Source organism: Neodiprion lecontei, chromosome 4 (assembly GCF_021901455.1).
Source record: "Neodiprion lecontei isolate iyNeoLeco1 chromosome 4, iyNeoLeco1.1, whole genome shotgun sequence".
NCBI classification, from domain to species: Eukaryota; Metazoa; Arthropoda; class Insecta; order Hymenoptera; family Diprionidae; genus Neodiprion; species Neodiprion lecontei.
Genome location: NC_060263.1, coordinates 37,742,064 through 38,186,161, shown reverse-complemented (window position 1 = coordinate 38,186,161; position 444,098 = coordinate 37,742,064). Strand labels below are relative to the sequence as shown.

The 444,098-nt window shown below is 38.2% G+C and overlaps 47 protein-coding genes, 5 long non-coding RNA genes and 1 other non-coding gene across 97 annotated transcripts; 24 read left to right on the top strand and 29 right to left on the bottom strand.

Moving 5' to 3' along the window:
* Positions 1-350: 350 nt before the first annotated feature.
* Positions 351-430, top strand: Trnal-uag. The gene has a single exon. It is a non-coding gene; the product is annotated as a tRNA-Leu (tRNA).
* A 130-nt stretch (positions 431-560) lies between these two features.
* LOC107225678 (integrator complex subunit 5) lies at positions 561-5,361 on the bottom strand. 3 transcript variants are annotated; one of them, XM_015666218.2, is made up of 11 exons: positions 4,568-5,361; positions 4,338-4,467; positions 3,849-4,258; positions 3,640-3,775; positions 2,836-3,505; positions 2,503-2,750; positions 2,179-2,384; positions 1,945-2,091; positions 1,637-1,777; positions 1,300-1,560; positions 561-1,169 (listed from the first exon to the last, which is right to left on the bottom strand). In XM_015666218.2, the coding sequence occupies exons 1-11, from the start codon at positions 4,787-4,789 to the stop codon at positions 948-950; spliced, it is 2,793 nt and encodes a 930-aa protein (XP_015521704.2). In that variant the 5' UTR covers positions 4,790-5,361; the 3' UTR covers positions 561-947. The 3 variants fall into 3 exon arrangements, with proteins under 3 accessions (XP_015521704.2, XP_046594644.1, XP_046594646.1); XM_046738688.1 differs by having other exon boundaries at positions 4,564-4,690; XM_046738690.1 differs by having other exon boundaries at positions 3,849-4,187; positions 4,564-4,690.
* Positions 5,362-6,501: 1,140 nt separating this feature from the next.
* Positions 6,502-12,369, bottom strand: LOC107225663 (nardilysin). Its single transcript, XM_015666202.2, has 14 exons — positions 11,981-12,369; positions 11,715-11,815; positions 11,333-11,472; positions 11,052-11,165; positions 10,527-10,722; positions 10,120-10,325; positions 9,859-10,029; positions 9,442-9,785; positions 8,793-9,293; positions 8,572-8,722; positions 8,320-8,453; positions 7,768-8,146; positions 7,073-7,640; positions 6,502-6,869 (listed from the first exon to the last, which is right to left on the bottom strand). The coding sequence occupies exons 1-14, from the start codon at positions 12,316-12,318 to the stop codon at positions 6,706-6,708; spliced, it is 3,507 nt and encodes a 1,168-aa protein (XP_015521688.2). The 5' UTR covers positions 12,319-12,369; the 3' UTR covers positions 6,502-6,705.
* A 1,574-nt stretch (positions 12,370-13,943) lies between these two features.
* LOC107225633 (regucalcin) lies at positions 13,944-19,293 on the top strand. Its single transcript, XM_015666163.2, has 6 exons — positions 13,944-15,442; positions 16,779-16,972; positions 17,072-17,281; positions 17,472-17,687; positions 17,743-17,855; positions 17,997-19,293. Exons 1-6 carry the CDS (start codon positions 15,366-15,368, stop codon positions 18,240-18,242), a joined length of 1,056 nt encoding a protein of 351 aa, XP_015521649.2. The 5' UTR covers positions 13,944-15,365; the 3' UTR covers positions 18,243-19,293.
* LOC107225648 (calcineurin-binding protein cabin-1) lies at positions 19,242-29,831 on the bottom strand. 2 transcript variants are annotated; one of them, XM_046738095.1, is made up of 19 exons: positions 29,502-29,831; positions 27,765-29,407; positions 27,395-27,559; positions 27,090-27,281; positions 26,756-26,899; positions 26,504-26,684; positions 26,256-26,380; positions 25,767-25,959; positions 25,462-25,615; positions 25,224-25,371; positions 24,380-25,150; positions 23,886-24,252; positions 22,874-23,770; positions 22,366-22,633; positions 21,990-22,237; positions 21,763-21,926; positions 21,383-21,647; positions 21,169-21,306; positions 19,242-21,056 (listed from the first exon to the last, which is right to left on the bottom strand). In XM_046738095.1, exons 1-19 carry the CDS (start codon positions 29,583-29,585, stop codon positions 19,290-19,292), a joined length of 7,914 nt encoding a protein of 2,637 aa, XP_046594051.1. In that variant the 5' UTR covers positions 29,586-29,831; the 3' UTR covers positions 19,242-19,289. The 2 variants fall into 2 exon arrangements, with proteins under 2 accessions (XP_046594051.1, XP_015521670.2); XM_015666184.2 differs by having other exon boundaries at positions 21,990-22,240; positions 29,502-29,830.
* A 326-nt stretch (positions 29,832-30,157) lies between these two features.
* Positions 30,158-32,539, top strand: LOC107225650. 4 transcript variants are annotated; one of them, XM_046738106.1, is made up of 4 exons: positions 30,158-30,683; positions 31,561-31,668; positions 31,973-32,061; positions 32,282-32,538. In XM_046738106.1, exons 1-4 carry the CDS (start codon positions 30,668-30,670, stop codon positions 32,393-32,395), a joined length of 327 nt encoding a protein of 108 aa, XP_046594062.1. In that variant the 5' UTR covers positions 30,158-30,667; the 3' UTR covers positions 32,396-32,538. The 4 variants fall into 4 exon arrangements, with proteins under 4 accessions (XP_046594062.1, XP_046594063.1, XP_046594061.1 ...); XM_046738107.1 differs by lacking the exon at positions 30,158-30,683 and adding an exon at positions 31,012-31,037 and having other exon boundaries at positions 32,282-32,539; XM_046738105.1 differs by lacking the exon at positions 30,158-30,683 and having other exon boundaries at positions 31,467-31,668; positions 32,282-32,539.
* Positions 31,300-38,486, bottom strand: LOC107225649 (nuclear pore complex protein Nup160 homolog). The gene is made up of 14 exons (XM_015666186.2): positions 38,267-38,486; positions 37,638-37,951; positions 37,451-37,544; positions 36,846-37,378; positions 35,897-36,700; positions 35,328-35,758; positions 34,949-35,170; positions 34,146-34,828; positions 33,715-34,059; positions 33,431-33,613; positions 33,153-33,319; positions 32,792-33,025; positions 32,526-32,629; positions 31,300-31,599 (listed from the first exon to the last, which is right to left on the bottom strand). Exons 1-13 carry the CDS (start codon positions 38,346-38,348, stop codon positions 32,528-32,530), a joined length of 4,194 nt encoding a protein of 1,397 aa, XP_015521672.1. The 5' UTR covers positions 38,349-38,486; the 3' UTR covers positions 31,300-31,599; positions 32,526-32,527.
* Positions 38,487-38,519: 33 nt separating this feature from the next.
* Positions 38,520-40,034, top strand: LOC107225628 (solute carrier family 35 member E3). Of its 7 annotated transcripts, none has more exons than XM_046738103.1 (6): positions 38,548-38,626; positions 39,146-39,174; positions 39,261-39,413; positions 39,499-39,581; positions 39,712-39,850; positions 39,925-40,034. In XM_046738103.1, the coding sequence occupies exons 3-6, from the start codon at positions 39,291-39,293 to the stop codon at positions 39,991-39,993; spliced, it is 414 nt and encodes a 137-aa protein (XP_046594059.1). In that variant the 5' UTR covers positions 38,548-38,626; positions 39,146-39,174; positions 39,261-39,290; the 3' UTR covers positions 39,994-40,034. The 7 variants fall into 7 exon arrangements, with proteins under 7 accessions (XP_046594060.1, XP_046594059.1, XP_046594058.1 ...); XM_046738101.1 differs by having other exon boundaries at positions 38,596-38,694; XM_046738104.1 differs by lacking the exon at positions 39,146-39,174 and having other exon boundaries at positions 38,520-38,621.
* Positions 40,035-40,573: 539 nt separating this feature from the next.
* LOC107225690 (ruvB-like helicase 1) lies at positions 40,574-43,142 on the top strand. Its single transcript, XM_015666235.2, has 3 exons — positions 40,574-40,828; positions 41,322-41,997; positions 42,259-43,142. The coding sequence occupies exons 1-3, from the start codon at positions 40,688-40,690 to the stop codon at positions 42,810-42,812; spliced, it is 1,371 nt and encodes a 456-aa protein (XP_015521721.1). The 5' UTR covers positions 40,574-40,687; the 3' UTR covers positions 42,813-43,142.
* Positions 43,143-43,419: 277 nt separating this feature from the next.
* On the top strand, positions 43,420-48,997 carry LOC107225653 (glycine dehydrogenase (decarboxylating), mitochondrial). The gene is made up of 10 exons (XM_015666191.2): positions 43,420-43,842; positions 44,126-44,204; positions 45,301-45,436; positions 45,620-46,010; positions 46,156-46,676; positions 46,759-47,041; positions 47,125-47,774; positions 47,849-48,315; positions 48,410-48,555; positions 48,705-48,997. Exons 1-10 carry the CDS (start codon positions 43,636-43,638, stop codon positions 48,813-48,815), a joined length of 2,991 nt encoding a protein of 996 aa, XP_015521677.2. The 5' UTR covers positions 43,420-43,635; the 3' UTR covers positions 48,816-48,997.
* LOC124294127 lies at positions 44,771-46,290 on the bottom strand. Its single transcript, XR_006903992.1, has 3 exons — positions 46,158-46,290; positions 45,878-46,074; positions 44,771-45,789 (listed from the first exon to the last, which is right to left on the bottom strand). It is a non-coding gene; the product is annotated as an uncharacterized LOC124294127 (long non-coding RNA).
* Positions 48,905-52,178, bottom strand: LOC107225654 (HMG box-containing protein 4). 3 transcript variants are annotated; one of them, XM_015666192.2, is made up of 5 exons: positions 51,912-52,178; positions 50,233-50,777; positions 50,015-50,090; positions 49,539-49,724; positions 48,905-49,451 (listed from the first exon to the last, which is right to left on the bottom strand). In XM_015666192.2, exons 1-5 carry the CDS (start codon positions 52,039-52,041, stop codon positions 49,039-49,041), a joined length of 1,350 nt encoding a protein of 449 aa, XP_015521678.1. In that variant the 5' UTR covers positions 52,042-52,178; the 3' UTR covers positions 48,905-49,038. The 3 variants fall into 3 exon arrangements, with proteins under 3 accessions (XP_015521678.1, XP_015521679.1, XP_046594053.1); XM_015666193.2 differs by having other exon boundaries at positions 50,233-50,771; XM_046738097.1 differs by lacking the exon at positions 51,912-52,178 and adding an exon at positions 51,032-51,779 and having other exon boundaries at positions 50,233-50,771.
* Positions 52,179-52,423: 245 nt separating this feature from the next.
* On the bottom strand, positions 52,424-53,554 carry LOC107225634 (U3 small nucleolar ribonucleoprotein protein IMP4). The gene has a single exon (XM_015666164.2). The coding sequence runs from the start codon at positions 53,412-53,414 to the stop codon at positions 52,479-52,481; it is 936 nt and encodes a 311-aa protein (XP_015521650.1). The 5' UTR covers positions 53,415-53,554; the 3' UTR covers positions 52,424-52,478.
* A 352-nt stretch (positions 53,555-53,906) lies between these two features.
* On the top strand, positions 53,907-57,447 carry LOC107225673 (phospholipase A-2-activating protein). Of its 2 annotated transcripts, XM_015666213.2 has the most exons (7): positions 53,907-53,958; positions 54,022-54,121; positions 54,329-55,204; positions 55,406-55,736; positions 55,818-56,058; positions 56,151-56,572; positions 56,699-57,447. In XM_015666213.2, exons 1-7 carry the CDS (start codon positions 53,943-53,945, stop codon positions 57,023-57,025), a joined length of 2,313 nt encoding a protein of 770 aa, XP_015521699.2. In that variant the 5' UTR covers positions 53,907-53,942; the 3' UTR covers positions 57,026-57,447. The 2 variants fall into 2 exon arrangements, with proteins under 2 accessions (XP_015521699.2, XP_015521698.2); XM_015666212.2 differs by having other exon boundaries at positions 53,911-54,121.
* A 742-nt stretch (positions 57,448-58,189) lies between these two features.
* On the bottom strand, positions 58,190-64,531 carry LOC107225681 (dual specificity protein phosphatase Mpk3). The gene is made up of 4 exons (XM_015666223.2): positions 62,364-64,531; positions 61,066-61,254; positions 60,337-60,579; positions 58,190-59,503 (listed from the first exon to the last, which is right to left on the bottom strand). The coding sequence occupies exons 1-4, from the start codon at positions 62,752-62,754 to the stop codon at positions 59,127-59,129; spliced, it is 1,200 nt and encodes a 399-aa protein (XP_015521709.1). The 5' UTR covers positions 62,755-64,531; the 3' UTR covers positions 58,190-59,126.
* A 6,210-nt stretch (positions 64,532-70,741) lies between these two features.
* On the top strand, positions 70,742-73,974 carry LOC107225626. Its single transcript, XM_015666152.2, has 2 exons — positions 70,742-70,943; positions 71,042-73,974. Exon 2 carries the CDS (start codon positions 71,193-71,195, stop codon positions 72,651-72,653), a length of 1,461 nt encoding a protein of 486 aa, XP_015521638.1. The 5' UTR covers positions 70,742-70,943; positions 71,042-71,192; the 3' UTR covers positions 72,654-73,974.
* Positions 73,975-75,224: 1,250 nt separating this feature from the next.
* LOC107225657 (ATP-binding cassette sub-family G member 8) lies at positions 75,225-86,949 on the bottom strand. The gene is made up of 6 exons (XM_015666195.2): positions 86,515-86,949; positions 78,661-78,784; positions 77,583-78,338; positions 76,993-77,498; positions 76,417-76,883; positions 75,225-76,263 (listed from the first exon to the last, which is right to left on the bottom strand). The coding sequence occupies exons 2-6, from the start codon at positions 78,771-78,773 to the stop codon at positions 75,691-75,693; spliced, it is 2,415 nt and encodes an 804-aa protein (XP_015521681.1). The 5' UTR covers positions 78,774-78,784; positions 86,515-86,949; the 3' UTR covers positions 75,225-75,690.
* A 148-nt stretch (positions 86,950-87,097) lies between these two features.
* LOC107225658 (ATP-binding cassette sub-family G member 5) lies at positions 87,098-90,287 on the top strand. The gene is made up of 6 exons (XM_015666197.2): positions 87,098-87,246; positions 87,336-87,854; positions 87,925-88,500; positions 88,583-88,805; positions 88,931-89,145; positions 89,214-90,287. The coding sequence occupies exons 2-6, from the start codon at positions 87,662-87,664 to the stop codon at positions 89,879-89,881; spliced, it is 1,875 nt and encodes a 624-aa protein (XP_015521683.1). The 5' UTR covers positions 87,098-87,246; positions 87,336-87,661; the 3' UTR covers positions 89,882-90,287.
* On the bottom strand, positions 89,909-92,983 carry LOC107225677 (succinyl-CoA:3-ketoacid coenzyme A transferase 1, mitochondrial). The gene is made up of 7 exons (XM_015666217.2): positions 92,668-92,983; positions 92,184-92,558; positions 91,671-92,096; positions 91,389-91,497; positions 91,085-91,301; positions 90,730-90,941; positions 89,909-90,650 (listed from the first exon to the last, which is right to left on the bottom strand). The coding sequence occupies exons 1-7, from the start codon at positions 92,746-92,748 to the stop codon at positions 90,460-90,462; spliced, it is 1,611 nt and encodes a 536-aa protein (XP_015521703.1). The 5' UTR covers positions 92,749-92,983; the 3' UTR covers positions 89,909-90,459.
* Positions 92,984-94,078: 1,095 nt separating this feature from the next.
* Positions 94,079-97,734, bottom strand: LOC107225631 (PDZ domain-containing protein GIPC1). Its single transcript, XM_015666157.2, has 5 exons — positions 97,432-97,734; positions 96,548-96,644; positions 95,482-95,864; positions 95,250-95,331; positions 94,079-95,173 (listed from the first exon to the last, which is right to left on the bottom strand). Exons 1-5 carry the CDS (start codon positions 97,729-97,731, stop codon positions 95,016-95,018), a joined length of 1,020 nt encoding a protein of 339 aa, XP_015521643.1. The 5' UTR covers positions 97,732-97,734; the 3' UTR covers positions 94,079-95,015.
* On the bottom strand, positions 97,689-101,558 carry LOC107225683 (glucoside xylosyltransferase 1). The gene is made up of 3 exons (XM_015666225.2): positions 101,376-101,558; positions 100,742-101,177; positions 97,689-100,402 (listed from the first exon to the last, which is right to left on the bottom strand). Exons 1-3 carry the CDS (start codon positions 101,399-101,401, stop codon positions 99,734-99,736), a joined length of 1,131 nt encoding a protein of 376 aa, XP_015521711.2. The 5' UTR covers positions 101,402-101,558; the 3' UTR covers positions 97,689-99,733.
* On the bottom strand, positions 101,244-103,596 carry LOC107225684. 3 transcript variants are annotated; one of them, XM_015666226.2, is made up of 6 exons: positions 103,462-103,596; positions 103,188-103,383; positions 102,454-102,729; positions 102,140-102,382; positions 101,883-102,047; positions 101,244-101,772 (listed from the first exon to the last, which is right to left on the bottom strand). In XM_015666226.2, the coding sequence occupies exons 1-6, from the start codon at positions 103,517-103,519 to the stop codon at positions 101,613-101,615; spliced, it is 1,098 nt and encodes a 365-aa protein (XP_015521712.1). In that variant the 5' UTR covers positions 103,520-103,596; the 3' UTR covers positions 101,244-101,612. The 3 variants fall into 3 exon arrangements, with proteins under 3 accessions (XP_015521712.1, XP_046594752.1, XP_046594751.1); XM_046738796.1 differs by having other exon boundaries at positions 103,188-103,346; positions 103,462-103,578; XM_046738795.1 differs by having other exon boundaries at positions 102,454-103,346; positions 103,462-103,584.
* LOC107225668 (kelch-like ECH-associated protein 1B) lies at positions 103,405-108,337 on the bottom strand. 3 transcript variants are annotated; one of them, XM_015666206.2, is made up of 7 exons: positions 107,773-108,337; positions 106,721-107,039; positions 106,176-106,340; positions 105,367-106,034; positions 105,034-105,282; positions 104,648-104,946; positions 103,405-104,539 (listed from the first exon to the last, which is right to left on the bottom strand). In XM_015666206.2, the coding sequence occupies exons 2-7, from the start codon at positions 107,021-107,023 to the stop codon at positions 104,337-104,339; spliced, it is 1,887 nt and encodes a 628-aa protein (XP_015521692.1). In that variant the 5' UTR covers positions 107,024-107,039; positions 107,773-108,337; the 3' UTR covers positions 103,405-104,336. The 3 variants fall into 3 exon arrangements, with proteins under 3 accessions (XP_015521692.1, XP_046594746.1, XP_046594747.1); XM_046738790.1 differs by having other exon boundaries at positions 106,739-107,039; XM_046738791.1 differs by having other exon boundaries at positions 106,906-107,039.
* Positions 108,338-111,580: 3,243 nt separating this feature from the next.
* LOC107225675 lies at positions 111,581-116,799 on the bottom strand. Of its 4 annotated transcripts, none has more exons than XM_046738787.1 (6): positions 116,535-116,799; positions 115,874-116,479; positions 113,806-115,686; positions 113,002-113,724; positions 112,867-112,937; positions 111,581-112,659 (listed from the first exon to the last, which is right to left on the bottom strand). In XM_046738787.1, exons 2-6 carry the CDS (start codon positions 116,330-116,332, stop codon positions 111,750-111,752), a joined length of 4,044 nt encoding a protein of 1,347 aa, XP_046594743.1. In that variant the 5' UTR covers positions 116,333-116,479; positions 116,535-116,799; the 3' UTR covers positions 111,581-111,749. The 4 variants fall into 4 exon arrangements, with proteins under 4 accessions (XP_046594743.1, XP_046594744.1, XP_015521701.1 ...); XM_046738788.1 differs by having other exon boundaries at positions 115,874-116,409; XM_015666215.2 differs by having other exon boundaries at positions 115,874-116,799.
* Positions 116,800-116,995: 196 nt separating this feature from the next.
* On the bottom strand, positions 116,996-122,164 carry LOC107225665 (cyclin-G-associated kinase). The gene is made up of 5 exons (XM_015666204.2): positions 121,499-122,164; positions 121,187-121,248; positions 119,533-120,900; positions 117,659-119,419; positions 116,996-117,435 (listed from the first exon to the last, which is right to left on the bottom strand). Exons 1-5 carry the CDS (start codon positions 121,620-121,622, stop codon positions 117,328-117,330), a joined length of 3,423 nt encoding a protein of 1,140 aa, XP_015521690.2. The 5' UTR covers positions 121,623-122,164; the 3' UTR covers positions 116,996-117,327.
* A 1,420-nt stretch (positions 122,165-123,584) lies between these two features.
* On the bottom strand, positions 123,585-125,137 carry LOC107225669 (mpv17-like protein 2). The gene is made up of 4 exons (XM_015666207.2): positions 125,001-125,137; positions 124,134-124,612; positions 123,853-123,978; positions 123,585-123,657 (listed from the first exon to the last, which is right to left on the bottom strand). The coding sequence occupies exons 1-4, from the start codon at positions 125,023-125,025 to the stop codon at positions 123,640-123,642; spliced, it is 648 nt and encodes a 215-aa protein (XP_015521693.1). The 5' UTR covers positions 125,026-125,137; the 3' UTR covers positions 123,585-123,639.
* On the top strand, positions 123,595-125,373 carry LOC124294203. Its single transcript, XR_006904140.1, has 2 exons — positions 123,595-123,730; positions 124,200-125,373. It is a non-coding gene; the product is annotated as an uncharacterized LOC124294203 (long non-coding RNA).
* A 748-nt stretch (positions 125,374-126,121) lies between these two features.
* On the bottom strand, positions 126,122-127,513 carry LOC107225670 (60S ribosomal protein L37). The gene is made up of 4 exons (XM_015666209.2): positions 127,382-127,513; positions 126,949-127,084; positions 126,472-126,556; positions 126,122-126,245 (listed from the first exon to the last, which is right to left on the bottom strand). Exons 1-4 carry the CDS (start codon positions 127,382-127,384, stop codon positions 126,194-126,196), a joined length of 276 nt encoding a protein of 91 aa, XP_015521695.1. The 5' UTR covers positions 127,385-127,513; the 3' UTR covers positions 126,122-126,193.
* Positions 127,514-127,544: 31 nt separating this feature from the next.
* On the top strand, positions 127,545-129,416 carry LOC124294107. The gene is made up of 3 exons (XM_046737984.1): positions 127,545-127,708; positions 127,865-128,013; positions 128,105-129,416. The coding sequence occupies exons 1-3, from the start codon at positions 127,682-127,684 to the stop codon at positions 129,414-129,416; spliced, it is 1,488 nt and encodes a 495-aa protein (XP_046593940.1). The 5' UTR covers positions 127,545-127,681.
* Positions 129,417-129,994: 578 nt separating this feature from the next.
* Positions 129,995-133,987, bottom strand: LOC107225639 (translation initiation factor eIF-2B subunit gamma). 4 transcript variants are annotated; one of them, XM_046738793.1, is made up of 6 exons: positions 133,701-133,987; positions 132,213-132,280; positions 131,205-131,912; positions 130,773-131,106; positions 130,308-130,528; positions 129,995-130,235 (listed from the first exon to the last, which is right to left on the bottom strand). In XM_046738793.1, the coding sequence occupies exons 3-6, from the start codon at positions 131,879-131,881 to the stop codon at positions 130,079-130,081; spliced, it is 1,389 nt and encodes a 462-aa protein (XP_046594749.1). In that variant the 5' UTR covers positions 131,882-131,912; positions 132,213-132,280; positions 133,701-133,987; the 3' UTR covers positions 129,995-130,078. The 4 variants fall into 4 exon arrangements, with proteins under 4 accessions (XP_046594749.1, XP_046594750.1, XP_015521654.1 ...); XM_046738794.1 differs by lacking the exon at positions 132,213-132,280 and adding an exon at positions 132,051-132,136; XM_015666168.2 differs by lacking the exon at positions 132,213-132,280 and having other exon boundaries at positions 133,701-133,985.
* Positions 133,988-134,505: 518 nt separating this feature from the next.
* LOC107225637 (rapamycin-insensitive companion of mTOR) lies at positions 134,506-141,353 on the top strand. The gene is made up of 9 exons (XM_015666167.2): positions 134,506-134,822; positions 134,889-134,936; positions 135,375-135,531; positions 135,820-139,038; positions 139,270-139,399; positions 139,530-139,894; positions 140,075-140,177; positions 140,635-140,742; positions 140,877-141,353. Exons 1-9 carry the CDS (start codon positions 134,768-134,770, stop codon positions 141,258-141,260), a joined length of 4,569 nt encoding a protein of 1,522 aa, XP_015521653.2. The 5' UTR covers positions 134,506-134,767; the 3' UTR covers positions 141,261-141,353.
* On the bottom strand, positions 139,505-142,011 carry LOC124294205. The gene is made up of 3 exons (XR_006904142.1): positions 141,876-142,011; positions 140,042-140,163; positions 139,505-139,629 (listed from the first exon to the last, which is right to left on the bottom strand). It is a non-coding gene; the product is annotated as an uncharacterized LOC124294205 (long non-coding RNA).
* On the top strand, positions 141,896-143,659 carry LOC107225644 (prostaglandin reductase 1). The gene is made up of 4 exons (XM_015666178.2): positions 141,896-142,030; positions 142,500-142,785; positions 142,866-143,139; positions 143,208-143,659. The coding sequence occupies exons 1-4, from the start codon at positions 141,925-141,927 to the stop codon at positions 143,547-143,549; spliced, it is 1,008 nt and encodes a 335-aa protein (XP_015521664.2). The 5' UTR covers positions 141,896-141,924; the 3' UTR covers positions 143,550-143,659.
* A 754-nt stretch (positions 143,660-144,413) lies between these two features.
* LOC107225643 (prostaglandin reductase 1) lies at positions 144,414-147,205 on the top strand. Its single transcript, XM_015666177.2, has 4 exons — positions 144,414-144,688; positions 144,919-145,204; positions 145,509-145,782; positions 145,893-147,205. The coding sequence occupies exons 1-4, from the start codon at positions 144,583-144,585 to the stop codon at positions 146,232-146,234; spliced, it is 1,008 nt and encodes a 335-aa protein (XP_015521663.1). The 5' UTR covers positions 144,414-144,582; the 3' UTR covers positions 146,235-147,205.
* LOC124294204 lies at positions 144,730-145,648 on the bottom strand. Its single transcript, XR_006904141.1, has 2 exons — positions 145,522-145,648; positions 144,730-145,227 (listed from the first exon to the last, which is right to left on the bottom strand). It is a non-coding gene; the product is annotated as an uncharacterized LOC124294204 (long non-coding RNA).
* A 261-nt stretch (positions 147,206-147,466) lies between the features above and the next one.
* On the top strand, positions 147,467-150,321 carry LOC107225642 (prostaglandin reductase 1). Its single transcript, XM_015666176.2, has 4 exons — positions 147,467-147,964; positions 149,081-149,366; positions 149,468-149,741; positions 149,878-150,321. Exons 1-4 carry the CDS (start codon positions 147,859-147,861, stop codon positions 150,217-150,219), a joined length of 1,008 nt encoding a protein of 335 aa, XP_015521662.2. The 5' UTR covers positions 147,467-147,858; the 3' UTR covers positions 150,220-150,321.
* A 190-nt stretch (positions 150,322-150,511) lies between these two features.
* Positions 150,512-152,524, top strand: LOC107225641 (prostaglandin reductase 1). The gene is made up of 4 exons (XM_015666175.2): positions 150,512-150,873; positions 151,266-151,554; positions 151,809-152,082; positions 152,167-152,524. Exons 1-4 carry the CDS (start codon positions 150,768-150,770, stop codon positions 152,506-152,508), a joined length of 1,011 nt encoding a protein of 336 aa, XP_015521661.1. The 5' UTR covers positions 150,512-150,767; the 3' UTR covers positions 152,509-152,524.
* Positions 152,525-152,819: 295 nt separating this feature from the next.
* On the top strand, positions 152,820-155,147 carry LOC107225640 (prostaglandin reductase 1). Of its 2 annotated transcripts, XM_015666173.2 has the most exons (5): positions 152,820-152,969; positions 153,131-153,336; positions 153,740-154,025; positions 154,190-154,463; positions 154,610-155,147. In XM_015666173.2, exons 2-5 carry the CDS (start codon positions 153,150-153,152, stop codon positions 154,949-154,951), a joined length of 1,089 nt encoding a protein of 362 aa, XP_015521659.1. In that variant the 5' UTR covers positions 152,820-152,969; positions 153,131-153,149; the 3' UTR covers positions 154,952-155,147. The 2 variants fall into 2 exon arrangements, with proteins under 2 accessions (XP_015521659.1, XP_015521657.1); XM_015666171.2 differs by lacking the exon at positions 152,820-152,969 and having other exon boundaries at positions 153,036-153,336.
* A 447-nt stretch (positions 155,148-155,594) lies between these two features.
* On the top strand, positions 155,595-160,308 carry LOC107225662 (coatomer subunit gamma). Its single transcript, XM_015666201.2, has 6 exons — positions 155,595-155,751; positions 156,088-157,192; positions 157,488-158,067; positions 158,492-158,811; positions 159,012-159,210; positions 159,316-160,308. Exons 1-6 carry the CDS (start codon positions 155,712-155,714, stop codon positions 159,700-159,702), a joined length of 2,631 nt encoding a protein of 876 aa, XP_015521687.2. The 5' UTR covers positions 155,595-155,711; the 3' UTR covers positions 159,703-160,308.
* LOC107225688 (guanine nucleotide-binding protein-like 3 homolog) lies at positions 160,293-163,081 on the bottom strand. The gene is made up of 8 exons (XM_015666232.2): positions 162,914-163,081; positions 162,703-162,813; positions 162,223-162,590; positions 161,673-162,060; positions 161,187-161,547; positions 160,878-161,103; positions 160,587-160,770; positions 160,293-160,494 (listed from the first exon to the last, which is right to left on the bottom strand). Exons 1-8 carry the CDS (start codon positions 162,930-162,932, stop codon positions 160,400-160,402), a joined length of 1,752 nt encoding a protein of 583 aa, XP_015521718.1. The 5' UTR covers positions 162,933-163,081; the 3' UTR covers positions 160,293-160,399.
* Positions 163,082-163,287: 206 nt separating this feature from the next.
* On the top strand, positions 163,288-165,364 carry LOC107225632 (protein SCO1 homolog, mitochondrial). Of its 4 annotated transcripts, none has more exons than XM_015666158.2 (5): positions 163,288-163,532; positions 163,634-163,740; positions 164,114-164,483; positions 164,608-164,813; positions 165,098-165,364. In XM_015666158.2, the coding sequence occupies exons 1-5, from the start codon at positions 163,496-163,498 to the stop codon at positions 165,284-165,286; spliced, it is 909 nt and encodes a 302-aa protein (XP_015521644.1). In that variant the 5' UTR covers positions 163,288-163,495; the 3' UTR covers positions 165,287-165,364. The 4 variants fall into 4 exon arrangements, with proteins under 4 accessions (XP_015521644.1, XP_015521648.1, XP_015521647.1 ...); XM_015666162.2 differs by having other exon boundaries at positions 163,322-163,532; positions 163,623-163,740; XM_015666161.2 differs by having other exon boundaries at positions 163,323-163,498; positions 163,623-163,740.
* Positions 165,365-165,854: 490 nt separating this feature from the next.
* Positions 165,855-213,934, bottom strand: LOC107225682 (parathyroid hormone/parathyroid hormone-related peptide receptor). 2 transcript variants are annotated; one of them, XM_015666224.2, is made up of 13 exons: positions 213,759-213,934; positions 212,725-212,907; positions 190,434-190,521; positions 181,975-182,081; positions 179,183-179,329; positions 172,327-172,421; positions 171,433-171,767; positions 170,126-170,256; positions 169,928-170,013; positions 169,669-169,813; positions 169,139-169,406; positions 167,598-167,746; positions 165,855-167,453 (listed from the first exon to the last, which is right to left on the bottom strand). In XM_015666224.2, the coding sequence occupies exons 2-13, from the start codon at positions 212,749-212,751 to the stop codon at positions 167,313-167,315; spliced, it is 1,719 nt and encodes a 572-aa protein (XP_015521710.1). In that variant the 5' UTR covers positions 212,752-212,907; positions 213,759-213,934; the 3' UTR covers positions 165,855-167,312. The 2 variants fall into 2 exon arrangements, with proteins under 2 accessions (XP_015521710.1, XP_046594748.1); XM_046738792.1 differs by lacking the exon at positions 213,759-213,934 and having other exon boundaries at positions 212,725-213,489.
* A 4,096-nt stretch (positions 213,935-218,030) lies between these two features.
* LOC107225689 lies at positions 218,031-223,745 on the bottom strand. Of its 5 annotated transcripts, XM_015666233.2 has the most exons (6): positions 223,366-223,744; positions 223,140-223,205; positions 220,221-220,286; positions 219,964-220,126; positions 218,762-219,116; positions 218,031-218,335 (listed from the first exon to the last, which is right to left on the bottom strand). In XM_015666233.2, exons 1-6 carry the CDS (start codon positions 223,496-223,498, stop codon positions 218,123-218,125), a joined length of 996 nt encoding a protein of 331 aa, XP_015521719.2. In that variant the 5' UTR covers positions 223,499-223,744; the 3' UTR covers positions 218,031-218,122. The 5 variants fall into 5 exon arrangements, with proteins under 5 accessions (XP_015521719.2, XP_015521720.2, XP_046592258.1 ...); XM_015666234.2 differs by lacking the exon at positions 223,140-223,205 and having other exon boundaries at positions 223,366-223,745; XM_046736302.1 differs by lacking the exons at positions 223,140-223,205; positions 223,366-223,744 and adding an exon at positions 221,175-221,197 and having other exon boundaries at positions 219,964-220,131.
* On the top strand, positions 221,436-223,373 carry LOC124293826. Its single transcript, XR_006903681.1, has 2 exons — positions 221,436-221,529; positions 222,884-223,373. It is a non-coding gene; the product is annotated as an uncharacterized LOC124293826 (long non-coding RNA).
* Positions 223,746-224,184: 439 nt separating the features above from the next.
* LOC107225652 (solute carrier family 46 member 3) lies at positions 224,185-234,099 on the bottom strand. Of its 4 annotated transcripts, none has more exons than XM_046736297.1 (11): positions 233,723-234,099; positions 232,217-232,596; positions 231,664-231,897; positions 230,403-230,754; positions 230,034-230,330; positions 229,687-229,788; positions 229,474-229,611; positions 229,153-229,236; positions 228,905-229,061; positions 225,768-228,444; positions 224,185-224,734 (listed from the first exon to the last, which is right to left on the bottom strand). In XM_046736297.1, the coding sequence occupies exons 2-10, from the start codon at positions 232,235-232,237 to the stop codon at positions 228,306-228,308; spliced, it is 1,524 nt and encodes a 507-aa protein (XP_046592253.1). In that variant the 5' UTR covers positions 232,238-232,596; positions 233,723-234,099; the 3' UTR covers positions 224,185-224,734; positions 225,768-228,305. The 4 variants fall into 4 exon arrangements, with proteins under 4 accessions (XP_046592253.1, XP_015521676.2, XP_046592254.1 ...); XM_015666190.2 differs by having other exon boundaries at positions 232,217-232,360; XM_046736298.1 differs by lacking the exon at positions 233,723-234,099 and adding an exon at positions 233,548-233,712.
* Positions 234,100-234,734: 635 nt separating this feature from the next.
* On the bottom strand, positions 234,735-334,324 carry LOC107225651 (adenylate cyclase type 6). The gene is made up of 20 exons (XM_015666189.2): positions 332,402-334,324; positions 321,906-322,071; positions 311,465-311,752; positions 309,780-309,938; positions 299,955-300,168; positions 298,830-299,167; positions 266,677-266,826; positions 260,230-260,351; positions 257,731-257,823; positions 250,905-251,051; positions 244,131-244,289; positions 243,176-243,427; positions 242,388-242,547; positions 242,197-242,294; positions 242,010-242,094; positions 241,824-241,940; positions 241,020-241,151; positions 240,569-240,946; positions 240,280-240,499; positions 234,735-239,632 (listed from the first exon to the last, which is right to left on the bottom strand). The coding sequence occupies exons 2-20, from the start codon at positions 321,984-321,986 to the stop codon at positions 239,127-239,129; spliced, it is 3,699 nt and encodes a 1,232-aa protein (XP_015521675.2). The 5' UTR covers positions 321,987-322,071; positions 332,402-334,324; the 3' UTR covers positions 234,735-239,126.
* A 5,653-nt stretch (positions 334,325-339,977) lies between these two features.
* LOC107225635 lies at positions 339,978-345,785 on the top strand. Its single transcript, XM_015666165.2, has 8 exons — positions 339,978-340,068; positions 340,623-340,843; positions 341,956-342,298; positions 343,615-343,890; positions 343,967-344,199; positions 344,496-344,759; positions 344,847-345,102; positions 345,381-345,785. The coding sequence occupies exons 1-8, from the start codon at positions 340,011-340,013 to the stop codon at positions 345,560-345,562; spliced, it is 1,833 nt and encodes a 610-aa protein (XP_015521651.2). The 5' UTR covers positions 339,978-340,010; the 3' UTR covers positions 345,563-345,785.
* Positions 345,786-350,361: 4,576 nt separating this feature from the next.
* LOC107225679 (methionine aminopeptidase 2) lies at positions 350,362-354,936 on the top strand. The gene is made up of 6 exons (XM_015666220.2): positions 350,362-350,553; positions 351,184-351,261; positions 351,390-351,718; positions 352,043-352,447; positions 352,542-352,809; positions 352,927-354,936. The coding sequence occupies exons 1-6, from the start codon at positions 350,376-350,378 to the stop codon at positions 353,130-353,132; spliced, it is 1,464 nt and encodes a 487-aa protein (XP_015521706.2). The 5' UTR covers positions 350,362-350,375; the 3' UTR covers positions 353,133-354,936.
* LOC107225630 lies at positions 354,292-386,859 on the bottom strand. The gene is made up of 5 exons (XM_015666156.2): positions 386,458-386,859; positions 369,856-369,925; positions 359,151-359,307; positions 357,958-358,129; positions 354,292-355,147 (listed from the first exon to the last, which is right to left on the bottom strand). The coding sequence occupies exons 1-5, from the start codon at positions 386,842-386,844 to the stop codon at positions 355,067-355,069; spliced, it is 867 nt and encodes a 288-aa protein (XP_015521642.2). The 5' UTR covers positions 386,845-386,859; the 3' UTR covers positions 354,292-355,066.
* Positions 386,860-389,780: 2,921 nt separating this feature from the next.
* On the top strand, positions 389,781-393,543 carry LOC107225672 (dihydrolipoyl dehydrogenase, mitochondrial). Its single transcript, XM_015666211.2, has 7 exons — positions 389,781-389,938; positions 390,775-391,063; positions 391,515-391,881; positions 392,040-392,384; positions 392,467-392,558; positions 392,678-393,003; positions 393,138-393,543. Exons 1-7 carry the CDS (start codon positions 389,897-389,899, stop codon positions 393,201-393,203), a joined length of 1,527 nt encoding a protein of 508 aa, XP_015521697.1. The 5' UTR covers positions 389,781-389,896; the 3' UTR covers positions 393,204-393,543.
* Positions 393,544-393,887: 344 nt separating this feature from the next.
* LOC107225645 (dedicator of cytokinesis protein 3) lies at positions 393,888-427,434 on the top strand. Of its 3 annotated transcripts, XM_046737195.1 has the most exons (19): positions 393,888-394,157; positions 404,663-404,746; positions 404,925-405,118; positions 405,534-405,682; positions 418,976-419,060; positions 419,279-419,737; positions 419,864-420,163; positions 420,259-420,463; positions 420,596-420,778; positions 420,983-421,392; positions 421,471-422,705; positions 422,837-422,854; positions 422,958-423,120; positions 423,531-423,968; positions 424,076-424,217; positions 424,325-425,000; positions 425,095-425,456; positions 425,549-425,898; positions 425,989-427,434. In XM_046737195.1, the coding sequence occupies exons 1-19, from the start codon at positions 394,121-394,123 to the stop codon at positions 426,154-426,156; spliced, it is 5,658 nt and encodes a 1,885-aa protein (XP_046593151.1). In that variant the 5' UTR covers positions 393,888-394,120; the 3' UTR covers positions 426,157-427,434. The 3 variants fall into 3 exon arrangements, with proteins under 3 accessions (XP_046593151.1, XP_015521665.1, XP_015521666.1); XM_015666179.2 differs by having other exon boundaries at positions 420,983-422,705; XM_015666180.2 differs by lacking the exon at positions 422,837-422,854 and having other exon boundaries at positions 393,889-394,157; positions 420,983-422,705.
* LOC107225647 (innexin inx3) lies at positions 405,789-414,478 on the bottom strand. Of its 4 annotated transcripts, none has more exons than XM_046737206.1 (5): positions 414,347-414,478; positions 410,051-410,232; positions 408,839-409,263; positions 408,297-408,692; positions 405,789-408,192 (listed from the first exon to the last, which is right to left on the bottom strand). In XM_046737206.1, the coding sequence occupies exons 2-5, from the start codon at positions 410,211-410,213 to the stop codon at positions 407,986-407,988; spliced, it is 1,191 nt and encodes a 396-aa protein (XP_046593162.1). In that variant the 5' UTR covers positions 410,214-410,232; positions 414,347-414,478; the 3' UTR covers positions 405,789-407,985. The 4 variants fall into 4 exon arrangements, with proteins under 4 accessions (XP_046593162.1, XP_015521667.1, XP_046593161.1 ...); XM_015666181.2 differs by lacking the exon at positions 414,347-414,478 and adding an exon at positions 412,885-413,130; XM_046737205.1 differs by lacking the exon at positions 414,347-414,478 and adding an exon at positions 412,107-412,340.
* Positions 427,435-427,834: 400 nt separating the features above from the next.
* Positions 427,835-442,935, bottom strand: LOC107225656 (protocadherin-like wing polarity protein stan). 3 transcript variants are annotated; one of them, XR_006903845.1, is made up of 11 exons: positions 442,542-442,935; positions 432,339-439,207; positions 431,873-432,239; positions 431,483-431,698; positions 430,824-431,396; positions 430,326-430,752; positions 429,944-430,181; positions 429,510-429,830; positions 428,859-429,423; positions 428,543-428,624; positions 427,835-428,429 (listed from the first exon to the last, which is right to left on the bottom strand). XR_006903845.1 is itself a non-coding variant. In XM_046737194.1 (11 exons), exons 2-11 carry the CDS (start codon positions 439,090-439,092, stop codon positions 428,418-428,420), a joined length of 9,480 nt encoding a protein of 3,159 aa, XP_046593150.1. In that variant the 5' UTR covers positions 439,093-439,207; positions 442,542-442,935; the 3' UTR covers positions 427,835-428,417. The 3 variants fall into 3 exon arrangements, 2 of the variants coding, with proteins under 2 accessions (XP_046593150.1, XP_015521680.1); XM_046737194.1 differs by having other exon boundaries at positions 428,543-428,549; XM_015666194.2 differs by lacking the exon at positions 428,543-428,624.
* Positions 442,936-444,098: the final 1,163 nt, after the last annotated feature.

Genomic DNA, 444,098 nt, shown 5'->3' with positions numbered 1-444,098 from the left:
TTTTTAAAATTCCTTGGCGTTCAATTAGTCTGAAAAGGGTTATTTAAATCGAAGACAAAAGGTTTGTGGGCTCCAAAATTCGAAAAAAAGAAACATTGGCTTTGGATTTTTTCAACCCATTTTGGGCTGATTTTAAAATCGGAAAATCATATCAGAGGACAACTCAAACTGTATTCACCAAACAGCAAAAATCGTCGATCTTCAAAATTTTGGTTGTGATTTAGTTGTCACCGAAACTGTGCTTGGGATTCGGTAATTTTAAATAACGTTGCTTAATAGAAAATGAACAAATAAAAACGATCTAAACTGCATAAAATTAATGTAATAATTTTACTCGTTGAGTGTTGAGAGGCAGCGTGGCCGAGCGGTCTAAGGCGCTGGTTTTAGGCACCAGTCCGAAAGGGCGTGGGTTCGAATCCCACCGCTGTCAACGTTTTTTATTCAATTTTCTAACTTTCAATTATAATGAAATCATTGAACGAACAAGTAATGCAAGATCGAAATAATAATTTTAAAACAATTTTAGATTAGTGAATTGTATAGCGAGTGAAAACTTAAAAATCAGTGAACTTTTGTATAAACGATGTTTCTAACATGCAAAAATAACTTTTGTAATTGTTAATGGTATATTACAAAACTTAAATTAGCAGATAATTAGATTGCAAAAATATAAACAGGCACTGTTGAAAGAGATTTACAACTTGACCTTCGTAGCTTACTCAATACTTTCAGATACAGACATATCACATTACGTGATATAGACATAGATATATTCTATATATCGGAGGGTAAGATTAGATTTTAATTTACTGCAGCTGTATTTATAATTCGGTTAACAATAAGATTGTCTAATTGCGTGGATTTTCAGATGCCGTCTTCTCATCACTGAAAGTATCATTGTAGATCAAAACTTTCAAGTAAATCCAAAAATCAAGAGTACATGAGGTCTATTTGCGGTTGTGTAAAAACAGAGCGGAATATAGAGCCCCCATTCGATGTATATTCGCCAAAACAATGAGGCGAAGCGTTTCTATACATCGAGGATTCAATGTTGAGGCGTCTGGATCGCGCCATGCAACATTGCTTCCTTCACTGCGTGTAAACAGGGCTGGTGATGGTACGTTTTCATGCATGTAAGCCCATATGCACTCCCTCAATACCAGATTAATCTGTAAATAAAATTGTTTTTAGTTAGTTATTGAGTGACTTCAGTTTTGCTAAAGATAGGCATCATTTGATAAATGACATGCCGTTCACATTTCTCAAATAAATTTTATGAATAATAATAGTATGGCTTACTTGATGTTGTTTAATATTAGGCAAAACATCTCTGATACTCGCTAACGGAGGAGGTAGCAGCAATCCAAGAGCCATAACATTTGCAAGTAAGACACCTTCTACTGGACTCCAGTTAGCCAAAACTGTTGCAGCAATAGCTCTTAGAAGTACAGAGCAATAAGCCAGAGCAGGACGATAGCGAGCCGTCAGTTCTAGGTGTGACCACAGTAGTGGAACATCTTTGAACGTACGCCGTATTTGCAAGTCTCGTTCAACTGTTACCTGCAATCATATCACCATTATTAATAAGTGCACAAAAATTTATTAAGTAATTGTTACTATCAACGCAACGCTATACCTTGGTAAATTCTTCGTCAGGCCAAGGTAGTCCGTTGTACATAACATCGGGGGAAACCAATTCCACTAGGAGCAAACTGACCATAGATATAGCATCCAAATTTACTGGATGTTGACCTAACTCTGGATTGCTGCAGCAAGACTGTAGCGAACAGGTGGCAGAGTCAAATGTTTAGCAAAATAAGTATTTTGTTAATATGATAAGTTGAATGATCTGGATTAATATTCTACTCAAATAGACTCAATGAAAGAAAAATGAAAGAAAGGTTGTTTGAAACCCTGTATCTTTATTTATTGTTATCATTTTACCTTTATTGCATCCATAAGTAGAGTTGTATTTAGAGTTATAGTTTCCTTATCGATCAGATTTTCTGGTGGTGGTTTTCGCGGACCCTGGCCTATCACGCCAGCATGAAATACAGAAGAATGTCTTTGAGCCAGCATTACACTGGTGCCCTACAACAAATAAGGTGGAATAATAATCCTGCATGAAGGACTCCATCAATCAGCAGCACAAGAATATCTCGCTTTACCGCACTCTACCTGTTTATGATTTTGTTGTAATAAAAGGATGTCTTCGGTCTGAGGATCAAACTTTACTTTCGCACCAAAATATTTAGCCGGTTCATTATATATACTTTGCTCTAAAAGTTCTCTGAGAGCTAAAACTCTTGCACATTGAGAGTAACAAGTAAGAACATGAAGAAAACGACAGACAATTTTGACACCCTTCACTTTCTTGATCACATCTGAAGAAATAAATATAATAATTATTAATTGAGATACCCACGAATACCATAATTGCTAAATGAACAATGTGGTCCACCAACTTATAATTATTTCGATCTATGTTTTGACAATGCCTACCATTTTCCTCAATGCAGATGAAAAAATATCGAATCATTGACCTAGTGAGCTGTAAGGCGAGTTGAATGCTTGGAACATAATGATCTCTATCGGGAATGCAAATTAGATTTAATATTCCAGCTATATCGTGAGCAAGGAGAGGGTTGTCTATTTTCATCAGCATACTGGAGATCTGTTGTAAATTTGATCTAACAGCACGTGTAACAATCCCCGACTTCAGGATAAGCACTTGATCACTTTTCTCCCATCTGAAAGTATGAATGTCAGAAGTTGCTTTTCAACTTCCTTCAAAGGTATACAGGAAGCAGCTGCTTATGACTAAAGTAGACTTACTTCAATAGTGTTATTAGATTTTTGAACAACTGCCTTCCCTCACCATCATTTGATGCAGTTGTGAACTGCGATTCCCTGATTGCTTGCTCGACAGCTTGTGAAAAATATCCATTTCCCACAACAGTGTTTTCATTATCAGTTGTATTGATGGCAAAAGTATTTACGTTATCTGTGACGAGCCTCATAAGCGCAGCAAGGTGAAATTTGGTTTCTCCTTTTCGCAACATAAAAGAGGCTGATGATACTAAGACATTTGGACTCTGTGCACCCAGAAGAGAAAGGATACGAACTGCGGTTTGAACCCTTAATGGATTCGGATTGAGAAGTAACGGAGTAATAAAGGATAGTTCCTGTTTCACAGAATTTAATAAAGCTATGTTTGATGATTGCGGGCCGTGTGCTCTCACTAGGGAGTCAATCTCCTGAAGAATTAATTCAAGTATTTCTCTACAGACATTCTTGACACTTTGAGCAGCATTCACACTGTGGTAACCAACGTTGCTTTGATTTAAACTCGTATCCAACAAAATATTCACGATTTGGGATGCACCCTGCTCACATCCCAGAGCTAAGTGAACTGTTAAGTCTATCAACGCTTCTGGTTGATCATTGAAATATTTGCACCAATCAGAAGCAAACAAAGCCAACTGTGGTATTATGTCAGGCCTCACTAAAAATAATCAGCATTAATTCATACATTTGTTTAACTACCATTTACCCATGTGTGCTCGAATGTTAAAGTATGTGTATTATCAATTTCTACTCATATTTTAAGTAGTAATTGTTTGAAACCAAGATAATTACAAGTTTGTAGAACATCAGTCGTAAGGGCCTTCAAGAGTGTTTGTGACAGGGATGCTAAATTCAATAGGAATGGAACTGTAGCGAGTTTTTGTGATTTGGTATTCTCATCCAGATTGATATTTTCGTCCAAACTCCACTGTGATTGGAAATTTGCAATTTGTGTTATATGAATAGAAAAAATTATTTAGTCATCTTCTTGAAGAACTTACCCTGAACAAATCAAGCAGTGCAGTCCTAATATCATTGACATGACTGCCTGCCAAATGTCCGAGTATTCCGACAACGGAATTAAGTTTTGGATTTTTAATATTCTGATCGTATCCCATGGCACAAAAATCCTTCAATCCACAGGTCAATACTCTAGTTATAACGGTGTTTGGGAAGCAGCTACCAACATGAGCTACGACCCAATCAAAGTGGGGGCTATGGGACACGCTGGTGTCCAATAAGGCTTTGATACATGATTCGGTTTCTAGGTGCATCAAGCATTGCAGACACTGCGTCGTTATGTCAATCAACGTCCGTGTCGCTCGGCATGACATCCATTGCTGAAGGAAATCGTTAATACCAGCATTTTTCGGCAAGTTACCTCGATTAGCATAATCCGATGATAATTTGCCTGAGAAAATTGTACCCTTAGTTTACAAGAAGGCTGACGATCTTTAATAAAGTATTGAAAGTGAAAGAAGTTTATTTACCGAGCAATTCTAGGGACCATGTCGAAATGATTGGTGCCCAGGCTTCTGGATTGGCATTGACAAACGCACACAAGACATTGTGTATCTCAGCTATAGTCGTTTCTTCGTGTATAGGTTGATTCTGGTTTTTCTATAAGAAGAGTCGACTGTTCATACATTTTGTTCGTTTAAGCAATTGACACTAGTGTTACGGGAAATTATTTTATTTATCGTAGTAAATGCGTACCTACCTCGATCTGCCTAACGTGTTTGCTTACGCATACAGAGAATACAGTGCAAAAATATTCAAGTACAGCATCTCTTGCAGCAGGTAAATTTCGCAGAAGAGATAGAGCCGTTCTCGCTAATTCCAGGGTGTTCGTACCATGAGTATTTCTCACAGCCCCCGAAATGAACTTTCTAACCTCCGCTAGAAGGTCCTGGGGTGATAATATATCCGTGGATTGTTGCATTTTGCTTATTTTATTCACACGGTATCTTATTTCCCATTTAGAGTCATGACGAAGATACGGTCAAATTCAAAATCAAACTTGAATTCAATCTACAACACCATTTTATTTATTTACTATCATATATAAAATATATATTTGTTGTATATTTTTAAGTTACAGTAGGTAGGTCGTTGACTGAAGAATATAAAGACAGTTGCCCTAATGGGCTTTAGTGTGACAACCGAAAATCCTCGTGCGCTTGCGCCCCCTGAGATGTTCCAACGGTAGAGTTGAGAACTTTAGCAGAAAATCAGAGAGTTACCGATTTCAACATGGTGCTGGCTGCATTCACCTTCCGATTAACTACCTCTAGTCTCCATGGATGAACCATTCAAAATGTTCAAAACGGCGGGGTTTAGGGGTATTTTGAACGATTCATTCAGGAAGACTAGAGGGAAGGAAAGTGGAGAAAATTTTTATCGTTAAATCCGATAGGGGTGCTGCTGTCGCTAAGATGGGCAACAGAGAGAGAGAGACTGAGAAAAGAGAGAGAACGCTATATCGAACTGAATCGAACTGAAGAATACGTCAGGTCAAGGCCTCTGTCCCTTGTGCAGTTTTTTAGGTTATGTATTTGTTTTTAAATTTAGACCGTAAAATAAAAAACCTAAAAAAAATGGGACATAATGAAATTCTAACCTTCATAAAATAAAGCACATATTAAATAATAAATAAATAATAATAATATAATAATAATAAGGGCCTTCTCCCTTGTGTAGTGTTAGTTTGGGTATTTGTTTTTAATTTTTTGTTTAGATCGTAAAATAAAAAACCTATAAAAAAGGGCCATAATGAAATTTTAAGCTTCATTTGCAATTATGCGAAAACATGATGTCCGACAAGAATGCGATAAACAGACGCCAATTAATACTTGATAATGATTTCACTATACTCCCTTCACTATGTTCCGAACAATACAAACGACAGACCTCACGTCCTATCTTAGGAACACGAGCGCTCGTGGCTGAATTTTTAACTAAATAATTTTCTCCACTTTTGGCTACCACGTTTTCAATACTTGCCCCATATGCGTTCGGTCTCCTTCCCTCTAGTCTTCCTGGATTCATTGAACTATTTCTCCCACCCTAACCCGGGAAGCCCAGCTCCGTTGCCTATATTTTTTAAGTCAACGCCAGCGCGGAACAGGCATCCATTTTAAAACAATGAATAGATGAGAATTTTTCTAATTCAAAAATACAAGAAAACTCTAGTCATATAAAGATTGTTTAATTTTTAACCGTTATATGTCGAATTAAAAGAAATATATCTTTCACGAGTTTCAATAATATTAATATTTCGGTATACATACGTTTTCATGTAATTATTGAAACATCTTGAGCACTTTCTCAGCAACAAAATATCAGAATAAACGGATAATTATTGAAACAAAACTGCGAATTATTTATTGTGAAACAGGCTGGGTGTCACTGCTTTTCAGACAGGAATATAAAGCGTATAAATGAGTCACGATGTCCCTGCGTGCGTGAGGGCGCATTAACGACATCCAGAGAGCCTTCAAATAATTAACATCAACGATAGAAAAGGAGAGCAGTAAGTATCTCTGAGCAGTAAGTCCCTGGAGAGGACCTTGCTTGGAGTTTTGCGTCGTAACTTCTTAAAATACTCAAGGAACAGATTTTTTTTGTTTTATATTACATTAAAATACACAAATGTCTGAGCCGCATTACAGATTGTTATTTAGAATGAATTCTTTTCGTAATTTACATAAATTATTACGAATCGGATAGCAGCAGTCGTTAACAAACAATGATTCTATTTTTTGTATGAATTGTTTTCTTTTCTACCAACATTCAATTCATGGGAAAAATTTCCTCACATTTTTACAATATTATTTCCCCGGAATAAATAGCCTATTGCTATTTGGCATTGCGATTGGCTGGATATACGTGAAGATTTTTCTTGTAGCCCACAATGTCTGTAATATAATACTCAGGTGGTTTGATCGTCTTGTCATTTGTTAGGTTTGTCAAAAACTCCAACGGGAATTTAGAATCACTTTTATTCTCCACAAAAGAATCACCTGCAAAAAGAACTACGTATTACTATAAACATTTTTTAAATTTTCCCACGATATTGCAGGGATTTAAATTGTACTCTCTCTACTTGCAAAAGTATTTAGAAAAATAAAGGCATTCATTGTACATGTTAATCAATAAACTACGAACTGAAAATTCACTACTAAAAAAACCGGTGGGTAAATTACTACTAAAGTGATATACTCACGTGATTTGGCGATACCATTCTTGGATGTCCCATTCATTCGCTTATTTTCTTCAGCATTCCTCACTACCTCAATTTGTTCACCAGACTCATTTTCAATTTCTTTCTTCTCTCGTGGGTTACCAACAACTTGAACGCTCAATTTTCTAAGATTATTTCCATCTAATACGTGATTTTCCATCCATTTTCTAAGCTCGACAATTTTTGTGCTGTTAACTGCACTGATTTCTTTATCCTGTCTGTCAAACATGTAATCTCTAGACGTAATTTCAGCCCAATTTCGATTAACTTCTTCTTTTAAATGAAGGTCTACACATTGCTTTAGTTTCACTAAAGCAACTTTAATATTGTTTAGTTCTTTTTCAGACATCTTGTTCAAGACTTTCAAGAACGATTTTATAAATGTTTCTATCCTTTCGTCTACGTGCTCGGTGGTAAATTTGTCGGCTTGCGTGCAAACGGTGATAGAATAACCGAGAATACCGAACGTATCGCGCATGAGGCAAAAAACATTGTAGCCCAATTGCTCTTGTGTTCGAAGCTGATTAAAGAGAGGCTCTTCCATTAACATCTGAATAAAATAGATTGAAAAAAAAAATTTAAGTTTCGTGTGGAGTTGAATGAATTATTTCAGTTATTATAGCTGTTATTAGTCAATTAATTTTCATGTAATTTAATATTTTAGAATTCACACTTACTATTAGTAATTCAATAATGACTGAAATCTTGGTAGACCCGATTCCAGATTGGTAATAATTAGTTACCACTGAGTTTGTATCAGTTGTGTTAAAATTTTTCACCCTACAACACCGGACTCCAAGAGGTATTTGAGCTACTCTCAGTTGAGGCATAGTGTCTGGCGATAATGATTGACATTGTAGAATCTCAAGACAATTGCGCGTGTGGTTAATGACATCTTCATCCGTAATGTTTCCTTGTACAAGACATTGTATATAAATGTTGCGAGTAAATTCCTTGGCAAATGTTTGGAATTGTTGAAATTCAATACCAGAAACTGCCGCATGTCTGTCTACAGCTGCCCAATGTACGAGCATCAAAATAGACAGCCTCACATCTCTAGAAAAAATTGATACGTTACGCAACCAAAGGGATATTCATTAACTGTTGTAAATTATATGGTATTGATTTTTTCAAGTTCTAAAATAAATGTTAAGTCAAATTCAACCAGAACTTCAAAGATAAAACTACAAATCACATTTTATGCAGATAGTATCGTATATATCTCTTACTTTACAAGTTTCCCAGGCTTCAAAAACGTATTGTAGTAGACCTTTAGCTGCTCAGCTTTCATAACGTCAAACATACTTTGTGTTGCTAAATTTGGGCAGTCAGCTATGTACTTTGTTATTGTAGCAAGTAGGAGCTAGGAACGAGTGAATAATTAGTTAGATAAGGTTTGTTCATAATGAATGTGAATAATTTATTAATAAGACAATTTATTCGTAGGAAACGTAGAAACTCGATTTTAATCAAACTCTTACCGGCAATTTTTGATTGAATCCGTTTACTTTGACAATAATACCCTTGTCGCCTGTATAAATTAAATAATTAAGTTCAGCAGCATTTGCAGGATAAAGTTCTTCGACCAGTAATTGTTTCAATATCGTGACTAATAAGTCCATCAACGCCGCACTGAAGTAAAAAATGATCTTTACGTTTCTAGAAAGAATTAAATGTAATATACAAAGTGAAAGAGACTCACTTTTCAGGAGAAGTTAATGCCAATGGTGATATAAAGTAATAATACATATAGCATTCTGGAATTTTGAACTTTGGATCTGGTCTAAACCAAACTTCAGACATAGGATCACTGTGTATTTTCGTTGGATACTTGGGTACATCTTCTGGCAATGGAACTAAGGTAAAATCGTCTGTAAGGAATATATTGGGTTCAGGTAAATGGAATTCTGGTAACGGTTCAATAGTTTTCCAGTGCTCAATCCAGTCATTTGGTATCTCTGTATCCGTATATTTCGTGTTGAACCATGGTTCCACTTTATCAAAGTCAGAGTCATTGAACTTCTTATCAAACAGTACTATATTCACATTGTCTGGAGTTAAAGCATCCATACAAGCTTTAATACCCTCTGGATTGTATTCAAAGTACAAGTCACTGCCGGTTATATAATCAGTTGATGCATATAAACGCATACTTTCTGACAAATTCTCAACGTAATCTACGGCAGATATTTCGTCTGTGAATCTGAAATATGATAAAATTTAATTTATTCAATTATATCAAGTAACTCAAAGACATCCAGCAATGCTAGCAGTATGTTATCTAAAGGAGAAAATTTACTAATAACTTTATTTAGCTTTAGAAGTTAGAGGATTCAGAGCATATTGATTACCTGAAACTATTTTCTTCAGTCTGATGAATTTCATCGTAAATCCGCTTCTGTGGTCCAGATTTACACATCAACTTAATATACGAAAATACGGCATCCAAAACCTCTTTTAAGTGCTTATGCCCATCCTCTGTCAGCACCAACGATAAACTAAACAAAGCATACAAGGAAGTATGCTCAAACGCACTCTCTCCGTTGCCGCTGAAAATATCCAGGCACCACATTTTCTTGCGCAAGTAGCTTATTAAAGATCCTTTTCCCTCGTGACCGATAATCCAGGAAACATACTGGTGAGGTTTGCTCTTGTACAAATGATGCAAAGAAGGCAAAGCCCATGTTAGCTCTACCTGGAAATTCCCCAGAAACGAATTTTGTTTAAAAATGACTGGCTAAGAGTCGTAGACCAGATGGTCAAATTACCTGACAGACATCTTTAACTGGTTTAATTTTATATATCCTTTTGAAGTCAGGCGTTTCAAATGATTGGGTTCCCTTGAATCTGCTGAAATCTTCGGGTGGTAAGTTATTATTCGGTACAGTTGAAAAGCAATCCTTTACGTATTGTTCTAATGTATCCAGAGGTAACCTGGCCTGTTAAAAATAAATATTTTGTTTGTTCCTTTGGTACAATTTCACACAAATCCTAAGAGGAACTAGATAAATGAAAAATTGTATATTCACTTGTAAGGCCAAAGTCATTCTATGAGCACTGTAATGTCTCTCTCTGAATTTGTGAAGTTCTTCGTACAATTTGTCATCCACGACATTATCCCTTAAGGTAATTAGATTTCCCCAAGCAAATTTAGACGCTGGATGACCGGGTTGGGCCAAACTACAAAATAGTTGCTCCTTTCGGTAAAAATCAGATGGTAGGGCCATTTGGAATTCTAAAGTATTAAATCAAGGTGTTATATAGTTACTTCTATATTCAGAGGGCTTTACTGCAGATTGGAAATTAAAAAAAAAATTACAAAATGGTAGAGGCCATTACCATAACTTTGACAAGAGAATTATTATACAATAAATGACATCACATTCATAGACGTTTTCAGTAAATTTTAGAATAGGAATAGGTATGTAGGACGAACCACTTTCAATCGCTTCACGTTCACGGGTAATGGCATCTCTTTTCATCAGAGGGCTTATGAAAAATTGAGCAAAGCGATCCAACGCGGAAAATAATTGTTTTTCTTGAATTTCAAAGTAAAATGTTGTCTCCTCGTATCCAGTTGAAGCGTTATCAGACCCACCATGTTTCGAAACAAAAGAACTGAAATCATTTTCCTGCAATCAAATATAATATTGCATTCATTACTTTATCCATAAGGTTCAAGATCTGAGATTGTTGATGAGACAAATAGCAGATATTTAAATATAACCCATATGATTATCTGTGATCGCCTCATAGGTCGTTATAGTGTACAAAGTAAGACACTCTAGCATAAGTGATCAGGGCATCATAAGTCGGAACCGTGTGTAGTATTTGTTGTGCAATAAATTCACAGTAACTGCCATGTTCAGTTCAACTGAAGACAGATGAAAATACAGATCCGTATATAAAGTTCCACATGAAGCCTTTGCATGAAATGAGCTCGTATGATATATTAACATACCTGAGGATACTTTTCAGAGCCCATGAACACCATGTGTTCCAAAAAATGTGCCATACCCGGTATTTCAGAGGGATCGCTAAAACTACCAACTCCAACACACAAACCACAGGCTGCCTGAAATAAAAAATTTCGTTGATAGGTAATATTTGACTTAAAAAAATTCAACGCTATCAGAATAATTCATCCTAAGTTTACATGTATGTATTTTCAAACCTGGCACGGCACTAGACACAGATGACTTCAGATTTGGGTTACCAAGATCGAAATAACTAAATATGTACCATTTTCTCTTCTCTTCTTGGACGTTTATTCCCATGAGAATCAATATCTCCATCGCTCAGATCACTCGCAGCATCGTTATCCTCCTCTTCTTCGTCAGATTCAGATCCACTTTCTTCAGACCCACTTTCTTCTTCATCAGCTATGATTAAAATACAATTGTTAGTGGAACTCCAAATCGAAAGTTGAATATATTAAATCATAACAGAGTATGTTTTCAAATTTCTATTAGTAACCAAATTGTTATAAAAATCCCTTTTCTCTGAGATGACTTGTATATGCACTATGTTATAAATTTATTTAAATGAAAACAACGATTTGTTTTATGAACACGGGTTTTCCAAAATTCTAAATACTCTGTCGACTCATGCTAACAAGACTAACTATAATCATCGTCGTCGTCATCATCGTCAACCTGATCAGCAGAGATGGATCTAACATCAGATATGAGCAGCGCTGTCAATCCATTTGGCAGTTTGATAACTCTACAACATGTAATGAATATAAATCAGGGACCGATTACGATCATGAATAGTTGAAATATGAATTTCACATTGGATCCAGGTCAGTATAAAATCAAATAAAAACAGTAACTACAAAACATCTGATTCAGGAAAGTGCCACATTAGGTTATATCTCGGTGCGAATACCTGTAGTCCTTTTTGTCATTTTCAGACTTGACTGGTGTGTCGAGGTACTCGCAAGTGGTAGAATTTTTCTGAATACATTTTTCCAGTTCAGCCATATTTAGGGATTCGACGGGATGAGGCTTATTCTGAGGCTTGTCAGCCTGAAGGGGGTTTGGATCTTCCGTGATGCAGACAGGCTTTGGCATATTAACTGAATCGTAATTTAGTCTGAACTTTTTCTTAGGTGAATTCGACTGCTTGTGAGAAAGCCGCTTTGGCATTATTTGACTAACAAAGATTGTTTTATTTATGCATCTGTTTAAAATTTTGAACAGGCTTATTTTTGAAGATACCACCATGTGACATGTGGCGGATGATGGCAGACGAGTGTAGGGCAGCCCCGTGACTCACCACTGCTCGTATACTAAAAAATTGTATGCGCCTTGTCCCCGTTTTTTAGTTCCTCTACGTGGCGCTAGTAGACTTCTGACACGCTCGCTGCCCTCGCTGACCGCGCGCAAGCTCGTCAGGTAACTACTAGCGCCACTAGTGGTGGAAATTGGCGGCAGAATCGAAGGACATTTTGCGAACCACTTTTAGCAGCGTGTGTCAGGGGGCTGGTGTAGGGATGGCAAAGTCAACTCTGAATTTAGTCGAAAATCGACTTTGGAAATAGTCGATTATTCTGATTTGATCCTTCTCGCTTCAAGTCGATCAACATCGAAGTTTTTTTCAACCAAATTTAATATCTGGAGGTTTCTCTCTGAATCTGGGCTGTATCTGGATGGTGAAGCTGGTAAGTGGTATGTAAAAGACTGTGCACGGTCTTTGCAAATATGTACGACAGATTTATATTTTATAGGAATCTGTGGTGTGCACAAAGTTGAAACCGTCATAATTAGAGAGAGAGAAAGAGAGAATAGAATAGAATAGAGAGAGAGAGAGAGGGAACAGTATAAGCTGGAGCTGGTAACAATGGCTACTAAGTCATTTAAATCAGTAAAAACTATCCGATTAATCGGTTATTTCGTATTTTTTTTTTTTTTTGAGACGGTGCATATGAAACCAAAATTTCATAAATTTCAGTATGTAGTCTTAATAGCGGAAAAGTTCTGTGATAATTTATAGTTTCATTCAAAATATGTTGCAATTTCGGGTGAAAATATTCATTTATCTTTCGCTTATTAAATCAAATAGGATAAGTAAGTAGGACAATGATAATAATTTATACTTGAATCACATAAATTGATATTGCATTGCGTCGTTCATGGGAGTAAAAAACAAAACCGATTGTGAATCAAGATAATGGAGTCAGTCGATTAACCGAGTTTGAAAATAATCGATTATACTCGATTGATCGTGGAAAAATAATCGATTTAATCGAAATCGATTATTTTTTATCATTCTCAACTTCCCACTCTTTAGATCGTAAGGCGAATGAATCAAAATGAATGACGGTTGTTTAGCGCATCTGGCTCGTTATTACTGCCCTTTATATTTCTGAATGGCAAATTTATTGCAAATATACTATAAGGCTTATAAAATGCTGCAGCATATTATTTTATGAAATTGTTTTTATCTCAATTTCAGTCGCCCGGATTTCCTACAGATAAAATTAACTTTCCAGAAATATTTTTGTATTCGCAATCATGCTCACGAGGTTAACTGTCATTGCTGAAAAACCGCATTCATAAGAACACGCCGCTCTCTTTCCTGCATACGTAATACACGCAAAATCACTACTGCCCGAAGTACCGGTTATGTTTTGCGGGTTGCGCTTGCTCAGGTAGACCGCAAGCAGTGATCTATAAAAACGAGCATTTAAAAATTACGTTCAGAGTTACAATGCCGATCATATTATTCGATCTTTTTATGAAATACACTCTAGATCTAAAAAAATTCAATTTCACAAATTTCAAAAGTCGAACTTTCTTCGTGCTTAATTCATTATTTTTCTACCAAATGCTTACAGTACCTTTAATTTTTCATATGCTTAAGAGACGTCGTATGAATTTTTTGCTTAAATAAAAGTAACATATTGATACGAAAAATTGATAGGAATAATATTTCACCCGAATATCAGAGTATCTGCTAAACAAATTATTAGGTCAAAATAAATATAAGGATTTATCATAAATGAGACAGAATATGGACAAGTAATAAAGATTTACCTTTGATAAAATGTAAGCAGCAGTGCGTATATTTAAATTAATACTGTTTTTATGCACTCGTTGCCCCTTATTCGAGGTTTTATCTCTGAGTATTTGTGATGGCGGGATGACGAATTATAAATAGTGATTCTTATATAATTTGGCAATTTTAAATTTGCTTTTCGCTCTAGTGAGTCGATTAGTGAAATATATAATCATAGGAATCAGGAAGTTGACGATTATAAAATTTTTATTACTATTGCTCAATATATTCGATGATATCCAATTGAATTGAACAGTGATACATTACACTGCATTATTATATAATTTTTGTCAAGATGTTATTAACGGATAGAGTTTAAATGTAGAATTATAATAATATATCATGTGCGTAATCGTATAAGGACGTATGCGCCAAAAAGGCGTACGCGACGATAAATGAGCGAATAATTTTTTTTACTGCATTCGCTACAACCACTCAAAACACATACCTACACTAAAGTAAGTCGAAAAAATAAATAAATGTAGAAGACCTTATGTTTGGTGGATACGCCCTTTCAGCACCAAAATATATTTTCATTTATCGCATTTATGTATGATACATCGCACGGCCATTTTTGCTTCTTTTAACCTTCGAATCATAAAAATTTATCGATTTCGGGGAAAAAATTTAAATTTCTCATTTTCTCGAATTATATTTTCTCAAAAAATGATATCGAACGTAACTGCGTAAGGTCACATGTCGGCACATCCGACCTTCTACCGTTAGTTGATCCATTTTTCAATTTCAAAGTTTTTAAACGTATTCACATGTTTTTCGCGTGTATAAAAAGGGAAAAAGCCCTATACCTTTACGCGTGATAAAAGGTCGTATATTTTAAATTGCATGATAAAATACATGAGAATTTCGGTCCTAACGCTATGTGATTTATCAGAAAATAATTCTCAGTAGAGAACAGTTTATAAATATCATCATGTGTTCATAATATTTTTCAAAGGGTATGAAAATGTTCGCAAGCTTCGTTGTACTATTCAATACTTGTAAAATTTTATATTAAAATTATTATTATTAATAGCTTGTTGGTAATGCGTCTTGTTGCTGTGTCAATCGAATGCTGATCAAAGAATTACCAGATGCGGCCCATTTTTAAGTGTGAAAATTGAAATAGCTCTGGGGAATATAAAAGGCAAACGCGCGCTAGCTTGGCTTTAGTTGATTTGGAAGCGTATGCCGCTCTAGCCAATCACTTATAAAAATGCAATCTCACAGTACAGTGTTTATCTTCGGTATAATTCTTCTACCATTCGTTGCACTTGCCTCCCCAGATGAACTGTAAGTGAAAGTTGTTATAACTGCACATTTACTTTTCTTGTATTAAAGATAAAATAGATCTTTGTGTATTGTCTGGGGATAATCGCGCTGATCAAGCATTCAATTTAATTTTAATAACAGTTATCATACTGCTATATTTTAACGGGAATAACATAAAACTGGAATTTGTAGGGCCACGAATATTTATGACACAGTGTATAAATATTGAAGAGTGTTAATTAGACATTTCATTAGACTAATATTACGCTTCGAACGTATTAATTCAATACCTGAATACTAGCCCATCATTATATAAATTATTAAATGCATCCATGAATATTCATGATCTTATATACGCAAACAGTACACTGTGTACATTTTTTTTTTTTTTTTTAATGCATATTAAAGCAATAGTGAAATATACCTGACGAACTCGTCAGTTTGGTAACGAAAATTTCGCAGGGTACTTTGATTATTGCAGAGTAAGATTGACACTTTGATCATTGTATAAAATCATTGAGCCTATGATGGTCACAGCATGATGACGAAACCAGTTCGAAATGTATGCTAATGTGTGCACGAAGGTCATCACCATCATGCGAAAACATTCTTGATACATTTCACCCGTGTATATCTTGTCCATAGGTTGAGCAGTCTAAAAATATGTGATTCTTTTGCGTTTCATTGTTTGGTACTGTTCAAACTTCTGTTTAATTTACATGGTAGATGAAATGTAATTGTAATTTTATTATTTGCTGACTTGTTTTTTTTTTTTTGCTTTAACTAGATGATCCCGTTCGAAGAGATGAACGTATGTGTAAATATTTAATATTCACACAATATATGATTTATTGTAGGCGGGTGATTACTGAATGCCTATAATACTGAAATAATGCAGATACATACATTTGAGGCTTTTCTTATTTTAAGATTAATGTAAAAAAATAACCGAGACATAATCGTAATTTGTATTTAAAAAAAGAAAAAGAAATTGTGGCCAGACGTCACAGTTATATTTTAAAGCAATAAAGTAACAGTGTGGAAGGTGAACATATAGCTTACAGCAAAAATAAGGCAATGTACGAAAAACGGTAACCATGCAATTGTATGTATGACCGTACGTGAATAAGCATACTGGCATTTTCTGGCAATCCAGGGATAAATTTTGCTATGTAGGTGAAATAAAATGAATTTTTATAAATTTTTGAGGCAAACACTTTCACTTGCCCGTAAATTTCAGAGAACCATGATGTGGTAAGTATGTTGCAACGCATAAAGCATACAACGCAACTGATATTTCGGAAACCATCAAACTTTCAGTAACTAAACATAAATGCGTTTACAATTCCACGCATAGATCAAATCCAAGGGATCAGGAATGCGTTCAAATTCCAAAAGTAGTTACAGTGGAACAGGTCACTGAACCAGTACAGCATGCAGAAGGGCCTCACTGGAATTATCAATCCCAAACATTGATCTTTGTTGATATTCATGCACAGAGGATTTATCACCTGAACACAGTAACAGGAAAATTGACATTTGCTTATATAGGTATTTTTGATTAATCTTTTATGCATTCTCCCGCCTACAAGGTCCGGCTTGATAAATCCACTAATTTCTATCATTTTTATGTTGTGATTTTTTATTCAGCCAATGGTCCAGTCGGATTTGCAATTCCCGTTGAATCTTCGCCGGACCAATTCATAGCAGGATCTGGAACGGATCTTGTGCTTGTTACATGGGATTCTGAAACTAATTCATCCAATCCTCAAATTGAACTTTTGTTCACCGTCGATCGTGATCGCAATGGAACTCGTTTCAATGATGCAAAATGCGACTCACATGGACGCCTATGGGCTGGTGACTATACATACAATATATAAACAACAATATATCATGCAATATATAATCAACGCATTCATTTTGGAGAATTAATTCTCTTTCAAAGAACACCCATAAGAACTTATTCGTTACTACGTACCCAAAATCTTCACACCATTTCCTGGAATCAATAGTTTTTAAGGATTCAATTTCTTCTTTTCATAAAAAGGAACTATGGGACTAGAAAGTTCAGCTGGTGATATTGTGCTTCATCAAGCATCGTTGTATCGGATAACGTCTGATTTAGTTCCTGAGAGAGTCATCGTACCAGTGAGCCTCAGTAACGGTCTAACATGGAACCATGGAAACAACAAATTTTATTACATTGATACTCCAACGCATCAAATTGCTGCTTATGACTTCGATGCTAATACAGGAAACATTTGTAAGTAATTAAGACATTTCGGTTGATGCGATAATGAGCGAAATATCTTTTTCAGCAAACAAACGGATCGCGTTTGATCTAGAAAAACATAACATCGGTGGTCATCCTGATGGTATGACCATCGATACTAACGACAATCTGTGGATAGCAGTATACGGTGGAAGACATGTGAGTAGATATTGTAGCAAAATAAAATATGTACACTATAACAATACAAAGTCCATAAACAATACAAAACAGTGGATACTATATTAATGTAGACATAATCTGTATTCACCTTCAATTTAACTTTCAATTGTGTATGTATAGATACTTAACATCGATCCAGTCAAAGGTAGATTGCTTCGAGCCATTGAAATTCCAGCTGACAAAGTGACAAGTCTAATGTTTGGTAGTCCTTCGATGGATATCTTATATGTGACGACTTCTCGGTACGGCATGACAGATGCTGAAATTACAACTCAGCCGAGGGCTGGCTGTGTTTTTGCAGTAAAAGGCTTGGGAGTCAAGGGTTACCCAGCAAACACATTCACCCGAAATGGAACAATTTCTTAAATTAATAATTAACACATTACTGACCATAGCATATATTACTCTCGTGAAAGTTCCGCAGAGGTGATATTTTTTATACAACAGGTAACTGTGACAATATACATGTATGTACATACATCTATCCTATGGATCTGTTAATTTATTTCAATTTTCTGTAAGGCAGATTTGTATTCAAAAACACTGATTGTTTTTGTATATTTTCATATTTCTATGGTAGAAAGGTAATAGCTGTATGAGGATCAACAAAAAGTTCAAGAAATTTTCAATTTATAAAGTAATTGGAATATAATGTATGAGTATGTTATGGATGTAATAATAAGTGATTCGCTCTAAGGCGTCTTTTTTACCTTCATTTAATATCAAATAAAATATAATTTAATTCATAATAATTAAGATACAAATTTTTTTATTTTACCTACACTTTAAACGCAGGAGAATATTATTATCACATTTAAAAAGTTTCTGCTCTCTCACAATCAAGATATGCTCTTTAAGGAGCACGATATATGCATGTAGTTTTATAAAAATTTTATCTATATTCTTCCAATCAGATTATTCATTTAAACACATTCATTCGCGGATAATTGTGACTTTGTTTGCGAAGGAAGTTATACTCTTTTGAGAAATATGAGATTAGTTAATTGTGGGAGTTCCTATACATAGAAGCTTTGAGCATTAGTTAATAACATAGATGTACCGATGCAAGACGGTATAAGTATTCATTTGCAATTCATAATTAGCTTTAGAAATTTACTGAAACATAATAACATATAATACGTATATACTAATATAAACAGAAAAAAAATACACTAAGGTTGATTAGCTCTCTCGAATGAAGCGTCAAATTATAAAAACATGAGTTCGTGATTACTTCGATAGTCAAATTGTGAAAATATAATGGCGCAATTCCGCCTGATTCCACTAATTGTGGTAGCGTCCAAAAGTGACCTGATTGATAATGTAAAACACAATGCAGCTTACTCTATTACCGTACTTTACTAGTTGGCAGTTATTTTTCATATGATAATAATTAATAAAAAAAATATTATTCTAATCATCCAAAGTGATTATTTCAACACCGTCTTTTTTCAACTTTTCTGATTTTTTCAAAGTACTACTAGATGTAGTCATGGGTTTTCCTCTACTGAGTTCATACACAGACATGTTATCAGTAACGGGGGGCCTGAGTGGGTCGGAAGCGATGATTTTTTGTTGAGTAACACTAAGTGAGGATGGTAGTCCTATTGGGAAATCCATACCGGGCTTGGGTTGGCTTTTGTGCTGCGGAATTATTTCCAAATGGGAATGTTGTTGGAGTTGCGACAGTACGGACATCGCTTCTACGGATTGCGATTGACAGATGGGGTTGGAGAGAGTACTAGCTACGTCTGTTACTGCTGATTTTGATTTATTAGATGTTTTTCTGTACCCAGTTCCCTTTGAGCTCGACCCCTTTGATCCGGATAGTGGAGGCAGTTGGCTAAGTGAAATGCCACTCAATTCTGCAGAAAGATAAGGCGCTTGAGACATAGACGAGATGTTGGGTATACTGTTTATCAAATTTTGGTAGCTGCTAGGAATTGCTGGAAGCTTTTTTGCTGTTTTCTGCTTTTTGGGTGGACAGACTATGTTTGCTGATAGGTGGGCCTGTTGATGTTGTTTCTTAGACAATAATTTATGCTGCAAGGACGTGCCAGAACCCTGAGACGGCAAGTTCATCTGAATCAGAGGTTTCATTGCCATGGATGAGTTGATTCCAGAATGTGCAGCCTGGGGTAGAGAGGACGGACTTGTAGAGCTGGCACTCTTTAAAACCGGTGAATGCGACAATGAACTTTTGTGCGCAGGTTGAGGCTCGGTCAGGGTTTTGGAAACTCGAATTTGCGGAGCGCTCATTTGCTTTGGTGGTAAGGATTTAACTTGCTGAATTACCGAAGGTTTTAATAGCGACACTTGTGTTGCTGTTTTGGGTGGCTGGACAATTTGAGACTTGGAAGTATGAACTGACAATGGATCGTTGCTGGAGCTGCTTTTAGTGGATTTAGTGGAAGATTTGTGAGTGGATGAAGTATTAACAGGAGTTATTGAAATATTGGGCTTTTCCTTGGTCATTGTGGTCGTTGTGGTTGTTGTTGTTGCTTTTGGGGTGGCTTGATGATAAATGGGAGTAGTTCTGGATATAGACGATGTCGTATTACTCAAACTTAGATACTGTTGCATCGTAAGATTTCCCAAATTATTGAGATTGCCCAGATTGCCCAGGTTTCCCAGGTTTGCCAAACTCCCTAAGTGACCTACATGGCCCAAGCTACCTGCAGAATTAGCACTACTACTTGCGGTACTCATCGTTGTGACATTACTGATGTTTGGTACAGTACTTGAAATCGCATTCAAACCACTAGCCATACTAGTCATAGTGGATAAACTATTCTGATACTGTCTGATAACTTCTTGATACCCTCCGATTCCGCCTACTTGATTCAGATAATTCAAAGTAGCCAATGTAGCAGGATCAATCATGTTACTACTCATGTTAGCTAGCATAGCAGTTAGAACATTCGTATCCATTAGAGGATTCATGAAATATGAACTCAGAAGCCCAGGGCTGCCATGTTGACCAAGGTAGTTGCCAAAACCGCTTTTCACACCGAATTGGTTAAACATGTTTGCATTTTGTTGCATCGTTTGGTGATATTTGTTGATGTTTGGTGGTCGTCCTCTTGGACGACCGGAACTACTTGATGAAGTTTTGTAAGGCTTACGACTCTGAGAATACTGCGTGAAAGTTGTCGTAACCGGCAGCTGAGTAATTGTGACCTATAATCAAGGAATGTAGTAATGGATACAATAAGTTATAATTATTCACAATGACACTTTAAGTAGGTTTAAAATTTAGTAAAAAACATCATAGAACCAGACTTAAACTTACAGGAATTGGGCTAGCGATAGCAGCTGACGCAGCTTGTGCATTGACAGTCGGAGCACTAATGGGCACTGCAGTTTTATTCAAAGCTATTTGTTGTTGACACCATTTAGTTGCTGTGTCCAGAACATTTCCTTCAAGATTCTAGAAAAAATAGGTTTTTTTTATTAATGCGCTGTTTCTAATTTGTGAATTTTTTGCAAATTGAATAAAATCTCACCCTATTTCCAATGTATGATTTATAAGTATCCGACAAGAGATCGGCAACATTCTTCACATCCATATTCGTGAAATGTTTCTGTACACATTGATATGTTTTGTAAACATCAAGAAGAACTTGTATTCTAGAATTGTTTTTCCACGAGGACGTGGTTTCAGCACCAGTAGGAGGACCCATTGTTGAAACTCTTGTGCGTAGTGATTGTAAGCATAACGTCATTGCTTGATCAGAAAGTTGTTCTCTTTCAGAGTCTCTTAAATATTTCCTGAAAATGTTTACACGTTATTTTATTAATTTTACGTAACTTAGAAACATGTCTCAATGGCTTAAAAATAAAACAATTACTATAATTAGATAATACAATGAAAAGTATTTCATACTTATCATATTCAGGTTTTTTAGAAAGCTGCGATCCCAGTTCCATAAGCATATCGCTGTCATTAGTTTCCTTCAGAACTTGCATAAGAAGCGTAATGCACTTGGACATGTGTGAAGCAAAGCTGCCACCTCTATCAACTTCCTCGACAGGAATTCGCCACACACCCTATACACATTATTTTCCGATTGAGAATTTGATTCTATAAAATTAATGGCAATATGTACTTACATTAAAAAAATTGGAACTTTTTCTTTCATAGAAAAGACCTTGGAATGATTTTCCTGGATAAAATTGGCAATTATATGTGCCCAACAGTAGATCTTTGCATTTTGTAATATCTTTAGTTTTATTATTAAAAAAGAAGTGCGAGAGACGATAAAAAGATTTGTAATGTTGTGGGAAACGCAGTATACATTGCTCTAGACCTGCTAGGCAATAGGCTGTTAAAGTACCAACTTCTTCATCGGTTAAAAATTCTTCTGAAAAAGAAAGTGCTTATCAGTGAATGGAGGTTAGTCTATTCATTAATCACCTTGCACAACTTGTAAAAAATTAATATTATGTGTGAAGACTAATCGGACGGTACATGAGAAACATTTCTGACCTGTTTGTTCGATTGTTTTCTTTTTCTTTTCGGCATCACTGTCAGAGTCACTGTCACTGAGACTGGATGTATCACTATCAGAGCTATCGTCACTGCTGCTCGAATCATCGCTGCTGCTTGAACTTGAGTTATTAGTTTCAGTTGTAGTTGTCGTCTGAGTTGTAGTTGTACTTTCCTGCGATCCTCTGCGGCGCAAAGCCACATCATCTTTGATTACTTCAACCGGTAACTTTTTTTTCTCTTCTTGTCTCTGTTTGATTTCTTTGCCCTGTTAAGTAGGAAACATGGCTGAATTAGGTAATCGCAAAACTGTATTACAATGTGACTGAGATTATCCAGCAGATGCCTCAAATATTTTTGTAACGCTACTACCAATATTAACATTATCTAATACATCGAGGAACTGTTTGAAATAACTTTACAGTAATTGGAAATCGGTTTAATTGAAAAGAAAGATCAAAAATATGGATGCCGTGTGTTGAACTATTTGATTAAAGTAACTACATACTGAGGAATCTTCATTTTGTAGCCACCTTCCTTCAGATTTTCTAATATCTTCATCATCAGGAGATGATTGTTGAGTTTCTTCTTGGCTTATTTCCATTGCTTGTTTCATTAGTACATCCATCAAATCCTGAATATTTTCTTCCTTTACTACGTTATCAACCTGTTCTCCCATTGCCTTTGATGAGTCTGCAACATTGCCTTTGGATTCCTCAGTCTTTGCCTGTGTACAGTCTGTGTCAACTCTTTCCACAGCATTTAATTTATGCTTCTCAGATCTCAAGTCCTCATTTTCATCGCTAGATGTCAATGTGACGACGTCTTCCTCTGAAGTCTCTTGAGAATGAGTAATTTCGCAAACTTTTGTTATCAAGTCATCTATCAATGCAACCACGTCTTGCATTAATTGTAAATGCGAGATATTATTTAATTTTACTCGCTTTGTAGGATCGTTTGTGTCCTCTCTAGAGCGTTTCTTGGTTTGATCGTGCAGCTTACCAGCTTCTAATCTATCTTTGGATTTATCAATAATCTCAATTTCTTCGATACTATTCGAACATTGTTCTAATGTTGTGATGTGTCGAGGATACTCGATAATTTTCCTTGTATCCTTAGAAATAATTCTACTATCAGAATCTGACCCATCTTCTTCCCCTTTCTTAAGATTGCTTTTTGACTGATACCTCATGAAGGCACTATTTGCACAGTTCTTTAAATACTGTTGGAACAATAAACCCAGAGATTTTTTCAAAGGTTTTCCCTCATGCTGCTCAAGATATTTTAATATACTCGCGTGTATTCTATAATAAACTTCTAATGCTTCAACAGAAAGGTTGTGAGGGTTGCTGTAATTGATTTTTCGAGGGTAGCTTGCGTTGTTTTCGTACAGAAATAAACTGGCCTAAAACAACGATACCCTGATATTAAAATAGATAATCAAAATAAAAGATAAAACGACTAGAATCACGTTCACTGTAACCAATACTGTATCAATCAATTTATGTATTTTTACCAACCTTATGATAATTTTCTAAAAATACAGGAGGATCTTCATTTTTCTTCTCGGCAATCTTTCCAAGGATATAGTAGGTCAACCATCTGTCGTCCTGTAATCCCGCAGTTTCATTCAACAGCCTATTTGCTGATAAGAAACAATGAGCAGCAAGTTCAAGCATCGTATCTTTCCTCGTTTCCAATATCTCAAACTTCTCCATACTCAACTTGTGAGCTTCTTGTTTAAGAACTCGAGAACAGAAGGAGTGAACCATGTACACAAAATTTCCATATTCGATCCAGGTAACCGAGTGTCCAGGAGTTAATTCACTAGCTCGCTGATAACTATATTGAGCAATTTTAGCTTTGTCCAAAAAGCTATTTTCATTCCTAATAACACATGCGAAAATCATCAGTTACGTCGAAAATATTGTACTCTTCAGAGTTTCTGAGTCCAACACGGTATATTAAAAATTTTTGTAACATATGAAGATAATTTCTTTAAAAGTATACTCACTTAAGAGTTTGGCAGCTATTTAATCTGATTTGTAGCTGCGTACCAGTAGCCATGGCGAGACCAGCCCATGAATTAAATCTTAGAGGATGTAGGCATAAGTCCAATAAATAGTATCGAATACCATGCGACCAATCGCTCGACTTGAAATAGTAGTCTCCCAGCAAATAATAGATCGAGGATATCTGATATGGTAAAGGTTTTGAGACAGTAGGCATTTTTTCTCTGTCTCTCCTTATATATGCCAACATGTCATCGGCTATTAAGGCTGGATCGCTCTCCGGTGGAACTAAGCGTGTTATTTTTTTGAAAAGGCTCTCCATTTCTGACGAAATTGACAGTACCTTGTAATCATCTATAGCAGGTAATACATCAAGTTTATAGAAATCGTATAACTGTTGAGCTGCTTCCCAGGTCAATTTCATTTGCGGCACTCCGTGCTCCTCCAAATATTTTGCTTTAGATTTATTGGTTTTACTCGGATAGGCATACAAGCAGTAGAGAACTTGCTCAACATATTTCCAAAGTTTATCTCTAATATGATTTAGTTGAGGCGTTTTTAACCGTGGTATTGTGACATTCATAACGAATAGCAATAGCTTTGCTTCGTTGATGCAACACCAAGAACGTCGTCCAAGAAATTCATGAGCCGTGAATAAGAGCATCAACGAAGCAGGAATGTCTTCTTCTTCGTCATCAGAGTCGGAGTTGTTAAAATCATGCGATTTATTTTTTTGCTGTACTATTGGCTTAGCCCGTTCTTTGTCTTCCTCACTAGTTTTATGTAAGAAAGCAATCAAGTCAATTAAAAGTAAACAAAAAAAATCTACTACAATTTTTTACTTACTGTTGCAGAATATGATGCAACAGAATCCAGGGCAACACTGTTTCCAAAGGCATTTCAATAGCATTTTCCGGTACATCTAATTGGTAGCAAACTATATGAACCAAATTTTGTACCAATCTCGTAAGACGCGAGGCAGGTAGATATCGTACTGTGAAAATCAATGAAAACAATATATTAAAATAAAATTTTTAGGGCTTAGATTTCAAATCATGAATTCAAACTTTCAACTTAGACTTACCTACAAAAGTACTGACTTCTGAAACACAAGCCTCGAGTCTTGTGAGACAATTTAATACAGCCGTTGTCCACTTTTTTTGTTCTATTTCATCGGTGGCATTTAAATAATTGCGCCATGCTTCATTCAGACATGCCTCTGACCAGATGTAACAATCCTGCAAACATAAACAGCTTAGCTGACAAATCTTAGCCAACAAAATAATAATAAATTAAAATATTATTCAGAACTGTCCAAGAGGTTTCAAATACAACTTGTTCAGAACTCAGAAGTTTGTTAAATAAACAATCATCATGTTATTTTCATACCTCATATTGTCCAAGCTGCCACAAGCTATTAAGTAGCATCGAAAGTTGCTCAGCTCGATCAATAACTTCATCATTATTTACCATTAGCTTGTTCTGTTGTTTCGCAAATTTGAATGTATCTTGCAAAATGCTAGCTAACTCGAAATACTTTTTCTCTTCATGCAAGTATTGAATCTCTCGAAGTTTTTTGCCTCTATGAAACAAATAAGTTGGTTGGGATATTATCAGCTATTAATGCGTTGAGAAAAAAAAAGTTCAGTTCAAAGTCAAAAGAAAAGTCGTATATTGCAGGATGTCAATAAATTTATAACAAACGCATAAATTAATAACGAAAAACATAACGTTACTTGATAATAAATCATCAACAAAATAATAATTATTCTTTACTCGCCGTATTTGCTTAATAATATTGTAACAACTTATATAGTTTTATAGACGAACTGAAAATTAACAATACTTGAATTATAATATTTTGGGCACAACAATTACCTTTGTACTGAAATCAGCATTTTTTCAACAGATTTAACGCTTATATACGAATTATGTTTGCAGTTCGGAAGTTTCAGAAACATATTGTCACCTTTGCCTTGTAATTCCTTTAGATGACATAATAGCTGAAATTACAATAAACGGATAGAATATTATATAAAATTTGGTCGAGTTTGTCTATTAATTGTGTGCTTAAATATCACCCCATGGTGTAACAAATCTCTCTACTAACAAATTCAGCATCTTACCGATTCTAAGCTTTCAATCACGATATCAGTGTCCCCTTGGCACAAAAATAAGTTAGCTTTTAACCAGAGGACTCTGAAGAAGAATAACACGTACTGCTCATTGAACAAATCATCTCGAACACTCGTGAATATTATTTGACCCAACTCCTCGGATGGCAGTCCAGTGCCCATTTTATCAACACTGCAACATAAGTTGACTGATAAGTTTTTGTACCTCATAAAGTTACTATCGAAATAGATACAAAAACTTACGTTGAACTAGGCAAAATGCCTGGTTTATTATTCAGCCATCTATCTGTATGCAATTCTCCATACAAAAGTGTCATCTCGGCATCAAGTTTTAAAATATTATCGTCCGCGTCGTCATTGAAGGGTGAAGGATGCGGAATGTGCTGCCTATCAATGTAAAACAAATAGGAGAGGCAATTTGAAATCATTTAAAAAATTTTAAGTAACATGTCTATTTACTATCTGACATTTTTTTCTATAATTGAACTATATCATTTTTAAAATTTTTTTTAAGACAACTCTGACATACTCCGAATACATGCAAACTTTTTAATGTGCTTTTTAATAGTGCTCTTACCTGGTAAATACATATGTTTCCAAATATACTTCAGGCAATCCTTTGGGCCAGACATGATTCCATTTTGTGCACAAAAATTCAGTAAACTTGGCCATAATAATCATTAGATTACTTTTTTCGGTATGTTCAGCGATGAATGCTGCCACATCAGCTTTTTCCTTGTCCGTGCCAAAGTACAGCTCTTGATTCTCACTAAAAAGAAAATTGGTTGCTCACTGTCCGATTTCAGTTTAGAACTTTATCTTTGTGGATCATAAGCTCATGTTTTCCATATTATTGATTAACTTTAATAAAATAATATTTACTTAGATATAGGACTGCCAGGTTTTGAGCTCTCTGAACTCTTGGAACCTTCCGTAGTGTTGCTTCCATTTTCACGACATGCAAATAGTCTGTACAAATCCATTGTATCCATTGAATCCTCCATAGATTTCAGTGGATTTTCTTTTCTGAGGCGCACAGTGTCTGGTCTGCATATTCAAAGTTATATGTTAATCTCTTAAGTGATCGAAGTTTTGTTTGTCTTTCTTTTTTTTTTAAATATCAACATGCTGCGCTAAGGTCAATATTTCAAGAACTAGGTTAAATATAAGCTGCAACATGTTTATCAATTCGCTACTACTCCTTTACTTTGAACCGGTTAGAATCTTGAATAAAATAAATAAAAATACGTACAATAAAGTACTGGGGAATATTCTTTTGAGCGATTCTTCTAACTGAACATCATCTCGTTCCGCCTCGCGTCGATTTGAACTTCGAACTCGTGCCGACCGCCTCATACTTCCACTGCTCCAAGCCCATTGTTCCAAAAAACAAAGTGAACTTCTACGTCGCTTCTTTACTTTCCTACCTTCTTCTTTGTCGTCTGTTTTTTCGCTGGATTTATCTTCAGTTTTCGAAGGTTTGTCCAAAGATTTGTCTGTGGCTGCACCATCTGACTTATGACTTAGTTTCTCATCTAACTTTTCGTTGAGCGGTTCTTTTTCGCTCGACTTGTCTTCCGAACTGACAACTTGCTCCCTGCATTTACTAGATGATAATTTTTCTAAATCAGTCTCAGTCTCTGAGGTAATCTGATTCGACTTTTTATTAACAATTGGTTCTTCCAGTTGCAGGTCTTCTGGATCCAACATCTTTAAAGGATCTTCATCTTCTATTATTTGAATATCACTAGAAGATGATTTCCTTTCATCTTCCATATCGACTTCCATATCAGTATCAATGTTATCTTTAAGGTCAGAAGTCGGCGTATCATTTTTTCTGTCAAAATGATCAGTGTCGTTTTGGATATCATTTTCACTATCTAACGCTTGAACTTCATCTCCATCTTCGTCGACAAGCATAATGCTTTTATCTTCAAAAATTTGATTATGCGTTTCTTCGATCCTAACAAAATTTATGACGCTTTCAGTGTTTTGTTGTTTCTCAATCCCTCCAGGTTCCACATCGATGCAGTTTGCACCTGTGGCATTTCCATCATCTTTTCCTCTTGTGTCTGCCTGGTGTATATGGAGCTTAATGTGGCTGACAAAGTTATAATTATTGTCTGTAATGTGTGAATGCATGCTGATTAAGCTTTCTCCTAAATTGAGCCACGTCAACTCAGCGATGGGTTTGTTTAAGACCAAATCTGGAAGTGGCTTAAGGCAAAATTCTGGTCTACAAGCTTCAGACCATTTTTCAGCCAGGTCTCTAGCCTCTGCCAATAATTTATCTCCAACAACGCGATCATATTCTGTGTCTATTGACGGGTCCAATTCCCAATCGCTATTGTAAACCTTGTAGCATTCTTCAAAGCTAGGAATATCTTTGAAAATTTTATCTCTGAAGGCTAGTCCTTTAATGTAACTGGAATCCCTCTCCAAAGCCATTGAAATATATAAAAGGCAACTCATATAATCAGGAACTGCATACAAGACAGTTATTATGCTATCTAGACTTGGCCAATGATTAGGATTGCATTTTAAACCATATTTAAAAGATGAACAGGCTAATTCAAGGTTGTAAGTCTTCGTAGCCAGAGTTCCCAGTTTGTACCAAAGCATCACATCTGTATCGTCGAGATTCGTAGCTTCCCAGTAATTGTCTATCGCGTCTTGATAATTTCCCATTTGTGCCTGTATCGCGCCGATGTTTTTAAAACAAGAATATTTGAGGGACAGCATTGGCCGTGGTCTGCCATCGGGAATCTCAGGCTTCTCAACTTGATCTAATAGTTCAGTGTCAAGAAGATCTTTCAGGAGCGTCAAGGCGTCTTCGTTCCTATTCTGTCGAAGTAGGTCCAAGGCTTTGTTGTACTCCGTGAGCGCGATTTGTTCCTGTCATTTTTATTATTTTGATAGGTTAGGTTAGGTTAGGTTACGTTTTAGAGGTTAAAATCAGATATAAACGAAATTATATGCTACAGTTTACCTGAGCTTCCTTAGTTATCGTCGGTACATCCTCGTCTTCGCTCTCCTCGCTTGAATCTTCGTTCAATGCGGATATTTTAATCATTTTTTTATTTTTAACCAAATAACCATCACTGTTTTTATGTAGAATTGTACGGTTTTCGTGCCTTCATAAACAAATCACCGGGTGCCAAAAAGTCCAAAACTCGAGTCAACCTTTCATATTACAAGTGCATTCTGATTGGCCTGCGTCGAGATAATTCGCAGATAAACTGCAGTCAGACTGCAGTCATCTATAACCAGCGATGTCCCGTTGTAATAAGGGATGAGATTGAAATAACTTTAAAAAATTCATGAATAGTCGTTTATAGGTAATTGATAACATTTCATTAATCTAAGATTTATTGATTTGAAGCCAGAAGATTATTTCACATGGGAAAGACTTTTCATGATTCAATTCAGGGTCTTATTTTTCCTGAACTTTATTCTTGATATTGTAGTTTCATTAACGGACACCCTGTACATACATGTGGAACAGTAAAATGAAGCTAATAGGTTGCTCATGAATGTCATAAGTAAATAAATCTTACTGAGACGTAATTTTTTTATCGTCTTATAATAAATATTTAGCAGTGAAATAAAAATAACTTCGAAACGTTGAAATATATGCTGAGGCAGAAACATATTTTGAAAAATGTATGGCTCCCACTAATGCGATTTCAATGGAATATATCGTCTCCAAGTATTTTGTTATCGTCATTAAACACGATTGAGTGTAAATAACGTTATCAATTATGGGCAGAAAACAAGTAATACATACCTGTGTTAGTTCATAATCACATCAGTAAGAATAAATATGTAAAATCACCTCATTTTGTACTTAGATAATTGGTTGATAAAATTATCTGCCAACTGGAATAGATTTTACAATTGAAATAAAGACAATAGCACCTTTGACACCACTTATCTTGTTTGAATGGAAAACAGGATAAAATATAATGTTTGATGTCATTTTAAGCTGAGACATGAAATACTACTGCCTGGTATAACGTCGTTCATGAGTTCTACTATAACTAACTGTACAATTAAACAAAAAGAGAAAGAAAACTTTTTTATGTCACACACTGGCCATATGACTCGTTGTAGAATAAACAAATACTCCAATAAAGAGTGTTTCGAGCTGAGGAAATGTACATATCATGGGGTAAGATGAAATTCAATACAGTTAAACTCTCATAAATTAAACGCAAAAACGCGTCATCGTCACCAGTAACTCCAGTCTATCAATTCTTGAACTACGATTTTAGATGTAACTACAGTAGAGATAATTATTAGTACATACTTATGTCACCATAATGTCCGAGTGAATTAAATGATGCATTATAAACCATGTATATTTGATATAATGAATTATTAACACATATGAAAAGCTTGGTACGGAGGTATAATTTTTACAATGGTACAAAATGATTAATTAGAATGTAGCCATCCGAACTCAGTTATGACAAAAGATCGAAGAAACAATACGCTATATTGAAAGTTTGCATGAAAAACAGAGGTAGATCGAGCCAGAACTGTTTTTAAAGATTTTTTATCAGTTATTATCAATTTGGAATAATTACCAATAATTATTGTAAAAATATACATTGCCGAATTGTGTTTAAGCATCAATCATTAATTTAGAATTATCACTTATTGTAATGTATGATCACTTCATTTAAAACGACTGATTGATTTACATATTCTAAATATACTCGTAAAATATATAAAATTCCTCTTTGGCTGTGGCACAGACATTTTATAAATGTATACCAAAACCGTTTACAAAATGATGTTTTTATTGTATCATATCAATGAGAAATGATTATAAAACGGCTATTACAAAATTTGTACAAATTTCAAATTAAATACCGTTTAATGCTATCAACATTTAATCCATAAATACGATACTATCTGACTTTTTATACTTCATTAGTAAACTGGTAGAATGTGTACTGTTCAACAATATGAACAAATCTCTAGAACAACGATATCGTTGCAAAGCAATCACTTTGAAATCTATTTCATTGACTGGTTGAAAGGTGAGCAGCAGACGCTGAGGTATTATACCTCTCATTTCTCTGTAATCAAAATAAACACCAGTGTTACAAGAAGAGTTAGTGAGCCAGGATACAGTGGACACAACAATGGCTAGTATTACTGTGGTTCGTTTACTTTCAACTTTAAACTTTACAGTAGATACTCAAGTAGAAAGTAATGGAAATAAACCACAAAATTTATCAGTCCTGACCATTGACTGTAATTAACATTTAATCAGCCTAACCTATAACCCATAATTCTGAATTTCATTGTTAGTATGGTGGAGCCAAATCCTAATTTTGGTATGTTACAAAATTGCATAGTATTGAAACCAACGCCAACTTGTTTTCTTTCCAATTGTTCCTGATGTGAATTCTATCTACAACCTAATGCTTTTTTTTAATCAATTGACAGATGCTGAATTGAAACATCATTACTGGGCAGCATCGTTTCTTCTACCGTTTGGCTCGATTTTTGTCCTTGCTATCGTGGTTCTGCTAATGGTAAGATTATTCAATCTTCAAACGTTTCATACTGATTTTAGCCTTGAAGTTAGTGAAAACAATTTGCAATGTTTGTTAAAAGAAAACGAATTATTGGAAATATTTTAGGAAGTTAAATTCTTGTAATCAGAAAATGTGTTAGAAACCTTAGGTAACCATGTTTACTAGAATCGATTCATAGGTGATTAATGTAATTTAACCCGTTGGTTATTCTTTGTAGGTATTATTTAAAAGATGTCCATACGTAATAGCTGGAGTTGCTACATCACTACTTGCCATGACTGTTATATTCGTAATTATCACGTCCTTCAATAACACACCACTTTACTCTTAAAAATGTAGAAAAGAAAACGTGTTCACCCACATTTTCCAGAGGTTGCGATTTTTTCTTTTTCACTGGTAAAATGTGGTACTGATTTACTGATCATCATTGTTATCCTACAATGTTCCGAAAATATACTTACTGTTAAACAACTCGACTGTTTATTTTCATTTGTATCATATCTTCTGAAACTCTGATAACTGTTTCGATGTAGTAGTCTAAGGTTTCTTTCAATTCTTCGTAGCTCTGAAATGAAAAGTAAAAGCTTACTATCAATAACAATAGTATACTTCAGCTCTACCAACAGCTGTGATCAAGTAACTCTAAGATAATAGGAGAAGATCGGAAAACCGCTGAAGGTAGAAAAAACTATTTTTGTAAATATTTTCCAACAAAATTGGTTTCTACCTCTATATACATGGGATCTGTTTTGCTAGCATGTTCAAGTTCTAGTAGAAGCAATTCTAATGTGTTCAATGGAAGCCACACAGCAGGTGACGTAGCTACCAGTGGTGTTGTCAAACCAAAATACTCTTTCCCTCTACCCAACACAGCACCAATGTATTCAAGAGCTATTGCATTCGCTTCTAAAAGTCGACCGGAATTTAAAATAAGTCTCAGAATTTCTGCCGCATTGCGTTCCTGAAAATAAAAATATAGGATATGAACTTAATTCGCTATTAATATAGTTAGGTCCATTTTTTCTGCAGTTTATCACTGCGAAAAGAATAATAGTCAATGAGTAAAAACACTTCGGAAGAGAAATTACTTTGTAAGAAGACATTAGCCACTGTGGAAGAAAGGCACCGTGATGCAGTAGATTTTTCGTAACAGCTTTGTGCAATTCACTGCTATTATCCCGTTCGTGTTTCAATGTGAGATGCTCCAATAATCTCCAAGCAATATTTGTGACATTCGAATCTGATACGCCTTTATCTGTAAGAAATATATGCATTCCTTGAAATTTGTCGACCTTATACACTCAATGTATAATTCCATACACAAAAAGACATTGTGAAATTAGCAAACAAATAAATTTTAACTTACCAAAAATTTCGTTATGTATTAGCCAATCCCAAGCGTCAATGTCTTCTTGATAGCTCAGAGTTACGCATTGTGAGGCCAGATTTTCAAGTACAGAAGTTTTCGATAAACTAAATTGGTCACACAAGTGTAAAGCAGTCGTGTACAAACCAACATTGGATAAAATTGCGACAAGTTCGGACGGCCCTATGAAATTGTATAAGAACAATTAATCAAATATTCAACCGTGGACTATTCATTGAGTATATCCAAAGAAAGTCGATGTACATATTTTTAAGAAAACTCACCAGCACGTGCGATTGTTTGTAACTCCGGACTTAATTTGGCTAATTTTAATCTTGCTGTAACGATGTAATACTCATCTTTGATCTCTTTCAATTCTAACACTTCTACTTGTTTCTTCACTTTATAATGCAAAACTTCCCTGCCATCTATACTCCGTTTTTTTACGGGATCAGTTTCCCCCGATTGCCTTTGATCAGCCACAGGGCGCACAATCCATCTATATCTTTCCTTTACAAGATGCAGTGCATTGATACAAGCCAACAAACATCGAGACTGTTTTAGTATAATTGCAGGAGAATGGGATTCCTGTCCTAGTCGCATGCCTTGTTCGTACATCACTGAAGCAGCTGAAAAAATATGTATACATTACGAAATGAAATGATGCACAAATGGGAGCAAGAATGTATTTTCACTTGATACTAATGAATCGTACCTTTTCGCATGTTTCCCTTATTTATATGGAAGCTATAGAGAAAATTATAGTAATTATTTTCCATAAGATCCATACTCCGTGCCCTGCCTTCAATAATTCTTTCCAGATCTTCGTACATCTCGACATAAGGAAATGTAACTAATTCCAGTAATTTGTTCCTCTCAAATAATGTTGCTACTAGTTGCCTCAAGCAGTCAACTTTTCGGGAAGGATCTGGGTTAGAATTAAGCCAATGATATGCTTCTGTATGATGTTCGAGATTCAGATGTTGTCTAAATACGATTGAATGGAGCGTGGGCAAATTTGGGTTGTCATCTTCAGCTATTGTGATTGCAGTTTCTGCCAGCTCTATTATACAATCTGCGGCATTATGATGTTCAAACAGCTGGATCACCTTCAAGAAGTAATTAACTCGCATGCTACTTTCAGACACTATACAGGCATCTAGTAAGGTGCTGGCCAAAAATGTGTCTGTCAAAATTCCGTTGCACGCTCCAAGGAATTGATCACAGGCCTTGTGTGTTTCACCCATTTCAAGCAAAGACACTGCCATGATAAATTTGCGAGAGGCACTGTTCCATTCGCACCAAGTACTTAACATTCTAACGTACTCTTGAACAAGCAAATGCTGACAGCTTGATAAAAGCCATTCGGGAAAAATAAAATTTCCTGATATTGGCCAACTGTTTTGAAAAGTCAAGGAAAAAGAACTAACGTGATTCATTGGATTTCATTAATGTATCATATGTTTCATAGTGTGATTAGAAGTTATTTTCTCAGAAAACTCTTTGTTGAAAGGATACACGAACTGAGCCATCAGAGTAACATGTGTTAGCATACTTTCATGCCATGGTACAAGGCCACACGTATCAGTTATCGTATGAGCCATCAAAGTGTGGGCATGTTTTGCACCTCCGCTATGCATAAACAATTCTAAAAGAGACAATGATCTCTGTTGTCTCTGAACAATATTTACTCCGGAATCTGAAAGCTTTAAAAGGCTTAGATGCTGAATACTGGTGTCTCTGAAATTCAAATTGAAATATATTAATTTCACACATGGTTTCATAAATGCTAGGTACGAATGGATTGGATGATGTAGCATAGAAGAAATTGACTTTGAAGCAAACGAAAAGACTAGATTCTGCTAGAATCTCTAGTTACATAAAAATTTGCACTTACAGTAAAGTTTGAGTTGGTGACGAACTGGCGGTTGATTCACAAATCCACATAACTGCATAATACGCTTGTGTTAGAACAACCGTTCTAGGTGCCAGTGAAGAATTTATGGAGTGTAAGGACCTTGGATCAAATGCTTCAGGCCGCTTCAAAACTAATTGTTGTAGGATCAGCAGATTTCTACAGATTGAAAATCTGAGCTGAGTAATTTGCGATACGCTTTCAGTTATGGCTGACATTCCTAACTGGCTGCTGAACAAGTGACTGACATTCAGCAGGATTCGAGAGGCTTCCTGCACCTCATCGAGCTGCAATTTACTTGGTTGACCAAGATCATAAGTCAGTGCTTCTACCAGCATAGCCATCGCTTGTGAGATGTCATTGGTGTTCTCTATTTTACGATTTAATTCCGATTGAAAATCGTAATCGGATAACTGGAATTAAACAAATGGCTTAGGTGACGTTATACTTAAGAACTTCGCAGAGTAAGTCTCAATTCTCTTCACTTGGTAAAGATAATAAATAAAATGGGCTTTAGGTAGTGTTACAAAAGCTTAAATAGAACTACTCACAGGGTCTTCAGTCTCTAGTACTTGTTTGCATAACAAATCTTCAATAATAATGTCTGGACTGCGTAAATGATATAGTTCGCGTTCAATTCCACTTTTCAAATCCTCAGTCAATTGATTGTCGAGCAAAACTAATGCGGACATCAATGTGATTAAATTTTGACAAGTATCTTCATCTTGGGACAAGACTGGTGTAGTACTGAATCTTTGCACATATGATTTGTCATTGCATAACATTAAATGTTCAAGCGCCTCCATTGGCCGTAACAGGGAAAACGCTGACTTTTTCAGCAAAACTGCCCCATATACATTTGGTAATAACAACAACCCAACAGGTTTTGTACCATTGGCGTAGTATTGAATTACACAGGAATAGAATTTGGACCAGCAGCGATTGGCTATCTCTAAATAGTCATCATCTGAAAGCTCGTAATCCATTACTTCTGCTTGAATTTGAGCTTCTACTGCCATACACACACGTTCCTTCAGAACTGCAGGAGACAGCGACGTGTCTGTTATAATGTTAGAGCGTCGATAAATGCTCAAGGCACGAGTTATGTCCGCTAACGGAAATTGACCAGGATGAAAAATATAGCCAATGTATGCCTGCCTTGGATCTGTTCCAGGATCACTCACGATGTAATCTCTGTCTGGTGGTTGCACTAGCACTGCAGTTTCCCATTCAGAGTTTACTTGTGCACCATTCAATGGTAGCCTTGCATGTGTCACGGCTACTGTGTCCATGTCTGTCGTTCGCCACACTGCCCACAGTCGAGTTGGTGTGAAGGAAAAATCGACCAAATGTTGCTACACAATAACGATTAGGGTGTTATGTTTAAATGGCAATAATGAATTGGAAAAACTAACTAATTCACCAATAGATGTTCAAGTGGCGCGTGAAATTCTTCATCTTGAAAAAGTTTGAAATTTGCAACAACGATTGTATACTTACATCTGGCGCAAATAAAGTACAAATCCTGACAAATTTGAAGAGTCCAGCATCCTGCAGTGGTTTAAGGATGCTAAACTCGCATCCAGTTCCAAATTTTAAAAATGTTCCCAAATAAAGTTCGTTGTCATTGACTCCAACTGTTTTTTTCAAAATGTGTCCTTGCACTCCCTGCAAAGGAACTCTGCTGTCCATGGCAATATCTGCAACTGCCACACACTGGGCTTTACTGCAGGCCCACATCCTGACATTTCCTTCCCGACATAGAGCGAAAAGGTACATTTCGTGACCATACGAATGTAGGACAAGCGACATTGGGACGTGTCCTTCAGAATTACGGCCTCTAAAAGCAGTCGCGATGCCGGACAGAAATCGGGGAACAATTGAATCTTGTTTCAATTCAGTTGTATGAGTAAGCCCAGTCATTGTATCAAGACGGATTAATAAAATGTTTCCAGTGCTGTATGCGAGCGCAAACAATGCTTCTTCTTGAGGTAAAGTCAGCCATGAGGCTGCTGCATGTGGCACTGATGTGTCTAGAATAGAGAAACATTTCAAATGAATATTTTCAAACATTATAATATTGGTAAGTACAAATGTCAGCTTACTCGTTGTCCCTGTATTGGCATTAACAATATTTTTCGATGCATCGTTAAGGATTGATGGAACACTAAGGTCCGAGTGAGAGCCCAATACATGTTCCTGCAAAGGATATGAAAATGAAAAAAACTGAAGATTTTAAGGTATCAGAAAAAGAAGATTAAAATTAAGTGTGTGACAAAATATTGGTCCTACCTGTCGATGTATTTTATCTGGATGCGGAAAAGTGAGTTTGTGAACACTGGATACAGTGACCACTAATATCACAACAGAGTTAACTGTCTCATGTATAGAAATTCCATCCAAGAGTGGCCGGTCCGTAAATTTGTATCTTACTTTACAGTTGGCAAGATTCACATCTAGACTGTGCTCGACAAGTTCAAGAACGTCGTGGGATATGCGCCAGTAGATGAAACGATTTCTTGTAAAATGCTTAGTGCTGTCTTTGTAAGAGTATCCGCCCGCTCTCTCAGGGACTTTTATATCTTGTAAAGTACTTTGACTACCGCCTGTAATAAGCGAAGAGTTACTGAATAGTATTGAACCAGAAAAAAAAATTAAGGGTTGTGACAGTTATACTGTACGAATTTTTATTGAATGCAATAATGCTCATCATCAGAGTATCAACAATAGTAATGAGGTATAACATTTGTTGGGACGTAAAACATAAAAGGAAAAATACGTGTCCGTATAAATAGGAGATAAACGGAGTGTTTGAATGTCATACATGTCTTATCGAGCGTAATTATTAATCGGTTCATACAAGGAATGCGAAAAATAATTCTTCATCGGAAGTTTGTGTGATAGAGGTTAGGTTATCTCACCAGCATTTATCACGATTTCTTTCCACTTCTCCGGTAATGTTTGATCGGGTATAACTTCCCTGTAACCAAGAGGGAACTCCATGTTGTCGGTTGCTATAAGTTTCTTTCAGATATTAACCATATTAAGGAATAATATTTGAAAAACCTTTAGCCCAATCTTCATGCCCAAAAAAGACGCTTTTAGTTGCTAAAATTTCCGCGCGCGGGTTTTCAGATCAATTGGCGCGCAGCTCGAGGGGAGTTTCGTCGTCATGGAAACCCCGGTAGATGGCAGCAGTGTTCGACAAAACATATACAATTGAATACATAACCCTAACTTGGATGAAGTAAAGATGCTCAACCTAACCTGTAACCGGTGACGTAAATGTCAGAGAATATTTATCGCGCCATAAAGATCTCAATAATAGTCTGAGAAAATGAACAAAAGAGTATTAACATTTCTCTGCTTAGTACTAAATATATTTTTTTCAATACTTATTGTATTGTTAAATAAAATGGTGTACGTGAGGATTGGATTTCCAAATGTCACCCTGTCCATGATACACTTTGCAATAACATTTCTTGGGCTAATCATTTGTGAAAAATTGGATGTATTTTGTATAAAAGATGTTGCCATTAAAGAAATGGTACCTATCGCCCTAACTTTCTGTGGGTTTGTTGTCCTTACTAATCTGAGTCTGGAACACAACACGATCGGCACTTATCAAGTTACTAAAATGCTTACAACCCCCTGCGTCGTTGTTATGCAGGCAATATGTTATAAAAAGAAATTCGGTTTGCTTGTTAAACTAACATTAATACCCATCATAGCTGGAGTTGTCATCAACTTTTATTACGACATTAGGTTTAATATTCTTGGGACTATTTACGCTACTCTAGGTGTTATTGTTACATCTCTGTATCAAGTTGTAAGTAGGATAACTCTCACTGCTTTATGATGAATTCCGTAACCTGTTTCATACTTGAAGCTCATGGTTTTGCACATTTTTTCCAGTGGGTCAGCAGAAAGCAAAAGGAATTCCAAATGGATCCTATGCAGCTCCTTTATTATCAAGCACCGTTATCTGCAGCAATGCTGTTTGTGATCGTACCATTTCTGGAACCCATTGGTAACACCCTCCAGCATAGCTGGACATTTACAGATATTGTAAGTTGAAAGACACTTTGACTACTTTTCAATACTAAAGTTTAAACATTTGCTAACTAAAGGGATAATTTTTTTATTTCCACAGCTGATGGTGCTGCTATCGAGCGTCGTAGCATTTTTTGTGAACTTAACATCGTACTGGATAATAGGATACACATCACCATTAACGTATCCTTATTCAAACAAGGAATTGTTATTTTAAATGAAATTTTTTAATTCGATGAAAAATTATTATCTACCCAATTTATTTGCCATGCGCACAGCAATTCTCAATATGTTCTTACATAAAGTTTTCCAGTTATAATATGGTTGGACATTCAAAATTTTGCCTTCTTTTACTTGGTGGCGCTATTATATTCCACGAATCACTTGCACTGAATCAGGCTATCGGAATTACTCTGACGTTGATTGGAATTGTATTATATGCTCGAGTCAAGGCAAGTATGTGTTTTCACCGTGCTGGTAAATTTACGGTGTGAAATTTAATCAAATATGGTCTTTTTGTTTACAGATGAAAGACGGCATATCGAATATTTCACGTTTGACATTGGAAGAAGGCAAGCCACTTTATAAGACGTAGCACTTGAACAGAAAAATAATAAAAAGAAAATTGTGATACAATGTGCCGATTTTATTATTTATTTAATATTTCCCTTACTGAAACCTAAGAATATTGAACAAATAGATCTTTTATGATGATGATATAACAGAAGTTTCAAAATATGTCCAATCTGTTCTGAATTCTTTGAATACAATTTTCCCCACCTAGGACCAATCAAATTTTTTTTCCTTCACCCTATTTTCTCAAATATATTTAAACTGGGTGAAAAAAAGTGTGTTCTGTTCGCCAATAGCATTAAAATTAAAAATTATTGCAAAAGCAGGTCGAAGTCATACCTAGGGCTGAACACTGAGTGCAGTATTCAAAGAAATGTAATGAAACTGTCAAATTATATTGATTTATTAGCTTTTATCCCAGGTAAATCGGACCCGACGGTTTAGCTGCAATTTGGGCTTATATACTGAATGTAGGAAGATCATAGTACTCGCGAGATTGATGTAAAAAGCTGCAGACATCTGTTGGTAAAAGGCATAACTTAATGGGATGAATCCGATTGGATGATGTCGTATGTACGTCACATGCCTACCGACGCATGAAAACGGTGAAAACATAATTCACCGCGGCAAACAAACGTAGAACGTAGTAACACCGCACGCCGCGTGAGAGACTTGAAATTGCTTGAAATTTTGCAAAATTTATTTAATTATCAATAATGAAGATTGAGGAGGTGAAAAGTACGGCAAAAACCCAGAGAATTTCTGCACACACGCATATTAAAGGTCTCGGTCTTGACGAGAATGGTATTGCGATTCAGATGGCTGCCGGTCTCGTCGGTCAAGAAATGGCAAGAGAGGTTAAAAAAAATTTTCAATTATTTATTCCACACCTACTTCTACCCGTGGATACCGTTTGAACTTAATGTTGTGTGCCTGTGTTTTCATTTTTATTTAAAATTCAAACCCGTTCCTTCTCGTGTCGTCGTCTTATAGATATATCAAAACAACATCGTACAATCTAACCTAACCTCACATCACTGAAAACTACATACTCCAAAAAGCAAAATACAATATCAGATTTAACAACGGTTTAGAAATATCTCATAAACTCAACAATCTATGTGATACTTGGGTATTTATACTCTTACCGTTCTGAATGATATAATAAACTTCTTGCCCAGTGCCACTGATTTGTTCAACCGCTGTTGAAACAACTATTTCATCAATTATTTCTTTCCTTTGTAAATTGATCATTGTCGCTAACCCACAGCTTGAGTTATAATAACCAATTGTTCATTACAGAGAATTATTTTATTTTTACCTCATTCTTGAATGACATTAATTCTACAGGCTGCTGGTGTTGTCGTCGATATGATAAGATCGAAGAAAATGGCTGGGCGAGCAGTCCTGCTTGCAGGACCACCTGGAACAGGGAAAACAGCAGTTGCCCTTGCAATAGCGCAGGAACTGGGTAACAAAGTGCCATTTTGTCCGATGGTTGGTTCCGAAGTATATAGTTCAGAGATAAAAAAAACAGAGGTACTTATGGAAAATTTTAGACGAGCTATTGGGTTGCGAATAAAAGAAACCAAAGAAGTCTACGAAGGTGAAGTAACGGAGCTGACGCCTGTGGAAACTGAGAACCCAATGGGCGGTTATGGAAAGACAGTTTCCCATGTGGTTATTGGGTTAAAAACTGCTAAAGGAACAAAACAGTTGAAACTTGATCCATCTATATACGAATCTCTCCAAAAAGAAAAGGTTGAGACCGGCGATGTAATTTATATCGAGGCAAATAGCGGGGCTGTGAAACGACAAGGACGTAGTGACAATTTCGCAACGGAATTTGACTTGGAAGCAGAGGAATACGTGCCTTTGCCCAAAGGTGATGTCCACAAAAAGAAAGAAGTTATCCAGGATGTCACGCTGCATGATTTAGATGTCGCTAACTCTAAACCACAAGGAGGACAGGACATCATGTCAATGATGGGACAACTCATGAAGCCCAAGAAAACTGAAATCACCGGTAAAATTTGATTACTTAAGTGCAGATTTCTTTTAGAAATATATTTTTTTCTCGTAATCATTATCAGTATTGTATTGATCAAACTTCAAGTATTGATTACTGTAGTTATATGCCTTAGCAACAGACAGTTCTGAATCTCATCGAATTGTCACCGAATATTTTGAACTTCTCAAAAGAAAAGTTGCAGATGATAAAAATTGAGTGACACTTTACAAACCGGATGAGTCTCTATTTTTAAATGTGTTACATGTATATTTTCAGATAAACTGCGGAAGGAAATAAACAAAGTTGTGAACAAGTACATCGATCAGGGTATCGCAGAACTGGTACCTGGAGTTCTGTTCATAGACGAAGTACATATGCTGGATATTGAGACATTTACATATCTCCATCGTGCTTTAGAAAGTGCAATTGCTCCAATAGTTATATTTGCAACAAACCGTGGTCGTTGCATCATCAGAGGCACAGAAGACATTGCTTCGCCACATGGAATACCACTCGATTTACTCGATAGATTACTAATCATAAGAACTTTGCCATACTCGAGAAAGGAAATTGAACAGATTGTTAAATTGCGGGCTACGACGGAAGGCTTACAAGTTGAAGACGAAGCTTTGCAAACTCTGGGTGACATTGGAACTAGGACAACGCTAAGATATGTCGTTCAGTTGCTTACACCAGCTGCATTAACTGCCAAAGTTAATGGAAGAACTGTGATTAAGAAAGAAGATGTTGAGGAAGTCGGAGCTTTGTTTTTGGATGCTAAATCATCGGCTAAAATCCTGACACAGCATAAAGATAAATACATGAAATAAACGTGTTGCGTTGTTAATCCTGAGACTCGAATATTATTGAACAAATTTTTAGATTCGACGTGGTTATTTTGTTTCTGAATACAATTGTAGCAGTTTTACAATTAGTTTCACATGACTTTTCTGAATGAAAAGACTATCACGAAAGAATACACATTCGCCAGAGAAAATACAACTTATATAAATGTGTTCCAATTACCAATATGTTGTAAATTTAAGATTCCCATAATTGTGAATTGTCTGCAATTTTCCAGTTTTATGTACTTCATATTTAGATTGTAATATGTTATGTTCCATAGACCATGTCAATAAAATTCTTTCATATCCTGCGAATTTATCAGTGTACTGTTATTAGATATAAAACTAAATTTCATTAGCCAAACAAGATGCTGCAAGCAAAATGGATTATATAAAATAGTACAAGCATTTGGTAATGGAATGAAATATTTTTTTGACTAATAGGAAAGGAAAGATTTCATTTGAAAAAGCGATTTCAAGTTATCGCAGATGTGAATAACATTCCGCAATGCACTAACACAGTGTAATCTCCATTAACTGATAAATTATTGCATTTCAGTCGCATTTTCATTGACATAGTCTAAGAATCTCCGCATTGTGCCAAGGTCAACAAAGTTCAAATCGCAATCGAGAGACGCGCACACATCACGTGGCGTCATCGCCTTCAAGTGGTATAAAATCTCAGCTCACGTTTTGAACTCTTAGTTACGCACGGTTTAATAAGAGAGTACAGAGTTCGTTACCAATAGCAGGGAAAACAAGTTTCTAAATATCACTATCAAGTATTAATTTGAAATAATTTAACACGATGCAGTCAATAATTAAAGTTTCTACCTGTTCCCGACTTTTACACACTCAAAAATATACGATCAAGTATGCACGAGCCTTAGTTTCAAACAGTATTAATTTATCCAATTTCGAGAAGTTATTTCCAAAGAGAGAAGAATTCCAAGTAAGACACATTGGACCAAGGGAACATGAACAATTTGAAATGCTCGAGACTATTGGGTTTAAGGTAAAACTGAAGTTTCGTGGACATGTTTGATGATTTACGTTCATATTTTACAATAATCACGGAAACATTATTTTCGCAAAATTAGTTATTTGAAATGTTTTGCAACAGTGCTGTCTTTGTTGAATATGTAAATGTACATATCACACAGATGAAAATCCACTGTAACTAACTGAATTCCAAAAATACTGATACAATTTACAAACTTGTATGATGAAAAGTGAAACAAACGTTTCAAATCTTTATAAAATCTAACTAAACTAAAGAACATTTTTCTTCATCTTAGAGTTTGGATGAATTGACACGATCTGCTGTACCAGAAAAAATTTGCTTGAACGAGCCTTTAAAAATAGAGGAGCCAGTTAGTAAGTACAATATATTTGAATTTCTTAATAAACTCATAATCAAGGAAAAAAGAGAATTGTGTCACATACATTGTTTTCAATTCACGCCTTATTTTTAGTATATCATATCCAGTGTCTCAATGGAATTATAATTCATTTCAAAACATCTTTTTATGGAACAAGATTGTTGAAAGTGATAAACTAACTACGTATTTGGAAACGTACTTGATAAGTGTAAACAAGTTTGACAGAGCCCCCAGCAGAGACAGAGGGTCAAGTGTATTCATTGGGTTATCACAGGGTTGCTAATACGTAAGCTTTGCATATAAGTGGATGCCTGCATGTTATTCATGTTGCGCCTCACATATTGTGCGATCTACTCGTAATAATTAAGTATAGTACTTTGCCAATCGAATAGCTTAGAGGTCTGTCCGTGAGTTTTTTTTTCAGAGCCGTGACGATTGCATTAAACTCTTCTAATTTCACACTTGACAATTTGGTGAGATTCAATTCATCACCGATAAAAATATAGAGTTAAAAAATTCAGTTTTACTATTTCTCCTCAATGAAATTTTTCCATGCAGACACGAGTTGGATAGCATGTAAAAATATCGCGTTATTTATGCGGAGAAATGATATTGCACATTAAACATGAGAAGTGGAATGAATTGATAAGAAACATAATACACACAATCTAGTATGGTTATTCGAATAACAAATTGTGGTAGAACACGTGAGGTCAGATAGGGGACACGAGAGTTGAGTTAATCGCATAAATGAATGTTCCATAGCTGATATAATCACTTTTTATAAAGAGCATACTTATCTTCGGTCAAGAGGTGAAACTGTGACTTGAGATGTGTACTCACGTACTTTTCCTATCAACATCTGACAATTTTCGTAATTGATTTTGTCGAATTTAATAACAACTTAGAACAGACTCAAATAATTTTATCATCTCGTCGGTGATGACTCGTATTTACACATATATTCATTCCGAATATCAAACCTAATTCTCTCACAATTTCTTTTGGCAATAATCACGAAGAAAGAAAAAAATTTTGATTACTTGAATACTTATTAATTCCGTATCCACGATCAAATTTTCCATTTCCAGATGAGTATGAATTAATTAAAAGAATTCGAGAGGTCTCGGAAAAGAATCAAGTTTGGCGTAGCTATATCGGTATGGGGTACCATAACTGTAGCGTCCCACATACAATATTGAGAAACATATTCGAGAATCCAGGATGGTAAGCAAACTTATCATTTAGTACATGGTTATTATTATGTGTCAGAGCACCAATTTCGGCAACAATTGTTTGTGTGTACTACAATCCATCAATAAACTATTAATAAGAATCTTAACTGAATAACGTTAAGAATCCTATCGAAGTTAACTAAAACGTATTCATATTTGACAATTACATTCCTAGGACGACACAGTATACGCCCTACCAACCAGAAATTTCTCAGGGGCGATTGGAGGGGCTTTTAAATTACCAAACTATGATTTGTGAGCTAACAGGGATGGAAGTAGCGAATGCTTCTCTTCTGGATGAGAGCACTGCTGCTGCGGAAGCGATGTCGCTTACTTACAGGCATACTAGAAGAAAGAAAATGTTTTTGTCTGATAAATTACATCCCCAAACGATAAATGTTGTTGTAACAAGAGCTACATCGCTGGGACTGACCATCGAAGTTGGAGATGTATTTAAAGTTGACTTGGCAAAAAAAGATATTGCTGGAATTCTTTTACAGTATCCAGATACAACAGGGCAGATTCGCGACTTCTCAAATGTTGTTGAACAGGCCCATGTTAATGGAGTAAGCGATATTTCTTGCATAGAACAATGTGGTTGATTGCCCAAATATGAAATACGTTTCAGATCTAAATTGTCCACAATTCATTTAGATATCGCTGTGTCGTTGCAATCCCTTATTAAAGTATCTTGAATTTTCTCTTTTACAGACCTTGGTGTGTGCAGCGAGCGATTTGCTTTCCTTAACATTGATCAGACCACCCAGCGACTTTTCAATTGACATATGCATTGGTACAAGTCAGAGATTTGGTGTCCCACTGGGATACGGGGGACCACATGCAGGGTTCTTTGCTTGTCGTCGAAGCCTAGTAAGGTTAATGCCAGGAAGGATGATCGGTGTAACAAGGGATGCCAATGGTGTTGACGCTTATCGTCTAGCACTTCAAACCAGAGAACAACACATCAGAAGAGACAAGGCTACAAGTAATATCTGCACTGCTCAAGCTCTACTCGCCAACATGTCCGCTATGTATGCAGTTTATCACGGACCATCAGGATTGAGAGATATAGCAACCAGAGTGCATAATCTAACTGCAGTTCTCGCTGGTGGATTAAAAGCGGGAAACAACAAAGTCCAAACCGAACACTTCTTTGACACAATCACTGTACTGCCTCGAGATGATCAAGGAACTGTAAGAAAAAGAGCAACAAAAGCTAAAGTTAATTTGAGGTAAGCAAGTGTAGTGTTATAGTAATCAAGACCACGTAGATGATGTATAATCTTATTTCCTACAACTATTGCGATTTTCAAGGTATAACGATGACGGGTCAATTGGAATAGCATTTGATGAAACGACTACACTGAAAGACGTTGATGATCTTCTCAAAATATTTGGCTCAAAGATGACGGCTAAAGAAGTTGTAGAAAGTGATTCGAAAGGAATTTACAGCATCATTGACTCCCCATTTATGCGTACAACACCTTACTTGGTGCACCCAGTTTTCAACACATATCATTCTGAAACTCGAATTGTACGGTACATGAAGTCTTTAGAAAATAAGGACGTTTCTCTCGTGCATAGTATGATTCCACTGGTAAGTGAAAGCTGGAGTGAAACATTGGTCAAAAACGCTATTTACGTTACAGCATGCTCATAAGTTTTCAATTTGAATTGCAGGGCTCTTGTACAATGAAATTGAACTCAACAACCGAAATGATGCCATCCAGTTTCAAAGGTTTCACTGATATACATCCTTTCGCACCAATCGAGCAGGCCGAAGGATATCAGCAACTCTTTACGGAACTTGAAAAGGATCTTTGTGCCATAACAGGCTATGATAGGATTAGTTTTCAACCAAACAGTGGTGCGCAAGGTGAATACGCAGGATTGAGAGCTATCCAGTGTTATCACGAATCGCGGGGTGATGCCCACAGGCAAGTTTGTCTGATACCAGTTTCTGCACACGGCACAAATCCAGCTTCAGCACAAATGGCAGGGATGCGTGTTGAGCCGATTCATGTGAGAAAAGATGGTTCTGTCGACATAGTTCATTTACAGGAAATGATAGATAAATACAAAGTGAATTTATCCTGTCTAATGATCACTTATCCATCCACCAATGGTGTCTTCGAAGAAACCATTGCCGATATTTGCGAAATGGTCCACAACGGTGGAGGGCAGGTATACCTTGATGGAGCTAACATGAATGCACAGGTTGGACTGTGCAGACCTGGTGATTACGGAAGCGACGTTTCACATTTAAATTTACACAAGACATTTTGCATTCCACACGGCGGTGGAGGACCTGGCGTAGGGCCAATTGGGGTGTAAGTAGTACAAGATGATTCTCAAAAATTGACTAAAATCAAACTGGGCATGATGAGGATTTTTTCATTTATAGCAAAAAACACCTCGCACCATTTCTACCTTCTCATCCCATTATCAACCCACTGGCTGATGACACGGATGGCGGTAAACAGAGTTTAGGAACAATTTCTGCGGCACCTTACGGCTCGTCCGCGATTTTACCAATTTCATGGGCCTACATAAAGATGATGGGACCGAAAGGCTTGCGGAAGGCAACTCAAGTAGCAATTCTTAATGCCAATTATATGAGCAAGAGATTAGAAGGTCATTACGTGACGTTGTACAAGGGGACCACTGGTCTCGTAGCACATGAGTTTATCATTGATGTGAGAGATTTCAAGAAAACAGCCAATGTCGAGGCTGTTGACATTGCTAAGAGACTCATGGATTATGGTTTTCACGCGCCAACAATGAGTTGGCCAGTCACTGGAACTTTGATGATAGAGCCAACCGAGTCAGAGGATAAACCAGAGCTTGATAGATTCTGCGAAGCTTTGATTAGTACGTTTTCGTTAATAAGTTACTATTGTTTACTGGCCTCTAAATAATTCTACATACTGTTCTTCATTTTTCAAATAATACTATCCCCTTACAGGCATCAGGAACGAAATTCGGGAAATAGAAAATGGTAAACTAGATTCCCAAATAAATCCTTTGAAAATGGCACCACATACCCAGGAGCATGTTGTTTGCTCAGAATGGAACAGGCCATATACGCGCGAACAAGCTGCCTTTCCCGCTGTAAGAAATTAATAGACTATTAGTATCTTCAACTTTTCTTTCTCAAACACTGGAAGAATTTCAGATCCTTACCTTCTCAATTAGTTATAAAAAAGTATAATTTTTCTGTGCACTTAATCGTTTTTAAAATAAATGTTTTATTGTTGCAGCCATTTGTGAAAACCGATACAAAGATCTGGCCGAGTGTTGGAAGAATTGATGACATATACGGCGATAAGAATCTGTTCTGTACATGTCCACAGATTCTGCCGAAATATTAGTTGCCCATAATTAGTGCTATTTATTTATGTGTAAATATTTAATGCAAGATTAGGATTTAAGATTGTACTAGACATATCATCTCGACTCATTAACTTCAGCATAGCATATATTTATTGTATGACGTCTCATAAGCACAAGTATCAAACAATTTAATTCGATAAAAGCTATATTTTTCATAATACAATGCTGTATTTTCACTTCTTTGCATTAGTGACACTATGCCTACAGACCGGGCATGATGTACGCAATATTGTCGAGCATTCGAGAAAGTGTTTGAGGTTTTGCACCATCTGTCTCTGGGACTTGTTGCGTAAGACAGATTAATGGACCAAGAGCACAGAGTAGTGAGTCTAACAGAACCGAAAGACTACCTGAAACCGCTATTTGGCCCTCGTGTTCTTTTAATCGTTCACCAATTATCGTCAGACTTTCACCAAGCAATTTCAAATGAGCAGCTACATCCACAGGCTGCATTCCTATCACTTTGTACATTCCTGTTCCAATGACTGGCTCATTTACTAGATCTTTACCACCACGATTAGATGGTGGTGAAACTGGAATATTTCCTACCACGGAAGGTACTCCAAGCTGTATTGTCTTTTTTGAAGGGGAAGGTTTTGTTTCTTTACCGTTTCCTGAAAATTGACCAAAAGTTAACTTAATATTGGCAAACCAGCTTCATAAAAATTGAGCTTTCAGATGATCCTCAACATGTCCTTTACCAATTTTGTTAATGAATTTCTTTTTCGATGAAGGTGGAGGCATTTTCCATACTGATTCATCTTTGACTGCGATTGCTGCGCTGGGCTTTGACGCTAGACGTTTCGCCCGTCTTCTCCAATTGTACTTTTCCAAGTTCGGCACAGTTGCCCATAATTCACCAAGACGCTTTGAAATAGTTGCAAAATCTGAAGCAATCAATAGATCTCTTTCAACATGTAACCGGAAAGTTGTTCATTTTCACGATACATAAGATCAATTAAATAATTGATATTGAAGATTGTCATATCATAAAAAAACAGTAATATTTATCAACGTTTGAAACCTTCTCAATGAAAAGAGACGTAAGGAACATCATACCAAATCTTTAAAAAATTATATCTTACTTCAGAGCATAACTAGCCACTATTTTTATCTACTAAATAGCGAGCATAGTATACGATTTTACTGCAGCGTATCAACATCAATATTCACTCACCCATTTCAGGATATTGCTTCATTAATTCGTGTCTTATCTCTTTTGCCCACAGCATATAGGCTGTGAAGCGTGTTTTCTGTAAGATGAAATTTTATTCATTTATCAATCCAAGAGCAAAGCAACATTCCAGATGGTTAATTTTAGGATGATTTGTCTCTCTTACGTTTGAAAAGTAGTCATGAATAATTGAAAAGTAAAAGATATTATAGTTTACTTACACCCTTATCCTTTCGTTGAGCCTTCATTCTGCCAATAATCTTACCATCCTTGATAATTAATTTCTTCTTGCACTTCTCAAGCATGTACAAACTATTTGCCTGTGAGGGAGCTTCCTGACCGGGTGGTTCAAGTCTCCTGAATCCGGTTTCTCTATCATCAATCAATAAGGGATCCACTTCATCATCACTACCAGATTCTAAGCTATATCTTTCCTCTTCGTTCATTGCCGTATCATCTTCAGAATAAGAGCCAGAGGAGTGTCCTTCATTTTCGGACAACGGCTCAGCCTTAACTCTGCCGATGTGGGATCCAGAGTTTTTGCGTTGCCGTTGAACAGGGGCGTCTCCATGCTGAGATGAATGACTTTGAGTAACTTGCTGACGATGCGCCTCATAACGCTCTAGCAAATGCTGTGCGTGTAACTGTTGGGCTTTTTGTCGTTTGTATTTATTGTCTGCTATGTCATCAGGAGACTCAAAGTCCATAAGTTTAGAGGACTTTTTACGCACGCGACCACTACGTGATATCCCTGTAACCTCTAAATCTGAAATGTAAAGCCAACTAGATCTTGCCAAAAGAGGATCAGGGATAAAAACACATCGCATTACATCTAACTACGCTTTTAAATCCAAATGAAAGACTTCAAAACTACCAAACTATTGAAAAGTAGGATTCACTACGCAAATTGGATTTACTGGTCAGAACTGATGAAGGGTCGGCCTATATATTGGGTGTAACTCAAATAAAGTATTACTTGCAGCAACTTTCTTGCCAAAGTTAATTACGATGTAAACTTACAGGGTTGTTGCAAAATTTTTTTTTCCAGATTCTCAAGCTTAACCAGTTTTCAGGAACAAAGAGATGATTTCTCTCAGATTGTTTCAAAGTATAGAAATTTACAGTTTCAATACGTCAAAATTATCACATTCCAACTTAAACAATTCTAAATTTCTTTTAGCAATAAGAAAATGCTTATCAAGTTAAGTGAGATATGAAATTATTTGGGAACCATTGAATGAACAAAGTCCAATAGCACCCTGTAATACTGTTTTAAATTTCAACTTTACACAATTTACTTTGTTATTCGCAATTATAATAATAATATTGATTTGCAGACAGCATTTTTTGAACACAATACAAATGTATTACTCCCTACGAACAGAAATCTAGTTCTCAGGTCCCTCTTTATTTCATAGGATGATTGACTCAAATTGAGTGGCTTGACTTTAGAATGGGATTAAATTTCAGGGTATTTAATAGAATTCTTTGGCTACATAGAAATTTTCACGTTTGCGACGACCCTGGTATTGGAAAAATTTTACGTGCGACTTATTGTGAAAAATTTGGTAACATAATATGCGAAAATTTGTTCTAAATATTAGTAAAGTTGAATTAAATAATTGAATGTTAATTTATCGATCCGTTCCAAACTGCGCTCAATTTACGCGCTGATGAATTAGTTCCAACGCCGACCGCGACAAATACACAAGCGCTAACTACGTGGCAAGAGAACGAGAAACTACATGATACGGAGAATAGGCTAAATCGCAAAAACGAACGTTACTACTAAATGAATAAAATCCATGCGCCAATGTCTACGTAAATTTTGACACAGTAGTGTTTAGGATGCAGCTAAGCTAACCAAATTGCTTATATACGCGTTTTGGACGTATCTCACCATCCGTTTTTTGATGACGTTTCGGGGACGCGAACGATTCCATTTCGTCGAGCTGGTCGAAATGTTTCTTACGCCGCTGTGCTTGGGGGTTCTCAAGTTTTGGTACTTGTTTTCGAATGTCCGCCTGCATGACGGGGTTGTTTAAATTAAAACAAGCTTCAAGTTTAGTTAAATGATCGTACTTCTTTTTCAGTGCTCGTAATTAAATTAGACCAATTTTACACACACACAATTACCCTGATCTTTTAAAAACAACTGCAGCGTTGCAACCGAAACTGTAGTGCGCATGATCCGTCCATCTAGGTTGAATTACTGTTTCGTGGCGACTCGATTTGCGCGCGAAACTGACATCATCAATGAGTTATTAATAATTGTAAATTACTTGAAAAAGAGCAGATGATTCAAACATTCAATATTTTCCATTTAATGCACTGAATATCGAGTTACATAATGTTTAGAAAAAATTAAAGGTTAGATTTACGGTAAATGAGAAAAAGGCAATTTCATAGCTGTACATACAAAATTCATTTTATTTATAAAAAACCATATGTCTGACTTGAAGTGCATCTAAAAGTCATCTTCCTGTTGCCACCCATCTTCCTCAGATAAAAACCGTCTTTTATGAGTAGTATTCATGTACGGTCGCAACGCCCACTCTGAATCAGCAGCAGCAGCATTGTCTAATGTGCCCAATTTGATTTCGTACAATTTAAGTTGAAACCTGGGACCGACTTCAGACATTTCAATATCCTTGCCATTTATTTTCTTGTAATTATGATGACGGAATGAAATATAGTCGTCGTGATTAGCAAAAGTGATTATCCTTTTGCTGTCCTCCTTAGGTACAGGAAACAAATGCTTTAATATGCTGACAGTCCTCTGTCCCAGTTTAGTTTTAAAGTTGTGAAATATTAAATGCGGATACTGTTCAGACATTGTTCCAATGTCTGGAATATCGTGACGCATGACGACGTCTGACATGGTGAAATAGGCTGTAGGTCCGTAGGGCAGATGGCAGATAACCAGGGTGTCTGGAATCCCTCTATGCTCGTGCACCATGATAAAATCGGTCACGTCATTGGCACGACAGGCGTGAATTAGCTGTTTCATTTCGTAATTACCGCGATTCATCCTTTGGGAGTTTGGAAATATGAGTCTGAGCTCTTTGACGAACATTTTCAGCCGCGAGCTGGGGTCTCGCGATGTCGTTATAACTATTTTCGGGTCCTCGACACCTGCCCATCGGTATTCGTCGTCCTCGTGCGTGCCGATTGCTCCTCCCATCTCCGTACTGATCGCTACGGCCATTTCGGGGCCTGCATCTTCCCACTCGATTTTTTTTTGCAAATGCAATGCATTCTTCCTTAGGTCGTGATGGATCGGAGTATTCTCTTCTAGGCTATGTTTTAACCTCTCTTTCTTGTCCTGGATCGTCTTCATTTTGTCCTGTACTGACTTTCGATAGAGGTATTCCCGCCTCAGTCGCGCTTGTCTTCTCAACATCTTCGATTTTTCGTTTTTATCAACCCTTTAGCACACAATAATGCGTTATTTATTTTTCACAATTTGCGAGGCTGCCGTCAAACAAGCATCAAATCCGATGCAACACACGTGTTTTGCTACTCGTATTCCATAGGTTGAGTAAAAAGTAGAGAACTTACGCTACAGCTAGATATGAATAGCTAGACATCGGGCAATTCTCGAAGTTTTTAAATTCGTCTCAAATTCGGTTGAAGCGTGAAATCAATAATCGACGTGCTATAATTATGAACGCATCTTGTAAAAAACGAACAAGGCTATGCAGTCTACCGTACAAATAATGATATTTTCCACGCGTGTTGGAGTACGTTAATTATTTATTTCACGTTTAAATCAAATTTGACTCAGAGTTTCAGCCCTTTTTAAAGTTTTGACTCACGGCCACCAGCAGAGCGTTGCGGACACCTAAGACAACGAATTTGATGAAAATTTCGGACAATGTGCGTTACTACATCGCCCGTGAGCACAGGCGTGGATGACAGTAGATGATAGATGCAGTTTTATAGTGGTTCGTACAATCAATTTTGATAGATCATGGAAGAAGCACCGTATAAATTAAGTTCCGTGTTAGTTGGTCACAGTTCTGATGTGCGAGCTGTAGCGGCATTTAAGGATGGAAGTCTGGTGTCAGTCTCGCGCGATAAAACCGCTCGCCTTTGGAGGCCGAATGAGTATGTCGAAGCTCTAACCTATATTCCTTTGAATGTCCCACAACGAATTATTATTGTCCCTGTGATCGAGGCAACGTGTAAATGAGGGATTTTCTTTTCATTGTCAAGCTCCCCGTTTGGTTGTTCCATAGTTGACTAGCGAACGGAAATTCGCTTCGTTGCTCAGGTTTTCATGATGCTTGACCCTCCGCAATAATTAACTTTCAGATTAAATGCCGGATACACGGAATCCGCAGTGCTAAAGGGTCACAGCAACTTTGTGAGTTCAGTATGCGTAATAAACCCCTCTGAACAATTCCCGGATGGCTTTGTAATTACTGGGAGCAACGACAACAATATCTGCATTTACCTGCCTGGGGAAGAGAATCCGCTGCACACTATAAAGGCGCACCAAAACACTGTGTGCAATTTGAGTGCAGGTAAGGAGGAGGGAACATTCCTATCCAGTTCGTGGGATCTTACAGCAAAATTATGGCATATCAACAAGCTGGATTCACCACAACTGACTCTGACCAGTCACACGGCAGCTGTCTGGTGTGTGGCAGATTTGGCCAATGGCGTCATAGTCTCAGGATCGGCTGACAAGCTGGTTATAGCCTGGCGGAGAAATGGCACCATACTCCACAAGTTCTCAGGACACACAGATTGCGTTCGTGGAATATGCGTGATCAAGGACGAAGAGTTTTTGAGCTGTGCCAATGACGCAACCATTCGACATTGGAGTGTATCCCTAGGGACTTGCCTCGGCACTTACTGTGGGCACACGAACTACGTGTATGGAATAGCATCGACGTTTCTGCTGGGCGGTTCACATGTTGTTACTTCCGGAGAAGATAGGACTGTTAGGATTTGGCACAACGCTGAAATCCAACAGACTTTAACACTCCCTGCGCAGTCCATATGGTCAGTTGACATTTTGCCAAATGGAGACATTGTCACTGGATCTTCCGATGGATTAGTTAGAATTTTCTCTGCTAAACCTGAACGTTATGCCGATGCTGCAACTTTGCAACAGTACGACGAGGCCATCGCTAATACCCAGCTTAATGCTGAGCAGGAGTTGGGTGGCATCAAGATTAGTGAGTAGGTATTCTTCCCTGTTTCTTGTCAAATTTTTCTTTCATCTTTGAATATTACTTCTGGAAGGAAAGGGTGTACGTTTAATCCTACGCATCATTGACTTGTTCTAAAATGACATAATTTTAGAATGATTGTGCGAAATTTTTAACATCTTATGTATTTTGATCAAAAACATTAACAATGATGATTCCTGGTGACCCACAGTCTGCCAGATGCCAAAGCTCTACATCAACCTGGACAAAGAGATGGTCAGACAAAAATGATAAGAGATGGAAATACCGTCAAGGCTTACAGCTGGTCGCAATCAAGCAAACAGTGGCAACATGTGGGAGATGTGATGGGTGCCTCTGGTGGTAGTCCAGCCACATCTGGTAAACAATTGTATAATGGTATGGAGTACGACTACGTTTTCTCAGTCGACATTCAAGACGGTGTTCCACCTCTAAAGTTGCCTTACAATAATGGCGATGATCCTTGGTGTGCGGCCCAAAAGTTTATCCATGATAATAACCTTAGTCAACTATTTCTTGAACAGGCAAGATATCAATTTTATCAAACAAAATGTCTTATGCACATGGCTTACGAAGACCCTTCAATGACATTTTCCTGTTTGCAGGTGGCAAACTTCATTGTAAATAATTCTCAGTCTGCCCCAGTTCTGAACGCCGAACCCCAGTTCGCTGATCCTTTTACAGGAGGAAATAGGTACATACCAGGATCTGGAATTCCTGGAAGAACATTACCAAATAATGTGCCAACACCGTCGGCTAGCTCTTCCAGTAGTTCTGTGTCGCAGACATATATACCGCATACTACCTATTTGAAATTGGAGCAAGCCAATGTTCCAGCTATCACTGGTGATGAATGATTGCATATTTTTTGCACATAAAATACCAGTAATTTTGTTACTACTAAAAATATACAACAAATAATTTGTTAAAATTTCCAGAAAAATTACTAGAGTTCAACAAAAAGATTGACAATGGCATTCACACAGTTTCGGAGGAATGCTTAGACCCATTTGTAAAACGATTGTGCAGTCAAAACGGAGACGAGGTTGGAGCTGATCCAATTGAAATGTTGAAAATATTTTTGAATTGGCCAAATAACTTGGTGTTCCCAGCACTAGACCTTGCAAGGCTGGCTGTACTTCGACCAGATGTTAACTCGCAGCTATGCAATGACGGATTATTGGCGGTGCTGAGGCGGCACATCAAAACTGATGCACTTCCAGCTAATCAAATGCTAGCTTTTCGAGTACTAGCTAATATGTTCTGCCATAGTAAGGGTGAAGCATTGGGTCTACATTATAAAGACGAGTTACTCAAGACGATACTCGACCTTTCGTCTCTTGGAAGTAAACATAACCAGGTATAACCGGTACTTCAACATTTATTCTGACATGCGGGACGGTTTGATCAGCGCCAACGTTCTTAGAGCTTCTATCCGTACATGTTTTCAATCCTACAATTAATCAATTTACAACTGTTGTTTCAGATTGCGATAGCGAGTTACCTGCTTAATCTAATAGTGGCATTGAATAAACTTGACGATACACCTGGCAGAACAAGAGTACTTAATGTGATGTTTGCCGTTTTGCCGCTCTTGACTGAGCCCGAAGCAATATTCAGAGGGCTCGTTGGGTTGGGTACAATTTTGGCAGCAACACCAGACCCCGAGGATCGTGATAAATTAATTACAGCTGTGCGACAGTGCGAAAGTGCACTGGCTGTTATCAAGACAATGTCCGAATGTTCGACCAATAGCCCTGCACAAAATAAACTTTCTAATTGTTCCAAGCAAATTATTGATCTAATTATGTAAAGAATTCTTACTGTCAAACTTTCGTATTTTTAATACTGAAGGAGAAAATATTCATTCGGCAATTCGAATTTCTCAAAATAATTAAACTCACGATTTCTTCGTAATTGGTTATGAGAGACCTAGTTACTCGAATAGTCTACATAAAATTTTTAGGCAACAAATTCATATCTTCTCGAAATGATTTGGCTCCAATTCGTGGAATTGGGACGGTTTCTTGTTCACGCGAGACCTGCATCAATTATGTAATGTTCATTTATGATAATATTTTTGCATTATTTACTGAATTGCTGTGTGAATATTGATTGATTACATCCATTACATGTACAGTGTGTAGTAGAGTGTGCTACGTGTTACCCATTAAAATTAGCATCATTTGGAATAAAAGCAGTGTTCAAATTTATCGAGAGCACTTTTAAATGAAAGAGGCGAAAAATTATTTAATGATTGTCCCACAACTCTAGCATTGCTGGAGAAAATCTTACGTCTGCGTGTGCTACCAAATTTGACAATAATTGCGACCTTTGATACAAGAATTTTTCTAGTTTTTTTTTTTTTTCTTTTCTCCTAAGCAACCCACAGGGAGTAGTTTTTAATTTATCAGTGAACTTTACTACCCATGTAATGTCTTGAATTCAATGCAGATCACGTTTTTTTTTTTTAGTATTTGATTCAACATTGTCAGCATTGTAAGCTTCTATGATTTTTCTATTTAATTCGAATAAAATGCCGAATAGTTTAACGGGGAAATTTGGAGTGACAGAGAAATTGATGACATGTAATAGTGACAGTGATAAAACAAAAGTCGCACATGAGGTAAGATAACTTGTATATCTAAATAAAAATGAGCTCAAATATGTACAACGACGAATATAAAATAATAATTTATGTAATATACATATTTGATTTAATTCTTCGGACGTTCAATCCATTAAACATACAACAGACAACGGTGTAGTAGTAGAATATTGTTATTATAGTAACGTCAAATATATATTTCCTTAACAGATAAACGATCGGTCTTGAGTGATCAAGAGCCGGTTCATCTTAACTTTGTAATTAGTTGCATGAAAAATAACATTCACTGTATATATTCATATTAATTTCAATTATGTTCGATGAAAAATACATACTATATATTGAGATAGTTTGTTTCAGCCATGTAGATTTAGGCTCGCGACGGGAATGTGAATGTGTTGGCTTTTTTCTTTGTTTTTTTTTTTTTTTTGGTTTTTTTTAAAAAAATAATTTTTTAATATATTCTTGAGATCTGTAGGACGATATTGCAGAAAAGTGATGTTGCTGCTCTGAAGTTCGAACAATCAATCAAAAATGTGCAGATGATTCAGACTGCGATATTCATTATTCATTCATTTGCTTAATTAATTAATTAATTAGTTATTTACTTTCTTTCACTAGTATATTATCATTATCCCAAGTACATTGGGCCACCGAATGCATATTTCAACAACCAGAAAAAGCAGTTTTTAACGCAGCCGTTACAACTTTTTAACAACATGCGTACTGATCTGACTATTCGATTTATCTTTTTTTTTATTTTCATCTAACACTAGCAAACCACTAGAGCAGTTTGAACCAATTTTCTGTTTCATGCATATCACCGTACACGTAATGTAAAATTGAGACAAATTATGCACGAAAAGGGGTAGGGAATGCTCTCCAAAAAAGAATACCGAATAAAGATTTTACCCGAGGATTTCTTTACTCGTTCAATGTATCATCATAAAGTAACCGAGGCTTCGCGAAGTTTACAAGTCACGTATTGCGGAAGAACAGAAAAGAAATATCAAATTTAAATTTCAAATTTCAACCCAAACGGCGTTCCGGAATAAAGGTATTTTTTTCCTTCTGGTTTTTATCGGATAAATGAAAAAAATTTAAAACGAAGCGTATCAAAGTATCTTCAACTGTTAAAGACCCTTTCAAACTTCTCGGATAAAATATTCTTTGAATAAATAATAAAACTATCCTCGTTCTTTTTTCCGTATACCCGTAGCAATTACGTGGCCGCGTTGGGCTGAGCTGGGCAGAATGAATAGCTGGGAGGGACCTAGAATTTGTATTGGGTCCCCCCAGCCCCGTCTCATTCTGCCGGCGTACTAGCCGCCCATCTATCAAACTCAATACCTGAATCAGGACTAAGACCTAGATCGATAGGACTTAAAAAGCTAGGTACGGGACAATTGCAAGGACCTCCAGGTCGGCAGGCGCCGATGCACCTTCTGTCGTTGCCTTTACTTCTATCCCCCCGATTCCTGAGCTCTATTTCAAAGCTGTGCAACTGTTCCATGAAGTGAAAATTCGGAGCTACGTTTGACTTCCGGCTTCGTACTAAATTAAAAGCGTCATTCAGGCTAAGGCTGCACTTGTGCATAAGGTAGGCAACCGTTATTGTTACGGAACGTGATACTCCGGCTAAACAGTGGACCAGTACACCTTTATCCGAACTTCTTGCTTCCTCTGGAAAGAAACGGAAAAAAATCAGAAATCATTATCACGAGAGTTATCGAGGCTTATAAACGAGGTGGCAACGTAAAGCGTTCGTAAAGCAAACTTGTGACCAATATTTCGTCGATTACACATTATAATTGTATTCGACAGGAAGTTATGAAATGTTTGTAATATCGACGCGTTTTAATGAAGCATATTAATTAGTTGCGGGAATTTCTCCAGGAAACTGTTTGAAGGATTTTGCGGCTGCCTGCGGAGCACGTATTTCATTACGCAACGCGAATTTCGTACTGTAAACAATGAAAATATTTAGAATAGAATTTGAATACTTCATAAAAATACAACGGGGCTCTCATTCTCAAACGGTGCTGTAGCATAACCGGATATCCGTTGTTTAATTGTCTAGAGTAAGTTCGCCCGCCACGTGGGAAAGTTTCTATTTATAAGAATCCCAATTTAACCACCGCGACTTTCTTAAACAGGAAATCCTGTTTAAGAAATGCTTAAATCTTAGAAATTGAGCTGAAAATTAAAACCCGTATACCGCGGCCAACGGAAAACGTACGTAAACCCGCAAATATTATTATTTAATAATAATAATATTTGCGGGTTTACGTACGTTTTCCGTTTGCAACAATTTTGGCATTGTTTGTGAGCGACTTTAGTAATTTGATCTCTTCAAAAAATACACAGTACATCCAATTAAACACACTGGTAAACAAATTGGAGTCAGTTCTGTCTTTTTTACCGTTATGCAACTTTTTTAGACAGCCCATAATTTTCAAATACGAAATAGAAAACACGTTTATAAATATCCAATGATCGAAGTAAAAATGATTTACCGATGAACTGAATTGCCTGAGGAAAAAAGCTGGCCAAGTTTTGACTCCAGTGATCGCTGATAGGTATCTGCATGTATTTGATAGAGCCAGCATCTTCAAACACATTTGGTAAATCAGGTGTAACGTTCAGGATATATTGTATCCTGTGGCGAGCTAGGGCATCTCTGTCTTCGCTGTTGGCTGCATTTCCTAAATATAAGTGCGGTAGTATTTCCACTGGAAAGTCTTTGTCTTCCTCTGGCCCTACATAGAGAATAAAACACTTTGTAAGTTTGCAATCTTGTGTGTTCAACTTGATACTTATTAATTATACACATGATAAGACACTTCATAAAACAACTTCTCAAGAGTAAGCTCAACAGATCTCCTCAACCTGTCAAGTACTGCGATATCTACTAAACAATCAACAAATAAATATGAAGATAGTTACACATCGTGGTATCGACCTGTTTAGAGTGAGTTTATAATCAAAGAAACTGCTGGTCTGAAATATATCTGATTTCAGAGTTCAAATTATTCTTATTATTCAGAGTTTTATTTCTACCAGGAATTTAATACTTAGCTGGAATAATAACTGTAACACGAATAGATATCAACCAAAGTTTAAGAGGCACACTGATTCTTTCGAGTGCTCGTATTAATAATCTAAAATAACGCTTGGTAAAATTTAATATGTTTAATACTTGGAAATAAAATTTGTTAGGGTGGGATTTTATTTTGTATGCTCACCGACAGAGTCACAGGTACTGTCGCTATCAGAATCGGAATAGGCTCTCGTTGTGGGTGGGGTTGAAATGCGAAGGGATCTAAGGCCCATAAGTTCTCCCTCGTTTGGATCTTGCCCAGTTAGTCCTTCGGCATTTGCCTGACCCCCTTCGCACCATTCAGGGTATCTGTCTCTGAACGCTCCGAAACCACCTGGAATAAATAACAAAAAGAATGGTATAAAAAGTTGCCAAATTCAACAAAACGAAAGAGTAATTAAAACTGGTAAATTGAGAGGAATCTTTATGTTTTTCAACAGATCCTCCTTCGCATTCTGGATAGTATTCATCCAGCATTGATGCGGTTGTTAATAAAATTACAAAAGATCTAATGAGTCACTGATTAACAATTGATTAAAACGAGTATTTTTAACGCATTTTAGATAAGAGAAAATATTGGTTCAATAAAATATAAATAATAGTTGAAGAACGTATTCCGTTATCGCCAGGTATTGTATTGGCATAAATTTTCAATTGACGAACAACAGTATCGTAGTATGCAATATTATCAGTGATTAAATGATTGTGTAGAGATGTGGGTCAAGCAGTTGGTTCTAGGGCAAGAAATGTAGTGATGGCCTGTATAGTACCAGCCGCACACAAATCAATATTTCATTCAGAACTCCCTCTCTCTCACCCTCTATCTCTGTCTCACTTCCATTTCAGTTGCCATCTCATCTACTCTTACTGGCTTTAACTTACTAGGAAATTTACAAACCGCAAGCTATAAGAAATATCTTTCCATTCGCTGCCCACAATATTCATAAAGTGAATTTCACTTGTTCTCTTTGGAAAAAAATAGTTAGATGAAAGAAAATATTTTAATATTCTCAAATTTTAATGAAATTAAAAAAAATTGAAAATAGCGAATAAAAATTTATACCAAATGTAATGAAATTTCAATTTTCAATGTTGCTCTAAGTTGATTAATATAATCCAAAAACCATGACAAGCGGTGTTTTTCTCTCCTACGTCTGCGTTGTAAAAAAAAAAAAACATATTTCAAAAATTGTTACAAGTAGTTATTATTTATCCCTAGAACACCCTGTGCTATGTTTAATATATTACAGGTGCACGTTCCAATACCTGTCTGCAATATAGATCTGATTGTTACTTGGTTTGTTTGTTTCTTTGTTAAAATAGAGCATCTTTTATCAGCAACCGTCAGATAATTTATCTTTTCTAGTCAGAATTGTGAAGGAAAGGCGCCGCAGGCAAGCGAACAAGCAGGCAGTATTTTTCCTCGTCACTTATCGTGCTTACCAATTAAACTAGCTACTCTGCCGCCGCTGTTTCGAAGCCTCCGAGTCAGAACTTGGATCGTCTCGCCCTGGTGACCAGCAGGCTCGGTGGAATCTCCAATCAGTATGAAGGTCCCACGGCTCTCCTTGTCCCCGTACAAAAATACTTCTACTCTGGCCCTTAGATCGAGGCACCTGATCGTCGCCAAGAGATCCACCTTACCTGCAGCCAAGCGACGCAGCATGATGCTAGGAATCGCCAGTGGCACGGAGCCCCTTATATGCGCCTCGGCAAATTCTGAGTGAGCTCTGCAGTCCAAAACAAGTAGCCGACTCGGCCCCCCTAGCGAACGAAGTTCGCTAAAAAGCCATTCCGTGCTCACCAGACCCTCTTCCGTTGTTCCGCCCGGCATTCTGAGGACACCGTTGCACTTTTTCTGTCGTTACTTTTGTTATTTTTTCTTTTCCTTTATTTTTTTCTCAAGCGATTGCTTCTCCACTCGTCGATCTCTTATTATTCGTTAGAGAATGCGAATTATTGGAAAGTTGGTATTGCTAGAGAATTTAAAATAAAACTGCCTTCTTGTCGAAGAAATTACAATTTGGTCCAAATTAACGATTTTGGAATGGTGATGATGACAATGCTGCTGCTGCTGCTGCCTTGATTTTCTCTCACTTTTACTTTTTAGTTTAAAATTTTTCAGCTTCTCGTTTTCCAATAACAGAGAACATGTATGTGGATTTGTATTATTTACTTCTTTCGACTTCGTTTCAACAACAAATACGCATACGCGTATATTTTTGGATACTTTTTAAAATATTTTTAAAACTTTAGTATGGCACTTATTAAGAATATATAATTATAATTTATAAATATATTGGAATTATTAAAATCTTGACGAAGTTGTATTATCAATTATAATTTATAATCTCGATTTTTTAGTATTATTATTATTTTTTTTTTAATGTAATAGATAAAATATGTATGTATATATTTATGAACGTAAAGTTAAGTAAAAAATAATAATTTTGTTACATCTCGTACATCTTCGTGTGATTGAATACGATGATAGTATTACTTATTATTATTATTAGAAAATGGTTTATAAATTAGAACATTTTTTTACTTATTAATAATATTGCATATGAAATTACGTCAGGTATGGATAATTGATTACTTATTACAAAATATTATAGTATCGAAAAAATGGCACTTTTTTTCAACATTTGTTTTACGGAAGTAGTACTTGTAAAGTGTAAGCGAAGATTGATCAACCGATTTGAAAACACATCTCAATCATACCCAGTTCGTAAATTTTATACGACGGGTGAATTCGATGAAGTATGTACAAGGAGCATATTGGCCTCACTTTCGGCATAACTTCTTCCCTCCTCTTCTCGAATTATTGATTTTCAAACAATTCAGAATTCGTCTATTAAAAATATAAGTTAAGTTTGGAATGTTTACAGTAGTCACTTGGGAAATGCATGTCAAAAATCTTTTGATTATCGTAATGATATTTATCGATTTGCAGTAGCGTAGTTTGCGAATAAACAATAAGGGGACATATCCTTAGACGCGGCTCTTTTTTTTTTTTTACTCTTCTTTATTCTCCTTCTTATTCTTCTCTTTTACTATTTTAAATCTTCATTCGTCTTACTTCACAAACTCGTATACACGGGTACAATCACTATTCCAGGTATGTTGGTAGGTGTACAGGTATCAAACAAACTGATGCTGCGGCAGACGGTGTGCGAGTAAAGTAGTGGCTGGCTGACGATGAACTGACTGACCTGACTGACTGATTGACTGACCGACTAAATGAGTTACGCCAGGGCAACCCAACTATGCTTCAATTAATTAATTGATCAACAATTATTTAACGTGAATCATCAACGTTTTAACTTAATACACTCGTGGTTTCACCTCACGAAACCTTCCAACATCGCTGAACCGACTACCAAACAATTTTTCACTCAATTTGGATGAGTTTTCTTTACTTTTTTTTTTTATCCCCCCGATTCCTTCGTTTCTTCCTCTCTTCTTCTACATCACATCCAGTTCTACACTGTTCTGTTTTCTCTCTCTCTCTCTCTCTCTCTCTCTCACTCACTCACTCACTCGCTCGCTCACTCACTCTCTCTCTCTCTCTCCCTCTCTCTCTCTTTCTCACTGTCTCTCTTCTATCAAGTCCTCGTTTCTTTTATACTTTTCCCAACACTGTGTTCCACTGGCCACACCTTGCTCCGAGCGTCCCTCTGTCGAGAATGGGCGAATGGCGATCAGTTTTACGAGCACAGCGAGACCAGCCCTCCCACGATTGGACCGCGATCACGTGACTTCGACTCTGGTCCAATCACGGCCAAGACTGACGTCAGTTCATTGACAAAAGATGTTTTCATTAACTAGGCGTGGGTAGATCGGAGTTCGGCGGGATGCGCGGGTGTCCGGAGTTGGACCATCGCGACAGTTCCGCCGCGGGAGGGGAACACGGATCGTCGTCGCTCGACGGTTGCGATGGAGCGTTGGGGGGGGTGGTGGGAGGTGGAGGACGGATGGGGGCTGCCACGACTCCCCTGCCGCACTATGCGCTCCTTTACGGCGTGGGTGCGTGCCACCGTATTATTGCGATACGGAGGCAGGAGAGAGACACGTTCGCCTTCGAGCAAACTCAATACGCGCGTAGGTCGTACAGGCATCGGCGCCCATACATTTCGCCATGTGTACATAACCGGCATACCATGTATAGGTATACCATACCGTACTACATCGACGTGCCCCCCCCTTGGCTTCTGTATACCTATATCGGGTGAAAATGGCTCGACTACCCCTGAGATATAGGTACATGTGTATATACATATACATGTATAGGTATGCATATGTAGATAGAGGAGTCCGGTTACCATACCTATATTCATGTAATACATACTACGTCTATGTATATATAGGGTTATCCCGTGTGTACACAGCTAGAGCTAGATCAGACACTCACCCAGGGCTGCGGCGTGGGTTGACATTCCTTTCATTTAAATGTCGTTAAAATTTAATATACGTTTAATTATATCCATCCCCGTGTTATACGCTTAGGTATGCCATTGGCAGCGAAATTTTAAAAAAATTTTTTTTTTTTTTTTTCTTCTACGATTTCGCGTACACGTAACCGATGTCTGGTTGAATGAAATAGCTGTGACACTTTACGTGTATCTAATCTTCACTGCAGTCTGCGATAACAGCTGTGTATACATCAGACATCGTGATGGATCATTTATCGAACTCTCGTGTCTTCTTACGTATGTATATATATATATATATATAAGGATATATACACACACACACACACACATATATATATATATATATATATATATATATATATATATATATATATCTTTATATATATATATATATATATGTATAAGTATTATGTCATACGCATCGTTAACAATTCCGGTTTGCAAATATTATGTTTTTCGTAGTCAAATATACGGTTACATGTTCTGCACAGTGGTTCCGGAATATTATACATAGAATGTGTTATGGGTATTAGAATCGGATATGAATATAAGCCATTGGTTTTTTTTATTTTTTTTAAATTTTTTTTCTAGTAAGCAATTAGTCGTGTTCAGTTATGGCACGATTAGACTTACATCCGATCACGGTACAAAGTTATGCGATTTTCCAGATATTCAAAGGCTGTGTTGCGTGATCGCAGTTCGATCCTTGACCGAAGACGATGACCTTGTGACGTTGACGCTTGTGGTATTAGCAATCGTTGCTTGGAAAATGTAATGCCTCATCGCTGCTTAGTCAATGAATTTACCGACGGAGTTTCCATCTTTTCTCGCGAAGATTGCAATACGTTATAACACGAATTGAAGTGACACAAAATTACATGTAAATGCGGAATGTTTGTGGGCGTGGTCTGTGATCTGTTCCATGTTTTTATTATATTTCGATACACTCTTCTGTGTTAAGAAGGGTTGTTTTACTGACAATGAGAAAGAAGTGACACCACGATTGCAATGTTTCATGATTACTTACATTTCATAGAGTGATTTATAATATTTCATATGATTTCGTAAGATCAAAAAAGACTTTACGGTAATCCTAAATGATTTCTCACGACTACCAATGATTACTAGTGCGTAATTTTATTTCAATATTACTGATTTCAGAGATTAAGGAATCATTTCGAATGTTATTCAAATCATGATTACTTGAGTGTAAGACTCATTTTGTATAAAATAAGTTAAAAAATACATCATGAACTCATAGTCACACCTTAAAATATTATACATAATATATACATGTTCGAAAAATTGAGAAAATTCATTGAAGTGAAATTTAATTAAATCCTCGCCGTAAAAACTGATATTTGTCTGGAATCCGACCCACCTCGATACATACTGAACCTGAATGAAATTCCACGGGTGAAAATAATATTTTTCTAACTCGGTCCATTATATTCTTTCGAAAGTTTATTATACCCACACGAATGGCGGAAGCCACGTTACATCCATACGTGCATTGTAAGACCGACGATTGCCCAAGGCTTGAACTTTCTTGGGAATTTATAAAACCGAGTATACGGCTAAGTAAGGTTCGAGTCGACATAATTACATACGGAGAGTCGTAACCCATGAAGGACGTTTCATTGTTAACGCACGTCGTCGTGGTACCGAAAGAGTGCCTCTTCGCTCTTTGCGACATACCGCGCGGTCTACGTAAAATGACGCATGTATGCGGTGCATAGATACATCATACATGCGTGATATACGCGCGGCAATACGTGAACCGGAAACGGTGCGCCATAGTGACGGGTTGTGCAGGGTATACACGAGGCGTGCTTCAATGCAGACGTGCGGACGTAGCGAGCGGAGTTGTAGGCCGTGTGTGTGATTGCCACGAAAGACCCAGGTTGACAGGAAATGGTTCGAGATAAGATAATGGCGTCCCTCGCCTCTCCTGCATCCGGCAGCTTTCTTTGCTTTCAGTAGAACCGCGTCGACGCCGTCGAAGCTGTGCCGCTGCACATAATCGGAGAACGGACGTGTTATTGCGATCAGCGAATAACGTGCTTAAAAATAAATTTGAAAGAAAAAGAAAAACGACAGTCAATTATTCGCCTTCCTTCTCTATCGTGCGTACCTCCCGCACCCTCGAATAATTCTTATTATACATATACGCCTCTGCGGTCATCCGCCGCATTAATTATTCGGTTAACATACGTCGTGTACATACGTAGGTACGTCGTGCACACCCACCGTTTCTAATTCTCTTATGGTCACACAAGAATCGAGAAATGTCTTTGAACAACCCACACGTACGTAACCATATACTGCGTCGGTTTGTTGGGAATGAGACAAATCTATTGTCTCTTCCGGACAGGTTTTATATTTTACAAAACGTCGTACATCGGTATCGGTCGAATTCACCGAAACTACTACGTACAACCTTAATGCTGCAGCAAGATTCATTAATAGTCAATGATTGCTCGTGCCGTGCGTATGCTTAAAGCTCTTTCATAATAATATCATGTATATCCTGTCAGAAGTTAGCCAAACAATGACCCGATATCTCGGGCTAGAACAGACTGCACCCATTACAGCGAGGCACTGAATGGTTCTAAAAACCGGCCGCCGCGGCGTGCCCAAATTCTTTCTCTGTTCCACGCAACCTACGGGTGAAAAATTTGTTCATGCAGTCGCATTCTCGAACGAACCCGTCGCTACGAAGCGTGTGCGTGAGTTTTAACAGACCCGTGAGCACCCGGGGCATCTCTACAAACCCTGCATTCATCATAAACCTGTAGTATGTATAGATATGCACTCGGGTTCAGAGAAGTACGCATGCACGTAGGTACACACGAAACACGTACAGAGTCGCTACAACTCTGCCCGCTAAGGTGCGTGCACAGCACACCGTATACAGTGTATAATACGTTATAGGTATAGTCGCAGCTTCCCCTTCAAGAACCTCGACGGGCCCGTCTCTTTTTCGATTCTCGCGACACAGGATGTGTACAGTGTACAGTCTATGCACGGTATAAACATGCAATCAACGCCGAATATTCCGGCCATATACTACGTGGTAGTAGTTGGTGGGCGGGGGTAGGCGCTATTAAAGTAAAGTAATCAATGAACCAGCGAAAGGAAAGGCGGGGGCAGAGAGGCAGAGGAGGGTCGAACGACGGGGAATCATGCGCGCTCACGCCGGATTCTGTGCCTTATCGTAGCCGCGTTTTTATTTCGCACGCGTATCTTTACGCTGGCCGGTCCCGATGGCGGGCGGAGAGGCGCGGGGGGGGGGGGGGGGGGCGTATGCGAGACCCGTGTCGTGTAAGAACTGCACGACTATAAGCACAGAGGACACCCAGAGACGCGGGCGCACGTCTAATTCTTGGATGCGTTTTAATAGGGTCAAGAATTGACCCTTACGCGTCCAGCTCGTAAAAATTGATGCAACTCGCGACGGTTGTACATACATAAAGAGTACTTACAAGTATATTATATGTACCGCGTGTGTGTGTACAGACCCTTAGATTGATGCTGACGCGTTCAAAGTTAACACGGGACACGGCGAACCTACATACGAGAGCCGTATACTGTGCCGGTTCAAGTTATAAAATTAAATTTGGAGCTAGGATATTTTTTCAAACGATTTTACGATTTTAACATTTTTACGACAAGCGGTTCCGTTCGCTGCTGTTGCTGCAACCTCAGAACTTGATCTATATATACTTAACAATACCAACGGCTCATTTTTTCTAAAAAGATTAAACGCTTTGATCCACATGCGTAATTGCGTAATTATAGGTGTAAGGTAGACGTAACGTGGATGGACGAAATTTTTCATTTGCATTTTAGCATGCTGCGAATATTACATACGGCTATGCGTATGTACGTGCATGCCTATAAAAGCTGCAGCCGTACAACCGACAAATTACAACATTTTTGTTATAGCCTACGTAATATCTGTACGAGCGCAGAAGAAACTACTCCCGACGTGAATGGAATCGTCTGTTCATTCCGACAACCGTGGCATCTAATTTATGCGATACTTGTCTCGAAAAATCTTCACGTTATGCACACTTGAGACGCCGCGCTGCAGCACTGCAGTGCGCATTCTAAATAACGTATTAACTCAACAACCAGATGATATTTTTACTGCCAGATTATTGCCAACATTTCCCTTTTCACGTGGGTAGGCACGTAATAAGGTTGAATCGATAGAGTTTTTGCAAGACGACTTCGCTGCACAGTCGGAATTTATGATATTATGAGGGCTTATGAAACTACCTACCTTCTGGAGGAAACCAGTCAGCAAGCCGTCATTTTATAAATTATAATCAGAATTCAAAGAATCCGTATCTTCAGTCGACGATGGAAGTAAATCCTTTTACGTGTTTTGTAAAGTCGCGGTAATACCTGGTAATCATTACCATCGATTTCAGAGTTAGTATAATCGGCCTTTAATGTGCATTGAGATCATGCATTGATCTGATATTTTATTTCTCCTCAAATTACAGTATATTTGATATCAAATTTACCACGTTCCTATAGCGATTCGTTATTTTTTTTACCATACACACGTTCGTGTTACCATCTGATGGCAACGTACAGTCAGGTGAACACAAATACACTTGTACATGTGCTTCGTACAGTAAATTTCTGAAAAATCAACCAACAAATTGTTTGGTCAGGTTTCATTCCTATAGATGTAGAGGAATATAAAAAATTATTTATAACTCGAAAAACATCCGAACTCCGAAAACAGTTCTTACCGACCTGTGTTGCAAAACTTCTTTACCGACGCTACAGGTGTATCACAGTAAACAAAAAGATTTTCTTTGACGGTAACAACAAATCAGTTGGGTGAAGATTGCGTATGAATGATGAATAAAAATTTAATTAATAATGTATCGGCAATGAACGAGGTGAGTAACCGATCACCATCAATTTTTTTATTCTTCCTATGAAAGTTTTCGAATCAAAAAAACAAATATTTAAATTATACTATCTCGAATACAAGAATTTTACTTGTTACATTTGAGTAGAGAAATTAAGAATATCAGCAAGGGAAATGCATGAAAACAAACACTTTAATTCGAGAGAATGATTTTCATGTGTGGATTGGGGTGACCTGTTCTACTAAATCTAACTGCTAAACTATCACGTATGCAGAGCAATTCTTACCTTTACGAAATTGCTATTCCTAAGGTTTGCCAGTTCGCAAAACGCGCGGTAATCAATTTGCTGATAATCATGAATCTGAATATCTATTCAAATTGTGACATGATTGGTGGATTCATAATTTTCGGTTGAGACACCGCAACACACGATTTCCGGGATTATCATAAGCTGGCGCTGTTTTTTTTTTTCGTGACGTTCGGTATTTCGATTACATTGCGAAAACAAAAGTATGTGCCTCTTGATATAATCCGAAGCAGAGGAATACCGACGACTCTGCTGAGATCGAACGTTTTAACGCAAAATTTGAATTGATCAGTGAATATTACAAATTAAAAGCTGTATGAAAACAAACGAGTCTACGGACTAGTATAATATATAGACACGTGAAACGAAGTACAACCAGAAGAAGGTATATTAGGCTGGATTGGGATTTGGGTTGGATTTAAGTCAAGTCAAGAAAGTTTGTGAGTATTAACGGCTATTTTTAAATCACTTCTTGTATTCCAGATTTTCTCGATCACGTGTAAATCGAATCGAAAAAGGTGAAGATTTTTGCAGAAACACAGGTAATTGAAAGCTCCTGGCAGCTGATAAGGAAATTTAATTCCACCTGGATATACTGAGATTAAGCAAAACGGATACTGCTAAAGATACAACTATGGAGGGCAAACCATTGACGGATCCTCTTGATTCATATTTTGTAATTCCGGGTAACAACCTGTCTCTCACAGGCAACGTGCTTGCGCAACATTTCACAGTCACTACAGACAGCTACATTTCTCTATGCTTTCACTTGTACGAGCTATTATGTGCTGAAGATTCGAGGTTCAAAGACGAAGTTCCTGAGTCAGCATTTCAATATTACGCCATTATGTTACTGTGGCAAAGACTACGACAGCTTTTGCCTCTCAGTGTGGTCAGATCATCACCATTTCTAGATAAGCTTTCTTACTTCGAAGAACATTTAATGATGATTCCCAGGCCGCTTGAAATATACTTGAAAGGTATTGGAAATTTTCGCCATCCCTACTTGGGTGAAATGCGATTTCAACTGCCTTCGGCTATCACTAGTCAAAAATTTGATTTGACTACCGGTGCCTTTGGAAAAATAACCGACAAGACACATTTTCTGTATGAAGCATTTCCTGCCCCCGGGGTTGCAGCTCTGCGCATTTTAGCAGATCTGAAGCATACTAATTCTCCTGGCGATCCCATTTGGGATTTACCCCAACATCTACGTCCTGATCACGAGGTTAAAACAAATCAGGTTCCTATGCCAACAATTAATCTTTTGGGTTGGTTTCCAGCCCAGAGTTTGACAGATGGTCAGGTGAGATTATTGAAAACTTTAGGGATACCGAATGATCACTCAGAAGACGATATGTCAATATTCTTCCTCAACAGCTGTAAATTGCTAAGAACGATCAGTGAATACTTTTGGTCACACAAAACTGTTGCGAGTCGTCTCACTTCGCCACTTACGTTCCAATTTGGAACATCTGCAATATCCACTACATCTAGCACAGACGAAGTGATCAAGAAAGTCAAACTGGAGGAATCATCCTCAAGTACCGTTATTGCGACTAAAGAAACCTCTACTAGCAAACCTGTATCATTCGAATTTGCACTTGCAGATTTACCTGCGAGCACTTCAAAAGAATTATCCTCCCAGCAATTCCCCGAAAATATCCCAGTGAATAACTTTTGTGGTGATAGCACAAGGTTTGGGTCGGTTAACAGTATGTCGACGACAGGATCCATAGTTCAGGGACTTTGGATAAAAAAAGTTGATGTTGATAAGCCCTTTGATAGGTACGCATTGTACTGTGAAGGAAAAATATCCGTGTTTTCGACAATGAAGGTCACCGATAACTTCGCAACAGGTGGTGCTGTTACTGCGTATCGAATGCCAAAGGAGCCAATCGATAATCAACACTGTTGGTCCTGCTATGATTATAACAGTTACAAAGAAGTTCCTGAATCCTGGATTCATACACGTAATGAAGTCTACAACCTGGGCAGTATCCACGAATTAAATCAATCTATGTGGTTTACGGGAGCTGCCGACAAGTGGCTGTTGCAACACTTATTCCTTGAGAAACATGCAACTGTAAAGTGAAGGAAGAGAAACACTGATGTTGATATTTGAAAGCAGAAAAAGAAGATGTACATACAAGTAAATTTTTCATATCATGCTTGTATCAAATGGCTGTTACGTTATTCACTAGAAAACCTGTGAGTCATCACTAGTATATCTAGTTTGTCTATTCATTACGAGTATACCTAAGTACATTCCTTACTACTGACATATAACTTCATCTCACATATATTCTTCAGGAACTACTAAGTTAAAAATCTCAAATACAACCAAAGATTCTTCCTCAATTCGATGTATTTTGAATTATATGTAAAATGCATTCCTGAACTACAAGCTATTGATTGCGTGCATTTTTGGTTACTTTTGCTCAGAGTCTTTAATTAATCTGTTAGAGCCTAATGCTTTCCACATGAGGTATAGAAATTAGATGGAAATTTCAAATTACTGATCTTGAAAAAAGTTGTATTGGATAAGACTGAAAAAAAATGTTATACTTATGTCATGTATTCTGTTAAAAAATTTGTAAAGTAATGATAATTCTGAAGTTTCCTCACATAGGTTAATTTTATGAAAGCAAAAAAAGTTTTTTCTTTTTAATCTTCAGCAAAATCTTCCGATACAAAGTATATTACTAAATTGTGTAATTCTTCAATTAAAATGTTTTGGATCGATAATTGAAAGTTTGTTGTTACCGACAAATTTTTTGATAAAAAATAACTTTAATAGTAAAGAAAATTTCTGTTACAATTTTATTTTTGTTGATACCTAATCATACTTAAAAAAGCATATTTGGCAACCTTCGTGCAGAAAAGTCTGAGTCATATAGAATCGTTACTGATTTTTACGCTATGGAATGCTAAAGCTAATAAGAGTGTTCTGATCTATTTTTTGCCTTACAAAAAATTGGAGAAGAACCTAGTTTGATTGGATTTGACATTAATAGTTAAAGGCTGTTCTTCCTCAACTTGCAACTTTATACTTTATAATTTATACAAGTACGATCCATTTTTGTGTTTTTATTGATTGGTAATGTGTGTCTTATCTACATCTATATTTATTTTTCTATTGTACGTGTATATTGTAGATGTATAGCTATGTGCATTCATGTATCTATTTATGGTCATTTGTTCTACCGTAGTTTGTGCTGAAGAGTATTTTTTCACAAGGATGATGCCTAACTCTCCAACAACATTTTATTATATTATCCACGTTTATCTTTGTACTGTAAATATTTATATTTCACTTGGTTTGGATAAAACTTCAAAACAAATAAATCTGTTTATTTCGTAAGAATTTTGAAACCGACCTTTTTTTGCTACGGCCCACTATTTTAGCTCGTGCTTAAACTGAGTTAACTCTAATCATTGTTGAATTTCTCTAAAGTTTTGCTCTAATTGGTTGAACTGCAAAGTAAAGCAAAGTTTAGAGTTGAATTTTGAATATAATTTCGACCGAAGCTTTTGAAATGTATGGCACAGATGAATTTTGAAAATCTCAGAAAGGATCTATGTAAGAAATTGTAATGAACTCAAATTACTGAAAAAATTCCGCGATTGTTTGAATGATAATTAATCTGTGAGAAACAATTAACCAAAAACTTGGCAGATTTCTCATTATGTAAGCTCAGCAATTTTTTTTTTTAATGTTCAATCTATTTCGAAATAGTATTGACAATGAGAAACATATCTCTACTCGCCTGAGATCATCATGACGGTGAACATGATTTCCACAATAATTCAAAACTAACTATTAAAAATCTACATAAAATTGACAACATTTTATCTGCAAAGATCAGGAGAAGCAAGTCCAACAACATCCGCTGAAGAGTATTACATATATTGAGTTCAATAAAAGGTTAATTTGTCTTAATTGCTGTACAGAACAAGAGTTCAAAGGGCTAGAAGATTTGAAGTAATTTGCACCATTAAGAAGAGTATAGATGCTTCTTAGGAAAATATTTGTACTGCATGAAATATGTTCTTTTAGCTGTTCACGCAACTATTCATGTATTTATAGCTACTGTGATAATCGAATAAACGTAAGTGTACAATGCCCTCCTCATATGTGATTAAAAATATCAATCGTCCCCTCGACCTGAACATATCTGGTAACGTTAATCACATAATTAGAAGACGGTTTGATTATTTCATACAAGACACAGTTAACTGTGAAGTAATAGCAATACATGCGACATACATCATGGAACTTATTCATCAGCTGATAAGAATTACGATTTATCAAAAGTTAAAAGCCATTCATTCATCAGTAACGCATCTCAAAAATGGTGAGCTAAGCCTTGAAACATGATTAGATATGAAGAATTTCTCCTTTTTTCATTCTACTGATATCAAAGTAAATTGATATGTGTTTCACGCGAGTTATAAGTCAAGGCCAACAGTTGGAATTTATAAAGCAGGTAACAACTTACAGTTTGCTGGTAGTTTTTTTTTTTGCAAAATATGTCCATTTCTAGTCTATTCTAATACGTTGTAATATCACTTAGGTGATGGACAAATTTTTGTTAGTCGAAGATCAGTGATGGACAAGTAGGTTCTGATATATCAAATGAAGTAATTATTATTCAAACTGATATTTATTGGAAGTGTTTTTATTTCAGAGAAAGTATATCATCCATTCTTTGTTTTATAACTGGTTTGCTCGATTCAGTAAACTTCATTGAAGTTTACAATAATTAATAACACATTTAATATAATTTCGAATCTATTAGATGTCTATTCTGCAAGTTTCTAAAGCTCTTGGCTTTAAAGAGTCACAGAAGCATAGACATCTCCAAGACAAGTTTGAAATAAAATGTATGTAAAAGTAAAAACTATATATTCTATACTACATGAGTTTGTCAATCACAGCATAAGTCATTCGACAGTAAATAGAGCAATACATGATTTCCATAACACTCGATACGCTGAGTATCGACGGAAATGCAGGATTTATGAATCTTGATCAGTAAATCGAACTAATTTGGTAAGGTGTAAAACTTGATGCTGTTTGTGAAAACTCATGTGAGAATCATTACCCGAAAGGTGTAAGTAAAAAAAACTTACGGTTTATTTGGCGCGCTTCTCGGCCGCTTCGGCGTTGCATATTTGAAGAATAAAAATCCTATTACAATTAGAATAACCAACACTGCTGTGGCTGTGCCCAGCCACAAAATAGAATGTGGCTTAATTTTATCCAGACCAACCTCTTGCAAAGTTACAAGGCCATCGGGCGTTTCACAAGTCGCTTGGAAGATGATATCTTGACGTAGAACTTGCTTCGCTTTGCAAGGTCCGTGAACTTCGGGAAGTAGTATCGACAGAACCCATTCCATGGGACTCCACTGTCTATACCACCACGGGAAATTTTCTAAATGTAAAGTTACACCTCCAGCTAAAGTCAATTCACCAATAACTAATCCCGAACAAAAGGCTGCCAAGCCAGGCCATTTACAAATATGAGCGAATAAGACACAAATTAAATGCTGGAACATCAAATACAGCAAGCCAATCGCCAGGTAATTCCACAGTGTTGATAAGTTTTCTTCCGGAGTTAAATGTAAGCCTGACATTGCAAATGCCGGTGCTAAATATATCAGAAAAATGACACACCATGTTGGTATACTGCACAGCAGCTGCAACAAAAAGAATCCCTTGTGAAAACACCTGCTAATCCCGTTTAGTAAAGTGAGCAGTCAAATGAAAACCGGACATACTCAGCTTCCAGTTGAAAAAACAAAATGAAGAATAGATATTTGTACACGGGTATATAAACGAAAAGTCCTTACCTCTACAAAAATGTAGACAAATCTTGCGTACAGTCCATCTCTGATGTCTCTTTCTACGCTTAGTCTGGCCTTAGAAACATCAATGATAGCTATGAGATTGAGTGGCCAACACAGTATTCCAAAACTAGCGTAATGCAGTCCAATTCTGTCTCGTAAATATAAATTAGTATCACCAGATACATCCCAAAACACTGCACCCTGGATTATACTAAGGGAAGCAGCAAACAGAATTTTTTGCAAGATTCGAGCCAACGCTCCAGGTTGGCTGTATATCAAGGTCTTCAGTAACAGAACGTAGATTTGTACAAGTAAATTTGCACTTGATATTGAAGGAGGCAACGGTCCAGGAGGTCCGGGATCGCTTATGCCTGGTAATCTCACTCTTGCCAGTTCTGCCAGGTGATCTATTCTTTGCGATGATTCCAGCATTGCTTCCGCTGACAAGTCGTCCAATGTGACCAAGTCAACTTTATGAAAAAATGTTTCGATTTAGCTTTATGATCCGTAACTACAGCGTGAGTAGGTAAATGAAGTTTTATACTTCGACGATGCATCTCGGTCTTCGATGTTACTTACGATAATAGTCTGAAGGATTCTTGAACGGAGGGCAAGGAAATTCGGCGAGGGCAAAATAGGGCAGCATGTCTCTTCTAGGGCCGGTGTACATGATCCTACCCCCAGAAGTAAGTGCAACCCTTGATACCATAGTTAATATTTCGTACGTCGGTGGATGTAGGGTTAAAATGACGAGTCTTTGTCCTCGGCTAGCCCACTGCCTCAAGTATTCGACCAGAAAAAATGCATCGAAAATATCCAGACCATGCGTTGGTCTGTCCAAGGCAAGAATATGGGAATTTTGAAGCAATCGACACGCCAAGGCAAGCCTTCGGACCTCTGATGTCGTCAAAGTATTCACAAGACAGTGTTTTGTTGCTTCCAAGCCAAGCTCTTGGAGTATTGCATCTGATTCCATAGACGATGATCCCGATCCTCCTCTGAGTCTCAAATAAAAGCTGAGTGTTTGCTCCGCCGTAAGACCCGGACTGAGGGTACTCTCCGCAGATAGATAAGCGACACGAGACCTTTAAGATGAAGAAAACAAAGTTCCTACCTATGTGGTACACTTATCGCTGAGAAATGATTTTTATCGTAAGCAAAAATAATACCTCAGCAAAGAAGCAGACATGGACCTTCCATTCATCAAAATATCTCCACGTTTAATTCTCCTACGACCAGAAATAGTTTCCATAATGAGGGTTCCCTCCCTTTCTGTTGTGGCCATCACAGCCATCACTTCGTTAGCCCCCACCTCCAAAGATATGCCCCTCAACAAAGGTAATCCATTGGATCCAGAAGCCTCGACACCTCGAAATTGTAAGTGTGGATGCTGCATGGGTATCGCACTAGGTCTCATTTGCATTGGTAAATTTTCAAAGGCTATAGCACCGTGGTGGCTGTATCCAGGCTCGGTTGGCGCCATGCTGTGCCTTCGGCTTGGTCTATAAGTGTTCAATAGATTAGCCTCGCTGGCACTTCTGAGCCTCGCACTCTCTCTGACATTGAGTTGAGAGCTAGCCTGATCTCTGGGCACCGCGTGAACTTGTCTAAAATCTGGATCGCTCCTGGCTGATCGCATCGCACTCGCATGGGCCCCACTTCCATGGAGAGGCACTCTGCGACCCTCTTCGCTGGAATCATAGCCACTGGAGCCGTCGCGGATTCTGGAGGGTGGCAGTACCCTTGGCAATCCGAATTTCAAATACGTGAATGAGTTGTTGGCCAACGGACTCTTGGGCCCATATCGTGGATGCCTCAGTATGCTTTGGACCGTCGAATCTCTCAGTTGAAAATTCCCGTATGGTAACGGTGATTTCTCGGCTGAACCCAACGCAGAGTCAGTGAAGTCAGAATTGAGGTTTTGACTGTAAAATGAATTGATTCCAGGTCGGTAGAATTAGCAAATGAGTAATATTACCATAATCGAGGATAATGCATGAAATACTACTTAGTATTTCGGTTAAATCGTATAAACATGTCTGTGAATCATAACACGAGTAGAATTTATTAGAGAAATCGTTTTATGGAATTGATACACCGCTATTTAGAAATATGTCAAGTTCCGGAGGTTCAATGACGGTTTTCAAAATTTCTCTGACCCACCTTATCACTTTTGACTTTGACAAAATCTGAAGTTTTAACATTAATGAGAACGTTTCAATAGTTTTAGGCGAAATTTAAATTTACCGGTAAATGGACCAAGCATGAAGATCTTCGCTTGCTGGTGGTTCCAGACCCCGGGTGTCCAATGCTCCAGGAACGGAATATCTCCTTTCCAATTCCCAAGCCTCAGAGCCCATTTTAATGTTACCTAGAAACAGAAATGACAATTTATATATCAGTGAAACCTGATGATATAATCAGTAATATATCGATATAAACAGGTCTAATAGGGTGCAGAGGTCAAAATTCAGATTGACCGCGACATCGAATATTGTGTCATTAGTTCGAATTGAAATTTAAAAATAGGAAGCAATTAGGGAATATCATATTCAGAAGTGTCGAAGATCCGGAAAGGACGAAGATTAACTATTAGAAATTTTGATTACTCTGAGTATCGACCAGTAGGAATGTTGACGTACGACGTAACGGTTGATCTGAATTTTGACAACTCGGAATTTTTACCCGTACCCCGAGGTATACACACTGAGATCTGCACACTGTCCTAAAATAATGTAGGATACCGTCGAGTGTATGTGCCTACATACATACATTAACTGATCTTTCCGCGCCGAAGGTAGAAAACGTCGAAGTAAAAAACGGGACTTTGAAATATAATTACTGCCGTAGAAGAACGTAGATTTGAAATCTAACTGACTCGGCGAACAGCGTAAAATATGTACGGATGAAACATATTGCGATTTGGCAGGCGAAAGAGATGGAGAAGGAAGAGCTATATACGTAGAACTCAGCAGGGAAACAGGTAGAAAGATAATGAGTATGATGTTAATAACGTTGCTTCGCACCTTTAGGAATGTCTGAAATTTAGTAAACTATGAAAAAGAAAACATATTCTTATTTTGAAAAACCGACTCCTTGAAAATTATTCTAAAAAACTATCGTTTATGATGAAAAACAAAGTCCTTAAAAATTCGAGCTCGATCGGATAAGATGAAGAGGTCTCGCTTTCGAGTTTCTGTTTTTTCATTGGAATAACACGTAGAAAAATGCTTACTTTAAGTTATCGGCGATTTCGCGTGACAATACAGAAGAAAATGAAAAGTATCAAGAGATCTTTTTGCGGAGGCAACAATATTTAGTACAAAAAAGGTATCCAGATATTTTATTCAATTTTGCATATTTTGAGAATTATTGTGACTTGAAACTGTAAAAATTGAATAATCAAAAATAATCGCAATAAATTCAGAAAAAATAAAATCTTTTATTATTTTTGTATTTGCGGTATATAATGAATAGATGCTCGTAAGTTTACACAGATTCTGCGAGAAAAACATGGCTGCAGCGCCGATCGCAGTATTTGGCTTCTCAGCACAGACATCAGATGACAATATATAACGGTATTCATGATTCCTCTCGTAAAAGTGAAAGAACGGAACTCGACTTTATGTATCTACACGTATACCGATTCGTTCTTCGCAGTAATGATCTGACCGCAGATGGCTCATCGTTGGCTAATTTAAGGGAAGACGTCATCTTGAAGGACGTTCAAATGTGGGTAACACTCGATGCGGAATTCCCGCCGTCGAAGTGACAAATTAACTAACAAAACGTTCCGAGACTGGAATTCTTAATGTACTTGAAAGCAAGGAGACGAATTAAATTTCTATTGTAGAAGATATCTGGCCGAGAGTCAACAGCCGATATACATTATAATTAATTTTCGCGATTTGTGCAGTTAAAATGCGGTTGAAATGCGTTTCCACATATATTGTACATATATACATTCGGAAATTCGTCGGTTTATTTGTAGATAAAAGAAATTTCTGAAATGATCGACGCGACGATTTTCGCCGTTCGAAGTAGAACTGTAAGAATTCAATCTTTCTTATGCATGGTCACTGTGCCCCCGTTTTCCCCTCAACACACCAGTTTCGAAATAATTTCGAAATATTATGCAGCTCACGGTCGTTACTCGGCGATTTCTTATGCAGGATTTTATACTTTTGCCCAACTTTTGTAACCGGGTGTTTTTGCTCAATCAGTTCACTGCCAACTACTCATAGGTAATCTAAACACAATCGCAAATAATCATAATGGAACTTGAAGAATAAACGAATAAGGAAGATAAAAATGTCTTCGCAGTTATGTGATAATCGAAACAGCAAATTGAACATGAGAAATATTTATATACCTCTCGCGTTTCGAACGGATGCAATAACAGACAAATAGACGTTAAAGAAATAAAAAAAATATCTATCCGGTGGATATCTGTAGCAATGTTTGTACAGAGTATCTCGTACAAATCCTCTTCCACGTCGTTACCTACAGTACGTATAGCTTCAACGCATCCGCAGCTGTATTACAAACCCCCTAGCAATTGCTTGCCCGCATATGTTGTGTGTTTTGCTAAGATTTCCAGCTCATTACCTGTCGTTGCATCTGTTTTTGTTTTGCTACCTGCATACCTGCGTTATAGTGCGTTTACATACCCGCATATGTGAAGAGAATCCGTAGTATGTACCGCTAATCTGCTTCACCCGCGACAAAGATGAATATAATATAAACGAGCGGCTTTTGAGTGGCCATGAACGAGCCCTCGAACTTCCCGTTCTCACACTGCAGGTTCCAAGTTTATAGAGAAAAAAAGAATAATATCCAATTTGAATTTCGAACTAGAAATTCAGGGTCGTGATCACCGCTTTGGAAGCCCTCGGATATCCAGTTATATGGAAATATGACAACTTTTTTTATTTAGCGTCACTATAATGGACCCATCATTACAAATTTTGGAAGTCTGACCTTGGGTTCGTTACGAGTGACACAAAAAACCTCCGCCTACCAATTTCTACAAAATCGGAATATTTTGGATTTTTTTCCACCATATTGCATCGCCGTTTTGGATTTCGCAATCTGACTTCAGATTCGTGATCAGCCACCCAACAAACTGACGAATAGAAATTTTCATCAAAATTCAAATGTTTTTAATTCTTTTTCAGTTCATTGAATACGGCAAATTTAAATTTCGCAAATCTAACCTTAGGTTCGTGATTACCGATCCAAAAAACCTCACGGCACCAATTTTCATTTAAATCCATTCATCCATTCTAAAGATATCATAATTTTTATTTGATTTTTGGAATTTTGTTATTTGAATAATTGAAAAAGTACCAGAACGATCAAAGCCAAAATCTGGTCAATTCTAAATTTGGAAAGCCGCGTCGATTGAGACCAAAATCAATGAAATCCGGTAATTCGTTCTCGAAATATCGTCGGACAAAAAAATTATCACACGCGCTCACAGACGTTCATCTGAAAATGATCGAAGGTGATTCTCTAAACTTCAAAACGTGGTGATGTATGGAAAACTGGACTGTTCATTTTCGAGATGACTACAATAACTTCGTTTTTTCTCTGAAACGGGAATTTAAAAACGTGAAACACATTTGCATGGTGAATTATACATCGTAGCGTTATAAGCGACAAAATTTGGTCTCTTCTGAAAGAGCAGAGCTTCGCCTCGTCGATAATTCACCAATTTTTAACCATCGCGTATGTGTGTCACCCATTTTTTCAGGTAGATGCAATTTAGTACAACTTATAGTAAACGGGCAGGTTGAAGACCGGTTCTCGTATAGTAATAATTAGGCGTTCCACGGTTACACCACCGGTTTAATTATCGTACTCGCAACACGCGTGCAGTTATTATATTATTTTACGCTTATTAGCCCGGATCTTGTGTTTTCAGGTGACACATTCCGCAAGCATCCCGCGGCGTACCCATTGCGTATCCTACAAAGAGCCATCGCAGAGGGGGAGGAAACACCTTTTAAATTTCCACCCACACACCGAGGCCTAACGCTGTTGAAATACACGTTCTGGCACACCCATGCCACCAACTAGAGATGGACATCAGGTATGCAGACACTGGAACAGCTCCTCACGCCTAACCGAGGCCTTGAATTCACGATGAATCTATGCTGAATGAATCCGCCGCCAGTTCCGTTGTACTTACTTACACGGTACATAAGGGGCATTCCAGGTCAATTCGACAAGGGTCTGACCCTCACCCTCTCCAATCCGAGTCTTAATGACCGGAGGTGTTTCGTTAGCCTAAAATAACATCTCCAAATTTTTCTCAGATTTTTGACCAACCCCCCTGATGCCCCCCGACCCCTTAAGTGATGATATTTTCGAAAACGGTCAATGATGTTATTTTAGGCTAACGAAACACCTCCGGTCATTAAGACTCGGATTGGAGAGGGTGAGGGTCAGACCCTTGTCGAATTGACCTGGAATGCCCCATAAGTATTATACCTTTGCACATGTACACTCGTGGACAATGAATCTAAGCGGCTAATTTTTTTACACTAGACAGTTATGTTGGCAACACAGAGAAACCTACAGCGCCATAGTCGGCCGAGCTCGAAACAAACTCAATCTCAATAAACGTAACATAACCCATGACCGTCGAATCTAACCTTAAAATACCGCGGGGATGATAACTTGCTAGATTGACACCACTGAATAAGGTTAGTTTCGATGGCCATGTGTTATATTATGTTTATTGAGACCAAGTTTGTTCGCGTTTGGCCGACTGTGGCGTTGCAGGTTTCTCTGTGTTGCCAACATAACTGTCTAGTGTCAAGAATTAGCCGTCTCAAATTCATTGTCCCCAGGTGTACATGCATACCTATACATACATACATACACAGACACCTGTATGTCACTAACGGGACACTTTCCATTGTTGTAATATTTGACTAATTGCATATGTATAGGTACATACATACGTATCATACGTTCATACTGTTTATTTATGCAGACGTACGGAAGATCTCCGCATCACGTGTAATACGGCAAACCATGGAACGAAGGTGTGCAAATACCCAGGTATTATAATCCTGCCAAAGAGATGTCGGGTATGCTTGCATCCGTTGTGGAGGGATGTGCCGCATGTGAATATGACCGTACATAAAAATATCGATATACCTGTACCTACATTTAGATATGTACGAGTTTTATTATTTGACACATTGCTTTCTTACTCCGGGATAAAGATTGTTACACTGTTCACCGTGCAGAGGGATTTCTCTCGTAGTCTAAGAGAGAAAAACTTTGCCATGCGTATGCGGTTCTCACTGCACCGGCAGATTTATAATATTATAGGTCCCAGTCCCACGCGCTATATTAGGTTTTTATTTACGGATCCGGATGTATGTGCCTATTACAGTTACTGCCGAGCCGGGGCTTCGTGTATATTTTTTCTAAAACCGGCTTTAATTACCCTGGGTATAAATTTTTTTTATATGTACGTCAGGGATTTGGTATTTATTATTTATAGATTAATTATTATGGATAAATTGTACTCTCAGTTACTATTACACACACATCCCATCGTTATTTTCACCTGTGTCGAACAACGTATAACGAATGTTCCTACACGCGGATACTTATTTACACTGAATCAATGTTGATACAGCTAATTATTTTGAAACACCTTATTATTGCATAATTACAACGTAATCTTCAATGCGTGTGGAATGCTTGACGATAACTTTCAATTTGCACGTATATCGATGTAATATACATATATAAAATAGTCTGTGCTTCAAGTGCAGGTTTATAATGTTATACGTGCATTGTATATAACATATAAATGATCTTTTATCTGCAAACACGAGTGTGTACAAGTCAGATGAGAAATTAACGAAAGTTTTTGCCAATAGTTGCAGGATATAGTACAGTATGCCTGTGTAATAAGTTGATTAGCGGTTAAATTACCGATCAAATCCATTACTTATCCGTGGCCCTGGGTATATACAAATATATCCGGCTTTAGAAAAAAATGCAAAAAACGACAAATAAAAAATAGAATTTAAAAAATCACCTTCCACGATTACAGAAATGCGGATTTGGCGGGACATATTGGCCTCTTAAACTATCAACACATATTCGGTTATGGCCATAGGTTATACCTGGAACTACATGATATTTTATATACAGAAAGAAAGCTGTTATACCTGTCGTTTTAATCGACGGATCCGCTATTTAGCGAACATTTATTAGTGTAATTTATATATCGAGCGCATGGCGTATATATAATAAATGTGGAACACTATAATATGAGTGAGGGATATATTTTAGTCTGTAACGACAAAATTGAGCGGAATCGTTAAAACTGACCTCGACTATCCGATAACACTTGGCGTATAGAGAAGGTAGGCATACAAGTTGGTAGGATAGTTATAACGTACACGACATCATGTGTGTGTACACATACGACTGAAGTTTGTCCTTCAATAATTATTACGTAGGTATACAGTTGGCGACATACCTTAGGGTACATTATGCGATTCACGTGGAGGTAAACTAGAAAAATTTATTGCTTCAACGCAACGTGCAATAAACTTCGGTACTGCGCGAAAAATAACAACGACATTTTTCCGTTGTTACTCACGTATTTGAGCATTTTTCTGATTATACCTGTTCACATATCATATTTCTGCCTAACAGAATAACAAAAATGAATGATATGCCGAGGAGTCTATCAATCATCAATCTAGAATTTGACGTAATTTGCGACCTAGGTGCTAAATAATTACGTGTATTAATTTATGAACGGATATTCAAGGTGCAGTACATCGCCCGGCGTGCAAGTAATAATGCATGTTGGGATTTGCCGCTTTTGCACGCAAGGCTCTTTGAAATTCCGATCTGTGTGAATGATTCACTGCAGCATGCGCGCGATGTTTATGGGCTGCAGGTATACACGTATACAGTATAGAGAAACGGGATCTTGAAATGACTCAACGAAGCTCTATCCGCATTTGTAATATACAGACGCATGTAAAATACAGCTTTATACACGTAAGGACAGGCATTTGACCAATCGTTATTATTGGAGCCAATACTGAAAGCAGCATTTAATCGGGTTTCTCCAACTTTTCCAAGGAAGTGTAATTAGGTGTAATTCAACGCGATGGTATTCAATATAATATTCATTTAAGAATATAGCCGGAAGACTTTTTTCATTCATGAGTTTTTCGATAACTTTTGATTTCCGATACTTATTAATATAGTTAGAATAAAACATTTTTCACTTCGTTCAATAAAATTGCACAAGTAGACAATTATTAATCGTAATATCTATATTACTCAAAGTTCATTCTTACGGTAAGTACACCACGCACGTGCAAAACAATAGATATCCTTGTTTATACACTAAATAGATGCGGTAACAGCATGTATAATACGTACACTTTTCGCAAAAGTCCCGTCGCAAAAGATTTCCGCAATTGTTTTACGAATGGGGTAATTATACGTGTACAAGCACATGTTTTACAAATTATGTTTTATATATACATTAAACGCGATGAGTCGAGCCATTCAAATTATACTATACAATACAAGCACACGTATATTCACGACAATTTAAGCGTCATGCGCGCGCTACAAAATTACGCTATACATTGTTAAGTTAGGAAAGTTCACCAATCCTTATCTTTGTTCTGAATGTAAAGAATGACTGTAATTGAAATGAGGATAACACATTGTGGTAAAAGCATAAAATAAATAAAAGGCAATGTGTGGATCCAGTATCAACGATATACAGGGTGACCAAAAATTTTTGGGAAAAAAATGTCATGTCATTTCCAGGTTTTCCAAGACCTAAAACCCAGTTTTCCCTGACATTTTCCCAGTTCTAGTAAGTTACTAAAACCCAAATCGTTCAGCTTATTAACTCTATATTCGATTCAAAAAATGATTTCTAATTCCCATGATAGAAAACTGATATTTTCAGTATTTTCCACTACCAGATTAAAAATTCCCTGACAATTCCAGGATTTCCAGGTATGTTGCCACCCTGGATATAGTAGTATGCGTATAGTAAAAGTGGGAATTCGTAATGAAACTACTCACCGCGTTGCAGGTAGGTATATGTACCTAGTATCTCCAGGATACTCCACCGACGGTAACCGGATTGTCAAGTAAGTATTCTGCGGTGGAAGAGATCCTTAGTTTTCTATCTGCGCGTCGAAGTCTCCAAGAATCTCAGCTGCTCTTTTGAAAGCGCCATTTCGTTGTCCGTGATATTTCGCGAGTGATTATTACGGTACCATTAATAATGCACACACCGGTCTCGCGGCTCGTTCGAGACTCCATGTAACACGGACTACGTGTAGGCACCGCGACGTTCCGGCACTTCAAATAAAGGAGCACATTCTTCATTCAAAAAGGAGCTGACTCCTCGTTCTATTCGTTTTAAAGGAAAAGCACGCAGTCGAGACGCGGCTTTGGCGAGGCTGGACGAAGCTAGGAATTTCTTGCCTCGCTGTCAGGAGAGCCGAGCGAGGCCGAGGGACTCGCTGCTGGTACTCCTGTATCTATCTACCTTTTCCCCGTCCTCCTCGTCCCGTCCCCACCTCTTTCTTATGCCACATCAAACGTCCCCACCGTTCTCATTCGCGAGCGAAGACGTTCACCTCACCGAGCATGGAGCAGCCTCCCACCAGTTATTTGTACCTGGTACCCATCGTTGTCGGTGACTCGGTTGGGGGCAGTTGATGGTAGTCGGTAGTCACTGGTAGTCGGTTGCAGCTATTAGCTAGTGCCTCATTCACCGCTGCTTGGAGCGTTCATTGACTCGGTGTTGTTAGTTTTTTTTTCGATGGCAGAAATCTGTTACTCATCGTTGTGGCGAAGAGTATAGTTGTCTTCTATTTTCATCTTCGCTGTTTCAGAGAGAGGATAACAAGACTTCCCAGCCAATCCTTCGCAGTGAATGATCCAACGTAATACCATCCGTGCATATAGGATGCGGCAGCATCCACAGTTGGGTAAAAAAAAAATTGGCGAATCTTTGTTGTGGTGCAGGATCGAATCGGACACATTTATACTTATTGTTAGCAAGTCTGACTTCGCTTGAGTGCAATCTTAATTGGATCTTGTCACAAGATTTAAGAACAATCAAATGACGTCAAGGTTTCTAATGATGACCGAGCAACTATGGTGAAATTTCACAAATTGTAGACCGCTTTAACAAGGGGTGAGCAGCTTTAGGGTGAAAATGATGGCGGACTGCATTTTGGACATAGCTAATATTTTTCATTCCACAACGGTCGATCATGAAGGAAACTGTTTTGCTCGCACTGAGGCCACGACAGTACTCAGAGATGTTTCTGCTCGAGTTCATGGCGGAGAAGTTCTGGCTGTTTTGGGATCCAAGGGTTCGGGGAAAAGAGCGCTGCTCGATGTGATTGGTAAATCACCACTGTAACTGCATTGAGTATTTTTGAGCAATCGCTTATTTTACTAAATCACTTTTTGTAGCCGGACGAGCTGGGGGTGAGACTAGAGGACGAATCTCGTTGAATGGGAGTTTACTCACACCTGAGTTATTTAGACGCCATGGTGGATATGTTGCGCACAGATGTCATCTTCTGCCAGGCTTGACAGTGCGCCAAAGTTTGCTGTACGCGACATGGCTGGCAGGGTTGAGCAACAGAGATGCCAGGGTTCGTCAGACCTTGGCAGACTTAGCTTTGTCTCAAGTTGCAAACAGATCTGTCAGTGATTTGACCAGGCCAGAATATCGGCGTTTAATGTTGGGCGTGCAGCTCGCCAAGGATCCTGGCTTACTCTTGTTGGACGAACCGACATGGGACACGGATCCTCTGAATACCTATTTAATTGTCTCCATGTTGTGGTCTTATGCGACCAGAAGGGGCTCTATAGTTGTCCTCACCATGGAAACTCCGAGGTCTGATGTATTACCCTTCGTCAGTCGAGTGGCGCTGCTCTGCTTGGGTGCTGTGGTCTATTCAGGGCCAACCAGAAGCATGCTAGATTATTTTGCTTACATTGGTTTTCCCTGTCCCGAATTAGAAAATCCTTTGATGTATTACTGTGAGTGATGTATATCTCGTTACCTCGTTCCATAATTACATTTTATTGTATATTATAATCAGCAACATGTTACGCATTTTAGTGTGTCTATCGACCGTAGATCGTCGTTCCAGAGATCGTTTCCTTGAGTCCAATCAGCAAATATCATTGCTGGTGGAAAAATTCAAAGTTGAAGGCGTTCTGTACATGAAGGAAGCTCCGCAAGGTGGAGTCAGCTTGAAAGACGCACCTTCGGGTGGACAGCACAAGGGCTTGGGTCGTGGCATAAAGCCAGGATGTTTCTCGACGCTCTTGGCTCTGTATTTGTAAGTTTCAAAACTTAGAGACTAGCTCGGATCTGGTTATGGCAAAAATTGTAAAAACTGACCAACCGTAACTTTCAAAAGATTTGCTCATTTTGAAAGGTTACTCTAATATGGAAAATTTCTAGGAGAGGAGTTGCAGCAACTTGCGCCTTCAACAGATGTGGCCTTGGACATTTAACTGCGAGGATTTTATTGCTACCATTTTGTATCGCTCTTTTGAGTATCCTTTACGCTTACTCAAGTCCAGTTCAGGCCAAAGTACTCTCTCAAACCGGAGGACTGATTTTTAACATGATTATTCTGTTTTACATTGCTGGTACAGCGGTGACGGCACTTCTCTGTAAGTGGTTCAAATAATTTTCTTCCACATTCCGCAATTATGTCATTGAAAAATGTTGCTGTGCACAGTTCCAGGTGTGAGAGCGAGGTATTACCAAGAGAGGAGAGAAGGACTGTATGGCGGTGCGATGTTCTTGAGTGCTTACGCTTTGTTAAGTCTGCCGCTGAGTTTTATCTCCACACTCGCAGCTGTTGGAATTTTGGTCCCGATTCTTGAGCTGGATGTATCCTCATGGGCTTACATTTCTGGTGTACTTTGGGCCAGTTACATTGCAGCGGAGCAAGTTATGATTGCGATATTAATGGTAGTCGGAAATCCTATGATGGGGGCGTTGGCTGTTGTTTATGCATTGTTAGTATCAGTTGTAATAGGTTCGGGCGGGGTTCGAAGTCTCAGAAACTTACCAGATTGGTTAGCAGCTGTTTCAACAGCCTTACCTTCTAGGTATGCATCTCTGGCACTGAATCACCGAGTACTTAACGTTTCTACTTTTTCAAACTTGCCATATAATGAAACTTTCCCTTGTCCTGGAGACCCAAACTTTTGTCGATATCCGGATGGTAAAACGTATTTGGTGGAACGTTTTACTCGGGAAGGTGAAAATATTTCGGAAGTATTGAACATGGATTTGAATTTACTTGTATCGCTAGCATTTGCCTTTGGTCTTGTGATACTAAACAGTGTTTTATACTTGTTGCCTTTGCCTGCTAGTATTAAAGCAAAATTTAGGGAATGACCATTTCATCACTATGTATACGCAGTATTCACGAAGTTCGATGGACTACCCTTAGATTTATTTCCATAATCTATTATTTTACAATTGATATATCTATATTTATTATACAATCATATATATATAGGTATCATAATTATTAGATATGTGAAATTAAAAAAAACCCAACCATATATCGCAAAATATACTATGTACACATTATATTTTAGGGCAGTTTTTGCAACTTATACAATCAAAGTACTTTTTCTAATTGTCGAAACAAATCTAGCACTATCACAAAATTGCAGTGCAAATTAACGGTTGGCAATTTCTTCGTAATAAAGAATGCAATTATTCAAGAAATAGATAGTGAATTCTGAGTTGTATTTTTATTTTTGTATATTTGACTCACCCCTATATATTTGCCCATCACAAAAATAAAGTATTACTGAAAATTACTAATGAATTCATAATGGTCTGTGATTCTCAATGAAAATTACTATTACAACTGCCAGCGATTATCTCTACAGTTATATTATTTTAGCGTAAAAAATCTTACCTGATATTACATCATATTGATATATTAACACTTTACATGTATGTTAAGCGTCATCATCGACCTCCACTTGACCCATTACTTTCAGATCGTCAGCAACATGAAACTCACATCCTGTAGAGCTAATAACCTCTGTGATATCGACGTTTGGCGCTAGTTCAATGAGTCTTAAACCTTCGCCTGGTATAACTTCAAACACGGCAAGGTCAGTGATGATAAGGTTGACGCATCCTTGACCTGGAACGTTCATTATTATTATCGTTATTATCGGGTGCTATTACCGATTGTAGAAATGATTGATTGTTGTCAATTTTACCTGTAACTGGTAGAGTACAGTTAGCCAATATTTTAGGGCGTCCATCACGTGACTTGTGTTCCATAGTTACTACAACTTTTGTATTAGATGCAGCAACAAGATCCATCGCTCCACCCATTCCCTTCACCATCGTTCCCGGAATCATCCAATTAGCCAAGTCTCCGTTTTGGGATACTTGCATTCCACCAAGGATTGTTAAATCGATGTGACCACTAAAAAACAATGAAGAATATAACTCATTGTCAGAGAAATGTCATAGCTCTCAAAAGTTTACAAAAATCCCACCATACTTTTATTGTTTATATGCGAACATTAAGACAAGTAGAAATCCTCGCACTTTTCAATAAATACGTACCCTCTAATCATGGCAAAACTTTCATCGCTTCCGAAATAAGAAGCGCCTGGCAAGACTGTGACGGTTTCTTTGCCAGCATTGATTAAATCCGCATCTACATCGTCTTCGCTAGGGAATGGGCCTAGTCCAAGAATCCCGTTTTCTGATTGGAGAGTGACCTTGATTCCTTTAGGAATATAGTTGCTAGCTAGCATAGGGATACCAATTCCCAAATTTGCTAGAGAATAAAAAGGAAATGATAGAATGAGTCCAAGATACAGAAGCTTAAGGGATTCGATTTATAATTTTACTTCATTCAACATACCATACATTCCATTTTTGAATTCAAGCGCCGCCCGTCTTATGATCCTTTCCCTGGCTTTACCAGCAGGAGTTACTTTCTTTGGTTTAGCAGCCTTCTTTGTTGTAATTTTCTATAAATTACAGATAATGGAAAATGACTATCAAAACTAAAGAAGTTATCTTTGTTCATGCAGACTTTTCACAGAGATTAAACTTAATAAATACTTTTTGAAAAAAATTTCTTGTCACTAATTTACTGCCGCATATGATAGAAGTTATAATAGGTATAAATATTTATGCTGACCTCAATCCGTTTCTCATACGAAGGACCTTTGATTATTCTGTTGACGTATATTCCAGGTACATGTATGTTGTCTGGGTCCAATTCCCCAACATCTAAAATTTCCTCCACTTCAGCTATTGTTACCTTCGCGGCTTTGCACATAACAGGATTGAAATTCCTGGCTGACTTTCTGAATATCAGGTTTCCCGCCTTGTCCGCCTTCCAGGCCTTCACCAGAGAAAAATCACCGGTGATTGCAGTTTCCAGAACATAATTCTGCCCGTTAAATTGACCATCTTGCTTCGGCTCTCCCGATATCTCAGCTCCACCGTTAGAATCATACTTGATAACTGCGCTTCCATCTTGCACCATGGTCCCGAAGCCGGTGGCTGTGTAGAAGGCAGGTATGCCAGCCCCACCGGCTCGAATTCGCTCAGCCAAAGTGCCCTATGAGTAAAATGCTACAGGTCGTATAAACTCAAATTTTTATTGCAATAATTCAGTGTCTGAGCTTTACGCTCAGTGTTTAGCTACCTGTGGTGTTAGTTCGACTTCCAGTTCTCCGGAGAGATACTGTTTCTCAAATTCTGCATTCTCTCCAACGTAGGAAGCGATGATACGTTTTATTCTATTCTGCTTCAGCAATAAGCCTAACCCAAAGTTATCTACACCAGCGTTATTTGAAACTACCGTCAGTTCGGTGGATCCCCTTTTGAGAAGCGCTGCGATGAGATTTTCAGGGATACCACAGAGGCCAAAGCCACCGACCAGCAGCTTGGCTCCATTTGGTATGTCGGAGATGACCTCCTCCGCTGATTTGAATATTTTCCCGTCTCCGACGGGGGGTTTCAGTGACTCAGATTCTTCACTCTTTGCGTCAGCTTCGGTGGAAAACCGCGCGATGCAAACCTAACGTAAATTAATAAAACTAGGTACATTTCGTGTAGCCTGAAAGGTAGTTTCATCAACGATTTAGAGGTTATACGATTTACATCATATTTTAACAATTTTTACTAACCCTCGTTAACTTTACTTGCTTACAACCAAATTTACATCGTCTTGTAAAAATTCCGACGATATTGCTAGTCAAAAATGCCATTATCTTCGACACGAGGTATGTTTATATACAGTGTGAGAATCTAGGTTAGATCAATCGTAACGGCGTTCGCACATCACCCGAATAACGAATACTGCCTAGAATTCGTGAATAATTATTAACTAAGCAACTATATACATGTATTATGGAACGGTAAGTATTCGGTGACCCTTGACTTTAATCAGTTTTTTTGTTTTACATTCTTAATTGCCAAGGAACAGACCCGCCTGATATCAAGGCTGCTCCAGCATTTCGTTTTGATTGGCTGCTGGTTGATCACTCCTCATCCTCCTTATCAACCATTATCTGCAATACGTTCCGTATCGCTTGAAAGCTGTTTTCATGTTATGCAAATTATATTGCGTAAATTTATAAAAGTGATGAATAAAAATCTTATTTCGATCCTTCGCGAATAGTTGCTGAATTTTTATGAAATTCGTTCTGCGAAACTTTTTTTTCATTTGTTAGAAGATGACCCTAAAAAAATGTTAAAATAATATTAATAATAATATTCCATAAAAATTATGTTATGCTTCAGTTTCATTTTCGAGTAATCTACTCTATTATTTGGTATTGACACCGGAAAGTTAATTCCAAAGAAGCACATATCCCCACACTCAAGACCCGTTAATTCATTACAATATCAGTATTCTCAGATATGTGGATAGAATATTATCGTTATTGATATTTCCCCGCCGGCATGTTTGATTTCTTCTGAATTACGTATCTAATCCTGACATGGTACGAAAAAATAAAGTGCAACACCAAATGTAAACGAGCTTTTCGTACTGATTACAATTAGTACACATTAAATTTTGTAATGTCGTTCTTATCAAGAATGTTTTTGCACAGACGATATAGCCTGTCTTTCAAACTCAACAATGATTGCAAAATGTAGAAATGCCAGTACATATATTCTTATCCAATCTTAATAACTTAAGTGATGATCGAACAACGATTAGTAATAAATTAATTTTTATTCTACATATGACTTTTAAAGAACTGAATTTAATATATCTGATTATGATTTGGTGGTATACTTGTAGGAATATTTATACATATAAATGATTGGGTCTCACCACACAGGTGTAAGTTATTTATATCATCAACGAAACTGTTTATCATGCATTTGATATATCAAGTACATGCTTTTCTTCGATGTACTCATTCAACAAGTTACATAGTGTTATGTATTATTATACATAATATTTGCGCAGATGAAACAGTTATCAATAATGATAATAAGCTCTTACAGTATTTTGTATAATTAATTGTAGTTTAACAAGAATGGACATCGTCATATTGAACTCGGGATCGAAGAAATTGGCCAGAAAAAATGTTATATCATTATATTAATCTTTCTTACATCGCTGTCTTTAATATAAACTTAACAATATTTAGTCATGCAAGGAAGTTCATCGCATTGTATTATCAGTATAATTACTTGTTTACCCTTAACGCTCAATCTATCTTATAATGAAGTCTAGTTCAACTTGTTTGTATTGTCAATGTTTAACCAGATCGATTAGTAAATAGTGTAGCGATGTGTACATTGACATTAACGTATGACTACTACTTGAATTTTAGATTACATAAATATACGCCTTAGTGGATATAAAGATTGAAAGAAAATTGTAATCTCACCATTGACGTATTCGCTATTTATCAAAACATTGTAATAATTTCTTATTTGATATTAGAGTAGCACTTTTTTGGCTTTATACATGTTTCAGCTGTTGGTCCAGCCCGACAATTGTATTTTGTCTAAAATACAATAATCCTCATGGATGTGTAACATTTAGACATTGAAATTGAATAGCTTATACCTATTTAGAAATGAGCTGCAAGTGTGAGAATTTTGATCGAAATCTTGATCGGCGGTAATATTAATCATATAAACAAAACGTTGAATGCAAACTTAACTACAACAAGGTAACAATTTAAAACTTCTATGCTCGTAACATTTTGCTTCTTATTCTTTTCTGTTCACTTTCAACTTTGTATAAAATCATATTTGCTAAAGAAAATGAAAAAAAAAATAACAAGATACAAAACTATACATCTTTTTATAGTGTATGCATGTACGACTATTAAACAAACAGGAATAATAAATCGAAAACAATATTTAAAATATAAAAAGGGCCTATTTTAATGGTGTAATACCCTGTGATAATTGATGTCTGCATTATTATGGCAATACTGACCTATCTATGATTGCGTTTATATGAACAAGCAATAAAATTATTCGTTTACTCCTTTGCAAATAATAATCATCGTAGACGTCCAGCTCTTGCATCAGTTACAGCACCCCATAATTCGATAACAAAATCATCAGTGAAGCCAAATACTTCCAAGTCGGAATTGTCAATAGCTTCGGCAAAGTCCATGCTATTCTGTTTACCCTCGGCTAATTCCCAAATTTGTGTAGCTGAAGAACGTATCAAAATATAAATATGCTTGTAGAGAAGAAAATAACTCCTCCAGAATGTTTTTGCTTTACTTACCTAATTCGTTATCATTTATACCCATAAAACTTTCCAGTAGCCCATTAATTTTTTCAACTCCGTTTGTTGCATAATCATCCGGCTGGACAGAAAAGAAAACATTTATAAAATCGTCCAAATACATATATTTTTCATATAATACTTTAGTGATTTTGAGATACAATATTAGCTCCCATTCTTTTATTAAACAATTGAGCAAACGATGAATGGACAAGTCTTTTTTTCCACTTACTTCGTTTTCAATTTGTGCACTCCCGTCAGCCCTAAACCTGAGAGTTCCTTTGCCATTGCCATAGCCTTGTTTCTTGCCCTTTCTGGGATCCCCTCTCGGACCGATGCTTCCAAATCCATTTTTCTGCGGTTCGACCAGTCTCAGTGTGAACGTGCTTCCTCTAGGTATATCTTTGAGCAGTTTTGCTACCTCGAAGTGCCTTTTGCCTACCAAAGATTCCCCATTTATCTTCTCGATATGATCGCCGACCTGAATCACCTTTGCTCTATCAATAACTGATTCCTCTCTTATGCGCTTTATAAAGGCATACCCTGCACCATTGTCTGTGATGGTAAGACCCAACGCGTCATCATTTTTAACGAGTTCAACTTCTTTTGGTCTACCTGTGAAAAGAATTTCCCATTATGTATATGTAGGTATATATGATATAATCTTACGCGTATCAATGAGAATTCTTCTTAACGATTTATCATTATTTATGCACCTTTAACTCAGATTATTCGGCTGGAAAACATTTCTAACAAAAGATTAATGGCATTAAGCACACAATTAAATAGTCTTATTTGGACCTTCATTCTTTTCGTTGTTACATAATAATATAATCAACCGTACTTTATTTGAATAAAATTTCGTATTCATCCGAAATCAACGTCGACATGAATTCAGTTAATAAAATCAAAACCATTACTGGACACCAAATTAATAAATATCCTTAGCTTTGTCATTTTGATATGCATATGCACGTGCATTGGAGATTGTTGCATAACCGTACATTTTGATAACCTAATGGTTACAAATCTTTAAATAACGGTAATCCGTTAGCGACGAAATTGAAGTAACTTCTACTTTTTCTTCATTCAACGTGAGTAGAAAAAAGGAACGCATGGGTTTTACCAGCACTATCTGTAATATGATACGAATGTAAGTACTGATAACATGCAATTGGACACGAAAGTGTTGATTATATACCTGTTTAGGCTATAGCACAATTAATTTATAATTGGATAAGATGTGCCCACGCACATCGGATGTGATACATTAATTAATAACATTTGAATATACTTGCCCTTCTTGTGAGCGAAAATAAAGTCATCCAAGCCAATTTGACCCCCTAATAATTTCAGCATATCGACCTTGTGCGTATTGAGGGTGCAAAAAAGTATCTGAAAAGACATTTAAATCCATTTGTTAAACCACACAAGATGATCGACATCGATTTAATGCTTATCATTTAATTACAATAATATCAATCATCATTACAGTATCGCGCCGAGTGAGGAAATATCTGGAAAAATGTGCATGATGCGATTTCGGGTAGATTCAAAAAGTTCTCCCACATGTTCCCGCTTATTCGATTAAAATTGCGAATAGAGACGCAACAGTAAACATAGATGAGGCTGAAGTTAGTAACGTTACTGTGATAATTAACGTTTCGGCAAATCGTTATTTTACGAAAATCATAAATTTTGAAAACCTAACTACTTCAAAGTCACTATAAACTTGCGAAATATTCATTTCTACCCCCCAACGTTTCGTTACGTTAACGTTACTAACTTCAGGCTTATAATTGTAGCTTATATGGGAGACGTTCGAAAACTATTCAATTCCGAATGATAAAACCTCTACAGTGATAAAAGTAAAATGACAACCCTGGGATGTGAAATTAAAACAAATAGGATGTCGGTGAATGTATCCGCCCGGATTATTGAGGGGAAAGGGGCTTTGGCCCGTGACCAGCGTACTTCCTGTGTCCGGTCTGTAAGGTCGTACTATAAATATGATTCATACGCATACGTGTGTAAGAGCTGTATAATAAATCTAGTGTAAATCGGTCTACAAACATCGCAGCGTGCTCAATTTGAGATGAAATAACGTATGCACATAATATATATATATATATATATATATATATATATATATATTTTTTTTTATATATGATATAGAAGTTACCTCGCTCGCCGGCAATTCGTAACATTCTGCAATTTTTTGATACAACTCCCTGACGTTACTGAATCCGGATATCAATCCCGTAGGACTTCCGTGGGCCAGTTGACAGTGGAATACCAACTGAGGTCTTCCGACGGGACTCGTCGGCGTATCTTGAGGATTTGTTCTTGTTCCATTTCCGGCGGTAGTTGAATTTCCGTTACTGTTAGGGTGACCGCCGTCATGATTAGAGGAAGAATTATTGCTATTCTTTTCGTACGCTGTTGCGGTCCTCGTAGAATTTTTCGGTTTAAACAGTGGCATTTCTCAAGAGAATTATCTCACCGACGGTCACAATTTTTTTTTTTTTTTATCTGATTGAACGTATTATTATTCTTGTCTTGTAGTAATTATACGATATTTATTTTTACGTTAAAATTTTTTTCTTTCTTTAATGCAACTCGTATTCCGCGGCGTAATCCACAAGGTTCAGATCGATGATACGTTACTGTGCGTTATTTTATCGGGTATATACAAGCATACACACAATCACAAGACAGTGACTGTGCTAACGCAACTTTATCCGGCACCTGGAGTTTAATTACGCAATTGCCGCTGCTAACTCGGTCAGGTTTAAATATCTGTTAAAATTATGTTTATTTTTTATCCCTTATTTTCGTTTGTTTTTCACAATTTTCTATTCGGTGGGAATTTGAAAAATTTAATATCATATAGCGCACTCCGGGGATATCGTGCCTTTCGCTTGAGTATCGTAAAACGGGACTAGGCCTTTTTATCTCGCCAGTTCTCTTTATCGTTCTCAGATTAGGAGAAATATGTCCGAGGCTTATCTAAATTTAATATTATCATTGTAGAATCTTGATTGTGACTGATGTATTTTATCAGAATTACAAACACTTGACAATTTTCTACTTATTCATGTTTTGTTCCCTTCTTTTTGTTGTTTGTTTGTTGCCCTTTTTTCTCTCCTCTTTTTTAACAAGTATATTTAGCGATCAAAAATACCTACGGATGCATGAAAATGCATATGTCGCATTTGTGTTCTCATATGACAGCACGACTCATTACATTCCATACACATGCATATACATGTATAATATGCCTAAGTACGGGCATTCGATTGTTGTTTATAACAGTATCCGTGGTATTATGCGTACGTACAAGTCGATTCGTCCTCGCGCACGTGATGATTATACAAGCTTATTCTGAACTTTAATCTCTTCGATTACATTGTAGAAATTGAATTAAAATAACACTTGTTGAGCTTCTGGCGCGTAAAACAGCGCACCTTGTGAAACAGAATATCACTTGCCATCGTGGCCCTCAGGAGCGTAACACCTGACTGTATTCGCCCCACCACTAAAACTGATTCTGCCCCCTCTCCGAGCCGAATTCCACCGTTCCCAATTAGCACATTTTAACGGTCTGTTACCCTCATTTTTGCACTCGGGCTTACAAATTCTGTCAATTTTTAAACGCCCGTTTTACTACGGGTTTCAGAACAAAAAAGAAACCTTTTAAAAGCACCACTATGACTTTGAATATGAAAATTTACGTAAAAATGTTGATATTTCGTAACTCAAGTAGATATGCCTACGTATGTATAATGTGCATACTTTCGCAGAGGTGAACGTGCAGTAAACAGTTGGCTGGAGGAGTATAATGTATATAAAGGGAAAGCATAATCGTGCATTGATTGCAATTTCATACTTTTAAACGCTCTTGCGTAATGCCAATTATTACGATAATAGTTTATTGTGAAGATTTGCTAATTAAATTATCTCTTACGCTATCTTACTTGTATTCATGTATACATAACAAGTATAATTATGTATATTTATACAATTATAGTACGATATACGATGTATAAAAAATTGGCTGTAAAAATTTGAACTTTGCGTTTCGTTAAATACTGGGTCCCCGTACCCTAAAAAACGTTACCAACAATCGAAACAATTGTTTTGAAACAATCTAATCGATGCATATAAATACTTTTTTAACTAACTAAATTTCCAATAATATTGTAATAACTATTGGCAAGTATACATTACGCGATTCTTGTAAAATCACATTATAAAAGGGGTCGATTTTCTTTCGGAAACGGGACAATGAAAGTTCTACAAGTTCAAAATCGATTTCGAGATAAAGTCTTCGCAAATAAAACGCAGACATAAACATGGAGTGTTAAACAGTTCTGAAATTACAGTACCTAATACGAGTTTCACTCGCGTTTCGCTTTTGGGCAACAATCGTCTCTTTTGCATTGTGACATTTGAAAAGAGATAGAAGGTTGGATAAACCGAAATCAATTCGGCGTCCTTGATCTAGAATCGAGATGAAATTCTGGCTGAAGAACAAAGACCTTCCATACTCTTCCACAATTTGATTTATCGTCGGTATTAAGATAATTTTTCATTGGTATTAAAAAATTATCAAACGGATCAGTGTTCAATTGATACTCTTCCATAGCACGGAAAACGGCTTTGAACGGCGGCTGTTTTTGCGAATGAAACGTTCCTCTGGAACCATGTAAAACTAAGGCACCATCTTTTTCCGCCTCCGTACAAACGGACATGTACATGCAATGGTCGGGCCTGTAATTATAGCGGCATGGATAAATGTAAAGACGTTCTGGATGGTAGTAAAATATTATGTTTATGATATCCTGGTCTCCCCAAGTTATTTTCAAATGGTACTCTTTGTGGATCGGAATCACGTAGTCTGTCCACCGAAATTCTCTCATTCTAGTCAGATTCATTAGCATCACACCAGAGTTTACTCCCAATTTTCCATAGTAAGGATGTTTAGCGAATCTGTTGTACCAGCCAGTGTTGGGATCTTCGTGCTCAGGACTTAAGCCAGCCAACTGGCTGGAATTCATCTTCTTGAATTCATCCCAGATAACTTCTGGAGGTGCAAGAAATAAAGTGTCCGTGTCCACATACAAAACTGCATCAATGTCAATCAGCATAGTCTGAAATAGAAATTTATATAATAAATATCACCAGTTAATTGCTTCGATTGAATGAAAACAAATCCAATCTTTCGATGAGATTCTTCTCAACTTTTCAAACAGCAAATATAGAAAACATTAATTCACTACTCTAATTGGAACGATACAAGAATTGGTTGCTTCCCTACATTTATTCCTCAATGCTGGGGAGGCTAATAAAATGTAAGTAAAACACCACATATGGTACAGAGCTCTTTTTTCATTCCACTCTACAAAGATTACCAATATATTTGGATTGAAAAAAAAGATTGTGAATTATATGTGTTTAAAAAATTATACAAAAAAATTGGGATAACTTACAGGTAAAAATAATCTCTGGGCTGCGCAAGGCTTGAAAAGTTTCCTCCACATTCTGACGTCGCTTCGTTCTGGGAATTTTATTTGCTTGACTACAAAGTCAAATGTCTTGTTTGACATTAACTTCCATACCGTTAATTTTTCATTGAAAGCAGGTATCAAATCAGTGTCGGATATGACGATAAATTTGAGGGGTTTTTTGGTAAAAACTAAGGCCGATTTCATCATGGTCAGAGATTCACTCAAGCGATCTCCGCAGGCTACAACGCATATCACTACTTCCTGCTCCGATAGCGAGTTGGCAGTAGGACTGGGCTCGACACTTCGTGAGCCAATTTTGTTGGGTTTAAAATGATCATCGGACAGCTTTTTCGATGAATTTGTTGTAAAATTGAGCAGCAATATCAAACCAGCAAAGGCAAGGCACAAGACAGCTAACCTGTACACAGACTTCATTGTAATATTTGAATTATCATACTTTTGGCAACATATCTTTTCTTTTTTGGTGTAGCTAAAAATTCTATACGAAAATATGTTCGAGTATGCGGCATTCTTCTATCATCGTATAGCTGGTAACTCAATATTACCGACACCGAAGCTAATCGTGCACGAAAAGTGACGGATTGCCATTCCTAACCTCGTTAACTTAGAATTTACTCCCATCTGTCAGCCAACCGTCAAATGTTTGTTGTCGGCATTCGAATGTTTTCATTTGTTTTGCACCCCATCAGAGTGAAGTATGTAGCAAAAGCTGCCGTTTTTCGAACTTGTTTTCGACATTTGAAGTACATACTGGATTACTAGCGCCCTCTAACACTGACATAAATAAGTTTATACAGTCTTATTCGTAAACACGATATGCGGATATTATGTTTTATTTCGATATTATTCGGGATTCACTTGGTGCGTCATATTTCAAGGTTATCAGTTGCTTCTGTATTTTTTCCGTCAGTTTGCGATCGACATCTTGATGAAATAAATGTTCAAAGTCACTATGGGTCATCAAAAGCTTCACCAAGCTTCGTGCATTCGCTCTGAAAAATCGGATGAGTGACAAAGATTTTTCATTCAAGTACAGATATCCCCAAACTTGGACAATTCTTGATCTCACGAATGATGAGAAAGAAGCTTATTTGTTAATTACCTTGTTTCACAATTACCGTCAACCAAGAACTTGGCGCACATGATAAATACCCTACCCCGCGTATCCTTTGTAGCTGTTGTTGAGAAGAAGGTATCAACCCCTTTCAAAGTAACAATATAATTTAGTAGGCGACAGACCGTTGCACGAACCAACGGATTTTTATGCCTGAAATAATCCAATCCACACAAATTCACTTATCAGTATTGTGAATTACATAAGTTGAAAGAATATGGTTTGATTAAATTATGTAGCCTTACCCTGCACCTCGACTAGTAGACATTACTCTGACACAATGTGACGCTGGTATGAAATCAGCCATTGTGTCCAAGGCACTGTTAGCGTCTTGGCGTATGCACCTGTTCATATCTCCAGTCTTTTGTAACAGCATACCGACCAACTCATCAAATTCAGGTCTTTGGGTACATTGCATCGTTCTGAACAATTCGGCGGCTACTTGGCAGGCAGTCCTTACTACATTTGACCTTATATTTCGCAATAAGCTATAAATCGTAATGAAGTAATTAAAGTTAATTACGTCCACGTGATAATCACGAATGAATGATGACGTCACCTGCATATGCTTCTATTTACGATTGGCATAATCGAATCTATCAGTTCTGGTTGAAGCCTTGATATATGCACAATGTCAATGAGTGCTTGCATGGTATTATCCCATTGATTTTCCTTCAACTTCAGTAACGCTAGCTTCAGCGCATCTTGTGGTCTTTCAAAGTTTAGAGCTGCTGTCGCATAATTTTTGTCCTGTAGCTTCATATTATCTCCACCAGGATAAAGCATGCTTTTTTGATTTAAACTGGTTCTGCTGCATTCGGTATACACGGAATTGCTGTGTTCAAAGGAGGTATATAAACAAGCTAGCATTGTTGCTAAGAACTTTGCAACTTGTCCAAAGCTTCAATCTTCATTAATTAAGGGGAGTCTTTGGTGAAACTTTGACCAAAACACGGGTTTTTAATTCTTGACTGATTAAATAAAGTCGATTAAGAAAAATCTTCTACCAATTTTTAGATTATGGTAGTATAGGCATTGAAAAAAAAAATTCATTCTCCTGCGATCAAAATGTACGTACGTACATACAAGGAACCTCTCCAAGGAGATTCTGCTCACCGCTACCCAAAATTCTTTGCGCATACACTTTCATCACAGGAGACTGTAATTTTCTCTAAAAGCCAATACTACCATAATTTGAAAATTGGTGGACGAATTTTTTTTATATGACAATTTTCAACCGATAATCAAAATTGAACCGAATTCTCTCCGTAATGAATATAATATCTGTAGTACCTATGAAGTATTTTTGGTAAGTGTACATCCCCGATACCCTCTGTGGCAGAAAAATTAGAGCTGTAACTCGAAGAATGCCTCTTTAGCTTTGTATTTTCAGAATTTATAGCTGGTAGTCGTAGTGAACGCTTAGGATGAACAAGTGTGGACTTTTCTTGACTGAAAGAGAGCCTTGACTTATCTTCATTGCAATACCCTAAAGTTAAATAAAATTGAATTTGACTGTTAATAAACTTTTACTGATATTTCAAGTTGACATAAGTTTTTTCATTACCTTTTCCTAGACACATAGGACAGGTAGTCGGTTGATTTTGACACTCCAGTGGCAACATGTTTAATCGCAGATTTGTGTTTTTTAAAATTTTTTTTAATTTTACAGAAATTATTCAATATTTAATGGGACTAGTTTCATCTGGAATTTGAAAAGTTAGTTCTAGGTCTTGAACGTGCATTTTGATAAACAATGGAAATACAAAATGACTGCCTTCAGCTTGCAATATTATACTATGTGGAGTAAACTCCTTTGATATTTGCGAAAAAATCATCAACATTCCAATTTATTCTTGTCTTTTTAGTCCTTGTGACAGGTACTGATATTAAAAAGTATTACCAATTAACGAATATCTCATGGTTTTTCCAATCACAAATTATACTATTAATTAGGTGTTTGCATAGTTACTAAAATAATGTACAACAATCAGTTGCGTAAACAGAATGAAGAGAATTATAGAAAATAGATCATTCGCCCTATAGTAAATATGGGTACATCGTTTTGTTACTGATTGAGTGATCTTTGGAATTGCTTTCTGCTTCTAGTTTGTATCACTAAGATTGTCCCACTTGCCTATTTTAATTTTTCACTTACCAAAGATATCTAGGTGAAGATATGAAATCGAATCAAACTTGTTTTGTAGTCTGTTTGAAGGAACTTGTGCACAGTTCACTTTTCTCAATTTATGTAAGCACTTTCTAGGCAACTCAGAATTCAAAAATATCCTCTGCATAGCTTCACTACCTGCTTGATTAAGATCAATCTCAATATAGTCTTATCTCCTTATACTATCGTTACACTATATTATTATACTACACGTCATTTACAAATAAATAAATTAAATCGCGTCATCAGGTCACAGAATTCGACATAGGGTGTCAAGATGTGCGTTTCGTTGATCGGTTTTCACTAGAAACAATGTGATGTTCCAAGTGATCACAATGCAACGGACATTGGTGATAAGAAACCGCACTCGCATGACCTGATCTACCCGAAGTCATAGGCACTCCTGGTTCCCATTGATCCTTGGCTGGATCGTATATTTCTACTATACTTAAAAAGGTCTGTCCGTCATACCCTCCTGTAACGGAAAAGAACAATAAAACTTATACATGAAATGAGAGAATTCAAATTGTCATAAAAAAAAAAAAAAATCGTGTCAATTACGATATATACACAAGACACTAACCCATTGCATAAAGTTTTCCATCTAGAACAGTTACGCTCAAAGCACTGCGCGCAACTGAAACATTGCTCACAAACTCCCATGAATCATGTTCCGTATCGTAACGTTCTACTGTGCTCAACTGACGAGATCCGTCATAGCCTCCTACCACATAGATGTACTGCCCAAGACTTGCTACACCAGATCCTGACCGACAACACCGCATGGGAGAGACCATGGTCCATTCGTCATTTTCTGGATGATAACATTCTACTGAACTCAATCTATGCATTCCATTAAATCCACCAATTGCGTAGAGCAATCTATAAATACGAAATTTCAGAGTCAAGGTTTTTTTTAAGTGCCCGAGAAAGATTGCTTAATGGAATCTTGAAAAGCATTCGTCATACCTATTTACTACAGCAACTCCGACTCCTAATCGTTTTGTGTGCATAGGTTTAACATTTGTCCAGGTATCCTGATCCGGGTCATAACATTCAACGCTGTTGTGATATTCTGCACCTGCGCTGCCACCTACCGCATACAATACACCATCCATTACAGCAACTCCCACTCTGTTCCTTGGCACTGACATGGGATTACAGGGTCTCCACTGGTCAAGAACTGGATTGTACCTGTCCACCCAATCACTGTCGTATCTTGAAGATGAGTAAAAAAAACTGTTTGTTAACGATTACTTGAACTAAGCAGGTGAACCAATATCTACATGTTATTAATCTCACCTGTTTCCTGGCGAATTGTTCCTTCCACCGATGGCGTAAAACATGCCTTTTAAAAATGCTCCTCCAAGTCCGGAACGAGGCACTGTTAACTTAGCATGTTGACTCCAAACTTTGTCGTCGGCATTATACCCTTCAAGAACATCCAACGAATGTCTAAGAAATCCACCTGCTATGTAAATGACTCTTGGTGTGTTGGGTGTCCTCTCTTTGACGACTGGTTTCTTATGCAATGTTAGGTCTTTAAAAATTTGCGCTAGATACTCGCGGCAGGCTGGAACTTTTTTTAAAACATCGCAATTTTTCATTTGTTCCCTAAGAAAGCTCGGAGTCAAATACTGACACCGAACTGCGTGCAATATATGTTCCATTTTAATACCGCGAGATTCCTCGTTGTATTTCACCCATTTTAACACTGCATTATAAACTTCTCTTTCTTCCTGTACATTAAGTTCATCTTTTCTAATTAAATTAATTAATTGTATGGCCGTAAGTTGAAGGAATTCTTCTTCTTGACAAATTCTGCTAAAGTGTTGCACGATAAATTGATTTGCTTTGTGATGTAAATCGTGACAACCATGCTGTTCAGCAAAATTTGCAATTCCGATAGCATTTGTTGGGTCCAATTGCCTCTCGAGAAATACGCAGCATGCATCTATTACATTGCCAACCTGTAATTCGAATGTCAAATATTTCGACACATAGCTAACAATAAGAACGATCGTGTATTTTATTCAATACATATCAGCTATGGAATACTTTTGAACATTTCTCAGCTTATAACCTATGACAATTACCTAGGAATACTGTACCTGAAACATTGTCGCCGCAGGTAATAACGAACAGACTGTTACTTCAGTTACTCTTATTTGTCCCGTGTACATGAAATACATGAGCCGAGCCATCGCTGTTGGACAAACCCCTTGCAATTTGACTCTGGTCATTTCACATTCTTTAAGACCTCCCGTGAACATTGCCTAGAATTTAGAGTAAGAAAATTTTTATTATAAACAGACACGAGGTATTGACAGTATCACTGACTACGAAGCAGTAATTGAATGAACGCTTTCTGTAATTCAGCAGTGTTAAATTATTCCTGACCACCGGGATGTTGTACTATCAACACTTCAAGTATTATGAAAAAATCAGGACTTACAAAGTGAGGCATTGATTGATATAAATGAAAATCAGACGAATTTGAATAAAGTATGTTAAATTATTTGAAGTGATTGTTTTTTAAACAATATACACGTAGTAACTGAAAGTTAAAAGATGTTTATTTCATGATTCTAGACTGAAAGTAATATTAGCTGGGAATAACTAGATGTGGATGAGGTGTAAAAAAATAAAATGATACCTTAAAATAAGGACTTGCCGCAGCCAAAATGACTTTGTGTGCATGGAACAGTTCTTGTCCAACTTCTAAGATAACGTCGGTAAGCATGTGATGACTTCGCATCATAAACATCATTTTCATAGCTTCTTTTATATAATTAGCCATGCAAAATGTCATATCGCCAAGGTCTCCATGTTTCTCATTACCCGGACTAAGGTTCTGGTCCTTTTCTTCACTGGTATCAACTGCTGCATCACTTCTACCGAATGATGTGAAATTACACCGACTTCCTTCCATCTGCGAATAATCCTCTTCACCATCCATGATGATCTATCATAAGCTAGGTAGAAATTGAGTAAAATTACTTTTACTGTTATCAATCTGTTATCACACGTTCTGGTTGTTTTGAGGGACTAAATAGTTTTTCAATCATGTCGTTATCTCAGATTTGAATACAACGTAAAATGTAATTGACAATATTAAGTCTATTTGACAAAAGAAAATATTTCCATTCAAACAAGTACAATTTTCCATACAGTATGTGACAAAAGCCTAGATCGGAAATGACAATGAATAAATGATAAGAAAAAATGGAGTTAAGTGAAATCATAAGATATTAGATAAAAGAGTATATCGTTTCTATTTGTGGAATTAATAGTTTCATTGATGAACGTCTTAGCATTGTTATACATCTGGTCATTCTGTTGGAATCTAAATATAATTAACTTTAGTATTACAAGTGCAGTTATTGCATATTGCGTATGAAAAGTAAATTTGCGTACAATCAGATAGGTGTACCAAAATAGGCATGTTCTGGCAAGCACCGGTATAGCAAACAAGGTGTACCAGAACAATATTGTGTGTGACGTAAACTATATTTTGGTTCATTTTGGTAGCTGTACCAGCGGCTTGCCAAAAAATGCCTCATATGGTTTTTAACACATGATACCGAGCATGGAGTATCGATGATGAAGAAATGCAACACATGCACGGGCGCAGCAAGGGTTTCGGAAATTTAAGCGGCCCATAATATTTATTAGGTATTTCTATAATAACTTAATGTGTGTATGTACCTTGTGTCCGTAGCGTTGAACAGATCCGAATCAGATTAACTTTGAGGTTATAAACCACACAAGTAACGATTTTGACTATGTATCTCCAGAAAATGACACCATTTACCAATTTTACATCCTGAAGAGTTTTCTGTTTATCATGATTCCCGCATGACAATGAGTGTTTCAAAGAAATTTGTAACGACTACACTTGGGCGAAACACAACAATACGGTATGCAAATTAGCGCACAGTAAGTTGACGGTGTTAAACGTCAGTTGTGTATTATTTTATTTTCACGAGTATTTAATTTTCCACCGCCCAACGTGTGACAAAGTGGCAGAAATGTCAAAACTGAAATTTACTATTTACGCAACGTGTCACTTTAAAACGCGCGAAAAAACCTGCACGTTGATATCCACGAGAAAAAGAAAAAGGATCGGCAAGAGGACAAACGTTTTTCCAAATATGCGATTTTAACATCTCGATTAGTTGTTGGCCATTGAGTATAAGCTCTATATCACCTGGAGGGGTCAAATTTCGGCTAGAATGACTTGCTGATTCAAATATGTAGTTATCTCCGATCATGCGAGCTTTCAGCCTTTGGCACGTAACTTACTGGCAGCGCATTCATACGATATGCATGTGTGTATGTACGTAAGTACGTCATGTAGGCCTCTGGAGAAGGCACTCGTATAAAATATACACACATATAAGTCTATTGTTGATTGAATAGTTGTCGGACACTCGCGACCAGATATCCGTTGATGAATGGAATTAAAATGAAATAACCGCAAGGGGTGTTCACTATGCAGTTGTCAAGGAATCAAAACTGCCGTCGCAATATTTTGATAAAATAATTCGAGTAATATGACCTATACATGTCCACACATTCACGCCTGCAGGTCAGCTTAGCTAGCTATTAGCCTTGCTTATTTTCCGAAAGTCATTATGACTATGCGATTCACGGAACGTACCCAGGAGACCGAGTAAAAAAAATTTTCGTACATCACGTAGACAGCTGTTTTTTTTATCACAACTATACTCAATGTTTTCTTTCGTCTTGTTCTTTGCACACTCAGGGGACCTACAACTGTATAACGATGTGCAACACTGATGCACCTTTATAAGATCATTTTCATTCAGTTTACGAGTGGTAGATTACTATTGGACCCGCGGGCCTTGAGGTAATAAACGCAAGTCTCGAATGACAATTGACATTGGTATTTTCTAATCGAAGCAATGTTCGGTTACGTATCGTTCATTTGACGAAGAATTTGGTGGAGAGGACAAAGCAGTCTCTTCATTTTAACATCGTTTCATACGGTTTACCGCAAAGGACAATTCACACTGTGACCTCTCTCACAATAAATCTTTGGAGACAGAGCATGACTGGCTTAAAGCCACCGCAGCATGAGATTGCTTTTTCCTTTGTACTTTACACTTTATCTGTACATTATTTATAAATCTATCGTTCACGCATACGTGTTACGTATCGCGGCTATTATACAGGAATATGATTTAGGGAATTCCAGAGATAGATACAAGATGTAACATAAGGATCGAATGGGATGATTTAATATATAGTCTCAAACCTGAGACAATATAATATTTATTTTATAATAATATGGAGTTTTCATCAACAATAACAGTGTAGTAGTAGGCGTAACAAGAGAGACGAGGTAGGTCACGAGGAACCTAACCTAGCTTACAACCGTGCGCTACCAGGTCGCGAGTTAAAATACTGAAATGCTTTGATTTAAATAACTGAAAAATGATAAACTATCAGGCGGATATGATCGCGATTCTTTATACTGTTTATACGGTTATCTTCGTTACAGAGTTAAGCCTCCGTTATTAAAATTCTTTCAGAATTGTATACTACAAAGGCAGACTTGGCAGCGCATGATTAAGTCAGCCGGGAGACCAACCTTTGATTCAGACTTTATTTAGCGTGAGAAATAAGATGATTTTCGTTTTGTGAAAGATGGCCCAAAACAAGATAAAGATAAGTAACAGAAAAATCTTCCACGTGACTCACTGAAATATAGTACGCATTATTATATTTCAGCGACGTGTCTAGATAGAAAACAAAGGACAGTAAAGCGACTCAACTAAATCACAGATTGATCCCACCTGTTTAAATATTACAGCTAAAATTAGTTTAGTAAGTCTATGTTTGATTTCCTTAGGCTCGGGTGACTCTAGACTGGCCCCCTATTATTTGTATTTTGATCACTCTTTAATAAATTGCAATATCAATTAGTTATTCCTCATCATCTACTGTAAGAATTCAATTTATCAGAGTTCGACATTGTAGTATATTATTATGTTATATATTATTTATTTGTTTATTTATTTACTTTTATTTATGTGTTTATTTTATTGAATTTTATTTTATACTTTTACTTTACTTCGATCTCCTTCCTCGACATTTTCTTTCGATATATATCTCATTAAATTTATGCTGCTTTAGAGATTTCAGTACTGATAGCAAACCTTTACCGAGCAAATTTTTTGTAAAATGCATATGTAGAAGCCTCATACTGGTAATATAAAATGACAAACTGAGTGCGAGATTCTGTATCATTTTATATTTGATACGTATACTCCTATCACTCCTCACTGGCAATTCCGTTAATTATATTCTATCTTCAGTCGGCAACCCATATTTCGTTTATATTGCATGTGAGAAAATTTGCATCGGTATTAATATCCATAGGAACCTACTGATTACGACTTTCGAGAGTTTAATAATAAGTATAATTATAGTCTTTCTAACGATAAACAGTCCAACTAAATATCTAAATATTCTCTAATATAATATAGTGAAATTTCCAAATACAATAATACTAGTAAGTAAAGTATTGGGCGGATACGACTACTCCTAAGGCCTCGCTTATGAATCATTTAAAATTAATTCTTTAATTTAGTCCCATGCATTCACTCTAATAGTCTAACGTTAGATAGTAGGAGTAAATAAATTTTTTTTTTTTCTTCATTAGATCACAAAGCGATTCTTTATCGGATAGTGGAGATAGATTTTTTTACTTATTACTTTTTATAAATTTATAACGAATCAGGTTTTGACGAGCTTCGGTCGTCAAAAATTTTAATACTTTGATCACTTGCAGAGATATATCTATGTTTGCTAGTTTCTATAAATTTTTTTATGCTAGATATATGTTATATATATCCATCACCAAGACAAAGGTATAACTTCGCCCGTGGTTTATGATCTTCTTTTATTTTTCTTTGCTTTTTCCTTTTCAATAATTATTCGCCACTCCATTTACGAGGAATGTGTGCATGTGTGCTTTGTGGTTGTTATATTCCAAGAGCCTGAAACGCGAGCCCCTCCTTCCACAATCACAAGTTTAATTAAAGTGGCAGTATTTAGTTCAATTCATTAAAATCCGTAGATCAGTGTCTCTCAACTTCTGGATTCATGGTAGAATTACAAATTTGTCTATATCAATTAATCATCATGGTGTTATTAGGTATCGTATAACTTTATTTTTGAATCCAGTGTCAAGTTGAGAAATACCGCAGTAGACAATATTATTTATTTCCATTGCAATTGAAAGAGAGACTCACCCGGGCCAGCGGTAAATTTAATAGAGTTAAAACGCCAACAAGAAAATATCTTAATATTAATATATCGTGTTACTTCACTTAATAGGACATTTCTACTAAGATTTTTTTTCTTTTTTTCTTTTATAGCACTTTTTAATGTAATGTAACCTAAGTTATCAATGTACATAACAACGAATGAACAAACAGAGGCAATCCCCATCATTGAGTCGCCTCCTGGTTATAAGGTCCACCAAGGCTGTCTATTTCTTATGAAGAATTCTCGTAAATTTTTTTTTTTTTTCCAGTTTCCTCTACAAATTGACCTATTATTCTGATATTGCTTAAATCAATCGAAGCCCCTCAAAGGCAGGAAGCTTCTAAGCTTTGTGCATTCAAGTACGCATGACCAGATCTACAGATCTATCAAGGAGGATGTAAGTCACGGTGATGTGCGCGGGCGCTCAAAATTGCTTTTAATTCAGACTCAAGTTGTTTTTTGGTTCGTTCACTTACCGATCGGCCCCCTACCACAGGCTGAACGTTCATTCTTGGTGATGGCAAATCTATCGAGTGTTTGGCGCTCTCTCGGGTCTCATGACTTCGTGCGCGTCTGACAGGTTTTTTTGCCACTTGTATTTCCTCCTGCTTCAGCTCTGGAACCGAACGCTCTATGATTAGTGTAGTTTCCTGCTCTGGACCAGTCCCAATCACAGGTTCAGTCTCTGCAACGGATGAGATCCTGAGATCAATGTTGCTGGCTCCCCATTCCCTGGATAACTTTCGTCCGATAGCATTAGTCAGCTCGCTGTTCGGTGACAGTAACGGACTTTTGGACCGTGGAACACCGCTGGAATGTGGTGGACGAAGAGTAGCAAATACAGGGAATGATTGACCCCTCTTTGCCGGACTTCTCGAGGGTCGCGGAGTGGTTGCTCCACCTCCAAGGGAGTCTCCTCTCACCGGTACTTGCGGCCTCAAATTTGCACTCCCTCCAAAATGCGATCCGAGTCTGGGGGGCGGTGATCCCCCGTCACCGTGACTCAGTCTCCGACCCACTGTTTCTAGTGGGCTTCTTGCACGTAGATTCGTGTTACTTAACGTGAATTCGATCGGCCGCATTGGCTCTTCAAGACTAATGGGAGACAGTCCTAATCGCGAGCCCGACAAGTTCGTTGAACTTCTACTTTTTTCAGTTCGTTTCGGACTTCTGGGCATCAAAGGGCTTTTGCTACGGCTCCGTTCTCTACCTTTTGATGTTTTATCGTCTTTCTTTGCTACTCGACGTGATTCTGCATCTTTCGAGATGGTCTCAGTTTTTTCCTCCTGTTGTACCCTTTGTCGAATGAAAATACAGTAACAACGTTAATTTATGAACACTGTTGTATTTAAGAAACCATTGTTGATAATTGTTCTAGTCTATCGCCTGTTGACCCCATTACTTTCCAACTTAGTCGGAAGATCAGGCAAAAGGTAATAAAATATTAATAAAATTTTAATCAATTTATTAATGGTCAAGTATGGAGACAGTTCTGATATTTACCTCCGAATTTCCTGTATCATCTCAAAGAATTGGGCTTTACTTTTTCGTCTGCGACGTTGCTCGTGTTCCTTCTGGAACATGGGAACCTTGTACATTGCCCAATAATCATAAGGATTCAAAAAAAGAAATACTCACCCGCTTTACACTTTTTTGGAAGAGAGAAGTAATTTGTCCTTGTCTCAGAGTATGTACTAATTCTCTTGCAGCATGGTGAGGCGATACTAATTCAACGCAGTTGATAAATCTATATAACTTTTGGGAAAAGAACATTACGTTCCTGCTCCGCCAAATAGAGCTTCGTGGTCTGTGCCTTAGTCTGGGCAAGGTATATCTATAAAACAGGTGTTCTCCGGCTAAAATTACAGCACCAAGAACAACTCCTAGCCCAAGGAGACAAAAGACTCCCGCAACGGATGCTACGCCGAGTGGTCGGGGTTGCCCTCCAGTTTCAGGGTCAAGCCCAGTATCCATTCCTTCTCGTCCGCGAATGCAGGGCAAACCTCCGTACCACTTCTCCTGTAAAATGTCAAGTAGACCGTTGCTAGTGTAATTGGCTATGGCTCTAGAAATACTCTCCTTTAAGGGATGGCCTTTAGCTAGTGCCACCGCGTAGGTGTCCTCGTTAATAGTATCCCCAATTTTTTGCAATATGCAACCATTATCAGTAGCTCGATAATAATCCAAGATTGGTGTGTCCGCTATAAGAATATCCAATGTACCGTTCCTCAGTTTCTCTACTCCTTCCTCAACATTGGCTAACGAATACCGAGACATGTGTGACCATAATTGGCGATTGGCGCGCTGTACGTAATATTCTGCTGCCGATGCTTTGGGAGCTCCTACTCTTTGCGACAGTAACTGTAATCAGAGATAGTGACAGGTCATGAAATTTCAAAAATTGGAACCTGCCAAGTGCTCTGCATACATTCCGCTACTCACACTGCGGTCATGGTAGTTGCTCACAGCCGAATGAAAGAACAGACCTGCGATGAGTGCCGCAATATTAGCTGTGTACGAAGCAACGAATATAACAGAAAATCCTCCCCAAACATTGATTAAAAATTTGTTTGGCCATGATTTTGGAGCTTTGAATGCAACAAGGTGTCCACAAAGAAGACCCCACATTACCCACAAGGCAGAAGCTATGGAAAAGTTTTTGCTGCGTTGTCGGCCCCACGGATTGAGCCCAAAAGGGCTGAACCACTCATAAACTGCCACTGCCATTGCAGTGATATTGAGGGAAGTAAAAACTGCTATCCATAGTTCTGTACTAAAGGGCAGTAAAAATGCCAGCAACGGTATTTCAGATTTACGTTGTGGCGCAGCAAGGAAACTGACCCCACTGAAGAAGTAGGGGGTAGTAAAATCTACCACCTCAGCTCTTCTCGCCGAAACACTGAGGGGTGCAAATGCCAACTGAGCTTTGCCAGATGTGAGCTCACCCACAATTCCATTCCATTTACCACTTATTCCAATTCGCCTGCCAAACAAACCGTCTTGTGCAACGTACAACTCAAAGCGGAATCTAAGTTCCCGGGCAATGAGAGATAATAGATCCATACTAAGTCCGTAACAACATACGATCTCGTCACCTTGGCGGCAAGCTATACCTCTTAGGCATAGACCTTCTTGTAAACTTGTCGCCATTACAAAAGGCGGGGAGAGCGCAGTCACGATGCGATATGCTGGAATCCCATCTCCGGCTCCCATCTGATCAAGGTAGGCAGGTATAATTCCTCCACCAGGCCAGATTATCGTTTCAAGTCGAACATCTCTTCCTCCTCCTTTGATTGTGCCTACCTTCGTCCATTTCAATTGAGTCTTATTACCAGGGACAGTCATAGGCTGCAAGTTCAAAAGATGAAATTCTGATTTGTCCCTAGAAAGTTGTCGTGTGAATTTCCTTAGTCTACTCGTTAGCAGCTGTGAAACGTTTTCTCTCTCCTCGTTGGATAAAAATTTTGCATCTGGACGGGCAAAGCATGAGGGAACGAAGTAGTCTTTCCATTGAGCATCTCGGAGGCGTGCCAATTTTGGCCGAGTTTCAAAAATTGTTTGGTCCAATGCCTCTGAAGTGTCCCTCAACATTCTTGTCAGCGTTATATCACCGCTGTTTATTTTCATACTACCAGACCTCAGTACAAGCATTCCTATAGGCATCACCATCTTTGAATTCAATTCTTTATCGTCGGCTTTCGTGTCTTCGTGTTCCTTCATTTTGATACTTCTTTCAGCTCGACTTGTAAGATGTAGATCTTCTTTCCATCTAAATTCTTGCAGTCGATGTACGTCATTGGCCAAGTTTGGCAGCGTATGCAAATGAATATCATCTTCTAATCTAAAATTTGTGTGGATATCGATGTGCTTTATGTCATCGGTATTCAATTTCACTGTAGAGCGTGCATTGTGTGTACTACTTGAAATAGGTAAACTTGGTTCATTAGGTTTCAATTCCATTTTAAGGTCCAACCAGAGCCATAAGAACCTTCCTGCAAGCATCCCGTATTTGTTACCTGCAGCAATAATTCGGCGTGCAGTACTCAAATCACAAGCCATTACAAGAACACCTCCAGTACTTCCACCCTCCGCAACGCGGCGAAGTCTTTTACGTAAAGTTTGATCATCAGCTGGAAGATGAATCACAGATCTTGGTGTCAAAATGGACAAATCAGCCAAAAGTAGCTGATTTATTGGAAGCAATGTTACGTCAATTAAAAGCGTGAATGCATGCCAGTTTGCTTTATGCATTAAGGCTGCTGCCGCTGCACCCATTTCCTCTGCCCCAGTACCTAATCGACTTTCGAATTTCTCTTTCTTTCCCTGTAACGAAATCATTTGATTATCAGAAGCAATGTGCGAATACATTATTTTTCGGTTTATTTTAATTTTTAACTGAAAATGATTATATAAAATAAATCAGACTTACTAATTATTCAGCAATTAACAGCAATGGTCAAAATGTAGGATCTTAATTTTGATAACATGATTCTTAATTGTATGTACAAACCTGACGGAGAAAGTCTCGATGTGAGGACGGTAGCCATAGCGTTGGAACATTTAAAAATGTTGCAGTTGTGATGAGAAATCTGGCTGCAGGTCCTCCTCCGATGACTATGCTCAAAATTGTTCGGCCACCCTCGACAGCTGTGCAGAACTTATCCAAAAGTGCCAATGGGTATGAAAGAGAATCGGTTGTTGTAGGTGCTGTTGCTTCGACGTAAGAAACTTCCATTTTGCCTTGCGTTGATTCCAGCCTCGCATCTTCCCATATCTTTTGAATATCCATTTTCAAAGGGTTCTGGGGTTGCGTAAGGCAAATGACCAGCCTCCATGGTAAATACGGTGCCCTGAGTCTTACTTTATTGCCACTCCCCAATTTTTCAGCATCTGGTGTGCATGCAACATGCCTGTTGCCAAAAGCAGCGAATAAAAGAAGAAAGAAAATCCTCGAAGAGGAGGAATGCATCTTTTCTTGTTTACGACGTCGCTGTGTTGCCTTTTTTATTCCCTCTAGTCTATCCAACTGACGTCAATATCACGAGGCTTTTGTTTAGCCGTACAAAAGATTATTGGGTTTAACATTCTCTTGGTGTGTTAACGGAACACGCAATTCCTTGTAAAAAAATGTACTATTTTACATTTGGATTTCACTATTTTAGTAAATCTACCTTTGAGCACACTTCAGTGATGCCAGATCTGGGGGTGGTCTCAACAAAGCACTGGGATTGCCTCTCAACAATAACATATTAATTATTGATTGGCTCACTGTTACTGTTAATATACTGTTACTACTGTGTCCATTTGTTCAGCTGGAAGACTGTGGTCAGTCAATTGTCTTCTTTTAGACGTCTTACTCTGTGTGTGACAGCCATTTTTGGCCAGCCCCTCCCTTTACAGATTTCCACCCTTATTCCACACACCACTAGCGCACAAATATTCACCACTACTTGTGCGATCCACTTCACACGTATACAAGCATACCTATGTGTACATACACATATATATAGATATATGCACTTCCAGTTGCATGTACATCATACAAAGTGGGGAAAATTCAACCCCAATTGTATCTAAACCAGTGATGGTCAATTTATAAAAAGAAAACGAGGAGGGAGATCGACCTAATATGTTTACATTTGGATTTAAGTTTAATTTACACTGTCATATATACACGTTACGTAATAGTTTCATCTTGTCTCTTCTTTTAGTCAGGAATTACATCTGTTATCATTATTCAGGATTTGAATAATGAAGTCGCTTAGGCAATGTATGTTTGAGTAGATATTTTCTTGTGATTCGCTGTTATACATTACGATTAATTGTAAGACTACGATATCGGAATGCAATAAAGACGAGAATATCTTACAAGTAGCAGAATATCATTAATCTAGTTGATTATTAAAGTATCGTAGTTGAAGAAGATACGGACTAATTATTAACAATTAATATCAGTTGCTATAATTAACTAAACAGATTTTGTTGCGCAGCGTCATTTTCAAACGTACTCCAAGCGTTATTCAACTCCATGAAGATCAGCTTTGCTATATTCTCATTCGCTGTTCCAGCTTGCTGCAAAATAAATACAACATAATTTATTTTAGACATCTACAGAAGGTATTTCTACGAAATTGAATTTTAAATTCTGTATTCGAAACTTGTATTGATTCATATGAATTCCGTTATTGTTATACAAATCATTTTCTTGATTCCATATTTCAAAGTCAGAAAGCAAGTATGGTTTAAAAAGTATAAGTTTCAATTTCGAAGTCAAATTCTGTAAAGGTATTAGTACCTTATCAGGATGCACTGCAAGACAAGCTCGGCGATATGATTTCTTAACATCTGCAGCAGTAACAAGCTGATGCATTTCACAACGCTGCCATCTCTCTGCTTCTGGCCATAGAACAGTATGCAAAGAGCAGAGAAGGGCTCTTAGATTTCCTTTCTTGCCTTCTGTCCATTCAGCAATTTTTAGTCTATCAGGATCCATCGTCTTTGCAGCTTCAACTTTACGCATTTCATTTATTGTCTTCGGACTTTCCTTCTCTGAACGTCTCGTGCTGAAGAAATTATACCCCTGACTACCCAACAAATCTCCAAAAGCATCTCCAGCAGCTTTTGCAGGCTTAGTGCTGAATACACCAGTATCATTTCCTCCTGAATCACTCGGCAGTGGGGGCTTTTGAATTCGAGGGCTAGAATGTACGGGCGTGCTACCTGCAGCTGGACTTGCTGATTGTGGTGTGCTTGAATCTCGCGGTGTGCCACTCCAGCTGGAGTTTAATCCTGCACCTAATGATCCAGCTAAATTGGCAAACGGATCTTTGGTCTGCGCTGCAAAATTTGGTGTACTCGCATTCCGTGGAAAATTTTCTTCAATACTTGGACTAGTTGCTCCTGAGCCAACCCATCCACCTAAAAGATCAGCATTTCCACTACCTTGGAGTGGATCGAATAGTAGATCGCTTGTAGACGATTTACCCTGCTGATTTTGTTCAAACAGTAAATTACTTCCTGTAGAAGAATTGGTAAGAGCCTCAGTATTTATTATTTCCGCTTGGCTGAAGTCAGCAAAGCCTCCGAGTAAATCACCAGTTCCTTTACCGTCGCTGGAAAATATGTTCAAATCGGGATTTACGATAGTAGGAGCAGACGCTGGTGCCGGCGGTGCAGGTACACTAGTATCTGGCATGCCTAAATTTAATAAATCTGCTTCAAAGAATTTAGGTTCTTCGGTTTGAACTTCCTCTTGAGGTAGAGCCTCGTAGCACTCACTCTCATTAGGATTCTCAACTGATAATTGAGCTGCAGGGATTTGTTGAGAGATTTCCGCCGCGGGTACATTTGTTCGGAAATTTTCGAGAGTTTCTTCCATTTCAAGAGTGGAACCAAACAGCGGGTCGGGGATAGGTTTTGAAGATGAATCTTCATCCCACGGAGCAGGAGCAGCAATAGATTTTACAGGACCATCGGTTACGCTTATGTTCAGGGTGACTTTGAATCTTCCCCCGAGATCCGGGACGTCATCAAGGTCCGGTTTTTCGAAAATCATGACACTTTCTTCCGATGATATGTATCCCGTATGAAATTGCATGGATGCAATTTTGATACCCATAATTCGTCCCAACTGTTGTCGAGCGTGAAAAACGGCGACAGTGACATCTCCTTTCACCATTGCATCTCCCAATACTAGAACTACTTTTCCTTCCATGACACCAAATAATTTCATATCCTCATAATCAGGTCGTCGGGTCGAAAATACCAATGTCCCTCCACTGTAAATTTCTACATAAGGGCGGCAACCATCTCGTGCCCGAGTAAAAAGAGGCACTGGCTGCAGCAGGAGAGATCGTAGTGAAATTGGTTTGGTATGTGGACAGATTCCTTGAGCGAGTGATTTCATGTAGTATAGACTTCGAAGTTCTGATGGTTGCATCAATGGAGCCTGACAACGACGAGTCGTAAATAATGCTATAGCTTCTTCGCATGTTGCCAATGCTCCGGAATAGAGAAGCAGAGCACATGCAACTGTAGCACTTGCACGATAGCCATCCTGCAGGGAAAAACAATTTTCATTGAAATGAATTGTTACATAATCGAAAAGTCTACGTAGAATTCGAAGAAAGAGGTAGATATGAATGCAAAAATATTGAAAGCTACACTTACTGTGCAATATATAACGACAACGTGATTAAAATCAGCATCTAAATATCGATATATGTCTTGGCATAGTTGGTAGAGAGCTGATAAAAGCGGAGTGTTTGATTCGGGAGCAGCAAAGACAAAAGAGCAATCGATGTGCTTCCCTGGTAGTCTAGCTGAGTTTGGTCGTCCCCTGGATAAGTTGTACAATTGTATTTTAGCCGGGGGTGGATGTCTAGCTTGAAGAAAAGCTCTAACATCTTCGACGTGGTTAGATCGATATGCAGATTCAATTCCATCTGCCGGGTATGGCATGATCAATATGCGAGACGTCAAGTAGCTCGCATCTAGCTCGGTCCTTGCCATACTCTGCTGAACCGTTTGCATCACCTTATTTGAAGTATCCTTTAAATTTCGAAGAATACTTCCTGCTCCTCCTCGTAATGAGCTAAACAAACCAGAAGGTGGGGCAGCTGCTGACCTGGAAGGCAAAGGTTGAGCTGGAGGAGGTCTCGACGGAGGGACTGCTGGAGGTGGAGAGGGCCTAGGTGGAGGAACGACTGGCGGGGGCATGGGTCTCGGAGGTGGCGAAGGTTTGGCTGCAGTAAGGGGCTCAATGTTGGCTGATTCCCGCGGGTCAAAAGAATTGGACTCGGCAATAGCAGCAAGACGTTCCAGCAATGTAGCAGTTGTCATTCGTTGAACAGGTGAAGACTGCAGGCACCCTTTTATGAGATCATGAAAACAGGCCAGACGTGGGTTGGGCGGAAGCGGAGGATACCTTGCATTCACTATAGCCAGTTTGTTACTATCTGGAAATGGATGTCGCAGAGTAACAAGAGCATAAAGTACACATCCAAGGGCCCAACAGTCGACTGGGGGACCTATGGGCTCATTATTCCATGTATCCATAATCTCAGGAGCTCTATACATTGGCGTTGTAAACTTTGCCATTTGCTCTTCAAGCATAGAACGTCTCTGCGCGCTCCAAGAGACGTCGGGTAATATTTGCTGAGTAGTAACGCTTCCAAAGTCACATAATTTTATCAGGCCATTAGCTCCAATTAAAAAATTTTCTAGTTTTATGTCTCTATGTATAATCGGCTCTGGTTGAGCATGCATGTGGTGAATGGCTCTTGTCGCTTGGTAAGCTATACGACATATTTGAGGCAGAGTCAGAGTATTCGCAGGAACATTTCGCAGAAGATCGGCTGTCGTTCCTCCGTTGCATAATTCTGTTACCAATAAGTATTCACAGCTTTTTTGATCCTCTCGCTGAACTCGCTGAGCGCATAAGTATTGTATAATATTTTGATGGCCTGATAATTTTTTCAGGGTATCTATTTCTTGAATGATTATGCGATTAGCCTCATCATCAACAGCGATGAGTTTCTGCCAAGCCAAACAATAAAAAAACAGGTCATAAATGGTACCTGTAACTCTGACTTGAATGTGCAAACTTCTTTTATGTGAAAAAAATTAGACAACTTTTTGACTAATTTTACATAGTGTAATTTGACAAGTCAAGATTTAGTGATAATGCAATACCAATGAACTTCTTACCGAATGTAAGACATAAATTTGTAAACACGGATGTAGCGGAGTAGTAGTAAGTGATATTCAAGGATAATACAATAATAGCCCAAAAAAAATAAAGCTGAATAAAACTATCTCTTACCTTTAGAGCATATTCTTTTCCCGTTGCCACATCCTCTACAGCATAGACCATTGCCCATCCACCTGTCAAACCGACATTTGACAGATGTCAACAAGTAGATATAGCCATTGATTTATTTAGACAAAAAAGATGAGATTTAAAAGTAGATAATAAGCATTAAGTTCGGTTGAATCCGATATAACAGGTAGTTATTGAAAGGATGAACTGTTTTATGTGGGATTATTAATTCAGGCGAATCAAAAAAAAAGATGTGAACGATACGTGTACAACTATGTGAAAAAGTAGGCGGATTTGACAGGGAGATTTGCTCACCCTCGGCAAGCAGTCGCGTCACCCGTAGCTTTACATTGTTGATTTCAATTGTCTGGCCAACGTATTCGTCGGAATTTGTTCCTCCGTTTAAATAGCCAAGGGCAGATCTGAAATAATCTGACATAGTTGCCCCTCAGCCCTTCTGCCCACTTCAGATCACAGTGGTGCAGGCAGCTAATCGTAAGTGTGGTTCTGCCATATTGGCTTTATGACGTCACGGGACAAGTATCGATACTTCTCTACCGACAGATCGAAACAGAGGCGCCACAATACACGACCGATTCATAGACTTTGACCGATTGTAGGTTTGCTTGCTTCATCGGCTCACACGGTCACGTCAAGAATAATCTTTGGATGACACGTGGAGGGCGTTTTGAATATAAATTTTTCTAGCCAGTTGATTAGTTTTCCATTCCACGTCATTAATTATATGATGTAAAGAAATGTTACATCGTGATCTATATGATGTTTATCCATAGAGATATAAGAATAGAGTACGTGAGCCACAGGAGCGCACATAAGTGAAAACCAGCACGTGATAGAAAGAGAGAGACCAACTAGGGTGTCTGGTTGTCTTTGTCTAATCACGCATGTCTGGCGTGCCGAAGGATATATGGCCGAAGGTTGTTGACACAAACATAACCTGCTTCGTACTCTATTTGAACATGATTATACCAAAAAAGAAGGTTGGTGTTCCACAGAATATATCGATGAAGTAGTCAAACATATTAGCGATTCTATAGTATTTTCATTAAAGAATAAAATTCATTGTAAACAGTGCGTTGCTATGATAGAAAAGAATACGGATAATAGCAGCAATTCCAAATTAACTCAACTAAAAAATCGTGGAGGCTTGCACTTTGCATCTGACGACGTAAACTTTATTTGTATTAGTGCTGGAAAAATTTTACGTCAAAATCGACATTTAAAATTTTCTTCAAATATTATGGATTGAGTTGTCTCGGAAACTCTGAAAATATTACCAAACACGATATTAGATGGTGGTAAACATTCTTTGTAACAAGATCCCTTGAGTGACCACAGACATAAATTGATTTCACTTATATTGTATATTAGTTGATTTAAATTATACTAATACTACTATCCATAGTCTTACATTATTTTTTTATATACTTATGTTTTCGTATTGAGTGCGGCCGAGACTCGCCTGCTGCGCATTCATGATTAGACAAAGACAACCAGACTCCCTAGTTGCCGTCTCTCTTTCTATTGCGTGCTGGTCGTATCGGCTGACTCACGTACTCTATTCTTATATCTCTATGTGTTTATCGCGTATATGTCAACATCTTTGTGTATTAAGTCTATGGTCAACCACATCTATATATGCGAGTGTATTCAATTCAGCCTCGATTCAGTTAATTCAGTTCAGCTTTTAGTTATAGGGTGCCCATGTCGATGTCGACGTTGACGTATACACCTCAAAATATCCTCAAATGCGAAGAGAGCTCAACAGTCCCATTCTATACGCAATTCTAAAGAAACACACTCCAATAACTTATTGTTTAACGCAGAAATAAAGAAACAGCATGAATTCTATGACTTTAATATTGCGATTTCGTAGAATCCGTGCCATTTGTTTACTTCTACGTTAAGTGAAACTTTATTGGAATTTTGTTGTTCAGAATTGCGTATAGATTGGGTCTATTTAGCCCTTTTTTGCGTTCGAGATGCGTGGACTCCGATATTTGAAGATTAATACGTCACGTCGAAATCGACCGGGACACACCCTTAACACTTGTGTTCGTTGTGTGTTTAAATTTTAATTTCAGTTTACTATTTTCGTTCACACGTGGTGAACGCGCACATTTATCGTTAGATACATTGTTGTTGATAATTATACTTAGAGATTTGCCTACTGTCTATTTTCTTTTTTCCCAACGTCAAACAAAATACAGAAAATTAAGTATTATATGCATCCCAAATACTAGCAAAATTCCAAAAATTATTCTTATTTATTTTCAAATAACAACATATCCACTTATCAACTATATTTACATGGATTTTGAGCTGAAAACACTCATTCTATCAGACAAGTTATAATTTCTGCGTATATATGTATATATATACACCTTGTCATTTATTTTATTTACAAGCCCACTTGCTGATGATTTGTTCAATAATCAGTCATATTCTGCATCCTGCAACGGGAGAACGAAAAAAATAAAGAATGAAGATAAAGCGAAAAGTGCGAAAAAGTTGGGAGAAAATACGGTACATTATCAAACAAATATACAGCGCGAATTCAATGATTTCCAAGATTAATGGAATATATCAGCTTGTCTAGCTACTATTTATCCTCTTTTCCACAGTGATGTGATGATTGATCTACTTACGTATCTTATGTACGATAAAAATGTATCGTAGATCATAGTCATTAGATTTGTATAGATCACACGATACTGTATAGGAACCAGTAGGAAATTAATAAACTGTACAGGAGGCCAGAAGCACCAGTCGATCTGGAAGAATATAATGTCCACACATTATAAGTTTTAGTTCATCAATAACACTTAAATACTGGCAGACCAAATTTGAAAATTTACTATCAGTGTTTATTCATTTTTAAGCTTAACAGACTTTGAATTGATGTTTGCAAATAATGATCACTGTTCACCTTCCAGGTATCCAAAAACTTTAGCGCAACTTCATTTTGGATACTTCCTATTTCATTATGTTCCAGAGCTCCAAGACCACAGAAAAAAATTGCGAGACATGCAGGACTGGCGATGAATTGGTCTGCAAGTATTTTCTTGACTAAGGAAACTGCATCTTTTTTGGGAATCGTTCGTTCTAATATTGCATAAAAGTAGTGATGAAATGGACCCTGTATACTGCCAACTATAATCATATTTTTTGTTCGTATATAATCGTGGACATATTTTTTATCATTATCGTCAATATTAGGTAGAGTTATTGAGTTTATTTCATTATCTATTTTAGTTTCTGAATCGAGCTTTAACAATTTTCCGCTCTGCAAGGAAACACTCTCGTTTCTGCTGCATTGTTTCCAATGCTCATGTCCCTGTTGGAAAAGATCACCGAATCCCATCATTAAGCCGCAACTCACAGTATTTGTCACTAACAGGTACTTTCCTAAAGAACAAAGTTTGTCATATCAGCAGATTTCGATTTCTTAAGAGAAATAGAAATATTGATTGAGCCAAGTCCAACTATTACTCAAATATACATTCGAACGTGTCATGTTAAATTTCTGTTTATAGTCAAATAGATTCACCCTCATTGTCAATTATAATCTTTGAAACTTTTTCCTTCATATGATTGAAATTTCTAAGAATATATCAATCCTAATTTTACTTTTCAGAATACCATTACACATTCGGTTATTGTAACTAAATCCTTGTGGCCTTGACTCAGATTTGGATGAGTTGTTGATTGCCAAAAAAAAAAGATGCAAGGTTACTGCTTGTATTAGGTAACAAACTAACAGACAACTGCTAACAATACAACTCATTATACTTACCAAACAACTTTCCAAGTATACCCATTTACCTAGCTGTCCAGTGAAATATTGAATAATTGGTAAATCTTTCAATACTATCTGATGGACTGCATAATTTTTTATTTGTAAAGGGATGGGGTAGCTGATATCAGTGGGAATGGATTAAAATTTTGTTGGATTAGCTGAATATACAAGGGTAGAAATAAGTGTAACAAGGATTATTCTTATTTTATAAGCCTGTGTTATCTGATATGATTCTTAATTTTTTGGTGCTTGCGTAGAGAGAAAATTAGTTGAATTTGGTGTGGCATAACGTTTTGAAATTGATCAATTTAGGTTATTGAATTTTTACGTTATATGATTATGTAATACACAGGATAACTCATATGTTCCATCTCGCGCCAAAAACTGAATCTTACTAAGATATTTCGACAAGAGTGCGTTGATAAATAGACTCTGAATCGCTGTCAAAAACGCCGCGTTTGCGCGCTCGCGCCAAGGTCGATCATCATTATTTCGAACACCTACTAAAACCTGTAGTTCTTGGCGTGACAGGTGCATCCACAAATTATTACTTTTGGACTGTGATCTCAATTCTTGTCGATTGTGCGTCAAGAGAGGGGAAATTGCAGTTTTGTACGGAAATCCGACGTTTTATCTGTTTTCTTTGAACTACTGATACAATATTACTGTTCTGATACGTTTATTCGAGGATTCTGAATTATATACCTTGTTTTAATAAAACAGGAATTAGCATTAGTTACTATCGTATTCTAAAACTGATGTTTAATAAACTGTGTCAAATTTCCCGAAACATTGATTGACTCGTCAACATGGTATCAAATGTTGAGTTATTTTTTTAAGTTTAAATTGATGTGCAATGTTTGACAAACTCTTTTCATGAACCGCATTGTGTCGAATATGAGCAGAGGTTTTTTGTAGTTGACAACACCGTCAAAATATCCATTTGATGTGCGGTTACCTAAGAAAAACACCCTGAAATACTGTCTCAGAATGAGGGGCTGGTTTATACTCTGATATAATACAGTATTTATCGACAATGGGACTTTCTTGTTCATTGTTACAGGAAATATGTCATGTACTTGCATCACCCTATTTTTCTAAAGGAACAAACTTTTATATAAAGTTCAAGCTGTTTATTAGGTCTTAGAATTTTCGAAGTTTTCACAAGTCTTAAATAAAGTTTTTGTAAATTACTTCGCAGCAACAGCCTTGGGCTTGGGTACACCTTCCCTGAAGCCGTTCCTGCAATAAAAGATAAGATATTGTAACAATAAAATCTGAGAATAAGAAACTCATTACATCAATTGCAATGCATTCATGAATTTGTTTTAAATATGATGGATTCAAGTTTTTCAACGTCGTTACTTGCATTTTGAGTACGGTAAATCAAGTTCCATTTATGAACAAAAAAAAAAAAGAAACAAACAAAAAATAACTATTATTTGTCAAAGAAAAGGTATAAACTCACTTGAACTTGCGTCGAACGATCTTAAGGTGACGCATGCGGCCAGTCCCAGTCGTCTTCCTCCTTTTCGCCTTGATCGACCAGTTATCTTCAAAAAAAAAACGGACATAAGTAAATAGAGATGGTATTATTACAAATTAAGATAAAAACATTACATCAAATAAAAACAAATGGAACTACCTGATAGATTATAAAACACATTAATTACTGCTAAAAAAGCAACGGTTACATCGTAACTGTCTACAATATTACTTGTGAGTAATAATCAGTTACATAAAATAAAAGTTCTGAATATTGAAGCATCCAATTCTGAAGGCAAAAAAATAATATAAATGTAAATGTGAATATAAATAAAGTGATCATACAAATTACCAGTGATTCACCTAAATAATATTAATGAGGAAGGTTACGAGTTCAGAGTATGATTACTTTTTCTAGAACTGTGTGAATCAGGGGAAAAACGAGTGGTCAGAAACTTACATGACCGCATCTTTCTCTGAGGATATCCACACTGAGCGCATTGCGACTTTTGGATGTGGTATGAGCTACGTCCACATCTCCTGCACAGAGTGTGTGTCTTGTTACGCCTTTTACCAAAGCTGGACGTTCCCTTCGTCTGTAAAGAAAATTATGAAACGTAAACAGACGTAGTATTTGTGCATAACTACCGTATGACGATTCTGAATAATTCTGTCAGAAGAAAATACCGCATGTAACTGCACACAATAAGGATCCTAACCTCCCCTACTAAGGAGAGTTAAACAATCTCTCATTTACGGAAATTTAACAGTAAAACTACAAAATTATTTTCGAACAACAGAGCATTTAAGAGTTGTAGAGACTTATTTGTCACTCATTGAATTGTGGATTGCTTTTAAATAATTGGATTTGAATTTATAAATTACACGCTTACCATCTTGCACGAAGGCTTCCGTGACGAAGGCTCACTTGAAAAGAGGAGATGTGCGTGTTCCTGAATCGGTCTCGCTGTGAGCCGCCGCTTGGAGGGGAGCTGCGAAACGATCGCAGCGCGCGGGGTGGCGAGTAGTGAGTTGAGCCAGCGTGTGTTGTGATAGCATTTTGTATGAGAAACAATAGACGGTATGTGGAATTACACTTGTTGTGTTGTTAACTGCAAAAATAACGGTAAAACTAGTGATTATATATTTTACAAGTTTCCAACTGCATCACATAAAATAGTTCAAAGGCAAAAATGGATTGCTGCTGTGAAAAGAAAAAAGTAAGTAACATAACTTTACTTTCGATGCCTTAGTTTTCTATATTTTTAAAATCAAGCCAACTATATCAATAGGTGAACTGTTATGCTATCTGCATGAAACACTATATGTATAAATACATAAGTATTATTGTTTTTTACTGTCCTGATGGTTCAAAGTGGAGTCCAAAAACTCATCATGTAATATGTAATGCTCATTTCATTGGCAAGAAAAAATCAGATGATCCCGCGAGTCCAAGCTACGCGCCAACTCTATTCCCTCCAGTTTATCATGCAAAGCAAGTAAATGAAAGAGCTGTTTTGAGCAGGTAAATGTATGAGAAGTAAAAAAATAATTATAAAATTGAATAATATATACATCGATATTTATATAATAACCTATGTATCTATTAATTATAGGTACAATCGACTCATGAACCGAAGAAAGACTCTTCACAAGCATAACATCGGAGTGAATTGTGATACTGGAAATCAAGTTAATAACGACCCCAACAATGTTGTCAATAATAGTGGATGTGAACCTATGGATATAAGCAGTGCCGAAGTCATTTTAAAAAGTGATCAAGAGTGTCAAGTAGATTTTGTAAGTTCTGCTGGTATCGAACAAACAAAAGCTTTCACTTGTAACAGATATATTTACATGACTAACTACTGCGATGCTGAAGTTCAAACTGAAATACCGGAAATTGCCACTCTCAAAACTATTGTGAATAGGAAAAAAATGAAAGATGAAGAGGTACAATGCGGCACATCGTTAACAGATAGAGTAGATAAGTCGGTTGGTTTTAACAAGGCTATAGTTGAACAAAATAGGAAACAGCGTAGTTTCTGTGGTTTTCCATCTATTAAGACCGATGAAGATTTATTAGATATTGCTGGAGTGAACTTCCAGAACTTTAATTTTTTATTATCTAAAACTGAAAACCCATCGGAAAGATATACAATAACAAGAGAACAGAGGCTTTTAATTTTTTTAGTGAAAATAAAAACTGGACTGACATTTTCAGCCATAGCAATTTTCTTTGGTTTACATCGGTCAACTATCTCCAAGATATTCTTTTCAACTTTACAATATTTGAATTCGTCAACTGCAAATTTAGTGTTTTGGCCAAGTAGAGCTGCCGTACAGAAAACTATGCCGGAATGTTTTAAACCTCAGTACTCTAATACTCGGGTTATCATAGACTGCACTGAATTCAAGATAGATGTTCCGTCAAGTGTTGACGACCGTATTTACTGTTACTTTCATTATAAGAAAGGTTTTACAGCAAAAGTACTGATTGGAATCACACCATCTGGGTTCATCTGTTTCAAATCGAAAGTTGCTGGCGGTAGAAAAGGTGATTCCCAATTAACTATTGAATCGAATTTGGTAGATTCATTGGAAGATGGTGATGTGGTTTTAGCAGATAAAGGTTTTCCTGAAATCAGATCTATCATTGATGCAAGTGGTAAACGAGTATTACTTATTATGCCACCATTTTTGGAAAAAAAATCAGAATTTTCGAAAGAAGAAACAGATCTGACTTACAACATCGCAAGAGTTCGAATTCATGTAGAAAGAATTACGCAACGACTTAAAACATATCAAATTTTGTATAAAATTCCAGAACATTTGTTCTTTTGCATCGATAATATTATTCATGTTATCTGCGGCTTAGTAAATTTACAGCCACCAATTTTTTCTAATAAAACAAAAACTATCAAGTAGAATAATAGAAACCTTTATTCGTAAAAGGTAGTGGTTTTCATTGTGTATTTATTAATATTATATTGCTACATACTACTGGAGTTTCAACTCGTTATTAGTTTCAACTTTTCACTTCACTGTTACAATGGAAATATCACTTATTTGATAATATTTTGCTGATTTGGATATTTATCAGTATGCCTCTAATGTAAATTAACACGCCGGCTATTTAGCTTTTGAAACCGCTAGGTGACGGCACGAGCGAGGCTCACAGCGATCCGCTGCCTGCAGTTGTCTCAAGATGCCCACATTGAAAATATTTTATCAAGGTCCGAGTTCGTAGTCTGGGTATAATTTCAAACCCTATGCCACATAAAGCCCGCGTAAATTTAAAATTTCCCACGATCGTGGACAGTACAATTTACATGTTCAGTCAACGGTGTATTTATCTACTTATATTAGTTTTTTTACCATTTGAGTTATTTTTTTCTACCAGAATGTCGGATGCTAAGCACTAGAAGAACAATTCATGTTTCCGGGGGAATATAGTGCCCACATCATACTACAATATTCGAATAATCAACTAGCAATAACGTATAATTAGAAGTAAACAAATTATTTATTTCGTAGTATTTGACATCATTAAAATACAGAGTTGCGAATAACGTTACTTTCTCAAATCTTTAAATTTCCATTAGATTACCAATATCGGTCAAAACTTCATCAGAATGCCGACTACCAGCTGGTACCGTATGATTGGCTCCTACTATACAATGATTTAGCTCGCAGCCTTCTTCGACTACACTGTCATTGCATAATATGCAATTGTTAATTACGCATCTGAAAAACAGACAAAACAGTGAGTGATTTATTTGGGTTTACTTTATTATTCAAAAAAATGTTTTATATTACCCTTCTTTGACCATAACGTTTTCCATTACAACGGAGTTTAAAACCCTTGTTTTCGTTTCTATAACTGCACTTGTACCAATGTGACTGAGCTTCAGTGATGTCTTTTCACTGATTGATGCATTATAACCAATTGTGCAATTTTCAACTTGGTTGGTTTTGATCATTGAATCATCAAAAAATATCGTTGGCGCCGCTGACAGAATAGCCCACTTTTCATGAATCTGAAAATATAATCAACTTAAGGCGTAATATAATTAGTAGGCTAATATTACTTCAGCCCATGTTTCTGAGATTTATGTTTTATGACACAGCCCCTCAGAGGTCACCAAGAGTGGGAACTGTCGGCACAAAAATTATTGTGCAAAAACCAACAAGCCATAACAGAGCAAATTCTGGATAACCAACTTATATTAATTTCTCAATTATGTAATGTAGAATGCAAATTTCCATAACAGAACAACCTACTACTGCGTTTGCCAGTGCGTACATATGTATGTTATTTGCTCTAAATCCAAATTTGGTATTTTGAATAAAAGCATAACATTTTATCAAATCTTCGTTATAAGCATTCTCCAAATTTGTCGAGTGGTCATTGAAGGGCGACATTTCACTGATCAAAACATCTAGACGTTTTTTCCGTTTGCTCAGAGCTTTGTCCGTTACCAATTTAAATATATCTCTGTCAGTGTTTTGTTTCATGATAGATGTACTTTTTTCTATTTTATTGGGGTTGTGTGTCTGCGCTGATTGTTTCTTGATAACATATGGCAATAATTCACCTTTAATAGAGCTGATGCTTCTGTAAAAAATAAACAAAAATTAATCAGTACTTCGGTAGTAAGGTAAAAATACACTTGTGGCGTTAACTGATCGTTACTCTTTTACTAAAAGACATACTTGTCAATTAGTAGACAATCCAAAATCCATTTATGGATGATATATAAGTGTATATCCAAAAGATTTGAGTTAATATTGAAGTTTGTATGTTTCTTGTACAGTTTTCGTGATATATTTATCTTTTCTTCAAAATCTGATGCAGAGGCGAAAAAAATTAATCGATTAGTTTCATTGTCTATTCCAATCAAATCTCTCTCTGGTTTTGGTTTGCTCTTTGGTCCAGGATTAATCAATTTGTCAGAAAATGTTGGAAGTTGGATCAGCATAGAAATAATGATTGCTGAATGTCTTCTATAAGAATTGAAAATGCCACTTAAATCGATATTCATGATCAAGTCGCAAGGGAGAACAATGATGTCTGTGTAGAACTTCTCATGGATTAATCGGAGGACGTCAGCAGTTCCTAGATCGTCCCCACCTGGGATTCCAACGAAATCACATCTGAGTCTAATATTCAATTTGTCTATAGCTAACGCTATTTCATTTTTCCATTCTTCTTGTACCACAACAATGACTTCCATGAACCCGTTACGTGCTAAAAGTTTTAGGGGATAGTAGAGCATGGGATAGTTTCCAATAGGCAACAAGCACTTGGCTCGACTAGCTGTCAATTCTGTCATTCGGGATCCTTTGCCTGCAGCAAGGACTACAGCTTGAAATTCCATTTGGCGCCACATGTTGTGTCATGCGATTCCAGGTGCAAAGGGTCTGCAATGTATAGGGTTAGATAAATTTTAGTGTTGCCGAGAATTTTACTATAATTAGACAGTACTTCCTGACTTTTCTGTGTTACTTATTAGCTGGCACAAATATAAACACTTATGACACAACCATGTGAGATATTACCTATTACAATTTAATGTGGTCAAAGTAGCAGTTATATTAGCCACTTCATCTGTAGATTAATTTTCTTGGATGTTAATGGAATCAAGCTTAAGAATTCAAAGTTATACGTATCATAAATAACATTGTAGTAAAAGAAAATGTATATCAATTATAAGTACTAACAAAGAGCATCACTTTGGTGTCCTCCTCTGATTTTGTTGCCACTCATGTATGTTGTAGAATACTGAAAACTAAGAAATGTATTTTTTTTTTGAAGTGAAAAAACGTTTTGATCTAAATAAAATGTTACCAATTAAAATCAATTTAATTGCCAAAACCACTCTTGTTTGATCGCTATTACAAAATATTACATTTATATTATATTATATTCTTATGTTGCATTCTTATGATTAATATTACATATATTAACAATCATGGAATGAAAAAATTTTCAAAGGTTACGAGCTTTTAAAGCAGGTATATCAGAAAAATAATATATTATCTGACCACCCCATAGTTAATAATATTCTTATATTGCACCAACATCCTTATCATTTACCAACACATTCAATTTTAACATGTCTTGTATACCATACGATATGTGATTAAAGAATAGGAATCTCTGTTTTATTGTCTACGTGCGTGCGTAAAAACAAGACCCTTAACATGAAAATATTATAAAATAAATTAAATCATATGTATTGAATCCGACTACAAATATTTTGAACGGAAGAATGGATTTTTACATATCATTCATATAGACATAATGCTAATGAATTTGTTCATATGGATCGTTGTTTAAAAACAAGGAACTGACAGTGAATGAGCCCATTTAAAAATTATGCTCTTACCTAGCGTATAAAAAAAGCACGGAAATTTCTCTAACGTACAAATATAAGTATTGATACCCACCCTCACTTGAGGGGTAGTCTATCCTCTTTGCAGAGGTAGTTTTTAAGTATGCAAGAGTGCGCATACACAACGTTCGTGTTTTCAATCTAATGGCATCAGCCATATCAAAATAAATTGGCACATGTTTGATACCCTCCCACATGCCTAATGATTTTATAATGTGATGAAACTTCAACTATGAGCTGACAAATATATTTTGAATCAGCAGATACATTTTAAACAGATGGAAGATGGCATGTGAAGTAAGTTTATGCAGCGGGCAGTTTACTCCCTTGACTTTGCGTTTTTGAAAAACGCAAAAATACATGAACTTCCATTTTGTTTTTTCTATAAAATGGCATTGGTTTCATTCAATTAGGTCCACGATTTTTGAATGGCGAGTGCAAAAAAAATTGAGGGACGGTTCACCCCTCAACTTTATTTATTTTGTTTCAATATGTATGGTAGTCGTCACAATGATTAACATGAAAAACATTTTCAATTTCGGTTCATTGAAATCAGCCGATTGCTTGCGGGTGAAACTGTCAAATCGCCCCTTGAAATGCCTTACTTTGGAGGGTTATTTCACCCTTTTAAACCGTTTTTCCGCCGATAAATTAAATACACTTCTTTTAATTTTCAAGGTTCAACATCATACATGCGTTGCAACGAAATCAGAGGGGGAAACCAGAGTGATGTTCCTTCTAAGTACAAGTATCGATTCTAAGAATTGTGGATGTTCATACAATTTCTATTTCTATCATTTTCAGAAAAACTTACTAAATATGGAGAATTGATATTTTCTTGACAGACAGGTTAACTCATAACTATTATTGACATCACCGAACAATTACCATCTATTTATACTTTATTCTTCCGTGTGACGCTTCCCTGATCGGAAATATGGTGGAAATATGCCAATCCTGATGCCTCTGGTGCCAATGAATTAGTCCATCTGTCTTCGTTTGTTTATACCCGTGGCTGAGGCATTGAAGATAGGTGAAGCCAAGGTATTTTTGTGTAATATCACAGGTGGTATTATATAGTCACCATCTTTATCATTTGTAGGTTAGTAAACAATACTGGTAACGAATGTGTGCTTTCTTTGTAATTTTTGTACGCTACAGCCATATACATACATCGTTTGGGGTTCTTTTTATATCAATTATAGCACGTTTTTTATTTGTCATCACATATTATATCAAATACTTGTTCAACAATATTTTGCTTCACAAATTTCTACCCTATCGAACTGGATCTTCGACGTACGTTGATATGAATTGTTTTCGCTCACCACGTCAGGCATAAATTTGAACTTCACTAGCAATCACAAGCGAGATCGGCTGGCTGTGATTTGTATTTCGGCCTACTTTGGCAGAGAAAATCACAGGATCGAATTAAGTAACAGAAGTCCTACGTCAATATTGATTGTAATAAAAATTTCAGGAATTTTGGAGTCACTCGATTTAGAATAAATTGGTGCAACAGTGCCAATCTAGATAGTGCTGCACTCTGTGTGAAGTTTCCACAAAATACCCTTGTAGTTGCTTTTTACAATAACAGATCGCAGTGTAGCGAAAAGCTTCGATTGTTTTCCCATCTTACTCTGGCACCTATACGTGCCTATGTAGAATTTTTTTTTAGATTCTACACAATCGAAAGTACACTATGTCGAGTTCAACGTCCGTACGTGTGTCACTTGAATCAAATCACACTTGATTCATCAATAATTAAAGCCGTGATAGTACTTCGATGTTTTAAGAATGAAATATCCTTTGTTTAAAGATACTATTAAATGGACGAAAGTATTAAATGTCCCTGTGGATAGCGGCCGGCAGTGAATAGCAATGGCTAGTTGGATGATTCGTGGAAGGAGTTCACGGTCTAATAGATCTCATAAAAGTATGCTCATTTTTCACATATTTTGAATGAACTCATTATCGAAAACTAATTCATTTGTTGCCGCAGGTCATCTTGATGGCGAAGACAATTCCGTGCAACTGGATCTGTCAAAAGGTTAGTAACCTAGCCCTAACCTGTCAATCTTACTTTCGAATGTTATACAACAGTATGTCTAATAATCACAGCAATTAAAATACCAATAATAACAATAACAGTTGAATATCTCCAACAATAACAATTCCCCAGTGTCAAACTAATCTGGAAATTTATTTTCCAACTGTAACGTGAAAACCATAGCACTGGGCATCTCAAACTTACTTTCTTATCACATTCGTCTCGAATTTCTTTGCTTTTCAAAGTCAGATGTGAATATATTATGAACCCTTCAATGCCGGTACTAATTGAAAGTTTATATCCATACTCTTACTTATAGCAACAAGTAAATATCTGGAAAAAAGTAAAAATATCTTGCTCGTCACAGTTCTAAACACTAACTTTACCTCTCTTTCTATTATCACAAATGCCTCTTGATACGAATGATTTGTTTTGTAGATATAAAAGAAAATGTACAAGAGGTATTAACGAATCTATGTCAACGCCAAGGAATATCCAACGTAAGAAAATTAGCTTATCTAAATGCCATTGTGAAATTCATCAGCGAGAATGATCTTGTGGAATATGGGTACTGTAATAAGGAATTATTTTGTTGGTGAGATATTGATTTATGTTATTTGTACTTTATTATTAAATATATAGCATGAGGTATTCTGTAAATTCGTCAACTATCATCCTTTAAAAGTTTTACTTAATTTCACATATGTTATATCTTTTCCCTTTTAAATATCCAAAAATACAATCGTAATGTGAGAACTGATGTTGAAATATACCTTATGATGTAGACTAGTTCCTAGTAGTAAGATGGTTGGCCTTCCTGACTCTCCAAATCTATTGTTAACAATGTTTTGTTTTCTTAAAAATCGTCATTTTTTCTTTACAGTCTTCGTATTGGACTTATCAATGAAGCCACACAAGTCCGTGCAGCAGCCTTACGTGCAGTGCGATATATGCTTAAAAAAGAGCAGGATGTTATTATGCTGAATAAACTACAATATCCATACTTGGTTGCGCGAAGTATGGATTTAAATTTAAGGAATGAAATTGAAAGGATACAGGCGCTAAGACTAGTCAGACGAATCTTACTATTAGCCCCTAAGCACTTCAGCCCCGGACTTGCCAGGTCTTTAATAAGTTTGACAAATGGGGGCGTAGAAGAAAAGGATCCAATATTTCGTGCCTTTCTGGCAGCTGTGTGCGAACTAGGGGTATTAAACTCAGATTTATTAATAAGTTGTGGTGGTGTTGGAGCCCTAACCAGAGCTGCTATGACTGGACAGAGTCCAGCGATTACAGAGTCTGTTGTCGGTGTTCTTTTAAAACTATTGGGAAACCCAGAGACGAGAAACGGAGTTTCTTTACTGTGTCTTGCTGCACCTTATTGCGAACTCCATTCAACCGGTATTGAGAGAACAAAGGAAGAACGAGAACAAAGATTTGCAGCGAGCAAGCTGGCCTTGTTAAGTGTCCTACGTTCATATACTGGTATAATACACTTCTGTCATCCAAATGATAGTTCTGGTCTTAAAGCAATTGCTGGTATTCTGTATGTGGAGCAACTGGAAGTGCGTGGTGCTGTTCTTGAGCTTCTCTACGAATTACTTGGGCTCCCACTGCCTGCATGGACAGATGAACCAGATGTCGCGTTAGCCGCAGTTGACCCAAGTCGTACACGAGATTCTTGGAAGCTCTCTGAAGGATTTGTGGCAGCCGAAGGGAAATCTATACTACCACCACTTTCCAGGCATAGACCTAATATTGTCGAGTTGCACTTGGCACTGTTGGTATATGCCCTGCTTGAGTGCGGCCTTCACAAAGCTCTTGCAGAGACTATTGTGACTTCGGATACCTTCATATCTGTACGAGCTGCTGTGCTCTTAGGAGCATTACTACATTTAGCTCACGCACTGCTTCCTCCAGAAGCTTGCGATCTTACTCCACCTTTGCCAAATTTACTGGAACATGCTAGCGCGGGTAGACATCAAGCTTTAGCGGCTGTTGCAATCCTGGGAAGAATGCATACAGTTATGAGACGGAGACCGGCACCTGCTAGTCTCTTTCTCGATCGCGTATTACAAGCAGGCACTTGGTTGAGGCCCACTTTGCCTCGGCGGCAAAGACCTACTAGTCGACATTGGCTGCGAAGGGAATCCCCTACGACACCCCTTCTGAGAGATGCTCATGTAATCACTTTCAAGGATGCACTGGCATGGAATTGGCCTGTTGTACGGTCCATATTACGCTCTAGAGATGACGCCCTGCGCAAGCTCCAAGACTCTGATCACAGACTATTTGTGAAGCGTTTGGTGCGGTACTTCAAACCTTCGTGTAATCAATACAGTCGAGTAGAATTGGGAACGAATGCCGTTTTGGCAAGAGAAGCTACGTTGGCAGGATGTGACTTGATCAATTGTCTGCTTGAACTCCATGAGCCTGAGGGTAACCATTTACTGGCCGAACTTGTTGGCGATGTCGCAGAGCAAGTAACAGCTATTACATCAATGCAATCTGCTCATGACTGCTTATTTTCACCAAGACACATGTCAACGACCTGTTGTCAAAAGTATTTTCTATTCCTTGGTCAATTAAGTCATTCTGCCAAGGGAACAGTCGTCTTAAATCGGTTTAATTTACTTGAAAAACTGCAAAACCTTGCACTTGCAACAAACCACGACTGTTACGTAAAATTGATAACGTCCAGTCTGGATTATTCTAACGAAGGTATACCGCGTAAGGTATTTAATAAAATAATTGTTGAAGCACAGCTTGAAAGTACAAGGCTCTATGCAACACACTTTTTGCGTGTAATATTAAGAGCTCCACTGTTAGATGCTCATCAATGGGCAATCGGACTTCTCTGGGGTAGATTGAAAGATGCAAGTAAAATTGTGGCTTTAGCTGCATTGGAGGTGTTACATGAAGCTTGTGACGAAGTCGAAAATTTGGAAGTACTTTTTCGTCAACGACAAACCAACACGAATTGGGCTAATTGGATGGATCATTTGGGAGACCGGGGATATTTATTGAAGATCCGGCTTTACTCATTGCATTCCATCTTTGGTAGTCTATCTTCACCAACTGATGAATTGGAAAAGTGGATAAATCCTGGTGGGTTTTCTGAAAGATACGTTGGGCTAGTTGACGGGGAGATACATGATTCCCTTACACGCCGCCAAAGAGGAGAAAATGGTACTTATCATAGGAGATCTAGTCAAAATCTCCCTCAGACACATGATGTCTTTATTCCACCCCATTTAATTGGCCAACTGGTACAGCATGATGCAGGAATAGAGTTGCTGTTGCGCCGCAATGTGATTCAACGACTCATTCATATAATGATGGTATTTCATATGGAATGTGGTAACATGAAACTTGATTTGGATTCAAAAAATAACAAAGGAAACCGTTTGATCCTTGACGATGGGCACATACTGTCAACTGAGTCAGGTACAGATGACACATTGGAATCGAGTCGTTTGGAAACGATCATTGATTCGGAGGATGTAGAACAGATAGATCTACCTTGGAGAACATCGTCCCCGTGCAAATCTTGGAAGGCAGAGTCTTTGGTCGAGTTTAGGCGAAAGTCAAGTTACGATGAGTCGTTGCGAAGCACTCCTGAACAAAGCTGGAAAGGAGATACTGAAACTCGGGATGATCCTTCAGCTGACATTGATAGTAGGATAATGAAAGTGAAATCGGCATTGTGGTCTCTGGGACATGCAGGAACGTCTGTGATGGGTGTTCAATTATTGAACAATTTGGGAATTATAGGTGTAATCGTGTCAATGGCGGAGTCCTGCCCCTATTATTCGGTTCGTGCGACAGCGATGTACACTCTCAGCTTAATTGCAATAACACACTCTGGTGCAGATATATTATTAACTTATAATTGGCCTTGTGTTAGACACAAGCGCGGAGAACAGTGGCCAATCGTTCCTCCTCGTAGTCCTTATCCTATGCCAAGTCCTCTCCCGGTACACCGGCACCACCGAAGTCTAAGTGATGGAAAACCAGAATTACCAGAGCCCGTAGTCCACAGGAGTAGGAATCGCTCGGAAAGTGCTGCTACAGACCTTGAGGCTCGACGCTACCCATTCCTGTAAGTAGTTTTGTATAGCTTGCATAAAAGATATATTGTGTGATTTTTAAGGTTTCGTTAGTCATCATTGAAACTACCATTATGTTATTTTGCGATCTCTCGAGTAGAAATTTACACTTTCTAATTACTTTACTCTACCTTTACTTGCTGAAGCTTCTCATCAGAAATGTGATTCGATTGAAAGAATAATTTTTAAATATATAAACTTTATATTCAAAACATTGAATTCAGGGACCGAGGCGATACACCAAGTCCCATTGCAAGTACAGCACGATTTAGTCAGCATGATGCAGATGGTTATGCTCGTATTCGAAGTTTTCAACGTCACCATAGACCGAGCTACTCTCGAAGCAGCCTTGAGGTAATTTATTTAGATTCAGTTCAATTTATTGGCCTATTTAATTTATATGGGACTCCTTACTTCAAAGCAATTTATAGATATAAAATTATTTTCATTGCTACTTAACTTTAGTGCTCCACTTTTGCTATAGATGTACAGTTTGGATGAACGCTTATCACAACTTAGTATTGCTGATTCGGAGCCTCCTCGAAGTTGGGTACCAGATCATGCAGTAACCCAAACACCACCTCCTGAGAATGGATTAATGAATCAGTGTTACATGGGAATTTGTTTACCAAGAACATTGACCGCCATATTTCCAGACCCTCCTAAACCAGTTCCTTCAACATTTTCCGAAGATATTTCTAAACAAGAAGATGACATACCAAGAACTAGTGATGAATCAGCCTCTGGTAATCAAACAGAAGGAGAACATAGTCGTATATGTTTAGTTTGCAATAGTAAAATGAATTTAAAAAGCCAGGAAAGTGAAGAGGGTGAAACAAAATTGAACAGGTTTGTAAGCTAAATTGGAAATAAATTTGTTTGCACCAGTTTGGCTAATTAGATTCCCACATTGGTTGCTTATGTTTGGCTATACGGAATCTTTATAAATATTCATTACATTTCAGTGAAATTAATAATTTTGAGAACATTGTATACCATCATTATTTAAAGAAATCTACTTTTGTGCAGGGAAATTTTGAGGCACGTCGAACGTCTCGCGAATCCTGTTTGGTATAGGAACAGTCGGCAAGCACTGCTCAGACTGAGGCAGCAATGTCCTGAAAAGTTCCAGGTAAAAAGAATAGTTGCATTATTCCATACTAAGTACCATACAGCACTAAAAAAATTACATTTGTGTTGCGGAGGTCATACAGATCTAATTGAGCCTATGGGCTAAATAATGGCTTAAGTCGAGTTAAGTGTAGACAAGAAAAGGGGAAGTAAAGATTCAGCAGTACGGTATTTCAGTATGGTGTGCACGCCACTTATTATGGTCACTGCAGCATTAAGAGTTGACAGAAACATCCAGAATTTATAGTGAATGTAGACTATACCTCAGACCGAGATCAGTGTATTTGAAAAAATAACTCAAGTTGACTTGAGCTGTTTTCTTACCCATAGGCTCAATTATTTCAGGCAAAGTTGAAGTAAAAGCAAGTGAAAATAAATTGTTCGTGAATTATTATTGAAATTTCTTGGATGATCTCCAATTCACATAACAGCTAATTGTATTCATGTCCTTTTGTCAGGGTACCTGCCTCTTTTCAGAGGTTGGAGCACGTTTAGCTAGTGGTACCTACAGATTGCAAGCTCGACAATTTCTTCAAGAATTATTTCTTGATTCCTCTTTTGACGCTGTAAGTTGTGATCATATTCTGATAAATGAAAATTACAATTTTTATACACAGCTATGTGTTTGAGATTACTGAGTAAAAACTGCAAAGTCTTTTCCTTGTTCGAAGGCTTGAACTTTTTCTTTACGTATTTACAGCTTTACACTGAACCATTGAGTATACTGAAAATTCCAATTGGTACTGAAGAGAATCCAGTCCATTCAATAAAATCGCAATTGCCTGTTGAAAATGTCCACAAGAAACCAGTGTCGGTATCACTGGAAAACAGAGTCAACGGTCGGTCGCATTACCCGGATTCACAATTGGAGACTCTTTCGATTGTGACTGAAGAAACGAACGCCGATTCACAAACATCATTACCAGGTGGGAGAAGTAAGAATACATCTAGCCGAATAGACTTGTGTAGTGATGAAAAAATCATTGCTGAGATTTTGAAACCAGAGGAGAGGATACGAGTATCTAAAAGTTCCGACAAGTTATTAAAAATCACAAATACCAGTACTGCCTTCAGCCTCGATTAATATTCCTCGTTTTGTAAACAACTGTACATATTTTGTATCAAAGTATCCATGTAAAAAAAAGAAGAAACAAAGAAAGAACAATTAAAGAGACACTGCCAGTATTACATCCATTTTGTCGCCCTATCCTTACAATTAAAGCTGATTGACATTACGTGTATTCCAGTGGTGCATAATGAAATTGGATGAGGTATTACTTGAAAATTATGAAACTCTGTAGGCTGATGATAAGTATTGCATGCTGTATTTCACCTAAAAGAAGTATTACATAACATTACGACTTCTCTGTGTCATTTAAAAATTATTTACATTCCAGTGTGTACATGGAAAAGTAAAAGTTCCGGCATTTTAATGATTTGCAATAACTAACAGAATATTTCTTCATTTGTTCTGATACAATTCAAGTGTATGGAATCTTGTATTCTGCGTATAGATAGGGCCCAACTCAGTCAGATTACTGCCAGATTAGTATCGTATGTCGATCATCAATTCAAGTATAAGCCTCTCACGACAGGTTGATGTTATTATTTTCATAAAGAGATATACTAGCTCATGCTATAAAACTGGGTGAAGTTTTATGTGCCTCTGTATTTATTCTCTACCAAGTGATATACTTACTGTATTAGATAGATCGGTTCCAACTTTTCAACAGTAATTTTCACAGACAATGGTGATCACCAAGAAATATGTGTTGACAAAACATTTTGAAGGCGAGCCCAAGCGGTCAGATTTGACTTTGGTGGAGGAGAAGTTACCTGCTCTGAAGCCTGGAGGTAAATGTAGAAATTTTTCACTGGTCACAAATAAGATAAAGTCGTTGTTTCTGTGGTTCCTCATTGATATTTAGAGTAGCTCCTTTCATCCATCAGACAAAATAACAGTGTTTACGTTGACAGAAATATTGGTGCACACAGATACAGGTACATTTCTCTAAGATTACGACTATGGCATGACTTGTCATTGGTTGATGATTTAGCTAAAAACTAACTGAATTGTGTAACAATTGCAACACTGCAGACTATCAGTGTCGAGTTCCTGATTGGAGTACAAGTAATCAAATTTGCTTGTAACTATTAGTTCTATCAATGGTTGTATCATATATAGATATGTTAGCAGGTGTAGAAATTTATTATGGTATTTCATTTCTGAAGGCCATGATGTGGAAAATCTCTCCTTTGATGACTCACTAGATACAATGATATATCAAATACAACTTAATTAAGTAAATGAGAATGTTTTCAGAATTTCTTATCAGAGCAGAGTTTTTATCCGTTGATCCGGGCGTGAGAGCATATGAACCTAGACTTCCACTGGGTGCCACGATTATCGGATTTCAGATTGCTGAAATTGTAACGTCTAAAAACAGGGCTTATCCAGTTGGAAAACGTGTTGTTGCCAGTGTTGGCTGGCAAACGTACACTGTGATCGATGGGAATTTCAGTAGCAACAATGATCAATTTCTTTACATGCTGCCAGATTTCGATGGATTACCCATATCCTTGGGTCTGGGAGTGCTGGGTATGCCAGGGTAACGATGGTTGATTTGTTCCTCCTGAATGTTTCTATGAACTAGAAATATTTGATTACAATATTTCACCATTTTTATAGAAACTCTGCCTATTTCCCAATCATCGAAATTTTGCGACCAAAAGCTGGTGAAACTCTAGTTGTAAGTGGTGCAGCGGGAGCAGTCGGATCTCATGTTGGTCAGATCGGCAAGATTCGTGGATTGAAAATAATCGGAATTGCCGGATCGGATGCAAAATGTAAATGGCTCACAGAAGAACTCGGATTTGACCATGCTATCAATTACAAAACTCAAAATGTCGCCGAGGTTTTGAGAGAAGTTGCGCCAAACAAAATTGATTGCTATTTTGACAATGTATGTGGTTCTAAAATTTATTACATATCATTGATTTTGATACCGAATTTGATTCTCACGTATTACAGGTTGGAGGAGATATATCTAGCATTGTACTTAATCAAATGAATGTTGGCGGTCGCGTCGCGGTTTGTGGTAGTATTTCCACATACAATGCAGACATTGAAGCGTTACCCAAAACTGATATCATTCAGCCCGCTGTACTCACTTCCCAATTAAAACTGGAAGGATTTATAGTGCTGCGTTGGAGGGATCGATGGATGGAGGGTATTGAACAGAATCTTAAATGGATAAAAGAAGATAAACTGAAATATCGCGAAACAGTTACAAATGGATTTGAAAACACGTTTGATGCATTTGTTGGGGTTTTGCGAGGAGATAATATTGGAAAAGCTATTGTCAAAGTGTAAAAACTTAGTTAGAATACGAAATTTTTGAAAGACATTCAAAAGAATCGATTATTGATGTTTGTATCATACTCAGAACATCTCATCGTTGATAAGAAATAAAAAAATAATATACGAGACGTAACGTTTCACTGATTGAACTTTCTGTAGATTATTATGTGTAATGTAACACATAATAGCATAAATATTATTCTTGTTTTAATTTGGTATTATAACTACATGTCTCTAGCTTTGAAATAGAAGAAAAAAAACCGCCAAGTCATCAGTACCATAGTTGGTGGCAGATGATGAGATTGGATAATGTAATGAAATACTTTCCGGCATAAGTGGCTAAACTTTCAAGGGCAATGTACAGTAAATGTTTATACACAAATGTATCTATACATTGGTAAAACAGCCTAGTGAAGAGCAAATTTTTCGTCATGCCAGGTGCTGATCTCGTGTCAATGTCATAGCAATATTCTGTGTCGCTTGTGTGCACAATCTTGACTGAAAAAAATAGACAATTAATACAAAGCGATAAATATAATTTTACCATATTATAATACACTTACAAATTTTCGAACAATGGCATCACGATTATTACAATGACTAGTAGAAATCAGCAATATGGAAAATCAAGTTTTGTATTGAGTATTATGTAACGTACATAGCGCATGATATTCAATTCCATTGATATGTCATTACTCAATCAATATTTCAATATCATGTTAAACAACTAACATGTGTTGAAGAGAATGTGGTATGTTTTCATTTTAGTTATAAATATGGATGAAAAAACCGTTTCGAATTGAGCATCGCTGAGTGCAAAGATCGAGTGTATAGGTATCCCCATTGAGATGGCACCACTCTCCATTTATCAGACAATTGAGTGTAATCACCTACCAAAAGACTGTTGTACTTCAGTTTGTCTAAGACCAAACTAAGGTGTAGTTTGATAAACTGGAGAGGTCTACGATAAACACTTTTCTACAACACTGCCAAGAGTTAAATTAATTAATTCCAGTTTAACAGCATTAATCAAGGTTGTGCAATAATGGTTATTGCAAAAAAATACGTGTTGACGAATCACTTCAAGGGAGAGCCAAAAGCATCAGACTTGACGATCGTCGATGAAGAATTACCTGCTCTAAAAGATGGAGGTCTGTGTAGCAACGTTTGAATAAATATAAGATAAAGTGTATGCAGTGGCAAGTGGAATAATTTATTGACTATTCAACTCTGAAATTTGAATATGCTATTTAACTCATTTGAATCATTGACTCATTGAACATGCTTGTCAACATATTTGAAATTACCTAAGATCATTTGTTGCCTCGTGCATACAAATTTCATGGTTTAGTATTACAATTCACATAAAAATCATTTTTAGAATATCTCATCCAAGCTGAGTACTTATCTGTTGATCCGTACATGAGGGTGTACGCACAACGGTACCCAGTGGGAATTACGATGATTGGACGTCAAATTGGTAAGATAATTGCGTCTAAAAATAAAGACTATCCAGTTGGTAAACGAGTTGTTGCTAATGTGGGCTGGCGTACACACACCATCATTGATCCAAATTTGAAGGAGCACCTTGGTCAGCCACCATATATATTGCCTGATCTTGATACTCTACCCGCGTCTTTAGGTCTCGGAGTATTGGGCAGGCCAGGGTAAGATTGATATCGACCTCTATCTAAAATGAACATTTGGTCATATTGTAAATTTGATGTTACTGTGTGAAGATTTGCGCTGGTATTATTTTTACGTTTACTATTTGTATTCGATATTCTCAATGCGCTATTAAGTGCAATCTAAGAGAATTCAGAGTAGAATAGTTTCATTTATGTATTCAGTATTGTGTTGTCATGACTATTGATAAACTAGTTTATTCTAATCATCTGATCTAACGAATATTTTCCCAAAGTCAAACCTGCGACATGTAACATTAACAGAAGTATTATATAATGTTTTTAGCAACACAGCCTACTTTGGATTAGTCGAAATCTGTCAGCCCAAAGCTGGGGAAACACTTGTAGTAAGTGGCGCAGCTGGTGCAGTTGGCTCTCATGTGGGACAGATTGGTAAGATTCTTGGATTGAAGGTGATTGGGATTGCGGGCTCTGATGCAAAGTGCAAATGGCTCAAGGAAGAACTTGGATTCGATCATGCTATCAATTACAAAACCCAAGATGTTACGGCAACTCTGAAGGAAGCCGCTCCTAACAAAGTTGACTGTTATTTTGACAATGTATGAATCTTCCTTATGATTACTTTAAAAAATGATTGCTTGGTGAAGTGCAACTTTGTCATTGCCTTCGATCCAATTGTTATGAACAGAGAATATTTTCACTTTCTCAGGTAGGAGGAGAGATCTCTAATATTGTAATGAATCAAATGAACACTTTTGGTCGTGTATCAATATGTGGAAGTATTTCCTCATACAATGCTCAGGTTGACGCTCTCCCAAAGTGTTCTATTGTTCAGCGAATAGTAGTCGGCTTACAATTGAGAATAGAAGGATTTATAGTGAGTCGTTGGGATCATCGTCTGATGGAGGGTATTGAGAAGAATCATCAATGGGTGAAGGAGGGAAAGTTGAAGTACCGTGAAACAGTCACTAAAGGATTTATAAATATGTTTGAAGCTTTCGTTGGTATGTTGCAAGGAAAGAACACTGGAAAAGCTATTGTTGAAGTTTGAGATTCATGTCCACTTCCGCCCATTTTTACTCATGCAATAATATGAGGCTAACTTTAAGGAGATGTATAAAAGTAAAGGATTTTATATGTACCATATGATGATTCTATAATATATTTGGAATGAATTGTATGTTAGAAAGAAAAAATACCGTAAAGACTCTCATTAAAGTTTGATCTCTCTATTTTCTTCATCATCGATATTCCATAGAACAATATATTTTTGGCGTTTTCATCTATCAAATTTTACCCTAGAAAAGAATGAATTGTATATCGAAAGTACAGCGATGTGTTTGAACACCAGTTGCAGAACAGAATTTGTTTGTATGTTGACAAAATTTTATTCACTTTGGAGTTAGAGCGTTGAGCATCTCTCTATTTCTATCTTAAGGGTATTGAAAAAAATGTAGCCATAAAGTTTGTTCACGAAAACGAGTAGTGGAATATCACATTTCTTTATCTGGAAGAATCTACATACAATGCAATGTTGATTTATTACCCAAATGTTCTATCATTCAGCTTGCTGTGATATTTAGACAATTGAAGATTGAGGGATTCATTTGTGAATCGGACTAATCGATGGATGGAGGGTAAAGAGAAGAATCTTCAGTGGCTGAAGTAGAATGAGCTGAAGTATAGTGAGACTGTCATGGAAAGATTTGAAAATATATTTGATGTATTTGTCAGCATGTTAGAAGGAAAATATACTGGTAAGACTGTAGTTAAAGTTTAATTCTCTACTTCGTTGTTTGTCACTGTAAAAATGCCATGGAATAATAATTTTTTTACATTTTCATCCACCAATTATTATATCAAAACAAGTGGGCGTGAAGTACAATGAAAATACAGCAACTGATTTGAGCCTACGTCATGAACCTAGAAGTTTCATTTCTCGGCAAAACTTCAGTACCTCTGGAATATGCTCCAGGGTAGTGACTAACAAAAAATAAACTGTGTGTTTCTGTTGAAAACAAACTTCAAGGCTGCTGTCAACTTTATTTCCTAGACCATTGCCCTGAGGCATTAGTGTAATGCCTCAAAATTTAACTGAAATTACAGGAATTGTATTTAGATTAAATGAGCTGCCGGCATTTGAAATCTAGAAGTTAAGCTAGAGATGGAGTTAGTTCCCAACCAATACAACAGTACAAAAGAGTCACGTGCGGATGCTGATGGTAAAGATCTATTTTTAGAACTTGGTCCTAGTAGGCCTGAGAATGTGTTTGAGCATCTCTCTGTCTCTATCTGACGTACAAACAAGTAACGTCCCAGTATGAAACCTGTTACATAAATACGAGATAAATTTGTAATTATATAATATAATTATATTTTTATGTGGCGTATGTATAGCATAATTATCAATGCCTATGGATTTTTTTTGTTTATCATCAAGTTATCTGTGGCATGTCAACCGAAAATTTGCACTACTTCAAAAATATTCCACTGATCGTGTAAAAATTGTGAATGTGTGCAAGTATTGTGTGTTTCTCATTGGTTACGGAGAGGGACTCTAGACGGTTAGTGGTATAAATTTGCTTGGGTCTGGACACCGGGATATTTATTCACTTCGTAGCGGTTGAATAGGTTCTTTCGACAAGTCGGTTTGAAATATCAGTTCAATATACACAATGGTTGTTGCTAAAAAATTTGTGATTAATAAATACTTTGAAGGAGAGCCCAAGCGATCAGATTTAAGTCTGGTTGAGGAAGAACTACCTGCACTGCAAGATGGAGGTATTGTATACATATTATCGACTGAATTTAATTATTGAAACATGTTTCAAAGAGTTTTCATTATCGCGGATGTGTTTGCAATTAAAATTATGAATCTGTAGATTTACATATAAAGTTGTGTGTCTACAATTTATTATTGTACTGACATAATAATATATTTAGAAATAAATCATTTATTCTTTCATTTTGAATGTATGTTTCGCACTAAAATTATTACATTTATGTTATAATAAAATCTGTGAATTATTTTAACCAGTCAAGATGGGACATTTTACGTCAACACGACTAGTCCTGACCTTCACCCTCTTGGATTTGCTCCACGATTTTTTGTATTGTTGTTCTAACTCTGAAAAGCATTCCAATTTTTTTCAGATTTTTCTCATACCCCTCCACGCCTCTAGAGCTCTTTAGATGATTATATTTTGACAGTGATTGCGACATTTTTGATGATTTCGAACAAAATTACGTATATTCTGTAGCTATAACTGTATAAGAATGTTCCTACCAAAATTAAAGTGGGCAGGTAAATGGAAATTTATAATAAATCTTAATACATCTTTCCTAATACAACAACTATCTGCACATTTATATTAAAATTCGAAAAAAAATTAAAAATTCGAAATAATTTTTTTTTCAGTCACATTGATGTTTGTATTTTATAAAAAATTTTGTAATAGTTTTACTAGGGAAGCTATATTGAACCCTGAAAATTCGGAAGTAAATTGAATTACCTAAGAAAAAATAATTAACTGGTTGAAAGATTAATAAAAAATTATTTTTACCGGCCCGCTTTGATTTTGGTTGGGATATTTTTGGGTTTGGCTATAAAATTTATGTAATTTGTTTCATAATTTTTAAAAATGTCGCACTCTCTGATAAAATATTATCAATTAAGAAGCTCTGGGAGCATCAAGGGAGGTAGTAAAAATGTGATAAAATAATTGGAAGGCTTTTCAAAGTCTAAAGAACAATATATAAAATCGCGGACCAAATCCAAGAAAGTAAGGGTCAGACCCTTGTCGAATTGACGTGGAATACCTCATATGTATATGATATTGTGTTCATGTCTATTACACAATACCAAGTGCTGAATAAGGAATGTTAATTTAATTTCAGAATATCTCATTGAAGCAAAGTTCTTATCTGTTGACCCATACATGAGACCGTACGTATATCGCGTACCCTTGGGAAGCACAATGATTGGATCTCAAGTTGCTGAAATAATAGAAACAAAAAATCCATGTTTTCCTGTGGGTAAACATGTCATGGCCAATGTTGGATGGCGGACACACACTGTGGTTCGTGAAGACGACAGAGGAGTCTTCGAACAGGCTCCCTACATCTTGCCTGATTTTGATGGCCTACCCCTGTCTGTTGGCTTAGGGGTACTGGGCATGCCAGGGTGAAAATGCACTAGATATTCTCAATCGAGACAAACTTCTAATTATGTTACGTAATTATGTTATATGGAGGTAAGAAATATCATACATGTTGTGACTTCAGAAACACCGCGTATTTCGGATTTCTCGAAATTTGTAAGCCAATGGCTAGGGAAACATTGGTCGTAAGCGGTGCAGCTGGTGCGGTAGGATCCCATGTGGGGCAGATAGGCAAAATATATGGTTTGAAAGTAATTGGAATTGCGGGCTCTGACGCAAAGTGTAAATGGCTTAAAGAGGAACTTGGATTTGATCATGCTATCAATTACAAAACCCAAGATGTTGCTGCAGCTCTAAAGGAAGCTGCTCCAAACAAAGTTGATTGCTACTTTGACAATGTGCGTATGAATATTTTTAAGTACATTTACTACAGCGTTAAGTTTATAGTTTATTAACAATTTATAGGGGTTCTGTAGATTAATTGGAAAACAAGTAACCTCTGCAAATTCTGAAATATTATCTTTGTTCTTAAAGGTCGGAGGAGAAATTTCTACCATCGTGCTCGGTCAAATGAAACAGTACGGCCGAATTTCGGTATGCGGCTGTATTTCCAGTTACAATGCGGATCCCAATGCATTGCCTAAGGTTACTATCATTCAACCACTAATCCTATTCTCTCAATTGAGAATGGAGGGATTTATAGTGATGCGTTGGTTGAACCGATGGGAAGAGGGTATTAATCACAATCTTAAATGGATAAAGCAGAAGAAATTAAAGTATCAAGAAACTGTCACAGAAGGGTTTGATAATATGTTTGATGCATTCATTGGAATGTTGCAAGGAAAAAACACTGGAAAGGCTATTGTCAAAGTTTAAGATCTATTTCCATTTCCATTTATTTTGTCACACGCTTTTATTTTATAAGTATCATATGATGTTTGTACAATATATTTAAAATAAATGGATTGTACTATTCAATAATTTTTTATTCAATTAATATCTTTATATATTTTAAGTACTTGTCATAGGTATATTTAAACGATATAGTATCATAGTTATAACCATACAGGTACGAGGTCAAATTTTATGTGCGAGTTTCATTACAGAAAAAATTTGACATTGATGTCAATTATATACAATACGAATAAACATATTGAACAAGCATGAAAATCCATAGTTCAAGTGCTCATAGATATTTCTACAATTGAGAAACACATATTGGTGACTCACTATTTTGATGTAGCCTTGTGTAGGTGTGTACTTGATCCCTACCTATTTGAAAATAGATAAAGGCTGACATGTGGTATAAAAAGAGCTGAGCAAAAATAAGTCCCTCATTTTGATGTGGCCGCGTGATTAATTAAGTCGTATTTCTGTAATTAAACTGTTTTGAACCCAACAGTCTGTTTAAAACATTTGATACAATGGTTATTGCAAAGAAATATGTGTTGGCCAAACATTTTGAAGGAGAGCCCAAACGTTCAGATTTACCAATTGTTGAGGAAGAATTACCTCCTCTGAAAGATGGAGGTACGTATAACAATATTCAATAACATGTTTTCTACTGTCCAAAACCGTTCTGAATAATGTTTTACATTCTGTAAAATGATATTGATTTTATTGGATATGACCCAATCCATTTGGATGTGAACAGGAAACCCGGTGGCCCTTTCCGATTGATCTCAAACTATTTTTTGGCTAAACCCTGAAACACGTATCTCGTTAAATTGGTCCAAGAATGGCTTTCTATAGTTTGAGATCGATCGGAGAGTGCCACTGGATCTCCTGTTCGAATCCACAAGGATTGGGTCATATGCAACTCACCTAAAGATATTCTACAACAAAATTCAATCCTTGATACACAGTGTTATGTGTGTTATATTTCATTGTTCAGTCATTAAAATTTAACCCATGTTTTTCAGAATATCTCATCCAAGCAGAATATTTGTCCGTTGATCCGTACATGCGAGTGTACGCACAGCGATACCCAGTGGGAATCACAATGATTGGAATTCAAGTTGGTAAAATTATAGAATCCAAACATAAGGACTTTCCAGTCGGCAAGCATGTTGTCGCTACAGTAGGTTGGCGTTCACACACTATAATTAATGGAAATGCAGGGTTATCAAGTCTTCGCATACCTGATTATATATTGCCTGATCTCGGCAGTCTCCCCGTATCTTTGGGTGTGGGAGTGCTGGGCATGCCAGGGTAGGTACAATTTCTATAATTAATCGATTTCTGATTAAATTGGAATGCCGATAGTGCTGTGTTGCCTGTTGTGTATGTGCCGTTGTAGAAGAGATTTTTGTCAAGTGATAAGATTACTTAAAAATAAAATCAGTGTAAGATTATCGAATATCACATAGTATATAGTACGTATTATGCAATATTAAGGTAAAGATTTGCGAATCATTGTACTTGCACCAGGTTTCGTTATTCAGAGATCGCTTAAATAATTTCAGAAACACTGCATATTTTGGGCTTATTGAGCTCTGTCAGCCAAAGGCCGGTGAAACACTTGTAGTGAGCGGTGCAGCCGGTGGAGTTGGCTCTCATGTCGGGCAAATTGGAAAGATTCTCGGTATGAAAGTTATTGGGATTGCTGGTTCAGATGCGAAGTGCAAATGGCTAAAAGAAGAATTAGGGTTTGACTATGCTATTAATTATAAAACTCAAGACGTTGCTGTAGCTTTAAAGGAAGCTGCTCCAAATAAGGTTGACTGCTACTTCGACAATGTATGTGAAAATTTTCAATATTGGTACACAGTACCGATGTAATATTTCTATCACAATGTTATCACTTAATAATTGATATTTTAGGTTGGAGGAGAGATTTCTAGTATCGTTATGAATCACATGAATTTATTTGGCCGCGTCTCAGCATGTGGAAGTATTTCCTCCTATAATGCAGATGTTAAAGCATTGCCCAAGTGTTCCATCGTTCAACCCGCTGTCGTATTTTCGCAATTGAAGGTTGAAGGATTTATAGTAAATCGCTGGGCTGATCGATGGATGGAGGGTATAGAGAAGAATCTTCAATGGCTGAAAGAGAATAAGCTGAAGTATCGCGAAACCGTCACAGAAGGATTTGAAAATATGTTCGATGCATTTGTTGAGATGATGAGAGGAGACAATGTTGGAAAGGCTGTTATTAAAGTTTAATTTCTCCACTCCTTTACCTGTTGGACTCCTTTATCAGTGCTCTATCTACACCTATACCAAATTATAACATGAAAAAAAAATCAATTCTGATATTATATTTCACCTATATACTTATGTGTAAATATAACATGTGGTTAGATAAACGAAAGATAAACAATCATTTGGATCGTAGTTTAGTCAGCTAGAGTAGGCTTTACTTGCTGTTGGTAAGTTGACTTTCAACTTCTGTGATCTTGGATATATCTTTCAATCCATTATAGTAATTTGTTACTCTTTGAAAATAATGTTGATAATATAATACATACATGCAGTTTAGTCTCAGTCACAGCAACATAAATTGCATGTTTTGCTACACAAACGCATAATATTTTCACTTCTATACACATGTTAATACACAACTGCGAACATAACCAGATTGCTCAATTGCCTGGAACTGTGTAACTCCAGGGTCCAAAGTTCAAGTATGAAGATAATCCCAAGCTAAGCATGACTTTGCATTATATTTTTAATTACTGTGTGGCTGTACCTATAATCTGGACAGTCTTCCTCCATCATAGATATATAATACATACATAATATTGTTATCCCTTTCCAATGAGTAACGGAGTTATAAAACCAACAGGTATAAAATTGGATGAGCTATGATGAGCTCATTATTCTCTCGCGGGCAGGTGCTCCTGACGAAAAGTTTCCAACCAAGAAGGATCAATTCAATACGTACAATGGTTATTGCAAAGAAATATGTTATTGGTAAATACTTCCAAGGAGAGCCAAAGCGTTCAGACTTACCACTTGTCGAGGAAGAGTTACCGCCTTTGAAAGATGGAGGTGAATATATGAGTTTTTAAAAAATATTAAGATCATCTCTAACACCTTCAAGAAAATCTTCATAAAGTAGATACGCGAGTGGTATTAAAAGCACGAAACTATAAAGTGGTTCTTTCAATATACTTTATATAATGACCGAGTTTGGACAAATGAAGATTGTTATATAATTTGGAATACTTTGAGTTTGACAAAATTCGTCAGAGGGTGAAAATTCAGTATTTGATTATTGACAAAGTTTAACATTATTTTCCTTATTTATCGTCCACAAAATAATAATAGCAAAGCAAATGATTTTAACAAATCTGTACACTGATTTCTGCGAGACTCTTAATGCACGATATATCATGTCATTAGTAAAGCAAGCTAATGAATCAATAACAAAGTAAATTGAAAATTATTTCAGAATATCTTATCCAGGCAGAGTATTTATCGGTCGACCCGTACATGAGACCTTATGTATATCGAGTACCACTTGGACGTACAATGATCGGTTCTCAAGTTGCAAAAATCATAGAGTCAAAAAATGCAAATTTCCCTGTCGGTCAGCGTGTTTTTGCTAATATTGGCTGGCGGACGCATACCGTAATTCGTGAAGATGCAGGTGGAGTCTTTGATCAGCCTCCCTACGTACTGCCTGATTTTGATGGCCTTCCTGCATCTCTTGGCTTGGGAGTACTGGGCATGCCAGGGTAGGAATGGTATCAATTTTTATTTACAGTAAATATTTGACCGAATACTTTCTGCATTAGCAAATCGCATGTTTATCGAATGGTCAAATGAGTATAATTTTGGTAAATCACGTTTTTGTAGTATATTCAACGGTATACTGTACACTGTATACTGTGCATTACAGGAATACCAGTTATTTCGGATTTTTGGAAATATGTCAGCCAAAAGCCGGAGAAACATTGGTTGTAAGTGGTGCAGCAGGAGCGGTCGGATCTCACGTTGGACAAATTGGAAAGATTCTAGGATTAAATGTTATTGGAATTGCTGGTTCCGATGCAAAGTGCAAATGGCTCAAGGAAGAACTTGGCTTTGATCATGCTATCAACTACAAAACTCAAAATGTTGCCACAGCTCTGCGTGAAGCTGCTCCGAACAAAGTTGATTGTTACTTTGATAATGTATGTATGAGTTGTAGGCTCTTTAAAATCTCATTAAAAAATCTAAACGTAAATAAGCACCACATCTTGGCAAGGATCATTTAATTGCTGTTAGCATTTGAACATTGCAGTGCATACATATTAAAATATAACTTTCATACTTACAGGTTGGAGGGGATATATCAGGAATTGTACTTAACCAGATGAATGTATTTGGTCGCATCTCAGTATGTGGAAGTATTTCTTCATACAACGCTGACATCAATGCAATGCCCAAGACGGCTATCATTCAGCCCGCGTTGGTCTTTGCACAATTGAAGATGGAAGGTTTCATAGTGATGCGTTGGAAGAATCGCTGGATGGAAGGCATTGAGCAAAACCTTAAATGGATAAAAGAGGGAAAATTGAAGTACCGCGAAACAGTTACGGATGGATTTGAAAATATGTTCGATGCATTTGTTGGCCTGCTGCAAGGGGAAAACACTGGAAAAGCAGTTGTCAAAGTTTAATTTTCAAGTACACAATATTACAGCGTTTCTACCTATTTCTATATATAAAACCACATCCCGCTGAGTATAATTCACGAACTGTACATATCACTGTAAAAAACTACCATGTGATGTTCATTTTTTTGCAAACGCATTTCCTGTCAATTTTTGCATTTCTTTGTATGATGGTTTTAAGATTATACCGGTATTCTTTAAATACTTGTTTGTACTTTATGTTGTTGTACTTTATTATTGTCTGAGGACCAGCAAAAAAGTGTACAAAATGATCAGAGCAGATTGGATCTGCCTGTAAGTAGTTTAGTATCTGTCTCTGGAATAAGCATAGGTAGTCCGCATTTCTCAACGTGTTACGTTTATTAGTGTCTCGTAAACGCCTAAGTTTGGCATGTTTTCGAACACCAACGTATTGTGTGTTGCCTATAAATCAGGGGTCACCAGCTCGTTACTGGGTCACTCTTTAGAGATAATTCCAAAACCTAAAGAGTAATTCGAAAAGTACACATTTTGGGTGCAAATATTCGTTCAAAAGTCATTCATCGATCTGATCCGTTGATTTTTAACCAATCAAAACATGGGAATATCAGTCACATTTTGTCGCACATTCAGACAAGATTTATGGTGACATATTTATTTATCTAGATAAATGGAGAATATTTAGATGACGCGGACTGTCGTTGCAGACCACTATGGCTGTTCGTGGCATTTAACAAGGTGACGTGTCATAACAATTCTTACAGCGAGTTACTTGAATTGAGGAAATATGAACTCCTTTAAGCGTGATAAAAAGGAAGAAGAAGATGGTGAGTTAAATTTCGTTTCGCGTGAATCCGTGAAGCGTTGAAATCCGCATCGTAACTGTCAATCAGACACACGGCTGGCCGCCGATTGTTTGCTCGACTATTTGACAGTTCCCCACATCTTTACTAGTTTTCTCTCTTGTTTGCAATCAGTAAATTATGCATTGAATTACACCTAAAATCTCCTTGAAGGAATTTTCACGAGCGATTGATTTCAGCTCACTCAACTGTACAAATTTAGAAATTATTATAGGTTATGTTGCAATTAACTTTTCTGCCACTGCTCGCTAGTTTTCTTTTTAACAAGAGTATAATTGTGCATTCGAAATTTTACCCTAGGAGGAGGTAACCCATTTCAGAACATGGAGAAGACGACCGTTCTGCAGGAAGCTCGGACGTTCAACGACACCCCAGTGAATCCCCGAAAATGTGCCCATATCCTTACAAAAATACTTTACTTGATAAATCAGGGCGAACAGTTGGGAACAACCGAGGCCACCGAAGCTTTCTTTGCTATGACTAAGTTGTTTCAGTCACGTGATGTGATTCTACGTCGATTAGTTTACTTGGGCATAAAAGAGCTCAGCCCTATAGCAGAGGATGTTATCATCGTTACATCCAGTCTCACTAAAGACATGACTGGCAAAGAAGATCTGTACAGAGCTGCGGCAATCCGGGCTCTGTGCACGATCACCGATGGTGCAATGCTGCAGGCTATTGAACGCTACATGAAACAAGCGATCGTTGATCGATCTCCCGCAGTCTCAAGCGCCGCTCTGGTGTCTTCACTTCATTTGACCAGTATATCTGGAGACATCGCAAGGCGGTGGGCCAACGAGGCACAGGAAGCGCTCAACTCTGATAATGTGATGGTTCAGTATCACGCTCTTGGAGTATTGTATCAGGCAAGAAAGACGGACAAGCACGCAGTCACCAAGCTAGTCTCAAAGCTGACTAGAACAAGCATGACGAGTCCTTATGCTGCTTGTATGCTGATCAGAATGGCATGTAAGCTCCTTGAAGAGGAAGATGGTAACGGAGAACTACTCGATTTTGTCGCATCATGTCTGCGCCATAAATCAGAAATGGTTGTGTACGAAGCTGCACATGCTCTGGTCAACATGGGCAAAAGCAGCACTAGGGAGCTTGCACCAGCTATAAGTGTGTTACAGCTGTTTTGTGGCTCCTTAAAACCAGCACTGAGATTTGCTGCAGTTAGAACTTTGAACAAAGTAGCTATGTCTCACCCAGCTGCAGTAACTGCTTGCAACTTGGACTTGGAAAACTTGATCGCTGATCCCAATAGATCTATCGCTACCTTAGCCATTACAACACTTCTAAAAACTGGAGCTGAGAGTTCTGTTGATCGTCTTATGAAGCAAATCGCTACCTTTGTATCTGAAATTTCAGATGAATTCAAAGTTGTAGTCGTTCAAGCCATCAGGTAACTTTCCTTCAGGAAGATATCCTGTGTAATAATATGTTTAGTTAAATTCAGTAAATTTTTTTGTGTCAAACTTCAAGAATGAACCAATTTCGATTGAATCTTTGAACAAAATTAATCAAAATCATTGTTATTTTTTGATCAGCGTAAAGCTGGGCAATTGAAATCAACCTGTTCTGTATTACCTATGGAGTCAAAGAAACGTTTTTATTTTGGTTGAGCGCGTACTTAGCTTTCAGTATTTTTTTTATAGTTCATAAATATTGCGATTTCATATTTTCTGTCATGTTTTCAGAGCCCTATGTCAGAAATTTCCTCGGAAACACGCTGTGCTCATGAACTTCTTGTCGGCGATGCTTCGGGATGAGGGAGGCTTGGAGTACAAAGCAGCCATTGCAGACACAATAATAGCAGTTATGGAGGGTAACTCAGAAGCAAAGGAGGCAGGGCTCGCACATCTTTGCGAGTTCATTGAGGACTGTGAACACATTTCCCTTGCAGTTCGCATACTTCATTTGCTTGGTCAAGAGGGTCCAACTTCCAAACAGCCGTCTCGCTACATTCGTTTCATCTACAATCGTGTTATTTTAGAATGCGCAAGTGTACGTGCTGCTGCAGTTACAGCATTGGCACGTTTCGCTGCCGCGTGTCCTCCGCTTCTTCCCAATATACTTGTTTTGCTATCACGCTGCCAACTGGATTCAGACGATGAAGTTCGTGATCGTGCTGCATATTATTGTGCCATTCTCCAGCAGCAGTTTGATCCTACGACTCTTTCTCTAGTACAGCCACCGCTTCTCTCCATTCCCAGTTTAGAGAGAGCATTGAATAATTATGTGTCTTCTCCGATGGAAGAACCATTCGATATTTCCCAGGTAACTAATACCTCAGGAAACTCTAGTTTAACTGTGGATGAAATATTGCAAGCTTAACCACAATCAGTCACTTTGGGTAAATTTCACCTCAGACATTTTTGAAACTCTTCGTAGAGTCCTTTAGTTGTGGAAATGGGCCTCGTGGCACCAGTCTTCATGCGAAATCAAGGCCTTTCTTTCGATATTTTAGACTCTTTAACTTTGCCGATGTTTTAAAATATTTAAACAATCAACTTTGGTTAGGAAAACTGAGCTAACTTTTTCTGCGATCCTTATACAATACCTAGATATTTGTTACGATTTTTAGAACTCATTTTTGAAGCAAAAAATCGCTCTTCAGGTGAATTTCACCCAGTGTGACCATTGTGCAATTCTACTGAGGCGTGACTGACGAGTTCATTATTCAAAAAATTCTTATTCACAGATACCGCCGGCTCAAACAGTAGAGGAGCCTACGCAGCCAGAAATACTTGCAACTGCAAAACAACAACAATCGAGGTTGTCCCGCGAAGAGACATTCATGGAGAAACTTGCACAGGTTCCGCAACTGGCCCTTGTTATGTCAAAGTCTCCACTTTTCAAATCCTCTCCTGTTGTGGAGTTGACCGAGTCGGAAACTGAGTATAACGTGAAATGCGTCAAACACTCCTTCTCTAATCATCTCGTTCTTCAGTTCGATTGCCTCAATACCCTTTCTGACCAATTACTCGAAGATGTCAGAGTTGCTATCGAACCACCTGAAGGGTAAGCAGAGTTGTATGTATTTGGGGTTGATACAAACAGTACATTGCAGTTTCCAATTTCCTAATTCACCTTGTATTGCCAAATTACATGAGTAAGTTAATTGATTTGTTCATACGAGATGAGCGAGATTTATTTAATAGTTGAAGTCGGTTGCTCAAAAGTGATAGTGTACGGAAATAAAAAAGATTTGCTTGACACAGTTACAGAGTAGTCTACGAGATTCCGTGTCTCCGATTGGCATACAACGAGCCTGGAACAACTTATACAGTATTGGAATTCCCTGAGGATGTTCACGCCAGTATAGCTACCATTCCAACAACCTTGCGATTCATGGCACGTGACTGTGATCCAACGACAGGTGTTCCGGATGCCGAGCAAGGATATCGTGACGAGTACATGGTATGGCGATTTTTTTTCTTTCGTTTACAGAACTTCAGATTTTGGGTACCACACTAACGAATATCGAATGTAATTTCTTAAAAACAAATTTTAATTTGTTCATAGCTTGAAGATCTTGAGGTAACTTTAGCTGATCAAATGCGCGGAGTAGGAAAGCAAGGTGTTGATTTTAATGCTGCGTGGGATGCCGGAGCTACTCGTGGATTCTCCGAACTGGAAGAAACGTTTGTTTTGGGAGCATCGGTGACTACCCTCGAGGGAGCAGTACAAAGTCTTGTTGGTTTCTTGGGTCTGGAAGCCGTCGAGCGAAGTCATAGAGTAGCAACAGACGCTGTTGGGCATACTTTATTGTTAGGAGGTATATTCAGAGGAGGAAAGGAGGTTTTGGCTCGCGCAAGATTAGCTTTGGCTGATAGCCAAGTTACAATGCAGTTGTCAGTTAGATCTTCCGATCCGGATGTGGCGGAACTTGTTACTTCCTCGGTAGGATAAATTGAACTCCATTCTTATAAATAGTACCGGTTGACAAAAAAGTTGTACTGCAACAGTGTAACAACTAGTGCCGCTATTTGAGACCTTGTCATAAGTTTGTCAAGACAACTTATACAATACATTTCAATACGTGCCCTACCTTAAAGTGCCACTTCGTTATATCGCTGTCTTTGGGGTTGTAGAGGAGGAGAACCGTGATATAAATAGTTTCCCTACTTTGCGCTGCGCTACCTCCATAGGCTCGTCCACTGTTTACTCACGTATAGTGATGTTGCACACGTGGGACTGTATAGTAATTAAGTGAACGAGATAGCTTAATGCGGACGGCCGGCTGGTGGGGGAATTAGCTTCGAGGAGAAATTTACCAACTGCAATATATCGAGGTGGCACTGTATTAGAAATTTGTTATTTACGACGATGGAAACACTATACATATACAATACTGTCAGATGATTAAAATCTGCTGCTATGTAACGTGTATACGTATGAGTATATTATTAGAGCGAAAAGAAACCTTGTATTAATTTTTAAAAACACTGTTTTTTTTGTGGAACAGGTACTGTCGTTGGTAAGAAAATATATACAAGAAATTATATTACAATCATACTTATGAACGTAATGTTTATTTTTTAGCTCCCAACAAATAGTGGTTTACCTCCCCTTACAGATTACTGCGTACCAGTATTCGTAATAATGTTTACTTGGGTTTGAAGTCAGTTTCGAAGTTGTAGTCATCTGAGGCTGTGATCTGTATATCTTCTAATACTTGAGCGAGTCCTGTTGCTGCTTTTTCTGAAATTTCATTGAAGCGAATAGTTAATACATTAGGTAATGCGAAATGAATGTAAAAATTCTGGGAATTTGATGCACATCAAGTTACCCACCTCCTCTTGCTCGTTCTTTTTTGAGTTTTTTAAACTGTATCTTATTTAGTTTATTCAATTTTTGATTTCCTTCGATTTCAAAGAGTGGTTCAACTTTTTTTTTTCGTCCTTCTATTGCAGTGGGTTTAGGGTCACCTTTTTTAGCTTTCTTTTTGTCGACTCCAAGTACGGCCACCTTCTTTTGCTGCAATAAAAAAAACATAGAAAATTAAAACTACTTTCAGCACTTGATTGATCAATCTTTGAAACTTATGTACTTCCTACGACCCTGAATCAGATTAGACTTTTTACCGTGCGCTTTTCTTGAATTTCAATTTCCATAGCCGCATCAACAGGACCTGAACTGTCACAAACAAGGCTTTCAGCTGTATTTGCCTTTGCTGATTCTGCTCCAACGTGATCCAACATCATAGCTTCTTCAGTTGCGAAACTATCAATGTCGAATTCTTTTGCAAACTGCTGTACAATTTCAGCAGATAGTTGCGAAGCTGAATCTTCTGGAGGCAGCGTATAGTATCTGAGGGAGAAATCAGAGTGAAAATATTTATTCAGACAAACTGAGAGAAATGGAAAAATTAGAACATACACGATATAGCTTACCGAATTTTTCCCGAATTCCAATCAGCTAAGACTCCTCGGGCTGCTGCTGTAGCATCTGGTATTCCACCTTTTTTGAATTTGCCCATCCTTGCGGCTTTCATGGCAAAAAATTCGTCGGGAGAAGAATATTCAAGAATATCATACAATTCCATCATGTACTTCTTGGACACACGCTTCAATATCGCTGAGGCTGGTGTAAATGGGTCTTGCAGGGCTTCTATTCGTACAGCATTTTTGAGGGCAACTGAGGAGTCATCAGGACCATCTTTATCCTGTTGGGGATTGGCGAATACTATTCCAGGAGAATCTAATAACTTGATTTTTGAATCCAGTTGCACCATTTGGACACATTTTGTGACTCCTGTAAGGAATATCAATAGAAAATTGGTCAACAGGCTTATCAATGTTGATAACTTCTCCAAAACTTTATATAATTTAAAGAATCGATGATGCTATGTGAAATAAACAAGCAAAATATCAACTCACCTGGAGTGTTTCCAACATCGCATGCTCTACTTCTTTTCAGAGAATTAATAACGCTAGATTTTCCAACATTTGGCAAGCCAACCACACCGACGCGAATGCTGGTCTTCACTGTTCCACTGTTTCTACAGTAATTAGCCAACAAGGATAGCAGTAATTCGGCTCCAAAGCATACGCCTCCTTGTATCAAATCCTCTGTTTTTTTACCAAGTTTCTTTCTGCCCAATCGCTTAGATTGATCTTGTGTTGATGATTTAAAAGCTACTGCCGGTAAACTGCGACGCAAATATTTAAGCCAGTTGTCCAAATTTTCCCTAGGTACTAAATCCGCTTTATTTAAGACCAGCACGAGCCTTTTATTTCCTTTTGCAGTTTGCACCGCCTCCTCGACCTGTCGATTAATTATTACTTCAGTTCTCAGTAACACCAAATGATTACTTTGATTTGATATTAATTAACTACACGAAAATCTTCTAAAATTTTTTGTGAAAATATAAAATTCTCAAAGATGAATTAATATCAAGGGAACGTGTGATTTCTCATTATTATAAACCTGTTTGCATCTTGTTCCCAAAGGATCTCTTGCATCGACAACTTCAAGGATCACGTCAGCAGAGTCTAAAACTTTTTTAAATTCTTTGTAATGTGCTTTTAAAGAGTTTTCTTCTCGCTTGACTGGTTTTTTCTCTGTCTCATGGGCAGAGGATTTTACTATTGAAGAATCATGTTGAATTTGTTTATTCTGAGCCTGAGTCACGAGCCCCTCTAGATTTCCGCTCAACTGTTCACGCTTTCTCTCACGAGCTGCTTCACGTTGTTTCTGCTTTTCTTCTTCTCGCTGTTTCTTAAGTACTTCCACCTCTTTCAATATGTCTTCCTTGAATGGACACGAATTTGGCACTTGGACGGTATTTGCTTTTTCTGAGTAACAGAGGATAAAGTTTCACAGAAAAATAACGAAGAATGTAAACCGATTTGGCAATCGATATGTTAAACTCGTTTGAATATTATCATTGTATGTTCCAATACTTACTCTTGCTCTTCGGATTTTTCTTTGCCTCTCTCCTGACCTTGCGATTGTGCTCGCGCACTTTTTTCTCAATCTTGTACCTTTTTCGTGCGGAAACTCTTTTGCTTCCCTTTTCTGTGAAAGTTTATACAAATTTAGTGACAATATTCTTACTCCTAACCTCTCAGTAATTTCGAATACGATTGCAGAGTTCTATGCGATTTATGATACTCACTTAAACAGAATTTTGCCATTTTACGTTCACAATCGTTTTACTAGGGGCTAATCAATTAAGACAATTATATATTTTCCTAAAAAATACACATAATCACAGACTCGACACGTGCTAGTTTAGTTCACACGTAACAAGAAACTCTGAGCTCTGCACTACTGATAGGTAGGTCAGGTCAGGTTGGGACATTATTGTACGGTGTGTTCGAAGTTGCGAGTCATCAGGCGGTGAGTGTATGTCGAGTTGCAGAATTCAGGCGATCCGGCATAGCCAAGGTTGAACAGTAGGGGTGAAAAGTTTTGATTACTGATTATCACAATCAATGACATCGTAAAAATATACCATTCGCCAATCTTATGCGATTACTTCTTTTGCAAGACACTATTCATTACTCGATAAAACTAATTTTTTTTAATAGTATCACCGGAATCACCGCATTGCTAAATGGTGTTGCCATCTTGCGGTGTTCGGCGGAGCGGGTCGTACTGGACGTAGTCTGCTATTGCAGAAGCAAAGTGCTTACAGATTAGTTATTTTCCGACAATATCACTGAAGTTTTAATTAACAGACATATTCCGGGTGTTTATGGTAATTGGTTCCGAATTTGCTGGACTAGATTGCGGTGAATGAATACATTCAGTAGTTTAAAATCTCATTTAACGAAGACATAACCTGAAAAGTCAGTACATAACCATAACCTTGGTCATAATAGTTACTTTACAGGTTTGTGCTATTACTACATATTCTGCAATCACGTAAAACCGACCTGTGGGATGTCGAAGTTACTGATCCGTAGGTGGACGACACTTCAACGAAATTACAGGGAATTGGTGAGACGATAGGTTTTTGATGTGAGAAACCGATCTCTTAGACTGCTGAGAATATCTTTTTTATTTCTAACTCTATACTTTTACATTGGCTTCAAGTGTTTTGGATTCATTTTAGTTTCATGGTAAACCAGATCTCTTTATTTCACGTATGATGATTTTTGTGTTATGTCACAAAGGATAACAATCGGCTCAAATACTTATCTTCATTTCAGTGCGAGGTATCTCTCCAAAAGTCAGTCAACCAATTTTTAAATCTGTTTAACATAGAAATAAAATCATGCATCACACTTCTTGTGCCGTCTTACAAATGTAACTCTGTAATAGCAACCATAAAATGAACAGTTTTTACATGTGTAAATTTATTTTACATAAGGAAAAATCTATACACACATCCAGTGTCAAGTATGATAAATTAGAGTTACCGAAGAGGTTGCCTTTTTGGAAAAACAAAGGGCCAATTAATTGGAAGAGTTTTGGAATAACTTGCGGGATTGGCGCTGGTTTGCTGACATATGTGGCATACCTGAAACATGTGAAAAACCTGCGGATTGACCAAGAGCGAAAGCGTGCACTTGGAAAGGCTTCGCTTGGTGGTAGTTTCGAGCTGGTGAATTCTGAAGGAAAGACAGTAAAGTCTGACGACTTTTTAGGACACTGGACCATGATTTATTTCGGGTTTACGCACTGTCCAGACATTTGTCCAGATGAGTTGGAAAAAATGGCTGCCGTCATTGATGAACTTGGTAAATTGATTCTACTTTTCGATGTTTGCCTTTAGAACTGACTGAAATAATCAAAGGATATTCAAAATCATTTTTCTGTTGTTTTCTAACATCAAATAGTAAATAACAAACTTTCGTTTTTCAGAGAACAAACATGAACTAATTGTAAAACCAATCTTCATCTCCGTCGATCCAGACAGAGATACGCCGACAGTAGTTGGTAAATACGTAAAAGAATTTTCGGACAAATTCATTGGGCTTACCGGAACAAAGGAACAGGTTGCACAGGCCTGCAAGGCATACAGAGTCTACTTCAGCAGTGGACCAAAAGACGAAGACAACGATTATATTGTTAGTAGCTGAAAATATGATAGAATAAGTTTTAGGCTTCCCTAACACGACGTCATTATTTACGATGGAAATGTGTGATTTGCTCTAAAAAGGTGTTATTTTTTAAGAACCGCACAAATCACGCATTTATATCGTTGTCTTGGCAATCATTAGTCACTGAAATTGCACACTGAGTGATATCTGTTCATCTGCAAATCATAAATAATTATGGAACACTCGTGTACATAAATATTTGCGATGAATTTAGTATAAATTGTGACTTTACAGTTACTTGTATGTTACAGGTTGACCACACCATTATTATGTACCTAGTCGGTCCAGATGGAGCATTTATTGATTACTACGGTCAAACTGCAAACGTTGAACAAATAGCGGCGAGTATCTTGTTCCACACAGAAAAACAAAAGGCTTTAAATAATCCTGGTTGGTTTTCATCGCTATTACCATCAAAACCTGCTATTGTTTCGGCCTGAACCATATCATCGCTCTGTAAATACCTTCTGTCATTTTATAAATCGTTCCAAATGTTGTAATAAAGTAGTTTGTATAATTACGAGGGTAATTTTTTGCTACATCAACACAATGAAACGGATTTTTCAGCAGTCTTTCGAATTTTCCCGCAACTTGTAGCCTAATTAGCTTACAAAATTTCTTGCAAGACAAGTTATAGGATTAGACGAATATAAAATTATATTATCATGTCTTTCACGATATCTAGAATACTTATCAAAGTTCAAGATCAAGATAAATCGACATGGTAAATTAATAAACAGTGACTCACTTATGTAACAAAATTTAGTAGAGCTTTGAAGCTTATGTTACTTCCTAGTCAAAGTAATGCAATAAAATAAATTGAGATACGAACTTACTTTTCGAAAAGATGATCTATCTACGCACAACAATGAAAAAATCCTTTCCGATTTTGATTTACTTTAATGATAACCATCCGCTAGAGTTATTAATAATGTGAATTAATCATCTATTGATAAGTGATTCATGTAAAAAGTTGATTGATACGATTCAGACATGTTGCACATGCGGTTCGTATAAGTAACGTTTATTAAGACATAGAGAGCGGTTGAGGTATACAACATTCCAATAATTTTTCTTCACATCAATATTTCCTATCTTTGTGTTACAATATAATAATTTTTATACATTAGTATTGTTGCAGTATTATCATTTCTGACTAACCTTTTTAAATGAATATTCTGTAACGTTTGTATAGATAGTCTATTTTATGATTTTAAACAATTTTACACTGCACGTCCCCCTTTTGGGAATGGAAGATAATTGGAATACCATATGCTTGTACAGTATGTAGGGAACGCGTATGTGCTTTTTCTTAAAATTATGACAAGTATCGTAAGGTAGGTGCCCTTTATATTATAAACCGAGCGCTTTTCATTCCTAATTACCTCAGTAAAATTTTTCAGCGCATATATCACACACTCGATTATGTCAATCCATATTAACTATTTGTAACTATTCAGTCAATATCAAAATACTGCCCTCTAATTATACATATAAAACTTAAAATAACTTACTCAGTTAACAATCAGAAGAATCTTCAAAGGTACGTTTGTATGCGGTGTATATGTGGCTGTGTGTGTTTTTTTTTTTAATAATTATAAATCGCAAAATATATTAGTACTATATGTATATTATAATGTATTCCTTTAAGCCTGTATTTAAAATCTAATCCATGACACGCTTTTACGAATACATATTCACAAATTAATATTTGACTGCCTGGAGTAATTTTAGGACACACTGTTATTATCCTATATTAGGTTATTATTAATTCATTATTACTCTTATTCATTATTTCGTTATTTCTTATTGAGAATAGGAAACAAATAACCGAAATACATGCGGTGCAGATATCTGGTGAGAAACCAACAGCAATTTCTGCTTAATATCTTAGGTAAATAAAACTGTTCACTGGAGTCACGGTGCGCTGAACATTCACGAGGTAAGATACTGCAAATCGAGTAAAAATGTTGTTTTTGGTTTTGACTTTTTCTTTTCCTTTCATCACAATACTAAATACATCATTTCTGGTACATGTATTCCTACTGAAAATATTTATGTGTCAAATCATAAAATGTTTTGGAAGAATTCAGTGTGTAATTTATTACATGATTTATCTTGCAAATTCGATAAAAATATATAATAAATTACAAAAGCACGAATCATCGGACATATTAGATAAAAAATTATACAAGTCAACTATACCTATAGTGATTTATCTTGTAATATCGAAACGTGCTGAATTCTCTCGAAACGTTTTACAATTTAACATATAAATCACATTTTCAGTAGAGGCACACAACGCACGGGCGATACACATACAGGTTTACTTACATCGTTGGTGTGTATGGATATGTTGTAAATGATTAACCAGCCAACGAGATATTTTTGGTATTGAATATATCAGCGTTTGCTGCAATTTCTCACTTAAGATTTACATGTAGTTACAGTATACTTAAATTAAAACTAAGGATGCGAGTGATTTTGTAAGCTGTGCAATTCGTAAGCGAGATGACAGCATTCCGAATCGCTCCATCGATGTTGGTCTCGTATTTTATCGCATTTTTCTATTTGAGGTGCCGTACCGCATCCAGACATGTCAGATAGCTGTTGAAAAATGAAGAGTCCACGATTACTTCCTGAACGAAATTGCATTCTATAGTATCAGCACTTCGATGCAGTTTTGTAATCCTTGATGATTTGAAAAATTAACTACAGACATTTTGAGAAGTGTAAAAGAATGGTACTCACGTTGGAGCAAAATGACAAGAGCGATTGCCCCGTGTATTTGCTACACATCGGAGACACATGGTTCACTTGTATGCGATTTACAGCACCTGTACCAGCAACTTCGAGGTAACCACGACTACTAGCCAAACTCTCTCCTTGCGTCTCTATATCTAATTATATAATAAAGAAATTTTTTTTTTAAAATACACAAATGTCAATAATTTGACAATTATTGTGGGAAATTTAATGTAAAAATTATTCGTAACTACGGGAATTCTTGAATGCGTCTAGATGGAGATTTTCAGAACATTTCGTAGAATTTGAAATTTATACCGATCAACTTTCACGTTTATGGAGATATTATGTTAACAGATATTATGAAAAACGTGTAAAGTATAAAATCGTGAGAAACGATTAGTATTCATTTCGTTTTTATGTGAAGTATATGCTATCGTAATTGTGCTCTTAGGTACTTGTCGCTAGATAATAATTTTTAAAAATCTACCAAAAAAAAAAATCAATACTTTTCAACCATTTGAAAAACTAATCGTCGAGTATGACGATAAGATAATCACATGCGACATCCTTGCAGCATTGCTATTATACATGGAAACTCTTTGATGAGGAATTAATTTAAATAATAACACAGGTCTGCGATGAAAAAGTTTTCTGAATTGTACATGATATATAAATTTATAGATTTTGGTCAGCTGATTCAGAATATCAACTCCGTTTTTGCGTATCACATCATGATTTTTTGCTGTTCATATATATATACACGGAGAGATACTCTTCTCAGATTAACCCTATTAAAATCAATATTTTTATCAGTTTCAAAGGAGTAGTCTAGTAAATTCATGTTTACTTCATTGATATGAAGATGTAGATTTTGAGAATGTCATGCTTACAAGCACGGAAAAAAATGTCTAGAATTAGTTCAAAACTGTTGTTGGTAAATTGTTAGGCTGCGTAAAAGATCCTAATTAGAAAGTGTTGTCTAAGAAATTGGTTTCTAATATAATCCTGATATTATTCCTAAATTCTACGTTCTCAAACACTAAAATTTATGGAAAACATCAGGGTAAAAAAAAAAAATTTTGTTTCGGTGAGCTGCGTAATATTTTCTTGACAATCTTCAGATAATGAAAAAAAAATAGAATTTTTTATTTAAATTTTGCTTTTTGAAGTCATATGTGAAAATGTTGATAAAATAAATAACTAGAGCCAATTTCGAAAAACTATGCCTGCTCCTAGGGTCACTGATATCAAATCTTACTAATGGTAAGGCTATTCAAATGTCAAGAGCAACAAAACCACAGTTGACCAGTGTAATCAAACTTTGGTAGTTTTATTAATAAATCTGCCGAATGTGACGTGGTGTATATCATATGAATGTCGTTTTTGTATGACATTTGGGACTACTTTCACGAATATTAACACTTCAGTAAAAGACTATAAGGAAAAAAAAAAAGAAACGCAGACCTGTGTTATTGGCGTGCTTATTGGTCAGTGCAGTGTACAGGGTGGGATTAGTAGAGCAATATAGAGGGACGAACGGACACCTTGCGTACTCGCCATGCTGTGCGTCGATCGGTTGCCATTCACCCTACGGCACCAGCATGTCCACGGTTTGTTCCACCACGTCGTATCCTCAGGTTTCTTGTTAAGCTTAATCGCGTTGCAGCTACATGTGCTGCAAGAGTGAGTCGAAGCCCTCGGACCCCAACGGCCGCGTCGAAATCGATGGCAATTTCTTGTTCGCCATGCCCGCGAAACTTCGGCGCGTACTTCGCCATTCAAAAAGCAGTAAAGTACCGCGACGAAAAATCCCTGAAACGAAAAACGTATGGCTGATTTGGCAATGAAACTTATGAAAAGTTGTTACGTATTTTTAATTCAATTCTTGGGAGTCGATCGGAGATGATATGATTGTACTTGACAGTTGAGCAGCGATCTTATTGTTATTTTATTTCAAATTGCTCGGGTTTGATTCCAATATGGCCGCCGTTCTCATGCCGGTTGTTCCGATTACTTCCGGCGATCGCCGTTTGTCATGCGGATGTATCGTTTAATTATACCTATGCATACGTACCTGAAAGGACGCGAAAAGTTGATCTCCCAAGAGCCACACCAGTTCAACCGTTTCGTTTTTAACCAGGCCATATTGCATTCCAGAAAATATGGTGTAGTGGATACCGAACAGCGGAACAAGGACCAAGGTACTCCTAGCCCATCTTCTGTTATTCAAAATCGAGAAGCGTTTGCGTTAGAATTAGTACGTTAGATGCAGCCGGCTGGTAGAGAGCTTAATTATTAATTGTAAGTTAATTAGAAATAAAAGATTCGCTCACTTGTATCTCTGAGTCTCCTCGGATACGGTAGATTTCAGTTTTAACATCAGCACCCGAACTATGTTGATAAACAGCACGAAGTTTATCTAAAGCGTTAACGGGGAATTATTTCAAATTTTAGGTAGAGGGCGTCCTTTCGTCCGCAGTAGAAGTTTTCGAATAGTTTATAAATTCGTTAGAGCGACATCGTAGACTCACCAAAATTGAGAGCATCGTGGGCACGCGAATGATTAGAAACAGCAGGGAGTTCTTGTGCGTTGTCCAACAATACGTGTCCTCCAAAGCCGCTCTAACCGCAACCCAAGGAAGGACGAATATGGCCGGTAAACCTGGGAAGATTGGCACCAAGGTATGAAGTATAGTTTAGACGGTGAACGTGATATATGTCTCGGATAAAATGCGTAAAAAGTGAGCATGAGTGATATACTGCAGGGTGCCAGTTCGTGGTCTCGTGCATGAGTAATGAGATTTATCCGTTTCGTATACATCGACGAAGCAATAACGATGCGACAAAATTGGCTCACGCACCCATATTTCAGGCATACCTATACATTTCTATGGATTCGAAATTTGAAAATTCAAAATGGCCGCCGGAAATGTAAAAAATCATTTAAGTCAGACAAAACAATTGGTGCTCGATCGTTTCTGATTAGGTCACTGATTGCGAAAATGATGTGGAAATTAAATAATTCAAAATGGCTGACCATTCAGATCTGCTGTTCAGAAGATGTACGTTAGAATTTTCAGTTCAGGCGCGTAGCCAGCATTTTCAAACCCTCTGGGTACCAATTACCTTTATTCGGATAAAGTAATTTCTTGTAGTTTCAACCGCCATATTGGAACTGCTATTTCGAATTATGACATTTTAAGCTGAGGTTGTCGATCGGTAACCGTAAGAACCCCAGATTTATGAATACCGAATCAATAAGAGGTAGAGAAAATCTAATGTGTGCGGTAGAGAAATTTAATTGCGCTATATTATATAGATAAGCCAATTTATTACAACGGGTTTCACGCGTATAATAACATTGCGAACACACTCACGCGTATCGTATACATAGATAGCATAAAATTTTTCCATGAATATAGTATAAAACCACCGTCAGCATTTCTACAGAAAAATTTGATTTATTTTCTCGCCTTTGTTACAGGGTATATCGTGTGGATTCTGATGAGCAGCTACTGGAACCTACTTTACGTCCAGCCAACAATAAGACATGCATTTGGTTATTTTAGAGTTCGTACACGACGATTATGCACTTACGTGCTACTACTCCCAATGCAGGAACTGAGTCGAGGTGAAAGGAATTGATATAAAAATTTGAAAATATTTGGGAATTATTTTCTAATTATGTGACGCCGATTTGAAATGATTTTTTTAAGGTCCACCCTAGTGTACACATACACCTATATTACGTGTCCAGTTTGATGGACGAGTATGGATTAGGTGGAGAAGCTTTCAAGCGTTTGAAACTCCACCAAGTTTCAAGGTTTGTACGACTCACCCCAGCCGAGAACGACGTAGCCCGTGATGCTCGACTTTGAATCAGTAAAGAGAGCCAGAAAGATCAAGTTGTGAAGGTAGAGGCCCTCCATCAATATCCAGCAATAGTTCGCGAGGATGAAATACTGCCAGACACTGGTGAACGCCTTGCAGTGCCAATTGCTCTCGTTAGGATCCGACAGCCAGTAACTTTCGCCTCCGCCTAGTACCAAAACGTCGGAGGACAAGCCGAGGCCGTCGACGAATATCGAGTGCTTGAGGAGGGCGATGAAGGCCCGCATCATGAACGAGGCGAAGAGGTGCATGTGCAGCATGTTCCTCGGGCATCTTAGTTTCCTGTAACAAAGAATCCGCGAAGCGTGAGAAAACTCCACAAACTCGAGTCCGAGGTCGCGGAGACTCGTGGGTAAAGAGATTTCCTAGTTTCAAGATGTATAGTCGTATATACATATAAGATTCACGGGTGCTCAGAAGTTAGACTTTTCTATACTTTTCCAGTGTATCGCGGTATCTTCGTCGCGGTTCGCTGCGGAATAATCCACTCTGTTATTTCGGCGATGAAATATTTTTTTATCGATTTACTAACATTTATTTCTATACATATAAGTAGGTACAGCAGTAACTTTTACGACCGGTTCATTTGTCAACGCTCTTTCCCTCTTTATAAACATTATGTGTCGTACTTCACGGTCTCTAAAGCGCAAACACATATTTGTGTTCACTTATAAAAACAGAACTGATCTATTCAACATATAAACAAAGTTTAGAATATAATCTCGCTATTATCTCGGATCCTGATCACCTCGACGATTTTTCTCTTCTTTTCAGCATCAATTACTGCAGTAAAAACGGGATTCATCATTCGGTATGTGTAAAACAAGGATTATGCACTTACTTTATGGCTGCCAGTATGCAGAATGCAACTATCAGGGTTGACAGGGAGACGGAATACCCGGTCAGTGAAATCGTCTTGACGATCGGTATGTACTTCTGAAATATCCAAACAATATAAAAATTGTGAACGAAGGTTTTCAGTGCTGAAAAGTCGGACGAAAGCGAGGTGTAACACAAGTTTCGCTTCAAAGGGGGAAAGATTTATGGGCTCCACAGCTTTTATCGTTCAAGAATCGTTCATTCAAAGCTTGACACGGTTACGATATTAATGGGGTGAGAATTTTTCTTCTCTTTGGCCAATTTTTGTGGCAGCGAATTCTTTCGGTTGTGTGTTCTGTAACACGTTACTGGAAAAAATTTCTGGAGGCGTGTAACAGATTTCAGTGGTCTGAAATTGAGATGCAAAGTGCGTACGTGTATAATCGATTATGCTTATACGTAAATATATTTCATTATTTTCGTTTTCATATTCGTGCTTTTTTCACGTACCCATACTACGCAGAAATATTTTCCTCTTTCCATCAATTCTCGTCAACTTTTATTATACATATTGTGACGATGCGAAGAAGTATATTTTTGTTATGGAGATGTGCGAGGGAAGTAGTTCGAGTTTTTAACGTTCCAAATTCCTTACGATCGTTTAGAAAATTTTGTTTTGACCGTTGTACGAATTGGTAGAAAAAAAACGAACGAAAATATCTTGTGCCGTGATTTTCCGTTTGCTTCGAAGTAACGTGTAACCGTGACCCGTGATAACCAAATGAACCAATGTTAACTTTTAATTGGTATTGAGTATGTTTATTAGGTTTAGAAACACCGCTGATCCTCAATGTAATTGAAATTCCAAAGGACCGATTTGCCCTTCGTTTAAACCATCCAATTTCGAAAGCCGATCGCACCCATTCTCCGAAATGAATATTGCCTCCGCCATTTTACTAGCCACCGGATGCAAACTGGATGGACCGCATCTCTTCTCCCTCATTCAATATTGCTTACACCCAAAAAGTTAGCAGGGACGATGTTTTTCCCGGTATGAAGAACTGTACATCGAGGTGAATGTATTTTGGAAAAAGTGATGGAACACAAGTTGAAATTCAGAAAATTTTTGTGGAATTTGGAAATTAGCGATGGGCGAACAATGTGAGAATTTGGTGCAGCAAAAATGAACCCACTGGTTATACGTTGGACCAGCTCGTATTATTCTTTCCCCCGGTATAAGAGTATAATTGAAGGTGCAGACTGCGAGGGGTTTTGTCGTTACTGTTATTTTTATCTGAGATCTCACTGCACGATTATCGTTGTCATTACATTATACCAGCTCAGTTAGTGGGGTAGAAATTTTTGTGGAAAAGATACCGGAACGTGTCGCGGATTTCCGGCCCTGGAAAGGCATCAAGGAAATTACACTTCTTGGGAATAAAGTTGACGGTCTCTTTATAAACGAATGAAACATGAAGAATAAACCCCTATCGTGGGTATAAACGATCAGTGACATTTATTAGATTTAGAAGGTGAAATAAAAAATGCGAAGGGGAAAAAATTGAAAAACAAACTTCATTTTTCGATTTTACTCGCTGGCATCTTCACAATATAATTTCAGCCGGAATACGCGGATATTGAATATGTAATATTAAAGAAGCTTAAACCACCTTGCAGAAGTCCGATTGCCCCTCGGTGAAAGAGGCGTTCGGTTCAGTGCGAATAGAATTTGGACCGATTTGCGAATTGAGAAACTGGGGAACCTTAGAAACGTTTCGTAGCTCTGGGAATATCAAAGACGCGAAATTGGGGACTAAAGCGCGATTCAACGTCTAGTCGCAGTGTGATTCCATTTGGCTGATCCAATCATCAAGTGTTTCTTTAGACGCTAAGGTACTGCTTTGGTTAGCAGAGAGGTGGTTCTTTAGTGATTCCGGCGTCAGTAGAACATCCTTTTGGAGAATTGTATAATTTACATTGATGTTGCTGAAATAATGCACGAGAATAAAATTCACGAATTTCAAGAACATTTTGGATGATAGTTTATTATAATTTTATTAATAAAGTTATGTCGATAGGTTTTCATTTAATTACAGTTATCATCAGATAGAATTAATACGGAGTGTATAGCTCCATTATTTTCATACATCTCAATGTACAGTTTCATTTCGTTATTATTAGTAATACGTAAATCCAGGTTATGTGAAAATACAATTCACGATATTCAAATTATGCCATATAATCGGATCCGGGACGCGAGATTTTCAACCTATACACCGTCGTGTTTATCATTAAAAATCTTTTCGAAACGGTCGGCAACGTCTCCTTTTCAACGTATCGTTGGAAAGATCTATATTCCAACAACCATTCTTCACTTTTTTGTCAAGGTCCACGGATTTTATGAAACAATTGTGACAGCATTTCCATTGAAAAAACTTGAAACGGCCATATGCGCTATGTTAAAAGTTCAATTTCCAAAAAGCTCGTTTTCGCGTTTTCGGCCAGTAATCTGGTCTGATATCCAACAAGAGGATTCACTTTATTTCCATTACCAATCAGTCCAATTCTCATATACAGCTAAGGACTTTGGATTGACTAAAGAACCACCTTAAGTACACTTAACGCAGTCACTGCGGTGTCAGCGGAAGTGCGGCTTGGACACACAAAGGCTTTGTGAGAACTGAAAACGTCCATATAGTCTGTACCGGATCAGATCGCGGTTCGTTTGCAGCAGTTTGAACAGTTCCGGAGCTTTCATTAAAGTTTCAATACGTAAATTGCCCGGTGATTAAGGGGAGAAATCCCTTTAGAATTTTCAAAAAATCGATTTTTTTTTTTTTTACATATTTCGAAAGTATAATACCCAAAGAATATACTGACCAAAGGAAAACCTGAAATAATGAATATTTGCGGAGTTATCGCATATAGTGTAGAGCGGAGCGACAGCGTGCGGTCAGGTAGCGAATCGGGCGCTCGGACCGTTAGAGGCGGAGCAACCTTCACATCACAATGCTCCCTTATTTACCTTTTTTTTTGACCAGGTAGATGTTCCGCGAAATTTTGTAGAGGGGACATTATAGATATATCCATATAGCGTGAAACGGTAGGTATACGGAACGGAACGTTGCCCGAAAAACAGATTCAGTTTCGTTTGAAATTTTGTCACGAACGGTCGTGTTTACCAAAGTAAAATGCCAAACTATCCGAAAGGAACGCGAGGCAACATAGCCCGAAAATGTGTGAGCAAAAAAAGAAGATTTCAAGGAAATCAATTTACTGATGCGAGCGGGGAGAATTTCGGGCCGAGTACAAGTGACGAAATGAGTGCAAGTGCTAAAAAACTCAAGTCTGCGTGCATAGAGGATGTACGTACGAATCCTTTGCACGCATACAGAATTATTGAGTTTTTAACAGTTTTTACGGCTCTATCAGACATTTTAATTTGTTCTGTGTGCAAGCAAAGAGTACATTTTAATGAGTCAGGCCGTAGAGGTCTCGGTTTCAAAATTGTCGTTACGTGTCGGTGTGGCAATCGAGAAATTAAGTCAGGACCTTTGATTCACACTGGTTACGAAATTAATCGAAGGCTTGTGCTAGTTATGAGATTTTTGGGGGTCGCGAGACGAGGAATCAATACCTTTTGCAATCTCATGGACCTATGCACTGGATTTAATCAAAGCAGCTACACCAAAATCATCGAGCATATTTATGTAGCTGCCAAGTCCTCATTCGATTTTTCAACGCAGAATGCTGTCAAAGAAGAGGTGAAAAAAAATATCGAGCATGAAAGAGGAGAAAAAATTCTCAAAGTCTCGGGTGACGGTACGTGGAAAAAGCGTGGGTCACTGTATGGTGTAACTACGCTCATCGGCTACTACTCTGGTAAAGTGGTCGATTTAGTTGTGAAAAGCAGTTACTGCCAAGGCTGTACGTTCTGGAAAAATAAGACTCGTACGAAAAAATATGAGGAATGGTTCGAAGATCACGAAGAAAATTGCATGAAGAATCACGAGGGCTCCGCGGCAAAAATGGAGGTTGATTCTATGATAGAAATGTTTTCCAGATCTGAAGAGAAATTTGGCGTAAAGTATGGCAATTATATAGGTGATGGCGATTCGAAAACTTTTAAGGCCATTCTAGAACTAAGTCCTTATGGTGACGAGTTGACTGTTGTAAAAAGTGAATGCATTGGCCACGTAGAGAAGAGAATGGGCACCAGACTCCGAAACGTAAGAAGAGAAAAAAAACTTTCCGGAAGAGGCAAGTTGACGGATAAAGTTGTCAAAAAACTAACGAAATATTATGGTTTGAGCATTCAAAGAAATGTAAATAGTGTTGAAAATATGAAAAAAGAGATTATGGCTACTTTCTATCACATTTTTTCAACAAAAAAAAAGCCAAATCACAAATACTGCCCGACTGGACCCGAAAGCTGGTGTAAGTGGCAAAAAGCAATCGCCTTGGGTAAAAATCCAAAATTGGAAGATCTTTCACCGTTACTTCCCGAAAATATCCAAGAGCATCTCCTGCCAATTTATCAAGATCTGTCCAGAGATGATTTGCTAAAAAGGTGCTTGGGAGGCCATACCCAAAATGCAAACGAAAGCTTCAACTCGACGATCTGGCGATTGGCTCCAAAACATTTGCATTGCGGCTTAAAAATTGTTGAAATTTCGGCCTACATCGCTGCTGGTATGTTCAATGATGGCTTCTCTTCGATCTTGAGGATTATGAATGCATTGGACATAGTTGTTGGTACCAAATGCAGAATTTTCGCTGAAACTTCGGATGAGGAGCGAACTGTACGGCAAAACAGAGTGAGTCTTTCTGAGACGAAAGAAGCTCGTACTGCCCGGAAAAAACAGCTGGCGGAAGAAAATGAGCTTTTCGAGGAAGAAGAAGGTCTGCTGTATGCGCCTGGCATCGCTGATTAATCGGTAAGTCACTACAATCACTAGTTTTCACATGTTGAAACTTTAAACGCGATTATCTCGAAACAACATTTTCAAAAACTGCTCGTGTTGTAGCTCCAAAAGTTATCGACCGATTTCGATGAAATTTTGGGGGATCACACTCAGTAATATTATCGGAAGGATGTACCTAAAGTTCGAAAGGTAGCGCGTAAATAAATACCTTTTTAGGGGTCAAGTATGTCGAAAAAAAGGTCGAAAATTCGACCTTTAGAATAAAAGGGCTCCGAAATTTTCAATTTTGCACTTTGTCATCATTTTTTAGGTACATCCTTCCCCTTAATATGTCAATAAACGAATAACACTTGTTAAATCTTATTCAGATCAACAGCAAAAGAGTGACAACTGCAGCACTTTTCGATGTCACGGAAAACAGGCGTCCCAAGACCCTTAATAACGCCGCCATTTTGTGTATGATCGCAACAAAAAAAATTGTTTCTCACCTTGAATGCTTCAATAAAATTATGTTAAAATTGAAAATTATTATATAATGTTTATCCCCTCTAAAAAAATTCTCGAAAAATACCTATTTTTCACGCTTCCAAAGGGATTTCTCCCCATTGGCCTGGAAGATGAGGCGAGGGTTTGATTTTCGTTTAACAGTTCACGGAGAAAACGTTTCCGTTAAATAAACGCAAAATTGTAACAGATCTATAGAACAATGCTTGAATAACTTTCAAGACGAGTTTCCAAATTCTCCAGTTATGTAAGTTATACTCCAATTGTGGAGGTGATTTTCCCGTTGAGCGAGCTGTTACGCTTGACTAGTTGTCCAAAGATTCGTTAAAATGTATCACATTACACAATTTCAGCCTGTAATCCCCGAAAATGACGGGTAATTCATCACGTCTCGTGTGTATTCACTTCAGAGCTCTTCTCGCTTGCTTTTAATTCTTTCGTTTTTACAGTTTACTGGACAAAATTTGATTAAAAATTTTGTTTATCCGCTTGGTATAAATATGAATACGAACGAATGAATATCCTACGCGAATGTCGCCTTGTTTTCTACGGACGAGAATGTTTATCTCGTCCACTGAATCACCAGGCCACCAGGGGTATACTTCGTCCTAAATTTACATTTGCCAACTAATTGTCAAACTACTATTATACCGCTCTCGTCTCGCACTCGGAATGTGGAAAATCTGAGTTTAGTTTTAGCCACGGCTCGCCTCTTCTCGAACGCACCTTTACATTCGGGGATAATTGGGTCGCTACCCAGATCCTTCAATTATGATTATTCGCGAATTTTAATGCTGATTTGGTGTTAATTGGAGTTTTCTTCGTGTATTTCCAAGGGTTGAAATTGTTTGCTATTACGTAATTTGAAAGCGTGTTAAAAACCTCCGACTTGTCTTACAATGCAAGGAAAATCCTTATATATAATATCCAAGGTGTACCTCACAGATTTCTTTATTCTTAGATGTATTTTGTCACATCAAGAATCGCGTTTAATCTTTAGAGGGCCGGCATTTTTCCCTGGACATTTGATATTTTTCAGAGGTATGATTTGGGTGTATAATAGTCAACACGTCCGGTGGAGTTTCAGAGTTACCTGCTGGCCCTTGTTTGGGACACTCCGGCCCTCTAAAGGTTAAAGGGTGAAAACTACCCCTAAAGTTGACCCTCATAAACAGAGCATGCAACCCCTAAGAGCGAAAGTACTGCGCATATTATTGTCCATTTATAGGGAATAACGTCCAATTGATTTCAATGACAAATTTTGTGTCATTTTCGAGAGATCCGAAAAGATCAATTTTGTGGGGTATGCCTTAGGAGTGGTTTTAGTAATACATGCTTGATATTTTTTTCTCTACTAACTTTTTTCTACTCGAACGTTGATGATTAAAAATTAAAATATCCCAAAAAATTTACACAACTATTTTCAATATAGTGAGGGGAAATTCTCACCGCAAGCGAAGCGTTCGGGGTTTCCAGCTGCATGACGACCTTGACGAATGGTGTTTTGAAGCACTGCGAGTAGTTGCTCCATGTGCTGTTAGTTGTGACGTTCCAATACCAGCTGCCGTTGGACATGCAAGACCGAGTGGCGTTTTCCTGTAAAGAAGAAAAATGAAAACAAAAAAAAAAAAAAAATCAAAAAATGCGACTGAATCAAAAACAAGCAAACAAACGGTCGAACAACATAAGTCAGAAGAACGAGATTATCAATATCCCTTACGCTGCAGGCTGGGGTACAAAATCACCCCACTTCATGTTCACCGTAAATTTCATGTGAGAAAGATCCGAAATAAATAATGTAATATCGCAAAAATCGTTAATTCATTCCTTTTCCAAAAATACAACTTCGCTCACTAAAATAAAAATACCTACTGTCTTTTAATCGCGCCGTGTGTCCATAAGTTTTTTCTCAAATGTCATGTGTCTTGAGAGTAACTCGGTTAATTTTCAGCTCAAAATAAATTTCATTGTTTCGTGAACGTCACAATGACGCCAACTGTGCGAGTTACACGGTGCTTACACCTAAAATAAATTAAAGACAAACAGCTCAGGGTAATACCCAAGCGTTACGTGACAGCATAACATGCGCGAAATACGAAACGCGAGGTGCAATTTGAGGGTGGTCAGTAATCAGCGTTCGACATTACTTGGGGTGATTTAGTTTTCTCGTAAAGGGCTTCGCACTGCTCCCAAAAGGAGATCATGTCCGATTATCACGCAGCGTCCTAGCCTTTGCGAACCTTTTTTCAACCTTTTTCTCCCATTTACCAACCCCTGTCCCAGCATGCTGACCTCGTCTTCTGTTTATAGCCGTGTAACTGGGCGCAGTCCACCATCTGTTTAATTAGTATTCAGACTTCGATCAGTTTAACGAGAACAATTCCGCGCAATGAGTTCTCACCGAGTCTAGACTCTGGACACTTTGTGAACTTCTGCAATCCTATGAAGGGGGGGTTATTTCTCAGGCGTGAAAGTTTGAACGACAACTGACTGCCGTTGAATTTTTCTCCTAAGATCGTAATTGACAGTCACAAACATTTGCAAACTGATCGCATTCCAAAATTAACTGTCGTATTAGATCTCGCTATGCAGATAATTATCGTTTCGTTGAAACAAATTGGTTTATAATCGCGTAGAACTGTAGGTTCCTTTGCCGATTGGCCCGATACAGGTCAAACTGCGATGTCTGTACGCCGGTTGTAGTGCAGATGGTCAAACATCACGCGAGATCTTCCCCAAGGAAGACCCTGATGGACTCTTAAAGTCAAGCGGCGAGCATTTCTGCTAACTCATTTAAGAGTTTTTTGTTTTAAAGAGAATGAAAACACTTGGAAAAACTTCAGTTTGAGGGCTTTATTGCTCATAGTTTTGAAAAGATTTCACAATTTTTTCATCAAAATCAATAACGAAATAGCGGCATGGCGCCTCCCCACAACCCTTAAGTAGTTAAGTGGTGTAGGTATGACAGGACAAAGTTTAGGTGTCTAGTGCATAGAAAACGAAATTTTTTCTTTTTTTCTTTTTGAAACAACTGTCTCCGAGCTCTACTGATATTTTACTGACCGATTGTTATATTAACCTACTAATGTGAATATTTCATGAGGAATGAACCTCGCAATGAATTTCATCAGACACGGTTCAGTTGAAAGTAAACTTGAACGAAGCAAAGCAGCTTGATGAAACCGCTTTTATGCGGGGGTTGAAAATTGACGTTTTAAAAACACTTTTATAATGATGTACTGATACAAATTCACCGCGAGGTTTCTTCTCTTCTTCGCGCTTCGTGCCTGCGCACATCAACTTGGAATATACGCATTACTTATTTTCCCCATTACGTGTGAAGTATGAAGTAAAAGCCGATTTCTGCGAAGGGACGTTGGAAAAAAAAAAATTTGAAACCTTCGAGACGCATGAACAGAAGAAATGAAATGCTCTCGAGGCTTATGTCAATTGACTTTCCGTTTGATCTACTTAAGGAGATTGCTGATGAAAATTGGAATGTAGTCACGCGACTCAAGTATTTACACAACCTTGATTGATATGAATTATTAAAAGTTACTATGCAAAACTTCGGATGGTTGTGAAATTGTTTATGGTACTGAGGATAAGAAGGTGCTTATAGTGAAATATCCTTTACCGTCAAAATCACAGACAAAAAATGTAGGCACGTCGATACAACAACTATCTTATTAGTAAAAGCTACTCTTAAGAAGGTATTCGTAAAGTATGAAGATCTTTTTACGTATTGTTCGCTAATAACAGTAAAACATATGAAGTGTCTCATAAAATATTTTGTCGGAATTTTGTAACAGTGAAATATAATTCAGTTCATTCGGAAAAAGTGATTAGATGACAAAACCTTTAAAAAAATTAACTATTACATTTCAAGAAAAATTAGTTATTTTGAGCAAAATGAAATTTTGAACAGGAATAAAACAATTCAGAAAGAAACAAAATACCCGAAAATATATCATTTTATTCAAAAAATCATAATTCACTGAATTTTTAATATTTTGAGCTGAAAATTGACCGAGTCAACTCTTCACACACAGATGTTTTTCAATTGAAATTTAAAGTGAACGTCGCGGGGTCGTTTTCACCCCGGTATGGAGCGCAAGGGTGAAAAATGATATTGAACGTTTATACGCGCGTTGAAGATAAACCGAACTTCGATTATATGACGTACTAACTTCGCGTGAGGATTTCATAAAAGCTCACGATTCGCGATGAGGGAAACTTACCTTGTCGTTGAAACCAGCGATGTAATCCGGGCAGGCGACAGTCGCCACTGCGCCAGGGGATGTGGATGGCCAACAGAGGATGCCGTCCCAAAGCTTCGGACAAAAGCCTGCAGAATTGAAAACAAAGTCACACGGTAGTCGGATGAATCAAAATACTCCTGAAAACCGAAGCCAGAAAGCTTCTCGTTACTGCGTGAGAACTTGGACTCAGCTTTATGATTAGTAAGGTAAGCGTACCAGTTACTGACCCTGTCCCAATTATTGACCTTTTTTGGTTCTTAGTTCTAAAATTACTAAGAAAACAAATTTGTACCGTGTAACCCTCTAGCGATTGGTTTTAGTCATCGAGAAGTTCACAATATGTGCCATCAGCTTATAATTTTGCAAAATACATGGGTCAATGATTGGGTCTAAACGTGTCAATAACTGGTATACACTTACCTTATGTTGAGTTTTCGGTCACGGCACGATGCGGAAACGCTTTTAGTGGCTAATAGTCCTTGATCGTAATCTCATCCTGTACATAATTCTACACAGTACGGTTCTCTCGAAGCATGATTTTTTTCATCAGTGCTTGAGAGAAGGATTTAGCCGTCCTGGGATCAGAGTTACGAGTCGACTCGGTGCACAGAGAGAGAGAGAGAGAGAGAGAGAGAGAGAGAGAGTAACCCAATGGAATAATAAGAAAAAGTGGCTAATATGACTGAAAGAACCGATGAAGGAACGACTGATTCAAAGGAGAAAGAAGATTACTCGTACGGTCGAGAGTATTAATAATGCTCTTTCATTGAGTATTGAACCTGTGTGTGTTGGACTTGTTCGGAAAGTGGAATTCCAAGTATTGTACGAAAATTGGGATCAGAAGTTTCGAACTTAATGGAACACGTCACGACTAACGACCATGGATGAAATTTCATCCAGCAACGGTGGAAGGAGGCGAAATTATAACGATATGCCTCGTTGTAGCGTGTACACTTTATATATATATACATGTGTCGAACATAGGTAATGTGTAGGTGACGAAAAACCACTTCCAGAGGGTCGTAAACTGTCTAAACGGAGATGCGACTCGCTCTCTGCTTCCTGAACGCTTCCGAAAGTCGGAGAAATTCTCTCGTGACATGGTCGCATTAATTTATTTAATATATACCGCGACATATACATGACAGAAAATACGCGTATCATATAAGCGTTCCGGAAATTGTGAAATGGAAACGCGTGACCCGCGTATTTGTAAACACCATGAACCTCTGTAGATGTGAAGCGGAAAAGTGACGAGGAGTGATTATAACATCCTTTTTTGGATAAGTGTATAATTTGTATTAAAGTTGTTGGATCAGTGCACGAGAATAAAATTCATGAATTTCAAGAAAATTTTGGATGATAGTTTATTGTAATTTTATTAATAAAGTTATGTCGATAGGTTTTCATTTGACTACAGTTATCATCAGATAGAATTAATAGGGAGTGTACAGTTCCATTATTTTCATACATCTCAATGTACAAGAAATTTTTTTCGATAATTAATGAACGTTTTAATTTCCTTTTTGTTATTATTAGTAATACGTCAATCCAGGTTATGTGAAAATACAACTCGCGATATTCAAATTTCGCGCCATATAATCGGATCCGGGACGCGAGATTTTCAACCTATACACCGTCGTGTTTATCATTAAAAATCTTTTCGAAACGGTCGGCAACGTCTCCTTTTCAACGTATCGTTGGAAAGATCTATATTCCAACAACCATTCTTCACTTTTTTGTCAAGGTCTACGGATTTTATGAAACAATTGTGACAGCATTTCCGTTGAAAAAACTTGAAACGGCCACAAGCGCTATGTTAAAAGTTCAATTTTCAAAAAGCTCGTTTTCGCGTTTCCGGCCAGTAATCTGGTCTGATATCCAACAAGAGGATTCACTTCATTTCCATTACCAGTCAGTCCAAGTTTCATATACAGCTAAGGACTTTGGAATGATTAAAGAACCACCTTAACGGTTCACCACTATCGAACTCAAATTGATCGTTACAGTGTCGCGTACAATTGCGCAACCCGCATTACACGTGTGTGGGTATCTATAAATGAGCCATCGGCCTGCACCCTGCGTTGTTGGCTAAAGGCGTTGCTTCACGAGAACCAACTGAGCTGCACTCCTTTCCAGGGTGTGTAAATTTCGGTCTCGCAAATTCTTACGAGGTTATACGATTCTCGTGAAAATGGTTCATGCAGCAAAGTATCGAATAGCATTCCCAAATCGTTGACGCGAAAAGAGTCATGATCATTCGGTCCTGTTGTAGCATTTGTCCCATTACGGACCAGTAAGATTCGTTAAATGTTCTATAGCATTTTTACCGAATTGTATACAAGAGTGAGAACTGAACCCTTGTCAATGTCGACCTCAATCATCATGCTATTACTTCTGTTGAACAGTACGGGAATGGTTGACTTTTTCAATATACGAAGCTGGGTCAAACAATTTGCGAGTAGATTGAACGAGGAATCTTCTGGATTACTCGGAATCCTTTGTTATTTCCATATTTTTATCATATTTATCTCTCCGCATGCCTCCGTTGATTCGTTCGATTCGTGTCCGGATACCGAAGTATTAAAGACTTGTCACGTGCACTCGAGACGATCATTTTGGATTGGAAACGATCCGTCATCTCTCCGTGCAAAAGATCCTCCAGTACTCGTTTTACGCTTTCCCGTTCATCCTGGTAATCTAAAACTCGATTAGCACCATGGAAGCATCACGAATCTTGTCTGCGATGGAATCTCATCATAAAATTAGGTGGAAAAAAACAAAGGATTATAAAGAAAAGTCTCGAGATCAGAGTTCGCCGAATGGTCTAGTCGATTATGAGGAGTAGAAGAAGTGCATAAAATTTCGTTTCAACAAACACGAGCTTGCGCAAACTCTTCATGTGCGAAGTTCGTCGCTCTTGGTGTTGTATAAATTGATCTTGGTACGTGTGTACTCCACTACGGTGAAATCGAAATGCAACCAATGGACCGAACGCGTATTGACGAATAGTGAACAATATTCACGTTCCACGTAATTTGATTTCGAGACACCTAAAAGCATGTATTGGAGAATTCAGGGTCGTGTGTAATTGGGCGTCCTTTGGGGGGTGAATAGTCATCGTGCTAAGTGACCCGACGTCACGTCTTCAATGAGGTTGGATTAAGGCGGTTTGATGGGAAAATATCGTCACTTTTAGCCGTTTTATTATTAGGAGAAACTGGGATGGTCGATTCTTTTATTAAACCTTACGCTGCGCACCTCCTGTGTATGTGACATTGGTGTCGCTGGAGATTCCACATGGAAAATCATTGCGTAGAAACGGAGGTATTGAGTCGAATAACTTGAAAAAATTCTGGGTTACTCTTTAGATATTACATTTCAAGGCAAAGTAGTTATCTTTGGCAATATGAAATTTTGAATATGAAAAGAAGAAAAAAATTTATGAAACAATGAAATACCGGAAAATGGATCGTTATACTAAAAAAGTTACAAGTCGCTGAATTTTTGATATTTTGAGCTGAAAATTAACTGAGTTACTTGCAAAATACAGATATTTGAGAAAGTGAGAAAAAAAAACGGACATACCGTGTGATGAAAAAAATGGATTTATTTAAATGCGTGATGTTGTATTTTTGAAAAAAGAATGAATTAACGATTTTTACGATATTTCAGTATTTATCTTGGATCAAATCAGATTATTCTGGATATATTGCCATGCGGTCATTTTGACCCCGGTGTGTAAGCCTAAGAGTTAAAAACATAAAAATAGAAAATAAGTTCTGGATTTACCTACAAGATTAAAGTCGATTCAGACAGGTACCGATTTTTCTATTCAAATCTTTTCAAGACTGTTGAAAATCTGGTAGATTCGTTCCACTTCACTCGAGGCAAGAGTTACTCGCTTTATAATTCAGATAAATGTTTTCTTATAATTTGATAAACACTCGATGAAGTTTTGAACGAACGAGAGCAGACTTTATAAGCGAAGGCGTGCCCCCTCCCCCCCCCCCCCGCCCCCATTTTGAACTTCTGTTAATCAAGTCAGTCGAATTTAGTTACAAGGTTCTGTAACCCTTGCAGATAGAATACCCGGTAATTCATCATCTCGTCTTCAGACTCGAGTCGTTGTAAACGTCGCATGCAACGTGTCAAGTTGGGAAATACCGGGTAACTTGGACATTTCCTCTCTCTATCATGTATGCAAATTAATTTAATACGTGGGAAGAGATGGTTCATGGTTCACATCGTAAGCCAGATATGGGGGTTAGTATCCTCATCCTCATTAGAGGCTTTTATAATTCATAATTATGCTAAGGTGGTGAAAACCACATCATGAGGCGGATTTTCACGCGCTTTTTTTTTTTACCCATTTTTTTTCAGTGGTAAAAATTAATTGAAATTTAATCCCAACTATGTCGTTATTTTATTCATATTTTGTGTTACGCGTAAAAATTTTTTCAACACATTTGTGGCGAAAATTTAGAAGCTTTAGAAGTCCGAGTTCGTTGTTCGCGGAAAATATGGACGTAGCAATTTTTATCTGAAAGTGAAATGGTTTTTTGTTTTTCTTTCGTTTTACAGTATTAGCATGTTTTCTAAGACTATGAGCCAACATTTCGCGTCGTATCATAATTTCGATGGTGTTTTTTTTATTGCTAAATAAGTGGAAAAAAAAAATAAATAAATAAAATTGTGAAAATCGAGATATTTTTTTCAAACACCGATTTTGACCCGCAATGAGGTTCATATTCTTAGAATACATGTTAATATGATGTAAAAAAAATAAAAAAATTTGTAAACGTAATTCGAAATATCAATAAAATAATGTTATTTAAGCTAGATCAAATTACAATAAAAATTTCCTACTCTGAAAAATTCATAAAAAAACGTCTGAAAATCAGTATCTTGATGTGGTTTCTCCCTTTTCACGTGTGCAATGAAGATCGTTCGTTTGATCGATTGTAATTTTTTTTTTTTTTCTTTTCTTTTTATATTTTTATTTTCTCACCCCCTGAAGCGTTGCGTCGTAATTATATCAATGTCATGCTCCTTATAACAAAGTGTTGCTCTCAAAATTCTCGGTCCCCCATAATTTGACAGGTGGATAAAAACAAAACTCTTGACAAGAGCTTAAGTGCTCGGGACAAGAGGGGCAAGTTTAAAGGCTCTTTTCGCGCTATGGGGTGAAAAAAGAAGTGTCGTACGGATAAAAAAAAAAAAAACAAAACGGGTTGCAAAACAACGCTCGATCGATTATCGACGAAACGGGAGCAGCTGGTTTCGGTAAACGTTTTAAAACCATGGATTGAAACGTGCCGTATTAACCTGGCGAATTTTTTCCGGCGAAAGGGATTCTCTGCAAACGATATATTTTTTCCCACTTTTGCCACTTCGTCGTTTCGCGGGTAAAATATTGCCGACGAATGATCAGCGTCGTAAAATGAGACGAGGTGGAAAGCACTTTTTTTGAAGGAAAGTTAACGATCGTCGATGATCCGAGGGACACAAAATGGACGGTTAGTGCAACTACGTATGTGGATGTAAAAGGTGTTCCAGGGACCGGGATAAAGTTCATCCGTGTTTCCACTTATTTTGCAATAAAAAAAACACCATCGAAATTATGATACGACGCGAAATGTTGGCTCATAGTCTTAGAAAACATGCTAATACTGTAAAACGAAAGAAAAACAAAAAACCATTTCACTTTCAGATAAAAATTGCGACGTCCATATTTTCCGCGAACAACGAACTCGGACTTCTAAAGCTTCTAAATTTTCGCCACAAATGTGTTGAAAAAATTTTTACGCGTAACTCAAAATATGAATAAAATAACGACATAGTTGGGATTAAATTTCAATTAATTTTTACCACTGAAAAAAAAATGGGTAAAAAAAAAAAAGCGCGTGAAAATCCGCCTCATGATGTGGTTTTCCCCATCTTAGCATAATTATGAATTATAAAAGCCTCTAATAAGGATGAGGATACTAACCCCCATATCTGGCTTACGATGTGAACCATGAACCATCTCTTCCCACGTATTAAATTAATTTGAATACATGGTAGAGAGAGGAAATGTCCAAGTTACCCGGTATTTTCCAACTTGACACGTTGCAGGCGACGTGTGAAATGAATGTCCGTGTCTTTATTCGGTGTCGAGCAAAGATTTCTGTCACGCTCTTTTTTTGCATGCGACGATGGTCCATGTCCGAACAGCGGAGAGCGATGAGTTTGCGAATTTGGAATTGCACGCATCGAAGTGCGAGGGGAGGAAACGGTGGGCAATAAATCAACCCCTCGATTCTTTATAGAATTTCTTTTATACCGTGGTCAGCGAGCCTCAAGATTCGTATTTATTTGGCAGTCCTTAGGTTTATTGTCGGGTAGGAGTAATCCTTGAAGAGGAATCCGCCCGAAGATGCATTAGAATTGGGAATGAGTGGAATATTTCGCTATGGGATCGCCGGATATGGGTCACCTGTGTATAATATTATATTGGGGGATTATTGCGGGGATCGATTCGAAGAGATATTTCCATTCGGCTCAAATTTCCCAAATTTTATCATGCCCTTAGGTACAACATTTCCCAAATTTTGTTAACCCCCCTCCCCTTCCCTCCCCTCCCGTAAGTCAATAATGACAGAGGAATTTCGTCCGGTTCTTCTCGCTGTTTTTTTTTTTTTTTTTCCTTTTTTTGTTTTTATCTTCCTCACTTTTTTTTTTCACTTCCCGTTTTTCTGCGCTCAGTGAACAAAGGAGGTTATTGCAATCCACCCGATAATGAAAAGTTGAGTTTTTACTAGATCTCGACCATTCAAGATCTTAAGAATCAGATCCGACAATTTTCGGACGAATGCGGTGGATAGAAAAAAAAAAAAAAACTAAAAATATTCGGATTTTGGTTGAAATTAGTTGGCGCGGGTTTTTTGGGTCACCGACAACGAATCCAAGGTCGGACATCAAAAATTTGTAATATTGGATCCATTATAGTGGTTGAAAATAAAAAAAAATCGTCATAATTTCATGTAATCCGGTATCCCAAGGCTTTGAAATCGTTAATCACGAATCCAAATTTGTTGTTCGAGATCCGAACTGGATATCAATATATTTTTTTTCTCTCAACTTTGAAGCTACAGTGCGAAAACTGGAAGTTCGAAGGCTGGCTCACGGTCAGCTTAATGCCATTTTTTCTCTCTGTGTATACACACTTCGAAAAGTCGAGGGTTTTATGTAAGCTCAACTCCTCTTTACTTGTCCGCTGTAATTACTCCGCGTTTTAAGCGCGGTCATTTGTTTATGTACAATTATATCCCCTAAATTTTCACTTCAGATTAATTATCGCGGCGAAAATGGGTTTAAAATTTATAAAGTAATACTAGATGACGTGAGAAAGATGACGAGAGAAAATCGTTCTGAAAGTAAATGCAAAGAACGGATTTGTTGAATTTACCAATTACGACGACAGAAATCTTTGATCAGTAGAAACAAACGTTAATTAATCCAGCAAAATAATGAAAGAGAAAACGAGCAATTTTCGAGAGTTTTGTTTCTTCTCGATAATCAGTCACGAGGATTCTTCGGCTTCCACTTGTACACGGCTTGAATACTAATTAGAGAATTTATTTAACAAGCAATTATCACTGCCCGTCTCGCAACTCAACATTTGCACGCGCTACAAGGCCAAACTTAACGATGATTTTTTTTTTTGTCTTCTCTTTCTGTCCTCTCATTTTTCCTCAAGAGTTACGCGATGTTTACACACATAGATTTGTCGACAATAACGAGCTACGGCTGTTTATCGCTTAAGATTTCATAAGTTAAATAATTTCCTCTCTTAAATTCCTAATTAAACATGCACGCTGTTTGCATGCTTGAAAATCAATCCGCCCTGATGGATAAGGAAATGATTTCCGGGTTGAACAGTCGCCAATCGCGACGTTTTTTTGATCCCAAATCTTTTTTATCCCACGTCGAGTGGTGGTGATGGCACAAAGAATCTATCATCGAATCCTGCGCGATATTTTCTAAGCAATAACGTTTTTATATTTATTCGTATATTATACAAATAAGAGCTACACGGACAATGAGAGAAATTTTTAGTTCCGGTTATTTTCCAACAATATTCAAACGGTTTTTTTAACGATACCTGTTTTACTCAATTTTTCTAGTTACTGTAACAAATGAAGTTTTTCTCAGTCTACTTAATAGTGCGCAGTAATAAATTGTGAAAACCACGCAAGCTAGATGAATAATTATATTACACAGCTGTAATTATTTACGCGTTACTTTACGGTATATTTTACAAAGTGCGGTTTCTCAAAGTTAGTCACCGTTCCCAACCGCTGTCATTCGTATGCGGCATAACGCCGCGTATCTCTAATCGTATAATAACGGGCTTGCACTGTCACCGCATGATCGCTTTTTCGAGAAAAACTCACCGGCCATGTCCATCGTTCCGTTTTGACACAACCCAGCTTGCAGCTGCATGATCTTTTTCTGTATGCTCGGACTTGTGTAGCCCGAATCCTGAAATGATAAAAGAAAAAATTTGGTTACGTATTTTCGGATCAGTTTTATTTTTCCATATAAACAGTCGCGGCACGTCAAAAACTGTTAAAATTACTGCTCGAAACTCGCGAGCCTAGAGCTGAAAGAACGAGTTTTGAATGCGCGCCATTATCGAAGTTAGGTTAACCTTAAATCAGGTTAAACGCACGGAATAATCACGTGACAAAAATGGCGCGCAATACAAATCGCAGTTCCAAACGCCTCGGATTGTTTTGTAGATTTCTTTTTTAATTCTATTGATTTACGAATAGAGTTGACGTTTCGAAGTTATTGGCAGGCCGAATTTACGCGTAACCGCTTGATACGGTATTACGTAGAATTCAATGGGCTTAGAATTGGCAATGCACGTTTGTCTTGTCGCATCATTATTATAGAGAATTGAAATTCAAATTGAACGCTATTTGGTACTGTGAATTCTGCTCCATTGTTTAATCATGCTGTTATTATGAGCCTGAATAATCCGCTTCTCGAATTGCGCTTTCGTTCTGGTGAACAAAAATTTTGAGCTTTCGAGGCAATTTGTGGTTGTTTCTGTACAACCGAACGACTCACCACTAAAAAAAGATGATATGATAAATCGCAATATGTTTTGTAAGAATTCAGTGTGTAATTTATTACATGATTTATCTCGTAAATTTGATAAAATATTTAAAAAACACAAATTATCAGATACACTACATCAAAAATCATATACGTAGTTGACTGTATAGTTGATATTGTGATTTCGTGTTTTTGTAATTTATTACGTTATTTCTTGTATATTTTATCCAATTTACAAGATAAATTATGTAGTAAATTACACGGTGAATTCTTTCAAAACATCTTGTGATTCATCACATCAACTTTTTCAGTAGGATTGTACCTGTAGGCATTATACAGATACGTAAGAAGCTCAAGTATTCTCAGGTCACAACGATTGTGAAGCGGCTCAAATAGTGCAAATCCGCTTACATAATTCACAGTTCATCCCTCTTTCTTGATTTTCGTTCTGTTATTCTATATTACGGGCACTTCTGGTTAAAATGCTTCAATAGATCGATATCAATTGAAAAATGTAAAATGTATTGAAAAACATAATTTAAATTCATAAATTTAAATAGTTAATTTAAGATCATTTAAAATGTTGAATGCAAAATGCCGTTTAAATTTTAAATGCCTATTTTAAATGAAAACCATTTCAAATATATTACCCAGCAGTGATTACGGGGAAAACAACCCTTGTGAAGCAAACTCCTTTGCGTATGCTTATGAGGTTGATTTGATCAGCTTTGAAACGTGAATGTGATTTTAAATTCTCTTTCAAAATCCCCTTTCGTATGTACATACATAGTACCTGCGCTGAGACTTGTTTCTCACAGATCTATTCGCGTTATATCTGGTGTAAGGGAATCGTTCGGTTAGGTTTCACGAAGTTATCAAAGGATCCTCCTTTCTCAATCCCCTCCAACCCCCGTAGTTCTTAGAAAAGAAAGTGGAAAGCTTTCAGGTTCTTTTGTTTGTGCTTATTACCACGAAAGAATGAAACGGAAAAAAAGAAGCAAAGAGAGAAAGAGAGAGAAAACACAAGTAAGTGTTCGTACGAATTATAGAATTGCATTTGGTAATCGGAAATTACGATTGTCAATCACCGAGAATAGCGAGTGAACGAGAGTCTTACTTTCCATCAGTTCGAAAGTTGTAGCCATTGATCATCCTCTTCGCCACTTTTTACAATACATCATAATCACAGTTTTTTTTTTATTCTCTTTTTATTTTTTTTTATCTCGAATCACCTCCTCGGATTATTTGCTGCACGTTTGCATAATATAGCGAAATTATGATGCGAACGATTTATGTTATACAAAATGGTCGTTTTATATACCGGGACAATCTGTTGAAACTTGAAAATGAACCGCGCATGCGCGAGTTTTATCGGCTGTTCGCGCAGGCTGGCCAATCCGAGTTTTCAGCTGTCGAACTCTTTCTGCCGGCGATGCGGTTGATACGAATTTTCGAGGTTAGAATCTCAAATAATCGAGGCAGCGACTCGGAAAGGTTTCGGAAGCGTTTGTTGTCGGGTCGGAAAGTTGATTCTTCGAAGAACGCTCGGAATTCAATGCTTACGCTCTTTGAAAATTCAAACGTAGACATTTTGCGTAGGTTGGCCCGCCTGCGTCGCGGACTGAAATATCGCTGCGGGAAGATTTGGCCGACCAATGAGATTTAATTATTTGGCGCATGCGCGGTTCAGACGCGTATTATAAAGTATTTTTATTATTGTTTTTGTTATTATCGTCATCAGAGGTACAATAATGCACATACTACGAATTTGTGTAAACAATTTTACTACACACCTTCTATTCATTTGATACGAATATTTCTTTACCCCGATTTATTCGTAACTATATCCGTATATTAAATATGTCTGGAGTTATATGACGCGTTATGCAGAGTTTTGTTGTTGTTGTTGTTGTTGTTGCAGAGTAACTCATCTATAATAACGAAAAAACTGTGTACGCTGGTCGTTTTTTCACTTCGCGGAATATATGTCTAGGCGATAATAATATATTTGACCTATGGAAACGAATTGTATGATTATATATTATACCGTAGGTGTAATATTTGTGTGTAAATCGTATATTTCCCCGAATCGCTTAATTTTCTTAATTTTCTGACGCTGAGTAAGACCTCGTGAACGCGAAGCAATTCCATTTTTGCATGTTTGACTTACTCCGAACTTCCGTAATTTTCGCTCCCGAACTTCTTGCGCTGCAGGATTTATTTAATCCTTGAGGAAGATCGGCAAGCACGAGGCTGCAATCTGCGGCGATGCGGAATTATCAGCTTATAAGCTCGCTCGGGCGAAACTTTCGCTTCTTGCAGACAACAATATTAAACATTATCCATATTAAGCTTCGGATATAATTTCATCCTTCAGTACCGAATCTTGTTTCTATGTTTGTTCTTCAACGCCGATTCGGATACAAATCTTCAAGGAAATGGGTGCGTAATTAAGGATTCCTCGTTCAGTGTAAACGGGTTTAAGGACGAATGGATGTACAGTCAGGTCAATAAGTGCCGGAAAAGAAGCAAAAGTCTCTTGAATTGAAATTTGCAGACTTGAAAAATTAAAGTTCGTTTATGTATGTAATAAGATTTGCAATTGTCACAGAATTAATCTACCTTTCGATTTTTATTATCCAATTACATATGCGTGCGGTTTGAAATAATTTATATATTATTTTTCGTCGCTTTGAAAAATTAAGGAAAAAAAAAAAAAAAAATCGGTCCCGAAGACAAAGATGAATAAGGAGATACGATTCGCCGAGGAAATGATTTGGATTTTTTTTTGGCCAGAAAGCTTTCATCCTTTTTTGCATATGACTGAAGCAGAGAAATAAATATATTTCCTAATTTTTCTTTTTTTTTTTTTCCCCTTCCATTCTACAACATCAATAATCGGATAAAATTGGCTATTTTTCTTTTATACGAGACACGAAACCCTTATGGCAACGATCAATTTTCTCTCTTGACGAGCTTTCATCACCAGCCTCGTAAAGAAATAAAGTAACAGCCGAGGAAATCTTTTTTCCCGGAAAAAACCGAACGTTGTACGCATTGTTGTTAAGAGTATGATTGTTGTGGCATAAAAAAAAAAAAAAAAAAAAAAAATCTTCGCCAAGAACGGTTAAACCGAAGGAGAAAGAGACGAAGAAGATACGCTATCAATAAATTATAATCAATAAACGGATTTGTTTCTCCATCGTCGGTTGTTTTATTCTGTTTTTCAATCCCTGTATTATTCATTACGAAACAGCTGCCGCCGCCCGCCTTTGGATTACACCCGTCGCTTCCCGAATAATAATGATCATATCTCGAGAACAGAAAAGAAGAAAGAAGAATTAAAAGAAGTAAAAAGATTAAAAAAACAAAAAAGAAGAAGAAAGAAAAAAAAAATACAAAAAAATAACGAACGTGCCGATGAACGATAAAAAAAAAAAAAAAAATGAAAAAGCGGAAAACGAAGGGAAAATTAATTAATTAATAAACGCCGACCATAATCCATTTGGTAATTACATTCGAACACCCACACTGTACGATATATTAAGGCGGAGGCTTATACTTCTCGAGGGTAAATTTATGGGGCTGCTATCTTTGGATCAGACTTGATTTTCACCACCGAGAAACGCGGCGAACGAGGCATTGATGAATTTCTTGCGTGACGGCGCCGCCTGGTTTTCGGGTGGAAATAAAAATTCTCGTAGGATAGGCGAGATTGTATAGAAAATTTTCCATGCCGATATGCATACGTCGAAGGCGGGATTCATCCCGTCAAGGAAAGAATTTTCCCTCGAGTGGCAAATATTTTTTTTTTAAGTATCATGGCAGAATGTTGATTTTAATTAGACTTGTGCAAAATTTTATAACGTTATACAAGTTATTTTCTCTTCACCGTTTGATCTCATCGCGATTGAATGATTCACCGAATTTCGGCTTCGTCTCTAATTGCCTCGCTTTCCGATCCGCGGGTAGATGAAAAGGGGGGACAAAAAATTCGATCAGAATTAAAGGGTTAAAAACTGTGACACGAACTAAATTAAATAGTGTGTGCGTGTGTTTCTTTTTTTATCACACTCCCGGAATGTATCTGATCGAGGAGAGGACGAATAGTTGATCCAAAAAAAAAAAAAAAAAAAATAAAAAAATCAGTCTAGTCGCTTTTTTGTCTCTATAATGATATAATTTTTTTCGATGGTAAAAAGGCGTCTTCTTCCGATTGTGCAGTTAATAATTTAATGCAAAAAACTTCGTAGTTGCAACGATGTCAATTTTTACTCTCGTTGTTGTTCTTGAATGGTTTTTTGGTTGTTATCTTTCAACAATCGATCGTCGCGATTATATTTGAAAATATAACTTACAACTTTTGCATTTCGCAACGGTCTAAAATTACTCGACTCCAAATGGCGAAAAGAGAGATAATGAAATATACAGCGAGAGAGAGAGAGAGCTTCGTGTGTCACGGACAGAAGTAAAAGGTCGATAATAACGGGGTCGAATAAACGCAGTTGAATCAAAACAACATAGTTTGTGCCCACAAATTGTAATAAAAAAAAAATTTGCAACATCCTATTTTCAGTCTAAAGAATAACACATTGTTGCGAATTCTGGGAATGTAATAAATTGAAAAAAAGAAAAAAACAAATAAATAAGTAAATAAACAATCGGCGATGTTGTTCTTCGGCTGAACCGCAAGGGTGCCGTTTTTTCATATCACTTTTGAAACCCGATATCCGTCTTGTTGATTTCTCGCGTTAACCGTCAACGTTTCCGTTTCGTTTTTTTTCCTCACTTTTTTCCTTATTCTTTTCGTTTCCGTTTCTTTTTCTCTCTTTCTTAGCTTCACACACGATCATTGACATTTCTGTCCTTTGCGTGCAGAATCCTGAAACTAGGATTTTCCTCCTTTTCTCGGACTTTGTTGAAAAATATTTGGTGCATTATCAAGCACCGCAGCTTTTATACCGTCAATATATATATATATATATATATATGCATCATAATCTGCACGATCACTTACACGATCATTGCGTCAGCGAAACTTTTAGAAATTAGCCGCGCTTGCTGCGTGGAAAACGGAAGCGTGCCGAGTAACGTTTTCCAAAAAATTCAAATCAAAATTTCCGTTCAAATTGTTTCACGGAAATGGAACGCCGGGAAAATAAAGAATGACACGTGACAAAAATCGCGAATCTATGTATATTTGTAAAAAAGCTACGTGCGTTTTTCACGGTGTCTGAAATCGAAAAGAAAATCGGCTAAAATTGAACTCACAATCTGTAAGTCAATGTTCTTAACACTGTCAAAAACAAAAAAAATGAAAAAAAAACGTTCATTATTCGTGAGATGAACGGAATAGGAACGGATGTAATGATAATGATAATAATAATAATAATATACGCGCCGTATTGTATTCATGTAAAGCAATGGTTCGCCTTCAGATATCTATAGAAAAAGAAGAATAAGAGTGATAAGAAGAAGAAGAAGAAGAAGAAGAAGAAGAAGAAGGCTTTGCCGAGTTGCTGAGCCATTTGCATTCCAAAGCAGCAAATGCTTCGCCGATGATCAACGTCTGCTTTCTGCATAGTGCATCACATGCTGTCAAATAAATTCTCATCCCACTTTCCGTTGAATAATTTTATTGTATCATCACGTATTTTCAGTTGAACTTTTTACCTGACGCAGCACGATGTATGTTAAGCTAGTTTATATTTAATGCGGGGTCATATATTCGTGCGAGATATTATCTGCAGAATTTTCCGCAGTATCGTTTTAATATGTATATTAGGGTTAGTCGGAAAAAAAATAATACGCGATTTTCCATCGTTGAACCTACTAAAAAGTTTGCCCCGGTTAAAAGAAAGGCTACGGCAAACGAGATGAGCGTTCTACGTTATGTGAAATATTACGCCGCTCGGTTGATTGTTCAATTTTTTTTAACACATTTCTTTCAAATTTATGAAGAATCGCGAATGAAATTTTTTCGTCATCGCTCACATCAATCGTAATATCAATTTACGTCGCAAAGAACACCCACACTTGTAATATCAAGTCTCCGGTTGATATTTGAGAAGCTATCCCATGACTTTATCGTTATTAATTCAATCTCGTGAAATAGTTGTAATTTAATATGAATTTTTAATTTAGGAGAACAAGATTCCCGGATCATATATCGTTGTGTTTCGGATCGTGATCTTTAGGTTGAATATAAATGTCAGGAAAGAACTAATAATTGAAATGCTACGACGGGTTTCTTCACAAATTAAAAAAAAATTTGAAAAATACGAAATATCAAACGAGCGCAATCTTCCACATAACGTAAAACGCTCATCTTTTTAAAAAATCTTTCTCTTGGTCTAAGCAAACCTTTTAGGGTGTGCCACGGTGGAAATTCGCAAGTTATTTTTTTTTAAAACACCCTAATGTATATGAATACACGGTTACAACGAATCAAATTTCCAGTGCACAATATTCTGCTTTACGAGATAAAACGAGACGGATTTTATCTAACCTCCTATTACAGATTCGTTTTAATTTCTCCTAAATTCTGCGCCGCCGGAGGGGATGAATTTTTTTCTCTCTTTCATTTGTTTTCGTTATATTTTTTCGTGCAGAGGTTGAAACGTTAGCAACGAAGAAGGGAACGCCTCGAGGTGTTATATTACTTATACTCTGGTAAAAATTTATCATAGAACCGTGTTACCCCTCTCTTTTCCCCATTTCTTCTTCGAGCAGGGAAAACTCACGGTGAGATTGTCGGTGTATTTACGTACAATGCACGTATACCCGTATACATATAAAGTATAAGTTCGTGATATTTTCTGAGCTCCCGCACGACTCCTTGAGAAAAGAAAACGAAACAAAACGAAAAACAAAAATAACCGCAGAATTGCTAACCATGCATTATTCGAACGGAAGTTACATACGTATATATTATTTTCTAGGTATTATATAGGTCATGTTTTCTCGCATCTAAATTATGTTCCATTCATGTTATACAATTTCAGTTGCAGGCATATTTTCAATCATCGTATGATTCGTTTCGTTACAACTCGACAGAATCTTAAAGCATTTAAAATTCCTCGGTGAACATGTTTTTTCAAGATAAGGGTGCACTCGAAATGCGTTCAACTTGTTTCACATTAGGAAAATGTGTGTATAAGTATAAATGTAATACATTATAAGTACAAGATGCCAAGTACCGAATGGACGATGGAACGACTTGGTGGCTGCAGAGAGCTGAAAGCACATCCTCTCGTAAGATACGAACGAAGGTCTCGCTTGTATTTTCGTTACGTTTAAACTCGCCACCGAAGTGAAATCAATTTAGCACATCGGATCCATCTCGTCTGAAGCACGCTCGGCGAAAGCTGCATATACCTACTTTTTAGTTCTTCTCGACGGAGAGCGAAGTAAACATACAAATAGAATAGCAGGCTACTGGCTGCACGGCAAATAAAACGGAAGTCCCGACTCCCTGCAGGATATCTTCGACTAGAGTCTGAAATTACACAGCTGTGCCACAAGCGAGCGGCACGTTCTTTCCTTCCTCGGTTCAAATTCGTTTTCCTCGTTCCTGTCCGCGTGCAAAAACACACAGACAGACTGGCAGAATCATCCCGACCTTTTTTCCATCGGCAATATACAGAGTGAGCAGCGAATGGTGGAATGATCGAACGCGCATGCGCTAAAATCCTGTAGCAACAGCAGTTGTTTTGCCAGGGTGACCAACGTTATCGAGGTTTTACACACATCGCGGCGATCTGTCGTCTGAACTTGTGACGGTTGGTCAACCTGACGAAACAACTCTGCTTGTACTCTAGAATTTCAGCGCATGCGCGTTTGATCATTCGTCGAAGATCAAGGTGGCAAGGACCGATGGTTGAAGTCCGATCCACGATCGATTCCGCGCTTTTTTTTAATTACCGTACAAAGATCTCCTTCTTCGTCTTCGGTTTTTTCTCCATAATCCTTTGCACCTGCACACGCCATTTTTATTACTACCTTAGTAAAGTTGTGTAAAAATGATTGGAGAAAAACTTTACAACGATCGTCTTGAAAGTTTAACGATTTTATTAACGCCTTGCTCGCCTATTGATCGCGGTATAATGATCGACTGTAGTCTTATATTGGTAATAAAGGTTCGCATGACCGACAAATTGACTTCCGAGTCTCTTTTAGGTGGGCGTATAAAAGACACGTGGCAATTGGTTACAGCTATATACACACACAAATGAGCAATTGTAACGTGCTTTGCCACCCAGGGAGCTGGAGAATCGGACGTCTGTGCAGCCGTTGACAACCAGGCAGTTGTGTATTTGGCCTCGTTAAAACGGTCGTTATCGAATTATTGCGGTTGACGATGCCACGGAATATTGCATTATACACGGTATATAAACAGTGAGTCATGTGGGGAATTTTTTCAGGCTTCACACAGTCGCCTGTATTTATATGTTCGCGGTTACTCTACGTATATTTTACAATACCTGTCATGACCATCACCCCGTCTTTGTATCGTAATGGCAAGTTACGCAGGTTGTATCGATAACTGTATAAACATTGGTTCGTATACGTTGACCTACCCGGAACGGGCTCGGTGATCCGGAAGGAAAAAGCAACTATTTTCTTATTACGTATTAGTCATTCTAACTTTGAGTTTTATTTCATTGAGTTTGCCATTATACTTTGTTGTAGTTGTTAGGAAATCACTGCAGTCACAGGAATAACGTTGTACGGCGATGTTTAAATGTTGATGCGAGTATCAGGATATTTTGTGGAATTAGTAGATATCCAGTGCAACTATACAATGTAATGTAATGGTCTTAACATCTATAATTTATTGTTGTAACAGTAGCAAGAATGTATACTACTAGTGACACTAGATATAATTGAAAAAGAATAGTACACTGAGTTATCTTGTTACAATTGCAAAACTCATTTACGTTCTGTGCTTGCAGGACTGTAGTTTTCGGTTAAAGTAAATAAATAATAATAGTTGTAATCGTTCTCGTTGTAAAATAATACACCGATTCATACTCGTGCAATGGTAGGTATCATTTTCGAAAACTTGGCGGAAGACTTCGAAGCTGAGAACGTTAAGAAAGACGACAAAGACTGGACTACAGAAGTGGATATCCCGATCGAAGAGCCTCGAAGATATCAGTTCCGAATACGCGTTGAAGAAGTTCTTGCAAAAGCATTTCAAGTCAGTACATACTTGAGGATGGCAAATAAGCCTTCGCTCAAATTACGGTTCAACAGGTATTCGCGCGTACCTAACTGAGAATGAATCAAGGGATAACTTTACGTGTAAAAATTGCACGGTAGTGACTTCAAGTCTTCAAAACCTTTAGTAATACGTACCAAAGGTGCGTGCGGATGAGCATCGGATGAACTAACGGTTCATAAACGAGCCCTTACACGTATACGTAACACGCGAAATACGCGTGTAATCGAGGAAATAAAGGGTGATGAATGTTGGGGGGCTCTGGAGAGACTCTCCTTTGTTTGTTGTTCCATTAGCAGTTGATTATACGCACACTTTGACGCCGTTGGCTGGGTGACACAGGTACATACCTATAAACGTATTCCATGGTATGTTGCGTGCGCGAATTCAGCCTCGATTTGCTATAGAACCCGGTCAGAATGACCGCGCCTAATTTTTTCCGCCCGAATTCGATAGGGTGGCATATCAGTCTCGATGTGTGCGTGCTTGTGACATCCGAAGAGGAAAAAACGAGCCGATGATGACCGGCACGCAATTAGTAATCCGATGCGGACTTCGAGCTGCTCGAATATTGCGCAAGGTCGGAAGGTCGAATCCTGATTCTAGGCCCAGCCGCTTGGCACATGGTTTCCATGGACGCAATTTGACCATCGAGTTTAGGGAGAAAACGAGTTGTGGACTTGTTGAGTTTCTGTGTAGATACTGATACAGTCCCGGCTCTGCGTACAGATTCCGTTACCGACATTTCATTCACAATTAGCCAAGACGCAAACCTTATCCTAGATTCCCACTTTGATTGACCGACCTTATCGATCGTCGGTTCATTTCGCTGCTCTGCCTTATCGGCAATTCGCTCTGCCTTACCTCGAGATTCATCATCCGTACGGTTTGCTAATCGATGTTCGCAGATTTGCAAGTTCGGAATAGTAATTCTTCGAGTGTTGAACGTAACTGATCACTCGCTTTCGACACTCTCTTCGATTCGGCGAGCAACAGGTGCCAGTGACTTTTCGATATGTCGCTTTTGTGCCAGCTAACGCACACATGTCCGTATATCTCGTTCAGCCGAAGTTATTTCAAGAGCTTCTTCAAGTGCCCGACATTCCAGACTTAATAAATATCACGTACGAGTGGTTTTTTGTAATATGGTTAGGTTTAAAAATACCAACTTCACGTTTTATAAATAACGCAGAGATAATCGAACCGTGGATCGTAGAGCTTGAAATAAATGCAAATTGTACGTGTTGAATTCAAGTGTCTGATATTATGTACGAGCCAGACTTTTTAATACAGTCTTCAGTGTGTACGGATTCGTATTCTACATCACACTCTTACCGAAACTAGATATTATAGACACTATGTATAAAGTGTTTGGGTCCAAAGTTTTCCTATTTGAATAACACGGGAAAGATCGTTTGGTTTTATCTCAATTCTTCGGTATATTGTGGAGAAGTAAATCGAATTCAATGAGCGAAACCCGTTGCTCAATGTTAAAAAGTTAAAACCACCTCGAGATTCAATATTGTGCAACAATTCATGTTCAAACGTCTTTTGTGGATAAACTACAGCTAACTTTTCAACAAAACTTCAAACGATAAATTTTCCGGCAACTAGATTTCGTACAAAAATATCTCTACACAGCAAAGATGTAGCTTCGACTTTTCACAAGTTATGTCTTTTCACGTAAAAATTTACCTTCAAAGGTTTGATTTTGTGCTTGGACAAATTATTGACCGCGAGAAAAATTCAGTTGACACTTTTGAAGAAAATTTAATTATAAGTAGCAATTTAGATTGAAAATGACTTTTCCATATTGTTTATAATAAAGTTCAAAATTACGTCTTGTATTTAAGAAATATCTTTCGTTGAGGATTTCTTTCTTGCTATTTGCAAATAGTTTTCGATCCGGGAGCGAAAAAAAGTGCATTTTCCAATCGAAACAAATCGTACGACAAGACACGTGCTGCAGAAATGTAGGGCTCGGTCAGTTTAAAAAACAAATCCGTATTTTATTCTCTTCAAGAGAATTCAGAAATCTCCCTGTAATAAAAACTGTGGGTTAGCCCGAAAGTTTATCGTCATGTGTACGAATCGAGGAGATTTCCGCTGCTTGAGTTTCGTGGTATTTCCTTCTGCCAAGAAAGCCGTAAACCGCGCGTGTTCTTCGGAATTTTGTTTTTGCGAAAATCCCCAGCAAATATTGCGAATGTGTCGTATGTAAGTCGCTTTTCCATCGCGGATAGAGTGGAGAAAAAAAAAAAAAATTTTACCACGGTATATTTTTCATCCGAGTTTCCATCCCGCGATACGTTACCCTGTCAATATAGTATAATTTACATACAATGTTATTTCGATACATCAAATCTCTAATTCAATCTGTACGGGAAGAATTTTCAAGGCATTTTGCCATATCGACAACGGATTTATTAACGAGCATTCCACTAATGCAATAAAAATAGCGCAAGCGTGATACCATCGTCAAAAAGTTGTTTTTTTTAACCAATTTTTTTGTTGCTTTCCGCTTCACGGTTCGCGTAATATATAACAGAAATTTTATAACGTTTGTTTACAAAAATATATTCTCACAAAAAGCTCGCCGATTAACACGAAATTTATTATTATTACAGACGAGCAGGAACGACGGAAAATAAAAAGACTTGGTTTTTTTTTTTTTTTTTTCTACCTCTCTCTCAGTTTGGTAATACTTTATAGAAACCAATATAATATGCATTAAATTTGCTCATTTTCACGACGTATAGTTCTATTATTCGCGATCGAGGATTGATGGAAAAAAAAAAAAGAAAAAATATGATTCCAGTTCTATACGTATACCGAATAACTTACAGTTTCACGTGACTAACAATAATCAAGTGAAATGAAACGAAATGGCGGAGTCTTAAGCTTCTTTAAGAAAATCCGATCGTAATGCGCGCTATTTCATTTATTTTCGCGTGCAAGGGTAAACCGCAACTGTATTGGATCGTGAAGGAGGAGAGGGTTGATCGAGAATGGCCTGGTTTGGTTTCCCGCCGTTTCCTAAGCCTCGACAAATCGAAGCCCCGGAACGCGTCGCGGCTTCGATAACGTTCTATATACATATAAAGTAGCACTCGTCTACGGTAGGTTTGCAGATGATATATTCACGTAACAAGTTCGGCCGTGAATCCGGCGTCGCCGATGTCGCAAGATCAAAGAAACACCCGCCATCTTCGAGCATCCGTCGGATGGATTTACGCCGGCACTTCTCCCGAGAGAAAGACAGAAAGACTCTTACGCGACTTTTTGCCATCCTCCGTGATCTCCTTTTCGCAATCACGAATCGAATCGATCATGCGCAATAAATCCATTCGCGCAATCTCGCCACGCTACAATTTTGGAAAAATGAGATTTGAAAATCCTGAATTTACTTGTCGGTAGTCTGCTTTGATAATTTGTATATTTTGTACAATTTGAATGAATAACGGTATATTTTGGCGGGAAATAAAGAACTGTACAAATTCTAGACGTATTGGATTTTCTGACAAGACGAATCGTAATATTGCTCATACATGCATGAGGCATTCCATTCCAAGCCGACCTACGTCTTACCCTCGTCACCAATGATTTCGTTACTCTTTTTCAAGTATGCTGCAGAGTGTACAAAACAAGAACATCTTTCAACGAGTTTTTGATTTTTTTTGAATACGGGTTTCATTCCGACTGATTGAATCGATTGGCTTTAAATTTTTTTCACAAATTCTTTGTTGAAAAGCGCACTGCGAGAAATTTTTAGTTCCGGTTACCGCTCGGTCCTTAACTATTTTCATTTTTTAACACGATCTAAAAATACACTTCTAGGTAGAAAATGATAATTAGTTTTCTAGCTGTTACCGAAAAGTCTAGTATCCGTTACTATTCTTTCTCATTACGATCACTGTTGCTACATTTTCTTGTAAATATTGCGAAAATTTAATGCTTGTGCACAATAAATTTACGTTAAAGCCTAATTTAACTAAAAAAAAAGAGAGTCAACCGAAGAAACTGATTTTGTGTTGCAATTAGCAAAAAAGGATCGACGACGGCGCAAAATGGTTAGGCGTACCTCGTTTTTCCCAATTCCAACAATATTCAAACAGTTTTTTTAACGATACCTGTTTTACTCAATTTTTCTAGTTACTGTAACAAATGAAATTTTTCTAAGTGCGAAAATTGCGAGACCAAGATAGAATTGGACAAGTATTTGGTCTAGAAGCTACACGCGAAACGAGTATTTAAAATGCGAGAAAAATCGATTAAATATAAACTTAAAAAATGCCAATTTATATTTCAGCTCTTTTCTAAAAAAAAATCACCGATAGTGTGAGTCAGCCACTAATTTATTATACATACAGGTGTCTACATCGTAAAACGTACTTATTTTGCATACAAATTGTTTTTTCTATCACATAATTGAAAAACAGATTGAAAATGTGAGTTCAGTCGATCGGCAGATAATATAATCACGTTAAAGAGCGACACCGATTCTCCTGCACTCAAAAAACGTCAGATTAATAAGTTTAAAATTTTCTCTGCATTTCCGTTTTCGGTTTTCTTCGTATCTCTTATTTCTCTACACTTCTAGGGCGTCACTTTCGCCCAATTCAATTTGAAAACACGTAAACTGCACTTGTTCGATGTTTATTTCGCGATACTTTCGCTTATGAAATATTTCAAGTTTACATTTCAAGTACCTACACCGATACATCCCTAAAGCCGGTAGATAGGAGGTCCTGTCACGTTACCAGCGCTCCTTCCCCGGGAGAAAAATCGCCCCTGGAAGTAATAGTTGATCCCTGACAAGGTTCGAACCACGATGGAGTCGTCCTCCCGCGGGAATCCTCATCTTTCACCGGAAACCCCGAATATAACGGGCACTCTGACGGATCGATCGCAAATTCTTGTCACGTCGGAAGAGAGACACTTACTTCGGATTAAAAGATAAAGAAGGAAATAAAAAAGGGGAAAAAAAAAAAGAAAATGAATCGAAGAAATATCCAATCAACCGTTTCTCCGAATTCACGATCAGTTAACATAGTTTCCAATTATCAGATTTTAATATTCTCCACGACGATTCGATTCGTTCCAACTTCTATGGAATTTTTCACTGCCGCGTATACTTATGTCAGAGAACAACGAACAAGACTGTAATTAAAATTGTTCTTTTATTTGACAAAAAAATTTTGAAAACGTTAAACGAATCACAAAATAGTATATAAAAATTGTTCAATTGTTCATTTATTGCGATTCGCAAAATCTGGCATCTTATAAATTTCGTTTGATTGAAGTATGATTTTCAAGATATCTAAGCGGTTTTTTCCTATCGTAAAATTAAACGATTCATTTCGCCCCGTTTAACGCCATCTTACATCGCGTGTTTCCTGCATTCGCTTTAACGGATCGTACCGGCTCTGAATGTTTCATAATTAAAACTTAATCAACAAACGAACGAACGTAGGACGAATCGCATTAAAATTTTCACATGCCGTGCGGGGACAAAAGTTTCTGTACATGTATCACAGACGGGTAAACGGCGCTGAATAAGTCGTGCAGGTTATCGTATTGTTACATAGAAACAATTCGGAATTAACAGCTTTTGATTAAACCGAGCGTAAACAGCTGCCGTTGAGGTAGCTTTGGTTTTGACTTTCACATGTACGAACTTCGTACGCAAAATTCTCATTGTTCTGTCATTTCTATACCTTACGACCTCATCTCGTTCCCCCCCATGTCTCGTTCAACGCAACGTAGGTAATCATATTTTCGTCTGCGTGCGTGGGTCGCTGGATTTCGAATGTTATACACGTCAAAGTTTCATTGTACCGTGATCAGCATTAATTTTCGCTGCAGTTTACTCACGCACGATACATTTATGCATTAATATAGACAGATATATATATATATATATATATATATATAATATATATACACAAATAGGTTTTATATCGAGTCGACTAACATCCGGATTCCCGATTGGAAAGAAGGAAGTAGTCAGCAGTGTCCAGTAAAAAGAAAAAGAATAAGAAGAATGGAGAAGAGATGCCCGTTAAAAAGCTCTCGATATCAGGTTCTTCGCCTGATTGATCCAGATGATTTTTAAACAAAAACGGGATTGTTACAACGGGGATAATTTTTTGTTCTTTTATAACCCTGAAGCGAGGAAAAGAAAAAGTTCATCCGTTCTTTTTTCTCTCCCTCTACCTCTTCCCTGCGAAATATCTCAGAGATTACATAAGCGTATAATATATTGCAAAGTTGTACGTGTATATAATAACACTCGTTAACTGAGAGTGAAACAGTGTTTGTTATACACCGATTATTCTTTGCCAAGGTCGAGAGGCGCTTCATCCCTTGTACATGGAATTTAATGTCCTTCTCTTTTGAGGGATGTTTAATTGTACGAAGTCGTCTCGCGTGTGCCGAGAGCTTAAAGGCTTTGGTCTTGTTTTCGTCTCGCTGGATATTGTGATCGACTTCGGATCTGATACCGTAAACGCAAACATTCGAAACAGTTGCGGGACACGCGAATGTGTGACGAATTTTTTCGAATTCAACGAACAACGCAGCTTGTTTAGATTTAGTTAAAAAAAAAGTCGAGTTTATACTTTTTAGCCACGAATCTGCCCCGATACGAAAACATGACCGAACAGACGTTCGAAAAATGTAACTCGAGCTAATCAGATTAAATCTAATTGAAAAAGTCTACGCGCGATGAGGAGAAAAAAAAAAAATTTAAAACACCGAATATTTTTTCATTGTCAAAGTCGTAGAGATCACGTTATTCAATCATTTTCTTTTTTTTTATCAAAAAATCTTTAGAGTTAGTCCGATTCTGATGAAATATAATTCGACAAATTTATTCCGTGCACGAATGAATTCCCTACAAATCGTCGGAGACGGTTTTTTTTTTTTTTTTTTTCCTCGAGCTCGTCAAGCCGGCAAAACGAAACCCGACGTGTACAATCTTTATAACATTCACAGATGATAAACCTTACGATTCAGCCAGAGGTACATCATTTTTATACCTTACAAGATCTAACTTGGACGATTTGCGGTGGATATAGCGATAAAAATTACAAGCTACCGTTCAGCAAATTGTTCGGTGAAATAATAGCAGAAAAATCTGATTTCTTTGATCTAACAGAGTTGAGTTTCAGTATTTTGAAATTTTTTCCGTACGATTGTGCGAATATTTACTTTAGGTTATAGTTACGTAAGTTGTGTTTAGCAGTTTCAATATAAAGACTTCGAAAACCTTCGTTTAGACACATTTTTGACCCAACTGTACATCCAGCATGCCTTTAAATAAATATCGTTTCACTCGATAGCACAAATAGGCGTTCAGGTGAATTTTCCTTCGGTGGAAAATAAAAAAAAAAAAACAAAATAAAATACACCGTTCCCTTCACCATGTTCTCGGTGAATCGAGCAAATCTTTTATTATTACAGGGCGTAAGATTTTGTCGTCTGTAACTAAATTGCAGAACCCTTAAACGAATCGAATGCCGCGTTTTGCACCGAGGCGAGGATTTAGAAGTAAATTACACCGAGTGAGTGATAAAACTGTAGTCTTACCGGATGAAGTTAACCCGATCCTTAACGGCCATTGGCCGCGGTGTAATTTACCCAGAGGTTAAACGTGGCGAGTGTATTTTCGTTGAAGCGAACCTTCATTCGACGCAGATTTTACGATCGCATCGATTACTCGTCGCTCTTCACGCCGTACAAGCTGGATTTAATTCTCCCCAGGACCGAGCCAAGTTCTAATGAATTACAATTTGTAACAAACTGTACACGCCGTGCAGCTTTTCGTGACTAACTACAGCTTGACTTGACGTAATCTCACCAGCGGCGTTTCGTCAGCCTCACGCTCAGCTTCTCGTCTTAATCTCCGGCTAATCGCGATGGTTAAATGCCTCAATACAAGCTGCTCAATCTCTAGCGTCAGCTGGAACGCGAGACTTTTTGCCTCTTCGTGCTGACTCAAAAGATGAGCTTTCGTCGTTGGCGAACTTTGGGGAAAGCTCCGTTTTTGCGGCACGGAAGAGATTTCCCTTCTAGGATTAATCTATTCTCACAGTTGCTTCTGCTTTGTCATCCGAAAAACGCATCGTTCACAGGTTTTATGCGCCATCGCCTCGTTTTGTGAAAGTCTTGCGTGACTGATTTAACGTACGGTGAAATACGCCTTCGTTTATGCAATTCTGGTTACATTATGCCAAAATCCGCCTGACCTTAGGCAATTTAGGATACATTTCTAACAGAATCCGCCTGCACTTAGGCAATCAGGTGTTCGATCTCACCTGTTTCGCGTATTGAAATGCGGGTCACTTCTGGCAAAATGTAGCCTGAATTGCCTAAATGCAGGCGACTTCCGGCAAATTGTACCCTGCATTGCCTAAATGGAGGCGGATTTTGGTAGAAACTACCTATAACATTATGTGAATATATGCGTGTAGGCAGGTTTGTACACGTATTTCTCGATTCAAAGAGAAATCCTGACCGCAATCAACGATAAGGAAGAAAATCTCTAAAAATACACCTATCGGTTTGCCACTTGGCGTTTCTTATGGTATGCAGAAATAGTCTCGTTATCGGTAGCTTCTCTAACGAAGCAGCAGTCAGACGAAGCGAAGTGATGAAACGAGATGCATTCAAGAAGAACGACGCAACATTACGGGCGGAATTGATGGGAATAGAGAGAGTAAAAGTATAATAAAAAGCAATTTGACTCGCTCCTCTTCATCTCCATCATCCTATATATGCTTCATATGTTTTTCAAACGATTGTAAAAAATACCGAAGAGCCCTCTTGAATTGTTTACTGTTAATTTTAGCCGATTGCGTGGGCGTTCAAACCACGCGTTAAGCATTCATTCGTCTATACGTAACGATTCGTTTCTTGGTAAATGTACGAAGAAAAATACTTGTGTGGGCGTATTTTCACCCAACTCCCATCCGGAAAAATCCCCTAATTACGATGTATAATTTTACAAAACATCTCCAAGAAATTCTGATTACATGTAATTTATATACAGAGAAAAACAACCTTCTTCTCTTCTCAAAATATTGTTGCCAACGTGTTTTCGTTGTGCAAGTCTTCTTGTTTTTCATCGTTTTCTCTTCTCGTTATGTATATTTTTTTTACACTCTTCGTTATATCCCAATTTCGTCCCTTATACACATAATAGATTCCAAATTGATCGTACATTTCTTCGACGAGATGACCCGTTCTCATCGATGTAATCGGATACCGATAACAACGGGCATAACCCTGCAGTCCAATTACCAATTGTTATAGTTCACCACTATCGATTGATCGCTTAAAGTACATATATATAAGCAGGTACACAATATATTTATACCACTCGATGCAGACAGAGCGTCGAGTCCTCGCCGTCGTCTGCAATCGTCCCTGAGGATATTCATGTACCGATCCGTGCAGTTGATTCTCATTTTATGCATTCTCCAGTACAAGGAAATAAATTTGATACATAGTCGAAAACATAATTCACCCATGAACGGGGAAGTTTAATGGGAAAAACATTTCCGTTTTTCATGCGCGCATTGAAGACAGAGTATCTTGAATTCATAGGATAGTATTTTTTCACTTACACACTGAGAAAAATTTCATTTGTTACAGTAACTAGAAAATTGGAGTAAAACAGGTATCGTTAAAAAAAACTGTTTGAATATTGTTGGAATTACGAAAATCGAGGTACGCTTAACAATTTTGCGCTATCGTCGATCCTTTTTTGGTTATTGCAACGCAAAATCAGTTTCTGAGGTTTACTCTACTTTTTTAGCTAAACAAGGCTTTAACGTCAATTTATAGTTGCACAAGCGTTAAATTTTCGCAACAGTTGCAAGAAAATATAGCAACGGCGATCGTAATGAGAAAGAATAGTAACGGATACCAGACTTTCCGGTAACAGCTAGAAAACTAATTATCATTTTCTACCTAGAACTGTATTTTTCGATTATGGTAAAAAATGAAAATAGTTAAGGACTGAGCGGTAACCGGAACTTAAAATTTCTCTCAGTGTACTTCCCAAGACGCGATATTTGTAAGAGTTATACGCAATTGTTGTTTAACTTATTTTCTCTTCTTTGTTTTTTATCAAGTGCGCGACGTTACATATATTATAAATAATCATACTTGCCGATAGTTAATTAGCTGCTTAATATCGAGATAAGACATCGGATAAAAATGTTTAAAAAATATACAGGGTCAAATCGAGATCTATGGAGAATGTTAAAACTGTGACGTATTAAAAATCACGTCACGTTGTACGTTGGTTCGTTTGAAAGGTACAGTAATAATCTACCGAGAAGATGATTGAGTTTATAGACCGCAGGATTTCCGCGTTATCGTGTCGCAAGCCGCAGTCTAGCTGCTTTATGATGGTTAAAGGAACTACTTCAGAAAGCAAAGTGAATCAGCAACGACCTGTTGCAATAGTACAAGTCTTGCAGCTTGATGATATTTTAATTAATATAATATAATTTTATTTAAAATTTTCAAATTCGTTAGCCGAATTACATCGTACCGTGAAAAGATTACAAACTCCGTTCGTTCGTCGGTGTTTCTTTTACTCGGAAATTTTTTTTCACCATGTTTGTATAATTGCCGATGGTCTCAATAAATCCGGAAATTGCGCTGACATTTGTTTATGATAAATAAATCCAGTTACCCACATGTTATTCATGATTTGAAGATTTTTCAAAACTGTGATAATACGCGTTTTGTAGATGAGAAAAAATTGGGAAACAGGGATGTTTAGTTTCTCTTCTTTATTTATATTTATACGAGTATAACGTAGAAACTGCAATAATTCACGGAGTTTAATGAAAAGATAATTCTATGATTTTTCTATATCTTCTTTTAGTTTATCTATGCTCAGATGCACGAGGTTTTCTTGTCAATAACAAGAGTAGTATACAATCGATCATCAAGCTGGAATTATTCAGCATGCAGGAGAAAGTCTAATAATAACTTGTCGATAATTACGACCGCGTTCGTGGCGATTAAATGTAATTGAAAATAATACCGTTGTATCGTTGTTGTTATCTCGAATTTGGCAAGATAATAGGATTCATTTGCTACAGAAGCCGACAACCACGTGACGACTGTAATTAATACGTGTAATTTTCGATTTACAGAAAGTTACAATTAAAAACAAAATTGTTTAATCAGAGTCGGGATTATTTTCGCGCGTGTAATTAACCTATACAACGATAATTTTCAAAAATTGGTACACCTTGCACGTATGATTAACCGCATGGGTGTATATTTGATTACAGAGTCTGGCGTCGGGGTTTTAAAAATGGCGATGAATAAAAATAAAAATAAAAAAAAATTACACGTACCCAGTAAAAACTGAATTTATACTCCGCGAAGTAGGTGAGAAAAAATATTTCCATGCTTTCTTCAAGTCGAACAAAAAAAAAACAAAAAACAAAACACTCCATCAGGGGAATAACCCAAGCAAGTACATGAAAATTACTAATCAGCTCTTAGGTCTGGGGTAATAATTCTGTGTAAAATACAGACATAAAGTAAATTTAAGGGAAGGCAAACGGGTAAATGGTATTTACACCGTCTATTTTTTCCAGCTTTTTCAAGCAGTATAATTTAAGCTCTGCGATATTTCCACGGTAGCTGGTTTGAACGCGCATTTTTCTTTTTCATTCTTTTTTTTTTATCCTGCAAATTTCATCCATTCGCTAAGCTTGTGGGTTGATTTTTATTTACGACATGATCCGCACCATCGCGATTATAAATGCCTAATTTTACATATACCTATCCAGACGGGTTTTTTTTTTTACGCGCGTGTCCGGCGATTGATTGCGAGTATCGAAATGGCGCTGATCAATCTTTCGTGAGAACAAATATTGCGCTTGAAATGAGGAGAGAAAGAAAAAAATAAAAAAAAAAATAAAAAATCGCGTTACACCGTGAAAAAAGATTGGACAAATTGATGCCATACGCCAGCGGTTGAAATATCGCGTCGCGTTCGTTTTCACGAACTGTAGAATTAATAATGCTGATTGCAAACATTGAAGCGACGGACCAGCCGGCATGTGGCATTAATCCTAACGAGATTCAAAAAATTATACACATCTTTATTGTTTGTATATACCTAACGCGACATTGCTGAGATGATGTGTTTGCACTGGACGACGATTTATTATCGTCCCAGCAACGGGGAAAAATTTTGAATTCATGGAATTGACCAAAATGTGAAGGTTCCTCTCATAAATTATCGAGAGTCCAAAGAATGGCAAAGAAAAGGATAAAAAGAAACTGCAAATGATCGTTATACTTTTTTTTTATATTATTTTATTATTATTATTATAACCGCTGTTAGTTTTTTCACTTACCATGATCGTGCTGTTTCTTCTAGTCATTGCCACACTTCTTTATAATGATCTGGGAATCCCTGTTTATTCTAATCGTCGCATACCCGAGTTTCAGCGACACAGAGATCGATTTAAGATTCGAAAATTATTTCCTGTTCACAGCTGTTCCTAATGGTGTTTATGTAATCTCGCGCGACTTGTTTTCTTATCCGTCAATATATCATTATTATTATTATTATTATTATTATTATTATTATTATTATATCGTCATCTCGATTTACAGAAGATAAATCAGCACCGTCTATTCGACGACTATTATTTGTTCTCTACAGATAACCGCACCGTATCTTGTTGTTCGACTCGAATATATGGAAAACAGAAAAAAAGAAAAGAAACAAAGCGGACATTCAAGAACCGTGTATGAGAATCATTTGGTTTCTATTCCGATTTAATTTACTGTTAATCGTCCCTCGATTTATCAATCCGTGTATTTATTTCTAATTCCGTTTTTTTTTTTTTTTTGTTTTTGTTTTTTTTCTCTCTCTATAGATTAACGTTCCGGGTTTATCCAATTTTTTTTTCACTCTAGTTACTCGGGCATTATATCTCTCGGTCCGCGATAACTCGCATCATTACAGTTGGAAAACATACAAGTTACATACTCTAACCGTAAACAATAACAAGATCATCTTCGAGTAATTTGTTGCGCAGGTGCGCTGCAATATAGTCTTTATCTTTACTTATTTTATCATCTGTTCTCCGTTGTTGTGTTTGAGAATAAACGCGAAAAAAGGTAAAAAAAAAAAAAATAAATAAATAAATAAAAAAAATTCAATCCTTATACTTTGTAAGAAATGTAAAAAAAAAAAAAACAGTTTCCACTAATAATCGTGCCTCGTATACGTTATAAATATATACATGTATGTTATTTTAAACACGCTTTGATTCACATATTTATGTGAATGTGAAATCGTGGTAAAAAAAATGAATGGAGAGAAGTAGCTTTCTTTTTTCTTTTCTTTTTTTTTTTTTTTTTTTCCTTGAAATTTAAATACTTTTTAACTCCTTTGCCTTTGTTAACCGGAGAACGTGGAAAAATTTGGTGTTACTCAGGCTCTGATCGACTATCTTTAGGCACTATTTGACTGGTTTTCGTATCATTTAGTCGCTGTGCAGAGGTTCCAAACAGCGCGTCCGAGTCAAAAGACGCGGTCTTACTGCATCCCTTGAACGGAAGGAATTCGCACGAGCCTTAACTTCTTGCACGCATGTCCAGAGGCGCCGCGAAGCTTTACGCAATAGGTCTCCTCCTCCTCCTCCTCCTCCTCCTCCTCCTCCTCCTCCTCCTCCTCCTCCTCCTCCTCCTCCTCCTCCTCCTCCTCCCCCCCCCTCTCGTTTATACCCCCTCCTCGCAGCTCATTTTGTTCAATGCGATGGTAACGCCAACCGACAACTGTTGCTGCTTCGTAGGTTTGGATGCGATCTTATCGAGCGAATTTCGACCCCCAAAAACTTAAGTCGTTCGAGTTATTCAGGGTTTTCATTATACAACTTTGCCCAGATTGGCAGGATCGAACTTCAATGTGTCCCGAATGAAAATTCCAATTGTAGCATCATTCGGACTGTGAGGATCAAAATTCAGCTTCTAAGGTTCGAAGTTTTGATTTTCGTAACCCAAGACTTTCAGGATTAAAATTATGACGTTTAGGATCAAAATTCGGATCGTCAGATTCAAATTTCCTATAGTCAGGATTAAAATTCATAGTATCGAAACCAATTTTCGGATTGCTTAAAGCAAAATTCGGATTGTCGGAATAGAAATGCGGACTGTTCGGATCCAAATTCGGTTTTTTAAAATGTGAATTCGGATTATACAAAACTTCGGACTATCAGGATTAAAATTTCGATTTTTAGAACGGAAATTCGAATTTTGGCCATTGAAATATCAAACAAAAATTCAAAATATCCGAACCAATCTTTGGAATGTTAGGAACAAAATTGGAATTGTTAGAATTAAAACACGAACTGTGAAGACAAATATTCGGATTATGTAATATTAAAACTTGGACCAACAGGACAAAAATTCGTATTATTAGGATAAAAATTGCTATTTACAATTTTTGACCACTGACGAATTTCGTCAAGTTAAATTGTAACGTACGTTCAAGACTTTGATAGTTGAATTGCCGCTCTATTACACAGCTCGATTTCGATCAGCAGTTAATTATATTCTATATATAGGCAAATACTATTCGATCGTCGCTATCTGATCTGTGGTTTTTAAATTCACGTCTCTTATCAGTCGAGTCGCAGAACAATACCACCAAGGATTAGGTTTCGTGTATGTAGATATTGTATTCAAGTCGTTTTCTCGCGACAGATGAACTTTTGTAGATAGATCCGAGATGCTGAAGCCGATTATCGCCCACTTCGATCTACCATTTACTCACACGTCGCTAATTGAGTCTTAATTAAACTTTGCACCTTTATATTCGGACTCGTTAATCCGAGATTACACGAAGACGATGTGTGCAGAGTACATCGCGATCGATGAACCAGGAGAAGTATTTTACGAAAACGTGACATCATAATCGCGTATAATGCAGATCAATGTCCAAATTTCACAAAACAAGACCTTTCTCTGTATAGAGATAAATTCCTAGTTGCGATTATTATACAGTCGTTGGCTATTTTCATTCCTAAATAGTTGATTTTATCGTATCTTCTTGTAATTCCATTAACATTCAAACCTTTATTGCGACGATACCCGTTTTAATAGAGTATTCCATAGTGATTAGAGTAATGTGTCCACTCCTTCGACATTTGTTGCCAATTATTCGACGACATCAGTCGATTCGTGGAATTAATTACTCAGTTGATTGAAAGGAGAAAAAAAAAAAAAAACATTTGCTCATCGAGGAGTTCGACTATAGTTGCGTGAATCGTATAACAATAATTGGGCGTAAAATTTTACCTTGCAGAAGTATCGATATCGTGTTTCAATTTTTCATGCTTCTTTTATAATCGATCGGTTATCGATCATGGAGAGCTTTCATTCACAAGCGTTAATAATATAATGGCTCAGGTAATTATTGATAATGCTCATCCGACTCGGAGCTGTTATATCAGTCTGAATTTTATCGCTAGTTTGTTTACGAGCTGGATATTTAGTTGGAGGAAAATATCTGGATTAGATAGATACGATAGTCGTGAATTAGCGGGGCGTCTGAAGAGTATTTTCATCTTTGCGGTATGTATTTCAAATGTTTGTTTCGTTTTATCAGTTTCTTTGCAATGCTTGGAGTGGAAACTTTTTTACGATTTTTTTACGCTGCACGATCTCGGCTGATTGTTTGTCTTTTCCTTGTCTAAACATTTAAAGCGTAGGCGGAAATTATGAGTTTCCTCACAGTTGGCGGAAAAATCTCTCGGGGAAAAAAAGTATCTCGAAATCATTCTACCTTGGCATAATTATTCCTGGCAAGTAATTTCTGATTTACATATCGCGTGTTTTTCAGTCACATCCTGTGTACTAAGAAGAACCTTAAACGTACTCTTTGTAAATTGATTTATCGCATGTTTCGGAACGTTGAACCGTTGGCAACAAGATGACGGTAAATATTTCAAGGATCTTCCTTATCGATTGATAAAAAGAACGACTATTATGATTTGCGATCAAACTTAACAACCGCATGTTGTGAAATTAGATGTTTACTCGATACGCAATGCATTCAGTTGATATCATTTATACCTGCTCTTCAACGTAGAGTGAATGATATATCGAAGATATCGACAGCAATTCATTATGTTCTCCTTTATCGTCCGAGTAAGCGGTCAGATTTCTTTGTTTGAAAATCGAAAATATGTCCACGTCAAAACAAACCAAGAAATTGCATGAAATCGACTATATTTCATTATAATTTCGTTATAATACCCAAGTACAAAAGGACGAATACAAGAAAAATGTAATTAGACATCGAGTAAAAATATATTATATACTTTAATTTACAAATGGGCTGTTCAAGGCAAATCCTGACGCTGGTAGTTTTGGTAAAAAATCACTTATCATTCTCGACCGCAGGAATTTTGTGGCGCAATTATATTAAGCTTTCCAGAAGCCAGAGTTAAAGAGAAGGATGGAGAGAGATAGAGAGGGAGGGGAAGAGAGAGAGAGAGAGAGAGAGAGAGAGAGAGAGAACGTGACAGGCAGGTGTAGGCATGACGGGGTATATAGAGTTACCTGATTTCCTGGCGATCTCAGACACGCCCTGCAACTATACCGCTATCACGTTTGCACTGAGCCAATATTAAGGGAGCTTATAGTCCTGATGAAAATGGCGGCTGCGAAAAGCGGCGCACCTCTTCAACGTCTGGCGAATGACCGACGAGAGACTCGAGTTTCCTTTCGGAATTATTACTAAAATGTTTGCCAAGAAAAAGGGTTCACCCAATTTAGGGTTACACGGTGAAACCTAAGCCTCTGCGATTCTAGCAGCTACAACAGAGACGAGCTGCAGACGCTTATCAGCGATTTTTGTATACATGTACATACCAGGAGTTTTCTGTGAAACTCGTCAATTAACGCCGGCAAGTAGGCAACCGCAGATGCATATCTGTTATGCAGGAGTACGGTGTGCAGCTCCGGTTGCCTATCTGCCGGCTGAAAGTGGCGAGTTTCACCGAAAACAGTGGTAAATAAAGTTTCGCTCTTTTTTACTATCGATTGCATATCTTAAGTCCTGCCGATCGACGCGGTTCCTTCCTTATTGCTTTAGGATGACGTACATAATCGTCGTCAATTAACCTGAACTGCAGAAGTATACTTAAACTTGTATAATTTTCGCTAATCCTTTTGTCGTGACGGTTTTTTTTTTTAACCTACATACTTGTAATATGGAAACACTGAGACTGTACCCTCATGCAAAGACAGTGTCCACATAATGCGATTATAGTCGCAAGCATCGAGTGTCGCGAGTTAAAAATACCCCAGGGAGAATTGGTTTTCAAAGGCGAAGTCGATCGGCTTCGCGACGATTGAAACATCACGCTGTAGTCCAGTTCTTTATCGACCATTCGGCAAGCCGTTCCAACTATCCATGCGGTCTCCTTAGATCTTTTTGTAACATCCGGACTTATTTTCGTTCGCCTTTCGTTCCAATTCATTCCCAGTTTAGCTTTTTGGCAAGAGCCGATACATCATAAGTACGAATTCGAGTCTAAGGTAGGAAAACTTGACTCGCAGGTGCGAATAATATTCTGTAGAAGGAAGAGCTTTAAAAATTTGTTCGATAAAAGTATATATGTAGACGGTGAAAGACGAGAGCAAAAAAGAGAAGTATAAATTTATTGATTACTAATTCTTCCGTCGTATACCGATCGCAAGATTTGATACCTATGATATAAGAAAACCGGTTTTTGGTCAACGCTTAAGAGGCTGCAGGATTTGAGGACCCGATGTGGTGAGATGAGCCATGGTCTGAAGGTCGATTGTCCCGGTGAGGATCCCGAGGATATTCCCTACGTTCAGATGAGCTACAGAGGCGTTTATCCTCTGGGCGATGACTTCTTCAAGTTTAGGTTTCACCTCGGGCTTAACGACTTCCAAAAGCTGTGGTACCAGTTCGGAGATGATCTGAACAGATCGAGAAGCGCGATTAGTGAACTGGAAGTGAGGGATCTACTTACGTACACTTGGGGACAATGAATCTGAGACGGGTAATTTTTTACACTAGACAGTTACGTTGGCAACACAGAGAAACCTACAGCGCCATAGTCGGCCGAGCGGCGAACAAACTCAATCTCAATAAACGTAACATAACCCATGACCGTCGAATCTAACCTTAGAATACGTGTCAATCCAACAAGTCATTATCCCCGCGGTATGTAAGGTTAGATTCGACGGTCATGGGTTATATTATGTTTATTGAGATTGAGTTTGTTTCGCGCTCGGCCGACTGTGGCGCTGTAGGTTTCTCTGTGTTGCCAACGTAACTGTCTATTGTAAAAAATTACCCGTCTCAGATTCATTGTCCCCAAGTGTACATGGGGCCTAACGCACCTCGTTCATCGTCTTGTCCGTCTCCGGATTCTTGAACAGGTGGTAGAATCGCGCCTTAACGGACCGGATGGAGAAATCGGTGTCCAGTGACTTGACGTACATCGATCCTGAGTAGCCCAGGACGACGTGGATGTAGAAGCGGATGTTCTGCGCCTCGAATTCAAAGGGTCCAGTGCTGTTCAGAGGAAACAACCGGCCGATGGATCCGTGCACTTCGTAGTCTCCATTTCCCCGGATTGCTGGCACGCTCAGGTTCAACGCGAGGCTCACACCTCCAATCACGGATATCTTTACCCGGTCGATTACGAAGGTCGACAAGCCGGAAATGGTCGCTTTGTCCAGGGTGCTCGAAATGCTTATTGGTACAGGGAAATCGATCATTTAAGTCATCAAATTATCCGTCACTACTTTGTCGAATCAAATGGTTACCATTTTTTCAATTGACGATACAATTTTAAGTTATCAGACGAAAGACTTCAAGGGTGTATGGCATACGCTTGCATTGAGGGAAAAATATCCGTATAGTATTACGGTCTTTGTATCGTTGTCTAGGACGTCAACTTCGATTTATGAATTCACTTAAACAGAATCTTCTAGTTTTTATCGCCTGTTTACAGTCACGATGGCAGCTTTAATGGTCTATAACTTCAAGCTTAAAACAAGGTCAAGAACAATTTTAACTCTTCTTTGCCACCTCAGTGTGGAAACTGAATGAATTATTTCAATTCGTTGTATCCATTTAGAGTGGTTTCCGTGGTTACTCCTAATTTCCAATGGTTTTCCAGTAACTTACGGATTAGATAGAACCGCAGGAGGTCTATGGAAGTTGTCTTTAACGATGAGCAATTATTGGAAATCAATGAGACCGACTTGGTATACCTACACTTGAAATGAAGGCAAGTCACTTACAATTAGTGGGATGCAGAAATTGATTTAAATCACTTGAGACCGATAGTGGTGGGTTGATACCATCAAGCCATGATTTATGGCAGTCTTTTAAGGCCTTCGAGACTATCATGGAGTGATTTCCAACGATTTCGGGTACCTCAATTCAGTCGATTGATTCCCGATGGTTTGGAGAAACATTTGAGTCATCAGTGTCCTATGATTAGGAATTCAACTTCCAGCTTACGTCACTGGGATTTTAAGCGGGCCTCGCATTGTCGATTTCCTTAATTGAATGGCTACATCAGAATACTCACTTGCCGATATCCTTGTGGGACAGATCGTACGTCTCGTGTTCGATTTTGAGAGGATCTAGAGGAGGAATGTCAAGCGCGGGAATTCCGTAAGGCATTTTAACCCTGATGGTTTCCATTACCGCCCTGAACTTGACCTCCATACCCTTGGACGCCGTGCTGTCGACTATCCTTGTCAAATGTCAAAAATTAAAATACGTCATCAGGTCTGTCAGTTGGTCTTCGAGGCGACTTTACCGATATTGCATAATTCAACTTACTGTAGTTCTTGGTCGCGTTCTTGGCATTGATCAGCGCGTTCCTTGGCACTGCTACCGCATTCGTAACTGGAAGGTCAGAAAAAAGGAAGTGATCAAGTATCTGCTCTATAAAAATTATTTAAACATTGTTCGAGGTGCTCGGTGAGCCGAAATCCAATTCTTTGATTCATTTAATCACAAGCTTCTTCAAGCTTGACTACCTATTTAGAAAATTGATCTATTCGTGAGTCAGACTGATTTTGATCAAAAAATGTAAGATTGGGTATCGATTTGTTTAAATTGCAAATCACTTCAAGATCGTCCAAAGTCTAGTAAATCTGTTCAATTTCACTCCACTATTAGCTTATTGATTTTGTTGCAATAACTATTTTTTGTAAATTCGCTTGAAACAGATGTTACATCTACTATTTTTTGATCGTAATCAATATCAATGCAATAAAAAATATGTTTGAATGGAATTTTAGTGAATATCATATAGTCAGCTTCTAACAAATAAAATCAGAGTAAAATCGAATAAATGCACTAGACTTTTGACTATCTAAAGTGATTTGAAATGCAAATCCGACATCTCATCTGTTGACAATAATAATTTTAGTATTATACTCTTTTCTCTCATTTTTTGAAACATCGTCACAAGTTAAGAATAAATTATTTCTATAAATATTCAACACGTGGGACAATCTCGCGATAAAATTGAGGAAAAAGTATCGAGTTTAAAGTCACCAACCTCGATAATGATTCAATTTTTGTGCAATGCCTGAGTTAGTGGAATAAGAAGCCGAACTTCGAACTTACAAGTAACGCATTGTTGTTTCGAATAATAATTCCAGTGATTCAAGGCAAACACGAACATCGGGTGTGTATATCAACGTTACGCGTCGCTTGGCTGGTTAGAGAATCGAAAGGACAAAAAATTCATACATAAAGTCAAGAAACGAAGACGGAATTACGTACGTGAGCATTGAAGCGGCGCTGCGGAAGATCGTTGAAAAGAAAAAGTGTAACACGAGTATCGCGTGATTCGTCAAGTGTATCACGAATGAATTCTGTTACTCTGCACTTTCAGAATGGAGATGGATAATTGCGAGGTCCGCAAGATCATGGCCATTCATGGAATAAGCGCGTAATCAACAAACTGCGTAATTAATCCGACGCTAGAACATTTCCTACAATGCTATAGTTGTTCATTGTGTATTTTAGATAATTGCCTGCATACTGTCGAATCAATCATCACGAGGCAAAAAGTTACGAACGAGCGACTTCAGGCTGACCGTGATCCAGCCGTGATCGAACTTCTCGTTTTCACAATGTAGGTTCCAAGTTCACAGAAACAGTAAAATATTAATATCCAATTCGAAATTCTAGCTACTAATTCAGATTCGTGATTAACGATTCAAAAGCCTTCGGATACTATATTATTTGAAAATATGACGATTTTTTCTATTTTGAACCACTATAATGGATTGATTTACTGTTACAAATTTTGGAAGTCAGACCTTGGATTCGTTATCGATGACCCGAGAAACCTCCGCCTACAAATTTCTACTAAAATCCGAAAGTTTTTAGATGTTTTTTTCCACAATATTGGATTCGTCATTTTGAATTTCGCAAATTTGACCTCAGATTCGTGATCAGCCATCCAACAAACCGACGAGTATCAATTTTCATCAAAATCCAAATGTCTTTAAATGTTTTTTCAGCTTATTGAATACGGCAAATTTCAATTCTGCTAATCAGACCTTAGATTCGTGAATAGCGAACCAAAAAGTCTCACGTTAGAAATTTTCATTCAAATCCATTCATCCATTCTCAAGATATCATCATCCACATTTGATTTCTTAGAATTTTGTTACTCGCTTCAGTGAAAAAGTAAACTTTTCACTTTCGGCGTGATTACAATAGCTTTATTTTTTCTCCGAAACCAGAGTAACGGGAAATTTAACAGAGTTGAAGAATCGGTAAAATGAATAACATTTAACTCGATAAGTACGAAGGCGACGTTGTATCTTTTTTTTTTTTTCTTGATCGAAAAAATCTCGAACGTTTGTTAAATAACGTCTAGCCGAATAAGAAACGCCGACAAATTTGTTGTCTCCTGGTTAAAGACCCGTCGAAGCAGCGTCTGTGCAGGCTCTTAGATAAATAATTCATTCATTATAATATACCTGCTGTAGAGAAGGTCAAAAATCACGCATAAATTTCTACAATTGCGTATTTACCGACCGACTAGCCGACGCGTATAAATAATAATGTAACAATCGAACATGTATAATCTTTAATCTCATATTCCAATTACTCGTTCCGAGTTGTTGTGTTCAGTGTACGCTTGCACTTGCACTTTCAGAATCGAATCAAGTTTCGATCCAATCTTTCATTTTTCGTCTCGTTCTCATCTCGTTTCGTATATCACTTTATTTACATTACGTTGTACAATTGTGACCGGAAATTTGTACCAGAACGCTGATGATAACTCGGGGTTGATAAGACGACCAGTTAGTTACCGCCCACCGTATCATGTGCATAATTATAACGATAATTAGGCACTGCGCGTTGCCCTTGTTACGATTACGTTACTTACATTTAACGCAAACATGTTTCGTTGCAAATACGTTGTGCGTATGTTTTTTTTAATTGTCTTTAGTTCTTTTTTTTTTTTTTTACAGCAACGCGACGCTCTCGTTACGTCTTCCCGTTTTCGTGCACAAAAGCGAGGACGAATATCTAAAAGTGAAAAGTCGCTAGTTTTCGAATTTGAAAAAACTCGAAAACTTTCGTCGTTCGAAAATTTTTTTACGACAGTTCATCGTTTAACAAATAATCGATCATACGTGCGGTACAAATCGGAACAACATAATCGAGTCTGCGAATACATTTGCATGGAAATAACGACGATGATGATAATGATGACGTTTTGCTCACCGTATTCACTAGCCGTGTTTTTCGCGTTAATGATCATCTCTTTCTGCTTCTGAATGCTGTCCGATACTGAAAAATTACGTGAGTTACGAGACGAACGACGAAGGTTTTGAAAAAAAAAAAAATCATTTCTCGAAAAGTAACAAAACTAAGCCAAAGGAACGAAAAAAGAAGAAAAAAAAAAAAAAACAACAACAGCAACAACATTAACTCTTCTGGATGTACTTACTGTAGTTTCCGGCTTTAAAGGTGGCATTTCGGAGGCTTCCAAATAGGTAACTTGTGTTCAGATCAAGGGGAAAAACTCCCTCTTGACAGAGCATAAGGCTCATAGCGGCGATAAGGAAAACGGCGGATTTCATGTTTCGAAATTGCGGAAAATGTGAGAAAGGAAAGAAAAAAAAAATAAAAAGAAAAAAAAAGAAACAAACACAAGAAGAAAAGAAAACACTCAAAGGGTGAGATCCGAATTACCTGACGGTTTCAGGTCGCGATTCAGGGAGAAACACTGATATCAGGAGATAGAAGAGAGACTGCGTTTTATCACGCGGACGACGACAGTCGGAAACAGCTCCGACGATTCGCTGACTGAGAATAAAATGACTTTTGTGCCGAGCCTCGGCCACCCGTGACGTGTTCTTGGCCGCATAATGTACGGTAAATTCCGACATATGCTGGAGCAATTATCAAACGGTGGTGTGGGAGCGGATGGGTTTCTAATTTTTTTACTAACTTTTTATACTGTGGCCAGTTTTTTTTTTTTTTTTTTTTTGCCATTTTCTTTTTACTCACGACTTGCGGTTATAAAAACCGCGGTTTTGTCCGCGGACGGATGACGGAAATTTAGAATTCAACGTGCGGCGCGATTTGTTCTGTTATCGAGAAAAACAATGTTTTATGTCTTAGAATTGCGATATAGTTTGCGCAAAGTTTTTTTACTCCAGGATTCATTCAGCCATGCGTTGCGTTCGCTTTTATTTTTAATTCTTCCTTTTCTCCTTCTTTTTTTTATTGTTGTTTCAGTTCGTTGCACGGTCTGGTTCTCTTGGATGTTTTTGTTATCAGGTATCGGGTTGCCTCCGTCATTACGTAATAACGATGTCTCTGGTTCTTCGTTTGAATTTCGCGCCACGGTGAAAATATTACGCGAAGATTTTAAAATGCTCAAAGGTTCAATAGTACATGGTTATTATATGAAGTAAATTTCCAATAAATAAATCATATGCATGTGATACAGAATTGCAATTGATCGTGTTTGCTATATAAATTGTATTATTAATAAATATTCACAATTTTAATTATATTTCGGTAAGTTGTTATCGTAATTACACTGAATATACTTAATTTCTGTAGTACTTTTACAGGAAATATGTTTTTTCGCTATCGCGAAAAAAAAAAAAGAAAGAATTTTGGGAATGTTCGTCTCATCATTGCGGTCTTCGGGTCGTTGGTCTTGGATAAGGTCCTAGGTTTGACGCGTAAAAAGGCCTTTGTGGTATGGGAAATGCGAGAATGGCACCTGCCGGAACCGGGAGCGGAACAGCGCTTGCAACGGCTGTCAAAAGCGCGAACAATAACGAAAACAGTCCTTTGACGATCTGAAATGATTAATTTTATTTATAGTATTTCCACACTTTCGCAGTGTTGGTTCCACCTAAATTTTGCCGCGAGTTTCCAGTAACGTGATTTTAATTATATAGCTTTGATGTTCAATTTTAATTACACTCGCAGGATTGATGATTAAATTTTTCCCGATTTTTATCCCACAACTGTTTCATTTTCAGGAAATATAATCAGAGAGACTAGTTAAAAAGGGCTGTAACTGATACTTTGAAAAAAAACAAAAAAAAAAAATCTTGCCGACGAACGCAAGCGATAAATAGAATAACAAAAAGTTTTTCCCCGTTTTTTCACTTTGTGTTTGGTTGCAAGTATTTACAGCCTTTGTTAATTCTCCACTAAAATTTCCACTTATCGACAAAAAATATAATACAAATATATCATACACGTTGCAATCGAAGATAAATATTGTAAAGTTGCATATTGTTTTTTGTAAATTGATTCCATCTGTTTTTCACGTACGTTTCGTACGCGATTCGTGTAATAATTGAGCAATCTGCGGGTTCTTAGATTCAACGAATTTCTTTGAACGATAAATACAGCAGCGCTCAGAAGTATTTTGACAAAGATAGCAATTGAGTTAATTACATGCAAGTATAAGCTACAAAAATCAGTAATATTATTTGTTGAAAGAAATTCGATGTTCTACATAATTGTTAAAAATTAACTCTAGATTGCTCGAAAATAAAGCGAAAATAAAGAAACGTAAGAAAAACGATTGATCAAAGTAATTGCGAATTTCATATTATCAAAATACTTTTGAGCGGTGCTGTATTTCAATTTATCGTGAAAAAAATACTTTTCTTCGAAGCGTGGAAATTCGAGAAGTAACTGACAATGAGTTAAAGACAAAAATAAAAATAGTGATAAAAGAAGTTGTAGCGTCGAGCGACAGGAGTTTGAAAAAAAGGCCAATTGAAGATGGCAAATTGACAACGATTGAATTAAGGCAAAGTTTGACATTTTTAATGCAATTAACAGTGAGAAAGTAAGTAAAGTAAATTGAATTACCATGTTGAACGGAGATTTTGGGTCTCGTTCTTTGCACTCTCTGGAACTCTTTTGCAGTTCAGACTGTGTCGAAAAGTTGCAAGTATTGTCTCTTTATAAGCGAAGAGAGCCTCGATGGGCGTTGGCTTATGGTGGGACTGAATTTGGGTCAGAATGGAATACGGCAAATATTCGAATTACAGTTACGTAGAAAACATGTATGATATAGCATATGCACTTTCGATTCTACAGGTATGAAAATTTCGCAAAGGTTCACCTCGTAAACAAGCCTTCAATTCCCGTTTGCCATCTATTTTACATTTTTTCCACGTATATTACACTTTCGATTTTCCGCCTTGACATTACGCGACGATGGTCATTTTTTCGTATTTTTAACGGAACTTCTTTCAAGAGTTTCGTTGTTATAGGTATGATATGTGTTGTCAGAAAAGTCGATTGTCGGATCTGAATGAAGAAGAAAAAAAAAAACAAAAATTAATCTACGACGATCGATTTCCATGTGAAATAAAAATTTAACGAGGAATAATTGATTCGCTGAATTAATCAGTTTAAAATAATCGTTTATCGAATCTAACCCGAACCGTATGTACCGAATGTTTTCTCTTTGCCTCGTTGTTCTATTACTAACGTAAATTCTTATTATATTGTAGGAAAATATTACAAATCGTACAAGAGTCTTTACTTTAAATTAACGCTTATCATTCTGAATAGATAAATCTTAAATTATAGCATAAAGTTTATATTTACTTGAGGTAGAATTTTGAACTCTCTCAAAGTCTGTGACGAATCACGATAAAAATTCTGAAATGGTTAGCCAGAATTGCATGAAAAAGATGAAAAAAAAAAATTATTGCCGCTCAATTTTCTAGCGATAATTCAAAAAAAATTTGCGGGAAATTTGCGAACGATCTATATTTCCGATTAAAATAATCATCTCCGGCACTTTGTTGATTCTAAAAAAATCTGTGAACCCATGGAATCGTTAATTCCTGCCATAACTAAATTAGAAACCGTTAAATTTTCCGCATTTTCTGCCATTCTTACATGGCTAAAATGAAAGTTTCTCAGAGCGGTTATTTCGATGAATTATCATCGGTATGTAGCGAGAAATTCGAATCATTTTACATGGTCGTTTGAACGGTATTTCGGATTTTATAATCTACCCGAGTACATGATGTAAACATAGTATACACATTACTTGCATCTATTTCAACTCGGTATTCCGCGATAATTTTTTCAAGCTCTCGTAATTATTTTCTTGCGTGAATTGTCCGTCATGCAAAGTATTTACGACAGTTCCGTTGAGTGTATAAATTTATACACACGGCGCGTGTTGGTTCATACATAAAACGAGCATAAGTTCTATACGAGATAAGCATCGCCGTTTGCGTGTTTATAAATCACACGAGATTCGATCTATACGCATAAAAAAGCTGCCGAAATCGCGCTGTAGTTTGAAAATTCACCACAAGTAATTCATTAATTTTTTATCCAAGTTTTTTGGATTGCGTGTGAAATTTCTGCAAGAACAACGGCTTGAACCAAGCGTAATCGAAAAGCGGTAAAACCGGTTATCTCTAAAAACTTTGCACACCCGCGATTAATTCGCGACTGCATTTCCTCATCAGCTGTTAAAGACCGCAAGTTTTCTGACGTTAAAAATTCGGCGTATCTTTTCAATAATATTGTTCAATTTTTACATCTACTTTGCCTTCAACGTATTACTACAACGTTTGAAGTTATATGATTAACTTATGAGAAATTTGCAACTTCGCGGTCCTTGACATCCTTCTACCAGCTGAATACAAATTAGGCCTTTACCGAAATATTCGCCGGTAGGAACTTGTTGGCTGTGTTAATTTTATTCGGACGCACGAGGCGAGGGTCGAGGACGTCCAGGTTCTTTTACCTGGAAAATATATCCGTTCCGACCCTCGTTCGTCTCCCGTTTCACAGCCTGAATTGCGATAATCAATCAGAGCCCTGATTCGTATAAATGGAGGCGACAAAAAAAAAAAAAAAAATTGGAGATTTTACACTTTCAAACTGGCAAATGTGTAACGCTAAAACTTTTTCTAATATCAATTTTTTCTGTAGAGCAATTTAGAAACAATGAATTTTGGAATTGAGAATTTTTAGAATTTAGTCATCGAAACAGTCGCAAATTCAAAATTCTGTCAAAAGTTGTTGAAAAAGTTATTGAGCGTTCAATTATGAGCGGAAAATGTTACCAGATAGCTTATGTCGGTCACAAAAATTCAATTCTTCGTTGTTGTCTTCGGTCTGATTTAAGACATAGTTAAGATTATCGTACGGCTACTGTGTATCAAATATTATAGTCGGGTCGATTCGAAATATATGTGACAACAGCTTATTGAACCCGTATAAATTTAAATATCACTGACAATTCTCGAGGTATGTAGCTGCTGATTCGAATATAATACCTGTGCACTAAATATGGCAGTCTACTATGGCAGTGTATAAATTAATGATTAACTATAATTCTAAATCATGTTTAAACGCGTATTTTCTCGCGGGTCAAGCAGCAGCGTTTTTTTTCTTCTCATACGATTCAAGCGATGGATCATTCTTGGTGAGTACCGGAAAACTGCAGATACTGTCGGTCTCTTCATTCACGGATTCCAACCGTCGGGATCCAAGGGACACGTGAATCACCCTTGAAGAACGGATGACAAATTAAACAGGTTGTTGATTAGCGATATAAAACAAAGATAACGAATATCTGCTTTCACCTCTGACTTAGAGAACTACGAAATTCTAACGATTCAAATGACATCACGGTTTCACAAGTTACCGAAAAAAATTAAATAAATTTGAATGAATCAAAAGCGACTTGGGTTTCACTTTTAAGATCATTTCGAATGACATCAAGCGATTGAACGACTTGTATATTCTTCAATTGACTTGTGATCAGTAAAAAGATTTCAAGCACAGCTTTATGAAAGAAAATGAAGTCGAGTTAGTTTGTGCATGAGTTTAAAAAACCCCGAATGATCTCGAGTGACTTCGGAAGGCTTCAATGAACTTCTTTGCAAATGTATAACCACTTGCTCTTAACATGCTAGAAATCAGCTACCCGTTTTCAGGATTCCACTCCAGTTTCGTTTCATACTCACATACTAAGTAGTAGAACTGCGATTTGAGTGCTGAACGTTAGCCAGTAAATCGAGCTTGGTGTCGTCTTCACAGTCGCGTTGTAAAGTTGAGAGTATAACACGGTGCTGACGAGTGGTACAGCATTGTCACACACAGACAGAAGAGCGAAAACTTTCCCTGAAAATGGTTTCTAACATGTATGTAATGCTAAGCATGTATGGACCGGTCGAACTTTATACCGTGTCGAATGAGGCAATGGAAAATGTACCTCTTTCCGACACTGGAACCACCTTTGACATCATCGACCTGAGAACTGGTGCCACTACTGGCCCCAAAGCAGCGACCACCGCACCTGAAAACAAGTAATTCGGTTACTTGAAGTTCATTGTTTACCAGTGCAGTGATTTCAATGACTTATTATTCTATGGATGATTCCATTCTTAGATTCGTATAGGAGATCGAGAAAATGCCAAAACTACTCTCCACTTATGCGCAAAATATTTTGAGGCGAGTTTGACGTTCCTGATCCCTGGGATTGAGCCCAGCCTCGATTGACTGTGTAAGTAAATGGTCATTCTGATGCACCAACCTACGTAAAACAGAGATGGCTCAGTTGCGGTCGCGTAAAAGATTCGGCCACTCGCATGGGATATCGCTCCAACGGCTACAATCAAGGTGTCTCGCATCTTGAAGACCTTACTCATGATCGGAATGCCGAAGAGCATTGCTGAAACGAAACGTGATATCGAGTTGACGAATATGTTATGCATTGCGTTATTATAAATTGATCAGAATCGCTTACCTACGACGAATAAACTCGATTGGACAGTCCGGAATGTACTAAAAGTTCCAACGTCCCATGAGAATGTTTTTACGGTGTAAAGGTAGCTCTTCTCTCTCTCGTCTGAAAAATGCACGAAACACTTTTAAACAACGAGAAAGGAAAACACGAAGAAAGTATACACGACACTACAGCGTCGACATCGTGCTTGATCAAACGTGAAATCGAATTCATGGAAGGTTCAAGATAAACAAAACTCCTCGGAAAAGACGATCGACAATCTTTTCGTACGCCGTTTTTGCCCGTCACTTTGCAACTCCAATTATCTTTCAAGTTTCATCGGGGAAATCGGTAAAAGGGTGAATTACTTCTTTGGAAGGTGTAAAGAGCCATGGCCAATAGCAGAGTCCACAAGTAGAGTCTCCTACGTTCGGGTCTCGGCTTGATCAAAGTGTTTATACTGGCGACGACGTGTTTCTTGTCAAAATAATCGAGGAGTATGTTGGTCCCCTTGTCTATCGGCATCTGCTGCGGTGTCGTTCTCATTTCTAGTCTCAACACGGAGTAGATAACGGCGACAATTAGGAGGGTGCCATTGATGGCGAACATTATTGTGTAGGACTGGTTGACCACTTTGTAAAACAAGAAGGAGCCCAGGCTGATTCCTGAAACGGGAAAAGGGATTGTTAGCGACTTCTTTTGGCCCATCTGACACACATTAAACCTCAAGTTCTGACCTACGGGCATGGTGCTCAAGTAAACCACGTCCAGGATGGCGACCCGAATTGTTCGATGGGTGACCGAAGACACGTCGGAAATGTAAGAGAAACAGCTGGCGAATATCGCGACGTCGCTGCCGAGTAAAGCCATCGGCAAGCTGGCCGTGTAGAGGATCATGTTCAAAGTCCAGGTGTCCAATACCGAGTTCACCACGATCATGAAGGAGAATATTACCTTTCCGATCAGCGCGATTACCAACGGAGCTTTCCTCCCTCGGCGATCGCTCCAATTCCCGTTAAAAAGGGCCAGGATTATCGGGAATGCGTAGCTCGCGATATCGTTCCATTGATGAAAGGTCGATACCGTCACCTGGAAATATTGTGCCGTGAAAAAGTGTTTCATTCATAGGAATGGTGTTATTTTTTTCGCGCTGACGTACAAGAGTGTAACGTGTTAGTTATTACAATGTTTCATCTACCTTATCCAATTAATGAGTGTGACTTCTCGGTGTCTTAGATCCAATAAACAAACGTCAGAAGGCCCTTCGCACGACCGAAGGTCGAACCACGAGTCTTCCCTATTTGATTATGTTTATTGGAGCTACATCTACCAGTTTGTAACTAATGTGGCAAAAAAAGAGTCTGCGATAAATCCTAAACGTACCCTAGAGTTCTATTTCAACGATGACCTTGTGCGGTTTCACTTTGATGTTTCAATTGGTTGTGATAATTTCTGGATATGTTACATCTAGGAATTTACTATTAACATGATTTTGACGTATTTCACGTATTTTATCTTCCGAGGAGGGCCCTCCTCAAAGGGCCGAAATGTCAAGTTGTTTGGCTTTTGTTCATTGGACCTAAGATACCGAGAACTCGTACTTATAACGCGATAATCAACCAAGGCGTTAGAAATCGTGAAAAGGACAAGAAATGATACAACGAGATTAAAGTGTTGATGCAACTCTCTTATCGCTTGAATCTTGTAAAAACAGATGTTCAGGAACGGAAAGAGGAGAACGTGACATTGAAGAATCTGGTGGAAAAGTATTGACCGTCACTTCATGAAACAAGTAACGAGCTATCGTTCAGCTTACAGATCGTATCCAAGGGTTATCTGCAAAGCAAGATGTGACTGTAAGCCAATAAAGGCATTACAAGATATCCGATCGATTTCGCAACGACAAATCTAGATCGACAAAGTGGCCGTCAAATCCATCGTCATGAATGAATCGATTGGCCGGAGCGAATTGTCAAGTGAATTCGGCGAGTTGCTTACTTGAACTTCTGTCTGCAGCGTATCGTTCTCGCTTAAATTGTCGCAAATCTCTTCTGATAGTCCGTGATCGACGCGGCAAGCTTTGTTCACGTAGAAGGCTTGCTCGACGACGGAAGTCGTCATGTAAGCCATCATGTAGAGCCACATGGTCGGCTCGATCGTCACGTAGCGAATCCATCCCAGATACTTCTTGCAAAGGTTCGGCTTCCGCACTTCCACACTGATGGAGACGGTCTGAAACATTCGTTGGAATGAATTATTCGTATAATTGAACGATCGCGAGTGACGTCCGTGTTTATCTCGAGTGCAACGAATGACCCGCAAACCCAGATCTCGTGTTGTAGATTTCTTCGCGCGTCTTTGCGTCGACCTATCACCTCATCCGATCGTTGAAAGTAACGCGTTTGAACGTTTATCAACAAAGTGTTGCAAGTAAACAAATTCTGTGCCAGATTGATCGGAGGCTTGTATTTCACGGGAATAAATCTTTTTCAACGTCTTTATGGATATGGAAAGGATTATGAAATCTCATCGAGAATGTTTGACGGCTTACCTCGAAGTTCGACGAGCTCATTCTTATCTTGAACCAGTTCTTGACACCGGGAATAAACGCTCTTCAAACTTTTCCTCTTCTCGCTTCGAAGTTGTTTCAGAATCCTCTGACTACGAAGCTGCTGCATAAGCAGGATTCATTTTTCTGCAACGGATCGTAATCGCGCGCTGTTTCAGTATTACAGGCAATTGCGCGCTCTGCTGGCAGCAGTCTCGTTTTATGAGTAAAAGTCGAACGTCGGTAGCTTATGAACTGGTTTTACTGGCCGTACGGTTTTATCCGGATCATTGAGTTTATCACCTATTAAAGTTATATCGGAAAGTGAAATCGTCCGATAAGAGGCAACCGATGTAAATCTTTCAACCACCTGACGAACATATCTGCAGATCACAAAAGTATTGGCGTTATTTTTTCAGATAACAATCAGCGATGCGGGTCGCCGTTGAATAACATCCGTAACGAAGGGACTGTTTTTGTTACAAAAATAGAAAACGTATATATCGTATGAGAGCGAGAGTAGACACAAACACACACGTAAGCTTTTACCAAAATTTCATTAGTTTTCTTTGAAAATGTTTCTCGAGGCCCCGAAAAAGAAGCCACCTGAGAACATGAAGTACAAACGAAAACTCCATTTTTTGACTGCACGGTTCAATGTGATTTCAGGTGCCGAGTATCGCGACGAATTTTTTCACCTGTCGTACAAACTTTATTGCTATGTTAACACGTTTTTTTTGCTTTTTTTTTATCTTTGCGTTGATCTTACCAGATCCAAACAATACTTTAAGTGGTATATTTTCGAAAGGGAGTTTAAGATATAGGAAATATGAATCTGGTCAATATCAATTCATGGGGGCCTATTTAGAAGGGATGGAAAAACGTTTTCACCAAGATGTGATGGATTTTACCGTTATTAACGTTATCAGAGGCAATACAATTAGAGAATGACGGTAGATCACGATCAGGGTTTGATACGAGAAAGTTCGTACGAAAATAGAAAAAGTACGAAAAATGTTAATTTTTAAACTTTGTTTATCGAATCTTTTACATTTGTAGATTATTGTTAATTATTATTTTCAATCAAAGTGATTTAAATGCAAAACTGAAATTCGTTTAATTGTTATTTAAAATCAATGTTTGAGAAAATATGTTACTTTTCTTAAAATCCGAAATATTGTTCTGGTTTCTGCAAAAAGCAAACTTTATTACCCAATAAGACTATTTTTTCATTCGTTAGTTACTTCGAAGAAATCAAAATCTCACATCCAGAACCCAGACTCAAAATTCTTATCGACGCGGTGTAATATGTATTCATTTCAAAATCACCGTACCAGAATCGGGATTACGATGTGCCGAAGGGTCAGGAATCTCCTCCAATCAATTGGCGGGAAATTCAAATCTACAAGTGTCGCTTGAACAGCGGTGCAATTAAAGACTGGAAAGCAAAATGAATCGCGGTCTGTATCCCCGAGCCCAATCATCCCGCCAAATGCGAAACCATCTCACCCAATCAAGTGTCCTTCATGTGAAATTCACTGGATCCACAGTTGAAAATGACCGGTTTCCTCATTTTTCCCGCTGCTCATGCACTCCGTCTGCTTCTCGTCTACCGCAGCGCTACTCAAAGCTGCATGCTAATCAGAGAACTGAACACGTGTGTCCGACCACGCGGTGGATCCATGGACATAGAAATGAATACTAGATGGATCGGAGCCGACCGAAAGATGCTCGGTTAATTTGTCATACGCACGATTTGCCGAGTCGAAAGCCGCGTGACTCGGTCTTGGCCGAAGTTTCGAGCTCGTTAAAATTCACTCTAAGATATTTCATCGGCCTTATTCTTAATCGTCAGTCGCGACGGCAGACCGGCCGGCGTTCACTCCAAGTTGCCAATCGACTAAAGTGGGAACGGTCGTTTCTTGGCCTCGTCCGCGCAGTTTCGTTTCCTTCTGCGCAGGTGCCCGTGTCACGTGACTCGGAGCTATTGATTCCGATTGGACGGAGAATGTGAAACGATAACTTTGAACACGGAGTTATAGAAGGCATTTTTCGTCACTTATGCTCGTTGTAAAAGTGGTAACTTTTTTCCCACGGTCACTAATCGAGTTCGAAAAACGTTCATTAATTAATTCTAGGTTTCCACCGGTGCAATGGTTGCGCGTTTCCATTTGCGTGCATCATTGACCTCGGAAATGAATAAGACTTTCAATAGGCAATTAATTAATCTCCCGGTCAACTTGCCCGGACTCAATTGCCCGGTTATTCAACCGTCCCGATGCTTGGGAATAATTTTTTTTTTTTTATAAGGGCATTTAACAGACTCGCTTTGTTACGTAACCTGCATGCATGTCGTTTTTGTCAGCTATATTGAAGCAGTTTGGTTGACTGAGAGTTGTTGAAATTTCAACCAGCGACGTTTTTCTTGGTGGAAAAGTTTGTGAATAAAAAATAGAGACGATCGGTTATCACGGTTGTTGTGCCTATATGCTATGAGAAATACAATATTTACACTCGAGGATCATGTTTGATTCACCTTTGAAGAAATTTATTTTCTTTATTACTTTGATAAAAACGTATTTACTTTTCATTTGTAATTATGCTATTACAGTGAGAATTAATTATTCTCTCCTTACTACTGAATATCCTCACCGTCGTTCATTACACAGTGCATTCGTTTCAGGCCATTAAATATAATACACCAAGTTTGTCTTATTTACTTCATTACAATATAGCAACGCATTATTAGTTACAAACTATTTTCTCGATTCATTGTAGGTGAATCTAGTAGGCTTTGAATAAATACCGTCATAGATCACGAAGTTGAACAATTCGCCAATTCGTTAAATTGGTTGCGCAACGCGAGTCGGTCATCCTTGGAAAAAAATTATTGCCGCAATAATAATTGACGCCAAAAATATTTCAAACGGTTATAATATGTTAACCCATGATAAAACTTTATGTGTACACGTATTCAATATCTTGACGTTATCGTCTCGATATCGTTCAATCGTTTGACTTTTTACAACGAGGATTGATTCTACCTTGATATGGCGTCATATTTAATTTGAAATTCACTTTACTTATTACATATAGGTACGATACGATATATTCGTACGATATACGGACGATTGATGCAATATTGCCGCTTTTCTATATTCTTCTTTTTATCAGTCGAGTATTTGAAATAAGTTTCGTAAATTGTTTACACGATGAAACAAGCGTATATACTAACGCATGCGGGTTCAAGGATACATTTTTCTTCGTTTTACAATCTACAAGTAATATAATAAAATTGGATGAAATTTTTATAGTGGAAAAAAATTATTGATAGTATATATATATATATAATAAATATTGTAAGTAGGTACATAAAGAAAGTCGTTGCACCGCGATTCAGTGAAACGCTGAGATCAACATTGCGCTTCTATCAATCTTTTCAGATAAGAGTATATAATGTATAATTTACGCAATATTGACGTCGATGAAATACTCGACTGATATTTTATGTACGGTACAATATACATATGCGTGTGTGTACATATATGATAAATATGATATATATATATACGAATATATAACATACCAGCATATTACACATTTCACATATTATTTATCACTTATCATACATATTAATTGGGTACACACATTTACAACCGTTAGGGTACTCGCCAGGTCAGACATCGACACATACGAGTACGTAATTAACATTATTCAAGAGGTATATTAACTCTCTCCAAGCTATAAATTCTCTGCCTATACGCCCTCTTCGGCAATTCAAAACTTAAGAAATTTGTTTTTCATGGTGACGGGAGTTTCTTACGACAATATTCAACATCAATTTTTCATTTTTTTTTTCTCGTCTCTTTCAGTCGTCGAAAAACGAGAAATCCAATTGAAAATTTCAATTCAAGTGTTAAATTTGAATAAATCTGAACTAAGCTTCTATATCTTTTCATTATTATAATCTCTTTTCAAGGAACGATAACACAGATTGGATCGATGGGGATTAAAAAAATAAGTGATATCCACAGTTTATTTCATTATTATTTTCTTATCATCCAAAAATCCTATTATTTACCTCTACGTATGTATCTATATATTGTATATACCTATAGTTCATATACGCACGATGTTTTATATTCGAATATAATAAATATTGTATGTATATTTACAGGACAATGACATATACGCTAAATAATAATATTAATAATAGTAATAATAATAATTATTATAATAATGGTAATAACAACAATGATCATATATACCTGTAATATGTTGCATTATATTATTTATAAGGTACAGCCAAGGATGAACTATATTTCGATTATTCTTTATTGTAAATTAATGGTTCTGATCTGATTTCTTTTACTTTCCGCGTATTTGTTTATTTTCTTGTTCTTCTTTCTTTTGTTGTTGTTGTTGTTTGTTTTTTATCCCGTTATTATTATATTATCTCTATCAATCGTTCCACGTGGTCCCGTTCGTATATACCATCATTTCTCTTTCTCAAAGTACAATATTCAATATAAATATGTATATATACACATAACATATTACTATACACATAATATACTTTTATTCACCTATTTTAAGCTACAGCTTCAATTCGCTTTTTCGAACCTTCGTAACTTTCGTCGTATTTCTTTACTCAACCTTTTCTTATTTTCGTTGTATTATGGTGACTTTAAATAACGACGATGAAATTTTTTTTTTTACCTACGATTACCTCTCGTTTCATCCTCTAGGTATATTGACTAGAAAGGTTTAAGTGCGTAATTTAGCGCCTGTAAGACTTCAACTCGCGTCGTTCAAACAGAACCGTCGCATCTTTTTCACTTATACACGTATATGTATATATATATATGTATATATATATATATATATATATATATATATATATATATATATATATATATATATATATATATATTATTAATTGTTAAACACATATAATAACATGTTTTGCATATGTATAGAAAAGACGCAGCCCTATAATTTTTTATTTTTCAATGTTCGTAGTTATTCTCGACCATATTTTTTTTTCGATTTTGCATTTTTGTTAATCCTAAAACTGTGCAGATCGTTCAATTAGCGATAATTAATGATAAGATTTAGAGATTAATCGCTCTGAGAGAAGATTGGCACGTTAAATCTGCAGAAGACATTTTAGCTCTTTTGTCTAATTACTTACGTACAAAATATTACTAATTAAAATTATTCTTACGGACCTCAGCTGTGTCGTTTTGATTTGAATTTCCTCGCAACCTCAAACACTGTAAAATCTTCGGCGTGAGATATTAAAATTCTTGTCTACTAATTATTAACGGATAATATGTTTTCATTGCCTCTAATTATTGTTTGTCGGTGTTTTACTTCAAGCTTTAAAAGTAATTCAACTTCAAGTCAATTATATAATATTATCGCAAAGTTAAATCAGTTTCTCTGATATCTGTTGTTTAAATTAATTGAAATAAGTAAAATGCTCAAAGATCAACTATCGGTATTTCGATCTACTTGTAAAATAATCAAACATAATAAAATTATGAATGCAAAAAATTGGTAATTTTACCTTCAGTTAATTACGACTTTGTTTCGAAATAATTGGTAATAATTAGTCAATTTCTATTAGGAAATTGGCAAAGGTGATCGATAAAATTTAATGAACTGGTTTGATTTCCACCGTGACGTGTGAAACGGAAGTGTTCATTTTTCTCTCTCTTTGTCAACAAGCAGCCCTTTATACTAAGCATCTAATCATCATTATACACTTATGGCTGTAACATTCACGTTAGACTTTTTCTATTTTGTATCCTTAAGATGAAAGTCTTTTCCAAAATAACTAGAATGTGAGAAAGTACATGCCGGAAGCAAAGGGACGCGAATATTTTCTCCAAAGCTATGCAAAATTCATCACTCAACAGGAATATATTGTGTAATATGCATATATTTCGGAGAGGATTAAAAAAGGACATTAGAGTGATCGAACATTGTCGTTTAATCTCTTACGGGATTTCCCGCGTATTTACTTCCTCCCTTGACGAAGTGTTCAAGTTATGTGTCTATTTTTATCGCCATCTTCCAACCTTAGCCTTTCCTTTAATCGATCGGAAAATTATAATCGGTATTATATCCACACCGCGAAGCCGGAAGCCATAAATTTTCCATGCAGTTAAATTCGTAGAGGACGATTCAAATTCGGTTGCTATTAATGCAAGCATCATTAAAGATTTCCTATTATAAGTAATCATTTTGACAATATAACAGTCGTATTGCGCAATTGGAATGTAAATTAATCGAGTTGCGGTCATGGTCAATAATCTTAACGCTCCGTCGTCATATATGGCCTGAAAATTAACCCAACGTCCAAATTTGGAGCTTATAATGTCGGCAATTCTAATACATACACTCTTCAGAATTATTATTCACCTCAAAGTTGGACATATCTCAGGATTGTTGCCTTAAAATTTTCTCCTCAAGAAAAAAAAAAAAAATATTGTAATTCCTTTTAGCGCAGGAACAAATTTTTTTTCCAACTCCCATGTTCGAGAATTTTTTGAGACACGTTGTCGCTTGATACAACATAAATCAATGTATTTTGCAAATTGTATAATATCTTTCATATTTCATTCGATCGGGTAAGATGGATTACAGTTTAAAAATAGCAACCATTTGAAAACCGATGAGATCAATTTGCACGCACCAAGCGGAATTTTAATGAGAGTTCTAATAACGCGAGACGACTTTGCCAAGACACGAATTAAGCCTCGATTTTGAGACTTCCTGGCATTTGGTTAAGCGAGGGCCAACAGACTCTTCCTCACTGAACTTCAGCGTTACATCGAGTCTGCCGATTTGCACCAAACCTCGACGATAACCGACGTGAAAAAGCCCTGAAACCTCGTCAACTACCCTAAAGCGCCACGACGCCGTTTCTGGACGGGATCCGCTCGACGGCCCCCGAATTATTGTTGGAATTCGTCCGCTTTAGGGACTTGACCGAGTTCTGGTTCGCCTTGGAGAATGCGGAGTTGCTGTCCTCGCTCCTCGGCCCGTCGAGGAAGTATGTAACCATTGTCCCCTTCCCCTTGACCTGGATACTCCCCCTGCAGGTGAGCGGATAGCCCTTCTGATGCAGGACGTCGCGGACCTCCTGAGTCACCTGGATACCGTCCAAAACCCCCGTCGAGTCCATTCGCGAAGCAACGTTCACCGCGTTCCCCCAAATGTCGTACTGCGGTTTACGGGCTCCGATAACGCCCGCGACTACCGGACCGATGTTGATTCCAACCCGCATTCGAAAGTTGTTGAAACTGTGCTCGTTCACGTACGACAACTGGTCGCGAATCCTTAACGCGTAGTCAGCCATTGCCGTTATGTGCCTGTAGTCCTGCATGTCGCAGGTGCTCTTAGTCAGTCCTGCGAAATTCGTACAGACAATGTCAGATCATGCGAGATTTAAGTCGGTACTGGGATAAAGGACCCCGTAGAATCGTTATGGAAATTGAATTGGTTGGAATGGATTGGTATGCTGTAGTACGCATCCTCCTGGACAAAAGTTCTCATGGACACAAGACCCAAGAATCATTAGTTTCCGAGATACAGGCTCCGGAAGTAAGGTGTACAGATTTTTTTTATATCAATGGATTTCGTGATGTTCATGAATGACAAAGCTTTACGGGGACTTGGAATCCAACGAATCTTTCAAAAACCTGCACGGTCGATTCCGAGAGATGAGCGGGGAGCTGTGATTGATTCCATCCATGAACTCGCTGGCTTAGTGGAAGGAGGTGAGAACTTTTGATCCGGAGGATATGTACTATAACATACCGAAAATCCAACAAATTTGACTGGGAGCCAATTTCCATAAGGGTTCTGCGCGGTCCTTTGAAATTAATGGAATGACTAGGACGCTGTAGTGAAACGAGTTTATTTTATAAAGTAACGCACAGATACTATAATACATATTCATGCAAAGACTGCGACAAGGAAGTTGATGCAAGGACTGTAACATTAACCTTCGACCATTCGATGATGATAGAATTTTAAGGAAAGACGAGACTAACCAGATGCCGCCATGTACGTGGCCCCGGTGCTCTTGATCTTCTCGATGTACTTGAAGTCGTCCTCGGCAAGTATTTCGTCAAAGTCAGCGATGATCTCGTTGAGGAGCCGAAGGCATTCGACACCCTCGTTATTGGCCTCGAGTTCGATGTAGAATTCGGAAAAATTCGGTATCGAGGCGAACATTATGCAGACAAAGGCGCACTGCTCGTGGTAGAGTTCCTGAAACATTGCAGTCATATTGTGAGTCCATTTCCGTTATCCCTTCCTCGAGGGTGTCCAAGAACTCACGTCAGAATTGACGGTGTAAAGAAAATGCTCGGCAACATGTTCGGGAAGAATGTTCGCCAGCAGTTTCTGGTTGTAGGCCTTGAGGTGCTCCATGTCTTCCTTTTCCTCAGTCGCTTGGAGCTTCCATAAAAAGTCCAGCCTGTAAGTGGCCTCGGTGTGCTGGGAGTGGGCGACCAGCGCTGCCATGAAGGAGACGACCAGAACACCGGCCAGCCACCGTCCTCCGGGTTCGGAGTCGACCTCCGTCGAGGCCTGGTAGATGCTGACGGCGAGGTAACACGCGACGACGACGCTAAGCACAGCGACCTTGAAGACGGATGTGAGGATCTGGTAGGCGGCACAGGTGACCATGACCAGCATTACGAGGACCGGAAACAGCTGGAAGAGAACGGTGGATGTTAACCGGGTTGGATCGAGAGATTCGAGACAAGAGGTTGTGAGCTGCTCTTACGTCGGCGAAGAGGACGTAGTAGCAGCTAGTAGAGATGCTCGAAATGCTCTTCATCACCGTCGAGTTGTCGAGTATTTCTGACGACGTGGTACTAGTCGCGTTGCTGCACTCTTCCTGCCCCTGGAGATCGATCTGAAATGGTAACCAGATAGGATGTAGAGTTTTTCTTTCTTCACTGACAAATTGCCGGTCGTTAGGACTCCTCGGAACTCCGTCGTCCCATTCCCATTACCTACGCCTCCTTCGGCCCTAAGATTAAGCTCCGAGAAGCAGAGAAAATTCTCCTTATTTTCTTTCCCCAGAGCTGCAATTAATTCTATCCTTAACGCGCCTTTTGCTCCACCCTGTACCCAATTTTGCGGACTACCATTGTCCAAATTATACCGCATTATTTAACCTGGTCTTATGTTTAATAATAGATTACAATCATTTCGTGAAACGATGTCTGGCGATTTATTCATCGGTCTATGAATAAGAAAGTTCCTGTCAACTACCCTTTTCTGAACACACCGTCGAAATCAAGTATAGGCATGCAAATGACCAGCACGTTGGTAGCTGAAAGTGCAATTATACTACTGTCGATGTTTTGTTCACCGAAGTAACCCCTCTAAGTTAATGCAAATGCTCATTAACATTCTCGCACAAATTATGTATGTACAGTCACTCAACAAATATTATACAGTGCGGAGCCTGGAAACATACTCCGTGGACTCAGTGCATGAATAGAATAGTACGTGAAAATTATTCAGCGGTTGCGAAATCTCCCGACTTTCTAGCAACGAATCTCGCTCGAGGATAACTTACCAGAGGTGACAACACCGTTGTGAAAGTTAGGAAAACCACAATGGAAGCAATGCTTTGGGCCACTATACGCTTCTCGTAGATGTGGACAGATATGCTTCTCACCCAGTGCGGTACTACCTGTTGAATGATTGGTTAAAAAAGGGTTAGAGATTACCCTGCGGAAATATTTTGAGAAGGATTAGTCACCTCGTTCTTTTCGGCCAGTAGAATTCCGTTTACGAGGAAGATGACGAGGCCGCCAAACAAGCCCGAAACGTAGAAACTAATGCTCCTGTCAGGATGGATAGTCAAAGATTGATTATGAGCGTTCGAATACCTTATTGCCAAGCTGCGGTTACACGTGACTTATGACTCCAGGAAGCCTCTTTCTTACCCCGGTAAACTGATGGCAATCGCTGCTACGACGATTATATAGACGAATGCGGAGCAAAGGAAGTAGGCTGACAACATCCTGTCTCTCTCTCTGGAATACTGCAGAGTTAAGGATACCAGGTGTGAGTAGGTAAATTCAAGGTCATGGCGAAGTGTGATTCAGGGAGACGGAAGTGGCAGAGCTTTTTTCACCTTCTCCTCGATGTCTGGCCGCCGGAATGTCAGTATAAACGGGGTGCAGTGCTCCGCTCTCAGTCTGTCTATGCTTCTGGCGTCGATGGCCCTCATCAGGTACTCGTTAACCTCGTCATCGGGGTCTTTTTCGCATTCAACGGTATCGCCGAAGCCCAATCTGCAAGGAACGGAGGTTACGTGAGCTCGAAAGCACCGCGAGTCGTTGCTCTCTCACAGACGAGTTCGCTTTGCGAATGAAAAGAGGGGGGAGGAAATAGAGAGGGAAAAAATATCCACGTGGAGCGTATCAAAGCGTCGCTGCCATCCATCCTTTTTAAACGTGGGTATACCGGGAACCTTGAAGATGGCAGGAAGAATAATTTCTTGAGATTTAATGGAAACTCTTATACATTCATATAATTCACGTTTATACGCCCGGGGGGTAGAATTATTATACGTCTCGGAAAAGCGTTTCACGGAAAAAGTAGCATGTGTAGGTACACCCGAATACCGAGTTACGTCTTGTAACGTCTTTTTTTTACCGTTAAACTTGACAACGTTCTTCCAAATAATACCGACCACATTCGTGTCACCTTTCATTTCGAAATATTATCGTCATGGTAATGAAGTTTCAGTGTCAAATTATTTGTACGAAAAACGCGAATCATCTAAAAGGGTAAAAAATGTTCAACATCACTTGGCGAGACGTTTCGTGGATATTTCAAACCTCGATGGTTCCTTGAACGGACGGTTCGATCTCCGTGTGAGAACTGTGTAAAAGTTGATCGTCCAGCTGGCGCACTTACTTTGTCTGCTTGCCGTGCTGAGAACCGTGACCCATGACCCTCATTTCCTTGGAAACGTTTCCGTTCACTGAAAAACCCTTTCTGAGTCCTGACCCTGGTGCCATGTTATCACGAAACGTATCCCCGGGCACGATCAGGTATGTCTGAATGTTGTGCTCTCTGAGGTAGGGGTTTCTTTCGCCACCGTGACCTTCCTCGACCTCGTAGTCACCTTCGAGGCAGGCCAGAGTCTCTTTGGTGATGTGTACACGTCTGGTAATTGAATTTGGAAACAGACTTTGAAACGTTAGAGAAGCTTCGCCCTCCCCGGTAGTGAATTAATTATATGAACATGTTGAGGGGTAATTACTCCAGACGTACGCAGGCAATGAATCAACTAATCAAATTGTCATTATCATTGCTCAACCTTTCCCCGCCTCCGGTCATCGCAATATCTCAAATTCAACGCAGAAGAAAATTGCTTGTTCCAAGGATACGTCAGCTGATGTACGTTAATCAGTGAAAATAATACCCAAATGAAAGAATTATGAAATAAAGATGGAAAGATACTTCATTTGGTTCTCGATTCTAAGACTCAGTTCGTCGATATCTTTTGATTCGACACTTTATCGCAGATATGCTGTACACCGTAAAAAATGACCAACGTGGACTACTATAGAACACCTCTTGTGATCAATTGGGTACATCGACTTCATACAATATTGGACTGACATCAGATTATATGGAGTTGAATTGGCATCGGAAGAGTGTAGTTAGATTGGCACCAAATTGAAGTCCATGCCAATCAAGACCACACTTTTCTCACAGCGTAAGCCCGATGCACCCGTAACGTTGAAACAAATCGTCAGATGTAAAACGCGAGAGTTTACTTTCCCAAATTCGTTTGGCATCATCCCTTTGGTTCAAACCTCGGCAATAAACATCCTTCGAAGGTATTCGCGGTGGGTTTACTTACCCAGGTATACCGCCACTCTCCATGTAATTTGCCAGAGTTACGTCGTTACTCCATACGTCGAACTGCCACTTTCGAAGCCCCAAGACCCCGCAGTGTACCCTTCCGGTATGGATGCCGACCCTCATGTTGACGTTGACGGCCATTACCTCCCTTACCAGCCTGCGGAAACGTTCCTTGATTTACGAGCATGTCATAAAATTCGGGACACGGTCCGTCCCGATATTGCAGAGCTTTGCGGAATGACGACTGCAGTTTCAGTCTCAAGGCTCGGCCATTTGGCTTTGCAATTTTGACAGTCATCTTGTAGTTTAGAAAATTTTGCAACGTTTTTCATCCTTCAAAAATATTTCGCTGACCGGTGTTTGTCAGATTTTAAAGGGTGCAGGTTAACCCCGGAATTTTGAGCGTCGTTATTGGCCTATTAAAGTTAACGCGCCTAACTTGCGCGTAACTTTCGCAAAAATTTTGGATTTGTTGCGTTATGTGAAATCGAGAAACCATGTGACGATAAACCAGCAAACGGAGCTCGAGCGATTTTCGTTTCATCGAGTGAACTGCGGTCGGAAAAATCATTTGTGTGCGAATGTCGGGATTAAGAAGAGCGGAATTGGTTTTTACTTCGGAATATTTCGACTGATTTTTCCTTTGCCACGACAATTGAGATGCTCCTCGTGAAGTGGTTTGAGAGAAAAATATTCCAGCCACTTTGCGGAGCGTGGAAAGCGGGTCGAGCCGAATTCCACTTCTTTCAGGCACTCGCATCAGAAGAACAATAAAGGACTTGTTATTGTTCAGTTATTGCGTTTAAAAACGAGACGAACGGAGAATTAAAATTGCTGTTAAAACGTGGTTTCGGGTATCGAATCGAATCGTCATGCACTCGACGATTTTTAGCCAATACAATTCTAGCTGCTGCAATTAAAGAACAACTCTACGCGAAAAAATTTCGTCACTAATAAGTAAACTGGATTCATTCGTCCGGAACTTCGCACGCTCGCAACAAAATTCCTTTGAAAAAATTCCCAATCTCGTCGGCTGGTTAATTTTCTCCCTTGTTTTCAAGCGTTCGCGAATTTTCAACACCTCGTAAAATTTCCCCAATTTGTACTTGTCTCACGTAACGATTTCGGTACGGGGAAAATATACTTCAAATTGAATCATTTCAATATTCGATATTGTTTTTTTTTTTAATTATTAACTAATTATTTTTATCTCGCTAATTGCAGATCGAGCTTGATTGCCGACTATATTCGGGCACAGAGCGTCATGCGTAGTTCGAGATTTTGAAGGAAAGTGAAAATTGCTTACCGGTACGTTTGATCGCATTGCACATTTTATTCTACCGTTTTCATGCAACATTAGAATGCTTGTCGTTTAAGAATGTCTCAGGTGTATAGTCCAGTCAAAACAACGTCGTCCAATATATCAACAGAATTACGAAATAAATATTGAACAATCACAAACAGTATTCACAATAAAGACACCAACGGATTTGTATGTAAAGCTCCTTAGAAATCATATTATTCTAACGTTTTTTAAACGGCAAAATTGTGCCCTGTATCCAATTTAAAAAAATCATGGCTTGTTTTTTTTTTTTACCTAATTGAAATACATATGCGCAAATCACCTGAACTTAAAAAACGTGTCTTAATATCCGGTTTTGACACTTTTTGACCGGCCTTTACACCTGATACATCCTTAAATTTTCGATGTTGTTGGTTTGTAAATATATTAAGCGTAAACAATTATGCTCCATCAATTCTTAGGCTGTTCCGTCGTTAATGCAACCGCGAAAATTAACCAGCAGTCATATCGTAACAACCCTCAGACGAGGGAATGGAACGGAGTCGAGTTTGTAAACAGTTGAGTTTGCGACGCGAAAGGGAATATATTCCCGTTTTGTCTTAGGTTTATTCAGCTGATCTCTCTCTCCACCTTGTTTCGCGAAAAGTGAAAGGATAAGAGACCGCTGGTTTGGCGTGAAAACCGCCCTTCCAATAACCGCGAGTCATAGAAGTAACGCTCTTTGTTCTCCTTCGTATTTCAACTGTATCTCTTCCATGCGGATTGGCGCCGGCATTCTTCGTTTGCAAATTCAGAGGAAAAACTCCCTCCTCTCCCCCCCCTCGCCGCCGGAATTTCACCGATATATTCGCATCTGTTGCCAAATTCACGGATCGCTGAACGCAACCGCTTTATCCTAATACCAAGATATAATACGGGTATCGACTTGATCCGATCACAGGCATGTACAAATGGGTAGGTAATACAGATACAGAGTATACACTCTGTGTCAGCCTTTTATAGGTATTGTTAAGCTTTACCTGAAAATTTCTCCTCGGTATATTATTTTCTGGCATTCATTTGTGTCAGCGTTTATTGGAATTGAAATTCTTCCAAACCGAGAATTGGGAATATTTCCTACAGGGTAATCAGAAGCTCCAAAGAGTTCTTTAGAGTCGATGTGTAGTATCGTCTTGAGGTGCTTATACATCGGTACACACGGTATACTTAATGAAATAAGTTCGATCCGAGCTTTCACGTCTGAATGGCGAGTAATTTAACGAGGCTGAGGTAAATCTGTCTCAGAAACTTGTCCTCGTGTTTCAGAAAGTTGCAAAAATTCGAACCCAATCGGTAATACATTGAACCAGAATACGTCAAATCTCATCCCGTCATTAACGATTCCTCAATTATCATCGTTTCAAGTTCTCGTTTCTGTAATCCCATCAAATTCTAATTGAAAACGAGGCGACGTGAATTTGGGAATAATTGATATCTGTTCAATGCTGTGAAGCGTGGGAAATTATCCCGAGGTAATCAACCCTTGAACGAATGCCGAAAGGCTGAATCGCACGGGGTGAAAAAATGCTTGGTGTTAAGTGGTGTCAACTATAGTGATTACACGAGGCGGAAAGTTGACTGTCGTTGTAATCCGGTGAACAAAAAAAACTTTGCTGTTTTTTAAAATGCTTTTATACTGGCTATTCGAGCCGGCTGGAGATTAAGCTTCATCACTCGAGAGTCCGGCGAGCTTAAGTTACAGTTGGACCGAGTGACAGACTCGGTGAAGATTATCAGGGCTTTTCGAAAAGCAGCTGAAAAGAGGAAGCCGATGCGCGGTCGAGCTCTTGGAGAATTATTGCAGTAACGCGTCTCTTGGCAGTTACCTCTTCGAGCTTGGCTTGGCTCGACTCGGCTAATGGCTATTCGAGAGTTTGAAAGCTTAGGAAAAGTCAGCGTAGTCGGATATCTGAAGCTTGGGTTTGTCAGGGAACTAAGGAGGGAAAAATATCGTGTATCGTATCGCGTATCCGAGACTCCGTAATCCCGCGCGCTCTTTCTTCCTCGTCTTCGTCTTATTTTCCATCATTTTTCTCGCCATTTTCCGACACGTATCACGTGCCTACCTTTACTCCCGTCAAAGCTCGAGCTTCGATACCCTTTCCACGTTCGTACATACGCACTGGAACGAGATTGCGGGTCGTATCAAAGTGCCGCGCGCTCCGCAAGCGCTTCGGGGAAGGATGAAATACATATTTCAGGATTTCACGTGACGTAATAAGCGACACACGGTATGCGAGTAGGTTTTTATTTATTACCTCAGTTTTTCGCTGAATTTTAGAATTTTAGTCGCAAGGTAGAAACTACGGTTGCAGTATTTCCGGGGATGTCGGATTTTCAATCTAACCTATTTCGGTTCCTATAACGAGCAACAAGTTCGCTAATTCAAACTTCGGTAAACGATTCGGTTTGTGATCGTTACTAAAATGAGTTGAAAAAATTGATGAAGTAATGGAAAAGTTATGGAATTCAGCCATTCGGCAGCATGAAATAACCTCGAAACGAGGCAGAAACTGAACACGCAAGTGCGCATGCGCCGAGTTTTTCGTCTCTTCGTACAGGCTGGCCAACTTCGTTTGGTTTTTCACCGATGCGAACTGTCATCACCCGTAAGCGTTTCGAGGTTATGTTCACTTGAATGCGTACCCGTTAAATTTTGGCTACCTCAAATTTTCAACCTAACGTAACCTCGAGATGCCTGCGAATTTCGATGGCAAATGTATGGCCGCAACTGAGTTGGTCAGCCTGACAAGCGGACAGAAAATCGGATGCCGATTAATCGAGGCTACCAATGAAATAACATCGTACAGCGCATGCGCATTTGGCATTTGATTTTAGACAATTTTTAGAGCTTTTCTCAACCACTGCACAAGCGTAGTTCTAAATTCTGTTATCGTTTCCCAAAATTTTGAGACGAGTTTGTTTCTTGGGAATTTAAAAAATTGTGACATACGGCTCCATTACTCGGTCGGTATGTACTTGGTCCAATATTCAGTTGAGGTGCTTCAGTTTCTCCAGGTTGTGCAATGTTTCCCGAGCACATGCCGGGAATTCGACTACTGAGTCATTAGCGGGGGTGCAAACTTCCACATATTGTTATAACGACTAACACCGCCGCTCCGTATGCAGTTGCATGTAAGTAGTGCAGTTTCGCTACGAACTTTACTGTCTGGCAGTTCAAGTCTGCGGCAAATTGCGTATAGTGTAACGCATGTCGGGAATGAGAAGCTCAGTAATTATTCACGGCGAAACATTGCTGCGAGTTCGTCGTCAAAGCAGTCATTGTGTTCAGTCGAAGCTTAAACCGCAAAAGCTCGCTAATACCACGAATTTCAATCGTAACATCGCTCGGTCAATCAGTCAGCTATAAATTTCAAATATACCAAACATCAAAGCAGGTGTACTCATCTTGATTTTGAGTCCTGAAAATTTCGGTCTTACAAAGCAATGCGCAACAGAGCAGGGAGTGCAATTATAATTCCAACGACATACCGCCGATCGGAGTTCTCCGCATAATGAAATTGCGCGTCGTCGCTTGCAAGCTTTCACGTCGGTGTCTCTGGGTCCGGCAGTGTGTATAACAGCTTACTTACACGTTGTCGCTGTTAAACGCTGAACATTAGACGCGACCGTGTGACATCGTCAACTTATAATTGGCGTATATCAGTTAATAGCCTTCGAGGTGGGGTGAAACCCTTGAAATCTGCACAAGGCTCGACGCTCACCGAAGTGCCGAGGTGCTTTTTCACCCGCTAACTAGACTGCGGTACAATATCTAAAGAGGAATCTGCCAATGTGCAAGCTGCGTTCGTCTATCGGTCGTCTCTATATTGTCAACCCTAACAGGTCACACTTAAGTAGAATCGCGTAACGGTCACACAAGGCGAAAAGTGATATCCTGTTTCAACGATGAGTTTTGAAATTTTTTTAAAAGTACCTAGATATTTTTCAAGGATCGCAGAAAAAGCTCTCTCAGTTTTCCGAGCCAAAATCGATTGTTTAAATACAGTAAAACATCGGGAACGTTAAGATAACATGTGTAACGTTTGGGATGAAATTCACCCAGAGTTATCTATTGGGATTAATTCTTCTTCTACACTGGAAAAAAAAAAAAAAAAAAAAAACTAATACCTCTGTACGTAGGTATATGAAAACTGGTGGAAACGGTGGTGATATTATGGTTCTTTTTATCGAGGCTTGAAGGTAAATCAAAACGGTGACGTGTTATCCAGCCGCCGCTCGGACCGGCTGACATATCTTTCTGGAAACGACGTTAACGACCTGCGAGCCAAAAGTACGGTCGGATAATTTTTTTTTCTCGAACTGCCCCCCAGGCACACCGTAGCTTTTGATTCCGGTCGTACAAGGCCACTTGTTATATAGCTCCAACTTTCCTCGTCGTCGAGTTGTCAACGTTATTAGTCATTTCCCTCTCATTCGTTTTAATTTTTTTCACCTGTATTATTTCGCCTTGCCGCTTATTCTAGGACACGATAATAACGAAGCTGCTCTATTTTCGCGGGGAAAATCAACGCGCAGACCGTATTTAATGGTTGGAATTACAAGCGGAGAGGGAGAGAATTGCGGCATCATCGACGAAAATGAGAACCAGATTTGTGTTTGCTTTCCAATACCACTAGTGCCGTTTTTTCCTACAAGGGCATTGTGAGGAGCTAAGAGTACCTGAGATTTGGTCTCAAGATATTTACAAGTACCTCGAATTTCCCTCAATTAGACTGAGAAAGAAGGGACAAGCGATCGAGAATTCGAATATACTGAAAAAATCAAGCTTTGTCTGGCCAATTTGATTTGCTTCCAACGTAACTCCCTTTGAAATCGGTGCTACAGTGGGATAAAGTCGTTTTAAATTAGTGCTTACACGTGGATTCGGATGTCCGAATTAATCGGATCCGTTAGTTACGAAACTTCAAATCCGGATAGTTCGAGTACCCGAATAATTCGGGTATCCGAGTGATTGGTACATCTTCCAAGAATTTGAGCAAAATTTGCAAACAAATTACGTTCACGCCACGAATTTAAGAAATTTGAAAAACAGTTGTGTATTTTTTCAACAAAGTTTTACAAGATTGTGAGTTAGATGTCGTATCAACACGGAATATACAACAATCCCATTTTGCTGTACAGACATTGGTACTCTTACTCCATTTCTGCGTACAAAATTTGTAGTGAATTCGCAAAAATTTTCAAGAGTATTCATATAATAGTGGTTGTAACTAACACGTTGCTGTGATACTTGCAGTACAACTATCTCAACAAACCCCGAGCGGAAAATCGAACTATTCAAGTTTAAGTATCGAAATAAATCAAGTGCTCCAACTATTCGAATTTGAAGCGTTGGATCCGGTGGATCCTGGTTGTTCGGATCATCCGTACGTTCGAAAAAGCGGTAGCTCTTCTTTAAACACTCACGTAATGGCGTCGATCATATCCAGGCCCATTTCAACGCAGCAGTGAGCATGATCCGGTCGTGGTTCAGGCAGGCCTGAAACACAGTAGTAACAGTCGCCAAGAAGCTTGATCCTTAGGCAGTGATGCTCGGCCGCGAGTCTGTCGAATCTGAAAACGGATGAAAAGGCGATTAGCACTTGAGGCACTCCGCGAAAGTTACAGGCAGTGGATGAACGAAGGAAATCGCGAGTTCCGGGGCTTCGCCTCCCTCGGGATAGAGGGGAGCAGATAACTGAAAACCGATCAGATTGTTGTACTGAAAAGGGAAGTGCCCGAGCTGTGTCTCATCGATTTTCTTCATTTCCTGTGATATCTTGTACACTGAGAAAAATTTCACTTGTTACAGTAACCGGAAAAATTGAGTAAAACAGGTATCGTTAAAAAAACTGTTTGAAAATTGTTGGAATTACGAAAGATGAGGTACGCGTAATCATTTTGCGTTATTGTCGATCCTTTTTTGGTAATTGCAACGCAAAATCAGTTTGCGAGGTTTACTCTAGTTTTTTTTAGCTACACAAGGCTTTAACGTCAATTTATTGTTGCACAAGCGTTAAATTTCTGCAACAGTTGCAAGAAAATATCGTAACGGTGATCGTAATGAGAAAGAATAGTAACGGATACCAGACTTTCCGGTAACAGCTAGAAAACTAATTTTCATGTTGTACCTGGAACTATATTTTTCGATTGTGGTAAAAAATGAAAATAGTTAAAGACTGTGCGGTAACCGTAACTAAAAATTTCTCTCAGTGTGGTATATGAATAAAAAACCCATACGTATTGTTTTTATGCGTCAGTTTGGCCGTTTTAGGCGTAAAAGTTTGACCTCAAAAATTAACTTTTCACGATTTTTCGACGATGGTGTCAAAAGTTTTTGATAAAATAAATTCGACATTAGTTTCTGTCAACAGACGATGATAAGCGCAGTGTTTTTACCCTCTGCGGAGGCTCTGAATTCCTTAATTTTGGGGAAAAATAAAAATAAAATTTTGAAAACTTTCTTAACGTTCTTTGATGTACTACGGCATGTTGTAGAATGAAGAAAACGAGAATTACGAGCCCAGTTTAGCACAAGGAGGTGAAATTTTGATTCAGCTTTTTTTACTCTCTGAATTTACAGGGTGCAGAAGACAATGACGGTCACCTTTCATCCCAACGTAGGACTTTGGGACGGATGATGAATTATTCGCACCGAAAGTTTGGTACGCCGGCAGATGTTCGAGAGGTTGAAAGGCCCTGATCAACGCTTCAACACGCCTCGAAAATGATTTGACGACAGCAATTTACGCGGGTCTGAGGTTTCTTGGGGATGGGATCTTCTCGTTATAAGATCGCCTAGATTCCAGTTTCGAATTTCGTTTCCGTTCCGGTCGAGCAGATGCTTCCAACCGCCGACTTGGATCAGTTTTCCTGACCCAAGAATTTCGCCCGCGGACCACAGAGCCTGCCTATCTCGCATCGGAGGAAAGGATTATTCTGATTCAATTCCCGTAGCGAAGTCCGTTCAGGGAGTTTGATGGTGATTAGACGAGTTTCGGGAGAAATACGAGCCTTTGCACTGCCCGCGCTCTATTTTGCCTGAATTTACGTAAACCGCGAACGCTTTGATTTCGACCTTCGAATAGCTGCGCGGTTTGTTAACTATACTTGCAGAATCGTAGTTCTTATCGTAGAGAAATGTTTAGCCACTTTTCGCTAACTTACTCGAGGCACTACGGTTCGTGTGTAAGTGTTAAAATTGTGTTAATTCTCACGGTTAAAATGACACCACTTGTAACGATCGTTTTTCAACTTCACGGTAAGATACTCTTCGCCAAATTGTAAACGTTCTCCCTGGGACTCTTCCTCGCTTCATTATTTCAAAGCACGCTCAGTGCATTAACGAGCTCATTTCTCAAATATGAGCCTCATTAAAAACACCTGCCTTTCCCCCCGTGATCTTATTTCACATTTTTTTCAGGCTCGCCTGTATTCGGGATACGCGATAAAATAAAGAAATACAATTGGAATTAATTTCTTCCACCTCGTTGAATATTCAAGAGTATTTTCTTTTTCTTTCTTACTTTTCCACAAATTATCGACACATCTTGGATATATTTTACATATTTGCCTGATATAACGATAATTTTACTCGAAAGTTTGGCAATTATTAATTTTCAAAAACAATGTGCTCGAGCAAAAATATATTAAATTCAAAAGGGAATAAAAAAAGAGAAGATAGTCAAGAACTTTAAGACGTGCATCTTGAACTAATCAAGTTTAATGTGATCGAAAAAAAAAACTTTGTGACCTAGATAATAAAGTTAAGATTCTGAATTTTAACGGTTAACACTTTACTTTTAACAATGTAAGCGTTATCACGTTATTTGTAGTTTTTCATTTGTAAATTCGTACAGTTAGTCAGATTTCAATGAAAAATATTCAATTTTAACCCCTTAATAAGCTTACCGAAATTCATCCGAAACAGATTTTGTCTTTAGCTCGTCAGTTGATAAAGACCAAAAAAGGAAAAAAAACATAAAATTAACAGCTGTGAAACTTGTAATTCTGTAAAAATCAGACCTGGACCATTCGTGAAGAAATAATTCAAGAATAAATGAAACGAGCTAATCTCCATCGAAATTCGGACAATCAATGCAACATATGGATTGTACATTGAAAAAAAAAAAAAAAATAGCATAACAATGCGATTTCTCCGAAGGATTATTGTACCATTTAAACAAGGTGTTAACTGTTGACAAATGAAGTTCAGTGTTCGAAATTTTGTCTATTCCAGTACAAATTAAAATGTCACTTTTTTTCAGTTACATCAAATGTGACTAGATTAGTTTCAGTGGTAGTTTTTTTCAACACTCATGTCGTTTCATTTGTCAATCTTCGACAATCTTTTCACCCGACGAATCGTGCATTTCAAACTTCCCGCTCGTACCCGCGAGATCACGTGACACTCAGCACAAGTACCCCTAATTATAGGCAATTCAATTTAGTTATACAATCTGAGCAGAGCTCGGTGTTTCATATATTTGGATTAAGTTGCCTATAATTAGGGGTACTTTACGCTGCTCATCCACGTAATGTCGCCGTGTATATACAGTATATTTGATAATCACTCTGCAGGGGTTATAACTCAAACAGAATACAAACGTGGCGAGTATTTAATCGGCGGCATTTTAAACCCACCCGCGTCACTTCCGGTAAGCACAAACGACCCTCGAAGCGCGGAGCACAGAAAATTTACACAGAGCTTAATCGCGTCTCGGCGAGTTGATTATCGTTGTTTGTAAGCACCGGCTAAAAGAGGAAAGTGCGTGTGAAACTTTCACACCTCATGGAGTGGCGAAACTTTGCTACGATCACATTTTGACCCGATGATAAGGAAAACACACGCATTAGAACACAGTTTCGTTATTATTGTTTTTCTACGCACACGAATTCAGCTGGCACCTTGAGCTTTAACCTGCAATTTCTGTTTAGGAAGGAACCAAAGCAAATTCTCTTCGAGATGGAAACATGTTTTTGTATTTTTTTATATCTAGAGGACAAGTTTTTACGGATTTTAATTAAAGTTGGAGGGAAAATCTAGCGTCGGGTAAAGATGATCCGTGAAATTTTGTGCGGTGGAGTTGGTAACGTTACTGTGAACGATGCATGTTTGGGGAAAAATTTTTACTTCGCACCTTTGAGAATGTATGAAATTTAGTAAACCATGACAAAGAAAATATACGCATATTTTGCAAAACCAACTCATCGAAAGTCACTATAAAATTATGCAATAACGATGTTTCCATAATTTTCTACTTGATGTAACCTCGCGAAAACTTTACCAACTTCAGCATCATGGAACTTTCTTACCTTCTACTATTTCCGGTTACCGATTTACGATTTTTTCAAACTTTTCCATTTCTAACTCGTATAAATTACGGAGGATTGGATCAATTGATTTTTGACAAAATTTCAGCGATACCTAAAGTATTCGGTACATAAACACATGTCACAAAACTTTTGCACTTCTATTACTTCCGTTCACTTGTGCATCGAATTTCGCACAAACAGCCAAATCAATTTCAATGAAATAAAACGGTGTTGCTCGAAGCTTAAAAAAAAAAATTAATCTTTCTCTCAATTTTGGCAAAATGTTCAAAATTTTCAACGCAACCTTTCATTTTCAGTTCACGAATTATAATTCTTCGTTAACTATTCAGATACGACTAATTCCCAAATATTTTTCTCATCCTCGTCTAGAAATCGTCCCGATTTCCCCAATTCGAACGTCCAACAAACTTAACTGAACTATTACAGACTGAAAACGCGATTATCCGATGACGCTTATCGCGGAAAAGGCTGAGCTTCTTTGTTCTCCCGCCTATTTAGACCCCCCTTCCAATCGCGCTTTTAATTGATCGACCTCGATTTTTAAACCTTGCTTTGAGCCCCGACTTTGCCATGTACCCATTATCTAAGAAGCGAAAGAAGAAAAGGAAGAAGAAACTCAGTCAAAGTTTTCCGCCTGAATTAACCGGCTTCCCCGATCTTTCGATCGGCAAGCTTACGAGGATAAAGAGGGATTCTCGGCTCTCGACGTCGACGTTTACGTTGCCGATTTTTTGAGTCTTTTTCTCCTTTCCACTCGGCCACGGCTCAAAGGATCGCTTATTTAGCCGGCAGGCCGCGCTTAGATGTTTTTTACCCCGCTTGACCGTTAGTTGTTTTCTTCTTTTGGTTTCCGGCGAGCAGTGCTCTTTCCTCGTTAAACGGAAACTGCCTGTTTGCTGTCTCGAAATCCTCCCCTCCCCTCATCTCCTCCCCCTCCTCATCATCCGCCCGTCTTATAGTATTTCCGGGTAAATTAAACAGTTTAAGAGAAACCGGCGATCGAAGATTCGTTTCACCAGTTTCCTCGAAATCTCATCCTCGTTTTCCTCTCAGAGTAAAGTTCCGGATTCATTTAATCGGCTCCAATCGAGAATAGGATTACAGATCTTGACTGGAAGTGTCGAAACTTTTACTTTCGATTATTCGAAGGAGAGAACGATTTCGTTAGCCAAGGAAATTGTAAGGACTTAATCGATTCACGACAAATCAATTATTCGACGTTTCTTAGTCAATGTTATATTAGATTTTTCTCATCACCGTTATATATTTTCAATTTTCTATTATTCAACAGAGCGAATTTTAATCTTTGGTCAATTTTTTCAATAAACGGAAAACACTAAGTAAATATCGATCGCAAAATTGACGTAATATCGAAATGTAGAGCTTCGAGACGATTGTAAAAATTTCATCAAAGTGTGAAAAAGAAACGGCCCTATTTAAATCGATCCATCCCGCTGATACGGCAATTTACTTGAAAATTGTTCCTTCACGCCACGCGATTCAAAGTCTGTAACAAGTATAAATCCAAATCAAATAGAAGGGAGAAAGTTGAGAAACAAGCATCAGCAGAGTTGAAAAACTCCTTGGTAAACTCAGCCGCTGTTGATATTTTCATCGATTTTCTGCACGCGTAAGACGCGCAAGTACGTTAAAATAGAGTAAAAGAAAAAAGATTAAAGAAAGAAGAGAAAGGAAAAAAAAAAAAAAACGAGTGTTTACCTTACAGCCGGTATTTGATCATCTGAAAATGAATAAGGAAAACAAATATTTGGTTATATGAAGGGCTCAAATTCGTGTTTGCTTTGTATCTTCTTGCGGGCTTAATGCGACGAAACCTGCTATACGATATATGACGAGAAACATATAAGCTGTAAAATTTTAAGGACCCCAGAGTCAAAAAATTAGCTTATTTCAAATTTATGCCAGAATTGAAAGATTGCGAATCTCTTGTTTTTTTTTTTTTTTTTAAATTTCAACGCCAGAGTAAAGGTGGAAATATTTGAAATCAAGATTGACGATCAGAAAGTCTGTTTACTTATTCATTGCGCATGTTTGAATTTCGAATCTCTCGGGTGTCCGGAGATTTTCGAGCCTCCTCGTCGAGCCAATTGAAAAGAGACTAGCTGTCCTATTTCCGGTGTGAAAACCGAGCTTATGTAAAACTTAGAATTCCGTCTGCCATTTTGGATCCTAGGATTCAGTCTCTGCGACGCTTGCTCCGTGTCCCTTTTTCCATCTGTTCTTAATCTTCTTTTCTTTGTAAAATCTAGCGAAGAAAATGTACCTCGAATTTTCAACGTCTGTTTTCCCAGGGGAAATACCGATTTTTCCACCAGACGGATTGTCTGTTCGTTTTTGAAATTCGAATAACGCGTCTGTTTTCTTACACGTCGTTCAGTCTCGTTATAATGGATTTGAATTTAGTAAATTGTATGCAGGAGCGGTTATTCGATTGCCTTTTTTCCTCCCCACTCACCACGCATTGTCTTCTTTGAAAACATCCCTTATTTTTATAGGAATCGCCTGACTCAGACTCCGATCTGCAAGCTTCTTCGATCAATAATTTTGCCCTTTCAAGAATAAGCGGTGAAATTTTTCGCCGTTGTAATAGCCAAGGACGATCGATAAAAAAGAAATAACAATATGAAAAAGTTGCGAGAAGGAAAAATAATAGTCTTTGCTTGACAGGACGAGTCTTTCAATTTCTCGCTTTTCTTCCCGCATTACTTGCGAAAATGAAAAACTTGCGAGCAATGAGATTTTCGATTTGCGAATAGCTCGGGAACGGCGCAAACGGTTATTATTGAAAATTTAATCACCGTCGGGCTAAAATATCAAGCTCAAAAATCAATCCGCAGAGTACAGATTTTATCATTTTGTCAGGTATAAAGTTATTCTAAAATTCTGCCTTGCTTACCTGGCGAAAAGCTCGTTCAAAAGCCGCACCAATTCCTCAGCTGTGCATTGGTCCGACAGCGATGTGAATCCGCAAATGTCGGCGAATAGTATGCTGAGGAAAAAAAAAAAAATGTCAATTCAGCGTCGTCGTACACCGAGACTATTTTCTGGTAATTGTTACTTCAAAGTCCCCAAATATTTTCCCTACTTAACGAAAAATTTAGTTCTGAGCATAAAAACTAGAAACAAATTTCGTGACTGTAACCAGTGAATGTTTTAAGTGTTACTATTCATTTCCGCCGTTACGATTCCTCCTAACATATATTTTCTTGAAACTATTACGATAATTTGATGGCGGTGCAGTAATAAAACAACGTCAAGGCCTTCCTTGACTTAAAAACGATAGGAAACTTAACAAAAGGATTTCATTTTGTAATAATCAGACTATAAAGACACTAAGTCGTTACTTGCACTCGGAAAAAAATTTGGTCGTAATGACCAACATTTGGCTATCGTAAATGAAATTTCAGGGTTAATATAGCAAACATAATTTTTGCACAACCAAAACGTATAGTTGATTTTATAGAGCGCAGAAAACGAAACGTTTTGATGATGTTTAAGAAAATGTTTGGCATCGCAACCCCATAGATTTTGTTGTGATTGCGGAATCAGATTTATACAGTGAAATTATTTTGTAAGGATTGAAAATTGATTGGTCAATCGTTGTAACCGAGAAAACTATCGCTTGATTGTAATTTATGCTAGACGAATCAAGTGCCACATCGAACAACGACGAAGAAATATCCCATTGCGAATCGACTGGCTGACTGAACGGTGTTCGACCACGAATGATTTAGTTTTGCTGATTATACTAGACAAACGGCTGCAGCCCCTCCTAATAACTGTTCGTCTCACTTCTCTTGCGAGAAAGGATTTTCAACGCGTTACAGAGAGTATTTTGCCACTTTGACAAATAATTTTACAGACTAACGATGTAACGTATTACTTGATAGCGGCAATCAATTAGTAGCTCTGATGATTTCGTAAATTTGACTAATCTTTATCCACCGAATAGATTTAGAGAATTGCGTGAAGCGATTTAGTCGAATCTACCAGAGGATATTCAATATTTTGATAACACCATGAGAAAAGTATTATTTCATCAAATTGACGAAATTAAAATCGAGATTTCGTATTTACAAGTGTATTTTATTGAATCAAATTTTTTTTTCGATTCCGAAACAATCGTTTCAATAATTTTAGTACTTGCAACAAAATATTGTGTTCTCACCAGAAAATTTTCTACAAAACGCGTAACCTTTTTTTTTTTTTTGTTAAAAGCTAGAATTCTTCTCCTCGTGCAGGGTCAAACATTGTCTTATACACTCAATAATATGTTATTTATAAAGTTATTGTAACAATCATTTCCATTTTTTCAGAATTATCTAGTGATACTATAACAATTGAAATATGTCTCAATAAACATGAATCAAAATCCGAATAATTTACAATTCACAATCAATACAATTTCGATTCATCAGTTCGCATATTATCACGAAACCCATGACTCCTGAAAATAAACGATCCCTCTATTCAGTTTGGAGGGTGAATAAGTTTCGGAGCTTATATATTATACTAAGAATGCGCTCGGGGAAATCAGCAAAATCTTTGGACCTTGTCGGCAAGGATTCCTGTTTCACCTGCCATGGGATATTCCCTTTGCATCTCTCTCTCTCTCTCTCTCTCTCTTTCTCTTCATCGCTGTTTCTCTCGTCTCCTCGCCAAGAGCAACAGCGTGACACAAGCGGGGCTGGAGGTCGGTTGCTTTTGTGATTTACTCCATGGGGGCTAGGTAATAATCGACGTGACTGCAGCAGAGGAGAGAAAGCGGGAGGGAAAGGAAACCCCAGCGGCGGTGTACGGAATGATGAATAAGACGAGGAGAGAGAGAGAGAGAGCAAGAAAGAGAGTAAAAGTGGAAAAAAAAGGATTTCAATTCACCACAGGGTCGTTCAGGGCCAAGTAATTCTATGGGGTGTGAAGCCCCAGGGGCGCCTGTCTGTAGATCTCCGTAATGGCAGTAATAATAATAATAATAACAATTGAGTACAATAATTTCGGAAACCTGAAAAGATAGGAAGTTGAAGTCTTCTTTTGATGGATTATTAATATGGATTTTCAAAATACAAAATTTATGACCGCAATGAGATTCATGATTTTTTTTCAAATATCATTTGCGGAACAATTTTGAATCCCTGGTATCTTCGCCAATATTATTGTTACCCATAGGAATTGCTCTGAAAACTGAAAGTCACTGAAAGTCGTTCGGAAGGCAATGTTTTGAACAAATCATACGGAAACTACGGCAACAGCCGTAATATACGATATTTTGTGTGTTCCGAAGATGAAATTCGAAGGGGAAAAATAATGCGGTGTGAAAAATTGAAGGTGGGATAAGAAATCGGTCTTGGGGAAACAGACTTGTTTGTAACGCGTGATTTATGAGACAGATCCTTACCTCACGTTCTCGTGCCTCTGTATGTAAATTTTATGAAACATGGTGTCCTTTGGTTTCCCAGCTATATCAGCCTTCATTTCCATCGCCACGTGGCGCGGCAAAACGCTGAGCAGCAGTCTCTCCTAGAAAAGAAAATGGACACGTAGAGATGAAGAAACAAAACGAAAAAACGAAAAAACAAAAAAAGAAAAAAAAAGAAACGAACGAACACGCGGAATAACGATTTATACCAGAATAAGAAGATGAGATGATAAAAAAAAAAAATTTCATACCATTAATAAACAAGACACATATTTGAATATGAGTTTGACGATTTTTATGTAGAATGATTTCAAAGGTGGTTGATTTCGAAATGATGTAAATGGTTTCAAAGGCACGTTTTTCAATACGCTCCTCGTATATTAACCCAGTTTCATATTTCGTAGTGTACTTTTTTATTTCTCTCTCTCTCTCTCTCTCTCTCTCTCTCTCTCTCTCTCTCGATTTCGTACATGTTCACAATCGAATTCGACGAGCGCAGCTGTGCTTAGGCGATAAAGCATTCGGTTTTATTGGGGCTCACGTAGCTCGAAACTTGTCTCAACAAAAGTGCGGCCCCGCCCCAACTCAGCAAAGACGCCATTGTGTCATTTGATTTGAGATTTAGTTCACGCATCGCCGAATTCGCGACGTGATCCAAAGACGGGATCTGTTCTTCGGCCAAGTTTTCGCACACGATTCTCCCTACGGGTTATTCGCCTCTTCTCTCTTTGTTTTTTTCTTCTTACTTCCCACTAGCAAAACTTTGGCTATTTCCCTCTCACTCTTACTCTCTATTTTTTCCCTCTCACTCTTGAGCTTCCGTTCGGATTCTCCGATGTTATTAACTACCGCGATGAAATTTGGGCAGTTCAAGTTTATCGAGGCCAATCACAATCGTACAAACGTTCCTACAGTATCGATAAAATAATATTTCCTTCCTGCAGTCATAAATATGGGTGAGTTTTTTTTTTGATTTTTTCTTATCGATCATATCCCGAGACAGTGTATCGTTATATGTTGAGTATTTATAAAATTATCATACTCGCTTGTTTTTCTCATTTTTTACCACAAATGAAAAATATGGTTCTAGATCCCTAAAGTTGTCAATTCGGTTCGTATTACACCGAATAAATCCGTCGGAAGATTGTACAATTTTAATCAAACAAATAAAATAACCGAGTCCCCGCCTTCCGACTCATTTCTCAAACTCGAAGCGTATGAAAATCTGCGCGGGTAATGAAAGACGTGAAGAAACTGCCACAAGACGACGTCCTACGTGAATTTCTACTTCCGACCAAGAGGCGAATGAATGATGAGGGGGGTAAAAGGCTGGCAGTAGTGAGACTGGCGGTTCGGTCAGGCGAGTACAAGTGGAAAGAACCGCGAGGATCGGACCGCAAAAATTAGCGAGAGTAAGGAAAATGATAGAGAAGTGAAAGCCCGGCGCGGTGATTGATCGTAAAGCGAATCCGGGTCGTTTTTTATCCCCGAGACATCTTAACCCTGAATAATACCGCCGAGCTTTGAAAGTCCGTCCAAATTTCTAACATCTATGTTGTCGCTGATACATTTTCATTCATATTTTCCAATTCTTTAAAATTATATTCACGATTTTTCATTATCTTACCTTATATATGTATTGGACTGTTTCAGTAAAAAAAGAAAATTGTGATTTTCCGCCATGGCACACCCTGAAAAAGTTTTTTTTTTGGGGCAAAAGAAAGATTCCGTAAAAATATGAGCGCTTTACGTTATGTGGAAGATTGTGCTCGTTTGATATTTCAGCTTTTGCCACATTTTTTTGAATTTGCGAAGAAACGCTTTGTAGCATTTTAATTATTATTTCTTTCCTGACATTTGTATTCAAACCGAAGATCACGATCAATAACACAACGACATATCAACCGGGAATCTTATTCTTTCAAATTAAAAGTTCATATTAAATAATAACTGTTTTATGAGATTGAATTAATAATGAAAAATTCGTCAGACAAGCTTCTCAAACATCAATTGCTGACTTGATGTTACAACCGCTGGTCTTCTTTGTGACGTAAATTGATATTACGACTGACGTGTAGCAATAAAAAAAATTTGTAATTCACGATACTTCACAAATTTAGAAAAATGTATAAAAATGAAAAATCAAATCAGCGCAATCTTGCACCCAGCGAAGAATTCTCTTCTTTTGACAGAATTTTTTTTTTTTATCCTCAACAAACCTTTTAGGCGGTCCCATGGTGAAAAATCGCAAATAGTTTTTCCTGCAGGATCAAAGTGCGTATGCATTTTCATAGAATGAAAAATATTTTAACAGGGTTGAGGTTTCTCTCGAGGATGATTGATTTTTTATAACCCTTCAAAAACAAAAAAAAAGAAAGAAATTGAAATATCCCCACCCAATTTGACAGACACATTTTTTATACCCTTACGTAAAACTCTTCGTCCCCCGTATCAAAACGATCACGAATATCAACTATTCAATATGTGCAAGATTGACAAAAGAGATACTGGGACAAAGCGAAACGTTACAACCGATTACTCCTTACGATTTGAAACAACGATTAGAATTCCACGTACAACGGAAGTTGAAATCCTGCAGCCTCAAGGGCGGCAAAATGAGATTGGTGAAATGTTATATAAATCGCGCGATGGGTTTAGCCGACCGCGCGTTGTGTAATAATTTGTTGAAACCGGAGAAGAGAGGAAGGAAGGAAGGAAGGAAGGAAGGAAGGAAGGGAGAGAGTCGCCAATCAAGCGGAAACACAGTCACCGCCATGACTGTACGATGCGTGCCATAGTCGTTACTGTTTAATGAGAACGCGATGCCGGGATCAAAGAGGCTTCATTACCGAAATTATACCGAGCCTGGATGATCGGAGTTTGGTTAATCCCTAAACTATCTCACCGCGATCCTCACCCTTCTCAGTTTCCATCAATTTCCCTGCAGACGAGTTTTGAAGCGCGCTCGTCTCGCCGCGAAGCCTTGTCCTTTCCATTTGCACCTGGGCATCATCGGCCTCGGTAAAATCGAAACAAATTGGGGATGACCGGAGTGAAATGGGAAATTCACGGGGTTTCCCGAATTCAATCCGATTTCACGCCGGACAGAATATATTTTTTCGCGATAAGGAATCTTTTTTAGACGTTCGAAAAGCGATAAGTCCCGCAGAAGATTGAAACGTCTTTTTTAAGTACACTTACTTATCGTGAACCAAAACCTTGTGGGAAAGAATTTTCGATCACATGTTTTTTAGTCAAGGGAAAAACTGAATACTCGGTGTTGTCAAAATTTCACCCAAGCCTCGCGTTGAATCGAGAATCGGAAATCGAAATGCGTGAAGAAATTGTGCGACAAAAGTTCCAAGGTTTCGTTTGAATTCGTGGACTTTTCACTGATTCGTGTACCTTGTAATTTGCTTCCTCTGATTTTCAGTACACGCAAGCGATTTCCATCGATTTCCAATTATTTTTTGGTGATATGCGATTTCCCGTGATTTTATTCGATTCGGAAATCGCTGAAAATCCTTCGGAACGCTCAGAGATCATCGGAAATCCGGAGTATCATTAAAATTCAACATAAATCACTAGATACTAAGACTGGAAACAACTGAAAATCACACGACAAGGTAGAAATCAATAAAAAAAAAAATAAATCACCCCACATAAATGTCGTTTACCTGAAATCAATCATTCGATTTCCAATTGAACACTGAGAAAAATTCAATTTGTTGTATTAACTAGAAAAATTGAGTAAAACAAGTATCGTTAAAAAAAACTGTTTGAATATCGTTGGAATTACAAAAAACGAGGTACGCGTAACATTTTGCGCTATTGTCGATCCTTTCTTGGTAATTGCAACGCAAAATCAGTTTGTGAGGTTTACTCTACTTTTTTTACTTCAACAAGGCTTTACCGTCAATTTATCGTTGCGCGAGCTTTAAATTTTCGCAACAGTTACAAGCAAATCTAGTAACAGCGATCGCAATGGGAAAGAATAGTAACGGATACCAGACTTTCCGGTAACAGCTAGAAAACTAATTTTCATTTTCTACCTAGAACTATATTTTTCGATTGTGGTAAAAAATGAAAATAGTCAAGAACTGAGCGGTAACGAGAACTAAAAATCTCTCTCAACGAACAATCCCTTGACCCTAACGGCATCATAGTTATTAATGCAAAAGTTATTGCCAGCCGAGTGAAAAAATCCCTGTATAACAGCATTTCTGGGTGAAAAAATTGACCAAAAATAATGATTTGATTTTATTTTATTTTATTTTTGGTTTTGATTGAACAAAAATTGCGGAAATTAGAGCAGGTTTGAAACTACAATAATTACGTTACGTCAGTCATGCTAATCAACCTATATCCGTAACACATTACGAAACAAGACAAATCGATTTGCTTGTATTTTTATTAATCATCTCGTAAAATCGAATCCTACGGGAAAATCATTTTTCATTTCTCAGTGTTTGAACGATACGATATTTAAAAAAAATTTTTATTAATTTCCTTTTTCTTTTACCTTTCAATGCAAATACGCAACACGTTCGATCCTTCCCTATAATTGCAATACCCGGAGTAACTTAAACGGTTTATGGGGAAAAATCTCTGACACAAAAATCAAAATGACACGTAAGCAGCGGAAGACGCGCCCTCTCACAGCGGCGTTTAAGACCCAATTCCAAACCGAAATAGGGGACTTAATTTGGTGCTTCAGCAGTAACTCCTCCCAGCTTTGTAACGTTGCTTACAAATCCCGGGAACTCGAGCAATCGGTGCGGATTCATAAATATTCATCAATCTCGTACCGGAAGTTGATTGATTATCTTGCGAATAGTGATTAATCGATGCGTACATTGATCATTGTCCTCGTTTCTGATGCACACACTAGGTACGCGATTTGTTATACGGGTCACTGGCTGCTGCTGCTGCTGCTACTCGTGTTGTTATTACCGCGTGCAGTTGTCGCAGCAGCTCTGTATACTAATTGTAATAATTTTCTGCATAATTACAGGCATCGAACGATCCGTAATCGCGTTGTTATTCAAGTGTAAAGGGGATTTATTACCCTGCAGGAAATCAATTTTCCATATTTTTCCCCGGGAGTTTGATTAATGTATAAATTTTTAACGGATATGAATTTAAATCCCCTCAGACGCGTCATTTTCACAATTACTTAATGCGTGTATGGGGGATTCAACGGGATACCAACCGACGTCCAACCCTCGTCGTTTTTCATATTGTTGAAATTTTATCTGCAATTGTTATGTCCCAACTCTGAAACACTAGCTACCCTGTATTTTTTCAGATCTTTTATTCAACTGGTTCATTATTTATGAATATTGAAAGCGACTTTGAAAAGGAACTTTTTTTTTCATGATTTTCAAAAAATGTGCTCTCTTTTCCAAACATTTCAAGACCTGGTTCACAATCAGACTATTTTACTTAACGCTTTCGATTTTTTTGATTAATTAAAACATTATTCAAACGATCTGAACGATCCTAAAAAAATTCTACAAACTTCTATTTTCACTTAGAACATTCCATTGTGAAGCGATTTTTGTTTATTTTTTTGGCATATTCAAGTTTTTTTTTTTTATCATTTTTATAACGAAACCGGTCTAAAAATTTTCTAAATAAAAATAGCAGTTTTGAGAATTTTAAAAAAGATCTTATTCAAAATCACTATCAATACTTATAAATAATAAACCAGTTGAATGATAAGTCTGAAAAAAATGTGGGTACTGTTTCAGAGTTGGGACAATTGCAGAAAATTTTTTCGAATAAATTCAAAAATGGTAAAATTCAGACGTTGGTTAGATTCCCATGGAATTCCCCATATACGGTATGCGTCCACTGCATGTATCTGCAATTGACGATTTTTCAGATTTCCGATTGATTGACACGAAATTCTTTTCCGCTTCGACCGTGTTTATACACATAATATTCGACGATTGAAATTTCACTGAAGTGCTATAACGATTCAGATTCGTTTTGTTTGACAAAGTAATTATAACGAATGACTGGAAAGAGCGGCTGACAGAAAATTCGTCCCGAATTTTTCGCAAGTTTTTTTTTTTGCAAATTAAACACGGGGAGTGGACAATGAAAAAAAAAAAAAAATTAGACAGCGGTCAGGTTCTTCGAAGAAGAATATGTATGTATAAAGAAAAGAAAAAAAAAAAACGTAGCGATCAGCTCTTTGAAGTTTAAATATTGTTTCTAAATTTTCCGTCACAACATTTCACTCAACCTGGTTCGAGTGACTCGACTTTCCGCTAACGGAATTTCGAAAGTTCTCGCATAACGCCGGCCGATCTTGTCATGCCAAGAGATTAGGAGACGAGGATCAGGGGTGAAAAGGCTCGGCGCCGAAACTTCGCCTAGGCGGAAATAATGTTTGTCAAAGTTGTTTGCTCTCTTTACCTGCTGTTGGTTTTCCCTCTGCGTCGTAAGCCGGGCTTCGACGCACTGTCTCGTCTCAAGGAAGGCTTGTCTCTGGGCCAATTCCCGTGGATGATGAGTCAGCGCTCCGGCCACGTTCGTCCCGCCGACCACGACCAGAGAGCTCAAAAGCTGAAACAGGAAAAAGCACGGTCAGAATGGTCAGTCTTCGCCCGCATTCGGACCTCTTTGGTTATTTTGTCTCGGAAAAAAGGAAGTCGTTGTAAGATCATCCGAGAGTGAAAAAGTTGAGTTGAGTAGTGAGAAAGAGTAGTGAAGAGATACCGGACTTTCCGGTAACAGCTGGAAAACTAATTTTCATTTTCTACCCTAGAACTGGGTTTTTCGATCGTGGTAAAAAATGAAAACAGTTAAGGACCGAGCGGTAAACGGAACTAATAATTTCGATAAATGTAGATGAATGCTGATTCCGATATCCAAAATGGCGATGAAATATGATGGAAATCGATAGGCGAAGGTTTTTTGGGTCACCGGTAACGAATCCAAGGTCGGACTTCCAAAATCTGTAATGGTAGATCCATTATAGTGGTTGAAAATAAAAGAAATCGTAATATTTTCACGTAATATTGGTATCCAAGGGCTTTGGAATCGTTAATCACGAATCTGGATTTGTAGTTCGAAATTCAAATTGGATATTATACAATTTTCTTCTCCGTAAACTTGGAACCTTAGTTTGAGGGCTGGCTCAAGGCCAGTCTGAAGCCGTTTGTTTTAGTATACCTAATTATGATCTAAATTTCTCTTACTTTTTTCACTATAAAGTATACTCAAATTCTTGCATTATAACGCGTGGCAAATTCATACAGAAATTTTGCTGCATGTATAAAGATGTGTAAGAAAATACGGTTGCAGAGTTTTAATCGTCGTGTCGGAAATGAATCAACGAGCGAAATTGAACCGGTTTCTCTTGATCCCGATATATCTCAACTCGGAAAGTTGCCTGTTATAATAATCATGTTTCAGAGCACGTCTGGTTCCCGATCATAGTTTGATAACTAAACATTCTTCTCCGACCCTTCGATTTCTCAATCGTACGAATTCTTATTCACCGTCGAAAATTGTTATACAAAAGGCAATTCTTATTTGAACGGAAATATTGAACGTAATTCATTGAAAATTTGAGGCTACACTGTAAAGAAAAATTCGAGCTTTTTCATAGAGGGTATTTAGGTTAAGTCAGGTTATCTGCGATAATTGGCTTGTAGTGTACCTACGATATTTTTAACCCGAAGAAATTTTTTTTCTCACTTCAGTTTAAATTATCTCTAAAACCAGAAGGAGCAGGATTTAATTTTCCGAAGAACAAAAAACTCGCAAGATTCCTAATGCGAAAGAACGTAACAATGATTAACTCCCCAGAACCGAGAAAAAAGAAAAAGACGCAAGGCGAAAACAGCCTTCTGGGTTACGGTGTAAAAAACTCTCGAATCACGATTCGCGTCACGTAAATCATGCATCACGTAGAATATTTTTCGCAGGGATCTGCAGTACGGGGGATAAAATTGCACCGTGATATCGTTGACCGAAGCTCGCAGCTATAACGTATAAGGCAACGTGGAATTGGCGAGTAAGTCCACTGACTGGCAATGAGCGGAAATTGGGACCTGAGGATATATCGGGGATGTTGTGAGACGCTGGGGTGAGCTTGCGGTCGATGAAACGTTTCACGGGGGTTGTCAGCTTCCGGTGCAAGCTCCGCACGAGGCAATATGCGCCTGAGATAAGTATGAGACGTAGTCTGTCGTCCGAGCGAAGGAGCGTAAAGAAGCGAGTGTAAGAGACGCCTTGGCCTTCTTAAAATAAACTGTTTATCCGAACTCCCGCAAAGATTTTTCAGAGAGGTGTACAGACTCGGCTAAAAGTATCTTTTTCTTTTTTTTCTTTCTTTTTTTTCTTTTTTTCCGCGTGTATAAGCGGTGCAGAAATTTCGTTCATGTAATGCGAGCGTGTTTTACGCCGCTTTTCGCGCGTGTTTTCCGTATACAAATTACTCGTTTCTACGGCGGCAGAGTTAGTCTGCTAATGCGCACGCGCGAAATGCAGGAAATACCAATTTTGAGTCTTTGGAGTTAAAAGTGGTCTTTTCTGCACTCCGCGCATGCGCCGTTGCGAACGAATCTGACGTTACGCGACCCTAACCTCAATTTCTTGCTTCGTGAAAAAACGCGTAACGTACTCTTGTTATGTATAGAATTGTGTGTAACACGGAGGCAACGGTCCTTTCGCCTCGCGTATTTGCAGTATTCGAAAAGTAGATTCATCATGCAATGAAGTTCGGTTGCGATAGTGAATTTTCAAGGATGAGGGACCAGAAATGTTAAAATTATAGGAGGGCAAAGTTTAGAAACGTGAGGATTTTTCTACTTTTTTTTTTATTGGTATTTCTATATTCACTATGAACTGTTAATTCACTTATTACTTCTGAATGATAAAGTTAGATTTTTATATACTTCAACCTTCTATATTCTGGAGACATTCTATGAATTAGATTTTCGCCATTGTGAAAATGTAGTAACTTTAATACTTCTATAGCTTTTTTGACCATCCTAAATTACAGGCTTTCTACATACTTGCGTAGATATTGGGTTAAATTTAGTCTTACGTAAGCTATTGTTTTTTCTTCTTGTTTATTTTGACAGCAATAAATTTACTCCGAGGAGGTCCCTCATCATGGGCTGAAAAGTCAGTTTTTTAATTAAATCGGCTGCGAAAATTATTGACCTACGTATCAAAGATTCGACTCGACATATTTCTAGATACTTGTCCTGTTTACCTATCGACTTCTCTACATTTCGACATTAAGCAATTAAAAAATTTACAAATTAGATTCTTTCCCATGTTTCTGTTTTAGTCTGAGAATCCTAGATCTTGAGTTTTTCATATTCTTGACTATTTACATTTGGACTTTTCAAAAACTCTACCAATCGTAATTCTTGAGTTTTTGACATATTTTTTAATGTCTAGACTTCCCTTTATTTCTGCGTTTATTTTGACGGTTTAATATTTCACCTTTCTTCATGTTTTATCCTCTCTACATTTCAACATTTCTACATCTCGAAATTCAACGTTCAAATATTGGCTCCACATAAAAATTTTTCAGTCAGTCTCTCTACCTCTCGATATTAATATTTCTACGTTTATTCTGAAAACATGAATTTCCGGCTCTCCATAATATTACCTTACCTTTCAACATAGTTCAAACTTTTTTACACAGCGCTACTTTGCACATTATCACATTCTACAAACAAGATTTTAACGTCTTTGAAAAACCGATATTATGACTCTGTTATACTTTTGCCCTACTACCTTTCGTTCCAAACTCCTTGAACCTAATGACCTGCCACCTGATGTGAAACTACGTTTACACCCTACGTCGAGTGGGCGTCGAAGCTCTCACAAGCCAAACCGTTTCATCCGTCGTCTCCTTCCATGGTCAAGCAGCGGATATCCAAGGGTAGATGGTAGCTGTTCAGTTCAGGATGCGGAATAGTTACAAGGATATGGATACGCCTGATTAATCCCCGAGTCCTTGTTCCAGTATTAAAACCGCGCGCCCCATCCGCAGGCCTAATCCAGGTATTACGCTACGAATTAACCATCGAGCCTGAGCTTTCGACCCTTCGAGTGCTTCGCTGTTTACACGCAGATTATTTATGGCATAAATTTTTCCTAACAATAAGTGCTAGTGAGAAGGGGGAAGGGAGATGAAGTTTAATTCACCGCGCGGATACTGCACTGAGAAATATTTCAATTGTTACAGTGACTAGAAAAATTCGGTAAAACAGGTATCGGTAAAAAAAACTGTTTGAATATTGTTGGAATTACGAAAAACGAGGTACGCCTAACAATTTTGCGCTATCGTCGATCCTTTTTTGGTAATTGCAACGCAAAATCAGTTTCTGAGGTTTACTCTACTTTTTTAGTTAAACAAGGCTTTAACGTCAATTTATCGTTGCACGAGCGTTAAACTTTCGCAACATTTACAAGAAAATCTAGCAACAGTGATAGTAATGAGAAAGAATAGTAACGGATACTAGAGTTTCCGGTAACAGCCAGAAAACTAATTTTCATTCTCTACCTAGAACCATATTTTTTGATTGTGGTAAAACATGAAAATAGTTAAGGACTGAGCGGTGAGCGGAAAGGAAAATTTCTCTCAATGTATAATTTTGCCTTCGTTTTGAGCCTTGAAATTTCAAAAATGATCGACAATTTAATTGCTCAAGTTTGCAGACGTTTCCAAAGGAAAAAAGAAAAAAACTAAACGACACTTGCAGCTTTTTTGATTTCTCCTCTTCAATTCCCAGCACGCGAGTTCAGACGCACTATTCCTAATGAAGTTAAGATCGTTTCGTTGGCCCCGAGCCTCGAAGAGTCATTAATAAAATAATCAAGTCCCTCGATCACTCGGAGCAGCGTCGGTGGCCTCGAAAGCATCGCATGACTGGCTCAGCTCTCTTGTTTGATTCGACGTTGGGTTTCTTTTCTGCGAATGAGGGAGCGAAGAAAACCTTCCGCAATGAAGAAAAAATAGGAAAGAAAAAGTAAAGTGTGCCGAGGAGCGTACGAGGGCCGAATATAATCACGGCTTGCAACAGAATCGAGTCGGAATTAACTCCCTTCTACGTCTCTCTTCACGTCCCGTTCGTTCATTCGGACGATCGCTTCGAAACCCGACGAAACCTGCTTCCTGAATTATTGAAGTTAAGTATACGATTCACAGTGAAACTCCGAAATGCTCATGGCATATAAATCGAAAGCATCCGCTGGTACAGATCGAAGAGCTGTAGGTGTATCAAGTTGAAATTAGACTTCGAATATCAAGCGATACGAATTGCTGGTACAATTAGAGAAATTTATTATCACAATTTTGTTGCCCAATTTAGCAAAGCTTCTCAATTGCGGGGGAGCTTTTTTCACCGTACGCTTATATTGTAAAAAATTTCATTGAGAAGGCGGCTCTTACTTTCTCTCTTGTTGTTATTATTATGAATACAGTTGCCTCTAACACGGTACGCTGTGTGGAACAACGCGAATATCTTTCTTGATTTCATTCTCACTCATGTATGTACATACATACGTCTAGTATAAGCACGTCACGTGTATACACACCTAGGGGGATGAGTATATAAAAAGAGGAGTGACTAGCTGTGCAGTGAAGTGCGTGAATGGACCATTAAACGCTGGCTCCCGAGGGGATCGACGATCCGCGTATTTCACCTCCTGCATTTTTCCCGAGCGCGAAAAAAGGATGAAGAAGAAGAAGAAGAAGAAATAGAAATATAAGTGAAAAAAAAAGCAGAAATTTTTTTTCATGTATTATAGGTTACTTGGTCATTAGAATTATTACACGTACCCACATTCAATTATTATTTCGAGAGTTATTTTTTCACTCGTCATTTCTATCATTAACATTATTATTATCGTTGTACATTGTTACGCCTACCTACCGTATCACTCAATATAATTGGTTGTGCCATACATTTTTTTTCGCGCTTCATCACGCTTCGTCGAATCTGTTAATTAATTTGATGATCGAGTTGAAAATGAAGAAGGAGAACATACCAGGTAATTAAAATAAATAAACAAAGGAACGAAAAATTATCGATGTACATCTGCCGTAAATACGTATGTTTCGTAATAATAATAATCATAATGAAAATAAACTGGGAATGAATTCCTGTAATTATGCCACTTGGGTGATAATTAAATTGGCTCCGTCGATTCGTTTCAAGCCACTTGACGCATCGGGCGCAAAACTTTTAATCAGAGACTGAAGACGATCGATAAGAGATTCGAATACACGACGGTTGAAAGTGAAAAGAAAGACAACAGGAAGGGAGATGAATTGAGGAAGTTGAAGTGTCTCGTTATAACAAATCATTGTAAATCGCACGATTTATACACAAAAAATTCAAAATTCTCTAAAACCTCCACCAAGTACAGCTTTGATTATTTCCAAAAATTGCGATGATAATTGAGTAGGCAATATTGAGCTTTGTTCCCTCCGTCGTAAACTAAAATTGATTCATGAAGTATACATGATGTTGTAGATATCTACGATACAGTCGAGGCTTTTCCTCTCTTCAATCTTTGTTGTATAGATCGTCTGGAAGAACACAGCTCCACTTTTACTCGTTCACGGTGTGCATGTATAGTATATAGTATGTGTACATAACAGTTTCGCTCTGCCAATATACATGCAGTATGTACATCGCATATGAGATACCTATACGTACAATATGTGTATGCAGGGGATCAGTCGATATGTTGAGCAAACGCCCGCGTACAACGTTTATCCGATCGGGAAAGTGTTTCACTGTATTTCGCTCACAGTTCATTGCTGTTTTAACATAAATTCGTTGATGCATCTTTAACGGATGAAACGGTAAAACGGTGAATTTACAGTCGGCTTAATTTGCCCGGTACATTCAAACTTTCTAGAACGACGGAAAGAAAGTAAATTCGAAAAATTGAGGTGAAAGATTTCAAACAATTCCAAATTCTTACCGAATTGTCACCCGTCTCCATTAGTCGTATCGAATTATTTCGTTAAAACGTCAAACAAGCGATTTAATATAAGGTAAACTCGTCTGCATTTATGCAATCCGGAATACAATCAATCTTCCAAATTCCGCCTGCATTTATGCAATTCGAAATACGTGCTTCCATTTTCCGCCTGTATTTATGCAATTTGGAAAACAATCTTCCAAATTCCGCCTGCATTTATGCAATATGGAGTGACTTTTCACAGAAATATACTCCCGGTTGTCGAAATGCAGGCGGATTTTGGCAAAATGTATTTCAAATTGCATAAATGCAGACGGATTCACCCCGTGTGAAATATTTCATGCGCGAGATTTTCAGGAAATAACTCTGTATACTTGACACTTCATTTTACTTTATTTTTTCGATAATTTTTCCACAGGTAAAGGAGTCGAAAATTTAGCGAAACCTTGCAGAAAACGAATACCGAGTTTATTTATTCCCAAGAAGCACAGCGCGGTCTTGTTAATTTTATATTCCTCTCTCGTCGGAGACTAAAACTACTCTCGAAAGAACGAACCGACTCCCTTTCTTCGACCCTCCTTGTTTTTCTCTCTCACTTTCTTCCTCAACTAGCGGCGCCCAACTTGTTGCATAGCTTTAAAGTATAACCAGACGTGATTAGTGCCGCGTCCTTCGGCAGAACTGGCAAGAGACAGAGATACACTTTGTCGTTCTCGAAGCATGGAACCTCCATGGGTCTCTAATTAAATCGGTGCCGGCCTTTGGTGTCCTTTCACTGACCACGGAGTTCAGAGCGAGAGTATGTGCGTGTTGATATTAGGACGCGTGCTTTGATCAACCTCGACCCTGCCTGAAATGGGCACGGTGAAACGACACGCAGATAAACCGCATTCTCGTCACTGTATCTACATCTGATGCCCCGTCGAAATAAGACTAATCATTTTTTCAAGGAGGATCAAATCGTTGAAAATCCATCCATTTTGGCAACAATAAGCAATTTTCGCAATGTATTTATCAAACTAGTACATAAATTGGTAAGTAACGATGATAGTTCTGTATAGAAATGTGAGAGTAAAAGCACATGAATTAGAAACAAGAGTTTAGATTATAAATCGATTCACCATATTAAATCGGTTCAGAATATTGAAATTTTAGCACGATGTGCTTATTTTGTTTGGAAAAACTTTTTTCACAAATTCATCAGCACAAATTTTTGTTCTCAGTTGCCTATCCTGTGCTATGATTTGTTGCTCCACGTCAGTATCGGTGCGATTTTGGAAAACAGCGGTATTCAAACATACCAAAGTGATGAAAAGAAAAAAAAAAAAAAAGAAACACTCAGTTGCATCGTGAAAAATAGTCTTCCGATTGAGATAAAAAAAAAAAAAAAAAAATGATCACCACGGAATAAAATCGGACGAATTACAGACAAGATTTTTCCCCATTGTAAATTAATTTTATGTGTAATTTATAATATTAGAATTTTACTTTTGCTCGCATTTGCAAGAAAATCTTCTCAAGCTCCGTATATATAAATTTGACAAAAGTATACTCAACGTGTAACTATCTCGTTATAAACTCAGCGAAAAAGTATCGGTTTTCAAACCACCCGTTTCCTCGAGACTTCAATTCTTACGAAACGTGAGAAAAAAAAAACGAATACACGTAAGTTTCTGATTACGAACTCGTTTAGAAGCGTATAATATGAAAATTGACGCCAGCGATAGCGACAGACTGAAGCAGTCAAAGCCGTTTTTCATTCAGAGGAATATAAGGACGATCTGGTGAGAACCCGAAACCCATTAACTCTATAATGATACTCAGGTAACAAGAAAGGTAAAGCTATAAATTAAGTAAACAACAACACGGTCTGGCTTTCAGACGTTGTGAAAAAGTTCTGAACGAGGGATTAATATTTTCTTTAACGGTGAAGCCGAACAAGCCCCCATTATCCGTTGTTATTCTCAACCCTTATTATTTTTTTTTCTCGCAAAATTATATCACAAGATCATCTTCCGCACGCTTGCGAAATCGCTCACTGACTCTTCTCACGTTTCAACTAGGCAAATTCCAATTATTGTACTCTCGGTCGATTCCCCGCAGCTTAGCAGAGTCTGTAAACCGCAAATTTACCGCCAACGGACTTTGACTTTGTCTAGTCCAGTTTCTGCGGGTGCCTGTATGCAGGTACATGTATGATTCCGTTGACCCTCGAGTGACTCAAAATATCACCGTACTCGAGTCGTTAAAGAGAACAACTGGCGTCGTCGAAACGACGGTGAAAAAAAAAAAAAAAAAAACTAGTCTCGATTTTTTTTTTTTTTTTAATGTACTTTCGTTTCTTTCGGTACATTATTACTGTCTTGTTAGGATCGCTGCAAGTACACGATACTCATTTCTTTACAAAGTTTCTCTAAATTTTTGTGTAAACCCGAGATTGATTATAGAAATTAATAAGATCATCGGTGCAAGAGAAAGAATAAAAAAAAAAGCTCCGTAGCAAATTCTTCGGATGCGAAAAATTCATGCCGATATTGTGCAATAGTCAATTAGAAATGTAAAAGATAGAGAAAAAAATGTAGAAGAAGAGTGCAGAACACACGGTGCAAAGTTCTTGCAAAATCCCAAGAGGTGTGATGTATATCATAAGAGAGAAAAAAATTATGAAGATTTAGCGAGCCGATTTGTCTCCATTAGTTGCAGCTTATGCGCGGATCTTCGCTAGCGATTTTTCACTCTTTTTACGAGTCGAGGAGCGGTTTCGGGTGTTTTTTCGTCTTTTTTTTTTTTTTTTTTCATTCCTCTCTTCGTTTTTCAGAATTAAAAGCGGCGTTAATCGGACAAAATATCGCCACTTCGATCCGGAGAACCGGGCGCGTTAAGTTTGTGAGTATTCCTTTACCTTTACCAACCGAGCGACATTTTTTTCTGACGATTTTCGGTACACGAACAACGTTCCCGATTTCCGTTAGAAAAGTGCGATGTACCGTCTGAATTTGAAGCCTTATCGTTCGTTTGTTTATTGTTTAATATAGGAAGAAAACGGGCGAGTTTGCTCGGTCGGTAAAGGTAGGACTGGTACTTGACCTTAAATTCGTAGACAATGCCCGCACCGCGACTGAAACTCGGATATTAATATCGGTGATAATATATAACCACACAGGTATTATATAACGGCAATAACTATCCAGGAGGATGAACAATGCCAGCCGCCGAGTCGCCTGGAATATCATATTCTGGGAGTGACAGGTTTTGGCGGTGGCGAAGGACTTTGTCCTCCAAGGCAATTAAGTATGCCTACGCGCGGTTTTTGTTCTCACACCCTCGGCGTCTTTTCGCCATAGCCGATGTAACCCCGTTTTACAATATATCTGTATATTACAATCTAACGCGAACACGCCTGTCTAACGAACCGGATAATATTTCAATTACCCCCCGATTATACACGCATATAATACATATATATATATATATATTATTACGTACAGAAGAGACGCGGACCTAATTTCGGCAAATGAATGCCGTCAAATTGACGTCAAATCTTCGACTCAACCCGATCGATTTCCTCACCAAATTTCCTCTCTCTCTCTCTCTCGCGTCTTGTAGGGAATTTTGAAATAAATTTTGGAACACCTGTAACCGACACGAGGCCAAAGTTTCGACTTTTTTACCATATTTATATCTATTGTTGAAACAAAATTTTTTATATTTTATTTCGTACATCAATGTAAGAATTCCCTCCAATCGATGTAGAAGCTTATTCTTTTCGCGGGTAACAGAACACACCGTAATTCCGAGTAATTCAATTTGGATTCGGTGCTTTATGGATTGGTTTTTTGCGACATGGCTTTTGCCAGTGACGCGGCGTATCGACGAGCAAGAAAGAAATAAAAATTGACAAAAATAAAAATAAAAAAAAAAGGAGAAAAGAAAAAACAATAAAAAAATTCTCAAGAGATTCCTTCATCTCCATCTCCTCATCCTCTCGTCGAGTGAAACAACATCACCGGCTCTGCAATTTCTTCTACTTTGAAACTTTCGAAAATTTATTCTAACCGCAATCTTGCCGGCGTATTTTTTTCACCTTATCCCTTATACTCCTGTACATTTCATACACGTACGTGATATGTTATATAATGCACGAAAGACCATTTTTTTAAAATTTTTTACAGAACACTTTTTTCAAGGATTTAAAAAATATTAGCTGCAATTATCGCGGTTTTTACTTGGTTAAAAAAAAAAAAAAAAAACACAAGCCGAGGGGCGAGTTTGATTCTTTCGTAACGAAATATACGAATTATGGGGGGGAGTCACGATGAGATTTCAAGAATTAGAGAATCTGCACCTGAATTTCCCGACTTATGGTAGTGACAAGTCTGCAGGGGACGAAGTAATTACGTCGGTATGTTGTTTCATTCTGGGGATGGATGGAAACAAAACAATACGACACAACGCAACGCAAGAGCGGACTTGAATTGTTTCTGTCCGATCAAATTGGGGAAGAGATCTTCCCTAGTGTAGAAATACAATCGCGATTCACTCAAGTCGCGATGAGATGAAGAGACGACTGTAGCATACTGTGGATACAGATAAAATAGACAGGTGTTGCAGACGGGATAACAGGCCGCAGGCTTACTTCCTGCACTTTCGTTAATCACACTGATGGTCGGAAAAGCGGTCACGTTGCTAATTCTACAACCTGTATATTACATATACCGCAGAACTTTGGCTTGAATGATGAAATTCTATCCGGGAAAACGGATAATGCAAACACTGAGAAAAATTTCATTTGTTACAGTAATTAGAAAAATTAAGTAAAACAGGTTTCGTTAAAAAAACTGTTTGAATATCGTTGGAATTACGAAAAACGTGATACGCGTAATCATTTTGCGTTATCGTCGATCCTTTTTTGGTAATTGTAACGCAAAATCAGTTTGCGAGGTTTACTCTAGTTTTTTTTAGCTAAACAAGGCTTTAACGTCAATTTATTGTTGCACAAGCGTTAAATTTCTGCAACAGTTGCAAGAAAATATAGTAACAGCGATCGTAATGAGAAAGAATAGCAACGGATACCAGACTTTCCGGTAACAGCTAGAAAACTAATTTTCAGTTTCTACCTGGAACTGTATTTTTCGATTGTGGTAAAAAATGAAAATAGTTAGGGACTGAGGGGTAACCGGAAACTATAAATTTCTATCAGTGCATATTGATATGTGCGTACTTTTGGGCACGGCTGTAGTACAGAAAAAAAAAAAAAAAAAACTTAAACAAAGAAAATGAAAAGATGAACAAAATCTTGAGAAATTAACTACAACCAATACCAGCTTTCTCGAAGGCAATCAACCCCAGGATTCAATTAAGGATGTATTTATTGTCCGTTCGATCCTGCAGTCCAAACAATTATCTCCAAGTGAAATCGTTACAATAATGAACGAATTCTGAACCAAGCATGCAGTTGAATTCGATTACAGTGTTAATTAAGAGTTGAATTTTGGAAAAAAAAAAAAAAAAATCAACAGAAACCAACGGATTTTTATGAAAATTACAGCCAAAGTTATAAACAATTTTTTTAGACATCGTATCTGCCAATCTGTTTTTTTTTTTTTTTTTAATGAAAAAATTATACGTTATATTCTATTTTAACAAATCACAGGACGTTCTTTTTTTTTTTTTATTTTTTTTCCAGTAAACGAACAACAGAAAAATACGATCGTCGAGCGGAATATGTCGCGTAATTAATTTTCTCCGCAACAAATCTCGATGCGAAAAGTGAAATGAAAAATTCCACACGATTTCACCGATGAAAATATTATTCACGACGGTTTATTTATACGCCTTTGTATTTTTTATATTACACATAGATACGCGTGTATGTATAATATGAAATCCGATAAATTTTAATCAAATTGTTAAACGAATTATAACCCCTTTTTTTAGAGGGCCGTGATGCTGCTACAGCAATCCTTTGCTTACGGATCGTAAAGTAAAATCTCGGAAAGGGAGGATTTACGTGTATATCCGCGGTGCGGTCGTTTCGCGAATGCTTTTAGTCTCGGTCTTACGGCGTGTCGTTTTTTTCTTTATTTTTTTTTTTTCTCCTCATCGTACAACTCTTATACCCCTTCGTCATGTACTTGCGAAACTTTTCTTCAACGGATGCGAGCGGTAGTCCAGTTAATCAAAATTAACAATTTGTCAACTAAATCACTCAATTCTGAACTCAAGCTTCTTCAATTATTATCAACCGCCGCGCAAGTTTCTCTGCAAATAACATCAAGAAAATTGTAATAAAATTTAGTCATAAAAACAAGTTCTTATTTCGTAAAACATGCAGTATACTTTTTCTTATTCATGTACAGTCTCAAGTAAATTATTTCGATTTATAAAAATCGTAGCATCATGTTTTAGCGAGCGATATTGTTTTTTTTTTTTTTTTTTCAAATAATTGTCACGATCGTGACAATATTTTTGGTACATTTATAGGTTTGAAGAAAAAACGCGGCGTGGCCGGAAATAAAACAAGATAGAAAACAACAAAAATTTGAAAAAAAAAATAAATAAATAAAGAAAACGACGGATTAACGACCGGCGGAATATTTCCGATTCGTTGAAGTCGGCCGTTGAAAATCGAGCGCTCCGCGCATCGTGAGGGAAAAATAATGGGGCTTAATTTTGTGCCGCATGGCGGCTGATTGACCGGCGTCACGATCATCCGCACGCGAGATCCGTGGACCAAAAAGCGGATTAGGAACAACGAGCTGTTGGGACTCGGTTTGCGGATCGCGTGCGATGCGTTTATCACGCGATATCGATTTCGGGAAATATGAATAATCGGCCGGAGAGGCTTTATTTCCGCGTTCAAGAGCCGTCGAAGGGGGGCAAAAGTCAGCTTTCTAGGGTGGGGGTGAAACGCTGCAATGAACGATTGATAGAAGGACAGAAATATCGAATTCTCAAAGATTCGTAGAATTATCAAAATGTAGAAAATCGAAATAATGAAAGACAAAGTATTGGTGGAAGGGTAAAACATAGAACGGCAAAATCAATACGAATTCTGACGATATTAAATTTACAAATTCTGTACACTGAGAGAAATTTTTAGTTCCGGTTACCGATCAGTCCCTGACTATTTTCATTTTTTTTAAATGAAAAAAACAAGTCTAGTATCCGTTACTATTCTTTCTCATTACGATCGCTGTTACTAGATTTTCTTGTAACTGCTCCGTAAAATTCAACGCTCGTACAACGATAAATTGACGTTAAAGCCTTGTTAGACTAAAAAAGTAGAGTACCTCGTTTTTCGTAATTCCAACAATATTCAAACAGTTTTTTTTTTAACGATACCTGTTTGACTGAATATTACTAATTACTGTAACAAGTGAAATTTTTCTCAGTGTATTAGGACCTTTCTATTTTTCAGCTCTCGCCACATTTCGACTATCTCCATTCTTAAATTCTCCAACCGAAGATTTCGCTTCTTTAAAAATTCTTAATTGTCGCCATTTTTAATTTTTTTTTTTATTTCACTGTAGATACTTTGACCCCCGACCGCTTTTGAGTAGTGAATTTGGAATTCGTTAGATACACTGATCGTCATGCAGGACGAAACCGAAATTAATTCCGTGTAATTTCCAAGCGACGAATCAACTTTGATGTCACCCTAAGGGTTATAAACGGTAGAACGGAGATTATACAAGAACTGAGAACGAGGAGAAAAAGCTGGCCTGATATTGTATGAACCGAATTAACCGCCAGCTGCAAATCGTGCGTCTTAAAATTTGGTTTGCGGACGGCATCGCTGGACGGCACAAAGAAGCTTTTTGCGACGATTTAGCCGAGTCGCAGCTTTTGGCAATTTTCTTCTTAAATATCTTCCGCTTTGGTGTCGCAGCGAGAAAGGCTTTGTTCAAAGATTAATGAACCGTAGAGTCTGGGTAAAAAGCTCGGAGACGAATAAACCGAGGCGAAATTGGCTCGTGCAAGTCGCAAATTAATCTGCACTTGAAAAACTGTTTGTAAATTACAAGGACCGAAATTACTTGCAAACGGTTTTCCGAGATCTCAAGAAATCACTCGAGATAGCCAAAATCGATGAAAAATTTATTTACCGAATCACCGAAAATGTACGAATAACATCGTATCGTATTAATATGAAAAAAAAAAAACCCGAGGGTTCAATAATTTCCAACCTTATACATATAAATATAAAACATTTTCTGAAATCGATGACGTTTCAGTTTGTGCCATTCGAATTCGCCTAGGTTCATTTCTATCGACATAATACTGCTGGAAATATTTGAAAGCCGTGTTTATACTATCTTCCTAACTTTTGACGTAGACTCTACGCGGCCCGTTCATATTTAATGATCTCTCTAAAACAACTCTCACTCTCTCTTCAAATATTTGTTAGTCATTAATGTTTTTCAGGATACGCTTCTTGCGCTCCAAACTCCACTCGTTTAACCATGAAATTTAAATACAGCCTGCCTTCTGCTGTGACCACAAAGTTTCCGGTTCGGTGCCTTCCGGTCACCGGAATATACGGCATGTTTAAAACCTGACCACTTCGTACGACTCAAACCTTCTTTCCGATTACCATATTTAATTTTTAAGCTAATTAGCATCGAGTGATCGCAGCAATAAAATTTGTGTCATAAAACTAAAAACGTACGACTCAAATTATTGTACCAAATATGTATTAAAAAATAACGTTTCGACACTCTGCAATCGGAATAAACCTTGACAAACATTTACAGGCACGTGGCGATGATTGACTGGCGGTTGAACCGTTCAATTTGAAACGCTGAAACAACCGTCAGAATGGTAACGTATGTACAAAGGGACGGCGTTTGCGCTGCCTGATTGTGAGACTTATCCGCAAACTCTGTCCGAGGTACAATTATTACGTCTGACGTAGAAGGACAGGCAGGTTGGCTACAACAACCGGAGTATTAATTAATTCCCTCAAATTTTAATTAGTCGTAAACAAAGAGTTTCAATTTACCCGCGACGGAATTGTTCGGCAAAGCTTGGGCTTCGCCGGCAGCCGTTCTACTTCACGAACAGATCTTTTCAGATTCTATATTAAGGGCCGAAATCCTTCCTTGCGGAACAATTAGTTTCCCCCTGTCGATTATATTGATCAATTTAATCGGCCGAAAGCGATGGAAAATGGTTGGACGGTCAATGGTCGTACACCGAGAAAAAGATTTGGTCGTAATGACGTCCATACGGTAAATTTGGTCCTGGAAACGAAATTTCAGGGTTAATCGTATATTAACCAATGGCCAAATATTGTTTTTACACAACCAAAGAGTTTGGTTGATTTTATAGTGCGTAGAAAACTAAATTTCTTAATGATGTCTAAGCAACGGTTTAGCATCACAACTCCGTAGTAGATTTTGTTGTGATTGCGTAATCAGATTTACACAGTGAAATTATTTTGTAAGGATTGAAAATTGATTGGTCAATCGTTGTAACCGAGAAAACTATCGCTTGATTGTAATTTATGCTAGACGAATCAAGTGCCACATCGAACAACGACGAAGAAATATCCCATTGCGAATCGACTGGCTGACTGAACGGTGTTCGACCACGAATGATTTACTTTTGCTGATTATACCAGACGAACGGCTGCAGCCCCTCCTAATAACTGTTCGTCTCACTTCTCTTGCGAGAAAGGATTTTCAACGCGTTACAGAGAGTATTTTGCCACTTTGACAAATAATTTTACAGACTAACGGTGTAACGTATTACTTGATAGCGGGAATCAATTAGTAGCTCTCATGATTTCGTAAATTTGACTAATCTTTATCCACCGAATAGATTTAGTGAATTGCGTGAAGCGATTTAGTCGAATCCACCAGAGGATATTCAATATTTTGATAATACCATGAGAGAAGTATTATTTCATTAAATTGACGAAATTAAAATCGAGATTTCGTATTTATAAGTATATTTTATTGAATCAAATTTCTTTGCAATTCCGAAACAATTGTTTCATTAATTTTGGTATTTGCAACAAAATATTGTGTTCCCACGAGAAAATTTTCTGCAAAACATGTCTAGATACAGATGGGTTTTTTAAAGAAAGCAAAAAGGTTTCTCCGATTGTAAACGTACAAATTATCAAGTTCATACACACAGTGCAATCATATTCAAATGACTTTTATCCAAGGTTCTTCGCATTTATACATAAATTATAATGACAGTTTTTGTAGAATACACGAAACAATTGACACCTTTTCATCAACCGTCGCAGAATCCCTCTGTTTTTTTTATTTTTTCTTCCCACTTTCAAAATTTTTGCTCAAGACGTGTTGAACAAATTCACGCTGCATATTGCAAACTATTACAGATAACTTGTACACATGACATAACGTACGATGCAAATCGAAACATCTCGTAGTCTATTCGTTTCGTTTCGAGTGCCGTGTACGTATAATAAACGTCTCATGCATACCTATACAACATGCATAGAGAGCAGGTGTTATATTATACATGTAAGGTATTTCCGGGTCAGCAAAGACTCTCGCCTTTATATGTTATACAAACGTAGATCTCCGACTCGATGCGGGAAATTTTCGCCTACGATACTGTCGTTTTGACGTTTCCCTCTCCGCGAGAGTATAAAACGCGAATAGAAAAGGGACGATGAAAGGAAAAAATACAGATTTTTTTAAAAACTGATACATACATTTCATGTAACGCATGGTAAATGCGATGAAATTTACAAGCCGACGCAGATGAGAAAAATATAACGTTTTATATCGAAGAGGGATGAATTCTTAATCATTTTCAAAATTATAGAGAAGCTTGTAGATTTTTTTTTGATTTTATTCTCTATTTTTCAAATGTTTTATCCATTGAGACTAACGACAAAAAAATTGGTCACGACGACAAGGATGATACACACGTATAGACGGGGATTGTTATTTAGCTGGGATTTTTTGAATATATTGTGAATAAAACGGCCAACGAATTATTTTGATCGAGAAGTAAAAACAGAGAATTAAAATCGTTACACTGTAAAGTGAAATATTATACAATCCGTCTCGAAATCAATTTATTATCGGAAAATGTTCTCATGACGTCAGCGGCTGGATGTCGGCGCCATTTTAACACCACATAACCTAAGGTTATAATTTTAACGGAGGCAAATCGTATATCACGGGGTTTCAAATAACTCATGTCCCATCAACGCATAAACGAATGAAAGGTAATCAATAATATTGTGACTGTTCTACACCATCCACAAGTGAAAAAACACGGTCAACGGTCAGTTGTTAGCCTAGTTGCATAACTAGTTAGATTTCACTCCACCAGATGACGCGCTGCAAAGTGACAATTTCAATATTTAACGACGAACTTTTCAACCGCAATAATCAGGAAATGGAAAAGGAAAAGAAACTGCACACCGAAGAATATCTTTTTCTATCTCGCTTTCAATTTTCACAGTGGATGACGATATTCCCTCGCAGGATCAGAGCCGCAAAGTTCTTCAACGCATTTTCATTCAACCGGTTATAGAAGCCGAGAGACTTGAGATTTGAATTTCCGCTGCGTGGGAGCGAGTTACGCATGCGAAAATTTATATCCCGCATTTATGAACGAACGCGTTGCCGGTACATTGGATCCGTATATCTATAAGGTATAAGTTATATACCCATGCAGCAAGCTCGCGCAAAGCTTCGGCAAAGCTCGCGCGTCTCAAACTTAAAGCCGTGCCAGAGGAGGGTGGATCTTATACTTTCTCGAGAAAAGTACGCGTGAACGCGTGCCTGTATATAAATATATATATATATATTACAGGCGTCCTACAATACGTAAGAATATTTTCGTGCGTATATATATATATATATATATATATATATATATATATATATATATATATATACACATATATGTACCTAGTCTTCAAACATTGCATACCTCGTTTCTTCGGACTTTATTTAAGGACATTTGTAACTCAAGTTTATAAAATAGCTGGTGTTAGGTGTAATCGATCGTTATACGGAAAAGCTTGCGACTGATCAACGATTATACAGAAATCGAAAGATGTTACGGTTTTATATCTATTAATATCGAATTTGAAATTTTAACAATTACACTCTCTTCATTTTTCTGTCAATTATATTCTGTGATACTTGAGTTATCGTATTTAAATTCTCAACATTTCGCGTCATGTTTTTTTACCTCGTATCGTTGTCAGTTTCGATTTTACCCTGTTTTCATATCGCGGTCTCTCGTTCCGAACCAGTGTTGGTATTTCACGTTTTTCGAAACTCTCTTCGGGATCGGTATTTTTATGATCTGTATACGAGGAATTCCATGCATTCACCCAAACAATGTCTGACCCTTGCCATATCTCATTTTGTTCAAAATTTTTTCTCTCAATGTCCCAACTCTGAAACAGTACCCTCGATTGTTTCAGATTTTTTATTCAACTGCTTAAATATTCGTAAATATTGAAAGTGATTTTGAATAGGGCCGTTTCTAAAATTCTCAAAAACTGCATTCTCTTTTCCAAACATTTCAAGACTTTTCTTTGGCGCTTTTAATTTTTTTCACCAACTGAAACATTGTTTAAACGGTCTAAAACATCCCGAAAAAAATTCTCGAATCCTGTATTTTCACTTAGAACATTTCTAAACCGGTTCCATTATGGAGTGATTTTCGGCTATTTGTTTTTAGTGAGATTGATTTTTTTTTTGTTTATAAATAGATTTGCGAATTTACGGCAACTTTCAGACCGTTTAAAACAGTGTTATAATTGATAAAAAAAAAAAAGAAAATGTAAAAAACGGAAGAAAACCGGCTCATTATCAGCTCGCTCTTGAAATGTTTGGAAAGGAAAATTCACTTTTCGATTTTCACTCTCAATATTTATAAATGATTAACCAGTTGAATGAAAAATGTAAAAAAAATTCAGGGCACTGTCTCAGAGTTGGGACAATAAAACTGCTGAAAAATTTTGGGTTCGCATGGAATTTCTCATATGTATCCCACTGCTGCTGCGGATCTTTTCTTAGCTTTTCGGCTGATTTCAAACGTTCACGGTGTACCTTGAGCGTAGAATTTGATAATCTGGGGCATCGATCAGCCCTCCGCATGTTGGCTGACCAACCAGGGCCTAACCAACCACCCCAATTACGGTGCACAGCCGTCAGCTCTGCAGGCATCAGAGCTTGAATTATCCCGCGTACAATAGGCGGAGGGTGCGTGGCGAGCGATGCTAATTCCCACTCCGATCGAGAAAAAATTTCATCCCTCTCTGGCCCTTTTTTTCGACGCAGAAAATTGGACTCCGATCGTTGTGCGAAAAGCGTCAAGGGCTTCAAAATTGAAAACCTGTATAGTTTGCCCCGAGTTTTAGGCAGACCGAAAGAAATTTCATTTGTTACAGTAACTAGAAATATTCGGCAAGACAGGTATCGTTAAAAAAAACTGTTTGAATATCGTTGGAATTACGAAAAACGAGGCACGGGTAACATTTTGCGCTATTGTCGATCATTTTTTGGTAATTGCAACGCAAAATCAGTTTCTGAGGTTTACTCTACTTTTTTAGTTAAACAAGGCTTCAACGTCAATTTATCGTCGCACAAGCGTTAAATTTTCGCAACAGTTGCAAGAAAATGTAGCAACGGTGATCGTAATGAGAAAGAATAGCAACGGATACCAGACTTTCCGGTAACGGCTAGAAAACTAATTTTTATGTTGTACCCGGAACTATATTTTTCGATTGTGGTAAAAAATGAAAATAGTTAAAGACTGAGCGGTAACCGGAACTAAAAATTTCTCATAGCGGAGATACTCTGTATTTCAATATTTTTTCTACGCAGCGCAAAGTATTCCAGGATTGTAAGCTCGTCATAGTTTTGTTGCACAACATCGACGGTTATATATCGTTTATAGTTTGTATGCGTAATGCTGTAGATATACGAACTACACACTTTCGAGTGAATTCCAAAAGCCTTATTTGAAATTCCTGCAGGGCGAACGTAAACTTCTGCGCTTTGAGAATTAGTTGATATTTGAAACGTTTGCACGCCGGGCTAAAGTAGAATTATGCAAACACGGACTGTTGGATTATTCAATTCCACGATGTACGGATCCTGTTGTTTTCCCTCCCGTGCAACCGGCTGTCCCGTAAATTTTATTCATTCCAGACTGCGTCGCGCAGACGAGACATTTTGGGTTATCGAACGGCAGGGGAATTCCGTCTGAAAAGCGTCTAGTCGATTCTAATCAAGTATGCTAGGCACTTGAAAGTTGACAAATGTGACGTTTGGGGTATTTTTACTTCGATTGAAAAACCGACGTCACGGATATTATTGCACGATGCGTATAATGCGTGAGAAACTTTCTCTCCGAAAGCTCCGTTCCATAAATCAAATGATGCGAATAAATGTAACTAACTATTAAAACAAATTAAAACAGTGATCAGAATGAGAAAGAACAGCAACGGATACCAGACTTTCCGGTAACAGCTAGAAAACTAATTATCATTTTCTACCTAGAACTATATTTCTCGATTGTGGTAAAAAATGAAAATGGTTAATGACCGAGCGGTAACTGGAACTAAAAATTTCTCTCAGTGTATGATTGTTATTAGGAGTTTCGAAAGCCGGGCTAACTCAACATTTGCTGATCGCGTTCAGCGTCTTGTATTTATGAAAAGAGTATAATAAGAGTTGTGAAAAGAAAAGGGCGATTGAATGATCGATCGATTGATCGATCGACGGATTAACTCCGAGGGTGTCAGGTTTCGGCGGAAGAACTCTTTTCAGCTAATAAAATCCTGACATGTACAAGAAGAAGAAAACTGAAGCAACAAGTATGCGTGCATAATGTATATGTAATATGTATGTACAGTGAGTTTGACGCGTGTATTAATTTCATCAAATTTTCTCTCTTTTATTCGTCGAAGCAGAAAACTCTGACGATAACGTCGCTTAAATCTTAAGGAATAATCCCGCGGCTGGGCGGAGAGCCGAAGGCATTCCTGATCGTTTAAGCTGGCATATTAAAATACGCCGGAAAACGGGCGACAATAAACGCTCATCCCTGCAGTGTCAAACCACCCTCATCAGTTGAAATTTCAAATATCCAACACGGGTAATCGCAATTTTTTTACTACACAGCTTCAGGCTAATACACGAATACTTTTATTTATTTATACATTTTTCTTTCCTTTCTTTTTTTTTCTTCTTTATCTTTAATTGGACCGACGTTAAATATGTAAGCGTATTACGAGTTCCTGGGATTCAAATTAATGGGAGGAAAAAAACTTACGGAACATCAATTCGCAAAGAAAAAGTTTATCATCTTGGAAAATTGTCGGACATGATATTTAAGCTAAACTCCGTTGTGTTTCCAAGTAATTTTAATAATTAGATAATGAGACGACGAAATCGCTTTGCTGATATTAGGCTCGATGAAGATAAAAAAAAAATTACATTTATTAAATTTTGACGTATTTCTGTTCTTAGTTAAAAAAAAAAAAACAAACAAATCACTGTTAATCGTTGAGAAACGATTTATTTTCATGTCTATAAATATACCTTGGTTGTCATACGTACGATGTTATTTCAGCGGGAGAGTTTCTTTTAACGGGGAAAAATATTAATTACAAACTTGAAAGCCGATATAAAAATCTGCTTCATCGAGCGTGTTATATACATCTATAATGACAGTCGAGTATGAGATTTTTATGTATAAAGATATATTTATGCGGAGGTATACCTACAAATATATATATATATATATATATACGAAAAAGCGTGAACTCGTACAGAAATTCCTGAGTTTCAGGGGAAACTGGTTTGTAAAGGAGAAAATAAAATTCAGGAGTAGGTAAATAAGTGCCCGAGTAAATAAATAAGAGAAAAAGAAAAAAAAAAAAACTGTTTTTTAATAATAACAAATCACTCTCCGCTTCGCGTATCCGTTTTCTCGTTGATGTTTGACATTGCCTTCAGCAATTCCTTAATGTTATATTATATATATATATATCTCTCTCTCTTTTTCACTGCCTCCTTTGATAACGTGTGTTTTCAAATTTTATCTCTTTCAATTTATCTCCCTCCTCTTCCTTCTTTCTTTTCCGTTCTCTGCATTATTATTTGTTTCTTTTCTTTTTCGCTATTTTAATCCACTATCCAAAAACGAGTATAATATTTAACCGTAGCTGCGCTCATGCGTTCAAACCTTAGTACATACATAATACATTACGTACATCCAAACACGTAATGTACGTATAACGAGATATCTCTTTTATAAAATTTTCACCGGCTGGTCTCGGAACTCGGAGTTCTCCTATTTAAATAAAACAATCTGGGATATGTAATTTTTTTTATTCTTTTGTTTCATTTTTTTTTTTTTTTTTTCACTCGTTAACACTCATCCGAATTTAATGCGATACCCACGGGAAAATTTCGTAGCAGAAGATCGGATTAGAGAACTTTATTCAGAGGAAAATAAAAGAAATATAAATGAAGGAGCAAAAAAAAAAAAAAACGTGTGAATTTGACAGACGATTATCAAAGTTTATAAAAAAGATTTGCCAAGTTTTCGAGGAAAATGTTTCTATCAGGAAATTGGGAGTCGTAACGTTGGCGTTCTTTCCGTTATTTCCTAGAAAAAAAAAAAAAAAAAAAATTATCTCATGTCGTACACAATCAGATGTACAGATGATCGAATCCGTGCTTTTCTCGTTATTCAAAGCTGCTGCAAGCTCTGGTCTTCTCGCTTTAATTTCCTCCGCAACGTCGCCCGAGGCTTTTCCCGCACTTTTCACGGCGTCGTTTAAACGATCAAAATCTTCAATCTTGCGGGGTGGCACGGTTATTCCGAGCAACGTTTTGAACGAGGGAGACAACTCGTCACGTAGTATTCACGACAATGGAGAACCGCTAACGAGACTTTCGTTCGCAAATTTTCCAATTTCCTCTCATTTTTATCCCCTTTTCACGGTGGCGGAAATGCGCGTAGAGACAAAACGACCGTTAATTGCTAGATTTTTTTTCACCCCTTTGTCCCTACATAGACGGTTTGTATTTTATTCTGCAACAAGAGCAGCTTCGTTCGTCGCGAAAACTTTTTTTTAATTATTGTGTGACCTGCAAAACATGCCGTGGACATTTCATTTTCAATCAAAAGACATCCTGCAATTATTCGGTGTCGGTCAATTTTATTTTCAATTTTTCACAATTTTTTTAACGACTGATTCACTGTGCAAAAAAATAAAATAAACAATAAATCAAAAAAAAAAAAAAATTGACTGATAACATTTGCACGATCAGATGCAGTTTTCATAAATTTTTTAATTTATTTTTGATTTTGTTTCAAACCCTTCGAATTATTAAGTATTATATGTAACATGTAATATGTATCTGCAGAAAATTTTGCAAGAGAAATTTTTCTCTTTCTTCATCGTGTTCTAAATTACGTCAAATTCACTGACTTTGCATACTTGACTAAAATTAATCAGAGTGACGTTCGTTCCACGAGGAAAAATAATTTGAGCACCCTGCAGTATAAAATGTAGGAATTTGAATATTTTTTATTTTTTTTTAATCCTTCTTTTTTACTACCATGCCAGAATTCTCGGGCTTTGTTTCGCTGTCGTTTACAAACGAAATATTTTACGCTCGTTAATGACTTTACGAAATTTTCACATAGTACCGCCCAGTGAGTTATTACGTTATAGAGTATAAAGCATGTCTCGTAGAAACACGAGAGAAAATAAACTCGGAAAATTTTCCTACATCTTCATGAAATTTACCATAACATCTTCAGACATTAAATTCACTCGATAAATGGATATGGAAATGGATATTCAACTTTTCTAAATTCACCCCGCAAGGGTATTATTTTCAATTTGTTTACAATCTAGTCGTAATAATTCGCATTTTTAGTTTCAAAAACTTTCCTTGAACAAAGCTTGCTTCGTTTTTACCGCCCCTCCATTTCTATGATCCGTGTTTCTCACATTATTCGCTTACACCGTTCTTAATTTATACTTTCAATTTTTTTTTCTCTCACCCTGCATCCGTAATTTTTCCTACGAATTATTCATATTATTTGAAGGGGCAGAACTAAAGAAAATAAAAAAAAAAATTGAATCCTTCTCTGGATCAATATTATCCTTATATTTTCTCATTACCGTAGAGAATCTCCCAAAGCTACGCAGGTTGTTTCCAAGTAAACGTCACAGTTTGTTGGGTTGCCTACCACTAAGAGGAACAAATATCGGTAATACAGACCTACCAACTTATCGGTAGGTAACACGTTCAAAGCCCCCGCAAGTGAGCTGAAACCGGCCGTATTGCGAAGTTGTGTGGATTTGGCCAAGTAGTTGTTCCTTTGTTTATAACCTACGCTGAAGCGTTCAGTCATCGCATTTCAGAGCCACGTTAAATTGATTATATACCTCAACTTGACCAACGAAGATCGAGTCACATAGAAGCGTACGGCTTATGGGCTGCTTGAAGCAAAACTTTCCGCGATTCGTAAATCCGTAAGATGGCTCTACCGTCGGTCGACAATAGAGAGTTAACACGATCACCCCAACTCGCCGGTCGGAGCCAACACACCGACACTGTACGCATTAGTATAGAGCGCTGTACGTGAGCCACACAAGCAAAGGCGCCACTAGCGACACCTAGCTGTTGGGGTGATAGCTCGTCCGAGTACCCCAACTTTTCTTGCTTCAAATAGCCTGCGGGCCGTACGCTTCTATGTGACTCGATCTTCGTTGACTTGACTCAAGTGATAACGACTCGGTAAGTCTGTTTTACCGATATTTATTTCCCTTAGTAGTAGGCATCTGCGGCGTTTACGTAAAAACACCCTGTATAATAATAATAAATACACCGCGTTGTCCGATGGTTATAACAAAAATCGCCTCCAGCGGCTGGAGTTAATTGCGATATTATAAACGGTAAATTCAGAACGCTGTAAATATTTCAACCCTTTCTCAGACGTTGAAGGGTAAAAATGTATTTATAAAATTTTATTTCTTTTCATTTTCGTTTTCAATTTTGCCCGCATTGCCTTTCATCTACGATAAGCTTCGGGCAAAATTTATGTTATACATAAACTTTGCACCGCTCACTGATGTGTACAAAAACGACAGCCGGTACATTATGTACCAGGCATGTGTTCGGGATGTAATTTTCTTTCCATTCGAGAACTTCCGCCGGTTATATTATTGTTGCAAAAACTTCGATGTAGCATCGCGAACCGCGCAGAAAATGTGCGAGATGAAGTCTTGAGTATTTCACCGAATTCTCTCCGGAAATATTCAGATGTCGCAAGTTAAATACATAATGGAAATTTCAAATTTTACTCAAATGCTATATAAAGTAGAGGGAATCACACAAAAAAACCGTTTCTTCGACGAAAACTTTTGCAGACTTCAAATCCGTATCTCATACTTACAAAAAATATCGACGTGCTAAACGTTTTTTTTTTTTTTTTTTGCAACAAAGGTGAATTACCAACAAGTGGATGCGGTATAATATTTGTTATTATATTGTTAAACATTTGGAGTACTTTTCATACAAATTTTCACACGGTTAGATGCAAAACTGGCAATTTTCCTCATTCAATCAATTCCATACACGCATTCGGGCAAAATTTGCAACAATCCTTCTAAGGTTCGCTGAAATTTTCTTAGTCAGAGTGAAAATCGTGTAAATTTTCATAAACTCGAGTACAATTTGCACACGTTCAAGTAAATTTTGTAAGAGTCCGCTTATGGACTGCAAGCTAAACGAACTCTACATGAAAATTTTGTATATTGTACTTTTTCGCGTCATTTTTTGTTTCTCCTGATATCCTTTGTCTCGGGTCGAAAAGCGAGGAAAAGACTCCGACGCATACCTATAACGCACAACATCCGTTGTTAACTCAGCTTCGGTTGAAGTTTGATGGAACAAAGAGAGTTCCCTGCGCTTGGTGAGCATTAAAAGCCCTGCTGTCTTCTTGTCTGCGGTTCAAATTCCCCGAAAAACGCGAGGACGGAATGAAAGAAAAAAGAGAAAAAAAAAAAAAACACGCAGAGGGAGAAAAAAAAACCGAGTTGCGGCAAGATAGAAACAAAGGCGTTACTGAGGCAATATGGCGGCGCTCAGGTTCAACAGCTGATTGCTTTCAGCTGATGGCGTGAAATATGAGGCAAGAAAGAATCCGTGCAACTTGTCAGCCTCTTGTTTCGTCGTAATAGTTTGATGTGGCGTGAAATATGCGACGAAATAACGACTTTTTAACCTCTCGTTTCTCTGTTCTCAAAAACAAAAATTAAGTTATTCTAATCGGCCCAAAAATGAAAAATTGAGTTTTCACTATATCTCGACGTTTCACCTCACCTTCGACTATTTTTGGACGGACGTCTGTGTGTATTTATGTACGACCGTATGTTTGTTATAAATTTCTTTTGTCGGACAATATCTCGAGTTTGAGTTACCGGATTTCAATGATTTTTGTCTAAATCTACGCGGTTCTTCCAAACTTAGAACCGATTAAATTTTGGCTTTGGTCAGTTCAGTACTTTTTGAGCTTTTTAAATAACAAAATTCCAAAAAATAAAATAAAACTCACGATTGAGTACGGATGAATGGATTCGAATGAAAATTTGTGCCATAGGATTCTTTGGCTCGCTGATCACGAATCTGAAGTCAGATTTGCAAAAGTTATATATGGCCAGTCTCGAGCCGTTTGTTTATGTTAAATGCGATTCGGTTGATGCGGCGACGCATTTCTTGCCACCAGATGTCGTCTTTCAATAAATACTTTGCACCCCAATGTCTTAATCTATATTAATTCGGATATGGTTTAGATCGTGTTCTCACATGGCTTAACTGTAAACCCTGTAAACAGTTTCACGCTAACAAATTAAGAATGAAAAAATTCTATCTCTTGAAGTCGAAACGTTCACTGTTAGACGAGTATATGGGATTTAGTAGAGTAGTTTGACCTCGTTGAGAAGCATCACGATGTACACGAGTGCTTACCGACATACATGTGTATCTACAGTGTAGTAATTAGACGGAGAAATCGATGCCGAGTTACGCGGCTACATCATTCCACAATATACGGCTTCTCAAGAGTGCATATATCGTGCATATTACAGCGCGGAAGAGTTCGAATGCATATATATATTCCACGTCTCTTGCACGAAAGAAGAGGAAGGAGAAAAAAAAGCAAAAAAAAAAAAACATAAAAAAAACCCGATTGGCGAATGAAAAAGGAAATGGAAAAAAGTGTGAAAAGTCAAGGATTTATTTTTCAACGCCCGTAATATCGCCCTGAAAGCTCTTTGTTAAGGGTGGAAAGTAAAGGCTTTGCTGGGAATAGAAAAAATGTAAACGGGATTTTAGAAGCGATCCCGAAGGGATTCTTCTTCTCTCTCCTGATCGTCGTCCCTGCCTCCGTGGTATTTCTGCCTTTAGGGGACGAACGGGATTTGTTAGAGCGGACTTTTGGTCCTTACTCGGCGAACCATCAAACGAAATTTCAAACGCACTTACGCGCAGCTCGGCGCTACGCGTGTTAAAGCCGCTTCGTACGAAACGAAGTTTGAGCTGCACGTTTCGTGAGCTTTGCTCGTTCCCTTTGGGAGGGAAAAATTGCATGTCGTCTCGATTCGCGGGAGGCGTGTGCAAACGTGTGCTTGATGGAATCTGCAGCCTGGCCGCGATGGAAGAATAAGAGCCCTCTGGCCAAAAACGCGATCCTGTCTAACGATTTTACCTTGGACACTGATTTGGATATTTTTCTCTGTTAACGCGGATTTTACGTTCAGAAAGTAGTAATTTTCATCAATTAAAATTCACTGCGAAGAAAAACGTATTACAATTGAACGCCTCGCAAATTATTATTGCAATTATTAGTTAAATGTATAGAGAGGTTTATTCCTCATTAATGTAGAAAATTAATTAAACTTCAACATCCTGCAGCAAGATAATTGAATGCAGGATATTTTTTTTTTTATACCTGTATAAACATATAGTTTACTCTCCGTCGACACAAGCAGACGACTTTTAATTTTATGCACACAAACTAAATATCTCTGGCCTCGTTTCCCTCAGGATGAATATTAATTTATTCTTCTTTTCCTTCTCCTTTATTTCTTACTCTTCTTACTTTTAATTTTTTCTTTTTTTTTTTTTTTATTCTCTCTTCTGGTTCATTATTATTCTTTTTCTTTCCTTACGACATCACTCAAGACCGTCTTGCATCTCGAGGATCAAGAAATTAATTACTGAACCCTGTCAACGGTGATGCGCGTATTCTTGGCAAAAAAAAAAAAAAAACTGCTAGAAAAAATCTAGGGGTGAAAAAATAACGAAGAAATTTAATAAAAGTAGCAAATAAAAAAAAAAAAAAAAAAAATAAATGAAAAAGAATGGAGAAACAGAAAGTTAAAACCTTTTTTTCATGCAACTATTTATACGGAAATGGATATTCGTAACGAATTTATCAGAAATTTACAATCAAGTCCAAGATAATAAACGGAAAAACTAAGACGAAAAACTTTCAAGAATCAACAGCTAAAGAATTATTTTGCAGATGTACTGTATTTCTTTCTTTTCTTTTTTCTCTCAATCGTCAGAAGAATTTCGGAAAGTAAGAGAAAAACAGAAGGGAGAACAAAATTTTTTAACAAAAAGATCAAGATCATAAATCTCTCCTCGCCTGGACGCGAATCTCAACTTACGATCCAAACGGCTACATTAAGTCGAGACTTACGCGTTTAATCTCTACCGCAGTGAAGGTGTTATTTCAGAGTATATGGGACGCAGGCAAGATAAGAAGAAAAAAAAAAAAAAAATGGTGAGAAAAAGGAAATTAAAGGAATTAAAAATCGCGAGAAAAAACATTAAAGTAACAAATAAGCGCGAATTTTGCTCGCGATTGTTTCACTAGACTAGAGAAATATAGAAGAATTAATCCTGCATGAGAAAAAAGAGAAAGAAATTCCTTGTTTTTCGAGTTCGTATGAATCGTTCGGAAAACGAGATAGGAAAATTTTCTAGCTTATTACCTTGACAAAAGAAAAAAAAAGTCGTTTGCTTTAGATAAATATAATCACAGATATCCACAGATTTCTATCCGTTCTTGCTGATGATCGTATATTATATGTTTAATAGAACGTTGAGGATGCGAGATAAAATTCGCGCACAATTCGCAATATCGCACGCGGATATAACACCTACGCTCCTGACTCACACAATCTAATTAGAAGCGATAACATCTGCACCTTCCATGGTCAATTAACCTATACCTATAACTTGAACCTATAATATCGCGTTTTCAAAACTTCGCTTGTGATTCATCAAGAGTAAAAATATCAGGCGATCCAGCGAACGTGCCAGTTGTGTATAACTTTTGACAAATTAACGGGCAAACTACCGTAGAAATTAACGGTCACGTTTCGCATTCGCGATTACCATTGATTGCGATACGTAAATTAAGCTCAACTCTTCTCAATATTGAGTACCTGCAAAATTTGCAAGTAAAAGAAAAAAATCGCATTGCACGAAAACGTTTTTCGAACCTCGATTTCTACATTTCTTTACGCGCACTGATATTGTTAGGCTGAAAAGAAGAAGAAGAAGAAAAAAAAAAAACAATTTTCAATTTTTCAAACGAAGATTGAAACTTCCTACGCGTAAAAAAAGTTTCGTTACATCAATATTTCTCTCGGTATTACGAAAAAGTTTTCAAGACCCGCGAAGAATTCGAATCAGACCAACGATACCGAGAGAATCTTTCCGTTTCTTGTTTTTCACGCAATAATTAATCAAGTTTTATACGAAAGGTAAAAATTTCGCAATTCAATTCAAACGAGCCTGTTTACATTGTAGATTTTTGAAACTTTTCAGGGGCAGAAATTATAAATACGAGCGGTAACAAAGTTTGAAAAAAGTAAGCCCACTTATAAATTATATGGCTACAAGTTATTTTCTCCTCAGATACTTGGCCGTGTATGCATAATAAATGATTATATACATATATATTCATACAAAATATACATGTAAATGTAAACATTTAAATTGCCGAGGGACAGAGGGGAGATGATGGACGTGGGGGAACCTGATGGCGGATGTGCAGGAGCTGCGAGGGACGCTCAAAATTGTAATTGGTTTTGTCACTTGACACGTTTTACACCAAGGGACGATCAGTAAATTGTTGAAAATCCTTTTGCCGGTCGTCGAAGTGAGCCCAACTCGTTTTTGCCGTCAGCTTGTTCACACTGTGTGGGTATGATATGCGGAATAACCGTAATGCGATCATCGTTATCGACGGTTTTTTTTTTTTTTTTTTTTTTTATTTCACAGCACCGCAATTTTGGAAAATATTTTTCACGCTTGATTCCGGCCTTGCAAGTACTTTTCTGATCTGCCAAATTCAAACGTAGTTATTGACGCAGTATACAAGGATAAAAATTTAAAACTAAAAAAAGTTCCGAGCTTCGTCGTCTGCACCCTTTAATTTTCACCCGCTTTTATATTGAACACACCTGAATGCAGGCAAAGCGAAAGTGAACAGCGTATGTCTGTCGATTCGGATGAAAATTTCATGCTTCAAATCGACTAACAAAGGCATCCGCTTTGTCGAGTTCCAACAAACTTTATAACGTGTTTCACGAGAAGTTAACAGAGAAAACGTAGAATGTCATCTAACGATGGTACATCAAAAGTTGCAGTATTTGTCTGGAATTAATTTTCATTCCAACTACAGGATTTGACGGATCGATTTTAGTATCCATGGAACGCAATTAGATCAACGTTTGTGATTAAATAAAAGTTTGCCGTGTTCGAAAACTGAAGCTCTGATCAAGTTATAAAACATCATATTAAAAAAGTTGCTACGATCCAGAAAATAAATTCAAAAACACTTAATTCCAATCCGGTATGAACACCTTGTTATCATCTAATAATGAGTAAGAAAATCACACGGTTCTGCTATTTTTTCATTAGAAAAATCATACAGTTTTCGCAATTGTAACGAAAAATAGTTCATTGAATTTACAAATGAATTCTGATCTATTGCGAATTGCTTGAGCCACATTTTTTCTAGAGCTCGTAAGCTGAATAAATAAGAAAGTAGGATGTGTTCAATTGTTGAAATTTATTGACAGATATAGATGAATATACATTATTACTATCCAAAATCTAGCTCATTGCTTGTGTTACGGGGTGATTCTAATAACTTCCCCCCATTCTTTTTTTTCATTCCAGAAAAAGTAGCTGGAAGTTAAAAAAAATCGCGTTTGTCGTGGTGAGTATAGAAGGCTGGTTCTGGATATAGATTCCCATATTGACATTTACCGACACATAGCCAAGACACAAACCCTTTTACACAATATTTGATGGTAAGAGTTATCCGCTCTGTGATTGATTTTATCGTACATCCTATCGTTTAGTTGTCCTACATTATCGATCAGAGTGTAGATAACTCCCATCCTCGAAGATTCCATAAGAAGGTTCGTGTCTTGGCTAACGGTCGGTAAATGTCAATACAGAAATCTGTTCCCAGAAACGGCCTTGATACCCGTTGTTGCGTATCTGAATAAAGTGAGTCAACACACTCACCTGAGAGACGAAGGCCGGATAATCGTGTCGATACATCAGAAGCACGCTTATAAAATGAGCGAGGGAGAAAAGTATGCCGGCGATGCAGGCGTGCCTCAGTCTTATCGGCAAAAGTGCGTAGGCCATGTAAATGAAGAAGCAGGCCGCCCAGGCGATGGCCAGTGGACCTCCCAGGCTGTAGGTGTCCTCCACGGCCTCCGAGTCGAGCGATCCCTTGGGGTAGGCGAGGTGCAAGCCCAAGGACACCTGGAGGGCGAGAAGGGTCGCCAGAACGGCGGCGCTGATGCCGGCAAGCCAGACCTCGTTCATTCCCGGCCTCGAAATGGCAGCGACGAGTCCTGCGTAAGGGATGAGAAACGGACGAAGTTAATTGTATCATTCGAAGAACTGCAGAACGGAGATCCGGATGTCGCCTCATTGGATTTCAACGGATTCTGCATCCGTTTCCACTTCCGACGGATATTTCCAGCCGCCTCGTTTACAAGGATACAGAATGGAATACAGGATGAGTACAACAACGAGAATGCAAAAAGAGCTGCGGGATTCTTTACGGGGTTTTATTGCAGAGTGGAGTTTGGGAAGGCTGGTTGATGAAAAAACGATACTTTCTGTCAATTCTCTCGAGAGAACGATGGGATAGGATTTTATGCATCGAGTATTTGTCAAGTTATGTAAAATAAAGAACAAGCAGCGGTGTTGTAAACAAAAGCTTCGGTAATGTGACGTTTCGTTTCAAATAGTCTTCTGAAGAAACTCAGCTATCGTTAAGTGAAATCGAACGAATCTACCAGTTTTTAAGAAATTCAAAATGAGACATCGGTGTTCAAGCTTTTCTTTTCAATCACGGTATCTCCTATTTTTGGGTGTTTTGAAAAGATCTAAATATCTCAACGTACGGCTATTATCGTAATAAAATAAATAAAAAGTACCACTTGGTGATCGTGATTTACGTTACTTGTTTCCACGCTGTTCGCTGATCCGAAACGAGTATTAATCATACAAAGTACCCATCATAATATCCAGATGAATTCAAGCACAGAATCTCGAATGATTTCGTGATCACAAACTCGTGAGGGTTATTTTACCATGTAACGAAACGTCATAAATCAAAGGAGCTTCACTCACCTGCGTAGACGGCGATGCACGCTATAAGCGTCAGAGCCAAAGTGAGATGTTGGGGTTTTTGTAGGAGGTCTACGAACGGATCGGACGAGTCGAAGGTCAGACTGAGGCCCAGGAGGATACCCAAGGCGACAGCGAGGCCCGAAAGAAGGCCCAAAACGTGGGTCATGTTGCTTTGGTTCATCCGGAGGAAGTAGCGCTGGTACAACATCTCGACCTGGAAGAAAGGGTCGTGAAATTTTAAGGATAACGTCACCAATGAGGGTCGAAAATGATGGCACAAAGAAATAACGAAGTCGGTCATGTTTCGAAATTTTGTAAAAATTTACTCTTCGATTGACTCGAAATCGCAAAATAAGTGAAAAATAGACGAGTTGGAATGAAAATTGATCTGACGATGACAAGTTTGAGCAAGATCGAATTTTATTTTTGTTTTTATCTTCGATTTTTAAACGCCTAAATGTTATTGTTAGTCCAAATTCAATTCGTCGGAAGTGAAAAATTTAGTTCGCGATTGAATTCTTTACAAATCGTCTGAAGGACCTGAAATTGCGTTAACCCGTTTCTTGATAAATTCGGTGTGTACACAAGTTTATCGATTTTACATAATACACGTAGCTATACTTAATTTTTTCAATTAATTTCGAAGCTCGAGAAGAGAAATCGCAAAAATTCATTTTGGCTGGTAATTTGTAGGAACTTGATTTGCAAACAAAATCGATCCGATCGACTACGTAGTTTGTAAGTTTCAAGCCGGATGACAAATCAGTTGCAACAAATTGCAACAAAAAAAAAAAAAAAAGAAGTGACACCTTGACGTGATTGCTATGAAAATTCGTAAAAAACGTAAACCAGCTCTCTTAGTTTTCAGATTAAAATAAATACGAGATTGTCGTAATGATATTTTATCCAGTAGCTCTGCAATAAGAATATCAATTTCATTTAGCATAAAATTAGGTTAAATTCGGTGCAGCAATTTTTAAGAGCTTCCGAGGATTTTCTCAACCTCCGTTCAAACATTACAGAAGCAAAAAAAAAAAAACGATCTACCCCAATTTTTGTATATCTCCTTTAATCTCCTCGCAATCACTGCACAATTTGCAAGACGTTACAAGCGAATTGCAAACTGATCGTGACAGTAATTTTACTAGCTGGAATTTGACGATGGGGGTAAAAACATTTCCGATCTTGGTTAAGCGATACTCGGAGCCCTGTTTCAACCTGCTGTGTATGTAGGTACTAAATACATGTATCGAATACTGTACGTTCATTTTCCCAAACCCATCGGCGAGATGAGAGGCGAACGTCTAGACTCTAGACGCCTGGCGCCCGGTCGTATCCACGATGCGAAACCCGACTTTCGCACTTCGCTAAATCTAATACTACTCAATGTCAGCTTGTTTTTTAGGCCCCGCTTGACGACAGCGTAAAATAGAGTGAATTACGAAAGATCTCGACTGATGCCGAAGGGACGGCAAATATTCATCCTCTCTGAGAGAGATTTCCGTACTTGTACAGAATTACTATCATTTTCGCACTCGATTATATTCGAGCCAAAGAACGTGTAATAAATCGGCGTTGAGATTTTTGTTTTTTTTTTCTTTCAACACTAACAATACCGAGCAGCCGTCCTTTCAGCGACATTCATATTGCTAAAAAAAAATTGTTGAATTTACGCTGATATAAGCTAGACAAATAATTTCCAGTATGAATAATTATTTACACGTATAATACAAGGTGTCTACTATACGGGAATATAATACGATCTTCATGCAAATTGATCCTTGAGTCAATCCGAGCGGGATAAACCGAATGAATAGACGAACGCGTTTGCGCATATTATTCGGTGGATGGGACGGGTAGAAACGGGATTTCGGTGTTTCCATCCAGGGCTTAAGCTGATGAAAAGAAAAAAAAAAAAAAAACGAGCCCTCGCCTTTTATCGGATTCTGTCCGACTCCGCCCCCACCCGCGAATATCAAAGAAAGTAAAATTATCCGCCCCCCGCCCCCCCCCCCCGCCCCCTCGCATAATCGCTAGATATATCTATATTGTTGCAGACTTTCCGGCAGACGACGCCAGACGTCGAGACGCCTTCCGCGGCTCAAAAATTCCCGGGAATGATTTCGGAACCTATTTTACGTACCCTTATTTTTCCGAGTCGGATTCATCTTCCGCGTTTTACGGAGAATTCTCCTTTTTTTATTTACTTTCCGTTTCAGTCACACCGACTCCTGATTATTTCTCTTCTGTTAATCTTTCTATTTTAGTTTATACAAATCGTCGTGTGTGTACATATATATATATATAACGGGAAAATATGTACGTATATATATATATGTATATATAAAAGGCTGCAAGCGGCGATCCGAATCAGCCTTGGGCAAATAATTGATTGGGAGGCAGCGGCCGCGTTTTATCCGGCTTCTCAAATAAGCGATTCAATTATTTTCGCGTTTACGTTGCTCGTCGATGGAGGAAAGCAAAGGGGGGTACGAAATTAGACGACCAAGTTTTCCGCATCCTTCGGCAGAGATTCGCGGACCTCTCAATAGGAAACCCTGTAAATTGAATCGCTGCAATGCCAAGGTTCCTCGCTTTTCTAGACATTGAGTGAGAATTCCGCCGTTTCTCTTTGCACAGTTTCGTTTTTATTACAGCGAAAAGTTTGTATATTTATCACTCCTCCGAATTCTCGCGCTCTGATAAATTATCGCGAATCAGAGCGTGACTCGCCTTCTTTTATTTTACAGACATAGACTACGGAGCATATTTCTCATTGCGAAAAACTATCTTAAGAGTAAGAATAAGAAAAAATTTATACTTTTCGGACAAGATTTCGGTGTGAATAATCTAATTGGCGTAAGATAGCTTTGTGGTGACTGGTCAGCGAAAAATTTACAATTTTTACATTTTTTCTTTTTGTGTATTCCGCTGATACAATTTCTTTGAAACATTTTCGCGGTAGAAAAACTGGAAAATTCGCAAAATTGTGCTCAGGGGGCTAAGAAAGCTTCAACGGCTGAAAATTTGATCAAAATTCAATTCGTCTTTATAAACTACCGAACAAACACATTCAAATTTTCATATTTCTAAGTCGTTTGTCACATTTTTTATGGATGAAAAACAGTGTTGACCGTAAAAAAATAATAATAATAAAGCAAGATATTGAGCGTTGAAGGCAAATGTGCGTTCGGGTGTGGTACATATTCATAAATATGTATACACGTGTTTTTTTCTAAACAACGTTTGTCATTAGTTTTGCTGCGATAACTCAAAAACGCTTTGACACGTCGCCTTGATTTTTTTTCTGCAACGAAGATATCAACTTTCACTACAAACTGAACCAGCGTCTGTGTAAAAAAATTCATTCATTATTGTTGCCATTTTTTTTAATTCTTGTTTTATTTAAAAAAAAAATTCGTCCAGTCTCTGGAGGAACATCCCACGAAGAGAATGGCGCTTGAAAATTGTCCAAAACTGTAACCATTCACTCGGGATCGTGGCAATAATGGAGCAGTACCTGAGACACGTACTCTGCTTTATCCGTCCACATCTCTCTTAATAATTTATATTTTTGAAACTCAGACGGCTGAATTTTATAACCGAAACTCCAATAAAAACGTTGTAAAAAAGAAAATTTATGCACGTTGTTTCAGTTCTTCGCAAATGTCAATTGAATTTTATCCCATTTTTGTCCTATTTTCGCTGTCTACTCCCCTTAACAACGATGCTTCATAAAACTTATCGAAACTCCGTAAAGAAAATGTTAATCCTGAGAACTTTTAATGATTACCGTTCGTACGGACTTTCAAAATTCCGCACCGATGATCGATCAAAGCAGAGAAACGTTTGGAGTGATTTAGAATAATTATCAACTTTTCAAAGTTTCATTATTACTTCCTTGCGACGAAATAGTTATTATAATTAAGTACAACAAATTTCGAACCGCAATCGCGACGCCGCTCTCCGCAGCGAAGTTATAAAAGTTATGCTATTTGTCTTGGTAGAATTCCTCTAAAACCACGAGACAAAAGTTCGCCAAGAGGGATAAAATGATAATCGAGGGTACGACGACTGCGGAACAGTGAAGAGGAGAAAGTGATGAGTGAATTTTTGCTCGCGTTAGCGAAAACTGGAGGAAACTGGAGGAGACTTGAGTAAATCGTCTCTCTTATCCGGTGACGATAAACGCCGGGTTTCATGGTAGTTGGACAACCAAATCCGCGCTGTTTAGAGAGGGATTAATTTTCTTCACGGCTGGTACGAAACATTGACGTTACTTGAAACGCGGAATTTTGCTAGGAGGTTACGAAATCAGACTTGGATTAACTCCGAAAGAAGATTCGGACATTTTTTTTTATTTATTTATTTTTTTTTGACATGGCTTGTATTGCATTATATGCCTCTGGAAATCCCGATAAGGAGATCGAATCTCGCCGCTGATTGTGAGTCGTACGGTTTAGATAATATTGTTGTTATCCTCGGTCCTTCGACCGCTTTTATACTCGTGGCGTGACTCCGAGTCACTCGGCAAACTGTACAATTAAACAACCTCGACCATCACGTGCATCAGAAAACTTTCCAGCAAGCGTGTATGCAGATTATATTCAACCCCGTCTGCATTCGAAATTCTGCACTTTATTCAAAGATTATATTTATTGGGCGATGCATCGAAGCTTACGGCACTAAAAAGGATTCTCGAAACCCTTGAGGATAATTTATCGTAGATTTCCAACACGGTCGGAACGAAGTTCAGTAAAACAAACAGGCGGGAAATGAATATTGAACAAATGCAGCTTCGGTTAATTCTAAAACGGTAACATTATTTTGTTTTTTTTTTTTTGGTTTTTTGCCTATCCCGGTAATGGGGTGATAACGAGTCACGTAGGCCAAGGAGGTTTTTTTCACTCGAATAATGAAATTGAATTACGGTCGGTATATCGAGTCAAAAAAGTTGGCGCAGGGTGTTTTTTTCATCCCCCGGTTATCGGTCTAGGGTTCATAGAGTGGGATTAAATAAAAAACCACGTTACCTTGATGTACAGAGAAGGCTGCAATTTGCGAACAGCGAGGTGAAAAAATTGAATTCATAATTTGCCCGGCTTTTTGCGCGAATTGATGAAACCTCGCTGAAGGTGAAAAAAAAAAAAAATAAAAAAAAATAAAAGAAGAACACGATGATCGAGAAGCTTAGAATAGTTGAAGCAAATTTGATCGAATAGAGGGATGACTGTGGCGTGACTTTTGGTGAAATTCTGTGCTCTCATCCGGAAACATGCGTCGGCTACATTTGGTCCGAATATTGGTTCTGGGCTAATCTGTTCACGGACGGATTGGCTGTTATACAGGCCGAAGCCAATTTCGATTCATGTATGAAATCGGTTAAACCAACGGAAGACGATGAGAGAGTGCTGCGGACGTTCGCGTGTATGCATAAGCCGAATAAGCTCCCGTTTAGCCAATTTCCGAAGGGAAACGAGACCGGTTTTATAACCGCGATAGCTTGGCGAAGTTATGAACACGTGACTAAATGACTAGGCTGATCTCTGGAGACGCCCCAGGCTTCTTTAATTAAACGAGTCTCTCTCTCTCTCTCTCTCTCTCTCTCTCTCTCTCTCTCTCTCTCTCTCTCTCTCTCTCTCTCTCTCTCTCTCTCTCTCTCTCTCTCTCTCTCTCTCTCTCTCTCTCTCTCTCTCTCTCTCTCTCTCGAGGAGTCCTCGTCGGAATTACAATTAGCTCAGACTTCGGGTTAGTAAAAATACGAGGTTCGCACTATAACCGGATTCTGAATGGTGAAAAGTCTTTACGCCTCTGACGATGCCAAAGAAATTAAAAGCTAACAGAATAATTTCAAATTTTTACCGTCTTCCTTTCTCGAGCGACAAAAGTAAATATGTAAGAGGGGTTATGGTCCGATCTACCTTACCGACCGAGTATTCGAGCATTTGAGTACACGGTCGGTAAGGTAGATCGTGCACGAACCCCACTTATACAAAAATTATTATACCCAAGTTTAACAGCAAATCGACCGAATCGCGAGGAACGAGTACGTATATTCGACTCGTGATAAATTTTAAAAAAGTAAAATTCAACGAATTTACGAAACTTCCAAGGGTAGGTATCAAATGCGGGCTAAAATTAGCTGCTCGAGTTAGTTTTCTGCACTTGGAATTACATTACGCGGCCGCGCACCTCGTGCTTGCTTGTCTTACTACCAAATCAGAACTTTTTGAGTTCTTTTTTTAAACTTTTACCTCCGACGTGAATTTTTCGAAAGCGCGTTTTAACCAACGGAATCGCCAAACTTTTTCACGGTAAAGAGGAGAAAGAAAGTCCCGCGAACCCTGTGTTTGAGGAACTCTTGCTTCGACGACCGTTGCTTTACCGTGCGAAAAACCTGATGGTTCGATATACTTGGAAAACGTTCCCTGAACGTAACCGATAAATAATAAGAAATATACGGTAGTTTTTAGATTCACCCGTCGGTTCGAAAGTTCGAGATAATTTGAATGAGAAACGATCCCGATGAATTTTAAAAACCGCCGAATCGTCGAATCGAAAATATTACGAACGTAAAATGAATATTTTGCAAGGGCGTGTTTAATACGCTATACAGCATCGGTCGATAATAACACAGTTTCTCTTACACTTTTTTTCATACATACATACATATATAAAATACACAGGATATAAAATTCGATTTTATCGTAAAAACTGATAAAGAAGCCGGCGGATACGTGTGAAAAAAGTTGCCTTATCATGAATAGCCTTTAGCCAAGTACAACACTCGATACCGAATCACCATGGAAACGTGTAATAATACCAGCCGGCTTTCTGTACACACCATGAGCTGCCGATGGGATGGGAAAAAAGTGCAGCATTTCACCCACAAGGAAACAATGATCGGAGATGCTGATCGTATGAATTCTAAGGATATTCAGAGGATTTTATCGTTTCCAGCGCAGCCTCAATACTGAGTGCTGAATCAATCTAAGCGTCGTACAAAGAAGTTACTTGATGCACACACATCGGTTGCACCCGATAACGGAATCGATAACAGATGTTAGGTTAGGTTTAATCATTGAGTTGGAAATTGAACAAGAATTTGAAAAATTTGACAAATCCTACGACAATTGTTGTTTCTATCTTGCAAAACCTACGACCTTAAAAATGTTTCGGTTCAAAAGTGACTTCGATCGTATTACGATATCGTGTTGTAAAATGTTTGACGAGACAAGCTTGACGGCGGTTGATGAATTAAATATAGACATTTATCACCGTGACGGGAGTAAAAACTTCTTTTTTTTTTTTGCTTTTCAACCTTTTCTGACCCTCCGTTTTTCCTCCACTTTTCCAGCAGTATCCCTAGTGCGATACTCGTCGGTTATAGCTGGTTGGATGGGACCGAAAGGGAAGTCCTTGTACCTACCAGAGCGAGGTGACAGGAGTGGGATGGAAACCATTGCGAACACCCAGTTGAACCCTCCGAACTTGCGGGTGAAAGTGTGTTACATAAAGCGTGCGTGTGTGAGTATGTGGATGTGGGTGAATTTTTCATTTCCTTCGGAAGAAGCCTCTACCGTGCCTAAAGATGATATTATCCTCGCGGTGAGTTAACTCTACGCGACTCGAATCTACGACATTAAACTCGCGTCACGTTTCAATGCCAGTCAGTCAGTCAGTCAGTCAGTGACAAAGACAGTCGGTCGAAGACGGAAAAGGAATACTGAAATCCTCCTTAATCCTCATCTCGTATGTATATTCGTGCGGTTCGATGAAAAAGCAAATTTCAATAGCGCCGCGGTTGGATCCCTTCGTTCATTTCTCTAATTTTCATCTTCCTACTTCGAACTTGCGATCATACCAATTACCCCATATTTTTTGAAAATCTCAGCCACGAAGCGGCTGTGTGAAGCGGGATGATTGAAAGCGGCTTAAAATTGCAGGGGAAAACTTGACGAGTCAGTGATTTTGCGCTACCGTAGAAAAGGGGTTCTTGTATTTGTATAAATGATTTCATCTCCCTCCGTGCATCCTCCGAGCGAACTTTTGCCATGAAATAATCAAGGCGTAGACGATATTTTTCTCGATCGTAACCAACGATTTCTTCTTCTTTTTATTCCTCCGGCCAACGCGCGATTCTCAGGAGTATCGGACAGATTTCATCGAAATTTCATGATCTCTGAGTGGAAGAGAAATGATTGTAAAGAGAAAAAAAAAAAAAATTAAAAAGAAAATAAAATAAAAGCATAACTCAACAAATGGTCGAAGCTCGGATACGTTATGCATGAGATATTTTTCCACCGAAATCGAGGGAAGAACTTTTCGGCGGAGGCTGCGCAACGCGTTTGTCGAAAAAGTTGGGAAAGAAAGATTTAGAAACGTTGGGAGAACGGAGGGTAAACAGGGTGGGTTATTCGAAGACAGTCGAATGGCGAACTGTTGTAATCCACCCCTTTCCAATTCGCAAAGTTTTCCAAGTACCTACAAGGATCGAGACGGTGTTCCAAACGTACAAGGTATCGAGTATCGGAGAATAGCCCAGTAATTAATTACATCCATCTATCTTCGCCGGTTATCGACGTCAGTCGGGCATTTCCCCCGAATCGACTACAAACCCTCGAAAACCCGTTAACACAAGGATAAAAAGTACCTTAAGGATGTACGGGGTTTATACGGTCAAGTTGATGAGGCGTTGAAACAAAGACGTGACGAAACAGAGCTTATAAACAGTGTCGGTGAAGTTAATCTAGCTTTAATATTTAATTAAAAACAGTTTTTTCTGATGGTAGAAAAAATTTTAAAACATTGAGATTCGACTATTCGAGACAGTAACTCATTATTTTAACGACTTTACAGACATCTCATTATTCTTTTATTTCATTATGATTTTATTTGTAAAGAAATTCTGTCCAGATCGTCGAAGCTAAATTGTGATCAACGATAACGTATTTCTTGCTCAATAGCAAGCTCAACATCTGCCAGTTATTACGATTGTATATGTATCGGATTTTTCTTCGTGTTTTTTGTATTTTTATTTTTATTTTCTGCTTTGCCAACTGACGAACTCAAGAAAGGAATTCTATCGGACAATTTGTACAGAATTCGTTTGCCAATAAAAGTAAACTAATTATCGACGGATAAAAATTTTCGAATAATGTGGCAATACTCTGTGCTTGGTTAATAACAAGGTGTTTCAAATTGAAATTCAGTGATGAAACATTTTTATCTGAATCAGCTTCATTTGTCAAATTTAACTCTCCTTCTGTTATCTTTTTGATCCGGCTCATTTTTGACCCAGCTATACGTTCCGCGCATCTTTAAAATCCTATCAATTACCGAAGAAATTATATCAACAACAATAGCAAATATCTTAAGCATTATACAATAATTCTCCACGCCACATTGAGAAAAGAACATATTTACTGTTAACAAACGTACATTTGGATATGATGGAACAAATGTTTTGTAAGTTATTATCATTAAATTTTATTTCAGCTAAATAATGATCGATAAAAATTTGTTAAGAGTTAAAAAATCGTATGTGGCGTAACTAAAATCTGATGATAATAATAACGAACCATTTATTCCGCCGCAGTCAAAAATACGTAATTGTTAACAAAAAATAAACTATTTTCTCGTAGGTACGATGTCCATAGAAAGCATCAAGGCACGGAAATTGGACAATGCCGCATAGTACGGGAATTTCCGCCGGTAATTGAACCGTGTAATTTTGATCGTTAGAGGGACAATAAATTCGCGTGATGCTGCAGCTGGTCACCGGAATTGCACCAGAGTGGTCCGTATTCAAATAGAGTATCTAACCTGGAGGTTTCTGAATCGATGAGAGGCACAGAGAGCGCTGAGAAAACGACTGAGGCCACATCGAGGCCTTCTTCGTGTCATCCCGGCGTTGACAGCTGCCTCCATGATCGCGTCCCTGTCACTTGACAGTCCGACTCCGACTTCCGATCCTCGTCCAACCTGCAACAGATCGAGATTTTGTATTAAACACAATGGCGGGTGTTTCACGGTCGAGTGAACGACCGATACGCTCGATATTGTGCCAATGAGTCAACCATGCGCTACGTCGCTTGATCGATTATCGAATTCGCCGCTGTTGCACCTTGTCGATGATGGCCAATTAGGCGAGCGTCGACGCTTCGTGTGTCGCCACTTCCGGTCCCATTTGGAGAACTGGAGGATTGTTACGGGTCCGACAATTGTTGGTGTTGTTGTTGTAGAACGGTCGGTTAAGTCGATGAAAAAAGTCGAGATTCACACTTCCGAAAATGAAAAGCGGCTGCCGTGTTCAGTGGTTGATGACAAACAACATTTTTGAAAGAGAGAATTGAGGGAGCGGAAAACTGTGACTCTGAACCCTGTAACAATGAAACATTCAAAATCTGCCAGCGTGAAAAAGGAGCTCATGAAAATAAATGTGATCTGGAGTGTCACGTACCAACCTCCGGAAAGAGACAGGAAAGAGAGAGAGAGAGAGTGAAATAAATGTATTACTGGCGATCGTTCCAACGTTTCGAGCTGTCATCAAACATGACTGATAACCACCGGATGAAAAGAATGTAGGAAGTGAAAAAGAAGAGTAAGAAGAACAAGCAAAAAACATTTACAATGTAGGATAAACTTCTTCCACCAGCCGTGAGTACTCGTCATAATAATTCATTTTCACCTCCCCAAAAACGTGAGAGGAAACCCTGAAAAGCAAATTAGTGGCTGCGAATTTTTTCCACATTCGTAGTAACTTGGTACATATAAAAATCAACGAAAATTGGATATGTCATCAAGATATAAACAGGCTTATAAGAGAGGTGGCAAATTTTCTCCAGCAGCATCAAACGGCTGTCCACCTATATTGGAGAGTGTGAGAGGACTTTCAATAGCTGCCGGTGAGGTATTTGAAAGTTCGTTGATCGGGTCAAGACTAACAAGGAAGATATCCCAGATCGATCTTTCCGATTTCATTTCATTTGTAATATGTTATAGTAGACTAAAAACTAAGCGACACATATTTTTTTTATCTGCCATTGAACACGTTGAGGGGGTGAAACCAGCCTGCAAAGTAAGGCATGTCAAGAGGCGATACGGCTGTTTTCTTTTCAATTCAGAAAACTACATCTTTCATTTCTTGTTATGAGAAAACTTTTCCAGTTCTATTGATATAAAAAATGCTACATTCCTGCGGGTGAAACTGTCAAATTGCCTTTTGACATGCCGCACTATGGGGGCTGGTTTCACCCCGTTAACGTGTTTAATGGCAGATAAAAAAATGACGTGTCGCTTATTTTTCACTCTACTCTAACATATTGCAAAAGAAATGGGATCGGAGATATCGACCTGGGGTACCCTTTCCTCGCGAGATAAAAGGAGCATCCCTCAGCCGAAGCATCAGTTTTGAAACGATTCTCGTCCCTCCTTTCGTCGCGGTCGAAGAGACGTGCATATCGACACAGGGCAGCGTATAACATGTGATTTCCTAAAAAACGACTCACCGTGACGATGGAAGGCCTCGGGGCTCCAGTGAAGTGTTCTATAACCTCCCAATTGGACTTCCGTACCGGAGTGTGAGGCGTCCTCGGTGTGTTTGGCGAGTGTGGCTGAGAGCCGGGTGTTCCAGGCCTCGATTGTTGGGGAGGGTCGAGAAGCAACTCGATGGCCGGTTTCGAACCATCGGACATGGCGCCGTGCGTCACGTGTTGCCGAAGGCTGGTCCATCTCCTCGTGGTCTTGGATCCACCTCCGCCAGTTCTGCCGTGTCCAACGGCGCCCTGAAGTTCGCCCTGAATTGCAAATTCATATTTCGTACGTATAAATTAGCCACGTTTTTCTACGGACTCGAGCCACGCGAGTATCTCGCTTGCGATCTGCCCGCGTGATACTCGAGCAATGTGTCATATACAACTCGAACATCGCGATTATGTCACGTCAAAGAGGCGGTGGTGGTTTTCGCCAATAGGGTAGATCTATCGGTTCTGGTCACCTTGGTACCCTGCTACCAGTTGTGGTCGTATTTATCACGCCCAAGCCGAGGTTACCGCCACAAATGGTGTAAGGAACAAAGCGTAAACCTTGTACCAAGTATCTATACTGAAAACTTGTGCAGTCCAGACATTCCTCCGAGTCGGAATTCAGTCGTGAATCGAGCGAATCAAGAGATTCAAGGTCAAGTTAATAAATACATGCAGAATTTTCTAAAGGTTGCCAAAACTGATACAGTGATCACAAACGGTGCACCTTATAGTACACTTTGCAGAGTTTCAGCGTCGTACTTTTCCCTTAAGAGTACTTATTTCTGTTTGATTCAACTGCAGGTCAAGAGGGAAAAAGCTATGAATAGGAACACAGTTCGTCCATTCATCAACGTATGAACTTGCATGTCCTCCATACCTATCCTCGATGTAAACGTAGACCAAACAGATGTTGAGGGTCGGTTCAACGGATTGCAATTGAAAAAAATTGTGATACGGATTAATCGGTTTTTCCACCCTTGGCCGAACGCTTCGACGGCGTTATTTACTTTCGATTACGTCGCAGACGAGCGAACTCTAGAGTGTAAAATCCGAAACCACAACCCTTTGACTCTCGACTGAATGGCGTTCACTCAGTCGAGTAGCTTTTGTGGGTGTTATTTTTGTTCAGGAATCATGAAGGCGCCGGTAGTATAGTTCGGTGTCGAGAATCACACAAAGTTCATGAATCCACGCAACTTTTGTGAAAAGTTGAAAGACTGCCACTTCGTACGTATCAAGTAGGTTGAACAAGAGCTCCGTGAAACGGCCGCAGCTTTACAGTGCTCAGTCTTTCCAGACTTGATATTACATTACAACTTCACGCTTGACTCGAGATCGGTTAAATATTCCGCGACACATGACGTTTCGCAGGAGTTTGCAGACCGGACTTGGAATTACCGGAGTGCAAGTGGCTTGGATGTATATCCCCTAACCCAGCATGCGGTTATTTCTGCAAATCAATATAATACACAACGGACAAACTCACTGAGCATAGTATCATCCGTGTAGAATCCGCTGTTATTCCAGCATTCGCATTAAGCAACAGTGTGGTATATTTCGCGACCTAACAATGTAACAATTGTCGGTTTTTCATCATCCTTTTTGAGGATCAGCGACGGTGACAAAGGGCTTGGAGAACACGGGATCACACGTGTCGTCCTGGAATTTGGAATACCACGGGAATTTCACCCGCTGTAAGTGCTTCGGTTTATCTCGAGAGTATGAGGACAAGGATGGATGCATGGGTTGATCAAGCAGCATCCGCTCGAGAGAGAGATAGAGATGGAGAGAGTGTCTCGAAAGCATTCCTAGGTGATGAAATCAACGCTGCTTCGCAACGGTTCTCGCTGGATATGTCGGGCGTGGGTGTATGGAAACCCTGAGGATTTCCGATGTGTATGCATACGTGTATACGTATATCTCGTGTATAAGGCACAGTACCTGCCTACAACCTAGAAGTAATATCGAGCAATGTATCACAGCGGAGAAGGCTTTTAGTCGAATTCCATGCCCCGCTAGGTTGCGTTCTTGCGTTTTGTGCCAGTGTGGCGTGGCAGTGCGAAACAGCCGTAGTATGTACGATGTATGTACACTTGGGGACAATGAATCTGAGACGGGTAATTTTTTACACTAGACAGTTACGTTGGCAACACAGAGAAACCTACAGCGCCATAGTCGGCCGAACGGCGAACAAACTCAATCTCAATAAACGTAACATAACCCATGACCGTCGAATCTAACCTGAAAATACCACGGGGATAACGACTTGTTAGATTGACGGGTATTCTAAGGTTAGATTCGACGGTCATGGGTTATGTTACGTTTATTGAGACTGAGTTTGTTTCGCGCTCGGCCGACGATGGCGCTGCAGGTTTCTCTGTGTTGCCAACGTAACTGTCTAGTGTAAAAAATTACCCGTTTCAGATTCATTGTCCCCAAGTGTACATACTCGCATACATCCAAGCTCCGTTATGTAAGATGTGATACGGAATTAGGGTTTGTGCTTTAAAGAAGTTGATGCCGGATCGTAAAATGGAAGAAAATATCGGGTGAATTTGCGTTAAGACTGTGAAAAGAACGAACTATTTTATTAAAACGCTGAGTAGTGTCCTAGTCGATTTCGACGTTGTCGTATATATCTCCAAATATCGAAGTCCACGTATCCCAAACCCGAAAAAGAGCTTGACAGCCCAAAGCTATACACAATTCTGAACAAAAAGACTTCAATGATTTTTCACTTCACGTAGAAATAAAGAAATTGCATGAATTTTACGAATTTACTTTTGCGATTTCGTGCGATTTCTACGAGAAAGGTTGCATCTTTGGAAGTATTGCTTAAATGAGATGCCCGACTGTTTCGTAGACCATACCCGTCATTATATGTTCTAATTATGCTCACTTATTTTATTTATTTAGAAACAGATTCTTGAGCAGAGTGACATTTTGGAATTTTTTTTCCTCACCGCCGAATATGCGCGTGTATCAGTTTTAACCTTATGCTTGACAAACGACGGATTGAACTCCTGTGACAGCGGATGTCTGACTGGAACTTTTCCGACGGCTCCTTTTTCCAAATCCAAACTCGATATCGCACGGATGTCGTAATCGGATTTTTCCTTCTTTCTTTTTACTCGTGTTCTTTTCTCTTCTTTTCCATTTGCTAGGCAATTTTATATCACTGGAAATCGATGCCATCGAGTTTAAATATTTTTCACTTTCCAAATTGCGGTACGAACGAATTTAACGATTTCCTCCATAAAGAGGAAAAAATTGATCAAGACGAAATGTAAGTAGTTTTGGTAGGAAAAAATGTCAAAGCTGCGGGAGATTTTATACCGTAAAGCCGCAATGCTTTGCGTGATAGCGTGATAAAAACGAATAAAATACTTTCAATAAAATTCGCGCGAGTTGCCCGTGAGACTGCAGTAAATTTTCACCCAACGTAAGTTACACTCGCGTCAAAGATAATAACTTACGTAAGGAGGCAGTCACTCGGAATGTCCTTTCCAACAGCTGTAAATAGAATCAGGTTACTTTGCTCACCCTCGGTGCAGTCTTGCAGAGTTTAGGTTCTCGGGCTTCGGCCCAAGAGGACTAGTTGGCAAATATAACGCACACGAGCCGATCAAAACCTCGCCCAAAATAACCATACAATTTTTCTTTTTTTTTTCTTTCGAAGACATTCTAACACTCGAGCATCACTATACACTAAAAAAAAATCTGCTCGTAACGACCAACATTTAGTCCTTGCAAAGAGATTCCAGGGTTTACATACATCTGACCAAATATTATTTTTACACAACCAAAACGTTTAGTTGATTTTATAGAGCGCAGAAAACGAAATGTTTTGATGATGTCTAAGAAAATGTTTGGCATCACAACCCCATAGATTTTGTTCTGATTGCGAAATCAGATTTACACAGTGAAATTATTTTGTAAGGATTGAAAATTGATTGGTCAATCGTTGTAACCGAGAGAATTATCGTTTGATTGTAATTTATGCTAGACGAATCAAGTGCCACATCGAACAACGACGAAGAAATATCCCATTGCGAATCGACAGGCTGACTGAACGGTGTTCGACCACGAATGATTTAGTTTTGCTGATTACACTAGACAAACGGCTGCAGCCCCTCCTAATAACTGTTCGTCTCACTTCTCTTGCGAGAATGGATTTTCAACGCGTTACAGAGAGTATTTTGCCACTTTGACAAATAATTTTACAGATTAACAGTGTAACGTATTACTTGATAGCGGGAATCAATTAGTAGCTCTCATGATTACGTAAATTTGACTAATCTTTATCCACCGAATAGATTTAGTGAATTGCGTGAAGCGATTTAGTCGAATCTACCAGAGGATATTCAATATTTTGATAATACCATGAGAAAAGTATTATTTCATTAAATTGACGAAATTAAAATCGTGATTTCGTATTTATAAGTATATTTTATTGAATCAAATTTCTTTGCAATTCCGAAACAATTGTTTCATTAATTTTGGTATTTACAACGAAATATTGTGTCTCCACGAGAAAATTTTCTACAAAATGCGTCTACAAATCGATTATTTAGAAAAAAAAAAAACGAGTTTTCTCCGAGTCTAGCAACAGCAAATACATTTCACGAAATGTTGCACAAAAGATATGTTACGCACAAAATTATTTCGAGTCGTGTTCCACAATAACATAACCGATCCGTAAAGTGAAACTGAATGTATCAGCGTAAGGATTTCGATTTAAAATCGAGTATTGTGTGACATAAAAGAGACGTTTTTCAATTTCCTTTTCCAGACACACTGAAATTCCGTCTCTTTTCCAAACACACGTAGTCTCTGCAGTATCGTACGGATCTGCGCGTTATATCGCACAGGCATATTACGAAGATAGTAAAACGTGACTGACGCGATGTAATCCTGCCTGACAACGAAGGCTCTTCTCACTTATCGCAGGAGATTCGAGCAACATATTTCATTCTCTGCGCGTACCTATCCGGCTATACTTGGAGCTGTGCATGGTGAATGCATTTTTCTACAACGCCGTCCCTCTTCGATTCACCGGCGACTTTAAGTAAAGGCGTAAGCTCAGCGGCGTAATCTTTCTACGCGTACAAAAGACCCGCCATCCAGGTTTCCCCTTTCACAGCGGTAACATCAAGACGTCACGTTATCAGGGAAGCTGGACGGATATTTCACCCTCTTATTCTCAAAATCCGTTCAATCTCGCCTCCCTGCGGCCTTTAAGTTACGGCTGACTTTAATACGGGGTCGCAGAGAATCGCCGTTTTAACCGATTCGAAAATTCTTTTTCCATTTCACTACGTAACACTAGTTTCAGTCTTTAAATATTCCTTCCGTACAGAAATTTTCCTGTTACTTTTCTGCAAGCAGCGATCGAAAATTTCGAAACATTTTTTTACATCGGTATGGATTTCATCGATTCGGTCTGCAAGATAGAAAATTTTATAGATCACTCTTACATATTTCTATAAAGAATTTCGGCTAATACAACGATACGCGTATAAATAGTTCATAATTTTTAAGAGAAAATTTCCTGACTTAAAGACGATGTTATATAACAAGAAACAGGTTTTCCTCGATGTTCCCCGGGGGTTTTTACGATTCACCGTGAAATTTGATTCTACGTATGATAAAATTCGATACCTATCGGCGTACACGAAACGGGAGTTAAAAAGAAAGGGAAAACAAGGGTCCACGAGAAATTTAAGATATTTAGAAAAAAAAAAAACAAACCAACTACGGGAGCGGAATTTCGTAGCAAAGGAAAACAGGGCCCGGAAGAAAAGGGAAGAGGAAAAGGAGATTGGAATCGAAGTGCCGAGGGCGTTTACAGACCTCGTATTGCGTCGCGTTATCTCATGCATTTCTAATCGCCTCGAAGCCCTACATCGCCAACGCGTAAGACAACATCTCGAATATTGTATCGCGTGTCTGACTAAAGACGGACTTTTGCTACTTGCGAGTGAGCCGGGAATGGAAGGCAGAAGTGAAAGCACGTGCGAGTGAGTGTTTAATCGTAAGCTTGAGAGGCGCGCTCAAAGTTCCGAAAGTGGAAAGTTCCGAAGAGCGTAACTCCGGCAAGTCAAAGTTCCGAAAGTGCAGAAATTACAAAATTTGAATATATGAAAATTTTTACTTATGCCTTACCGTACAAAATATACAGTTCTCTTAAAATATTTACATTTTTCACCGATAATAGAAAAATATTGTTCTAGATAAAAAAAAAAGGAAATTAGTTTTCTTACTGTAATTAGTCAAATCTAGTACGTTTTACTGTTCTTTTTGATCGAAGTCACTTGCATTACGTACATTTCCCATCGATTGTTGTGACGATGGAACACTGATATAAAAATAAATTACTTTCGAGGTATTGTTTAATTCAAAAAGTGCAGTAAGCTGAGGGAAAAAATTAACATGCTGCACAGAATACACAAAAAATTTGACATCGATTACTGTGATTCAACTAAATATAGCTGCTTGTACTAAATTTTCTTCCGATCTCAACAATATTTAAACTCTTATCTTAAGTACACCAAATTCATTAGAATTTTCTATCAGTTCTGTATCAAACAAAATTCTCCTCAGTGAATTACATCACGCATGGTAGTATATTTATTTAATCTCTCTAATGTTGAACCGGGAAACGCGGACTTTGTTATCCACGTCAGATGGGATTTTCATAACTTCACGTTATTAAAGTTTAGCTGCTACAAGAGAAGGCTTGAAAGCGGCGGCCTGAACGGATAAATTCAGAGGGAAAACATTCAAAACAAAATCGCAATACAATCTCGATATTCTGTCGGCAAAAAAAAAAAATTCAACATTCGCTATAAATGAGTACGAAATGCAATGTCTCGTTTTGTTTGTTTGTTTTTTTTTTTTCGCAAACTTGTCCTTGATAAACAAATTGGTATTTCTCACTCCATAGAAGCCGATATTCAAAATCGATTCAGTGTTTCGTTCAAATTAAAAGAAATATTGGTAAAAACGAGAATATTGAAGATAAAAGAATTTCCGACGGTTTCCTGGATCATCCTTGCGAATTTCCGCAAACGCATCGGCAAGTGGATAAGAGAGTTGTTATTTTTAAAGGAACGAAATTGCAGACTGGGATTTACATAATATCAACGCAACGGTCATAAAGTTTCCTTTCACCATCCCCGTTATCTATAAATCAGGCGTATGCGTGTATTAACGTTATGCATGTGTACACAAATTTTTTCTTCTCCTCAAAAATATCGTAACTAATTATGAAATAAACGAGCTTTGTATATAACTTTTTTTTTTTTTTGCTTTTCCACGGTCTCCCCTTTTATCTATAAATAAAATAAAACGACCATCGACGATCGTAAACACCGGCAACGCGTCTTTCAAATTTTACGTCGCAGGTGTTAAACCTTGTGGAAAAGCAAAACATTAAAAATCGTCCTGACGCTGTAAAAGTTGTGCTAAAATTTTACTACTGATGTAAACAGTAACATAAAAAAAAAAAAAAAAAAAACTACCAAGAAAAATCATGGTTACAATTGTATCGAGAAAATCGAATAGGAATGAAAGAAAAAAAAAAAAAAAAAAACGCCATTGGACATCAGTTTTGCGTTCGTCGGACGGTTTTTCGTAAAATTTTTTGAATCAAGTTTTTGAATTCACATTTCCCGCGTTATAAGTTAAAACTTTTATTACATTCACAAGTTTTTCATCCCGTTTATTTTTCATCGCGCGTTAAATTCTATTCTTACCAAAACGCTTGATACTCGGTCGTAAGAGAGTGAAAAAAAAAAAAAATTGTTGAAAAAACTTCCCCTCCTTTATCTGTCTTTCTTCGGAAAATGTACAGCTCCGCAAGTGTTTATCGGGCTTGAACGAGACGTTTATCATCGGTAACGATTCAGGTGTATATAATACATACATATAATACACCGAAAGTTGGGTAAATCCATCGACCCGCATAAATAAATAGCCTGGATCTGTGAAATTCCGTTGTATATGATTTACGACCGATCGATCACACCGGCGTAATATTTTATTTAGGTACAAGTTATAACACGTGGCTTAGAGTAACATAATTTTCATTCCAATGATTTCCACTCTTTTCCGCAACTCTTGTAGCAGACCTCTACATTCAACGGGGCGGGGTTGAAGTTACGAATTTGAAAAGTTCCGAAAGCGCCGAATTCCGAATTATTACGCGGCGAAACTTGAAGTTAAGAAATTAAACTTTGACGAAACAAGAAAGTTTCAAAAGGTCGGAAAACCGACGGCTCAATTTTCCGAAATGCAAAATTTCGAAAAACGAAGTATCGATGGAGTAAAATTCCAAAAATTAAAATACACTCACACAGCGAAGTTTACTCAACGAACGGTTGTGAAAAATCGGAAAGACCGAAAATCAAAATTACCAGGATTACGAACGTAAAAATATCGAAAATTCAAAACGAAGATAGTTCAAAGCGGTGAAATTTCAACAAGCCAGAAATTCACGGAACTGAAAATCTTCGATCGTTCGAAATTTCGATGTTTCGGATTTTTAAATTTCCCAAACTTTGACTTCTTTCCTTCACGTTTCGCCGTAGAAAAATTCGATAGAATTCGGAATTTGGCGCTTCGGCCATTCGACCCATCCTGCTTAAACCGCGTAATGATAGTTTATGAACGGCAAACGGACACTCGCGCACGATTTATGGTATAATCGTGAATTACAATTACGCCGACAACGCAGCCGCATAATCACACCGGTTCAGTTGACCCCGAATCACCTTATAATTCCGCATCAGTTTCACTCGAACGAGTATTCACGCGTGAGGGGATAAATTTCGCATGGAATGCCTCATACGTTTACATGCATAACGCCCGAGGCCTTTGGTTGTATTTGAAAATCATCCGATTTATTTCGCAGTGTTTCTGGGTTTATATTCTTGCGTTCGTACGTCCGTTGATGGTAAATATTTGACTTTGGTTGCTGAACAAAATACGTAGGCATGGCGAAACAAGCAAAATGTTATACGCCTACAATTGGCAGAATTGAAACAATGCCTGAAGGGTTCTTTTCAATACGTCCGTGATAAGAACTCCGAACGTGCATCGATGCGTAAATGCAGGGATATTCGGAGTTCGCAACGTCTGCAAAATTTGCAAATTCATTGTAGAATAAATGAAAAATGGCGAACTTTCTCTCACCGAAATAAGATGGCTCACAGAATTATATCACGAATGACGTTCTCTCTATCTATCCTGTATGCTCACTCAACTATTCGTACTTAGGTATTGATTATTTCTTGACGCAAAGAAAGGAAAAAAAAAGGAATAAGCCACATCCTTGGGTACACACACCGATGAATAAACGAAGGAAAGAACAGAGAGGAAATAACGTGAGAAGTTCAGGTCAGTGCTGACTAAAGTTGCGGGAAGAAACTCGACGAGTCTTGTTCATTGTTTTCTCTTTTTCCATTTATAATTATGAGTATGCAGTCAATTTTTATACATCGCAGTGCGAAATTAGTCCTGTCAAAATTTTTACCGAAAATTTTCATTTCGAATTATCGTTAAAACGGTAATTTATTCATTATTTTAATTTTTTTTTCTCCTCAAACAAATCTAATAATCGAGAAAAGCTTTTTTGGTAAGTAATTATTCAATAAGCTTGAATTTCATTTTTTTTTTTTTTTATTTAAATTATTATTCGCTCACCGGAATAAATTATAATTCGAATTCTGTACACGCATTAAATTTTTTCTAAATGTTTTAATTAACGTTTACTTCGTGGGTCGAAAAACGGCTGTATGTGTGTATGTACATAAATTATGTACGTACAGGTACAGGTGCTCGAATATCTGCCTTGCGAAGAGCGAGGAAATTCTTTCAAGCGTTAAGTAACGCATAGTAAAGATTCTTGGAATAGATTTTTCGATTAATTTTTTTTTTTTTCTCGTCTTATTGTATTATTTTCTTATTATCATAAAAAGCGAAGAGAAAATAATTGTTCAATTACAGTGTCGAATGCAGGGAGTGAAGAAAAAAAAGTTCTCGATTAGCTGTGTATAATATAATCGAAGAGAGAGAATAGAAATAGAAAAAAAAAAGAAGAAATTGCATCACCAAGCTTAATTTTTTATTTTTGTTCTTCATAATTAATCGCAATAACTATAATGTCTGAAATAATTATTTATAATATAACGAATAAATTAGCTCGAACGTTCGCTTAATGTCAGTTCGGAAGTTCAGTTCGGTTACGTTAAATTAAATTCGAGTATTCGCAAAACTGATCCAAATACCAGCGAAAAGTTTTTAACACCGAGCTTAAACATTCCTGTACGAGTAAATGAAGTTCGATGAGTTTGAAAATTATTAATTTCTCTCCGGTATGATTCGCCCGAGGTTTGCATAAATAATAGAATAATCGTCTAACCTGATGGCTTCTTCGGCTGCCCCGAAGACTCAATCTCTTGGTCCATTCTCGCTTCGGAAAATCTGCTCCAACTTTATCCATCTTCAAATCCAACGAGCAGAAGCCGTCACTGGCCTCTAAAATTCTCGTTCGCTACTTCATGGCTGTTTTTTTTTTTTTTTGAATTCTGTAAAAAAGAAAATTGCGTAAGAATTTTTTACACACTTATCGAAGTGGTGCTTTTTTCTACTGCATGCTATTTTTGTAATTTTTTATTTTATTCTTACGGTGAAAATTGCAGGGTGAGGGTAAAAATGTGGAAAGATTAGAAAATTGAATGGTCTCAACATCGAATTTCAAAAAACGCAGAAATCCCTTTCATAGAATTTTAAAATGTACCAAGTCGAATGTAAATTTATGTGAAACAGAAAAAAAATATTCCGGCTCATTTTGGCTTTTCTGTATTTCGACTCACTTATTCATTATGCTGAAATTCCATGCGAAATAGTTCTTCGCGTCTTTGAAAATTCGACAATGCGCGAACTCAACTATTTTCTAATATACTTCTACATTTTTATCACCTCGGAAAATCGGACAACTGATCAAACTTCTCCTCCATTTTAATTTTAATTAATCTTTCAATTTCATTCCCCGCCCGAATAAGTCGGAACCAATTACAGCTCGTCATTTTCCACCCAATCATTGATTCAAACGTCGAAAAAATCCGACGTCGTTGTTGCCGGCAGGTGGAGGGGAAAAATCCGAGCTGAGATTGCAGAGCCCCTAATTGATTCACTCCTCTCGTTACAAGAGAAAGCTCCCAGTGCCGTCGTAACAACGCCTCACGGTTCAGAGGCTTTTCAGAAACACCTGTTGTTCGCCACGTGACACGATCATCAACGAACGGCTCAGAAGGACTCCGAGTTTCTCCCCTAATTCCATTCAACTCCCTTAAATTTAGCTATTTCCAACTTTGTCTTTCTTTATTCTCTCCTCGACTCATCTTCGACTACAATATACTACGGAAATGATTTCTTGACCTTTACTTACACAACAATAGATATACCATATTGCGCAACAAGGAGGCAAACTCGGTCTTTTCTGGCCGAGCGTAACTTCGGAATACGAGTCGTTAGTGAGCCGAAGACGAATATTGCAAATAAACGAGATGAAAATACCGAATTTTCCTCCTTTGCGTTGCACGCTATTATTTACATATAACAAGAGTGTGTCACGCGTATTTTCACGCAGCACGAATTTGAGGTTAGGGTAGCGTAATGTCGGATTTTTTCGCGACGGCGCACGCGCGAAGTGCGGAAAATACCCATTTCAACTCTTGGGACTTAAAAGTCGTATTTTCTGTACTCCGCGCATGCGCATTCGCAGACTCACTCTACCTTCGTAAAAACGGGTAGTTTGTGCACGGTTAAAACGCGTAAAATATTCTCCCGTTGTATAAATTCATTTGACACACTTTCTGCGGAAAAAAATCACCACGCGAATTATAAATCGAAAGCTGTATAACTATGCGACCTTTCTCTTTCTTATTTCTTTATTTTGCTTTTAGTGCACGGTTTAATTTCCGTCACCCCTTAAATCGCCTCTAATTCCCACTTCGTCACTTTGGTTTTCACGCGAAACAGGGTGCGCCGCGTAATGCGACGTGTCGTGTTATTCACTGGCTTTTTATGTTATAGATATGTACCATTATATACGCAATCAAAATATCGCGTTTAGATGCGGCAATTATTGTTGGTCTGTTATGCTGTTACGATGATTAATTTATATAGAAAGAGAGAGAGAGAGAGAGAGTGAGAGTGAGAGAAAACAACATAAAACAACGTGACACGTCGTCTAACGTTTCTCCCTGTGATATGAATTATTGTGTACCGCAATATTCTGTGAAATTTATTGTTCCCCTTTCGGTTTCAATTTTTTCCCACATTTCATTTATTGTGTTACGCAATTTCCTCAATAATTAAACGAGAAGGGAATAAAAAAAAGTTTAAAACACAAATTAGCCGATTACATACGTTCGAACGATAATTTTTGTTTTCATATCCACACAAACTATTTGTATTTGCGTATATTGAATTATACCGATATTTTATTGCGACGATCATTTTGTTAAACGAAAAAATACATCGTACAAGATAAAGAGTTTGACAATACGCAGGAAAAAATTTTCGTCTTGTGATATTTTATCGGCGTGTAGCTTTTATTGTTAGATTAATTTAACCATTCTGACCAAACGTGTTTTATTGCGTACACTGCATTTCATTGCAAACTTCATTATACGTTAATTCGGATATCCGGAAATCGGATTACGATGATCACAACAATATAAGCGTTGACATATTGGCGTAACGACGCATGCGATGGATTGAATCATCAGTTAGATAATATAACGCATCGGTGACGCCGAAACGATCGCTGTTAACGTTTTTTTTTTTTTTTTTTTTTAATTTTTTTTATCTTCTCGATGTCGTGTCTATTTTTAACTTTTTCCCGATCGATCATTTTTTATTATATCCTCCTGCAACTCGAATGACTCATCGTGGAAATTATCTGCAAGCTCTGGCGTGTATAACCCCGCAGATATTAAAGCACAATGAAGATACGCGAATAATAATTGACGTGAAATATCGTTGACGTATAGTCACAACCTTTATAATGCAATACAGATATAAATGTTTAAACATTGTCTCTATGGATTCATATGCAAACAGTCACACATCCCGAAAAAATTGTGTTTGCATCCGAATGACGCATTGATAAAAATTCGGTACGCTATATGTTACATGGATATATATATATATACGATATACACATACATATATATTACATAAAAGAACGGAGGTTGACTTTTCTCACCTGATTTATTGTACCCAATGTAATTTATCATCCGTGCAACGTTGTAAAATAATAAAATTTGAAAGGAAATAATTAAATCGAAGGAACCGAAAATTCTGAAGCTTTTTATCGAACATAAATGATATTTTTTTTTTTTATAATTTTGCTAAAATTTTGCCGATTATTAGGACAAAACGAAAGCATCATCGCGTCCATGATAGTAATTACGATTAATAATTGTGCCACGTAAGGCCGACTTAGACAAACCAGTCATAAGTTATTCGGGGCAAATGTTTATTCGCTTTTAGTTGCGTTTGCCTGACGCCTATATTCAACATCATCGTCGTTGGGCTCACCTCGAAATGTTGATATAAGGTACCCAACCCAATCGTGCACGACGCGTCTACCGAAACACGTGTACACGGTACGAGTAATAATGTTAATAATAATATCAACAACAACAACAACAACAACGGATGTGCTCGAGTGACGCGTTGTAATTTCATCTAAGGTAAATTCTAGTCGTTATCACTGACGCGATAGCAACAAGTTTATTTTCCCTCTCTATCTATCTCTTTTCTTTTGTGCAGCTACGACTTTCCATTATTTTTTTTCGTTCAGCTTTTTTCTTTCTTCACGTCAAATACGAATATTAAGTAACAAGTTATCGGGGTATTAATTTTTTCAATAACTTTGTAGACTTGGATACGCTGTGTTTCTGAGATTTCAGTTTTCTAACTTTCATCCATTAATATATTCGTTGGTTTCAAGTGTGAGACATTTTTTATTTCCTTAATATTATTCTTAGCTGTACGATGATCGGGATGGTTAGAAGACAAGTATTTAATTCCAAGCATTCTATTAACCGTATTTTAAATATTAAGTGATATTCTGTAAAATTGTATAATTATTTCAAACATTTTGTCTGCCGTAAAAATCAAAGTGCCGATCAGTTTATTAGAAATTTCCTTTGCAAGTTTCTTCCAATGTAATGAGTAGAAACAAAAAAAAAAAAAGAAATAAGTTAAAAGCTGAAACAGAAGCAACGTATCGCGAAAACTGTATTATTAACGAAAATACGCACAGTTTATTATGAAAATGCGAAAACGCGGGTTTTAATGGGAAAGTGGAATGGGAAGCGAGAGAGAAAAGCTTAAGCTCAAAGTTTCGAAAGTTTAATCTCTTGGCGTGACTTTTTTTCCACGTTAAGAAGGTATGGGCTTACTTTTAAAGGACATTTGCAATCAGTCACGATTCGAGGTTATTTCAAAAAACAAAAAGACGACAAAAAAAAAAAACAAAAAATAACGATAGAAAAAAACGATGGAAAAAAGCGATAGAAAGAAGCATAAAAACAAGCTTTCACCGTAGACGTAAATGAAATTAATCGTCCCGGAGGGTTGAAAAATTAAACGGCGTTGCGGTTTTACCACGATCGTATATAACTATACATACGTATGCGCAGGGATTGGGGGCGGTTTAAAATTTCAAAACCACTTATCCGTTTCGCTGATCTTTTCAAGTTAATTTCTTAACAGAAGGACCCGTTTCGTTTGATCGTTAAAAAAATGTGAGACGAATTACCCAAGATGTTGAATCAATTATTATAAGAGAGTATTTGAAGAGAGTATTTTATTTTTAGGTAATGAATTACTTTTCGTTCTTTTTAATAAAACAGAAAAAAAAAACAATGGTGTGTACGCATATTGTACATGCAAAAAAAAATGTATAATGCAGCGAAACTTTGATGGCGATTGTTTACTCGTCGTAGAAAAGTTTTCAACTGTAGCATCTGCAAATTTCATCCCGTCGTTGCAGCAGCTCTCTTTTTTTCCGCAGTTCCTTTTTTCCTAGGAATTTCAATGAGAGAGCCTGCATGCACGGTTCGTTATACGGTTGCAGAGATTCAACTTTGTCAAAACTTTGGACATTATGCGGAAGGCGCGAATTAAAATCGCAGCTAAGTTACCGTATGCAAAAATCACGGGCTAAAAAGCGGAGAGAAAGAAAAGTTTGGAGGGGTGAGAAAATTGTGCGAAAAAATGTAGTTCCGGAAATACGTGCAGGTTTTTTTTTTTTTTTTTAAAGCGATTTAAGCATTTTTGTGTCGGTCGGCTCGGTGTGTAATTATTTTATAATATGAACAAATTCTGACGTCAATCTTGATCGTTAAAAATCGTCTTTCTGCTTCTCCGTGTTAGATTATAATTAGAAAGTAAAGGGCGAGCTTTGAGTTTCGGAATCGATTTCCGGTTAATCAATCCGTTGTTGCGGACAAAAAAGGGTGGGAGAAATGCAAAATTTGATCGATAAATCGCTTTCTCGATTCCTCGCGACAATCGATCAACTACGCAAATCAATAAATCTTTACTTTTTAATAAGATATGAGACATCAAAAATCATTCCGTAGAGACGGAGATGTCGATTCGAATAGCTTGAAAGAATTCTCAGATACTCTTTAACTATGACAATATGTCAAGGCGAATAAGTTATATTTTAGCAAAATGTAATTTTGAATGTGAAAAGAAATGCATAAGACAACAAAATGTCGAAAAATGGTTCATTCTATTAGAAAAATCATAAATCACTGACTTTTTCATATTTTGAGCTGAAAATTGACTGAGTTATTCTCGAGACGAAGATATTTAAGAAAAAAATATGGAAATATTGCTTGATAAAAAAAAAAATGGATTTATTTGAACGGATCAGGTTGAATTTTGGGATAAAAAAAATGTATCGACGATTTTTACGATGTTTCATTACTTATTTTGGATCAAATCAGATTATTTTGAATGATTTTCATATGGAATTCACGGTGAAGATGACGTGGGAACATTTTGACCCCCGTGTGCAGTCTAAAGGTTAAATGTATCGACTTAGAATGAAACCGAACCAGTTCAATTCGAGAATTTTCATACCGTCTCCGTATTTTCATTGAAACACTTGAAATCTCCGACTCACTCAGCAATTGAAAAGATACTAATATCCCGTATAATGTAATTTGAGCAATTTTTCTACAGACTTTGTGTTTATTATACAATATTAACATAATGCTGGTACTGTGTATTTTCAGAAAGTTAAATTATCAATAACCTGAAATCGTCACTTGTATTTTCACTCATGGAAACGTGCAGATTATGAAAAATCCTTCAAGTATACATATATATATATATATATATATATATACGTATAATAGAATAAAAAAGGCAAATTTTAACTGAGGTTTTGTTTGAGTGTACGCCAGATTTCGAGGGTGTTCAACCCTTCGAAATTTATCGGGTTTAGGTTTACACGTGTCGGTGTGGTGGAAAAAATGAAATGAGAAGAATTTTCAAACATATTTGCGAGAGCGCAGTGGGATTACAAATGTGACACGGTAACGAAGATGGAAAGAAAAGAAAGAGAATAAAGAAAAAAACTGCTAGTAGGGGACCCCCATGCGATTCGGCGCTGATGATCATGGGGAATTGGGTCAGCGATAACAACGCTCTTATGTAACCGGACAAACAAGCGCATGCAGGAACTGAGTCGAATAATCGTTGAAAAGCAATGAAAGGGGTTTGCCAACAGAGTTTAATGAACAGCCTAAGGATACTGGTTGGAGAATAAATCGATAACTTTCATTAATTTTATTGCGATATGGTGCGTGTTGAGTATTTATCAAATCATTACGTTAGTGAGCTGCAATCGATTGTTTAAAAATGAGAAAGAAAAAAAAAGAAAAGAAAAAGTAACGGGTCTACTGAAATTGTTAAACAAAAGCTCGGACAAAGATGCGACGTTTCGAATTGCTTCGAAGCGGTTAAAGTAGTGCTGTGCGATTAATCGATTAATATAGGCAGCTTCGGTTAATCCTTTTTTCCGATTAATCGATTGATCGACGATTTCGATTCGTACACCGACTGTCCTGCAGAATTATTATGACGCAACGTCGATTAAGAGATTAATCGAAACTGCCGATTAGGGAGTTCAATCGTACAGCACTAGTTAATTAAAAATCTGATAAAGTCGTTCGATTTCACTTTACGATGACTGATTTTATTCGGCAGATTCACTGAAACACTTTGTTTCAGTCACGTTGACATTGTTAAATATTCGACTTTGAAACATCGCACCGATATTGACAACGGTCAAGATATAGCAATGTTGAAACGACTACTGAAAAAATGAAGAAATCTCTTTAAGTGACCTTGTTGACAACGGTCCGTTGAAAAAAAGAATTATCTCACAGTAGAGTGCAGAAATCAAACAAATTTACCTGATTTTTAAACATTTTTAAATGGTTCGAAACGAGGCGTCGGTGTCTGTATAATTAGCTTTACCTCATGCCCTTCAATCACGCACTTCAGTTACCTGAATACAGAAAAGAATTCGGGAATTTTTCTTTTTTTAAACGATGCCACTGCAGTGGCTTCTGTAACTGAAAGGGTTACATTTTCGATATTTCCTATTTGTGAATTTTCAAAGGGATCGGTAAAATATTGCTGAACTTTACTGGAAAAAAAAATAGCCAAATGATGAAAAAACTGTTTTCAAAGATCTATAATTTATGCTCTTGTAATTCGCACGGATCTGTCTCTCTCTCTCTTTATGTATAAATATCTTTATATCGTCTAATATTGCCATAGACACAAGTAAAATATCTATCCATCTATCTCTCTCGCTCTCTTCGATGATTGGATATTGATAAAATATTTTCCCTAAAATAGGACGAAACCCTCGCGTGTATATATAGCGTATGTACATGTAGATAGGCGGATGAAATGCTCAGCTGTGAAGCGCGTCGTTCACCGAAGCGTGCGAGTATTACCACCACTTTCCTCTCCTCTCCTCTCCACTCCTCTCCGCACCTCTCCGTGAGGCAGCAGCTGCCGAAGGCTTGAATGAACTTTTACTCGCTCCTCGGGATTGAAAAACGATTCAGATCAAAGGTGCGGAGAGTTTGAAGCCTGTCGAACCGGAAATACGCTCCGCTAGTAAAAATTTGAAAAAAAGAAACACATCGTTTTTTTTATATCCTTCCCTCCTTTTTCGCGATTGTTTGCTTCTAGTTAGACATCCGTCGAAAAAATGAACGCGCTTTCGTTATTACGGAAGTGAAATAAATCGATGCGATCAGTCTCTGATTATAGATCGACGTACACTTTTTCAATCGATCTTAACTCGACGTGAATTATTACACCGGAAGTATGTATTGTATAATGAATTACGATTTGTAAATTATTTCCGACGTTTGTTTTTCAAATACGAATTGGAGCTTAGCCGGATCAGCTGCTTGGCTTACAATTAACCGAAGCTCAATTCCAATTCCCTCATCTTATCAAATCTTATGCTTCGTCCTTGATATTAATCTTGTACGTATATCCTTGGAAGGATCTCGTTATGAGAATACAAATTCCCACGGAATGGGGAAACATCCTTTCGACGGAATTCAACTGGCCTCATAATCGCGATCTGGGGATCAGTGTTCCTGGTATAACACTCTTCAAATTTATTCAATACGTCAGCTGTAATTCAAAAAATTTATATCATCGACTAAGCGTTTATCGTGTCAACGCATGTAGTAAGGATCAATTTAAATCCGATATTCTTACGGAGAAATTAACTATACTCCGATATGGTACTTTCAAAAAATTAGACAATTTTGCAAAAGTAATTGCTGATCGCCAATCGATATCGGGGTGTTCAATTATTATCTCCGGATCGTGCTGTCGCGTAATTTGCTTTTGCTATTCGATAAATTTCCAAGCTTCGCGGTCCTTTCCGATAGTCGTTGAGTAGGAAATTCAAAATTTTCGGTCGTTCAAGTTTCGCTCGTCTTACTCAGCTTACGATTATGTGTCCCATAAGCTTCGCAACCCTCTTGGCGGATGGTTAACTCGTCGTTTGTGGTCCCATAGAATTCTGAACACGTTTTCCGCATCGTCGAAACAGTTCTGTGGATTTTCGTCTAAATGTATTTATTATTTTATCGCCCGTTATAATAATTTACACCAATGACTGGAATATGTCGGCTCGAGTGTAATAAGATACTCTGAAAAATATAGCACACATAGGTGTAACGCATGTTCCACATCGACTAAGTATAGGAGTGTACTATAATAATCGCTTATTACCAATCCGTAATCCTAATCCCTGCAAGTTGCCTATACGTTAATCCTTGCAGGCCCAATTAAAATGGCATTAAAGTCATGATATCGATAAGTATAATTTAATTGATAGATTATCCTCACGAAAGCTTTTTTTCTCCTACCCTTATTCAGGCCGGGATAAAAATAACTTGCTGATGAGCAATTAATTCACCTTTTCTTTCCAATCATTTTTTTATACGTTCCACGTTTCGAACTTTTCTTGCATAAAATTATAACGTAGGAAAAATCGGCCATTTTATACTCCTCATGTTTCATAACGATTTGCGAAGTTAACTACTCGGAAATCCGGAAGATCGAAATATAAACTTCGAATTTCATAAATATACGAACACCACGAAAAAAAAGGGCAGCTAATGAAAATTACAATCTACGGGAATTTATTATAGGAAAAAATAAAAAATCACACACGTGGCACTTATCGTATTCGTTTCGTGAATGTATATATGCCGCAAGGCCAGGGCAATCGGGTTATTTTCGTTTTTTCGAGCAATAATAATATACATATAACTTAATTAGACATACAACGACGTAAGCTCGAGCAGCACGTTTATCTGATAAGACGCGTATATAATTCCTTATACAATCTCGTAAAAAAATATTTGCTTTTCAAATTTCAACGCAGACTCGGATCCGGCCCAATCGGATCATAATTATAGCCACGTTGTATTATATATAACTCGGTATACCCACTATACGAATGAATATGCCGCTGATTTTCTTCCTCTATTTCTCTCTCTCTCTCTCTCGCTCTCTCTCTCTCTCTCTTTCGCTCCATTTGTTAGCTTATAGTTTTTAGGTAAATAGAAACAATGATAAGCTAACATAACAAAAGTTATGTCTAGCAATGGAGTGAAAGAAGACTTCCAAATATTTCAAATTATTTCTATGCCAGCAATTACAATATGCAAATCATTAGCTTTAATTAATCTTCAATTAATTTCCGAAGCTTCGATATGATAGATTAAATTTCTGAGACGATTAAAACTAATTCAATACACTTCATTTTATTAGTTACAGTTAACAGAATATTCTAGTTAAATGCTTACATCATCCTTACGATAACGGTTTGAATATCTTTGAAATTGCAAGCAAACTGTTTTACAAGTACTTACTTAATGTAACAATTATACAATTGTCAATACAACATTTTCCACCTAGTGGAACGCTAAGTCTGTTCGTTCGATTTACCAGATTAATTCACGTAAACAAGTCGTTAACATCCAATTGCTTTTGTACAGACGTTAAATTAATGGATAAGGTAAACGAAAATAAAGTACCGTAGATTATCTGATTATGGTAACAAAACTGTCATTTTCCATTCTGAACTATACTGCATGTATTTGGTAAAGAATAACAGAATTCAAGGACTTAAGAGAGCGTAAACGATAACAAGAAATTTCTCTCGACGTGCTGAGAGAGGGAAGGAGAAAAGTAGAAAAAGGAAAAAAGTGGAGAATGGGTTGAAGCCCCGCGTTCAGCGTCGCATCAGTGTGACGCAAATGCCTTACTTACCCCGTTAATCTCGCTTCGATCGCATCTCAATTGCGTAACTTTGCACTTGTTGTGTCACTCTCGGTATAATTCCCTCCCTTGCCCCTCCTTTCACTCCATCAACGTCCTTACGGTTGCAGTTTGAGGTCACAATTTATGCCTACAGTTAATACAACAAGACCGTGTACATACGACTGTTGCAGTGAATACGAAAAGACCGCGTACATACGTCTATTTGCTACGCTTCACCACAAACCAAGGACTATATTATACATCCGCACTGTTTATACACACAAGTTTGAACCTCGATATATTATGTACGATACATAATAATCCCGCTCAATCAGTTCCCGACGATCCGGTCAACTCACGCACTTTATGCTCGCATATATGTTCACATATATATATTACGTACATTATATGCATACGACAAATTTAATACTCTTCGCTATCGTTACTTCGACACTCACCCATGATATTTAAGAGGGCTTCATCTTTTTCTCTTCAATTTTTATTAATATATTGTACCTACACGATTGTATAATTGGTTCCTGCACTTTAATATTTTTCAGCACCTTCGGAAATGATTAATTAATAACGCAGCTTTTTACATCTGCATAATTATTCCGTACTCACTGGGTTTTTTTGTACACATTTATGTTTTTTTTTTTTTTTTTAAATTTTTTCTTTATTTCTAGTACTATCAATCAGTGTCTGTTTGATATTACATCGAGGCTTTTGAGTTTCAGTTCTATATTACAATAATTTTTATTTCTCTTAAATTTGGAAAAATTTGACTCTCTGCTTTGTTAAACTTGTATCAGTTATAATTTTTTTTTCTTTGTTTCTTATTTTTTCATCGATCACTCTGATTAATTTCCGATTTATTGAGGAGGGGAATTCTCACTTACAGGCGGTCGTCGAGCCGCGGAGCGTCGCGTGTTGAGGCCGCGCGTTGACTGACTACGGCAAGCCGAGCGAGGATCCGCCGGCTGTGATATGGAAAGGACGCCGGGCGTCGCGGCGCCGACGCCTCCAGCACGAACGAGGACCTTCGCCGTTTCGGTTCGCCATAACACAGGTATTAATAGGTATGTTATCTACTGGTAGGTTCGCCTTTGTAAGGTCATACTCGTTGTTGAATGTATGTACCTACAATGTAAAATGTTATGGAGGGCAGCTGCATGCAGTCTTGTTTACCTCATTTTAGCCGTCCCTAGTGCCTACCATATTTTTATTTACCGACGACCGTTGCGATCGAAACATTGACAATTTATTAACCTAAGACTCTCTGAAATAGCACTCAGTGCAAGCTGATATAAAGACAAAGAAGAAAAGAGACGTGAGTCTTTGTAACAGCGAAACGATCTCTGCGCCTGATGCAGGCAAGCGGAGTTACGTCACACGTCCAAGTTGAGCACCGCTTCCCACCATCTTATTATTGCGATGAATAACTGAATTTAATGACAGTCCTACTCTAAGTTGCTTCAGTGTTGCCGTAGTTGATTGTCCGAATTCCATTTTTCATCGTATTTCACATTCCGTAATATTCAGGTTATTTTGACAAACGATGTTTTGACGTTTGAGTTGGCCATGGCGGGATACGGTGCTCAACTTGAACGTGAGATGTAATTCCGGTTGCTTGTATCAGGCGCACGGCGCGTCTAGCTGTTAGGAAAATTCACGGTATAATAATACGTACGTAAAAAAAAGGAAACGCCTGAGAAAACACCGATTGAGGAAAACGAAGGGGGAAGGAAAAATAACCGACTCACATTTCGGGGATTACAGATACGATGTATAACGTGTACATGATGGAACATGACAGATTATGACGATGATGATGACGATGATTCTCTCGCATGAAATGAGCCTGACAAAAAAACCATATTTGTTTCGGGGTCGAGTTGAAAAGGGGTCACCTCTAAGATCAGATTTTGAAATTTTTTCACGTTCGGAATTCTGGTTATTCTGATTTTCTGTTTTTCTCATTTATTACACCCACTCGTTGAGTAAGCTACGCTGTGTGAGTGCATTTTAACTTTCGGAATTTTACTCAATCGAAACTTTGTTTTTCGGAATTTTGCTCTATAACTTGTAATCTGAATCTTTCTCAAATTTTTGGAATCTTACATTTTGGAACTATGAGAGTTTCAACCCTGCTCCTTCGTTTCGTAAAAATTGTGATACTTTTTTGAAACTTTTTTCTTCGCTTTCTTCTTGTTCTTCGGATCTCGATTCGTAGAAATGTTGGACATACAAGCTTTTATCTTGACCTCCGATTGATCCGGCCCAAAGCTCGGATGGTGGGTTGTCTAGCAGTACGCGTCCAGTGCAATTTTACTTTCAAAGTCCGAAATATTATTCCGTTTCGTCCCTGCAGGGTCGAGTATTCTCGCTCGTTTGTGATGAAATTTGAAGATCAAAGGAAGAGTAAAAATTTATCGTGCCACACGGGTGGAAATTTTGCGATTCTCGTTGCCGAGACTCGGGGGGAAAAAAAAAAGTGCAGGCTGTAACGAAAATGTAAAGCTGGCAAACATTGATCACGAAACGGTAAGCTTTTTTAGCGGAGGTCAAACTTGAACGCAAATTTTTTTTTCCCACCTAATTATTGTTTGACATAAAAAATACAATAGACTTTGGAATAAGTTGAGTTGTCGTAGACTAAAATTGAAAGAATCTACTAGATTTTGAAGCTTTTTAAAGCGATTTGAAACGGTAATACGAAATTTATACTTTTTTTTTACAAATCCAGTATCTTCAATTTTTGTATTTTTAAAGGGATCTTCGTGGCTGAAGAATACGATAATTTGATGAATACTCAACGTACGACTGTCTCTTAATGGAATTAATAAAAAGTATGAATTTTTTGCGAACTCACCTCTTTGAGGATTTTACCAGCTCTTTTCAAAGTATCAATCATCGACGGATGTTTGCTTTATTCCGGTATAATTACGTGCGGGATACAATTTCACGACTGGGTTCAATTTTCAACCGCAGAAATCTGATACAAATGCGGTGAGAGACTGCAACAAATAATTCTGCAAGCTCGAGTCTACACGCTATAATTATAATCTCCTTCTTTGATACCGTTGCGAATGTACCGAACACGATGAAATGCCGTAAATTGACTTTGAATATCCGCACACACCTCGAGATAATGGAAACGTGTTTTTGTTCTCGTTACTTCACCGTTCGTGCTTGAAATTTTTTTCCAACTTAATAAAATAATTGGAAAAATTGATTGTGCCAGGATTTTTTCCTAAATTTAATTTTCCCACTAAACAACATTAGTCAGATTTCATACGAAGGAAAATAAAACTGATTAATCAAAAAAAGAGATTTATTGGCAAATCAATTTCACGTAATGTCGAAGAGTATACACAACTGCACGGTAATTTTCAAATTGTCTAAACGACTTGCAAACGCGAGACGCGTCGCAGTCCAAGTTTCTATCAATTGTTAGTCAACTTCTCAACTCCAATTTCGAATTCCTAATTGGCAATTACGATTTTCCAAATTGTTGCCATGCCATTCCGGATTTGCGAATAATTTATTCTCCCCGTGCCTCTGCAGCTGGACCAGAAAGCGCCGACTAATTTTAAACAGAATTAACGGGTAGCTGTAATCGTGTCTGAGAATTTCAATCAAAGATTGGCAATATACGATCTTCATAAATTATCACCACCTTTTCGGTTTCTAACGTTTAAACGATATTCATTAGTCAGCTAGCAGACTAAAAAAATCATTGAACTTACCTGCGACTATGCCGTTAAAAACTGATTATTTTTATTTTGTTTTTTTTTTTAATTTCAGTTTCACGTTATAACACAAATTTATTGATGTTTCTATCAGTTTTCATGAAATAAAATAAAAATTTTTTTATCATAAAAATCGTTTCCCGTTATAAAAAACTGCGTATTGATTAAGTTTTAAATTCATCACGAACTATTGTTGATCGGTAAAATTTACTGATCTTCGAATCGAAATTCGTGGAACGTATCTCTCGACGGTCTCTCGACAATTCGTTAACTGAATGCGGTTACGATCACGGATAGAGTGGAACGTGTCAACAGGCATTAACTAATGCTGATAATTAACGCTCGAGCGATGAAACGCGCTTTCAGAGGTCAGCCAGCTGCATCCAACTTTGACGCACTCCTCTCCCCTCTCTATATCTACGTTTCTTTATCTCCCTCCAACGACTTATCTCATCTCTACTTTTTATATACCATTTGAACACAAAGTACCAAAGAAACGCCACGCCGTCTAGCGGCGAAAATCCGCATCTTCGGCCGGCTCATATTTGATTTTAAAATACGTTATTGGTCGCGTGTTTAAATTTCAATCGTCTCAACGTGACCAAATAAAACCCTGACAGCCTGCTCGACGTTTTCCGTGTCTTTATATTCGCGTGTAGTGCAACCAAAATGATCAGCTGTTCGCTTGGTACGACGCCATATTGAATACCGATCGTCTTTTTCCATTGCGTATTTCCTGTTACTGAAAATATATTTAACCTTGTTTTAATTAACTAGATCGGTTTTTGCTTAGTTTTTCAAATATTTTTTCTAGCGTCAATTGGTCCGCACTCAAATTACTTTCATTCTACTCGTATTTTTTCAAACGAAGCGTGGTTAGGGATACGTGAGGTGTTGAGCCGCGAAAAATCCCATGAAAAATATCGGTGACGAGCCTGCGGGCTACAGGAGCGAGCGAGAGACGCACTTAAGTACGGCTACGTGCCGAGAATCCAATTTTCCTTTCAATCCAATCCGGAAATTTTTACAGCGGAACCGCGTAGCGATTTTTCCGGGAATTCGTAAATACGGTGGTGTTTGACTGATGAAAAATTCACTCACACACTGTGTTCGGAATGGAACGAATAATAATCCATACTTCTGGTGCCACGTCAAATTAAACCTCCCGCTTCTATATTCATAAATGATACGTTCTGTGATCTCGGTGAAAGGATGATATTTCATAGCTTTAATCATTATACGAGTAATTGCAAACATCATTCGCGATTAGTTTTCGGGGAAAATATGCGAATCTTATATCCAAGCATCTATACCACTCGATCAAATGAAACGATCAAAATATACCGAAAGTACTCAGAATTGTTCCTGAATAATTTTTGAGGCTCCTAGTTAATTGCTATCGTGATATTTGATGATGAAATTTTATAGGTGACGACGGAGAAGAGTGGAAAAAAAATCAGAGCTACGCTACGTGTCTCTCGAAATAGAGAGAAATATATAAAATCATGTGTTTTTTTTTCATAAAAGGGAATTTGATTGGTCAAGAGGGAATAATAATCGCATGTTTGCATTGCCTGAAGAGCTTGTAAGAAGAGCAGAAGATCCCGAGGGATGAGAGAAGGTATAAGTTTTACAATTAGCCTGATTGGAAAAGGATCCAACTCCTCAGGCGACTGCAGCAGGTAGACATTTAATGTAATTGAAAACTAGAACATGTCTATCTAATCAGTTACAGATCCTCGACAGTCTTCCCGATTAAAGTATGGAACTAATTGGAAGAAAAATTTAAACCGCAAGCTGCTGAAATAAAGGACTGAAACAATTAATCAAGCGAAAAAAACGTTACCACGTGGAAAACCAGCCGATCGAATATCAAATAGTATAAACAAAAACCCTGCAAGAAAATAATTTAAGGAATCGATGTAATTTATTTGATTTCTTTTTCTTTAAATACTTCATTAAAACTCCATAGAAGACGTCGGAGAAATTGACTAGGTCTTGGCAATGAATAATTGATGGAACGTGAAAAAGATCGGGATTGAAAGTGAAACAGGATTAACCAAAATGAGAGGTGAAGGAGAAAAAAAAAACAAACTAAAACAAAAATACGACATCTTGAAATAAATTAACTCAGAAAGGCTCATTAAACTTGGCTCGGCTAATGCAAAGTGTATTTTGCACTCTCGATGTCTGATGACATTTCGCTCATTGACATTATATTATCACGCCCTCTGTAATGGATTTTTCGTACATATATATATATATTGTTACAAAGGGTGAAATCACCCGTTTTGCCCCCTTTCAATGATCTAGTAGTCATCTTAGATAAAAGACGTTTATAAACCTCTCATGTCTTTCAAAAGAATAAGGTTGCTGCGTCAACCAACATTATTGTAAAAACAGTCTTGTTTCAGACTTTAAACGAAAAACACATATTACGCAATTAAAGCTTTTTCACTACATTTTATTCACGCTTTTGATTATGACTTGATAAGTAAACTCGCGGATCCATATTTATTTCCGTAACGTCAACGAACGTTACAATATATATATATATCATATCCGTAGTATGCATGGTAAGGTTACATAGCCGACATCGAAAATTCACCCTAGATTTAAAGGCCGAAAGCAATCTGAGCGTAAGGAACGCGGTAAATTGGCTAAGGATCGTACGTGTAGGTATAAAATACGACAAACGGAGCTTTATACCATCTTTTGCCTGTCAACACGCCTGCCAAACGGGACGCAAATCGCATCATCAGACCGACTCAACATTTATTGCCAATTTTCCCGATATCAAGAGATTTTTTTTTTTATGCGCCCGAGTTATTCTCGCCGAAGAAACAACGGAGGCGAAGTCGTAAAGTTTATGCCTATTCGATAGACTCGCGATCCGTAACAAGCTCTTACTATCGTTTTACCACACACTAAAGATACGATAATTTTTTTCTGTTTTTCTTTTTAGGAAGGCGGATTCCGTTTGACAATGTGGTCAAGACTTTACGTCTCTTCGCGCTGAGAGTAGCTAATTTTCTTACGCTCAAAATCAAGTTCCCGGTTCATTATTCACCCGGTAAAGTGACGAAAATAAATAATGAAGGAGGGAAAAATTCGGGGGCACGTATTTTCAGATTTTAATATAAGTGTCAAGTCTCGGCTTAAGCGAGGCAATTACAGTTGTGAAAGTTTTCTGACGATCCTTACACGACTGGAGGACCCTACCCTCATTCCCCCTCATTCGTCGGAGGGTTGAAAGTTGAAACAGAGAAGTGAAGAAGCCGGGTAAATTGGACCCACAAAGACGTAAATTAATTAGGCCTTGTTATATTCTCAGGCTTAATTAAGCCATACAAACCAAGTTCTCTCGATATCTCGAGACAAAAAGCTTGATTCTCCTGCATCGAGTCATCGCTTTCACCCAATCCCCATCCCACATGCTTCCTAAATAGCAAAGTTTCGCGCATTATTTTAAATTTAAGTTTTTAGCAGATTAGAACAAAACAGTTCGTTCATATGTTGTCTGTTTTCATTTAAGAGCAATGAATTGAATTGAATGAAATCACAGATTTCATATCAAAAGTAGTCAAATTCTCTACAGGTTTTTCGATTTTTTTTTTTTTTTCAATGAAATCAAAATGGTCTATCTCGATAAAGAATGATTTTTTTTTACCTTGAACCCAGAAAATAGATACATAAAAAAAAAAAAAAAAAAAAAAAAACCAGTGAAATTCAATAGCACGTTCAAATTTTGCTATTACATCGTTTCGCAACGAGAGATAAAATGATACGATATTTTTTGTCTACGAAACATCCCCACTCCCGATGAAACACCTTGCAAGCTGCATCGTAAAAGCTGGCAGCTGCTTATGGTTCGCGGGCGATTATCGATTGTCGAAGCTTCGAAGTGTGCCGAGCTTGCTGTAGGTAAAAAAAAATTTAATTACGAAAGCTCGCGTTTCCCTATCGAATTATTAATCCTCCTTCATCATATAACCACCGCATCTGATTACCATCGTTTTAATATACAGGTATAAAAAAATATATAAACGAATGTTTCGCGGGTGAAATAAAGGGGTTGTTTTTTTATTATTCATTTTTGTTATTGTTAAATTTGAATGGGAAAACAAGCAGCGATGTGGGGTGGGATGGGGGGGAGGGAGGAGGGTCGGATTTTTACCCTCCAAATAAGAAACAAACAAATTCGAAGAAAAGCGTTGAAGAAGAATCACCCGGTAAGAGGGTTGCGGTGGGGTTAAAATCCGGCATTGAGCAGGCGCGCGGACGTTTCTTCGGCGTCTGCGCGTTGATCAGGCATCGCCGGGGAAAGCGATGGCATAGAGAGTCGGAGAAGCTTTGTGAGGGAAAAATCTGCCCGCGAGTTCTGGTACCGAGGAGGCCAAAGGGTCGCGTCAAATTGGCTCGTTCGAGAGGGATCAAACGGTGAGGAGAGGAATTTTTACTTTTCATCGGTTTTGCAGGGATAATCGTTGCCCGTGTGATTCAAGGGCTGAAGTTAAGGAGGATCGGAATCAACCGCGGGGTCGACGAGCACTCGAGAGAGAAAGAGAGAAGGGTAAGGGAGAGAGGAGGGAGGGAGAGAGAGGGAGAGAAAAAGAGAGAGAGACACCCCGCCCGTAACGACGACATACGGCAAGTGCAAGTGGGCGTCGTCGTCAGGTTAGGTTTACCACGAAACTCGGTAAGACAAACACTTTTATCTATCCTCTGTATGCCCATCCGCTTATCGGCCAAAAATTTAGCCAAGTAATTTTCTCGGTAAAATTGAGGATCGTTGGAATTTTTTTCATTCTCGCCCTTGGGTTAATTTTTCGATTCGAGAACTGATCAGGTTTTTTTCGTTTCTTTTTTTTTTCTTTTCTTTTTATTTGTTTGATAAGAAATTGTTGCGCATTTTTGTTAAGAATCGTTTGGCTCGTTTCGATGGAATCGAAAATATTTTGGTGAATTCTTGAGGATGAAAATGTGTACGCGAAATTCGCGACAGCGTGATGAAAAATTTAAGTATAAAAGCCGCGTACCGTGTCATTCAGGTTTGAAAGAGTCTCAGGTCTTCAGAAAGAATCTTTAATGAACTGTGAGGCGAAACGAATAGTCAAATGTCTTCGCCTGTATTCAATTCGAGTGAAAGCGAGGAGGGTTTGAGAAATGGGAAACGGAAAACGGTGAATGAGGGGATGTTTTTCTTGTCCGTGAAACGCGCAGTTCCATCACTTCTCGTAAAAACCATTTTCGCGTGTTTACCGTCCATCTACGATTCCCGAGAGAGATACGTTGCGATGGATTTCGATGTCTAGACGACTCGTTCTTACCCGGTCGAGCAATCTCTTATACGAATGTTTGCTTCGACGCGAGTAAACCTAAACACACCGAAGAAGGTTCGCAACAAATGATCGGGGTTCGACGCAGAAAGAAAACCGTCGAGTGATCTTAATCCGAAAATTAGCCACTACGGTATAAATTTGAGCCAGTGTTGAGACAGCTGAAAATTAACTCGCATCTCGAACATACTGAGATAAGTTAAAGATATCGGTTTTTAAATGATCGAATAACCGCCCCTGTCGCAGGGGATGAATTTGCAGATCCGACGATGTCAGTCGATCGTTAAGACGTAGATTTCTAATTGGAGTATAAGTAGTTATAAATTGATATTGGAATTGAAATGGCAGGATTGAGATTGGTGTCCAGATGGGCAATCGGCGTTTGGGTGATCAGAGTAAATTAAATTCGCCGATTCCTCGTGGCTGGCATCCCTCGGTAAATTGAACAGGTATTATTGATGTGAACCTGCAGGTTACGTTTTTGCCGAAAGAAAAAAGGGGCGGTCGAAGAAAGCGAGTTTTTCACAAACTGGCGAGCCTGACAAGCTGCGTGACGACAATGATGGATGACGATGATCAGGAGGAGCTTCACTGTACCGGAAGTGACGTGGAGATCGAAGAATACACCGACACAGAGGAGACGCCATATGCGGCATATCAGCCGGCAGATAAGCTCTTTGACACCGATCGTCCCGGCTGGCAAAAGTTTCGCTTTCTGGGGACTTTGATGGTTGTCGTTACTTCGGTTACCATGCTGGTTATCGTGTTTCCGCTTTATCTGGAAAGTGTCAGCGCTGTTTCCAGCGCTTATACAGGTACTGGTCAGCCACCGAGCTGCGCTTTGTTTATATATATATCTGTTATTTCCAAGGAACACGGCAGGGTTTGTCGCGTAAAACGGTGCACTTTGGAAAAAAGCATAGAAACCCGCCCCTCGATCGATCACCGTCAGCTTTTATTCAAATTCCTGTTCGCAAACCATCTTAAGAGGGGAAGAAGAGCTTGGACGGTCTAAAATCATATTGATTTTTTTTTTCTTCAGTAAATGAAGAAAGAGAAATTTGAGTTGAGGGCTTTGTTGTTAATAGTTTCAAGAACATTTTACAATTTTTTCATTGAAATTAATAACAAAATGGCGGCTTGGCGCATATAAGTAGCGAACGACCCGAATTCGAGGGCTTTTTTGGTGACGCTTCTCCTGACATCACTGTCCATCTTATAACAGATAGAAAATTTTTTTTCAGTCAAAAACGCCTCTTCGGGTTCGAGCTCGTAGCTCAAATATTAAGAAAACAAAATTTATTTCAAACATATACGATTGTGAACAAAAAATGTCATTTTTCGATCAAAGAAATTGATAACAAAACTTTGGGATTGAAATTCGAAAACCAAGCCGTGAGCTCGAATCGATAAACAAGTTTTAAAGATTGTGTCAAGATTTCAGATCAATCGGATAAAAATTGACCGAGGATTGAAAATGTGGTCCTTCGCTACTTATATACACCATGCCATCATTTTGCTATTCATTTTAATGAAAAAATTGTTAAATGTTCTTCAAACAATAAATAATAATAAAAGCCCTTGAACTCAAATTGCTCTACGTGTTTTCACTTTCTTTGAAAAAAAAAAAACAACTCCGAAAGATAGGTATGATTTTAGACCGTCCAAACAGTACCCCATTTATCGTACCAAAATTGGATCGAAACAAGAGGCGAGACTCGTTGCAATCTCCATCAAACTAGTCTGTTCTGCTGAACAGCCTGCGCCAATTAAACGAGCCCAGCCAATTAATGAAATCGCGATTAACCACATTCAATAATTGACAAAGGATCTGAAAACGAAGTATTTGTCAAACTAAATCGGTTTTCACACAAAGTCAGTCGCATTCACAATTCTAACGTGCAATAGTGAGATATCGACCACAAGATGTGGCATTAGCCGTGATATAAACCACTCAGCGCCTTTTAAATACATCTGATGGTCATGGAAGGTGGTACATTTGGAATTGATTGTGCCAACAGACGCTTTCCTTTCTTTCGCAACGTTAACTCCCTTTTCTGTATCGCACCAAACAAATGAAATCCAATAAAAAACGGACACCCTCCACGACGAGTAACGCTCCCTTTTTCAGGACTGTTGTTCACCTCCATCAGTTCGACGCTTCTCCTCGGAGTAGCGACGTTTGTCGTCGGTCGCGTATCGCCGCCTCCACCGATGGTCCCCAACAGTATGAAGGTGAGAATACCCCGGTGTTCGATGACGAAGATCGGCGCCGTTTACGCCCTAACCGGGATCTTCCTGACCCTGTCTCTTGACCAGAACAGGGTCCTCTGCCACGTGCAGGACCCCGTCAAGGCAATCACGCTCTTCTTCTCGCTGGTCTACTACTTCTTCTTCGGTCGAAAGAGTGAGTACCTATTTTTACCCTCGTGGTCTTTGGCTTTTCGAAGCGTTTTAACACCAGGCTAATTTCCTCTGACAAGTGATGACGCTCCAACGCATATTTTCCATCACTACCATTCTCGTTGGGCTCTTCATAAGCGTCGACTACGGACTCTGCGACGAGTTTCGTTGCAGAGGAAGGGAAGTCTCGGCTCACACAGCCTCAATTAGAGGCTCTTGGGGCACCAGAGCCGTCTGGACCCTCGTTTACTTCGCCAGCCTCGCCTCTTTAGCCATGTTCTTCACCATGCTCGAGAGGCATTACGCCAGCGCTGTAGGTACCCTTGATAACGTGACGTGTGCATGAAACGTACCTCCTCCATTATCAAAAAACGAACCACCTCCGTGCAGTTGTACGAAGCATTAACCCAACACAACGACCAATTAAGACCACGCACTACGTGGCGAAGGGTCCTTGTTCCAGTTAAGAACCTCCAAGTAACCCGAACCGTGTCTGGGTTTGAACTTCTCTCAAGTAGTGAAATTCATTGTAGTCCGGTCTGTTGCTCCGTTGAACCTCTTTTATCACGTACTCTCCGAAGTCTAAAGAGGTCTCTTCTCTTCCCTCAGCAAAACATCAGCCCGCTTATGACGACGCAGAACAATTCCTTCCTCTACACGGTCTCTCGACTTGTTTCGTCGCGAGACATTCGACGTCGCGGTTCCGAGGAGGAGGGTGGAAGGCTGTTGCACGTCACGGATCCGGACCCGAATATCAAGCCAAAGAATTTCCCAAAGCCACCGATCCTCCAGACTCTGCTCTACATCCACCTTACCTCGATGGTCATAGTCGTTGCTCTGAGCTGGATGGACACTTTGCCCGGAGTTGGAAGGGTGAGTCCACCAGCCGTTGGAAGATGGTGAAAGAACGGTGTATGAATAACAGAACATTATTTGACGACTCCTCCCATCGTCCCGCAGGGTATGTCGCCTCTTGAGCTCTATCGGAGGGTGGATAACGGGCTGCTCTGTCATTTCCGGAGCACAAACGACTGCGCGAATGTATCCGGCCACGGTTGGATCTTCCTCGTGGCTTACGTGGCCTTCGCCATATCGACGCTCAAGTTTCTCTCGATGTGCGAAAGCGCGGTTTTCACCGTAGCCGCGGCCACCGTCGCTCTACCCGTTTCCGGCATATGGTGGAGCATCTACAAAATGGACGTCGGCGTTAACGGAGGTGGGAAGCGCTTCCGGTCCAGGCAGCGTTATCTCTTCTTCCCCGTGCGCTCGTTATTGTGTGTTCCAAGGGACATGCTGGGGGGGGTTTGGATGCCCCGAGCTGTGATACTTGCAAAGATACGTGGCCACGTATACGCGGACACTTTGCAGAGCTACTTTAACGCTGATGTTCTTCGTTATCTCATCGCACTGGGCAACTTCTCGGTCTTATCGTCCCTTGGAACCTGACGACGAGTGTGAAGTTGAACTTTTAACCAAGATTGGAATAAATTTCAGGAACGATTTTCTGGTCTCCGGGAGTAACTGGCGAACTGATCTGCGCCCTGCTCGGTCTTCCGGTGGTTCTGCTTGGTCTTGGCCTCTTGGTGCGAGCTCACTTCAAGGACAACAATCAGCCGTATCATTCGGTCCAACCGGCCTCCTTCGTTCGGCAGGAGTCTCAGGATTCCGAAAGATGAATCTCGTCGAGGATAAGTATCCGCATAACGACTTCCCAGATTCTCGCCTCGGGATACAGGTTTTTAAGAAAATACCGCATATTCGTATAAATATGCTACTGTATTTATAACCAGCACATAGTATAACGCAAACGAGCGCGAAGAGCGGAAGACTATGTTCGAAAAAAAAAAAAAAAAATAGAAAAAGGGAGATACTTAGTGCGCAATATTGTGTTTGTTGAAATGAAAATGAAGAAAAAAAAAAGGAGCAAACAAGTGAAGAGACAAAAACGAAAAAAAAAAACACAAAAGATTTTTCCTATACAAAAAGTTGTACGTAATAATAATAATAATAATAATAATAATAATAATAATAATAACAATAATAATATAATCGTCGTATAAATAGATACTGCGTGTCCATCCAGTCAAAGTTATTGCCAATTTTAATATTTTATTTTGATATACATAATACGTAATGTGTAACGAGATGTTTCATACTTTCAAAAGTTAACGCTGTGTGTGTTTTAGAAAGAAGAAAAAGGAAAATGAAAGTGGCGGGGAGGGGGGGGGGGAAGGAGGGCGGGAAAAAAATAAGTAGCGAAATAAAATAAGATATGTAACAAAGAGTAGCTGAATTTTCCTATCACGTTAATAAATGTTACAAAGGATACGCGCTTTTTCCGTGAAAACCATGAATGCTCGGGAAATTTTACTGCGGTACCGTCCGTACGTCCGTCCGTCATTGATTGTACTTACGATATTGCGTGGCAATTTTTGAGAATAAATCTATCACGTGTTTTTCACGAGCGAACGGACGCGTATATTTATACAATATATATACACTCACCATTATTATTATTATACTGCGTATATCCGGTAATCGTAACGCCTAAAGGCATCGGTATGTTTATAACCGCAGACAAAAGTTACAACATAGTTTTTGGTAAGCAATTTTTACTTCAAATCTCTTAGTATTCAAAGTCCCGACGACGTTTTTACGTAATTCTAATGACAGGTAATACTTTTTTTTTTTTTTTTTGTTATTACTTTCTGATTTATAAACTGCTTTTTTACCCGAATCCATGTCTTCAGACTTTACGATAAAAGGCATACGCATCCATCGTCTATAGCAATATTTTGCGTTACTGCATAGAATTAATAGTCGTTACGCCAATTAAGGTCTCTAATAATTGTCCGTGGAGAAAATCGAAGAGCGTAGTTATTTCGGAAAACGCGCCACACTGCAATTAGACGTAGGCGTGAACTATATACACATACGGGTATAGATATACCTATATATGTATATATTATAATTGCCAAACGTAATTTATAAGAGTATTAAATATGTAACGTAACGCGCGTTGCAATAAGGAAATCCTTCAGTATTAATCCTAAAAAGTTTACAATTTGGATGGGATTTAGGATCGTATTATATTGCATTATATTATCCCTCGAATATACCCTATTTCATACGCATAGAAATGTTACAACCTTAGCGCTTGTATTATGAATACGATAATTTATCGCTTACATGCATTTTCAATCTAGAAATCGTTTATCATTATCTAGATGTGCCGTGATCTTTTTGTTTTTCATCTTCTCCCAGTCAATCCATTCCTTTTTCAAATATTTTTCATTATTCTTTTACAAGTTTCTTTAGCTTCTATTTCCTCGTAGTATCATGTCTTTTTTTTTTTTTTTTTTATTAATTTGTCTCATTTTTCGTTCAAGCCACTACCATTGTTAAACAGCGATTGAAAAGTGAAAGAATCAAAGAATGTAGGAACAATGAGAAATTTCGTGCCAAAATTCGTAGAGATATGGTTAATTTGTTTATCAATCCGAAGGTGTGTTATGTATGTATATTACACAGTATTATATTACGCGTTACTTTTCTGTCTAGTATATATGATAGGTAAAAAAAACTCCCCAACGAGTTAATCGGTGTTAATGTTGGGTGTAAGGTAACGTGAAGAAGTGAAAACAATGACAGTTGAAATTTGAATTCGAAAAAAAATCACCTACCAAAAAAACAGAAATGAAAATTATAATTAAAATAAAAAGAAGAGATTACTGTATAACTATACTATACATATAAGTTACGTCAATGTAACAATACGTCCAGGTTTTTATATTAAAACAAATAGCGATAAATAGAAGCTACTTAAAATGGAATTAGCCACAGAGTACAGACTGCCGAGTACCCTGATAAATTTTTCTGAAGCTTTCCTGTACCTATATAATTGTACAATGTATTATTAAATAGCATTTTTATATACATACATACATAGATACATATATTAATATATTATTATACACATGACATTGTACTATCGATGTACGGAATTACCTCGGAGCTTTCCTATAAATCTAGTTGAAGTATTGTAATAAGATGTTATCAATGTTTAAAAAGAATATTGAGTAATAATGATTTATTATTACATGAATTAATATTTGCCTTGTCTAGCTCAGAGTTGAACACAATATATAACGTACTAGGTGTATGAGGTCATTAAACGTATATCCAGATACTACGTATTATGCTATCTTAAGGCCATCTTCATAGTAATCGTTTAGAATTCCCGGAACCCTTAATGTTACATTGTATACACATAAAATAGATACGATACCATTTTAAATACGTTTAGAAAGGTACTCGGCATTCTTACTCGATGTATACAGAACTATCTTGTGAAAAACAGTATTAAACATTAAATAATATGTAGAGTTAACAGAGAGGACAAAAGTAAACAAAGTAAAAAAAAAAATACGTGCTCAATTGCATTTTGGAGTCAATCTTAAATTGTTACCATTTACGCGAGTAATTGTTACGTTTATACTGTATAAAAGTTAGCTCTAGCATGCGGACAAATGTGTAATACGGAAATTTTGCATCAATACTTGTATGTGGTAGCGAATTGTGATCAAAATCAATTGGTTAGTGCGAAATTTCAAAGGTTTTAGTTGAAAATTACTGGTTGTTTGTGGTTGAGACATTCGTAATCCGAGATCTTCAAAATTTTGAATTTATCAAGTAGTTTTAGTTTCGTGGGATAGCTTCGTTGACTCTTACGTGATTTTGACTATCGTCAATTTCTGTCATCTGGTGTTGACTTAATTTCTCATGATTAATCAATCATTTGTGGGTCAACAATTAATGATGTAACGCGCAATTCCGCGAAGAGCGGAATGGATAGCATATATTATCACATATGGATAGAGTTCGTAATTGCAGTAATTTTGGAGGAAATTCAAATCCTTAGCAACGACATGAGTTTCCACAATGATCGATTGTAATATTATTTTTCCCTATATCTGTTTTCAGAAAATGATATGATTACAACAAATGGTTCAACTTATAAATCAATGTCTCGTTAACATGTATGCGCAATATTTTCGCAGTTATCCTACTATTATGAACTCAAAATACAAAACAGATTAGTGCATAATTATTATATAAATATATATTATTATATTCGCTAGTCGACTATAAATTGTGAGTGTGCTCAATATTAATTAATCGATAACTATATAATTATGTACCGAATTGTATATGTATTTAAATACAAACTTATATGTATGTTAAGAAGATGGAAATTGAATTAACTTTCACAACGTGATACATAGCAATCCTGGATCTAAATTATCAATCACGTTCGTGATGATTTGGCTGCAAAAAGTCTTTCAGCCTTCGACTAATGTGATTAAGATGACTAGGCATCGAAAAATGTAGAATTATTTCATTTTATTGTTGTAATCCTTTGCAACAAATAATTTGGCGCAATAAAAACTGAAATATTCGCAAAATTGAGCTCAGGGGGACTAGGAAGATTTTGCCGGCTGAAAATGTGGTAAAAATTCAATTCGCCTGTAGAAACTACTGAAAAAATATGTGCGACTTTTGCTATTTGTTTGTCACATTTTTATGGATCAAAATCAGTATTACACATAAAAAAATATTAATAATAAAGCAAGATATTGAGCGCTGAAGAGAAATATCCGTTTGGGTGTGGTACATATTTACACGTATTTTTCTCTAAACAAACAACGGACGATAAACAACGCTTCGAGATGTCACCTTGATTTTTTGTTTAATGAAAATATCAACTTTCTCTGCAAAGTGAACCAGTGTCTAGGTAAAAAAAATGAATTCATTATTATCGTTATTACAATAATCGTCATCCATTTTTCGGTGTTTTTCAAGTTTTAGCCGCCATTGTTTGATTCTTTTACTTCTTCAAAAAAATTTGGTTCATTCTCAAGGGGAACGTCCCACGAAGAGAATGACACTTGGAGAATGCCGAGAACATATCTCCGTTAAATATTTATATTTTTGAAACTGCAACCACTCCATTTAATAGCCAAAACTCCAACAAAAACGCTGTAAAAAAGAAAATGTGTGTATGTTGTTTCAGTTCTTCACAAATGCTATTTGAATCTTATTCCATTTCCGGCCTTTTTTCGCTGCCTGGTCCCTTTAGAGCGATAGGATTCGTAATCGACATTAATACAATGTTGACGTAAAAAATGTTCGAAGATGCAGAGAGCTTACCTCAAAGTTGAGTAGCCTTACAAAATTCAACTGCTACGTAAAGGCATTCAATAGTTCACGTAGTCTTTACAATAAATTGTCAATTTTTAAACTAGATATCAATGTTCAAAGTTTCAAATTTTGAAAGTGCCGCTGTTCACGCTGCGCGATGCGGCGTAAAGCGGCTATCCCATTGGTGGCGCCATTTTAGAAGTAGTGGCGGAATCTACGGTTACTAAAATGTTCGCGCCGAGAAGATTGAGAGCCACTGTGACCGCGATCGCACGTTGTTTCTCTGCCATGTCGCCCTGCTGCCCCAATCTCATTTCGAAAATGGCCGCTGTCCTGGACGAGGTTGGCAAATCCGCCGAGAAACCAGTTGACGAGGAGAAGGATGATATCGTCGAGGTAGAGGACGAGACCGGGGCCAGCGAGTCCTCGAAGAAGAAGAAGAAGAAGAAAAAGAAGAAGAAAGCCGGTAAGCGCTCAACCCCGTCGCCCTTAAAAAATTGGGTGTGTTTCTCCCCATCGCGTGTTACTCCCACGTCGCGAAAGCCGCCGCGTGTTTTTCTTCATTCCTGTAAAAATTTCTTTTAATTATTTCATGTGTTACCGGCTATCCTTGACTTTCGATGAACTTCATATTCTAACCACCGATACCGGCTCTCGATGCTGTTCTACGCAAGTTTCAACTGCGTGTTATTACCGTACAATAACAAAAAATATATGTACTATCGATAATTTCCGCCGCGAATCTCCTGAACGATATTCGCTTCATTAGGAAATTTTTTCACATGCCCAACTCTTGGTAAATCGCTGTGTTCTCTACCCAATTACCTTGGATTAAAGCGGTGAACTAATTTCATCTACTATAATCCCGATTTATCAAACCGATTTGTCTTAGCAGCGGCTCTCATCTCTCCAGGAGATTGTTACTGTACATAGAATTTTGTTGATTTTTTTTAAAAACATTTATAGATAAGATAACTTCTAGTTGTTTGAACAATCTGAAGCTCTTCACCATCCTCGACGATACACCTCTGTTTGCTTCACTCTTATCGTTTTTTTCTTATCTAGCTAATATTAATTCATTAATTGCCACACCAAGGTGCTGGAGAGGCGAGCGCCGATGTTCCTGAGGGAGAAGAGGACAAAAGCAAGAATAATGTGCCCGCAGCAGCCGAAGGTAAGCGAATAGCAAATCCTCCTCTCAATCACCAGATTGGACACACCATATAAAATTCAATAGATTGACATATATGTACTTACTACATGTCATAATTTTCGTTCGCCTCTTTATCGTCTTCGTCCCAGGATCAGCAGAGATCACTGAGAATGGTGGCGAATCAGAGGAAACGAAGAAGAAGAAAAAGAAGCGCAAGCCTCGTGGAAAGGCTGGGGGAATAAAGCAGCAAACTGACCCTCCGACTGTGCCAATATCTGATCTGTTCCCTGATGGAAATTTCCCAATTGGTGAAATTATGGTCCATCCTCCAGCGGCTGGAATCGACGATAGGACAGCCAAGGATCGTTTCAGCAGCGAGGAAGCTCGCGCCTTGGACAGAATGCATAACGATATATACAACGAAGCCAGGCAAGCTGCTGAGGCCCATCGACAAACCAGAAAACACATCAAGAACTGGGTTTGTAGCATTCTTTTTCCTCTACTACATAATTTTGACTAAAATGATTTTATGATTTACACTTAAAACCGGATGCTCAATTAATAAACTTTTATTATCAAAGTTCGTTACCTTGGGAAAATGATCACGGAAAACAGTTCAAATTTATCCTTAGTCACCTGTTTCCCTTATCTTGGAAAAGTCGTTTGCTACCAATTCTGTAATATTCGTTTTTTTTTTTTCATTAATAACTTTCTCATGAAATCAAAATTCATCTGCCATATTGCGCACCTGGACCGCTGAAAATTTTTCAATAAATAATTGAATTGAGATCTTTATTTCCAGGTGAAACCCGGGATGACAATGATAGAGATTTGTAACGAGCTAGAAAAGACGGCGAGGCAACTCATCGGGGAAGATGGGTTAAAGGCTGGATTGGCTTTCCCTACGGGATGCTCGCGAAACCATTGTGCAGCCCATTACACTCCGAATGCTGGAGATCCAACAGTTTTGGAGTACGATGATGTGACAAAGATCGATTTTGGAACCCACATCAACGGACGTATAATTGACTGCGCTTTCACGCTCTCGTTCAACCCAAAATACGACAAACTAATCGAGGCAGTTAGAGACGCGACAAACACTGGTATAAGAGCAGCAGGTATCGACGTACAGCTTTGTGACGTTGGTGCTGCAATTCAAGAAGTTATGGAGTCATACGAAGTTGAATTAGATGGAAAAACTTATCAGGTACATTGCGAAAGAATCCGGAAAGCAGGAAATTTTTAATTTCTAACTCAGAAAATCAACGTGTTAATTCTTTCATTTTCATAAAATTTCTTAGGTAAAATCCATCAGAAATCTTAATGGGCATTCCATAGCACCTTATCAGATTCATGCGGGAAAAACTGTACCGATCGTGAAAGGCGGGGAAGCTACGAGAATGGAAGAAAATGAATTTTACGCTATAGAAACTTTTGGTTCGACTGGTCGAGGCGTTGTTCACGATGATTTGGAATGCTCTCATTACATGAAAAGTTTTGACGCTGGATTCGTTCCCCTAAGACTGCAGAGTAGCAAATCCTTGTTGAACACAATCAATAAACATTTCGGTGAGTATTTCAAACGCTGTCGAGAGTCTTGCTAGATATATGTTACTGTATCATAACTGTTTATACTGCAAATCCAAGAATTTGTGAAAACTGAATTGCATTGTAATCACTCTTCAGGTACTCTGGCATTTTGCAAGCGCTGGCTAGACCGTGTTGGTTGCACAAAGTATCAGATGGCACTGAAGGATCTTTGTGACAAAAATGCGGTGGAGGCTTACCCACCATTGGTAGATATCCGAGGATGTTACACAGCTCAGTTTGAGCATACTTTGGTGCTGCGCCCGACCTGCAAGGAGGTGATATCCCGGGGTGATGATTACTAGATGTGTTGAGGTCAAATGCAGCGAATAAGTCGTCCGTGGATGCTCTTCAACGGGGAACAGAGGGCGAGCCCGTAATAGTATTCTAAAAATTAAAATCAGACTTCTAACAACGGCGGGAAGACTTTTACCCCGATGACGCATCTAGAAAAGTGAGATTCCACCTCTGTATCCTCGTCTTGAAACTCTCTTTGATTTTCATTCGTAGAAGTTAGCACGGGATCCTCTTTAACAAATACTTTTAACTACCGAATGAGTTTGATATTTTGAAAAATCGTGTGTTAATTTTTTGTCATATGTATATGTATGTATACAACATAGCAATGTATATATGTGTATATATATGGATGATACAGTGTACCCGCATTTGAGCAAGACTTGTTTTCCATTTTTCGTTTGTTCTTTGTTTTTTTTTTTTCTTTTTTGCGTTTTTTTCATCTGACACGCTAATGTTGGAAGCCCATTTAATCATATTTACGTATCGCTATATTTCGATACCGGAATTTTCTTTTTTATACGTACAGTTGTGATTTTTCCCAGTACGATTGCAGTTCTGAATTAGAGGGGAAAAAAATAAATAAATGACAACAAAACACAACAGGAACAAAAAAATGAATGTCAATGTTAAATAAAATATATTTGGGAATTATAACTGTAAAATGCTGCGTGTGTGCTTTTATTAGACATATTTAGGTAATATTCATATTAATGTAATCTAACAATAAGTTGGATACAATTTAGCACAACTCTTAATTTCAGACAGTACATTTAAGTTCGGTATAGAAAAAAAGAACACTTGTTTCAAAAATCCTCAATCTCTGTCTCCGTAACAGAATGTGTGTAAGGTGTACATTATTCTACTTCGGGATGTTGGAAAGAGGACCTGGTAAGGCATTTTATTTTGTATGTGTTGGGCGTAGGTGGTGGTTCCTATACAGGCATTAGATATTAGCCAGCTATTTAGCTAACTGCAGGTAGTAATAATTACATTAATATTACTATATACGATTCATATTTTCTAAGATTAAAACATTAAAACTAGTATAACATAGAACAATATGGTACAAATATAATATGTATATATACATATAGTATATGTATATATATACATGGTATCGATTATTAATTGAAGATTCAAAATAGGCATCAAAAAGTAGGTAGCTCCGTTTTGTCTTTTTTTTTTCACTTTTCGTTTAATATAGGATTTTTATGAAAATTAATCTGTTTTTTTTTCTTTTTTGTTATACATATATATATATTATCTCTTTTTCAGTCAGATCTTCTGTAAGTCTATCGAGTAATAAGACGAACAACGTAACGTAACCGATACGCGACTCGAACGCAACTAAGAGTACTAAGAGTGTCGATATCGTTCACAATTCACGTTTCGTGTTCGTTGCGGGGTTCGTCATGGGTCGAGCATCGAGTTCTATTATCAATTGTGGATTTTTCATTTCTACGCGGAAATCCGTATCAGAAGCCCACTGTCTGGTATTGCTGTATTAAATTGTAAAAGAAGTTGTTTGTTTCTAATTCTTCGCTTCGGGTAGACTTTACGTAACGCAATAAAAGCCCTTGACAGCTTGTACGTGATTTTCTCCGTCTTGATTGATATTTATACCATCGAACTAAAACGGTCGACTGATTACTCACTCTTTGACGCCGTATTGCCTAGCACTATCAGACGTTGGATTCCAATACGATTGAATTTTATCTTGGTTGCACATGCATACGTAATACGTGTACATGAATTGTGTTGCAATAGGTATATAGGTATTAGGTATACTTTAACGTCTTTTGTACTATGTTTTCATCGCAAAAAGTTGAGCTGCCTCCTTCTTGCGCAGGATGTGATATCATACATACTGGATTGAGAGGAAGGTGGTGATGAAAAGAGGCTCTAGAGCAGGTTAATCGTTATCGCCTTTCGTTTCTTCTCACTGCGATTCCGTCCGTGTTCTCAACTTTGCTCTCGCTGTTACCAAAGGATTCGGAGGTTCCATACTCTCCGGCTGTTCCTGGATATAAGAAGCAAAATAATAATCGTATTATAATGATAATCGCGTGTTTCGTCTATACAAATTGTTAGCAGATAGAATTTTGCATTTCTCTCTATGTAATTCGGAAAACTTTATTACTAATATTAACGACAGTAATAACAATATTGACAGTTATTAATAACCACAGCGCATACCACAAAGAAACAGGTAGGTATTTATGGTAGTTTTCGGATATTTTAATATTGGATTATAAGCAGATGTTGTGAGAAAATATTGAGACAATAGCCACGATGCCGCTTCTCGATTTCCAGCCATAGATAATTATCGTTTCACTACATTCCAATTTTTTTTCTCGATTCCGTATAGAATGTTCGAAAGTGTTAAAAGTAACGAGTAATGATGCAACAAAAATATTCTCCTATCCGTATATGCTTAGTAATAGGATGACGAACAATCAATTGGATTGGCTCGACAGACTGATTATCACCTGTGTATAACGTCTTATTGATTATTGTTTTCAATCCTTGCTTTGCATATCCGTCGTGTAATTTTAATCCCGTAGTACGTATGTGTCACGTATAAGACTATGTATCACGTTCCGATCAAAGTTTCACCCAACGCATTGTCCATACGTATATCTAACCAAACAACGTGACACTGACACCGTCGATATTTGAGACTGTCCGCATACCTGCATAACTATACCGATATGCGCCGTGACTTGAGGTGTGGTTCTTTTCTTTTTTACTTCTTAAACATCGTGTGCATTTATACGCGCGTGCTTGCGTGCGTAAATATATATATTTCGTTGGGTTGCACCCAAATCGCGCGATCATTTTGTTTGTTTATTTATTTTCTTTAGCATCGGATCGCGGCCACAAAAGATGAGAACCGTTCACGATGTATGTTTTGTGGGATGTCGAATAATTTTTTTTTTTGTATCCTTAACTAGTTCATTCAAATTAATATTATAGAGCCTAAATTATAATATATTGATTGGTGCAGTCATTTCGAGTTTTCCGCGGCAACGCGTTACGTGACCAAGTTTTCTTTGTTTCAGAACTCGCGTTTCAAACTTCGATGTTCGATCTCGATATAAACGTATCGCATAGTTTCCGTTCATACCGAGTGAGTCACTGACAGGTTCCGAGTCGCGCGTACGACACACACATTCGTACACAAGTTTGTATTATTACGGTTACGTGCGTCTTTTCTCGCAAACATTCCTTCGGGAAATCAAGATAAACATGCTCGCAATTATTGTTCGTCTCTCTCTTCTGTCCAACTAGTTTTCGGGGCGGTCCTTGGTCTGGAACAATCAGTTCCATGTGGAATGTTTGCACGTCCTGTAATATGTTACACAACTCCGTGTGTGTTGAATCTCATACACGTCAATCCGACCATAAATTCAACGAAGACGCGTCGCTGCAGGGGTTCGCCTTCTAGAATCTAAATATTCGCTGATCATACGTTACAGAGTTCATAGATAAACAACGAAACTAACTCGGATTAGTTCGTTTGAAAAAATAAATTTCACCGCCGTTTCCATACAACGTTATACCTGCGTAACTTCAGAGACTGTAATATTTTCGACTTCGTCGACGGAGAACGAGGCTATGCTTCAGGTTCGAAATTATTATGTATGCGTGTATTACACACTGCGTACGATGCGAGGCGTCAAGTGAAATGAAAGTTTTCACACCCGAAGTAGCTAGGGGGCCTAGTCAAACGATTTCGTATACGTTAATGTAATCGGTCATCTTGCGAATTTATTATCCAATGATTGATGGACGGCTGACTACGGTAGAAAGTGTATTCCTCGTTTCGATTATGTAGCCCAATTCGATCTAGGAAACGCGTTCCGTTTAACAAAAAGAAAAAAAAAAGCAGTTATGCGATCGGTCGACAGAGTTATGCGGTATGTGTATAAATCGTGTTGTGATATTCCAGTGGGGAATGCAGGACGTCTTAAAATAAGTCGAAATATCCATCTTGAGGGGACGGGGATAGGGTTAAGTGTAGGGCATGAGTGTTGACCTAACAAACAAGCGAGCAAACCCTCTTCGAAGGATCATATCTCGCGGGAGGGAAAAAAAACACTCGCGATCAGGGTCACTTTTGAGCTTCTTTTTTTTATGGTGCGTATTATACCTATATATTTACTCTATGGCGCGTCGTTTCCGAAGACAAACAATTTGGAATTTATGAAAATTCAACGGGTTTCTAAAAGAAAAGTGAAACGCGTACAGTATGAAAGTTCAATTTAACTTTGACCATTATCACCGCACTGATAGCGTTTGTTTTCAATTGAAAAAAAAAAAATCGAATACGACGCATTGAACCAATAATGAATGCGGAGTGCTTTTAGGAACACGCGATATCAACAGCCGGCGATAACTTTCTACGAAGGGGAATCCTTAAACTCGGAATCAGGCAAGATGAAATTTTTATCGCTGAAATTCCGTGATGGATATATATGAAAATGAAAGAAATCAGTATGAGAGTCGTTTTGATCCGAGTCACCTTAACTTGCGTTAGGAAAGTGCTTATAATATTTAAGTACGTGCGTCGTTTATTTTTTTCTTTTTTCGATGTCCGATCCGCTATTGACCTTCCATTTCGTATGTACGTATGTGAAATTTGTCTTCTTTCGTTATTAATTTGCGGCTTTTCTACCACGTGAGTAAACTTTGCGCAAAGTGTAGGTACATATTTACAATTATAAGCTGTATGGATAATGTACACGTGTATGTATATCTATATACCCCGTGTATCGATAAATATGCATTGTGACCCCGACCCCTGACCCGAAAAATAAAAATACCGACCTTGAGTTGAATGTGTCTGGCTCTCTGCTCGATGGCACGTTGAAGCGCTGTCCTTGGGTCGTCCTTGAAGGATTCCTCCCGTATTCTCTCGGCCTCCTTTCTCGAGGCTGCCTCCCGCTGTTTTTCGAGTGCTCGTTGAAGCTCGCTTTTTTGATTCAGTATGTTCTTACCCCTGTTTGAATATTGGGCAAAAACATTTCACTCAAAGGAATTTCAGAATCAATTTAAGCCATTCTATAATGTATATTATGTAATACATATATATTCCACGACTACTCGGAGTGTTTCGTTCACACTAAGGAACATTCCAAGATTTCTCTCTCTCTCTCTCTCTCTCTCTCTCTCTCTCTCTCTCTCTCTCTCTCTCTCTCTCTCTCTATCTATTTCAAGAACAATAAGAAGTTCAGCGTTGAAAAGACCCTTTGAACTTGAAGTGAAACGAGATTTCAGTGTCCGTCATAGTTACTGGAAAATAATCATTCCGTCATTAATTTTCTCCTGCTGATATCAGTAAACACTTTCTGAAAAACCCGCTGTTATAATTACATTCCTCTATATCTTTGTCCTTTCCACACCCTGAATTTTAACGCGTAATGATAAATATACATTTTACAAGTATAATCGGAGTCAGTGCAGAAACTTTCCTGTTCATCTTCCTTATCTCGTTCTTATACACCGCTAGTGTAACGCCATATACGGCGTGATAGAATTTCTACATACATATACATAAATGCACGCCTGAACATAATGTAATCTACACATATACATTAGTCCAGAGATGACGTACATCCATAAAACAAACAGAATAACGCAACCCACCGAACGGAAGGCAACGCTCCAGCTGTGCTGATAATACGTTAAGTATACTATAACATTATAAATGTATACAGATGGATATATACATATATACCTATATATGCACAAGAATTATAAACTCGCGATTCATCCGGACTAAAACAATATTATCACTATATACGCACGTATAATTATTTCATTCGCACCAAGTATAATAAGTTGCTAAATACCTGAAGCACGTAACATCCTAATACGAGTTATGTGGGTATATTACAATACACAGACGCGCACTGATCGTTACGCAATCCGCGTTTATTATTATGCGATACATAACACACTATTATACCTCTACGTATTGTATAAATCAGGAATTATGCTCCTTCTCGTACAATACTCACACTCTCTGGTTGAACAGCAATTCTCGGTGAAGGTCCTTGTGGTTCATCGAGCCGATGTAGGGGTTGTTCGGCTTTCGCGGCAAGATAAGACCGTCTGGTCCCATGTGGGGGGCTGGCGGAGGCGGCGGAACGCCGAGGACCGGAGCCATGTCCTTGCCTGAAAAGCACAACGGAGTAATGATTTGAAATTATAGATAACACAACAACGTCTCATCTTATCTATCCCTGTATGCTATAAAAATAATAATAATAATAATGTACAGGTGTATTCTTCTTATATCATGTATCTTATATTCTTCTCCGTTCTCGCGATGGAAATATCTTCATATACTCGTATAGGCGAGGCCTCGACAATCGACTCGGAAAACCGTCTAATTGTCACGTGCCCTGCCCCCCCTTAACTTTTTTCTTTGTATCTCGCGTAACAAAAGGTTGTGCAAATTTATCCCGATTCATGACACGTATATAACAATCATTTAACAAGGTATGACATAATCGCATAAATAGCAGGAAGAACCGACCGACAATCTTCGTGAATCGAACACCGCGCACGCCTTGTTTTGTATCTTTGATTCTTTCTCTCTCTCTCTCTCTCTCTCTCTCTCTCTCTCTCTCTCTCTCTCTCTCATTCTTATAAATATATAGATATACGGTATATATATAACGTATTCTGATGTAAATTCGTTATCAGAGTAAAACATAAGTATTAGAAAATTCGCCACATGTAACTGTCTTTCGGAAGGCGAATGAATGAAGAGGAATTCTTCTTTTCTCTTTTTTGTTCTTTTATCAAGATAACAATAACGGCACGTTTAATTATTTCATCGTGCGTGTGACAGTGAAATTTTCGAGATTGTTTTATTATACCCTCCAAATACGCTATCCGCGATTTAACCGTTCCTTGTTCGCACATTTTACAGTACTGAAGTAAAATATACTCGGACGACTTGCCTGTCGCGCTCTCAGCTATGACGGCCGAGAATCAAAGAGCTATATACACGTGGCTATATATTTATCACGCTGATAGGGCTTCGCGTACCCTAATTAGATCAGCTTATTGCCCTGCGAGTCAAGGCAAACCGAATATACTATAATCATGGTGTTTGTATAAAAAGTTGTACCTTTTTTTATTACTACTATTCTTGTTCTTGTTATTTATTTATTTATTATCTCTCACTAGTTGTAACTTCAGTTGAGAAAGACTTTACAGGCATGTATGTTATACGCGTTTAATATCACGTAGCAATTGTAACAGTCTCGTAGACACACTTGTTAGGAAAAAAAAAGATGTAACAAGTTTTTCGTATCACCAGACCGCGAGTTTACGATATACGGTTTTTTCCTCACGCTTTTTACTACGCGTAGTGAGTTTGATAAGCCGCGTAGTGGAATATACGAAATATGAGGTCAAAAAGAGCAAATTGGGAGCGTTAAACTAGGTCAGGATTTGTGGATCGCGTTCCAGATACCCAACCCATCCAGTTCAGGGTTTGGTCGTTCTATTTCGGTCTTCCGACAGCTTACTTTACTCGTTTATATCACGTTGTTTTGCCACCAACAGGTATGTGCACGTGGTTAATAATAGCCGGCGACAAACTTTGTCGCGTGATGTATGGATGGATGGCCAATTTCTACGTGAGTACGAGGAAATGGAAAAATTAATTCACACGCAAGGTTCGAAAAAAGTGTCGAACGATATTTGAAAGAAATATACAAGATTCACATAATTATTCATGCATTAATTAACGTGATTTTTCACTAGACTGAAATTAGTACAAGATTTACGTGAGTAAGAAAATACTGTCAAAAATATTAAAATTCTCCTGAGTTTACTGGAACGACTTTGAAGGAATTGCGTTTGGAAAATTTGAGGACACATGTTTTTATTCATTTATAAAATTTAACGAGCACTTGTAGACAGTTCCGAATTAGTTGCGAAATAACGATTATACCTAAAAACGCATCGTTACGTTATCTTAATTCGTAACGAATTTTAACTCGATTGATGCAGCTGCAGCGTAGGATGATAATAATATTATATGTAGGTCGTGTATATATACGTATTACATACCTACTTAAAAACATGCAAGTTCGCGTGACTTCACTCGATTCCGAAATTGACGATTACAATCGATAATCACGACTTCGAGTATATAATATACGGAATTCGCCAAACGACCATGGTCAATTTGAAAATAGCAGAAAGTAATTCGCATCGTGACGCGACATATTTTTTCACGACTCGCTATCTTCGCACGTGGTTTAAAAATTTTTGTTTACACACCTGTGTGTTACGTAATTAATTAAACTTCGTATACGTCGTCTTCAAAATTGAATTTCAACAAAATTTTTTAACTTTCTTACAGTATTTAACGTCTATAAATATAACAATATATATATATATTTATTTCGTGCAAGAATTTAAAAGCTTGCAGTGATGAATTTGAGTATTAAATTGTCTCCGTTTCTTTCTAAGAAAAAAAAAATTACATACCACGCGTTGTGAGATTTGAATCATTACAATTCTGCGAAAATGAAAATCCCGTGGATAATGAGGGTGGAATTACGCATTTCGAAACGGCGTTAAACGTCGACCGCTTTCGTTCGAAGGTTTATAAAACGTCAGTATATTCCGTATGGTCAGATTGAAAAAAAAAAAAATACCACCGCAAAGCAGAGTTGAGAGCTCTGCGGTATGATATGTACCTACGAGTAAATCGCAGGCAGCATCTGTTAAGCTGTGCTGGCATTCGAAGCGTCATTATTTCATGGCGTTTAAATACCGACCGTTAAACTGCAGCGAGAGGAAGGTAATTCCGTCACGCGTATTATGACATTAGTAGAATAAAAAGACAAACGTTTTAATCGGGTTCAAATTAGAGAGAGAGTGAGAGAGAGAGAGAGAGAGAGAGAGAGAGAGAGAGATAGATAGATTAAGATTTAGATTCCCCAACTAAAGAATTGCAGAGAAGACTTAAACAAGACTATAAGTACAATTTTGTCATAAAAAAAAAAAAATTAGAAAACATTGCGAACACAATGTTAAAAATGATTGTAAATTTACTACGCATTTACTGTACGAAAGAGTTGCAGATTTACAAATTCGGTGCATCGGCGTAAATTACTATGTATTTGTCTTATATCTACAATGAAAATTTTCGATTTTACTAAAATTCATAAAAAAAAAAAACACAAACAAGTAATTTCAATATTCTAAATTGTGTAGTAAATATATCGTATGGTGAATTCGGTGTTTCGCATCCGAATAAGACTTCCGATACGGCGAAGGAAGTTTCCGTGCGGAAATTTTTCTTTTTTTTTTTTTCTCTTCCTTTTGCTTTTACACGGGCACTTTTACACAGCCTTTTGTTGATCCTCCTCTTCAATTGATCAAATTACATCCCGTATCTCGGGGCGATATATATTGGCGTGGGTAAATATTACCAAGCTTGGACCACCGGCCGTCATCAATGTCACCATACACATTGCATGGGGGTGTAAGTACCGTAATTGAGGCTTCCGTTTAGGCGTACGAGCTATAGCGCTAATTTATGCACCCACTTTCTAAACCCGTGCAGCACTCGCTTCGTGCAGCGCGTTGCATTCGTTCGATCGTTGAATGAGGGACCGTTTTCTATTTGTTTCATTTTTTTTTTTTTTTTTTCATTCATTTATTTATTTTTTTTTTTTTCTTCTTCTTTTCTTTTCTCGTCAGGGTTGACGAACGATACCGTCAGAGAAAATAAGAAAATTTGAAAGATACGATATATAAAACTGTACGACAATTAATCGGATTAATTGATGCTCGATACTTGTTCAAATAAAGTATAATATTCGGTGTAATTACAGCATCGAATACACGCGTTTAATCGGAAAAACAAAAGAAGAAAATGAGACCTTTCTGATCGGCGATTTGAATCGTAAAATCCTGCTTGCAGCCAGCATGAAATCGTTTTTAGAACCATTAATTGTGTTGTATCTTCGGCAGGCTTTGGCTCATACCGACTTTTTTACGACGAGACGGGAACATGTCGACTAATTTCACGATAATAACGTTCTCTGTGCCTATAATATAACATAATATAATATAATATAATTCTTCTTATCTTGCCTCCATTTCTTTGTTTTATGTGATTTTTATTATCGTGATTAGTATTGGTGTTGTTATTATTATTATTATTATTATTATTATTATTATTATTATTGTTATTAGTATTAGTAGTAGTAGTGGTATAGATACTTCAAATTATGCATGAATGATTAAGCAATAAATATAGATACTCGTGTAATATAATATCAAATTTTAATACAACGATTTTCTGTGCATTTTAATTAGTATTATTGGTACTGATTTTATTCAAAATTCTAACTGATTTAGCATGACATTTATCACCGGGCTTAATTATGTGTATATATTTATATTTAAATACCGCTTTGCGTTATATTAAATTAAGAAAATTGAATAGTTTCAAATACAGGATACAGGATGGAAATATAATCGATCATCTCGAAATATCCGTTAACCATGCAAAGTTTTCGAACGGTTCAATTTACGACGCTGCGCAGTTAATAACGAGTTTGTACACTTTCCCCGGGTTCACCTAGTCGTTCAGCTGTATCCTATACCGTAAATACAAAATACGTAGCTACGCACTCGATACTCACACGTTCATACGATGCGCAATACACACACACACACACACAGAGAAAATCCGTTGAAAACAATCCTGGGAAATCTCTTTTCTCAGCGGGCGCCGGGAAAGAGAAAGACAAAGATAGAAAGGGAGAGAGAGAGAGAGAGGAAGAGAAAGAAAGAGTTTGGCTCGTTGTCAATTTAAAATGTAGTGTGTAATATATGTTTATAGCATACAAGGATTGTTTTAATCGAAAAACGATGCGTCGTACGTCAGAATGTGTCACAGATTTTTCTTCAAGAAGATAAAGGATTTTTTGTTTTCTGATCAGAAACAAAATGAACGAAAATTGTGAAAGACTGCAAGGTTGAGAAAATATTTACGGAAGGTACGATTTAGTAATATCTATTAGAATGTGTGGAAAATTGATTTGAATCCTTTCGAAATTTCCAACGTATGTATATAGGAATATATTTCTTTGACAAATGTATTTATAATGCGAGCCGAGTTTCTATAATATTAGCAAAAAGATATTATACCGATTAGTTCGCTTGTGGATTCAACAGTTTATTTATTTATATACATATGTACATACATTCAATTTAAACTTAGAAATTATTCTTCTGGTAAAAATTTTTCTTGCAGCGAATTCACCGCATGTGGGAAATAAAACCCTTTTAATTTCGACGTGTATAACGATAACATATTGGAACGAAAATCAATACCGTGCAAGATGAGTTCATTGGGACTTGGTGCTGAAAATAATTCGTGATTTGAATATATTTAATACCGTAAAAAGAAATAAGGTAGATAAAGAAAACCAAAAAAAAAAAAAAAAACTAGGAGTGACACCGTTATTAAGGAACCGTAAGAATTGGGCGTGTCACAGGTATCACGTATGCGAATAAAGAGCTCATCGAATCGCGAGAGACATTTTTTATAACGAATGTAAAGTACGTACATGTATGCATGTGTGTACGCACAACACGTGTATATGAGGCATTCCGCGTCAAACTTTTTTTTTTTAATTTTCGCCGCAGCGTAGAGTGTACAAAAAAAAAAATGAATACGAAAATTTGGTTTTTGTGTTTTTCGGAGCAACAAAAATCAAATCCGTTATTCGAAATAATTTTAAACTCAGTGAAAGACGTTTTTTCTTGTACGCTTCGCGTGATACTTAAAAATAGATAAAATCACCAATGACGAGGATCAAGCGTGTATCGGTTTGGTGTGGAATACCTCACGTATAAGCGACATAGATAATCATAGCGGTACGTGATCTCTAGTCGGTATATATGATTGATGAAAGGTTGATTGCGTACTCGAAGGGTCACCGGAAAATGATAACTCGAGCGCTCTTGAAAGATACAGCAGACTCATCTAACTCAAAGATGGTTTATCACGTATGTATATTTGTACGATGTATCTGTAATATGAAGACTGACAGATATAAGACAGAATAACAGTCGGTACATCATCATATTCTATACGATAATTAATGAAATTTACGCCAGTCAACGAAGCGAAACGCAATTTTCATCTTATTTGCGTATGTATAGGTATATACGTATGCATATATGTGTATGTATATGTATGTACGTATGCATGTGTAACGCAGACGTTAACTTACGACGTCTAAACTCGTACGTTATACTGTCAGAGAAAATGGTAATCGGCTCAATGCTCAGATAACTGCTATACGACGCAGTTGCATCTCTTGAAAGACGGTAATTAGTCGAAATTTTTCTTTGAAACTTTCTTTCTTTATTCGTATTATAAAGTAATCTGAACACTGTTTTAATTATTTTAATTATTTTAATTGAATTTATTGTATTTCGTCAGAGTTGATTGTGAAAAAAAATGACACCCGATCCATAACAGAAAATACTACAAACTGTTTATAAAAATCTGTAAGGTATAATGAATAATACGATATATGATACATTCTTAGTTATCGTACAATATGCAGAGTGAGAGAAACTCGACGAAGAATTGAGCGGTTTTTGTCGAGTGAGAAAAAATGAATATTGAACAAGTTATAAGAACCGAGTGGAAGAATAATGAAGTCGTAAAGTTCATCGGGGACCAGTTAAATATTCGCAATATTAAAAGCTGCGCTTAACGCGACCGACGAAGAATGCGGAGAATTATATGCTGGCTCGTAAAACGCTTCTATCTCTGCAATGTCTCTCCGCCTCTTGTTTTACATTTTGTACCTACGAGTGCTCGTTACAACATATAATATTATAATATATAATGCATCGTTTGTCAGAAGTGCGGGAAGAAACTGCATTATAAGAGAATTTATGATATGATGGTGATGAAAATTTTTTTTTGTTCAAAACATCCTATGAAATAATATTCTACATATATTGAGCAGTTTTTTATTACATTAGTGGTATATTCCATAATACATAATCAAAAGTATAATTACATTATTGGGTTGAAATCTGTTGTGAGGATTAGTCAAAAATCGTGGTGTTAAACTAGCCTATGAATTTCTTGATCTATGATCCTTACCGTCAATTATCTAGGTATTTTCAGATCAAAGTGTACCAATGTTTGATCGAATTTTTTCCGATCGATTATTATTTGTTGCTGAAAACTGATGAGGATAAAAAACGAAAAGAAAATAGACGAACGTACAGGTTGTCCCCTTGCCAATATTACACAGATTTATATCTTTTTACGCAAAGACGATGAAAAATCATTACACGCGATAGTTGTAATAATTTATGGTCTTGAATCTGTGGAGAGGTGGGAAAAGCGAGAGAGAGGCGAAGTTCTAGCAATTCCGGGCGCGAATTGTAATTACCGTATAATCCAATTACAAAACTATCGAGACTGTAGGAACCGCTCGACGGGGTTTTCGTTTTATATAAATTGCCTCAGTACTGCAGCAACGACGGCGATGCCGAGAATCGACTTTCCTGACGTCATTGTGGCTGCGACGAGAAGACGAGAGACGTGCTCAGAGCTCGGGAACGGAAAGAGAAATACTGCAATTTAGGTTTACGAGATGAAAGTGAAATTCGTTCGTCCGCAGGTCTGTCTGTATAGGTGCCTGTAAGCGCTTCTAATCTCCTCTCCGTCTCCCAGCGACCTGACGCGAATCGATTGATGTACGTAAAACGTTGAGAAAAACCAACATTCAATTCCCCGTGAATAACGATCGCAAATGCGAAATCACTCGGCCTTGTATATAGCCTGTGATAATTACTCTGCAGCTGCTGCTCGACTTGCCGCCGTTGAGACGTAGAATTTTATAATACGCGTACCTTAAAATTCCTCCACTGTAAAGTATGGAGGAGAAAAACGGAAGTGAAAATTAATCGAATTAACGCCAGCTGCGTATATTTAATATGTTTCAAGCAGAAATTACTTATTTTGCTGCACAGGTATATAATTCAAGTGGAAAAAAAGTGTCACCAATTATTAAGAACCGTACGATAAAAGAATATGTACGTATATTATATCTATATAACTACAGCTGAAATGAACGTTTTTTTTTTTTTGTATAATATAATCGAATTCGTACATTTTCATTCCACCCCTGGAAGTTTTCGGTGACGAATTTTACACTTGACCTAATTTTCGTGCATTTGTTTACGGATGTTTATAAAGGGGATGATACGCTGTGTATAATAACGAGTTGAATTTGGTAAATGCAGAGAAAACAGATGCGGAAAAGATGATTTTTTCGTCTCGCATTCGGGAAGAAAAAAAAAAAAAAAAAAGGTAAGTAAATTTGAAAATTAAGCGTACAAGCTGCGATTGTGAGTGTATCAATTTTATATACGAATAAATAATATCTACCAATGTATCAAGCGCTTTCTCGAAATAGTGTACGTATTCATAACCGTTCCCAGCAAGCAACGGGATTTTTTTCTCTCTCGATTTTACAGTAAATAAAATATAAAAAAATATGAACGGAGGTCGGCAAGCCGGTGGGTAAAAGTTTATTAATAAAAAAATCAGGTATGTAGAGGGCTAAGGACACCAGCCACGAGTCGCGGTCTTCATTAAACGTGATGAGTTTATAATTAGAGAGGACAATCTTCGCGTCGAGACCGCGATTGTAATTATACGTTTTATTCAATTAGCGTGTCAGAATCGTGAATTGCGGTGTAGTCAATGCCCACCTGAACGTTAATTACCAAACACATGTAGGAATATTCACGTACATGTATATTCAAGTATCACTCGTATTATCTGGGTGCAATGCAAGAAACTGCACCGCGAACGAGTGAAAACAATGTTATATAGCATTCCGAAAATTTACAATTGACAATCAATCATCGAGAATTTAAACGAGTCCGTTGAAGATTTTGATTTTTATTTCATTTTGTTTTTCTTCTTTTTATTCGCAACTTTCACACGGAAACATCGTTTAGTGTAAGATTTATAATTTCACATGTATTATGCAGCTCTGATACATCTTCAATCTGACACTCTTTAAATCTTTATACTCAAGTCTATCCTCCGACTGAGTTTTTGATCCGCTAATTTTGGTTCTACTGCTTTATTAAAACGTTTCGTTATACATAATCAGCGGTGAAATTTCAAGTGATTTAATTTATACTCGTAGAATTTGATTAATCTCGATACGTTGAGAGGTGTTTCACTTGTGCATACATTATACTTTCTTTGTAAAATTTGATGTGAAAAAAAAAGAATAATAATCATAATCATAAACGTTATACTTTTTTTCTTTAATCTTTTTCAAGATCGGTATCGTAATTCACCGGACAATCGGAGCAAAGCAATTTTTCGTAAAAGATGAATAACCTTGATGATAATCGAAAATGTTGTGGCTGATTTTTAATCTCGGAAATTAGTGCAAGAATGAAATAATTTGCAGCTCATGTACCAACAAAATAACATTGTAAGAAAAACGAAAAAATATCCTTATTGCAGCGGAAGTTTTCCGTAAAACTAAACGATCAACGCTGCAACAGTTATACATGGAATAATATTCCATAATGCGTTAACCTTATGTCTAACTTGTTTTCTGTCCTAAACAAAATGCGAGTTCGATTCTACATACGAATTATGTGACAGTGACTGGCGATTCAGCCGACGTGAGAGAATCGGGAGTCATTGTCACATAATTCGTATAGAATCGGAACTCGGAATTTGTTTCCGGACGGAGAACAAGTTAGACGTAAGGTTAAGGGACTAATGAATATTACTGTACACATCAAGCAGCCTGCGTCAAGTTTCGCAGAATACTCCCGGTAATAAATACAATAATATTCCTTAATGCGTTAACCTTACGGCTAACTTGTTTTCTGTCCGGAACAAAATGCGAGTTCGATTCTACATAGGAATTATTTGACAGCGAGTGGAGATTCAGCCGACGTGAGATAATCGGGAGTCATTCTCACATAATTCGCGTAGAATCGGAACTCGGAATTTGTTTCGGACCGAAAACAAGTTAGACGCAAGGTTAAAGGACTAATGAATATTACTGTATATACATATCACGCAGCATGCGACAAGTTTCACAGAATACTCCCGTTATATTGCGATAAAATAACAATAACAACGTTTAATGCGTTCAACACGTATTATCGTTCATGTAATAAGAGTGAAGCATAACCCTCTGTGGCGGGTGGCGGTGGCTGATAATTGGCGTGGAAAAACTGTCTACGAGACGGGGGGAATTACTATAGACATGGAGAGAGAGAGAGAGAGAGAGAGAGATTGAGGGGGTCGGTGCAGGAAAGGGACGAAGGTCCCTCGACCCGTGAAGGAAACGAATGAACATCAGTTGTTATCGCTGTGTAGTTCTTACAAGCTCCGCATGAGCGTGCGCTGTGTGTCATAAACAATTAAACCCAATGCACATATAACATGTATAAATACAGTTTAAACCTGAAGTTTAATTGACGAAAATTAGAAGAGCCTTAAATAACACATGTACAATACACTTATGTATGTCCCTGGATTATAAAATCCAGTAGCTGTTGTCAGAGATGCAGGGATGCATGGGAGGCGGTTATGGGAGGAATGAAGAAGGATTATCGCATTATGAAACGTATTTATTATCACATGCCTGACTGACTCACCGTTTGTCACTCTGCTCGTACCGCTGCTGCAGCTGTCAGACTCGTTTGTCGTCGTACCGTTAAAAACCACCTGTAACAAGTTCGAGAGAGAACTATATATAGATATCACACGCACACACGCATATATATGAACAAATGTATGCAATGCTTGCGGAGAAAATTATACATGCGGTGGGGAAAATCGTTAACTTGTATCATATCTAAAAGAAAGAAAAAAAAAAGAAAATAAAACAAAACCAGAAAGAGAGGATATTTATATTCTAATCGCGACTTCCGTGACCGCGCTGCGCAGACCTGCATACCTGCGATGCCATGCCCATCAACTGATGTTTATATGTGTCAAGTATGCCAGTGAAAATAACGGGTTTGTTTAAAATAAGACAAGAGAGAGAGAGAGAGAGCGAGAAAGAGAAAGAAAAGAAATTAAAGCCGCGCGAGCACACAAAACGCCTTTCCTCCTAAATGTTATTGCGTCTTTATATTGCAAATTGATTGTTTTTTGTTGTGTTTTTTTTCCATTATTTCCGCTTGCACTTGTATCACTTTTTTTTTAAATCCTTTTTTCTTTATTGTTGATTTCAGTTTGTTCCTTTTTTTCTTTTTTTTTTTTATTTCGTTTAATATCTTTCACTATATCGCAGGAACTGAAAAGGTTCTCATATAGAATTTAGTAACGTTATCGTAACAATTAATGCTGAGGAAAAAACGTTATTTCGCCATTTTGCAATTGTCTGAAATTCAGTAAAACTTAATAAAACGAAACATACTCATAATTCGAAATCTTAGTTGATTAAAAATCATTGTAAGATTGCGAAAATAGTAATTTTTTATTCCCCAATCTTTCGTTACCATAACGTTACTAACTTCAACCTCGTAAAAGGTTCATCAATTGTGTAAAATCATATAGGTACGTTATTTGTTGATTTATTTTTTTAGTTGACAAACTAATCTGTATGAAAGAGAAATTTTCAACGTAGGAAAAATTAAAATTCTTACAATTAGTGAGATTGTTTCTTTGCAGTATGAAACAAGTCAGCTCGGACCGCAGATAAACAGTGAAATATATATATATATATATGTGTGTATACACGTATGAAACCTAAAATACACATTCGTTGCACGATGAAAGACGCCGGACCACGTGGGCATGCGTATGTAAGAGTTGTATATAAACCGTTTTTCAGAACATTAATTTTCCCTCGAGTTTACGTACCTATAATAAACGGCTTATAGACTATTTTTTTCTTTTTTATACACATCTATAATAGGATACAAGATGTAGAAAGATGTACGCGTATAATAATTCTTGTCAAGATTTTCTATTGAATTGGCAGGTAGCAAAACTTCAAAATGAAAGTAAAGAATTTTTGGAAAGTATAACAAACTGATCGATCACGTGGTAGTGATTATATTTCGGAACACGGAATTATCATTATTTCTTAATTTTTCGTGACAACTGTCGTAAGTCATCGGGATTCAGCAAACAGCAAAGACTAAGATTGATTATTATTATTATTATTAATATTATTATTCTTATATGCTTTCTGAAAATCATTCCAATCTGTCACAGATTACTACCGCGGACATTGGTGAGAGTTAAACGGAAACGAATTAGTCACCAATTTTCAGAAGGACGAGTCGATTGTCGCATGTCGTAACGTTTTAAGTCATTATATAGCCGATGCCTGATTTCAATTAGTTACGCAGTTACTCTGAATCTTCGAGAAATGGAAGCATTTATCGCTTGAATAGATTATTTTCCCAAAATATAAATTATATAAATACCTCTTACAAAAATGTAAAATAAAACGTCTTCTCTGCTTCTTCCTTATCGACAACGCCTTTCGAGTACATAAATATTACAAAGATTCCCAAGCTTGAAATTGTATCTATTGATTATCATGTAAAAAATGTCATCTCAATATAACTTGTACCGATTATAATCGATAGATTAAATCTCGAATTTCCCTAATCTTTGTAAATTAACAAAACTTGCATTTTGTTTCAGGAATCAACTATACATAGTACACATCGTGCAACATAAATCTATCCAATTTTCTCCCATCAGTCAAAATCTCACGAACACAAACTGCAGAGATACGGAGTCGCCTTAATGGAAAGATATTGTACACGTACAACTGCACACAAGAATGGAAACATGAAGATGAAATATGACGAAGAAGAAGAAGAAGAAGAAGAAGAAGAAGAAGAAAAAACGAAAGTGTTGATCAATGATGAATTCACTTTCTTCGAGATATAGACGACGATGTAATTGAGGACAAAACGGCGGGAGTGGGGAGGGGAGGGAGAAAAATAATTTAAAAAAAGGAATAAACTGAAAACAAATATATAAAATGAAGAAAGAAACTTGAAAGATGAGACCGGGAATCAAGCCCAGTAAACAACCGGCTCTGCGGATCGGATGAGGACTTAATTTGAAACTAATGAATCCTATGGCTGCACGCTGAGTATCAGCTCTCTGTGAGATAAGATATGCATGGTCATTTAGCGCCTCAAGTATACCTATTGTATATACGTAGTATTTTGTAAATACATATATACAACATATATATACACAGTATACACGTAGATACTCGGCTGTATCGGTATAACGGTACAAGTGTTGCTTTCCCTTCGTGAAAGGAAAATAGATTATAGATATGTGTGAGTGTCTGTATTTGTGTATGCGTTTAGATGTACGTACAAATTGACAGAACAGCCGGAATTTTGTCGCTTTGACAGCTGCACGCTAATGTCTATCTCGTATTAAAACGTAGTATAACGTACAACTTGTCACGCATTGCGTTGCACGCACTATATGTATGCGCATAATATGCATTATCTGTAATACGTATGTACACTTGGGGACAATGAATTTGAGACGGCTAATTTTTTACATTAGAGACAGATATGTTGGCAATACAGAGAAACCTACAGCGCCATAGTCGGCGGAGCGCGAAACAAACTCAGTCTCAATAAACGTAACATAACCCATGACCGTCGAATCTAACCTTAGAATACGTGTCAATCTAACAAGTCGTTATCACCGCGTTATTCTAAGGTTAGATTCGACGGTCATGGGTTATGTTACGTTTATTGAGACTGAGTTTGTTTCGCGCTCGGCCGACGATGGCGCTGTAGGTTTCTCTATATTGCCAACGTAACTGTCTCTAATGTAAAAAATTAGCCGTCTCAGATTTGTTGTCTCCAAGTATACGTATCATACACGTTGTAAATATGTTTGTTTTTTGATTTTTTTTTTCTTTTTAGCGGGAAATATCGTGAAACAAACGGTTCTCTCTCTCTCTTTCTCTTTATCTTCTTAGTTCTTTCTTACTGTCCTTCTTTCTTTCACGCGTGCACCGAACGCACGTGGATGTGGAGATGCATTATTATTACAACCCGCGCGAGCCTGGGGGGCCGAGTCTTGTGGCAATGCACGCCTGTAACGAACTGTATATTTATGTCACGGGATATCGTGTGCACTGCAGTCATGATGCGTGAATGTGCATACGAGCATTGTAATATGTAACTATAACTACTTTTAGCCCCGGAAGCAGGCAGGAAACTAACTCCGATTTGTTGTACGGAATAATCTTACTTGCGATAGGATAATTCAGGATGCGGTTATACCGACTTGTCGAATATTCTAAATCCGTTGTATTCATTGATGTAATAACGTTCGTATTATACAGATTATAAATCCCGAGTACGATATACGTTGCACTTTCAATTATCGAAAACTTGGAACAGAATTATTTCTTCGTCGTTGAATAAGACAGAATTATATTTGTTTCTTCTTCTATTTTTTGGATTTATTTATTTATTACCGATAAGTGAAATTCGAATTATAGCTGCAGACTTTTTCCGAGTTTTCGATTACTTGGCTCGTAGATTTTTTGTTATAAATTCTATTACAGAGTTTTCAGATATTATAATCTATTATTCAAATGGAATTACAATAATAAATAGATAACGCTATACTCGTGCGATTTCAGTGGCGTTCTCGAAACGGACCGGCGATTTGTTTTCGCTGACAAATCAGAGTCTCGAATGTTGCTGCTGCAGCTTTTTATAGCTGATAGAAATATTGTGAAATAAACAAATAATAATTTTTCCCCGTAAATAACTAATGTTCGTGATGATATTTTAATAGACTATCGTTCATCTGATATTTCAATCATTGCACCTATTAACCGTCATTAATTTATCTTCAAAGAGGAAGTATCTGTACAATTAATACAATTGATTGACGAACAGAGCAATTTCTTTAGCGGAGAATTACGGTTTTTCAGTGTTTCAGTAAATTTGTACACTCGATCGTAGAATCTTTAATTCGGTAGGTATAATGGATTAAAACCTAGGTTAAAATCTGAAACGTCACAAATACATCGTCATACTAATATTTTCCGTTATATACGATTGAAGAATTGAAGTTTTGAAAATGATGATGATCGATCGTAAATGCAGTATTTTTTTTTCCTTTCTCTATCCAACGAGTTAGTTTTCCTATTTTCGTTTTTACATAAATACTATAAATACTGTACGAACTTTGTACAACGGATTGCGAATGGAAAATTTTCAATGATTTTTATATCGATAGTTCGTGAAGTAAACTTTCCATCGAAACAGTTGGGCTTGATAATTATGTAAAAATATCGAAGAAACGGAAAACTTGGAAAAAACAACAACACCAATTAGGCAAAATTGTACTTTCTTTCCGTTGCTGTAAAAAAAACCGAACAAAGAAAAAGACAATGTGCTCACCAGCTATTTCACAGCATAATTATATTAACAATGAAGAATTTTCCGGTACAAAAAACAACCAACGTCATATCCATACGTTTATATCTGTACTTATAGTACGGCTACTTCACAACACAATAATTGTTTTGCACAAAAATTTCGAAAGGTATGACTCGGTTTTCTTTTTTCTCTTTTCCACCTTTCTTCATCGGGTGCGAAGCGTATACATATCAAGCGATCAAAGGGTGACGCGGAAATAATCCTACGGTTGCAGGGGTGAGATACGTGAGGGGGAGGCGTCCTTTGTCTTTTCAGTTTCGATATCAAACAATCTGCATGAATATTCTACAATATTTATCATGTCGACGTTAGTTTCGTTACTGTAACGATTCATGTTGATTAAAAACCGTTATTGCGACGATTTGAAAATTGTCTGAAATCCATAAGATAAGAAAAGCCGGTACTCATGTTTTTAAAATTTTAGTTCCTTCAAAATCATTACAAAATCGAAGAACACTGAATTTTCAACACAATCATCTCGTTACGATAACGATACTGATTCAATTTTTAAAATCTAACATTCAGCAATATCAAATTATATTCTTGTGCAACTCACGTTCGATGATATACGTTGAGTCGAAAGTAGAAAAATAAATGATCGAAATACGGAAAAACACTCCGAAAATCCAATTGTAAACGTTGTTCGTTGTAACTGGGCGTTTATTTTTTCTTACAATTTATCAAAACACCGCACGAAACGAGTATTAAAAAAAGCAAAATATAAGAATGAGGAATAAAAAAAAAAAACGAAATGAAAAGAAAACAACGATGTACAAGTGACAAAAATTGCCTCGCGGTTCTTCTCCGCGAAGCTGTTTATAAAAAAAACTCTGAACAAGTTTAACGACAATTAAAATGTAACAACTACCGGACACGAGGATAATTCAAACTACCGTAACGCGAATAGACGGCCAGTCGACTGTCAACTGTCGAGGAAAAATCGTAGAAACGCAAGGCAACGCGACGCGACGCAACTCGCCACGCGACTCGCGGGTAACTCAGCGACTCGCAACTCGCAACTCGCGACTCAGCGACTCAGCGCGGTGAGCTTGACGCGGCTGCTTCAACCTTCTCCGGCTCAGCTTATCCGCCTCCCCCCCCCCACCTGCCGCCTTCTCCTGCAACGCGCTGCAAGCACTGGCTGCCCGTTCTTGATTCTGCTCTGCGCCGCTACGTAACTTCCCCCTCTCTACCTTCACTGTTTAACCGACCGACCAACGTCGCGACGGCTGCACGGACCTGAAAGCGGTGATTCTTATCTGGTCGGGCGCGTCTGACGCGAACGGGACGCTACCACTTTTGAAAGTTTTTATTTATCTTGTTATTTAGTCTTATATTTATTTATAGATGGTGCGGTTTTCAGGTACAACTACGCACTTTCGGAACTTTTTTTCGCGGGAACAAGTTTGAAAAAGATGAGTCGGGGAAAAAAGCGAGGAGGTGTTAATATTTTGGAGCAAAAGAGAGAGAAAAGAAACGACGTTTCTTAATACCAGGGGCGTTAATTGTACGCGAAAATTGACCTAATATTAGAATTATAGAAATTATTTGAAAGCTCGTTTGAAAGTTGTACATTTTATATCGAAAACCAGTAAAATGTCGGAATCAATTGAGACCGAATGGAATCATTAAAATTGTTAGAATTACCGAAGCCTTGAAGTTGTTTATACCATCTGAAATCTCTTGAAATCGTAGAAATGCACTCGAATAATTACAGTCGACATGATATCTTATATGTCATCGATGAAACATCTTGCATTGCCATCCAGTTGTCAAGGTTTTAAAATCGTCAATATCATGAGTGAAATGAAATGTCAATTTTACAATTCTTGAAAAATATTATATTAGGTATAATTAAGGTATAAAATATCTGAAATCTCCGGTACTTATAATTAAAATCTCGTCAACTCGATGAATCCAATATTGAAATCATTCTAACTATTCGAAGTAACTTGAAAGGGATAACTCAGCATTGATTGTTAAATATAAATACGGTGATTAACAACGGTATAATTGCTGTAATGAGTGTTACGGTTGAACACCGGCACCAGCCGATAATTCCTGATGGAAATAAGCAAATAACTAAGCGAATCGATTTTACCTTACAGCTATAATTATTATTCCGGTAACGTAATTTTAATTCTAGCTTCTTTTCCACTTTTTCATCTTTCGGATACTCCTCGTGGAATACAATCAACTGGCTATAAATCAAAAATCAATTTACCACTCTGTTTGAGTATCTAAAATTATTATACGATACGTTTGATTTTTTTTTTATCACTGCAGGCGTCGCGTACCGAATGCGTTTTATCAGCCGTTGATGATCACCGTTACGAAATCCGTCACAATTATTGTCCGTTTTATTACGCGATCTCCAAGATCGTATCTGCAGCGATACGTTATTATATACACGTCACAATTAGCTGTCACGTTACAGTGGACTTCTCTCACAGAACTTGTCGGTGAATGCACATTTATAATTCGATCGGTATTATTCTTACAGCGAGTTACTTTCTACCGCGGGAGGAGTAGATAAGTCAAAATAAAACAAACTAGGATAGCCGAGAAGAGAAAGAAAAAAAACATTAGATATTAGACGGTATAGAGTGTAAAAAGCGATTAGCGAAACCAGCACGATGAATTACCTCATCAGACGTAACACTCGAAATAGTTTTCAGTTTCATCCTAATTAAGGAAGACGTGTAATATTAATTCTTCGTTTTAATTTCGTTTGTATTCTTTTTTTTTTCTTTTTACAATCTGCTCAAATTACAACTACGTTAATTATCAATATAACGAGTATGACATTGAACGGGAATCACGCAAGGAGTTTTTAATCCGCGTTAATCTTACCGCTAACAATTTTTCCCGTATAGTGAAAAACACGTAAATACGCTATATTATACATATACGTACCCACATGTATTCCACATATTATTATTTTTGAAACGCATCGTTGCCTCTAAGCGAGGCCGTGCAGGCAATTACGCAAGGCGCATCACGCTGCCGTGTGTGATGTTCTAGGTATAATAATAACCTCTATAATCTGCGTATAATGCCAGATTAAATCATATTCAACTGGAATTGGCAAATACCCGTGAGCGAGAAAGAAATGGAAGGTAAAAAATTAAATAAAGTAATAAATTAACGAAAAGTAAACGTGCGTGGTACGTGCGCAGGTATGATTGTAAAATGATCGACAGTTTAATTTAAAATCGTTAGAGGAATATATCGTAGCCAATTTACACGACACATCTACATCCATGCTTGTAAATCCGTTTGTATCTGTATATATAAGAAATAATTAATGGAATTCTACATTTATTATACAGATAATTTCGTAATAAATTTTTTACCTTCTATGTATGGTAATGAATGAATTTATCGACATTTCGGATTTGGCTTGATTCACGATTATTATGTGCTAGTTTAGCGTAATCGTATCCCTGCAGTGATATAACGTGACAAAATTCATAGTCTAGCCTGAAATTTAGAAAAGTGTCACCAAACTTGTTCTTTCAGCCTGATATCATGTATATTATACACATACGCATACACATACATAGGTATATCATTCGTAAGACAAGCGAGTGAAAAAAATCATCCCGCGTTCCACAGCTGCTTTACATCCTTGTTACATATGCATGACCACGATACATTATCCCGTCAGAAAATCCTTACATGTATCTATCGTCTAATTATACTATACAATAATCACGTCAATTTTTCCCACAGACTTTTCGCCTGCAAAAGCTAAAGTGTAAAGAAAAAGAGACAAGAGAGAGAGAGAGAATTATAGAACAAAGTTGGCGCGATAATTTCACTTCGTTTATGTATAGAAATAAAATATATGCTATAATTACAATGTCAGAAACAATTTGACACGAGGATGTTGACCTGAAGGATACCTGCGGTTCTCTGCAGTCAGAAAATCGCTACTTGAGTATACGTGTATAATATACTTTCACTCCCGTTTATAACTTCGTTATACCGGGGCAATCTGTTGAAACTTGAAAATCAACCGCGCATGCGCGAGTTTCATCGGCTGTTCCTGCAGGCTGACCATCCCGAGTTTCAGCTGTCGAACTGTTTTTGGCGGTGACGTAGTTGATACGAATTTTCGAGGTTAGAATCTCAAATAATTGAGGCAGCGACTCGGAAAGGTTTCGGAAGCATTTGTTATCGGGTCGGAAAGTTGATTCTTCAAAGAACGGTTGGAATTCAATGCTTACGCTCTTTGAAAATTCAAACGTAGGCATTTTGCGTAGGTTGGCCCGCCTGCATCGCAGACAAAAATATCGCTGAGGAAAGATTTGGCCGACCAATGAGATTTAATAATTTGGCGCATGCGCGGTTTATTTTCAAGTTTCAAGAGATTGTCCCGGTATGTAGGCAGACAACTTGATCAGGGACAGCGATTGCGGTCCGGTGGTTAGAAATTCCCCACAATTCATTCAACGGCGTACGAATTGCTAAATATTGACTTTTTTTCCCATTTTCACATCGTTATAGCGAAGTGATATTTATATACGGTATCGCTGGAATTTTCTTCGAAGAAATTGATACGCATTGCTTACAGTCTTCTCGCTATCGTTGTACTTATAGAATATATCCATTAGTAATTATATCCTGAGATGTTGCAGAACACAGAGTGACGAAAGATCTCGCAACTCAAGTATGCAATTATTCACCGAATTTCGAGATTTTCCATTGCGTGATTCCAACTGCACGTCGGAAAGTAGTTTCTTCGACGTGAAGCAGCTTTCCACAATTTAAGCACTCTGGTTTCCTCGTACAGCTGATTGCTTCCTTGCTGTACACTTTCGCCTTACACGCTTAAGAATTGATACTAATTGCGCGATATTTTATACTACTCGAACTTCTTTCGACGTGCTAAAAAACGAGCGACGATTCGAATTGCGTTGATTTATAAAAGAGTGTCTGTAATATCGAACGAATTTAAATGATCGTTTCATAGTGAAAATAGTTTTGCAACAGGCACGTGATTGTTTATTATATACGTACCTGTAATGAACGCGTTTGTATTCAATGCAGCAATCGGAAAGTCAATGAAACGGAAAAAGGATTTCGTTCTACACTGACAGCGACTGTTCTATTAACCCAGTGAACGAGTTTTCTGTTTCGGAACTGTAGGAATGGAAAGAAATCTCGTACGCATTAGACACGTTTTTTTTTCTCTTTTTTTTTTTATATTTCACTGGCATTTGACACTTTCTTCTTATAATTATTCAATGCGAATACAACAAAAGTTGGTCATTTTGAAAACCGTGACGATCCGGCGTCGCGAGAATCAGGTTCAAGTGCATGATACACTTCTTCGATGATCATATTTCGGAAATATGAGAAGCAATTTTCATCCGAAATGTCACAGTTAAGTGAAAACAGCAACGGACTTTAATTCGGTCAACGACAATTATTACTCCACAGTTTTCACGCAAGTCACAGCGATAATTTAATCATTTCCGCCACTTACTTAGTTTTTTTTTTTTTTTGCTGGCTTTTTGCAGCTAGAAAGATACACGTGCATACATTAAATTATTCATACGTATGCATGAATAAAAATCTATAATTTTTTTTTACCTGATAGTAAAAAACACTAACATGAACGCAACATCACTCTTACTCCTTTATTTCCGTTTCACCACTTCCGTTTCCTCTTTCCTCTTTACACAACGTTACGTATAAATACTTTACAGCTTATAAAGTATGTGAAAATTCTAGACAACTCGATGGTGAAAATTCTTCGAAATATTTATCACGAGTTTTATAAATAATACAATGTATAATTATAATTAAGAACTGATAAATATCAAGGAAAAATACATCTGTATTTGTAGAAGCACGCGAAGCGTAATGTAATATGTAAGCACAATGAACATATCATGGGGGCCATGAGAAAAGAAAAACATATCACATTTTCGTGCTCTGTGCAGCTCTGATGAAATAATATATCTCCCCATATTATACACAAACCGTGCATTGAATAAAAACAAATTCTTCTTTTCATTGGGTGGCATAGATGAGAAGGAAAGGGAGAGTCAGAGAATAAGAAAAATTAGAAACCCTTTATTAGACTCCAGGAGACGCAAGAACGATCACAAGACATAACGAAGTCGTTCTCTGCCTTTCTTGACTCTGGAATTTGATAACGTAACTATAATTCCGTTACATGATCGTGAGGTTGTTACTTTCTTTTTTGTTTTTTTTTTTATCTAATTTTTTTCATTTTGCGTAAAATTTCAACTGCGTAAAACGTGGAAGAGCAACCCGGTCGAATAACAGATTCGATGTTTGAAGTGTAAAAGCTTGCAGGCAAATTAGGAGTTAACGATTCGAATCGAGGCGGCTTTGAATTAGCAGCTTCGCAGAAACGTCGCAACGCGTATAAGTCGAAGCCTTGTTCCGACGGACTGATAGGCCAGGTTTAACGTTCGGCAAACTGCAATGCAGTGACTGGCTGCCGTATAAATCGCGGACAGATAAGTTATCTCCTTAATTAATTAATATTGCCCAAGAGAAATAGCTCCGCGGTGCTCTTATCTCCGTTATCCAATCCCTTAAATACCGCGCTCCGAGCGTCAATCAGCCCTGTGTTGTTGTATCCATAAGCCGGATCTCTTGCCTTTTTTGGTAAATTTTTAACGTCTGACGATATTACTGTATAATTATAATAGTCGGGAGCCGCCGGTCTGCGGTGAAAACTTAACGCCGATAATTATTATCCGCGTCAATAATACAACCGTGAGAAATTTACTGTCTATATTATTTTCGCCAGCTATGAACTATTTCCATTTTATTTACCACGATGGAAAAATGTGTTAGGTAATAGCTCGGGGTAAAAATTAAAAACGAATTTTCTACCTGCGATCGGAAAATCTGGCACGTGCAATAATATGCTGTATTCTATTTCATTATCTACTGAAATCCCGGCAGTTTTACGATAACAATTTTTATACATACACGGTTCAAATTCTCTGATCACTATCCTCGATTCTTGCGATCAATATTCTTTTTTCGGCGAAAGAAAACTCCTGCCTTATACAACTTAATTCACTTGCGGGCACACCCACGGTGTTTTATTATACCTGTAATATGTTTACCCGACCCACATTCGTTATTTGCGAAAAAATAATTTCGGTAGAGTGGAAATTGGCGTACAGTCGTTAATTAACAACGAGGCATCACGTGGGCGGCGATCTGTCGGACGGGTGTATCATAGGAGAAGGGACGGCGGGGGTGGATAGAGGAAAACGTCGATGGTTTACGAACTCGGCACTCCCATTAACCCCCAATGGGTCTTCACATAATACATTTACATAGCGCTGGTTATATACCCCAGATTTTTAACCCGTGTGATCGGAAGATTACGCGGATGACGTGATCGCGATTATTTGTAACCCGCGAGCATGTTCGACGTCCATATATCGAACGATGAACGCACCTGACGTCATTGACGTGGACACGATACGAATAGAAGTAGAAAAAGGTCAGCTGGTGAAATGACGTATTTCAATGAGAATTAGAATTGACGGATGCGAGCTTTTTTCCAAAATCCTCGAGTTATCTTATAATCCTAATAATCATTTTCTGCCCTTTTTTTTGTCCCATCAAGGCTGATCACATCCATCGGTCATCGCATTAGGTAATTAATAACCGAGTTCGTTAATTAGATAATAAATATGCTGTGATCAGCGACAAATGAAGTTTAGGAAAATCCGGGTAACCGGTCTGCCCGGTTTCGTGGTAAAAACATCATCATCATCGTCAAAGCGTTCGTTTTTCTGCATCCCCATCAAGGGTGATGGTACCTACACCTAAATGTGCGGTACATGCCCATATATTTATAATACCTTTTCACCTTCGCACATACCTATTCTCTAACGACTCTTCAAAGATTCCATCTCAGGTGGCTACTTCCGGGTCTCGCTTTACGCTAACCAATCTTTTATGCCCCCCCCCCATTGGTGGTTGAAAAAAAGCCTCGCTGTAATCTATCCTCTGCAGGACCGGAAGTGAGCCGTTGACACGTAGGCCGGCAAAAAACAAAGAAATATCGATCCCGAACCGGGTGGTATACCACCTGCACCTGCACAGAGTGGAACCCTCAAACGCCCTTAAGGACCCTGAAGAGAAAGAAGAGGAGGAACCTTGAGGACACGGGAGAGGAAAGAGTTGCGGGAGGGTCGACACGTGCACGTTCTACGTTTCACACATATCCAATATAATTCATGAATGTGTAGTACGCGAACCTTGGGTACCACCACATGACGGTACATGGGTACGTGCAAATATGCCGTGCGTTTCATTTGAATGATGCATAGACAGGGGTTACAGAAGGGGTTTGAAGTGAAGTTTTTGTTCTTTTTTCGAAAAATTGTTTCCTTTTATTCAGGAGCAGAATCCCAATGAGTAAAGGAAACTACGAGACTCCGCACTTGAAGTTTTCAAATGAGCTAGTCATGTCTGTCAGGCTGTCACTGAGTATTAGAGTGCTTATTAGATATATACAAGATAGTACCGAAGTGTCGAAGATGGTTTAGTAAAGATGTACATATTGTACATACATGTATTGTACAAGACGTCAATCAATTCAAGAAGCGATTTAATCCTTAGGTACTTGTAACTAGATAGACGGTGGAATCGAAATCTTTTATCTCTGAAAGTGCTTCGAATATTGAAGAAGAGAGAATAATAAAAGGCCAACTGTAACATTCGCGTATAATGAGGTATATAATACCTGCAGCTTACGATCCTTGCTGTCCAAAAGGTGTGCAAAAAGCGGCACGCAACGAGTCTCCGAAGGAACTTGTTTCGGAGGAGAATCTCGTGTTCCCAGATTTGCGTTATCGCGTTGAAGGAATTGAAAAATTTATCACTTGCCCGATACTGGACGACGATTTTTAAGCCAGCTTTATACAAATGCGTCATTCGAAGCTCCGTCTCCGGTTCGAAAACTGTTTAAACGCCACCGAAGTAAACAGCAGACTGACTCTCGGGGTCGACCTAACAGCTGGCCATCAGCAACACGCTGGTAAGCCGCCTCTTTACCACCACCTACAGCGATTCTCACACCGAGAAACTCCGGGGTGGGCTGTTTCCTGGAAGTCATCTTCATCGGGGGGATAGTGCAGCATGGCAAACCCTTGACGCACTACACGGTCCACGATAGATACGCTCCATTAACGAGACCAAAATCCCATTCGAATGAAACGCGGCCCGGAATCAAACTCGTTACAAGTCGCTGCATGCCCACATGTGCTGCACCAGTCCCCATTTCCCTGAACAAACATTCTACACCGTGATGATTTTTACATCCTTTGGTCCTAGTCGGTTTCCCACGTAAGGGATCTCGGCTTTCCTTGGTACAAACATTGCAAGAAAAGAGAAAAAAAGCACGCAAATGATTTTTTTTTTTATTTATCTTTTCTTTTTTTTCTCTCTTTTGACAGCATCCATTCGTTACCGTGTCACGTTTACGTTCGAGCAGCCTTACGTCGAAGCCGCGTTTCACTTAGACTCTCTGATCAGATTTCTGCCCGCTCTTCTCCGGCTCCTGGACTTTCGTTACATGACTTGATCTCGGTGGAATCTCGGCTTGATAGCCGGTGGAAACGCAGCCTTATATTCATACCTCGGACAAAGAAATGATCTCGTGCGAGAACCGGCTGCACCGGCATCGTTCTGCTGCAGGTTGCGCGGTGCAGCCTGACGTAGATTAGCCGGCTGCATCCCCTGGACCGTTTTTTTTCTCTGATTCTATATTTCTCTCTCTCTCTCTCTCTCTCTCTCTCTCTCTCTCTCTCTCTCTCTCTCTCTCTATCTATCTCCCGACGTGCTTTCCTCAGGCATTTAAGGGCATTCCAGGTATTCATCTTTGTAATAAACTCAGCTACTCCATCGAGCATCACGCTAATCCTGAACTGATCCTGCGGATGTGATGCTTCTGAACCTAGTGTTGATGCTGCTGCGATTAAAATAGTCCCGTTCATGATTTGTTCTATGATCCAGGCGCTTCATGCTGTGTGGAATGGTGTTATATCTGGTTGGATCACTCTTCAATGCCCCGAAATGCCCGAATTAAATTTGCAATTATACCTTCGGTGTTACCAGAAACCTGGGTACGATAGTAAGAAATTTACGATTCACCGGTACTTCGAGAAGACTTACGAAGGAAACGCAACTTTGATTTGCAGATTCGTGTCAGCAGCATGATAAGAATAAGCGGTTTCAGACTGGCCACGAGCCAGCCTTAAAACTTACCGTTCTTACACTGCCCGCGCCGGTTCCAAGTTCATGCAGGATAAAAAAAACGTATTATCTAATTTGAATTTCGAACTACAAATTTAGATTCGTGATTAAATATTTTAAAGCCCTCGGATACCATATTACACGAAAATATGACGATTTTTTTTAATTTTGAACCACTATAATGAATCTAACATTACAAATTTACAAAAACCCCCGCCTAACAATTACTACCATAATCGGAATATTTTTAGATTTTTTTCGACGATATTGGATCGCTATCTTCGATCTTGCAAATCTAACCTCAAATTCGTGATTAACGACCCAAAAAAACCTCACGTTACCAATTTTTATTCAAATCCATTCATCCATTCTCAAGATATTCTAATTCAGAAATAGTACCGTACCGATAAAAGCCAAAATCTGATAATTTCTAAGTGTGGAAAAGCCGCATCGATTGAGACCAAAATCATTAAAATCCGGTAACTTGTTCTCGATATATCATCGGTCAAAAAATTGATCACATACGTACATGCATACACACTCAAAACGTTCGAAAATGGTCGGGGGTGATACTTTCGACCTTGAAGCGTCGAGATCTACTGAAACCTGAACTTTTCATTTTCGTATTGATTTCAATAGCTTTTTTTTTCCTCTGAAACCAGATAAATGGGAAGTTAAAAAAGAGTTCACACAAGCTAACTTGATCCAGAGAGACTTAATAAATGGCCAACTAAATCAAGAGGATGCGATGGCCTCGCAAACGGTCGGAATCCATTCGAGTCATTTTGCGCATCCAGACATCTTCAATCAACTCAAGCACATACCCGTTGCACCCCTTGAACCACTTTGCATTAATCCAGTGGCAAGCAGTTTGATTCTCACGAAGTTTGCAACACGTTCGTTGAATTGTTATATATATGTATGTGCATTAACTACGCACGCGTCGAATCGAAGTTACTTCTAATCGAGTAGCAAAAACTCGCTGATATTATTACGATTTTTAGTTTTATCGTTCGTTTTCGTCGTTGAAAGAGGTTCGTTGGTAAAAACACGTCGGTGGAATGACGTCAACGGTGACATTATACCATCGTCGCTCTGCGACCAGGGCGTGTAGCTTTGTGTCAATGAAGCTTCCCATCGGGTTACGTACTTCGTGCTCTTTTTAGTGAACTTCGACACGCGATAGAAGACAGGCCGTTAAACGACCGCTTCACAACAACTCACCGGGCAGACACAACAGGTTGTTACTACTTCGAAACAATGTCCACCAAAACGAACCGACATGAGCTGAAGCTTATAGATGACTTTCAAAATGGATTACAATAAGATCCAAGACTTTCGCTTCGGAAGTAAAAACAGCTATGGAAACAACAGTGAGCAAATGGGTAACATCCAGGAAGGCACTCAATTCCGGTTAGTTTATTACACGTAACATACAGAAGTAATATATAATATCATTCCGTGAAAGTTTTCTACGAAATGGAAGAAACATTTGGCAAGGGGAGTAAAAAAATCCTGGAACCTTACCTCTTTTAGGATTTTAGACGAAGGCACTTTGGCTGCTAACTCTTTCGCGAAATCTTCGCTGTTCCAGGCGTTCCTCGATCCAATTTTATCGCATTGATCCGCCGACAAGTTGTCCTCGCGACTGGAACTGGCAGATGGGTTATCGTTTCGCGAAGGATCGATATCGGCGATCTTGATCGTTGGGTTTTTTTGTTTCTTCGAAAAGTCCGGGTCGCTGTAGCATTTTTCTAAACTCGCAACGCGCTGCAGAGCCGTCGGCGAGTTCGGAGTCGATCTGCTGGATGTCTGGAACTCGTTCCTCAGCAAATCCTCTGTGCTTTTATTGCGGATTCGCGGAGGATCTTGATCCCGGTACGCTCTCCTCTCGATCCTCGACATGTCGCACATCTTCGAACCCGTCTCAGGGATTTTGTACGCGTATGGAACTGCTTAATCGGAATATCTTACATCCGCTATTCGAAACACGTTTTTTTCCTAAATTTATACTAGTAAATAATACGGTAACTCGTTTACGGTCTGGATCGTTTATGTAAGTACGTAGTAAACAAAAAAAAAAAAAACCGGTATTATACACACCGAAATTATTTTATCCTCGATATAATAAATCGGAGCTGTTATAGCGCAAGAAATTTTTTTAGTCGGTACAAGGTTTTCTTGTTTCTTTTAAAAATATTTTATTACCTCAACATTGTACAGACATACGCCTTGCAGTCGTCGTTTACTTTCTTCACATCACCTGGTCCCAAACACTATAATATGCGAGTAATATAAGTCCACATGGCTCAGACTGAACTTTTACTTTACTTAAAAATGTTAACGGTCCTTATGGGTTATATTTACGCGCCAAAATCGAGCAGCATGTACACGACGCTCGTAAAATCGCGGTAAGTTTCGTAACGATTTTTTATTAAAAAGTCAAAAACGAATCATAATTTAAACGTTGGCCAGATCTTTCGTCGCCGATAAACGCGTGAGCTCTTCTTTTTTCAAACTGCACGTTAAATATTTTACAACCAATTATACGTATACACACCGTTTTCGAAATATCGAAGCGACCAATCTTCGACGGGTGTCAGCCGCGAATAACGCTGCACGTGCATACGCGACGGGGAAATGGGGCAAATGCCCTGCGAGATGGCCGTGCGTCATCCACGGGCACATCTGTCGCCCCTTTTCCCCTCGCCACCCCGCCCTGAAACCCTTCTGCAGTTTTCTAGGTGGTCGTAGACCGTAGTTCCCACCGCGTCACCCTATTCCCATAAAACGCGGTCCGCGGCGTCCCCTGCAATGGGCACGGAAAGCCGACTTTCAGTGACCGTCGACTTTGCTGATCAACCCCTCCGGCATTGCTTGGGATTTTTGCATATGGATTACACGCCTTGGCTTGGGTTGCAACGACGCCGAATGACGTGCCGGGCTCAATGCTCATGCGTCGATCGATGCGGTCGTCCTTTATTGACGCGGGAAAAAAACTACCCTTTTTAAATTTTACTCCATTGCGGGACCGTTTCAGCTGCGGCAGGACTCATTGTCAATGCAATTTTCATCGTGACTTGACACCCTGAGTTCACTCGGTGAGGAAATCTGACTCATGATGCGCTCTGACCGGTATGGATTAAATCGCTAATCTGAAGACTGAAGCAACACAATCGTAACTAATGGGAACGCCGCAAGTTTTTTTTTTTTTAAGCAGATAGACCATTTCCTTCATAATTAACCTGAATCGTGTAACTCGAAAAATTTAACAATGCACGCACGTATTTGTTTTACCTCAATTTTTTATTCTTATTAAACAATAGTGCTATGGATTTGAAGTAATTTATTCGGATTCTTGGTAAAAAAAAAAAAAAATTACAATCCGTTGAAATTCAAATTCTCTTTAGTTTTTGTCAAGTTTTCAGAAACGGCTTGCCATCCTCTTGACTTTAACGACGTCACGACAAACGCTCAGCTATATGACGGAGAGTCGGAGTATCTATCGAACGTCTGGACGCTAGCAGAACGTGGAAGATGACTACTGACGTCATCACATTCCAAGATCCTTAATCTTGTAGGATGCTTGTCACGCGATGACGTCAGCTTTACGACCACCTCGACGCATTTTTAATCGCAAATTCTCCCCTCAGACAACCACTCATCTGGTTTATAGGAACCTTAAGTAGCTATCGAGTGGTTGATTCGATTGAGCTTTTAAATTCTAGACTCTGAAGTTGGTTTCAGGCGTTTCATTGAATTCGTTAGATCGAGTGTGGTGTCGATAGAAGTGAAAAAAATATTGCGAAAACAGTTCTGATTCAAGTCAGTAACGCATGGATGAGAGTTACGAGACTGTTGTGGCAACATTGGGGGATGTGTTCCGAAATATGTTGCCAGTACTGTGAGTTTCACTTTCAAGAGAGATAGGAAATGGCAAAAAAGTCACACGAGTGACGGAGAGCGTCGATAAGGCTAATTTGCAGTGCTGACATTATACCTTTTTAGGAACACACAGCGCGCCTCAGCGAAATGAAAGCCACAGTCTGCATGTCACCCAATTGATTCGACGTCCGTTACGTGCAAGGTCATCGGATCATTCGAATATGAAATATTTTTGACATCCTTTAAAATCAAATTATTCTCGGAGTTCGATTGAATCGATAATCTATACGTTGAAAAAAAACTGTCCAATGGAATCATTTCCTGGTAGTTTCTTTTTCCGTTCCGTTATAATGCTCATCGATAGTAGCGTGAAAACCTCTTGCGTTTATTCGTTACTTCCGTCCTGTTCCTTAAACACATAATCTAGCGCGAAGTTTGCTGCATAATTTTCATCGTTAAATGTGCGTATACCATATTGTCTGCAATATAAAGGGGAAAGTACCGTTTTTCTTTGATAGAAAGCAGTCAATGAACCGCGTTACGAAAAACTTTAAAAAGACAGTTACGACCGATTTCCTTCACTGCGTTGAGCGGTAATAACTCGCGTGGTTTTTCGCATTCGCTTAAATACCCGCATGAGTCTTTTATTACACTGGGTACATCATGGTCTCAAAATCTCACTGGCAAATGGCTGACGCCTGGCCGCCGTAAATCAGATTTAATAAATTCAGCCGGATTCATCCGACTGACGTAATCAAAAATTGCGGACACTGGCGCCACCGCTCATCCGTTCGAGATTTAAATGCTACGCGGTGTGTTCACCAACCGATAACAACGCGACCTGTACTGCAGCCAGAAGTCGAGAGCCGTGATTGGTCGAAACGTTGGGACCACCTCGTCGCGGGCCAATCATAGTTCCGCGTGAAGTTGCGCAGTATCGAATAGCCCAAACCCGTATCGATATTCCAGCATTGAGACCATCTGCAACTTCACAGTATTCGGGGTTTTCCTTCTATTTAAGGTGTCTAACCCCTCTTTTTCCCCTGACTGAACCAACTTGTAATATCGACGAAGGGTTGCGATGCAGGCGAGCCTTTGGAACCTGGTAAACACGTCCGTTCGGGTGAGAAATTAAACGAGTATAATTCTTACGCAATTGTTATTTGTTTATTAAGGTTTCTGAATTTCTCATCGCCCACTTCTTCCTCTCTCCTTCGCATGTCCGTGAAGGGCAATCGTCTGCTAATAAGCCAAGCCATTGCTCTGCAATCCTGGTTATGTCATTTGTGTAGTTAAAACTTAACTCTTATTCGGCAGAAAATTATCTACCGGATCTATGCCAATTTTTGTAACACGATCTATCTATCCGACCCTTAATCAAATCATCCTTTGCTTAAAATCTACAGTTTTATCACTTCTTTCCTGAACTCGGGACTAGATATCCGGTCGTTTCCGCCTCCAATAAGGCGAATATCTTGACGATGAATTGTTCATCTTTTATGAAAACATCTACAGTATATTTATGAAAAAAGAAAACTACCGTCTTTCCAACTATTTTGAAACAATGAATAGTAAAGGTGCATCCTCAATTTTTTCAAAATTTGAATAGCTTTTCAATTAGATTTATTTAGCATAAAAATTGTTCCCGTAAATTGACGAATTAATTGTAGGAAAGAAAAAGTCAACCTGGATTGACATAATGTGAAGCATTTCTACAGCACATCTAGGTAGCAGAATATTGAATAAAATTTAATGTTCTCTTTATAAAATAGAAATAACGATCCTCATAACTTTGCTATTTTCTATTATTTACTTAAGAATTATTTTTCGGATACACCTGTGACACACAGAAGAAAATCGTGTCCTGTATTTATATACAAGACATTTATCTGTTCGATCATATTTACTTTCAAATTTCATCACGTTTTTTGAATAAATAATAAATTTTCTCCACACCAGCCGGCATGCGTCAAACGAGTTGTAAACCCAGTACTCTCGGTCGCTCAGCAGCGAAGGTATGCCAGCTCGATCGATGCTGACGTAGTAGTGATTGGATCAGGTCCTGGAGGATATGTAGCAGCTATAAAGGCCGCCCAATTGGGCATGAAAACTGTGTGTGTGGAAAAGGACCCAACGCTCGGTGGAACCTGCCTCAACGTTGGATGTATTCCATCAAAGTCTCTCCTTAACAATTCTCACTATTATCATATGGCACACAGTGGAGATTTGAAGGATCGTGGAATCGTAGGCAAGTAGTTTGTTAGGATTGTAAAGACTTGGATCATCACAAAATATTTGGCGTTTTTTTTAAACTTATTGAAAAAAATTTAGGAAAATCAAGGAAATTCTACACATTTCTAGATCATAAGTATGCATCTGTAAAAGATTAATATCCTCGAGTATTCTCACATTTAGATTTTGGTAACATCTGTTACTAGATTTGTTTGGGCCATGTCTGCATTTCATATTCTCTTATCCATATAGCTGATAACAGTATGTGAAAAGCTAAATTTGATATTCAACTAATTAAATTACAATAAAAAATTACGCATATTTAATTCTTCTATTTTGTAAGTTGAAAAAAAAAGAGGAAATACCTATTGGTATTTTCATATGTTGTTTTCGACTGTATGCAATAGTTTTGAAAATAGCAATGATTATTTGCAACACGACTTTATTTTACCTCGTTATGTTCACAGTCGAGAATGTCAAGTTAGATCTGGACCAACTCTTGCAGCAAAAAACGAACGTGGTGAAAGCCTTGACTAGCGGAATAGCTGGACTTTTCAAAAAGAACAAAATCGAATGGGTTAAGGGACATGGAAAAATAACTGGAAAAAATCAAGTTTCCGCACTAACACCTGACGGCAGTGTTGGTACTACCATAAACACCAAGAATATTGTGATCGCTACGGGCAGCGAAGTGACACCCTTCCCTGGTATCGAAGTCGACGAAAAACAAATCGTTTCATCGACTGGCGCGTTATCATTAAATCCAGTACCAAAACGATTGATAGTTATTGGTGCTGGAGTCATCGGCTTGGAGCTCGGCTCAGTCTGGCAAAGGTATTTTACCATTTTTCCATGGCAGTTATTATTCGGTACTGTAAAATACAACCCTCAAAATCTTGTAATTATTTCTTCATCTAAAAGCTTCTAAAATTCTTAATTTAACAAACAAGGAATACAAAGACAAAACTATATCGACTCATTCACATTGACAGGTTGGGTTCAGAAGTAACAGCCGTTGAGTTCATGACGTCAATTGGTGGTGCTGGTATTGACGGAGAAGTCAGTAAAACTTTACAAAAAATATTGGGAAAACAGGGTCTGAAATTCAAGTTGGGAACCAAAGTTACCGGAGCAACGAAAACCGGTGGTGAAATCAAAGTTTCGATCGAAGACGCCAAGGATCCGAGCAAAAAGGAAGAATTGGGTTGCGACGTGCTGCTCGTCTGCGTCGGCAGAAGGCCATACACGAACAATCTCGGCCTTGAAGATATTGGTATTGAAAGGGACGAAAAAGGCAGGATCCCAGTTAACAATCGGTTCCAAACTGTCATACCAAAGTGAGTGTGCGCTCTTCGTATCATGACTTCAGTTTCAAAAAAGGTGCTCAACTCAATGTTGATTTATTTTTTCGTTGTTTAGCATCTACGCCATCGGAGATTGCATCCATGGACCTATGTTGGCGCACAAAGCCGAAGACGAAGGCATCATCACGGTAGAAGGCATCGCCGGAGGTAAAGTAAAAAAAAAGAAAACTCCCCTTGGTCTACTGAAAAACCTGCAAACCAAACCGCAAATCGTTAGAATTCACCTAATTCACGGTAAATCCCAATCAAGTCGTGTATTTTTAAAGGCGCTGTTCACATCGACTACAACTGCGTACCAAGTGTCGTTTACACGCATCCCGAAGTCGGTTGGGTCGGCAAAACCGAGGAGGATCTGAAGAAAGAAGGCATCGATTACAAAGTAGGAAAGTTCCCATACCTAGCCAATTCTAGGGCTAAGACCAATATGGAAACGGACGGTTTCGCCAAGGTGTTGGCAGACAGTAACACTGATAAGATTTTGGGTGTTCATCTTGTTGGACCGTCCGCTGGAGAGCTGATTAACGAGGCTGTTTTGGCGATGGAATACGGCGCGAGTGCTGAAGACGTCGCGAGAGTCTGTCACGCCCATCCGGTACGTAACATACTTACCACTTTACAGACGGGTTACGTAAAACGATCCATACGTCTAATGGCTGTGATTACAAAGCGTATTTATCGTCAACCAGAAAGGAACGCTTAATTAATTTTTCCTTTGTTTTATTACAGACGTGCTCCGAGGCTCTCAGAGAGGCTCATCTCGCGGCGTACTTCGGCAAGCCTATTAATTTCTAAGAAATATTACACGGCAATAGTCCGAAGCGTTGTGAAGAAAGATCGTGAACGCCCCACTTGGGTAGTTCGAGTTGTAATAATATCGTGTAAGCAAGTCGTAATTAGCTAAAAGGCAATACCGTCAGATGAAAGAAGCAATGAGAAGACGAAAAAACACCAAGCAAAATAAAACAAGGTTGTAAATAAAGTAAATATCGTTACGCAATGCGGGATCCCGGGGATTCCGATTACGATAACCGACAGTTCTATTACTAACGTAATATCACACGAACCCCCATGTATTTATTAAAATATCAAACAATAAAACCCTATCTGCTTTTGCGAGCAAGTGGAAACCGTATCAAGGTTCAACAATGTAATAGCACCTCTATCCCTGATCGGATATCAATCAAATCGCAAACTCGCAAGTTTTAAGAACTCTTATAATAACTCGCTGTTACAGACAAGTTCAATTTTTTCCCGGAATATCATTCTTGCACAAAGTTCGAAATGGCGAAATTCCGTATTTGATTAATATTTGAGTGTCTTTAAGCAAAAGCGAAAGAAGTTTAAAAAAATCTTCAGTCATCACACCGTCGGACTATCCTGCGCTTCGAATTCCACGCACAAAGCGAATGACGCTGGTTGTTCGATGAAGCGAGGGATGGCAGCACGCGAGGATGGAATCGAATTGGATAAGCCAGTGCTGCCGCATCTTGGACCGCGAGTGCAACATCGTTGGACATACGGTTGATCCGAGAGCTGAACGGAGCCGAGGGGCAACTGCTGCGTGGTGTGTGGCAGCAGCACACACCCAATGTTTGTGTTTTCGAATATCTCGGGAGGGTAATATCGGCGTGATAGAATAACACGGTAGAAAAATGTTCGTAACAAGCTAGAAGTTAAAGGATGTAGCCTGTCCGATATCGAGTATCAAGATGTGGACACCGACAAAGACGACGAAGTATGGCGTTGGTAAGTCTAACAACAGTGCAACAAAACCTTGACGCGTTTCGTTCGTCTAATTCGAAACTGTCAAATAACGTACGAAATACGGACATACTGAGAGATAGATGGGCCGGATACGCCGAGCTGTCAATTGTTTTCTGTCTCGACGATCGCTGTCGGTATTATAGAGTTCCGTAATTAAAAATCCGCGAATCCAAATCTTCTCGCGTCCGTTTCTCATCTCCATCCCCTCGTTTCGCCGACCTACGTAACGATCTCTGCAGACTCAAAACCGTCACATCACCTCGTCCGGGCGGATTAGCCGCACGCTAGACTCGCGTGTGCGTAAATTTTCCCCGTGTGCGTATTCGTGCACGCGAGAGGCCCATTCATCCATTGATCGAACCTCTCTGACAAGGAGAGACGACGGCCTCTGTCACTCTTGAGGCTCGAATTATCATTGCAATTGCTCGAACTCACCGCAATTCATCACGACAATGTACGCGGCCACTCTCGCTCGAATTTAATACACTCGTACATCAGGCGGGACTTCGCATCGCTATCGCACACGTAATTGCGTTAATCATTTCGGTAGCGTGTGTTTTTCCGGGCCACGCGATTATTGTACTTGCCAGCTCGCGTGTCACATCGTGTTGAAGTTAGTAACATTACCGTGACGATTCATGAGGAAAAACCGTTATTTCGCGATTTTGGAACTGTTTGAAATTCGGTAAACCGCGATCAAACAAAACATACTCATATCTTACAATCTTGATTCCTTAAAAATCAATTTTAAACTAAGAAAATAGTGTTCTTATCTCAATGTTTCCTTACGATAAAGTTACTAACTTCAGTCTCGTCGCGTATCGATAATTGGCTATCTTACGCTACTGGAAAAACCACCGGAAGATTAAATTTTTCTGCTTATCCGCAGCTGATGAACAGTCATTGATAATAATCAGATTGTCAACCTGCTCTTAAATTCTCTATGCATATATCTCGTATCAAACGTGTCCTACATCGTAGTTCTGGGATAGGATGGACAGAAGTAGGTTTATTGTTAACCAGATAAGTAAGTAATCGTAAGGAGTGCATTTCTGTTCAACGGAATACTGCATGGGCAAGGTCAGGCACGATTCGTTATCGCTGATTCGTTGAATCTTGTTTACCCACTGAGTCAAGAGCTACAAGAGCTTGAAACCCTAGAAAAATAGTCAGGGAACTTCATTCGGAAGCTTCAAAGTCGCATTCAGGGTATTGACACGTCTATTCTTGTTTCCTTGACTTGATAACTGATATTTGCCTTCGATTCAACGGCGCTCTATTGCATCGACACCAAATCTTTTCGTTTTCCATACGAACACGTGAAAAAATTTGTATTACTCTTGTATAAGTCAACCGTGATTGTTGTTCGCGAAATGAAAATTCTTTCATTTCTTTGACGTATGTATAGATTAACAAACTTCAAGCTGAGAATCTGCATCGTCACTTGAGAGAATAACTTACGATCAGGTAAAAAGAATTGAGCAAAAAAAGAAAAGAGGAGAATACATTGCGTATACATATATACAACACGTCAGAAGAATTACGCAACGAATCCACTATACACGTGCATATTGCTTATACTTATATACCGTGTACGAAATATTCTCCCCCCCCCCCCCCAAAAAAAAAAAAAAAAAAAAAATTAGACCTCATCGCGTACACGTATAATAAATACACTCCGATTAAATCGCATCGTTCGCAAATGTTAATTATAAAATGCGTCGTCGAATTCCATCGCGTGTGGATTAATTGGAATGTGTATAATGCGCGTATAATATCCATACACCGCCGAAATGCGTACCGTGTAACAGCTGCGTGCCAACGAACACTTTTGAGAGATATTTTTAAACTTTCACGCGAAAATCTGCAGCGTACGGTAAAAGCGTAGTATCTGCAGGGCAGCAGCGAAGAGAGCTGGAGAAAATCGCATGGACGGACGGAATAATAGACAGGGATTGAAGATCCCCGGAATCGTTTTTAGTTCCAGGTTGGAGAATAACCGGGAAAAGTTTAGGGAATTATGATGGACGACAGTGACAAACGTACTTGTATTTTATAAGTCGGTTTCAAACTTTAGCTGTGCTTCGTAAATTCATTTCAGCTAACTTTCGTAAACGGTATATTTGTTCAATTTCTAATTGTTTGTACGAAACGAAGTTAATACTACGTGTTTCCAAGATCCAAAGTTATATATTCAAGGAGCTTTTGGTCATAAAAGCTGCCCAACATTACGAATAAGTTTCGTAGGAAAATGTCGGTGAATTCGGAATTTTTTTACATCGAAAAGTCGGGGAATTTTATTCGAACAAAATTGTCACCACCCTGAAATTCACAGTAATACTGCACCTTGTTTGAAATTCCACGCAGTACAACCGTAAAATTTTTCTCGAGGGAGGCAGATTTTACCCCGAGATTATATTTCCCCTGCATCGAGTTTCGGATCTTTTTCCTAAAAATTCCTAATTCAACAACGCTACGTTTTACCTACCTACCTTATTACATGTATATGATAGCTCCTCTCTCTTTTTCTATCTCTCTCTCTCCCTCTCTCTTTACGCCCAAGTTGTAATTCCACGCACGTGGCTACGTCCCTACGCTACGCGCCTTGCACTAAATACTAATTCGGTTAGCCACCTACAACGCGACGTTTAAACCGCACGGCGCAGTACGTTTAGTATCGTTATTCTATGGCACGAATACCTGCGAAGACTGTTGAACGTGATAAAAACCAGAAATCTCTTTTCGGAAGATTCGATGCATCCTCACCGCGTGGGTAAAAGTATGATAAAATATATGCTGAAACGATGTTATATATAAGAGGCGATTTTTGAGACGTTTTAGAAATGTTTATAACGAACGAAAGTCGACTTTTTTTTTCCCCAATCAATCACTTGGATAGAGATGAAAAATTTTACGATCATTTGTCGACTGAAGGATTGGCTGAAAAAATTACAGGATTCCAGATTAATCTGAGACTTTTGTTTTACCTGAATAAAATCGTGAATAACTGAAGAGATATTGTCGAATTTCTGGAATAATTGAAATTTTAAACACGAACTTTCTTGTCGTTTTTAATATTAGAGTTTCAGTGAAATATTTATAGCATACATCATGTGGCGTGATTCAGTTTCAAACAAAAACACTCTGACGTACCTGAATTTCGTATAACGAGGACTCGAAGAAAAAGATAATATATAATCTGAAATGGTAGATCAAACTTTTCTATTCTTTCATTATTTCAATTTTTATAGACACGAAAGATAGGTACACATATATCTGAAGAATTTCAATTTTTCATTTGAAAATTCTGAAAATGTTGGGCCAGTCTTGATATTCAAAATTAACGATATTACCTGAAACGATGAATCTTTTTGAACTGTGGAATCTAGACAGAGGCTGTCGTTATATCAATAAATAAAAATTTGCAAAAATTTACAGGTATATATATATACAATAATTCAGAACGTTCAATTGCACTTTCAATTTTCATCCGCAATGTTATTCTTATTTTGACATAACATTCTCGAAGTATAGTACAATTTTACTGTTCACGTAAATTCTTTTCTCCAACCTTTCTGCTCCCTGTAACGATTTTTCAAAGAAGCGAACCGCACAATACGTCCAATTTTTCATCTTTCAAAATAGAAGGTGGATAAAAAAAAAAAAAAAATCCGTCTGTTTCAACAAATGTAGAGGAGGTTTGACAAAAAAGAAAAACGGAGAAAAACTGGTTTTTTTTTTTTTCAACTGCACAGTTTCATTATTTTATCGCTTGACATCGTCCGTGGAGAAAAAAAAAAAAAAAAAAATGGCGCTTCCGGTCTTTTTTTAATTATTATTCTCTTGAAATAATACGCGTAGCTTGACGATTTGGCATCGAAGTGTGCCTGCCTACATTGTAGCAATGAAAAATGCTCGGGGTAATCGAGACTCTCGGGAGTTGAAACGCCTGGTACGTTTTCGGCTGTTTTGTTTACGTCTGCTGGGCTCATTTAAACCGCTCCCCTTTACACCGAGGTCCATTCAACCCTCCTACGCCGGCGAGCAGCAGCCAGCTAGGTTCGACTCCCCTCGGCGACTACGACGCTCTCTGTTTCATTCTCGAAAAGCGAAGGGAGTTATTGATTTCATTCCCGAGGCCCTGGGTACCCGGGAAAACTTGGGAAATTTCCTCTCTGCCCGATATCTACGATAGGGTGTTTCGGAAAAAAACAATTTGCTATTTTCCTTTACGGCAACCCTCGAAAAAGTTTGTTCAAGTTAAGAGAAAGGTTTTTCAAAAAGATGAGCGTTTTACGCCACGTGGAAGATCAAGCTCGGTTGATTTTTTCATTTTTTGTCAAATTTTTTTTTTTTGAATTTCGGAAGAAACACGTTGTATCGCTTCGGTTATTATTTCTTTCCAGACATTTATATTCAACCCAAAGATCACGATCCGTAACACAACGATGTATCAAACGGGAATCTTATTCTCGTTAATTAAAAGTTCGTATTAAATTACAACTATTTTATGATATTGTATTAATAATTAAAAAGTCATTGAATACGCTTATCAAACGTCAAACGGAGACTAGATATTATATAGAGTAACGGATACTAGACTTTCCGGTATCAGCTGGAAAACTAATTTTTAATTTGTACGTAGAACTATATTTTGTCGATTGCAGTAAAAATTTAAAATAGCTTAGGACTGAGCGGTAACGAAAAATTTCTGTCAGTGGAAAAATGTATAAAAGTGAAAAATCAACTGAACCCGATCTTCCACGCAACGTAGAACGCTCATATTTTGACAGAACCTTTCTTTTAACCTAAATAAACTTTTTAGGGTGTGCCGGTGGTGGAAAATTGCAAATTATTTTTTTCCTAAATACCCTAAGCTACAACCTGCACATACACATTTTCGACACCCTACGATTCGACCTACGTCTCGTTCTCGACGTGGGGGACCGTCCCCCGGCATTTTGGGCCCCCTGCCTGCATGGGCATTGATTCCCTTTTACCGAACGAAGGATGTAACGCCCAGAAATCGAATTTTACCATCGCGAGTAAAGCTTTCCTCAACGGAACAACGTGAATTATAATTGCAGAGCTTACGCCAATTACAGCGGTAACTATAATTGAAGAAGAGAATTAAAAAGGCTACACATATATATATATATTAAAAAACAATGCCACGTACAGGGTTTTTTAATTCTCCTCTGCAATTGTTATGCAATATTTGTCATCAGTATACTGATTTGTATATTATAATTGCAGCAATTGGACTGAAATTTACGACTCGGTGTGTAAACAGATTTCATCAAACCTGTTGCTAAACATTTAACCGTATAATTGCTCCAAATTCTACTGAATAATACCGCTGGTACGTTAGCCGACGTTGTTTCTTTTTTTCGTTTGATATACATACGGACTTTTTGTTCAGTAAGCGTAAAAACGGTATTTTAATTTGCATCGAATACAAAAAAAACAATGCCCACAGAACGAGAATCGGAAATTGTACCTTCCTGTATAAATATATATGTATATATAATAAATAACAAGATTCTGTCCTGAAGAGTATAAAATGAAACTTGGTAAGCTACGATTCCAAAGCACGAAATGGTGAAACTGATGCTGAACATTTCACAAGATTCGTATTTTTTCTACATCGGAAGACAGCGTCAACAAGAACTTATATTTTCGGCGTAAACTACGGATACGTAAATTGACGGCTCCGGGAATAATCAATGAAACATCCGACATGAGTTTAATAAACATAATCGTGCAGGAAGGTACAATTTCCGATTCTCGTTCTATGGGCACGTTTATACAGGGCATACAATCATAAAGCTGTCACGTGTCAACGGTCAAAGACACCGCACCGATGACTGGGAATGAATGAATGAATGAATGAATGAACGAACGAACGAACGAACGAACTCGACAATATCGTGTTTGTATAAAAGACAACGCGTCGAACGTGTCGGACAATGACATGTGTTTGTACTTTAAACTTGCATTGTGATGGCAAAAGGTGTCGAATGTAGGTGTTAGAATTACAACAATCTTATCTTTACACCGAATAGAGGTACACACTGATTCAAAAGTGCTTGTGACACGTACGGAATTATTGTTCGAGATGTTTCGATCTGTTTCTTCGATTCTTTCCCTATTTTCTGCGTTTTTTCACCTTCTTTAATTGATTTTTTACTCACCATTCTTTGCGGCGCGATCAAGCCAACTATTCCAACAATATTCAAACAGTTTTTTTAACGATACCTGTTTTACTCAATTTTTCTAGTTACTGTAACAAATGAAATTTTTCTCAGTGTACGTACAATTATTAAGATCACGCGGTACTCCTACTTTTATCGACCGAGCAAACTCACCCTTTTTCTTGCTGTATTGAATAGACAAACGAACAAAAAGGGTGTCAAATTACGACGGTGCATCGCTATTTTCTAGCGAAATTTAGATAAGTTATTCATATCCCGAAAATCGTCGAAAAATGGCTGATTGAGAGCATCTTTTATTTACGAAATTATTGTAATTTCTAGTTCTCAATATTGCTTGGAAACAGTCTTACGATGGCTCATTTTACTCCGCATTATTTCTGGAATTGCGCAAAGTATCTCAACTTTGCACTTTTTGGCCCCTGAAATGCGGGAAATGTGGGAATAGTAACACGTGTCAAAAAACCACACATTTTTGGACGATTTTCGTGATACGAGTAACTTTCCTGAATTTCGTTACAAAAGTACAAATTTGAACCCTTTCCGTTCGGTTGTTTGTTCGTAATATAGAAAGATAAAAGGGCGAGTTTGCTCGGTCGGTAAAGGTAGGAATACTACATGACCTGAATCGCGTGAGTAACGTTGAGATGCGTTTACAAATCTATGCGTACGATAAACTATTTCAGATACAGCATGCATTTGTATAATATACTTGTATTATCGACGTATATAATGCGTACAATTTGTTTGCAGAACAGGCATTACAACCACGAATAATATGAATAATAAGTTCAACGTATTCGTAATGGTAGTAAAATATGATTTATTGGTAACCACGTTGTTTCATCTGCGTCCTGAACTTTGCCACGCATCATTTCGGCACTTTATTCGCGAGATTGTTTAACGAACAATGGAAACAATAAAACGTTGTACCGAGTTTTGTATTCAAGGTTTTTCTTGTTAAAAATGACCAGACAAGTTTATTTATACGCATTTAAGATAGTGTGACGTATCAGGCAACAGGAGGCTTTGTGACGTCTGTCATTCGCAGCCACATTTTGTCGGTGTCGCCGTATATTAATTAGCGAAAATGTTTTATTGCGAGAAATTTGTTTGCGGTAACTTGATTACGCGGTTTGCAAAATCAGCAACCGCCGTCTTCTTTTCTCTTATTTATCATATGTATGAAAACGAATTTTTATTTCCCTTTCGGAAGCGGAAATCATACTTTAAAACCGAACGATTTCCTCTCTCTCTCTCTCTTTATTATACTAGAAATCATATTCCTTGTTCTTTTTTCAACATGTAATAATTGAATCGTGAATAAAAATGAAGCGCGATTTCTAAATCGAAAATATTTGTACCTATATATATTAACGTGCAATAGAATGTTTCGTTTGAAACGTTTTCAAGGTATGAAAGAAGGATTAAGGAAAAAACAACAACGTCCTGCAAACCAAAGGAATTGTTTTAATAGTATTGTGTTGAGCCGGGTTTAAAACTAAGAATTTTCAAAAGTTCCGAAAGCGCCGAATTTCGAATTATTTCAGTGCGAAACTTGAAGTAGCGAAATCCAACTTTGACGAAACATCAAAGTTTCGAATGGTCCGAAAGGCGACGCTCAAAGTTCTGAAAGGACAAAATGCCACGAGGGCGTAACTCCGAAAAGTTAAAATTTCTGAAATACAAAAATTCGAAAATTAAGAAATCCGAAATATCGAAATCCCGAATGATCGAAGATTTTTAGTTCTGTAAATTTCTGTCTTGGAGAAATTTCCTCGCTTGACGCAAAAATGCAGAAATTGTAGAACCTAACTTTCATACGTATCTGTAGGCATTCGTTCCTACGCTTGCTTCTTCTTTTTCTTCGTCCTCTTCGTCTTCTCTTTCTTCTTGTCGAGCTCTCGCGCGAACTTTGCACGTATTTTATATGGAATTAAGGCCGGGCAAGTGTTTGAAAGCTTTCTTCCGGTCGCGGCGACGCAAGGAAATGGGAAAACTTGACACAAAGCTCCGTCGTTGATACGAGTTCAATGTCCGAATTTTCACACACCGTGTTTCAAAATTCTAAACTTTCCTAGGGACGGTTTCAACTCACAATAGACACAAAAGTCGTGGCGAAAAAAGTCTTTCTTTTCGTATAAAAATCTTCACACGCTTTGATATAAAACAATTATAATTACACTTGTATTCTATACATATATATATATATATATACATATATCTGAGGTTTGAATTGAGATATATATATATATAACGTAATAATTCTGCGTAGGTATAAATTAAGGGCACCAGCTGTATAACAGTTTGGTTAATTTGCTCTGTAGTAAAAAAAAAGCTCACCCACGTTTACTTCATAAATTCTCGGGACATGCGGTGGAATAAAAACGGGGAACAAATTAAAAGATTACACGGTTCTCAGATTATAGACGGTAAAAAACCTTCCTATAATCTTTTTAAATCCATTAGATCTGTCAAATTCTTCAGTGATTACAACGCTTCGATTATTATAATAATATAATATACATGTGTAAATGATTATAATTGATTAGTAATGAAAATAATGAGTCTGAAGTTGTCTTTTTTAATATACCTTTTCTCGTTCATAGTTTAAAAAAAAAAAAAACAAAAAAAATTCCAAATATCGTCAAGATCAAGTTTGTATTTCCGTTGTCGAGAAAACGAGAAGCTGCCGCACGATGATCGCACAGTTCGGCGAATACGGTGAGAAATTCTTGGAAAAATTCGCGCTATCGTGGATTTCTTAATTGACGGGAATACCGAAATATTTCGTAGACTTTGCGGCACGGAACGAGGAGACGTGAAAAGAGAAAAAAAATAGTTCATCATTCACATCGTTCGTCGAGGGGGAAAAACTCGCGGCAGTAAAAGGAACGTAGAATGTTATACCAGTTCTACCGCTCGTACAATGTGTGTATGCATGTATGTACGGTTTGCACACGTATGTCGGACTTGTACGTGTCGCACATTCACATGTAATCGGCTTGCTCATTGAGATGCATCTCGCGTAGGAGCGACGGAGGCAGGAAGCCTGTGTCATACGCGCATTGTTAAGCGTTTCCGGTGACTTTAGTTCTTATCACGTCAAGAGTTCCCGGAAGAAATAAATATATATATTATATATATGTATGTATATGTATGTACATATGGGGCATTCCATGACATCTCGATCAAGACTCTACGTCAATGTTTTTTTTTTTTTGTCTTAAAAGTACACGACGACAAACGCCATCGCAATGTTTTTCAGACTTTGTCAATCCAGTGTATATACGAAGTATGATTTAAAAACATGAAACAGAAACCCGCACTTTCTATAAGCTGATAAAAGTTCGGTAAAATTCTTGTGAGGTATAAGAAAAATTTTGACACTTATTAGAAGATGGAGATTCCATAACTTCGAAAGACGAATTAGAAAATTAAAATATTATTATTATTCGATTGCATTTTTGATATAAATATAAACACAAAAATTTTCATTCTTTATAGTAATAATATAATTTTGGTAATGACAATTTTTTCTTTTTTCATCTTGCTTATTTATTTCACGAGATTTTTCTGAATTATTTAGAGATTTTAAAAAGTAGGGGTTTTCGTGTTTTTGTTTCAAGTTTTTGAATCGTACTACAGATAAATAGTTTTGCTGGATCGAAAAATTGTGCAGAAAAATTGCGATTGCGTTTTTCGTCGTGTACATTCATGCGAAAAATTATGAAGCTAATCTGAGATATCGACGTAGAATCTTGATCGAGATGTCATGGAATGCGCTATATATTAATAATAGCAAAAATAATAATATTGTATGGAGAAATATTATTTGAAAAAAAAATTATATTTTTTTATGTACGTACATAAAATATGATTCAAATCTGCGGTTCGTTGCATTATTGCACTCCTACCGGCTAAAGATTATTGTTATATTCGTCTTTGCAATTGTCTGCTTTGTTCACTCGATACTCGTATTACATTCGTTATCTTAGCTGCAATTTCTTGGTCAGCTATAATCGGCATTCAGCATCATAGGGAATTTCATGCCAACTCTACGTGCGATTAATCGGCCCTGAGCGTTTTTGATTTCGTTAATCTTATCTTTTCATCTTGAACGCGTTCAAAACAGAACCTGTGATTTTTTTCAGATCATTCTATAATATCAAAGACTGACAAAAACTGAAATTAATATGAACGAAGTATAAATAATGATAATTATTTTCACATGTTCATATTGCTATATTCAAATTCCTTTCTATCAATTTTCAGCCCTCTATAACTGGAGAGGAGACACGCGGTATGGTTTGCCATTGGAAATTGGAGAGACTGTCCAGATTTTGGAGGAATGCGCTGGTAAGTTGAGGAGGATAATGTTGCGCTGAAAAAAAACACGATACATACCGGCATGATTTTTGCAAATATGAAACAGATTAGAGTGATTCGTTGCTTTGAACAAACCGCAATCGTATTTCGATTCGCAAATTACTCACATATGTGTTATAAAGTACGTTTAAAATTATTGTGTTTTCAGGATGGTTTCGGGGATTCACAACAAAAAATCGGACGGTCAGAGGGATTTTTCCAAGTTCTTACGTACAGCTGAAAGCCTGCAAAATCGAGAACGAAGGATTATTCGAATCGGTTATCCCTCTGGAAGATCCTGTTGTCCGAGAAGTTACTTTGGTACTCAGAGAATGGGGAGGAATTTGGAAAAGACTATACGTGGTGCGTTCTCTGTTTTCAAAATTTTAAAAACCCTCATATTTTCATGTAATAACCGAGGGTTTTAAAATCGTTAATCACGAATCTGAATTTTAAGTTCGGAATCCAAATTGGATATTATTCTTTTTTTTTTTTCTCCATGAACTTCGAACCTGCAGTCTGCGAACATCAAGTTCGAGAGCTGGCTCATGGCCACTCTAAAATCGCTTGTTATTATGTTATAATCTATACTTTAGCATCCCAAGTTCTATAAATATCGTTATTTATCGTTAGCTACCGCGTTTCAACCGTGCCGAAAATTATTACTTGTCTCGACAAGAAATGAAAAAATGGCTCAAAGCATAGTGCCAGCCTTTTGTTGCGTGTGTTCTTGATCATATCTAACATTCAGTAATTCGAAATGAAAAATCATTTTCAGGAAAGAGAAACGTACAAATTCAACACCCTGCGAAAAGTGATGCGAGAATTGTTGGAATGGAGACGGCAACTTTTGGGCGGCACGCTGACGAGCGATCAAACTCGGGAGCTAAAATTACGAATCATCAACAAAGTGGACTGGGGAAATCGGTGAGTCGATATTTTTCTCACATTATTTTACTCTAGCCGATGAAATTGATTCGCCGCTTCTCCGCTCCAAATGAATTATTACACATAGGAAGAAATAAACTGTCGATAAGTTACAAGCATTCTGTTTATTGAATTAAAAAATTTTTTTTTTTGTTTAATTATCTAATTTTTCATTCGTTTGTCGGTGTTTTATTACATGTATATAATTTTATAATATAATATCTATAGCTATCTAGGGCGTTGCACAAACTGGCAGTCTTTCTCTCACTTTCCGTGCGATTTTTACAAGTGAGCGTTATTATAGTATTACAATTGTTTTCTCCGCTCGTAAAATATCAAAGATCATACGCTAATATCACTAAATTCTATACGAAACTTTCTCGATATGAGTAATTCTGCGTTACCCAATCGATCACGTCTCTCTTATTTTAGTTTATTCCTTTCTCTTCTTTGAGTTTTACTTCAACAACTATATTTACCTAAGTATATCACTCGTGTAATGAAGATGAATCCTTATATTCAACGATACTCTAATCTAGTTGCTAAAAAAATAATCGTAGTATTCTTCTCTCTGTGTTTGTTTAGCTAGAATCGTTGTTTAACGTAAAAAATACAAACATTCATGGACACGAAAACCTGCTTAGTTATTATATATATATATATATATATTTGCGGAAAATTGCAAAACGATATTTAATCAGCAATTGAATAAAGAAAAAGGCAACGAGAAAAAAAACTGTATACATGTTATTCTCGAGGAATGAATACGTGGTTATACTTTATCCAAGATATAACGTTACACATTTTTTATAGGCTATAACGCTTCAGATGAGATTTACATATAAACGGAAAACAGGTTCTAATAATATATATAACGTGTGTATATTTATATTATATCGATCCAGGTCAGTCACAGTAGATAGTATGCCGTTTATCCCGAATTACAGAAGTATAATTGCCCGTTGGCAATATATTTTGTAATGTATAATACTTTTATATACTATATCGCGTATACTGGGAAAACAGTAAACGCTTTTTTTCCTTCTCTTTGTTGATATTTATCAGATATTATGCGTGAGTTTTGATGACAATGATGAGATTATGGTTCAAAATTAGAAGGCCTGATGTAAGAAAGGAAAACGCGTCTTCGGTAATCCGTTGAAATGATGTTTACTTAGGTTTAATTTGATAAAGAGTAAAACGAAACGAATCGTCGAGCAAATTACCCAGTAATAAAGCCCACTAGTAAATTTAATACTAATATTTGTGAATAGATTATTATCTTTCATAGGCGAAATTAGCCTAGAGTATTTACGCGATATTTAAAAAATGTACAATTACAATTTATAGTGGATTACAGGAGTATACGATTCTCATTTTGATACACGACGAAGTAATGATAAAATGTCGAAGTGATGATTGGATGAACTTAAAGTAAAGAAAATCTCTAATGGCTCTGACAAACTTATAAACGCGATATTTGTGATGTTTTGATATCAATATTTTTGTTCAGAAGACAGGAACTGAATTAATTTAGAGCAAAATTTCATATCGCGCTTAGGACGAAACCCATTGTACGCCTGTTTTAGTCGACGCAATGCTTAGATTTAAAGCATTTTTATTTAATTATTTTTTTTTTTCTTTCTACACTTTCACATCGCGATCAATTGTTTATTATTGACGCACGCCCGTGCATCATCCTCTCAAACAAATTATTAATGTATTCGAGACCGTTTAATCATTCATTCACCCCGCTATTATCATCTGTTGCAAATGTAAAAAATCGTTTAGCAACGATGAGATGAAGTAACTACAGCATTAGGATGCTAACGAAACATCGGATTTTTTTTCCTACCAAACACGTAAAGCGGACCAAAATTGCAAAAATACTTGGAGCACTTTTAACAGCGTTTTAATTGAAAATCGAGTAAGACAATCGTTCCTATAAAAATAACTGTTCATGGAGCGATTTTAAAGATAGATCATTATCTTAGCAAAATAATAAATCATAATCGTATCGTTATTAATAATCCTATGAAATCAAATTAAATCGAAATCATTTATAGACCCATCTAATCGATACATTCGTATTTAATTAGCACGTATCGTTTACAGCGATACGTATAATTGTTTTGTAAGGAAAAGTCGAACTAAAGAAAATATGTGTTTGAATTTGAAATCGAAGTGAAAATAACTGTACTTCGATGATGATTGAACAAAATTTCGTTCACCTTCCCAAGAAAATGAAAAAAGAACCAGGCGCTCTTCTCGCATCAATTTACCTCAACGTTTTATCACATGGTTTAGATTTCCGTGTCCTTGCCAAACTTTTCTATTTCCGGATATATAGGAGACATTTCTAAAGTACTCGGAGCCGATGGCACAGAGGTTGGTGAAGCTCCGCTACTAGATCCTAGGTGCAAACGACGCGATAATTCTTCCAAAATTTCTCTGAATATTGAGAGGTGCATATTCTGACCGAGGAAATGAAGTAGCAGAAAGTCTCCGACCTGAAAACATAATCAATGGGTTAATTACGGGATCACATATTTGAAGATGATCAGAGCAGGATAAATAAAAAATGTGAAAACTAGCAACCAATTGCAAAGCCCACCTGAGTCTTTCTGATAAGAGCGTTAACTTCGGCGGAGCTTCCAAATTTGAAACGCTTCTTCAATATGGCTTCGCGAGTGCTCGGTAGTAGAACAATAGCCATACTGTACAGGAGACCGATTCCCGAAAAAATGGCCAGAATGATAAACCAGAACCATAAAAAGATGTATATCTTTTCATTGAGAATGTTCAGGGCCAACACGCAGAGGAAATCCAATTTCTGAACGCCGCCGGACGGACCGAATTTGTGGAAATCGCATTTTGTCACGCGCGGGAATATCTCTATCATCGGATCTCTTCGTTTCTCCTGATCCATATTACTGAACGCAACCACTTCCGTTCCGTAAGTCAAAAACGCACCGCCCAAAAATGTGTCGATGAAAAATATGTTCCCAACCTGAAATCAAAGGACAGTTATAAATTACATGCAACCCGAACGGAAAATCGTTCGTAAATTTAGCATCCAGCTTCTTCCAAGTTTCGTTTTAAAAGCTAAATATTGCATAAACGTGAAAAGAGTTTAAAGAAAAAAAGAAGCCTCACCACATTGACAAAGTTGAGAGCCTCGCAGAAGAAATATCCGGCTGCATAACTGTTGTGCAGGTGTAGAGTTTCGTACATGTACTGTACTAGCCGATTCGTTCTGACCAATCGTTCCTCCTTGGTTTCCACCAACGCGCCGCGGATTCCCTCGGATATATTTTTGACCTTGCCCTCTTCCCACTGTTTCCACATCCAATGTGGAATGTAGAATAGTATTCCTTGGAAAAATAGCATGAAAGGAACCCACTGGTAGTAGGAATGATACTTTCTATCGCCAGTGTCTGGACCGAGGCCTGGATGTGCTGTGTCCGAGGGTATAGGCTTGAGACTTTTTCCAGGAATAGTGTAGCTGACCATCACCCAGCAATAGTTGTTCACCACGTGTCCCGGGACCGACGGATCCGATATACAATTTATCGGTTCACCTGGAGAGGGTTGAAAATCAAATTGACGAAAATTGTTCACTCGTTCACTAACCGTTAACGATTATGATTACATAAATCTCGATTATCACAACTGGTCAAAACACCTCGAGGAACTTACGGTTCTTCGGAAACATAGGTCTGCAAAAAAATATTTCACTTGAGCTGCACTGGATGTATATGGTAAATGTTATGTTTTCGAGTGTGCTGAATCCAAAAATTACTTTCATTTCCCTCCATCACGTACAGTCGCATAAAAAAGCGGTGATGAAAAAATCACCATTTCATTACAATGAACTAAATAATATTTCTTGATGAAATGTACTTGACATTTCATGTTCATTCTTTTTCCCTATGAAACCATTTCTTCTTCTCTTTGATACTTTTCCGAATACGGTTCCGTTTTCCAATTTCTGTTTCCCTTGTTTTTATTTATTTTTTTGAGTCTCACTTTAATACATATTAAATTGAAGTAAGAAATCACTTTTGCATAAGATTTTCAGAAACAAGAATGGGATATCAGATTTCGAGTTAAACGGGAGTTTTGCGCTAAATGAAACCACAAACACGAATTCAAGAAAGGACCCAACGCGATGGAATTTTTGACAATTTTTTTTGGTGTCTGTGGTTAAAAATTGTTAACAAAACAGTGTAAGAAAAAAAAAAAAAAAAAAAAACCAGTGTAGTTTTTTTTGTTTACAGACCTGTGATATTGGATGCAACGTTAGTTTTGTTAAGATATATTCAATTCGGTAACATTAGGAATAAAAAGTGCGAAATGTTTACTCACCAATCAAACTGTTCGCTGTGACGATGATGCAACAGACGAATAGAATTGCAGAGGTGATTCGATAATGGGCCCGAAACACCATATTGTCAATTACAGCTTTGTCGATCAAGTATCGAACCTTGACGAACCCAGCTACAGCCGAGACCAGGCTGAAAACCGCCATTTTCGATCGTTTTTACACCCTGAAACAAGAATCGTGAACATGTTGAAACGTACAAGTCACAATAACAACGTTATATCATTTTTCAAATCATCCTTTACCACGAGAAGATACATTCTCTATCTACGCACATTTAATTTCTCGACGTTTCGATTTTTAAAACGTACCACATAAACAGACCCGTTCAATAAGAGAGTCTGATGAAACTTGTTACACGGCCAGAGTTTCGTTATTTAGTAAATTGGTACAAGTTGACTCAAAGCGCATGCCGTTACTCAGGGGTCAATCACAGCGTGTTTTACGGACCATTCGTCGTTGTTTCATTCTTCGTATAATACTTCCCAGTAGACCGAAAATGTTTCTACTTTAAAAGGTTCTTCAACGTCTTGCAATATTGCTCCACTAATATAAGAAAATTTTTGAATCTTTCGCACAAACTTTTTCGCGATAAGAATAAGGAGGAAAAATAAAAAGAAGAAATCAGTTTCGTTGCTTAGTGTAAACGTGACGCAAATCGTATTATTATTCCTGCAGGTATTCTTTATATATTTGTAGAAAACTGGCGCAAAGTTCAGATTAAATTTACTCCTTCGATCACCGGCATCATCGGGCTTTACTCGGATACTTATTACTCGTAACTGTTTACGGATCTCTGGGAATAACGCGCGTCGTTGTTCCCATCTCGCTGCGAAATTTTATCGAAAATGTTACAGCTTACGTAAATGATCTCCTGTTGTCTGCATCAGGAACAAAGCGGGTATTATAATAATAGCGACGTAAACTTATCTCGAGTGAAAGGACATAAACTGCTGCTGTTGGTGGGAGCTGCTGTAGCAACAAGTTCATATCTACGTCAGAATACACTGCGAGATGATTCAACCTCGGAAAAATGTCGTCCCTGATAATATACGTTACATCCTATGCACAGCCGACAGGAAGATGTGACAATAATTATCATTAAATGATTTTAGAATGAAGAAAGAGAGCGAAAATTTTCTACTCACAATTAAATATCGAACCTTAATATCGTTGAAGCACAAACATGTCGAAATGGAACGAGCTATCTGTGCTTAATAAACATATTACAGAGCAAATTCAATTTCTTGTTATATAATCGCAGATGTTTGCAATATGTATGTTTAAAACGGTATTCATTACGCCTGCAGTGCGGCACAATAAACCGGCGACGGTTCTACGCTCTCCGCATGTGGCTAACAGATTTTTCTAACGTAATTGTATATTCCGGCTGAAATTGATTGCTTCAATCTTTGTTTGAGGCGGAGTTTTACGCCCCTGTTTTACCGACCGGGATATTATCGTTGTACTGTTTTTCAAATCCATTCGTCAAAGCAGACGAGATTATGATTTTCCTTCTCGCATTGGATGTAGTATCGTGTGACGAAAGTGGAGTACATTTTAGTAAACAAAACCAAGAAAAAAAAAAGTATACTATAATTGCAATAATATCATCTTGAGGTATTCTGCTTATTACGTTATGCCTAAACATGGAAACGTTTGCCATGCGGTTTCCACGAAATTTGCATTAAACAAATGCGAGAAAAACGAGCATTATGAAATTCCACACACACGTATACTACGGAATGTATGTAAGTACGTATGAAGACATGCGGATATCACTTCGATTTGTTAACTACAAGCTGTCGCTATTTCATTTCGTACAAATTTCATTTTTCCGTCTTCCTATTTTGAGGTAATTCTTTATGACATTATGCAATGGTTCAGAGCACAAAGGTCTATTCGGTAGCTCCATTTTCGATCCATTTGGAAAACGGTACCGACCATTAACCAAGCGGCATTCCTTAACGAGTATAGCCATAACAATAAGAGAAAATTGTGCCAAAATCTTCGGGATAATCGATAAGATATCGAAAATACCGTATAGATTAATTCCGTGCTGTCGTTGTTCGAAGCATGTGTCAACATTCCGAGAACTAACACAAGTAGAACGCAGCTCGTCAGTGTCTAATCACGAAATTCGTGGGCGTCGCGACCTTTATAACACAGTCGTACGATCTCCTGCACTCGCGTTACGTTGTAAGATAATTTTTTTTTTTTTTATTCTTTATATTGTCCAATTTTAAGATTCCGCGGAATCTTATCAGACCGATGGCTCGATATTTACTGATCCGAATGTTGATTCGGCGTTTGGCGAATCATCCGGTGCGTCGAATTTCTATGGATTACTAGTACGCTCAGTTCCAGGAATTGACTCAACTTTCGTTTTTATACGACTTTCAAGATAGCCGGGTGACCGGTTTGCTCGCCTCTGTATCGTTGTGTAAACCCAGAAAGGCAGGCAGCCAAATACCGAGACGCGGTAGGAGGGTCGTCTGTCGGTCGAGAGAATATGTACGAGACAAGAAAGAAAATGAGAGAGATAGAGCGAGAGAGAAAGAGAAATGAACAGACGCCGCACGCCGGTCGGTGTAAATTGTCTAAATTCACTTCGTCAGTTTCCTTTCTTCCTAAGCAGTCGAGAATCGGCGCAAGAAGCGTCGCGTATCCGTTGATAAAACAGAACAAAACAAAACAAAATAAAACAAATGAATCGAGACTCGGAAGGCAAACGGCGATAAGAGATTGGAGAGGCAAAAGCCTTGCGGCAGTAGTAAAATACTTTTATAGTAAAATGTTGCAGAGTGGGTATCCTTACAGCTCAAATGAGGTACGGCGCCAAGATATTTTTCTATTTCCCTGCAAGAAACACACACACGCGGTTATCTTCTTTCCGTCAATATTCCCAGTCGCGTCGTTGTTACATTGAAGTTAAGAGAGAAATAAAACAAATAAATCAAACCAAACCAACTGACGCACGCACTTATAAACCCGAGGAGAGACAACAAGCGTGTCGCACCAACGGGGCCCGTCGAACAACTGCCACGGCTCCGACCGTAGGGCCCGAGCCGGACGCCATCTTGATTCTTTCCTTGTCGTGTTCCAACTTCCATGGAAAGCCGGGAAGGGGATGAGACGCGTTCATTACCTAGCATACGCTGCGGCTCTCTGCCCTTTTCGAAATACCTCATTGTGGCAATAAGGCATGGGAATCCCCTCAATCCTTTCTTACTACGTGAGGCGTCTGTCATCCTCCTTCCCTCTTTTCCCCTCCTCTATCCTATTCTGCAGTTCCATATATGTATAAACTGATCGTCACGTCGCTGGGTATAATCCCGTTGGTAATTTCTTATTCTCACACGTACAGAAACTTGACTTTTCTCGGTCAATTTCAACCGCTGTCAATAATGCTGATTGTGAGACTGCTATAAGTGGCGAGTGGATACCTACATCGACCGCAATTTGATATATTTCCCCAACTTATACTTTCCTCTTCTCTGTTGTTATTAAAATCCACTGCCGGGAGATAACCGCAATTATCGCGTAACTTGGACAAATAAAACGACTTATAAGCGATGTTCCGCGCACATGATTTTCATTGCAATATTGAATTGTTCTTCCGCTTTATCGTTTTCTGATATATACTCTTTGTACAATTTATTTTTTATTTTCTTCATTCTATTCGACCTTGAAAATTCTCGGTAGACACGAAGCCTCTTTTTAAACAGTGGTGCGATATTATTGTACAAGCGGTGGAAAACTCTTAATTAATATAATTTATAGTAAGCCTACAATAGTACAGGAATCGCTAATCGCGCTAAGAACACAACAGATTTTTAATGCTTGGAAAACGAATTTTCGCTTATACGTATACGTCTGAATTTACATTTACACACATAAGTATCCGTTAGTGCTATATACGTGTATTGCTTTGTTGCAGAACCGTACGTATGATAATTATAATAAGCTGCTTCTTCCTCGACTAGAAACTGTCACGTAGTAAACGACGTCAATTCCCCTATCCAATTTACAATTAGTACAGCCCAATCAGTGTTGAAACAAAAACTGACGAAACCGAGGTTCAAAAGAACCACTTAAACGTGCTACCTCGCTCATTTGACGATATTTTGAACAAGCCAGGGTATAGACCATTCCTCTGATACATAGCGTCGTTTCAAAATTGTTCATTTCTCTCGTCGCATCTCACTAGATAAAATTGTCGCATGCGTATAACGTACTACTTATGATATATAACATGTTGGTATGTATGTAGTACGTACATGCACGCACGTAGAGGCCAGGCGTAATCCAATAATACGTGTTATACGTGGAAGGTTTTATCCTCTCCAGGTCGTTTCAGCTATTCCGTTGATCGTGAGTGCGCGCATGCTTGCCTCCGCAACGGCGACCGCAGCATCTCGACACGAAATCGTGATGTTGCGTTCTTGCTCCGACACATGGCCACGCTGCTGGTGGCCGGTCTGCTCTTTCCGCTGTACCATACCAGAGTCAAGGTTTGTGGCTCGGTGAATACGCCGCAACCATGCACGGAACCTGTTCAACTTCAGAACCATTGCCATTTCGGACTCGAGGATCCGTCTCTCGTCGGCTTTTGTTATACTATACCTCGATCCTTACAGCTCCGGGTCCCTCTTTAGGATCCTTTAAACCTCATTCGATTTCATTCGTTTCCTTACACCAAATAGGAAAGATCATGTTTCAAACAACCTTCGGTGTTGCATGGATTATGGAAAAACGCGGAACTTTTTACCGCCTACCTCTGAGTACGTGCTTCGTTTTTGCTGATGTTGCTACTGCTGCCCTGCCGATGCTACCGGTTTTATAATTGGCTCGAAGAGACGGACGTATGTTCGTTCAACCGTTTAACTAATTACATATTAGTATAACAGTGCTATTTCCTCGGTATTGCAGGATTGCCGAGAATGTGCCAACTTTAGTCGTTTTTTTATACTTCAAGTTTTTATACCTCTGCAATATAAGTATAATATAGGTATGTATATCAGGATAATTTGAATCGTTCCGCGTCGATTGACCCATATTTTTCATTTCCCTCTCTCCGATTTCGTTGTAATTCATTCAGCAGCAATACTTGTTACGGGTAATAAAAATCATTCTCAGTTACAATTGCATGTACAGATCAAGAATAAAGGGTTTCCCAATCTGACGTTGCAATGTCATGTGGCGGCAGTATTGTCATCGAAGATCCTGGAATAAGAGGAAATAATTATGTTCAGGTTTAACCGCATGTAAAGACACTTGCATTGCTGCAATATGGAAAATATGTGGTTCGGACTATCGGTTAACGAAGGCGCAGCTTCCCGGTTTCCGTTCACCATCGTATTATATCTCTGCGAACTCCCGTGGCCTATAACAGCTGAAATAATAGCCTACCCTACGACTATCTTTTATTTTTAGCCTGAACAGAGTAAATCGTCATGCTATATGGGGCTTAATTAAGACCGTTTGAGCTGGACTGCCATGCACAGCCCTCGTAGCCCTGACATCCATCGCAAATTGCCATTTTATGCCTGTGTGTGCGCGTGTGTGTGTAAGCGCACGTTTGCACGAATGGATATGAAGACTTTTTACAATGCGGCATGTGCAGTACGTACAGGTTTATTATTGTATATACATAACTTTCAGATTAACCCGGTTCATTGGTTGTGCAATAACTCTGTGCACACTCTGTTGTACCTTATTATACTTATCTTCGCAATTATCGTCGATGATGGATTGATTTCCTTCGAATATGAGGTGTCCTTTTACTTTGTCGATGTTTTAAGGGGAACGGTCGATTCGTCATTTACTTATATTCGGCAAACGAGATACGATAACGGTTTCTTCGTGTAGGTGGCGTGAAATAATCTTTATACGATATATCTTAAATAACAGGTGTGCAGTTATACGTATGAGAATCGGTTATAACTGAAACTAATGACTCGGAAGTCTGGACACGTTTTGTAGAATGAAACCGCCTCGTCAGCTCGTATCTTGGTGTCTGTTTCTACTCAGGTATAGCTATGATGAATCGTTTATAATATAGTTAGGTAGGAAATTCCAGGTATACTTTATACAACGGTCTAAAAGCCGGGTTTAACATCGTCGAAACTGCGAATGCTGGGAGGTACGACTTGTAGGAAAGTATATCTGCCAATGTTTGAAGGAAGAATAGAGTTTATAACTGCGAAGGTATATTAGAGACCGAAGAGAGAACGTCGCGCTTCTAATTACACGTATCAACAGGCTTCTTTATTCTTCGTATCAACAGGCTTAAGACTAGTCGTTCTAATTCATTGAACAAATTCACCCATATACCTACATTACATACTTCAGGCGTTTAACTCTGAATCACGCACACGTGAAAATCAGACAAATTCTCAGCTGGGTAATGTGTATAACGAGCCCAGTCAATAGTAGATAAATATTTCTTATTTGCGCACTGCACTTTCTATGTACCACACGGTTGTAATATACTTTGGCTACAACTTGTTGACATGTTAATTACAGATATACTCGTTGATAGTCGGTGATCAAATTGAACTCTCTAAAAAGACATAGGCAATTGGACTTGACTTTGAGAGCTCCATTCAATTGATAAACAATCGATATAACTTTAGCCCCTCTTAAATATCACAATAATATTGATTTTCAAATTTGTCTAACTTACAAATACTGAAGATACTAAGCAACATGGAAGAATTTAAACATTATTGACCAGTATAATAAACCCAAAGCATATATTCATCTGATAGTTTCTCTTTAGCAACGAAGTTCAGTTGCGAGTGTGAAACAGTGGACACTATATCCGTAACTTGCACTTGTATTTATTTTGAAGAAATACTGAAAATTGCGGCATAGCTTCTTGTAAAGTTTATAAAATGTTGATTTGTACAGCGGCTGTGGTTAAATATAAAGTAGATATTAGAAACCATTCTACAAATCATTCTGAAACATTCCAACTGCCGGTTGAATAGCCGGGAGATGACGTCACGCCATAACTATATCCGTTTGCTGGTGAAATTCTTCTGGACGATGTTTCGTCGTGGAAATTCGGTCTACCGTAATCGTATATGTATACCTGCACCTATATGTACGAGTCCAGGTATATCCTCTGGGCATAACCAGCAAGACCCATTTTACACTGTAGGAAGACTGGTTTTGTATGAATGTGTACCTTACCCACAGCGTGTGCACGCGAGGTTACCTCGAGGACATAAAATCGGCTGATGTCCGTGCAGACGCTGCGAGTTGTATGTACAATCACTTTTATTCTACGTTACTGCGGAGGGGTGTGCTTTTATAGTGTCCATTTCATCAGCCGAGCACGACTGTAACTTTGAGGTTTTAGATCGGATCTCGAATCCAAAGGTCAAGGAAAAATGAAAGAGTTGGACTCGCCGTAGGTTTTCCGAGAACGTAACAGTGAAAAGCAAATATTGTAACCCTAGCGATCCTTCCTGAAATATGATTAACTTTACGATGCTATAGTCAGTCCTTACCGACCGAGTAAAGAAAGGAAAAAAGTTTTTCAACAATTTTCTTCGTCGTTATATCTAAATGGTAATTAAATGATATAATATTAAAAACAAGTGACATTCAACGCGGTCGGTAAAAACTGACTGCAGCATCCTTTTAACTTTATTGCTTAGGTTATAAACTTCGAGAGCATAATAATTATGATATCCGCAGCCAAGGCTTCGTTCCATGTCTGTTTTAACCGTTCGACAAGGATTTAACGATGCCTTTAGTTCGATTTTGTGGTCGCGATGCGATATTTTTTGAACGGGGCATAGGGTGAGCGGAGTCATAGATATAGGCGGTCACGAAACGACGGACATTGCCCGAACCTGTCTCCGCGCATTCAGGTCTCCGCAAGACTCGCCTGCATTCCTTTGGTGGGGGCAACCGAGGGGCCTGACGTTGGTCTCACGGGGCCCGAGCACGGGAACGATGGGACTTGCCTCACTCGATCGGGCGTGGGTCCTGTCTGGTACATTGAAATTCCCGGACGCACCTCGGCGTGCACAATACCGAGAAATTGTGCTATACTCTACGACCTACGGACACATATTATACATTATAAACCCTCCCATCAATCTCTTCCCTAATCACGGTTTTCACCTCGTGCTTGCAGGCACGCGTTTGCGTGATCCGAGTATCGCAAAAGTATATATAAATATCTATCGGTTGCAGCTTGTGTAACACATTTACGCAGGGTATATTTATCCAATTTTTAACGGTGACTCTTATATACTGTTTATCGGCTCAACGGGACACGAGTCGGATCGACACTTATCTCCGTATCGCAGCGAGGAGTTGACTTGCCGCGATTTCTGTGGATGCAAATGAATAGCACCTGTTGAGATAAATACTGGGCTACTTACACGTGGTACGTGTCTTTAATTGGCACGCATGCAACCCGGCAGAGACATATTAGCCGCCTCATAAAAAGGCTCCGTCATAATTATTGTCATTTGATTTCATACTCCGTATAATCTGTCAGGGATTAACTGATCACGCTATCGTATACGGGCATGTCATGTTACTGTTGATTGGGGATAATTTAAATAACACGTGTCAGAAATTTAATGAAAGGTCATGCGGCCATTTACAGTTATGGATTATTATAACTTAGTCATCCATTAATTCTACATTTTTTTAACGTACCCAATATTCTCGATTCTGCGATTCAGGTCAAAGACCCGCGGTCACCCCACCCCCGATTGCCCTTGACCTCCACGTGCAACTTACTGCCGTACAGGAGCATCAAACTCATGCATTTCCACTGGCGGATCAAGTCTGATTCGAAAGCGCTTACTTTCGCCCTGAAAAAATAAAATTTTCAATAAACTTGTATAAATTCTTTCTTTCTCTCATTTATGCTTCAGAAAACTCGGCTTGGACCTTGTGCCTCGGCAAGGATCACATATGGTAGATCCCGATACGATGTCTGTCATCGAATTATACCACGTGGTAAGTCACTTGGGTTTTTCGCATTCGCCTGTGATCGAAACACCGGCGTTACTTTCATGCGTACTGGGTTGCCTAGCTGCAAAAGGCGTACCGCACTCGTTCAGCAAAATCCTAGTTTATTCTAATACTTAGCTACACTTAGAATATGAAGAAAAGTACGTCTGTATGGACGAAAAGTCATCGCATAAGTGAAATAAACAAATTATTCATTTTTTTAGCACGTACAAAGCGCGGAAAATTCTCAAGGTGCATCAGCGCGCGGTACGCTAAGGCGCAAGGAACACAAGAAAGTTTTGACTCATCACTTGTACTTCAGTATGCGAGATTTTGGCCACACAATCGGGGAGGATGTTGAAATTTATTTTTCACTATACGACGCAAGGCACTCTCAGTACCTGAGCGAAAGATTTTTAGTCAGAATATCTAAGGAAGGTTTTTCCAACTATGTTGAAAAATTGCACAGCAACTGTACAATTTTTACCGATCTCGGGAACGCCGATTTGAGCAAAGATTTGTACATGGTTGCCCACGTAATGAGATGCGGACGAATGCTTTACTCGGATTCAGGAAAAAATAAGGCATGCAGCACCGTTTATCGGAGGCCACACGGAGTCGCTGTTTTGTGTTTGGCTGAAGCCACGCAGGATCACAGCGAAGAATCGGAAATGACTTTTAAGGTACAATGGAAATTTTTTTAAACATTATTTACGTACAAAGTATGTTGTTGGTCGTTTTAGGAAACGGTGCCTTTGAATAGTCTTGTATTTCCCATGGAAATTATACATCCGTGTATTGTATTTCAGGTATATCAGGGCGAAGAAAAGGAATTTCATCAATTGCACGAGCAAATAATTCGAAACAACAAATGTTCCCCCTTAACGGGACAGCCAAATTATGGCATCGTAGCATCTCTGCGTGTTTTGCATGGAGAGTTGTCTCAAGTTCGAGAAGAGCATCCCCTGTTATTCAAAAATATTTGCTTGACGAAGAAGCTCGGATTTTCAGACGTTATTATGCCGGGTGATGTGCGCAACGATTTGTATTTAAAATTGGAAAGGGGGGAGTTTGAGCGTGGTGGAAAATCTACAGCTAAAAATATAGAGGTAAGTGCTAGGCTCGGATATACCTGTGATGTATTGTATAATTTATGCTTTACATTCCACAAGAATTTCACTAAACCGAACTGCTGCAATTATAGGTCACCATATTAATGCTGGACGCGGAAGGTCAGCCCTTGGAAGGTTGCTTATTCGGAGCAGCTGGCATGGACGCGAGTTCGGAATACCAAAGTCTAATTATCTATCACTACAACAGTCCATCATGGGCTGAAACAATCCGGCTTGCAATTCCAATCGATAAATTTTACGGATCTCACGTACGCTTAGAATTCAGACACTGTTCCAGTGAGTATAACGATAAACAATAATGCTTTCAACATTAATGAAATTTCTTAAAAAATGTTTTATTGACTCGAACAGCCAGCTACTACATGTCCTAGTACAATAATCATTGTTTCTTTGTACTTGGTCGTCTAGCCCGTGAAAAGAACGACAAGAAGTTGTTTGGATTTGCGTTTGTTCGTTTGATGGAGCCAGGTGGAGCCACGCTGCAAGATGGTCAGCATGAACTCTACATCTACAAGTGCGAAGATCGTGCCAAGTTGGACACTCTCAGTTATCTGTCATTGCCAAGTAGCGCTCGAGAACCTAATTCTCCAGGTAACTATTATCTATACTGTAATACCATTTTTCACATACTACCGATTAATTGCCAGTACATTTGTCATAACGTGACTTTGGTAACGTTCAACCAAATTTAGTACTGGTTCTATTCAAAATTGGCATAGTGTAGAATCTGAGAAGTTTGCTCTAAATCTTATCATCCTACGGTATTAATAATTACAGAAAATATTCGTATTACAGGCACACCGCCGTTCACGAGATCGCACAAAGAGGCTGTATTTGTGCACTCTTTACTCTGCAGTACAAAACTAACACAAAATGTTGACCTGCTAAGTCTTCTACAGTGGAAAGAGCATCCGGAAAGAATATCCGAAGCCCTAGGACGAGTATTGAGATTAGGGGGTGAGGAGTTGGTTAAATTTCTTCAAGATATACTGGACGCGTTGTTTTCCATGTTCCATACAGAAGATGGGAACTCCACCGCTCACTCCGGCTTGGTATTTCAAGTCCTGGTTTCAATATTCAGTCTACTAGAAGATCCAAAATTCGAGCACTTCAAACCCGTCATGGATGCCTACATATCAGGTCATTTTGCAGCCGCTTTAGTTTACAAAGGGCTATTGAGCAGTGTGCAGCACTGCGCTGACTGGGTAACTGCTGCTGAGAAGCAAGAACCGATTATGAAGTGTTTTAGATCTCTGGAATACATATTCAAATTTATTATCCAGAGCCGTTTGCTGTTCTCCAGAGCAACCGCGGGTCAATACGAAGACAGCTTCAAGCGAGATTTATACTGTGTGTTTGCGGCGCTGAATAAAATGCTGAGTATATCATCTGACGTTGTACTTTTGTCGCAAGTGGCATTGCTTCTCTCAATTTCGGCAGTGTTCGAACAGCTTGTTGCCGTTTTACCGGTCCTAGAAGTGGCCAGACTAACATGCCAAATGCTTGATTCGCTGCCGCGAGAACCCCCTCCAGAGTTAATGCGGTCTAAGCTCACAGCCATAAAAAATATTGTCACATCTCAGCTCTTCCAAGACGATGAGAGCAGAAATTTATTATTGACCACAATTTGCAGACATCTAAGGGTACACTTAGCCAGAAGAGAAGAGCTCAGAGCTTGTACGGACATTTTAGGGGAACTTCTCAGCTTCCTCTATAAACGAGCACATGATACAAACAAAGTTAACAATTGCATACACCATGACGTCGAGACTCTGTGTCTTTCGACATTGGATATCTTGATTCAAACGATACTGATCGTGATCGATTCTAGCTGTCCCAATTTGGGATGTCTTGTCGGTTGTTTAATCGGTCTTCTTCAGCTCCTTGATGAGTATCATTATTCAAGACTGTGGGAAGAATTGACCCACGGCGGTGAGCGAAAACCATTGAAAGATTTCCTTTTAAGAGTGTTTCTAGTCTTCAGAGACCTGGTCAGACAAGAAATATTCCCTCCTGATTGGTTAGTGATCAGAATGCAAGCAAATAACATCATTTTGAGGTCGCTGCAAGAGCTGGCGCAACCGTTGGCCTTCAGATTTTTACACGGCAGCTTTGACTCTCAACTCTGGTCGACCTATTTCAATTTGGCTGTGGCCTATTTGACTCAACCTTCCCTTCAGTTGGAACAATTCTCTGAAGTGAAGAGGGAAAAGGTTGTTGAAAAGTATGGTGACATGAGAGTTTTAATGGGATTTCAAATACTATCCATGTGGTCGCATTTGGGTGAACGAAAATTGGACTTTATTCCTGGAATGGTGGGACCGTTTCTAGAAGTTACTCTAGTGCCAGAGAGCGAGCTGAGAAAAGCAACTTTACATATATTTTTCGATATGATGGAATGCGAACAACGCGCTAGAGGCAGTTTTAAATCTGTTGAATCAGAATTAATCGATAAACTCGACATTCTAATCAGCGAGAACAAAGGTGACGACGAATATCGACAGTTATTTAATACCATGTAAGTATGTGTTGTAGAAACAAACAGTTTCTGCAACTTTTAACTGCAAACATAAAGATTTATATAATTTGTGTCATTGTTGCTAATTTCATTTTGAATAACGTGCAATGTTTAATTCCATGCGGCTATAGGGAGCACCTCAGTGCCGTGTAAGTCTGTGTATCATATGAGAAAATTATGCTCGTTATTTTACTGTTCAATGATAGCATACATTTAAATATGCTGACTTGTTTTTGTTGAACAAATTTTCAGATTGCTGGATAGAGTTCAATCAGAAGATCCAACGTGGAAAGATAGTGGTACAGCATTTATCACCTCTGTAACACGCTTGCTAGAAAGATTGCTAGATTACAGAAGCGTTATTCAAGGCGATGAGAACAGAGATAAGCGAATGTCTTGCACTGTGAATTTGTTGGTAGGTATAAGTGATACTTTAAAAATGTGTTTGCAGTCAGTTCGATAGAGATGCATCGTTCTTACAGTCAAACTTAGTTTAGGTGCTTAAGTAACATACGTCTAGTTGAAGTAACAGATGGATATAAAATCAGTCTATCATTAATTGGCAATGTGTTAATGTCATTATGCTGTTTGTTAATTTGCTACTTGTAGCACTCGCGTGGCTTAGAGGGTGCTAAATATACCAACAGCAAATCATATTGAAGCGTTAGACACATGATATTTTACAGAAAGTCTTGCGTCATTAAAGTTACTGGAAGATTCCTCAAGTTCTCTTTGTCTTCATTTGTCTCTTGAAAGACGAGTTTGTGTTGCCTCCAACACACTTATTGCATAACTAAAATGGGTATATTTCTGTGTTTCATCCAGAACTTTTACAAAAACGAGTTCAATCGAAAAGAAATGTATCTACGCTACATTTATAAACTTCACGACTTGCATCTGGCAGCTGAAAACTATACAGAAGCCGGCTTCACAATGAAATTATACGCCGATCAGCTAGGATGGGGAGCAACAACATTACCACCTGATCACGCACATCCACAGCAGCCAGAATGGCAAAGGAAAGAATTGCTCTATCATCAGATAATTCATTATTTCGATAGAGGCAAATGTTGGGAGAAAGGAATACCTTTGTGCAAAGAATTGGCTGTGTTGTACGAATCGAGATTATACGATTATGCTAAGCTTAGTCACATATTAAGAACCCAGGCAAGATTCTTGGATAATATTCTTACGCAACTGAGACCAGAGCCAGAGTACTTTAGAGTAGGCTTCTATGGACTAAGCTTTCCGCTATTCGTCAGGGTAAATTGATTATCTTTAATAACAAGATTTGAGCAAAATTGCGAACCTGAGCATATTGAAATAATCCGGCACATAATCATTGTCTTTTCTTTTGTTTTTTTTCTTAGAACAAACTATTCATTTATCGAGGTCTGGAGTACGAGAGGATTGGAGCTTTTACTCAACGATTGCAAACGGAATTTCCAAGCGCACAAATTCTGATGAAGAATTCACCACCCGACGAAACTATTATTTCTTCTGAGGGCCAATGTGAGTTTTATACTACATATATTATATTCTGTAACAATTCTCAATTTCCTAATTTCTGATCATGTAGTACAAGTATTCTCCTCTAAAATCCTGTAACACAATTCTAGTTATTCAAATCTGCAATGTCAAGCCGATACCAGAGGAGGGAAGCCTGGGTTACGGTATGACGGAAGTCCCTGAGAGAATAGTGGCATTTTACTTGGTGAACGACGTTCGAAAATTCACATTCGATCGTCCTCTGCATCGAGGTCCAGTTGACAGGGAAAACGAGTTCAAATCTTTATGGATCGAACGGACATTGCTAACGACAGAAGCAAAACTTCCTGGCATACTTAGATGGTTTGAAGTGATAGAAAAAAGAACGGAGCTTCTCGCTCCGGTACAATTTGCCTGCGAGACAATGCAATCTGTGGAACGTGAATTGCGAAAACTTGTTGCACAGTATACAGCAGAACCCCATAGAAATATCAATCCGTTTAGCATGAGGCTACAGGGAATAATTGATGCCAATGTTATGGGTGGTATAACGAAATACGAGGAAGCATTTTTAACATCAGAATTCTCGAGGCAAAACCCGGACGCTATTCCTCACGTAAACCGTCTAAGAAGTTTGATTCTCGATCAAATGAGCGTTCTGGAATCAGGTCTACTTTTGCACGGGCAACTTGCTCCTGCCGGTGTACAACCCTTGCATAAAAGACTGATCGAGAGATTTACTCAATTGAAACAAGGTTTGGGACCTTTGGCAAGGCAGAGAACGATCCACCAGGACAGCATCATCAAGTGAGTTTTATGTTTCTGATAAAACCAATTTTGTTGAAGATGTAACAAGCCTTTCAGAATGGAACATTTATATGACTTCACTCAAATATTACAGTTCGCCATTACCGCCATTGCCGACAAATGAAAAGCAGCGTCCTGCTACTCTGGAAACAGCTGGTTCCAGAATATCTCATACGGACAGTGAAGGGCAGATGGAAGACGAAGGTTTTTACACCAGAGTTGACGGTGCTCCACCTCCGATTCCGCAAAGAGAAGTGAGACCGCGTTCTGTGGGCTATGGAACCACCCCGCCAAGACCGACCCATCAAAGATCTCTGAGTAAACCCATCAGCCCAAAGTTACCCTTGAGACATTCTTTGCCAACACCAACAGATGGAAGTGATCAGACTAATATGAGGAACTCCTGGAGTGAACCAGGACCTGAACCAGCTCCACCGTTGCCACCCAGAGGTTGCAGTAAGTGATATTATACACTGTGGTTGTGTTTTAGAGCTGAAAATGATTTTCTCCAATGATAACGTGTTCGCTGTAATTCGTATCTCTTTTAGCTCCTGATAAGAGAGAATCGAATACAAGTTCTATCGGTCCACCTGCTCCACCCAAGCGTCTTACGCACAAACGTACATCGGAATGGAATACAGAGGACGATACGGAACAGCAGAGTGACCCTAATGACCTGAGAGATAGCGGTATTTCGACAGCTAGCCTTTCGGACTTCCAATCTCACCTAACAAATCTGAATAACTTAAGCTACGAGGATTTTGAGCCCAGGGCAAGGTGCAATGATGTTATGAACATTTCTCCACCTACTGTGATAAACGCTCTGAACGTTTCACTAACTAATTTTTCTAATAGCACATTCCAAAGCTCGCATACTTTTCAAAGTAGCTTCCAAGAGGTAAGTTGTTTGGCGTGAATAGTTTACCTTCTATTTTGTGCCCCTACGTTTTTTTCATTCGATATTACAGGGCCTTTCAAATTTTTTCAGATAAGTCCACCGCCTATACCTCCTAAAGCACATCAAGACACTCCTTCAGCCCCGTCAACTTTGGAAAGGGTCACAAGTCGTTCCCAGATATCTGGCCATACCGAAAACTACACAGTACCCAAGTTGCAAACACTCTCTGTAGCTTCTGATACAGAGAGTAGCGTTTAGCAATGATATTACCCTAGTCTCTTAGTATTTAGTAGCGGGTGTGCGGGAGTCCCAAAAGACAAAAAAAAAGACAAAATTGAAAATCAGCTTAATTATTAAATTAGAATTTGAAAACACAAAAATAAATATCGCATAATCATGATTATTATTGATATTAGGTGCTTAAACTTGTCCTAATTCAATCAATACGATTATGTTTAGTCAATAATTTGTGCTGATTACTTTACCATTGGAAACGCGCTATATAGATATATAATTGAAACGTGGTAGTCTTATCTGTGCAGTTTAAGACTGAAAATATTTTGAAACATATGCATCTGTATAGATATGCATGTGTATTGCTTATATTTATTCCTGCATTGAAGAGTCGTTAAGTCTATTTAACCAGAAGATTAATTAAAATTGATATCAAATCGTTCTATTGCCAACCAAAACTCTTTTATAGCTCGATCTATTTCTGGGATTGATGCTTTCATTCAACTGAAACTGAAATTGAAAACGAAATATATTATTAATAATAATATTATTGCGGTAATCAAGGATTCGCGCATCACCAGCCAGTTTATCCATAACGGAATATCTCACAATCTGAACGAGATTCATCTTATGATTAAAGTTCGAGGTATTCGTTTTTTGACCCACTTACACCCATATATTTGTACCTTATCATTGGTAGATCTGCTCAGTTATAATACGGGAAAGATTTTTGATCTTATATGCGCAAGCAGTCCTTCCAGCTAGACGTACATTTTCAAGTTACCAACCAATTGTTTGTACTCAAAGATATTACCCGTACTCTCCTGCCTGTAATACAGTGACTGCAATTATCGTAATAATCTTATAGCACAGTTTTTGCGGTCAGCTTGATAGACAACTGTAAAAATGTGCTAGTAATATTCTAATGAATTTAAACCAACTCCACAATCCGATGAAATAATATGTATAGATTTTCTTTTAATACATGTAGTAATTTGACAATTGAATTTTACGCAGAGTGTACTGACACCTGAGCCGATTTATGAGTTCAATGTGTCGTGGATAAATGTTTGGTTGGTAACTCTTTTCGATTGAGAAGTAGGCCGCTGCATCTTAATCTAGTAAGATATATTCCATGTTAATGGTGAGTCATCGTTGAGTTTCTATCAAACTGAAAACAGATTCTGGTGTTGGAACCCGCGAGAATTTTACTTTAAAGACAACGCTCTTCCGAGTATCAATCTAACTATATTTTGTAATTTATTTATATTTTCCATAAGAATAAAAGTCATTTTTCAACAATCTGGATTTATGATTCATAATTCCTAATTATTTTCCACAAATTCATTGCATACTTTAAGTAGCGAACTTTTGTATAATTTTTTCAACTAACGATCTATTCGCAAATTATCTCACACCCTCGAGAAATGAAACGCTGAAGAAAAGAAGGAGTTTAGAGAGAAAACTGAGGATTTTGCAACATCGAAACCACTGACGTATATTTTTATGCTTCGTTCATTATCTGCATGAAAAGTTTAAATATTAGACGAATTTGCGCGAAGCCCGACGTTTCGTTTTCGGGAATCTGCCGTTCCTTAGTCTGCACGATCTTCACATTAGAATATAATCTGAATTATATTCATTTTCAGAGAAGAAATGTTATGAAGGATATAAATGTCATATAACAATCACAGTACGGGTATATAAATTATGTATATTCTTCATGTTTCTCGATATAAATATATACAAAACTTGAGTATTATCATATAATACTATGTCTCGTCTTAAGAATTACATTGGCGTAGAAAAACAAAACAAGATTTCAAAAAAATAGTAATGTAAAACTACCTGGAATGTATACATTGCACAGTAATGTGTATAGAGAAATACTTAAGGTACGTAAGAAATTAGTCTCGTGTTAAATACGTGAATGAAAAATGAGCTAGAGATCATTTTACCGGATATTCAGTCCCGGCGATTGTCGTTATAATGACAGCAATAATTGCAACAATATAAAACGCAACAATTATTAAGACAATTGCCGACAAAACCCAGTTACGTAGAATCGACAATTCAAAGCTAAATTATTTTTAAGTTATGACAGATTATGATTAACAGGCACTCACACATATACGCTAATTAATATGGCTAAATTTCTTAAATACAGTCATGGCAGCTGTATAAAATATACACAAAAGTCCATCTGCTTTATTAAATAAATGGCTAAAATTATTCTTTTGTACGGTAGTTGTGTTCTCAGGGAATGTCAGACTGACGTCTCCTCGTTAGTATCCTTCCTGAAATAGCATTTCAATTAATTTTTCCAATCTGATCTCAATTTAAAAACAATAGTTAGTATTCTACTAGATACAGACAAATTGAGATTGAGATATTTTAACGGTCCGCTCACCTCCTCACTGGTTTCCAAAGCACCCGCAGCAAGCAGGGAGAGAAAGTAGGTATATCATTATTTTAGAATGTTCCAACGCCACCTTTTCAAAGATCAAGTTAGCACCGATATCAGTTATCACTAAATCATTAATGATTACTAAATACTCAGTGCTTATAGTAGTAGAAATTAGTCAATTCATAGGAAAACTGGTTAGGAATAATATTTTACAAAAACAGAGTTTAAATAGGGAGTACAGGCATTTTTTTAAGTATTAATTTATAATTCTTATATTTTTATAATTCTTAGATATTAAAATGAATTAACTAATACTCACTCGGTCTCTGTAATAGTTTGTTCATATTGTTGTTGTTGTCTTAGCGCGGCTAATTCGTTGCTATGCTGTAAGTCGTGTGTCAATGAGCTAGACAAAATTCTTCCACTCATCGGTAAAATATATTCGGGTGTTTCCAGAACACTAGGAGTAATCTTTCCTCTTTTCAGACTGCCGTACCGCTCTGAGCTACTTAAATTGTCGTGCTGCGAGCCGTGCAAGCTTTGTCCTCTCTTCAAGCTACCATACCTCTCCGATCCACTCAAGTTGTCGTGATTTGAATTCTGCGAATGATGACTGAGGCTTGATGCGAGAATCCTCGACGACATGGGCAACATGTAAGGCGTTGGTGAGATGGTATGGTCTTCTTCCGCCGTGTACGGAAAAAGATATTTTTCACCAATATGGTGAAGTTTTTCTTCCCCCTCAGAGTAATTTTCATCTGGATGGTTCTTCTGCGGTGAATTCATATCTGGATACGGCAACGGATTGGGACTCGAAGTTTTGTTCGAGGCCATTTCATTGTCCGATATCGTGCCTCCTGACCATTGACTCCCACGTGCATCGACTGTAGTGAAATGAGTATCGATGAAAATGAATTGAAACATTAAAACAGTGATGAATCAATGTTGTCAATGAACACATTCAGCCTACCATTAGACGGCAAATAAGCTTCCGGCAGTTGCGAGCTCCATCTGGGTGCATAGATTGGTTTGATGTTTGGGAAAAGTTCAGAATTTGAACAGAGAATATTCAAATGATCTGAGGTCGGGTTGTTATGGATGTTGGGTAAATAACTATGCGCTATCGACTGCTGAGTTGAAACACCCATATCCTTGTGAGATCTAGACGTGACATCTTCATCGTCACTACTATGCGAACTAGCCAAGTCCAGACTAGGACCTCCCCCATCAGCTTGCGAACCATCCGAATCGGATTCAGAGTCTCTGCGATGTCTACGAGTCTCGGGTGGATCTGTCAAACAAAGTTTAAATAATAGTTCAAAAAAATTTGATACCAATCACGGATTGAAAAGACAGAAATGATCAAACAATTGGCCAGTATAATGTATAAACTGCCGGGCAGACCTTGTCTGGCATGCAGAGCAGATTGATGACTTCTGGACGAAAGATAAGGATCTCTATCGCTGTTATAGTTGCTTGTCGATGTCGATGTGTGTCTAAGATGTGTATCACTTCGATATGGACTTGAACCAGTCTTATTTGTACTTCGCGACGTGGTACTGCTTGTTGATACGCCAACGTGAACTCTCCGACACGTTGATTCTGCTCCGCTATAGGCCGACGAGTATGCCAGTGCTGATCGCTACACAGTATTCACAAGGGTCATATTGAAAAATTTTGCACGTTAATCAAATCCTGTTGTTGTGAAATGATTATCTTGTTTCAACGAGCAATATTAGTCAGAAATTACTTGAGACACGGAAAAAAGAGGTAATTATCGACTTACCGAATGTCCATTCACATTTTGGCTGCTACTTCCGTTTCCAATGCTTCCTTCTAGGAGGGGCGATTTTTTTCCAAAGCAATGCAATAAACTGAGATATAAGTTCCGCCTAACTCTTCCATTGATGAAACAGTATCCGATCAGACTAAAAGCGGCATGAGTCAGGATAGCGATACTCAGTAAGTAAGACAAAGTTGGCGATTGCTCCGAAGCACTGAGTACTGCCAGAGACCAAACGGTCCCAAGTAATGGTAGCGATGCGATTGACAGCCACAGCAGCGTCCTGAGATTTCCAAAACCCATGATATGTTCTTTCAATGTGAACGCAGCACGAACTGACATTACAAGAATGCAAAGGTTTATTATAACAGCGGCACAGACCGGTCCTATTAAAGCCCAAATAACAGGCTCGTAGATGGATAGCCAGCAACTGAAAAAAAGCGTTAATATTGAAATGTATGCTCAGGTGGTTAGCTGGAAGAAAAGAAAAGCGTAGCTTACAAATAAAAGTTTCCGTATTGATCAGCTCGTACGCCGACAGTGAGTCCGACAATAACAGCCGGTAGCCCATACCCCATTGTGTAATAAAATCTCATTTGCCCATGGTTTACGTCGCGCATTTCGGTTAACATTCTATAGAGATGTACTGAGTCGACCAAAGTCCAAGCAAAGGTGCTGAGCCAGGCGTAATGTAGACTGATAGCAGTCAACTTGCAGGGGAATTCGTTTGTAACCAATGGATTTCTAGCTTTTAACGCAATCAGGTATAGCAGTTCAGCTATGAATACACATAGGACGAGATTTTTGTGTATACTGTTCGAATTGGTACCACCTCCACGTATCAGAGCGAGAATTAGCAACGTGGACAGCAAAAGCGGTAGCGCAAGAACAAAGGCGCTGTAACTTGTCACGTCCTCCAACAGAGACGGTTCAGGTACATATTCAAGATCTAGAACATCGGTCAAGAGTGCAAACGTTGCCAGGTGTAAGCACGAACAGTTTATTATGGAACCAGGCGTCAGCATGGTGTCGTCAATTTCGGTTGTGCAACCCATTCGACTCCATTCTCCGATTCTGTACAGCAATGCAGATTCAAATTTTATCAATGATGTCCGCCGTACAAGGGTAAGGAGTGATTGAATGTTTATAAAGCGACTTACCCTCTCGCTGTACTCCAGTGAACACATTGGGGATTGGTTCTCGTTTTAAAGCCATCATCTTCGCTGAGCCAAAGCCGGATTTGAACGGGAGACTGCAGTGGAATTCCAGTTAACGACTCATGCCCATTTGCGCTCGGAACCAGGATTGATACTGTTACGACTGGGGATCCGACTGCTATTTCTACGCCCCATCTCATTGCTACCGAATCATCGAATCTGGAAGTCAAGTGAGTGTGAGTTACAGCGGGAGTATACAGCTCATAACTGCATTTAGCCAAAACGATTAAAATTCTAAACAGATATAATTTAAGATTCGCGATATGAAGTCAAGGTATAGCAATTCTGGAAGAATGAATAATAATACGTGGCGGAAAAATCGCTTTGTCTCACCTTTGAGGCAATAGTGCGCCCATTTCTCGATATTGGACATAGCTTATGACAGCTTTTCCTGTGCTCAGGCTGTTCTTGACATTCAATTCACCATGATTAGGTGGTTTAATCCCAAGCAAATTTAATGGCACTTGAATTTTAGAATACGGATCGAATTTTTTGGGATCTTGCATGTAATTGTTGTATTTTGGGAAACTGACTGAAGGTCCTAAGTGTGTCAACGAGCTCAAAAAGCTGGTGGTATCAGGTAAAACTACTTTTTGATCGGCTCCGCCTGGTCGCGCCGTTGATTGGGTGGGGTCCTCTTTGTAATCTGCTGCTTCATAGCCAAACAGGCTTTCCGAAGTTACGATATCCAAACCCAGTACTGTAGTGAAAACGAAAAGAAAAGTTTTCTTCTTAACAAATAGGTCAAGCGCTACGTGTATCTACCATTTCATCAGAGTATACGATGATACGGACTTACCGACGTTAGGATCGACCACTTCAAACGGACTCGTGAAAGTGTCGTGCTGAGAGGCCGTCAGAGTCTTTAAATATTTGCTAATAGCCTCCAAGATCTTGTCAGGACTGTCTCCAGTTAGCGACTCAATTCTGCCCCAATTTTCCAAGTGTTTAGCTTCAAGAATAGCCCCGGAAATCCCGACAAGATGTGATATATAGTCCTTGTCCTGGCTGTGCGTCAGGTTCAATCCGGAAAGATTTTCTTCGTAATTAAGCAACGCGACAAGCAGCGATTCGGCGACTAAAATATCCGCGCCGAACATGGCTTTGGTGATATTAGTCGCCCTGTGCAAATCGGCTGCCATTTTAATAGCAACGTAAGTATTGAGCGAGAGTCCGTCAGTCTCAATAGCCGCCAACTGATGTCTGAGCTCCACAAAGGCTTCCGAGGTGCAATTGAACAAGTCCGGTGGCTGCCAGCCGCCAAGAGTGTCGTCGCAGGACCTGGACGACCTTCCTTCCGCGGTTCCGGGACAATCCTCTACCGCAGTAACGCCGAATTTAGTTCTAGGCCACCACAGACCCTCGGAATAGGACCTGGGGCATCCGTCGTAGATGACTTCGCACCCGCGACGCGTCACCTCCGCGTAAGGATTCGGACAAGCGGTGCAGGTCCTGCCGATCACTCCTGTGCGACACCTACACTGTCCCGTTTCCGTGTCACACCTGGGACCGAAGCTCCCAACGGCGTAGCACTCGCACGGTGTGCACTCCGTCTCACCAGGTGGTTGATAATGGTTCTCCTTGCAGTAGCATTCGCCCGTCGTCTTATTGCAGGCCGGATTGTAGCCCCTTGTCTCGTCGCAGTGACACGGACCGCACACCGGACTACCCCACCAGGTGGCTGGACACGGTTGATCCGTCCTGACTTCGCAATACTCACCAGAGTACTCCTCCGACTCGCAATTGCATTTGTACCCCTTCCGTTCCTCGACGTTTTCGAGGCAGAAGCCCCCCTCGCTGCAGGGGTTCAGTTCGCAGACAGGAGTGCAGTTGGGACCGGCGTGGCCGAGAATACAGACGCACTCGTTGGACTCCCACTGAGCTACGCAGGTCGATGTTTCGGGACAGTCGATGCTGCACTCACCCTCCGCAATGCACCCAGATCCGACGTTCTCCTGAACCGTGGGTCGTTGGAGCATGCTTTGATTGGATCCTATCCTGATGTCCTGAATGCACCCGTTGAAAAACGGTAGCTCGGTATTGGTTGTCTGGTCCGGACCTCCGACGAGTATTCGCCCGATGTAGAGGCCCTGCAGCTTCGCTGGTAGTAACGAGTTGATCGGTCTGTTTCTGTAGTCCATGTCGATCGAGACTTGACCACTTTGCCAAGCGATCTCAACGCGGTGCCACTCGCCGTCCGCGATATTGGTAGATGCTTGAATGATGCTTATGCCGTCCAACGATGCATCGATTCTACCGTCCTTTATGCTCAGCATCACCGAACTATTCTGACCAATTTGTATGCTAATTACGAACGCCTGACTTTCTCGTGTTCTCAGACTCAGCGCGGTCAACCAAGGTAGCTGTATGGGTCTGAGCAGCGGATTGAAGCTGAGGAGACCGTCGGACTGGAACCTCCAGGGCTTGCCGATTTCCTCGGTGCATTGAGGGCCCGAGAAGCCCTCTTCGCACTCGCAAATGTAGCCGGACCATACCTCTCTGCACTTGCCATTGTGTTTGCAGGGCATCGAAGCGCAGAACGCTCTCTTCTCGGGACAGCCAGCAGTGGTACCGTTGTCGGCGACGAACGAGTTGAGGTCGATGAATCGGTGATCAATGTACAGATCGCTTATGCATCCGACGAAGTCCTTGTTACGGATTTGAAAACTCGATGGTATCGCCGGCAGACCGCCGACCTGCAGGGGTCCCGTCAGGTCCAAGAACCGATGACAGGTCTCGGTAACCAGGGTGCATCGGTACTCGAGTATCTGCTCCCCTCTTCCTGCACACGACCATTTTTTACCAAGGTTCGAACCGTTCTTCAGAGCCAGAGCCACGTCGCATTCGTCCAGCGATATCGTCACGGTTTTATTCCAATAGGAAACTTCCACGGTGTGCCACTGGCCGTCCGACACACCGCCGACCACACTGGCCGACGCTCTGCTGATCTCGTCACCTAGTGAAAAGCTGAACTGAACTTGCGAGTCAATCACTTCGAGAGCGATGAAATCGTGCTTTTCGTTGTAGCGTCCGTTATAGAGAAGCAAGCCTTGCGACGCTTCCGTAGCGAACCGGAGTTTCAGGTGCATTCTGTGCCGTTGTTTCAGGGATGGAAACGTCAGGAAAGTAGCGGGTCCAAAACTCCGTGCTTTCAGCTCGCAGAGGGGTGTTGCGTTCTCCAATACGGATACTGGACAGCCTTCACAAATGAATCCACCGTTTGCTTTCGTCAGACATTGGGAACTTCCTTTGCACAGGGTGGGTAGACAACTGTCTTCGTTCAAATTGATCTCGCAGTTACTTCCGATGAAACCGTCCGCGCAGCTGCAGGTGTAACCACCTTCGCGCCGTCGGCAAGTACCGCCGTTTTCACAGGGGTTCGAATAGCACAAGTTGACCTCGGTATCGCACAAGTAAGCTTCTCGACTACCGGTAAAACCCGTTGGACATTTACAGGAGAATGTCGTCACCGGATAAATCGGTCTGAATAGAACTGTGTCGCTGCTAGCGAATCCGGAGGCGTTGCCGAACTTCAACACCGTGACGCAGTCCTCAAAATTGAGGCAAGGCTCCCTCACGCAAAGGTTATCGTCGAATGGTAAGACCGTGACGGTTGCGAGTCTCGCCAGAATTCCCCGGTTTAAGTAAACTCTTTCCTGAAGGAATTGGGGACTGTAGAACTCGTCGGTGGATCCCGGTTCCGCTTTACGGGCTGAAAAACTAACGTTCAGTATCTTGCCGCGTACGTCCGTGTCCTCCTGGACGTTAAAGAGGTATATATTTTCACGGGGACATGGTATGATCGCAGCAAGACCATCGAGGAAGTATCCGAGCAAAGGACTAAGGAAAGCCTCGACGGTCATTTCGTCCAGTCTGACGGTTATGGAATTGAACAGCATCGTGTCGGTTATCAGTCGCACGGAAAGCGTCATCGTTGCCTTGGCCTCGTTAACTCCATCCGTGACCGAGACTTCCATAGTTGCAACTCTAGGCACATTGGTGTTCAACTGAGGAGACAGCGATATCTCGCCGGAGCTTTTATTCAGCGTAATCAAATTGGCATTGTTCCCGGACAATATGCTGTGCGTTAGTTTGTCAGTAACATCAGCGTCGAAGGCGGGAATTTTGCCGATAGGACCGGATGGAAAGAAGTCCTTGAAATTGTTGAATAGTATTTGAAAATCCTTGAGGACCGGGGCGTTGTCGTTGATGTCGGTCACCATCACCTGCACCAGGGCGTCGGATCTCAGGGGTGGAGAGGCGGCGCGAACGACAAGCTCAAACTTTTTCTTGTGAGATTCATAGTCTAGTTCCTCGAGCGTGATCAGCTCGGTTCGATCGGCACCCGGTCGAATATTTAGAGTAAAGCTGTTTGCATCCTCACCGCCGATAATCGAATACTGAACAACAGCGTTGGGTCCCTCGTCAGGATCGTGGGCGTATATTTCACCCACGGTAGAACCGATCGGGGAGTTTTCCTGAATGTAAAGCGTGATCTTGTCGCTCTCGAACACCGGCGGAGAGTCGTTGACGTCTTCGATTTTCACCACGATCGGTACGACGGAAGAGAGGCACGGCGATCCTGTGTCGACGGCTATGGCTTCCAGAGAGTAACGCGCGACGGATTCCCGGTCCAACGGTTTGGCAGTTCGGACGACACCGGAGGAGGGGTCAATGGCGAAGGAGCCGTCACCATCGTCCTGAAAAGCATAGCTAACCTTTCCGTTTCGACCGATGTCTGCGTCGGTAGCAGCTATCCGGAGAACGCTGGTACCGACTAAAACGTCCTCCGGAACCGAGCCCTGGTACTGCGGGGCGTCAAAAACCGGCGCGTTGTCGTTGACGTCCATGACCGATATGTCGACGCCAGTCGTGTCTGAGAGCGGCGGAACGCCGCCGTCTCTTGCGATGACGGTCAAAAGGTATCCGGAGAGCGTTTCTCGATCCAGGGCTTGGGTCGTGGTGATTGCACCGGTCTGAGGATTGATCGTGAACTTGGACGCCTCTGGTTCCCCGGCTTCGCTGCCCAGGCTGTAAGTTATCTGAGCGTTTTGTCCGACGTCGGAGTCGGTTGCGCTGACAACTAGAACCGTCGTGCCAATGGAGGCGTCCTCGAAGACGGAAGCGCCGTATGGGGCGTTCTCGAAAACCGGTGCGAAGTTGTTAGCATCGGATATGTTGACGTATACGAGAGCCGTGTCGGTCCGACCGCCCGAATCGGAGGCAGTTACCGTCAAAACGAACCTTTTTTCCTGCTTGTAGTCAAGCGGTTGAGCTATGGTGATAAGGCCCCGACCGTTATGCGAAGTTATAGAAAAGCGACCCCTCGTATTGCCGGCCGTGATCTCGTAGTGGATCCTCGAATCTTCGTCAGGATCGGTAGCGGTTACCGATGCTACCGGTGTTCCCGGCGAGTCGTCCTCAGCGATAACGGACTCGTAGTTCTTTGGTTCAAAAACAGGGTCGTTGTCGTTTATGTCAATTATCGTGAGGACGACGGAGGCGCTCGCGGATCTAGCCGGCTCGCCGGAATCGGTTGCTATAACGATGAACTGATACTTGGAGCACTGTTCCCGGTCCAGCTGCATCGTAGTATATATCCACCCGGTCTCCGGGTTCACAGCTATCGGAAAGTTCTCCGTCGACGTGCCGGAGAAGTCGCGGGGCCCGATGGAGTACTTTATCTGAGCGTTGAGTCCCTCGTCCGCGTCGTAGGCTTGGACCTTGACCACGGAATAACCGATCGGCACCGACTCGGACACGGACTCCTGAAACAGGCTCGTGTAGAATCTGGGCGCGTTGTCGTTGACGTCCTTGACAGAGACGATGAACTGCGTCGTGTTTCCCCTGGTCGGAGTCCCGCCGTCCTGGGCGCGGATAACAACGCGGTAATTTTTCATAGTCTCATAGTCCAGTGGCTTGATCAGGATCACGTCGCCGCTCAACGAGTCGATCGAAAACGTGTTCTGCGTGTTCCCGCCCATGATGGAGTACCTCACCGCAGCGTTGACTCCCGCGTCCGAGTCCGTGGCGCGAATATGCGCTACCACAGGACTCGTAGTATAGTCAAGATCCTCGGGGATAAGCGCCGTGTAAGTTCGCTCGGAGAATTGCGGGTAATTGTCGTTGTCGTCTTGAACGTGAACCACGAGGCTCGCGGAGGCGGTTTTACGGTCCGTCAGTGGCATGGCGAGGTCGGTGGCCTGTATGATGACGGTGTAGACCTCGGTTCGTTCGCGGTCCAGTCCACTCCTGGTGGTAACGACGCCGGATCTTGGGTCGATCCTGAAGGTCGACGAGTCTTCGGAAAGGCTGGTGGTGCCACCCCCGCTAGTGGATACGATCGAATACTCGACCTCGGCGTTCCTCCCGTCGTCCTGGTCCGTCGCTTTGACAACGACGACGGTGGTGCCGACGGGGACTCCCTCCCTGACGGAGGCCTCGTACTCGTTCAGCTCGAAAACCGGGGCGTGATCGTTGGTGTCGAGGACATTGACCTGCAAAGTCGTGGTCCCAGTTCTAGGTGGAAAGGAATCATCGACGGCAAATATCTTGAGGTAGTGCACGTTGCCGCTCTCCCTGTCCAACCTTGCCCTCGTCGTCACTCGGCCCGTCGCTGCGTCGAGCAAGAAGAGCGCCTGCGTCCTCGAGTCTATGAGCGAATTCATCGAGTACCGAACCGCCCCGCCCTCGGGGTCACGGGCTCTGACTACGGCGACGTTCAGCCCCGGGTCCTTCTCCTCGTCGACGTTGGCTAGGTACAGGGGCTGCTCGAAATAGGGCGACTGGTTCCGCAACTCCCTTCGCACCCTGCGGCCGAGGTCCGAGTCGTCGAGCTGCTGGTGGTGGAACACTACCTTCAGTCTGTGCTCCGCGTCGGCCAGATGAGGCGAACCGCACTTGAGCCTCATGGAGACCGATATCTTCCAGAGAGGATCGACCAGGCATTGCTCAGCGGCCGATACCAGGTCGCCGGCCGCACCCTCGACCAGAAACCTTGGGTCCCCGACGCCGCCCCACTTGGTCTCGCACTCCTTGATGGCGGTCAAGGGCAGGAAGTCGCTGAGGGCTGCAACGAGCTGCGAGGCCCTGAGACAGACCTCGGTGAATCTGTCGTTGCTCGGCATCGCGTAGGAAGCAAGAGTCTCCGGCATCCAACCTTTGGTCGCAGCTAAGTCTTGATTCTCCCCGCCGCATCCCGTGATTAATACTCTTAAGGGTAGACTATAATAATCTATGGTCGGTCGGCCCAGTCTTGAACTCGTTGAGTCTATGTAAAAGGTGAAGAGTCGCGGGTATTGGAGGCCCTCACAGCTCAGAGTCTTCGCCAGCGTTACTCGACCCGTGTGCGGATGCACCTTCAGCAGCTTCCTCGCGAACCATGCTGTCCTGTCCACCGATGCTTCGTACTTACGCTTACCTCCGAGCTGAGGCACTCCGGCCTCGAATACTACGGTTCCAGGTTCTAAACTCGACGACAATACCGCCAAGTAGCCTTCCGCGAGTGGCCATAGACCAAGAAGGCACAGAAGTATCCATATTGCTCTTGCCATGTCACGTCGCGGTCCCGATACTCTGCATCATATATTTGAACATCTTATTCCTCTAGTCTCCATTTTCACTCCGAGCAATGATCCGCATTGTAATTATCGCGTGCCGATTCGATATCTGAAACAAAAAGGATGATCCAACGTCATTCGAGTTATCCTCAAGTCTCAGGATCCCTCGTTAACGTTATAGTGTAATGACTAAGGTACAACAGAGTGGTTAGCATTCTACTGTGGTCTTGTTTGTTTCGCCTTTGTTTCAACTCGGATGAACTTATCTCTGTTCCAATTCATTAGTTCTACATTACACGGACGGTGTAAAATGGACATGGAGAGACATGTTCATTTAGAGATTGGTTCGACTTTCGCATTCAGTCTTCCGAAAGAGTTGGTAGGTGAAAACCGTTGAGTCGTTACAAATGGAATAAAGTTGGTTAAGTATTGTGGGCAACGAGGTATAACATATGGATACCGCACGCGTGATGCGAGTAATAAAATTATCGTGCCTGTGTGTCGAACGTACACCTCTACCGGCGAATCTCGCGTGTTTAGGGAAATTTACGACTGCAAGACGACGGAATAACGCGCGCAGCGGGGAAAGAAACGACTTTGAAAGTTTTCGGTTTACATGCGAGGTTCGGGTGTAGCATGGGTGTTGGGCAGCACCTGCACACGTATAAAAACTACGAGGATGAGAAGAGACGCGTGGGTATTATTTCGACGGGTCGAGTGACTCCGGTCCGAAACACGAAACGAACGAAGGGAGAGGAGGAGGACTTTGGAACTATTAATTACGAAGGAGGCGGCTGACTTGTATGGAATCCGGTCCGTCCAATTATCTTAGGGCCGCTTGGCTGTAACTTTTTCGGGATTTAGGGTTTCGGTGGGTTTTCTCGCCCCGCCGAATCGACGAGTTTATTAAAACCTTCGCCTCCTCTTCCATATCCTGCACCAATGGACGACGCGCTCGCGTGCACCGAGTGCACGATTCGCTGAACATTTCAGATTTTCTTTTTCTCTGTCTCAACGTATAATCATAGGGGAAAAACTCGTTTATGCATTATACAAACACCCTGCAACGCGTCGCCGTGCAGGCTAGACGAATAGCAGGTGGAAACTCGGACTCTACCTGCATCTCAAATACGTGAGTATATTTACGTAGGCGCATATTACTATACGAACTTGGAAGCCTGTTACGCACATAAAGGCTTTTCTTTTTTTTTTTTTAATTAACACTTCTTTGATTTCGTAATTTCGCATCTGTGTTGTACAAATTCTAATACGTAACATTGATTAGCTATGGATTCCGAAAAGCGTGCGATTTTACCGCTGAAAAAATGAAGTCGAAAAAACTTAATCGATATTCTAGCAATCCTGCTACTGAATTCTTCTCGTGACTGACGTGAAAGCCAGACGGTATTTTAGCGATTTTTAAAGAGCAGAGTGTCGGGAAACAAAGATATGAAATATGTTTAGTAGCAAATGGTATTCGGGTGTCGGCGCGGTTATACTTTCATTTAATTATATCTATATCCTCCAACGTTAAACTCAACGAGTTGTTCTGCCGGTGGTGGTATAAACAGCGAGCAGCAAGCGAGCGGGAGCTGTGAATAAACATGGATAAAAATCGTTTCTAGATTAAGTTTCGAGGGAACAACTTTATAGGAGAACGCTAATCGTCGGTTGGAGGAATAACGTTCAGAGGAACAGGTTTCAGGCGTATAAATTCCCCCGTGAAACGGCGTGGCCGCAGTTTTAAACCCTTCATCGGTATTAGCATATCAGTTTATTTTTTATTTATTTTATTTTTTTATCGCATACTCATGCTGAGCTTGAACGTACGTTTAAATACAGACATGAAAAAGGTAAGATTCTCGAAAGATATCTTAATCGCGTTTTGCTCTCGCTATCATTGCTACATTTCTGTAATTTCTCTCAAATATTCAACTCCTTGCTACCATAGTTTCGTTATATTACTCGCTTTCAACACACATCGCCGGGAATATTTAAATCGCGCACGCATATACGTGATACGCATTCAAACAATGAAATGTGAATACCCGTCGTTTGCTGTACCTTGTATGTCATGTGAATTCTATGTATATGTACATCTACGCTCGTTTCACCCAAGCGCACGCGGGTTAGATATCGGACATGGCTCTGGCTACACGCTACAAAAGAGTACCACCACTTCAGCGAGGGTGAGTGACTCATGTATTGCTCCGACGTCGGGACGCCGAGCGTCGAAATATCGATCTTCCTCCCTCGAGCGAGCCAATGAACGAGGGATGCGTCAACGGCACTCGCCTCGCATCGCAAATCCCAACTTTTATCGCACAAAAAAAAAAAGAAATACAAAGAGAGCGCGAGGAAGGGTGAGCGTTATTGTATTTTTTTTCATTTGCCTCGTATCGACAACTCGCAACGCGTGCCCAGAATTTGACGAACCGGATTTTTTCTCTTCGAATTTCGCGCTCGTTCCCCGTCGTTGCTCAACTGTTTTATTCCAAATTTCTACGAATACGAAGGCTACGCTCATCTGCCTCTGCGTGAAACGAATACCGGTTCCTGACGTTACAGTTGCCTGCACCCTAGGCGTTCTACTACAGCGATACGCGATACCTACTCGTCAAATAAACTATATCAAGGTGGAAGGAAACACCTCATTGAGCTATGCCTACGGTAGTGGCAAGCAAGGATCGGGATCACGGCACGGCTCGTCGCAACGGAATCACAACAGAGCGTAAGACATCATCTCTACGCGTACTATTTTCCACGCATCGATCACTCACTTTACCGCTCGGGTAAACGAATCGATGCAAATTTCGACTTCTCTGGGCTAGGCTAACGGTTGTTTACTTTTTCAATGCTATGCATTTACTCATTGAATACATAGAATACCCACGGCACGGTGCATTCCCGGCAAGCGCAATCAGTGTTTGAAATTCACATTGTCCTGCAGCGTGTGAAATATTGTACCGTTGATTATGCCTTTCTTTCCTACTTCGAAATCGCCATAGAGGAATTCAATATTTGACCATATACCTGTGCAGAAGTTTTGAACCTTTAAGAACGAAAATAAAATCTTTATAATCCATCGGTTAAAATGAGTCGCGTGATTCGAATGGAATGTATATAACGCATGCGGCGTCGATCGACTTAAAAACAAAAGACGCCCGTTTTTATACCGTGCTAGTAAATAGCGAACGTTAAGAAAGCAAGTAGGTGCATAGGGGCTTTGTGCATCCGGTTGCAGCAGGCGCGTTCGTATATTCTAGTTTCGCAGGATCATTATCCTCGAGGGGAACGAGCCCTGTACGCAATTAACGCGGCAGGTATTTTTTGTCGTGGGAAAACGGAGGCGGCGGGGTTCGAGTCCCGGACGGTGAGCGCGTACGCACGAATGGCACACACGCCACTGCACGCATAAGATGCCATTCAAAAAGGTCACTCACCGCCCCCTCAAGGCCGTCCAAGTCCTGGCTTGTGTCGGGTCAGCTCACATTATTCCTGGGGACGAGAATTCGCGCCGTTGATAATTTTCCACAACCGGGAAAAATCCGCGATTCGAGATTTCCGAACGAAAAGTGCACGCTGAGAGACCCTCTCTTCTCTCATACACCGAGCTCACTCCCCGCTCATCTAACGTCAGGTCGTGTTAAACCACTACACGCACTTCACGCACTACACAACCACTTGCCGCGACTCCAGCTCAACTCCCGGTCATTTCTTCTCTTCGTACACACGGTGCACACGCACTTCAAGACGGGGATATTCTACCTCCGTGCAGCACACCCGTCGAACGGTCATAAGATACCCTGGAGTACGGCCAGCCGATCCTGACGGAACGGCGTCGACGCACCTGGCGGCTCTGCGAACAACCAATGCGTGGATAGCTTTATTTTCGTTTGCAGATTCCTGCGTTATCGACGTACGCGGTCCAACGCCCAGCGGCTTGTTGCAGGCAACTTGTCGTTCGTCCCTGTATGCTTTGCCCCTTGTACGTGATTACAGATTGCTTAACAATACCGTCAGATCATTCTCATCAACGGCATCGTTAATCATTATTCTCGAAATGATGAATTTTAATGCTATGAAATGACAGTCAACAGGTATGGTTTGGATGGCCAAGATTATTAGGAATTGAGAGTTACATTTTGCACGACCGTAACGGTTTTGTTGTCAATTTGTGTGTGGTGTTGCGTATTTTTTAGATACGTTTTTCTCGTTAAGTAACCGAAAAAAAATACTGAAAACGTGAAATTTGACAATCAGCGGTAGCAGAACGTGAATCAACACATTTACAATTAGTGCGAGCAGCCGTTGACTAATCTATATAATTGCTTTTGATGATCGGCAATTTGAACGATTAGAATTGTTATGAAACATATAATTATGTAGAGGCGTTGACACACAAAAGATAACTTTAACCAATGGGATATCAATGTATGCATAATATTCATTTCCAGGGCCGGCGACTTAAGGAATCTCAGGATTTCGGAGTTCTTTCAGGTGATTTACGGGGTGAGGGGGATTCGACAAATATGGAGTTTTTGTTTTCATCACAAAATTTAAAATGAATAGATCTGTCTGAAATTCTTCACACAAGGATAGTACGTGTATTGAGAATAAGTTGCAACCTTTTCGCAGCGAAATCAATTTTCCGCGGAAGGTTCTTTGAACTTTCATATTTTCTCGGTACACATACTACCAAAAGCTGAAAAACTGCAGAAATATTGTTTAGTTGAATTCTTTCATTTATCTACAGAATAAAAGTTTGACTTACGTTAAAGTTTCACCGGCCTTTCGTTTTTTCTGTAAGAGCTAAATTAGCGTATTATCAGTCGGCATGGGGTTCTTCTACACTTCGTGTAAATCTAGCAGCAAAATTTTGAATTTTCAACAGGCTTTTCAGGGTATGAAATTTCCACTCCGTGAGTAATCAGGTTGTGGAGGTCTCTACACTTTCTAGACAAACGTCGCCAGCACTGTTCATTCCAATGTAAAATGCA

Coding starts and splice junctions, on each gene's coding strand:
- LOC107225678 (XM_015666218.2), bottom strand. CDS start 4,789: ATGCAACAATCCACGGATATATTATCACCCCAGGACCTTCTAGCGGAG. Junction 3,506..3,639: donor GACTGATGTTCTACAAACTT/GTAATTATCTTG, acceptor GATTATTTTTAG/TGAGGCCTGACATAATACCA. Junction 2,092..2,178: donor TACAACAAAATCATAAACAG/GTAGAGTGCGGT, acceptor TATTTGTTGTAG/GGCACCAGTGTAATGCTGGC.
- LOC107225663 (XM_015666202.2), bottom strand. CDS start 12,318: ATGGTGGTATCTTCAAAAATAAGCCTGTTCAAAATTTTAAACAGATGC. Junction 11,816..11,980: donor AATGACAAAAAGGACTACAG/GTATTCGCACCG, acceptor TACATGTTGTAG/AGTTATCAAACTGCCAAATG. Junction 9,786..9,858: donor CAGTTAAAGATGTCTGTCAG/GTAATTTGACCA, acceptor GGGAATTTCCAG/GTAGAGCTAACATGGGCTTT.
- LOC107225633 (XM_015666163.2), top strand. CDS start 15,366: ATGCAATCTCACAGTACAGTGTTTATCTTCGGTATAATTCTTCTACCA. Junction 15,443..16,778: donor CTTGCCTCCCCAGATGAACT/GTAAGTGAAAGT, acceptor TTCCACGCATAG/ATCAAATCCAAGGGATCAGG. Junction 16,973..17,071: donor ATTGACATTTGCTTATATAG/GTATTTTTGATT, acceptor TTTTTTATTCAG/CCAATGGTCCAGTCGGATTT.
- LOC107225648 (XM_015666184.2), bottom strand. CDS start 29,585: ATGATTAAAATATCCGCATTGAACGAAGATTCAAGCGAGGAGAGCGAA. Junction 25,372..25,461: donor AGAAGTCAGTACTTTTGTAG/GTAAGTCTAAGT, acceptor TGATTTTCACAG/TACGATATCTACCTGCCTCG. Junction 21,927..21,989: donor AAAGTTCCAATTTTTTTAAT/GTAAGTACATAT, acceptor TAATGTGTATAG/GGTGTGTGGCGAATTCCTGT.
- LOC107225650 (XM_046738105.1), top strand. CDS start 31,467: ATGTGTACTGTTCAACAATATGAACAAATCTCTAGAACAACGATATCG. Junction 31,669..31,972: donor ATACAGTGGACACAACAATG/GCTAGTATTACT, acceptor ATCAATTGACAG/ATGCTGAATTGAAACATCAT. Junction 32,062..32,281: donor CTATCGTGGTTCTGCTAATG/GTAAGATTATTC, acceptor TATTCTTTGTAG/GTATTATTTAAAAGATGTCC.
- LOC107225649 (XM_015666186.2), bottom strand. CDS start 38,348: ATGGAGTTCCCTCTTGGTTACAGGGAAGTTATACCCGATCAAACATTA. Junction 37,952..38,266: donor AGAAATCGTGATAAATGCTG/GTGAGATAACCT, acceptor CGCTTATTACAG/GCGGTAGTCAAAGTACTTTA. Junction 33,026..33,152: donor GGCTAATGTCTTCTTACAAA/GTAATTTCTCTT, acceptor TTTTATTTTCAG/GAACGCAATGCGGCAGAAAT.
- LOC107225628 (XM_015666155.2), top strand. CDS start 38,683: ATGAACAAAAGAGTATTAACATTTCTCTGCTTAGTACTAAATATATTT. Junction 39,414..39,498: donor GCTGGACATTTACAGATATT/GTAAGTTGAAAG, acceptor TTATTTCCACAG/CTGATGGTGCTGCTATCGAG. Junction 39,851..39,924: donor TATTATATGCTCGAGTCAAG/GCAAGTATGTGT, acceptor TTTTGTTTACAG/ATGAAAGACGGCATATCGAA.
- LOC107225690 (XM_015666235.2), top strand. CDS start 40,688: ATGAAGATTGAGGAGGTGAAAAGTACGGCAAAAACCCAGAGAATTTCT. Junction 40,829..41,321: donor GTCAAGAAATGGCAAGAGAG/GTTAAAAAAAAT, acceptor TTAATTCTACAG/GCTGCTGGTGTTGTCGTCGA. Junction 41,998..42,258: donor CAAGAAAACTGAAATCACCG/GTAAAATTTGAT, acceptor GTATATTTTCAG/ATAAACTGCGGAAGGAAATA.
- LOC107225653 (XM_015666191.2), top strand. CDS start 43,636: ATGCAGTCAATAATTAAAGTTTCTACCTGTTCCCGACTTTTACACACT. Junction 43,843..44,125: donor TCGAGACTATTGGGTTTAAG/GTAAAACTGAAG, acceptor TCTTCATCTTAG/AGTTTGGATGAATTGACACG. Junction 46,011..46,155: donor AACAGGCCCATGTTAATGGA/GTAAGCGATATT, acceptor TCTCTTTTACAG/ACCTTGGTGTGTGCAGCGAG.
- LOC107225654 (XM_015666192.2), bottom strand. CDS start 52,041: ATGCAGGCGGACATTCGAAAACAAGTACCAAAACTTGAGAACCCCCAA. Junction 49,725..50,014: donor GAAGCAATATCCTGAAATGG/GTGAGTGAATAT, acceptor TGATTGCTTCAG/ATTTTGCAACTATTTCAAAG. Junction 49,452..49,538: donor GAAATTCATTAACAAAATTG/GTAAAGGACATG, acceptor GTCAATTTTCAG/GAAACGGTAAAGAAACAAAA.
- LOC107225634 (XM_015666164.2), bottom strand. CDS start 53,414: ATGTTGAGAAGACAAGCGCGACTGAGGCGGGAATACCTCTATCGAAAG.
- LOC107225673 (XM_015666212.2), top strand. CDS start 53,985: ATGGAAGAAGCACCGTATAAATTAAGTTCCGTGTTAGTTGGTCACAGT. Junction 55,205..55,405: donor GGTGGCATCAAGATTAGTGA/GTAGGTATTCTT, acceptor GGTGACCCACAG/TCTGCCAGATGCCAAAGCTC. Junction 55,737..55,817: donor GTCAACTATTTCTTGAACAG/GCAAGATATCAA, acceptor TCCTGTTTGCAG/GTGGCAAACTTCATTGTAAA.
- LOC107225681 (XM_015666223.2), bottom strand. CDS start 62,754: ATGCCGGGCGGAACAACGGAAGAGGGTCTGGTGAGCACGGAATGGCTT. Junction 61,255..62,363: donor CAGAGTAGCTAGTTTAATTG/GTAAGCACGATA, acceptor TATTTATTCCAG/GTGGTTTCGGAGCGTTCAGA. Junction 60,580..61,065: donor CAGTACCTGTGACTCTGTCG/GTGAGCATACAA, acceptor TTCTCTATGTAG/GGCCAGAGGAAGACAAAGAC.
- LOC107225626 (XM_015666152.2), top strand. CDS start 71,193: ATGGAGGGCAAACCATTGACGGATCCTCTTGATTCATATTTTGTAATT.
- LOC107225657 (XM_015666195.2), bottom strand. CDS start 78,773: ATGGGCTCTGAGGCTTGGGAATTGGAAAGGAGATATTCCGTTCCTGGA. Junction 78,339..78,660: donor CATGCTTGGTCCATTTACCG/GTAAATTTAAAT, acceptor TTCATTTTACAG/TCAAAACCTCAATTCTGACT. Junction 77,499..77,582: donor ATGTCTGCTTCTTTGCTGAG/GTATTATTTTTG, acceptor TTCATCTTAAAG/GTCTCGTGTCGCTTATCTAT.
- LOC107225658 (XM_015666197.2), top strand. CDS start 87,662: ATGATGGCGGACTGCATTTTGGACATAGCTAATATTTTTCATTCCACA. Junction 88,501..88,582: donor AAATCCTTTGATGTATTACT/GTGAGTGATGTA, acceptor TACGCATTTTAG/TGTGTCTATCGACCGTAGAT. Junction 88,806..88,930: donor ACGCTCTTGGCTCTGTATTT/GTAAGTTTCAAA, acceptor GAAAATTTCTAG/GAGAGGAGTTGCAGCAACTT.
- LOC107225677 (XM_015666217.2), bottom strand. CDS start 92,748: ATGGCATTTTTGACTAGCAATATCGTCGGAATTTTTACAAGACGATGT. Junction 91,302..91,388: donor ATTCAAAAATGGAATGTATG/GTATGTTGAATG, acceptor TTTATTCTCTAG/CAAATTTGGGAATTGGTATC. Junction 90,942..91,084: donor AGTTTTGCCATGATTAGAGG/GTACGTATTTAT, acceptor ATTGTTTTTTAG/TGGTCACATCGATTTAACAA.
- LOC107225631 (XM_015666157.2), bottom strand. CDS start 97,731: ATGCCACTGTTTAAACCGAAAAATTCTACGAGGACCGCAACAGCGTAC. Junction 95,865..96,547: donor TATTTTCGCTCACAAGAAGG/GCAAGTATATTC, acceptor TTCTTTTCACAG/GTAGACCAAAAGAAGTTGAA. Junction 95,332..95,481: donor GTGCACAAATTGAAAACGAA/GTAAGTGGAAAA, acceptor TTTTCTGTCCAG/CCGGATGATTATGCAACAAA.
- LOC107225683 (XM_015666225.2), bottom strand. CDS start 101,401: ATGGGAGTAAATTCTAAGTTAACGAG. Junction 101,178..101,375: donor GTAAATTCTAAGTTAACGAG/GTTAGGAATGGC, acceptor GTCTGTGTACAG/GTTAGCTGTCTTGTGCCTTG. Junction 100,403..100,741: donor CCCAGAGATTATTTTTACCT/GTAAGTTATCCC, acceptor TTTCTATTTCAG/ACTATGCTGATTGACATTGA.
- LOC107225684 (XM_015666226.2), bottom strand. CDS start 103,519: ATGTTGCCACTGGAGTGTCAAAATCAACCGACTACCTGTCCTATGTGT. Junction 102,383..102,453: donor GTAAATAGAAGCATATGCAG/GTGACGTCATCA, acceptor TACGATTTATAG/CTTATTGCGAAATATAAGGT. Junction 102,048..102,139: donor TCTACTAGTCGAGGTGCAGG/GTAAGGCTACAT, acceptor GGATTATTTCAG/GCATAAAAATCCGTTGGTTC.
- LOC107225668 (XM_015666206.2), bottom strand. CDS start 107,023: ATGGATGGTGAAGAGGATTATTCGCAGATGGAAGGAAGTCGGTGTAAT. Junction 106,341..106,720: donor CGGCAAGTCCTTATTTTAAG/GTATCATTTTAT, acceptor TCTAAATTCTAG/GCAATGTTCACGGGAGGTCT. Junction 104,540..104,647: donor TGGAAAACTTTATGCAATGG/GTTAGTGTCTTG, acceptor TTTCCGTTACAG/GAGGGTATGACGGACAGACC.
- LOC107225675 (XM_015666215.2), bottom strand. CDS start 116,332: ATGCATTCCTCCTCTTCGAGGATTTTCTTTCTTCTTTTATTCGCTGCT. Junction 115,687..115,873: donor ATCGAGACTTTCTCCGTCAG/GTTTGTACATAC, acceptor ATTTCGTTACAG/GGAAAGAAAGAGAAATTCGA. Junction 112,660..112,866: donor ATGATACAGGAAATTCGGAG/GTAAATATCAGA, acceptor CATTCGACAAAG/GGTACAACAGGAGGAAAAAA.
- LOC107225665 (XM_015666204.2), bottom strand. CDS start 121,622: ATGTCAGATTATTTCAGATCTGCCCTTGGCTATTTAAACGGAGGAACA. Junction 121,249..121,498: donor GACGCGACTGCTTGCCGAGG/GTGAGCAAATCT, acceptor TCGGTTTGACAG/GTGGATGGGCAATGGTCTAT. Junction 117,436..117,658: donor TTGCAGTGCATCCTGATAAG/GTACTAATACCT, acceptor TTTATTTTGCAG/CAAGCTGGAACAGCGAATGA.
- LOC107225669 (XM_015666207.2), bottom strand. CDS start 125,025: ATGGGTATACTTGGAAAGTTGTTTG. Junction 124,613..125,000: donor TATACTTGGAAAGTTGTTTG/GTAAGTATAATG, acceptor TTTGTTCTTTAG/GAAAGTACCTGTTAGTGACA. Junction 123,979..124,133: donor AGTTTTTGGATACCTGGAAG/GTGAACAGTGAT, acceptor ATATTCTTCCAG/ATCGACTGGTGCTTCTGGCC.
- LOC107225670 (XM_015666209.2), bottom strand. Junction 126,557..126,948: donor TCAGAGAAAGATGCGGTCAT/GTAAGTTTCTGA, acceptor TTTTTTTTGAAG/ATAACTGGTCGATCAAGGCG. Junction 126,246..126,471: donor ATCGTTCGACGCAAGTTCAA/GTGAGTTTATAC, acceptor CTTTTATTGCAG/GAACGGCTTCAGGGAAGGTG.
- LOC124294107 (XM_046737984.1), top strand. CDS start 127,682: ATGGATTGCTGCTGTGAAAAGAAAAAA. Junction 127,709..127,864: donor GCTGCTGTGAAAAGAAAAAA/GTAAGTAACATA, acceptor GATGGTTCAAAG/TGGAGTCCAAAAACTCATCA. Junction 128,014..128,104: donor GAAAGAGCTGTTTTGAGCAG/GTAAATGTATGA, acceptor TATTAATTATAG/GTACAATCGACTCATGAACC.
- LOC107225639 (XM_046738793.1), bottom strand. CDS start 131,881: ATGTGGCGCCAAATGGAATTTCAAGCTGTAGTCCTTGCTGCAGGCAAA. Junction 131,107..131,204: donor GATTGTCTACTAATTGACAA/GTATGTCTTTTA, acceptor TATTTTTTACAG/AAGCATCAGCTCTATTAAAG. Junction 130,529..130,772: donor ACGCACTGGCAAACGCAGTA/GTAGGTTGTTCT, acceptor TTATATTTTCAG/ATTCATGAAAAGTGGGCTAT.
- LOC107225637 (XM_015666167.2), top strand. CDS start 134,768: ATGGCTAGTTGGATGATTCGTGGAAGGAGTTCACGGTCTAATAGATCT. Junction 139,039..139,269: donor GCTCGACGCTACCCATTCCT/GTAAGTAGTTTT, acceptor CATTGAATTCAG/GGACCGAGGCGATACACCAA. Junction 140,178..140,634: donor AATGTCCTGAAAAGTTCCAG/GTAAAAAGAATA, acceptor TCCTTTTGTCAG/GGTACCTGCCTCTTTTCAGA.
- LOC107225644 (XM_015666178.2), top strand. CDS start 141,925: ATGGTGATCACCAAGAAATATGTGTTGACAAAACATTTTGAAGGCGAG. Junction 142,031..142,499: donor ACCTGCTCTGAAGCCTGGAG/GTAAATGTAGAA, acceptor GAATGTTTTCAG/AATTTCTTATCAGAGCAGAG. Junction 143,140..143,207: donor TTGATTGCTATTTTGACAAT/GTATGTGGTTCT, acceptor CACGTATTACAG/GTTGGAGGAGATATATCTAG.
- LOC107225643 (XM_015666177.2), top strand. CDS start 144,583: ATGGTTATTGCAAAAAAATACGTGTTGACGAATCACTTCAAGGGAGAG. Junction 144,689..144,918: donor ACCTGCTCTAAAAGATGGAG/GTCTGTGTAGCA, acceptor AATCATTTTTAG/AATATCTCATCCAAGCTGAG. Junction 145,205..145,508: donor GGAGTATTGGGCAGGCCAGG/GTAAGATTGATA, acceptor TAATGTTTTTAG/CAACACAGCCTACTTTGGAT.
- LOC107225642 (XM_015666176.2), top strand. CDS start 147,859: ATGGTTGTTGCTAAAAAATTTGTGATTAATAAATACTTTGAAGGAGAG. Junction 147,965..149,080: donor ACCTGCACTGCAAGATGGAG/GTATTGTATACA, acceptor ATTTAATTTCAG/AATATCTCATTGAAGCAAAG. Junction 149,367..149,467: donor GGGGTACTGGGCATGCCAGG/GTGAAAATGCAC, acceptor TTGTGACTTCAG/AAACACCGCGTATTTCGGAT.
- LOC107225641 (XM_015666175.2), top strand. CDS start 150,768: ATGGTTATTGCAAAGAAATATGTGTTGGCCAAACATTTTGAAGGAGAG. Junction 150,874..151,265: donor ACCTCCTCTGAAAGATGGAG/GTACGTATAACA, acceptor CATGTTTTTCAG/AATATCTCATCCAAGCAGAA. Junction 152,083..152,166: donor TTGACTGCTACTTCGACAAT/GTATGTGAAAAT, acceptor TTGATATTTTAG/GTTGGAGGAGAGATTTCTAG.
- LOC107225640 (XM_015666173.2), top strand. CDS start 153,150: ATGATGAGCTCATTATTCTCTCGCGGGCAGGTGCTCCTGACGAAAAGT. Junction 154,026..154,189: donor GGAGTACTGGGCATGCCAGG/GTAGGAATGGTA, acceptor TGTGCATTACAG/GAATACCAGTTATTTCGGAT. Junction 154,464..154,609: donor TTGATTGTTACTTTGATAAT/GTATGTATGAGT, acceptor TCATACTTACAG/GTTGGAGGGGATATATCAGG.
- LOC107225662 (XM_015666201.2), top strand. CDS start 155,712: ATGAACTCCTTTAAGCGTGATAAAAAGGAAGAAGAAGATG. Junction 157,193..157,487: donor GTAGTCGTTCAAGCCATCAG/GTAACTTTCCTT, acceptor TCATGTTTTCAG/AGCCCTATGTCAGAAATTTC. Junction 158,068..158,491: donor AACCATTCGATATTTCCCAG/GTAACTAATACC, acceptor TCTTATTCACAG/ATACCGCCGGCTCAAACAGT.
- LOC107225688 (XM_015666232.2), bottom strand. Junction 162,061..162,222: donor TGGGAACAAGATGCAAACAG/GTTTATAATAAT, acceptor ATTAATCGACAG/GTCGAGGAGGCGGTGCAAAC. Junction 160,771..160,877: donor AAATTCAAGAAAAGCGCACG/GTAAAAAGTCTA, acceptor TTTTTATTGCAG/CAAAAGAAGGTGGCCGTACT.
- LOC107225632 (XM_015666158.2), top strand. CDS start 163,496: ATGGTAATTGGTTCCGAATTTGCTGGACTAGATTGCG. Junction 163,533..163,633: donor ATTTGCTGGACTAGATTGCG/GTGAATGAATAC, acceptor GTTACTTTACAG/GTTTGTGCTATTACTACATA. Junction 164,484..164,607: donor TGCCGTCATTGATGAACTTG/GTAAATTGATTC, acceptor TTCGTTTTTCAG/AGAACAAACATGAACTAATT.
- LOC107225682 (XM_015666224.2), bottom strand. CDS start 212,751: ATGACTAGAAGAAACAGCACGATCATG. Junction 171,768..172,326: donor TGCATACTGGCAGCCATAAA/GTAAGTGCATAA, acceptor TCTTTGTTACAG/GAAACTAAGATGCCCGAGGA. Junction 167,747..169,138: donor CAGCATGGCGAGTACGCAAG/GTGTCCGTTCGT, acceptor TTATATAATTAG/ATATAGAGACGCAAGGAGAG.
- LOC107225689 (XM_015666233.2), bottom strand. CDS start 223,498: ATGAAATCCGCCGTTTTCCTTATCGCCGCTATGAGCCTTATGCTCTGT. Junction 220,287..223,139: donor AAACACGGCTAGTGAATACG/GTGAGCAAAACG, acceptor CTGACCTTCCAG/TTACGAATGCGGTAGCAGTG. Junction 219,117..219,963: donor TCCCACAAGGATATCGGCAA/GTGAGTATTCTG, acceptor TGTACCAATAAG/CATTTCGAGCACCCTGGACA.
- LOC107225652 (XM_046736297.1), bottom strand. CDS start 232,237: ATGAGCTCGTCGAACTTCGAG. Junction 231,898..232,216: donor TGAGCTCGTCGAACTTCGAG/GTAAGCCGTCAA, acceptor CGAATGTTTCAG/ACCGTCTCCATCAGTGTGGA. Junction 228,445..228,904: donor GCAGTTCTACTACTTAGTAT/GTGAGTATGAAA, acceptor CCGTTCTTCAAG/GGTGATTCACGTGTCCCTTG.
- LOC107225651 (XM_015666189.2), bottom strand. CDS start 321,986: ATGGATAAAGTTGGAGCAGATTTTCCGAAGCGAGAATGGACCAAGAGA. Junction 243,428..244,130: donor GAGAGTGGCGGTATACCTGG/GTAAGTAAACCC, acceptor TTCAATTACCAG/ACGTGTACACATCACCAAAG. Junction 241,941..242,009: donor TACTGGCCGAAAAGAACGAG/GTGACTAATCCT, acceptor ATCATTCAACAG/GTAGTACCGCACTGGGTGAG.
- LOC107225635 (XM_015666165.2), top strand. CDS start 340,011: ATGGTTCGCGGGCGATTATCGATTGTCGAAGCTTCGAAGTGTGCCGAG. Junction 340,069..340,622: donor GTGTGCCGAGCTTGCTGTAG/GTAAAAAAAAAT, acceptor TCGGTTTTGCAG/GGATAATCGTTGCCCGTGTG. Junction 340,844..341,955: donor TAGGTTTACCACGAAACTCG/GTAAGACAAACA, acceptor GTGAACCTGCAG/GTTACGTTTTTGCCGAAAGA.
- LOC107225679 (XM_015666220.2), top strand. CDS start 350,376: ATGTCGCCCTGCTGCCCCAATCTCATTTCGAAAATGGCCGCTGTCCTG. Junction 351,719..352,042: donor GAAAACACATCAAGAACTGG/GTTTGTAGCATT, acceptor CTTTATTTCCAG/GTGAAACCCGGGATGACAAT. Junction 352,810..352,926: donor CACAATCAATAAACATTTCG/GTGAGTATTTCA, acceptor ATCACTCTTCAG/GTACTCTGGCATTTTGCAAG.
- LOC107225630 (XM_015666156.2), bottom strand. CDS start 386,844: ATGTGCGACATGTCGAGGATCGAGAGGAGAGCGTACCGGGATCAAGAT. Junction 369,926..386,457: donor CGTCTAAAATCCTAAAAGAG/GTAAGGTTCCAG, acceptor AACTTGTTACAG/GTGGTTTTTAACGGTACGAC. Junction 355,148..357,957: donor CCAGACACATTCAACTCAAG/GTCGGTATTTTT, acceptor TCTTATATCCAG/GAACAGCCGGAGAGTATGGA.
- LOC107225672 (XM_015666211.2), top strand. CDS start 389,897: ATGCAGGCGAGCCTTTGGAACCTGGTAAACACGTCCGTTCGG. Junction 389,939..390,774: donor TGGTAAACACGTCCGTTCGG/GTGAGAAATTAA, acceptor TCTCCACACCAG/CCGGCATGCGTCAAACGAGT. Junction 392,559..392,677: donor GGTAGAAGGCATCGCCGGAG/GTAAAGTAAAAA, acceptor GTATTTTTAAAG/GCGCTGTTCACATCGACTAC.
- LOC107225645 (XM_015666179.2), top strand. CDS start 394,121: ATGTGGACACCGACAAAGACGACGAAGTATGGCGTTG. Junction 420,464..420,595: donor AGAATTCAGACACTGTTCCA/GTGAGTATAACG, acceptor TTGGTCGTCTAG/CCCGTGAAAAGAACGACAAG. Junction 425,457..425,548: donor GTTGCCACCCAGAGGTTGCA/GTAAGTGATATT, acceptor TATCTCTTTTAG/CTCCTGATAAGAGAGAATCG.
- LOC107225647 (XM_046737206.1), bottom strand. CDS start 410,213: ATGGCGGTTTTCAGCCTGGTCTCGGCTGTAGCTGGGTTCGTCAAGGTT. Junction 408,693..408,838: donor CTCTCAACTTTGTCAATGTG/GTGAGGCTTCTT, acceptor CTTTGATTTCAG/GTTGGGAACATATTTTTCAT. Junction 408,193..408,296: donor CTCTTATCAGAAAGACTCAG/GTGGGCTTTGCA, acceptor TTATGTTTTCAG/GTCGGAGACTTTCTGCTACT.
- LOC107225656 (XM_015666194.2), bottom strand. CDS start 439,092: ATGGCAAGAGCAATATGGATACTTCTGTGCCTTCTTGGTCTATGGCCA. Junction 431,397..431,482: donor CACTGGAGTACAGCGAGAGG/GTAAGTCGCTTT, acceptor ATTGCTGTACAG/AATCGGAGAATGGAGTCGAA. Junction 430,182..430,325: donor AAAATGTGAATGGACATTCG/GTAAGTCGATAA, acceptor AATACTGTGTAG/CGATCAGCACTGGCATACTC.